Source organism: Caretta caretta, chromosome 2 (assembly GCF_965140235.1).
Source record: "Caretta caretta isolate rCarCar2 chromosome 2, rCarCar1.hap1, whole genome shotgun sequence".
NCBI lineage: Eukaryota > Metazoa > Chordata > Testudines > Cheloniidae > Caretta > Caretta caretta.
Window position 1 is genome coordinate 104,248,007 of NC_134207.1, and position 576,716 is coordinate 104,824,722.

Here is a 576,716-nt window from a genome sequence, read left to right on the forward strand (position 1 = left end):
CCTATGTATGTGCAGTCTGGGGGGGGTCTGAGCCCCGTTCCCAGCCCCTTCATATGAATTGGGATAGGGGAGCCTTGACCCCTTGAGCCCCTCACATTGCTCCCTGTGTGTATGCCAGCATCTGGGGGTCCCATGCCCATCTACAGGGGTTGGACCACCCTCAACCTTCAAGTGAGCTGAGTTCTGGGGGTGGGAGGGAGGCTAACCCTTTTGGGAGGGTCTGAGACCCCTTCCCTGCCTCACACATGAGCCAAGATCTGGAGAAGTCCTGACTCCTGTACCCTTGTGAGGAGCTAAGCGTGGATGTATTTCGTGCATATCATAGGTTCTAAAACCCTCAGGAGGGGGATTGGAACAGCCACAGAGATGAATGGAGCAGTTTACATGTCTCAGAGCTATTGTTTCAGGTTCTATTAATCTCTGTAGGGTGTTCTGATTCAGTTGAGAATACCACATTGAGATGTATAGGCCGCCTTACACCTTTCAGAGCTTCCTGTGGTGCAGATGGGTGTATAGAGGAATCCTTTACCTCCATCATCCCTCTAGCCTTCCTGTTTAAAGGGCAATATTCTAAATCAGTGGTTGTCAACCTATTTACCATTGTGGGCTGCCTATGCAGTTCTCTATGTGTTCTGTGGCCCCATGCAATATATATACTATGTGTAGGGCCCTGAGGATGTCACATGGGCTGCAGCTGTGTGCTGAATGGGCCGCAAGCGGCTGCGGGTTGAGAACCACTCTTCTGAATACTCCCAAATCCACATGATTGCACGGATTTTCTTGAATCTGCTATACCTTCGAGAGTACAGAGAAGGGTTAGTGACCTACGTTTGGGGTCATTTGAGCAAAGGGTTCCAGAGATATAAGTCCAGAAAAAATAGCTATTTTTCAAAAAGCTTCTAGGTGTGGCTTTTTTTGCGCAGAGCTAAAGAGTAAACTATTGCTGTGATGTGGACTGAAATGGTTTCTATTCGTCAATTTTTACCCAGAGGATTGGGAAATGAGGATGGGTGGTAGGCAAGCCTTGAACAAAATCTGGTTGACAAAATCTGTATCTCACTTGTCCCTGGGGGAGAGGAGAAGAACAGGGCAGGGGCCTGTTGCTACTTCCTGATCTCAGGGCAGGTTAATGTGGAGCTTTCAAAGACACATAGCATGCAGGGTTGGAACTGACTGTGCAGGGACCTTGATTGCTGAGGAAAAAGAAATGTGTGCACTGCCAGGGTTGCCAATATTTGCATTTTGGGTGATTCCTGGATCACAAGGATGCAGAAGTTTGTGCAAGAGCAAAGAATACACCATGACATGGGAAGTGCTGACTACAGGATAATTTGGCTCAGTATGCAAATTGCAAGACATGCTATGTACAACTGCCTAAATGACTACTAACAACTGCCAACAATATGTCATTTCCTGTTCAAAAAAACTAGTGTTAGGGTTCCATCTAACACTATTCCATATAGGGGTGAGAGGAGTTATAAAAATGGTAAAAGAAGGTAAAAAGCATGTACATTTCAGCAACTGTATGAATGGCACAGTAAAGGTATGTGTGTTAAGAAGCCATATTAGGATATTGCTGAAAGAGGGCAGAGTTAATGTTGCAATGGCAACCTTAGCTGTGCATTTCCTGGTTTTCAAAAGTTTGAGTTTTGCTCAGCTCAGCATTCTGCCAGGGGGACCACATACCACCAAGCACCCTTAATTCTGCATTAACTTAGGGGTGTTTTTGCCATTTAATTCAGAGTAACTCCATTCATGTCATAAATTTGATATATTTTGAGTTACTCTAGGTTTACTCCTATGTAAATGAGTGCAAAATTTGGCACAATATTGATGACATACTAACAGCCTCAGCTTATATTGTACAGCCTTTAAAAAAATAATAAGAAATAAGGCCCTAATGATTTGCAATGGGATTTGCTACTGCAGATCCTAATGTCCACACAGAGTCCCACTGGAACATCACATGGGTGAAACAGTCCATAACAATGCATTCTACTGCATAACAGGGAACTTAATGAGTACAGATTCAGTAACAACAGTCAACTCAAAACAAGAATAAACTCACTCCTAACATCCAGGGAGAATAAAGAGTTGAATGTATGGAAGCAAAAGCTAATTGACATTAACACAACAGGCAAGATGGTTCTGTAATGTGTTATGGACTCCGTGTTCCTTATTGCAGTTTGGTAGATTACTGAAGTTAGTAGCTGAGGGGTAAGTAAGAATAGTAGAAGGCGGAAAGGAGAAAAATAGATGGTGTAACTGGGACTCTGGGTGCTGAGCCAGGTTGCCCACATTGGCCCAGTGTGGGATTGGTCACATCGTGGTCTGGTTTTCCTGCTAATACAGGTTGTTGCAGCAAGGTGGGCTCTGGTCCTCTGGTGGGGCCATGTAAACAAATAGCCTATGGCCCTGAGCCTCCGGGCTGGGACTGACACCCACAACTGGAGTCCTGGCCACCTTGGGGTTGATCTGTAGCCCCTGGGCAGGACAAAACGAACAAGCAGTCTATGGCCCCTAAGCCTGCTGGCTGGGAAAGGTAGTAGCAATTGGGGGAATTGGGCCTTTTTAGGCAGAGCAGACCAGCACTCTGTAGCCCCTGGGTGTAGCAGAACAAACAAACAATCTATAGCCTCTGAGCCTCCTGGCTGGGGATGGCAGTAGCAATAAGGGAGTCGGCCCCCTGGGCAGAGCAAAACAGCAATCAGTCTGTGGCCCTTGGGTGGGGCAAGACAAACAAACGGTCTATAGCCGCTGTGCCTCTGGGCTGGGACATAGAGCAGACAGCAGTCGTGCCTGGTGGCCCATAGGGGTGGTAGGGGAATCTGGCCCTGCCCTCTCCATTGGGTTCCCACACAGGGCCTTATGAAGCTGGGGAACTCCCCATTAGGGGTCATCAGTTTCTACTACCTTGCCTGGGTCACTTCCTACCACAGGTTGTATCCTGGGCACCTCCTCAGCTCGTGGCGGCTTGGCTTCCCTGGCAGTCTCCGCAGTCAGAGAGTCACCTGCAGCATAGTCCAGGCCCTCGGGCTTTACTGCCTGGAGCATGCACAGCAGAGGAAAGGAGGCATGGCCTCCTGGGTCCACCGTGATTTGTTCATCCCTGTTGGCTCAGTGCGGGGTTGGTACACCCCGTCACAGATGGGAGGAGAGAGACAGAAGGAAGGTTGGAAGAGAGGAAACTGGATAGAGGTGTAGAGAGGTGATGTACTTATGCTTGGATAGATAATTATGGGCTACTATGTATCTTGTAAAAGCTCCCAGGATTATACAGTATTTTAACCAGTTTGAAGAAGCAAAACCTAAAGCACATCCTTGGAGCGTTTCTCATTCACTTCTGAGGATCTATCGTGCTGTTACTGGGGGTTTTATTTTTTGTATTCACACTCAAACTGCACAATCTTTTGTCTTTTAATTACTCTGTCCTTATGTGCCTTAAAACCAGCATCATTGTTCCTTACATTTTCTCTGTATTTCCAACTCTGAGAGCCGTTTGTAATTATCAAATTTGTTTTTGCACCTGTGCCTAATTTTAAAGCTATAATTGCTATGTTTGCCTAAAGAGGTCCAGGCCCATAGCTGGTTGCTACTGTGCAAACATTCATTTACTCAGATGTAGTGGCTCACTGCGCACATTTAGGATGAAATCCACCCCAGCACAGAGGGCCTGCACAAGGCCCCAATTACCACCTAATCTCTAGGTACCAAGTCCCAGTCCTATTGAAGAGGACAGACATTTTGGCCATTACACAGGGCGAAAGCGTTAATAGGACCTTTTGTGAGCCCTCAGCACTGGGATTTTCACAATCCACAGACAGCTACAGTAAATATTATCTCACTCAGTTCTGTCTCATTAACATGATTTATGGAGGGGGCAGGGCTGAAATTAGGAGTCTAAGGTTCTGTTCTTAAATCCATGTAAGGTACCTAAATAAATGCTTTGTTTTTTAAAAAAGTTCTGAGCATCCAGCAGCTTCCAATGTCCACTCCAGTGTGGATTACTGCAATGTATTGTGCTTGGAACTATACCTGAAAACCGCGCCGAAAATTCAGAGCAGAATGTAGCTGCCAACTTGCTTAGCAGTGCTTCAAACACACACACAATATCATAACTGGGCTCTTAAGTTTCATTTGCTTTTAGCTTGTTTCCAGATTCAGTTCAAAGTGTTTGTTTTAATCTGCGAAGTCCCAAATTGTTCGCCTCCTGGCTACTTTATATAGCACATCGCTATGTGTTTCTGCAATAGCTGAGATGAGGTGAGGTACCTGAGCCTTGGGGAACATAGTACTGGAAGAGAACTCCTGGGTCGAGTCCAGTCCAATCCCCTGCTATGACAGGAAATTGTATCATATAGTCTCATTCATAAATTTATAAAGCTCCATCTTAAAACTAATCAGGTTGGTTGCCCCCACTACTCCTGTTGGAAGAAATTGGGATCATCCTGTCCCAGTAGAGGGCTGGCTGGAGATAGAGTGCTTTCAGTGAGGGATCCTCAACTCTCAGATTTGGGTCTTTTCCCTCCCGCACCATTGCTTGGTCTGTCAGAGTTGGAATTTGCTGACCCTGAAGGCATCATAGGCTTTGCAGCTCTTCTCCAGAAAGGGGAAGGGGAGGGGAGCTGAATATCTGGAGATGGATGAAGGGGACTGTTATAGTTTGCATGGATAGGGAGAATTTTATTTGGGGACATTGGCCTAATTCGCAATTATGCATGTCTCTAAAGCAAAGGGACACCATTTAAATACAGTTAAGAAGAAATGGTTAGTCATTAGCTTCAGATTGTTTGTCTCTCACTTCACTGAAATAACTCTATTCTCACTTTAATGTTATCATTTCATTTCATATCACGTTAATATTTCTCTTACTTACTCTGTTCTGAATCATTACCTGAATTCAACTTATGGGTTATAGTTTGCTTTTTTACCACTCAAGCCAATGTTCTGACTGATTGATCCATCTAGCTAATGATATTGAGCATATAGTCTTTTGGATATAATGTCATTTTTAAATTTACTTGAGGTTTCTTTCCCCTTAGTTACTAAACTTCCCTCTTGCTGGTGGACTATAATAACTCCACTCCTGCTGGTTTAATTAATTAAATTTCCCCATGGAAGATCAAGAAATGAGATCTGGCCATCAGTGAGCTCAGGGAGACCAGGTAGTCAGACACTGAATGGAGTGATGCTGAAGGGGTGCTATTTTGCGTGCATCATTGTCATCAGATTAGGAAGAATCACATGACAGGTTGCAAGAATGTCTTGAAGAAAGTGAAGTTCTAATCCTTTCCCAGGATACTCATAATGATGATCATTTGTACCTTCAAATAGTGTGAAACTGCCTTTCTTCCTGTGAATAGCAGTACAGATTTTGTTTTGCATGCAAATTTCTACAGAATTGCATAATTTGTTTCTTATTTTGTGGAGAGAGTTATCAACATCAAGGCAAACTTGCTTTCCAGTTTTCAGAGGAGCAGCTGTGTTAGTCTGTATTCGCAAAAAGAAAAGGAGTACTTGTGGTACCATAGAGACTAACAAATTTATTTGAGCATAAGCATCCAGTGAAGTGAGCTGTAGCTCATGAAAGTTTATGCTCAAATAAATTTGTTAGTCTCTAAGGTGCCACAAGTACTCCTTTTCTTTTTGCCTTCCTGTGTTGTTCCTCCTAGTACTTTTGTTGTTCCTTCTCTTCCCCTCCACTCATTCATTTTTTACTTAATTTTCCATACTGACTGTTAATAAAGTTGTGTCCTATTACCTGTTGTTTGTTTCATGGCAATAATGGTTATTGGTATGCTCCATTGATACGTGAAGCTCAGTTATCACTGATAGTATTAATCTTTTGCTTACTCAAAGCAAATTCCCAGATTGCATAAAGATGGTGTTGGTCATTTGTATTCTTAAAAGACCAGTTCTTCTGAGAGAACCCTAGGAAATGTCAGTCCTTGGAGGAACAGGGTAAAAAGACAAAGTAACAATGTGAGAACTTTTATTGCACTGGCATTGTAACTTGGTTCTACTGTAACTATTAGAAATCTAACTGACATGCTAGTCCAATACAAAGTATCACAACTTTAATTTTTTTCTAACAATGATGTAGCCAATTTGCATCCAGTGCTAGAATTTAGCTGTCAGAACCAGGGTCCACTTTCACTTAGGGTAAAATAGTCAGGTGGGCCTAAGTGGTTTAGGAGCCCAAGTCCAATTTTCAAAAGTAACTTAAGGCACTCCTAACTCCTAACCAGAGAGAGATACCTATCTCCACCTGTGACTCACAGCTCTTCACTCTTTCCTGGAGTTAGGTGCCAAAGCCAGATCAGCCTTGTCCCAAGAAAAAATGTGGTGTTGTATGCTCCCCTTTGGCCCAGTGGTAAGAGCACTCATCATAGATGTAGGAGCTCAGGCTTGGTCTACACTACAAGGTGAGGTTGACGTAAGCTGCCTTGCATCAACCTAGCTGTGGAAGTGTCTTCACTTAAATTTGACTCCCACCGACCTAAGTGACTCTTTACACAGATTTAGTAACACCATCTCCCCAAGCAATGTAGAGTCGTCATGGTTGATGTAATTAGGTCAATGCAGTGTCGATGTAGCCCAAGCCTGGAAGTCTACAAAGAAACATACCTGCACCCTGAGCCCCAGGAACCCAAGTCAGCCTGCACGGGCCAGCCACCAGTTTTTATTTGCAGTGTAGACATATCCTCAAAGGCCTAGTCTGGATGCAGTTATACTGGTGAAAGGCAATTTATAATGGTACTGTATTTTCCACTTTATGCATCCGATGAAGTGAGCTGTAGCTCACAAAAGCTTATGCTCAAATAAATTGGTTAGTCTCTAAGGTGCCACAAGTACTCCTTTTCTTTTTGCGGATACAGACTAACATGGCTGTTACTCTGAAACCTATAATGGTACAGTTTACTTCACTTCGTGAAACTGGTGTAAGCTATACTGATAGAAGCACTACACAGCAATACAACTACACCTACAACAGGGTTTGTTTGTTTTGGTTTGGTTTGGTTTTGGCCACTTTAACTATGTTAAAGCAGCAAATTTAAGAGCAAACAAGGCGTTAGCCCTTAGGCTCCAAAATCACTTTGAAAATTTTACCCTTAATCTAATCTGACATACCATTTAAGGTTCCTATCTGGGTTTTACCCTTAGTAAGCCTTGTATAATTCTCGAACTGTTTACAGCCCATCTGTAACCTTCCTTTTATTTAGAAGCTGGTTGTGGTTCAGTGTTTTGAAAATCATCATATTTGAATTTTTGGATAAGATTTTCTATACTTTTCATCAAGCCCACAACACTGAAGCCTATATTTGCTGACAAGGAGCATCTCCTTATGCTTTTGTGGCAGGACTTTTTATCTGCTTTTTTCTTTGACTATGACCTCTTTCTTATTTTGATTAGAATTCTTTACCATTTTGATACTGCGCTGCACAAGTTCAGATTTTATTTGCCTTGATACATTTAATTTGTAGCGCTGGAGAATTGTTACCCCATGTTGGTCCCTGTTCTTCCATGAAGAGCTTATTTGGTTTTGCATTGATATGTTTTCACTTTATGTACTTCAATGTCATATGTATTCAGACAATACTCTGATATAACTTTCAGTCCCTGCAGATTATGAAAGTGTTTGATGTTTTGCAGAATTATCTATGTGATATTCAATCACAGTTGCCTTCAAATGTTCTTAAACTTAACACAGATAAAACATAAAACCAAGTTGCTGTTAATTGATTTTTTCAATGCAGAGGTCTCAGGTGTCGTCTGTGGTGATTTCTTTCAGTGGCAATTCCTTTTATCCTTCAGATAGTGACCTTTAAGTCATTGTAAATTCTATTCTGAGCTTCTTTTTTTCCCCTTTGGTTGCTCCCGTTAGTCATATAATTTAGGTGTCTTGCTAACATCTTAAAAATCCAGACCAAAATGAGATCTCTCTTCTATAAAACTACCACTGAAACTTCAATCAATGCCTTAATTTCATTGTGACTAAAAGTACTGATTCGTGCATCTTTTACCTATACACCTCCAAAACTTGCAGTGTTCACAGATGTTGAAAACAAAACATTTTACTCAGTGTCTTTCCATTATGATGGTCATCTGATAAGAGAAGCCCAAATTTTCAAAAGTTTGAAAGCCCACTGATTCTGGGTGTCTCCATTTTTGGATGCCCAACTTAAGACACAGTAAACCTGATTTTTCCAGAGATACTGAGACCCTGCTTCCGCTATTGACTTCAAAGGGAGGAATGTTGCTAAAACCAGACACAAAGGGCCTCATGGTGGGCTCCCAAAATTCAAAACACTCAAAATCAGCTTTTATTTACAAGGCTGTAACGTCTTGTCTGTGACAGGTTTGGTCACAGAGATCCCCTTGGGACTGTCACCTGATGTGCTGAAATTACCTCTGAGCCTGTTTTCCCTGCCAGCTTGGGACTTCCAGAACCCTGCCTTGTTGAGCCAGACATGTTAGCCTGCTGCAACACAGACCCAGAGTCTGGTCCACACCTCCAAAACTGCAGACTTTAACCCAAAACAGCTCAGCAGGTTACCTCTCCAGCACCCAGACACCCAGATCCCAATGGGATCCAAACCCCAAATAAATCCGTTTTACTCTGTATAAAGCTTATACAGGGTAAACTCAAACTAAATTTTTCACCCTCTAGAACACTGATAGAAAGATATGCACAGCTGTTTGCTCCCCCAGGTATTAATCACTTACTCTGGATTCATTAATAAGCAACAGTGATTTTATTAAGTATAAAAAGTAGGATTTAAGTGGTTTCAAGTAATAACAGACAGAACAAAGTAAGTCACCAAGCAAAATAAAGCAAAAACGTGCAAGTCTAAGCCTAATACTTTAAGAAACTAATTACAGTAATATCTCACCCTCGGAGATGTTCCAATAAGCTTCTTTCACAGTCTAGACTCCTTCCTAGTCTGGGCCCAATCATTTCCCCTGGTACAGTCCTTGTTAGTTCTAGCAGACATCTCAGGTGGTAACCAGGGGCTTTCTCATGACTGGCAGCCCCTTTTATAGCTTTGGCACAAGGTGGGAATCTTTTGTCTCTCTGGATTCTCACCTCTCCTTCTAAATGGAAAAGTACCAGATTTAAGATGGATTTCATTACCAGGTGACATAGTCACATGTCACTGTAAGACCTCTAGTCTCCATCCCCCATGGGCTGCCCCACACATACACAGGAAGGCTTTAAAGTAACTAAGGCCATTTACAACTGATGTTTCTTGAGCACCCTTAATGGCCTCCACTTAATACGTTTACATCAGTGATACACGTATATATCTTATTCCTAACTCCAGCTATAGAAATAATACATGCAAACAAATAGGATGAACACACTTAGAAGATTACAAGCTTTCTAATGACACCATACAAGGGGTATTTAGCATAGACCATATTCCAGTTATGTCATATTCATAAGCATATTTCCATAAAGCATATGGAGTGCAACATCACTCTGTCTTTCTGATCTTTGGTTTCCTTCATCTCCAAACCAGTTGTTTTCTTCATGTATTCTTTGTGAGATTTACTTGGTCCCTCAGGCTCCTTGGCTATGATATTTTGATTCATTTAGGTGAAATTCTTCCTTGATGTATACCCAGTTGCACACAGTATACAGGGCAGAATGTTCACCTTTAAAATTAAGTTGGGATTTTGAAGTCCTTAGACCTAAGTTCTATTTATTTAGCTTCTAAAGTATCCTTGTTTTTATATTTGCTGTTTGATAAGAATTGTAGGGCAAACATATAGCATAGATACGACACTCATTGGGTTGAATTGAACCTGGAACTTTCAGCGTGACAGGCCTGATCCAAAAACCACCAAAGTCAATGAGAGCCTTTCCAGGAACTTCAGGTGACATTGGATCAGGTCTAAAAGCAGAATTCCTTTCCACTTGAGCTAACGGGAATAATTCTGTTTTCTAGCAATAAGCAGCAAGCTCTTATCTCTGGAAGGGTCATGTTTACATACATTATGCTAGGGTTAATACCCAAGCTCAGGCAAAAAGTGCTGTTTGTTTCTGACTCATCCACAAGACAACTACTAGTAGCTCAATGCCTCCTTGCACCACGATGAGGCCCTTTGTCCAGTACTGACTTCAAGGGAAGACTGCAGTTTGCTGAATCACCAGCACTGCCTCATGCCACACCTTGAGTTTTTTTCATCCAAAAACCGAGCAGGCCCAAACCCTGTTTAAATTGTAATCTCTGAAAGGTTACAGGCTGAGGTGGCTAAACCATAGTGCGAGGAGGGACACTTGCATGAAAAACATTTCTAAAAATGTAAATGCAATTGATTCATGTTTAAAAAATACAAAGCAACATTATGTTGTAACCCTTATAACCTCACTTTCTACTTTGTTAATTTTTCTGAGTCAAGGGATCTTTGCTCACTCCAGAAATAAATAATCCAATTATTGTGTTGGGAGGTGTCAAGGTTCCTCCCCCACTCTGAACTCTAGGGTACAGATGTGGGGACCTGCATGAAAAACCTCCTAAGCTTATCTTTACCAGCTTAGGTCAAAACTTCCCCAAGGTACAAAATATTACACCCGTTATCCTTGGAATGGCCGCTACCACCACCAAACTAATACTGGTTACTGGGGAAGAGCTGTTTGGACGCGTCTTTCCCCCCAAAATACTTCCCAAAACCTTGCACCCCACTTCCTGGACAAGGTTTGGTAAAAAGCCTCACCAATTTGCCTAGGTGACTACAGACCCAGACCCTTGGATCTTAAGGGCAATGAACAATCCTCCCAACACTTGCACCCCCCCTTTCCTGGGAAATGTTGGATAAAAAGCCTCACCAATTTGCATAGGTGACCACAGACCCAAACCCTTGGATCTGAGAACAATGAAAAAGCATTCAGTTTTTACAAGAAGACTTTTAATAAAAAATAGAAGTAAATAGAAATAAAGAAATCCCCCCTGTAAAATCAGGATGGTAGATATCTTACAGGGTAATTAGATTCAAAAACATAGAGAACCCCTCTAGGCAAAACCTTAAGTTACAAAAAAGATGCACAGACAGAAATAGTTATTCTATTCAGCACAATTCTTTTCTCAGCCATTTAAAGAAATCATAATCTAACACATACCTAGCTAGATTACTTACTAAAAGTTCTAAGACTCCATTCCTGTTCTGTCCCTGGCAAAGACCAGCATACAGACCGACACAGACCCTTTGTTTCTCTCCCTCCTCCCAGCTTTTGAAAGTATCTTGTCTCCTCATTGGTCATTTTGGTCAGGTGCCAGCGAGGTTACCTTTAGCTTCTTAACCCTTTACAGGTGAGAGGAGCTTTCCCCTGGCCAGGAGGGATTTCAAAGGGGTTTACCCTTCCCTTTATATTTATGACAGGAGGGGAGAAAGGATTCTTGTTTTTGAAATTGTTATTGCTGCCACCACAAACACCAATGCTGCTGGGACAAAATATCAAATTAGGAGTGTTTCATTTGTTTTACTCTTGCATTCACTAAGGGATTGTATTTATTTGCTTGATTTTGGAGAATATTTGCCCATCTGCACATAGAATTTATTTGTTCATTTGTCCATGCTTACCTGTGCTTAGACTGTTTTTAATTTGTTTGAACTGTGTTAAGTCTGGATTTTTCGAAAAAGATAGGGGGAAAAAATCTTCATCAGAGAGATTTTCCTTCAGCTGCTGCTATCTTTCTTTCCTGTCAATCAGAGCCCCTGACTCCCTTCTTCAAATCCCTCCACTTGCTCCCCTTTGCCTACCATAGAAAGTTTAAATATCTCATTCTTTACTCAGCACAATTCTGTTCCAGACTCAGTGTTAGATTTTATTTTTTTACTGTATCCCCTTCACACGCCCAGTAATAACAGCCACACTGCCCTCCTTCGTTTTCTTCTCTTACTCCATATCTTGGAGTATGATCTGCTGAAGTTAGTGGGAGTCTACTCAGTGAGGTCAGACAGTAAGAGTTGGATCACACCCTTAGTGCATTCTTCCTGGCTTAGTGCATTCTTTCCCATGCAGGCAACTACCTTCCAAACCCACTGTAAACAGGCCCTTTCCCTATCCTCATTTAAATCCCTCACAAAGGTTTATTTTGTCTGTGCATCCTACAAAATTTAACCCATGTCAGTCAAATGTCTTCTTTATCCCATCATCTATGAGAGGGAAGAAGAAGAAACTTCTAAGTTAACTCCTTCTTTTGAAAAAAACAATGAGGAATCCAGTGGCACCTTAAACACTAACAGATTTATTGGGCGTAAGCTTTCGTCAGATATAACCCACTTCATCAGATGCATGGAGTGGAAAATACAATAAGCAGGTTAAATATACAGCACATGAAAAGATGGGATTTGCCTTACCAAGTGGGGGGTCAGTGCAAACGAGGCCAAATTCAGTTAGGGTGTATGTGGCCCATTTCCAGCAGTTGACAAGAAGGGGTGAATATCAACAGAGGGAAAATTATTTTTTGTAGTAACCCAGCTACTCCCAGTCCTTATTCAGGCCTAATTTGATGGTGTCAGGTTTTCAAATTAATTCCAGTTCTGCAGTTTCTCGTTGAAGTCTGTTTTGGAAGTTTTTTTGTTGAAGAATGGCAACTTTTAAGTCTGTTATAGAGTGTCCAGGAAGATTGAAGTGCTCGCCTACTGGTTTTTGAATGTTACAATTCTTGATGTCTGATTTGTGTCCATTTATTCTTTTGCATAGAGACTGTCCGGTTTGGCCAACATACATGGCAGAGGGGCATTGTTGGCACTTGATGGCATATGTCACATTGGTAGATATGCAGGTGAACGAGCCCTTGATGAGGTGGCTGATGTGGTTGGGTCCTATGATGGTGTCCCTTGAATAGATATGCGGACAGAGTTGGCAACGGGGTTTGTTGCAGGGGTTGGTTCCTGGGTTAGTGTTTCTGTTGTGTGGTGTGTAGTTGTTGGTGAGTATTTGCTTCAGGTTGGGGGTGGGGGGTCTGTCTGTAAGTGAGGACTGGCCTGTTTCCCAAGGTCTGTGAGAGTGAGGGTTCATCCTTAAGGATAGGCTGTAGATCCTTGATGATGCACTGGAGAGGTTTTAGTTGGGGGCTGTAGGTGATGGCTAGTAGCGTTATTTTACTTTCTTTGTTGGGCTAGTCCTGTAGTAGGTGACTTCCAGGTACCCTTCTGGCTCTGTCAATCCATTTCTTCACTTCCCCAGGTGGGTATTGTAGTTGTAAGAACGCTTGATAGAGATCTTGTAGGTGTTTGACTCTGTCTGAGGGGTTGGAACAAATGCGGTTGTATCGTAGAGCTTGGCTGTAGACAATGGATCATGTGATGTGGTCTGGATAAAAGCTGGAGGCATGTAGGTAAGTATAGTAGTCAGTAGGTTTCTGGTATAGGTTGGTGTTAATGTGACCATCGCTTATTTGTACTGTAGTGTCCAGGAAGTGGATCTCTTGTGTGGACTGGTCCAGGCTGAGGTTGATGGTGGGGTGGAAATTGTTGAAATCCAGGTGGAATTCCTCAAGGGCTACTTTTCCATGGGTCCAGATGATGAAGATATCATCAATGTAGCGCAAGTAGAGTAGGAGCGCTAGGGGACGAGAGCTGAGGAAGCATTGTTCTAAGTCAGCCGTAAAAAGGTTGGCATATTGTGGGGCCATGCGGGTACCCATAGCAGTGCCGCTGATTTGAAGGTATAAGTGGTCCCCAAATCTGAAATGGTTGTGGGTGAGGACAAAGTCACAAAGCTCAGCCACCAGGTGTGCTGTGGCCTCATCAGGGATAACGTTCCTGACAGCTTGTAGTCCATCCTCGTGTGGGATATTGGTGTAAAGAGCTTCTACATCCATGGTGGCCAGGATGGTGTTTTCAGGAAGATCACCAATGCATTGTAGTTTTCTCAGGAAGTTGGTGGTGTCTCAAAGATAGCTAGGAGTGCTGGTAGTGTAGGGTCTGAGGAGAGAGTCCAAATAGCCAGATAATCCTGCTGTAAGGGTTCCAATGCCTGAGATGATGGGGCGTCCAGGATTTCCAGTTTTTTGGATCTTGGGTAGCAGATAGAATACCCCTGGTCAGGGCTCTAGGGGTGTGTCTGTGTAGATTTGTTCCTGTGCTATAGCAGGGAGTTTCTTGAGCAGATGGTGTAGTTTCTTTTGGTACTCCTCAGTGGGATCAGAGGATAGTGGCCTGTAGAATGTGGTGTTGGAGAGTTGCCTGGAAGCCTCCTGTTCATAATCTGACTTGTTCATGATGTCTACAGCACCTCCTTTCAATAACAGATTTAAAAGTAGCCATCCTTCAACAAAAAAACTTCAGAAACAGACTTCAAAGAGAAACTGCAGAGCTACAATTCATTTGCAAATTTAACACCATTAATTTGGTCTTGAATAGGGACTGGGAGTGACTGGATCACTACAGAAGCAATTTTCCCTCTCTTGGTATTGACACCTCCTCATCAATTATTGGAAGTGGACCACATTCATCCTGACTGAATTGGCTTTGTCAACACTGGTTCTCCACTCTTAAGGTAACTCCCTTTCTTTTCATGTGCCAGTATATTTATGCCTGTATCTATAATTTTCACTCCATGCATCTGAAGAAGTGGGTTTTTTTACCCACAAAAGCTTATGCCCAAATAAATCCGTTAGTCTTTAAGGTGCCACCGGACTCCCCATTATTTTTGTGGATACAGACTAACACGGCTACCCCTCTGATACTTGTCTCCTTCTTTTGAGTCTCCTAATTCATCTAGTCTTTACCCGTTTTTATCTTGTAAACTTCTTACAGACTGTCTTTTTTTGTGCGTCTTGTAAAGTGTCAAGCACCTTATTGGGGATTAATACCTATTAGCTTGCAGGAGCTGTGGCGATTTACTAACTAATTAGTTAATGGACTTCATTGGGACTACTAAGGGCTGCAAGCTGGGTCTAATACTGATGCGAAGTACTAAGTATTACTTCTTATAGAATCTTCAAGCAGAGGGAAAATGGAGTGTGTAGGCTTGTGTTTTAGAGAAGTTAAATGATTGAAATGACAACATCCTAGGAATAAATGTGAGTTAAAGACTTCAAGCTTTGACTTCCAATTATGGATATGGGGTGAGATTTTCGAAAGCATCTGTCAGTGGGACTTGTGCTCTTAAGCCTCTGAGGCACTCTTGAAAATCCCACTTCATATTTTTATATTTAATTTTAATTATAACTAACAATTTTTCATTTTACTGTGATGTAGGTCTTTGCCTCAAATATATGGATAAGCCCTGGTAAATTTGCTTAGGGAAACCTGTCAGGAGAAGACTATCAAAATAAAGTTATCGAAGGTAACAGTCACTTCTTAAAGAAACTTTTCACATCATGTGGACTCAAATCAAGACAATGCCTCCTCGGCAACTGTGTCAGTCTCTGCTATGCATGGAGCAAAAGGAAAGAAAAGGACTGCAGATTTTGAGGAACACATCTCAAACACGGCAGCCCAAGGTCTTCATGCAGATATTTTGTACCTTGCAAATTAGGAAAATGCAGATGCCTAGCAATTTGGCCCACAGAATAGCTAAATCATTCAAGACTGACTGACCACCATGGGGAACAAGATTTAAACCACAAATGTTTACTGATCTAGAAACTCCCTGTTCAGAATTTGAGGGAATAATAGAGCAATAATGAAAAATAATAAAGGATCTGGGAGTAAGGTAGATGAACTAGAGTTTCTGAAGCAAATATGAAATGTCAGCATTGTTGGATGCCTAAATGTATAGAGGTCTGAGACCCAGAAAGTATTTTTTACAGGCTGACTGGAAGAGATGTTGATACAACCCAATTTCACTGCCCCAGTTGTTCTGGCATCTGTCAGGAGACTTCTTGCTAAATAAACTTCTACTTCTCCCTTCCTGTGTACTGTGCTGGTGGATTGTGTAATTGTTTTTGTAATAAAGAGGCTCCTTAAAACATCAAGAATTGCTTCTAATCTGAATTACCAAAGTTCCACTGTGGGAATATATATCCAGATTACACTACATTACTTTTGAAGAGGAGACAGATGTTCATGACTGTGAAACAGATATTTTAAGATATTGTTTTTTCTCATGCAGTTCTCTATTCAGCCAGACTTCGAGTACATGGCAGTAGGCATATGGACAGCTTTTAACTTCTGATAAAGCGTGTGTGCTTGCACAGGATCAGTGGAAGTAGGATTGCTGTACTTACAGGAATGCAGAAAAGAATAGCTAACAATGTACTGTTATAACATCTTCCGTATTGACTGCAAGTTTTGGAAAGAAAAAGAAATTCTAACTTAACATAGGTTTCAGAGTAGCAGCCGTGTTAGTCTGTATCCGCAAAAAGAAAAGGAGTACTTGTGGCACCTTAGAGACTAACAAATTTATTTGAGCATAAGCTTTCGTGAGCTACTGCTTACTTCATTGGATGCATTCAGTGTCTCTAAGGTGCCACAAGTACTCCTTTTCTTTTAACTTAACATAGTCTGCATATTTCTTTATATGGTATGTAAGATGCATTGCCCTCTCTTGAAATAAGAATCAAAAGACACAACAAAATAAAACACATCCTTAAGAGAAGGAAAAGAGAATAAAGAAAACATCACATTCATTATGGTAGTTATTTCTCACATCATTCAAGGTTGTATCATTGCACTTTAAACAATCCAACACATGCATAACATAGTCAAGTGTGGGGACAAGACATCCTGAACAGGGTGACCAGACACCCCAATATTAGGGGCTTTGTCTTTTATATGCAACTGTAGCCTTTCCCCCGCCCCCCCCCCAAAGTATCCCCATTTTTCACACTTGCTATCTGGTCACCCTAATCCTGAAGAATGTGTACAACCTGTCAGCCCCATCCTGCAGCCCTTATTCATGTGAGTACATACACAAATAGTCCAACTGAATGTGACTACTCATGTGTTACTGATCTAGAAATTTCATATTTAGGACATGAGGCAATCACTAGAATAGTAAAGCAAGGACAAAGCCTTGGAATGGCAGTGGGCCTGAGTAACCTGCATCAATTAGTTAACTGTAATTAATATGCTTTGTATGGTGTAATAAAGCTCTTGTGAAAACTATTTATGTTTCCATGAGAAGAAAATGTGGATATTTGTATGCATCAGTGTCATGATCTATTACTGGAACGATGTTCCTCTTAGTGAGAGTAGCTGATGCTCTGACACTGACAAGGTAGAGTTTTAGAACTAACAAGGCCACAATTTCTTCTTAGATGAAGTCAGATAAAGATAAGATTTATGCTGAATAAATTAGTGAGGGAGGTGTTCTGTACATACATCTAGCAAAATGTCCAACCGTCACGGAAGAATTTTCACTCCAAAGGAGGGAAAAAATAATCAGTTATAAGATTGCTATATTATATGTGATTTTATCAGTATATGGGCATAAAGACCTATTCAGAACTCATTATTATGAACACAGGAATTGGGCAAACTTTTTGGCCCAAGGGCCACATCTGAGTATGGAAATTGTATGGCGGTCCATGAATGCTCATGAAATTGGAGGTGGGGGTGAGGGCTCTGGGGTGGGACCAGAAATTAGGAGTTCAGGGTGTGGTAAGGGGCTCTGCATTGGGGCAGGAGGTTTGGGTGTGGGGGAGGAGAGGAGGGCTCCAGCGAGGGGTGCAGGCTCTGGGGTGGGGCTGAGGATGAGGGGTTGGGGTTCAGGAGGGTGCTCGGGGTTGGGACTGAGGGGCTCAGAGGGCAGGAGGGGGATCAGGGCTCGGGCAGGGGGTTGGGGCACAGGAGGGGGTCACAGGTGCAGGTTCCGGGTGGTGCTTACCTCAAGGAGCTCCTGGAAGCAGCTACATGTCCCCCTCTGGCTCCTACGCGTAGGAGCAGTCAGGGGCCTCCACACACTGCCCTGTCCGCAGGCGCTGCCCCTGCAGCTCCCATTGGCCGTGGTTCCTGGCCAATGGGAACTGCAGGGGTGGAACTTGGGGCAGGGGCAGCGTGCAAAGCCCCCTGGCTGCCCCTATCTGTAGGAGCTGGAGGGGGAACATGCTGCTGCTTCCAGGAGGCACGTGGAGCCAGGCATGGAGCTGGGCAAGTCCCAGCCCCTGCTTCCCAGTGGGAGCTTGAGGGCCAGATTAAAACATCTGAAGGGCCGGATGTGGCCCCCAGGCTGTAGTTTGCCCACCCCTGGTTTAGACCATTGGGCTTTCTAGTTCAGTATTGTCTCAGACAGTAATCAGTACCAGAGACTTCAGAGGAAGGTTAAAGCCCCATAATTCACAATTATGGATTTAGGCAAAGGTCTGCCTAATTTCAGGCAGGTAGAGGCTACTTTAGGTCTTTAAACATGAGGGGTGGTATTCCATACCAATTTTCATCCTAGTTAGTATAACTGTAGAAATTCTAGTTATTCGTATACATTCCTGATCCTTCTTTGACTCTTGCAAAGCTCTTTGCCTTAATATTAATTTCTGGCCATGATATTAAGTGCAGGCTGTGTAAAAATGTATTTTTATCATATTAAATGTGTTGTCTTTTTATTTAATTGGGTATCCTCCTGTTCTTGAGTGCCTGACTCAGCTTCTCTGTGCAATACATTATATAATACTCTTCCATCATGCCACCTCTTATTCATCTCCTCTGTAAACCGAATAATCTTAATCTTCGTAATCTCTCCACATGTAGAAGCCTTTTGCACTGTATACCTTTGGACCTGTTGTATTTCTACTATACCCTTTCTGAGATGGAATGACAAACTATAAACAATACTTAGAGGGTATGCAATTGATTTATACAATGGTATTTTAGTATCTTTCCTGAAAAATATTTTCTAACCCATTTTTAGTACATCCTAACATATTTTGTTTACTCTTTTTGACTGCTGCTGCACATTGAGCAGATGTTTTCATTTGGGCTGTATACAGCATTACCTAGGCCTTTTCCCTGAGTGGTTAGTGTTAATTTAGAACAGGCAAAACTCTCACTGAAGTCAATGGGGGAAATGTGTAAGCAGTGATGAATCGGGCCCATAGACAGGGAACAGTGAACTAAAATTTTTCACTGCAGCCTGAAGAACAAAAAGGGCACAGGCCATCTTCTGAGTACATGTGTGTTAACATGACTGGATAAAGGCCTTTTATCTTTCCAGGTGAAAATGACATAAGGTCTCAGAATAGAAATAATCTAATGAGAGGACTGATGATAAAACGCTACAAAATTATTTTTCTCTTACTGCTGCATGTTAAAAGAGAGTAAGTATTTAGGCCAACATTTTCAAACCGGGGTATTACTCCAACTGGATTAATTTAGAGCTTCGGTACCTTAGCATAACTAAAAATCAGGCCCCTTTCATCCAGGTGAGTCAGTATGGACTTAGGTGCTTAACTTTTGGCACTTTTAGGCAAGTTTGAAACTTCAGACCGTATTCAGTGGGTATGTTTCAGAAAGTAATAAGTAATCAGTGAGAGCAATGGTTCCACAGTACAAACTGAAGAAGAGTAGAAGAGGACAGACTTGTTGCTTAGGTGCATGTCATGAAATGGGCAATGTGTTCATTGCCTGTCTTACTTTTCCAGCAAATCTCTAGTGGAAAATATGGTCAGCAAGTTACTATGTGCCAAGGGGAAAAGACCCAGGAAAAGACTAACAGGAAATATTTTATAATCCACTTTTAACTACACAGAAAATCTTTAGTTTTTTATTAAATGAAATATTGTTAGTCTGAGGTTAGCAGCCTTTAGAATTACTTTATAGAATATAATAAAGAATAATATGCCTGCTATAGAATTCTACAGGATGGTTAAAGAATTGTACAGAAAGGCTATCACTCTCTATTAAATGCTGTATGTTTCAGTGTTTTATCTACAAACTCTATTAAATTTCTAAAGAACACATTAAATTTTATGAGACTTTCCCATACCAAAGTAAATTGATTTAACAGTGATAAATATTAGTCATGTGGATAAGTGAAATTTGCATGTGCTTAAATTTTTGTTAAAGTAATGTAAGTTGTGAAGCTGAAATACTACCTTTGTATGATTGCAGTTTTGTTGTGCTGCTACAAAATATAGCTGTTCTTCTAAAATTTGTGCATTGAAAAAATGTCCTGTTATTTTCTTAACTATCTTACAAATAATTTATGCAATAGTACTTATATGCATTATAGACTAGAATTGATTTTTTTTTCTTAAAAAAAAACCAGATTCAGTTACTGACTTGGGCAAGTCGGGGAAAATTTTGATGGATTTATTTTTGCAGGTTTACATATTCATAGATATTGCTAAAGTTAGCTCATATTTCTGCTCTCAAGGATTTTTGCTGTCAACATATTTTTTTCTGTGACAGTGATATACTTGGGACCGTGGGTACGTAGCCCATCAGCTAGCGCATATAGCTACCTGCGCTGTTGTGGCTTCACTGCTATTAATTAATTATTATTATTTATTATTCAAGCTAGGTAGATTAAAGCTAGCTTGGGTATGTCTACATGTGCTGCAGTAACACCTCTGGTTGAAATGTAGACAACCCTAAGACAGAGATGAACTGATAGCCTTTGACCAGCAGGACCAAAGTGAGGCCTTCAGACAGAAGTAGGCCAAATGAGACTTCCCATAATCACACTGCTCCATCTTTTGGACAAGATTTGTCTGACATCTGTAGTCTTGTCTAGACTAGGCTTCTTGTGTCCCCTCCCTCCTCCGTCACATGCACACGTCTTGTCTAGACTAGGAAAACATGTGTTGTTTAGAAGTGTTAGCTAGTTTAGACAAGGCCTGTGCAGGTATGAAAGAGGAGGCAGAGTACACAAGAAGTGTTCCACTTCCATGAGCCCCTATGAAGAGGCAGGGCAGAATGGCAGTTCTTGTCACTGTTAGCTTGCTTAGCTAGTACAAGTGAATCTTGCATGTAATGAAATGTACCTTTTTTAAAAAGGACTACAGTATATTGGACAATAATGGCCCAAATCACTACATGATTACACTAGTGATACTGAATCACATTGGGCAATCACTGTCTTTTTTTAGTAAGGGCTGCACCCCATTCAACTTCAAATAGGCAACCCCATATCCTCAGTGATCACTTTACAGTATTCCTATGTGGTTTTCAGTACAATTAACTTTAGTTAAACATCACCTCAGCTAAGCAATTCTTTGCCAACCCCTGTTGACAAACAGAAAATAAAACTGGTACCCATAATTTCTTGCATCCTCAATCATTTCAACCCTCGGGAGCATATCTAGGGCTGAATTAGCCATAAACACTATAGGCAAGAAGTGATTTGAGTAAAGTAACTGTTCTGTTGAGAAGTTCCCATGCCTCCATGCTTTGGAGCAAGAAATTGAAATTTGGCAGGGTGGGTGTCCTTTGTGTCAGGGATGTACCTTTTGTTATCCCTGTGAAAAGCTACCTAAATCTGGACAAATTATAAGCCTTGAGAAAATTTCAGTTTGTACATGCTCAATAGAGACTTGTTAGATTTGGCAACTAAATTCTCAAAAGATGCTGCTTGCACTGATCATACTCCAGCCCAGCTCTTTCCCTGTCATTGTTTCTCCAAGTTACTGCAAGCCATTGTGGCACCAAAACTGAGAGCAAGGAGACTCTCTCTCTCTTTCTTGTGCTTCCAATGCTTCCCCTGCTGACACCCAGGCAGAGTGCCAGAGCAAGAAACCTGACTGGAATAATGAGGGGACAAGATCAGGACTTGGTTTGGGAGAATGGTGGAGGAAGTAGATTGAGACCTGGAGGACAGGGAGACTGGAACTAGAACCTTGTGAGCAATTGGGTAGAGGGAGACTGGGAGTGGCTGGACAATGAAATTGTCACTGTAGGCCAGTGTGGGATGAGGGACTGAGAATGAGCAAGGGGCGGGGGGAGAGGAGAGTGTGGGGAGGGCAGCCAGTCCATGTAAACAGGGAGACTGGAACTGGGACTGAGAGCAGGGAGGGTGAAGACTGAGATGAATGACGAATTTGGAGGGTGTGGAGGAGGAGGATGGGGGAGACTGGGACTAGCTGAGATAGGGTCCTATGAAAAAAATACTGGGTGATCATGGAAATAAAGATGGTATCATAATTCATATGTACAAGAGGGTGGGGGTGAGGGGTGAATTAAGGTTGCATTCACATAGATCAGTGTGAAGGCCTCTGTTACTTTCATATCCCTGAATTAGCCCGTCTGTAGGGTCTGGCTTTGGAAAATGCTGGAGGCTTTTGTTGTTGTTTTAAATTTAAAAATATTGTGACGAGGGCATTTACGCCTTTTTATTCTGGGAGCCCTGGTAAGGAAGTCCTCTCTTAGTCAAAGTCTGTGAGTGTTTATGGGAACCCACTGAAGGTTAGAACCCAAAAATCTAGTGCTTGGAACACTTATAGCACTTGCCTTGGAGCATCTGATACACATTGCATGCTACCAAACATCTTAAGAATGTACCACAGCACTTACAATGACACCCTGCAGTGCGGTTGGTTACAATATTTCTATAGTGTAGAAAACAGCGAGACTCAAGGGGGAAATGATCATGGAATATAAATACTTTCTGCTAGAATAAGGAGCAATGGCCTGAAACTAAGGAAGGAAACATTTAGACTAGCTATTAGAAAAATGTTCTTAATGGGAAGAGCAATTGGGCAGAAGAATAGATTATAAAGGAGAGAAGTGAGGCAGATATTCAAGAATACATTAGGCAGGAGATAATAGTGGCAAGCCACACAACCTATAAAAGTTCACTTTGCTTTAAGTTTGTCTCAGTGTTGCAAATCCATTTTAGGAGAGGACCCATTTACTACAATATGGTGTCATATCTGGTTTCATAGGGATTTTAGATCACATGATTTTTTCAGAGCACTCAGTGACACAAAATAAAATTCTAACCAGAGAGAAATGGAGAGAGAGACGCCTAGAGGATTTGCCCTTCTTAGCGGCTGGAATGGCTGAATCTTACACCAGAAGGGTGGCAAAAGAGCAAGGAAAGGCAAGGACTACATTTGTGCATTTCTGATTTACTAATTACGGAAGAACCTTACTTCAGTTCCAGTTAAGGGATTTGGGGTTTTGCTGCGTGGCTGCTACTGAGCAATCACAGAAGGATCAGCTCAATGATCAGCTCAATGACAGTGCAGCTCCAATAAAAGCTGTCCTACCTGGGAGACGTGAGCCAGGAAATGTCCCTGCCATGCCTCCGCTATCTGCTTTCCCCTAATGCCTTCTATCAGAGTGGAAAATAAAAACTCTGTAAGGATAGCTGAAGGAGTTTGACTCCCCAATTATCAACCCCTCCCACCGTTTTCAATGGGAGGGGAATATCTATCCCAAGATACAGTAGGTTGTTGTTGCAACAGCAGAGCGGCTGTGAATATAAGGATAAATGAAGGCCCCATTGCCTCAGTCAAACAGACATTCCTTTAGTTAAGGAGCGCCCTAAGGAGATGATGTGGGACTCCTGCAATAACAACAAAGTTTTCATGAGGTTAAATCAGTTTGCAAATTTTGCTTTAAATAAAGGTAACTAACTCCGTTCTCTTCATGTGTCAGTATAATAATGCCTGCATCTGTAATTTTCACTCCATGCATCTGAAGAAGTGGAGTTTTTACCCACAAAAGCTTATGCCCAAATAAATTTGTTAGTCTTTAAGGTGCCACCAGACTCCTCGTTGTTTTTTTTTAAATAAAGGACACTGTTATTTTTTTTTAATTTGTTCCAAAATTAGACTAATGTCAATTATAAGCCTCAGATTCAAAAATTCTGCAGTTCATCTGCTTTGGAAACTTTGGGCCCAGTTGTCCCTTCATGGTCATGCTCACTGCGGACCCTGATCAGAAAGATATCTCCCAGGAGGTGCAGAAGGGGGAAGAGGGTAGGTTTTGAGGCATTATCCCCATAGAATTCTATTGGGTTGGGGTTTTACAAATTTATAGGTCGAGGGAGAGAAGCTGCTGTGTGTCCTGTGGCAGTGGGCATCTATGCCTGTACTAATGCTGGGAGGAGCAGATGCATAGGGCAAAAAGACACGGGAGCATTCCAGCGCAGAGGAACACATTCATTAGCATTACCACCAGAGAAAGCCACCCCTCCAAACATTCTGTAGTTATGTGTCAGTAGGCTTTTCTGTTTGAGTAAACCCATATGCAAAAGGATAGCTGAATATACAGTCATGATCTCATGTTACCTAAATACAGTGACAAATTGTTAATAATTAACTGAGGATAATGATAGCAATAATAAAAATATTAGCCATTTATTTGGTATTGAGTATTTTCAAAGCATGATAGGAGCTAAGTAATTATTTCCTTTGGAACAAAGTAAGACAAAGTAAATATCCACTATATGATATTGCAGCAATAGAATAATAACCTTAGAATGTGGCTTCGTTTCTTACTCCTGTAATAGAATCAGACATCTGGAATAAGTAAACATTATGTCTAGTCTCATGAAATATTCCAAAACCTGCATTCCAAATCTTTTAGTATTAAAAATAATGAATGCCAGTGAAAACATTTTTGTGTTATGACAGAAAGAAAATTGTTAATGTGCTTATTTACTTATATTTATTAATATTAAAACTTGATCCAGCCTTGCACAAATTCTCAAAACCAAAACCAAATAAATAATCACACAGGCTGGAATAAACAGTGTGGTTGTTGACTGAATGTAACAGCAAGTAATGACATCAGGATGATTCAAAGCCACAGCAGACGCCATAACCTGAAAAGAGTCCTCATAAAAAGAGTCCTCACATTCTTCACCAAATAGTTGTATGAATTAGGGTTATTAATACTACAATTTTTTTTAACAAGAAAGGCTGGTGAGAAGAGGCACCTATGGAAGTCAACAATATGCCCAATCAGAGTCCCTAAGGTCTCAATTTCTTTAGAGTAATATTTCACTGTGGATGTGATGGTAAAAGGGCCTCATCCGCTTCTGTAGATACAAAATACGTGATAGTACAGATCCTTGCTATCTTGTATGCCACAGTGGCTGTATGAGAATCTCATTTAATCTCCACCATCCATTGATCACCTGCTATGCATTCATTTGCATGAACTGAGCTATTTATGCTTGTAACGTAGGAATACATTTAGGCTTTACATTTTATATGTATTTATGTTATTGTTAGTGTGCTTTATTATACAATGATCTTGTAACCATTAACAGAGCAATCCCACTGAGAATTTATCAACATCATTTTCACACAAAAATATCTCATACATCACATGATCCATGTAATCCAATTGATTAACACAGTAGATGAAATTCCCTTACTTTTATCCATGTTTTCAGTTTGATAGATAATATTATGCACCTTTTAAAAATTATTTGAGGGCTAAAATGTGGCTTTGCCACAAACCCTAAGTAAGGTACGGTGGGTTGTTGTGCTGTCTCAGAAGTACTGCAGGGCTAGAGTTGGCCCCATTTATTTTCTCTCTCCACAGACATTTTTGAGTTTTTGGCTAAAAACTTTTGAGGAAGCAACCAGATGAAAAAATTCCGTAGTCAAAACCCCAATTTTCCATCAACACAGTTTTAAAGGGGAAATTTTGACCAGCCCTAACCAGGTTTCATAGTCCTAATATGGTCCCTGTCCCTGCTCTTGCTCCTGAGAAGTAATCTGTACCAGTCCTATAGCTAAATTTCCCCCTCTATGTTGATTCATCTGTGTGGGCTCATGCATTGAGAGAGAGCAGCTACGACTGTCTACTGCTTGCCCATACTCCATACACCTGCATAGAAAAGGGGCTGGCAGTCTTTGCCGGTGGAGAGCCAGCACAGGGGATTGAGAGAGCACATTATGCCCATTTTACTCCCTTGCACAAATATGTAAGATGGGTCAAAATTTGGCCCTTAACGTGGATATCCTATTTTGCTCCTGTTTGACTTTGAATCTTTCTTTCTTCCCATTTAAAAATCTCTTTCCCTCGAAGGTGAAGTTTAAAGGACAAGCCAACTCCCACCCTGAGTGGGAAGAAAGGCTATAAAAAGTACGTGCAGGAGTCCTCTGTACCCACATCACTGAAAGGAGCACTGATCTACAGCAACTAAGAGAGGGCCAGTTGGGTAAGAGGTATGGTAACATAGGCAGTGAGGCCACAAAATAGGATGGCCCACAAGCCAAAATCCTGGATAACAGCATAGGTAGTGGACCGAGAGCTAGAGACTGCAATAGGTGGCCATGGAATGGCTATCTGGCTGCTCTAAATACTGGCTTTGAATAGGGGGTAATATCCACTCAAAACCAAAAACTAGCTACAGTGTGGTAGGCTAAATCCTCCAGTCCTTAGTCCATATTGACAAGGATTGCAGGTTCTGATCAAGAAGAGTCAATAAGATTTACAAGGAATAATTTATGGGGTACATCTTTGTGCAGGTGTTTATATGCCACTCCACTCTGTAAAAGAAAGTTTTAGATTTAGTAAGGATTCTTCATGGCAATATAAACTGAGAACAAATATTCATAGCAAAATTTTCTCCATTGCACACATGTAATCCCATCAGTCTGAACACGATTGAATTAGTGTAACGAAGAGGAGGCGATGATCCTTAGTTGTTTATACATGTTACCTAAATCTAAGTTGTATAATAATTTTTAAAGATCTTTCATTGGGAAAGAGATGTTTACTTTTTAATGTTAATATAAAGAAGAGTATGTATGGGAGGTGTGTGCACGTGCCCAGATAATATAGTGACAAACTGATAAAACCAAATGAAATTTCAGCAGTATGCAGTACACAAATGTTTCCTGGATTCTAGAATCCAGTCACCTTGTAAGGATTCTGTTTTCAGATTCCATGCAACAAAATGATGAGACTTGCAATTTGGGACTGTGTGGTCTCAGTCACTTGGCTCAACTACTTTAAAAGAGCTATTTTCCTTAGTCACACAAAGAGAAGTTTGTGACCCTGTTAGATGAGGCTTAGTGTTGCAATGGTGAAGAGAAAGAAGTGGGTAGTTTAATTTTGACAAAGGCTATATGCTTAGCCCTGTGCATGTTTTATTATTCTTATTAGCATACCAAACTATGGCACAGAAACATACAGGTTACACTCTTTCTTCTGCTATTTTCCAATATCATTATTGCATTGCTTTAGTAAAATTAATAATGCAGTTTTCTAAAAATAAAATCTTAGTTTATGCAAAATGTAGGTAGCTGAATTGTTATGTAGAGTCTGTCTTTGACATGTTAAGGCTTCTCATTATTGGGCAGAAAAATCCCCCTGGGCCCTGAACAAAGAAACTCTTGTGGTGCTTTTTTTTATTAGATGCTCAACAAGAGCCTGATCCTGTAAGGTACTCAGCTCCATTGATTCATTTTGAAGTCAATGGGAGTTGCAAGTGCTGAGCACTTTGCAGAATCAGGCACGGAAACAGAGTCTGGTGACTAAGGCAAGGGAATTTGGAGGAGGAGTTATGAGCTCTTTGCACTTCTACACTTATTTACTGCAGGACCTTGGGCATGTCACTTAAGCTTTTTGTAACTCAGTTTCCAATCTGTAAAGTAATGGTAATACCTGTCTCCGAGGGATATTGTGAGGCTTATTCAATTTAATCAGATACTTGGAGGCCCTTGGATGAAAAATGCTATTATATCTGAAAGATAGTCCTGCACACAACCTGTATCCTCTCCTTTTTCTGAAAGATGGCAGCATGCATTACCCTAATCCCACAATAGACCAATTTTGCTGGACAGTGACTGGGGGAGTGTGTGTATAGAAGAGTGGGACAACCCATGTTCCCATCATGCCAACATCTTCTGCACACTTTGGAGTGGCTAGTGCCAGAGCCCACAGTAGCCTGCAACATCCCTAATGCACAGTTTGGTTCAATGGCTCTCAGAATCCCCCCTATACAAACTGTTCTAGTCCCTCTATAGGACTGTTTGTCAATCAAAAGCTATTAGGGATAACTTTGCCCACCTAAGAAATTCAGCTACCTCTTCACTGGAATGCCGCAAATAAGTTATGTGCACTAATAATACTACACGAACAATTTGAGGTATGAAGTAAAGGAAAATGCTATACCTTATCCAATTGAAACTACAGGGAAATGATGGTAGACAGAATAATTACCTGCATTGAAATTTAGTCAGAACACCAGGACTAAACACGCTCCTGCAAATTGTACCACGGGATCCTTAATGACTGCATGTGGCCAGGACCTGAGTTTCACATCTGTTATAGCAAGCTGTCATTCCCTTTCGGTCTTATCTTAATTTAAGAATTACATATTATATCCCAATCATAGACAAGCATTATCAACATTTCATAGAATGTTCTTCAGCATAATCAGTGTAAGTAATTTACCAGATAAAAGAAAGAATGTTAATAGCAAGTACAGTATAATTTGTACGGGTACAAATTGTAGCTATCTTTCAGAGGAAAAAAGAAACTGCTGTGCTCAAAGAGAGGATCAAGTGCAAGGTCAAGTGGAAGCACTTCTGTTTAACATGCAGAGCCTAGAAACGTCAGTCTATGCTTTCAAAAATAGGTGAAAATTATACCTAATAATGTTATTATAAATAATTGTTGCTCCTTCTCTCCTAGTGAGTTTGATATGGGAGAGGCAGTTATAAATGGAAGACCAATTAGTTAGGTGTCTGATGTGGTCCTTCTTATTGCAATAAGTGAGAGTTGAATGTCCATGAGTTGTAACAGTAGCAATGAAACAATTATTTCTGCTGACCAAGTGGCTTGGCTGGCAACAGTACATAGTGTGGGGGATATTTAGGAAGTATCTTCAGAAGTGAAGTATTGTGTCTTTGGACTAAGGGATCCCTTGAACCGTTCTGGGGAGGGCCAACATCTGGAATGTCCTGTATATGAGCTGGGCTGTGAGAAGGGACTGAAGGAATCTGGAGTATACGTGCAGGGAGAAAATAGAGGCCCCTTCTTGAAATATACTAGGGAGCAGGCTCAGTTAGGCAAAATATCACCACATTAATTCAGATGCCTGGAATTTTCTAAACCTTCCCCCTACTCTTCAGTGGCTGTAGCGAAGGAAAATCTCAAAAGAAAATTTTAAAAACTTTCTTCAGAGTATTATTAATTATACATATTTCTATGCCCATAGTATCTATGTACCATGCCTTCAATTCTCTTTCTAGTGACCTAAACATTACACAGTGATAGGTGCTTCACCAACCTTCCCACCCTGCACTGGGAGGAGCTGATGGGCTCCCCATTCTGCACTGGAAGATGCCTTCCCTGACTGATAGTGACACACACCCCAACTGCCCAATTCATTATTCTTGGTGGTGAACAGCCTGCAATGTCTGATGCCTTGCATAGGTTCAGTAGCCTGATGCCTTGCATAGGTTCAGAGTGGCTGTCATTAATAGGCTTTGGAGACTAGCAAGCAGGTGCCAAAGCTGCAACTGCTCTCTAAGGAGAAGGAAGAAGGAAACTAGTGACCCTACTGTTCCTGATACTTTTGTGCCTTCAAGACTCACTATGGCAAAGGCCTTGGTTCTGCACAATCTGAGCTTTTCTCCATCATGGCAGAGAAGTCTGGAACAAAATCTCAGTTATCCTGCAAAGATGGATGATCTTGTGGTTGAGCTGCAAGTCTGGGAATCAGGAGATTTGGATTCTGTCACTGGATCTCCTGCTGTCTTCCTTTGTAGCTTTGGCCATGTCCCTTAATGTTTGTTTTTTGGCTTCCCCATAAATAAGATGAGGATACAAATATTGTCTCACTGTTTTTTGGGTTTTTTTTTTACAGTAACATCTACAGGCCAGGGTCCCATTGGGCTAGGCACTGTAGAGACACGTAATAGACAGCCCCTGCTCCAAAGAGTATAGGATCTAACTGTAGGGCTGTAAACAACAGGTGGCTTAAGCAAACTGATGGGGGAATCACAAGGAAACAATGAGATTATACTGTTTAGTGGGGAAAAAATGGTGATCACAGCAAACCATCTCCCTAACCACTGATGAGTTGTTAGGTTTTTGATAGGCAATATGACCGAGAAGGTCTTAACGAACATTAATGAAATAGACCTCCAGTGAGGTGGGAAAATATTATTTCTTCTATTTGATAACTATGGACAATGACATACAGAGAGTTCAAATGACTTGCTCAAGATAACACAGTGAGCCAGTAGCAGTACTCGTTTCTTTTGAGTTAGTCTTGTGTTTTAACAACTGTAGACTGTACCTTCAGGTCCACCTTGACATATACTTATATGCACTAGAGGATTCAAGGGAAAAGGGGAAGCTCCTCACTAACACCATCTTTTTATACAACATAAAAGAGGTTAACAAAATGTACCACTGGGCAGATGATATTGTAGTTTTTCCTGATGATCACTCAGTTCTTGTTGTAACCAACTCTGTGCAGGGACTTACACAGCCACTTTTAGATTTTTTTAGACCACTGTCTCCACAGAGCCTTCAACCCTCTGCTGTAGCTTATTTTCTGTCTAAATAGATGAAACTAGAAATTTGGACTCTGCTAGACTGACTTGAGAGTGCACTCTCCCTCTGTCATCCCCAGACTGAGTGAACATGAGATGGTTCTACAGATAGATGAACAATGATGAAGAGAGGTCAGCACCCTGTGACACTCATATGATTGTTACAGATTCTCCTGCTGCCAACACTACTGCTGACTAAGCAGTGGCAAATTACTAGATATCCTCCTGTCCACCGAGGCCCCACCCAAGTTTAGATTCAATCACCATCTAGAAAAGAGCTTTCATTAGAGAACACATGGATAGAAAGGGCAGGGGTCACTCTCCTCAGAATGGGAGCATGGGTCTTTAAAGAACTTTGATTCAAAACAAACACAAAACATTCTTAATAAACAAAACTGAATTAAAGTCAAGTTTAAATCCACCCCCCTCCCCCAGTCTCACTGCATCCAGGTTACATGATTGCATCCTGCTCCCACAGTCTTAAATCATTTTCTTGCCTGATCTCTCACCATAATCCTTCCATGCTGAGTTAGCTGCACTGAATAGATGACACAGGCTAAATCTGTATCTGTGTCCATCCTGTGGTTAGATAAAAAATTGATCACATCCACAAAGAGAAACTGAATTCAGGTCTTCCAGAAGAACCCCTTCATCTCTCTCAGCTATTTTTTATCTCAGGTTGTAGCCTTTCCTCTCTACTGAAGCTTAATGAAAAGTAAGTATTTTCCCTGAAATTTCACACAACCCAATGGAACTTGTCAAAGTCAGATTCAGGGCTCACATATCTGGGTGCACTGGCAAAGTGCTTTGCTAACCCAGATATGTGAGCCTTGAATCTGACTTTGACAGACTTAAGAACATGCTTAAGATCTTTGTTGAACTGGGGCTTAAACTCCCACTCCTGTATTGAGGTCCACTTTTGTAGACCACTGCACTGCCACAGCACACCATTCAGGTAGACCCTAAGGATATAATATCTTTCTGATATCATTGGCTCTTCCATCTCCGTCCAGGTCTCAAAAGGCACTCTTCTATAACCGCCATTTCCCTTCTGATAAAGACTAAGTTCTTAAATTACATCACCAGTGCAAAGACAAAGTCAACACAAGCCTGAAGGCATTGATTCTTGCTTTACAAGAAAGAAGTATTATATCTCAAGGCTGAGTTCTCTTTATTTCCTTGTTAAATGTCAGATAACATTTCAAGGGAACATTTAAATCTTTTTTTTTATAGTGATTACCTTGTATCTTTCTTTCAAGAAGTCAAACCAGATGCAACTTGAGAGTTCACATACCTCCTCCAGAATTAATGTTAACTCAGTTTAGTATGCAGGTCTTGCAAATAATAAGGATGATAAAGCCTTAAAGTATGATTTATAAGTTATTAATTTTATAGAAAGGAGGCATAGTATAATGGTCTAAGCACAGAACTGGGATCCAGTAACTCCTTAGTCCTTCTGCTGTTTTAGGCAAATCATTTAACCTCTGCCTCTGTTTCTTCATCTCTACAATGGAAATAATAATGCTTATCTCCCCATCTCACACAAAGGCTCTCATTGTAGTTAATTTTAAACACTTCTGTTGTGTATTGAAGATTCACAAAGTATCTGCTTTGATTTTCTTATCAAAATGTGAACTTTGTAGAAATCCCCCCCAAAAGATTTTAAGAAGCTAGAGAAGAACACAGTACTCCCTCTTTGGTTCCAGAGAAACCCGTCTTTCATCTGACATTGTTAAAACGGGAAGTTGCCTAATTGTGTTCTGTAGTAAGAAACTTGTAAAACAGTTTTATCCTCAAAGCTTCTCTTTCTCTTTTTCTTTTTCTGCTTCACTGTAGATATTCTGCCTAGAACCTTCCTTAGCTCTTCCCTTCTTACTGACTTCCTGCTACTGATATAAAGATATATCTAATTTCACAGCTCCCCCCAATACCTCATCTTCTATAGAAACAATCTATTCAATATTTTTTCTGCAAAAATCTATACAGCTACTATCTTTTCCTTATGTTCCTTCAGATAAATCCTTAAGTGTCATTTCTGCAATGATGGCTACAAAACCCTTCACTCTGGTAAAAGCTAGGTAAATGGTAAATCAGGGTTACTGCTCTTTGGCTTATCACAAGATTTTGCAGAGTGTATGTAAATGAATATTCATACTACTGTTACCTCTCAGTATGTCCTAACTACTGTTATGCATTTCCCCTTATTTACTTGTTTCATCCATCTGCTGCCTCTTGAATCCAGTCTTTGCAGCAGGGATTGTTTTTACTATATGTCTGTACACTCCCTAGCACAATGGACCCTGAATTGGTTGTCCCACTAGGGACTGTAATACAAATAATTAATAGGAATAATATATGTAGATAAGACACCAGCTTAGCCACTCATCTGGATCCAATGGCGGAGCCAGATTTTCTAACCATGGGAAGTGATGTGGGTTCTCTAACTTGAAATCTTTAAATCAAGATTTGAGGACTTCAGTAACTCAACCAGAGGTTATGGGCCTATTTCAGGAGTGAGTGGGTGAGAGTCTGTGGCCTGCCATGTGTAGGAGGTCAGACTAGATGATCATGATGTTCTCTTTTGGCTTTAAAGTCTATGAGTCTTGTAGTGATACACTCACGGAGTTCAATCTATTTAGCTTAACAAAGAGCAGGTAAAGGGCAGTTTGATTACAGTCTGTAAGTATCTCCATAGGGAACAAGTATTTAATAATGGGTGTGACAGGATTGGTCACAGAGACCCCCTTGGGACTGTCACCTGATGTGCTGAAACTACCTCTGAGCCAGTTTTCCCTGACAGCTTGGGACTCCAGAACCCTGTCTTGTTGTGCCAGACACGGTAGTCTGCTACAACACAGACACAGGTCTGGTCCACCCCCGCAAAGCTGCAGGCTTTAACCGAAAACCACTCAGCAGGTATTCCTGTCTCCAGCACCCAGACACCCAGCTCCCAATGGGATCGAAACCCCAAATAAATCAGTTTTACTCTGTGTCAAGGTTCCTCCCCCACTCTGAACTCTAGGGTACAGATGTGGGGACCTGCATGAAAAACCTCCTAAGCTTATCTTTCCCAGCTTAGGTCAAAACTTCCCCAAGGTACAAAATATTACACCCGTTATCCTTGGAATGGCCGCTACCACCACCAAACTAATACTGGTTACTGGGGAAGAGCTGTTTGGACGCTTCTTTCCCCCCAAAATACTTCCCAAAACCTTGCACCCCACTTCCTGGACAAGGTTTGGTAAAAAGCCTCACCAATTTGCCTAGGTGACTACAGACCCAGACCCTTGGATCTTAAGAACAATGAACAATCCTCCCAACACTTGCACCCCCCCTTTCCTGGGAAATGTTGGATAAAAAGCCTCACCAATTTGCATAGGTGACCACAGACCCAAACCCTTGGATCTGAGAACAATGAAAAAGCATTCAGTTTTCTTACAAGAAGACTTTTAATAAAAATAGAAGTAAATAGAAATCAAGAAATCCCCCCTGTAAAATCAGGATGGTAGATATCTTACAGGGTAATTAGATTCAAAAACATAGAGAACCCCTCTAGGCAAAACCTTAAGTTACAAAAAAGATACACAGACAGAAATAGTTATTCTATTCAGCACAATTCTTTTCTCAGCCATTTAAAGAAATCATAATCTAACACATACCTAGCTAGATTACTTACTAAAAGTTCTAAGACTCCATTCCTGTTCTGTCCCTGGCAAAAGCAGCATACAGAGACACAGACCCTTTGTTTCTCTCCCTCCTCCCAGCTTTTGAAAGTATCTTGTCTCCTCATTGGTCATTTTGGTCAGGTGCCAGCGAGGTTACCTTTAGCTTCTTAACCCTTTACAGGTGAGAGGAGCTTTCCCCTGGCAAGGAGGGATTTCAAAGGGGTTTACCCTTCCCTTTATATTTATGACACTCTGTATAAAACTTATACAGGGTAAACTCAAATTGTCCGCCTTCTATAACACTGATAGAGAGATATGCACAGCTGTTTGCTCCGCCAGGTATTAATCACTTACTCTGGGTTAATTAATAAACAAAAGTGATTGTATTAAGTATAAAAAGTAGGATTTAAGTGGTTTCCAGTAATAACAGATAGAACAAAGTAAGCTACCAAGCAAAAGAAAAAACAAAACACTCAAGTCTAAGACTAATACATTACAAAACTGAATATAGGTGAATCTCACCCTCAGAGATATTCCAATAAGCTTCTTTCACAGACTAGACTCCTTCCTAGTCTGGGCCCAATCCTTTTCCCTGGTACAGTTCTTGTTAGCTCCAGCTAAGGTGGTAACTAGGGGATTTCTCATGACTGTAGCCCCCTTGTTCTGTTCTACCCACTTTTATATCTTTGGCACAAGGCGGGAATCCTTTGTCTCTCTCTGGGTTCCCACCCTTTCCTTCTAAATGGAAAAGCACCAGGTTTATGATGGATTGCAGTACCAAGTGATATGGTCACGTGTCCTGTGAGACCCCATGTCTCCATTCTTTCCAGCCTGACTCGCAGGAACACAGGAAGACTTTCAAGTAAACAGAGCCATTTATAACCAATTGTTCTAGTTAATGGGAGCCATGAAGATCCTGAGCCACCATTAATGGCCCACACTTTGCATAGTTACAACAGGACCTCAGAGTAATACTTCATATTTCTAATTTTGGATCCAAGAATGATACATTCACACAAATAGAATGTACACACTCAGTAGATTATAAGCTTTGTAATGATACCTTACAAGAGACCTTTTGCACAAAGCATATTCCAGTTACATTATATTTACACTCATAAGCATATTTCTTTTAACATATGGAGTGCAACGTCACAATGGGCTCTTCCATCTAGCAGAAAAAGGTATAAAACAATCCAGTGGTTGGAAGTTGAAACTAGACAAATTCAAACCAGAAATGAGATTTAAATTTTTAACTATGAGAGTAATTAACCATTGAAACAATTTACAAAAGGCTGTAGTGGATTTTCCATCACTTACAATTTTTCAATCAAGATTGGATATTTTTCTAAAATATATGCTCTAGGAATTCTTTTGGGACAGCTCTATGGCCTGTGTTATACAGGAGGTCAGACTGATTGATCACATTGGTCCTTTGTGGCCTTGGAATCGATGAACATTGTTTCCCTTCAGTAAGGATGGGGTGTGAATACTTCTGCTACTAGGTTTAGACACCAATTCAGCTAGGGTTAGAACCAACTGATGCAGCTGACTGCTTCTGGACTGAGTACCTTGATCAGTCTCAACCTTGTAGGGATATTGGGGTGCAGTTATGTCTAGTGACAACAGTTGGTGTTGTTTTTTCTCATCCAATTTAATCAGGACCAGGCCCCTGGTTTTAAGCTTTGGTAATCCTCAGGCTGCAGTCTTCAATTTGTTAAAGGAAGGAGTCTGAAATTTCTTAGATTTGGTGTCTCTTAGCCTCACTCACATCCTTTAAGCAGCATCACTTGGATTTATCTCTAAGGTTGTCAGCCTTGTTCTGATCTGATGACCCATAGGCAGCTGAGAGCTAGTTTTGGTGTTTGACATAGGAGTTCCCTTTCAGATCCGCGGAGCTAACATGGGGTCTTTTATTGTGGAATCCTCTTAATAATCTTCCCCTTTTGGCTGATAGGAACTGGAGGTCATGTGATTTTGAAATCCTACTGTATCCCAAAACCTTGGAATTCAGGGTTAGCAACCTGCAGCCTGTAGAGACTTACATACATAGGGAGCTGCTCATGTATAGCTCCTATAAGCACCCAGCACAAGGGTCACGATCCTGAAAGAAGCTTTCAGCATTACTGTAATACAAACTATAAAAGGAAAATCAGGTCCAATGAGTGTGATAGCAGTAGTAACAATTGGACACCCAAGTGTAAAGTTTGGGCCAAATTTGTTCATTCTTCCATGACCTTTTAAGAATCTCTGAAACAACAAAAGATTAATTACAGATCTATGTATATATATTTTCAGTTTGAAGGAATAGTTGAAGCAGTTCTATTAATTCATTTGAAAGAGCAACTGAATGAAATTTGTTAAAATAATCCCATTGAGAACACTCTAAAAATACAATGCATGTTCTTTCAAAGTACAAAGGTGCTACTCTCTGACATTACATCAGAGTGGAAAAAACTTATCCCAAGTTTCCTGGGAAGGTGGGGATTGGCATTAACACCTTCACTTGTACTCCTTTTCCAGAAAACAAACAATCAGAACCCTTTTGACCTGGATTTAAGTATATCAAGAGGATGAAAATCTGTCTCAGAATACAAAAATAAAAGACAGAGGTGTGATGATCTTAAATTTACACTGAAGCAACATTTAATTCTTGGCTGGAGACAAATATAGGTTTATTACACATAATGAGATACCATGGACACTTCTTAAAATTGTTCTTTTAAAGAAAAAAGTCTAACAGCTGAGTAAAAAAAATTAACCCTGTACCTCATTTTTCTCATCTTGTTCACTACCAATCAACGATTACTAGCCTTTTGGGAAGACATAACTGGGATCCATTCAGCAACATAAGAAATAGCAAATTTACTCCATTCTGTCTCTGCAATAGTCTGATTCAAATACTACAGGGTTTCCCCTAACTTTCTTCATCCGTGGCCATCTAAATGGGAAAGGTTTCAGAGTAACAGCCGTGTTAGTCTGTATTCGCAAAAAGAAAAGGAGTACTTGTGGCACCTTAGAGACTAAGCAATTTATTTGAGCATGAGCTTTCGTGAGCTACAGCTCACTTCATCGGATGCATATCGTGGAAACTGCAGCAGACTTTATATACACACAGAGAATATGAAACAATACCTCCTCCCAATTTATTTGAGCATGAGCTTTCGTGAGCTACAGCTCACTTCATCGGATGCATATCGTGGAAACTGCAGCAGACTTTATATACACACAGAGAATATGAAACAATACCTCCTCCCACAGATGAAGTGTTTCATATTCTCTGTGTGTATATAAAGTCTGCTGCAGTTTCCACGATATGCATCCGATGAAGTGAGCTGTAGCTCACGAAAGCTCATGCTCAAATAAATTGGTTAGTCTCTAAGGTGCCACAAGTACTCCTTTTCTTTTTGCTAAATTGGAAAAATCACCTTCTTCATCAATGCTGTCACCATAAATAAATAAATAAATAAATGTAGCTCTGGGAAATTCCAAAAATATATAGGGGTTACTGAGGTAACTCATGAGGACGCAATTCTGACATCCTTTCAGTTTTGTTCTAAAAGGCAGGGAGGGTGGAAGACTAACAGAGCAAGACAGGGCAAGGATAAAGGTGGGACACAACTGGCGCAAGCAGTGCTTGGGGACTTGCAGCTTGGTGAGAATAGTCTGCAAAAGGAGGAATGGAGATTTAGCTTTCCATAAATCTTACAGGGCTAAAGAGAGGTGATATGTACCAAAGCGAAGACCTTGAAAGGAGGTCTGAAAAGATTGTAACAGCTGGGAGGACCAGATGAACTGACAAACACTGTACTCTGTGAATAATAAATAATAATAATAACAAAGGTGCAGAAGCAGTAGAAAGGAAATTTCCTCTCCTGCAGTTATTTAGACAGTTATAGGGTAAAGTATGAAGTTTGTTGTATCTAAGATTAGTTTCTTGTTTCCAGTTCTTATTGTGTTCATAGCATGTTTTTATATAATTGTTATTTATAGTTTTGTGTGCGTTTTTAACATCCTTTCTTTTGTATCACTGTAATTCTAAAATGGCTTCATAGTGTGGAACAGTTCTTTAAAACAGAGATCCTCTCACAAAAAAACACCCCTCCCAGTCCCAATATTTCCAGTGGCAAGACAGCATTTGGTTACATAAAAAGTCATTAAGGAACCAAGATTAAAATAAAATGTCTTTGAACTGATGCGTACCGCAGCTTATGTCTCCCTAGTCGGTATCTATGCTGTCTCTTTACTCTCCCAGATTGTTGGGCTTTACATTATTGGCTCAGAGTCTCCCCTTGCTGCCTTCAGCTCCCACTGCCAAGGAAGACCAGACAAAGCATAACATGAGTCAACAATTAAGGGTGAAGAGAAGTGTTTGGGTCAGGGGGGCATTTTTAAAGTCAGTTGACCAAAAAAGCCTCTAGGACCGTAAGCATCTCTTGGACTGAGCTGCAACTAGCTGCAGAGTTGAAGACTAATATTGTAGCTGCTTTACCACTGTGACAGAAAGCTGCTCCACAGCACAGGCCACCTGGCAGTGCTCTGGGGTTCAGACAACAGCTTGAGAATATCTATTTTTTTAAAAATTGTCTTCTATAACACTCCATGAGGCTTACATGCAGATAAATGACTCACTTACTCTGATTTTATACTCAACTGAAGTCAGTGGCATTTCTCCAGGTTTACATTAGTATAACTGAGATAAACACTTGGTCCAAAGGGCACAAAAGGGGAGTAACCTAAACTTTGGATACTTAAGGAAGCACCCTGATCCTGTTTTAACTTTGAACACGTATACCAGAAATAGAAAGTGGTGGAGGTATAAATTATTAAAGCCCTATCGGGGCATGGGGGAAAACTGGACAGATTCTACACCTGTGGGGACATGCATCTGCAACAAATGCAAATCAGTTTCCACACCAGCTCACTCCTAGGTAAACCAAGAGCTCGCAAGCTTCATATATCTAGATCCTAGAACACTGCTAATTGTATAAAGGCAGGGGGGATGCAGGAAAGGAAACAGGGAAAGGATCATTGTGGATGATTGAACTGCTCATTCCAGGGTGAATAGTATAAATTTAAATTTATAAACATGTGTTAATATCCAGGTGATAAACTGCATGTAGCCACCATTTAATAAACAAAGAATAATGCATACCAGAAAAATGTTTATCTTCTTGAAATGTGATATTGCTCTCACCTGAATTGCCTGAAAAGCAAAACACAAGAGCTGGACCAATGACAGGTCCAATATCTTGTGTTGTTTCTGGATCTCCAAACGAGAGCTTTAAATCACATGAAAGGCCATTTCCCTGCTTTCCAAAGAAATGCATAACATTTGCTTCTAACCTTGCAAAGTCCCCAAGTATCATATCTTGATCCAACATTATTCAAAATGCCTTTTCTATTAATAGTAATTTAAGAATAAAATATGTAAACTATTTACATTGCAATATCATGCTGGGATCAGGATTGAATAGATGCTGCACAAGCTCAGTTCATGTCCTGAAGAGCTTGCTGCCTTCTTCATGACAAGATTCAAAATTAGGGCACAACACACAGAGCACTTGGTAAAGAGAAAGTCAGGATAAACTGTGCTAACGTAGTTACAAATAACTGACATTTAAATGTTTCAGAGCGGCAGCCGTGTTAGTCTGTATCCGCAAAAAGAAAAGGAGGACTTGTGGTACCTTAGAGACTAACAAATTTATTTGAGCATAAGCTTTCGTGAGCTACAGCTCACTTCATCGGATGTATCTGAAACCTGTCATTATGCAAGGCACTGCATTTAGCCGTATGGAGTGGAAATCTATCAACTTCAAGAAAAAAAAAGGAATGCATCCAATGAAGTGAGCTGTAGCTCATGAAAGCTTATGCTCAAATAAATTTGTTAGTCTCTAAGGTGCCACAAGTACTCCTTTTCTTTTGACATTTAAATATATATATTTCAATTAAGCAAAATGGAATAAAGTAAAAAAAATGACTTTCCCTCTTGGTCATCTATCTAGCTGTTAGATTATAGAAAAGTCAAAATTTTGTCTCTCCTTCTAAAACCTGGTTATGTGGACTACAGCCTTTGGCTAAACAGGTGAAGATAAATGAATGTTTTTCAAAACATTTGTAATATTTTTCTGTGACACACACAGAACACATGATACAATGAGGAATAAAGACTTTATTGGCATTCATATGATGCTGTATGTATTTCACTAGTGATGACTACACTTTTCAATAGCAGCATCTGCAAACTCATGGCAATAAAATCTTAACACACTTCACCACCGTGTTTGTGTGTATGTATAAATAATTTTATAAATATCATAGCAAGGGCGTTAGAGACAAATATAGTTAAGACCATCTGGGCATTGTCATAACTTCATTATGAGTAACTTAAAACCTTTTTGAAATTTTCATCTGTTGGACTGAAATTTTTCAGACATTTGACAGTTTGAGCAAAAAGGGTAGCAGCCATTGTTGAGTACGAGGAGGATCAGAGTGAAGAGAGAGTGGGAACTTCCCATTATGAAAATATTCTTATATGCTTTTTTGCATAAAAGCCTTTGGTGAAGGACCTTGTCAAAAGCTTTCTGAAAATCTAAGTACACTATATCCACTGGATCCCCTTGGTCCACATGCTTGTTGACCCCCTCAAAGAATTCTAGTAGATGGGTGAGGCATGATTTCCCTTTACTAAAACCATGTTGACACTTTCTCAACAAATTATGTTCATCTATATGTCTGACAATATTGTTCTTTATTATAGTTACAACCAGTTTGCGGGTACTGAAGTCAGGCTTACAGGCCTGTAATTGCCGGGATCACCTCTGGAGCAATTTTTAAAAATTGGTGTCACATTAGCTATCCTCCAGTCATCTGGTACACCAGCTGATTTAAATGATAGGTTACAGACTACAGTTAGTAGTTTTGCAATTTCACATTTGAGTTCCTTCAAAACTCTTGGGTGAATACCATCTGCTCCTGGTGACTTAGTACTGTATCAATTTGTTCCAAAATCTCCTCTAATGATACCTCAATCTGGGACAGTTCTTCAGATCTGTCACCTAAAAAGAATGGCTCAGGTTTGGGAATCTCCCTCATATCCTCAGCTGTGAAGATTGATGTAAAGAATTCATTCAGTTTCTCCACAATGGCCTATCATCCTTGAATGCTCCTTTAGCACCTCGATCATCCAGTGGCCGCACTGGTTGTTTAGCAGGCTTCCTGCTTCTAATGCACTTAAAAAAAAATTGCTATTACGTTTTGAGTCTTTGGCTAACTGTTCCTCAAATTCTTTTTTTGCCCTCCTAATTGTATTTTTACACGTCATTTGCTAGTGTTTATGCTCCTTTCTATTTTTCTCATTAGGATTTAACTTCCATTTTTTAAAGGATGCCTTTTTGCCTTTCACTGCTTCTTTTACTTTGTTGTTTAGTCATGGTGGCTCTTTTTTGGTTCTCTATGTTTTTTAATTTGGGGTATACATTTAAGTTGAGCCTCTATTATGGTGTATTTTAAAAGTTTCCACGCAGTGTGCAGAGATTTCACTTTTGGCACTGTACCCTTTAATTTCTGTTTAACTAACCTCGTTTTTGTGTAATTCACCTTTCTGAAATTAAATGCTACAGTGCTGGGCCGCTGTGGTGTTTTTCCTGCCACAGGGATATTACATTTAATTATATTATGGTCACTATTACCAAGCGGTCCAGCTATATTCACCTCTTGGACCAGATCCTGTGGTCCACTTAGGACTAGATCAAGAATCATCTCTCCTCTGGTGGGTTCCAAGAAGCAGTCATTTAAGGTGTCAAGAAACTTTATCTCTGCATCCTGTCCTGAGGTAACACGTACCCAGTGAATATGGGGATAATTAAAATCCCCCATTATTATTATTATTATTATTATTGAGTTTTTTATTTTAATAGCCTCTCTGATCTCCCTGAGCATTTCACAGTCACTATCACCATCCTGGTCAGGTGGTTGGTAATATATTCCTACTCCTATATTCTTATTATTAGAGCATGGAATTACTATCCATAGAGATTCGGAGATTCTACAGTACAGTTTGATTCATTTATGATTTTTACTATATTTGATTTTATGCTTTCGTTCACATATAATGCCACTCCCCCACCAGCACAAGCTGTTCTGTCCTTCCGATATATTTTGTACCCTGGTATTACTGTATCCCATTGATTATCCTCATTCCACCAAGTTTCTGTGATGCCTATTATATCAATATCCTCATTTAATATGAGGCACTCTAGTTCACCCATTTTATTATTTAGACTTCTAGCATTGGTATATAAACACTTTAAAAACTTGTCTCCTTTTAGCTGTCTGTCATTACACAATGTAATTGAATGGGACACTTTTGATTTGACTGTTTCTGATCAGACCCTGCCTGTATTTTTCATTTTCCATCCTCTCGTCCTCACTAGGACATAGAGATTCTCTATTAACAGATCCTCCCTAAGGTATGTCTGAACCATGTGCTCCTCCTCACCTGTCAGCTTTCCCCCAGTCCTTAGTTTAAAATCTGCTCTACGACCTTTTTAATGTTAAGTGCTAACAATCTGGTTCCATTTTGGTTTCCATCCTTCCTATACAGGTTCCCCCTTTCCCAAAAGTTTCCCCAGTTCCTAATAAATCTAAACCCCTCCTCCCTACACCATCGTCTCATCCATGCATTGAGACTCTACAGCTCTGCCTATCTAACTGGGAGCATCTCAGAGAAGGCTACCATGGAGGTCCTTGACTTCAATCTCTTACTTAGCAGCCTAAATTTGGCCTCCAGGACCTCTCTCCTATCCTTCCTTAGGTCATTGGTACCTTCATGTACCACAACCACTGGCTCCTCCCCAGTACTACACATAAGTCTATCTAGATGTCTCGAGAGATCCGCAACCTTCGCACCAGGCAGGCAAGTCACCATGTGGTTCTCCCGGTCATCGCAAACCCAGCTATCTAGGTTTCTAATGATTGAATTGCTCGTTACTAATACCTGTCTCTTTCTAATAGCTGGAGTTCCCTCCCCTAGAGAGGTATCCTCAGTGCAAGAAGATACCACCACATCATCTGGAAGGAGGGTCCCAACTATGGGATTATTTCCCTCTGCAATAGTTAGGTGCTCTCCTTCCCTGGGACTTTCATCCTCCTCAACAGCACAGAGGCTGTCAGACCTGGGGTGGGACTGTTCTACTGGTTTTCCTCAGCTCCTCCACTTCAGCCACTCTGGTCTCCAAAGCCCGTACACGGTCTCTGAGGGCCAGGAGCTCCTTGCACCAAATGCACACATACGCCACCTGCCCATAGGGCAGGTAACATACATGCCACATTAGGTGCAATAAACTGGGTAGCCCCCACTCTGTTGCTGAACTCCTGCCGCTGGTTCCTTTGTACCATCAGAATCTTCTTAGCATATGCACAAGTGCTCAGGGGGCAGGGGGCCAGGATTCATCACCAAATTTGATCCACCAGTTTTTGATCCGCTGATTGGATCACTAGCTTCTCTGGCCTTGGCACAACAAAATCCTCTAGCCCCACACAGACAAGGACTGCAAAGATTACTAAAAAGCAAAGATTTTTCAAAATGTATGCTTTTTACTTTTGCTTTTCTGTCTGAATGGTGACAAAGAGGACTTGTTTGTTTCTATTGTTTCATTTTCCCATTCTCATACAGTCCACGATCCTGCTTTGGTGGGGTTGCAGGTACTCTGTAGTAGGAGGTGTAAATGTAGACAAAGAATATTTCACTACCTCTTGAAGATTTGGCATAAGAGTATTTTAAGCATCTGTAACTTTTTCCCAAGCAAAAATTAATCCAGATTTTAAAGCCAGCAGGAGCTAAGGTGAATGTGAACTCTCTCAGCATCACTAGGGCAGAGCTCCCACTAACCATTCCTCAGCTCTCTAGGCTGAGGGCTCATGCACTTTGGACGGGAATTCAGTCCCCAGAGAAGGGCAGGGAATCAAGGCATACACGCACTGTGCTGCCTGTCACAGGCCCCTCACCTCCTGCGGGTACAGCTCCAGCTCCCCGTCTTCACTGGCACAACAAGGCAATTCGTATTTTTAAAGTGAAAACACAAAAAGAGCGAAATTACCAAAGACGAATAAGCTCAGGCTCCCCGCTCCTAGTCCCTGCACCCCTCAGCCACCACCTCATGCACAGTCCCCTCCCCAGGCAACACTGCAGCCCCGCAGTCAGCCTCTATCCACCCCTCTGCTTTTCCTCCCTCCCATGCGCACCGCCACAAATCCCTGCGTTAGCCTTTCCCCCCCGCCCCCGACAGGGCACCCCCACTCCACCCGCACGCGCTGGGAACTGGAGAACGAGCGCGGGAGCGCGCGCCTTTTACGGGCAAGTGGGTGGGGCAGCCGCAGAAGCCCCTCCCACTTGTTTCTATGCCAGCCGCGCCGAGCAGCGCCCCTTCCATCAGCTGCGGGTGACGTCAGGTGTCTCCGGCAGTCCCTCGCGCGTGATGTTTGCGCGGCAGGGTGACGTCGGGTGACGGTTCACGGACGGGAGCCGGTTCCGGGCAGGCAAGATGGCGGACCACATCCCGCTGCACCCGGTGCCACGCAGCACCCAGCGGCGAGCGGCCTATTACACTAGCGTCCCCGCCGCGCAGAGGCACAACCGGTACGGGCTGGGGCTGGGGCGGGGCGGGGCGTGGAAGGGAACCCCTGAGCTCCGTGGCGATGGGATGGGAGGGGCCCTGGCCTGGCGAGACCCGCCCCACCTCGCAGGCTCCTCCACGGGGCTGGGATCCCCTCTCTCCGCTCCCTGTGGGGCAGGGGTGAAGCGTGGGGGTGGGTGGCAGCCCCGGGCACTGCCAGGCCTCCCATCGGCTGTGTGTGTCTGGGGGTGGGGGAGTCTCCCTGCTGGCCTGGGGGTGGGGGAGTGAGGGTTTCAGGGGAGCTGTGTGTGAGGTGACTGCTCCAGTTCTCAGCGCGGCTGGGGGGGTCGAGTCAGAGGGGTTCCGAGGGAGGAGAGGGTGAGGGACGCCTCAGGTGTCCTGTAAGCCTAGTGTAAGGGGCTGTGGAGAGGAGTCTCACTCCTGTCGTTCCTGTGTTTGACAAAGGAGGCTTTGTCTGCCCCATCATCCATAGGTAGTGTCATTATTCCCACAGTAAGTGGGTCCATTTGTCCTGTTTTCTGTTGATGTGCACAGCGGTCAGGGGAGATTGTGAAGCCATGAAGTTGGGCATGAGGGTTAGGAAGCCGTTGTGGTATCTGAAATGTGATCTAACTTTCATTTAAAAAAAGTTGATAACTATGTATTTGGTTTTAAATGTGAACACTGGTTACTTTCATCATCAGCAGTGGCACAGAGAGCCTATTTTCATTGACTGAGCTGAAAAATTAAAAAAAGAAAATGAACAAGTAGCATAAATAGTGCAAAGTAAATAAGATTTTAAAGAAGTCTGTTTCGCTAATCTACCACGCAATGTATACATAATGCCTTTTTTGTCTTAACCATGTACCTTTACTATTTTTACATAGCAATTCAAAGAGCCTTACATTGTAGTGTGAGCTGCAGAGAAGGTGGCTTTAATCTTGCATTCCCTTGTGCATGTGCTCAGTTTTATGTGACATCGATGAAATTGCTCATTTGCACAAAACTTAGCACATGCTTAAGTATTTGCAGGATCAGGGCATACTTGTGTTATTTTTACTTAAAATAAAGACAGAAATATTTATTAAAACATGATGGAGCACTGTGTCATGGCTAGTTCAGGAATGTGGCTTCTCTTCCCTGCTCTGACCCTGGCTTGCATTGTGACCTTCAGCAAGTCAGGAAGGGCTTGTCTTTGTGGCATAATTAACTTGAGTTAGAACTTGATTTTAGTTCCAAATTTGAGTCCTGTCCATGCATGACACATCTTAATTTGAATGTGGTAGTGCTTTTTAACTTGACTTGGCTAACCTGTAGAGGTATGTCTACACGGCATCTGAAATCAGACCTCACAGCCCAGGTAGACATGCTCATGCTAATTGGGCCTGAGCTAGCATAATAAAAATAGCAGTGTGGATGCTATGGTTTGAGCTGGAGCTTAGGCTCTCAAGCCCACCTGACCCCGGGCTTGAGAGCCTGAGTTCCATCTGAGCTGCAATGTCAACACTGCTATTTTTAGCATGCTAGCTCAAGCCCTGCTAATATGAGTCTGTCTGCCTGGTTAGGAGGCTTGCTCCTAGCTGCAGTGTAGATATACCTTTGGTGTATAGAGTATATCTTGAGTTAACACAACTTGTCAGTTACTAACATAATCACTCTGTGCATTTTGAGTGTTATTTTGCAGTGTGGCTGTTCTAATTCGAGCTTGGTTTATTTTATAGGAATGTGGATAACTCAGAATGAAGATACAGTGTTGCTCTTAGGACTTGATGAACAAAAAGATTTTATTTAACCTATTAGGGTCTGAACTCAGTCACTTATGACAGGTTTCAGAGTAGCAGCCATGTTAGTCTGTATCCGCAAGAAGAACAGGAGTATTTGTGGCACCTTAGAGACTAACAAATTTATTAGAGCATAAGCTTTCGTGAGCTACAGCTCACTTCATCAGATGCATTCAGTGGAAAATACAGTGTGGAGATTAATATACACAGAGAACATGAAACAAAGGGTGTTACCATACACACTGTAACGAGAGTGATCAGCTGAGCTATTACCTGCAGGAGAGCGGGGTGGGGTGGGGGAAGAACCTTTTGTAGTGATAATCAGGGTGGGCCATTTCCAGCAGTTGACAAGAACCTGTGAGGAACAGTGTGTGTGTGTGTGTGTGTGTGTGTGGGGAATAAACATGGGGAAATAGTTTTACTTTGTGTAATGACCCATCCACTCCCAGTCTTTATTCAAGCCTAAGTTAATTGTATCCAGTTTGCAAATTAATTCCAATTCAGCAGTCTCTCGTTGGAGTCTGTTTTTGAATTTTTTTGTTGAAGAATGGTCACTCTTAGGTCTGTGATCGAGTGACCAAAGAGATTGAAGTGTTCTCCAACTGGTTTTTGAATGTTATAATTCTTGACTTGGTGGCTGAACTTTGTGACTTTGTCCTCACCCATAACTATTTCACATTTGGGGACAATGTATACCTTCAAATCAGTGGCACTGCTGTGGGTACCCGCATGGCCTCACAGTATGCCAACATTTTTATGGCTGACTTAGAACAACGCTTCCTCAGCTCTCGTCCCCTAGCGCCCCTACTCTACTTGCGCTACATTGATGACATTTTCATCATCTGGACCCATGGGAAAAAAAGCCCTTGAGGAATTCCACCATGATTTCAACAATTTCCATCCCACATCAACCTCAGCCTGGACCAGTCCACACAAGAGATCCACTTCCTGGACACAATGGTGCTAATAAGCCATGGTCACATAAACATCACCCTATACCGGAAACGTACTGACTGCTATGCTTACCTACATGCCTCCAGCTTTCATCCAGACCACACCACACGATCCATTGTCTACAGCCAAGCTCTACGATACAACAGCATTTGCTCCAACCCCTCAGACAGAGACAAACACCTACAAGATCTCTATCAAGCCTTCTTACAACTACAATACCCACCTGGGGAAGTGAAGAAACAGATTGACAGAGCCAGAAGAGTACCCAAAAGTCACCTACTACAGGCCCAACAAAGAAAAGAATAGAACGCCACTAGCCATCACCTTCACCCCCCAACTAAAACCTCTCCAACGCATCATCAAGGATCTACAACCTATCCTGAAGGACGACCCATCACTCTCACAGATCTTGGGAGACAGGCCAGTCCTTGCTTACAAACGGCCCCCCAACCTGAAGCAAATACTCAACAGCAACCACACACCACACAACAAAACCACTAACCCAGGAACCTATCCTTGCAACAAAGCCCCTTGCCAACTGTGTCCACGTATCTATTCAGGGGATACCATCATAGGGCCTAATCACATCAGCCACGCTATCAGAGGCTCATTCACCTGCACATCCAACAATGTGGTATATGGCATCATGTGCCAGTAATGCCCCTCTGCCATGTACATTGGTCAAACTGGACAGTCTCTACGTAAAAGAATAAATGGACACAAATCAGACGTCAAGAATTATAACATTCAAAAACCAGTCGGAGAACACTTCAATCTCTTTGGTCACTCTGATTACAGACCTAAAAATGGCAATTCTTCATCAAAAAGACTTCAAAAACAGACTCCAACAAGAGACTGCTGAATTGGAATTAATTTGCAAACTGGATACAATTAACTTAGGCTTGAATAGAGACTGGGAGTGGATGGGTCATTACACAAAGTAAAACTATTTCTCCATGTTTATTCCCCCTTCCACCCCCCCCCCCCCCACTGTTTCTCAGACATTCTTGTCAACTGCTGGAAATGGCCTACCTTGGTTATCACTACAAAAGTTTACCCCCGCTCCCCTGCTGGTAATAGCTCACCTTAAGTGATCACTCTTGTTACAGTGTGTATGGTAACACCCATTGTTTCATGTTCTCTGTGTATATTAATCTCCACACTGTATTTTCCACTGAATGCATCCGATGAAGTGAGCTGTAGCTCACGAAAGCTTATGCTCTAATAAATTTGTTAGTCTCTAAGGTGCCACAAATACTCCTGTTCTTTCAGTCACTTACGATTCTGTATATATTCTGGAGCAGTTGGTGACACAGTACCTAAATGTAGCAGGGAGCTGCTGCTTTTACCTTGCTTTGTGTGTTGCAGTCATCGTCTTTTGTACTGTAGGAGGAAGAACATTGGTCTTAGCAATGTTTGAGGACCCTAAGGAATTGGTGTAAATTAAATTGATATAAGGTACTTCTCAAACTAAAGTAACTTATACACAAGAGGATTACACAAACTTAACTAATTTCTAGACAACACAATTTCCTTGTGTAAACAAGGCATTAGTCCTTCACTTTAAAACAGATACTAAAGAGTTTTAGTTTTTCCCAAAACTGAATACAGGATCAGAGCTTTTCTGCTATTGGAAGGAAGTGGTTTGGCAGGGCAAATTGAGAATATCAGTTAATGACCTTAAAGAAGCTATCTTAAAGGGGCTGCAAAGAAGTTTAAATTTTCAGTTTGCCGTACAGGACTGGGTATATTTATACTACAACTTTGGAGGGCAGACTTATGGATATGCAAAATGAGGTGGAATTGGACAGTGCCAGGAAGGTGAGTTTTCTCAGACTCCCATTTTTCCTGGCATGCGGGTAATCATTTTAGCTATTAATTTTTATATCCTTCCTCTTTTTATGGCAGGTTTGGGAAGGGGATGGTGGCAGCTCAGGAGTAGAAATAATTGAACCTCAGAATTTCAATTTTACAGGAAATGTTGACGTTTTGAAATTTCTCAGAAAAGGTAAATTTCCCACATTGTGTGTCTGAAAGGAAGTATGCTGATTGAAATTGACTGATTCTGTTAAGTTTCACTGTGACCCACCACTAAATACCAAGTGAAATTACCCAGTTGGCTCAATTTCATTGCTGCCCTTCCCTCATAGGCTCAGCGAAACTGACAAAGAATCAGGTCAAGCTCAGTCAGCAGCTGACTGGGAATTGGTCCTGCTTCGAGCAGGGGGTTGGACTAGATGACCTTCTGGGGTCCCTTCCAACCCTTATATTCTATGATTCTATGATTCTATGCTGAGTCTTCCAGGGTTTGTGGCTCTGGGGCAGTCCACTATGCAGAATGCTCTGGAGTTGAGGACCCCCAGTCTTTCAAACTCCTAAGGCACCTGACTCCCCAGGCTGTGGGAATCCGGCAGCTTGGGTGTCTGGAAGTCCTATGTATCCCTGGCCCTAGTCTGCATGGTGAGGCTGCCCCACAGCCATGGACTGTGGAAGCCCTGGGATCCCTGGCACCAGGACACTCCATATGGTGTAGCTGCCCTGTAGTTGTGGACTCTGGATGCCTGTTCCAGGATTCCAGTTCCGGTGGCATGGAGCCTGGAAGCCCTGGTAAGGGTGCAGCGCTGTTAATCACCTCCGGCTACACAAGACTGTGGCTCTGGATGGTTTTGCAGCAATGATGTTCCCCAACTGCAGTCCCTGGTGCCAAGGGATTCCAAGCTCTGGGGCTGTTCTCATGGAGTGGCTGTCCTGGAGCTCTGTGTCCTGGGATTGCCAGCTCCAGGGTTGTTTGTTTGGTAGAAGCCCCAAGAAGCTCCTGTGAAATCCCTGTTTCTCAGAATATTCCTGACCAGATCTGTTCCGGAGCAGGCTCCAGGTGATCAGGAAAGAGACTACCAGAAAGTATTTCCTCTTGTGCTCCAAAACCAATCCATATCTCTCCCTCTGCATGTGACCATTGAAGACGTGGTCAAACTGAAAATCCAAAGGCTTAGCTAGAATGCTTGGACTTTCCATAACCCCTACAAAAGTCAAGCAGATTCACCTAAAATGAATGTGACCTTAATTCATATTTGGCCTGGTCTATACTACACATTCAACTGTCATTCTGCAACTGCTGAGCCTGTAGTTGAAACTCTCCTTGTTGCAGTTGCTGGTGTACAGCTTCATGAGCCATTGGAGCAAGGGGTAGGCTTGGTTTTTCCAAGATCACTTTTGGCATGTCAACATTCCCAATGGTAGTCGACTGATTGGGAAAGAAAGTCCCTGCTTGCAACTTTCTGAACAGTCCTGCGTTCTTAAAGATGTGTGTCATGCACCTTCCCTGACCAGTCCACACTGATGTTGGTAAAGCATCCCTAGTGATCCACCAGTACTTGTATTATCAGGAAAAGTAGTCCTTTCTGTTGACGTAGTCTGTGTCAAGGTGGTCTGGTGCTAGAATAGGGATGTGTGTGCCATGTATTGTAGTTCAGAAACTCCAGTGCTGCAAAACCAACCACTAAGTCCTGCATATTTCTTCTCTACATCTTTAAAACCTGAAGTATTTAAAAAAAAAAAGTCTGACTCACTTTTTATTGGAAAGAAAGATAAAGTATAGGATTGAATTGGCAGAATCTATTTCTTGTTTTCTGTTTGTCAAGATAGTTTAGCTATACAATTCTGTAGTATTGTCAGCTGACTCATATATCCTTATTTTGGTTGGAAATTCATATGATTGAGTGAAAAATAAACAAAGGCCATCGTGTTCATTGTTTTGGGGGGATGGGAGAAACTATAATAGATAGATACTGTTCATTTTCTCTCTCTCTCTCGCTCAACTACAACTATTCTTAGAAAGCCAAGACTGCTGAGAAATACTGTGTTTCTTAGACCAAGCCTAAGCAATAAATTTACATCTGCATAACTGTCGCTCAGGATGTGAAAAATGTACACTTGAGCAATGTAGTTATACTGACCTAACCGCTGGTGTAGACAGCGCTATATCAATGGGACGGCTTCTCCTGTCAACATAATCCACCTCCGTGAAAGGGGGTAGTTAAGTACACCAATGAGAGAAGCTCTACTGTCAGTGTAGTAGCAAGTGCACCAGTATTTTAAGTATAGATCTGCCATTAGGGTGCTTATCCATGTCTGTTTGGTTTGACAAGTGGTGACAAAACTGTTCAGAATAGAAAGATGATAAAACCATAAATGTTTAACTTTTGTTCATATACATTGAATTGTTAATCTACTACTCAGTCAGCAGGAACAGAGTTTTTTGGGGGAGAGAGACAATAAATGCATCTAGCTTTTATTTAACAGCTTTTTAAAGCAGATCTTAGTGTTAAGCGAAGAAATATTTAAAATCCCAATGCTCCCTGTAAATTACATTATGAAAGCTGAAGCTTTGTACAAGACAGTTTTCTTTAAAAATATTTAGTGATCTTCAGTTTGTGGAAATAAAGGTAAATAAGCACCTAACATTCTGCAGGAAAACACATACTGATTGTAATCTGAACCAAAAATTTCACAGGAGTTTGAATACCTCATTCATAATTACCTTGATTTCACATTACAATCACTTGTTTTTTGTTCAGATTCTGTGAACATCAGAAAATAAGAATGGCCATGCTGGGTCAGACCAATGGTCCATCTAGTCCAGTTTCCAGTCTTCTAGCAGTGGCTAGTGCCAGATACTTCAAAGGAAATGAACAGAACAGGGCAGTTCTCAAATGATCCATTCTGTCGTCCAGTTCCAGCTTCTGGCAGTCAGAAGTTTAGGGACACCAAGAGCATGGCGTTGCATCCCTGATCATCTTGGCTAATAGCCAATGATGGACCTGTCCTTCATGAATTTATCTAATTCTTTTTTGAACCAAGTTATAGTTTTGGCCTTCACAACATCCCCTTGGCAATGAGTTCCACAGATTGACTGTGCATTGTGTGAAGAAGTACTCCCTTTTGTTTGTTTTAAACCTGCTCCCTATTAATTTCATTGGGTGACCTCTGCTTTGTGTGTTATGTGAAGGGGTAAATAACAATGACCTTTTCACTTCCTACACACCATTTATGATTTTATAAACCTGTATCATATCTCCCCTTAGTTGTCTCTCCTAAGCTGAGTAGTCCATTATTTTTAAATCTTCCCTTATGTGGAAGCAGTTACATCCCCCTAATAATTTTGATGCCCTTTTCTATACCTTTTCCAATTCTAATACTCAGTATCTATATTATGAGGTGGGGTAACCAGAACTGCAAGCAGTATTCAATTTGTCTGCATACCATAGATTTATGTAGTGGCGTTATATTTTCTGACTTACTGTCTATCCCTTTCCTCATGGTTCCTAACATTCTATTAGCTTTTTGACTGCTGCTGCACATTGAGTGGATATTTTTCAGAGAACTATCCACGGTGATTTCAAGATGCCTTTCTTGAGTGGAGAAAGTTTGTAGCACTGGTCTTCAGATACAACAGGCAGCATTATCGTTCCTCATCTTCATCTTTGTATTTCAGCCAGAGGTGTCCTTACCAACAGGAACAATCTCATTGTCAACAACAGAGGAGAAAGAGGTTTTAGCTTCATCCTAAAAATAGACACAATTTCGTCTTCTACTCCAGGCTTTAGACCACAGTTTTGTCATGAGACACGAGAGCTACAAACCAATCTTAGATCAATCTACTTCCTCCCCCACCTTTGGAGATCAATTCTCCTATTATTTCAGCAATTGAATACCATCATCACAGACAAGTGGATCCTAGAAATAATGCACGAAGGTATTCAATACAGTTCAACTTCATTCCTCCCCCAACCCCTGTCCCTTCTCTGCCCTCTCATGAAAACCTACTAAGAATAAAAGTTTGCTTTTTATTGGAAGCAGAGGCCATCAAGAAGGCACCAGAGATATTCAGAGGAAAGGGATTTTACTCGAAATACTTTCTGATCCCAAAAGAAGAGGAAGATCTGCAAACTATTTGGGACTTGTAAAAGCTCAGCTCTTTCACCAGAGAGGTCAGTTTCCTGAATTTCTCTTACATCTGTAATTCCCTCCATGTCTACTCAAGATTGATTTGGACCTCTTGATATGAAAAATGCATATTTCCATGTACCTATCATACCTTCACATACTGGCCAGGGAGGATCACTACGTGTCCTCCCCTTTGGCCTTTCTATCACCTCTTATGTTTTTACAAACGGCCTCTTGAACATGGCGGAACATCTGAAGAGACAGGATATTTACATTTACTTCTGTTTGGATGACTTCATCACGGGAGTCTCTGACCATCAGCATGGACTGCACATGTTCGCTTTTGAGAAATTGGGACTTGGAAGAAATCACACCTTCTTACACAGAGAGTCCCTTTTGTTGGTATGATTCTGTATTCCCAAGCAGGAAGAGCCTTCCTTCCAGAGGAAACATTCTTCAAGATTCCGTCTGCCATTCTCAAATTTCGAAGGAATCCCTGCCACTTCTTCTCAGGCTGATGGGTCTCATGGCCTTGACATCATATGTAATCTTATATACTCATCTCAGAATGAGAGCTCTACAGTGGTTGGCTGACAGAACATTGTCTGCCAAATTTAGACGTAGTTGAAGCTAACTCTCCCAAAATTGCGCCTATCCCTGTGGTGGACATGAAACTACAACATCCTGAAGGGAGTGGCATTCAGTTCTCCACAACTGTCACTTCATATGTGCCCAGCCTGGGATGGAAAACTCACTTCAACAACCTAACAACTCATGGTCATTGGAAACACTTAGACTGTGTCTACACTGCCACTTCCAATGCTAAAACTTTAGTCATTCAGGGGTGTGAAAATACACCCCCTGATCAGCAAAAGTTTTAGAGCTGAAAAGCGCCAGTTTAGACAGCGCTTTATCGCCGGGAGCCGTGCTCCTGGCGATAAAGCTACCACCACTTGTTCGGGGTATTTTTTAATCAGTGGGAGAGCTCTCCCTTGGCGATTAAAGCATGTCTACACTGCCCAGGCCGCACTGCAGCGGCTGTGCTGTAACGTGGGCAATGTAGACTTTTCCTTGTAAAAACTACTACATATGAATGTATTCAAATTGAGGGTAATCCATTTGGCTCTCAAATAGTTTCTTCCTCATTTACATGACAAAATAGTCCAAGTGGTTACTGACAATGCAAGAGTTATGTTTGATGTGAACAAACAGGAAGGGGGTCATTCCATACAACCACAAGGAAGCTGAGGAAGTATGGGACTGGTGCACCTATGGCAATATTTTTCCCTATTGCTGAACATCTGGCAGACAAAACAACCACCTAACAGATCAACTCAACCCCCCCCCCCACGTCCCCCAAAAAGCTATATGAATGGTCTCTAAACACATCAGTGACAGAAGATGCTTTTACAGTCTACTTCTAGACGACTTGAGATCTTTTTTAAATTCCCACCGAAGGTGGTAAGTGACTTCCATCTTAACTAGTTAATCAGTCTACCGGGTGTTCTTTGCAAATCTCGTGCACTTGGGTTAGTCAAAACTCTGCATGTAAGATGCTAAAAGGGCATTAACATTATATTTAAATGGGACTAAAGACTTTAGGAAGTCCCCCAACTACCTTTCTTAAAAAGATAATAGTAAGGGTCAGGCTATTTCATCACAACACTTGTTCAAATGGGTTAGACTATGTATTGAAGAGTGCTACAAACTAGTCACATTCCACTAGGGCTAAGGCAGCTTCTGTGGCAAGAATATAGTACATACTCATTCAGATCTGCAGTGCTATTACATGGACCCCACATTCACTAAAAATTATTCATGATTTAACATCTGGAGCAATGTGAAATTCTAGTAGCAATTCAATTTACTCAGTCTTATTGGTGGAACACTGTTAAAATTCACCTTAATGGCATTTGTAGTAATAATGTGCCATGTTGATTCATGTACAGTAATGGAAAGAGCTATTACTTTCCATTTTATTGCATTGGCTGACTAATACGTGATATGTTGTTATGTAATGAAAAATTCTGTTGTTATATGAATGCATAAGGGAGCAGAGTTAAAGTTAATGTGGGAACTTCAACTCTGAATTTCCTGATTTTTGTGAGAATAAACTCTTAAGTTTAATAAGGTACTGATGGTTTCTATTTAAAAGAACATTAAAGGTGGAGAAGAGTGAAATGCCACCAAAACTACAGAAAGAGGCTATACAGGAGAGGAAATAACTTGGTTGCAGCCTGGTATAAAAAAGATGCTTGTTGTACAGATTCCTTTCTGTATTCTCACTTTCCACCCACCCACCCTCCCCACAGGATCCTGGAGCCCAGTTGGAGCCCGGAAGTCTACACAGCAGTGAAACAGCCCTGAAGCTCAAGCCCCAAGTTCTACTTTAGTTCTGTCCCCTGGAGGGTGCATTCTGTTAATCTTGCCTAGTGTTACCTGTGAAGTCTGAGGCAGAACTAGGGATAAAGACTTAGTCCTGCCTTGAGTGCAGGGGACTGGACTAGATGACCTCTTCAGGTCCCTTCCAGTTCTAAGATTCTATGATGACTCTATGATAAAGTGTTTCTTTCCTGGGACTCAATTTAATGCCATAAACACAAGAGCCCATTCTCTTCTTGCAACCTTCTAACTTACTCATTGTCCATACAGTGCACAAAATGAGGCCGGGGGTCTTGAAATGCAATTATATACAATCAGGTCATCATCATCTTCTTTGCAAATATCATGTGCACTTGGGTTAGTCAAAACTCCGTATGTACAATGCACCTTAAGTGACATGTAGACCAGGGTCCATCACCAAATTTGGTCTGCTGGTTGGATCATTAGCTTCCCCAGTCTGTGCTGGGTACTGACGGGGAGTGTGATGTGAACGCTGATCCATGCCCCCCAGTCATATAAGACGACCATCATAATGTATATGGTGGAATGTTAACACTGGTATTTCCTAAGTTTTGAGTGCTTGAGGATTTTGCAAATGTAGCGTTCTTTTAATGTGTTGTGTGTGTATATGCATAGCTTTTTTTTTAAGAAGCAAGTTGATAGACCAGATTTCATCAAGTGGAATTTACACTCCTTCCCCACCTGGGGTCATACCAGCAAGGTTGGTTGAAACTAGGGCCTTTTGATCTACAGCACTAACCTCTGTGACTTGAACTAAAGTAGCTGGTAGCTTATATATGCTGTTATGCTTCATGTGCAGTAGCTGCTAAATGGGGATGCAACACATTTTATACTACTACTTATTAAATATCAGAGGCTATTGGGAACCAGGAATATTGGTTTCTCTTCCTGGTGTGGCAGGAGTGTCTAGTGGTTAGACAGCATAGCTGAATGCATAGATTTGGCATGTTTATTTTGAAAGGCAGTGTGGCTAAATGGATGAAACTTGGGTCTGTCATATTAGGGGGGCCACTTTCTAGTCCCTACTAAAACCTCTTCATGCAACTTCTGTGGAACTGTAAAATGGACAGAACTGCCCCCAGGAGAATTCCCACAGTTCAGTGGCATTATAGGACTGGTGTACGTAACCTTTCACTGCTACCCCTTGCAGTTCCTGGTGTTGGGGTGTGTCAGTGGTAGAAGAGACTTGTCAGGGACAGGAGGAGGACTGGCCATAACACACGGTGCTTTGAAAATTCTGGGCTGAGAAGAAGCCTGTTAGCAGTCATAAAAGGTTACCTAAATTAGAGCAGATAATGGGTTTTGGATGTTTTTCTAAAAGATATGCTCTAGGAATTATTTTGGGACAAATCTATGGCCCGTATTATACAGGAGGTTAGACTAGATAATTACTATGATCCCTTCTGGCCTTGGAATCTATTAATCTAATTTAGACTGGGAGCAGCCCAGATTCTAGGACAGACAAACATGGCTTAAAGCTACCTTTTCTTCTCCTCTGCTACACCAGTCTTCTGAGAGTCACTGCATAGACTGTGGTCCCTGGGTTCTATTCCCAGTATTTCATAAGTGACTTTGTGCAACCTCTTAGGTATCACATCTATAAAATGGGGGGAATTATATTTGTCATCCTTCAAAGATAGAGGGTGTGGTAGCTTTCTCAGGAATGAGGTGATGAAGTGCACAGAATATTATCAGTCAGTAGAAGAGAGAAGGGTGGAACTACTGGTTTTTCCTGGTGCCCTGATGATGTGTTCCGATTTTACTGACTGTCACAGTTCATGGAAACTGCACCTATATTTCCCCTCTATGGTCCAGCAAGGGCACCTACTTTCAGACTTCTGACTCCCCAGCCATCACCTCTCGTGGGTGGAGACATTTTCCTTCCTGACCAGGGTATTCCCAGACTGCACAGTTCCTTGTCTACGCTGTTATTCCCTAGCAAAGTCAAATTGCCTAAACAGGCCTGCTCTGATTTTCTCCTAGCTATAAAGAGTGTAACTGCCACAGCTATTTAGTTACAACAGAGCTCTTTCTAAGCAAGCACATTTATTCTTAAGGTAAAGAAAACATTACAGAGAAAACATTAAAACAATAAAAGAACCTACCTACATTCTAATATTACTAGAGGTCATCCCCCAACTCCAGAAAGGGTTCTGGCCAGTTAAGCAACTTTCGTACTCCCGCCAAGCGGGTTTTCAGTGGTTACTGCTTTGGCTTGGAACAAGCATACCCATGAAGCTAAGAGTCACTTTAATCTAGTTTGAGTGGTTTTGATCTGTCTTCATGTAATCAGCAAACAAAATGTCCACTCCTCCTTGTAAAGTTTCAAAGACTAACTTCTTGCATACCTGGAGGAGCTGATATTTATGTTAGTCTCCCTAGAGACTTCCTGGAGAACCCACTAAACTTGAAAAAGCTTACATAGTTTCAGAAAATCCTCATGACATTTCCCAGGGTTTTACATTAATCAGGTCTCCTCCCAGATATTACCGTTCCACAATAATACAAATTACTGACATTTTTTAATACAATGAACTCCTAAAATACTTAAAATTCAGTAAGGGTTAACTTAATTCAGTAGGTTTTCTCCAGAATATTGCAGGAAATTGCCATATCTGTCACACTGGCAGTGTTCACCTGACCAGCTAAATTCTTTGCTCTTTAGTTGCTAAAAAGCTTTTCAGTTTGTAGTTGAAAACAGACGTTTCCTGTGGAAATTCCTATTTTGACTGACTAATAAAAACCTGTTAAAAAATGATACAATCACTTTTTCTATACATAATGTCATGCCAGCTTTTATGGTGTATTATTTCAGGCCCCGTAGTGGGAGGAAGAGATAAAAAAGCATGTATTTTGTTCTTTGAGCCTGTAGGGAACAAGAGATTTTAGAGGCAGTGTGTGTATCTATGGGAGGGATTGATGCATGGTCCGCATCAGGTTCTCCTATCCTTTTCCATTACGCTGCATAAATACAATATTAATGTGCTGCAAAGGAATTTTGTCCATTTCACTTCAACCAACGTGTTAGTGCAATGTAAGAATGGGGATGTAAAAAATAAGGATGAGGGGAAGATCTCAGCCTCTTAGAAATTCAGCAGATGCTCTGAAATAGGTTATAAGTATCTTCTTTTAAAGAAAAATCTGTATCATGATACCACTCGATATGTCAATAAATATCTTCAGAGATGGGAAAATGAGTTGTACACTTGTAGGTGTGGTAGTAGGTGAACAGCAGTTTGTTTTTAACACACTTTTGACATGGTTATGCAAACTGATTACTCATGACATAAAAACAAAACCAAAGCCCTAAAAATATATAGTTTTGGTAAGCACACATTTGATTCTTTGACTGCATATCGTCAGAGAAGTGCTTCTCACCTCTTCCTCCCCATGAAATATGGCTAATTATAGTGGATTTTGGCCTATGTGCAGTATGGTCATTGAACTTTGGATTTAAGGAAATTTACTCTGTAAACTTATCAGGGAGCAGGACTGTCTTTTACTGTACATTTGTAAAGTGCGCAACACTATGCTCCTGTACTACTTGTGGCTTCTAGGTGCTCCCATAATACAAATGATAAGGGAGTGGTGTTGAGGGATGTGCTAACCCATTCCTCCTCTGTGTTTTTTTGTTTTTTGGCCTTTTTCTTCTTCCGAGTTGAGTCGATGCTGTCCGTGAACAAACTATGCAGCTGTGATTGTCCCCAGAAAGCTGCGACTCTCTTCCTTGGGTTAGGACCCATAGCAGTTTTGGGGAAGGGGTGGAATTTACCAAAGGGATGTATGGCCTGTTTCCTCCCTGTTTATATTGAACTACATTTTGCTTCATATAATCTTTTATTTCACATGATTGATTCAAAGAAGGGACTGTGGATTTTTGAATGTAGATATGATTTCAGTAGTAGATGTAATATGCAATTGAAAGTAATGTGCTCGCTAAAAGCAATAATTTCCTTAAAAAAACAATATGAGCCATCAAAGTTGGAAGGATATATAGATATAGGCAATGCAGAGAAACAGGTGTAATTTTCATACTAGATGTTTATATTAAAAGTTAATTTAAAAGTATTTATTGTACTGTTTCCTTTCACTTAAATCTATTTCAATGATACTCCTTACAGTAGTAAGGTTTTGTTGAAAGTTGTTTAATATTAATGTTCTTTTTTCCTTAGGAAGCCATATTTTTGTCAAGATACTTTTCTATATCTGGTTTAGTAGCATCTGTACTGTGAGTTTTGATGTCTTACATTCTGTCTTCTTTGTTCATGGTGCTTTCAGTTCTTCTCTATTTTAATAAAAGTTTCTAGGATTATGCTTAATTGGTTTGTCACTCAAGGAGAATCAGAGCTTCAGGCAATTAAGTGTGCAAGAAACTAGGTAACAAAGAAATAGAGATTTTTGTCCTGATGTTGGCTATGAAAAATCCATTATTCATCATCTTATTGTTTCTAAATACTGAAGTAAAATTTTCTAACACAATAAGAAAATTCCTTTTGAAATGGAATAAATTGCTTGCCAGTTCAAAGGCTGCATTTTGAAATCAAGGTTACTAAACATGATGTAATGAAGCTGAATATTTAAAAGCGCAAAGCTAGCTGGAACTGATTTTTTAAAGAAAATATTTACTTATAATATGATATAATACTTGCTTAATAAAAAAGTAAGTATGATTTAAGCATCAGTTTTTTTCTGTAAATATTACCACATTCACAAGAGCAGCTTTGATTTCTAGTTGTGCATATACATGTATTTCTTATTCTGACAAGATTGGGCTCTCATGCATAATTCTCTTTGGTTAATTCTTTCCTGTGAGATTTTCTCACTGAAGGAAAAATCAAAGAAGAAAATATACAACACAATGTAGTCAGATAAACATTTAGAGTTTGGAAAAATAATAAAGAACTCCTTTAAAACCATCATACACAGAATATTTTAGGATGTATCCTGACTGAGATTAACCTTTGTTCTTCATTTCATATATGAGCTGATCCTATATGAAAATAGTTGCCTGCCTGACAGGTTATTCGTAATATTGTATGCAATATTGTATGCAATATTGTTGTAGCCTTTCCAGTCCCAGGATATTAGAGAGACAAGGCAGGTCAGGTAATATTTTTTTATTGGACCAACTTCTGTTGGTGAGAGAGAGACGCTTTCGAGCTTAGGCTGTGTCTACACTATGCACCTTTTAGCGACACAGCCGTGCTGCTAAAAGGCACTCAGCATAGCCGCTACTTGTCCGCAGGAGAGAGCTCTCTTGACGGCAAAAAACTTCCACCCTCAGTGAGCGGTGGTAGCTTTGTTGGCAGGAGAGCTCTCCTGATGACAAAGTGCTGTTTATGCCGGTGCTTTTCATCTGCAAAACTTGTGTCGTTCGGGTGCGTGTTTTTTTCACATCTCTGAACACACAAATTTTGTCATTTACGTTCCAGTGTAGACAAAGCATGACTCACAGAGTTCTTCAGGTGTGGGAAAGGTACTCAAAGTGTCACAGCTAAATACAAGGTGAAACAGATTGTTTAACAAAAGAAGTTAGCGCATATTTCAAGGGACCATTCAAGGTGAAGTGGCCTGTTAAGACCCCTCCAGGAAAAGACAGCTGTAGGGGTTGCTGGTGGGTTACAGATTGTTATATAAGCCTTAAATCCAGTGTGTCTGTTCATTTCATGATTTTTTGTGTCTAGCAAAGTTATGAATTTAAGCTACCAGGCTCATCTTTTGAAAGTTTGTGGAGGTTTCCTTTGAGGATGAGGACTGACAGGTCAGATATGGAGTGATCATGATGTGAAAAGTGTTCTCCCACTGGTAATGAGGTGTTCTTGTCCCTAAGTGACTTGCTTCCACATTTCAGGTCTGTCTTTTGCTGCTTCTCATTTTATTTGACCTGCCGATCTTAGCTTCATCGTCGAACTGCTGTGGTATAGTTGTAAATTCATATATATGTAATCTGGAGCACTTACCCAGTTCACTTCCATAGTCACTCTTTTGATCCTAAGAATGGGAATGCTGGGTCAGACCAATGGTCCATCTAGTCCGGTATCCTATCATCTGACAGTAGCATCTGACCGTGCCGACCTTCAGAACATCCCATGGCAACACGATCTGCAGGTTTACTGTGCATTGTATGAAGAAAGTAATTCCTTTTTTTTATTTTAAACCTCCTGCATATTAATTGTATCAGGGGCCCCTCATTCTTGTGTTATGTGAAGAGGTAAATAACACTTCCGTACTCACCTCCGTACCATTCATGATTTTTTAGACCTCTGTCATATCCTCCCCCCCCCCCCCCCAGTCTGTTTTCTAAACTGAACAGTCCAAGTCTTTTTAATCTCTCTTCATATAGAAGCTGTTCCGTACTTCCAGTAATTTTTGTTGCCTTTCTCTCTACTTTTTCCAATTCTAATATATATTTTTTGAGATGGGGTAACCAGAATGGTATGGAGTATTCAAGGAGTGGCATTATGAGATTATCTCTCTTGTAATGGTTCCAAGCGTCCTGTTAGCTTTTTTGACTGCTGCTGCACATTGAGCAGATGTTATCAGAGAACTATCCATGATGACTCGAAGATCCCTTTTTTGAGTAGTAATAGCTAATTTTGACCCCATCGTTTTGTGTGTATAGTTGGGATTATGTTTTCAAATGTGCATTACTTTGCATTTATCAATATTGAATTTCATTTGCCATTTTGTTGGCCAGTCATTTAACTGTGGGATCTTAGTAACTCTTCACAGTGAGCTTTGGGCTTAACTATTTTGAGTAATGTAGTATCGTCTGCAAACTTTACTTCCTCATTGTTTTATGCCTTTCTTGGATCATTTATGAATATGTTGAACAGTATAGATCCTTGGGAGATATTGTGATATACCACTTTCCATTGTGAAAACTGATAATTTATTTCTACCTTTTGTTTCCTATCTTTAACTGGTTATCAACCCATGAGAGGACCTTTCCTCTCGTCCCAGGTGTGCTTACTTTCATAGAATCATAGAATATCAGGGTTGGAAGGGACCTCAGGAGGTCATCTAGTCCAACCCCCTGCTCAAAGCAGGACAAATCCCCAATTAAATCATCCCAGCCAGGGCTTTGTCAAGCCTGACTTTAAAAACTTCTAAGGAAGGAGAGGTTTCAGAGTAACAGCCGTGTTAGTCTGTATTCGCGAAAGGAAAAGGAGTACTTGTGGCACCGTCTCTAAGGTGCCACAAGTACTCCTTTCCTTTTTAAGGAAGGAGATTCCACCACCTCCCTAGGTGTAACGCATTCCAGTGTTTCACCACCTTCTTAGTGAAAAAGTTTTTTTCCTAATATCCAACCTAAATCTCCCCCACTGCAACTTGAGACCATTACTCCTTGTCCTGTCATCCGCTACCACTGAGAACAGTCTAGAGCCATCCTCTTTGGAACCCCCTTTCAGGTAGTTGAAAGCAGCTATCAAATCTCCCCTCATTCTTCTCTTCTGTAGACTAAACAATCCCAGTTCCCTCAGTCTCTCCTCGTAAGTCATGTGTTCCAGTCCCCTAATCATTTTTGATGCCCTCCACTGGACTCTTTCCAATTTTTCTACATCCTTCTTGTAGTGTGGGGCCCAAAACTGGACATAGTACTCCAGATGAGGCCTCACCAATGTCGAATAGAGGGGAACGATCACGTCCCTCGATCTGCTGGCAATGTCCCTACTTATACATCCCAAAATGGCATTGGCCTTCTTGGCAATAAGGGCACACTGTTGACTCATATCCAGGTTCTCGTCCACTGTAACCCCTAGGTCCTTTTCTGCAGAACTGCTGCCTAGCCGTTTGGTCCCTAGTCTGTAGTGGTGCATTGGATTCTTCCGTCTGAAGTGCAGGACTCTGCAGTTGTCCTTGTTGAACCTCATCAGATTTCTTTTAGCCCAATCCTCTAATTTGTCTAGGTCCCTCTGTATCCTATCCCTGCCCTCCAACGTATCTACCACTCCTCCCAGTTTAGTGTTGTCTGCAAACTTGCTGAGGGTGCAATCCACACCATCCTTCAGATCATTACTGAAGATATTGAACAAAACCGGCCCCAGGACCGACCCTTGGGGCACTCTGCTTGATACTGGCTGCCAACTAGACATGGAGCCATTGATCACTACCCGTTGAGCCCGACAATCTAGCCAATTTTCTTCCCACCTTATAGTGCATTCATCCAGCCCATACTTCTTTAACTTGCTGACAAGAATGCTGTGGGAGACAGTGTCCAAAGCTTTGCTAAAGTCAAAGAACACCACGTCCACTGCTTTCCCTTTATCCACAGAGCCAGTTATCTCGTCATAGAAGGCAATTAGATTAGTCAGGCATGACTTGCCCTTGGTGAATCCATGCTGACTGTTCCTGATCACTTTCCTCTCCTCTAAGTGCTTCAGAATTGATTCCTTGAGGACCTGCTCCATGATTTTTCCAGGGACTGAGGTGAGGCTGACTGGCCTGTAGTTCCCAGGATCCTCCTCCTTCCCTTTTTTAAAGATGGGCACTACATTAGCCTTTTTCCAGTCATCCGGGACTTCCCCGGATCGCCATGAGTTTTCAAAGATAATGGCCAATGGCTCTGCAATCACATCCGCCAACTCCTTTATCACTCCCGGATGCAACGCATCCGGCCCCATGGACTTGTGCACATCCAGCTTTTCTAAATAATCCCGAACCACTTCTTTCTCCACAGAGGGCTGGTCACCTCCTCCCCATGCTGTGCTGTCCAGTGCAGCAGTCTGGGAGCTGACCTTGTTTGTGAAGACAGAGGCAAAAAAAAACATTGAGTACATTAGCTTTTTCCACATCCTCTGTCACTAGGTTGCCTCCCTCATTCAGTAAGGGGCCCACACTTTCCTTGACCACCTTCTTGTTGCCAACATACCTGAAGAAACCCTTCTTGTTACTCTTAACATCTCTTGCTATCTGCAACTCCAGGTGTGATTTGGCCTTCATGATTTCACTCCTGCATGCCCGAGCAATATTTTTATACTCATCCCTGGTCATTTGTCCAGTCTTCCGCTTCTTGTAAGCTTTTTTTTTTTGTGTTTAAGATCAGCAAAGATTTCACTGTGAAGCCAAGCTGGCGCCTGCCATATTTACTATTCTTTCTACACATCGGGATGGTTTGCCCCTGTAATGTCAATAAGGATTCTTTAAAATACAGCCAGCTCTCCTGGACTCCTTTCCCCCTCATGTTATTCTCCCAGGGGATCTTGCCCATCAGTTCGCTGAGGGAGTCCAAGTCTGCTTTTCTGAAGTCCAAGGTCTGTATTCTGCTGCTTTCCTTTCCTCCTTGTGTCAGGATCCTGAACTCGACCATCTCATAGTCACTGTCTCCCAGGTTCCCATCCACTTTTGCTTCCCCTACTAATTCTTCCTGGTTTGTGAGCAGCAGGTCAAGCAGAGCTCTGCCCCTAGTTGGTTCCTCCAGCACTTGCACCAGGAAATTGTCCCCTACATTTTCCAAAAACTTCCTAGATTGTCTGTGCACCGCTGTATTGCTCTCCCAGCAGATATCAGGGTGATTGAAATCTCCCATAAGAACCAGGGCGTGCGATCTGGTAACTTCTGCGAGTTGCCGGAAGAAAGCCTTGTCCACCTCATCCCCCGGTCCGGTGGTCTATAGCAGACTCCCACCACATCACCCTTGGTGCTCACACTTCTAAACTTAATCCAGAGACTCTCAGGTTTTTCTGCAGTTTCATACTTGAGCTCTGAGCAGTCATACTGCTCTCTTACATACAATCCAACTCCCCCACCTTTTCTGCCCTGCCTGTCGTTCCTGAACAGCTTAAATCCATCCATGACAGTACTCCAGTCATGGGAGGTATCCCACCAAGTCTCTGTTATTCCAGTCACATCATAATTCCTTGACTTTGCCAGGACTTCGAGTTCTCCCTGCTTGTTTCCCAGGCTTTGTGCATTTGTGTATAGGCACTTGAGATAACCCGCTGATTGCCCTTCTTTCTCAGTATGAGGCAGGAGCCCACCCTCTTACATGCTCCTGCTCGTGCTTCCTCCCAGTATCCCACTTCCCCACTTACCTCAAGGCTTTGGTCTCCTTCCCCTGGTGAACCTAGTTTAAAGCCCTCCTCACTAGGTTAGCCAGCCTGCTCACGAAGATGCTCTTCCCTCTCTTCGTTAGGTGGAGCCCGTCTCTGCCTAGCACTCCTCCTTCTTGGAACACCATCCCAAGGTCAAAGAATCCAAAGCCTTCTCTCCGACACCACCTGCGTAGCCATTCGTTGACTTCCACGATTCGATGGTCTCTACCCCGGCCTTTTCCTTCCACGGGGTAGCTCTTTGCTTAAGAGCCTGTGGTGTGGACTTTGTCAAAGTCTTTCTGTAAATCCAAGTACACTATATCAACTGGATCACTCTTGTTCGCATTCTTTTTGACACTCTTAAAGAATTCTAATAGATTAGAGAGGCATGATTTCCCTTTACAAAAGCCATGTTGTCTCTTCCCCAACATATTGTTTTCATCTGTGTATGCTAATTCTGTTCTTTCCACAGCCAATTTAGTTTCAACCAATTTACCTAGTCATGAAGTTAGGATTACCAGCCTGTAATTCCCAGGTTCACTTCTGCAGCCTTTTCTTAAAAATTGGCTTTACATTAATTATCCTCCAGTCATTTGGTACAGAGGTTGATTTAAGTGATGGATTACGTAGCACAGTTAATTGTTCTGAAGAAACTCAAATATAAAATTGCAGAACTCTTGGGTGAATACCAGCTGGTCCTGGTGACTTTACTGTTTAATATATAAATTTGTTCCGAAACCTTCTCTATTGACCTCTCAGTCTGGAACAGTTCCTCAATTTATCTTGTCTTCAGTTAGATTCTTTACCTGTATTGCACATCTGCCTTAGTACGACCTGCTACCCTTGCTCCATTTTGCATTTTTTCTTAATCTCCAATCCTACATTGTATCCAACTTCTTAGATGATACTTTACTACCTTCCTCTCCTTGGGTTGATTCTATGGTCTCTCTTATAACTCTTCTCTCGATACCTTCACTATCCTCTTTAAATGATGCATTTGTCCTAAAACATCCCAGTTTTTGTTTACACTTTGTTTACTTCCTCTTCTCTTGTCCTGGTGCCGTCAGATGCCGTCTTTATTATACAAATTTGTTCTTTCCCTTTAACATCTTCTTTGCCAGATTACACTATTTCCCCGCTCTACTAACTTTCTTCAGTTGTTGGTTCTTCCTACCACTCTGGTTTGAGTCAGGTCTTTGTCCTTGGATATTTCTGCTTTACAGTTCATTCCTGGGCAACCTCATTCATTCTGTGGCTTCTTCTGCTCCTGATGACTTGTAGATCTCCAGGCTTGACATCTCTTCCATCTGCTGAATCTCATCTTCATTTTCTCCTACAATATCTTGTTGCAAACTCAGCACAAAAATTGAACCCCTTTTCCCACTCATCCCATTCCACTAACGTAATGGGAATTTTTTTTTACTACTTTTCTCACATATATGCTTTTATTAATTTCTACCATGCTGTTCTTCTCAACAGAGGTTCTCAAACTTGGTAGCAGTTACCTTAACCCATCTTAACATATTATCTTGTGAACAACTTCCCTATAGTTTTTAATTGTGTAGACCACTTCATTTCCCATTGATGATTAAAAAAAAATCTGTCCTCTATAGCAATTGTTTACATGGTAAAATATTACATTTTTAGCTGATTCCAAATTAAACTTTTGAGCTGGAAACAGAAGATAATAGTACTGTGTGCCCAGATAGTTTTTCATGGAATGCCTACTACCAAATATTTCATTCACCGCTATTCATTCCCAGACCATAGTTTCTCACCTTTCTTTCTTCTTCTTCTCCTTTTAAAGTAGAAAAGGAGTGCTTGTGGCACCTTAGAGACTAACAAATTTTATTTGAGCATAAGCTTTCATGAGCTACAGCTCTGTTCATCGGATGCATTCAATGGAAAATACAGTGGGGAGATGTATATACATAGAGAACATGAAACAATGGGTGTTACCATACACACTGTAACAAGAGAGTGATCACTTAACGTGAGCTATTACCAGCAGGAGAGCGGGGGGGGGGGGAAACCTTTTGTAGTGATAATCAAGGTGGGCCATTTCCAGCAGTTGACAAGAACGTCTGAGGAACAGTGAGGGGTTTAAGGGGGAACAAACATGGGGAAATAGTTTTACTTTGTGTAATGACCCATCCACTCCCAGTCTCTATTCAAGCCTAAGTTAATTGTATCCAGTTTGCAAATTAATTCCAATTCAGCGGTCTTTCGTTGGAGTCTGTTTTTGAAGTTTTGTTGTTGAAGAATTGCCACTTTTAGGTCTGTAATCGAGTGACCAGAAAGATTGAAGTATCCTCCAACTGGTTTTTGAATGTTATAATTCTTAACGTCTGATTTGTGTCCATTTATTCTTTTATATAGAGACTGTCCAGTTAACCAATGAATATGGCAGAGGGGCATTGCTGGCACATGATGGCATATCACATTGGTAGATGTGCAGGTGAACGAGCCTCCGATAGTGTGGCTAATGTGATTAGGCCCTATGATGGTGAATAGATATGTGGACGCAGTTGGCAAGGGGCTTTGTTGCAAGGATAGGTTCCTGGGTTAGTGGTTCTGTTGTGTGGTGTGTGGTTGCTGGTGAGTATTTACTTCAGGTTGGGGGGGGCCGTCTGTAAGCAAGGACTGGCCTGTCTCCCAAGATCTGTGAGAGTGATGGGTCGTCCTTCAGGATAGGTTGTAGATCCTTGATGATGCGTTGGAGAAGTTTTAGTTGGGGGCTGAAGGTGATGGCTAGTGGTGGTCTGTTATTTTCTTATATTATGTTCTTCTATTCCTACCTACATGCCTCCAACTTTCATGCAGACCACACCACACGATACATTGTCTACAGCCAAGCTCTACGGTACAACCGCATTTGCTCCAACCCCTCAGACAGAGACAAACACCTACAGGATCTTTATCAAGCATTCTTACAACTACAATACTCACCTGCTGAAGTGAAGAAACAGATGGACAGAGCCAGAAGAGTACCCAGAAGTCACCTACTACAGGACAGGCCCAACAAAGACGTCAAGAATTATAACATTCAAAAACCAGTTGGAGAACACTTCAGTCTCTCAGGTCACTCGATTACAGACCTAAAAGTTGCAATTCTTCAACAAAAAAAACTTCAAAAACAGACTCCAACGAGAGACTGCTGAATTGCAATTAATTTGCAAACTGGATACAGTTAACTTAAGCTTGAATAGAGATTGGGAATGGATGGGTCATTACACAAAATAAAACTATTTCCCCATGTTTGTTCCCCCTTCCACACCCCACTGTTCCTCAGACAGTCTTGTCAACTGCTGGAAATGGCCCACCTTGATTATCACTACAAAAGGTCCCCCCCCACCCCCGCCCCCGCTCTCCTGCTGGTAATAGCTCACGTTAAGTGATCACTCTCTTGTTACAGTGTGTATGGTAACACCCATTGTTTCATGTTCTCTATGTATATACATCTCCCCACTGTATTTTCCACAAAATGCATCCGATGAAGTGAGCTGTAGCTCACGAAAGCTTATGCTCAAATAAATTGGTTAGTCTCTAAGGTGCCACAAGTACTCCTTTTTGCAAATACAGACTAACACAGCTGCTACTCTGAATCCTTTTAAAGTATACTCGAAAGCTTACTGTTCTCTTTTAGTTGTTTTCCCCTCAATATTAACCCCAATAATTACCTAGAAAACTATGAGGTTATATTTAGCCACTGATTTTTCAACCAGTTTTTAATTTTCAAAATAATAACTAAATTCCTGGGAAATTTCAAACAAAATAAAAAACTAAAACAAAGGGCCCTATATATCCATTGTAGGGTTCTTCAGTAGCTTATCTTTACTGTAGGTTGAGTAAGGCTTGTGTTGTGGTTTAGAAGCCTTGCTTTGCATATTGCTTAGTATCGGAGTATTAAGAAATCATAATCTAAGACCAGTCTTAAAAGTGACGTGCATGGGAAAGGTAGGCTTGTGCTAACACAGGGTTTAAATTTGTGTCATGTTGCTTTCTTTCTTCTCCATTAGAATTTCAGGTCCTCTCTGAGCTATCTGAAAAACTAGTGAAATGGGAACGTAAAAACAACAAAGGAGGTTGAACTAGTGGAAGGGACTCTTAGTCAGACTGAGGTTTTGTCTACACTGCCAATTGAATGACAAAGCTTTTGTCGTTCACAGGTGCTTAAAAAATGCCCCCCCCCCAACACACAAGTTTTGCCATGGCAAGTGGCAGTGTAAAGGCTTGTTGTTGGCAGGAGCGCTCTCCTGTTGACAGCACAAACCCCTCTCATAGTGGGTGAAGTGTTTTGTTGGCAAAAGTGCTGATAAACTGTGTTTACACTGCCCGACTTCCAGCAACACGGCAGTGTCAACATGGCCATGTCACTAAAAGTTGTGTAGTGTAGACAAAGCCTCAGGGTTGACCTCTTTAAGCCAGAATCTGTAGTGTTATAGCCCCTTTCCAAAGCTTTGACAGCATAAAAGGGTTGAAAAGCAGCTGGGTTCGGGCTGAAAGTTTCCCCCTTTGTGGGTTAGCTCTCAGCTAGTTACTCCTTGGTCCTAATGGTAAAGAGCAGGGAGGGGCTCAGGCGCATCAGGGCACAGCCATAGTGCTGTGCTTGGTTATTCTCAGCTTGTGTATGGTCACTTGGGGCTCATTGCAAGCTAATGAGTGCTGGAGCAAGTCCTCCGAGTAAGATCCACTTTAAAAATGTCAACTGTAAGAGGCTTCCCTATATCTTTTCTGAGCACAGTGGATACTCAGCACTCCAGAGAATCTGTACGTTGTTATTTAACACCTTTTATATTCAGTGACCTGACATTTTGGATAAAGAAAACTTTTGTTAAAGATTTAATATATGGCTTGAATTAAGGTGTTAAAGCTCACAAGAAAATCCTGAGACAGCATAACCTGTATTTGTGTTAGAAGCAAAGAAGCAAAAAGAGAGGCCCAAGTTAATTGAAAATAACATAAAGTATTTTACAGATCATGTTTTAAAAACATGACTTAGTGAATTGAGCTATATAATGGCTATATACTATACTATGTGCTATATAAGAGAAAGGGAATGGGAGGGGAAAATAGTATGTCTGCATATTCCAATTAGAATGTTGTTGAAGCATATTTTAGACATTCTTCTTTCTACCATACCTTAAATGAATGTGAAATGCTGTGATTCTGTGTGACTGGCTGATTTTTTTTTCACTGCATATTGGGCTTAAATTTTCTGTGGTCTCTCTCAAGTTCATTTACTTGGAGGGGAAAAAACAACAACCCAAAGACACAAAGGTATCATGCTAAGAGTATGGAGATACTGTTTTGTTTCCTTGTCTCCATTTTAATCTCAGTTCTCTATTCCCCTCACACTAAAAATATTCATTGATAGGAATAGGATGAAGGTAGATGACAATAAACTGGTTTAAAGTTCTTGTAGAAATCATGTTGGAGTGCATATTTGTGTCTGCTTAATCTTAATTTTATTAGAAGAACATGCAGGTATTTGAACACTAAGTAGCTCAGTTAAGCAGAAACTACTATTTGGTAGTTTTGACCCTCCAGACTCAGTACTTAATCACAATGGTGAATAGTTATTCATGCTTACTGTATGATTAGAATTATTTTTAACTCCCAAGTGCAGTAGCTCAGGTCTACTCAGTACTACAAGTTAACTTTTGTCAGTGAAATCAGCGTACAGTGCCAAGCAGTATCATTTACAAATGTAGTTGTGCTTGACTTCTTCAGATGCTAAGGCAGTTGACAGTAATTTGCCTTATAGTTTGCAAGCATTCCTTCATCCGGTCTCTGTTGGCCATTACATACATGGAACCTGTTAGTTTGAAATTACAGTATCTTTTGATTATATACTGTGTGTACTCCTACCATACATGTTGAAGGCTGACATTAAAGTTGATTAGAATTACTAGTATCTAAGAAGATTATCTAGTTATTTGAATACTATAATTTATAAAGGCAACTTTGTAAAAGGAGGGATTAGATTCATCAAAAAAGATTGAGTTATAATTTGGGATTTGTCACACTATTTGTCTTCGTATTTTCATACCAATGAAAAGGTAGTGAAAGTGGAGCAAAATCTTTCAAAGTACAGAACCTCTTTCATATCTGGGTACAAAAGTCAATAATCTGCCTTAGTAAAACTTTTTTTTGTATCATTCAGTGCCTATTAAAGAAAGGATCATAATCTGCCTAGTGTACTTTTGTGATAGACAGCATAGGGGTATCTATTGTGATTCACCGGCTATTGCAAAACGACTTTACTTTTCTTGGCAACCTTTTAAGACTTAAAATAAGGTACATGTATTTACTACAGGTAACAATACTGAATTGATATGGTATGTAGAAATTGTGGGCCAGAGACAAAGATACCAATGGAAGTAAAAATTGTATGCTAATGAAGTGCTTCTAACTTGCACTTGAAAGAGCAGAAAGGGGGGTATATCAGGAAAGCAGGTAATGAGGTTATAAGGAAATGAAATGAGCAGGGAGGGAGTACCTTATCTGACACTCTAGTCTACACTGACATGTAACTGAATGCCACTATTTGCATTTCCTCTGAATTTTTACCTACTAAATTGATGCTATTGACAGGATTGTTGAACATAGAAAAATTATGTGGTATAACACAGTTTTTAAATTGGCCTTTGAAAGTATGAAGTTGGATGTCCAAAGTCTTAAAACATTTTTATTTATGCAGCTCTGAATATCTATACAGTGTTTAGCAAACTCTGGATAAGGCATTCTGCATACAACAGTTTATAATACCAGGGTACTTGCTGACCAATGTGAGATGTTCTTTAAAAGACAGATAGTGTAACTCAAACCAAAATAGGGCAAACATTTGATTTGTGAGAGTGCGTTTAACACACGTGTCGTATGCTAAAACTGAAATGACTTTTTATTATAGAATTCCAATATAGTGAAATCTGAAACATGTCCCTTGGATTTAAGACCAATCTTCAGAATTTCATAGATAGTCAATATACCGCTATTATACCATCTACCTTTGTTTAGTGCTCTTATTTAACTTCAGCAGGTACCAAGTGGAAGATGAGTCCTCCCTTTTGGATGAAATGCCACTAATGATGTCGGAAGAAGGCTTTGAAAATGATGAAAGTGATTACCATACTTTACCAAGAGCCAGAGTTTCTCACAGAAAGACAGGCTTAGAATGGTTTATCTGTGGTGGATGGAAATTCCTTTGTGCCAGGTTTGTTGCATGCTGCTATTTGTTGTTATGTCATAGAATAAATTAAATGATTTTAGTTTTATATGAATGTCCGTGTGTGTGTATAAATATGTGTATGTATATATGATATTGTGTGTGCACATGTATGTGCATAAAATTGATGTGGTGGTGATATTCCTGTGATAAATTCTATTTATTATGCACACTTTTGACCACCTCATCTGTTTTCTGTCAATCCATTGCTGCCACTCTGGAACTTAATATAACATTTCAAACAGCTGCTGCGGTGCACCTTCCTTTTTTCTTAAATCAGCCTGTCAGAAAAAAATGTAGTGCTTTCCCCTAAAATAGATTAACCCCACGCTTACACCTGCCAAGGGGCCCAGAATGGGCAGTATTCAGTGCTGGTCCTCACTTCCAGTTAAAACTCTACCTGGAGAGAAGATAGTAATATTTTCATTGATGTCCCTGACAGTGTTAATACTAATTTGCTAACAGTGAATAACACCTAGAATTGTTTGATGTTGGCGAAAAGGAAAAGTAAATTCATGAATTATAAGTTAACATTTCAAATAGAAGGTACATATAACTGGTGTCACTGGAGTGAATAAAGTAGAATTAGCTCTTGTTACTTTACTGTTGTTTATTAATCTCTGGTGCTGAATTCTTATGTCTTTGGTGGAGGCCCATCAGTAAATTACAGCATTGTATTCATTCTGTGCTATGTTACTTTGTTTATAGTAAAACCCTTTTTCTTTGTGTGCAATTTGCTGTGTGGGCAGATCCCTGTGGGTGTATGGAGCTCTGATAACTTCATGAAGGCTCAGTATGGGTGAAGCATATAACAGCTTGCAGAATTTCTGATGATGCTTTTGAACCATGATAAATAATAATTACAACTCACACTATGAAGTTTACATTCTAACCCTTTATTATAGCTGTTCATACACTTAAGTGACATTCACGTTTTGGGCTGAAAATTTCCAGGCTGTCTCTCCTTTCAGATTAATTTTTTTGAAAGGCTGAGCCAAAATGGCTTAGCCATTTTTGTGAGGGCTATTGCATATGTGTGTGGGGGAAATATTTTATGAAGTGTTTTTGTTTTGTTTTTTCTACCTTCTTGAACACTCAGTTTTATGCATTTATGCGCAGTGCCAGTAGAATATTGATTGAGAACTTTAGTGCCTGTGGATTATTTTCACTTTGTTAGTAAAACAAAGTTTTCAATACACTCCCACCCCCCAAAAAAGGCGGGGGAGGAGGGAGCAGGCCCTAGCGGGAGACAACAGCAGGCTGTATAGTGGGCAGCCTTGGAGTTGGATGCAGAGGGTAGGCTGGATCACTGGGTTGAGAAAAATAGCCTGTTGCTGGCAAGGGTACCAGCACTGGCTGTAATAAGTGGATAGTCAGTATCTGACAAACAGGTTGTGCACAGACTGGTTCAAACGAGACTGACAAAAGAACTGAACTCTGGCTGGGGGATTTGCAGGCCAGCTCATGATCCTTTCCAGGAGGGAGTATCCTTGGCATTAGTCCTAAGGAGCCCCTACTTTGTAACGCATACTAGGCTGCCCTTTTGGAGTCTGAGTTAGTTGGTTTATCCTTTGTGACATTTTAAGACGTGACTAGAATATTTGTATTTCTTATTTTTGGCAGCCCTAACAAAGCAATCCTTGTTTACTTCATCAGAATCTGTGAAAATGTATATATATAGGAACCCACTGAATGCTAGTGCTAAGAGTGTCTACTGCAATTGCCTTTGAGTAAGTAGTACACCAGCACACTACTAGATAGCTAGGGATTACTGTATCACCACGGTGGCAGAGACACCCTGCAGCAGGGTCAGTGTCATTATTATTTTGATTGGGTTAATGTGAGCTGTCCCTTCAAGAATAATGTATTGTAAACATTAACTGTGTTTAGGATGGAGATCAGAGTGTTAGAGATTTTTTTTTCCTGTGTCCAGAGAGTGGCAGACCCAAATGTAAAACAATAAGGTTGTCTTTTACTGTGTATTTGTACGATGCCTAGCACAATGGGGCCTTGATTTCATTCGTGTACTTTAGTGAGAGCACCTACCACAGGGAGCAAAATCATTTTGGTCACTGTCAATTTGTGATATCTAGCAGCTCTGTAAAATTGTCACACACAAGCTTTGAGGTGCATATGGAGAGTCCAAAAGAGAGAAGACAGACCAAAAATATTATTTTTTTAAAATTTCATAATTTTGGGGCTCCACCTCTTGGTTTTTGAACTCTTGGGCTTTGCAATACTGAGCTTTTCAAAACTGCAAATATTTTTGTATGTCAAAAGTCTTTGATTATGGTCATCTTATTTGAAAACATCTGAACTGTTTTTGCTCAAACTTCCAAAAATATCACTCTAGCAGAGAACAAATGTGGGAAGTTTGACTAAGTTAAATGCATATGAATAAGTCCCTGTGCTTTGGAAACCTGTGGACAACCTTTAACTACAGTACAGATGTTGCTAAGAGTGCTGACCATAATAGAATAGTGTACTTTATTAGGAAATTTGCCTGTTGTGGAGATTAATTTTTGCCTTTCCCATTTTTAATGCAATTCATGATTTAAATGAGCTTTTTTCCTGGAGACTGTGATGTAACCAGTATAACTTCTGCTTATTTCTTTTTTTCATAATACCGTTAAAAAGAAAGCAGTGATATAGCAGCTGTTTTGTGGATGTAATCATTTCCCCCTTAATTTACAAATTCTCTTCAAGCCTGTGAAATTATAATGCACATAAATCAATAGTCTGGAGTTCTTTGGGCTGGATTGATTTCTTTCTCATGAGATTTACATTCCACTTGTTATCAAAAAACACTTTGTCCCTATGAAAATGGTGCCATTGAATGGCATTTCCATATGAAGTGAAGGGGATATCAAATGCTCGGATTAATTTGGGCTCTAAGATGGCCTGTACACTTTCAATTAATCTGCAACGCATTTGTTATGCAGAAGCATGGGAAAATGCTGATCTTTAAGAATGACATGACGACTGTGTTGCTTTTGGCCTGATTACTGAAGCTACCTGTTGAGTACAATAATTACAGTATGTTTTCTTTGGAGAAGTAGTTTCTGCTACTTAAAACCTAATAAGGAATAGCTAACCCTTACAATCTATGCAGAGCTTTTATGTTATCTTTCTATTTTGATAAAAATGCTGTTTTGAAAAAGCTAGTGACAAGTAAGCTTGTACGGTAAAAGTAATGAGAAGAAAAGAAACTTGTTGCATTAGGGATGTAGAGTTGGATTTTAGCTTTTGACTTAGAGAAACACATTTAGTAAGTGAAATAATAGAGAGCCTTTTTAACATTTGCTGCTATTTTTAAATATAGCATTTAGTGAGTGTTGTGGGGAATTTATTTTTATTTCTTCAGACAAAGCAGTATAATTTTATGAACTGGGTTTAAAAAAAAGATAGTTAATGGACATACCTAAAGGAAACTCCTTCTATCTCAACCCATGTGCTTATCGTAGTTTTTGTATTGACACAGCTGGGTTGGTACACTTCTGTCTTTCATCTTTTTGACGTTTGCCTAATTTTGTTACTAAAAATTTGTTACTAAAATTTGTAGCCAGATGCTAAAACTCATAGCTAAACCTTAAAGAAAAGGTTTCCTGTGTCTTCATAATTAGCGTGTAACATCTTTTATTATTTAAAACTGTGTTTTATATTTGGTCTCTCCTGGAGACTGAAATCTTTTAGTTGTTTTTCATTCCTGGGAGTATTTAGTATTTACAGAGGTCAGATAAACAAAAATACAAATATCAGGAACATATCATACCATCAGTCTTTGATTACAGTAGGGATCTCTGTTTAATCAGGAATTTCACCTAAAAATGAACGTTATGAGATTACTTACATACATACTGCTGGCAATCACATACGTTAATATTGGAAAACGACTTGCTCTAGTTGTTTAATTGATGAGCCCTTGATGAGATCTACTGCACAACATTTCTGATGACATAGGATGTTAATTTTAGCAATTATTAAATCTGAATTTTTGAATGTTTGAATACTGTCAGGTTTTGACAGACTGTAAATTTCCTTAAAGATCTGATGGATTTTTGACATGCATACAATTCTGAGTTAATGTACTCCTAAACTACTCAGGACTCATGATGGCAAGATGGACATCTTAAAGTCTACACATGAACTGACAGGGATTCCGACTGTGGTTATAAATTGCACAGGGACTGACTGATTTTTAGTCCCAAAGTAGTAAAACTCATTTGTTCCAGAAACATTTAAAAATGGAACTGGCAAATCCATAATAATTTCCATCAGCTGAGACTTTCTTGCATCTGAAGGCTTAAAGCGTGCTTATCTCTATGTGCCAATCAATACTTGTTATCAGAAGTATCTCAATTGTTTCCCAGTCACAAACTTTATTCCTGTGTCTGTACTTTTCAGTGTTTACCAAGCTGATGGTCAATATGGCGACTGCTTTCAGCTATTCTTTTTCCTACCATATAATTCAAATAAATAGTTTGAGAGCTTCCTTCTGCTCAAATGCTCTGTAGCAAGAAAGGGAATAATTCAGTTGCTTCATAGTCTGAAGCAGATACTGAGGGTAGCAAAAAGGCTTTAACATCTGAAGAAATTATACATCTAGAAATAAGGTTGAACACCAGATTAGGTACAGTGGTTTTTACAGACTAACTTCAGTGATTGATTCACGCAATACAAACTTGAAGGCCAGTTAAAAAACTGAGTGTTTTCATCTATTAGTCATAGTGGCTCATCTGTTCATCTCTCCATGCACAAAATTACTGTTTGCCATAAAGTGTTCTCTTGGAATGTAACAAAATAAGTTTCATATACTGTAATGTGGGACTGCGCTCTAATTTTGTCCCTTTGGGTATATGCATTTCTTTGAAGAAGATATTATTCAGAGAAAGGTGGCTCATCACTCTATCATAGAATCATAGAATATAAGGGTTGGAAGGGACCCCAGAAGGTCATCTAGTCCAACCCCCTGCTCAAAGCAGGACCAATTCCCAGTTAAATCATCCCAGCCAGGGCTTTGTCAAGCCTGACCTTAAAAACCTCTAAGGAAGGAGATTCTACCACCTCCCTAGGTAACGCATTCCAGTGTTTCACTACCCTCTTAGTGAAAAAGTTTTTCCTAATATCCAATCTAAACCTCCCCCACTGTAACTTGAGACCATTACTCCTCGTTCTGTCATCTGATACCATTGAGAACAGTCTAGAGCCATCCTCTTTGGAACCCCCTTTCAGGTAGTTGAAAACAGCTATCAAATCCCCCCTCATTCTTCTCTTCTGCAGGCTAAACAATCCCAGCTCCCTCAGCCTCTCCTCATAACTCATATGTTCCAGACCCCTAATCATTTTTGTTGCCCTTCGCTGGACTCTCTCCAATTTATCCACATCCTTCTTGTAGTGTGGGGCCCAAAACTGGACACAGTACTCCAGATGAGGCCTCACCAATGTCGAATAGAGGGGAACGATCACGTCCCTCGATCTGCTCGCTATGCCCCTACTTATACATCCCAAAATGCCATTGGCCTTCTTGGCAATAAGGGCACACTGCTGACTCATATCCAGCTTCTCGTCCACTGTCACCCCTAGGTCCTTTTCCGCAGAACTGCTGCCTAGACATTCGGTCCCTAGTCTGTAGCTGTGCATTGGGTTCTTCCGTCCTAAGTGCAGGACCCTGCACTTATCCTTATTGAACCTCATCAGATTTCTTTTGGCCCAATCCTCCAATTTGTCTAGGTCCTTCTGTATCCTATCCCTCCCCTCCAGCGTATCTACCACTCCTCCCAGTTTAGTATCATCCGCAAATTTGCTGAGAGTGCAATCCACACCATCCTCCAGATCATTTATGAAGATATTGAACAAAACCGGCCCCAGGACCGACCCTTGCTATGCTATGTTGCTATGCTATGCTAACTGTTGCTGGAAAACTATAAGGAATAGGGCTTGATCAGAAATCAGAGCATTTGTCCCTTCCCACTAGCATGGAAATAAAAAATGCATCTTATTTACTCTCATCTTATTTTCTTATCCTTCAGTTGTGAAGTTACCATGATTAATCTTCAGAAAATGTACTTACCTATAAACTCATCAGCTGTGCTTCTGTGCTAAAGTACTTCTTGTTGATTAGCGTACTCTCTAAACCCCTGTATAAATTTTCATGTTTCAAAAGCCAGATTTACTCCTTGTCCAAAATTAGACTTACTCTCTTGAGTAAACATTTCAGAGAGCACAGCAGTGTCTTTTTAAATAATTTGGAAAAGTGGGGTGATAGGTATGACTTGCTGCTGTTGGTGTAAATCAGTTTATTGTCAAGTTATTTGTGTTTTGTTGATTTTTTTTTTTTTTTGAAAAATAGAGAGAAAAAAAGACAAGGGAGGGAAAGGAAAGAAAGGAAGGTGGGGCAGAAAGGAGATACATCTGTTTTCATCCACTAGAGGTTAATCAAAGTTTTATAAAAAAAGATTAAACCAAATCTTTTAAAATTTGTCTGAGGCCCCTCTTCTCGAAACATTACCTTCTTGTTAGCTGCCAGGTCAGTCAAGCTGCTGTGCCAAGCTTCTATCCCTAGAGGTAGCCTGCTCTTCTATTTAAGCAATATGAGTCGTTTGGCTGGAAGTACTGCTCTAGAGAACCAAGCTTTCTGTGATTTGGAGAGTTGCCCAATATAACGGGACTCTCCTATAACGTGTGAGCTAGTGTGGCTTTGGGAGACTCACGTCCTACAGCAGCAATCTGTTTTGGTAAAGTTCGTGCACTGTAACCTAAGTTGGGCACAGTGTGAATGAAATATAATTTAATGCTGATACAGCCTTAGTAACATGTTGGGTGTCAAATGAGATCCAGTCCAATTTATGCTTAAACAGTTTCTTGTAGCATTTATTCTGATTGTTTTAAGATAAAACTGTTACCACCCATGAATCACAGATACATGCAAAAAAGGAGAAGGCAAGAGAAATAACTGATCAAGTTACTTCTACTGGGGACAGGGTGACTTTTTCAAATCTCTAGTCTCTGCTCTGTTCATAAACAAAATAAGGCACCAAAAAAAAAAAAAAAAAGAGAGAGAGGGAGAGAATTTGAATATTTTTATTTAACAAATGCTTTTCTAGCCTTTTTCTGTGCAAAAAAAAAAAAGTCTTTTACCAAATCACATCTCTTATTTGCTTAAATTTGCAGCTCTAAGCTGAGAGAGTGTGTCACATTTTGGTCCGATAGGGATGTGCATAAAAACAAGTTGCAAAACTTATCAAATGCCAAAAAATTAACACGTTTCTAAATTTGAGGCTCCCTTTGCGCTTGAGGCCCAGGCCAAATGGCTCTCCTGGACCCCCCTCTGATTGGCCCTGGTCAGTCATTATCTTTTACACCCTGTTCCATAACTTTGCCCGGATTCAGTTACCAAGTTATTTCTGTACCTATCTATTCTGAACCCCTGGCTAAAATGTTCTTATGCATTAATCACAATAACTAACCTAAACTAATACATTTTTGCTTACCCTACTAAAACTTACTTTTATTTGTCTACTTCTAGCTGTTGTTAATCCCACTGGCTCCATCCACTTGTTTTTATCTTACTGGTTTGTTTTTGTTGCCTTGTTTTTTGTTTTAGTTTGTCTTGGCACCAGAAGTAAACAATTCCCTCGAGACGTTCTGTTTCACCCTGCTATTTACACAGACGAAGATTTTATAGACCAAGACAAAAATAAGGTTTCACACACCCCTGAAGCTGTTTCAGTTAAATTCTGAAGAGCTGCGTCAGCAGAAATACATTCAAAAGCTAAAATTCCTTTATTTTCCCAGAATATATATAATCATTTCTTTAATAAAATTCATTACATGGTTTTCCAATATGTAGATCAATAGTATAGTTTTAGTATTGAGTATTGTATGTTTTCCTAGTCTGGTACTTAGGGACACGTCTTAATTCAACCTAAAATGATAATCAATATTATGTGTGTCTGTTCATTTATGATTTTCAGCCTTCTATTTATATAAGATTTCTAATGTGCCAGTAACTATCTAGACACCATTTCCTTAAATTAGGTCTATGTCAGTTTTACACAGAGTGAATATGGGTATGTCTACACTACGGAATAAGGTCGAATTTATAGAAGTCGGTTTTTAAGAAATCGGTTTTATAAATTCGAGTGTGTGTGTCCCCACAGAAAATGCTCTAAGTGCATTAAGTGCATTAACTCGGCGGAGCGCTTCCACAGTACCGAGGCAAGCGTCGACTTCCGGAGCGTTGCACTGTGGGTAGCTATCCCACAGTTCCCGCAGTCTCCGCTGCCCATTGGAATTCTGGGTTGAGATCCCAATGCCTGATGGGGCTAAAACATTGTCGCGGGTGGTTCTGGGTACATATCGTCAGCCTCCCGTTCCCTCCCTCCCCCCGTGAAAGCAAGGGCAGACAATCATTTCGCGCCTTTTTTCCTGAGTTACCTGTGCAGACGCCATACCATGGCAAGCATGGAGCCCGCTCAGGTAACCGTCACCCTATGTCTCCTGGGTGCTGGCAGACGCGGTACGGCATTGCTACACAGTAGCAGCAACCCCTTGCCTTGTGGCAGCAGACGGTACAGTACGACTGGTAGCAGTCATCGTCATGTCTGAGGTGCTCCTGGTCGCCTCTGTGAGGTCGATCAGGAGCGCCTGGGCAGACATGGGCACAGGGACTAAATTTGGAGTGACTTGACCAGGTCATTCTCTTTAGTCCTGCAGTCAGTCCTATTGAACCGTCTTATGGTGAGCGGGCGGGCGATACGGACTGCTAGCAGTCGTACTGTACCATCTTCTGCCGAGCAGTCATGAGATGTGGATGGCATGCAGTCCTTCTGCACCGTCTGCTGCCAGCCAAAGATGTAAAAGATAGATGGAGTGGGTCAAAACAAGAAATAGACCAGATTTGTTTTGTACTCATTTGCTTCCCCCCCTCCCCTGTCTAGGGGACTCATTCTTCTAGATCACACTGCAGTCACTTACAGAGAAGGTGCAGCGAGGTAAATCTAGCCATGTATCAATCAGAGGCCAGGCTAACCTTCTTGCTCCAATAAGGACAATAACTTAGGTGCACCATTTCTTATTGGAACCCTCTGTGAAGTCCTGCCTGAAATACTCCTTGATGTAAAGCCACCCCCTTTGTTGATTTTAGCTCCCTGAAGCCAACCCTGTAAGCGCCCCTCCCAGCGTCAGAGCAATGGCAAACAATCGGGCATCTGAGAGTGCTGTCCAGAGCAGTCACAATGGAGCGCTCTGATGGGGCTAAAACATTGTCGCGGGTGGTTCTGGGTACGTGTCGTCAGGCCCCCGTTCCCTCCCTCCCTCCGTGAAAGCAAGGGCAGACAATCATTTCGCGCCTTTTTTCCTGAGTTACCTGTGCAGACGCCATACCACAGCAAGCATGGAGCCCGCTCAGGTAACCGTCACCCTATGTCTCCTGGGTGCTGGCAGACGCGGTACGGCTTTGCTGCACAGTAGCAGCAACCCCTTGCCTTCTGGCAGCAGACGGTGCAATACGATTGGTAGTCGTCCTCATCGTGTCCGAGGTGCTCCTGGCCGCGTCGGCTGGGAGCGCCTGGGCAGACATGGGCGCAGGGACTAAATTTGGAGTGACTTGACCAGGTCATTCTCTTTAGTCCTGCAGTCAGTCCTATTGAACCGTCTTATGGTGAGCAGGCAGGCGATACGGACTGCTAGCAGTCGTACTGTACCATCTTCTGCCAGGCAGGCAAGAGATGAGGATTGCTAGCAGTCGTATTGCACCATCTTCTGCCAGGCAGGCAAGAGATGGGGATGGCTAGCAGTCGTACTGTACCATCTTCTGCCGAGCAGCCATGAGATGTGGATGGCATGCAGTCCTTCTGCACCGTCTGCTGCCAGCCAAAGATGTAAAAGATAGATGGAGTGGGTCAAAACAAGAAATAGACCAGATTTGTTTTGTACTCATTTGCCTCCTCCCCTGTCTAGGGGACTCATTCCTCTAGGTCACACTGCAGTCACTCACAGAGAAGGTGCAGCGAGGTAAATCTAGCCATGTATCAATCAGAGGCCAGGCTAACCTCCTTGTTCCAATAACAACGATAACTTAGGTGCACCATTTCTTATTGGAACCCTCCGTGCAGTCCTGCCTGAAATACTCCTTGATGTACAGGCACCCCCTTTGTTGATTTTAGCTCCCTGAAGCCAACCCTGTAAGCCGTGTCGTCAGTCGCCCCTCCCTCCGTCAGAGCAACGGCAGACAATCGTTCCGCGCCTTTTTTCTGTGCGGACGCCATACCACGGCAAGCATGGAGCCCGCTCAGCTCACTTTGGCAATTAGGAGCACATTAACCACCACACGCATTATTCAGCAGTATATGCAGCACCAGAACATGGCAACGCGATACCGGGCGAGGAGGCGACGTCAGCGCGGTCCCGTGAGTGATCAGGACATGGACACAGATTTCTCTGAAAGCATGGGCCCTGACAATGCATGCATCATGGTGCTAATGGGGCAGGTTCATGCTGTGGAACGCCGATTCTGGGCTCGGGAAACAAGCACAGACTGGTGGGACCGCATAGTGTTGCAGGTCTGGGACGATTCCCAGTGGCTACGAAACTTTCGCATGCGTAAGGGCACTTTCATGGAACTTTGTGACTTGCTTTCCCCTGTCCTGAAGCGCATGAATACCAAGATGAGAGCAGCCCTCACAGTTGAGAAGCGAGTGGCGATAGCCCTGTGGAAGCTTGCAACGCCAGACAGCTACCGGTCAGTTGGGAATCAATTTGGAGTGGGCAAATCTACTGTGGGGGCTGCTGTGATGCAAGTAGCCCACGCAATCAAAGATCTGCTGATATCAAGGGTAGTGACCCTGGGAAATGTGCAGGTCATAGTGGATGGCTTTGCTGCAATGGGATTCCCTAACTGTGGTGGGGCTATAGATGGAACCCATATCCCTATCTTGGCACCGGAGCACCAAGCCGCCGAGTACATAAACCGCAAGGGGTACTTTTCGATAGTGCTGCAAGCTCTGGTGGATCACAAGGGACGTTTCACCAACATCAACGTGGGATGGCCGGGAAAGGTGCATGATGCTCGTATCTTCAGGAACTCTGGTCTGTTTCAAAAGCTGCAGGAAGGGACTTTATTCCCAGACCAGAAAATAACTGTTGGGGATGTTGAAATGCCTATATGTATCCTTGGGGACCCAGCCTACCCCTTAATGCCATGGCTCATGAAGCCGTACACAGGCAGCCTGGACAGTGGTCAGGAGCTGTTCAACTACAGGCTGAGCAAGTGCAGAATGGTGGTAGAATGTGCATTTGGACGTTTAAAGGCGCGCTGGCGCAGTTTATTGACTCGCTTAGACCTCAGCGAAACCAATATTCCCACTGTTATTACTGCTTGCTGTGTGCTCCACAATATCTGTGAGAGTAAGGGGGAGACGTTTATGGCGGGGTGGGAGGTTGAGGCAAATCGCCTGGCTGCTGGTTACGCGCAGCCAGACACCAGGGCGGTTAGAAGAGCACAGGAGGGCGCGGTACGCATCAGAGAAGCTTTGAAAAACAGTTTCATGACTGGCCAGGCTACGGTGTGAAAGTTGTGTTTGTTTCTCCTTGATGAACCCCCCCACCCCTTGGTTCACTCTACTTCCCTGTAAGCTAACCACCCTCCCCTCCTCCCTTTAATCATTGCTTGCAGAGCCAATAAAGTCATTGCTGCTTCACAGTCATGCATTCGTTATTCATTCATCACACAAATAGGGGGATGACTACCAAGGTATCCCAGGAGGGGTGGTGGAGGAGGGAAGGAAAATGCCACACAGCACTTTAAGCACAGCACTTTAAAAGTTTACAACTTTAAAATTTATTGAATGACAGCCTTCTTTTTTTTGGGCAATCCTCTGTGGGGGAGTGGCTGGTTGGCCGGAGGCCTCCCCACCGCGTTCTTGGGCGTCTGGGTGTGGAGGCTATGGAACTTGGGGAGGAGGGCGGTTGGTTACAGAGGGGCTGCAGTGGCAGTCTGTGCTCCAGCTGCCTTTGCTGCAGCTCAACCATACACTGGAGCATACTGGTTTGGTCCTGCAGCAGCCTCAGCATTGAATCCTGCCTCCTCTCATCACGCTGCCGCCACCTTTGAGCTTCAGCCCTGTCTTCAGCCCGCCACTTACTCTCTTCAGCCCGCCACTTACTCTCTTCAGCCCTCCACCTCTCCTCCCGGTCATTTTGTGCTTTCCTGCACTCTGACATTATTTGCCTCCACGCATTCGTCTGTGCTCTGTCAGTGTGGGAGGACAGCATGAGCTCGGAGAACATTTCATCGCGAGTGCGTTTTTTTTTCTTTCTAAGCTTCACTAGCCTCTGGGAAGGAGAAGATCCTGTGATCATTGAAACACATGCAGCTGGTGGAGAAAAAAAAAGGGACAGCGGTATTTAAAAAGACACATTTTATAAAACAGTGGCTACACTCTTTCAGGGTAAACCTTGCTGTTAACATTACATACATAGCACATGTGCTTTCGTTACAAGGTCGCATTTTGCCTCCTCCCACCGCGTGAACGGATTTTGGTTGAATGCCAGCAAACATACACTGCAATGCTTTGTTCTACAGTGATTCCCCAGTATGTGTTGCTGGCCTGGAGTGGTAAAGTGTCCTACCATGAAGGACGAAATAAGGCTGCCCTCCCCAGAAACCTTTTGCAAAGGCAGAACCGCAAATGCCAGGGCAAAGTAATCCTTTCACATGCTTGCTTTTAAACCATGTATAGCATTTTAAAAGGTACACTCACCAGAGGTCCCTTCTCCGCCTGCTGAGTCCAGGAGGCAGCCTTGGGTGGGTTCGGGGGGTACTGGCTCCAGGTCTAGGGTGAGAAACAGTTCCTGGCTGTCGGGAAAACCGGTTTCTCCGCTTGCTTGCTGTGAGCTATCTACAACCTCCTCCTCATCATCTTCTTCGTCCCCAAAACCTACTTCTGTATTGCCTCCATCACCATTGAAGGAGTCAAACAACACGGCTGGGGTAGTGGTGGCTGAACCCCCTAAAATGGCATGCAGCTCATCATAGAAGCGGCATGTTTGGGGCTCTGACCCAGAGCGGCTGTTCGCCTCTCTGGTTTTCTGGTAGGCTTGCCTCAGCTCCTTCAGTTTCACGCGGCACTGCTTCGGGTCCCTGTTATGGCCTCTGTCCTTCATGCCCTGGGAGATTTTCAGAAAGGTTTTGGCATTTCGAAAACTGGAACGGAGTTCTGATAGCACGGATTCCTCTCCCCAAACAGCGATCAGATCCCGTACCTCCCGTTCAGTCCATGCTGGAGCTCTTTTGCGATTCTGGGACTCCATCATGGTCACCTCTGCTGATGAGCTCTGCATGGTCACCTGCAGCTTGCCACGCTGGCCAAACAGGAAATGAGATTCAAAAGTTCGCGGTTCTTTTCCTGTCTACCTGGCCAGTGCATCTGAGTTGAGAGCGCTGTCCAGAGCGGTCAGAATGGAGCACTCTGGGATAGCTCCCGGAGGCCAATACCATCGAATTGTGTCCACAGTACCCCAAATTCGAGCCGGCAACGTCGATTTAAGCGCTAATCCACTTGTCAGGGGTGGAGTAAGGAAATCGATTTTAAGAGCCCTTTAAGTCGAAATAAAGGGCTTCATTGTGTGGACGGGTGCAGGTTTAAATCGATTTAACGCTGCTAAATTCGACCTAAAGTCCTAGTGTAGACCAGGGCTATGAGCTAGCTATCTTTCATTCATATTCTATTTTCCATTGGACCACAAGAATACCAAGGAAATAGCATTGTCTTCGTTGGAAGACAGAGGATTGTAGAGATTTGTTTTATTGATGGCATGGCAATCCATGTTGTCTTAGGATCTCCCCTAATGGTTTTGTATCATAGGACTGGAAGGGACCTCGAGAGGTCATCTAGTATAATCCTCCGGCACTTATAGCAAGACTATATAGATCAGGGCTGGCCCTAGCATTTTTCAGTCTAAGCAAACTGCGGTATTTATTTTTATTTCTAAAGCAGGATGATATTTTGCCATTACGTAAATAGCATACAAAGGTAAAAGATACAATCACCCCATCAGCCCTACACTCTTACCAAAAATCCAGATGTAAATATGGAAGTACACAGTAAAGGGGCAATCAAACTTAACTCTGCCCTGTAGTGTCACCTTGAGGGGAAAAATATGAAAGAATCTATTGTCTTTAAAAATCATTTAATCTAATCTGGGATCACAAACAATAAATTTATGGACACAACATGGTGTCAACAATCACAGCAAAGTAAAGGTTATTTTGGTGCGTACATATATATTTCCATACATTTAATGTGTTTGGATTTCTTTAAATGTAGCCTTAATTCTGAATTTCCTTTGTTTGTACTGCTTGTTTTGGAGATAATTCCAACTACCCTCTAATGGGTTTACTGTTGAAATTACTGGTAAATGCTCTCAACCTTCACTCCATTTTAACTTCAGTTTTTGGTCTTAAAATAACTGTCCTTATCAATTCCAACATTATAAGGCCAACTACATTCAGTTTCATTCATAAGTGTACCTGGACCTTAAATGGAAAGGTCTGTCAATTCGTTGGATGGGATGATTTGACTGAATAAAAAGTGAAATCTCAAGTGCAATGTGTTGTCGTTCTAAAGAGGATAGGGGCTTTGGTCTTCTACATTTTTCCTTTTGGGTGTTGCACACTGAAGTATATCTTCTCTGTAAGTTCATTAGACCACAATGAAAAGCAAGTGGGTGAATTACATCAAATCCGGTGAGTTGAAATGGCTTGGTCACCAGTCTTTTTCACTTCTCTCCCATTACCTTTAGCTAGGTTTGGTCAAAGTTAAACAGAAATCAAATATTTCTCAGAAATTCTCTCTGTTTACACTTTTAAACTGGTATGATCCAGCAAACATCAGCATATGATAAACCTTATCAGTTATAGTACTTAATTATCCCTGCTATTCAAAAGAAAGCCTTTTTGAGTATTGTAAAATTACAATAATTACTCAAAAGATTTTTTCTCTCAGTGCATCCAAATTTACCATCTTACCTGCAGCACTCCATTTTATTTAGAGTTTCTATGTGCAATTACCTTACTGAGGTTTGTGTCCTTTCTAATGATATCAGTGGTTTTGTACTGCTCAGTTAGCTAAATATCGCAAAATGATTAATATTCTTGGTATGCCTGGGAGAGAGAACTAGTTGTCACATCACTGAGTCTGGTAAGATTGCTGCATAGATGTTTCTTAAAACATGGTCCAGTTCTATAAAAGACGCTTATATGACATCTTAAAATCTACTTGCAAGTAAACTGAAGTTCTTCTTGTGTCTCATGCATTCCATCCTAAGGGATATGGTACTCCCTAGTATTCAGTCCCAGAGTCGAGTATCCTTGTGTGTATGGAGTGCTGTCCGGACCTCCCTTGGTTCCTTCTTTCCTGTGGCAAAGGACATTAGGAACCTTGTAACTTTTCTAACCTTAGCAGATCTTTTCCTCTATCCTGCATAGTTTAGTTTAGCCTTAGTTCAGTACCCCTTCTTCTCAGGAAACAGGACTCTTTTTCCCTCCAGGGCTGGCCTCAACCTAAGAAACTACATCCCTCCTACTCGTCCTTCCATCCAGAATGAGATGCTCATGTGAACTGTTTAATGTGTTTGAATGAGGCCCATAATCCTCCACTGAGGTTGGAAGTTAATCTCCTATATTGAACCTTCATGTTGTGTTTTTCGGTGCAGGATCTCACTTTCAATATGGAGGTTCTGTTTCCCACTCCTTTTGAGTCAGGGGAGAAACCTTACGGGCCTCCTCCCTCTCATCTTCCCTCTCTGCAGTTCCCTCTTGAGTGGAAGAACTCCTTATAGAGGTCAAGCGGCAGAAAATGCTGTGGCCTGCAACTAGGTTTTGAACTAGGTTCCATTAACTAGAATGTTTTTTAATTACCACTGTTGCTATTCTCCATAAGAAATTTTTATTAGTATGTTTGTTTTATAATTATGGAGGTGCTGGCCATGTTTCCATAGTCAAGGTTGAGTTGTTTTGCACTTAAAGATTGGCTTGGGCATGTTAGCTTGGGCATTGGTGCATGAAGGTTTCTTGCTCCTGTCACTGCTGCCTTGGCTCCTTTTTTCCCTGTGGCACAGCATTGCCATGGATCCAAGACAGAAGCTCAGGAGAGCCCTTAGAGCTCAGAAACATTGGGACTCAGGAAGTGGAGGACTGGACTCTCTCTCCTGCCTCACATTCACACAGGGCTAGTCTCACGAACATAGCCCTCTAAACTAATAAGGCAACTGAGAATTAAAGGTCAGGTTTGCTAGAACACTTCGGTGAATTTGTTCTACTGTAGTAAATAAGAGCTGCTTATACGTAGGGTTAACGCTGGTGTTCCCTGGTTGCTTTGGTTTACCAGTGAATCTGCTCTTTAAAGTTTTATATGCACGCACATGAGGTCTGGAGTTTTTAATAATTTAAAAAAAACTATGGAAATTGCCAAAGGAAAAACTCAGTTAAATTTCTTAGCTGTACTTGCAACTTTAATTTCAGTTTAAGTGTAAAACACATTACTGAGATGTTGTAATGCTCCCCAAACCCAGAATTTTAGACCCAGATAATTCGAGTTAAGATTATATTTAGAGATGTCTAAACAATAAATGACTGCACAGCAGTAGGGTGTGAATCTACAGTGTCATAAATATAAAGGGAAGGGTAACCACCTTTCTGTATACAGTGCTATAAAATCCCTCCTGGGCAGAGGCAAAACCCTTTCACCTGTAAAGGGTTAAGAAGCTAAGGTAACCTCGCTGGCACCTGACCCAAAATGACCAATGAGGGAACAAGATACTTTCAAATCTGGAGGGGTGGGGGAGAACAGAGGGTTCTGGCTGTCTGTGGGATGGTTTTGCCGGGAACAGATCAAGGATGCAAGCCTTCCAATTCCTGTAAAGTTAGTAAGTAATCTAGCTAGAAAATGCATTAGATTTTTTTTTGTTTGTTTAATGGCTTGTGACATTCGCTGTGCTGGAGGGAATGTCTATTCCTGTTTTTGTGTCTTTTTGTAACTTAAGGTTTTGCCTAGAGGGATTCTCTATGTTTTGACTCTGATTACTCTGTAAAGTATTTACCATCTTGATTTTACAGAGGTGATTCTTTTACCTTTTCTTTAAATAAAATCCTTCTTTTAAGAACCTGCCTGATTGATTTTTCATTGTTCTGAAGATCCAAGGGTTTGGGTCTGTGTTCACCTGTACCAATTGGTGAGGCTATTATTATCAAGCCTTTCCCAGGAAAGGGGGTTTAGGGCTTGGGTGGATATTTTGGGGGAAGACGTCTCCAAGTGGTCTCTTTTCCTGTTCTTTGTTTAAAACGCTTGGTGGTGGCAGCATACTGTTCAAGGACAAGGCAAAGTTTGTACCTTGGGGAAGTTTTTAACCTAAGCTGGTAAGAATAGGCTTAGGGGATCTTTCATGCAGGTCACCACTAGAGTTCAGAGTGGGGAAGGAACCTTGACAGTTCCAGTGTGTCATACACTGTCTGTATGGACACTCTTGCTGCTCACTGAAGTTTTCCCTACTGTAAACAAAGCACACTAGGGAACTTTCAGGGGGTGGTAGCAGGTTTCACATAATCAGGTAGTGTGTGGCATGCTGGAGTGCTGTAGATTTGCTCCCCAGCTCACTATGCACTAACTAGTCATAAAGACAAGACCTTAAAAGAAATCCAGAAAGGCACACAAGCAACCTTGACCCCCTGCCTTGTTAGAAATACCATGAGGTGAAAAAAATGTTTTAAAAATTAGGTTAATCTAATCTGGGAAAGCAAACACTAAAATGTCTTGATTGTAATCATCTGGTTATTGCATACCATCATTACAAGGCAGAGTTAAGGTTGTTTAGGTGCCTTACTGTGCATGCCTACTTTAACAGGTTAGGGTTTCTTTTAGATGTAGCCATAAAACTGAATATCGTACTACAACATACCTGTAATGTGTTTTATCCTTGAGAGTACATATCAATAACTTAACTCCATTTTAATGCAGTTTTTTTGTGTGGGAGTATGTTGTTGTATTCCAGGTTAGAAGTTGGCTAGTATGGAACATAGCCAGCAATTGACAGGGAGAGAGCTGAGACTGAATGAAGGAAAGTCACACCCTAAAAATCCCTTCACGTAATTAATGCAGTTATTAGGTTTGAGACAGCTGTGGTGAAGTAATTACTCTAGCACACTAAAAAATTACTGCCCTCTGAAGAGTTGAGGGTGGCTGCCATTAGAAGAAGAGGAGAATGCCATCTGGAAAAGCCCTGTTTTTTATGGTTGTACTTCGGATACACAAAGTTACCATTTTTGCTTAATTTAGTCTGGTTTCTAAACGAAACAAAAAGCCTGGGTTCATCAGTCAGTTGGACTTCTAAATTTGCTAGCAGTGAGCCCTACTTATTCATGGCTCAGCTCATATGATCTGTCACATTTAGACTTTAATGAAAATATTTTACTCATTTATACTCAGCATAAATGAGTAAAAATCTCAGCAGAGACAGTAACTAAGCTGTATTTCAATAACAGCAAAAATCAGTTTTTAAAAATCAAAATCTAGAGTTCATTTTTCTGAGGGAAGGTGAGTAACAGAACAAATAGATTTATCTTGAAAAGCCTGTTAAGAAGGTGATAGCAGCAACACATAATTTTTACAGGTAAGGCTAAGTATTAGAAATACTCTACACCTGCACTAGATATTGAAACAATCAACACTTTATTTATGATATAGACATAGGCCAAAATTTCAAACCTGAGGGCCTAAATACATTCTCCTAACTTCAGATTTCCAGGTTTGAAAATATTGCCCATAATGCATAGAATAGCTTTTTAAAAATTAAACCAAATATTTCTTGTTCTTTACAGTTGCTGTGACTGGCTCATAAACATTTGCAGAAGAAAGAAAGAGCTAAAAGCTCGTACGGTGTGGCTGGGATGTCCTGAAAAATGTGAAGAAAAATATCCAAGAAATGCTATAAAAAATCAAAAATACAATATCTTTACATTTATACCTGGGGTAAGGCTACTAATGATTACTTGAAAGTGGGCTTAGTTTATGCCCCTCATGGTACCTTTAAAAAAAAAAAAAAAAAAAAAAAAAAAAAGGACTGAAGAAATAGATATTCTTATCTACTTCATGCGTTCTGTACTTAATTTCTCATTCTCCTTATTAGTGATGACCCTTACATGAGAGTAAGACTTCTTGTTTCTAATCTCACTGTATTTTCAAAGTGGCACAGATTATAGAAGTGCAATTTGCATGTAATTCAATGAGTCATGTAGCTAGAATTCCATGCTGTCTCTAAAAATTCAGGGATAAATGTTCTTTTGCATTTCTTTATTCCTCACTAGAAGTTATAATCCTCTGTGTTATCACAGCTGATTGTGTGGAAATGATTATTTTGTCACAGAGGTTCGACTTTAAATGAGGAATAAATAGTTTAAGGTTCATGCTCTTATGCAGAAGTCTTTAACAGCAGTGAGTGCGTATAAGAAAATACAATAACTATAAATAAAATAGTCAAAAATTTTCCATTTAAATAACAGGACTTGGTTGCTCTTAAATTATTTTAAGAACAATGTTAACAAGACCTAGTTTAAAATTAATGTGCTGTCTTTTCAGATCTGTTTTTACATATTATGGTTTTAAAGTGCAGAATTCTTTTATGCATTGAATTCAACTTTTAAGTACAGTTCGTTGCAGACTGGAATGTTTTCCATTTTATTTAAAAACAAATGTCACAGTGTGGCTTTTTTATTTTTTTTTTTATTTAACAGTTGATTTAAGTGAATTCTTTGCCTTCAGTGTTCATTCTTTGCATAAATTACAAATTGACTTTACAAATGTTTTGGATAGCTGTTCCATTGTTTTTTGGATTTTTAATTTTTTTTTCAGTTCTGCTGAAAATATAACTTTTGAGGAGAGATGTTTCAATGACTAAATGATAAATCATGATAACATGCATTTTTGATATTTCATATAAATTTTTACTGATACATTTTTCGTTTGTATGGAGTCTTTTTTTGTATTAACAAATTATCTTGTAGGTTTCAATATAGAAATGTTTTGTCCTTTGAATTTAAGTAATCATACCTGTTTTATTTTGAGCATTGAGCCTATACCTCTAACCACATTCATCCAGTAGCTGGCAAATGCTTGGTATCTAATATGTCTCTTTATTAAAATTCAAAAAATGTAATGGCACCATAATTAAGACCGATCTTATGTCAGGGTAATAAGATGTCAACTGTCTCAAGCAGATAAATATTCTCATCTTTATTGAGTCAATCCAATGTTTTCTTCCTTGGCTTAAATTATTAAATACTCAGATTGGTTATGCAGTGTATACTTTCATAAGGGTCACAAAGTTCATTAAGTGTACGGTAAGCTATTGATTGTTGTGGTTAAAAATATATGTGTCACAAGGCATGTTCCTGATGCCTGTAAAGGTGAGCCATAATTTGCTGTTACCTGTTGAGGGAGCTAGCACGGTTCAGGTTCTTTTCCTAAGAAGATATGATACTTCGAAAATGTTTTATAATTGCACAGTAGGAATCCTATTTTGATTTTTTTTAAAGAAGAGTGTCAGTTTTTTAACTGTTAATTTATGCTAACTTGCACTTTAAATAAACCACTGGTGAGGAGAAAAAAGCTAATCACCCTGCCGAGATTAATTTGTGAAATAATTCAAACATTTTAGACATCAAAGGAAAATGTTTTATTATGAACATAAACACAATATCACTCCAGCATAGCTATTTATCATTTTAACAATTACAGCACTGTACAGTACTGTAAATAATTTATGTAACTGCTCTCTGTAAGCATTAATAGTATTCATAAGTTAATAATAAATGTTGTACTTATTGAATGACTTCTGTTGAAACTTCCATAATGTTGCAGTGCATCTGGCACTTAGTTGTGATTTTACGGTTTGCACTCCCATCACTGGCAAATATGAGTATAGTTTATTAGTTTCATACTGAAAATAAATATATTTGGACTAATTTACTAAGCAAGATATCAGTGTTTTACTTTGACTTAGCAAAGCAAAAAAACAAAATAAAACAAAAACACTCAAAATATTGCTTTGATATATTTTCTCATGAGAACCTGTGTTGTACCATGTATATTGTAATAAATATGGACCTAAATATTAAAGCTTCTACATTTTACTTTATGGTCATCTTGTTACATTTACACAAGGCCAAAAAGTGTCTCATAAAACTTTCATGCCCTCATGACTCCCCTGGACAGTCTTGTTCTCATGTAATTTCTTTCCACTGCCTATGAAAATATTTGCTTGGAGATGGAACCTGAAAAGAGGGAACAAAGGTGGCTGAACACCATGTTCATGCTCACTAGTTCAGTTTCCAGCATAAATCAGCATCCTCAGGTCTACTGTACCCTATAGTAGCTAATAACTATTCCCAGAAGCTTTTCTGCCTACTGCGACTTGTTGGAACACAGTATCGTTTCAGTCAGGATGCTGACATACTCCCTGTGTTGGGACTGTGGAGTTACTGATATGCAAAATTAGGTCACCCAGACAACCTTAATTTTGCTTTGTATTGATACCATGAGGAAAAAGAAACTACTGTCTTTAAAAATCCAAGTTTGGACCACAAACACTAAAATACCTTAATCATAATTGATTTTTGAATGTTGTTGCTGTAGGTCAGACTGCAGATAGTTTGAGTTAATTCCAGGGCAAACCATTTTACAGTAATTTAATCCAGATTAGATAGATGGAGATGTATTATTTTCAATAATCTCTAGTATATCTTGAAAATTCAGTGATCGTTATGCCTGTGATTGCTGCTGTTTATGGGTTGTATTCAAGTAATTTAAAATGATTTTCTCTGTACGTAATGGTTCCTATAAAAAGTGATAATGAACTAAGTTTATTAAACATGCAGTATAATGAAGTTATACTTATGGAAAAAGTAACATTTTTTTCATGTACATTCCTGAAATAAAATTTTAAGTAATTTTTTCTGTTTTTCTTTTGTTTTTCATTTTAGGTTTTATATGAACAGTTCAAGTTTTTCTTGAATCTCTATTTTCTCATCGTGTCCTGCTCACAGTTTGTACCTGCATTGAAAATAGGCTACCTGTACACCTACTGGGCTCCTCTGGTAAACAAAAAGCTGATATAAGACAGGTTTTAGTATTAGTCTGCTTTTGATTTTAGAATTTTATTTATAAAATGTAAAAATTATTTTAGATGCTTATGTTCTAATATGCGGGGGGGGAGGTGGCGCTGGCAGGGTGCTCAGTTGTTTGTTTAAACTATTATGGGCAGATGTTCCCAAAAGTATTTCTTGCTCCCCAGGAGCTCTGCAGCTCCTGTGTGAACTACTTCCTTATCTAAATTGTTAGTACTCCCTATCTAGCTGGTGGTAGCTACTGAAATGTGAAACAAAAATATCAGTTTTAGTACAGAACATTTGGTACATTAACTAATTTTGTTTTTGACTTTATCAAACACTGACTGCAAAATGGATATATATGGTATTTTCTGATGTTCTGTAGCTTTCATCTGTATGAGAGGGCTCAGTGAGAAGTTTAAATTCTTCCATCCCTTGCATATCCGATAATCTTCACCATTTTCTGTCTCCAAAGCAAATGGAGGCAGGTAAGATCTTTGGCTCTTTCACTCAGGACTGCCTCTCAAGAACTATCCAGAATCTCTTCCTCCAAACTATACAGATGGCAGAATCACGGTCTCCTTTTGTAGCAGGACGCTTCACAAGATTTTAAAAAATAAATACATTTGTCTCTATTTCTTCATTGTCTTCAAGGTTATTCTCCTTGTGACTGATACAATCCACCCCACACCTTCCCCCCCCCCCCTCCCCAAAAAAAGAGGTTTCTAAGGAGGATTTAGTGGGTGGCATCTCCCTCAGGATACAGGATATCCTCAGGGTACAGCTATATTACGACCTCCGGGTATGACTCCCAGCTCGTGTACGCGTACTCGCGGTAGCTCAGAGAGAGCTAGAGCGAGTATGAATAGCAGTGTACTCATGGTAGCATGGGCAGCGGCAGCTGTTTTGAGTATGTACCCACGGGATTCAGGTTGGTTTGTACTCAGCACAGCGAAGCCGTGCTGCTGTTGCCTGTGCTACCATGGTTATGCTACTTGCACTAACTCTTATCAAGCTATTGTGAGTACGTTTATGCAAACTGAGAATCACTCCCCTGATTTGTAGTGCAGATGTAGCCTAAGGCAAGCAGCAAGGGAAAACTGAATGCAAGAAATGTCCCCATTGTTAATCCCCTCGTTAGGTTACTGGGGGCAAAGATGAAGCTGCCAGTTGGGATGTAGGCAAGGTCTATGTTGAGGCAGTTGAGAAGGCTTCAAGGGAACTCTGCTTGCAATTTGTGTGTTAGCAAAGCTCATATCAAGATGGTTGAACAGGCTTCAGGAAAGCTCCATTCTGAGACTAGACTCCACTCATCCAGAACCAAGTAGCAGTGGGCAGAATGTTCAAATGATTCAAATTCCATTCCCTGGAGGATGAGAATGTCTTCTCTCCCCTTCTAGCCTACATGGGTCCCCCAGGAGATTAAAAAATGGCTGCTCTTTTCCTTTGGGAAATTTGTAGGGAACATGCCTCTCATCTCTCACTTTTAAGTCTCTGTTGTAACTCTCCCCCGTGTTCCCTCAGGGATTTGGCCCAGGGACCAATAAAGGAGAAGGCCTCTCAGCAAGCTTTTAAAGGAGCAGCACAAAAATTCAGTTTTCCTGTAAATTAACTTATTCCATTACCTTCAAAGCTCCCGTTGAGTCTTAAAAACCTCTCGAGTCAGTTTTCAAATATTCTCCAAAGGTGAGGGGAAATCTGAGTCAGGGCTTGGATGAAGATAAAGCACTCACTCATCTGGACTTCCCAGAATTAAGGATGCATAGGGTAGGGGATCTGTCTTTGCACGTTTCTGTGTTTTTTGGAGGAGAAAACACAAATTTTTGTTAACTTGAGAGAGTCCTGTAATGCCTCTTCATCCAGTATAAGGGTGTGGTTAAGAGGGGTATTTTTTCTCTATTAAGGCAAAATGTCCTAACATGCAAATTCATAAATTTCACATACACTAAAAGACTTCATTGCTCTTCCGTAAGGCAGAGCCTGCTATAGCCTTGTTAGTCAAGGGGACGCAGCTGTACCATATGAAGTAGTACTCCTTGGGAGTACTCCTTTGCTAGGAACTGACAAGAGGAGAATAGGATCATCGTTCAGACACAACTTGGATACATTGACTTCAACCCTGGCAATATTGGCTGTGACCACAGATTATGCTGGACTAATCTCTACTGGAAGGCCATTTTAACAACCCCGTGCCTCGTATGTAGATTTTCCTAGTAATTCCTGTTGGGACCAATGCTTAAACTGACTAAGATTTACGCTACATTGTAGAGTTTATAACAGTGGCCCATGAAGTAGCTCTTCATATGGAAATGTGTTTCACAGTCATCATCTAATGTCAACCTTATAAATCTTCAGTTGATAGGCTCTTTGGGGAGTAAAGAAACAGAGCAGTCATTGAGGCCAGGACATGGATGAAAAGAAGGGAAAATAAAGGTCTTCTGTCCAGTGAGAGACTCCAGAGTATGTTACTTTATTGGCATTCCCTTTGAAATTGATGTTCCTTCAATGTTGAAAAGATACATTAGAAAGAGACCACTGCAGTCATTTCTGAGAGTTGGAAGACTCTGACTGGGTTTCCTTGGGAAACTGCTGAATGTGAACAGTTCTTATTAGCTTTGGTTTTCCCTAATTCTGAGGATCCTACTTCTCTAAGAGGGGGAACTTCAGAATGGCCTCCATGTGGAAGGCTAACATCTTGGGAAAATCAGTGTTTGAGCTATTCAGAAAAGTAGATTCAATAGAACTGTCTCTCACTCGTCCCTGGGACACAAAGTTCAAATAAAATAAAAGCAAACCAACATAATCAACAACAAATCTTCTTATAGTATCAGAATATGAAGAATGTAATAGTTGATCTCCTACACATTTTAATAATGGAGCTAGTTTTTTACAGAATGGACGTTTTCAAAAGTGCACCAGAGCCTCAGTGCTATCAAACTGAAGCAGTGACATGCTGGCAGTCCTAGATTTCAGGTCTTTCTCAGTAAGGTCATAAATGAATTTCAGAGGTAAATACTGAAATCAAGTGTAACAACATTTATTCTCCCATGTTTTCATATTCCGAGTAGATCTCCAGGGGATTATATTCATTCTGATCACAAGAGAATCTTTAGATTCTGCTACAATGAAAAACATTTCCAATACATTTTAGATTCCGTTTCCACACAGGTATTCACAAACACCCTAGTCACCTCTTCCTTGAAGAGAGAGAGAGATCCGTCTATTCTTATCTGGGTGACCTCACCAGGATTCCTTCACAGGTCACTGTTATGCTGGACTTAGCATCTGGCGCTCTTTCTGCAGGAATAAGGCTTTAAGTGAACAAGGGGAAGAAGCATTTGCAACCTTTTAAACTCAGTATCAGAGCTGTCTAGTCACTGTTCAAGACAATGTTTATTTCAGAAGAGAGACAGGAGAAGACTCTGTTGGTACATCTCTACTAAATGTACATGTTGGTACATCTCTACTAAACTAAAATCCCTGGTTCAGCTCCTTAGCTTGCTGGTCTCGTACATGGATACCTTGCACAGTTATTGCTTCACTTCCAGCCTGCAAGTATATAAATATCTTGGGCTGGAGCTAATATTAGCATCTCTTGTTAAATTCATCCTTAAGACTGTTCAACATCTACATAGTTAGTCATCTGTGTAGATTACCAGGCTCCAGGAAAGGGAAGCATATCTGTACTCATGTGAGACACAGTGGGTGTGATGTAAGTAACACATAAGGAGGAGAGTATAAACTGTCTAGAGCTGTGACCAGTAGGCTACTTCTCTGTTTCCAGCAGATGACGCTTCAGAAACTGCTCCTTAATAAGCTGATATGAAGACTTTAGGGATTGCTCAAGGAAGCAGTCTTGATCATGTCCTGAGCAGAAGCTTTCATTCTGTCCCTCAGGATTTTACATGTTAAAGGAGAAGAAAAGTCAGGGTCAATTGGTTCAGCATGATGCACTTAGAACCAAGGGAAAGGAATCTGGACTGGTTATCCTTTCCAAGTATCTCAAGTCAGGTTGAAAGCCCACTGATTAATCTTATGTCCAGATCGGCCTGGAAAACCAACAGGTACTATGTGAAGAAGGGACGTCTAGAAGTAGACCCCATGTCTTCAAAGTGACACTAATGTTTCCTTTATGCCTTCTGTCTCCATCAAAACCAGTGAGGATGAAGATGGCAAAAAAGACTGCAAAAGGAACAGGCCATAGTGATTCTGTCACCTTTTCAATGATCCTCAGGTTCAGACCCAATTCTGGATGAAATGAACCTTTGCCAAGATCCAGAGTCAAAAGAATATACTACGGCATAGACTCTACTCTACACTAAAATCCAGTGCTGCTTAAACTATCACTTTAGATGCTGAGTGGAATAAACTATAGTCACTGATATTCTAAGAACATGAAATATCCTCTGATAGTTCAGAGGAATCTTGCAAATGGCCCTTATTAATTGCTTTAATGTGGTCCAGTTGTTGGTATTACAAGATATACACCAGGGCAAAATCAGCTAAACAAAATTGGAGTTTTTATAAGTTGGTCTGACCTTGGTCTTCGGCAAGACAAGGCTGCAATTGCAAATATTGCACTGTAAGAAAGTAAGGAGAATCTCTGATCACCATCACATCAGATTCCTCAGGACTACCTCTTTAATTAATCCTCCAGTAATGTGCCAATTCCTGTCATGATCTTGCAATGTGTGCTGCAGGTAGTTATTAAACCACTTTTCTAACCGTTATATAGTCAGTATTACTCCACCTCTTCTCACTGAAACTATCTTGCTTATTTACCACCACCTCAGTCAGGGTTGTTTTTGGAGCTTGGCATGGTCTCTATGGAATCTCAATTATACATATTCTATCAAGGCATGTTAATTCTTCAAACTGACTAGGCCTTCAAGGTCACCATAATCTTCAGCATATTATAGGAAGAAGTATTGTCCTCTGTCTGAATCCAAACATCATAAGGAATTGGAAGGGCATAAGTTGGATGTGAGCAGGGTCATCAAGGAAATAAAAGCAGAGGCATTTGAACCCTCAAGTACAACCCCTTTCAAACACATTACTAATCATCTGTTCTGTTTGTATAGTGCCTAGCACAATGGGGTCCTGGTGCATGTTTGGGGCTCCTGGTACCTTGGTGCCTTCTTAAATTTCTTTTCCAACTTTTGCATAGTTCAACTGAATCTTCCCTCCCTAAGGATGATTAACTGCTTTGAACATGAAGACAGTCTGCCGTGGAGGGGCCAGAGAAGGGAAAATTTGCCTTACCTGTGAATTTTCTTTTTAGGACTCTTCATGTCAGATAATCTGATCCTTTCCTGAGGATACAATATGTTCAGAATTTTGTGTGGCTATTGCTCGCTTGTTAAGTAATTTGAAAAGGGGAGAGCATATTCCTCTTGGAAACCCTTACATTTCTTATTAGTTTTCCTGCAAGTGGTTCGCGTTGATTTGCCCCTCTTAATATTTATACAGTAAGTATTTTTGATCTTTGGAAACTTTTGTCCGGAGGGTTCTTCCTGAGTGGCAGACATAAGTCTGAGCTTGAAGATACAGTATGCCTCCAGGCTGGTATGAAATGGGGAATATCCCACTGTGAGGACTGTCTGACACAGTTAGACAAACACAATTGACTGGTAAGACACAGAAGTTTTCTATATCAGGTCTTCTGGATAGTGTTGGTTTTGGTTTTTGTTTTTTTTAAGGAAAGGCCCACTTGCAGTAAACTTTACTGCTAAAGAGAGACTATTACTATTGTTTCGAAAATAGGTAACCTTTAATGCTTAGGCGGTTAAAATATTTTCTATAGCTATTTTTTTCCTTTTAATATCCAAATAGATCACTTTTTCTGTATCATCTAACAGATCGCCATGGTCACTTAAAGATGTACACACTTGACAAACCAAATAGGATGGTGTACTATATATATTGACTTCTGTTTGCTCTTGCAACTTCCATTGATGTCTTCACCAATCACATTGGTTGGATGTAAACAGAAGCTGTATATAATCTTAAAATTATACATATAAACCTTTCTTTAGCAGATTTTCCCCATTCTCATTTTACAGAATGACTACTTGTCATGATATTCTTAAGAGTTCTAATAAGAATTGTCATAACATAGTATGTAGAGTTCCAGAAAAATTCAAATTCAAGCTGAAATGTCTGTCTTTCATGTGCATACAAAATGTACTTAACAGGCAGGAAAGGTTAAATTTTTCTCCCTGTCTTTTTACTTTGGAGTTTAATGCCCTTGGTGAGCTAAAACGAGTACATTTGAAAGTATTAGGAGCAAATTCTCTGTTACAGGTACACAATGTTTTATTTTGATTATGTAAAATGATCTTGCATGAAACATTGCTTCCAAAAAGAAAAAGTAATACATTAATATGATGTGGTATGGCAACAGTCCATAAGTTCAGAATAATAGTGGCACCCCCTCCCCCCACCAATTCCTTAGGGCATTAATTGAAAGTGAAATCTTTATGGAAAGAATACTACATAGATGGCTTGATAGCAATGTAGCCTGTCAACTACATAAAAGACTCTGGGATGTTTTTAGAGTATGACTGGTCAATCTTAATAAGGTGTGTACATTTCTAAAGGAGTGTGTGTGTTTTGGGGAGGAACCTGAAGAAAAAGGTTGAAATTCAGTTTTTCGGTGTTTGTTTGTTTTTGGGTGTTTTTTTTCGAGACATAGGCCATATAACTAATTTAGGGTGCTAATTGGCAAGTCAGGTTTAAATAACATAAACATGAGGTTTTGATAATATAGGGATAAGTTAGGGATTTGAGCTAAGTGCCAAGTACTAAATGTAAATATATCTCATGATTCGTCCCCTAGACTCTTCTGCCTTTTGTTACTTAGCTTTCCCTCTTTTGTGTTTCCAGAGATTATACTGGCTGCTTGTAGGAGCCTGGTTTGGCACTATCCCTTCATAGCTGTGAATTGAATTGGGGTACTCCCCAGAATTGAAGGATCTGTGGTCAGGAGTTTCACAAAACCTAAAGGGTCAGCCCTGTTTCAGTGTTTGGAGGACTGTGAATAGACAGAACTAATTTGGAAAAATTAGTGACAAATTTTCCAATTTAGCCATCTGTTTACTTCAGTTCACCCTTTTCTGCCTATCTTTGTAAGAAAAAGGACAATCAACTTTTTTTTTTTTTTTTAAAAGAAGCAAGATGAGATTATCCCCATCACTACTATAGGTAGGCTTGGCAGAATTTGTTTTTTAATTTTTTCATAATTTTGACGGATAATATCAATGTTTATTATTAAGCATGTTTAATTTTTTTGTCTATTTAAATTTTCAGTTGCAGGAAATTATGGGTGGGCGGAAAATAATTCAATGACAGTAGACATCAAGATTAAAAAAGATTAAAAGCTTTCATAACTGTGAAAACACAAATTGTCAGCATCACATGTCAAAATATACAAATATTCTTAAATCAAATGCTAATAAGTTCTCAGGCAAATTGCAAAAAATGCTGTTTATATATAGTATAAATAAATGCAGTGACTTATTTGAAAGATGTTAATTTCTTCTAACATACAAATTATATCTACAATATTCCCCTCTAGTGCGCACATATATATTTATTTTCCAGCAAATTACAAGTTTTATATCATTTGTAATTTGCTGGAATATGCCAAGAAATGAAAATTGTTCAATACTTGTACTTCACACAATGCAGAGTCAGCCTATGGAACTCTTTGCCAGATGATGTTGTGAAGGCCAAGACTATAACAGGGTTCAAAAAGAACTAGATAAATTCATGGAGGATAGGTCCATCAATGGCTGTTAGCCAGGATGGGCAGAGATGGTGTCCCTAGCCTCAGCTTGCCAGACGCTGGGAATGAGCGACAGGGAATGGATCACTTGATGATTACCTGTTTACTCCCTCTGGGCACCTGGCACTGGCCACTGTCTGAAGACTGGATACTGGGCTAGATGGACCTTTGGTCTGACCCAGCATGGCCGTTCTTATGTTTGTAAAATGTTTTCACAAGTTGTGTTTCTACAGTAAAGATGAACTAGATTGACAGAAAAGGTTTAAAAAAAACCCTGAGCTGTCAAAAATGATGAAATACTCCATATACAAATTTTTCTCCTACTGTCATGTTCCTTTTTATGTATTTTTTAAAAAATATTTTCCATTTTGGGAAATGTGTTATATCATTATGTTTTGAACAGGGATTTGTTTTGGCTGTCACAATGGTGCGTGAGGCAGTTGATGAATTTCGACGTTACCAGCGAGACAAGGAAATGAACTCTCAGTTATATAGCAAGCTTACAATACGAGGTTGGTTAAAAACATTTTTTATTAAGTATTTTATAATCCACATTCTGTATTTTTGAACTTAGGTTAAAACAGTTTTTAAAATAACAAAAGTGATAATAGGTTTTTGAAATGTTATTCCGGTAGGAATGAATTTCATATAATCTGACAAGAGATGTGCTTAAGGGGAACAAAGTATTCATTTCTGGTAGCTGAATAAAGCATCTAAAATTGTAGCTGTTCCAGAAATCTGAAGGCTTTTGTTAATAGCAACTTACATGTGCCACATCTATAAATTTTCAGTTGTTACATGAGGGAAAATAGTTTTTTTAAAATACGCTGCCACTTTAAAGTGCAGTTCTTCTTTGAAATGGATAAAGTAAAGAACAACAAGTCACTACCACTGTGTGGCATGCATCCAAGGTTGAAAGGAATTTAAGAATGAAGTGGCTAAGCTGCTAACAAAAATACTGTTTCCCTAATTAAAATTTGCTGTCTTCTAGCCCTGCTTCCAGGCAGAGTAACTAATGTTTTACCTATGTTTTTAAAAAAGCGCTAGAGGTGATTCAGAGAAGTAGATCGTAGAGGATCAGTAATGAGTATACTGGCTGAAATATCTAAAAATAGAAATATAGAACTTCTATATGATCACATGATGGGGGGTAAATCAGCAGTTTCTGAAAAGGAAAATCATGTCTTTCTAATCTACTAGAAACCATTAAAACATAGAATCATAGAATATCAGGGTTGGAAGGGGCCTCAGGAGGTCATCTAGTCCAACCCCCTGCTCAGAGCAGGACCAATCCCCAATTAAATCATCCCAGCCAGGGCTTTGTCAAGCCTGACCTTAAAAACTTCTAAGGAAGGAGATTCTACCACCTCCCTAGATAACGCATTCCAGTGTTTCACCACCCTCCTAGTAAAAATTTTTTTCCTAATATCCAACCTAAACCTCTCCCACTGCAACTTGAGACCATTACTCCTTGTCCTGTCCTCTTCTACCACTGAGAATAGTCTAGAACCATCCTCTCTGGAACCATCTCTCAGGTAGTTGAAAGCAGCTATCAAATCCCCCCTCATTCTTCTCTTCTGCAGACTAAACAATCCCAGTTCCCTCAGCCTCTCCTCATAAGTCATGCGTTCCAGACCCCTAATCATTTTTGTTGCCCTTCGCTGGACTCTCTCCAATTTATCCACATCCTTCTTGTAGTGTGGGGCCCAAAACTGGACACATTACTCCAAATGAGGCCTCCCCAATGTCGAATAGAGGGGGACGATCACGTCCCTCCATCTGCTCGCTATGCCCCTACTTATACATCCCAAAATGCCATTGGCCTTCTTGGCAACAAGGGCACACTGCTGACTCATATCCAGCTTCTCATCTACTGTCACCCCTAGGTCCTTTTCTGCAGAACTGCTGCCTAGCCATTCGGTCCCTAGTCTGTAGCTGTGCATTGGGTTCTTCCGTCCTAAGTGCAGGACCCTGCACTTATCCTTATTGAACCTCATCAGATTTCTTTTGGCCCAATCCTCCAATTTGTCTAGGTCCCTCTGTATCCTATCCCTGCCCTCCAGCATATCTACCACTCCTCCTAGTTTAGTATCATCCGCAAATTTGCTGAGAGTGCAATCCACACCATCCTCCAGATCATTTTATGAAGATATAAGTAAAATACGGATACAGGAGGACAGGGTGTGTCAAGGTTCTTTCCCCACTCTGAACTCTAGGGTACAGATGTGGGGACCTGCTTATTCTTGCCAGCTTAGGTTAAAAACTTCCCCAAGGTACAAACTTTGCCTTGTCCTTGAACAGTATGCTGCCACCACCAAGCGTTTTAAACAAAGAACAGGGAAAGAGACCACTTGGAAATGTCTTCCTCCAAAATATCCCCCCAAACCCTACACCCCCTTTCCTGGGAAAGGCTTGATAATAATAGCCTCACCAATTGGTACAGGTGAACACAGACCCAAACCCTTGAATCTTCAGAACAATGAAAAATCAATCAGGCAGGTTCTTAAAAGAAGGATTTTATTTAAAGAAAAGGTAAAAGAATCACCTCTGTAAAATCAAGATGGTAAATACTTTACAGGGTAATCAGAGTCAAAACATAGAGAATCCCTCTAGGCAAAACCTTAAGTTACAAAAAGACACAAAAACAGGAATAGACATTCCCTCCAGCACAGCGAATGTCACAAGCCATTAAACAAACAAAAAAAAATCTAATGCATTTTCTAGCTAGATTACTTACTAACTTTACAGGAATTGGAAGGCTTGCATCCTTGATCTGTTCCCGGCAAAACCATCCCACAGACAGCCAGAACCCTCTGTTCCCCCCCACCCCTCCAGATTTGAAAGTATCTTGTTCCCTCATTGGTCATTTTGGGTCAGGTGCCAGCGAGGTTACCTTAGCTTCTTAATCCTTTACAGGTGAAAGGGTTTTGCCTCTGCCCAGGAGGGATTTTATAGCACTGTATACAGAAAGGTGGTTACCCTTCCCTTTATATTTATGACAGGGTGGCATAACTTTTTTGGGCTTTCTGAAAGCCTCAGACAGAGTCCCTTACAAAGGCAGGTAAAGAAATGAGGTAGTCATGAGGGAAATACAAAATACTATTGGCGACCAAGAACTTGTTTAGTAACAGCTGTTTAGTTATAGCTAAGGTTTTTTTATAGGATGCATCCCATCCAACCAAAACCTTAAAAGCACAGAAATAAGAAGTTAAGGGGAAACGTAAGCATTCCTTTCCATGTTGCCTACCAGTGCTTCTGGTAAAACATGGAAGGGCTCCACAAGGCTCTTGCTTTCAGCAGGTACCCAAAAACGATACATACCCCAGATTCACCATGTATTTTGTTCTGGGACAGGTCACAGTCCAGGCTCCCTGATGTATGCTTCCCCTCTCTTGCAACGGGGGAAGCTGCTCTATGCCTATCCTCTGTGACAGGTTCTCTGGGTACCCAGGACTGAGGGTCACCTTGTACCCACCCCCCACCAGCAGCATGATGGAGACTTGCTTGTGGTTAACTGGGTGTCTGTTCCCTGATAACTCCAGCCTATTAACCAGCCAAGCACTCTCCTCTGGGCTATGACAGTCCTTACTTTGCCGTACAGATTAACAGTCAGTGTACCCCAGCCCCCGAGTCCTTTTGAGGAGCTCTCCTGTAGTGTCCAGCCATTTCTTCACTGAACACTCTCAGAAATACCAGGTCTGCTGTACGCAAAGGAACAGTATATATGCCAGCTTCTCTGATTCAACTCCAGATCAGCTCTTTTCTTAATACCAGAGCACTGAGCTATATTTATGGTGAAAACACGAAGTTTATTATCAAAGATTCAAGAGGTAGTGAGTAAGGATAATAGAGAAAAAAGTTACATATAAAACAAAATCATAACATGCTTTTTAGAGATTAAACTTTATTAGGGTAACCTTCTACCTAGTGAAGTTTATCTCCTCAGAAGCCTTCTGCAGCATCTTCATCCACAGCTGGTTGTGATCTCATTTTCATGAATGTAAATACACTGCCTGTTTAATTCCTAGCTACAGAATGTCATCTTTGTCCCCTAAATATAGTCCAGCAAAGTGTTTGAAGTGTTTCTCAAAATAAAGTTATCTTCCCTGCTGTGTCTCTCTACCTGTTAGTTCTTTTTTTAAATTCTTGCAATGTTTCCTCTGCATTTAGCTTAGATGGGTGATGGGAGACCCACTGTGAATGAGACAATACTTATTTACATTTTGACAGACAAAGGTGCATAAACATCCCTTGTCTGACAGAAAACCTGTTTTGCCACCTCTGCTGTGATACAGAATCCAAGAACATATTTTCAGCATATATAGTATCATTTTGCAATGATGTGAATAACCAGTGTGACCCTGGCTTTAATTTAAGACCTCATGTGATATTCTTTAGTAAACCAGAACATAAAGTATTAAGATATAGATTCATAGACTTTAAGGCCAGAAGGGACCTTTGTGATCATCTAGTCCAGTGATACTCAATTAGATCTATTGCAGGCTGATTTGAGAATTTTATGATAGACAAGCCATTTGCATAGAAGGCTGACAAAATAAAAAAATAAAATTAAAAATACACGACTTCAGCTGCCAATAAAGACCTTGATTCTAACATAAAAGTTAGACACACTAGTACTTAAAGCAGTTTATAAATCAGTATTATTACCTGCGTTTGTGGCAATCTCTAATGGGAGGTGTGACATTGACAATCTCTGGCAAGCTTTGTGAAGAGTGGTTTTTAGGCAGTCAGGATGCATGAACTGGTGAAGATGCTCATCTGTCAGGTGATTGCTATGTTGTTTTTTATAATGTTCATGGTAGAAAATCCAGATTCTCCAAGGTACTTTGATCTGAACATTGTTAAAGATAAATGGCTAGATTCTGGCTATTCTGAAACTGGTCAGGATATTGAATCCAGATATCACAAAGTTCTACTTCTCTGAATTTTGCCTTCAAGATATCTGAGCTGTGAAGCCTTAACATTTCTAATCGAAAGGCACCTTCATCAATTGAATCAAGAATGTTCCTTGCTTCAGAAGGACAAGGTCTGTCGGCAAAAACAAGAAATGAATCACGAACAAATAGAAGCAAATCGTCTGAAATTTTAAAATTCTCAAATTGCATTTTAAAATTTTCGATCAGATTGTTTAGGAATTCTTGCATCATTTTCATTGAAGTTGCATCTGTCACAATGACATGCAATGTGGAAATGTGCAACATCTTTCCTGTTAAGACTGCCTGAAAGATTTCAAGATGCCTTTGAAAGACACACACTTTTTCAAACAGATCCCTGATATTGCTTGCATGGCTTTGGAGCTGCAAGTTGAGGGAATTAAAGCTTGTCACACAGAAAAGCTACCTGTGACATAGAGGGGACATCATTTGTAAATCCCAGGAACTCGTAGGCCTTGTTGTTGTGGTGTGAAAGAAATTTGATTATTTCTTTAAGTGCACAAAACCTTTGTAGCAAGCGCCCCCTGCTTAACCAGCAAATGTTGTTGTGCTGCAACAGGTCACTGTATTTGGCTGAAATGTCTTGTAAAAGAGGTTTAAAAAGACAATGTTGCAAGCTAGAAGTCGAGCATGTGTAATTCACTAATCTCATCACAATGCCCATTGTTTTTTTTCAAGTCCTCAGACAACTTACCACACAGGACAGTCTGGTGAATGATGCAGTGCAGTGTATTTAATGAAGGGTGTATCACTGCCAAATGTGAAGCAAAGCCCTGCTCTTTCCCTGTCATGGAGAGACCTCAGTCTGTAACAAGCAAGTTTACTTGCTGCAGATCAAAACCATTTTTTTCAAAAAAGCCTTTTACCTTTTCAAAAAAATCTCTCCTGTAGTGTAGGTTTCTAGTAGTATTAAGCACTAAAATTCTTCCTTAAAAATTTCACTGTCATAAAATCTAACAAACAGCGATAGATGGGCAGTGTCACTTAAATCACTTGATTTGTCCACTGCAAGAGATATGCATTTGGCATTTTTTAAATCAGAAAGCAGTGCTGACAATTACCTCCAGTCTTCTCACTACTGTGGAATCAGACAAGGGAACTTGCTTCAAATGGTTCACAATGTCATCTTTGTTTTTATCTCTGACAAAAAGCTCCTCCAGCATTTCCAAGGTGCACTCCTTCAGAAGCTCAGCATCCAGGAAAGGCTTTTTCTTTTTAGCTAGTATTAGCATTATCCGAAGAAAAGCAATTATTGCTTTTCCTTTATAGTCGCTGATGTTCTGAGAATGACGTTTTAAGTGTGATACAAAAACTTCAGATTTTTAATTTCATCACATTTTCCAACATTGCCAGGAGGATGGGCCGCTTTGAAGTTACTGTGCATTGATTCAGAGTGGCGCCTCATGTTGATGACTTTATAGATGGGTGCAGTGATTTGGCATATTAAATACAAAGCTTTTGCATTTAAATGAGGTGGCATAATACTAAAAAAATCCACTGTCCGGTTTGGGTTAAAAGGCTCGGCTTTCATTGTCGACTTTGCAACATTTACTCCCACTTGCATTCCTTTTTTATTCCATTTCCATCACTTATGGAAAAAACAGGTAGCGTCCTAGCTCAAGCATAGCCAGTGCTATCGCGAGAACTCAAGATCCAGTAAGCAGTGCTTAATTTGTGCTGGGGCTTGCCGGGGCTGAGACCTGGCACTTCCTAGGCATGACAGTTCATAGCCCCTGCACCTCTCAGCTCCTGGCCAGTTCAGCCACTGCTCTCTGGCTGCCCAGCTCTAAAGGCAGCACCGCCGCCAGCAGCAGGGCAGAAGGAAGGGTGGCATGGTATGGTGTGTTGCCATGCTTACTACTTCTGCACTACTGCTGGTGATGGCACTACCTTCAGAGCTGGGTGCCTGGCCAGCAGCTGCTGCTCTCCGGCCACCCAGCCAGTGCTTAACTTATGCCAGGACAGTGCCACAGCACCTCTTTCATTACAAATTAAGTACTGTCACTAAGTTACTTATTGAAGAAGTCATAGGCAAATGATAGGCAGCGCATCTCGGTTCGTGAATTTAATTATAAACATTTTTTAAGGTGAACTTGCAGGCCACACAGGAAGCCTTGGTGGGCCTCATTTGGCCTACAGGCAGCCTATTGAGTATTGCAGGCCACAGAACCTCACTCATCTCCTCCTATAATAGACCCATAATCTCTGGCTGCATTACTGAAGTCCTCAAATCATGATTTACAGACTTCAAGTTACAGAGAATCCACTATTTACTCTAGTTTAAACCAGCAAATGATTTGTGCCCCATGCTGAAGAGGAAGGCAAAAAAAAACAAAAAACCCATCCCCCAACCCACAGGGTCTCTGACCTGGGGGAAAACTAGTTCATTTAGAGTTCACCTGGCATCTATCTCTGCATTTCACCCACCATTGGTCATGGACCTTCCTTACACAGTGCTCTATAAGGACAAGGTATATTATATCATCCTAGATGTTCCGTACTAAGGTCTCTGCGTTCCACCTCAATAAAGCAGTATACTTACTGACATGCTGTCCTTAAACCCAATTCTCATAAGGATGAAGAAAGACTTCAGATCTTGATGTCAGAAGAGCACTGTCTTTTTACTTGGATAGAACAGGATCATTTAGATCATCTCAGGTGTGTATTTCAGTTGCAGACAGGATAAAAGGCCTTCTGGTCTCTACGCAAAAGATTTCATCCTGGATTTCTTCCTGCATAAGTCTGTGATGTGACATTGCAAAAGTACCTCCACCAAGCAGGGTGGTTGTAAACTCCACAAGAGCCCAGGCAGCTTCCACAGCTTTCCTGACTGAGGTATTTCTCAGGGACATTTGTAAATCTGCAACGTGGTCATTAGTGCATACTTTTACAAGTCACTGTGCTGTATCAGAGGGGATGCAAAATTTGGACAAGTAGTTCTACAGTCGTTGTTCAGGTAGACTCTGAAACCCTCTGCCGGATTGAATTGCTTGTGAGTCACCTGAAGTGTAATGAATACATGCAATCCCTCAAACAAGAAAAAATGGTTATTAATCCATTCTGTAACTGTTGTTCTTTTAGATGTGTCGCCCATGCCCATTCCATGTGTCATGCTCCTTCCCCTTTATATCAGAATCTCTATCAGGTAAGAAGGAACGGAAGAGGATTGGGGACAGTGCTGTCCTTTATATAATTGAACAGCAGTAGGAGAGTGCTAAGGGCACATGTGCTGCCCCGACAGGTACTGCTAAGGGAAAAATCTCTGTTTCTAGTGCACTGGGTGTGCACAAACCTATAGTGGAATGGACATGTGCAACACATCTTGAAGAAAAACAGTTACAGAATAGGTTAGTGACTAATGACTATTATTCTGTTTTGTTTTTTATTTCAATTAGATAGTTACAAAATAAAGATTAAAAGCTCATGTTAAAACTGAACTGTGTATCACAACCTTAACTATGGTGCAACTACTGAGCTAAGAAAATGATTAGAGGCATGGAAAAACTGCTTTGTGAAATGAGATTGAAAAGATATGGGGAGTTTAGATTAGAAAGGAGACTATAATACAGGGGCACATGATAGAGGTATATAAAATAAATAAGAGAATAGGGCAGGTAAATCCTTTTTACCCTCTCCAATAAGACAGTAATAACGGGGACATTCAATTATATTGAAAGACAAGAAATTTAAGACTGGCAAAAGAAAATACTTTTAGAAAACCCACAAAATCTGTGGAATTCGTTGCCAGAAGCAACAACTGAGGTGAAGAGCATAGCAGGATTGAAAAAGAGTATTTTTGTGGATAATGACAAAATCAACGATTACATTAGATACTTACACCTGTAAACATAATTAGCATAGGTATAATTTAGGATTTGGCCTGGAGAATTTTTATTAGCAGCAATGATTCATGAGAATGAAGAAATTCAGTTTCTTATTCTAGGTTAAATTTGCAAAGCTTATTTTGAAAATAAAATATTTTTTAATTGTGCACACCTGATCGTAAGACCCAATAAAATATGAAAATTGATGACATTTTTAGACAGTAACTTTTTTTAGTAGAACTGCACTTTAAAAATATGCTCCATTTATATAGCATCATCTATACAACAATTTCAAATTGCTCTACAAGCATGTAAACTTCAGACCTCCCCTCTGAGGTAGGTGGTATTGCTCTCATTTCAGATATGTGAAGACTGAGGTAAAGAGAGGTTAAGCAGATTGCCCAGTGACGTATAAGTCGATAGGAAAAGTGGGAGTTGATGAATTCTGAATCCATTCCATTGACCTCTAACAATCCTCCCTTCTCCTTGATTTCTCTTTCTTAAAATCACTTTTAGCTGATCCAGTTGTTGTTATAGTGTTGTGCAATAGTGTTGTGTTGCTGTGCAATTTACTCTTGGGCTTAGAGTACATGTACCAAAAAAAGAGGCTACTGCGGGGCGAATTACTTATGAATGCCTCTCTATATGCAGTATTGTCATAGTCAAACACTTTGTTTTCAGTACCTCTGGGGGATATTTATGTAAAGACTTATCCCTTGGGTAGTGTGAACTGACAAGTAAAAAGCCAAGAAATGTCAACTTATGACCTGACTGTAGTTGTTTGCATAAGAAATGTCAACTTTACAGGATGCTGGTCTCCCATTAAGACTTGCTGATGTTTTGGAGCTTTTGTTTTTAATCAGAAAATGTCTTGAATCAGAGTTCTCAGTGTCAGTGGTACTCACTGCTATGTACTAGGCTGCCTGTTCCAGAAAAAAGCCTTAGCTATTAGTTATATATAGGATAAGGAGAATCCGGAGCTGATAAAAAGTGCTATTTAAGATTGGTCTTCTCTGTCACTTCCTTTGTTTCAGGAGATTAAATATCAGTAGATTCTTGGATTTTCTTAGATAGGTGAGCCAAATATGCATTTGTCTTCCATATCCTTCACATGAACTCATCTTCTCAGGTGTCTCTTGTTTACTTTCTTAGCCTGTTTTTTGAATGTCTTAAACTGGTTTCTACATTTTTCATTTTCTTGTCCTAGTCTGTTACGAAAACAAAGTCCTAGTCAATAAAGGTAATTTGTCTTCTAGATAGAAAGGGCTACAGATCCTTAATAGGTCTTCAGACTGCCATGGCTTAAGAGTGGAATGACCAGACCTGTCAGTCTCTAGGAGAATGGGAGTGGCCCAGGCACTGAAGATCCCATCAGTTTTGTTCACCCTCTTCAGTTTAAGGGAAGCTTTTCCAGATGTATTTGCTGCAGAGCAAAAACTGATGCATGTAAAAGTGATCAAGTCCTTTCAGAGCTGTGCAGCCAGGCTTCAGGTTTATCTGTGGGCTTTTTTTACACCTTTTCTTTCAGTTAGGCACTGCAACAACTACTCCCCCTTCAACACTTCTTGATGGGCAAAAATAGAGAAAGTAGAAAGGAAAAATTTGCCTTTCTTCTTCCCATATTATGGAATGTGTAGATGGAGCCCTACACTTCCTGTGATCAGACACTAGGTCCATATTCTGAGGCTAAAGAAACTACGTATCTTACAAGACCACTTTTTGCTAGATTGGCGCAGGGATGTCTTGCCTCAGAGCAGTCAGCTCAGATGAAGTGCATAAAGGCAGATGAATGTTGGCAGATGAAATTCAGTGTTGATAAATACAAAGTAGTGCACATTAGAAAACATAATCTCAACTATACATACAAAATGATGAGTTCTAAATTAGCTGTCACTGTTCAAGAAAGAGTCACCATGGATAACTCTGGAGTCACCATGGATAACTCTCTGCAAACATCTGCTCAATGTGTAGTGGCAGTCAAAAAGGTTAACAATGTTATGAACCATTAGGAAAGGGATAGATAATAAGATAGAAAATATCATAATGCCATAATATCACATAAATCCATGGTACACTCACACGTTGAATGCTGCATGCAGTTCTTATCACCCATCTCAGAAAATGTAGAGTTGGAAAAAGTACAGAAAAGGGCAAAACAATAATTAGGGATATGGAATAGCTTCTGTTTGATGAGAGATTAAAATGACTGGGACTGTTCAGTTTAGAAAAGAAACAACTAAGAGGGAGGATATTATAGAGGTCTGTACAATCATGAATGGTGTGGGGAAAGTGAACAAGGAAGTGATATTTACCCCTTCCCAAAACAAATGAAGAAGGGGTCATTGAAATTAATAGGCAGTAAGTTTAAAATAAAAGGAAGTACCATTGGTCTGGCCCATTAGGGCCATTCTTATGTCCTTGTGTTCAGAGATGCCTCTTCTCTTTCCCTTTAATTGGAAGAGCTGTCAAAAGCAAAGCATAATAATCCAGCTAGAAAAGGCGCAAAACACATTTAACCTCTCTGTACTGCATCTTCTCTCAGGAGTTTTATAGTTCCACTTTCCTTTCTAAGCTGTCTCCCCACTCTCTAGTATCATGAGCCTAAAGCTGTGAAGCATGGAATATCAAAACATTGAGGAAAAATCTGGAAAACTTCTTTTCTTCTTCTTAGAGGATGGCCATCTGTTTTAGTCAGAAGCCATGGTCCAGAAAGAATAGACTTAAGGCAAACTCTTTGCTCTAGAATATTTGAGATAATTCTCAGAAGAGTTGTGGGATTAGTTCTTCCCTTGGACAGTCCTGCAAAAAAGGAGAAGGGGAAATGAGTGTAAAGAAAAGGGAAGAGGCTTCTATGAATTTCTTCCCTTCAGGATCCAAATGAGAATGCAGGGTCCCCTTGCATGCTAAATCTCTCGAGGATGCCATTAGACCCAAATAGGAAATTCCTGCAAAAACCAAGTGTCTGGAAAGACTTGCTAAAACAGTCTATAAAATGTCCTAATCTGACTTTGTTAACTTACAGAAAGAAAATACAGTCGTGTTTTCCTGGGTAAAGGTCACAGCCATTCCCATAGAAATAGAATTCTCACCAGTGGATTCCACAGTGGGCACCATGGCAGTCTCATTATTGAGGGCAAACTTTGAAGTAATCTTGGGGTTAAATGTTTAAGTAATCTCCATGTTTTCTGCCAGGGCTGTAGTAGCCTGGAAAGGCTTGTACTTCAGACTTCTAGTTTGTGTTGTGTTTTGATTCTCATTGCTGGGCTGCATCCTAGCAGGCACCATTTATATCTAACACCTCTTAGGGTACGTCTACAGTACAAAATTATTTCAAAATTATTCTATTTGAATTTTTGGAAGCGATTTTATACATTCGGTCTTGTGTGTCCCCACTAAAGCGCGTGAATTCAGCAGAGTGCATCCACAGTACCAAGGCTAGCATCGAATGTCCTCTCATCTTTCTATGTAATCTCTATAATACCTACTCTTTCTCTTCCTCATCAACTGCTTCCGTTGCCAACTCTGCTCTGCCATCGTGAACCGAGCAGCACAGCTTCTGCTGCCAACTCTGCTCTCCCACTCTTGCCGCACTACCGAGTTTCTCCATGTTGTCTGTCCTGGGCTCCCGCCTCCGTGAAAGCCACAGAAGACAACCATTTCCCACCTTTTTTTGGCTATCGTGAACCGAACAGCACCTCTTCCCCTGCCATTCTGCTCTCCTACATTTCGTGCCCTTTTTCCAGGATTACCCATGCAGGCGCCATAGCGCGGCAAGCATGGAGCCTGCTCAGATCTCCACTGCAGTTTTGACCATTGTAAATACCTCACGCATTATCCAGCAGTGTGTGCAGTACCTGCAAAACCATGCGAGGAAGCAATGACTGTGCGATTACTATACTGATGAGGACATGGAACAGACATTCCTAGAAGCATGGCATGTGGCAATTGGGAGATCATGGTGGCATTGGGCCAGGTTCGTGCCATGGAACGCCGATTCTGGGCCCGGGAAACAAACACAGACTGGTGGGACTGCATAGCGTTGCAGGTATGGGATGATTCCCAGTGGCTGTGAAACTTTCCTATGCGTAGGGCCACTTTCATAGAACTTTGTGACTTGCTGTCCCCTGCGCTGAAGCCAAAATGAGAGCAGCCCTCACAGTTGAGAAGCGAGTGGCCATAGCCCCGTGGAAGCTTGCAACGCCCAACAGCGACCGGTCAGTTGGGAATCAGTTTGGAGTGGGCAAATCTACTGTGGGGGCTGCTGTGCTGCAAGTAGCCAATGCAATCATTGACCAGCTGCTATCAAGGGTAGTGACTTTGGGAAATGTGCCATTGTGGATGGCTTTAATGCGCTGCGGTTCCCTAACTGCGGCGGGGCAATAGATGGAACGCATATCCCTATCTTAGCTCCGAAACACCAGGGCGGCCAGTACGTAAACCGCAAGGGGTACTTTTCCATGGTGCTGCAAGCACTGGTGGATCACAAGGGACATTTCACCCACCTCAACGTGGGATGGCTGGGAAAAGTGCATGACGCTCGCATCTTCAGGAACTCTGGTCTGTTTGAACAGCTGCAGGAAGGGACTTCCCAGACCAGAACATTATTGTTGGGGATGTTGAAATGCCTATAGTTATCCTCAGGGACTCAGCCTACCCCTTAATGCCATGGCTCGTGAAGCCGTACACAGGCACCCTGGACATTAGTAAGGTAGTAAGTAAGTTCAACTATAGGCTGAGCAAGTGCAGGATGTTGGTAGAATGTGCTTTTGGATCTTTGAAAGCGCGCTGGTGCAGTTTATTGACTCGTTTAGATCTCAGCACAACCAGTATTCCAATTGTAATTGCTGCTTATTGTGTGCTCCACAATATCTGTGAGAGTAAGGGGAAGACATTTATGGTGGGGTAGGAGGTTGAGGCAACTCGCCTGGTGGCCAATTTTGCACAGCCAGACAATGGCGATTAGAAGAGTGCAGCAGGGCGTGCTGCACATCAGAGAAGCTTTGAAAACCAGTTTCATGACTGGCCAGGGTACGGTGTGGCAGTTGTTTGTTTCTCTTGAAGTTACCCGCCCCCTATATATATATGAAAGGAAATAAAGTCACAATTGTTTAAAAACCGTTCTTTATTATTTGTTGCACAACGCATTGAGAGAAATCAGAAGGTAGACTGGGGGGGGGAGTGTGGAGGAGGAGGGAAGGACAAGTCCAGAAACCAAATCAAAATTTCGGATATGCCAGCTTTCTGCTGCTTGTGCAATCATCTGGGTTTGAGTGTGTGGGTTCCTGTAGCCTTCCCTCCTCCCCCCCCCACCCTCGTGTTCTTGGGCATCCGGGTGAGGAGGCTATGGAACTTGGGGAGGAGGGAGGGCGGTTATACAGGGGTGCAGTGGCAGTCTGTGGTCTTGCTACCTTTCCCGCATTAGATCCACCATACAGCGGAGCATGTCAGTTTGCTCCCCCATGAGCTTGCCCATAGCATCCTGCCTGCTCTCATCGCATGCGTCCCTCCTCTCTTCATGTTCATTTAACGCTTTACGGGACTCTGCAATTGTTTGCCTTCACACTTTCAGCTGGGCCCTATCAGTGCGGGAGGACTGTATGAACTTGGTAAACATGTCGTCCCGAGTTCATTTTTTCCACCTTCTAATCTTGACCAGCCTTTCAGATGGAGTAGATAGGGGCCACATTGAAACATTTGCACCTGCGGGAGGAGAAAAAGGGAGGGTAGTATTTTAAGTGACATTTTAGAGAACAAAGGGGGACACTCTTTCTCAGTGAAACAGGCAATTCATAGTACACAGCACATGTTCTTTTTGTACAAGGTCGCATTTTGCCTCTTATACTGAAGTGCCTGCCACTTTGGTGTGAGTAAGCCATCACACACGGCCGGGCAACAGAATTCAGTTTGCAGTCAGCCATGGTAAGCCCTAGGGGCACGTGGGGTTCTGCTTCTTCTGCATTCATTTCAGTGTTTTCAAACAGCCAGGCCCCCTTTCCCATAGCAAGCAATGCCTGGTGGGTTTGCCATATAAAAGGAGGCCTGCAGGCTCTCTGGGATGATAGCTACATACAACAATTCCCTCCCCCCCCCCCCCACCTACCACATGACTCCTATGAGGCTCTGAGCAGGGATGAGCCCTTTATACTAAACGCGAACAGCCCAGCACGGCTGGGTTCCCCCCACCCCCCACCACGTCGCTCTGATCAGGCTCTCTCACCAGAAGTGCCTTCTCCAGGGTCATGGTCCGGGAGCCCGCCTTTGTAGTTGTGGGAGGCTGTTGGCTCCAGCATTAAGACTAGTTCCTGGCTAGGGGAGAAAACTGATTCCCCACTTGCCGCCTGTGCACTGTCCTCCTCTTTGTCCTCCAATAACTCATCCTCGTTCCGTGCAACTCCCCCCTTGCAGGTGTGCACGGACAGTGGTGAGGTAGTGGTGGCATCACCCCCCATAATTGCATGCAGCTCATGGTAGAAGCTGCATGTATGGGGTTGTGACCCAGAGCACCTGTTTGCCTCCCTGGCTTTTTGGTATGCTTGCCTGAGCTCCTTGATTTTTGTACGACACTGCTCTGTGTCTCTGGAGTAGCCTCTTTCCATCATGGCCCTGGAGACTTTAGCGTACGTATTTGCGTTTCTTTTTTTGGAATGTAGTTCTGCCATAACAGATTCGTCTCCCCCAACATGCGATGAAATCCAGTACCTCCCATTCGGACCATGCTGGAGCTCGTCTGTGAATACAGGACTGCGTGGTCTCTTGTGATGGTGGACTCTGCATGGTCGCCTGTGCTGATGGTGACCAAACAGGAAATGAAATTCAAAAGTTCCCGGGGCTTTTACTGCCTACCTGGCTAGTGCATCAGAGATGAGAGTGTTGTCCAGAGCAGTCACAAGGGAGCATTCTGGGATAGCTCCCGGAGGCCAATAACATCGAATTGCGTCCACAGTACCTGTAACTGAGATCTCGATTTTAGTGCTACTCCACTTGCTGAGGTGGAGTACAGAAATCGGATTAAAGAGCCCTTTAAATTGAAAAAAACGGTTTGGTCGTGTGGATGGTTTCAGTTTTATTTCGAATTAATTTGGCTAATTCTGAAATAACCACATACTGTAGACCAGGCCTTAGATACCCTTTACGTCTCATCCCAGGCAATGGGACATAGTGTGTTTTGTTTGGTTTTTCTTGGCACACGTAGCTCCATACCTGTAGAGCAGTGCGTGAGCAAAGCAGCTTCTGTTGTCATTGAAATACTCCAGAGGAAAATTGGTGGGGCGCCTATGGACCGAATAATCACTTCTTGGAAAGTGCTAAATAACTTATTAGGCGTAGTATGCCAGGGCTACAATAGCTAGGAATTTTCTCCCATTGATTAGAAGTGCTATTAGTTATTTTTGTGTTTTAGATAATAGAAAACTTTGATAGTTGTAGTCTAATTAAAAGGAACAAGGGCTAGGTCACTCCCACCCTGCAAGTGACTGACAAGCTTGGTTCTGCTCATTACGTTTCAAGCAGCTTCTCCCACTGACATAGCTATCGCCTCTCATGGAAGTGGTTTTATTATGCTGATGGGATTTTCCTTATATGTGTCCCTGAAGCCAGTGTCACTTCAGTTGCACAGACAGATGCAGGAGCCATCCTCCTGTTCCTCCACTCCCTACTGGTTGACACATAATCTTGCTCATTCCTTTTTAAATGAAAAATCACCTTCAGCAACAAGTAGCTAGCTGTAGGTCAATTAGTACTATCAGTTCCCTAAGCTAGATACTGGGGTGCTTGGTTAACTTTCTAAGAGCTTGTACACACTACCACTTATGTCAATGTAACTTATGTTGCTCAGAGGTGTGAATAAGCCACCTCCCTAAGCGACTAAGTTACACTGAAGTAAGCGCCGGTGTGGACAGCACTATGTCGGTGGGAGAGCTTCTCCCGCTGACATAGCTACCGCCTCTCATGAAAGTGGTTTTATTATGCTGATGGGAGAACTCTCTCCCATCGGCATAGGGCATCTTCACCAGACGTGCTACAGCAGCACTTCTAGTGTAGATTAGTCTTAGCAACAATTATTGTCTTACAACTGTCTTGCAACAAAATATTCTCTTTTACTTCCCCGTCAGGTCATGCTCTTTCTGTAAACCAGGATGTTCAGGCTTTTCATCTTGTCTGGTGCAATGTCACTGCTCTGTTTTGTGGCATGTGTTTCTCTGTGGACTGTTTTTATATGTATTCAGTTGCTTAAAATAGGAACAATTTCATATTTTTTCTAACCTTTTTGAAATAATTTTCCAAGTTGCAATTATATTTGAGTGTACTATAAATATAAACATAGTACCTAACAAATATTGAGGTTTCCTTACGGAGCCTGAATGTTTTGTCATACTGAAGCATCTCATTAACACTGTAATTTTAAGAATTAAGATCTATGTAGCAATGTTTACATCTTTAGAGAGATGAAATGTTAATATATTTCAATTGGTATTTTTTATTATGTAGCAGTAAGCTACATAATTCTGGAATTTTCTCCACTTTCCTAAAAGTGGTACTAGTTATTTTGTTGACTAGAAAATAGAAAACTTTAACAGACGTATATGATCATTGCGCTGTGGATGTACATCACTGCTTTGTTTTTCTTTCTGGTTAACTTCAGAAATTGGTTTTTCATCTCAGTGGAAATTCTTAATTCTAATTCATAATATCTTGCATAGATCCACATTTATCTGACTTGAAAACCCACTAGCCTGGGATGAGTGAAAAAGGTGACGAAAGCCTTCCATTTCTACCAAACTTAAACTCTTAACTTAAAAAAGAAATCTGGTCTTTGTGAAGTTAAACAGAACCTGTCACATGTGAATTGATCAAGTGATACCTTCCTGAATCTGCAAACAGAAAGCCCTCATGTTGGTAGTCAGCTTCATTTCTACTATTCAGAACCCTTGGGACACAGTTTGCATTGTCAAGAATAATGTTAATTTCATCCTGCTGCTTGGGAAAGCTATGAATGGCAGCCGAGGCAATCACTGGAATTACTTATGCGCGGGAAGACTCTAAAATCAGTCTGGAGGAGATAGAGTAACTGTGTCTCTTTTTCCTTCCTCGTTTGTAGCAGTCAGAAGATTGGGTGAGTAAGTGTAGTCAGGCCCTATTCTCCCATTGCATCAGAAAAGAGGCAGTAGACTGGGGAGAAAATATAGGAAGTTCCTTCTCCCTGTACCTCTAAACTGGTTACACATACTAACCATGGGCTCCATATGAAAGATAGAGCCTGAAAGAAAGTCCCAGTGACAGCATGCTAGTAGAAATACCAGCATCCTGTCCATGGGCTTTGAATGGTACTTGCTTTTAACCTTTTCCCCATCTCCCCATTTTTTTTTTTTTCATATATACTCTGATTAGTAGGTTGAGTACTTAGGTTAGTAGGTGTCTGGTAAAATTTTCAAACACTGCACTCATTAACACTTTCCATTCAAGAGTTGTTATACGAGTGGTTAGGGGCAGGGGCTATGACCAGCTCAGAAAGGGGTAGTCCTTAAAGTAGAGTACAATGCATGAGAAATCATATAATCACATGTCATATTATTGGCAAATTCTATCTTCATAGAAAAGTTACTATTTTATCAGCATAATATTTATGTATTAGAGAACGTGTGCCATAAAAAGGTGAATGGTGTCCTTTTTATTACACCAACTGCATATTTTGTTTACCTTGCTTTTAGGGTCTTTAGTAGGAAATACTTGTTAGCACATATGAAATATTTATTAGTGTTTTCAAATCATTGCAATTCACTTCAAAAGTCTTTATCTTCAGAGTATAATGAATTACTATAGACACTTATTTCTGCGTTCTAGTTCTGCGCAATTCTGCATATCGCTTTAGGCGAAAGGCTTGCGCCTTGGTGGACTATAAAGTCTAGATGCGCAGCCACTTCTGACAGCTTTGGACTTTTTATTGGTAATTACACAGATGGTAAAGAATGTTTTAGCTAGTGAGATGTTTTTAGAGGGAAAAATAGTTTGCAAAAATAATTTATGCAGTGAATAACATGTTTTTTCTCTAAATGTGCCTTCACTAAAGATGTAATATTGCATTATTTTAATGTTCTCTGAAATGGTATATAATGACTCTTCCTTCTGATAGACTAAGGAAAGTATTCTTTGTAGATGTTTCAAGTTTTTAAACTACTTTTTGTATTACTGAGCCATGTTCTACTGATGTCTTTTAACAGGACATTGCTATGTCCTATCTGTCTTCCAATTCATTTTGAAGAAATAATAATCTGTGATCTACAGACCAAAATTTAAGCATGCTTTCTTCAACTATGACCATGAAATATAAAATTATAAATGTATAATAAGACATTCCACAAAATGCACTACTGTTTAATATTAATGACTTACTATGTTAATATTACCTTTAAACTTGAAGTGATGGTCTAGGTAACTCATGAACAGTAAAGTTTCCAGGATTTGTTAGGACTCTGTGAAATGATATGAAAGTTCTATCCTACATACCTACAGCCAACCTTAGTTACTTCTTGCTTGCCGAAGATAACCCCTGTGATGATAACAGACTGTGATGATTTTGCATCTTTTCCTTTTCCTTATTTGTGAGACTTAATGGCCTTTGATCCTTTATGTAGCTACCACTAGAACATGATTTTTTTTGGGGGGGGGGGAGGGGCTGAGGGAATTCCACAGAGGGCAAATTCAAAGCCTTAAACTGAATAAGAGTGCTATTAGTGGCAATATGATTGGTGTCCCTGGATGCTTTGGGCCTTAAATGACAGAATATAGGGCATAGGTCTAAGGCTACAACTCCCATATCTGTCACATTGTATTAATTAGTTATTACAACTGGATTTTTTCACACACTAGGATATATATGCTGTAAAATTTGAAGAAAATAAAGGGCTGCAATGTAGATGGAAAAAGTGTGGGAACCAACTAAAACAAGAGATTTGCTGTGACTAAAAAATAGAAAGTGAATTTGAAGTCTTGAAAATAAGTACAGCTTCCTAAGATATCCCTTAATGTTACTGAACCTAAACTTGTTAAGTTTTGGGAGCCCTAATTTGACTTAAAAAAATACATTAATGCAAAATAGAACAAACAATTGAAGGATATTTTGGACTGTTTCAACAGATGAGAACACATCTGTTTAACAATTACTGAATTAGCTTTCATTAATAGTCTGCATGTCACTGACCCAAATCTTGATATTTCATACAAAAACGTGGCCATTTTCACATTCAAAGATTCTAAGGTCACATTACTAAGAATTAATTACTTCCACAAAATTGCATATTTACTGTGATATATTTTAATAGTGTTAGAAACTTGTTAGCATAAATTAGTTAAGTATATGTTATGGTCCACTTTGTTGATTCTTTTAATTGTTACTTACTAATTGTCAATATTCAGTAATCTGTAAAGGGTCTTCACTGGCTAGTGCAAAGTAGTAGCGTTTTACCATATTGATGCATAGTCAAAATATTATGTTAGTGGTTGATCTTAGTGCTGCTAGTAGACTTGATTCAGACTAAAATTATTACACAGAAAACATTCACTGTTGTCTTGAAATTCCTGCTGGACATCTCAGAAAAACTGCAGGCATGAAGCATTAATTATTTCAATCATCTGCTCTGTCAGGGGATACTTTTTTCCTTCAACTGTTGAAGATGTGGTAGAGTTCTAAGCAGGGCTTTGGAGCGGAGCCCGGATCTGGAGCGTGGAGCAGCTCCAGAGCGGTGGAGCTGCACAGATTTTTGCCTGGAGCTGGAGCGGAGCCGGAGCACAGCTCCAAAGCCCTGGTTCTAAGGGTCGGCATGAAGATGTGATTTAAAAAAAAAATAAGGGTGAGGGGTGTTTGATAGCAATCAGGAATGGAAACATACGTAAAAGATTCTTATCAGTCAGTAATGAAGACTGGCATTCTTGAAGAGGGATATGCTCAGTTCAAACAAAATTCTTAATTCTCTTTTCAGATGTTTCCATGTTTTAGAAATCCTGATGCTGTGAAAAGTGTATTCAAGGATGATAACTCAGTGAGCTATGCTCATTTATTTTTAATTAGACTGACACCCAAATTTTAAGCCATCACCAATTTATATGTTTAGAGTTAAAAATACTTGTTTTCAAAAATTGCTCAAAACATATTTATTGCTGATGTCAGTCTTGCAAATCTTTGCTTACTCACATGAGCAATTACATTGAATTCACATAAGGGGATTTCACAGGTAAATAAAGATTTGCAGAATTGGCTCTCTGGATTGCAATTTGGTTTTCCTTTCCGTTTTGTTTAATTACACACTGATAGATGAAACAACTTGCATGCATTAATAACCTACTTTCCATAATATTTCTGTTCCTTAGTTAATATTTTAAACTGCTAATGTACTGTTTTAATAAATTCATGTTTTATTACTCTTTTCTAGTTTTTTTTGTTATAGTGCAAGAATTTCACTTTGTGTTCATTCCCCAAAAGGTTTTATTTTTAATACATGTGAGCAATGGCGATAATTATCAGTATCTGATTGTAAGCTACATGATACCAGTTCAATCTATCAAATTTGAGGGGAAAACAGAAGTTTGCAGTTGTCTAGCTGTGTATTTCAATTCTTGAGCTTTTATTTATGTATATTATATATAAAATAAAAAATTCTCTGCTTAGTTAGGGGTTGCAAAACTTGATATCTGTTGAAGTTCTTTCTTGTAAGAGGGTATAAATACTTGATGCATTAGTCTTTCTATTTTCAAGGTATGTCTGTGTGTTTTTGGTCCTTCGGGAAAGCAACATTATCTGGTGGTTTGAGCACAGGGCTGGGATACAGGAACTCCTAAACTCTTAATTCAGGCCCACCAATGATTCATTTTGTGGCCTTGGGCAAGTCACTTAATCTCTCTGCCTTTTCTATGCACCCATCAAATGGTGCTAATGAAACTTACCTACCTTGGTGTGAGGATTTATTGGTTAATGTTTGTAAAGTACTCTAAAGATTTAAATTATTACATAAATGTTGAGTTTTTCTTTAAAATATTAATTTAGCATTCATAGCAGTTACTGGACTGAAGGCTCTGGAGAGTGAAGTCCTCTAACTTCAGACAGATAAAAGATAGAGAGCTATTTTGCCAACTTCCTGATCTAGAAGTATTTCTTTTGAAATGAGAGAGTAATAAATTGTTTATACCATTGAAAGCTTGGTGTATCTGCTCCACTGTGACTGCCAGCATTAGTGTCAGTCACAGCCAATTGCAACAATGACTTTAGTGATTGTATAAAGCTGCCCACTTGTAACTGGCCTTTGATGAGCAGCTCATTTCAGTTAGGGCACTCTGCAGCAATACAGGTAATTACTTCTGACTTGGTCAGGACCAGAACTGGTTTGTACTAGATGAGTTGAAAAACTCCATGTGCTTTTTCAGCCCTAATGTTAGTGCAGTAGATCATACCCAAGCATCTTCCACAGCTTTTTATTCTTGTAACACCTGGTTATATTAGTCTGATAAATACAACAGCATGAATTTTTGAATATATTATTAGGATAAATAATTTGGTGACAGTCTGACAGTTTAAAACTACTTAATTTTGAATACACCTTTAAAGATCAGTTTTATGTTCTTCATAACATTGTTTTCCCAAAACAGTAATATTCTCTTGAAGTACAATTTGTGTTCGTGTGATTTTGCTGATATTTTCTTAAGTTGATTAAACTTCTCCTTTTTTTTAAGGTAAAGTGCAAGTTAAGAGTTCAGACATACAAGTTGGAGACCTCATCATAGTGGAAAAGGTTGATGCTTTTTAAATATATTTTAGACAATAAAGATGCCAACTATTAACGCTTATGCTGACTGTCTTTTGAAAGTGAAGAAAAGTATATTGTAGGGCTGTCAAGCGATTAAACAAATTAATCACGATTAATCATGCTGTTAAACAATAATAGAATACCATTTATTTGAATATTTTTGGATGTTTTCTACATTTTCAAATATATTGATTTCAATTGCAACACAGAATATGAACTGTACAATGCTCACTTTATATTTATTTTTGATTACAAGTATTTGCACTGTAAAAAAACAAAAGAAATAGTATTTTTAAATTCACTTAATATAAGTACTGTAGTGCAATCTCTTTATCATGAAAGTTGAACTTACAAATGTATAATTATGTACGAAGAAAAGCTGCATTCAAAAATAAAACAGTGTAAAATTTTGGAGTCTGCAAGTTCACTCAGTCCTATTTCTTGTTCAGCCAATCACTCAAACAAGTTTGTTTACATATGCAGGAGATAATCTTGTTTACAATGTCACCTGAAAGTGAGAACAGGTGTTCTCATGGCACTGTTGTAGCCGATGTTGCAAGATATTTTTGTGCCAGATGCGCTAAAGATTCATACGTCGTTTCATGCTTCAACCACCATTCCCGGGGACATGCGTCCGTCCATGCTGGTGATGGGTTCTGCTCGATAACCATCCAAAGTAGTGCGGACTGACGTGTTTTCATTTTCATTATCTGAGTCAGATGCCACCAGCAGAAGGTTGATTTTCTTTTTTGGTGGTTCGGGTTCTGTAGTTTCCTCATCAGAGTGTTGCTCTTTTAAGTCTTCTGAAGGCGTGCTCCACACCTCGTCCCTCTCAGATTTGGAAGGCACTTCAGTTCTTAAACCTTAGGTCGAGTGCTGTGGCTATTTTTAGCAATCTTACTTTGGTGTCTTCTTTGCGTTTTATAAAATCTGCAGTGAGTGCGTTCTGAAAATGAACAACATGTGCTGGGTGATCATCCGAGACTGCTATAACATGAAATATATGGCAGAATGTGGGTAAAATAGATAAGGGGACATACAATTCTCCCCTAAGAAGTTCAGTCACAAATTTAATTAACGCTTTTTTTTTTTTAACGAGCGTCATCAGCATGGAAGCATCTCCTCTGGAATGGTGGCCAAAGCATGAAGGGGCATATGAATGTTTAGCATATCTAGCATGTAAATACCTTACAATGCCAGCTACAAAAGTGCCATGCAAAAATGCCTGTTCTCACTTTCTGGTGACATTGTAAATAAGAAGTGGGCAGCCTTATCTCCTGTAAATGTAAACAAACTTGTTTGTCTTAGCAATTGGCTGAATAAGAAGTAGGACTGGGTGGACTTGTAGGCTCTGAAGTTTTATATTGTTTTGTTTTTGAGTGCAGTTACGTAACAAAAAAAATCCACATTTGTAAATTGCACTTTATCGATAAAGAAATTGCACTAGATTACTTGTATGAGGTGAATTGAAAAATGCGATTTGTTTTATCATTTTTACAGAGCAGATATTTGTAATAAAAAATAATACACACTGTTTTCAATTACAACACAGAATACAGTATATATGCAAATGTAGAAAAACATCCAAAATATTTAATAAATTTCAATTGGTATTTTATTAACAGCGCAATTAAAACTGCGATTAATCTGCATTAATTTTTTTAATTGTGATTCTTTTTTTGAGTAATAATGTGAGTTAACTGCGATCAGTCGACAGCACTAGTATATTGGAATAGTTACTTATGAAATACTAACTACTTACAAATATTTTAGACCAGTTTAGTTTTATTTCAGAATCTTCAAGCAATTTTGTTTTTTGTTTGAATTTAATTATAGTCCTAATTAAATATAAACATATGCATTTATATTTATAAGTAGTTTGATTTTCTTTCACTGAAGGAATTATTGAGTAAATGTTTATGGACTATGTTATATAGGAGTTCAGAACAGATGATCTTGGTGGTTCCCTTTTGGCCTTATTAATCTATCTTTTTTTCATTCATTTGATTTTGTTTGTTCTGTGTCTTTCACTGGCAAATTGAAATTCTTGTATATTTCCCGAATATGTCTTGTAAGTTTTGTTTTCAGAGGTTTTAAAAAAAAATTGTCAGCACAGATCTTTACTTGTGCTAGAAGTGTGTGCACCTTCTAGAAAGCAGTAGAAACATTCATGTGTTCTTTTATGTAGTTGAACATTTGAATATGAGAGTTGCTTAAAGAGCCGTGCACCAAATCTATTCCATATCTTTGACTCCAGTGCTGAGAGAGACTGGGAATCCTCAGTCTCCTCTTCCTCTTTCACTTGGTCATTTCTTTCTTTGTCTAAATTAGTTTTTTGTCTCATGTTGTAATTATTATTGATTTTTTTTAAAAAGAAATGTTTGTTTTTGCCCAGTTGCTCATTCCAGTTCATTAGGGAACTGGTCTATGATGATGGACCCCAAGTTCAATTTCTGTACTTCCTGTAATGAGAAAATACATATGAAGTATGGGCATATATAATGACTGAGAGGTCCATGTGCCCTAGGCCAGTGATTCTCAACCACAGGTACACAGAGGTCTTCCAGGGGGTACATCAGCTCATCTAGATATTTGCCTAGTTTTACAGCTGGCTACATAAAAAGCACTAGTGAAGTCTGTACAAACTAAAATTTCATATAGATAATGACTTGTTGATATTGCTCTATATACTATACACTGAAATGTAAGTATAATATTTATATTCCAATTGATTTATTTTATAATTATATGGTAAAATTAGTGTCAGCAATTTTTCAGCAATAGTGTGCTGTGACGCTTTTGTGTTATGACTGATCTTGTAAGCAAGTAGTTTTTAAGTGAGGTGAAACATGGGGATCCACAAGACAAATGAGACTCCTGAAAGGAGTACAGTAGTCTGGAAAGGTTGAGAGCCACTGCCCTAGGCCTCTTGGATTCGTGCAGTCTTTATCGTAAGAAAATCAACTTAAGGCTTTCCGGTCAGAGGAATCTCGGTACCTTGGGTCTTTCTCAGACAAGCTCATGTTGGAAATCTGACTTTGCAGATAGCAGAGGCTGGTTTTCTCCCAGCACCATAGGGTCAGTATCAAGTCATTCTCTACCAGACACAGAAGGAGGCATCAAAAGTCAAAACTCACATTTGTTGCCACTTCATCTGACATGTCATCTAGCAAATGGCAGTTTGGCAGAGAGCCCTACCTTAAACTTTATGTATGTATACATTTTTCCTAAACTCCCTTTTGGGGATTATTCTTCCTCCTTTCTTACTGCATGGACTAGAATTATTACTGACAAAGGAATCCAAGAAGCCCTTCAGAAAGGGTACCCTGTTCAATTTCACTCCAACTTGCTCTGTCCTTCTCCCCTCCCTTTTTTAAGGATCTCATTCATAAGAACGTGCTAAAGGTGGAAGTGAATTCCTTCCTCTAACTGAACAGCGGAAGCCACTCATTAGTAGGTAGGGAAGGGATTAAATTTCCTTCCTGTTCCTTCCCCATGCTCAAACAAAAATAATTCTTTCCCTAAGTCTACAAGATTAGGTTGCAGCTCTCCATTTAAAATGTACTTATTTGCACATTTTTGTTGGACCAGTCTATTGGAATTGAAAATACATGAGGTTCTGTGTAGGCAATGACCATTCTGAGTACTTTCTTTTTTGTGTCTTTCAGCACAAGTTTCAACTAAATTTCTGGCAATGGTAGTAGCGCACTTAAAATAGCAAGGCAGCCATATGTACCCCTGTCTGGACAACTGGCTTTCTCAGAGCTCATTCTTCAGAAGTATCTAGATAGCCCTTCAGATGCTGTGTAACAAGTCTCCCCTAAAAAGCTAAAAATCAATCATAAGAAGTCCATGTTTGCTTTGACTTAGATTATGAATTCAGATGGAGTTTCCTGAACTCAGGCTGTAACTGCATATTGCATATACCAAAGGAGAAATTTCTGAAAATTCAGATCAAGGTTCCATGCACCTCACAATAAACTGGATTGAAACTCTGCAGCAAGGTTCCTGGATTCTTCAACACTGGTGCAGCAGACAGAAAAGTCTGTGGCAGCTTCATTAAAAATTAAGGTTTTTAATTTAAATATGACCATAAATAATTAGTAAAGTAGCCTCTGGGGCACTAGACTCTTCAGAAGAGGTCAGCCAGATGTAGACATCTAAATGCTGTGGCCAGATTGTTGAAAGTTGTCAGCACCCAGAAGCTTCCATAGCTCCTAATGATTGTTCTAAATCTCTGAAAGCCAGTAGTAAACTGATTGGTTTAAGGGTTTCCACATAGAGGGTTGGCCTAGATTTAAGTAATACATTTTAGTTCAATTGGTGCAAGTTTTGTGTTTAAGCCAGCGCTTAGGGACACAGTTCTGCCTCTATTTAAATTCTGTTCTCAAGGTTATCTTCATGACTTAGAGGACTAGATACACACAGTAATCAAGTTCTATTGAATTTAATAGCAAATTTACATCTCTTCTGTGATCGTCACAAAACCTGTAGAAAATATATAATTCCCTATTAAACTACATAGGCTTTTAGGGTGACTTGTGTAGAACCCTATTGATTCAATTCCTATTACATTTTGTAGGACTTTATTGTATATTAGAAATATGGTATGTCACTGAACTCAGTTTTGTGTGGAAATTTATACTGACAGTACTCCAAAGAAAGTGTAAGGAGCTTACCAACAGCATATCACAAGATGTCTTACAGTAGAACCTAAGAGTTACGAACACCTCGGGAATGGAGGTTGTTCATAACTCTGAAATGTTCGTTACTCTGAACAAAATGTTGTGGTGGTTCTTTCAAAAGTTTACAACTGAATATTGACTTAATACAGCTTTGAAACATTACTATGCAGAAGAAAAATGCTGCTTTTAACCATCTTAATTTAAATGAAACAATCACAGAAAGTTTCCTTACCTGGTCAAATTAAAAATAAACAAAACCCAAACTTCCCCTTTTTTAATAGTTTACCTTTAACAAGGTACTGTACTGTATTTTGCTGCTGCCTGATTGCATATTTCTGGTTCCAAATGAGGTGTGTGGTTGACTGGTCAATTTGTAACTCTGGTGTTCGTTAACTCTGAGGTTCTACTCTACTAAGTTCACATTCCTCACCCTCCTTTCTCACTTCAGAATCTTTTATATGCAGTTTTAATGAACTGAGAGAAACTAAAATTGGATTAGAATTTGTGCTGTTTATATCATCTCGGGTCTGAACTTTTACTTCTGAAAGGAAGCATACACAAGGCTCAAATAACTACTGCTTTTCAGCAGTTTCCACCTTCATATGCTAAGAGCATATATGTGCTCCAGGAGTGGGACTCTAACAACAATCTACTCCAGGACATAGTTACTACATAAGTAATCCTCCATTACTAACTAGGGTGACCAGACAGAAAATGTGATAAATCGGGACAGGGGGGCAATAGGAGCCTTTATAAGAAAAAAAACCCAAAATCGGGATTGTCCCTATAAAATCGGGACATCTGATCACCCTATTACTAACAGTACAGTCTATGGATTATGTCCTACCATAATGTTCTAAGAACTCAGGAGGGTTGGAACTACCTTAATTTCCTTGCTTGAGAGCTCAATGCTATGAGATGCAGAGCTTCCTCATCTTCCACTGACTTCACCTTAAAGGAGGAGCTCAGCACCTTTACATGATCAGATTTTAATTTGGGTGGCCAGTGTTTCCATTTCTAGTGATTTAGGAAAATGGTAGGTAGATTTTAATTGCGGTGGAATAAAGATTTAGCCAAAATACCTCAGTCATAAGTCATGTGGCATAATCATTTCAAATGGTGCTGCAACTATAATTCTCCTTTTTTGTCCGACCTAACCATGGATGCAAGTACTTAAAAAAGAATTCTTAGGAATCAGATTGTCTTATTGTGCAATGCTTTAGGTTGTTGAATTTATTTTATTTTAGAGATTAGATATCAAAAATAATACCAGTAGATGCACTCTGGGTTTCTATTTATTACAACTAAATCCTGGTTATTTTTACATTGGCCTTAAGACCACTTGAAATTATATGTTTTACCTGTATTTTGTTGAAGTAAGCAGTTCTCAGTTTCAAAGTATGACTCTTAAGCCAAAGAACCAGTCAGGAGTGAAGTGTTCAATTGCTTGCTCTAATGGCAAAAAGTCAAGTTAACATTATATTTGACTGGAAGATGCATTAAGAGCATTTCTGTCGTGAAATTAATGAGTCATTTGAGAAAAAGATCCATATGTTAACTAGTGGCTGCACCACAAACACTAACAACTTAAGTGAAAAACTTTCCTACATTTAAACTTTGAACAGCCTTGGTTTTACAGGCCTGATTAATTTCAAAGCAAATCTACTGACTGCTTTATGGTGAAAACAGTTTGGGTCCTGAGTAATACTTTTGTTAATGTTTCAACAACTGAAAAGTTGCTAATATAATTAATATTGTAATGGGGTGGGGAGGCTTGAGGGGTGTGGAAAATGACCTTTTTTGTAGGAGAAAATACTCCTGGTTTATATTTAAAAAAAAAAAAAAAAAAAGGCTGTTTGAGAGTGTTTAAAACGTGTTTTTTCCTGAGGATATGTGCTTCCCACTCCGTGTTGGAAGAATCTTAACTATTTTGTTTATGTCAAGACCTACTTTATTATTTAATCTTAATAAAGCATTTAGTCCATAATGCTTTATAGTAAAGTGAATGTGTCAAATTGAACAGAAGCCACAACCCAAGGGGTCTGTCAAATGGATAGTACAGTTCAAAATGAGCAGGTGGTATGTATATAGCAGAGGCTGGTGTTTGGTCATTATAGGCAAGTTTTCAGGGGCTTTTTAAAGGATGTGAGTGAGGGATCTTGGTATAAATTGAGTTTGAATAACTTCACTACCCCATCCTTTAAAGTGGCGTTTCTCAAAATGTAGGGTATGCCCACCTGAGTTAGGGATGGGAGGAGACATAAACAGACTTGTTGATGGTTTCTGTGAGTTTTGGTTCTCATCTAAAATAAAATAAACAATTAAATTTGTCACGTTTGTGGTTACGGAGAAAACTTGGAGCACTATCCACTGGGTGGTAGTGTGAATCATTTATAAAATAAGATGGGTAGATAACACCACATGGCAACATTCAGAAAGTGTGACTCATTTAAGTTTCTTGAAGTGGGAGCTTAGCTGTTAAAAGTTTGGGAAACACTGTACTAAAAGAAATGAAAGTATTCTGCCCTAATCAGCGCATGCTGCTGCTTCTTTCCTGTTTGTCATGTACACCTTGTACATGGTACTGTGCAGGGCTGCTGCTAGCAGGTCAGGCTCCTGTGCCAGATATAGACTGGCTTACGGAGTTTCCTTCTCAGAGAAATACACCAGAGGTGTCTTCCAAAAGATCCTTTAGTGAACTACCAGGTACGGCTGAGGTTAGCTTAAATGAGGGTATGTTACACAGAGCACCACCTGATAGCTGAACCACATGATACAGTTTAGCATTCCATTACATCTACTCCTTTTAGTTCTATATTTCTACCATTTACAAAATGTATACTTTCATGTTATCTTTGAAATTCAGTACATATCAATCTGGTAGGTGTCTCTGAATTGTACTCGTTTTCTGAAAATTACATGACCTGAACGTGTAACAACTTGGTCATCTGGCTGTCCATTAGTTGCAATGACTGGCTGTGGTCAGTTTGGAATCCATGAGTCACCATCATCTTGTTTTGCATCCACCATCTGTAGAGTTTGCTCTGTTGATTGTTCTTTCTGAGGAACAAACTGTAGATGTTGAAGGTTTCTGTTGAACTCTCCACTGTTGGCCTTGATCACATATGATCTGGGTGCTGAATTCTTTTTCTTTACAACAGCTGGAGTTGTCCATCTTTTTCTCCATCCAGTTTGATGAAAACATGGTCACCAGGTTCTAGACCTAACAGTTCTCTGATGTCTGTTATAAAAGTATCTGTAAGCTCTTGTTTGCCTTTTTATCTGATTTGGCTAGTCTCTTGATGTCTGACCATTTTAGAGATAGAACGACAGTTCTGACTTCGGAAAAGAATCTGAATTGTCTTCCCATCAGGAGTTGTCCTGGACTATATCTAGTAGTTTTTATCAGTGTTGATCTGTGGCTCAAAAGATCCAGAAATAGATCTTCCTGCTGTAGGATTTTCTTGACTGTGTATCCAGCTCTCTTAGCCTCTTCATTTGCTTGAGGAACGTGCTAGTTTGTATGATCAAAATCCTATTTCGTTTGGAATGACTTAAATTCTGCTGAAGTGAATTGTGATCCACTGTCCATTACTTGTTGTTCTGGAGTATCGAAATAAGCAAAAGTGCACTTAAGTTTCTCAATAATACTGACACGTTACCTCTTACAAGTACATTATTCCGATATACCTGTAAAAATAGTCCACTTTGACCATGTAATGATGTCCTCTGAATTTGCCTAAATCTGTATCTCGTCTCTTCCAAGGTCTGCCTGGTAGAGGTGGTGGTGTTTCTGTTTCTTCTGCAGCGTTCTCCTGCAGATACTTTATTCTTTGTCCTTGTTGATGCCTGGCAACCACACTCACTGGTTGGACTGTTTAGAGTATTTAGTTAGTCCTTGATGTCCTTCATGGATGAGATTTAGCATTTGTTCTCTCTCTTTTTGATATTATGATGCAGTCGTCTTTAATCATGAGTCCATTTGACTCACTTAATAGTCCACATACTGCAAAGTAGTCTCTTGTCGCTTCCTTAGTGCCCTTTAGGTACTTGGGACAGCCAGCCCCAATATAATTTATCTGTTAACCAAAGAACCAGCCTGTCTCTGGTATTTTCATGTTTTGCAGTCCAAAAACAGTTTTTGGTCAATGTATACAGAGCTTTTATAGAACATTCAACATTTTCCCCTGGTCCTTGAATTCTCTGGTGAAAACATGCTCTTAGGTAAACCCCATTTTTCTGAGGTATAAACTGTGCATCAAACATAGCCAGAACTCTTTGACAGTGATCATTTATAACTGTCTTCAGTAAAGGTAAAAAACATTTAAAGATATGCCCTGCCTGCTTCCCCATAGTATAAATTAAAGAGCATACCTGAAGCATCTCCGCTTTCCATGTGGAATTTGACTGTGATGCAAAATATTTCTAACTAGTGCTTCCAGTCTATTCTGAAGGTTTGTCAAAACTGAAGTTCTCTAGAGCATTGAAGAGTGGCATATTGATGAGGCCCTACCACCTTTGTTGCTTTGTTCCTTCCTTTTTGGTTCTCCTCTGGCACTAGTTTACTTCTGACACTGTCATGTGCAGCTTGTACATGGTAGGCCACAGGCCGGCTACTAGAAGGTCAGGCTTCTGTACCAGATATAGACTGACTATAGAGCTTCCTTCTCAGAGAGAGACACCAGAGATGTGTCTTCCGTAAAGATCCTGTAATGAACTGGCAGGTATGGCTGAGGCTTTAAAATAAGGTCTGTTACGAACAGCACAGCCGAGTGGCTGAACAGTATAATATAGTTTAGCATTCCATTATACTGCAGTAAGTATTAAGGCTTCATATAACAATAGTCTAAGCAGGGTCTTTTCAAGGGTATCTGTGCTATCCAGTATCAGCACTGGTGATGAAGTGGTTAGATTTGTTTTGTAATCTGAGATTTTATTTTCACCAATATTTGTTCTTAAATTTTTGGACTGTACAATGATGTATACAGAGAATTAGTCTGCTTCCTTTTAACCTCTCCCTGTAACTAGTCTATGGCCCTCTGACATCTCCGTTAGCTGTTAATTGGTCCTTGTGCGTTCAACAGTCGATGGCAATGGAATTATCACAAAATTTGCCAAAGTATTGTCCGTCAATTTGTCTTTTTTAAAGAAATGAGTTTTCTAATCTTGATTTGGAGAAAACATTCCAGATGTGATTTGGATGCTATGGCGATCTATTCCTGAGTCTGTAACAACGTGGAAAAGTGGATGAGGTGCATACTGCTCCATTTGTCTCAATGTAGTGTTAATTCTGAAGCCTAGTAATGATGATGGCAACAATATTGATTTCATTGTTGATCACCTTAGCAGAACAGTAAATGTGTCTTTCCATTGTTATTGAAATCAGTGGTGGGGAGTGGAACAGCTGCTTTCTGTTGGGTTGCTGAGATGAAGAGCAAAGAGCTCAAGTCTTCTCCTTTAATCTTACTGCCTCACTTCTCCATAAGAGCAGGAAAAAGGAGGAGATACATCTTCTTCTCATTAGCCTCAACTGTGTCTTGAATACCAAAAAGCTAGAGCTGTTCAAAACTTTTCAAAATTTGAATTGTTCACTGAAAATAACTTATTTTGATGGGAGGAAAATGGAGAACATTTCTCATAATATTTCTGTAGCGTCTCTGCTACAACCTTATCCCTCTTCTCTTAAAGAAGAAATGGTGCCTATGCCACTCTGTTCCCTTCAGTTAAAGAGCAATGACCCCTGCCACTCTGGTCTCTGCCTCCTCTTTCCCTCTCCTAATAGTGCTTTTGCTGATTTATTCCTTTATTCCTCCCTTTTTTCCAAAGAAGGAAGTCAGTCATTCTCTGGCGAGCCCAACTTAGCCCACTCACCAGGGAAATCTTCTGCTTGTCCTAGTCAAGTAAGTTATTTCAGTTATATATAAAAAAGAGAATTCATGATTAATTATAGGAATAAAAAGGTAATAAGTTCAGTGAAACCAGGAAGAGAATGAACATAAAACGAAAATAAGACATATGTATTAACTTGCATTTATTTTTTGTTAAAATGAGAAGTTGACATTGATATTGATAATATTAAAGACAGTACATGACTGGTTTTGTGCTTCACCAGGGCTAGTAGGTACCAGGTAGACTTTTCATGTACTACTAATAAATATAGTTTTGCTTTATAATGAGACTTTCTTTCTTCATAAAAGCTGATAGCCATTTGTAGAAAGGATATAGCTGAACATATGGTGTTATTTGGGATTTCTATTTAATTCTAAAGATGATAGATCAGGGTTTTTTTGCCGAGGTATTGTCTGTTGGTTAAGTTTTTAGCTTCTTAACAAGAAACGAAGTTTTTAGGCATGAGGCCAGTAACCTGAGATGTGTTCAATGTATTTATGTCAGAGTTGGCAGAGAAGTTGTAAAAATATATTGCTAATCGATAGGAAGACAAGATAGCAATTTAATTGTTGTTGTCATTTAAGGGAATATTTATTTAATTTTGAAGTTGTCTTATGTCTTTTAGTTTTTCACATGGTATGAGTACAAGTAGTGTAGATACAGTACATTAGTAAAGTTAATTTTTACCACAGTGTCTTTCCAATTTGAACATAGGCTGTTCCTAGTTGAGTTGGTCCTAGTTCTTGAAAGTTAACAATAGGTCATAAATTCCATCATTTATTTCATTATTGTAATTTATTTCTTTAGATTCCTCTCCTTCTTTAGTACATAGCCACCATTGCAAACCTTTTCCACCAGTTGTAAAGATAGATGAGCAGCCTCTTCCCGAAGAACCAGACCACTGCTGTTTAAGTAGGCGAGTAAATTAAAACATTTTCACTTGATGAATTTCTAAGGAAACAGGGTGTATGGGGACTGTAGTGTTGTGGTATTTTGATTCATGAAAATGTAGTTTTTATATATCAGAGAATTTTGCTAGTGATGGGGATTTTAGGTTACTTCTAAAACATATAAATATCAATTATCAGTGTCTCCAAACTTAGGCAATTTTCAGACTATTCTCACTGTACTTTCATGAGTGCCTAAGATAGTAGCAAACACCACTGCTGCTGTTCCCATAGCCTACCCTAATAGGCTCTAGCTTCCCTTACCTACTGGACTTCTCCTTCAAGCAGAACAAATGGCTGTGATCGTTTGTCCCTTTCCAGTTATTTTTTATGGGAATATGTGGGGGCAGATGGGCTGTAAGTTTTCCAAAGGTTTCTTGAAGATTTTAAAACCCTTCCTGTCAGTCTTCAAAACTCAAACCAAAAAGAATCCCATATAATTGTATAAAATCTGGCAGTTTACATATGTGTGTTGACTGTGCTTTTCAAATAATAGTATTGTAACTGAATACTGCTACGGGGAGGCCATTTGAGAAGTTCAAAATTTTCCCATTCTTGATATGATGATTAATGTCTCACTTGTAATGCAGAATGAAATGAAAGAGTAGCTTCTTTTGCTCTGTGAATTGAATTTTTGGGTAGTGTGACACAGTATCAAAGGAGGATCCTTGGCACTCTGAGTACAAACCTCGGATCCTGCAGATGCTGTTTAGTTGTCTAGCTTTCTAACTGTTGGATGACTTAATCTGTTTTATTGCTGGCAAGTAGGAGTGGTTAAAAGTGTGACCATTTTTGTCAAATTTGGTTGCTTCTAAGCATAGTAACTAAAGGAATAGGTGCCTGAGAATTTTTTTTAATATAGAAATAATCCTGTTCGACTTGGAACTATTAGGTGGTGAGTCTTTTGGGTCATAAATGTTTTAACCCTGAATATGGAGAATGGGGTCTGTGTCTTGCCTGTGAAAATGAACTTGTAGTCTTTCTTGATGATTGTATAAGGCTTGGTGAAAGGTGTTTAGAGGAAGTCATCAGTAAACAGACACAACACAACGAAGAATAACCTGCGGATGGCCCATGCCAGCCGATTCAGGCTTATGGGGCTCAGGCTACAGCGCTGTTTCATTGCTGTGTAGATTTCCGGGCTCAACCTGGAACCCAGGCTCTAGCTGTCTTTGTGGTAGGAGGGTCCTAAAGCTCGGGCTCCAGAAACCCGGAAGTCTACATAGCAATGAAACAGCCCTGCAGCCTGAGCCCTAAGAGCCCAAGTCAACTGGCATGGCTCAGCCGCAGGTTTTTTCTTTGTTGTGTAGACGTGCCCTTATAGTGATGCTTGGAATAAAAGGTTTCAGAAGTGTCATGTTCTAAATGTATTTAATTTCATGTAAAACTTTTATTCGTAAAGTTATGCCCTGTTAGAGTTAATAATAATTGTATTATAACAACCCCTGAAAGCCCCAAACAAGATCAGGGCCTAGTTGTGATAGACACTGTATAAATGCATAATGAGAGACAAGCAGTGCCCAGAAGAGCTTACAATCTGAAGACTGTACACTAGGTTGGTAAACTAGCCTTCCATCTTTTAGCAGCCTAACTTCAGATACTGGATTGGGGAAAAATCTGAAAATGAAATTCGTCCTGAGTTCATTGCTATTTGTACACAGCACAAACCCGCTATGTAATTTGGCACAGTTGGAAGTTTATGCACAAAATAGAGCCAGAACAGTTTTTGATACTTCATTAATTTTGCAAATGATCATGATTGAAGTTTGAATTGCAGAGATGAAAGTTGAAGCTAGACAAATTCCGACTGGAAATGAGATGCAGATGTTTAATAGTGAGGGTAATTAACCATTGGAACAACTCCAGGTTTGATAAAAAAAAAAAGTTGATTTTAAAAAAAATTAAAAAGTAGATTTTTTTTTATTTAAATAGAAGTATTTTATTCAATGTTTCTATTTAAATTAAGTACTGGTTTACTTTTTAAATAAATAAAGCTGTTTAAAATTAAATTTCAAATTGACAACATACTGTAAGGCCTAAATTTATTGTAATGTATTAAAGTAATTTAAATTGAATACAGAAATATTAAGCAGTTGATATTTGCTGCCAGTTTTTAGAGAAAGTCAAACCACTGAATTGGAGGAAGCCACTGGCTAAGCAGCTGGATCTAGAGTTGGTTTAAGTGCCAAATCAGCTTTTGATAACAGTAACCTCTTGCAAGTGCAAAGAGTACTTTCCTCATTTCAGTTCATTCGGCTAGTTCAGTTTAATGACTGGTTCATTCAAAATTAAGAGACCAGTTGGGATTTGGGAAAAAGCAGGAAAGCTTGTTTTCTCTCTTCCAGTGCATGAATAAAAAATAGTTTTGAGGATGAGATCTATTAGTTCTAAAACCTTGAGACACTGGGACCAGAAACAGTCAGTTCAGTTCTCTAACTGTAGATACTTCCTTAATTTAATAAATCAGTTAGGTTTAAAGGCAGAACAAGTTTTGATAGTTTTTTCTTATGTATCCAGCACATTTAAGATACTTTTATTTAATACAAAAAATTAAAATGCTGTTCTAATGCATTTTTAATTGATTTGAATTTCCATCCAAATAGAGCTTGATACAAATCACAAGTAAAAAGCTTAATCATTAAGTAAATAAGAAATGCATCATTCACCATTTTCTAACATAATAAAAATGTAAATATTAAAAATCTGAATAAGTGTAAGTTAAGCTATATAATTGCTTAATTGTGTATAGATGTAATGTATACTCCTGATTAGTAAAAAGCACCACATTTAGTGTAAAGGCAATATTTAGCTGAAAATCAATGTATTGTAATTGTTACCAACAACGAAACTTAGTTTTTCCTTACAAAAATAACTAAAAAGTACAAATGCAAAACATTAAAATCAATTATTTAAATCAAGGTTTCTGGCTTGCTGATTTAAAGTCAATGATTTAATTTGCTTTGATTTAAATCAGTCCACACTGGAAAAAACTTATCAAGGATTGTGGTGGATTCATCATTACTGGCATTTATTAAATCACGTTTGGATATTTTCCCTAAAATAAATGCTCTAGTTCAAACAGGAATTAATTCAGGGAAGTCCTATGGCTTGTGTTATACAGGTCAGACTAGATGATCACAGTGGACTCTTCTGGCCTTATAGTCAATGAATCATTATCTGTGAAAGCTGTTTGGAAAAACAGCTTGAAAAAATAGTGTCTTCATGAGCTATGCGTGCTCAAGACAGTACATTTAGTCCATCACCTTATATGAGCCCTCAGTTTACTCAGAGGTTAAAAAACAGCAAAATTCTATTCAGGCCCATCATCATGGCATGTATGCATCTTCCAGAATTGCATCAGGAAATGTAATTAGCATGTTACTTGTGTTCTTTCTCCCCAGCTTTCAGCTTTCCCAGGGGAAAGCTATGTGAGAATTACTACCTGCCCCTGGAAATTTCCACTACATGCATCCGACGAAGTGGGTATTCACCCATGAAAGCTTATGCTCCAATACGTCTGTTAGTCTGTAAGGTGCCACAGGACTCTTTGCCGCTTTTACAGATCCAGACTAACACGATTACTCCTCTGATCTTTAAGACTGAGTGTGAGTGGTGTTGTTTTTTCAGAGGGAGTGTATGGAAAAATACAAAATGTACTAAAGAATGTACTGTGTAGTTTGCCAATGGCATATGAATTGAAACTATTGATATATATCTATATCTATATATATCTGCATTTGATTAAAACTCAAACTATGATTTGAGAACTTCAGCAACTCAGCCAGAGGCTAGGAGTCTATTACAGGCGTGGGTAGGTGAGGTTCTGTGGCCTGGAATGTGCAGGAGTTCAGACTAGATGATCATGATGTGGCCCTTCTGACCTGAAAATCAATGAGTCCATGAGGCATAGAAGTCCCCATAGTAGCTAAAGGTGGCCTGTGAACAGAAAGGAAAATATTTTTTATTTGTGCTGCTTTAGGATTGAGTCCTGCGTATGTTGTCACTTCAGACCTAAATTATGCAGTAGGGAACTCAGAATTATGCAATACTGTGTTCTTTTTCTCTTCCTGCTACTCCCAGAAGTCATCATTCCTTTGCAGTCCAGTCAAACAAAATGACAGGTTTTTTTTGTTTTTTTTTGTTTTTGAAACCCACGAATATTTGGGACAGCCTTTCTGTATGCAGGAGATAGATGTGGCTTTTGATACTGGAAAGGAAATGCATCTCCTCTTTCTTTTTTTGGGGGGGCAGGGCGGGGGCAGGGACAGGGACAGAAGTTCCCTCATCTCTAAAATGGGATAATAGTACTGCCCTGCCTCCCAAAGTTGTGAAAACAAATCCAGAAATACTCAAAAGGCATACTCTAGTGATGTGGTCCACATAAGTACCAAGATAGATATTTCAACTTGTACCATGGATCTACTATCCTCTCCCCATACAAAACAAGTAAAGAGTGAGGATTTGACCCACTAAAATTGTTTTCTTTTGAAGATTTTAGTTGGTCCTTCAACATTACATAATTATATTTTTTCTGACTGAAAACGGCAGTTAAGAAGATACTCCTTATTAAAATTCTTCAGGCATTGAAGAGATCCACTTATAAGGAGGATCTGAAAGGCTTAACTGTTTGTTTATTCTATAATTTTTCTAAAATATTGATTTCTGAATTGCAAATGCTGAATGTAAAGTACTTTGATAAATCCTATTTTAATTGCATTTCAATCCAAGTGTGACCCTTAGTTGCTGATCTTACTGGACATTTGATTGGAATGATTTTTTTTCTTACAAACATAAATATGCTTTTTCCCCAGAATCAACGAATCCCATCTGACATGGTATTTCTCAGAACTTCAGAGAAAACTGGTATGTTTAGATACTTTAATCTTATTGGTTGTGTTGGCGCTTTGTGGGTGCAGTGAATTTTTTGTTTGTGCTTGGTGTTTTGATTTAGAATGGTTATAAAGGTCTATGGTAGCAGATAGACCATTGATAATACAGTGTATAAGCATCATCTTTTGTGAGCTGTGTGACATTTATGGACCATAACAAATTTGAGCAGATCAGGAATCCATATTATGAACTACAGTGCATGACACATCTAAAATATGCTCCCTTGACTGAATGTGTTGATTTATTATACGTACATTTCTTATATCTAGTACTCAAATATTTAACCCAGGTATTGAAGCAAAGACAGACTGAAACTATTTTGTGTATTTGGATTAAAGATATGAATAACTGGTAGAATATGACAGTATGTATAAGGTATATATTTTATATGACCTTTTATCTGTATATATTGCAAATAAAATGGAAATAAGTACAATTGCATTGTTTTTACTAAATCATTACCAGTTCACTGATGTCATTGCATTCTATTCAATATGTGACAGTAATATGTGATTCTAGTGGTTTATATAATTTTAAAAATTGACGGCTAAATGAGGATTTAGGAAGGCTATGAACAGCTTACTTAGAACAGTTAATACTACTACTTAGCACTTACTATATAGAATGTCTTATACTGTGCTAACATTAATCTGCTGTTATTAGAGCTGTGGGAGAACTGGCATTTCTACTTTGTGGGCAACTCCATGATTTCAAAATTGGTTTAGTTCCAAATCAGAATAAAAAGAGAATTTCTAAACTTCCTGCTAAATGAATTTCTGGAAAAAAATTGTTTTCACTCAATCAAAATGTGTTGCTTCTGTTTCAACATTTAAAATTTTTAAATGTTCTTATAGTATACAAAATTTTAAAAGAAGGTCCAAATGTTTCATTTCAAAAATGTTGAGTGGAATGTTTCAATCTTATCAATATGCTTTTTCTGGAATGATTTTTTTTTTTAATTCACACATTGCCACAAGAAGTTTTGATTTCGACAAAATAGCAGTTTTCAGTAGAAAAATTTTAAATTTCCAACCAGCTGTAGTTCTGCACCATACCTGTAAAATAAATAAGTAGTATTTATCCCCATTTTAAGAAGGAGGAGACTAAGTGACTTGTCCAACGCAACTGTACAGGAAGTCAGTGGGAGAGCTGGAATTAGAATTCAGGAGTTCCATGTTCTCTTAGTGGTTCATAACCTGTTTACCATTGTGGGCCGCATCCAATACTAAGTATTATGGCCCTGAGGATGTCGCATGGGCAACAGCTCTGTGCTGATTGGGCTGCAAGTGGGCCACAGGTTGAGAACTACTGCTTTAGAGTGATTGTCCATATATAGATAATTGTTGCTACCCTGTGCACTCAAGTTTGGATTCTTTTAGCCAGCAGAGTCTGTTAGGGGATGAGTCTGTGCCATGCATGTCCTTGTGCCTGTAACAGAGGGAATAAAAGTTGGGGCAACCCTAATCACTTTTCAGATCCTTCTTATGGAATCCAACTTCAAGTTGGAACTCTTCAATGGCCAAACCTCTGAGCTCAATGTGAGTCCTTATCATTTTTTGTAAATAGCTAGCATTAGCTAGTAGATAGTTGTTAGCATGGTGATTAAAGATGAGATTAGTCTTTCCTTTTCCCCCTTACCGCCCACTTTTTTTATTCTCTTATTTTGGGAGCATCTTTCCCACAGGGAGCAGAAATCACCTGAGTTCAAGAATTACCCCTTATGTGAAGCAGTAATGCCTCTTAAAGACAGATATGCTAGATAGTTTTTTGTGTCCAGGAAAAGGCATGTTGCTGAGAAGTGCTGAGTTTATAAATCATTCTAAAAGAGAACACAAAAAGCTAGGGAGTCATGCCTGAAAATGGTTTTGATGGAGATATCTATGCATCTCTCCTCAGATCCCATGGTCTCTAGGGCAAAAAACAGTATAATAGAAATGTAGGGTTAGAAGAGGCTTCAAGCTGAAAGGTACCAGCTCTCAGGACCAACTACACCTAAACCATCCCTGACAGGTGTTTGTCCAACTAGTTCTTAAAAACCTCCATTGATGGGGATTCCACAGCCTGTCTTGGAAGTCTATTCCAGAGCTTAACTATCCTTATAGTTAGAAAGATTTTCCTATTATCTAACCTAAATCTCTCTTGCTTCAGATTAAATAAGTAATTTCTTGTTTTACCTTCACTGGACATGAAGAACAATTGAACACTGTCCTCTTTATAGCAGCCCTTAATATATTTGAAGATGGGTATCAGGTCCCCAATCAGTCTCCTTTTCTCAAGACTAAACATGCTCAGTTTTTTTAACCTTTCCTCGTAGGTCAAGTTTTCTAATGCCTTTTATCATTTTTGATGCTCTCCTCTGGGTTCTTCCAGTTTGTCCTCATCTTTCTTAAAGTGTGGTGCCCAGAATTTCACGCAGTACTTCAGCTGAGGCCTCACCCATGCTGAGTAGACTGGGACAGTTACTTTCTATGTATTACATACAACATTCCTTTTAATACTCCCAGAATGATATATTAGTCTTTTTCACAACTGCATCACATTGTTGACCCCTATTCAATTTGTGATCTACTATAACCCCCAAAGTCCTTACAGAAGTACCATTGCCTCACTAGTTATTCCCCATTTTGTAGCTGTGCATTTGAATTTTCTTTCCTAAAAGAAATACTTTACACTTGTCTTCATTGAATTTTATCTGTTGATTTCAGACCAATTCTCCAATTTGTCAAGGTCATTTTGAATTCTAAACCCATCCTGCAAAGTGCTTCCAATCCCTCCCAGCTCCATATTTACAGATTTTATAAGCATACTCTCCACTCTGTTATCCAAGTCATTAATGGCAATATTTAATATTATTGGACCCAGGACTGACCCCTGCGGGGCTCCACTATATACGCCCTCCTGGTTTGACACAAACCATGGATGCCTATCCTGAGTATGGTCTTTCAGACAGCTGTGCATCTACCTGACAGTAATTTCACCTAAATGACAGCTCCCTGGTTTGTTTATAAAAATGGCCGAGGGTGGGCGGGCAGACTGTGTCAAAAGCTTTACTAAAATCAAGATGTATCATGTCTGCTGTTACTAGGTCAGTAATCCTGTCAAAGAAGGAAATTAGGTTGGTTTGGCTTGATTAGTTCTTGAGAAATCCATGCTGGCTATTCTTTATAACCCTGTTGTTCTCCTTGTGCTTACAAATTGATGGTTTAATAATTTGTTCCAGTATCTTTCCAGTTATCACAGTTAGGCTTACTGGTCTGTCATTCCGTGGGTTCTCTTTGTTCCCCTTTTTAAAGATAGGTACTATGTTTGCCTTTCTTCTGTCCTCTGGGACTCATCCATCCTCAGTGAGTTCTTGAAGATAATTGCTAATGGTTCTGAGATTGTGTCAGCTAGTTTCTTAAGTACCTTGGGATGAATTTCATCAGGCCCTGCCCAGTTGAAACTTACTTAAATATTCTTTAACTTGTTCTTTCCCTAATCAGGCTTATGTTTCTTTGCACTTATTGTTAATATTAATTGTGTTGATTGTCTAGTCACCATTAACCATAAGTGACGACTACAGCAAAATAGGCATTAAACACTTGGCCTTTTTGATGTTACCCATTATTGGTTCTCCTTCCTCACTAAATAGAGGATCTACACTTTATTTAGTCTTTCTCTTGCTCCTAATACATTTATGGAACCTCTTCTTATTGCCTTTTATGTCCATTGGTAGATGTAACTCAGTTTGTATCTTAACTTTTCTAATATTGTCCTTACATGCTTGCGTTATTCTATTTCTTCCTTACAATTTTTCCATATTTCCACTTTTTGTAGGATTCCCTTTTGATTTTCAGGTAATTGAATTGCTCCTGATGGAGCTATTTTATCATTATATTCTTTCTGTGTTTCATTCAAGGGTAGATGGCTGTTGTCCCTTTAACATGTTTCTTTGAGAAACTGTCAGATTTCCTGAACTCCTTTTTCCTTTAGCTTTTCTTCCCATGCATGCCTTCATTGCATGCATTGAGTATATCAGTAAAGCAGATATCATCTAGAGAAGAATGTAGTCTGTTCATCTTTATATTGGTGGAAGGATCTAGAAAACATTTGCACAGGAGTGCCTTTCTCTACTGTTACCATACATGACTCTCGTAACGTATGGTTTGAGCATGAGTTAGGGAGGTCATGTGGACCATTTATAGACTCAAGGCCTCTGGTTTTATCAAGAGGCCCAACTACTACACTTAAACATTCTCAAGTTGAGAACAATTCTCAAGAGATCATCAATCTAGATCTTGACAGACAATACCATAGCCATGTTTTATATAGACATGAAGGAGTGAGATCTATTCCCCTTTCTCTGGAAACTATGAAGCTGTGGAACTGATGTATCAGTCACAATATAAATCTAGTTACTCTCCAGTTACAATACCTACAGAATGTTTTGTCTGATCATCTCAGCAGACAATTTGCAAGCAAATGATCAGTGAAGGATGTCATCATTGAAGAGATATTTTCCAGTTGGGGACAACTGTCCATAGATGTCTTTGAAATGTCAAAGAAGAAATGCGTAAACTTCTGCTTCATGAGTGCAGTGGACTGGACTAGATGACCTCTGGAGGTCCCTTCTGGTCTTATGATTCCAGAGGGAGTTAGAGTCAATGGTCTCTAGAAGATGTGTTCCTGATCCACTTGTCACCCGGTCTCATGTACACTTATCTTTCAATTCCTATAATCACAAGAGTAATCAGAAAGTTCAGACAGGTTTCAGCCTAAGATGATACTGCTGGCTCTAGCCTGGCCAAGGAAGTTCTGGTTTTTGGACCTGAAGAACCTCTCAATTCACCTACTAGTCCAGCTGCCTCTGCAGCTGGACTAGATATTCCAGAAGAAAGCAGAATTATCTACATCTGACTTTCTTGTGTCCTACAGCATGGATGCTGGATGATTGTCATTGTTACAGAGAAGTTGCTAATCATACATCCAAAATATCCATATAAATAGCAGAAAGTTCCACCGGTGGTACCAAGTGGAAACAGTTTACAATCTGGGCTAATTTATGTATCAGTTGCAGATCCCAGACATGCTGTGGTTTGTCTGTTATCATCTGGACTGTACATGAGTCCATTAGACATCTGGACTCTACATGAGTCCACTTAGTAGCCATTTGGCTAACCTCCCTCCAATTCAGGGACTCTGTTTTCTCTCATTCCCCAGTAGCTAGATTGTCTGATGGGGGTGATATATCCTGATAAGCAGTCTACACCACCTTGGGATTTACGCATTTTTTGAAGGGATTGATGGATCCTCTTTGAGCCAGTAGCCCTCTTTTTTTTTCTGGTCCATTAAAACAGTGTTTTTGGTTGCAATTAGATTTGCTAGAAGGCTGGGAAGTTCAGATCTTTATGGCATGGCCATCTTATAGTATATCCTACAAGGAGAGGTTAATGTTGAGAACTCATCCCAAGTTTCTGCTCAGAATAGCTGCTGCTTTCTATCTTAATTAGGTGATTCACCTCTCTGTTTCTTTTTCGGACACACTGTAATAAAGGGGAAGCTAAGCCACAAGCATTAGACGTGCATAGGCTGCTATCATTCTATCTAGACAGGACTGGACCATTCAGAGTATATCCTAGATTATTTGTAGTTTATGGAAAAAAGATGAAGCATCAACCAATTTCTACCCAAAGACTCCTTAAATGGATTACTAACTGTATCAGACTATGTTAAGAATTAGCCAAGCGTAGATCCTCCAGAAAGAGTTACAGCCTGCTCCATGAGGGCTCAGGCAGTCTTGGTAGTTTCTTTGAGGTTTGTGCCCATCATAGGGCAGTTATGTGGAGTTCAATATATAACTTCATACAGCTTTATTCCATTGTAGAAGCATCATGGTCTGATTGTCATTTTGACAGGGTTATCATAAAGTCAGTATTTAGTTAGACTCTTTGCACTCAGCTCCATAAGACCAGATCATAGCTTGAAAGTCATCATCAGTGGAATTTATATGGAAAAACACTCAGAGAAGAAATAGTTATTTACTCTACAGTAATTTTGTTTCTTCAAGATGTGTTGTCCATAAATATTCCATGACCCACCCACCATCCCCATTACTACAGAGTCTTAAAAAGACCTGAATTCTCTATCAGTGAAGCAGCTGAGAAGCTGTTGTGGTCCCCTTACCCTTTATGACCTCAGAGGTATGAGGACATTTTCAGGGAACGTGTGACCTCTCAGTTCCCCTCTGAATACTGCTGAAGAAAAGAATCCAAACTCCACTGCACAGGGAGCATACGCAATGATGAGCTGCCAAAATCTTAACAACCGGTTCCCTCCTCACCCCACGAGGGGGTTGTGGCCCACCCCTGCCCCTCAGGACTCCTGCCCCATCCAACCCCCCGTGTTCCTTGATGCCCGCCCCCCCACCCCTAGACCCCTGTCCCCGACTGCCCCCAGAACCGGGCAGAAGGTCCTCGTGGGCCACCGTAGTGGGTTCCCACCCCGCCCCTAAGAGCCAGAGGGACCTGCTGGGGGGCAAGGTGGGGAGTCCTGGCAGTGCTTACCTGGGGTGGCTCCCAGGAAGCATCCGGCAGGTCCCTCTGGCTCCTAGAGGCGGGGTATGGTAGCTGGGGGGAGCAGGGGCAGCAGCCACTCCCCCCACCGATAACACCAAAAGTGGTGCCTTAGGCACCGAATCCCTGGGTGCTCTGGGGCTGGAGCACCTACGGGGAAAAGCCTGGGAGGGCTGAGAAGCAAGCAGTGGCTTCACGCTCAGGCCCGCGGAGGCGAGCTGGGGCGGGGGGGTGTGAGGAGGGCCACCTGCGCCGCAGCAGGTAACCTGGGGTGCGCGCAGGGGAACCGGTCCCCTCCCCAGCTCGCCTCTGCCTCCCTGGGCCTGAGCTCGAAACTGCTGCTTGCTTTTCAGCCCTCCCAGGCTTCCTGCATGAACAGCTGATTCACGGGAAATCTGTGTGTGTGGGGGGGGGGGGGGGCGGAGAAGCAGAGTGGGGTGGTGCGTTCAGGGGAGGAGGTGGAGGCGGAGCAGAGGTGAGCTGGGGCTGGGCGGGGAGCTGTCAGTGGGTGCTCTGCGCCCACCAAATTTTCCCCGTGGGTGCTCCAGCCCCGGAGCACACACAGCGTCTGCTCCTAAGGCGCCACTTTTGGCCGGTTGTTAAATTTAGAAGCCCTTTTAGAACCGGTTATCCCTCCTGGTTTCTAAATTTAACAACCGGTTCCAGCGTACCTGTGTGAACCGGCTCCAGCTCACCACTGAACATATGCATAGTCATTGGAATGTGCAGGGACAACACATCTCAAAAGAAGCACAAAGAAAAGGAGTACTTGTGGCACCTTAGAGACTAACCAATTTATCTGAGCATAAGCTTTCGTGAGCCACAGCTCACTTCATCGGATGCATACTGTGGAAAGTTTAGAAGATATTATATACACACAAAGCATGAAAAATACCTCCTCCCACCCCACTCTCCTGCTGGTAATAGCTTATCTAAAGTGATCACTCTCCTTACAATGTGTATGATAATCAAGGTGGGCCGTTTCCACCACAAATCCAGGTTTTCTCACCCCCCCCACACACAAACTCACTCTCCTGCTGGTAATAGCTTATCTAAAGTGACCACTCTCCTTACAATGTGTATGATAATCAGGGTGGCCATTTGGCCCACCTTGATTATCATACACATTGTAAGGAGAGTGGTCACTTTAGATAAGCTATTACCAGCAGGAGAGTGGGGTGGGAGGAGGTATTTTTCGTGCTTTGTGTGTATATAATATCTTCTAAGCTTTCCACAGTATGCATCCGATGAAGTGAGCTGTGGCTCACGAAAGCTTATGCTCAGATAAATTGGTTAGTCTCTAAGGTGCCACAAGTACTCCTTTTCTTTTTGCGAATACAGACTAACAGCTGTTACTCTAAAAGAAGCACAGTTACTGTAAAGTAAGTTACCATTTCTTCCTTGTCTTGTGCTCCCGTCACTAGGCTACTGTCCCCTCTCCTAAATGTTGGTGGGGAACACTTTTCAAGAAGGAAAACAATTAACATCCATGTCACTCATCAGTATTCCTTAGCTTTCTGAGCCCCCACACAATACCATTTTGACAAAACCAGTCTTTTAATGCAATATGGTAAAGCAGTAAATTCACATGTAACTTCTGTAGTCAAGTATGAGCAGGTGCTGGTGATCATTTCGATAAGGTTGTTTACTAATTAAAAAGTGTTCAGTATAGTATAAGCAGAAGTGAGTTCAATAAATACTCCAGTGAATTTCTTTATTGGAGGAAAATAAACTTTAAAAATTCCTATTACAGAATGAAAATTAAGTTATTTTTAACGTCATTTGGAGATAGATTTTTGTGTAAACATGCAACAGATAAACCAGTTATATTGGTGTTGCACTTTTTAAAAAAATCTGAACTTCAAACATATGGCAGTAATTGCTTTTTGAATAAGGAATAAACACTTACAAATCTATAATTGGTTTTCCTGCATGTTCGTGTTTTGAATGATGGTTTAATTTATTGTTGGCACTTTAAATACTTCGTTAAAACATTTTAGTTTTAACGTATTTTGATGTTTTGTATGTAATTCATCTTCTGTACTATAAAACAGTTTACTTTTTATAGCTTTGTAGTAGTTAGAACACCATAGTTAAGGCAATGAGTTGGTAGAATCTTTTATATCTTCACAAAAATCTTCTTTTGGGGGCTAAAATTGTTCATCTGTTTCTTTTCTCTATTTACCCTAACTATATATATTTTTTTGAAGGAAAACACTATAGTGTCCCTTATGTTTAAGAAATAAATAATATAATTCAAACTGATTTATTTATTAGCTATTCTGATTTTTGTCATATATATGGGGTATCCTTGTAGAGATGAGTAACAGTGGCGTGTGCACTCCCCCAATCCTCCTTGTACAAATAAATCCTAGGAAATCCAGCTTCCCTTAGTGTTGTTAAAATAGAAGTTACATTTTAAGTGTAACAAATTAACAGCTGGTTGTGTTTCAGCTTAGCAACATAAACTATCTTTTGGTGATTTTTATGCATGGCTATAACTCTCTGTGGGTCAGAACTAAAACAATTCATCTGATTTCGGATACCTAAGTGCCCAAAAAAAATATGAAGAAAGAAAGTCCAGAGAATGGTTTTCTTTGTCCACTTCTTTTCTGGCAGTCTTTAAAGTTGTTTCTTTTCTCCCTAGTAACGGGAGACAGACCAGATATTTGGTTTTGACTCTAGACTTGGGACTGCTCCACAGGAAGAGCCCCCTAATTTTTTTTGCCTTGAAACCTGAACAGATCACATGCTCCAGTTCTTCCTTTGTAGCAGATCCTTTCACAGGATATTTATGGGTTTTTTTAACTGAAATTCCCCAACTTCATTAAGAATCTTCATTAGAGTTTCTGAGGAAAATTTTTGTAGGGCAAAACCATATTCCTACCCAAAACTATCTCAGAAATGGCAGGCAGATAACAAGGGGAAGCAGGAGAGCAAGATCTGTCCCCATTTCTTGACCCTTCACCAAGCAGTCTCCTGAAGGCAAGCATGCAGGCAAGGTCCCAATTGGTTGAGAAGACTGTGGCAAAGCTTCTCTCCCAGCTGGTGTGTAAGACTGGTGAATAGTCTAATGGGAAGCTCATCTCTCAGTCAGCATGTAGGCATGGTCTGTGCTGAGCCAATGGAGAAAGCTGCATGAAAGCTCCCTCACTGATACGAGGCCAGGTACTCATGGTTTGGAACTGGGGAAAGTTGTTTCTCAATGCCCTTCCTCTCTCAAGCATGGAACTTCCATTCCCACAACTTCCAGGGACCAGCAAGGAAACTTTGGAGGGAGTGCCCTGATGCATTTGTCTCCAACACAGGTCAAAACCGTTCAGACCTACCAACCACCATTGCATTGCTTTCTGGTGAAAAAAGGGAAGAGCCAACTAAAGCCTGTACCGAGGACTCCAATATCTATGGAGGATTCTGGACAAAGTCCAGGTCTTTGTCTCTGAAAAATGGCAGAAAAGTATCTGAAATGTCAAGTATCAACACTTCCCTTCTCTATGCTAAAATCGTTGTTAGCTCTTGGGCAAGCAGGACTCATCTGCAAATACGCTTTAGTGGGCTCACTTTCATATGAAGATCCTGCAAAAATTTCTGTTCCTCTTCCAATCTGCGATAGCAACGAACCATATAAAGATCCTGGCCCCAGAGCTTGTACTAGCATTTCTGAGTGAGTGAACCAAAGACTTTTCAGCTCTTACCGGAGGTCCAGAGAGGATGGTCATCACAATGGGTATCAATCTTCATGTGTGGGGAGCACATATAGCATCTACTGAGACCCAGTGGTTGTGGCACAAGATGGATACAGAGGACTGTAGCCAGGCTAAAGCTACAAACATCAGGCTAGTTACTTTCAGTCCCAGCAGATGAATCTTAAGAAGAATGTTCTGGTTCTTATTAAAAATATATTGCTGTAAGTAGTTGTCAGGGAGACATGATCTTGAACTCTGCTCAGGGATGCAACCATGATCTTACCTCTATATGTTAAAGGCAAAGAAAAGATAGACCTGGGTGAATAGTGTCTATACCAGGTGTCAATCATTGAAAGCATTATAAATCAAGCATAAAGCCCATTGCTTGCATCTGCTTTGAGCCAGGTCCAAATAGAAAACCAAAAGATCCTTTGCTAGGAGAGATTCCACAGTGAGGGCTGTTGCACCCTTTGTTAGCTGTGACTCCATGGCCTCTCTTTTATCTTTCTTCCTACTTTATTGGTAGTGAGGACGGTAAAGAAGATTGTAAAGCAGTGGGCCACTGTGGTTGAGATAACTGCAGGTTCTGATTCTCAGACCGTACACAGATGTAGCTAGATCTTCTCTCAAACTTTCAACACAGAAAGGCATTCTGAGATGGACTGGTCCTGTGACAAAATCTGGCGCTTTTCTAGTTTAGGGTTTGGTACTGATAACTGTCACTGTCATGTTTGTGTTGGTAAAACTATCAGCCTGGGAATTGACAAGAAGGAGCTAGAATCGCTCAGGTACTGAACCATCCCAGGATTTCTACAAGTTCTGGGTAAGTTTCCCAATATGGATGTCAAAAGAGCTATTAGCTACTGTTTAGACAGGGCTAAGCTATTTAGAAAGTTGTATGGACTGTGGCCTTTGGAGGAAAATCTAAGGACCAGGTGTTCTCAACTAGATTGATAAGACTATAGCTAGTCATATTATAATGCTGTGCCTGAAAGTCTTAAAGCTCACTCAGTCAGGAAAGATTGTAACTTCAGAGGCAGTTATCCTCAGGGAACTTTTATCTGAAACCTACAAGGCTCTATATGGAGTTCTGCACACATATTTGAATGTGAATTATTCTTTTGCCTTAGTGATGTTTTAGTCACTGTTGAGCTAGCATGGCTACTTGGCCCACCTTCTAAGGGAGGTTTGTTACTAGCGAGTCTGCCCTCCCATCGCTCTACTCCATTGTAAGAAGGTAATGTTGAAAAAAGTGTTATTAATGGGGGTAGTAATTCTCATTCTCTGAATGCATCCACAGAGCCACATTGACCCTCCCATCTAATTTGTTCTAAATAGAGCTTCTGGAATTGGAAAGGAACCGAGGGATTGTTAGATGTGGTGTGTGGTATCTGTACCATTGGTCCATGGACTGTAGAGCTGAAGAGAACTACATATGCCCCCTACCTGCTTTGAAAAATTCTGTGGCCACATGATTCATCACATAATCCCTGCAGTGTGGTTCTGTGGAAGGAACACATTCAAAAAATAAGAGCAAATCTTGGTTAGCATCTCCCTGTTTTTCTCCCGGGATTAAACCTATTATTCATAGAGGTGGGTGCTTTTCTGATTAATTGGGAAGGAGAGCTGGTTTATATTGTTCTAACCCTTCCTGATATCCAGAATAATCTGTAAAATTCAACAGGACAGAATGGAAATATTTTGATGGCTCTCTTCTGCCTCTATTGATTCTTGGATCTCCGGTGCCTGGGTGTTGGGCAGAGTTGGCTGCCAATGATTTGTTCTTCGTTTCGGACCAATTCCCTTTGCACATACACAATGACTCAGTGTCACATTCTGGGAGTGAAGGAAAGTTTCTTCTATGGGCTGGTGGATTGTCTATCAGAGAAGAAAGGATACCACAATGCAGACCAAAACCAAGAGCTGGAAATAGTGTCAAGTTTTGATTCCAATATGAGATTGTCCACAGATGACAATTCCATTAATTAGATACCAGAACTCATTTTGGAAGGTGTTGAGAAATCTGAAGATTAAGATATTATGAGTTCATGTCTCTCTTCTTATAGCTGTCAGGGGAGGAGTGTGTATCATCTAAGTCAGTGGTTCTCAAAGCTGGTCCGCCGCTTGTTCAGGGAAAGCCCCTGGCACGCCAGAGCAGTTTGTTTACCTGCCACATCCGCAGGTTCAGCCAATTGCGGCTCCCACTGGCCACGGTTTGCCGCTCAAGGCCAATGGGGGCTGCGGGAAGGGCGTTTAGCAAGTCCCTTGGCCCGCGCCGCTTTCCTTTCTATGAAATGGGTTTTTTTATTTATTCCCTTCTTTTGTTCCTAAAGTTAATTTGAATGTCATTGTAATGAGCCTTTTGTATTGCTACCTTTTTCTCTAATCTGAAGACTTTACAGGATCTGAAGCATCATGCTATGCATGACTGTTATCTAAAACTTTTAGTGAAATCCAAATAGAATTTATTTCTACAAACAGCTGTTGATAAGTTTTCAGAACCCCAACAAAGGTAAGACTGTCTAAGACTGGAATTTCTAGTTAGCTTTTGTGATTTGAATCTGCCTAGAGTATGAGAAACAGAGCAAGAGAGAATGGAGTAAGAATCCCACAGAACAGATAACAGGAAATTTGACCAATGGTTTCTCTAAGGCCTCATTTACGCTCAATTTTTTGTAGCACTGTATGCATCAGTTGTGGTTGTAATTTTTTTAATGAACATAGTTATATGGCACAGCCCTGTGTGCGGATGCAGGTACACCAGAATAAATGTGCATATACTAAAAGAACAGGAGTACTTGTGGCACCTTAGAGACTAATAAATTTATTAGAACATAAGCTTTCGTTATCTACAGCCCACTTCATTGGATGCATAGAATGGAACATATAGTAAGAAGAAATATGTATACATACAGATAAATTGGAAGTTGCCATACAAACTGTGAGAAGCTAATTAGTTAAGATGAGCTATTATCAGCAGGAGAAAAAAACTTTTGTAGTGATAATCAAGATGGCTCATTTAGATAGTTGACAAGAAGGTGTGAGGATACTTAACTTTAGGGAAATAGATTTAATATGTGTAATGACCCAGCCACTCCCAGTCTCTATTCAAAGCCAAGTTAATGATATCTGCTGAAGTGAAAAAACAGATTGACAGAGTCAGAAGAGTACCCAGAAGTCACGTACTACAGGACAGGCCCAACAAAGAAAATAACAGAATGCCACTAGCTGTCAGCTACAGCCCCTAACTAAAACCTCTCCAGCGCATCATCAAAGATTTACAACCTATCCTGAAAAATGATCCCTCACTCTCACAGATCTTGGGAGACAGACCAATCCTCACTTACAGACAGCCCCCCAACCTGAAGCAAATACTCTCCGGCAACCACACGCCACACAACAAAAACACTAACCCAGGAACCTATCCTTGCAACAAAGCCCGATGACAAATCTGTTCACATATTTATTCAAGTGACACCATCATAGGGACCTAATCACATTAGCCACGGCATCGGGGCTCATTCACCTGCACATCTACCAAGGTGATAGGGTGGGGAGGGATAGCTCAGTGGTTTGAGCATTGGCCTGCTAAACCCAGGGTTGTGAGTTCAATCCTTGAGGAGGCCATTTAGGGATCGGGGCAAAAATTGGGGATTGGTCCTGCTTTGAGCAGGGGGTTGGACTAGATGACCTCCTGAGGTCCCTTCCAAGCCTGATATTCTATGATATATGCCATCATATGCCAGCAGTGCCCCTCTGCCATGTACATTGGCCAAACCGGACAGTCTCTACGCAAAAGAATAAATGGACACGAATCGTACATCAGGAATCATAACATTAAAAAAACTTCAAGCTCTCTGGCCACTCAGTAAAAGATTTAAGGGTGGCAATTTTGCAACAGAAAAGCTTCAAAACCAGACTCCTACGAGAAACTGCTGAGCTTGAATTAAGATGCAAACTAGATACCATTAACTTGGGTATGAATAGAGACTGGGAGTGGCTGGGTCATTACATATATTGAATCTATTTCCCTAAAGTTAAGTATCCTCACACCTCTTTGTCAACTGTCTAAATGGGCCATCTTGATTATCACTACAAAAGTGTTTTTTTTTTCCTGCTGATAATAGTTCATCTTAACTAATTAGCCTCTCACAGTTTGTATGGCAACTTCCAACTTATCTGTATGTATATATATTTCTTCTTACTATATGTTCCATTCTGTGCATCTGATGAAGTGGGCTGTAGACCACGAAAGCTTATGCTCAAATAATTTTCTTAATCTCTAAGGTGCCACAAGTCCTCGTGTTCTTTTTGCGGATACAGACTAACACGGCTGCTACTTTGAAACCTGTGCTTATACAGGTAGTTTATTCTCCTTCCCATGTGGCCAAATTTATTCTGTCTGAATTATTGAACGATGGAAGATGAGAAAGTTAATACAGAGTAACCATGAAAATAATTGAAACTATTAAAATAGAGTTAGCCCAATTGTAAAAATGTTTTACTATTTTTTTTAAGTACTTGGGCACCAAGTTTTAGCCAGGAGGACATTGTAATTTGGTTGCAAAAAATAATGTGGAAAAATGTTTAGTAATGGAAACATCGACACAGCTTTATCTATAGTGGCACAAGTGGCGCTGTTTAAATAAGTCTTGCGCCTTAGTTACTAACTATACTTAAGTCCCAATTTTTATTTTCTTTCCTAAGTGTGGTGCTATAAAAATGAAGTGTTAATTGTCTTTGTAAATTAAACAAGTGCCCACTGATTACTGTAGAAATTTTTAAGTAATGGCACAAATTCTGACCCTTGGGAAACAAATGTGTTTTCCTATAAGTGGGTAATTTAAAATGCCACAAGAAGAGGAAAGAACAGAAAAAAACAAGAAACAAAATGGATAGAGGAAAGCAATTGATATTGTGCTTTTCTTATGCCATAAAATAAGCAAGCATGTATGGGAAAAATTGTTTGAGTGTTGTGGTGAACAATCACAGGTGTAATTACTGGAGCTATTAAATGGCAATTTCCAAGAGTTTTTGCAAATTGTGAATTCAAGTTGAGAGATACCACTGTTTGTGTAGCGCTGTGTCACTCCAACATAACAATATGATACTCAATGACTTTATTGGTTTAAGTGAGGAAAGGCCAGATCCTGATCCAGCAATACAGTATAAAGACTTCTGGTATGTCCATGAGCTCTGCAGACACTGAGGAACAATAGAATCCTGGAGGGGGACATACAAACACAGCTGCTACGTGCTTGTTCTTTCCCCCATATAGCTATATCTGCAGCTAGTGCTTCCTCAGGTGAGAGATCTCCCCAGCTTAATCATAATATTCCCTTAGGGTATACCTGTATAGCAGGTGGGGAGGGTCTTCTCAGTGTAAGGAGATGGACACATGCTAGTTCTGCTCAACCTAGTTGCTAAAAATAGTAGTGTGGCTGCAGTGGCATGGGTGGCTGCTTGGGGTAGCCATCAGAGTACATACCAATGGGTTGGGTAGAATTTTACTTGCGTGGCTTGCCCAAGTTGCCATCCAGACTGCTGAGGCCACATTGGTATTTTTAACATACCTACTCCAGCAGAACTATTCTGTCTACCCATGCTGGGAAGAACCCTCCCAGTTTCTGTGTAGATATACCCTTACTATTAGGTTTTCCCCCCTCTAGCTCCATACCACCAGCTGTCTAGGCGGGGACTAGTACCCATTCCTCCCATGTTTAGATCTAGGGTTGCCAGGCATCCAGTTTTTGACCAGAACAATTGGTCAAAAGGGACCCTGGTGGCTCTGGTCAGCACCGCTGACCGGGCCCTTAAAAGTCTGCTTGGTGGCACAATGGGGCTAAGGCAGGCTCCCTGCAGCTCCCAGAAGCGGTGACATGTCCCTGCAGCCCTAGGTGCAGGGGCAGCCAGGGTGGCTCTGCATGTTCCCCCCATCCCGAGAGCCAGCTCTGCAGCTCCCATTGGCTGGGAACTGCAGCCAGTGGGAGCTGCAGGGGGCAGTGCCTCCTGGAGAGGGCCTCATGCAGAGTCTCCCAGCCACAGCCTGTAACCCTAGCTGGAACCCTCAACCCCCCCAGCCCAGCCACCTGCCCCGTCCCGGAGCACCCTCCCACACTCCGAACCCCTCGGCTCCACCCCCAGCTCAGTGCCGCCTCCTGCACCCCAAACGCCTCATCCCTGGACCCAACCCAGAGCCTGCATACCCAGTTGGAGCCCTTGTCCCCTCCCGCACCCCTGCACCAGCCTGGTGAAAATGAGCAAGTGAGCGAGGGTGGGGGAAAGCAAGCGAGGGGGGATGGAGGGAGCAGAGGGTGGGGCAAAGGTGTTTGGTTTTCTGCAATCAGAGAGTTGGCATGGGGATATAGAACAGATTTTACTGCCGAGCTGACCATCAGGAGCTTCTGAAGGTGTAGTCCCTAATTCTAGAGTCTGGAGAATTGAATTGCATCCAGTATGTTAAAAAGGCTTTTCATGCTGCTACTTGATTAATTTTGTATTTGTATTACCCAATACTACAGATGTGTGGTGTTTTTTTTAAGTTACTAATTCATCATACTAGAATAATAAATGTACTGCTCAGCATTACAGTAGTAGCTGTGAAGCTGAGGTATTTATATCAATTTATCATAAAAATAAAACAGCATGCCTGTACATTTTTAGCAAGTATTCTATTTTACTGGGTAAAAATGACCAAACCTGCAACTGCTTTTATGCAAAAATACAAGAGAGAGGTCATTAACATTCTATAACATGAAATCAGAAACTCAGTACTCGTAAATAATAGTGTAGTACGGGTGACAATTAATGAATAATACTCATTTGTTCTGGGCAGCTAAGTTATAATTCGGTTTTGCAACTTACATGTCACCTATCTTTTTGTAAGACAGACTACGAGAAAATAATAAGACTGTAACAGTTACTTTTTTCACATGTTCTGGAATTTTCTGTTATATTTGGAAACAATGCATTACAAAACCTACCTGTCTTGAAACTAAAAAGCTTTGGAAATGTATTACTACAGAGAATGACAAATGACTAGAGTGAAATTTTTTGCATATGGCCAGATAAACTTTTATCTTCAGGGCATGAGTGACTGCCAACAATCTGTACAACCTACTTTAATCTGTTCCCATACCTCAGTTTCCATTCCAGTTTTAACATTTGATTTAGCTCAGGCTAGAAATGTTTTGACACCTATCTGAAGCCACTGAATTGTATTGATTTTATGTGATCAGACATTGTCTTAAGCAACGTAAAATTCATAGTAATTTCTTTAATTATGGTGTAGAAGAAAGAAACTTCTGCATGTACTACAGCACCAGTAATGGAAAATAAATTGTATTGTATTACTACTAAACAAATAATACATAATGAATCCCTTATTTAAAAAACACAGACGGATGATCTAATCCCTAGCCTATTAGTTTCCCTTTTGTGTGCGTCTTTGGTAGACTAGTACATTGAATTTAACAGATGTTGCTATCCACCATTAAAGAGGTATGCTTTCTTTTAATACCTTGCAATTAATACATTGACTATTTCTATATTTAGTAGAATATATGTGCTTTATGTAGCAATATGGCTGTATAGTTTGTGCTTTGTATGCTGAACTGTAACTTATTTTTAAAAAAATCAATATTTCTTGTATCCTTCTAACATTAGTGTTTAAAGGACAGGGATTTTTTGCTTCAGGGATCACAAATCCATATGGAAATAATTGCATTACCATTTACATTACAAAAACCTTAGCATTTGATAGTTGCATCGGCTGTAGCTTTTTGTACACTAAGCAAGTATTCCCCAAACTTTTTGAAAGCTGAGCCCCCACTCCTACCAATCTCCTTTCAGAAAAACGAAATCTGACAACCCCCGCCCCCTCATGTTAGAAGGGCAGCATGAGGGGACCTTGCATTGCTTCCATGACCTGCGCTGTGGGAAATGCTACTTTGGACCAAAATGTTGTAGCTTCCTTTTAAGCCCAAGTCTTTCTCTCATTGAAACCAATGATAAAGCTAAAATTGAATTCAAGGGTTTTGCCCAAAATAAGCGAAAATCTAATGCGAAATATTGAGCGAGCATGATTACTCGATCCCACAAAATAGAGTTCACGTGTGCTAAAACTATTTGTGTGCTCAAGTGCAAATTAGTGTTCTGAGGGTAATTGCTGATTTTTTTGTGCACAAGGGTTTGCGAACACATTCTGCACACAAATGGAGAACCTCAAATAGAACAGAACTTTTGTTATAATTTTAGATTATTTTTGCTAAGTTTGTGTTAAAAAAAAAAAAAGTCTCTTCTGTCTGACCTCTGTTCCTTTAACCTGGCTTTTTATTTTGGGTGGGGGTGAGGCAGTCTCTAAGATCGTCTTTCATCATAGTTCCTAAAATTTAAAAAAAAAAAAAAATGCTTTTAAGGCCCTCAGTGCTTTAGAATTGTTTACGTTCTAGTATCTACAGTAAATAATTTATTAGGAATATTGCAGTGAGTAACATGTCAGGATAAGATAAAATACAGTACAGTGAAATGTTTGCATTATGTAAATTACAAGCAGATTTAAAAATGGAGCAGACCCCATGAATGTTCATGTGGTGATTTTCAGGAGTTGTGATAAGATCTTCAGAATGAGCCAGCCAAGTACGTTTATTCTGTTAGTGAAAAGAAAATGTGTTTAAACTATGTTCTACTGTGTTCAGATTTGTTTCTTTGGGAAGGAATGGATGAATAATGAAACCCTTTCAATTCTAGCTCACTGATTCAAATTTAACTGGGATCTTTAGTTGTTACAGAATCATTCAACAGATGTTTGGGCTAGGAGAATGTTAGTGACTTCAGTTTTTCCTATTCCACAATATAACAAAAATGTCTAAACTGGAGCCTTGACAGAGATTAGAGACTGAACATGATTGCTGATAGAAACACTTACCTTAGATGTGAACCTACAGGTCAGGATTGAGGTGCATTTTTGGGACAGCATGAGGAAAGTTACAGAGCCATTACCCATGCGGCTCCAATTTTGTGGGGAAAGAGACAACTTCAGTCTTCAGGTTCGTCAATTCCCAGTAGTACAAACTCAATTTTTGAAAAAAGAAAACCCAAAAGGAAAATATAATTTTTTTGCACTTCTAAGAGAGAAAATGTATAAAGCTCTGGCTCTAGCAGTTAGGATTCCTTGAATCAAGAACTCATGTGAATTTTCACGGCACACAGTAGCAGAAACAGAGTCTGAAAGACAAGACTTAACAAGTGGATGAGACAAACAAGGGAACCAAGGTGGAGGTTGGGGGAGTAAGGGTAACAAGTGTAATAGGATGTGCACATTTCCTAGCCAGGCAGTAGCAGTGCTCAGAACTCACCACCTGCCTGGCAGTAATCAGATTGTACTCCTTTTTATGCATCATAATGAAAGTGAGATTTGAGGTTGGTCTTGAAGGAATATTAGGTGGTGGCTTTATGGATTTTGACTAGGAGCTTTTCCCCGCTTCTGAGGGGCAGCATGGGAGAAAATGTCAGAGAAGTGGGCGATAGATATTTTCATTGGAAGACCAAGCCAGGAGTGAGATAAGTAGGCTGTGGCTAAATTGCGGAGGACTTTGAAAGTAAGGACAAGAAGATTACATTCGTGATAGAAGAGGGCAAGCCAAAGGAGGGATTTAAATGTAGTAGTCCAAGCAGCAAGACAAGAAGGTGATCTCATTAACTGCATTGGGATTGAGGGGATTGAAGTGGCATGCATCAAGTCCCTGAGAGGAGGAGATTGCACAGTATTTATGGCATGAAATAACTGGATCTTGGATAAGAGTTTTGACAGTGTGTGCATAGAGGATTCTGCTGAAGTTCTTATACTGTACCTGTTTTTTTTATTCTTTAATACTCATCAACAAGATGCTACCAGTAGTCTAGTGCTGCAGTTCCTAAACTTTATTGATTCATGTACCGCCTCCTTCAAAAAGATTGTTGTGAAGTGAATTGATGAAATGTCATGCTCACCTACTAGAGTTTTGGAACACCTTCTCTAGTGGCTACTAATTTCTCTGAGTGTGAGAATTTCTATTGGGAAGCCTCAGGAACATTACTGAAAGATTATTTGGTAATAAATATCTAAAAATGTGTAATATCGGATTATGAATTTCATCCTTTCACATGTCCACCATATATGCATAAAATAATTTTTCACCATATTTTCTCTAAAAATTGTCCCCACTCAGTTTCTTTGTCTATTTGTAACTTCACTGGTGTAAGATACCAGTGAAGCATTTGTGCTACAAACTGAAGTTGGTGGTCCTATTCTAAATTAAAGCACATTCTTTTGGGACAACTTTCTACCCAACTTTTTGCCCCATCATGTCATGAATAGACATTTTTTTTGTCCAGAAGCTATTATTTAATTAAATTTAGCTTTTTACATAGAACAGTAATGAGTAACTTGAAGGTACTAGTTTCATTGGAGAGTGGATCAATTTCTAAGAAATGTTAGGAAAGTCTTTCTGGTAAACAGTAGGGCAGCCATATGTATTCTGTAGCTTTCCTACATCAAAACTTTGGTTCATTATGTGGTTTAAAATCTGTATTATTGCATGTGATTGGCAATGGAAAATAACTAACTACATTTATTTCATTCTGTCACAAAAGAAAAAGGGTATTATACAACCCCACAATGTCCAGGAAACATTTAACAAGTTACTGTGAGCTTAATTAGAATTAGAGAGCTTTAAAGGAAAGTGCTGAGCTGGGGGCAGACTGGGATGGAGACCACATCTCTCCAGCTCTCAGTCTGTAAGATGAGTCACACAATGTGGTTCAACAACAGTGTCTAGTTAAGATTGGATCACGGATGAGTGTAACCTGGCTAAACCTTAACCTAGACATAACTGAAGTGATGTGGTAGATTGGGGTTTGAAACAGGACTACATTAACATGAACTAGGTACCTTTTAGAGCATGCTTAGAGGGCCTACAAGGGACAGAGTGCAACACATTTGCACTCTTTGCCACGCCATATAGATAAGCCCTCAGATACCTAATAAGTGTATAAATATGGATTTATGTACCTAACTTTAGGCATTCACATTAGGAAATTTTGGCCTAAACATTTGAGAGATAGAAGGGCTTAACCCACCAGGAGCTTCTGACTCCTGGCTCTGTGTCAAAGTGACCATCCCTTCTGCCAAGGAAGGTTTAATGTGGCTTCTATGGAAACTCAGGAGGCCCATTTTTGGCTTGGCTGAAGGAGTTAAACATGCTACACCTCCTTCAGTTGCTGTGCAGGATGACTTCACAGTATACCTGCCATCTGCCTACTCAGGAAGAAAGCCTGGGCATCTAAGGGCATGGCTACACTTGCAGATGTAGAGCACTTTGAGTTAAACCCGCCTTCGCAGAGCACAATAGGGAAAGTGCTGCATTCTGTCCACACTGACAGCTACAAGCCCACTGGCGTGGCCACATTAGCAGCTCTTGCAACGGTCACGAAGAGCAGTGCATTGTGGTAGCTATCCCAGCATGCAAGTGGCTGCAACATGCTTTTCAAATGGGTGTGTGTGTGTGAAGTGTGACAGGGAGTGTGTTGTGTGTATGTGGGGGAAGAAAGAGTGGGTTTCTGGGGGGGCTGAGAACATGTCAACATTCTGTCTTGTAAGTTCAGACAGCAGCAGACCCCCCCGCCTCTCTCTCTCTCTCTCTCACACACACAGCATTCCACCCTAATGGTTGCTTTGACTCAGAGCAGATAAGCAGCCGGCTGTCAGAAACGGAGCTTTCAAAGGGCATTTCCGCATTCCTACATCCAATTCCAAACAATGACAAGAGTGGCCACTTGACTTAAAGGGTTTATGGGACATTTCCGGAGGCTGATCAGAGCACAGTAAAGCAACACCTTGTTCACACTGGCACTGCGGTGCTCCAGCGAGGGCGCAGCAAACGTTATTCCACTCGCCGAGGTGGAGTACCAGCAGCGCTGTAGCCGTGGAGTCAAAGCGCTCTACGTGCCTTGCCAGTGTGGATGGGTAGTGAGGTAATGCGCCCGGTGCTCCTTTATTGCACTGTAACTCGCAAGTGTAGCCAAGGTCTAAGACAGAAAGGACTGAGCAATCTTAGAAACAATCTGGTTGCACAGCCTTTACAAAAGGTGGGTACAAATTTTTGGAGAGTGTAAGATTTATTCTATGTTAACATTATGAAGTGGATGAAATCTTGTTATGGGTTGAGTTAAAACCTCATTGAGACCAGTAGGTGTGAACGCAGCTAACATAACTGTAAGGATAAGCTCCCACCAAAGGGGAAAAAAAGTATGTGAATCTACCCAGAAGCTTTTGGGGTGTGTGTGCGTGCGTGCGTGTAGACAAACACTGGGAGAGTATGCAGCGTTGTAGCCATGCTGGTCCCAGGTGGGTGAGGTTATATCTTTATTGGACCAACTTCTGTTGGTGAGACAGAGGGAAGCTTTCAAGCTTATACAGATCTCCTCTTCAGGTCTGGGAAACTAAGTGTCACTGAACAGATTGTTAGGCATAAGTAGTTAACACATATTTCAAGGTGAAGGTGAATGGTCTCTCTCACCAACAGAAGTTGATCCAATAAAAGATATTTACCTCACCCACCTTGTGTCTCTATCACCAGTTTCTCCTCCTAACTGGAACATTCCCAGGCCCCAGAACTTTGACTAGCTGCTCAGGTTAAAAAGCAGCAGCATTAAGATGTCAGTATTCCCACTGCCACAGTTTTCATGTTAAAAAAAGACCCAGTGCTTGACTGGATCACAGTGCCCCTAGTCCATGATAGTTTTGAGTTTGATGGTTCTCTATATAAGGAACTGCTAGTCCACTCTTCTTAATGGTTCTATACAAAGTAACTGCATTTACTCTTCTTACTCCATGTAAATTCTAACAGCATTATCTGGACACAGTTTGAAATTTTATCTACAATAATTTTAGAAATATTTTGAAACAAAGGTGTTTCAGGCAAGATGTTAGTTTTGACTCTGTCAATTCTCCCTGACCAGAGAGTGCACACTTCTCCCAGCATTCAATTTTTTTATTAGCTAAAGTTATTGTTTGATGTATAAATTGTTTAGCTCTGTTACTTGAAATTTCAATTAACAGGTGTCCTACAGAATTTATTAACCATTTGTACCCAAAAGTGTACTGGAGGATTGATTTATCAAAATCTAACGAATTTACACTTAACATTTCATATTTATTTCAATTTAAATATGGCCATACAAGTCTCTAAGCACCCTAAATTGGCATTACAATAAACCTCCAGCAGCATTAAAATAATTCAAAGGGGAGCCAGCTAGCCATCTATGAAAAAGCTCTTTTCCATCCCTTAATCATTCTAGGAAAACACCCTCAGCCCTCTCCAAAACCATGTCAAACATGTCTTTGACAGTTTGCCAAAACACACATTCAGGCTAAGGTTGATGAGCAAGTTCCACAGTCCTGGAGCTCTCACAGGGAATGTCTTGCCATCACTTTCTTCCTCTTTATAATGAGGGGGATTGAGCTTGATTGCTTCTGCTGACTGCAACTCTGGCACTATGGCACAGGAAGAAAGACAATGCCTCAGATACATCCTAGGCTGTTTAGGGCTTTATAAATCAAAACCAATACCTTGAACTCCATCCACAGACTAGTCGGCATCCAGTGCACATCCCAGAGTACTGAAGCCGTATGCTCCCAATGAGATGCCCTGTTCAATATGCAAGCCACTGTGTTCTAAACCAGGTGCAGTCTCTGAAGGTTTTAAGATGTTGCCCCATGTAGAATGCATTACATTAGCCAACACTTGTGGTAACAAAGCTAATAACGGCAATGTGGCTGTGGTGGCACAGGGCCTAACTGTGTGTCTTGAATGGGATTGTACTGTGGTAGCTAGCCCGAGCCGGCACTTGTGCCCACATGGTCATGCTGCTATTTTTAGCACACTAGCTTGATCAGAACTAGCATGTGTACATCTACCCACGCTGAGAAAAGTAAGAGAAGAGGAGTATTATGTTGTGTCTACGACACTACAGAGACTACACAGGTAAACCTATGCTGGCATAACCCCATAGCGTACACACAGCCTACACGAATGAAAGCAATTTTTCCACTGGTGTAGGACACCACTTTTCTGATGGTAACTGTGTGGATGAAATAATTCTTCCATTGACATAGTTGCATCTACATCTTCCAGCTGCTGTGTATCCTATGTTCCAAATGCGACTTGCGCTCCTAGTCACTTGTCTATGCTGAAGTCAAAGGTGTGCTGCAATGTGTGGCCATACCTGAGCTAGTTTTGATCTAGATAGCTTGAATAACAAGAGCAGTCAACACAAGCTTAGCTGCTCAAGTACATACTCCAGGGTCTAGGCAGGCTTGTACAGCTCATGATGCCACAGATTCACTGCTATTGTAATTCCAGCTAGCCAAATTGTTCAGGTATGTCTACAGATGCTGTAGTCCCACCTTTGATTGCAGTTTAGACATAGTGGTGAATGGTTGCTGGGCCACTTAGGGTATGTCTACACTGGCTGGGAGCGAGCCTCTCAGCCTAGGTAGGCAAACTTGCAGTAGCTCTGCTTGAGCTAGCATGTTACAAATAGTGGTGTGGATGTTGCAGGTGTGGTGCAGGCTTGGGTTAGCCACCTGAGTCCAAGTCCTCCAGACCCCTGCGTCTGAACTCAGGCAGCTAGCCCGAATCTGTCTACCCATGTTGGGAGGCATGATCTCAGCTGTAGTGCAGACAGATGCAACTTAATGGAGGTGGTTGAGACATTGACTTCAGTGGAACCAGGATTTTACCCCAAGGATTAACATCCTCCTCTTGCTCAGCTCTTCTTTTGTTACTGACATACCTTTCATAGAGGCTTTTTTTAATTTTCTTACCCTCATTTTTTTTGCCATCTGCTATTATTTTTTCACCAGCTCTTCATCAGTTTCTACTTATTGGGCATCATCTTTCATGTTAGACATCTGATATCTATTGCAAGCAACTGGAGTGGTCATTCCCCCGCCCCCTTTTATTGGACCCTTTTTCAACAAGAATGGTGCTGGAAGCTGAGGAAGAGTTATAATGGAAATTCCCACCTGTGATTTTCTGTCCATCTAAGTACTCATGTAATTTCACTGAGTTTTCATCTCCCTTTTAGAGTAGAGAAGTGTTGGAAAAACTGGATCTAGTAGCCATTGGAGTATAATTTCTGATGCTTTCTAGCCCTTTCCATAATGCAGATTTTGGTGAAATTTCACATGTAAATCTTTCTGTTACCAGCTCTAGGCTGGGGAGAAGGAATAGAGCCCTATATGTGTTTTCTATATTGCTAAATAACTCATTAACCAAGGAACTCTTCCTCCTGTTTTTCCAGACACCCATTTAAACCTGATTCACCCCCACCCCCCCAACCTAAAACCTGTTTTGACATACATTTCTCTCTCTCTGCTCCAGCAGTGTTATATAGTGTTCCAGATTACACTCTCTGCTGTTTCTCCTTCCCAGCTTCCAGCACAGTGATGCGGTCTTTCAAATTGGTAACTTCACTCTTTGCTGCTAAAATCTTGGTGACTAACTTAGTTTAGGGCCTGGAATTCAGGCTGCAACTTTTTAATATCAGCTGTAGTGCCCCATTGATTTTATTCAGTGTTATCTGTTTTGCTTTTTTGGGGGCCATGATTTTACTGGCAGAGAAGCATCCTTAAGCAGCAACTCTTTTTTTTTTTTTTGGTATATTTTTCTTTAGGTCTGAATCTTCTGACATGTTGTACTGTAGTTTGCTTCGAGGGGGATGTTAACCATTGACCTCCAATGCACTTATTCCACTGTCCCCTCGGCTGAGGTATCAGGCAGCCTACTTAGTCATTCCCCCCTTCTTTTTAAATATGCTGTATGAGCCCTTTCCAGTGAAGGCAAGGTTGAAATGTGTTTTGCACTTGGCATGGAAAGTGAGGTGTGAGGTAGTTACTTCCTGATATGCCATGGACCAGGGGTGGCCAACCTGAGCCAGAGAAGGAGCCAGAATTTACCAATGTGCATTGCCAAAGAGCCACAGTAACACATCAGCAGCCCCACATCAGCTCCCCCATCCCCGCCCCCAGTGTCTCCCACCCACCAGCAGCACCGCCGATCAGCATCTAATCCTCCATCCCTGTGCCTCCCGCCCACCGTGATCAGCAGTTTTGTGGTGTGCAGGAGGCTAGGGGGGTGGGAGGAGGAGGAGCAATGGCGTGGCAGACTCAGGGGAAGCGGCGGGAGCCATGGGGGAAGAAGTGGGGTGGGACTGGGGCCTGGAGCAGAGCCAGGAGTTGAGCGGTCAACACCCTGTAGCACTTTGGAAAGTTGGCACCTGTAGCTCCAGCCCCAGAGTTGGCACCTATGCAAGGAGCCTCATATTAACCTCTGAAGAGCCGCTTGTGGCTCCAGAGCCACAGGTTGGCCACCCCTGCCATGGACTATCTCCTGAGACAGGAGGGGCACTGGGCGGAGGGAGAGGGGCAATCCCCCAAGCCCTGACCCCGCTCCCCGGCAGGAGCGCTGGGTGGGCGGAGCAGGTTGGGGAGGGAGGGTGTCCCAGTTGGCTAGGGTCCCTGGTCACGGACCCCACTGGCTCAGTGGCTAATTTGTCACTGGTTGCATGGAAAATACCAATAAAATTAGGCACATAAGCACTTAAAGGGCCAAAAGAAGCCTCAGCACTGTTGTACTAAGCCTACGTGGAAAAGCACTTGTGTGAAAGTTTTGTGCTTGGGGCTCTTTGTGTTTTGGGAGAGGACTAGGGTAGGCAGGGAAAGTGGAGCTAAGGAATAAGGCCTTTTCCTGTTAAGCTGTGGAAATTCCCATAGAATTTCCTACTGAACTTAATACCCATATTGTTAGTACTAAATAGCACTGGTTGAAATATTTTCTGTACAACAGATTTTCATCAGAAAATGCAGTTTTGCCAAAATTGCAATGTTTCACAAAAATCCATCTATTTCAGTGAAATTTTTGATGGAAAAGTGTCAATGAATTGTTTTGACTTCCTTTCTTCATTTCAGTAATGGCAGTGTTCCATTTCATTTTGACTTTTATATTATGTTAAAATTATTATAATATAATGACCTCACCACACATTAAGCAGTGTGGGCTGTTGTCTGGCTTGTAGGAAGGACTAGATAGCTGAAGAGTGACTTGCTGCTGCAGCTTCAGACCCGATGAGTCCGAGGATACAGGCCCATTCCCCTTCTAGGTGATGGGAAGAGAGGGGAGACTATTTAGGTTCAAACCTGTGCAGGAAAAGCCCTGTACTCCCTGACGTTTAGGAATAAAATTGCAGCCTAGTTAAACCACATTCGGTGTCTCATGTCCTTCTTCCAGCATAGCTGGACAAAAAAGTTTATAATATAATCTTTTATTTAACAAAAGGATTTTTTCCAGTATTTGTGTTCTGCAAAAAATTGAGAAATTGTAACTTTTTTGTTATACATCAGATTGAAAACACATTTTTAAACAATTTCCTGCAGGATGGAAATTCTGTTTTCCGACTAGCTATAGTACTAGGTAAGTTGAAAACCTCTCCTTCGCTTAACACAGCATTTCCCCAAATGTGAGGCTTGCCTGCCGACGGGGGGGCCAGATGAAGGTGTATGAACAAACAGTTGTTTTCCAGTATGTTTTCATTTGGTGTGGAGAAAAACTTCAAAACGTGATGCAATGTAACAGTGTTAGCAGTATTTGCCTGGGTTTGCAGATAACCTGAAACAGTAACTGAGGTATGAACTGCCTCATTCATTTCAATAGGTGTAACTTGGATGCCAGTAATGATGCTTTAAATGTCAACATTGTTAATTATATCACTGCTCATTAAAGTGTGTAAGGAATTATCAAAATATCAAGATCTTCAATATTACCCGAAGTATAGGAGGAGCCATGGGGTGAGTCTGGGCACTGGACATAGAAGACATAAATTAAAATGGTTTGAGCTTTAACAACATATGATCGGTTTTTAGCGCTGGCATGGTAGGTTTCATTTTCCAGTGAGATAGGGTGGGGGCTGGAGCCTGAGTTTTCAAAACTTGAGGAAACGGTTCCAGCTTTTCTCCAAGGAAGGTGAATAGGAGAGTAAGACTCCTGGGGGGAGCTTTGTGCAGGTGGAGGAATTGGGGCCCAAGCCGCAAATAGAGGAAATGGCTCATCCCTTTGTCAGGGATAATTCAAGATCTATTGGATTTCCCTTGTTATGTTTGAGGGCCATGCCCACAACTGCCAGGGAGAAGCCACCCCTAACTGTGGCTTCCTTCCCCTGCTTCCCTTTCCACTGTTGCCCTCAATGCCATAATATGGAAATTAGGTACTGTCACTCTGCCTGGTTTGGGTCACAGCTGAGAATGCCGAATTCAGGATAGACTGTAGGAAATAAGGCAAACACACCCCTAAAGTGGTGGTTTATTCTATCATTAGAGGTCACCAAGCCGGTAAAAAAAAGTGAGCTCCTATATCACTATACGAGTGAACAAGGAGCCAAAGCAGTCCCCTAAAGGCAATCCAGTCCATATCACCACCCAGACAATGACTTTTGTGATGTAAGATTGTTAAAACCAAAAACACTGTGTATAAGGTGTTTCCAATTCCAAAGAACCAGCCACACAACCAGGTCAAATATATTTCAGATCTTACCCAAAAACCACTCTAGTAGCCAATTCTTTAGTAACTAAAAATGAAAGGTTTATTAATATAATATAAAAAAGGGAGAGAATTATTAAGAGGTTAAAATCAATCATATACATTACAGTTGTTTTCAGAGTCTGTAATTAGAGTAATAGCAGTGATGTTAAATCTGCTAGTTTGCAGTAAGTCTCCCTGGATCACCTAAAAGATTGGGGGTCATCAGTCCTTTGTTCAAAGCTTCCCTTTATAAGAAATCATAGTCCAGAGATGTGGAGCAGGAATGAAGACAAAGAATATCATAATCTGCAATTTATACTTCTTAGTCCAGGTGCATGGAAAATTACTGGCACGACCATAGAGTCCTGGGTCACCCAGGGGTGAAAGTAACTTAAGGGACTTACCGGTGCTCAGGGCCAGGGTCCTGAGTAGGGGGGTGTCCCTTGGGTGGAAGGGGTGGGGCCTCAGGTGGAAGGGGCAGGGCCTTTAAATCCCCGAGCCCTTTAAATCGCTGCTGCTACCCTGGGGCTCCGGCGGTGATTTAAGGGGCCTGAGGCTCCAGCTGCGGTAGCAGCGGCCCGGAGCCCCAGGCCCTTTAAGTCACCGCTGGAGCCCCATGGTAGCAGTAGCTGTGGCAGCGGCCGGGAGCCCCAGGGCTCTGGCGGTGATTTAAAGGGCATGGGTCTCTAGCCACCGCCTCCGCGACCTCAGGTCTCCAGCAGTGGGGTCTGGTGGTGATTTAAAGGGCCTGTGGCTCCGGCTGCTTCCGGGAGTGCCGGGCCCTTTAAATTGCCGCTGGAGCCCTGGGGCTCCTGGCTGTCGCCAGTACCCTGGGGTGGTGGTAGCAGAAGCTGGGAGCCCCAGGCCCTTTAAATACCGCTGGAGCCCCGGGGTAGCTGTAGCTGCAGTCGGGAGCCCCAGTCCTCTGGCGGAGATTTAAAGGGCCAGGGGCTCCAGCAGCTGCCGGGAGCCCCAGGCCCTTTAAATTGCCGTCGGAGTCCTGGGGCTCTCAGCTGCCACTGCTACCCCAGGGCTCCTGCACTGGGGCTCTGGCAGCGATTTAAAGGACCTGGGGCTTCTGGCAGCGGCCGGAGCCCCGGGTTCTTTAAATCGCTGCCAGAGCCCTGGGGCTCTTGGTTGTCGCCACTACCCCAAAACTCTTGGCTGCCGCCACTAGCCCAGGGCTCTGGCAGCGGCGCTCTGGTGGTGATTTAGAGATTTAGAGGGAGCCCAGGGCCCTTTTAAATTGCCTGTCTGGGGAAGCTGCCGCCTGCCAGTACACCTGACCAGACCGGCTTACTTTCACTTCTGGGGTCACCTGTAATATATTAATTTCACTTCTGGGGAAGCTGCCCCCTGCCGGTACACTGTACCGGACTGTACTGGTTTACTTTCACTTCTGGGGTCACCTGTACCTTGCTGAGTCATGGGGCATTCATTGCCTAGATGTTGGCTGAAGAGAGTTCAGGAGGAGTCCCTGGAATAGCTGATTGTCTTTAATTGTCCTCAAGCAGGCTGGCTAGCCTTGATGTAAATCTATTTTGTGGGACGTTACCCAGAAACACAACAGGTTTGAGATATAAATATATAGCAAAGTTTCATAACTTCCCATCTACAATGATGATACATACATATAAACAGGATAATCATTCTTAGCAGACTATAACTCTTCAGCGGATATCTTACACGACATACTTTGTGCAACAGTAGTGATACGTTGCATTAGTGTAAATGTGCTCACCTTTCTTTTATAAAACATCATGGGTGCATTTGCACTTTTCAGAGTATGTTTCATTCTCCCATGACTCTTTCCACAGGAGAGCATAATATGGCTTTTATGGCTTAAGGTTGAAAGTGACTTCAACTTTCACTGGACATGAACCTGTTGTAAAAATTGGTCATGCATGTGATGTTGCTGCATCATGGGTTCACAATGTGTTTTGGCATTTTATTTAGCTAGTAGTAAATATATTATTCTCAAGCTGTCTGTAGTGGAAAAAGTTGGCATAAAATACATTTGATAAGTCACTATTTATGAAAGTGGTATTTAAAAAAATAATAGCATCATTTAATTTTAGATGAACTGTTTAGCGCACATGGTTGGCATCTTTTATTTGGAATGTGTATTGTTTTTCTGTTTGCATTGATGTTTGACAGCATTATCACTTGGTATTTTAAAGGTAATTACTTGAATTTCAGTTTTGATTTTGCTGTACCTCTGAACTGTTGAGCACTTCGAATTCTTGCTACTTGTGGCCTCATATTTGAATTGTATGTGCTACTGTAGACACTTGACTATACTAAATGTTTTGAATGAAAGTATTGCCATTAACATAGCTATCTTCTTCCTTCTGCTTCTTAAACATATTGGGCCATATTCTCCACTCAGTTACATGAGTTTTATACTGTTGCTCCGTTGATTTCCGGGGAGTTTCATTGGCATAAAATGGATATAATGAGGTGGAAAATCACTGCCTCTTCAGTGTTTGCAGACATGCAGACCAGGGAGTCAGAACAAGATCTCCCTGTAAAAGAGAAATGTAAAACTTTCAATAAATTGTTAAAGCCTTATGAACATTTATAAACCATTATATCCTCCTATAGGTGCCTTCTCTGTTCACCTCATGATGTTAGCACCACCATCACGTGTGATTTGTGGACTTGAAAACAGTGAATTTCCTATAGTTCACCCATTTCCTATAGTTCACATAACGTTAATTGTCATGACTACTTATTTGATAAGCTCCACGGGTGAAGTCTTGACCACTTATGTGTAAGAATTCCTATAGCCCTTTTAAAATCAACTAATCATGTGAAATTTGTTTAACTGGTCACCATTTCTATACATCTTTTCATGAATAAACTCAGTAATTATTGATTTTTATCCGAAGGATAATAGTTCAAGGAGGTGTACCAAACCAAATACAATTAAAAGGGGGAATATGAATATTTTATAACTCTGCATATTTGTAACCCTTCTATTATACATGCTATCTAAGGAGTGCTTTTGAATATCCTCCTGTTCATTACAAAATTATTTAAAGCAAGTAATCAAAATTTTGGGAGTCTAGTTAGGCGTGTAATCATTCCTTTCTCTCTGAGTGGTCAGTGCATGCATAAAACATAATGCTTTTAATAAAATAAAAATTCGTAAAACGTAGTTAGTTAATAAGAAATCCTAAAATGTATGCAATGCGATCAAGCTTGGATTAAAAGCATCTGTGTACTTGTCAATAAGGAATTATGATGAGTTCAGTGGTATCATATTAACTGTGTATTAATACATGGTATCCTATTGGACCATCAGCTGATTGTTTAGAATGTAAATGAATCTGTTGATGGATCCAGTGACTGATGGCTTAAATTCCAATTAATCAATTGCTTCATCAGTTTCTTAATTCAGATCAAATATCTCTTGAGTGCACACACGGTTCTTTCAGCAGTATTAAGAGAAATTAATGCTTTAGAACTAATTTTCATCAATCTCTTATAAATGCCAATATGTTTTTCAGCTGTGTCCCAAGTGGTGACATTATAACTTAAATGTGTGGGATATATTACAGTTCTTTTTTCCTGGTAGCTATCAAAACTGAACTTTACCTCTCCTAGTGGAAATGAAACTGTGTACTCAAACACGTCATCTCAGTGCTGCTATTCATCTTGTCATCTGTTTAATATTTTCATGTACATAGTCATTTAAGTCATATAAATGATTTAAAAATTAAGTTGATGGTAAACGATCGAGTACTAGATATTTTTCTTTTGTCGGGTATATATAATCTAGCAACGTGTCTCTTTTTCAATATTGTTCTGTTTCTGAATCTCAGCAGCCAGGCTGGTAATATTACAAGTCAATTTATAACAGTTTATGACAGTTTCACGTGACCTGTTTCACAGTGACCCATCAATTAATTCATCAACATTTGACACACTCTTCAGTGTGACACTTATACCAGTTGATCTTAATTTGATTGCCATTAAAACTATCCTTTACTGACAACTCTTGTCAATTATACAAAATAAAATCAAGTATTCATAAGTAGGCTGTAATAGGATACAGGCAGACAGATTTAATAATTCAGTTTTGCTGCGGCTTAGCTGGCATTTAGTTGTACCTAATGTTCTCATTTGTAAAAAATTTATTGGATACAATTCTTCAGAGCAGTGGACATATTTTTGTTTATTCTGACTCAGCTGTTGTCAGAGGAACATAGGCCATGTGTAGTGGTATATTGTCTCCTGTTACATAGTGAAGTAAATTGTAATAAATTATTATTAAGGATATTTTGAAGATAGTTTAAATAATGGATTTAAAAAGACTATTGGCCAAATTCTGCTGTTATTAAGGTACACAGATGTAACTGAGAGCAGAATTGCATATGTGCATATGTATACTACTGCAATATTTTTTGAGCCTTAATTCTTAATGTCCTTATAAAATATGTGATATTCTGTATGCTACTATATACAATTAAGTTACATTTTGTTTACATTAAGTTACAGAGTATCAACACAGAATTATTCAGGACTCTTTAACAATAATGTTAAAGTATATGAAAATTTTCTTACAAGTTTTTCAGGTTAGCATCTGTATTTTTTTAAATCATGTTTGATAGCAAATATTATTTACTACTTGTTCATATTCTGTAAGCACTGACCAAGCAGAACCCTTATAACTCTATTCTCCAGGAGAAATATGACTAGTAATGCCCATAACCATCAGTTATATATTAACCATTACAAAAATGCAAATGATGTATGCAGTCATTATTTTACTTCAGTTTATTCTATGTCAGAACTGTTTGTTTGGGTACTTGCTCTTAGTTTTCAAAACTCTCTGTTTTGTGTATAAACTTCTTCTATCCCGTCCTTTTTGTTTGGTTATATATGTATGTATATATAGCATTGGAGTTTGCTGTGGATATTGTGTGGGTTCACAGTTAAGGCTTTGTCTACTGGAGAGATTTAAATTCATACCTCCATAGATTCTGAGGCCCGAAGGGAGCACTTTGATCATCTAGTCTGACCATCTGTATAATTTGGCCATAAACATTCCCAAAATAATTCTTAGCCCTGGTCTACACTACAAGTGTAGGTCAATTTAGCAGCGTTACATCGATTTAATCTTGCACCCGTCCACACAGCGAAGCCATTTTTGTCGACTTAAAGGGCTCTTAAAATCGATTTCTGTACTCCTCCCCGACAAGTGGATTAGCGCTGAAATTGACATCGCTGGGTCGAATTTGGGGTATGGACGCAATTTGACGGTGTTGGCCTCCGGGAGCTATCCCAGAGTGCTCCATTGTGACTGCTCTGGACAGCACTTTCAACTCAGATGCACTAGCCAGGTACACAGGAAAAGCCCCAGGAACTTTTGAATTTCATTTCCTTTTTGGCCAGCGTGGCGAGCTCATCAGCACAGGTAACCATGCAGTCCTAGAATCGCAAAAGAGCTCCAGCATAGACCGAATGGGAGGTACTGGATCTGATCGCTGTATGGGGAGACGAATCCATGCTATCAGAACTCCGTTCCAAAAGACAAAATGCCAATATATTTGCCAAAATCTCCAAGGGCATAATGGACAGAGGCTACAACAGGGACCCGCAGTAGTGCCATGTGAAAATTAAGGAGCTCAGGCAAGCCTACCAAAAAAGCCAAAGAGCCAAATGGCCACTCTGGCTTAGAGCCCCAGACATGCCACTTCTGTGATGAGCTGCATGCAATTCTGGGGAGCGCCCCTACTTCTACCCCACCCCTGTCCATGGACACCTGCAAGGGAGGAGTCTCACGCAACAGCATGAGGATTTGGGGACAAGGAAGCACACAGTAGGCAAGCGGAGAAACCATTCTCCCCGACGGCCAGGAACTGTTTATCACCCTGGAGGCAATACCCTCCCAAGGCGGGCTTCCAGACCATGAAGCTGGAGAAGGCACCTCTGGTGAGTGTACCTTTGTAAATATAATACATGGTTTAAAAGCAAGCATGTTTAATGATTAATTTGCCCTGAAGACTTGGGATGCATTCGTGGCCAATACAGCTCCTCTTTTTAAATGGCCAACCCAATGGGTGCTTGGTACGGGAAAGGAGGGCGCTGCTGTTTGAAACCATTCCCACATGTTATGAAGGTTTGAAGAAGCCAAAAGACTGTGGCTTACCATGGCTGCCTGCAAGCTGAATTCTGTTGCCCAGCCCTGCGTGTGTGATCTCACACCAAACCGACAGGCCCTCAATATAAGAGGCAAAATGCGACCTTGTACCGAAAGCATGTGTGCTTATGTAATGTTAACAGCTTGGTTCACCATGAAAGAGTCTAGCCATTGTTCTCTAAAATGTCTTTTTAAATACTACTCTCCCTTTTTTTCCTCCCGCAGTTGCAAATGTTTCAACACTCTCCCTATCATCTCTGTCCCAGAGGCTAGCGCAGATAAGAAGTCGAAAAAAATGCACTCGCAATTAAATGTTTTCTGAGCTCATGCAGTCCTCCCGCACTGAAAGAGCTCAGCAGAATGCGTGGAGGCAAACAATGGCAGAGTCCAGGAAAGCAGAAAATGAACACAAGGACAGGAGGGACGAGCAAGATGAGAGGTGGTGGGAGCAAGATGAGAGGTGGTGGCAGTGCAATGAGAGGAGGAAGGATGCAATGCTGAGGCTACTGGAGGATCAAACTGATAAGCTCCGGCGTCTGGTAGAGCTGCAGGAAAGGCAGCAGGAACACAGACCGCCGCTGCAGCCCCTGTGTAACCGCCTGTCCTCCTCCCCAAGTCCCATAGCCTCCTCACCCAGACGCGCAAGAATGTGGGGGGCATTTCAACATCCCCAACAGTTATTTTCTGGTCTAGGAAATAAGTCCCTTCCTGCAGCTGTTCAAACAGACCAGAGTTCCTGAAGATGCGAGCATCATGTACCTTTCCCGGCCATCCCACGTTGATGTCGGTGAAACGTCCCTTGTGATCCACCAGTGCTTTCAGCACCATTGAAAAGTACACCTCATGGTTTATGTACTGGCTACCAAGGTGGCCCGGTCCCAAGATAGGGATATGGGTTCCTTCTATCGCCCCACCACAGTTAGGGAATCCCATTGCAGCAAAGCCATCCACTATGACCTGCACATTTCCCAGAGTCACTACCCTTGATAACAGCAGCTCAGTGAATGCATTGTCTATTTGGATCACAGGAGCCCCCACAGTAGATTTGCCCACTCCAAATTGATTCCCTGCTGACCGGTAGCTATCTGGCGTTGCAAGCTTTCAGAGGGTTATTGCCTCTCACTCGTGAACTGTGAGGGCTGCTCTCATCTTGATATTCTTGCGCTTCAGGGCAGGGGAAAGCAAGTCACAAAGTTCCATGGAAGTGCCCTTAAGCATGCGAAAGTTTTGCAGCCACTGAGAACCATCCTAGACCTGTAATACTATGCAGTCCCACCAGTCTGTGCTTGTTTCCCAGGCCCAGAATCGGCTGTCCACGGCATGAGCCTGCCCAATTGCCACCAGGATGTCCAAATTGCCGGGACCTGTGCTTTGAGAGAAGTCTGTGTCCATGTCCTCATCGCTCTCGTCACCGCGCTGCCGTCGTCTCCTCGCCTGCTTTTGCAGGTTCTGGTTCTGCACATACTGCAGGATAATGTGCAAGGTGTTTACAATGCTCATAACTGCCGCTGTGATCTGACCGGGCTCCATGCTTGCTGTGGTATGGCGTCTGCAGGAGAGCAGAGTTGCAGCGGAAGCGGTGGCTAAAGACGGATGCCACAAGAATAGATATTTATAGAGAACGACGAGAGCACCTGGGAGGTGGATTCATGAGAGCAGAGTTGCAGCGGAAGCGGTGGAGGATGAAAGTTAGCAGCACCCAGAAGGACCAGAACGGATCCCCTGAGCTGCAGAAGAGCAGAGTTTCAGCGGAAGCGGTGGATGATGATAGTTAGCAGACCTACTGCACCGTCTGCTGCCAGCAGCACCGAGGACACAACAGTGGTGGTATCGATGAGCTGAGCGGGTTGCACGCTTGCTGTGGTATGGCGTCTGTGTGGAAAAAAGACTCAAAACGATTGTCTGCTGTTGCTTTCACGGAGGGAGGGGCGACTGACGACATGTACCCAAAACCACCCGCGACAATGTTTTTGCCTTATCAGGCATTGGGAGGTTAACCCAGAATTCCAATGGGCAGCAGAGACTGCGGGAACTGTGGGATAGCTACCCACAGTGTACCGCTCTTTAAGTTGATGTTAGCCCCGGTAATGTGGATGCACTCCGCCGACTTATTGTGCTTAGTGTGGACATACGCAATCGACTGTATAAAATTAACTTCTGTAATATTGACCTAATTTCGTAGTGTAGAAATACCCTTAGAGTATATCTTTCAAAACCCCAGAATCTGCTCTAACTTAGATTCTGCTCCAACAGGCTTCCTCACAGTCCAGAATTGCCGGAGTACTTTGTGCTATGGCCATTCCTCCTCCTGCCCCTGGAAAAGTCCCTTTTATCATGGCCACACCCAAACACCATGAATTGCAAGGGGTAGCAGTGAAGGGTGATGTACGCCAGTCCTCCAATGCCACTTAACTGTGAGAGTTCCCCCCGGGCCTGTTCTGTCCATTGTATAGTCCCCGTACGCCAGTGAAGTTGCATGAAGAGGTTTTAATAGGGACTAGAATAGGCTATAGTTCTCCAATATGACAGACCCAAGCTTCATCCATTTAGCCATGTTGCCTTTCAGAATAAATGTGCTTAATCCTCCCCCCAGCCAGTATCCTCTGCTGTCTAACAAATGTGTAAAATGTGTTGCATCCTCTCTAGTGACTACTCCATGTAGAGGAGATCAGCCTACGATTGCTACCCATTACTTTAGCTCAGGTGGCATTGGTTTGTGTTGATCTAAATGTCGTGGGTTTCAAACTTGTTGGTCACCCAAGGTAGAGGAGTTTAAATTCCACTGGATGGAATTTGGTTTATGTGTTGTGTGTGGATTATTATTGAATCTAAGTATGGGAATGATTATGCTATGTCTATTTGTATTGCACTTCACAAACTGATCAATATTTTAAAAATGACTTTAGAGAGTGAACATTCTAGGCATAAAATGACATTAGAGAGTGTACATTCTAGGCATACTGCTAGAACAAGGGGGGAAGAATGGAAATAAATGGAGACTCAGAGCCTGATTCTGATGTCAGACTGTTTTTTACAGTGATATAACACCATTAGAGTTGTCATAAATATAAAGGGAAGGGTAAACCCCTTTGAAATCCCTCCTGGCCAGAGGAAAATTCCTCTCACCTGTAAAGGGTTAACAAGCTAAAGGTAACCTCGCTGGCACCTGACCAAAATGACCAATGAGGAGACAAGATACTTTCAAAAGCTGGGAGGAGGGAGAGAAACAAAGGGTCTGTGTGTCTGTCTATATTCTGTCTTTGCCGGGGATAGACCAGGAATGGAGTCTTAGAACTTTTAGTAAGTAATCTAGCTAGGTACGTGTTAGATTATGATTTCTTTAGATGGCTGAGAAAAGAACTGTGCTGAATAGAATAACTATTTCTGTCTGTGTATCTTTTTTGTAACTTAAGGTTTTGCCTAGAGGGGTTCTCTATGTCTTGAATCTAATTACCCTGTAAGGTATCTACCATCCTGATTTTACAGGGGGGATTTCTTTATTTCTATTTACTTCTATTTTTATTAAAAGTCTTCTTGTAAGAAAACTGAATGCTTTTTCATTGTTCTCAGATCCAGGGGTCTGGGTCTGTGGTCACCTAGGCAAACTGGTGAGGCTTTTTACCAAACCTTGTCCAGGTTTGTGGGGTGCCAGGTTTTGGGAAGTATTTTGGGGGGAAAGACGTGTCCAAACAGCTCTTCCCCAGTAACCAGTATTAGTTTGGTGGTGGTAGCGGCCAATCCAAGGACAAAGGGTGGAATATTTTGTACCTTGGGGAAGTTTTGACCTAAGCTGGTAAAGATAAGCTTAGGAGGTTTTTCGTGCAGGTCCCCACATCTGTACCCTAGAGTTCAGAGTGGGGGAGGAACCTTGACAAGAGTCATAGAGTTTAACAGCAGAAGGGACTATTAAATCTACTCTGACCTCTTGTGTATCACAAGCCACCAACAACATCCAATGTCTGCGCACTATACCCAACAACTGAAATTAGACCAAAGTATTACAGCCAGTGAGATGTACACAGATAATCCTGGCAAGTGACCTGTAACCACATAGTGCAGAGGAAGGCCAAAAAACTCCAAGCTCACCACCAATCTGACATGGGGGAAATTCCTTCCCAACCCCACATACAGTGATCAGTTAGACTCTGAGCATATGAGTAAGAACTAGCGAGCCAAGCATCTGAGAGAGAGAATGCTTTGTGCCAATGCAGAGCTCTCACCCACCCTGTCCAATTTCCCATCTCCGGCCGTGGTCGTTCCTCATGCTTCAAAGGACGGTGACTTCAAAAAAAAGAAAAAGAAAAAAAAGAAAAAAAACCCAGTCAGAATACTTTGAGGGGGGAAATCTCTTCTTGACCACCCACCAGTGGCTAGCTGAAATCCTGAAGCATGAGTTTGTAGGAACATAAAACATAAACCAGAAGCAATTCCCATGTTTATGGTGCCCTGCCCTCTACCATCATAAGCAACTTTGTCATACAAACACACTCAAATTGCTCCATCTCTCTCACAAAATTAAGTTGTTTGCCTCCACAACTCCTATTGGGAGGTTGTTCCAGAACCTCAGCTCTATGATGGTTAGAAACTTTCTAATTTCCAGACTGAATTTGTTCATGGCCAGTTTATACCAATTTGTTGTGGTGCCAACCTTGTCCTTTATCTTAAATAGCTCTTCACCCTTCCTGCTGTATATTCCCCTGATGTATTTATAGCCTTTGTTTTGATAGACTAAACAAGCCAAGCTCTTTCAATCTCCTCTCTAAGATAGGTCCTTCCTTCCCCTGGTCATCTTAGTAGCTCTTCTCAGCACCTCTTCAAGTTTGAATTAACCTTCCTTGAACATGGTTGACCAGAATTATACACAATATTCCAAATGAGGTCTTACCAGTGCCTTGTACAGTGACACAAATAGTTCTATATCACTATTGGAAATCCCTTGGCTGGTACATGGTAGGATCAAAGGTGTCTTGTTCACTGTCGCATCATATTGGTGGTTCATAGTCATCTTGTGATCGACCAACCCCAGGTGTCTCTCCCAGTCTGATGAGCCTCTAGCTTATAGCAGACACTCTTAGTTCATGAATTTGTACTATGTACTGTTGAAATCTGTTGTTTTTCTGTCAGTCCACTGTTCAAGGTCATCCAGATCTTCCTGTATAATATTCCTATCCTCCTCTATATTGACAATGCCTCACAACTTTGTATCATCTGCAGATTTCATTAGCAGACCCCTATTTTTTGTATCAAGGCCATTAATAAAAATATCAAATAAGATTGGTCCAAAGACCAATCCTTGAGAAACTACAGTGATAACCTCTCTCCAGTCCAGTTGTTCACCTTTCAGTACAATCTGTTGCTTTCTCCCCATTAGCCAGAATTGTAACTCTATCTACATCAGTATAGGCGAGATCTTTACGATTCTCTTTCAGATGTACTGCTGGAGCCAAGTAAACATGGCCCCATTCACTCTTTCTTGCCTGGTTTTCCCCTGGACCCTACCACCATCTGTGTCATCTGCCTCTGCTCCTGATGGGACCCACTTCCTGCTGGTCCAGGTCTAGGGGAGAGATCAGAAATGGGAATTAAGGGAAGGAGCGTCACATTATGAGTATAGGATTGAAGGTGGGTTGCGTTGGCTGCACCCCAAGTGTACATCTCCTTTTCTCCTCCCCTCTCCCCTTAACCGTGTAACCCTTACCCCTTCAATAGCATTTGCAGGATGCAGGGACTTTCCATGAAGTGATACATGCATTTCAAGAGATGTAGATTAAAATACCCAGTCCTGGATTATTGAACAGGCTTGTTCCCTGGACCATCAAGATGTAGGAGGCTCTACTTTTAGAACCTGGATGGATGGATGGAGTGTTGTGTTAGTGATACTTTTATAGAACTGACAGTCTCCAAAGGGAGTTATTTTGAGACCTCTATAGCCAAAGGGACCTTTAGGTGAAAGAGGTCTCTGAGCCCTGGTCTACACTAGGACTTTAGGTCGAATTTAGCAGCGTTAAATCGATTTAAACCTGCACCCGTCCACACAATGAAGCCCTTTATTTCGACTTAAAGGGCTCTTAAAATCGATTTCCTTACTCCACCCCTGACAAGTGGATTAGCGCTTAAATCGACGTTGCCGGCTCGAATTTGGGGTACTGTGGACACAATTCGATGGTATTGGCCTCCGGGAGCTATCCCAGAGTGCTCCATTCTGACCGCTCTGGACAGCGCTCTCAACTCAGATGCACTGGCCAGGTAGACAGGAAAAGAACCGCGAACTTTTGAATCTCATTTCCTGTTTGGCCAGCGTGGCAAGCTGCAGGTGACCATGCAGAGCTCATCAGCAGAGGTGACCATGATGGAGTCCCAGAATCGCAAAAGAGCTCCAGCATGGACTGAACGGGAGGTACGGGATCTGATCGCTGTTTGGGGAGAGGAATCCGTGCTATCAGAACTCCGTTCCAGTTTTCGAAATGCCAAAACCTTTTTGAAAATCTCCCAGGGCATGAAGGACAGAGGCCATAACAGGGACCCGAAGCAGTGCCGCGTGAAACTGAAGGAGCTGAGGCAAGCCTACCAGAAAACCAGAGAGGCGAACAGCCGCTCTGGGTCAGAGCCCCAAACATGCCGCTTCTATGATGAGCTGCATGCCATTTTAGGGGGTTCAGCCACCACTACCCCAGCCGTGTTGTTTGACTCCTTCAATGGAGATGGAGGCAATACAGAAGTAGGTTTTGGGGACGAAGAAGATGATGATGAGGAGGTTGTAGATAGCTCACAGCAAGCAAGCGGAGAAACCGGTTTTCCCGACAGCCAGGAACTGTTTCTCACCCTAGACCTGGAGCCAGTACCCCCCGAACCCACCCAAGGCTGCCTCCTGGACTCAGCAGGCGGAGAAGGGACCTCTGGTGAGTGTACCTTTTAAAATGCTATACATGGTTTAAAAGCAAGCATGTGAAAGGATTACTTTGCCCTGGCATTTGCGGTTCTGCCTTTGCAAAAGGTTTCTGGGGAGGGCAGCCTTATTTCGTCCTTCATGGTAGGACACTTTACCACTCCAGGCCAGCAACACGTACTGGGGAATCACTGTAGAACAAAGCATTGCAGTGTATGTTTGCTGGCATTCAACCAAAATCCGTTCACGCGGTGGGAGGAGGCAAAATGCGACCTTGTAACGAAAGCACATGTGCTATGTATGTAATGTTAACAGCAAGGTTTACCCTGAAAGAGTGTAGCGACTGTTTTATAAAATGTGTCTTTTTAAATACCGCTGTCCCTTTTTTTTTCTCCACCAGCTGCATGTGTTTCAATGATCACAGGATCTTCTCCTTCCCAGAGGCTAGTGAAGCTTAGAAAGAAAAAAAAACGCACTCGCGATGAAATGTTCTCCGAGCTCATGCTGTCCTCCCACACTGACAGAGCACAGACGAATGCGTGGAGGCAAATAATGTCAGAGTGCAGGAAAGCACAAAATGACCGGGAGGAGAGGTGGCGGGCTGAAGAGAGTAAGTGGCGGGCTGAAGAGAGTAAGTGGCGGGCTGAAGACAGGGCTGAAGCTCAAAGGTGGCGGCAGCGTGATGAGAGGAGGCAGGATTCAATGCTGAGGCTGCTGCAGGACCAAACCAGTATGCTCCAGTGTATGGTTGAGCTGCAGCAAAGGCAGCTGGAGCACAGACTGCCACTGCAGCCCCTCTGTAACCAACCGCCCTCCTCCCCAAGTTCCATAGCCTCCACACCCAGACGCCCAAGAACGCGGTGGGGAGGCCTCCGGCCAACCAGCCACTCCCCCACAGAGGATTGCCCAAAAAAAAGAAGGCTGTCATTCAATAAATTTTAAAGTTGTAAACTTTTAAAGTGCTGTGCTTAAAGTGCTGTGTGGCATTTTCCTTCCCTCCTCCACCACCCCTCCTGGGATACCTTGGTAGTCATCCCCCTATTTGTGTGATGAATGAATAACGAATGCATGACTGTGAAGCAGCAATGACTTTATTGGCTCTGCAAGCAATGATTAAAGGGAGGAGGGGAGGGTGGTTAGCTTACAGGGAAGTAGAGTGAACCAAGGGGTGGGGGGGTTCATCAAGGAGAAACAAACAGAACTTTCACACCGTAGCCTGGCCAGTCATGAAACTGTTTTTCAAAGCTTCTCTGATGCGTACCGCGCCCTCCTGTGCTCTTCTAACCGCCCTGGTGTCTGGCTGCGCGTAACCAGCAGCCAGGCGATTTGCCTCAACCTCCCACCCCGCCATAAACGTCTCCCCCTTACTCTCACAGATATTGTGGAGCACACAGCAAGCAGTAATAACAGTGGGAATATTGGTTTCGCTGAGGTCTAAGCGAGTCAATAAACTGCGCCAGCGCGCCTTTAAACGTCCAAATGCACATTCTACCACCATTCTGCACTTGCTCAGCCTGTAGTTGAACAGCTCCTGACCACTGTCCAGGCTGCCTGTGTACGGCTTCATGAGCCATGGCATTAAGGGGTAGGCTGGGTCCCCAAGGATACATATAGGCATTTCAACATCCCCAACAGTTATTTTCTGGTCTGGGAATAAAGTCCCTTCCTGCAGCTTTTGAAACAGACCAGAGTTCCTGAAGATACGAGCATCATGCACCTTTCCCGGCCATCCCACGTTGATGTTGGTGAAACGTCCCTTGTGATCCACCAGAGCTTGCAGCACTATCGAAAAGTACCCCTTGCGGTTTATGTACTCGGCGGCTTGGTGCTCCGGTGCCAAGATAGGGATATGGGTTCCATCTATAGCCCCACCACAGTTAGGGAATCCCATTGCAGCAAAGCCATCCACTATGACCTGCACATTTCCCAGGGTCACTACCCTTGATATCAGCAGATCTTTGATTGCGTGGGCTACTTGCATCACAGCAGCCCCCACAGTAGATTTGCCCACTCCAAATTGATTCCCAACTGACCGGTAGCTGTCTGGCGTTGCAAGCTTCCACAGGGCTATCGCCACTCGCTTCTCAACTGTGAGGGCTGCTCTCATCTTGGTATTCATGCGCTTCAGGACAGGGGAAAGCAAGTCACAAAGTTCCATGAAAGTGCCCTTACGCATGCGAAAGTTTCGTAGCCACTGGGAATCGTCCCAGACCTGCAACACTATGCGGTCCCACCAGTCTGTGCTTGTTTCCCGAGCCCAGAATCGGCGTTCCACAGCATGAACCTGCCCCATTAGCACCATGATGCATGCATTGTCAGGGCCCATGCTTTCAGAGAAATCTGTGTCCATGTCCTGATCACTCACGGGACCGCGCTGACGTCGCCTCCTCGCCCGGTATCGCGTTGCCATGTTCTGGTGCTGCATATACTGCTGAATAATGCGTGTGGTGGTTAATGTGCTCCTAATTGCCAAAGTGAGCTGAGCGGGCTCCATGCTTGCCGTGGTATGGCGTCCGCACAGAAAAAAGGCGCGGAACGATTGTCTGCCGTTGCTCTGACGGAGGGAGGGGCGACTGACGACACGGCTTACAGGGTTGGCTTCAGGGAGCTAAAATCAACAAAGGGGGTGCCTGTACATCAAGGAGTATTTCAGGCAGGACTGCACGGAGGGTTCCAATAAGAAATGGTGCACCTAAGTTATCGTTGTTATTGGAACAAGGAGGTTAGCCTGGCCTCTGATTGATACATGGCTAGATTTACCTCGCTGCACCTTCTCTGTGAGTGACTGCAGTGTGACCTAGAGAAATGAGTCCCCTAGACAGGGGAGGAGGCAAATGAGTACAAAACAAATCTGGTCTATTTCTTGTTTTGACCCACTCCATCTATCTTTTACATCTTTGGCTGGCAGCAGACGGTGCAGAAGGACTGCATGCCATCCACATCTCATGGCTGCTCGGCAGAAGATGGTGCAGTACGACTGCTAGCCATCCCCATCTCTTGCCTGCCTGGCAGAAGATGGTACAGTACGACTGCTAGCAGTCCGTATCGCCTGCCTGCTCACCATAAGACGGTTCAATAGGACTGACTGCAGGACTAAAGAGAATGACCTGGTCAAGTCACTCCAAATTTAGTCCCTGCGCCCATGTCTGCCCAGGCGCTCCCAGCCGACGCGGCCAGGAGCACCTCGGACACGATGAGGACGACTACCAGTCGTATTGCACCGTCTGCTGCCAGAAGGCAAGGGGTTGCTGCTACTGTGCAGCAAAGCCGTACCGCGTCTGCCAGCACCCAGGAGACATAGGGTGACGGTTACCTGAGCGGGCTCCATGCTTGCTGTGGTATGGCGTCTGCACAGGTAACTCAGGAAAAAAGGCGCGAAATGATTGTCTGCCCTTGCTTTCACGGAGGGAGGGAGGGAACGGGGGCCTGACGACACGTACCCAGAACCACCCGCGACAATGTTTTAGCCCCATCAGAGCGCTCCATTGTGACTGCTCTGGACAGCACTCTCAGATGCCCGATTGTTTGCCATTGCTCTGACGCTGGGAGGGGCGCTTACAGGGTTGGCTTCAGGGAGCTAAAATCAACAAAGGGGGTGGCTTTACATCAAGGAGTATTTCAGGCAGGACTTCACAGAGGGTTCCAATAAGAAATGGTGCACCTAAGTTATTGTCCTTATTGGAGCAAGAAGGTTAGCCTGGCCTCTGATTGATACATGGCTAGATTTACCTCGCTGCACCTTCTCTGTAAGTGACTGCAGTGTGATCTAGAAGAATGAGTCCCCTAGACAGGGGAGGGGGGGAAGCAAATGAGTACAAAACAAATCTGGTCTATTTCTTGTTTTGACCCACTCCATCTATCTTTTACATCTTTGGCTGGCAGCAGACGGTGCAGAAGGACTGCATGCCATCCACATCTCATGACTGCTCGGCAGAAGATGGTACAGTACGACTGCTAGCAGTCCGTATCGCCCGCCCGCTCACCATAAGACGGTTCAATAGGACTGACTGCAGGACTAAAGAGAATGACCTGGTCAAGTCACTCCAAATTTAGTCCCTGTGCCCATGTCTGCCCAGGCGCTCCTGATCGACCTCACAGAGGCGACCAGGAGCACCTCAGACATGACGATGACGGCTACCAGTCGTACTGTACCGTCTGCTGCCACAAGGCAAGGGGTTGCTGCTACTGTGTAGCAATGCCGTACCGCGTCTGCCAGCACCCAGGAGACATAGGGTGACGGTTACCTGAGCGGGCTCCATGCTTGCCATGGTATGGCGTCTGCACAGGTAACTCAGGAAAAAAGGCGCGAAATGATTGTCTGCCCTTGCTTTCACGGGGGGAGGGAGGGAACGGGAGGCTGACGATATGTACCCAGAACCACCCGCGACAATGTTTTAGCCCCATCAGGCATTGGGATCTCAACCCAGAATTCCAATGGGCAGCGGAGACTGCGGGAACTGTGGGATAGCTACCCACAGTGCAACGCTCCGGAAGTCGACGCTTGCCTCGGTACTGTGGAAGCGCTCCGCCGAGTTAATGCACTTAATGCACTTAGAGCATTTTCTGTGGGGACACACACACTCGAATTTATAAAACCGATTTCTAAAAAACCGACTTCTATAAATTCGACCTTATTCCGTAGTGTAGACATACCCTGAGGGAATAATAGGGTTAGGGGGTGGGGGGTGTAGGGATTTCTGGAGTAGCAGGAAAAGAAGAGGAGAATTAGATTTCTCTGCATCAATCCAAAAATATTTTCAGAGAATCTTTGCCAATGCTCATTCTATAAACAGTACCTAATGTAGGGAAAAAATTGCACACTAATGGTAAAATTGCAGTCTTAAATTAGTGTTATGGAGGTCAGTGTTAATTCATGTCTATTAAGTTAGAAATGTTTTTCTTCAGTATTTGCAAAAGTTAAGAAATGTGTACTGATTTCATTCAGATCAGTGTATTTTCAATATTTATTTCCCTTTTCTCCCCTACATGAATCTGGTGACCCAATATAATTACATATTTTAAACAACTGTTCTATGGCAGAATATGGATTGCCATCAGTCGGTATTGGTTTTTTTTTTTTTGTTTCTCCTTCTAGGTAAATTTTCACTGTTAAGCAGCTTGCTTACTAAGTAATTTGTAATGCAATTGTTTTAAGAACAAACAAGTCCATCTTACTGTTTACCATTAAACAGAAACATCAACAACTTTGGCAAATGAAAAGATAAAATAGGAATAAATAATGTAATTCAAGTATAACAATTTTTCTCTTCAAAAATATGCAATTAAAAATCCCTGTAAGCTAGAATACATTTAGAAAATGAAGCATCACAAAGTAATAGCTTGTTTTCAAAGCCTGTATGAGGAACTATTATCAGTTTGCTGAAGGGTGTATGCACAAATATCATTTAGTCAAGTGCCTACTGATAGTGGAGATTTAACTACATTACTGTAATATCTGAAGAGATTGTAGATGTCCAGAGCCTGTAGAGAAAATAAGGGCCAAATTATGTATAAAGTATCAATAGGGGTTCTGCTGGAGAAAGGAATGCAGGTTTTGCTCTTTTTGAAGGTAAGATGTAGTAATCGGGAAGAAAGGTGTCTGGTGCAATAATAGTTTGGGATTACACAGAAATTTCTCATAGACAAATGTTTTCTAATAAATATTTTCTCATTAGGAAATACTACATTTGAATAAAAACAAATAATCAAAGCAATAAAATAACAGCTTGTCACAGATTAGCTTTATGATTAAATATTTTTAGAATTAATACAGTATATTTTGTGGGTGAAATCATTTTAAGTGAATGTTACTTTGTGGTCAGTATTTTTCTGTCAACATTGTAAACACCTATGGAAAATCTTTAATATCATTGCACACTTGTAAATTAATTAACTTCAGTTTTCTGTTGGATTAATCAGTCTGTGAAATTGTTACTACAATCTTTGAAAGAATGTTCATATTTCATTAATATTTGCTTTAAAATGGTTTAGCACTATTTAGTTTAGGCCGTTTCATTAAATTCTAGAAATCTGTTTACATCAGTAGTTTGTAATAAGCTTTAATGGGTCCTTATATATATCATTTGCTTTGAGATCAATTAAGTTAATTGTAGTCCTGCAGGCATCTGTTTAGTTTAATTGATAATATACAAATTAATATCCTATGTAGTAAAACAAGCTAAAATTTTAAAAATTCTACTCTGTTAAAGCAACATTAAGAGATATTACCCGGGAAAGGAAAATCCAAGTAGCGTTTGACATTCAGTCTTTAATAACTTTGTGGTACTTACTGTACGCTATCTAAAAGTCTCGGCGTGGGCCAGTGATAAACATTTATGATAAATGTTGTAATACCTTAGAAAATAGTGTGGTAGACTTAACTTGGAGTTTCTATTCCTTCATTCAGTTTGCAAGATATTATGTCACTGTTAATTTTTATGCTTGAATTTCACAATACTCTGTACGGTTAATACTAAAGAATAAAATCCATCAACTATTCCTATTGTGTGCAATTCTTGGTAAACCACTAATGCTGCTTACCTGAAATTGACACTATGAACTGCATTCTTGTGTTAAAGCCAACACAATATGCCAGATTGCAGTCTGCAGTAAGATGCAATATGAGCTTTTGCAGTCTTTTCATTAACATTTTGATGTAACCTGTCGTATTAAGAATACCATGGTAACAATATGTTTTAGGTGGACTTGGAATGTTAAGAATATAATATATTGGGTAACCAACAATGCCCAACCACCCCTGAATTATGTTCAATCACTGTTCTTCTGGACTGAAATAAGTAATATTTTCTTTATTTAATAATATTCATGCCTTTTTGCTGTCACATATTCAAATTACAAACCAACAAGAGCAAAGGAAACCTGATTGAAACATACATTGCCAAATTTAATCTTAAGAATATGTAGTTAATGGGGTTCTTATAATGTTGCCCATCATTGTGCTATCTGAGTGCTTTCCATAACAAAAAAGTAATAGCTAATTTCTCTCTTCCTGCCCTACTGGCAGGAGTAAAAATTGAAATTATTGTTAGGGTAATCTTTGTAAAAGAACCCAATACCAATTTAAAAATACAGTTTGTTTTGCACTCGTAGGACTTGTACAAACACAATGTCTAGACTACTTCAGGTAAAATTATTTTTAAAATTGATATAGTTATATTGATGAAACCAACCCCCTGTGTGGGCATACTTAAATTGATTTACATATGATTTCACTTGAGTAAGCTCAATGGAGCCAGTTGTAAATTCATTTAATAGTGCCCACATGGGTTTGCACCAGTTTGACTAAATTGATTAAAAAATATTTTATTTAAATCAATGCAATGTTTGTATATAGTCTGATCCTCAGACCCTAATGCAGTATCATTTTAAAAAATTCACCATCTTCGCTACAAACATGGATACTATATGTGAATGTTTATGGGCCAAATTCACTGTATCCAACTTTTGAAAACTACTACTAAATCTTCTTTAGTGGGTAAGAATTATGTTTTTGTATCTACAAATAATGAATATCTACGTTCACTCCAGTGTATCTGTTGTGTCATCTTCATTCTCCTTTAAATTAAAATACATGATTTAGCTTTATGGCAGGTGTTTCTGGTCCCTTTTTATTAAGTTTCCCACGTTCAATATGGGATTTCATTTTTCTCTAATTGGCCACTTTTTCACTGGGGATACCATATATTGGATTTGTACTTAAATATTGTCTGGACTTCTACTATTTGTGTAATTTTTAAACTATATTTTAAGGACTTAAAAAAAAAAAATCTCACCTTCCTCACCCTCTGCCTACTTGAAAAATAACACCTTAGCAGGTCCCACAGTTCGTTCTCTCTCTCTCTCTCTCTCTCCACACACAGATCAGAGAAATCTACCACTCTTAGATTTTTGTAGTTGTGCTCTTTTTGGTAGAACACAGTGGGGCTACAGAAGTAGGGTTTTGAAGTTTGATTAATGCAGACGTAAAGCATGTTCCTGTACAGAAAGTTTGGAACAAAAGATAGTAAACTTTACGATCTAATGTACTGTTTTCTTTTATAATGTGAACTTATGCCATTTTTCAATTTGATACAGTACAATAGGTATTTTTCAAAGATATTTACTCTTTTAAAGTTATATCTATTAGTGTCTCAGACAATTGTATATATTATAATTTGGGCTTTATGTAGTACCTATGGTCTTTACAGGTACACACTGTAACACGTAAAAAGTTGTCTCACTGTTTTTCATTAGACATTAGTTACATAATTAGAAGTAATCTCATATACTTACACCTTAGTTATACAAAGCTTAAAATCAGTATCTCAGAGTACAGTTAGTTATTTTATCAATACTGATAAAGAACTATTTCAAAATGGGGGGGAAAGGTTTTATTGTTGCAGTTTTGCTGTAGTGATCACTACTGAGAGCTGACTTGGCACAAAGCAGTCTCCTTTCTGGATAAAAGGGAAACGGGCTATGAGATAAGTTATTGATGAAATTAACTGCTGAAGTGGAGAGGAAATGCAGCTGGCCAATACATGTCATAGTGTGAGCTCTATTAAATGAATATATGTGCAGTCAACCATTCACAAGAGCCACACTGGTCTTGAACTGCATTGATCTATAGTATAATTCGAAATGAAATTGATGGATGAGAGCAGCCATTGACAGGAAGGGTAAAAATAGCCGTGAAATGTCTTGTATAGGAAAGAGTATGATGGACAGTAGACTGTTGATCTATGCCATAGATTGAAATGTACATTGGGACTGTGGAGTTCTTAGGTACTGTCAGGTATCTCACCTTAATTATACTTCCTTATATATCAGTGGACACTTCAAAAAGTACATTGCAATATTTTCTTATTTTATGAAAAGTAAATACATCAGTGTGTTGTCCAGAGATTCAATACATTCAGGGCATTCCTTTTTTTGTAGTTTTGTGTTTTGAAGTTCTGAACTATGAAAGAGATTTTTATGTCATGGTAATGAAATGTCCGGTAAATGAAGCATTTTGAAAGCTGTTTACATTGAGGTTTTAAAGACTGATTTACTTAATATGTGCTGAATATTATTGAGCAAAGACACACAGATAAAATTCTTGGAAAGAAGATTGTATGGAAATGCCATCTTAGGTTCACATATAATTTCAGGTGCCTTCTCTCTCAACTATGTCCTTTCAGATTGTTAACTCACTGAGCTGCTAAATTTCAGGCATTCATGAATAAAACATTGGGTTCTGCTAGACTTTACCTACATCAGGGTCAACATACTTTGATTTGACACCAAATTCATCTGGATTTGAGCACCCAAACAAAATATACTTTCTGGCACTTTGTCAACCCGCTTTCTATAATACAAAACCTTTTAAAATTTTGTCTTCCCTCAGAGACACTCCTTCTGGTACGCTGGCTATTAGATGCGCTGTATTTAGCTCACTGCTTTATTCTGTATGTAAAAGGACTCAAACTAGTCAAGGGAAACTCCTTTGCCAATGAACATAGGTTGAAAGAAATAACTGCTAACTCTTCTAGTGGTGAAACTACTTTGTTAGCAAACTTTTAACATAATTGATTGCAAGCCTAGGGCTAGGAACATTATGAAATGTATGTATTAATATTGTATGCAGGTTAATTCACAGAATTGTATATATGTGCATGCTCTCTCTGTTATTTTTACACACACACATATATTAGTAGTAATTAGTACTATAGTAATACTTGTATTTTCCTCTCACACACAGCATGTAATGATGTTAATGGAGTCAAGAGACAGTAACATCATTGCATGCTGTGTGTGAGAGGACAATACAAGTATTAGTAGAGCCTATAATGTAATACTAGTGAGTGTAATTGTGTTAGGCTAGTATAGAAATGCTTGCTTCTAATCTGCGAGGTCTAACTGGCAACATGTCATGATGTAATAAATAACATAGTATATTTTAAAAATCACTGCAAATATCAGTTATTATTTATATAACTTAAATATGAGAATGGATCCATAGTTACTCCAATGGCATGACTTTAAAATATTGTCATATTTACTTCAATTATTATGATTTTATTTAATTTCTGTGGTGAATGACTAATAGAGAAGAATGCATTTCATTTTATATACCTTTTAATTACTAAATAAAATAAAATATGTAGTATAGTTTCTCTTTAGAAGGAACATTGCATATTCATGTGCTATTAAAGGCATTTTTGTTAAAATTCTGGTTTGAATGCTGATCTTTAAAATTATTATGTATTTGTATAGAGATAGAATTTACCAGTAGGATATTACTCTTTCTACAAAATATTAATTATTTGATATCTGTTAGGATCACCAATAACATGTATACACTCACTTTGTCTAGGAAATATGTATAAATTCATCTCTTGGATTGTTTTGGACACTGAAAATTGGAAGAAACATAATAAGGGGTATAACTTAGTAAAGGAAAACTCTTTCCCTCACGACTCCTAAATAAATAAAAAATTGTTATGGTTCCTAATGTCTGAAAATTTAAAACTTTCAGCATTTTTGCAAGTATAATTCCTAGCCAAGTTCTGGATTTATATTCTGCAAGCTATTTAAATTTATATTTATATTTTTAAATAAATTTAAATAGCTTGCAGAATATATATAATATATATAGATAGATTCATAGATACTGTCAAGGTTCCTCCCCGACTCTGAACTCTAGGGTACAGATGTGGGAACCTGCATGAAAACCTCCTAAGCTTACTTTTACCAGCTTAGGTTAAAACTTCCCCAAGGTACAAATTAATTTTATCCTTTGTCCTTGGAATAACCACTGCCACCACCAAACTCTAACTGGGTTTACTGGGAAACATAGTTTGGACACGTCTTTCCCCCCCAAAATCCTCCCAACCCTTGCACTCCACTTCCTGGGAAAGGTTTGGTAAAAATCCTCACCAATTTGCATAGGTGACCATAGACCCAAACCCTTGGATCTGAGAACAATGAAAAAGCATTCAGTTTTCTTACAAGAAAACTTTTAATAGAAATAGAAGTAAATAGGAGTAAAGGAATCACCCCTGTAAAATCAGGATGGTAGGTACCTTACAGGGTAATTAGATTCAAAACATAGAGAATCCCTCTAGGCAAAACCTTAAGTTACAAAAAAGACTCACAGACAGAAGTAGTCATTCTATTCAGCACAATTCTTTTCTCAGCCATTTAAAGAAATCATAATCTAACGCATACCTAGCTAGATTACTTATTAAAAGTTCTGAGACTCCATTCCTGTTCTATCCTTGACAAAGCAGCATACCAACAGGCACAGACCCTTTGTTTCTCTCCCTCCTCCCAGCTTTTGAAAGTATCTTGTCTCCTCATTGGTCATCTTGGTCAGGTGCCAGCGAGGTTACCTTTAGCTTCTTAACCCTTTACAGGTGAGAGGATTTTTCCTCTGGCCAGGAGGGATTTTAAAGGGGTTTCCCCTTCCCTTTACATTTATGACATGCCCCCCCAAATCTCAGCTAGGGTGAAACACTGGCTGGGATTTCTTCCTGGAGCTCTAGGAAAAACAGAGTTAATAAGACACATGCATCTCTAAATATACTACCAAGTACATAAAGACTAACAATATTTTCCACATCTCAAGGACGATTTTAACCAGTTGATTCTGGGAAACTTTCGCGGGAGAGTGCATCAGCCACTTTGTTATAAGCTCCTGAGATGTGTTGGATGTCGAAATCAAAATCTTGGAGAGCTAAACTCCACCGAAGAAGTTTTTTTGTTATTTTCTTTGACGGTGTGAAGCCACTTCAGTGCAGCATGGTCGGTTTGCAGGTGGAAACACCGTCCCCAAACACATGGGAGTAGCTTTTCCAGAGCGTAGACAATGGCATAACATTCTTTTTCACTGACTCACCAATTGCTTTCCCTCTCAGACAGCTTCTTGCTGAGAAACATGACAGGATGGAATTCTTGATCCGGTCCTTCCTGCATTAAAACTGCTCCCACACCACGCTCGGACGCATCTGTGGTTACTAGGAACGGTTTGTCAAAGTCTGGGGCCCTTAGTACAGGGTCAGACATGAGTGTCGCTTTAAGCTTGTTAAAGGCCTTCTGACACTTTTCGGTCCACTGAACAGCATTTGGCTGTTTCTTTTTGGTTAGGTCTGTCAGTGGGGCGGCGATTTGGCTGTATTGCGGTACAAATAGTCTGTAATAACCGGCCAAGCCTAAGAAGGATTGAACCTGTTTCTTTGACTTTGGGACAGGCCACTTTTGGATAGCATCCACTTTGGCCTGTAGGGGGCTGATAGTTCCTTGACCCACCTGGTGTCCAAGGTAAGTCACTCTGTTTAGGCCTATTTGACACTTCTTAGCCTTAACAGTTAGTCCTGCCTCCCTTATGCGCTCAAGGACTTTTTGTAGATGTTCCAGGTGGTCTGCCCAGGAATCCGAAAATATGGCCACATCGTCAAGGTAGGCGACTGCATATTCTCCTAATCCCGCTAGGAGACCATCTACAAGTCTTTGGAAGGTGGCGGGTGCATTTCGCAGCTCGAAAGGGAGTACATTAAATTCATACAGCCCGAGATGTGTGGTGAAGGCTGACCTTTCCTTGGCAGATTCATCTAGCGGTACCTGCCAGTACCCCTTGGTTAAGTCCAAGGTAGAGATGAACTGGGCCCGTCCCAGTTTCTCTAATAGTTCATCTGTGCGTGGCATTGGATAGTTGTCTGGGCGAGTTACAGCATTTAGCTTACGGTAGTCCATGCAAAAACGTATTTCCCCATCTGGTTTGGGAACTAGAACTACTGGAGATGGCCATGCACTTCCAGAGGGGTGGATTACACCCATCTGTAACATATCCTGGATCTCCCGTTCTATAGCAGTTTTAGCTTGAGGAGACACCCGGTAAGGTTGGACTTTAATTGGGTGAGCATTACCTGTGTCAATGGAGTGGTATGCCCGTTCAGTCAGTCCTGGGGTGGCTGAGAACGTTGGCGTGTACCTAGTGCACAGCTCCTGGATCTGCTGTCGCTGCATACGCCCAAGGGTCATGAAGAGGTTCACCTCTTCCACACCACCAGCATTTTTCCCTTCATAGTAGACACCTTCAGGCCACTCAGCATTGTCTCCTCCCTGGGCTGTAAACTGACAAGCCTTTAATTCTCTGGAATAAAAGGGTTTAGAGAATTAATATGGTACACCTTAGGCTTTCGGTTGGAGGTGGGGAATACTATGAGATAATTAACAGCTCCCAGACGCTCCTGGACCGTGAATGGCCCTTCCCAGGATGCTTCCATTTTATGGGCCTGGAGCGCCTTTAAGACCATGATCTGGTCCCCTACTTTGAAGGAACGCTCTCTGGCATGTTTATCATACCAGGTTTTTTGCTCTTTTTGAGCATCCTGTAAGTTTTCTTTAGCAAGGGCTAAAGAGGTTCGGAGGGTGTTTTGTAGGTTGGTTACAAAGTCCAGAATGTTAGTTCCTGGAGAAGGTGTAAATCCCTCCCATTGCTGCTTCACCAACTGCAATGGCCCCTTAAGCTCACGGCCATATACAAGTTCAAATGGTGAAAACCCTAAACTGGGGTGTGGTACAGCTCTGTATGCAAAGAGCAACTGCTGCAACACTAGACCCCAATCATTGGAGTGCTCATTTACGAATTTACATATCATGGCCCCCAAAGTTCCATTAAACTTCTCCACCACGCCATTTGTTTCATGTTGGTAAGGAGTGGCAACCAAGTGGTTTACCCCATGAGCTTCCCAAAGGTTTTCCGTAGTTCCTGCCAGGAAATTAGTCCCTGCATCTGTGAGGATGTCGGAGGGCCAACCTACCCTGGCAAAAATGTCTGCTAGTGCCTGGCACACACTTTTAGCCCTGGTGTTGCTTAGAGCTACTGCTTCCGGCCATCGGGTGGCAAAATCCATGAAAGTCAGTATGTACTGCTTTCCTCTGGGTGTCTTTTTCAGAAAAGGACCCAGAATATCCACAGCTACTTGCTGAAATGGAACTTCAGTGATGGGGAGTGGCTGGAGAGGTGCTTTGACCTGGTCTTGGGGTTTTCCCACTCTTTGGCATACTTCACAAGACCGGACATAGGTAGAAACATCCTTGCCCATTCCCTCCCAGTGGAATGACTCCCCCAAACAGTCTTTGGTCCTGTTCACCCCAGCATGGCCACGAGGGTGATCGTGGGCTAAGCTCAAGAGCTTGGCCCAATATTTAGTTGGAACTACCAACTGTCTCTGAGGATGCCAGTCTTCCTGGTGTCCACCAGAAAGAGTTTCCTTGTATAAAAGTCCTCTTTCTACAACAAACCTGGATCGATTAGAAGAGCTGAGAGGCAGTGGGTTGCTCCGTGCCGCCGTCCAAGCTCTCTGGAGGCTTTCATCTGCTTCCTGTTCTGTCTGCAACTGTTCCCTTGATGCTGGAGACATCAGTTCCTCATTGGATTGTGGACCTATGCTTGGTCCCTCTGGAAGCGATGTAGGGGATGGGGCTGTTTCCACTGACTGTGAACCGCTCTCCGCTGGGACACTATGTTGGGGTTCAGGCTCCGGCTGAGCCTCTTGTGTAGGGTTATGGGCTGCTGTCGGTTCAGGTTCGGTGGGGCCCTCTGGTGTTGAGGTTGCAAGTACTGGATTCAGTGCTGGCAAATGGTCTGGTGCTGGTGGTTCCGCTGGTTCCGGTTCTGGGACTGGTTCTGTCTGGGTCTCTGGGACTGGATCCACTACTGCTGTTGCAGACATTGGCCTGGGGTCCGGGTCCATCACCTCTGACTGGGTCCTGATAGAAGTTACCAGAATAGAGCTAGGCCTCACGGCTTGTTTAGCCTGGCTACGGGTGACCATTCCCTCCCTCTTGGCCCGCTTCACATGATTGGCCAAGTCTTCCCCCAACAGCATGGGGATGGGATAATCATCATAGACTGCAAAAGTCCACGTTCCTGACCAGCCCTGGTACTGGACAGGCAACTTGGCTGTAGGCATATTGAAAGAGTTGGACTTGAAGGGTTGAATCGTCACTTGGATCTCTGGGTTGATTAAATTGGGGTCCACTAAGGAAGCATGGATAGCTGACACTTGTTCTCTGGTGTCCCTCCACGCGGTGACCTTCTTCCTGCCCACACTCAGTTTCCCTCCGCTTCAAGGGTATCTGGGAGATATCTGGGCCTGCGGACCTCTGGTGTGATCCCGGTGCAATGAACTGTAATCTGTTGGGTTTCTTGGGGCAGTTGGCCTTTACATGCCCCAGCTCGTTACATTTAAAACATCGTCCAGCTGACGGGTCACTGGGGCGAGGTGGGTTGCTGGAGAACAGGGTGGTGGGACGATAAGGGGTCTGGAGGGTTCTTTGGGAGGTAGGTGGGGCTTTGGGCGGCCCCCGGTGATAGGGTGTGGTCTGGGGTTGTCCCTTCTGGTCTCTGCTCCAACTGCGACCAGTTTTCTTCTTCTCGGCCACCTCCACCCATCAGGCTCCAATCTCTCCTGCCTCGATTACTGTTTTGGGCTTCCCATCTAGGATGTATCTTTCTATTTCCTCAGGAACACCCTCTAAGAATTGTTCCATTTGCATTAGGAAGGGCAAATTTACTGGAGACTCAACACTTGCTCCTGATATCCAGGCATCCCAATGTTTCACAATGTGGTAGGCATGTCGGGTAAATGACACGTCTGGTTTCCACCTTAGGGCTCTGAACCTCCGACGAGACTGCTCGGGTGTTATCCTCATTCTGACTCTCGCCTTGGATTTAAACAGTTATACTTGTTCATGTGTTCTTTAGACATTTCAGCTGCCACCTCAGCTAAGGGTCCACTGAGCTGCGGCCTCAGCTCTACCATGTATTGGTCAGTAGAGATGTTGTACCCAAGGCAGGCCCTTTCGAAGTTTTCTAGGAAGGCCTCAGTATCATCGCCTGCCTTGTAGGTGGGGAACTTTCTGGGATGGGAAGTGGTACCTGGAGAAGGATGCTAGGGTTTGTTGGTATATTCTGCTGAGCCTTTACCTTCTCCATCTCCAGTGCATGCTTCTTCTCTTTTTCCCTCTCCTCCTCCACATGCTTCCTCTCTTCTTCCACATGCTTCCTCTCTTCTTCCTTCTCCTCCTCCTTCAGCCGCATGAGTTCTATCTGTCTTTCATGTTCCCTTTGTTTTTCCTTAGCCAGAAATATGGCTAATTCCAGCTTTTGTCGAGCCGTGGATTTTGTCATCCTAACCTCTCTGTTTTTTAACTAACTTTACACCCGAGGTTTAGAAATAAACAAACAAAACTTGGCTGTAAAATTTTGCTGTGCTGGAATAGAATACCTATTCTCTGATAGTGATTGTCAGCCTACAGAAAAAGACAATTCCCTTGTCTCTGCTCTGGCCCCAAATCAAAGGAAAAAACCTCCAATTACTTGGAAACCTGCTTACCAGCAGCCCAAAGGAAAAAAAAATTCCTTTTCAAACTTGTGCTCCTTGTAAAAAAAAAAAAAAAAAAAATCAAAACCCTAAAAAAAAAAAAAATCCCCTGCCACTTTTGTCTCCAGGCAAATGGGTAGAACACCCCCCCTATTTACTTTTAGGGGAAAAAAAAAAACCCTTCTGGTTTGGAAGACTGTGAATTTCCCTGTAGGAGTTAAGTACCCTGCCTCCAGGCAAAGAAAACCTGCAATTCACAAAGATAATCCCCTTTTGTTTCTCCTCTGGCCCAAAGCAGAGAAAAAACAAGCTGCTTTTAGTTTCAGCTGCTTTCTGGACCTCTTTTCCAGCAGCCCCAAAGGAAAAAAAAATTCCTTTTTAAAATCTGTATTTCTAGTTCAAAAAATCTCAAATTGATCTCAAAATGATTTCAGGTTAATCCCACCACTCTGCCACCATGTCAAGGTTCCTCCCCCACTCTGAACTCTAGGGTACAGATGTGGGGACCTGCATTAAAACCTCCTAAGCTTACTTTTACCAGCTTAGGTTAAAACTTCCCCAAGGTACAAATTAATTTTATCCTTTGTCCTTGGAAAAGCCACTGCCACCACCAAACTCTAACTAGGTTTACTGGGAAACGTAGTTTGGACATGTCTTTCCCCCCAAAATCCTCCCAACCCTTGCACTCCACTTCCTGGGAAAGGTTTGATAAAAATCCTCACCAATTTGCATAGGTGACCACAGACCCAAACCCTTGGATCTGAGAACAAAGAAAAAGCATTCAGTTTTCTTACAAGAAAACTTTTAATAGAAATAGAAGTAAATAGGAGTAAAGGAATCACCCCTGTAAAATCAGGATGGTAGGTACCTTACAGGGTAATTAAATTCAAAACATAGAGAATCCCTCTAGGCAAAACCTTAAGTTACAAAAAAGACGCACAGACAGAAATAGTCATTCTGTTCAGCACAATTCTTTTCTCAGCCATTTAAAGAAATCATAATCTAACGCATACCTAGCTAGATTACTAAAAGTTCTGAGACTCCATTCCTGTTCTATCCTCGGCAAAGCAGCATACCAGCAGACACAGACCCTTTGTTTCTCTCCCTCCTCCCAGCTTTTGAAAGTATCTTGTCTCCTCATTGGTCATTTTGGTCAGGTGCCAGCGAGGTTACCTTTAGCTTCTTAACCCTTTACAGGTGAGAGGATTTTTCCTCTGGCCAGGAGGGATTTTAAAGGGGTTTCCCCTTCCCTTTACGTTTATGACCGATACCAAGGTCAGAAGAGACCATTATGATCATCTAGTCCGACCTCCTGCACAACGCAGGCCACAGAATCTCACCAACCCACTCCTGCGAAAAACCTCTCACCTATGTCTGAGCTATTGAAGTCCTCAAATTGTGGTTTAAAGACTTCAAGGAGCAGAGAATCCTCCTGCAAGTGACCCGTGCTCCAGGCTACAGAGGAAGGCGAAAAACCTTCAGGGCCTCTTCCAATCTGCCCTGGGGAAAAATTCCTTCCCGACCCCAAATATGGCGATCAGCTAAACCCTGAGCATATGGGCAAGATTCACCAGCCAAATACCCAGGAAAGAATTTTCTGTAGTAACTTAAATCCCACCCCATCTAACATCCCATCACAGGCCACTGGGTTTATTTACCATGAATATTTAAAGATCAATTAATTACCAAAATCATGTTCTCCAATCTTACCATCTCTTCCATAAACTTATCGAGTTTAATCTTAAAGCCAGGTATGTCTTTTGCCCCCACTACTTCCCTTGGAAGGCTATTCCAAAACTTCACTCCTCTGATGGTTAGAAACCTTTGTCTAACTTCAAGTCTAAACTTCCCAATGACCAGTTTATATCCATTTGTTCTTGTGTCCACATTGGTACTGAGCTTACATAATTCCTCTCCCTCTCCGGTATTTATCCCTCTGATATATTTATACAGAGCAATCATATCTCCCCTCAACCTTCTTTTAGTTAGGCTAAACAAGCCAAGCTCCTTGAGTCTCCTTTCATAAGACAGGTTTTCCATTCCTCGGATCATCCTAGTAGCCCTTCTCTGTACCTGTTCCAGTTTGAATTCATGCTTCTTAAACATGGGAGACCAGAACTGCACACAGTATTCCAAGTGAGGTCTCACCAGTGCCTTGTATAACGGTACTAAAACCTCCTTATCTCTACTGGAAATATGTCGCCTGATTCATCCCAAGACCGCATTAGCTCTTTTCACGGCCATGTCACATTGGTGGCTCAGTCATCCTATGATCAACCAATACTCCAAGGTCCTTCTCCTCCTCCGTTACTTCTAATTGATCCATCCCCAGCTTATAACTGAAATTCTTGTTATTAATCCCTAAATGCATGACCTTACACTTTTCACTATTAAATTTCATCCTGTTACTATTACTCCAGTTTACAAGGTCATCCAGATCTTCCTGTATGATTTCCCTGTCTCTCTCTAAATTGGCAGTACCTCCCAGCTTTGTATCATCCACAAACTTTATTAGCACACCCTCACTTTTTGTGCCGAGGTCAGTAATAAAAAGATTAAATAAGATTGGTCCCAAAACTGATCCCTGAGGAACTCCACTGGTAACCTCCCTCAAGCCTGACAGTTCACCTTTCAGTAGGACTCACTGTAGTCTCCCTGTTAACCGATTCCTTATCCACCTTTCAATTTTCATATTGATCCCCATCTTTTCCAATTTATCTAGTAATTCCCCATGTGGCACGGTATCAAATGCCTTACTGAAATCTAGGTAAATTAGATCCACTGTGTTTCCTTTATCTAAAAAATCTGTTACTTTCTCAAAGAAGGAGATCAGGTTAGTTTGGCAAGATCTACCTTTTGTAAAACCATGTTGTATTTTGACCCATTTACCATTGACCTCAATGTCCTTAACTACTTTCTCTTTCAAAATTTTTTCTGAGACCTTGCATACTACAGATGTCAAACTAACAGGCCTGTAGTTACCCAGATCACTTTTTTCCCCTTTCTTAAAAATAGGAACTATGTTAGGAATTCTCCAATCATACGGTACAACCCCTGAGTTTACAGATTCATTAAAAATTCTTGCTAATGGGCTTGCAATTTCATGTGCCAATTCCTTTAATATTCTTGAATGAAGATTATCTGGGCCCCTCGGATTTAGTCCCATTAAGCTGTTTGAGTTTCGCTTCTACCTCAGATATGGTAATATCTACCTCCATACCTCATTCCCATTTGTCATGCTACCATTATCCCTAAGATCCTCTTTAGCCTTATTAAAGACTGAGGCAAAGTATTTGTTTAGATATTGGGCCATGCCTAGATTATCTTTGACCTCTATTCCATCCTCAGTGTTTAGCGGTCCCACTTCTTTCTTTGTTTTCTTCTTGTTTATATGGCTATAGAACCTTTTACTGTTGGTTTTAATTCCCTTTGCAAGGTCCAACTCTACTTGACTTTTAGCCTTTCTCACTTTATCCCTATCTGTTCTGACCTAAATAAGGTAGCTTTCCTTGCTGATCCCTCCCATCTTCCACTCCCTGTATGCTTTCTGCTTTTTCTTAATCACCTCTCTGAGATGCTTGCTCATTCAGCTTGGTCTACAACTCCTGCCTATGAATTGTTTCCCCTTTCTTGGGATGCAGGCTTCCGATAGCTTCTGCAGCTTTGACTTGAAGTAATCCCAGGCCTCCTCTGCCTTTAGATCCATAAATTCTTCAGTCCAATCCACTACCCTAACTAATTTCCTTAATTTTTGGAAGTCAGCCCTTTTGAAATCAAAAACCCTAGTTGCAGATTTATTTTTGTTAATCCTTCCATTCAGTTTGAACTGAATTAGCTCATGATCACTTGAACCAAGATTGTCCCCTACAACCATTACTTCTATGAGGTCCTCACTACTCACCAAAACCAAATCTAAAATGGCATCCCCTCTTGTCGGTTCAGTAACTACTTGATGAAGGAATCCATCAGCTGTCGCATCTAGGAAAATCTGAGCCCTGTTATTATTACTAGCACTCATCCTCCAGTCTATATCTGGGAAGTCAGTCTCCCATGATCACACAGTTTCCATGAGTATTTACTTCATTAAAAACATTAGAGTGCTCTATCCATATCCAAATTAGATCCCGGTGGTCTATAGCACACCCCAACCACTATCCCAGGGGAGGCTCTAGTAGTTTTCTTTCCCAGTGTAATTTTTGCCCAGACGGACTCTGTCTTATCCATTCCATCGCTTCTTATTTCTTTACAGTCTACCTCATCATTGATATACAATGCTACTCCACCACCTTTACCTTTATTTCTGTCTTTCCTAAACAGCACATACCCTTCAGTAGCTGTACTCCAGTCATGACTACTATTCCGCCATGTTTCTGTTATCCCTATAATATCTGGTTTCACTTCCTGCACCAGTAGCTCTAGTTCCTCCATTTTGTTACCTAGGCTCCTCGCATTGGTGTACAAACATCTTAATTTTTGCTGTTTGGCCTCGCTCACATTCTGTACCCTATTAGGCATGGATATTCTACAGCCAGTATAACCTATTAGATTGGTATCCACACTGCCCTTCCTCCGTATATACATTCTCTTACCCCTGGCTGTATCCTTTCTTAATTTTCTTCTGTCTCAATGCTAAAATCCGGCGTGGAGATTACCTGGACATTTCCCAACCATTTCCCCCAAATTCCTAGTTTAAAGCTCTCTTAATCAGTTGTGCCAGCCTCCATCCTAGAAGTCTATTTCCTTCCCTACTCAGATGAAGTCCATCCCGAGAGAACAGTCCTATGTCCATGAATGCCTCCCAGTGGCCATACATCCCAAAGCCCTCCTTATAGCACCACTGCCTAAGCCATCTGTTGATAGTCATAATCTTGTCACACCTTTGTTGCCCTTCTCTAGGAACAGGCAGAATCCCACTAAAGATCACCTGAGCCTCGATTTCGTTAAGCGTCTTCCCCAGCCTATCTTCGTCTCCCTTAATACTTTCCAGTGAGAATCTAGCCATATAATTTGTTCCCACATGAAGGATAATTAGGGGATTCTTTCCTGCTCCCTTTAGGATCCTTTTCAACCTCAGGTCTACATCCCGTATCTTAGCACCTGGAAGACAGCACACCCTTCTATTCTCTGGATCAGCTCTGGTTACAGGCCTGTCTGTTCTTCTCAGTAAAGAGTCCCCGATCACATAGACCTGCCTTTTCCACGTAACGGTGCCATTCTCCAGTCTATCCCGTTCCCTCTGGCTGCAAGTTCTTTCCATTCCTATTCTCCCTTGTAATCCTCTTCAACCCATCCTGTATCCTCCTGGGGCTCATATTTGGTGTAGTCTCCATTGACTCTTCCCCTTTTCCTATAGGACTAGCCACTCTTCTCTTCTTCCTTGCCCTTCCACCTTCAGTGACTACCTGCTGAGCACCTTCTTCATTTTCCAACTCTGCAGACCTGTTCTTGAGCTCTGTTTCTCCTTCACTAGCCCGTCTTTTCCTCTGCCTGGTTCTTTTATTTATTTATTTATTTATTTTTATATCTCTATATATATATATATCTCCACAATATTCAACTGTAACTTTTTTTGGAATCCATTAGTTTAGTAATATGAATATTCCCTGTATTGGCCATATCCACCAATCTAGTTATCATATCATTATTTTCGCCCAGCATTGAGTTTCTAACACTTTATACTAGTCTGCTTTTTGTAAAACACATAACTTGTTTGTAATGTCACTAATTCTCTTCAGTTACTTTTATGTTCATGTCAATCTGCGTGGTTTGAGCTTCCACCACATCTTAATTATAGGTTAGTCACATGTACTGAAAGGTTATCCGGTTTTAGATCTATGACATCCACAAATGTTTTAAAATCCATTTTGGAGTTGATGTCCTTTAAATATAATTTATATGGGTGCACTGGAGTCTGATAATGAACCAAGCTTCTGTGCACACTTAACAAATATGGCATCTTGATAGGTTTCCGTCTGGGTCAGTAAAAAAGTGTATACTAGATGTATCTTAAACATCTCTGAATTTTATAATAGCTTTAATATATCAGTTACACAAATGGCTGTATGAATCATTTATTCAAAAATGCTCATCCCGGCATAATATAAACAAGTCAATGGAGTTACACCTGAGATGCATTTTACCCAATAAATATTTCATTTACTGATCTAAATTTAGATGGTATAAAAGACTTAAAGTAGAATCTGTTCCTGTTACTTACATGCATGCCTATCTTGATTTTTTTTTTAAATTGTTATGAAGATTGTATTGAAATACTGTGTGACATCTGTAGTATCCCTTACAGAAAAACCAAAATCCCTTTAACCAAAACAAAACATTAGGCCTTGCTTCAAAACCATTGGGTCTTTGGATCAGGCCTTTAATATGTACGAATAATTACATAAAAATGTGTAGAAAGAGGATAAAGAAACAATTTCAGTTTGAGGTAACAAACTGGAAATTTTATAGAACCTGGGGGGAAAAAAAAAGCTGGCTGTAGTGTGATGTATGGTTTCTTTTTGTAATTGTAAGGTTCGTGTTTTATTCGAACTGATCAGCTAGATGGTGAAACAGACTGGAAGCTTAAAGTTGCTGTCAGCTGCACACAGAGGTTACCAGCTTTGGGGGTAAGCATTACAGCTATTTATTTCACTATCTCTTCAGTGTACCTATTTATACCTGCTATATAGTAGAAAGCTTTATTACAGTTAGTGTGTATATAAATATGTTTCTACTTAAAAAGAAATTTAATCCATAAATGTGATATTGGTCTTTGCTATAAATAATAAGTAATGTGTCTGTTTTTAATTCTATGGGAAAGACTGGATTATGCAAATATTTAATTTTTCCATTTAAAGGAGCAAGAGAGGGATACAGTTGGGTTTGTGTCTTCCACTGAATGTAGGCTTGGGGATTTGGGACATAGCAGTCCATTCTCGTAAGGTGAATGCTTCCTGGCACAGAGGCTTTAGGGTCCTTGTGGGTGAGGCATACAGGATTACACAAGGAAAGAGATTTGCAGTGACTGCCTGCCAATTTTGTGTGCGTGTGTGTGTCTTTATAGGCAGTACAGGTAATGATGCCTATAGTTAAGGATGTCCCACATTTTCCTTTACAAGAACATGTTCTTCAGTTGCTTATAACTTTGTCAAAAGTAAAATGTTTGAATTTAAATTTTTCATGCCAGGTGTCTGCCTTAGAAAAGTTTCAGCTAAATTGGCTCAGCTGTTTCCATGAAAGGCATTAGGAAAAATATATTGTTTTGCTTCTATTAAAAATATTCTTAGAGCGGTTTTGTTGAGAAAGTCTAGAGCCTCTGTACTTTGGATACAGGGTACTTGAAATTTGACTGGGAATGAGGGTTGTCACCCTGGCATAATGGATGTTGTTTTTACTATCTCTGTGAAAACTCTCTGAATAAGTCTCTGAAAAGTTTGTCTGAGCACATGCTCAGTAGGTACTTCCTGGAATTTGACAACTGACTTTTCTGAAGATTTCATCAGCACTGGGCTTGTCCATCCCCTCACAACTCCTGTGTGCCAAATGGACTGTGCACATGCCATCTCCACAGACCAAATGAACATCCTTCATCTTAGGGCTGCAGGAGTTCAGCAGGACTTTTTCTGCAATGCCTCCTCCCAACTGCTTGTGACTGCTGTGGCACTGAAGCTAATAGCTCTGGGATTGTCTTTCCTGTACTCGCAGTGCTCCCCTTGCTGGCGCTCAGGCAAGAAGGAGGAAGAGGAGGAAACCACTGGACTTGAATGTAGAGGGAATGGGGTAGATGAGGGAGTGAAGCTTGGGAAAAGAGATGTGGGCAGCAGGATAGGAGCTAGGAGCTTGTGTCAGGGACAGGAGCAGAAGAGGACAGGGAGAGATTGGGGCAAAAAAAGATCTCTAACCACAAATGCATGCTCCTCCACAGAACCTGGACTTGAACCCAGAGATAGCATGCATCCCCACATTCCTCAGTTGTATAGCAAATAGCTGTAAAACTCACTGGCAAAATGTTTCCCCATTCCCTTCCAGTAGAAGGTCAGCATAGATAACAGCCTTCTACTGATACCAGTTACTCAGGTCAAGCAGAAGAGGTCTGTGTTGTAGATCTAAAGATCCCAACCCTGCTGATGACTATGTGGAAGGTCAGTGTGGTTTCACACTATGAAATTTTTGTTTTTTCGATTGTTAAGTTTCTAAAAAAAAATTAGCTATTACATTTTAAAAGAACCCTTTATTAAAAGAAAGTTACAGTTAAAAAGTCAAGCATTCAAATGTTAAGAAATGCCTAAGTTAAGGTTGCCCATGCAACTTTAATTTGGGTCCCTTGTGCCTAGCATATGCCTTATGATATAGCCATCAGTTACATGATCAAATGCTATTTTTCCTTTTTGCCTTAATTCAGGCATTTCCTAACTTGAACACTTGACACTGCAGCCTAAAAAATGTAGGGGGAAGAAGGACACAAACCAACTTTGTTGAACTGAAAGAAGTTGGCTACATTTTTATTTAACATTACGTACATACTGTATCCACTGCAGTCTATGAGCAGGTACTATAGCCTTGCAAGATGAGTCTCAATGAAAGTTTTGTGTAATAAGGGATGAAGGAAATGCCTTGAACTTGGAGAGGCAAACCCTTTATCTTTCCCACTATATATCATTATTAATTATTTCAAGGTCTTGCCCTGTTCCTTGTGCTTGAGCCCTTTAGGAGGCCAAGATGCTCTTTGCTGACACGGATCAATGTCTGAGTGGTTCAAACCGCTGTCACTCCATATTACTGTGGGTTTCTTACACCTTCCTCTGAAGTATTTGTTGCTGGCCAGTCTCTGATGCAGGATACTGCAGTAGAAGGACTTTGGGTCTGTTCTACTGCAGCAATTCCTATGTCCTTAATGACTTCCCTCTGTTATCTAAGGTAGAATCACCATTTGCATTAGATTTGGGAGCCAATGGATCACCTATCCTACCAGTAGCCTACGTTTTGTCCATTATAAGCTACCCTTTTGCAACTTCCCCTCAAGATCCTGACTCGTGATAAATCTGAAAACTAAATGTAAGCCTTAAAGTGTGAAATAAATGATGGTTCAAGTTCCTCTGAATGCAACTGACAGTCCAACCTTAACTGTGGAGTTCTTGGAGCACCTCCATAATTCTAGCTTAGTCAAGTGATCTTTTCAAATTCTTATGGCTTGGACTATGTTGTTGATAAGAGTGTAGTAATTTTGTAATCTAATACTGTGTGTGAATGAGCTGAAAATACTGATAAGTATCAAACTACTTTGAATCACCACCTTGATTTCAGCAGGAATTGTGGAAATCCAAAATAACTGTTATCATGTTATAGGGAGGAAAAAATTATAAATACAATAAATGTTTTTTCCATTATAACAAGATGTATAATATAAATCAGTGCCCATGGCATTTACTATAGAAATACATGTAAATGTAATGTATTCTTTTTGAAAAAGTTCAACAGTAACAACCAGAAATATTTTCAAAATTCTTCACACTTTATGTACAGGATATTATGCACAACATGAGGTGTAAAAATTACCTACTGAGATGAGGTTTTCCTTAGAGAATGTCATCTAAACTCTAATACTTAGACACAGTGAAGCAGCCATGTTAAATATGAAAAAAACCTTATTTAATTTGAGTAGTCCATTCTAGTTACCCACTCTCACTTCTTTAAGCTTTTGCAAATAAAGTGTTCTTCATAGTGAAAATTTCCCATGATTAATCTCAGCCCAACGAATATTTTGTTGAAAGTTGAAGAAATTTAGGCAAGGTATAAAAGAGTTCTGACTTATTTTTTTAAAATGTCCCTACCTTTTGTTTGTGTGCTCAACTAAAACATGACTTTGTTTTACATGCCTACCTTATTTACACATGTAGTCCACAACAAGGACACCTGCTTTTGAAAGACTTGACATATTTTTGACAGGATGTCATAATGGCAACAGCAGCATCCTCTGGAACTGGAAGTGTGTGTTCCTTCCTGTGACTGCTTTGGTCCCTCTGCCTGTGTAGAAGAGGGATGGGGCTATGACTCTCCCGTAGGAAAGCATAGTGTCACTGGAAGCATTCTTACTCTTTACCCCCACCCATTCTTTTCATTCCATGTATGCAAACACTGGGATTGCGGTCCTTTATGCTCTCCCTACTTTTGTGCGCCCATTTAGAGCCAGCCACACAAATCTAGAACCAGCTGTTTTTGAAGCTCAGATATGACAGCCATTCCCCCTACGGCTAAGAAGTATCTGGTGCTTTAGAAAATATGAAGGTTTTGCCTTTAACTCAAGTAGCAATCAACCAGTTGACAATTACTTAACTCTTACACAGTTTGGAACATGAGCCCTAAAATCCAGAGAATTTTGGCATAACCAGAGTACGTAACACATTCACTTCTATCAATTCTATATAACAAATGCCTATCAAAAAATAATAATCCTTCTACCATAGAAGGTATATGAATAAAGTCCCTTAAGCTCACATCTTTGATATGTATATAATGATAATTTATAGCATTTGTGAGTTAAACTGTAAATGACAAACTACAGGAATAGGCTGGACTGATTCATTTTACAATAATTCTTGAATGCCACCTGCTGGACTATATCTAAAATAGCTGTGGCGATATCACACTGCTATATAGCTTCCCCACCTCAGCTCTCCTTATTTAGACAAAGGTCCCATTGAAACAGGTGCAAGTTTTGCCTTAGGGTAAGGAGTTCATAGACTATATGCACAACTCCACATTAATTGCTACTGTAGTGTCAAAAAAAGCAGGAACAGGTTAATACAAAATGTTCAGTGGCTCCACTTAAAGATTATTCTGGCTCTAGAGATATTGACAATTATAGCAGTGTCCCCCTTTTTAAGTATGTGGAATATCTTGGAATTCAATACTGTTTCTAAAACTGAAATAAAAATGCTCACTGCATGTGGATATCTAACTACTAAACTAAGTTAAGGTTTGTAGTTTACTACTATTTATAGATTTAACTACAAAACAGCAAAATGTCAGGTTCTGTTCATGTAACAAGCCCAGCAGAGGGCATGGAGTGGCTTCAGGTCTGGTTTCCAAGGGGTCCTTCACCCTCTCCCTCGCCCCTGGATACAGCAGTGTCCAAATCCTGGGTGTGCTGGTAAGCAGGTGGTCTCAACTGCAGCAGAGTCTTCCCTATTGTTGCCACAGCTGTGGATGATCCTGATAGTGTTACTGGCTCCCAGTGCACCGAGGGTCATCTTCCTTAAACTCTGTCTCTGGCTGAACTTGGAACACATTTCCAAAGGAGAAGTTTATTACTATATATAATTATACATGACTGTATTTTTAAGAATTGAAAAGGGTGGACAGAAAGTGTAATTTGAGAAAAGTAGTAGACTAAACAATTTGGTCTTGCATTTAACAGCATATAATGTCCATAATGGTCACCCATTTTGATTTCTTTAGCTATCCAATGTAAAGGATTATCAGTATCTTGTGTTGTCATGAGCTGTCAGTCCCATCAACAGTGCAACATTGTAACCTTATCCACTGTGACTAAGGGAATAAATAAACCTGCAAACCTTCAGAGCTTTTCCTAAAGAACAGATGATACCACCAAAGATGATCAGTACAGATTTTGTTGTCTTCTCAAACCACTTAATGTGATCAGAGAATTAAAATTTCAACAAGTCATTTAATGATGGCTATGCAGCAAGGACACCCAGGTTAGGTTTCTTGTGGTTTCACAGTCATGTGTGGGGCAGAGTTTTTTCTGGCACTATGCATGTTCTAGGACATTCTTCTCTGGCTTATTTGATCAAGTAAATTTATTAACAGCAGTGAGGTCATTGTAATTTTCAATAAATGGTGACTTGCTGATTTATATCAAAAGATCCATACAGCAGTAAACAATACCATTTACATTTAATTAGTTTTATTGAACCAAAGGCAATTTTATTTGTAATGAACCACATGTTATGATTAAGGATGTATTTTAATGATCTTTAAGTAAGATGAACAAATGTTGCCCTTGACCTAATAAGGAAGGTTTTTCCTACATTATTGATAGATTCAGAGTGATTTCAAAACTACTATTGTGAAATGTAAAGGAAAACATTACTGTACCATCATTCAGTCATTTCATGACTAATGTAAACAGATTAAATGCATTTTTTCCAAATTGTTTACAGATAATAGCATCAGCTAACACGTTATTTAGTGTTTCAAAAGTCCAGTTTACTGTTGTATTAAAATAAGTTAATTTCATAGTCCAGACTGTTCTAGACCCTGTTTTTTTTCCATTATTCTTTTAACCTGGAATTGCTGTAGAATTCAGCTGGTTTGGGCTATTTACTTACTTTTTTCTCTTAAGAATGCATATAATTGAGATAATTTGCTTCATAAATATGATGATTTAAATGGGCCAACATTTCACCCAGAATTTCTGGCTTGTGAAAGTAATTCTAGTGAATTTCATGAACATTAATTTCTTTATATTAATGTGATTTTATTGATGAATACTTGGTTGATTTAATAATCTCATTCCATTATTCTTAAAAGCCATTTATAAAAGAAAAACTCTTCAGTGTTTGAGTGTCCTTTTGCACAGGCCCTGCAAATTTTCAAAATAGTTTAAACTATTTACATACTGTATCATGTCTGTCATAAGCCTTGATCCATCTGTGTTAGTTTTCGAGCCTCAGATTATGGAGCCATTAACTCCTCTGTGTAGCTACTGGGGTGAGATTAAGGGAAGCTTTTGCCTCTGGGATGATAGTGTTGGATGGAGGAAAACCTTCTTCTCCCTTTCTGTCCCACTTAAATTGTAAGACTAACTGTGGACCATGGCCCTCTTAAAAATTTTCCTTGGTTGATAAACAGTCACTTGGGACATGGAATTACATCCATACTGGAATTTAAATCGGTGATCTCTCTCTCCCTCCCCCGTGTTATGAAAACCTAGCTTCCATGTGTGATCATCATCCTTTGAAAGATGTTCATGATAAATGCTTAATGTTGTACTGTGCATCTGACTGCAGGGGAAATTTCCCTTGTTCAGAAAACAAAGTTACTCAAGGAAGCTATTGCGTGCAGCAGGTATGCCATTTAGGCAAACATATCCCCCCACCTCCCCAAAAGCAACCTACCAAATAAACTACTATTTTGGTATCCTCTGTAAGTGTAAATCAGTATAAACATCCTAGCACTTAGAGAAAAGAGGCCACACTTGGAATACTCTGGAGGTTCTAGCTTCCTCAGAATAAAAGGATATTAGAGACTTCTGTAGAAAATGCCACAAAAGCACAGGGGACTTTAGGATCTTAATTCTTGAGAAAGATGAGAGAATTCATTTTTCACAAAATGGAAATTAAGAAGGCTTCTGAAAGACAAAGATGCTCTTAGATCTCAAAAACAAAAAAAAAGGGGGGGTAAAATATAAGGTGAAGAGAAAGAGAATATTTATACAGAGGGGTTAAAATGCAGTAAGCTACAAAGGGCATCAGTAGGAGCAATTAGTAAAAACAGTAGAAGAAACATTTGGAATCAGGAAAGTATATTGTTGTACAAATGCTAATTTACATGAGATGAATCTTCCCACTTCCATGCCTTCTAATGTTGTTTCTCAACTAAGGTACTCTGGAAAGAAAGAAAAAGTTTTTGCTTGACACACTTCAGTGACAGTTTTTTATTGTGTATGAGTATGTGTGTGGTATTAGTTTTCTGCTGTACTATCCAGTTCTGAGAGACTCTTATTTTTCAGTGTACTATAAAGCACATAATAGCCTGGATTATCTAAATTGTAGGTGATAACAGATTGGGAAGGAGTGAATAATGAAGATACAGGACACCACATGTGTATTAGTTTCCTATGAATTATTTCTCACGAAGCTGATGAAAACTAACTTAATAGGACAAGAATGCAATGAGTGGAACGTCGTGTGAAAAACGACAATAAATGGCTGATGGTTTAAGATAAAAAAAGATATTTTTCAAAAGTTAGTGTTGAAACTTGATTTACTTTTATAACACTTGTCAACGAAATGCTAGAATGATATACGGATATATAGTCGTGCAGAGTATGGGGCAAGATATATTTCTTCACTACAAAATAAAAATGTCAGTTACAAATTAATTTGGTGACTCATGTAGATTTATGTATAGAGGTACTTTTTCAGAATAAGATGGAAGCAAGTTTGATAAAATGCAAATGAGAGCTTAATGTGTGGATAATGAATGTACTTACTTATCTAAATAACTAAAAATATGGTAAAATGATTGTGTGTAATTCTTTATAAATAAGACTCTTCCTACATTCAAGGTCAAATTGTGATAATGTGACCATGATGAAGGGTGTAAAAATGCTTAATTCAACTTCTGAGGGTGACCCATCCGAGATACCACAAATGGAGTGCTACTGCCTTTGAAGTCTGCTGCCCAGAGAAATCATAGCTAGTATGGAGGAGGTCTCTTTACTTCCATGCGGCTATCAGCCAATGGAAAAAAAGGAAGTGAGAGGTGATGTGTGGTATGATAGTTCACTTAGGGATAGACAAGGACTGCAGTGCAGGTTGTGATACTAGGGTGGACTCTTTTTGATGTCAAGTCCCCAATCACTCTGGTTTATTTACCCTTCCAATGCAGGTGGTTGGACTCACTAGTGAAATCTTACTTGATCAGTTTTTGATATTGACTGTCCAGAATGCACTAAAAGTAGGACTGTCAAGTGATTAAAAAAATTAATCACGATTAAACAATAATAGAATGCCATTTATTTAAATATTTGTGGATGTTTTCTACATTTTCAAATATATTGATTTCAATTACAACACAGAATACAAAGTGTACAGTGCTCACTTTATATTTATTTTTGATTACAAGTATTTGAACTGAAAAAATAACACCTTACAATCTCAAAATCCTTGGTTTTGTTTTTTTGCTTGTTTATATTTCTGGTTTTTAAATAGCCAAATTTTATCTTTTTTTAAATATACTTGTATAAAATTATGTAAATTTTTTAGTTCTCTAGAAAATTGCTTTGGAGATTGAGAAGTCTTTTATAAACAAAATAAGTACAGTTTATAGAGTGACACTGCGAGACTCTCACTGCTGCCTAGCTAATGTGCCTTCCCCCCAACTTGGAGGGACCAGCTCAGCAGGATGACCATAGTTCAGTCTCCATGTCCATTTAGTTAATGGTTTATCTGCTGACACAGACAACAGTATTGTTAATATAACTTCCAACTTAGCAAAATAGTTAATTATGTGCCTAACTTTGAGCATGTGAGTAAACCCATTGATTTATCATGCTCCTGTTGCAGTTGCTGGAATTTTTCATATCCGCTTCAATGAGAGCAGGAGCAAATCCACTGTGCCAGTTCTAAGCAGAGGGTGGGGTGGTATTGATGTGGACATCTGGACACTGGACTGAGACTACCAAACTAATTTCCCATAGGACGCTAAGTAAATCTAAGCTTTCTGTTACAGAATAGCTAAGGGGAAGTCTTTTTTTTTTTCCCCCCTCTTTGCTGACTTTGGTCATTTAACAGCACTTAATATTTATTCAGTTTCATTATTTTCCCCGATATATTCAGCCATTTTCGCCCTTGCTGAAAAAATGCCCATGAATGTCAACAAGGAGACAGGATACCCTTTTAATTATTTTTAAAGGAAAAAAATCAGGAGATACAATTTTCATTTTTAATTAGGCTATTAAAAAAAACAACCCTCCAATAAACAAAATCTCTTTCACACTTAAGCTATAAATACAAAATAGTTTAATAGGTGGCATCTAACATTTGTACAAACTTGATATTTTCATTGTTTTCTAGCACACAATTCCTGTATAATATGAGATGTACTGTAAGCAGGGTCTGATCCTAGTCCTTACTTGAGTAAAATTCTCATTGACTTCACTGGGAAAATAAATTTACTGATATTTAAAAAACATAAAAATGAACAACAGTTGCTTAGTTGTGTGTGTATGTGTGTATATGCATTCATTTAGTAATAAATTAAATTCATGATTAAATAAATGTATTATGTATTACAGGATCTTTTTTCAATCAGTGCTTATGTTTATGCTCAGAAGCCACAATTGGATATTCACAGTTTTGAAGGTACCTTCACACGGGTGAGTAATACCTATGTATGTACCTGTGTCTATCCCAACTCCTCTACTTTTCTCCATAAGTGGAACCCATCATTTCAGTATCTAAACACAATTTATTTTTCTCTGAGTTTTAGGTGAGCATTTGTTATTCCCTTGTTATAGAAGTATTTTATATTAGCAATATTTTTGATACTAAATGACAGGAAATTATATTAGCAAAGCCATAAGGTTTTTTTAAGGTAGAAACTAGAAATTGAGAACTTTATATGTCCAGATGTAGTAGTATTGTTGTAGAAATAGTTCAAAATAATATGTTAATATTCATTTTACTTCCAACCACAATATATATTGTCTAAAACACATATCACAAACTGAGGGGAAATCGATCATTTAGACATTTGTCAGTAGTGTGAGGCAAAGCAGTTGCTAACTTTTCTGCACTGAAGAGCCGTAGTTTTAAATTCAGTGTAAATCATATCAGTTGGTCTTTTGCTGGTTATTGTGGCTTCCACATGAGAAGCTTGTATTTTCAAATTTCAGAGTGTCCCTAAAAGAATAAAAGGTAACTGGAAAGAGGCCACATACACTTGACTTAGGCTCAAAATTATGTTGAAAAGAAACCTTCCAATATCTGTCTCCAGAATTTTGTTTTGGTTTTGTCAGTTTGTTGCTTTTATTCTTTCATTTTAAAATAGGCGTTGTTTAATTTTCTAAATTAAATTTATAGTAGTAATTTATTGTTTTAGGGGTTGCTTTTGTGGCTTGGTTTTTGTTGATAATGGGAAAGGGAAGGATGAGGATGTGAAGAGACTACACAATAACCCTGAGGTGGTTGTCTATGAAAAGAAACATAATGCAGGTAAACTTACCTGACCATTACCCTGCAGGACAGGTCGTAGATCCTTGTTAATCGTTGATAATTGTTAAAAAAAATTGTGGAAGGAAAATGAGTCTCAAGGCAGATAGTTAAACAGTGCCAGCTGAGGCCTGATTACCAATTCCATATTAAGAGAGCCAAAAGAAGTAGCTGAGAAAGCAGCACCATGCCTTGAGGCCCTGTTCACTGATATGCTGGTAAGTGTCACAAAACCTGCAGTAAGACGGAGTTAGGGTTGAAAGTATGGAACTAAGGTAAAATAAATTGGAGGGCTGTTGTAATTATCCCCAATCCAAGCATTATAAATGCAGGAAATTCAGAGTGTAATGTAAAAAGTCTGTCCATATTAACGTATGGAAATGCCCAGTCAGATTAACCAAATCCTCTTAACTCTGCCCAGTAAAGATACCATTTGAGAGAGGTCAGAAGGAGAAAGTGTCTGAAATGTCTTTAAAAATTGGTTAAATCTAGTTCAAGAACACAAACACTAAAATGACTTAATTGTGTTGTTTTTCATGAAGTCAGTAAGGACAGAATGAAGGTTGTTTGGATGCTGTAGCAGTGCATTTCCTTTCCTTAACATGTTTACATTTTTCTAATCAAAATATGTGCCAAAAACTTAGCAAACCTTACTAACTTTTTTTCATTAACATCCCTAAACGCAGAGAAAGATTGACCTCTCTTCAAGGGTACTAAGGAAGGGTTTTATTTTATTTTATTATATTTTGTTTTTGGGGTGCCTGTGTATGAAACAATGGACTGAGATTCACTAATATTTCATACTGTATTTGCAACATTTGGGTTTTGCTGCATTTTTTGTCACATTGGTATTATTAATGAAACAGAACATCAGGTTTTTAAAAGATATTTGCCCTTATACTGTTGTTCTTATTTGATATAAGAGTAAATGCAAGGAAAATGTGGGGCATTATTGTGTGTTTCTTGTGGGACAAGCAAGGCTCCAATTTTGGTATGGAAATTGGTGGTGAATATCATAGCAGAGATGGGGGGAAAATAAATCACAATAATAAAACACTGTATATTATTGCTACATCAACATACACAAGAGTATAATGGGGTTGCTTAAAGATGGGGTGTGGGGAGAGGGTGTTTGGAGACCAACGGGTGGGCCTGGCTCCACACTCCAGGTATTGTGACCTAGTACATGGGGTTGGAATGTCACTCAGGTTTGTCCTGTTTGCCCCTCTGGAAATAGAGAGGCAAACAGGACAAACCTGGGTGGTCTGGGATGCTGTGCACCAGTGTGGTGGCCTCATCAAATATGTTTTTATAGCCATGTCCAAAATTTTGCAGGTTTTATTCAAATTCAGAGTTGCTGTGACTACCATGACCAAATCATAACCTTAATTATAAATTCATCATCTGTTTTGTTTATTGTTTATAATTACATGTTCTAGGAGGTCCTATTTGTTAAACAGTGAGTATGAATCATATAGGATTGTATAGTCATTGCCATCAACTTGTTGCTGCTTTTTCAGTTGACCCAGGTGACTCAAATTGGTAATACATTGTAGCTCACTAATTAAAATAACTGCTGCCAATTCTGGATACCCTCAGAGCTGGGATGTTGTAGCTCGACTTATGAATATGGAGAATGATATATACCATATATAGTTTGTGCTGGTCACACAGTAAATGTGGCTGGCATTCAACTTAACATTGCTACCAATTTCCTCAATAATGTCACTGTAGGACTAGTTTTGCATGCTTTACCTTCTTTATAAAAAATTGGTTCTTAAAGATTTCGTGTTAGTTCATCTTGCTCTTAGTGATCCCTGGCGCTCTGACCTGGAGTTGGGGTTTCTTCTCCTTTCTTCCAATTCCCCTGCTTCCAAACAAAGATATGATGGAACAAGGAAAACTTCCTCTTATGCTTGATCCACTTGGTTCCCTAGATCTGCTTTTTATGGCTTGAGAGACTTCTTTTAATCAGTTAAATCTCCAGGATATTCTGATAGAAACTGGACCAGATCCTGAGCTTTGATCCAAAATCTCTGTGTCTGGTGACTTGCAGTATATTACTATCTTGCACACTAGACTTGGGAATACTCAGTGTATGTACAATGTCTTATTGAGAAGCCATTTAAATACTTTGTGAGAAAACACTATTCCCTGAAGTAAATGAGGTTTGCGACATGGGCATCCAGCAAGGTCAATGACCCTCTATCAACTGCAGTTTTTATTTTCCATAATTTGCTTATATCATAGGAATGTAGTTTTGCTGTGAGTACAGTTAGATTTTCCCTGTCACAATAAACATGCTATCTCCTTATCGAGGGAACCTCTATCTTTGGGCAGCCAAGTTACAAGAGGGTTTAAATGATGGGTACCATCCATGTTCCCACATGTTCTTGAACCTCTACCTTCTTTGGACACAAATCTGGTGCTGAACAAACTGATGGCACATCTTTGAAACACTTGGTATATCTGTCCTATTAGCTGTCTGTTTTGGTAGCTGTTAAGTTAGCCACGGTAATGAGGCTAGTCTGTGTCCTAGTGGCCGATTCTCCCTGTATGGAATTTTTCTTTCTTTAGAGTTAAGTTGTGACTTTGCCACAAGCAAAGTCAAGCACTGTGAATGGGGCAGCACATAGTTGCATTGCCCTATGAGCAGACTAGACAGCTGTTTGTGACGAAGTCTGATTTTCCACAGCTCTGGGGAGAGCGTACCCTGAGCCAACCTGATAGTTTGTCCAGTATATTTCCCCTGGCATGAGCACAACTGCAGTGGGCAGTGTGAAGAGGAGCTAAAGCTGCACCCACTATCTACCCCTGCTTGCCCGTTCCCCGTCTACCCACTTAGAAGAGTGATTAGTGGCTCTGTGGAGATCGCTTCCCTTTTCCCTGCACTGCTATCTATCATATAGGGAGTGTCTTGCATGCCCCACTGCTCCCTCTGCAAGAGCACACGGTACTGTGCACAACCTGGCGCTTACATGATGATGGAATTCCCTCATAGTCTCTAACTTTCCCAGTGTTTTCATGTAAACGTCACACTTTTTACCAAGGGACAATAAACTAGCTCTCTAGATCTGATTGTACTGTGTTAAGTGGTATGAGATTAGATTTTACAGGTTCAGAGAGACAATGATGCATGCATTTTGAGTCATCTTTGGGATTAAGCCATGCAAAATGGGTTTTCTGTTGACTTCTCTATTGTCTTGGTCATTAAATCTGATCAATATCAGCAGCTGTTAAAGATAGATGCAACCACTGCTCTAGAGTGTTTTTTTAAGCAGATTATAGTTTCCAGAAACTTTCAGATAGCTATATGTAGTTTGCACGCTCTTTTAGTTAGTGTTATAACATATTTTAGACTCAGGTCCTAGGACACATTCATTTTGACAAGGCTGTCATTCATTCTTTTTTCAAATAGTGCTGCTTTATAAGTACCATTTGTTAGCTTCCAAAAACAGGGATTATGGAACACATAGATCTCCAGGATGTAATATCGTAAAGATTGTCAAGAACTGCATATGTATAAAAGCTCTCTAGTGAAGTAAGAATTGGAAACTAACCGAACCAAAAGCTTGCAGTTCCAAGTTACCTCAATTTAAATTGTGTTGGCAATCAACTTATCTAAACCAGCGTGGGAAGCTCTTAGAAAAGTTTTTACCTCTTGGAATCTGGACTGTGGAAGATTAAATTATTCATCAGTATTCTGGAAATAAAGTTAATTCTGATGACAGGAGGAACCTTCAGAAATCTAATAGCAAAAAGATGAGTTCCAATCCAAAGAGACATTCAGTGAAGAATTACTTTAAATCTATGATCAGTGAAGAATAACTTGTTTAGTTATAGAATCAGATTATTTCCAACTATTTATTGCTGTTCTCCGTTACTGCAAACTAACAGACAACATCCTTGTGGACAGATAAACCCTAATATATCTGTTAGAGGTGGATTATCCATTGAGGTCTTGCATCAAATGCTTCAGTACTAGTCCTCCTTTTGCCCCTCCCCCAATTGAGTAAGGTATTTTATTTTCCTATCTGATGGTGGTAGCGGGCTTTTTATTATGCAATTGTTTATGGTGCCATAGGCGTTCATGAGCTTAGGTGATGCTATACTTTCTGAGTAAAGACCTATTCCTGTATTGAACATTTTAAATTATGGTAAAACAAAGCACTGGGGGGAATATTTAGGGGGAATAGTGGATTATTGCAGAGCCAGTGTACATATTGTGTTAATTCTGAGGGGTTTTATGTTGTCATTATATGCGTGTCAGCAGGAAAAGGTGACTTGAGCATAAAAGAAATGCCATCTCATGTGAACAAACTACCCTTGAATATCAGTTCATTTTTAATGACTTCTCTGGAAATTTCAGGCTACAAGAGAGAATGGTTATGTTTGTTCATTCCCTCAGTCACCCTCCCATAAGCCGTAATGACCTTTTGGAAATTTGCAGAACCACTTGTCCTTACCTTAAACACCTTCCTCTGATTAGGATGCAGAAACCTGAATAAAATAAATGTAAAGCTAAAATAACACTATAGCACATTTGCATTTTTAACCATTTAATTCCACTTTATTCGTATTATTAGTAATAATTTTATTAAGGGGCAGATTGTGGGTGGATACAAAAGAAAGCTGCATCTGAAAGGTGGGCTGGTTTGGTGTGGGACGTGCAGTGCCTGGGGTAGAATGGGAGTGGTGAGGGAGAGGTAGATAGGTTGGGTAGGGAGCAAGCAGCAGTAGAGGAAAGGCAATAAAATGGTCACTGGAATGGAGAAGCACATGGAAGCAAAGTGAGCTTCAGCACCAATCAGCATCTTGACAAGCAAGACATGAATGGAAGGAGGTTCAGCTGCCAGTACATAATATTGTGATTGCAGTAGAAAAAAGGTTTAATAGTGTCACTTGTCAGCTAGAAGAGGCAGCCTGTCTGGGGTGAAGAGAGACCAGCCGACATGGGATTAGATGCTTCTTCTCAGTTGGCATTATAAAATCCATTTTTCCATGAACACGGCTCACCTTTTTATCTTTGCCATCCACTTTTAAAACATGGGGAAAGAACTTTAAAAGGCACATATTAAATTTATTGTCTTAGAGAGCAAAGAGCTCTTGACGTACAGCCACTGTATAATTGCTTGTGCATTTTCACAGCCGTGTCTCTACGCTTTTCTTTTCTTCTGATGTTAGTATATTCAAAGTTTTACAAAAACAAAAGCACAAAAATATACTGCAAAGAAGAAGGTTACACTGGTGCAATGGGTTTTCTCCATCTCTAATTATTTATTCTGTTAATCTTATATTTTAACTGTTGTATCAATCTAATCTCCCTCTTCCTATTAAAACTCAAAATCCTTCTTCAAGCTGTGGTCCACAGATCTGATACTTCAGTGTGCTTGCAGCTTAGGGGCAGAACTCAACCTGTCAGTCACTGATGGCAGGGGAATGCCTTTGCCTCATCAAGTTCCCTCCAGGTTTTTTTGCCCCCATAGTGGCTGTTAGGGTGTCAAAGGCACCATCTTTCCAGATGTGGGCTAGGTAGCCTATGACCAAGCCATCAGTTCCGTCTGTGTTGATTCAGAAGAAAAAGGTGAGGGAAAAGAGGGTCACTGTGAACAGTGCTAGATCCGGTGGGTCAGACTTATCAGTTCTGTCCAATTTGGATACATACTCTGCAGTTCTGACTGAAACCTAAATCAGTTTTGCATTCAGTTTCATAGTCCAGGGTTACAGAGCTAAGCCTCTCTGGATTCGGTAATGCTTAAGTCTGTAAGGCTAGCACCATTGTCTGTTCCAACTTCCAGGCTGTTGTCAGATCCAAAAAAGACTATTATTGTGACAGATTATGTTCATCGTTCAGTATCTGTGTGTTCATCTGATCTGAAAGAGAGACCCTTGGAGGAGAGGAAGAGAAAGGCTTTAAGTGTTCTGAGAGCTATATCCCTTTCTCTTGGAAAGAGTAGTAAAACAGAAGATATTATGAGTCTTTCTGCAGATCCATCTTTGGCTCCTTCTAAGACACCAGGCGGATCCTTCTCACCTTTTATGTCGCCTCATTCTCCGGTGCTATTACTATCTCCAGTGAGATCCATGGCAGTTTTGAGACCTTCAGTTAGAAGAGTACAAAGGAAGAGTTAAAAATTCAGAACCATCCACATTTGTCACCTAAGTCTGGATTTTTTCTGTCTTCAGGACAGTTTGTGCCCCTTCCTGGGGGTATATTCTTGGATTCCAATTATTGCAGAGACTGGAAGTCCTGGGCTCTGTGGGATTACTGGGCTCCAACACAGGAGTTTCTGAATCATCCAGCTTGTGGATGCAGAAGTGATGTTCTGACTGTTAAAAATCCAGCAGCTGAGGAATCTTCGGATCTGATTCCATCAGATCCATCTACAACTCAGTCAGTGGTGCCTTATGCTTTGTCTGAAGAAGAGGATGAGAAGTTTGCTCCCCTTTTTGAGCAAGGTCAGTTTGATTCAGACTTAGATCCTGAGATGTCGCCTGGTGAGCATGAGGGTGTTGCTTCTACATTATCTCCTCCTCAAGAGGCTTTGCAATTCCATGAATTAGTGGGTCACATTGCATCCACTTTGAACTTACCTTTGGTTACTGTGAAAGAGTCATCACATCCTGCATTTGACATTCGTGGCGCTCCTTCCAGGAATAGGATGCTGTTACCCATATTGGATGGTCTTTTGAAACCCGCTACAGCTGTTTTGGCCAGCTCTGCTTCTTGCCAACCTAGCTCTAAGAAAGTGGACAAACTCTGTCAGATACCTCATGAGGGGTTTGCAGATTTTCATGCTCACTTCATGCCAGCTTCTTTGGTGGTTGCTGCAACTAGTAATAAGTTCAGGTCTGGTCAAGTCCATTTGGCTCCTGTGTCTAGAAAGGGGAAGAAGATGGATACCCTCGGGAGAAAGGTATTCTCGTCTTCTCTTGGGATTAAGATAGCTAATTTACTAGGCAGTGATGGCCCATTACCAATTCCATCTGTGGGAGAAGATGGCTTTGTTTATACATGAGTTACCGGTTGATAAGAGGCTATGTTGCTCAAACTGGATTAACCTAGCGCTGGATCTTCATATGTCTTTGACTTACAGAAGAGGTCAGTTATTGCAAGATCAGTCCTCCGTCCAGGACCAGACAAGTTTAAAATGAATACTTGGATGAAGTGATTATTGCTCCCATGGACCCAGAAGAGAAGTCAACAAATAGAACAAATTCTTCAGTCCATACTACTTTGTTTTACTACTATGTTAAACCAAAGAAACATAGCCTTGAGTCACCATAACTCTGGAGGACTTAATTGTGTTTATATGAGTGTCCAAGCAAATAGGTTGTCTGTATAGTATATTGTTGTTGACAGGGTCAAAAAGAGGATGTTTTGTACAAATACCAACATTAAAAGCTTCCTGAGGACACCAACCATATTCCAATCCTGCAAGTTCATAGAACAGTACCTTGGAACCTCATTCTGCTCCTTACTACACTCCTCAGATTGAGCCCTTGCAGCAGATATCAATATATTTCATAGCACTTAAAGTAGTCGTCCTGGTGGTTATTGTCTCCAATCAGATTTTTTTTTTTTTTGAAGGTGGGAGCTTTCTCTAATGAGACCCAGTTTATATCTTTAATTCAGACAGGTAGTCCTCACAACTGTCATAGCATTCACTCCCTAAATAAGTTCAAGAAATCTTCCTCCTTCAGGCAAGCATCAAAGTTGAAGAGCACTGACAGTGCCAGGGCAGAGTAGTCATGTCTCCTGTATTGAAATCTGCTAGATGGCCATTAGTTCACCTAATTCTATATGTTGGTCATCTAATCTTAGCTAATGCCATGTCCTTTGTTTTGACAAAAGTCTTCTCCACCCATAAAGGAAGATGAAAGAGATATTTATATGTAAAGTACTACTTTTTGGATGCCTACATTTAAAGGATGATCCTACTTTCCACATTGCTATGTAAGTCCCATTGTAATAGATCTGTGGATCTTGGCATGAAGAATACGAAAATGTATCTGTGGCTGCCTGAACATTTCCTATCTTCAAAAATTAAGTTCCGCAGATTGGGCCCACCCTGGAGACAAATGGATCCTCCAGAATAGAGAGAAAAATTGACATCCAAGGATTTGTGTATGTTGTCATTAGGAGGTGAAGTTTACCAGGCTGCAGTAGGAAGAATTGTTGTGATTTTTGCCTCAAAATATTTTTAATACAATCTTAGAATTTAAGAAAGTAAACCTGGAAATCCTCAAATGGAGGAAATTTCAGTAGACAGGGCATTCATCTGTTGCCAATTACTGACTGGTCTGGTTCTGCCCTCAAGCTGCAAGCAGACTGGATTACCTATTTTGATGGATCTGTGGACCTTATTACTTGAAGAAAGGAAATTTTCAGGTAACTATAGATAGATTTTCCTATTAGATTTTAAATGTGTACTTTGACTATGTAAGAGTGTACATAGGAATATTAAGAATTATAAAACTACCTAAGGTTGCTATCTTGTCACTGGAGTTACAAAGGAAATGGTGAAAAAAATAAAAAGTTACTCATAAAAGATAAGTAACATGATCATAATGAATAGAGCAACTCCTTTTCTTTTTGATGCTTAATAGTAATTTTAATTCACCTGTGACTATGTACTTAGGTCCTTTATTCTGTAAACTGATCCGCGTGGGCATACACCTATGCTGCTGTGGAGCCCCATTGACTTCAGTGGGACTCTGTATGAGCATAAATCAAATCCCATTCAGGGAATCAAAACAAGTCTTATGATGTGAGTCTAAAGGAGCTCAACTTATTCAGCTTATCGAAAGGAAGATTTAGAGGTGACTTGATCCCTGTGTCTAGGTACTTACACATGGAAAAGCTATCTGATAGTGGGGGGCTTTTCAGTCTTGCTGACAAAGGCAAAACAAGATCCAAAGGCTGGAAGTTGAAGTTAGACAAATTCTATCTTGAAATAGGTACAGTTTCCTAGCAGTGAGCATAATTAAACACTGAAACAGCATAGCAGGGAAGGTGGTGGACTCATCATCTCTTACAGTCTTTAGAATGAGAATACATATCATTCTAAAATATATGCTTTAAATCCATTTTCTGGAGGAAATTTTGCACACGTGTGTTGGGATGGGATTGGGATGGATGGTGGTTCCATCTGGCCTTGAAATTTGTGAATCTATTAATTCCCCTGTTCATCCCCCTTTTTTCATGGGCTACAGGGAAAACAGGATTGCCTGCATTGTCCTCAGCATGCTCATTACACTTGCAGCTCTGCATTAAGACAGTAACTATGATAAAATCTCATGCTTCAGGGCTGCAGTCAGTTGTCTCCGGGGTTCGGAAGAATATTCCATCCTCACTACCTAGATGCATTCTGATGCTTCCTCTGAAACATCAGAGATCTGCCGAAGCTAAAGATGAGGCACCTGACAGGGTTCACTAGTGTTCTGAGATGGTAGAGAGAATAACCTTTCTTAGGTGCCTGACTAGGGTGTGTTTTATGCACAGGATCAAACTGCCAGATTTGGGATCAACAAGGACTTTCTCAAGTCAGTTTGGCAGGGACCTTCAGGGTTTTTTTGCCTTCTTCTGTAGCATGCTAGGATCATCATAGCGGTATCTAGGTGAAATGTAATCACCTGTCATATACAGGAGTACCGACTAGATGATCTATTGGTCCCTTCTGGCCATAAAATCTATGAAATATATCACTTGACTATTTAAGGAAGATGGCCTCTCTTACATACATATAAAAATCCATATACAATGAATACTATTGTAGAATGGCTGGCCTGAGGGTACAGGAGAGTTATTTGACAAGCTTTTATTCTTGCTTTTATTCGTGTGTGATCTGGCATCATCCTGAAATCTCTAGTTATAAACTTGGGTGGTAGGGAATTGTTGATTTACATATTGTTCATGTTTTTAACAGGAAGACAGTGATCCAACTGTTCATGAAAGCCTCAGCATAGAAAATACACTATGGGCAAGCACTGTTGTTGCTTCAGGTGAGCAATGATGCATGCTGTCAAAGTTTATGATGTACTTAAGCGCCTCAGTGACAATATATACTATTTTACAAAGTAACTTATTAATGGCTTTCAAAACTCTTCATGATGTGTCTATTGTTCCCGAGTCTCACTTTCTAACTTTATATCCAAATACATCTTCCTGCTACTAACTCTTTACTTATTGTCTTTCTTTCTTATCTTTAACAATATCCCGTACTGTGGGTTTGTTGTTTGACTTGTGCTGTCCTTTGCACAGTACCTTAAATGCTCACCTGTTACTTTCTTTAATTGAAACTTCCTGTGTAATTCTTTCCCTTTAGCTCAATGTAGTCTCTTACTGAAGTGTGTGTGTGATGACATTTTGTGTGTATTATAACTTATTGTAAATTTCTGAGACTACACCCTGAGGGAAAATTCAGTTAAAGTGCAGTACTAAAGGTAGTGGACACTGAGCGCTGAATAAAAACAGATGTTTCCAATCCTCACTAAATTTCAGGTTCCTTACTTGCATATATTGTAAAGGATGCTCCATAAGATGAAATGGTATATTAATTAATAATCAGAGAAATGTAGAACATTCTCTGCATAAGAGTTTTTATTTAATCGTACAATACCTAGACACTGTGCTGTACTGATACTAATATGTTTTTAAAAACCCTGCAAACATGAAATCTAGTCAGTTTTTTTTTTTTTTTAAGTTTAAAGTAATTTTGGATAATTCATTTGAGGGCCATGAGTCCCCATACCATTTTTTGTGGTTGTACAATCAAATTTTCCTTTAAAAAATGTTTTTCCACTCTCCCATTTGTTGTGCCTAAACTGACCAAACAATGATGGAAACTATTTCACCGTACATGCACACGTGAGCACACACCCCTATCCCCAAAAGTTTAGTGTGTATTACCTTTCAGGAATGTTGAAATTTAAAAAAAACTATGAGAAACCTAAGTCTTTTAAAAATATAGAGATTCAGAGTGAAAGTAGGTAGAAGACAGTCTGTCATTGTTTGAATGCCAGCATACCATCTTCATTTCTTTTGATGTTGAGTATCTAAAATGAACACAGAAAACTGGTTTTGTAATTATAGGTGTGGCTGGTAGCATGCCCTGTTATTAAGGTTGCCTGACACTTCCCATTATAAAACCCTGTTTCTGTTGCTCCTGATGGTACCAAACTTGAATTGTTTGGGCTGAAATGTTCCATACTTGGTTTCTGCTTCAGGCAGAATTTTTGGGGGAAAATTTCAGCTGAAACAGTTTAACTATTTCCAAGAACAAGGCTAGAGAAAAATACATTGTTTTGCCCATTTGGAAAAAAAAAAAAACTGGTGACCTTTTCACTGACCTGTTGTATCATCCCAATTGTTTCAAGCAGGGAAAACAATTGGGGGAGGGGCTTTGTGTCAGGATTGTGCCTTTTGTCTACCCAGGGAAAATCCATACAATTATAGCCATTCAGGCTTTATTTCAGCTTTTTTTATGTATGTACCTTTTTAATAAACTATTCTAATGTTACGTATGAAAATATTTTGATGGGCACAGACAATCTGGATTATTCACACCTTATCTACTGTGCATCGAATCCCTTATACGCATACATTAGACTTCTGTTACTGATCCTCCACACTATTGATTTGTGGTCTTTCTCCTCTAAAAATTATCAGGACAGCAGCAACCAGAGCTGAAGGTTTCTGAGGTATTCCCCACATAATTCCCTAAACACTCTTTCCTGGCCTGACCTTGACCCTCCTAATGACCCTGCCCAGTATCAGCAGCATGTATCCGCAAGATATATACCGTGTGTGTGTGTATATATATGTCAATGTAAACCATTTCTAATGGCATCCTATGTATATTTAAATAGATTTGTACTTTTTATGTGTGCTCACGTATATCAAGTGTGTGGTTACTTTAATATACTGAGTGGAGATTTTAGAAGGGATTTTTTTTTCTGTTAGTGTTGTATAACTTTTGCTTCTACTGGATATTTTGCCTCTGGATCCCAAATCATGTACAGCTTAACTGAATTTTCAGTCTGCTTCCTTAGGGGTAGAGATCCCATGAAAATGGGAATGAATGCAAAGTCTTAAGAATAAGTGCAGAAGAAGATTGTGAATGTGACCAGGGCCTTCACAATTAAAGGTTTTGAAAACTAGTTGGGCCATTTTAAATTTAATCACTCACTTTCAAAATCATTTATCTTTTACTGTGTTTTATTATTGTATTTACTGAGATATCTTGTCGTTTCCTTTTAAAAAGAGAACAATTTAAAAACGAAAAAATTGTAATAAAAAGCCCATTGTATGAGCTATTAAGTAAACAGAGCAGGCTAGGTATAATATGATCAGGATAGCTGAAACTGTGAACCAATATAGCGCTGTATTCTGAAAGAACTGTAATCATTGAGAAAGACTGGCTGAGAGACTTAATGAAAGGGAATTACACTAATGGAGTTTTGTGGTCACTAGGGCATGTATCACTCTTGCGAAGTCATCACAGATAAAAAATAGGGGTGCAGTCTGTGTAATTGCACAACTGGAAAAGGACTTTCATACCAGGTCCGACACCTGAATGACTAGCCTATTTCTCTGCATGTCTGTCTATGTACTTAACCCCCAGTGCTACAATATCTGAGTGCCTTCAGAGTGTTAAAAAGAAAGTTACAAATCGGTTAGTCTTTTCTTCTTTTTTGTCTGTGTAAATTGAATGGTTGTTTAGAAAAAGTGTGTGGTATGTCTGTGAGCTACTGAGGAGAGAAACAAAGTTGAAGAGATGAGTTGCTCATTAAGTTTTGAATGCTGGGAGGTTAGTGGTCATTCTTATTTGTACAGGCAATATGTTCCACAGTCTAGTGCCAGCTCCTGTGGAAGTTTGTCTCCTTCACTTCACCAACCCTATTGGTTGTCAGTTGTTTAATTCCAGTGGAATGCAACTATTATTGGAGGCCCAGGGTAGAAGGCCATCTCTCGGATAGCTTGGACAATCCCATGGGGGGCTTTGAATATCTATTCAGAGACCCTAAACTGAACTCTTCTCACTGGGGAGCCAGTGCAGAGTACAACACCAGTGTTATGTGCTTATCTCAATCTGTATTACTTAGCAAGTGGCTGCTGCACTTTTCCCAGCTATGGATTATCCATAGTTCTGTGCAGGCATATTTTTGAGGTCGGTTGAAGAGACTGGGGATGGCATTTCTTTTGTGAAATTTTAGTGAGTAGATATTCTGGTCTGATTAACTTGTAATAGGGTTTGCCATCTTGTATGTATGAGAGGATGGGGGGAAATATCCTTCTATTTTTGTTCTGTATCTATATTTATAGTGTGCTTTTAATTTGACAGGGGCATGTAGAGCTCAGGATAGCCATTCTTTGTGTGTGTACTTAAATCTAAATAAACAACAGTAAATCTTATGTGGATCACACATAGACTGTCCAGGGAACGCTCATGGTCAGAACAAATTACAAGATTCTTAACTCTACTTGATACCTCAGTGTGTGTCCCCGCAGGATCCTATAGGAGATATTTTACCAAGAGACAGCTGTGATCCTAAACTTTAGAAAAGCTCATTTGAAAAAACTGAGGATGCTACTCAAAGTCCCTAAAGTAAAAAAATTAGGATATTAAAATACTTAAACATATCACAGTAGAGTTGCAGATGTTATGAATATCTGTAGACAAAAAGGACCAGGAGAAAACACGCTTTAAATGACGATGTTCAAGAAATTATTCAAACACAACGGATATCTTTCAGAAAATGGAAAACCACCCCTAGAAAGCCCAATTAAAAGGAGCATAAACTATAGTAGTAAAGTGTAAGATAATAATTAGGATAGCAAAGAGAGAATTTGGAGAGCAAATAAATTGCCAAGAACAGATATGAGGAAAGTCTTTGTTTGTCAGAAGCAAGAATACTATAAGGTAATCAGATCAAAGATGACCAGGAAGTAAAGGGAATTATTAAGGAGGATAAGGACATTGCAAAGATGTTAAATGATTTCTTGATATCATTTTTCACCAAAGAAAATATTGGAAGCTACCTACTTCAGGTCTAATAATGCTGAAGTACAGTCAGACTGAGGAAATGCTGGAACAAATGAGTACATTAAGGTGCAACAAGTCACCAGGACTGTGTAGTATTCATCCAAGAGTTCTGAAGAATCTTGAGAACTAAGTCTTCTTAAGCTGAACTGTTAACAAAAACATGTAATAGCTCATTAAAATAGTTCGTATACCACTGGACTTGAGGTTAATGAATCTCTCACCACCTCTCCAAATGGTCTCATGAAGTTGATGAAGGGGGAGAACAGTGTAGACTCCTGCGAGACCTTCAGATGGACTTCAGGTCCCATTAGAAAGGAATGATTGGAGTCAGATTTCAGTGCTGTACTGTTATGTCCAGATATGTCATGCAGGTGACCCTGTATACCAGTATGGGAAAGCTGAAGAGAGGTCAACTGGTGTGAGCATCGATATGTGACTTCTAACTGTTCTCTTTCGGTGCTACCAACACTGTCTTTATGTTGTGCTCTGCTGTGGAACCCAGCTGCAAAGTATCCAGGATACTGGCAGAAATTACATGAAGCTAGAATTTTGAATTTGCTTTCTGAATGATTTCACCTAGAAATGGATGATTAGAGAGAGAAGTGATAGTTGAAGTGTACTACATCAACTGTTGGCTTTTTCATGATTGATCATACTATACTATTTTCTAGGGTGATCTCTTCTCTAAAAGAGGCATTCAGAACGTATATTAGCCTGGGCACAATTGTTCTGCACCAACCTTTACCAGCCAGGAGGGGCAAGAATCTGTTTAGCAGGTGGGGACTAAAATACTTTAAAGAGCTTCTAGATCTTCAGAGGGTATCATGAGGTCAAATTCTGTCATAAGGGGCAGGAGGTTATGGGCTGTGCGCTTTTAGAGATTTCTACTGGGGCAGAGCCCTCTTATATTTGGTTGATATTTGCTGTGAAGTAAAATGAGTTGTTTGCCAGTGGTTGGTTCTTGGGTCCATGTTTTGATATTGCAAGTCAGATTTATTTATTAGTTCACTATACAGATTTTTTGGTCATGAATATGAAGCTGGGATGACCATAGAGTAGGAGTTTCTCCTCTCTTCCTTTATTGCAATGGCATAGTCCTCTAGGAATGTTTTTAGACTGCTGATGGATGGGTTTTGTACCATTGGCATGCTAGTCTTCTGCCTATGAACTTCACCTGCCAATTTTTGTCAGTTTAAACATAAAAATATCATACTAAAGCAATATTAAAATATAAAGGACCTTCCTCCCTTGTACTTGCCAATCACATGATATATGGGGCTTCAGCATTATTAAAAGGATCTACGAAGTTTGGCTTGGGGAAAATCCACCAATTGCTCCTATTGAAAATGCTCTTGAATACGGCCAGTACTTAATTTGTGCCAGGGCTTGCCAGGGCTGAGCCCCGGCACCTCTAGGCTTGACAGTTCATAGCCCCAGCACCTCTGGGCTTGCTGCATCAGCTATGAATGTAAAAAGGTTGCTTGAGCCTTGGCACCTCTTTCATTACAAATTAAGCACTGAGTACGGCAGTACCAAGAACCTAACCTGCAGGAAACCTTAACCCTTTTTCGTGAGCATGAGTGTTAAGGTGTAAGGTTCTTCAGAATGTTCATCCAGCTTTTTCTTTCATTTTATTATTGCTAAACATTTATGTTATGATAGTGCCCAAAGACCCAAACAAAGGATTCAGGGCTCCATTATGCTGGGCACTCCGTAAACATAGATACAGTCCTCCTCAGAAAACTTGCAATTTAAAACAGACAAGCAAACAAAGATTTCGGAACAGTGAATAACACAAGCTCTGATGATCTTAGTGATATTTGGCACAGTTTTGATTTTTTTATCTTTTTAATTTTTTTGTCAATTTTACACTTTCATCTGGTCATACAGTTGTCAAGAGAGTCAAGTTGTTATGGTTTAAATGCTGTCTGATAGTTTTTCTGATTTATATTCCTTAGCAGAGCTGCACTTTCAAGAACATGTTAAAGGCACTCTTGGTCACTGATATATTGACATGCAGTGGCTGACCTTAAAAGTTCAGTTTTCCTCACAGTTACTGTACACTAGTATCTAAGATACCACTGTTGTTTGCTAACTTATTTGCAGTATTGCAAAGTGCCTGTCAAGATACAAAAAAGAAGGCCTAGCCTTTGCTTTGAAAAACTTGTACACTAGAAAGACGAGACAGAATACAAGGAGGTTTGTAGCTTTGCAGATAGCTTATAAAGTGTTATTCTACTTTGAAAAGTGACTGTAAATACCACACCTTCTTTCTTAACAGCTTTCCTTCGTTATGTGTTCAGAGTTGTATAAGCTTAGCAACTTAATTAGCAGTAGAAACATATTCTGAAAGCTGCTCGACTGATACTGCTAAAATAGAGGATGCTGAATTCAAAAACACAAAGGGGTAAGAAGAGACAGAGACCAGGATTATGCCACAGACCTATATCAGGATAACTACATCATTCAGACCTATATCAGGATAACTACATCATTCAGAAAAATCCACACCCCTGAGCAACACAGTATCCCTACCTACCTAATCCCCTGAGTAGACAGCGCTATGTTGACAGGAGACCTTCTCCCACCGACATAACTACTGCCTCTCTGGGAGGTGGATTAACTATACTGAATGGAGAAGCTACAGCTGTACTGCCTTAGCGCTGTATGTGAAAGCAAACCCAGAGGAAAGTTCTGGTTACAACCCTGCTGAGAGCATAGGTTAAACATTATGGGGTTGTACAAGTGTAATTCAGGGCATAATTGGACCTGCCGAACCTTTGTAACTGGGAATGATACGTAAAAAGAAAATAATCTAACATGACATTTTGGTTTGCAGTGCTGCCACTTAGAAAAGAGTTTTAACAGTACTTGTAAACTGAGAACATTTGGTATGGAAGTCATTGATCCTTACAATGCCATGTTGAGAGTCATCTTTCAGAACAGATCCACTCTTTCAAGACTAGCTAGACCTTTGATACAGATTTAGATGGTAATTTGCTGGGAGCACATACCCAGGAATGGGATTCTGTTATGATTAACTTCCAAGATTAACTTCTATGATTAAGACCAAGAATTACAGGAGAGTATTTTGTTTTGGAGCTTCTAAAGTGTGTTGGGATTCTGCGTTACGAGAGGTGTCCATGCAGTATATGAATGTAACATAAATATACCTTTGTATGGAGAAAGCTATTGAAAAATGGATTGTCTTGTACATATATAAGATGTTATTTTCACTCTGTACATGATTTATATATTAGCTTCAATTTCTTATTTTATGATTTATTAATGCTAGCCTGTAAAGAATGTGTAGAAAACTCTTTCTGCATTAGTCCTGGAAGTCATGGATCATGTAAAATTTTGGGCCTTTGCATTTTGAGCTGTTTACTGTAATACTGATCTATATCTACCCTAATTTAAAACTGGTAAGTTGCTTGCTGGTTATTTTTCCTTGCTTCTCAGACAGATTGTGTCTAGTAAGATTAATTATTGTCAATTCTTTTTCTTCCCGTGATGACTCTAGAAATGTTTGGAGTATGTTTAAGTTTATAAGTGGCCTTGTTCTGCCATCATGTGCATCTAGTATTAATGGCACATTCATCTCTTGAATGAAGTAGATATAATGAATTAGTAAAAGAAGAAGGAAATATTGATCTGATTCAGGATTTTACTTCAAGGATAAGAGAGCGAGAATTTAACTGCTATTTGAAAAGTAAAAATACATTTGAGAAGTTTCTCATAACTACAAATTTGGTGAATTTTTTTCTTTTGCTATTTTAAAAAATAAAAGCTTATTGCTTTTGATGATGATTTTAGATATATATTTTCATTTGTTTTAAAATAATATGTATAACCTGTTGCTTGAGACGTGATATACTATAGTGATAAGAAATGCAGATTATCTAATAAGTAGTAGCATTAAAGTACGATTAATCCCTTATTCTGCTGAATTTATAGACCTCTGTACTCAAAGAAAAGAGTAAATATTTTTAGGTGGTCATTAATAATTACTGGCAATGAATGTGGATACAAGATTTTTACCCACATTTTAATTTTCAGCTGCCTCCTGCTTTCCCACTCATTTAATTCAAGCCACCCTTACCGTTGACCTTTTAACATGAATACATTCTTTCAAATGTGCATTGTCTTCCATGGTGCAAGCACAGTCACATCAGTCCCTACTTGTGGTCCTGATTAAGTCATTTTAAAAATATCAAAATAAAAAATTAAAAATATCTTGCCTTCATTAACCTGTGAGATGAAGGTTTGTAGGTCCCACACTTAAATTTTCTTATAAGCCATAGGGTAAGCCTCCACAGCAGGCAAGGCATTTAAAAAAAAAAAAAGAGGGACAAATCAAATATCATTGAAATGCAATTAATTTAATATTTTACGGTCACAAAAAATTGCAATGCTCAGGAAAATGAAAGACAAGTGTTCAATATTCTACCAGAAATAGTGATAAGTGTGGTGATAATGTTTTTAAATTTTCCTTAATAGCTAACCAACATGTTCAGCAATGCTGAAACCTGATTTTCTGTCATGTTCTAAGTAAAAACTGACTGATGGAAGGTAAGAGGAACTCAAAGAACTCCTATATAGGTTTTTGCCTCTTAAAAATATAAGGCAGTAATTTACTTATGGTGTTCTGGTGATATAAATAAATGTGAGAGCTAATCTTTACCAGTTTGTAAGTGACAGCAGAGCTTGCACTGATTTTAGGTACTGAACTGCACATATTCAGTAATATTAGAGACAAGGTAATACTAACTCACCAACTTTGTCTCTATAAAACCCTGGGACCAACATGGCTACAGCAGCACTGTAAGCAAGATATTCAGGAATGTTGAATGAACTCAGAATTCACTGTGAGGGGCTATCAGTGGGTCTTTATAACATAGTGTGTGCTCCGTTTTTTAATGTTTTGTTTAAAAAGGTTTAAGATCAAATGTATTTTTAACAATTAAAGATTTAGAGTGTGTTATTACTTTCACTGACATAAGTGAAAGAGTATAATCACTTTTGTGGATGTTCATGAAATGCTGTTACCATGCTCTGTGATGTCAATGGAATGGCATTTACCAGTTCATCATCTGCTGTGATTTACATAAACATAATAAGGTAAATTTAGACAAAGCTTGTCATATAGTCCATCAAAAATTGTTAGCTTTTTAATGCTAGGAAGCTTTTGTTATAATGGCTAAAATGAAAAAGTGTGTGATGATATTATACATGTAGAAAGACTTGTGCTTATATAATGTTTTTGCTTATAAAAGTGGCTTGTTTATAGGATTGTAACTACTTGTAGGTTTTTAATTCTATTATTTTACTCTTCATCTACCCATTTGGTAAAACATTCATAATCAACCTTTTTTCTTTTTCCCAGGAACAGTAATTGGTGTTGTCATATATAGTGGAAAAGAGACTCGAAGTGTAATGAACACATCCAATCCAAAGAACAAGGTAGGCTGACATAACTAGAATGACTGCTTGTTAAACACATTTTACTAACTTTTTTTATATTTTTTTCTTTCTGAAGTACTAAATTAGAAAATAAAACATCAGTTCACTAAGTTTATAACTAAATACCATTCTGTATTGCAGCAAACTGAGTTTTTTAAACTAGCTTAATGTTAAATTTATTTGTGTAGCAGATGAGTTCTTTCTACTGGATGTGTCTTAATTATGTATATTATAAATTGCTCTGTCTCATTTCAGAAATACATCTTAAAATGACTAGTTAAAAATGAAATTATAGTGGTCTGAAAACAAAGCAAGAGTAATGTATGCCTGCAGTATAGCTTTAGACCCTGATTCTACAAATTCCTCTCTGTGCACCTAGCCTTGAGCTTGCAGAGAGCCCCCTTGACTTCACGTCAGCACACTGATTCAGTGGGGCTATGTGTGAGGAAAGAAGTCCACCACATAGAAGTAGTTGCAGGATTAGGTTTGTGTACACTGCAGTCTAGGAAAAATGCAGAACTAATCTAACATTAGAACGGGATTGGTTAGTTACACTTAGGTAAGTTTTTGTTTTGTGCATGACAGAAGGTTCTCCCTCATAAGATCACTTGACATCTTTGGAAGCAGAGGAGTTGAGTGTTGTGTGCATGGGCATGTGCGTGGTCTTCAAGTGCACATTTACTGTGTGATGGTATAAATTCTTGTCTGCTGTGAGGTGGAATGGAGTAATTTTTTAAATTGCTGAATGCCAGGTTATTTTATTTATTATTCCAACAAAATCATAACAAAACTCTTAAACCTAATTCCTTGGCAGTGTTTTAATTAACTTTCTCTCACCAATTCATAGAATCATAGAATATCAGGGTCGGAAGGGACTTCGGGAGGTCATCTAGTCCAACCCCCTGCTCAAAGCAGGACCAATTCCCAACTAAATCATCCCAGCCAGGGCTTTGTCAAGCCTGACCTTAAAAATCTCTAAGGAAGGAGATTCCACCACCTCTCTAGGTAGCCCATTCCAGTGCTTCACCACCCTCCTAGTGAAAAAGTTTTTCCTAATATCCAGCCTAAACCTCCCCCAATGCAGCTTGAGACCATTACTCCTTGTTCTGTCATCTGCTACCACTGAGAACAGTCTAGATCCATCCTCTTTGGAACCCCCTTTCAGGTAGTTGAAAGTCTCTATCAAATCCCCACTCATTCTTCTCTTCTGCAGACTAAATAATCCCAGTTCCCTCAGCCTCTTCTTATGAGTCATGTGCTCCAGCCCCCTAATCATTTTTGTTGCCCTCCGCTGGACTCTTTCCAATTTTTCCACATGCTTCTTGTAGTGTGGAGCCCAAAACTGGACACAGTACTGCAGGTGAGGCCTCACCAATGCCAAATAGAGGGGAATGATCACATCCCTGGATCTGCTGGCAGTGCTTCTACTTATACAGCCCAAAATGCCATTAGCCTTCTTGCAACAAGGGCACACTGTTGACTCGTATCCAGCTTCTCGTCCACTGTAACCCCTAGTTCCTTTTCTCCAGAACTACTGCCTAGCCTCTGGGTTCCTAGTCTGTAGCAGTGCATGGGATTCTTCTATCCTAAGTGCAGGACTCTGCACTTGTCCTTGTTGAACCTCATCATATTTCTTTTGGCCCAATCCTCTAATTTGTCTAGGTCCCTCTGTATCCTATCCCTACCCTCCAGCATATCTACCACTCCTCCCAGTTTAGTGTCATCTGCAAACTTGTTGAGGGTGCAATCCACACCATCCTCCAGATCATGAATGAAGATATTGAACAAAACCGGCCCCAGGACCAACCCTTGGGGCACTCCGCTTGATACCGGCTGCCAACTAGACATGGAGCCATTGATCACTACCCGTTGAGCCCGATGATCTAGGTAGCTTTCTATCCACTGTACAGTCCATTCATCCAGCCCATACTTCTTTAACTTGCTGGCAAGAATACTGTGGGAGACCATATCAAAAGCTTTGCTAAAGTTAAGGATCAACACGTCCACCGCTTTCCCCTCATCCACAGAGCCAGTTATCTCATCATAGAAGGCAGTTAGCTTAGTCAGGCATGACTTGCCCTTGGTGAATCCATGCTGACTGTTCCTGATCACTTTTCTCTCCTCTAAGTGCTTCAGAATTGATTCCTTAAGGACCTACTCCATGATTTTTCCAGGGACTGAGGTGAGGCTGGCTGGCCTGTAGTTCCCCAAATCCTCCTGCTTTCCTTTTTTAAAGATGGGCACTACATTCATGTTGAAGTTTGGAGAAGGTTTTCCTGGGGTTGGTTGGTTGTTGAGTCTTTTCAATTCTTAGCTGCTTATAATAGCTTGCTTGTAGAGATAGACAGGATAAGTTGTTGAGTGCTTGCTCTTTAAGCAGGGTAGGTGTATGTGAGTTGTGGGGTCGTGCTCACTGAGAGTTTTTTGTACTCTTCTTCCTGTTTCCATGAAATTATAGGAAAATACACCTTTTTCAGTCTGGTTTAGTTTCCAAGTTAGTTGCTGTCACTCTTTTGTTGGCCCAGTTGGCCCACAGTTTTCCTTAGGTTCTTCTTCACCTTATGCATACATATTTTGTCTAATGAACTGGTAACATTTCCAATTGCTTTTGTTGTTCTGGTGGGAGAATCCCAATAACCTTTTAAAGTTGAAGTGTAGCTTTTATTTTTATTCATACAGTTTTCTAAGATGTTCTTCAATTTTAGTAGAATCAAACAGGAAATAAAATTTGTTTCTCAAAAAGTCTAAACACCACTTTATATACGATATTTTAGTTCTCAAAACAGGTTTTTTTAATTAAATAAATTTTATAATTTCTTTAGCCTAAATAGATATTAGAGAAGGCTTTTTTTAATAACAAATTTTGGAGAGATGTGAGGTAGCTGAAGAGAGTTACTTGAGAACTGCCAGTAATAAATTTATTTTTCCATTAAGATAAATATTTTATACTTAAAAGGCTTCTTGTATTAAGAATTAGTAAGGACATTAGATTTCAGAATGGTGCATATAGCATTTTACCATTTACATAGGAATGATATTAGGAAATTATATTCAAATTTTTACATTTAGTTAACATATTTGCAAGTATGCATTTCACGAATGCATTGGTCATTTTAACATTTAAGTAATAAACAAAAGGTTTAAAATATTTCCAACTGCACATGTTTTTCTTGGAGTTTTAAAGACATAAGCAGGGATTTTTCTTTAAAAAGTTAAGGGTTTATATAGTGCCACTTTACTCCTAGCTGATAGTTCTGATAACAGAACCTACCCTTGGTACAGTTAGGTCTCTTCCTAAAACATGAATATTTTACATGGGTTTATGCCTAAGGACATAGACATACAGTTGCTAGTCCTTGGGAGACAGAAATAGAAACCCCCTGGAATGTCTTTGATTAGCGTTAATATTTTGTAACATAACTAGCTAAATATACTATGTATTGTTATATTTACAAGTATCCTGGCTATATCTTACCTATAGCTATCTTGTTAACATTCAGTAAAGAGAAAGCAAGTTTGTAATGTTAATGTTAACAAAAATGAGTTATACTAACTCTACTATTATTTTTGCATCAATATTGAGTTCTCCTTCTCACACTGCCCACCAGCTGCTGTGGTTATAGAACCTTACCCGCTCCATTTTTGCCTGAGTTCCTAATTTAGTCTGATAAAAAAAGTAGTTTAGGATTAGTTAAGGTAAGATACATTTTTCTTGTCCATCCTTTTCAGAATGAAATTCATACTCTCTTTGTTAATCATCTTGTGAGCACTATTAAGGAAATATTTAGAAGCAAGCTAGACTCCATAGACATGTTCAGATTTTGTTTAAAACTGTTCTCAGTCAAAATACAACATACTATGCAGAAAGACTAAAAATTAGATAATTTACAGATGCTGTGAATTAAGAAAAGCTACATCTACCATAGAAATTCAGGTTAAGAACTTTGCTTTTCCTCATGCATGAGGTCTGCTGTGCCTTGAATCATGGTAACATGGAAAGAAGTAAAGCCATTGTCGGGGGAGATATCAAGGTGCTGTATCTAGGAGTAATGGTCTTGCGGCAGCACCCACTGGCTTAACTAATAATACCAACTGAATATATAGCTTCTATTATCTATAGAGTTTACAGTTTTGTTCACTGGTTTTTAGCACCCCATTGCCAAAAAAAAAAAAAAAAATTCAAGCACCGCTGGTGGGAATCACAGAATCTGACTCTAGAACTGCATATTTCAAATTGGTCATAAAGGCCCAGACCAGCTGACTAATTTGTGTTCTTTTTGCAGCTGTAGAATTCATGGCACCAACTGTTCATAATACTTTTCCTATCTTATTCTTTGCTAGTTTGTGTTGATAGAAAAATATAAATGTTTAACTGCTTATTGTGGTGATAATTCTTTGTAGTTATAATTCTAGCATTTTCTGTCAACAGTGATCATCTAAATGGTTTATAGGTCTTGTAATGGCATACATCAGATATCCAGGTTTCAAAAAGTGTGTTTGCTGCAATAGTAAGACATCCACAATGAGCTAATATGTCCGTTTTCTCAGAGCCAACTTGAACATCCCCACCTTCAGCTCTTTGGAATTCAGCTCTTTGTTCTGACAGCCTTTACGCTTGATAGCTTCTAGATAGAAGCTTCTAGTCACAGACAGCTTGAGTTCCTCTCCACAGGTTGTTTGGTCAAAAGAGGCCTTTCGTCAGTGGTAGTTCCTAAATATCCCTATTTTTCAGCAATTGTATACCCTGGTTCAAGATTACATTTTCAACGTTGCCCTTCTCTTGCTATTTGGGATTCTGGTATAGAGACGAGAAATGTTTCCTCCATATATGTGTGGTCCTTTGAGCATGAGATTAAGTGCCATCTCATTCTGACTCACTATGGAAGGAAGTTTTCATTGAGAGAATATCACAAGCAGTTAGATGTTATAGTTCTGTTCCTCTTTTATGGTGACTTAATCTTCTAGGGACATCTCCTTTCCTGGAGAAAAATCTACCAAATATTTGCCCTGAAAGGATGAACTTTGCATTTGGAGATGAAGGAATAACACAAGGACCAGACTTCTGAACCTCTGTCATCATCTCCTTCCCTTACTGTCTTTGTTCTCATCCTTCTTCCTCTCTCCACAGAGGTGTCTAAAGCTTGCAGGATATGGTGACTTTCCTGTCTTTAGGTATCTTTTTTTTCTTGGTTCAAAGAAAGCAGCATAAGTTTTCTAATATTCTAGAACTGAGGAACAATATCTCTTCCAAAATGATGGACTACTGGAATCTGCAAAGGAGTTTTTGGTGCATCCAACCAAAGATCCATAAGTGGCTAGAAAGCCCTGAACAACTGTATTCTTTTTTTCCTGCAATTTCATTCTACGCTCAGTTTCTTAGTAATTTCTGCAGTTGCTGAAAAGGTTAAGAACAACAGGATTTCCAGACAACTTTTCCTTTTTATAGAGACTTCCGTTAACTGAAGCAGTCAGGGGAAGACCTGATGTTTTCCAGCATTTCTTGTGAGGATAGCAAGTTATCAGAAATGGCCTGATATTGCTACTCCTAATGGAACAAATTGTTAAAGGTCAACCTTTCTCTAGAAGCTGAAAGTCTAGAAGTGAAGTTGTCCATCCTAGAGTGTCAGATGTGCTTTTTACAATGTCTCTAACACTCACCTAGTTTGTTTATTTATTGCAATCATATTTTACAGGTATTTTTGGCTTAAAAGCACTAGTTTATCCAGGAAGTAGAAGCTAAAGTTCTGAATTTGCCCATGTGCTGGTGGATTTAATCAACAAAAAAGACAACCTTGGATATTTTTAAATATACTAGACAAATTGTATGGTTTGGGGTTTAAGGTTGCATGAGCACCCAGATTCTGGCATTTTCAAAAACTGAGTGCTGAAGTCAAAATTTTAAATTGCTTTTTTTTAAAAAAAATATGCTTTTGTATTTTCTAGGGTTTTTTAAGAAAAAAGTTTTTTTAAAGTATATTATGTGTAACTGTAACAACTCTTCCATCATGCATGGCATCATGTAAAATTTGAATCCTTGAATCTTCAGTAGTGCAACACAGCTTGAACTATGGGACTAACTGCATTAGTTGCAAACACGAGCAAGTTGTTATTTCTGGGAAGAAATGGGTCACAGGAACCATGTGCAGTGTCTGGAAAGTAGTTGATGGGGGAGGCGTGACTGAACTGTTTTCCCTTTCTTCTCCTTCAACCTTTCTGAGAGGCTGTTTGTTCCCAGGGTTCCCAGTTCAATGTGTGCTTTTGCTGCTGCTTTGGCACTGATGGCATGGGCCCAGCCATGAATTAAATGTTCATGTTCACTTATTTTGGCATGTTTCCAAAAAAATTTCTGACCATGCAACCAAGAGAAGGGAAATCAAATCTTCAGCAGTTTACAACTCAGCTAAACCTGAATGGAATTTCATAGAACAAATAAAAAGCACTACTTTTAGCCTGAAAGCTTTCCCGCTGCTGAATTTCAAAGGCCTGCTGCAAACATCTGGAGGTATTAGAAATGTATGTCTCAAAATGTAATGAGTCTTTTTTGTAATATAATGTCCATTGCTAGCTCCCCCATAATAATTCCTGAAACCTGGGATGTATAAGGTAATTATTGATGGGTCCTTAACTATTTGCCACTGCTTTAAAACTAACAAGAGAGAAGCAATGAAAGTTTCTAGTAGCTGCTTTCCATTAACAGTATGTTAGATGAAGTCTACTATTCCATCACTAAAAAGGTGATTTATGTGGTTAACCGCAATTAGCACTAATTAAAATTATGTGCATAACTCTTCACTTGATAAAAGAATATGGACCACTGAATGCCTGTTTGCTAGTTTAAATAAGTTACTGTATAGTACATTATTTAATTATAAATTCCAGGCTTTAAAAAAAAGATAGTATTCCAGAAATAACTATTTCAGACTGCATATATCATTGTTACTTAATATTAAAAAACTAATCCTATATGCAAGGCATAGACTGAATAGCCAGCTGATTTACAGTCCATTGCCACATATTCTGGGATGAATCCTACCCACCCCTTCTCACCAGCACCACCTGCAGAATGTAGGAAATGGTAGCAAAGCAATTATTGCTGCAAGCTTATAATGGCAGTATCTCCCAGAACTCCTGCACACCCACTAAACGAGGGAGTTTCATATACCCACTGCATCCTTGCACCCACTGCTAACCTCATTCCACCCCCAATTCCTTTGTGAGCTGAGGACAGAGAACCCACATGGAGAACACACCCTCATAGCATAGAGGAGGTTCGGTTCCCTTCTTGGGACCCCAGAATCCTGTTCTCTGCAGAACAGAACCAAACCAGTTCTGTTGATGTCAGAATCCTCTGAAGACACTGATGGGTGGGGGTGGAGGTAGAAGAGAAGAAGACGCTCCTAAAGAAGTTTAAAGCAGCAGTTCTTCAATATAGGACAGCTCATTCTAGAAGTGCCATTTGTACCATACGTGCTGTAATGAATAATGTTACAATATTTTCTGTCTTACAAAATCTGATTTATTCATCAAAGTACAGCAGAGCCTTTCAGCCTGTAAAATCTTGGAGATATGAAGTACGCTGTCAGACAGACAGATGTGAGCTAAAGCTTTAAAGTTTTGTTTTCTGTTAATTTGCCTTTAAAAATCATATAACGTGCTTCACTTGATACAAAGACAACCCAGATCTTTCAGTTTATTTCAAGAACTCTGTTACACTACTCCAAATGGAAATGTATCATAGGTATTGGCATGCTAATGAGTATGCAAAATATGATTCACATTTACTCCTGGAATTCTCTAGTATTGTCCCACAAAGTAGAATCTGATACTGAAACATTATTTACTACAGGATATATAAAAAACCCCATTAGTGCTTATCTGTGATATAGTAATCCTGCCAGGAACAGGTTTATAGACAAATCCACATTCAGAATAAGTATGGAGACTAAAAGCAGGCAAGCCTTTCATTACATGTGACTCAGATGCAGAAAATTTCTAGAATCATATTTAGAATCTAAATACAGATTTACACCTTCAATGAAATGTACAAACATTAGTTCGCACAACCGTCTCGTGAATTAAATTAGTAGAGTCTTGTCTACATGGTGGGGTAATGTACTCTACAGGGATTGTGATTTCATGAGAACACTAATACGTTGTGCATTAAATGGTTCGTGTAGACCCTGCTGGTGCACACTAAAGGTTCCTTAGTGTGCTTTAATGTAATACTTTTTCTAATAGCTCTACATTAAAGTGCACAAGCAGGGTCTACACAGACCAATTAATGTGTAACGTCTTAGTGTGCTTTAGATATCACACCCTGTAGAGTGCATTACCCCCACCGTGTAGACAGCCTTGCTTAGACAGAAAGGAAAACTGAGTCAGACAAGTTAAATGCTTACCCAAGACTACACAGTCACCTCAGGATTTCCTGGCTCCCAGTCCAGTGGTGGTTCTCAGACCACAAAGCCATGCTGCTTCTCAAAACAAAGTGAGATAAACAAAGATCTGGCCAATACCCAGAATGATCAAACAATGATTTCATTATTGGTGCTGGTGTCTTCAACTATGGAAAGAAACCTAAAGTCTGAGTGCTTCTGTGTGCACAGGGTTCTTTCATTTCAAAACAATGCAAATAGCTCTTAATCTTAGCAATAATCTTTCTAATGGGAATAGGTAAAAACCCTCAATTATAATGAGCTAAAACTTCAGTTATAGACTGTTTCTTATAACCTAAACCTATAGTTACCAGGAAGATACTTATTTCAAGAAAATAAAAAATTCGTACAAGAGGTTTAAAAAAATTAATTGTGACAGGTTTGCCATTTTCGCGCCATTCATAATAATAAGTTACTCAGAGTAGAAACATCAGGAATGCAATGACAATATAAATTGCTTGAAGCTGTTATTGCAATCCCTTGGGTATATTGATTTGTGTTTCTAATAAAGAGATGCTTTTAAATGTCTCACTGACAGAGACAGGTAATATGGGCCATTATGTGGATTAAAATGCCAGTTATTATTTGAATCTTAGTAACAGCATTTTTAAATAGTAGTTCAAAATAAAATCAGTGCATATCTGGTGCATAAGTATTTTCCATGTTACATTTTATATCAAATTAAGACATTTGGAGAGAACCTTTTTGTAGTCAAAAGTTGTTCCAAATTTTTAAATAAACATGTAGTGTTTATATTGCTTAAAATGATTAAAAATATAGACACAACATTATGTTTATATGTAACCCTATTTTACCTTGCAGTTTTATCACTGAAGAGGTATAACATTTTACGATTAAAGAACTACTTGTTTAAAATTTTCTGAGTGTAAGTTTCATAAAAGAAACCTCTCTGATGAAGTGGATAATGGGAGTAAATCCACATGAATTAGTCTCCAGAGAAATTTTTAGAGTATCTGTTGTTAATATGAAAATCATTGTTCCAAAGCCTGATCAACAAAGGATTAAATAGAACAACAAACCTACAATAAAGTAATTCAGTGACACGTAGACGAGCTGCAGTATGGTTTTTAGGATTATGACAATACATGCACCGCCTTCACTTGCATAATCAGCACACTCCGATATTACAGCTGCTAACAATTAAAAGTTGTGTTCCTTCATGTGAAATGTGCACATGAATAGACTTATAATTTCAGGCAGCAATAAAGAGGCAAAGTATTAAATGTTGAAAAAACAATCCTAATTATAACATCTGGGATATATTTCTGTATCATAGTATTGTAAAGAATATCTAAACTAGTGAATTTAATGATAATTTAGATTGTGTTTTAAATAAGCATTTCATTTCGCATTGATAAGAAAGATATTTCATGTTAAATAAACTGTACCCATTGTTTGTCCGAATATTTGTGCGGTAGAGTATAATTACAATAGGTAATTGTGTGTGTAAAATATGTCAATGTGTATCTGTGTAGTGAAGAAATAAAAACTGCTTCAAAGGTATTTAATAATCCTTTGAAATTATATGACCTGTACTTATCAGCTGGTATTCTGCTAAGTCTAAACAGTGAGGTTTAATACGTTAAATATATATAATATGTGACTGCAGCAACTGTCCCAACAGTTCTTTAAAATACATTTACTATTAGAATTCTATATATAATTTTGCAGAGGTCTGAGTGAAGATTCTTGTAGGATTTCCCTAATTTCTCCTTTGCTCTCTTTATAGTTTTCCATTGCCACTCAAAGATCCTATATTTACCATCCCCCAAACAAAAGTCTGTGAATGCTGCCATGTATATTACCCACAAGATTTACTCAAGAGTTATGAGGCACTTTTCTGCCATTAACTGAATGTGCTTCTTCCAGTGCTTGCCTGTCTTTAACAAGTGAGGATGGTCTTGGAAACTCAACAGAGATCCCACTGCACGGCAGGAAATAGTTTGCCATTAGACTGCTGTGTTAAACCATATTTGTGGGGGTGGAGCACAAAACAACTGGTATTGTATTTAAAAATACCGAAACTTCAAATAGTTTGTGAAAGCTCCAATTCTACAAAGATTTATGCGAATACTTATGTGACAGAATGCTGAAGCCTCAAATGTGGCTCAGCACACTGATCACTGTGGCCTTGGCAACATCTGATTGAGGAAGTAAGAAGGAATTAGCCAATCAGATGGGGCAGATGTGTGAGATAAGGAGCTAATTAGCCCATCAGCTGACTAGCTTGATAAATGGCAGGAAGGAAGTGTTGATGGGGATGGACAGGGCTAGCTGTGCCAAGACTGAAGGAAGGGTGATCCCTTTTTTCTCCCAGGGCCTGGATGAACAGGGGCTGGAGGCAATAGGGTCATAAGTATTAAAATTGTTGTATTGTACTATACAGGTGTTGGTGGAGGGAACTTGAATAAATTGTACAGAGTGGACACTAAAAGAAGGGAGTCTGAGCAGTTTCTGTCGAGGGAGAACATACACTCTGTGGCAACTTAATTTAAATAGAAGCATAAATCTTCATGGGATTGGGGCCTTTAGTGTGCATCTTCCTTCTAGAGTAGGGCCATACTGTGGCCAAACTTGCATACTCCCATATGATCATCAGGAACTTCTGTACTTCCTGATGCTGGCTACCTCGATTGCCGATAGCAGTGCAGAGAGAAGACCAGGGGCTGCTTCATCCGCCGCCTCCTCTGTGCAAGTGATACAAGGCACCCACCTATATTGTCATGCAAGCGAAAGTACAGTCTATATTAGTGTAGTGTACTTCCTGTTAGGAGTCCAGGGGAACCTGGAAGGTAGGTGGAGTCTGTCAGAATCACAGTCTGTCTTCTGATCTGTATTGCTCCTTGCTTTGGAGCTCATAACGAAGTCACAAATGAGCCCTTAATGACCGGGCATCAGTTTAATTACGGTTTACTTTTGTGTATATCTTCTAGCAATATTTCAGCAATGTTTAGATGTAGATTTTTTAAAATTGTTTGGCGTCTTTAATGTCATAACTGTAGTATCCCTTTCAAATACTACCGCTCATGAAGTTGTCCAGCTATACCGAAAGAAGGACAGGAGCACTTGATATGGTTTTAATCAAGCTGCAACTTTATTATTAGATATCTAGGACTACCCAGCAGATGAAAGTGTACAGTGCAGGTAACTCAGTAATCATTCAATAGCTACCCAAGGGGCTTCTGCCAGCTCCCCTCTTTTTCCATCCAGCGTCCCCCAGCCAACTCATTCCTGGGACCTTACCATCCCTCCCATCCTCAAATGAAGGTTAAGGTGGGCTAAAAGAAAGGGGGGGTTGACTCCCTGCTGTACCAGTCATAGAAGCCCCGAACGCCCCACTCTCTTTCTGCTTCTTTAATAAACACTTCCTTTTTAAGTCTTTTACCAAGTCATTTTTCCAGTTACTGTATACTGTCCCCTATGGAGTATCTGCCTCACACTTACAAAATGAGTTGTGACATAATAACCTAAATCACCTCCCTACTCACCATAACAAAGCCCTCCCTGAACCCACTGTGAGGAAGTGGGAAAAAAAACACTCCACCTTGGCTAATCTGGTGATGAGGGAAAAAGTTCTTCCCAGCCCGCCTAGAAAGGAGCAGCTAGCATGATGCCCACAGCAAGTCCTGACCAAACCTGGTATTTTGCCACCTCAAGGGGAGGGTGGATGGGTGCTGCTATGCCTGGTTTGGAGAAAAGAGGGTTCTTCCACTGTGCTTTACCCCCTTTTTGACCTCCCTCAGCCTTTCCAGTCCTTGTAGATGAATCAGCATCACCGTGCTGAGCCACTCCCCCTTTTCAGTAACTTCTGAGCTTATTCCTTCTCCCCGGCAAGCCGGAAAATTCCCTCCTCCCCGTTAAAGGTACTGTGCAGTCGTTCTCAACGACGCTTTTGGACATGCTGTTTGTTTAATATTCATTTGTCTAATTAAATGTCATTGTATCCTTAATTTTCAATTCAAAGAACCGCCACATTGTATTTTAAAAAATTAGTAACTCAGATGGAAACCCAAGCATATCTGTGGATTGTTCTGATATGTAGCATGGTGTGTGAGGTTAGAATTTGTCCGACCATGTTCACTATTTTTTCTTGCAGCGCTGTTGAAATACGTGGCTAATGCATACACATTTCTGTAATAATTTGTAATGGGGATAATAGTGAATATTATAAACAACTTGGTGTTAGCATGAAATTACATTATATCCACTTTCCTACCAAATGAGTTAATCATATTGATATTACATTTAATACCTTAGATGATATTGTAAAACACTATTGAAGTTGCCATTTGTTGAATACAGTTTTCTGTTGGCTAATATGGTTTAAAAAACTGAACATATATCCTACTACATGTTGTTCTGATGATGCTCTGATTATAATCTTAAGATTACCATAATAGATATATTATAATTTATAACACATTTTTATGAGATGAAGATTTTCCAGAAATTGGGCAATAGATATAAAGTTGATGTTTCTATAACAAATTAGAATTCCTACTAAATCCTTTTCTATATCACAATGTACTTTCTAAAGACACATGAAGTACATGTATTAGATTATAGAATTTATTACCCACCTAATTAGCTAAATTTAAGCTCAGTGTGGATGCTGCGGTCTTTGCTACAGGATGGCCTTTGCAGTTGTACAAACTTTGGGTTATTCTTTCAAAATGTTATGAACCATATTTGAGTGTCAAATTCCTAAAAATCTTACCTGTATTTATTTGTTGGTATTATTTTATGTAAGAGATGGTATTTTAAATTGATTTAAGTGTATTGATATACTGTCTATACTCCCATGGTGCTGCTCTCTTCTAGACCTGTGGGAGGAAGTTGTTGAAATCCATGAGTTGAAATTTACATGGTATGAAACAAATGCCCTTGAAATATATATTTTCTTTTTCTTGACATGTGAACATATTGCATCAGTTTTGCAAACTTCTGTTTCTGCATTGTGTATATTTTATGCTACTTTTTTGCTTGATTTAGCAGGTGGAGTGCGATGAGCAAGAAGGGGGGGAAGCATTTTCATTATCTTACTGTTGTACTTCGTTGAAAAATTGAACAGATACTTGAGTCTTATTTCTTTCTACAGTACAATATTGTTGATGGAACGGCATATGCAGTAATGTATAACAGAAATATGGTAATAATAACTATAGATACACTGAATTTCTAGATGTTACTATCAGATTAGTCAATCTTGATTTTATAAACAATGACTAGGAAAAAAGTGAAATTCAAATAAAAGTGTAAAAAAGGTTTAACAAATATATATGTAACGTTATTATGTAACGTGTATATATACCTATTCAAGCATGCTGTTTCTTTGTTACAGCTTAGAGAAGGAATTATTTTGTTTCGCTGAAGTATTTAGTCATTCAAGCAACAATTTTCTTAACTTAAAGTCAACATTTTGTTGTTTTATTACAATTATAAAAATTGTTTCATTGCCTAAGGATGCAGACACGGTCTGAAAGACACACAAGACAGAGAAGAGAATTTTCTTAATGGATCAATTTAATACGTTTTTAATTCCAAACAATATAAAGAAAAATGATTTCTTGCGAGGTTTAATTTCAGTCTAAAATGATATATTTGTTTCATTCTTTGGATAAATGTAGATATGGTAACATCAACATTATTATACTGCAGTGACTGTTCATTCTGTCTCATTGGCAGTCAAATCAGCTTGCTATGGAATGCAATTCCAGCCTAAAAATCAGATTGAATTGTGCTCTTCACAATGCTTTAATCAGTAATCAATTCTATTTGGATAGATATTTCTTAAACCTTGGCTTTCTGGATAAAGTTGGACCTGTCAATGCTAAAGGTCACTTATAGATGTTAATTAACCAAGAGGGAAATTAACAAACTAAGGTTATTTATTTATTTTTGCCTGACATTATGTGATTTTGTCATTCTTACCTATCTGTGGTGTGGGGGGAAAAAAACCGTTTTAAAACACATGATTGTTTTTATAAGGCTGAGATGCATGGTAAGCTATGTATTCTTAGGTTGGCTCTTCTGATGTGAAGGTAAAACTGTTTCTGGTGGGGGCCCAACCCTGCTTTTGTGGACATCAAAAGGAGCAGAATGCAGTAATAATGGTAAAAAGGTAAACTGAGAATTGGAAAGGCAAAAGAGAGTCTGTGGAATAGAATTTGTGTAATGAGGCTTAAACATTAAAATAAAAAGTTATACACTGTATATTCAGAATATGCAGCAGGATACATCATAATTATCTTCAGTCTCTTCCTTTAGAAATGTGAGTAATTTTTTGTTAAAATTGGCAGACACACACATCAGTGAATCTTCCTAGTGTGCCTAAAATGAGCACATAAATAGTTTTTTATACTGCTATCACTGGTAGCCAATGTTCAAAACAGTGAATTTAAAATGTACTTTATATAAAAAAAGCTTCCATCCTGTTTTAATATGACTGCATATTATGAATATGCAGAATATATTCATGATATTATATATATTCATGATAATATGAATATCAGAAGCATAAACCTTCTGTGTACCCATTCAACATCAATTTAAATAGTAGTAATCTTCAACATTCCTCCTAATTGTTAAACTGGTATTAAAGCTGGGTTTCAGGGTGGGGGTGACTCAGTGCTGCTTCTGTCTCAAATGTGTTTTTCTTTTCAGGAAGTTATATTCACCAGTTGTAGACTTAGAAATGTTAATGTTAATTATAAATGTTACTTTTGTTTTACATTTCATGTTTTTGTCGAGAGGTAGCTCTTGGATTTCCCCCATTTAATTTGGAGTGGATCCACTACTTTGGACAGAAGTTATCACTCATGAGTATTTCTAATCAATCCAGTGGAATAGAGGCCGAGTTCTTTTTTCTGGAAGCTCCTTTTGCTGCATATTTGCTGAATTGACCAAACCCTTCTCTTCACATGCAGAAATGTTTCCTCTGTGATAGTGTTTCTAAAAAGATTCTTTTCTCCTGAACAATTAGTTTCCCTTTATTTTATTTTATTTTATGGAAATTCTGCAGGAGGAATGAAGTACAGTGCTTAGGGGCAGATTCACTTAGCACCTCCTGCATTTAACTCCCCTCTGCCCAGCATCACCAACATTTAAACAGTTCACCTGCTCCTGCCTCCTATTTTGTGGTCCAACATATTGGAGACACTCTCGGTGCAAAGCAGTTCTATCATTTGAGACTTGCCTGCCTCCCCTTTAGAATTGCCATTGTGAGAGCCAGCCCTTCACTGCCCTGGCAAACTGTGATTATTTGTATGTGCAAAAGTACTGTTTTTGTATCAACACTGCTCGTCTGCTCCTCAACAGAAGATTAATCAAGTCATATATCCTGCTAGTCAGCTCAGGTGGAGGAAGGAAAACTTGCTCAGGGGGAAACCCCTCTTAGGGTATATCTGCACTGTAGCTAGGAGGATGCTTCCTGGTGCAGGTAAACAGACATGCACTAGCACTGCTTGAGTTAGTGTGCTAAAAATAGCATTGTGGCCATGGCAGCAGAGCGGTGGCTCAGGCTAGCCACCCAAGTACAAGCCCACTTAACCCCCTGATAATGTACCCTACTGGCTACCCCAAGCCACCACCCATGTAGTTTCACTTCTATTTTTAGAGTGCTAGTTTGAGCATATCAGTCTAACTGCACTGGGAAGCACCGTTCCAGCTGGAGTGTAGACATATCCAACTACAACTGTCATAATTGCTTACTATTGTCTAATGGGCTTCAAAAGAGTCTTAAAAGCAGCACTGGTTTTATTTCTGCTGCTGCAGTTGGGGACTCCTATGATTGCTACGGCAGGGAGCCAACCCCCCATTCTTATAGCCCATCTTAGCCCTCCTACGAGGCTGGGGTGTATGGTAAGGTCCCGGCAATGGATTAGCTGGAGGGACATGGATGGAAAAAGCCCTCCCGGGTAATTATGAAATAACATGGAATTACCTGCACTGTACACTGTTATCTGCCGGGTAGTCCCAGACATCTGATTAAACCCGTGTCAAATGTCTCCTGTCCTTCTTTTGGCATAGCCAAACAAAAACAAAATCTAGAAGTAAAATAGCAAGGTTGTTGTAGATCACTCTCAAGAGTCCACATATTCTCACCAGTATTTGAAATAAGGGGAAAAATACATTTTTGGTTAAATTTATATTGTAGTGAAAGTAAAATCTGTCCCGGTCTTTCAAACAGTGATCAAAATTTTGTAGCTGCACATTTAAACGTTTGACAAGTAAAGATGTGTTCCCAGATTTTTAGAACCAAACCAGTTTTAACTAAAGAGACGGTAGCTTACCAGTGGAGAAATCCATGTAACAATTTTTAGAATAGTAATCTAGAGAATCAATAAAAAGTGAGCTTATAAGTGAAATAGTATAATAAGAATTTGTCTGCCTTGAGAGCTATTGTGGAAGTGACAGGAAGATGAGGAAGACAGTATATGCTACAAAGTATTGTAGGTGCTTAACATAGTCTTTTTAGAACGAGTTCATTTAAATTCCAGTCATTATACAGCCATTTGCTTATCATTGTCATACTTTTACTTTGAGAGTAAACTAAAGAAATACTTGCAGTATTTCATTGTATAAAATTAATCTGATGACCAAATTCAGTTTACTTCAATGTGCTTTTTTTATATAGCTATGAACAACAGACTGTATTGTCAGGTTTTATATTTGTTTCATAAAATCATATTGATGCATTTCTAATCTCAAGTAATACTTTGTTAGAAAACAATATTTTAATATAGACCTAAATCTATTCATATACCAGGCATTTGGTTGTGTTAGTCTCCCTAGAGTTGGATGACTAAGTGTATATGAGTATGTATTTCATAAAAAAAAATTGTGTATATATTGTTTGCCTCCAGATAAGCCATGATCTTCAAAATTCCCAAAAGTTAAATGAAAATGTTCTGTTTTGGACTTGTGCCAAAAATATACAACATACGTTGTGTTTAATGCACCTTTGGGATCAGGTCTTGTGACATGTGGTTGTACATATTTTGTGCTTCATACAGTAGAGCTTCAGAGTTACGAGCACCTCAGGAATGGAGGTTGTTCGTAACTCTGAACAAAATTTTATGGTGGTTCTTTCAAAAGTTTACAACTGAACATGGACTTAATACAGCTTTGAAACTTTACTATGCAGAAAAAAACACTGCTTTTAACCATCTTAATTTAATTGAAACAAGCACAGAAACAGTTTCCTTACCTTGTCAAATCTTTTTTAAACTTTCCCTTTATTTTTTTGTAGTTTAAGTGTAACACAGTACTGTACTGTATTTGCTTTGTGTGTGTGTGTGTCTCTGCTGCTGCCTGATTGCATACTTTCGGTCTCAATGATGTATATGGTTGATCGGTCAGTTCATAACTCGTGTTCATAACTCTGAGGTTGTACTGTATTTCCAGAACACTGCTGCTGTGCTTGTATGTTAAAATTCATTAACAGATTGTCCTTAGTTACATGGAAATTCATGCCCAGAACTGGAAATCAAACCTGGACCTTGAACTATGGTACCATATACTAATCATTAGTGACCCATTGATACGTTCCTGAATTGCAAACAATGAAGTGAAATAGCCATAATCTGAACATCTGGGCAAGAACATGATTATTACTAAATATGTTTTCCACTTGTAAATTTTGTCTTGTGTTTTATTTATTTTTGTATTTATTTTATATTATTGATGTCAAATATTTCTTCAGTTTTTAAGAGAATAAATAAATTGTGTAAATTATTCATATTCAGATGAATATCATTTGAATGTTAGAGTTGTGATCATGATTTTTATTAAAAAAAATTAAGGGCTGACTTTAAAAGTGAGTTTTTGTCTAAAGATATCACACTGACTAAATTCCTACTCTTAAGTTTAACTGTCAGTTAAGCATTTCTTATTTCTAGTTGAATTTCTAGCTGAACTTTCATACATCGTTATACCTATAGCTGCTAGTTAAAAAGGCCCTCTAGCATCAGACATTTTCCCCACATGTAGGTACAGTATTTATGGATCATGATCAAGTCACCTCTTAAATTTCTTTTTAATGAGCTGAGTAGATTAAACTGCTTAAGTCATTCTCTGTCATGCATGTTCTCCAGATTTTGAATAATTCTTGTGGTACTTCTCTGAACCCTCTCCAATTTTTCACCATTTGTACAGAGTTGTCATTTCTGTTGCAAAGCATATCAATTACCTTAGGAATCCAAGTATTACATTGGAGTTTAGTATTTGGCAAATACATCTGTGTCAATATGAATGTACTCCAGGTAGTCTTCTCTTTGGTGAGTCATACTGGAATTTCTGTGACAGATGCTCTCCCTTTCTAGGTTTACATGTCATCTTTTACTTACACTAATGGGAGTTTAACAGCCACAATTATTCATCAGGTTACCTTTCTCCTTTCACAGTGGAAGTAAAAGTGAACTACTAGATACAGAAAAGCAGAACTTCGTGTGTTTTTGTATGTAGAACCAGCGTTACCTAGTTGAAACCAATGTGTCTTTCCATGATCAAGCTCTTGAAGCCCACTAAACATCAGGATTCACAGTGATCTGAGATGTTGGTTCTAATTTTTTTTTTATTTTGGACCTTGTAGTCTCCAACAAAATAACTCCATTTGTAGAGGTAGAAAGACATAATGTTGGCTTGGGTAAATGTTCAACACTGCTGATCCTAATTCAGATAGAATCAAGTATCTTGTTCATGCTTTTATGGTCAAGTTATGTGTAACTTTCAGAACAAATGTGGCTCCTGCCTTTGGCTTGTAGGTCAGTTCAGTGTGTAAGACCGGGGATTGTTTTAAATTTGAAACCAGTGTTCCAGCTGGCAAATAAAATTTGGACTTGACCTGTAAGATGGATGTGTTATAACTTGTGGATCTTCCTTCCTGAACTATTTCACTCAGGCTAGATGTTCTTGCATAATTTTACTTAAATTGTTCCCTTTCCAATCATCTCTTCTGAGTATAAATAATTCTCTGAGATATACAAAATAGCCTTAGTTTCTTGTTCCTTTTATAAATTGGAGAATATGTTGTTTTGTGGAAACTTTACTCAGCCTTAGTTTCCAGTAGTAGAAATCCAGTCAAATAGTATCTCTTAGAGAAGGGACAACAGATTACCAGTAAATCAGCTTTTCTGAAGATACCATTTGACTGCATTTCTATTTGCATACTTACCTATAATACAGAATTAAGAGTTACGCTTTTTAGATTATTGGCTGTCTTGTCATCTTATCACTGCAATATATTTCTTGTATAAATTAGGCTTACAGGTTGAGAAACTTTTTGCTTCCTTCTCTTCAAGGAATTGTTAATTGTGTTTTGATTTACTGCTTAATTGTCTGTATTTTAATAGCGTACTACAGCGTTTCTCAAACTGGGGTCCGCCAGCCCCGCTGATCAACTTCTCCCCCTCCTTCCCAGTGCTTCCTGCATGCCAGGGAACAGCTGTTCAGCGGCATGCAGGAGGCACTGGGAGGGAGGGAGGAGTGGCGCTGGGGTGTGCTCGGGGGAGGGGATGGAAGAGGCAGGGAAGAGGAGGGGGTACGAGTTGAGCGGGGGCAGGAAGAGGTGGGGTGTGGGTGGAGTCTCAGGTTGAGCGGGTGGCTTGGGGGTCTTCAAAAATTTTTGAATCAAAATGGGGGTCCTCGAGTTGCTCAAGTTTGAGAACTGCTGGCATACTATTTATGTCATGCTGCCTTTCATCTATGACTCTCACCGCATCCCTTATCTGCTTCATATTGTGTTTCCTTCCTTTTTTCTCACTTCCTTCCTGTCCAGTTGTTCCATTCCTCCTCGTTTTTATCTTCACCAGTCTATCGTTTCCTCCAGTTCCTCCTACTCTTTCTCACTATTCCATTGAGACAAATCTAGACTCCACATCCATACCCTCTTCTGCCCACATAACATTTCACTAAGTTCTAGCCTTCCCTCGCTGTTCAGACAGCTAAACTCTCATCTGGGTCCTTCTCTTCTCTCATCTTGTCTAGTGCAGCCTTCTCCTCTCTGGTCTTGCCAAATCACATCATGTCCCACTTGCATCTGATCAAAAATCTGCTGCAAAGATAATTTTCTTGGCGCGTCATTTCAGTCATGTTACTCCTTCTCTTTTCATCCCTCTACTGACTTTCCCTTCTCCTGCCCATCAAACATAAACAACTTGTCTGTAATTTTAAAGCCTTGTACCGCCTGTACCCCCACCTCTTCTGCACTGTCAAGTAGTTGACTCCCATGTCTTCTCTTCATGGCCCACATGTTAAATTTTCAAACAGCCACCTTGGAGATTTCTCACATGCTGCCCTCATGCATGGGAGGAGCTCTCCAAAAACAACTGCAAAGCCACCACATTGATCTTCTGCAAATCCCTATTTAAAATTCTCCTCTGCTGTCATGACTATTAAAAAAAAATTGACAATGGTTAGACAGTTGGTCTGCTCTTCACGGTTGATCATTACTGTGTGCTCCCCCGTCTATTCTGTTTTATACCCATCTGTTGCCTCTTGTCTTTACTTAGATTATAAACTCAAAACAATGGTTCCCACCCTGAAATTATTTGTTTATAAAATGCCTAATAGAATAGGTTTCTAATCCATTATTGGGATCCTTAGGCGCTAAAGCAGTTCAAATAATAAGTAATAATTGAAACAAAACAGAGGGCACTCGCAGTTGTTTTGTGAATGAGAGATCTACTTGTACTTCAAAGAGAAAAAAAACTTTGGTTCTGGAAGTTTTGGGAATGAAAAGTCAAATGGTACCTTCAGGGAAACCAAATTACAAGTAAATTTCCCTTTTTCACCTTTAGTTTCATCAGTGTCTCATTCATCTGCACAAAGATTCTCCATCATACAGCATCCTGGCAAAGAGTGTTTGCTAAGGGGGTTGTTATCTTGCTGTAACAATATTCTCCTGATTTTAGTCTTCCCTGAAAAAAAAATACTATGGCATTTTCACCCACCTTTTCATTGTGGGCTGCCAAGTTTCCATTCTATAACCCCATTCCTTTTGTTCACTCCACTTCAAGCAATTGATCTATTTTTCTCTGTAACTACAGCCAGACTATTCAGCAGCTTTTCTAATACTGATGCTATTCTTTGATTGTCCATTGGAAGACTTAGTGAGAGGTAGAATCAGTACTCCTCTCTCCCATCCTGAAACATTGTGGACTCTGCTGTCATTTTTCTCCCTTCTTTATAGCCATTTTCTTGAGATTATAGGAAAAACCTGGACCTACATTGTACCATTGGAATGAACACAAGCAAAAGTTAGTCTGTTGATTAATATTTTACCATATGGCAGTGACTGAAGTATAGCAAATACATTAATTGGTGTCCCTGTTAATTTAATATATCTTTTTCCATTGTGAAGTTGTACTCATTTTGTTGTTTGCATACATTTATTTAAAATTTCTGACATTTGTTTAATTCTATATAAAATTAATTAATACCATGACAGAATTTTTATATTTAATTTGTGGCCTTACAATTGTCTTCCGGTATTTGAATAATTAATTTTGTTTCTAAGTGCTTATGAGTTTGATAGTTGTATAACACAACAGTTTCCTTGTGGAAGGCTTCCTAGCTTCCAATGACCCTTAGCTGCCATCTGGTACAAATTCAAAGTGCTTCTGTCATCTGCTGCTAATTGCTGTCACCTGCACATTGCAGTCACTCTGAACAACTTGGATTGTAGTAAGCAAGATATATATTGCCTTGTGAAGCTATATTTTAGCAATATATGCTTACGATTGCTTTTTAATATTAAATAAAATGTGGAGTGCAGACATTTTGAAACCGTTTGCAATTTAAATTACATTTTCATACATTAATTTTATTGATTGTTTCAGGGTTTAGTTTGTCACCAAAATATGTGTACATTTGTGTTATGAATTTGTTATTCCAGTGTTCTTTGGCCCATTTATTCTGCTTAGATTGTTCCCACTGAATGTTACTGAAGACTTCTTTAATCCTTTTTGTGAGCTGATAAACTTTAGTCATGGCACTAGCCTACAGCACCATATTATATTAATGTATTTTACTTGTAATTTAGAGAACAAGAAGAATATCCTGATCTGAAGGCTAAACTGTCCCCTGTGGCACTCTTACAGCTGATAATCGTGAACTAGAAAGATGTGTATATCAAATAGTTTACAAAATGAAGCCAGCTGTGTTTCCCTACATACTGTGGCTTCCTGACATGCATCATTAAACCTTATTAGCTACTTCCTTTTACAAAGATTCTTGTAGTCTTGAACATTGCATATTAACATTTTCTGCCCCTCCAACTGGAAATTATTTGCTTTATTGTAGAGTGTCAACTTGCTCTAGTTTCTGATGCGTTCTAATTGGTACTTTAGAGTATAATAATAGTGAAATACCACTCCATGCATTTCTTTATTTGGAAATTAATACAGACCTTTTCACTTTATCTGTCAATCTGGGCAACTTTTCTCACAATTCCCAACTGTTGGGATTGCTTACAAACCATTAAGTATGAAATGGTTCATAAAATGTCTTTAGAGCATAAAGTAACAGAAAAATTAAAAAGCTGCAGTTGAAATTAGTACTAAATCTTGACATGATATTAGTAAACCTTTTACAGTAGACAGCTAAAAATCAAAAAAGGGTAACATTGCAGCTTTAAAAGTTTGTTTATTTAACCAGATAAGACTTGGTATAAAAAATTTCAACTCCTTCATGTAATTCTAGTTCTAATTGTATGGGGATGGGTGCAGGATGGATTTGCAGATCTTAGGAAACTAGCATTTTTAGACTATCAAACACTATTGTGAAAAAGACAAAATAGCTTTTCAGTATAATTAAGTACAAATAATTAACCTGCATATTATATAACTTCAAAAATTATATAACCAGCAATGTAGGGAACAGGTGTACTACCTATATATTGCTGCTAATATAAGTATGGAACAGTGTTATTTCAAAATCTCTCTCAGCTCATTTGAGACCCGCAGGTGACACTAATATACAGTAACATTTTTCACAGGAGAGGTGAAAAATGTTTTTAATATGAATTTTTGCAGCATTTTAGTTTTAGAGGGAGAGAGTGCTTTACATAGCAAATACCAGACTTGGATAATAAGTAATTTTGAAGAGAAAATTTGAGAGAGATTTCTTTATTTAGTAAAATAGCACGTGTGCTTGAGCAATCCATTTTGTCTTTTAAATAACAATTTAGACCTGTAGAAGGTCATTTTAATCATGAATACATCAATAGAGTCCTCAAGTTTAGGGCAGAAGGGACCACCAGATCTAGTCTGACCGGTGTATCACAGGCCACCAATACCCACACACTAAATCCAAGAAATGAGACCAAAGTATTACAGTCCACAGGACACTGGGCTATTATATGCCACAGGCAGAGTATAGAAGGGACTGAGATGCACCAGTGCTTAAGGCCCCCACAAGATGAGGGAAAAGATTGTGAAGTATCCCCAGATAATTCTGACACCCACACACTGCAGTAGCAAGAGAAAAAATCCCAAGGTCATTGCCAATCTGACCTGGGGAAAAATTCCTTCCCAGCTCCACATATGGCAAGTAAATAGACCATGTGAGCAAGAACCAGACTGCCAAGTACCTGAGAGAAAGGATGGTCCCTACCAACTCAGAGCCCTGGCCCACCCCACCCAATGTCCCATTTCCAGCCATGGCCATCCCTGGTGTTCCAGAGGAAGGAGATTTTAAAAAACAACAGCCTTCCAGAATATATTGGGAAGGCAGATGGGGGAGAAATCCCTTACTGAGCCCTGCCAGTGGCCTGCTAAAACCCTGAAGTATGAGCACTAGGAACATAAGACATAAATCAGATGTGACCCCCAGCACTCCTGAGCTCTGCCCACTACAAGAAACGCCATCATACAAATACACTCATAAATTTGTCCAGCTCTCTCTCAAAATTCATTAAGATGTTTGCCCCCACAACTCCTACTTGGAGTCTGTTCGAGAACTTCACCCTTTTGGGAGTTCAGAGGCCTTCTCGTTTCCAGCAAATTTCCATGAATTTGTTTGTGGCCAGTTTATATCCATTTTTTATTGTTCCAACATTGTCTTGCAGGTTAAATAGCTCTTCACTCTCCCTGGTATTTACCTCTGTAATATATTAATAGAGGAGGACAATCCTATCCCATCTTGGCTTTTTTTGCTAGACTAAACTAGACAAGTTTGTCCCGTCTCCTCTCATAGGATAGGCCTTCCATTCCCCTGATCATCATAGCAGATCTTCTCTGTATCTGTTCCAATTTAAATTCATATTCCTTGTACGTGGGTGACCAGAATTGTATACAGTATTTCAAATTAGGTCGTACTGGTGCCTTGTACAACAGCATTAGTAGTTTTCTATCTCTACTGGAAATGTCTTACCTAATGCATCATATGATCGCATTTGTCTTTTTCACAACAAAATGCTGACTTACAAATCTCCTTATCATACTTTTCTCTGTCTTCTTGGATGGCATCTTCAGCAACTTGGGGACACACTGTTCTTTGATCTTCTTTGAAATCTAGACTCAGCAGCAGTAAGCCTGGATGCATTTTCCATGTGTAGATGCTTGTATCCATTATTAGGTCACTTTCTTGATGTTCCATCAGCGATCTTGTATTAATGTCAATGCTGATTCTTTTAATTTCTTCTTTAATATTTCTTCCGTTTCTTCATTTGCCACATCTATTCGTGGATGTTTAAATCTGTTTGGAGTATATCTAGAGCATACAGCTTTAGTCATTTTGATCACTTCTTTAGATTGCTCATGTTGTGCTACTTTGAAAGTGATGATGTTACCTTTTATGGTTGCATCTACTTTATGATGTTCAATACTTTTGCTTTTCAGTTGTTTTTGTGGCATAATAGTGGATTTATCTTTGCTCTTTTTTCCTAATATACATAGCAAGAATCTTGATAGTCTCATCAATTCTCTTTCATCTTTTTAGATAGCTAACTTTCATTTCTAAAGTGAAATGCTTGGCTGTGAGTGAAAGTTTAATGTTTCTAGTACTAAAAAACCCTCATCAAATATATTTTATATAATTACTTGAGTAACAAAGATGTGCAAAAGATGGAAAATTCAGAAAAAGGCAATAAAGCCCACTAGATATTTGATTTTTGGGGGAGAGGGTAAATCCATTTTTTCACAGAATCCTGGAAACAGACAAGTATGAAAACAAAAGTGCATCTCAACAAAAATTATACTACGGATTGATTCTTGATGTAGGGATTCAAATTCTGGGAAAGTTTGAAATTAATCTATTCTGTAGTAAAAGGGTCTGAATGAATTAAAAATTACAATTTTTGAAAATTTAAGGAAACTAGTTTCAGCTTCTTTTCTCTTGCAATTTACTTTTGTTTTAAACAGTTCAGCATTTCAGGAGAGGTAGATCTAAAATAAATCTTAAAATAAGAACAGCCAAGTTGTTTGTACTCATTACTATTCTTTTTCTGCCACAGAAAGTGATGAACAAAATAATCATAATCACAAGCGAACTTGTAAAAATTTTGATAGACAGGAGAGAAGGTGGTTTTAATAAAAGATGCCTATCTGCTGGAGTGCCAAGCTTTCTCAGTGGCCTACTTCCAAAGTGGGCAGAAGGGGACCTCCTTTCCTGCAAACAATAGTCCGTCTGTAGTCTCTGGGCTTCTCCCATTGTACTTTAGGAAGTGTGGAGGATGGGGGCACCTGTACCATAGTATATGCACCAAAGCGGAGGTCTTCCTCTCCTCTTTCTTAAGGAGCCTGCTGTACAGGGAGCTTTCTATGCATGGTGCATAAAGTTTCCAACACCAGACTTCTAGGGCTCCTTTTTAATGAATAGAATTTCCACACACTACTTAAAAAAAAAAATGTGAAATTTCCCAAAAACATTCTGGTAACCTTAACTCTGACTGACGAGAGAGGCATATAAACTCTTTCAAATATGTGTGTCGTTAATATAGGTGGTGAGGAGTTCTCAATCTAGGAGTCCTAACTCCTGCGGGGGAAGGGTTGCTACCACCTCCCTTTTCTTTTTTTTGGGCCGGGGAGGATCCTGAAACTTTTTTCTAATGTATGTGTTTTTAAAAAATATCAATTTCATTTTAAAGACTTTTTTGAAAGAACTATTAGCCTCTTATAGGTTTTATGAATTGACCTCCATTGAATAACCCATGCATTTAACTTTTTACATATAAAGGTAGAAGTTACTTGCAAAACCTGAAACTGAAAACAAATATTTTATGTCACACTTTGAGCTCAGTTGTAAATTCAGAATGACACTGTTGTCTTCCAGAAAGTTACCTCAGATATAGACTAGCAACTAGTGTGATGGCTTGGAATATGCTGGGGAGTATAGGCTACATAGTTACTTGTGTGTGTTGTATAATATTTGTGTTGTCTAATATTTACATGAAAAATAAGTTAGCTAATATTTCTGTTAAACCAAGTGAGCTCACATATAAAATTGTTTTTCTTCAAAGGAATTAATATCAGTTATTTAGCTACGATGTTGATTTTATTTATTCAGGTATTCTAAACTCTGTTCTAATAACTTACACCTTGGGCCTGATTTTCATCATTCTAGTTTCACACCTATGTAATATTATTATCAGGGCTCTTAAGTGTGTCCCTGACTTACTTATCCCCTGATATTTGGGGGGAAAAGTCATCTTTTCAGAATATCCTTTAACATACTTGCTCCTTGCTCTTACTTTTAAGAGACCAGATTAAGTATATGAAGATACATGTGTCTGATGAATTTAAAAAAAGTTTTGAATCATTGAATAGTGTGAAAATGAAGCTCAAGAGGAAGTTAACTATGTATAAAATATCTGTGTAAATATAACATTGCCAAAAAACCCAAACCTTGGCCCAAAATTTTGCAATTTAGATTTCCAAACTTAGGCATGTAAATGTGTATTTACAAATCTAGATAAAAGTGGCCTGATTTTCAGAGTATCCTCAATTTTCAGTGGGTTTAATGGAAAACTCTAAAAATCAGAGCATTTTTATTTAAGTGCCTAATTTTACACACTAAGTTTGAAAATTTGGAGCTGATTTAATTAGATTAAATTGAAAAATGAACGTTTGACCCTGTGATTACATTAAATTATACTGAATGTTGTGGTTTCCAATGTCACTAGATGGCTCAGGTGATTGAATAATTATTCAAAATTGATGGGTGGTCTTGTGAATTATTCAAAATTGATGGGTGGGCTCAGGTGATTGAATAATTATTCAAAATTGATAGCTTACAATAGAGAAGAGCTTGTCATTAAGAAAGCAAAAGACCTGTATAGACATCAAAGTTTTAGAAGCCATTAATCTTTTCAGTATCTTAGTATGCTCTGTGTACATTTTTATCAATTGTTCTTGTGTGTAACAGCTACATTACATTAAAGCAGTTAAAGAATGTTGCGTACCAGTGCACAGCACCTGCTCACTAATGTCTTGAAGAGTTTGATAGAGTTCCTCTGAGTAGTGTTTCAAATATGAAAATAAAATAAAAATACTGTCCATTGGTCTAGCAGCATAGTAGTATAACTATATGACTATGAGTAATCCAGTAAAGAAACAGAGCTGTTTAACTTGTACTGTATTACCAAATGAGGACTTTCTAAAAGACAGCAGATAGCATCAATCTTGAGCACCCTCTGCTGACCAAACTGTGATATGGCAACCCTTTAGGAAATTGCTTGCTTATCTTTTAAGCTTTGAGGTAGACAGTGTACTGTGGAAAAATATTGAAATGCATTACTAATGTTAAAAATGTTACTAATCATGCAACCAAAGTCATCAACCAGCAAAACTTGGTTTCTAAAAGTGATAATTGTAGACTCAGGAATGTCTTGGGATAAAGCGGATAAGTTTTTTTTCAAGTTGTGTAGAGTGCTAGAAATAATGGGAAAACGAATAAAATTAAGATTCATAATCCATTTTATGATCAGCATGAGTTACCTTTCTTTTGGTTAAATTCATCTTGGTTTGTTTTTTCTTTGTGAAAGCTACAGTTTACTTGAACATAGAGTAAGCAGTACTCTGTTATGATAAAGCATATCACATATTTGAAAGAGAAGAAATATTTTTTTAAAAGTCATGAAAACTATGGCTGGTATTTTGAAACTTGGGTGCCTTAGTTTAGGCACCTAAATCCCTTATGTAGGCATCTAAATAAAAGGCACAGGGAACTCCTATTGGGGTCAATATGACTAGCGAATGTTGAGCATCTCTGAAATTCGAGCCACATTTATTTAAATTATTAAGGTACCTGACTTTAAGACTGTATGACAACAAAAAATTGGTTATATTTATTTGAGGTAGGTAGAGAGGGGAGGAAATGTATAAGCTTGAATTTTAGATTCCTGAGCAAAATTATAGATATTACCTGTTACCAAACTAGAAATGCATTTTTTAAAGAGATGATTGTATCATTAGTTACTTCAAACTTGGGTATCATGCAGATTACAAAAATAGCTCTTTAACATAAAAAAAGAAAATAACTAGAAATTGACAACTAACGTGTGGCCTAATTCTTAAAATGTATTGATTGTCCTTTGTGGAACAAACATGTCTGTTTTTAGGAATCTATCAGTAACCTCTCTTGTTCTGTATAGCGATAGAAAAATTAATCATGCAAAACATTTTGTAACAAAATAAAGGCATGTAGTTCACTATATACAAATTTTCTAGTAGATAACACATAATATTTTAAGACACTATTACAAATCTACAAACCAGTTTAGCGTACCTATTAAATTCAGGTTTTTAAGCACTTGATTTACTATTCAAAATAGCACAAAGCAGTTCAGCACATTTTGAGATAATAGCTGGCACTATGAAATTGTTGTGTGAAAGACAATGTAAAGGATACATACATTTTTGTAAGACAATTCACACAAAATACACTTGAGGATCCATATTGGTGTTTTCTGGAACTTCTGTTATAAACATATATTCTAGTAAAATTTATTATTATTATTATTATTATAAAGACTAGTACAGCGTTCACCAATTTTTAGGTAGTTTGCCAATAAAGAAAAAGACAAATGATCCTAAAAGTACAGGACTTGTCATAACTTTGGCAACACTTTGGGAACTGTTCCCCTGCCTAGTCATTGCTGCCTCTTATGATTAAACAAAGGACTGTGATATATTTAAAAACTGACAAAACAGGGACACTGGCTGATAGAAACTTTCTTCAATAAATGATCATTTTAGGTATTTCAAATATTTTGTTTTTGTTTTTAATGTGTGTGTTTTCTCTTGATTTTGTATGTACTAATTAAAAGGATAAGGAAGGTATTGGTGCAGAACACAGCATATTATGTACACCATTTCACGCTGTTTGGTATTAATTGGGCACAGTAAGATGAATTAAGGGAAAATGTGTAAATATAAGTTCCTTTCTTCTTGTTGGCTTGAGTCAATCTTAAATTTCGAATTTTTTTTTCTTTGATCAGTTACCCAGTGTGTCCCCTTTTTTAACAAAAGTGCACAATATGAGAACTGAATCACAAGCGTTTCTTTGCAGTTATTACAGTTAATAACAAAAGTACATTTTTATAGACTTTGAAATCTGAATTTGTAAATACAGATTTAGTAACAAATATTACAATTTCAAATGGGATTGTAACATTCTGGTTTGTCATTTTATTTAGGGAGCCTTTCAAGCATGAGTTATTGAACCAATACATTCTAATGGTAAAAAAAAATGATGTTTATTTAACAGATGACTGGCATGATAAACCATAGTGCTTCAGATGTGCGGCTGACGTGCACTAAGAACATACAACGTGTGTGTGTGAGAGAGAGAGAGAGAGAGAGAGAGAGAGAGAGAATGAATAACTGACACCAGCTATTTTCTAAATGAGAAACTTGTTTCTGTTTAACCAAGAATGTAAAGAAAGTGGCTGAGAAATGTGGATTTGGAAAATTGTGTATGAGCAAGCATACAATGAAGTGTCTGAAATTACTCAATTTTTATTTATCTGCCCTTCTTGGTATTCCTGCTACTTCAAACTAGAGATGTAATTTCTTTTAAGTTTGGAAAGAAAGAAAAATATCAATAGATATTATTTCTTGAATGAAACTTAATGTGCAGGTCAGAGTCTGTTTTCGTAGTCAGGACATTTTCAGCTATTGAAATGCAAATGAGGGCCAAATCTGTTCCTACTATACATACTATGCAACTCCATTGCAGTCAATACGATGTTAATGCAGAATCTGACTGATGACTGCAATATAATTACTTTTGAAATAAACTTTACAGAACTTTACATATCTCAAAAATGTACCCTTTAAAAAAAAAGTTGTATATGTGAGGAACTACACAGGATCCTTTTGTGTATTTAGTCACATTGGAAGAATTATTCTGTAAGTAGTGTAACAGCTGAGAAAACTAATGTTTTCATAATATTAAACCTTACAGGACTGTTATGTCAAACAGCTTTGTTTTTTATGTTTTGTTTAATCAAAATTTTTGTCACTTGCAACCTTTCTCACAAAAATTAAAGTAAGTCGATTTTGTTGATGCTTTGTGTGACTTGGGCCTTCTTGCTTTCTGATGTACCATTGTAACATTGCATTGTGAATATTAGACCCTTTACTCATTCATTGACTCAAATATAAAATAAAAAACTAGACTGATGGATTGGGGGGTTTTTTTGTTTTGTTTAAGCAGGAAAATATCATATTTATCCTTTTTTGTTTGTATAAGCCATTATTTTACTGAGAACCATTATCTATTTAAAACTTGGTACATAAATTAAAGAGGAGCTAAATGGATTTGTGATTGTTGCCATTAGTAGCATTTTAGATTATACAAGCAATTATTGTGTTCATTATCCTAGAGCAGCCCCTTTACAAAACTATTGTGGCTGTCTTAGACATTATGTACAAATTTTCCCTTGGAGATTAAAATTTCCAGTGGCGTATTTAATTTTGTTATCACAGTTGTTTCAAACAGGACAAATATTAAGACAAGCAGAAGAAATTTGTTTTACAAATATAGGAAATTGTAATAAATGTTGAAAATTACTCCGTATACTTAATTCACCTTTATCTGATGTAGCCATAATTACTTATTCTGGTTATGGATATTTTAGGTGCAGAACAGGTTCTTATGACTATGAAAAGCTTCATTCTTTCATTGGTAAAATATGTTAGAAGTCTCTCGATAAAAGCACAATTGGTGAGGTATATATTGAAATATGATCTTCCCGAATTCACCTACACTACAGTATATTTAACAAGAAATGGGTTAATCAGTTTTTTCTTCAAAATGTGTGACAGACTTTGTTTTAACTACCTGGATAAAATACATAATAGTTTGATTGCAGAAACTACTGTACGTGTAACATTATACTATAAAGCTATTTACATTAGGGTGTGTTTCATATATATGTAATTCCAGGAGAGAATTTTTGAGGAATGTAGTATGCAGTTTAAATAATTCATTTTTTCCTTGTATATCCTCCTCTTTTGAATGGTTATCACATGTAAAGTTGACTTCGCTGTGGATAGCAAATAGAAATGTTAAGATTGTCTAATGACAGTAATGTAATGTGCAGACTAGTGGGGAGAGGAGAAGTTATCTTGTATAACAATTAATCTCTGTACCTGAAAGAAGACTTTTTTTTTTTACTGTGTACTTGCAAAAAATATTTTACCTCAAAGTTTTCTTTTTGGTTTAAACACTGTTCCAACAACATAGTAGTTGTATTTCAAACTCTTATGTTCACATCTGTCTTTATCAATTAGAAAGGTATTAATGCTTTGAATTAGCTACATATCAATGTGCAGTGGACTACATTTAATGTTTCTGTCCTATGAGTGGCAGTTTTTCAAAAGAAACTTTGTATTCATTTCTGTTAGTTTTTGTCTTGGCTTTTACAGTCTTTCACTGCTATGATGCAGGAAAAAAAGTGAGGTAGTGGTTATGCATATTGCAAGACAGTGATTCTTTATTTTATTACAAAAAAAGACCAACTCTAGAAGGCCAGATTAAATCATTCCTTTCACTTTTTAATGGGATTTGGATGAATAGAGTAAAATATGCACTTTGCATTCATTGATAGCATCTTTAGGTTGAGGTAATTGAGTCTTTTTTCCCTGACTGAATGAATAATGACTTCATCTGATCCTCAGCGAGGCCTGAAACTTAGACCGCCTTTGTCAACGCAAAAAGATCTGGGCTTTGAAACATGCTCTACTTCCCTGGCTTAATTTTTCTTCATTTTAATCCAAAAACCTATTTTTCTCAATAATTCAAGCATAAACTATGTAGTAGTTGAAGCAGCGGAAATTGCAAGATATTTGTCCTCGTTGTGCTGCTTTTTAAATGCAGCTGATAAATCAGCCGCTGTGGTCTTCAGCTGCCTAGTTCTCAAGGGAAGGGACACCCCATGCTCAGGCAAGAATGCTGCAATTTTTCATAACTATTTAAAAAATAGTTCCTATACAGATTGTTTATCTAGGAAAGTGTTATGTTTTACTGTCCTTGCTGGCAGGGTCTAAAGAGAAAAGGGCCTCTGCGATGTGGCTTAGGCATGTCTTGCTGACATAATTTTCCCATATAGTTTACTGACTAAAAGATGATCCAAAAAAGTGGATCTGAAATAGTTAGCATACAATATACATTATTGGAATAGTGGGAGTCTTAGTTACACAGTTTTTAAAATATCTTTTCATTAGAAACATAGGAGCTGATGGGAGATCTACTGGCATGACACATTATTTAGGATAATGCTTATCAGAGAGATTGAATGTATTTTCTTTTTTACTTGTGGAAAGCATGGTCTATTTTGCAATTTTAAATCACAATCAGTAGACATTCCATTTGAAATTGATTTTATTATTTATCCCAATACTTATGAAAAGCTTCTTTAGTAATAAGATGAATTTGATATAATAAATAACTGTTATTAAAAAAAAGTCAGGGAAAAATTGATGAAATAAGGTCAGATTTCCAAAATGGTATTTCTTTTAAAGTAGTACTGTATGCTTACAAATTACGGGTAGTGTTAATATCTCTCATATTTTTTGTGTTACTTCATATCTGACTTATGATTCTCAATTCTACCAAGTCTGGCGGTTTTACACCAGCAAATGGACAGTAACACTACAAAAAAATCATGTAGATTCAATAGTTTTGTTCAAAAGAAATTCTGGTCTGAATATGTGATAGAAGGAAATAATTCCCCCACCCACCCCAAAAGGTGGTGGTTTCCATGTCAGATATAAGGCAACTCAAAAGATATTTGTGGAACAGTTCACTCTGTGATTGTTGGAAGTATTATTGGCCTGTAAACAGAAAACTTTCATCTCATGTAAATGTGGGAAAATATTCAGATTTGGTTATTCAAATTCAGTTGAACATAATAAAAACAGATTTCAAATAAGTATTAGTGGCCTTCTAGTTTCTAATTGAATAATTGCATAAGGTGTCACTATGTGAATGATTTATGGTTAACTTGTATTTACTGATTTAAATTGTTTCCTTTAGGTTGGTTTACTGGACCTTGAACTGAATCAACTGACCAAAGCCCTGTTTTTGGCTCTAGTTGCCCTTTCAATTGTTATGGTAACCTTGCAAGGATTTGTAGGCCCATGGTACCGCAACCTTTTTCGGTTCCTCCTCCTGTTTTCCTATATCATCCCTATCAGGTATGTATAAGAACAAGAGAGAAACACAGATGTCTAATTTCACTGATTGAGGCTTTCTTGAAATTTATACTCAGTTCTCATTGCAAAGGAAATTGATCTTATCAGGAAGCTGAAGGAGAAGGTGCCAACAAATCTGCTGATTCTTGAAGGATCAATCTACAGAAAACAATACTGTTGTATGTTTTTGTATAATGTTCATCTTGCAGGAGTAATCAGGATATCTAATCCTTTTACTAGTATAAATGTATTAATAAGGATCCAATCTTGGTATATCAGAGGATATAGTTTTAGAAAATGTGTATCCAAATGAACTATTTCATTTATTTTGGCATTTGTAATTTCTAATGCCTTTGCAGTTATTTAAAGTGTTCTGGTCTTGCTAGTTAAAATATTGAATAAAACATAACTTTTTTTTCAGTACACTGATATATATTGAATATAGCTTAATAGCTGTATAATACAAATGCTCTTTTGCAAGAGCCTTTTTTTACTAGTGTTAGATACTGTACACAAATAGAAACTTTTCCTAAATTAATTAGTTCATTAAGCATGAGTACAGTATATTCAAACTGAGGTAAACTAGAATACGAACATAAATATTCGTAATCTTGTGTTCTACAGAATGTAAAGCTCACAACAAGAAGCTTTACGTAGCTAAGAATATTTTTTCCCTTTCTAATAAAGTTTGCTTTAGCAGAAATGAGAATGACTGCACCACAACTAAGGTGGGGCAGAGTTTGTCTGGGACTTACCTGGGAAGGACAGCTCTGATTTATGGGGAGGGGGGGAGTGGGGGGGGAGTAGGTCAGAAACTGCTGTAAAAAAGGTGCTCGGTGGTCAGCTTTGCAGCAATGACTCACCCCCACCCCCAGGAATGTGAGGTCCAAAGGGCATAAAGGTATGAAACCTGGGTGGGGCAAGTCTCTTTGTTCCACACAGCGAGTAAGCACCCTCTGCAAGTCAAGGTAAAGCTAATCGTTGCCATTTAGATGTTAATTTGTTAATTTAAGAACCAATAATGGACTCGGTGCTATACAAGACACAAAAATAAATATAGTCACTACCCTGGGAACTTTCAGAAAAGTAGGTAAATCCAGGTTTTGGTACACCATAGTATTTTAAAGGGGAGCAAAGAATTTTCTATCCAGTATTGGAAGAGGATGAAGCGACTCTATGGGTATCCTACCTTTGTCCAAAAGCACCCCTCCCTGTCATGGATTTTGTAAGTTCACATATGTGCATGGTTGGAACAGAGTCAAATAGTCTCAATTGTGACCTGTTTTACACTCAGTTGGTAAATGTATCTATTAAAAAAAATCTGAAAATTCTTTAAAAAAAAAAAAGTACTTGAATATACTGTGCATGAAGATGGGGATTAAATATATCTGTCAAATGGAAAGGGGCAAAGTTAGATAGGGAAATAGTATTTTTTAGATTTTTAAGAGAATATTGGAAGCAGTGGAAATTTGGGGTTTCTTTTAAGTAGTATATAACCTACATTTATTATTGACAGTTATTCTGCAATCAAAAATGTTTGTTCTCTGTGCGTATTGTGTGCCCTATTAACCCATCTACGTATATGAACAAACCCTTTAAACCAAGACTCTTGAACCTGTTGCAAAAGGCCAGAGCTGCTGCTGTTAAATTCATGATCTCTAATCAAGGAACTGAATTTACAGGAAACCAGGAAGGATCCTCAGTTTATCTTCAATACAGTTACAGTGTTGATCTTTCTCAGAATTAGCAAAGGCCCACAAAAAGTGTGGCCTTAAGCCAAACAAAAAAATTATCTCACCAATAAGCGCCTCAAATTTCGTGAGGTCCTGCACAGTTAAGCTATACATAGCAATTAAATAGAATTTCTGATAATTTCAGTGCAGTTAAGTACTGAAACCAGGAGATGCATAAGAGTATTAACCAGCAGGCTCTCTACCCATATCTGAGACTCTCCAAAAGTGCAGCAGGAGACTCATTTTGCTTACTAGCCCTTCATAGCTAAGTGCCAACTCCACTGCCACTGACCAGCACCTTCTGTTCCTAGTGTCAGACATAGACTCCTTTAAGTGTTTCTGGTTTGCCTGTTAAGTTAGCATTTATGTCCCAAGAAGTTCTCCTCCTCTCTCTAGTTAAATTGTTGTTTGTTGTCTAATGGTTACAATTAAACTGACATTTTGCTGTAAATCTACATTTCTGGGACACCCGAGTGAAATCTTTCAACAATTTGGCAGCCAAGCATGATGATTTTCTGTCAGGCCCAAGTCCTGCTTTGTTTCTTTGCAGAGCACTGGCTGTGGTTTTTTTCCCCTCTTTTACTATGAGTGTTTTGAACTCTATATGAAAGTGCTGTATTGAAGAATTTGGGTGAGGGGGGCATCTTTCTATCAACGGATTGTATAAAAACTCCCTGTTACTTGTGTGGTGCCACTGTTTGGCATGTATTAATTTTCTGTTATTGAATATTAAAGGGTATTAACTACCCTATTGAGGCAAAAAGTGCCTGTATTTCTTAAAAAGTTGTGGGTGTAGGTTGTCATCTCTCTGTGAACATGCAAACTAAGAAAGGTTTGGAGAAGTTTATAGGGGGTTGTCTGCTGGGAAAAAGAGGGTGTTATTCCACAAGAGCCTTTGTTTTAACCCAAGGGTTATAAAAATATATAGAGGGTAGATATATCTTGTTACAGTGTTAAACTGAGGGGGTTGCTTGTTAACATACTGAATTCTTATGTACTAACCCTGTGCCCTCTTCTGTGAGCATGAGTGGTCCTGGATGAGGCTCAGCTAGAGAGGAGTACATACAGAGTATGCATACCCCTGATATAAGGCTTAACTTTGTAACAGCTCCATTGAGGGCAAGATCTGATCCCCTTCACTCCATAAAAGAGCAGCTTGTGTGCTGCAGTAGCACCCTAGAGTGTCTCTGTGGTAACTTGATTGCTTGCAGAGGAGCATTCTGTCACATCTGCACTCTTCCAGGACCACCTGTTATAACTGTATTTTCTCAGACCAGGAAGGAGGAACTGCGCCTTGCATGACCAGGTAGCAGATTTCATTTTCTCCATTTGCAATATACTGTCCTGGAATATAGCTTTGAATGCTATTTTGAATTATTTTTAACTACCTTCTTTGATTGTGTAATAGGATTAGTTCTATCAAGTACATGAGATAGTCTAACAAGAAATGCTATCAGGAACGATACATTACTGAGATCTGAAATGTGGCATATTGATATCTGAAGGAAGAACAGACAGAAATCTAGCAGAGAATAGACTTCTTTTCTCCAACATACACATCTACTCCCACACTGACTTTTTTTATCTTGAGTCAGCCTTGCATAAGGTCACCACCCACTCTCTCAACAAAATAAACAGCTCAGATCATACTGTTGTTCAAATGTCACTACACTTCTCTTCCTCTCCTCAGGATGTTAGACATGGAAGGTGAAGCTTGATCTATTCTCAAGCTTGTACTTGAACTGTAAACCTCCTGGGATCATAATTCCAAGAACAAAGATAATGAAGAGGCAGGAGTTGTCTTCTCTCTCACTGTGAGATGCTTTAAAACAGTTATACGGAGGGAAATAATTGAGCTCTTCTCCATAGGTAAAGGAAATCAGCGGAAAAACCGGGCTGTTAGAAACAGAACATATTCATACTGGGAACTGTTCTGGTGTCTCTATTGGTGAATACACAGAGGGAGTTCAGCAAAACTTTAAATGGAAAAAAATACATTTGATTCATCTGGCCTAGAGTAGGTTTTTCCACTTCAGCAATTAAGCAGATTATCATCTTTGGCCATATATCTTTGGAAAAGGGCACATAGATAAAACATCAAGATGACTAGGGTAGAGGAGACAGGTCATTGACCAACATTGAAGGAGCCATCCAGTCTTTTCACTGACCCCTATTGATATACGGTGGTGGAACTCATCGGAGATGTCAGCATTTCACTATATCTTTAGGCTCCCTGCCATGTCAGAGGCAGGCAGAGGAGCATTAAAATATATTGTAGATTTCTGTGGCATCATTGTGAGCATTTGTTCTAAATAAAATCCTTGTTCATTCTTCCTCTTTTCGGAAGATCTTCTCAACACCTGTGTTCAAGTGTTTGTTGCCATTACTGAGGCCATTATCACTTAACTACATACAGAGAAAATTGGCATATAAGTGAGTCTCCACCACAGTATTATTGCTATTCAATAGTAATATCAAGATCATAGCTGAAGTTTTGGTCTCTCATACTAAGATCTTAAGTGAATGACATTCACTTAGGTTTTGAAAGTGTTAAAAGCCTTCTATTCAGCAGACTGTCTTTTGGATCATGTCCCTCCTGGCTAGTGAAGGGCAGGGGGCAAGAACTGGGTTCACTTTTGGTGAAGACCTTATCACTGCTACTTGAAACTGGAAGAAGTTGCTGAAGTAAACTTTAGGTGCTGCCTTTGCTGAAGAGACCGTCACTTCATGCTTACAACTTGACTGGCTGTTGTCTATTATCTGTTCTTCAAGTACTGGTTAAGTTTATAGAGAAGTTTTTGCATTGAGTAAACTAAATACATCTGGATGCCTCAAATCTCTTTGATCCTTGTGATTCTGGGTTCAGACCAGGATGTAGCTCAGGTGGCTTTTGTCCCCTGACCAAGGCCTTTCATTCTTTTGATCCTGAAGTGGTGTTCACTAATATGTATACTCTAGTGGGAGTGGATAGGCCTGCTCTTGAGTGACTCTGTTCTTTTGTTGCTGGTTAGAGTACCTTATGCTGGCAGGACATTCCATGAAGGGCTCTTGACTTTGTAGCACTCTTGAACTCCTTGGTTCAAAATAGCTTGAGCCTGTCAGACTTCAGGGCACACTGCAAAGACCATCTATTTATTCTGGCTTTTGAGGTGGGAAAGCATGGTAAGGGTTGATATTTATTTTTGAACTGGGGGATGTTATTTAGGATAGATTTTATTTCTGGTTGGTTATTTTCATGTTTCGGGGTGAATGGATGATTCTGGTTTTGTTTTGATATGATTTTATTTTTAGTGTGAACCTCTAGTATTATCTTGCTTATGCATAAAGATCATGGAGGTTTAATTCATTGAAGATAATGTGCAGCTAATTTTAAAGAGGACTAGCAGTTTTATCTATTTAGTCTAAATGAAAAAATTAAAATATTACTCTCATTATGTAGCACACATGGCATTTAGATGGGTTGAGTGATCCTCCCTCTTGTCAGTCCTCATCAAATTTTATTTGGAAGATTTTTAAATAGTTGTCAGGTTGGTATGTAAGATCAATTGCCAACATGCTAATGAATGGAGGCTTTCTACAGTCTTGTTCATTCTAGCCATTGAGTCATTGGCAGCCACCATTAGATATTTTGGAGAGGAAGAAGACTTCTAGGTACCTAGTATATCAAATATACTGTCATTGAATTAGGATTGTTTTCTGATTTTTATTTCAAATTCTGCCAGTTCCTCTTTAAAACCTGCACTTCATGCTCTATGCCATCCTTCCTTGGTTGCTGGCAGTCCATGTGGTGTAGAGCTAGAAAGTTCCATTGGCAATCTGGAGCAGCTCCTGTCCTATTATGATTTCCCCAGTGGCAGCAGGTAGTACTGGTTGTTAGCTGTACTACACAGTGTCTATAATGTGGCTTACAGCTGTGGCATTATTAAGTGGCCTTAAAAACATTAGCCCATAACAATAAACAACCTCTACAGATTCTGCTCAAGGGCTTCATGTCTTTCCTTTTCTTTCCTTTCCTTTCTATTTGATGTTTCCTGAAACATAACCTGTTTCTCCAGCAGATATCTCCATGGTTCTGCAATGGCAAGAATGCAGCACTTGACTCCAGTTTAATTAATGTCCTGTTAAAGTGCATCAAAATTCTTTTGCAAGAAATTGGACATAACCATTGAAGATCCCATGGAACTAAGTAATCTTCAGCTACTTAGTCAGGAGGAAAATTTAACAGTGCCTGGGAACAGCTGTGGGAACATCTGCTTTATTTTTTATGTCATGTGACATTTTATTCATCTCTTGAAATTAAATAATCTGTCCTCGCAATCTCTCCTGATATGAAAGTCTCACCATGCATCCATTCATTGTCACCCATGTTTGAACACCCTCCTTTTTTTTTTTTTTTGTATCTTATTTGAGATAAGATGACCAGAACTGGAAAAAGTTTTCTAGGGGAGAGTATACCAATTAGTATATTATATGCAATTTTCAGTATTTTCTGTCCCATTCTTTATAACTCACATCCTCACATTTTGTTTGAGTTCTAATGGCCATGGTACACTGAGATTAGGTTTTTCACAGAGCTGTCCACAATGATGTCTTTCTCTTGTCTGGGTACAGAGCCCAGCAATGTGTATGAGTAGCTTGCATTTTTCACTCCAATGTGCATAACTTTGGATTTACCAACATGGAATTTTATCTTCCAGTGTATTATCCAGTCAAGAGGTTCCTTAGTCTTCTTTCGCCTAAATACTTTTGTCACCTGAAGACTTTGCCACCAAACTGCACACACCCTTTCGCAGACAATCATAACTATATCAAATAGCACAGATCCTAACACAGTCTTTAGCAAGCTGCAGTTTACCCTTTGTCACAATTAAATTGGACCTTATATTCCTACTGCTGCTTCACATTTATAGAACCATAGAATATCAGGGTTGGAAGGGACCTCAGGAGGTCATCTAGTCCAACCCCCTGCTCAAAGCAGGGCCGATCCCCAATTAAATCATCCCAGCCAGGGCTTTGTCAAGCCTGACCTTAAAAACTTCTAAGGAAGGAGATTCCACCACCTCCCTAGGTAACGCATTCCAGTGTTTCACCACCCTCCTAGTGAAAAAGTTTTTCCTAATATCCAACCTAACTCTCCCCCATTGCAACTTGAGACCATTACTCCTTGTTCTGTCATCTGCTACCACTGAGAACAGTCTAGAGCCATCCTCTTTGGAACCCCCTTTCAGGTAGTTGAAAGCAGCTATCAAATCCCCCCTCATTCTTCTCTTCCGTAGACTAAACATCCCTAGTTCCCTCAGCCTCTCCTCATAACTCATGTGTTCCAGTCCCCTAATCATTTTTGTTACCCTCCGCTGGACTCTTTCCAATTTTTCCACATCCTTCTTGTAGTGTGGGGCCCAAAACTGGACACAGTACTCCAGATGAGGCCTCACCAGTGTCGAATAGAGGGGAACGATCACGTCCCTCCATCTGCTCGCTATGCCCCTACTTATACATCCCAAAATGGCATTGGCCTTCTTGGCAACAAGGGCACACTGTTGACTCATATCCAGGTTCTCATCCACTGTAACCCGTAGGTCCTTTTCTGCAGAACTGCTGCCGAGCCATTCGGTCCCCAGTCTGTAGCGGTGCATTGGATTCTTCCATCCTAAGTGCAGGACTCTGCACTTGTCCTTGTTGAACCTCATCAGATTTCTTTTGACCCAATCCTCCAATTTGTCTAGGTCCCTCTGTATCCTATCCCTACCCTCCAGCATATTTACCTCTCCTCCCAGTTTAGTGTCATCTGCAAACTTGCTAAGGGTGCAATCCACACCATCCTCCAGATCATTTATGAAGATATTGAACAAAACCGGCCCCAGGACCGACCTTTGGGGCACTCCACTTGATACCAGCTGCCAACTAGACATGGAGCCGTTGATCACTACCCGTTGAGCCCAACAATCTAGCCAGCTTTCTATCCACCTTATAGTGCATCCATCCAGCCCATACTTCTTTAACTTGCTGGCAAGAATACTGTGGGAGACCATGTCAAAAGCTTTGCTAAAGTCAAGGAACAACACGTCCACCACTTTCCCTTCATCCACAGAGCCAGTTATCTCGTCATAGAAGGCAATTAGATTAGTCAGGCATGACTTGCCCTTGGTGAATCCATGCTGACTGTTCCTGATCACTTTCCTCTCCTCTAAGTGCTTCAGAATTGATTCCTTGAGGACCTGCTCCATGATTTTTCCAGGGACTGAGGTGAGGCTGACTGGCCTGTAGTTCCCAGGATCCTCCTCCTTCCCTTTTTGAAAGATGGGTACTACTTGGCCTTTTTCCAGTCGTCCGGGACCTCCCCCAATCACCATGAGTTTTCAAAGATAGTGGCCAATGGCTCTGCGATCACATCCGCCAACTCCTTTAGCGCTCTCGGAAGCAACGCATCCGGCCCCATGGACTTGTGCATGTCCAGCTTTTCTAAATAGTCCCAAACCACTTCTTTCTCCACAGAGGGCTGGTCACCTCCTCCCCATTCTGTGCTGCCCAGTACAGCAGTCTGGGAGCTGACCTTGTTCATGAAGACAGAGGCAAAAAAAGCATTGAGTACATTAGCTTTTTCCACATCCTCTGTCACTATGTTGCCTCCCTCATTCATTAAGGGGCCCACACTTTCCTTGACTTTCTTCTTGTTGCTAAGATACCTGAAGAAACCCTTCTAATTTAGCCACTTTCAAATCCATAACAATTTTGTGTCTCACCCCTTGACTACTCAGTTTCTTTAGTAACTTCTTGTGATGGAGTGTTGAAAGTTTAACCAATAGTTTTTTCACTGGTTTATTGATATATTAAAGCAATTAATATAATAGTGAGATCATTTTCTTTGGAAAGAAACTTTGCTGTTCAGACATTATATCATGATCTTCCTTGTATTTTATTGTTCCATCTTTATTTTCTTATTTCTGTTCTCTATGCCCCATTGAGTTTACTTTTGGGTAGCCTTTGTGATATTGGAATAGCAAAACTTGGGAAAAGTTTATCAGGAAGTGAGATCATTACTCAGCAATAGATGGACAAATAGCAACCTAGAGTTGTGAAATAGCACCATATGTGTTTGGTCCATGGCCAGCATATAGATTATTCAATATAAATGAAAATAAAACCTTTCGATATCCATTTGTTATATGTAAGCACTGATTCTGCCTTTTGTAAATTTAAAAGACTTTTAGTTTGTGCTTATGCTGTACCTCGTTTGGACTGATCAGTGGCGCATATCACCAAGGTGAGGTTTAAGTTGATTAGACTAATTCTTTTAGTCTTTTAAATTCATTCTGCAGTTAGATTAATTTAATTTACGTGTTTCCATTATTCCTACCATAGGGCTTTAGTTGCCCTTTTATCTGGGGTTCGGAACTTCCTTCCACACAGTTTCAGTTACAAATTCTGAGAGGAGAGATTCTAAAATTACAGAGAGCAGGGCATGTTTCTTAATTTCTTTCCACTATCAGTTTGTAGTACTTTCTGTATTTATATTTCATTTATTAGAGGAAATACCACAGTCTGGGCATACATACAATAAAAAAAAATCCACAAATTTAATATTACAGCCATTAAGTAAGTTAGACTTGCCATAATAAAAGGGGTATAAAAATGCCCTTCCCAACCAATCAGGCAAAAACTACAATATGTGTACCATATGTATATTGAATAATGCCCTAAAGATGGACAAAGTCAAGTTTTGTCAGGCCAGTGGGAATTCCAGAGTTAGCGACCGTCTCTATCTGTCCCCAGCCCCTAGTATTCATCCCTAAGAACTGTTTATCAGCTTACCTTTACTTCCATGGTGAGAACTTGATGCAGCTATGATGTAGTAAAGACTGACCAAATTGATGACACCACAGAATCTTGAGCTTCAGAGGTGGGATTGACTTCTTCAGAATTTACCAGTCCTCAGATGCCACTTTGAAAGATTTTCAGGTCTACACAGCCATGACTCAAACTGTAGAAGAAAGTTCATGCTCTAAGTCTGTTCTCCAAGAGTGGAGTCATAATGCACAGAAGGTATTTCAAAACAGTGTTAAGTTGGCCTGGCATCTTGTCTCGGCAGCCTTCAGTGCAGCTGCTGCCTCATCAATAGATGTCTGTAGGCATAGGCGCCAACTCCATGGGTGCTCCGGGGCTGGAGCACCCATGGGGAAAAATTGGTGGGTGTGCTGCACCCACCAGCAGCCAAGCGCCCCAGCTCACCTCCGCCTCGTTCCCAGAGCGCACCCCTTCCCCGCTTCTCCTCCCAATGCTTGCCACCGCAAAACATCTGTTTTGTGGCGTAACAAGGTGTGGGAGTGAGGTGGGAGGAGCAGGAACACGGCACGCTCAGGGGAAGAGGCGGGGCCAGGGCAAGGGAAGGGATTTGGGGAAGGAGTCCAATAGGGGCAGGGAGTGGGCGGAGTTGGGGCGGGGACTTTGGGGAAGGGGCGGGGAAGGGGTGGAGTCGGGGTCGAGCACCCACTGGACCCAGGAGAAGTTGGCACCTATACTTGTAAGTGTGCATAATTACACTTGGATGCTATTAAGAAGCTAGGTGACCTACCATAAAATACACCCAAAAAAGTCTGAGGACCAGGTGGAGACCGTTTTACAAAGAGATGTAAGTGGCAAAGAGCCTGTATTCTCTGGGCTCAATATTTCACTCCTCCACCACCTTCTGCTACAGAAAGTGTAGCATGAAATTCATCTTTTTGGAATTTAACAAGCTAGTGTTCGAATCATTGACTGGATTCAAAGTTGCTTGATATGATCCTTTGGGGAGGGTGTTTAGCCTCAACAGCAGCAGAAACTGAAGTGTCCTAAGCCCCCTTTCTTCAAACACTAAAAGGCTCCAAAGTCTATAGCCATTCCATCAATGCCAGCAGCTTCACAGGACTTCAGAGGGAGACTTCTGGCATTTTACCCTCAAAGGCCTAATGGTCACTTCAGAGTACATGGGTCTTGACCGTTGTTCAGTGTAGCTGCAGGACCGTCTTTCAGAGAATCCTTCAGATTATGAATAGCTATTGTTGCCTGCCCATCTCTTCCTGTCAGTTATGAGAATGCCCTTGAGAAGCTATATATCGGAAATCCACCCATTCCTAACAGTCCTAAAACATCTGCTTCTGAGAAAAATAGGGGAAAGGGTTTTATTCCAGGTACTTTCTCAGACATTACATTCCAGATAGCTCAGACTTATACTAGAACTCAATAATCTGTATGTGGTTAAAAAACAAACAAACCCTGGAAATACCCTGGGAACCAACCTGCCTCTTGTAGCAACTAAATTCAATTTACTAAAAAGTCCATATTTAAAAGCGTCTGATTGTCCTACTGCTATGATCTAGCAAGTCTGCTGTTAAATTATATCACGGCTCATGCTCCCTATGGCAAAACAGCTTCATATATATCATATGAGAGATCAAGACAGAATACATGATGAGGTTATGTTTATTGGCATGAGATCAGATGTCCATATTACTTGTGAGAGGCTTTTCTACTCGTGAGTTAAGCAGGCTATCCCAATGAGTTTAAATGAACCTTTATATCATAGATTCATAGATATTACAGTCAGAAGGGACCATTATGAGTCTGACCTCCTGCACAATGCTGACCACCGAATCTCACCCACCCACTCCTGCAACAAACCTCTCACCTATGTCTGAGCTACTGAAGTCCTCAAATCATGGTTTAAAGACTTCACTCCATGTCGTCATGTGTTCTGTATATTACATATGTTTTACAAAAAAAAATTATACAAAGGATTTAAGCAGTTATAACTAGTTTTGTATTTTCCTATCTGTAGCCTAGGTCACTTAATTGCAGTACTGCGAAACTAACTGTACAGTTCTTTGAGGGAGAGAAGAAATTAATAAAAACTCCTTTATACTTGAAGTATTGTAGCTATTCTATACATAAAAATATCATAACTTTACAATATTATATTTAAGGACTGTTCAGAGCTAAAGAGCTATGCCAAACTGACTGGATATAAATTCTAAGTGTGTTTCATTGCAAAGCTGGGAAGTGTCCGTTCCTAACCCTACAGGGTTGGGAGACATCAAATCATAAGACTATCGCTTGTCCAAGGCCTGAATATTATCCATCCTGTACCAGTATTCTTGTACTGTATTATTTTTGTACTGGTCATCTGCTCCAGTGTTTATTTTTTGTTTTTGAGACAACCTCTGTCTGCTGCAGTATTTGTTTTTGAAAGCTTTTCTGTTTGCTAACTTTTACCTAATAGCAATACAAATAATGCCTACTGTGGTTGAAATACACTAAATTTTTTTCTCTCTTTAATTTTGTTTACTTTGTACATTTAATAGCACAATCTTTCATGATTTTACCTGCATATCAGGTCAGTAAGTTTCTGCTGTTCAGTGTACCTCTTTCACACAACAATGAAAGAAAGAAAAACCTTTTTTTAAAATTAGGAAGTATGACTGTAAGGCAACATACGTTGTCTGGGGGACTCTAGGCAGGCGTAGTACCTAAAACTATTTTTAACTCATTCAAGCTAATTTGTTTAGATTTCAAATTGGAAATGAATTTAACATAATTTGAGCTGTTCTAACACCTCTTGAACCTGAAAACAGAAGTCACGCAGCAGCAGCAGCAGAATCACACTGGAACAAACTGAGTTCTTGAGCGCAGGAAGCACAAGGGAACTATCAAGTTTTGTGAAATTATTGAAGTATTTCAGAGTGAACATTCAATAGTGAAACAATATTTTAATAAATTAGATTACACCCATACTTAAATACCCAGTATTTTGTAGCCTGGGAGGATTAGATATATTTTGACAGACCAGTACAAATACTTTAAGGAGCAAAGATCAGTTGAAAAATGTTCAGTCCGTGTGGTGGATTCAGTTGTGCCAAAAGAAAGGATTTTTCCCAGATTACTACTACCTGATCCTGCCTTGGTAATTTTCCTCTCCAAGCCTCCTCTCCTATTTCTATGTCTTGCCCTCCCTGCCCCACCCCTCCAATTTAGTGGTTTTATTCCCATTTTCCCTGACCCCACCTTGGTTTCCATGGCTTTTTTTCCCCACATACAACCAGATCTCTTTCCCCATGCTTTCTTTTCTACCATTTTTGCTCTCATTTCCACTTTTGTTCTTTCTCTCCTCCATGTGTCTTTTCAACGCTTCTTGTCTCTCCTCTTCTCCCTGCTTTTCTGCTTTCCCTTTCTTCCCTTACTTTTAATCTCCACTCCTGCCACTTCCCCCTTTTTGTCTACTCTCTCTCCATTTTTTTCCCCTTAACCCTCCCCATTTGTCCCCTCAAGTATATGTTTTCTTCTGCCATCCATTTTAGCCCTCCACCCTCTTACCAGGTCTGAGAATGTCTGAGTGGCAGCTGAGTTTGCTCCTCTCCTGCTGTCTCAGTAAACTCTGGTGCAGCCTCCACTCCACTCCTACTGGCTCATCTGTAGAAACAGGCACCAGCCAAAATTCCTGCTGTGCTTCATGAACTTGATGGGTAGTACCACACTGAGGCCTCAAACCAGGTCTTGGGACATCTCTGCTGGCATTGTTCCCCATTTGGGGGCCCTGACTATGCTATCGGGATAGCATCCAGTTCTCTGACTTAGTTCAGATGCAGTGATCTCACTTTTGAGTTTTCCCTTTATCTTTAATCATAGTACTGCAATATTTCTGTTAGTTTCCCATGTTCAGATATTGGGTGAGGATGCCTTGGGGAAGCTGGTGGCCCTCATAGTTTGCTGGGTGTGGAATGAAGAGTTCAGGTGTTAGTCACCTCTTACCTGCTCACAAAGAGGCGGGAAAGAGATGGATCCCCTTGTCATTTCCAAAAGCCTCAAGTGACTCCTGAGTTCTAAAACTTCTCATATTTTCCTAGTTGCTAAAATTCTCCACTTTCCCTCTGACATCTTCTATAGTGTATTGAAAACTGGGAGACAACAAAGTACATTTATTAAATATAAAAATAAATAATATAAAAATACTGGTCTGTTTTGCATTATTTGAGTGTCATATTTACCAAAATAAAAAATGGAGATTTCATATTTATCTGCCACAGAAACCCATAGGCTCTCCACAGAACTTAGGCCAGTTTATCTCAACCCATCCTTTGGGCTGCTGAAGAAAGAACAGAGGATGAAAAAGGAAGAATTTGTGCAGTACCCAGGCTCGTCAGGGTAATGGGACAAACAGCAAAAGGAAAGGTAGCCCTGAATATAGGGGAAAGCTGGTGAGAGATCTGTTGAACTAAACTGAGAGGGGAAGTGATGGAAACTGTATTGCTTTGGGGCATTGAAAACAAGACTAGGGATATCACTAGAAAGTCCTTCAATGTTAGGGAGTAAAATAAGTTCCCTAATAGCTGTTCTCCATCTCTTGTTTTTTCTGATTTAGCTTTGGTGTAAGATATCAGATAGGCTTTGGTACATAAAAACTTATTCCAATGTACACAGTTGCAAGAAATTGATCCCCAAAGTTCTTAATGAGATTAACTCATCTCAGTAATATGTCTCTCTAACATATGCCACAAGAGATTGTTCTTTTCCTGTTACAACAGTCCTTTTAGCAGCAATGAATATCAGTAAAGCTAACAATAATTTCTCCTAGTACATTTTAATATTTTGTTCCACCATTTCTTTGGGTACTCCCCCATGTGATAGATCATTACCCTCTGAATAATCTTTAGTGATAACAATCGTTCATCTTTCCCTCGATTATACCTCATTTCCTACCTCATCCTCGGATCTCAAAATCATTGTCCATATGTATTCTGATTTAGTTTTTCAAAGCAGTCTGGAAGACTGACGGATTTTCTTTTAATGTTAATGGAAGTTGTGACTAAATCTCCTAGACTGCTGTGAAAATTTCAGCCTCTGCCTCTCCTGTACTCTGCCTGTAACATTAATTTCCACTAGCCAGACTGTGAGTTCTGTCTTGTAGAGTCCAAAATCACATATGGAATGTCGTCAATAACATATCAACCTGTAAAAAGAAAAGGAGTACTTGTGGCACCTTAGAGACTAACCAATTTATTTGAGCATAAGCTTTCGTGAGCTACAGCTCACTTAAGTGAGCTGTAGCTCACGAAAGCTTATGCTCAAATAAATTGGTTAGTCTCTAAGGTGCCACAAGTACTCCTTTTCTTTTTGCGAATACAGACTAACACGGCTGTTACTCTGAAACATATCAACCTGTGTAATTCTGAAAACCAATGATCTCTTAGCCAACAAGTCAAAACCATGGGTCATGTTAGGAAGGAAGTCTCAGTTGACTTTTTTCTTTGAGGATGATTAACTACTAGGCTTTCTCAGCTCACTATATCTTCTCTGGGGTAAACTTATTTTTCCTTGAGCATATCCAAGAAACCCATAAAAAGGAGATCTGAGACCACCTTGACATTCCGTGATGATATTTCATCACTTCCTACTGCGTATACAACAGGGGTGGTGGCCAAACCGTGGCTCGCAAGCCACATGCAGCTCTTTTACAGTTAAAATGTGGCTTGAGGAGCCCCCGCCCCTCCATTCTCCATTTACGAGACTTGGGGGTGGGGGGTGCTCGGGACCTCTGCCTTGCAGCAGGGTGGTGGGGTAAGGGCTTCTACCCCAGCAGGTGTGCCCCGGCTCTCGAACTTCTGAAGATTGTCGTATGCAGCTTGGAGGGTCAGTAAATTTGGCCACCGCTGATATATAACCATATATAGTTAGGGATATAAGATCTATTACTGGTTTTAGAGTAGCAGCCGTGTTAGTCTGTATTCGCAAAAAGAAAAGGAGTACTTGTGGCACCTTAGAGACTAACAAATTTATTTGAGCATAAGCTTTCGTGAGCTACAGCTCACTTCATCAGATTACTGTTCACTCTCACCTAAACAAGAAGTTTGTGTCTTTCTCAAGAGGTTGAAAGTAAGGGTTTAATTTTTTTCTGTAAGAGGCAAGACTTCTTTATTTCAGTGCTTGCAGGAAACACTGAAGGAAGTTAAATCAGTTGCCTTTTCCCTTTTCACTCAGTTGCCATACAGGAATCCAAGCCCTTTTCCTCTCTGATCCTTGAAGTAAGTTTCACCAAGGGGAATCAACTGAAACCACAGACATTATTTTCTAATGGAGTACACTGCCTCTGTGTGAAAAGAGCTTAGTAGTGGTAACAGTATCAATTGTTTGTATTTCAACAGCACCTAGAAGCCTTAGTAATTGACCAGGACCTTGTGCTAGGCACTGTACAAACACAGAACCTGTTTCCTATCTTCTTTGAGAATCATCCATCCCATTTGCTTGGGCCAGATTATTAGCTCAAATCAGAGTGTGCTAGAGATCATTAAGTAAGGATAAGCTATCCAGTTCACTTCCCTGCCTTCTGTATTCCAAAATAGTTCACGTTTGGTGATCTTAGGACATGCTGGAATTCCTGTTTGTTTTTCCTAGCTGTGAGCGATTGGGAGGATTCTGGTGCAAAATTTTAAAGAACCTGAAGATTATTTGAGCAGTTGGATTGTATATGTTAAATGTCAGATAAAGGGGGTTATTGGAGTAGTATGTTTTTATAATTGTATTTTTAAAATATGTCAAGGAGTGCTTAAAGCGGAAGAATGACTGCATAAATTAAAACAATTAAGTACATACCAATTTGTTCCCCGTCCTTTTTCAGAGATGCCTCTCAAGCAACTTCTGAAAGAATATGCTGTGGCCCTGCTTGTCTTTATAAATGCCAGGCAATGGTTGCACAGCATCTTAGGCTCCTGGAAATCCATGTATATCTATGCTTGTCCCTCTGGCTCTATAGAACCTCTGCATCAGTAGTGTCCAGATTTTTCAAGCTCAGGGCCAAATATATTATTTAAGAAAGGGAAAGGGTCCTCAGTTAATACTTGAAGGCAGATTCTCTGCTTTGTTCACTTTCCCTGTTCCACTCAGGTGGTGCAAAGGAAGTAGAAACCACCTGAAGCGTCCTGCTGGGAATTCCTCTGGCATTTCAGCCAACATAGCCTGTTTTTATGCCACCCTCCTCACAGTTCCTGGTGCAAAGGGGTGTGGGAGTGGGAAAGGGGAATGGATAGCGCACACTGTGCTCTAGCTTATTCTTGGGTAGTCCTAGGGGACTGTTGCCAGCTGCTGCTAGTTAAAGGAGCCCCAGGCCATTCTTACCTATACGGGGGCTGTAGCAGAGAATCAGGGAGCTGTAACTGGAGGGTGGATTTCAGCTTCTCCTACTTTTCCCTGTCCTGCTTTTCCCATAGGTGGTTGACGGAAATAGGGGAGCTATCCTGTACTAGGCACTTTTGTAGGGTAAGGTCAAGCTCTTTTCTGTGTCCCTTTGGCTCCTGTAAGGGAAGCAGGCAGTGAAGCAACAAGAAGCCAAAGGAAGAACTGCAGCAGGGGAGGGGGACAGCAGCTTCTTAGATTGCTTCCATTGGCTTCTCCTGGAAATGCTTGGGAAGTGGTGGAAGGCAGTTGCGGAGGAGGCAGTGAGGGGCTGATTAAAAGTTTTCAGTTTAAACATGGAGGGTGTGATTCAAGGAAGACACTTACATTTCATAATCAAATACATACTTTCCTCTTATCACAGTCTCCCTCTAGGGTCACAGGTTTAACACCTGGCTGTGCTTTGCAAAGAAACCTGTCCCCCTGGTTACGTCCTCCACTTTTTGAACCAAAACTCCAATATGTTCCAAGAACCTACTGGAAGTTTTGTATTTTGCCATATTACTTTTCCAACTGATGTCCTAAGTAGTTAATCTCCCATTGCTACCAGGTTTTATGTTTTGATTTTTTTTATTTGTTCTAAAAATGCCTCATCCACCATCTCCTCCTGATTTGGTGGTCTGTTGTAGACGACTACCATGACATCACCCCTTTTTTACTCCTTTTATCTCAACCCAGAGGCTTTCAACTGGTCTGCTTCTCACCAACTTCTGGACCTCCGAACAATGCAACATGTGTATTTTAAACCTGCCTGTTCTTCCTTGTATAGTACCCCCCCCTATATAAATATTCCAATCATGAGACTGATCCTATCTAATCTCTGTGACACCAGTCGTGATTTAGCTTATGTACTAGTTCTTCCTGTTTATTCACTATACTCCTAGCATTTGTGTAGAGACAGCTAAGATGCTGAGCATATTCCCCAGTTGATTTCCCTCTTGTTGCTTGAAGCAGTGACCCTTGTTGTAATTTTCCATGTCCCTCCAGCATCTAGCCCTCTGTTAAGGTCACTGTTTTTATGCTTCCCTGTGGGCTTTTGTCACCTTTCAACTATTTTTGAACTGTTTGAATTTAAGATAATTTTTGTCATATGATCAAGATTCTCTTACTGCATAAAAGTGTTTTAAAGGAAAGATTAAAAGTACCAAACATGGAGTCTGTACAGCACCAAGCAGAACATCTCTCTCACACAAACATCTGTATCTAATTCGACTCTTCATTCGTGGGTACTCGTACCCTCTCTTGCCATGAAAAATCAAGTAGAAAAATTATTATTGAAAAGAATTGTACAATGCTTTTATCATGATTAGTATTTTGGTAGTATCAACAATGTGCTAGGTGATGGCCACACATAGAGACAATGCAATCCTTGCCAAGCATCAGAAAAAAGATCTGGGATTGGGAGACACTATACAAAATAAAAATAAACAAATAGCAGTACTTCTAATGAACCGATAATTGTTTCTTAAAAAAGAAAATTCTATTAGTCCCCTATTCTGTTGCCTGTCCTACTTGTTTAATCCATTTTATTGTGGCTTAAAGAAGCTGGAAGTTATTGTTCCAGCTATTCTGGATAAATCTCCAAGTGGAAGCCCTCCAGATGAACAAGATGATAGGTGCCGACTCCGTGGGTGCTATGGGGCTGGAGCACCCACCGGGAAAAATCGGTGGGTGCCCACCCCGTTCCCCCGTCCCAGCTCGCCTCCTCCCATGAGCTTGCCGCGTCCCCACTTCCCCTAGCTCCCAGTGCTTGCCGCCGCAAAACAGCTGTTTTGCGGCAGCAAGCATTGGGGGGGGGGCAGGAGAACACAGCATGCTTGGGGAAGAGGCAGGGCCGGGGCAGGGATTTGGGAAAGGAGTCCAATAGGGGCAGGGAGGGGGCGGAGTTGGGGTGGGGACTTTGGGGAAGGGGTTGGAATGTGGCCGGGACAGGGGTGGAGTCGGGGTCGGCGGGGGTCGCCGGGAAAAGTTGGCACCTATGATCAAGATTATACAGAATTGTCAAGGAAGGAACTAAGGAGATAGCAGAGAATTATTTTTGAGAGAAAAAAACCCTGTGTCCAGAAAAACCTGTCTTTCCTTTTGGCCTGAGCCTTACGGAGTCTTTTGCTGAGCAAATTACAAAAGGAGTAGCAGATGAACATTTATTTCACTATGAAAATAAGTGTATTGAAAATGCTAAATATCATACAACTCTGATTAAGCATATCTGTTGTCTACATGGCATGTAGCTATCTGTGAATTACTATCCCCTTAGGTGAGTCTCAGTCGCTTGTGCATGAACAACATTCGTATCCATTGCACAGTGATGGCAAGGGTACAGATGGAAAGCATTTGAAAGGTTTTAGTACTTCTGCCATCTTGGTATTGCTGAAGATGGCCTGTTGGGAATCTTAAAGAAATTGCTGGTATTCTGTCCCCAGCAGCACTTTTAAACAGATAGAACTGTATTAGACAGTCTTAAATGAAGTCATAATTTGATCTTCAGCAAGAGAAATGGGACTGAAATCAACTCTGATTGGCTGACTTGTATGGGAAAGGATGTGAAATTCATTGGTTTTAAGATTGGGATACTACTCATAATCTTGTATTCTGAAGTGAAAGCTTGATTGTGTTGATGGAACATTTACCGTGCTAACTTATATGTGTCTCCATATCACAAAGTGAAAATAGCTTTTATAATCAACAAATGATAGAAGTCTCCCTTTGAAATTGTCTACAAAATTTATATAATTGCGCTGAATTATGCATCGTTACATTTTAATTAATATTTTCAATACGGTAACTAAATTATCTCTCTAACCTTTGTGCACACTTGCAATTTTTTTTATAGTTCTTCGAAAGGCCAAGCAGACCTATTAATATATATATTTTATTGTGCTAGTACCTCGCACCCCAGACATGGTGTAGGGCCCCTTATGTTAAGGATAACCACACAGAACACACAGAACAAAAAGACTGTTCCTACTGTAAAGAGTTTATAATCTCAATATGTAGTTCAAATAAAAGTCATTTTTCAAGATTTTGCTGATATGTTATGATAAAAGCAGCTTTTAGTTCAATTTTCAATTATAACTTTTTATGGTTATAATTGTCATCTTTTTAAGATATTGTCTTGAGTTTACACTGAGTATGATATACTCTTCTTTGCAGTTTACGTGTGAATTTGGACATGGGCAAAGCAGCCTATGGGTGGATGATTATGAAGGATGACAATATTCCTGGAACTGTTGTACGAACCAGCACCATACCAGAGGAGTTGGGGCGTTTAGTATATTTACTAACGGATAAAACAGGTACCTGTGGCTACAGTTTTCATCTGATTTTTTTTTTATATTTAAGAATCTTTTTTTCCATATATGACCTTTATTTATTTCCTTGTGTAGTAACAGGATAAACAGCCACTGATTCTTTTTTTAAAGTTAAACGTTAAGCACGTGTTTACATGTTTTCGTAGATCAGGGCCTATGGACCTGATTCTTCAAGTCCTTATTACCACACACACAATTTATTTCCATGAATAGTTCCCTTGATTTCAATGAGACCACTTAGTATAGTAAACTATACTTGCTAGTGTTTGTAGAATTATGGCATGAATTACCCATGTGAGTTACTCCAAAAGATGCTATATGCCATTTTAGCCTTTATACTGCCATTTTCGTCTGTGTGCGCCCTTGGAACCTCATTCCCTTGAAAATATTTTAAGAAGACTCAAAGTTAGGACTGGTTTGTAAGAGAGCAAGTTTTTGCCAAAACAACTAGTCATAAAGATCATCCTCCAAAACAGCAGTTTCTTAGGGAGAGTAAAAGTCATGGTCATCTGTTGTTAATTCTGATTCTCCATTTTCCTAACACCAGTTTATCAATTTCTTCTTGAGCCACTATTGGGCTGTGAAGCTCCGTTTTCATATTCCAAACTGCTCTTCCTTATTGTGTTTGATTTGACATGTTGGGAAAATTAACAGAACCATCCATACTAGCCCTTAGCAGAACAGCTTGGAAGGACAAGTATGTAAAGTGTAAATTTGGGCCAGCGTTGTGTTCTTAGTATATATTCTGTTGCCCTCTAGCCCTCTTCATAGGCCACAGAATCCTAAATGTGAGCCTCACTAAACCATATTCTGTTAGCTATTAAAAGTTAAACATGTTTACATAGTATATCCCCACAGTCTTTGCAAAAATTTGAGGAACCTACTGTTACATAGATCTTAGCTGTGTGTTAGTTATTGTGGTGGTTGTTGGATATTGTAAAAAGCATTATTTCATTGGTTTCATTTACTCATTTCATAGTTCTCTGGGATTGAATCAATCAACCTACTAAAATATACACATTTATTCTGACCAGATGAATTAGAATATGTTTTTAAATATGAAAATAGCTTTCCAAACTGTAATAGACAAAAAGGCTTGCAGTGTTGTAGCCATGTTGGTCCCAGGATATGAGAAAGACAAACCTTTATTGGACCAACTTCTGTTGCTGGAAGAGGCAAAATTTCAGACTGCACAGAGCTCTTCTTCAGATCTGGCTCTGGACCTGCTCTGCTTGAAAGCTACAATTTTTTTTTTCTTCTTCTTCTGCCAAAAAAAAAAAAAAGCTACCATTTGATATCTTCAGTTGAAGATCCAGTAAGATAGTAACCAATCAAAAACACTTAGCAGATCAACACAGTACAACATAATAATGAATCATAAAGGTTATTCTTGAAATGTTTGTATAAATACTTTGTCACATGGAATTTTAGGTTTACAGCTGTAAAATACTATTTTATTTTATTAAATCCAGTAAAGAAAGTGAAAAGCACACATTTGAATGGGTCACTTAAAAAAACAAAAACAAAAAATTACATTTTGCATCTGAATGATTTTACTTACGCCACACCACATCATACAAATTGCAATCATACTAGCTTGATTTATTTTAAAAAAAGAGGCCAGTTGTATGCCAATCTTTCACTGTACACATTTAATACCGGAGTGTACTTATGGCTAAAGAGACACATATCTAAAGGTATTAGTGGAATACTTTAAGACATAGTTTGGAAGATAGCTAGCTGTCAAATCAAGGGCTTATCCAAACTCTATCTTCAAAGTTTTGAAAGAAGGATAAAAGTTGTAATTTCATGACTTAAAAGGTTATAAAATAGCAATGTTATAAGGAACTAAAAAAGTCAAATTGTTTGTTTGGCTAAATTGATCTGTGTAAAAGATGCATAGACACAACTGTCAATGCCTGGAGGGTACTGGTGAGGGACCTGAACCCAGATTTATCCTCTTTTCATATTACTTGCTTAACTAAATCCGATATTTGGTGTCTCAGTCTAAGATTTATCACAGACATAAGCATATCATTGAGAGAATGAATAGAATCTGTATATAACTGCCTTGAGATACCCTTTGTATGATTATAAATAGTTCAAAATAGCTGTTTACAACAATTGGTATTTTCATTTTAACAAACATTATTAGTAATTTTTATTCGTTAAATAACTCTCACTTATAACTTCCCCCTTGAGGTTTGGATGTTTAAGGTAAGAAAAAGGCTCAGCAATTCTTATAGCCCACCCTGGTGGCTGATCTTATAAAAGCAGATCTAAAGGGGTGGTCCTATTTCTATACAGTCAAAGACCTCAGGTTTCTCAATATTGAAAATGAAAAGAGAATGCAGAAAACAGCTTGCACAAATCGTATACTTTGGTCCAAGCTTTACTTGGAATAATTAAGAATTAGTTGTTCAGTCTAAGAAGCATTACCTTACTAACATAATTGCAAGGTAGTCCTTTGTATGATTGTAAATTGGGTTTGTGCTTCATCAATAAGCTTTTTGACAAGAAGCGTCCATCACAGTGGCTCTCTCATTTGCCACAGTAGAATAGAAAATGAAGTATCCCAATAATTGCATTATAGTTTCCTTATTGTGGGACAAGAAAGCAATGTGGTATAATTAGGTTTGATTGGAGTGCATGTTTCCGGTAAGATCTGAAATTAATGATGTTGCTATAGTGACACATCTGCGGCCACCAGTGCGTGAAACATAAAGTAATTCATTCGACAAGAGAAGACATCTGTTAACTGCAAGGATGCAGAGCATATTGACACTGACCAGAAATACTAGACCTTATGTGATAAATGAACAAATGATGCTGAAACAGGAGGACAGATAATTTGTACTTAATCTGCTGGGAGAACTTTAATCTTCTCACTGGTTGCATTTGACAATGCCATTGTTTAAAGAACAATGCTGCAGAGAACTCATAAATTTTAAAACTTAACTCAGGGTGCAGCCTATTAAAGCAATACATTAATTCCTTTGTTAGGGAGTTTTTATCTTCATGTAGAACAAAGCCATTACTAAGAACACCCACTAAAACAACAGGTTTTTTAGGACTCACATTTTAATTATAGCATCCATTACCCAAAATGCCATGTTGTTTGGACTTGAATCACACATAAGTTTGACAGAAAGGCGTCATCCATTATGGGGGGGGGAAATACTGTTTCCAGTGTTTTCCAAGGGCAGCTGAGCATGATATTTTATCCTCTCCAGGGTACAAGAAGATCCTAATCACAAGGGAAAAACAAAGATATTTGGCTATATTTATTGAACGTTTCTGACATTCGGAGTGCAAAACTGCAAGCTGTCTGCCATTCGTGATGACAGCCAAAGTATTCAATTATAACAAACACAAACAGTCTTCCTACCATAGTTATTTATTAATGCATAGACTTGCATTTGAGTTCTGTAATTAACATTTCAGGGAATTTTTGGATCAAATGAGATACTTAACACATAACGGTTGAACAGATGCATAGAGTAATGAGATTCATAATTTTCTGGGCAAGCCCTTTGCTAGAGGCCAATGTATTAGTGTGGATTTCTTATTTTGTCTCCTGTAAATGTGGTATGATGTACTTTAATATTAGTAAAGTATTGTTTCAGCAATCATCTGTTTGAAAATGAATCTTTTGAGAGAATTATTTGCAATGCCTTCCTTCCCCCCCATGCATTTGGTCAGTATAAAAATATACAGAGAACCAAATAATTACAAAAACAATCCCATGAGATTAAATACCTCCTTCTCAGGACACATGCTCCCCATGCAAGCCACAGGACCAGCAAGGATGCAGCATGAACAGAGGGCAGGGAGAGAAGTAGCTGAGAAAGCTGGAGAATCTTTAGCAGTTGTGATTCTACAGTAAACCTCAGCCCCAACTCAATGGATCCCCAGTCAGACTGACAGAGGGGCACTTCTTTCGTGTGTTTTCTTTGTGTGCCCCTGCCCCCACCCCACCAGAAGGGAAAATATCACCAAAGAATATGCATACTACCATTAGCTATTCTGCTGCTTCCATTCGTGTGTGATCCCACTGATGGGACTAAAAGAGAACAGAGGAGTTAGTTAATACTGTTCTGAGCACTAGTAACAAAACCGTGTTATTAACACGGACTTCACTCCACAGGAAAGAATAGACATACCCCTTTCAGTGGCTATTATCTGACTACATCACATGTGCCTTTCTTTTTCCCCTGAGTTAGGCCATACATAGTTTTTTATGAAAGGTGTACAGGTACAGGGAAGAGGGGAGGAGGTATTGCATATAAATGCTTCCTATTTGCTTTTTCTATTATTTCTCTTCCCCTCCAATGGGGGGGGCAATATTTTTTTCCCAGTTTTCTTCTTAGAATGTTTGTCTTTGTATATCTACTGCTGACAAAAATTCACCATTGAAAATATTGGGCCAGATAGTCAGCTGGACCTTCCAAAGAGCTATGCAGATTTACAGCAGCTTAAGGATCTGGCCCTTTATCTTTTAAATGAGTATATCTTTCAAGCAAAGTACAGATATTGTATGAAAGGTTATATGCTTTTGTAACTCCCGGCAAAGTTATTAATGCTTATATATTGCAAGTACTTACTTGTTGTTTTATTGTGGCCTTTTAGAATGTTGGTATTAGGCCAACTTACAACCTAGTAATATTTGATCAGAAAGCTCTGCATCTGCTTCTTAAAATTCTCCACTGCTCTGTTGTGAATCACATCTGTTGCCACCCAGAGAATGATGCCTGCAGGACTTTTTCCTTAGAAATTAATTTGCTCTTTGCCTGCTTTGCTCTGTGTTTAATGATACAATTGGAGTCAAAAACTCTTTGCTTCAAAAAAGAGTATACTAAATTTTTCTGTAGGAATCACACACTAACTTTTTGTCAAGATATTTTCCTTATGTGGTAACTGTATTCAAAAACAAAGTTAAGAATATACTTTGATGGTGGGTCATATGATGGCTGCCATGCTCTTTGGATATCTTTGAAAAGAGCTTCGCATTTCCTCTTGTGTTTGCAAGCTTTTCAAATTAGCAATTCTTAGCCAAGTTATATTTTTTAAAATTGTGAAATAAGTGGAGATTAACCAAGTCACCCCAAGGAAATTCTGAAAATCAGATAAAACCACATTTGTAAAAGAATGCTGTTAAAACTAAACTTATCAGTAAATTTATCTTCACTGTTTTCTCCATTATCCATCGTGCGGGACAGAATAGAAAGAAGACTGACAACACTGAACTAACTCTGTTCGAAGCACAAACTACAGATATTTAAAATGTTCATAGAGGTGTACAGCTAAAGGTCTGGCAAGACTTATTAATCTACTGCTAGAAGACTAAAGCCTAAAATATAACTATTGGAGAACTACTGCTGAGGAAATAGTATGACATGACTAACTGGCATCATATTCTGAGGAGACTAGCAAGATATTTTTTGCCCAGTTCAGTGCTGTGATCATTCAACCAGGAGAACTTAGAAACAAATTTGTAATGTTGACAAGGGATGGACTTTTGGCTTATTTTCAGCTTCAGGTGGTCAACTGTGCTTTACAGGAAGGTGTCTGAAGTTCTTTTGGAAGACAAAAAATAAAGTTTTTCTCTTTTGAAAAGTCGAAAAACTCTCTTCTGTTTTTCTTCACAATGGCTAGAATTTGCAACAATCCACAGTTGAGTGTGGAGCCATAAATATTAGATCTTGGGAGCAGACACAGTAAAATTAGATCCATGCAGCTCTATCATTTCTTCATCTTTTTATTCTCTTCCATCTGGATTAGACTTCTGAACAGAGACTAAAAATTTATATAAGATACCTAAAAGTAATCTGCCAAAAATTGTTTTTCCTATTATGATCAAAGAAAAGGGAAGATGGCAGTCCTTCTATGAGTAGTGTGAGAGGTGCAAATATTGACTCAGGACTGTTGGTCCTTCTATGTGTTAGGACTCAGTTCACCTCTTTCATCCTTCCCTCCACCTACCACATCTGCTGATTGCTGCAAGGTAAGAGGATGTACAGAGCTCTACTCCACAAGCCTTCTGCTTGCTGAGAGGAAGGGGAAGGCAAGAGGTTTCTGTTTATCTACCCTTCCCTCCCATCTTGTTTTCTGAGAAAGGTATGGGTGGCTGGGACAGGGGGAAAGGAATATGGAGGAACACTCCTGCCACTATAATTAATTCCAGTGCCTGCATACTCTGCTGCTCATAGCAATGTGGGCACTGGAAAGATACTGGCATTGTCTGTCTACAGATTCAGGAAGATAACACTGCATCAGTTAACTGTTGGAAGTTTATCTTTATAGCCATTAAATCAAGAAAGTTAGCTTTTTAAAATGAAGATTTAAATTCTTCAGAAACTAATATCTTAGTCCCACATGCTTAGTCACCACACGCAAGTCAGAGAATGGAGTTTTCATATCTTGAAGCATAAGATGATTGCATAAATTCTGAAATTCAATAAAGTTACCAAAAAAGGATGATCTCTTGGTAACTGTGAATGTTTTGAAGGGAAAATATAAAATAAGTATTTTTATTTAATAAAATGTTGCCTATAAAGCGTGAGAGCAAAAAAAAAAATTCTCTTTACTTGCCTTAAAGTCACTGAGAGTTTCCTTGCAAACCAGTTTGTATATGACAACCAGATAAGTGAGTTACAAATTATTTTTTTAATGGTTACCTCAGGTTTTCATTCTTTGTGTGCTGCTTTCTAGCTATACCTGGAAATGTTCTATTTCTCATATAAATTTTGACTAATTGTATCTAAATTCTGTGAAAAATCGACACGTTCCACATAAATAACCCTTTAAAAATTTTTTCTTCTTTAACTTTACTGTATATATGCAATCGTTCTGGGTAATATTTAAGCAAAAGGGAGCCTGAGTGCCTTTCTGGTTAATTTTGAGAGAAAATTACAATTTATTTGGAATCTATACCCAGCGTGTAATGTGTATGTTCTTAATATCTTAGTGAATGATGATCTAATTGTTACTATACTATACAAGTACCCAAAAATTGAGATAAGATTTCATTTTTCATATATTACCGGGCAAGAGGAGTGGTAGACTTGCAGTGTATAAGTGGGAAGGAAGATTTATGACTGTGACAGCATGACTATATCTCTGAAGAGCACTAATGGAAGTACCCTATATCAGATGCATAAACTGGATGTTAACTGTCTAAACAAGTTCTAGTTTCTAAACACTAATTATAGTGTGTCTGATGCTTTTAACTTACTCTCTTCCTATGACTTGCTGTGTTGCACTGTCATACTGGGACAAAGACAGGATATCAAAAATAAGCATTTACAAATAGGAATAAATCTTAGTGTGAAGCATTCCTTGCTGTATTTTTAAATTATTTGTGGATTTTTAGTTATCTACCATCATACACAAAAATGATTTTAAAATAAACCTCAGAAGCATTATTCTTAACCTTTTAACACACAAATATTTTTATATTTCAAGCCTCATAAGAGAGGAAACTTAGAGCCTCTCTTTAAATGCTCACAAGGAGCAAAAGAGAATGTAATGGGAATATCTGCACACTGGATTAATTCCAGTTTGGCTGACTATATTTTCAAAATGTAGTTTATTTTATTCACTTTCAGTAAGGCTTAGATAACAGATGATATATGATCTTTCTATGAGCTTAACAGAAGAACCTAGCCCATGATGATCTCTCTCCCCTGTTATGCTTCATCATGGAACCCTGAACCACCCACGCTTCAATTAGAGCTTTCTAAAAATCAAGGATGTCAGTGGTGAACATAAAGTGTCACTCCATGACTGACACCCTATAGTTCCTTACAGATGTAAAGTGGTCTCTGAAAACATACAATTTATGTTGATTCTGAAATTCCAGGCTTACTCCGGTTACAGGCTAAATTCGTCAAATTCGGAAAAAGTGTTAATTTCCAGTGACCTATTCTAGACAACTTTGATTCTATTTGCCAGAAAGTCTTTCTTCATACATATCATGGAATAGTGTTAGAAATATGTAGTAAGAAGCATGTTTGACACACATCCCTTTTTTTTTTTTTTTTTTTTTACCCTTTGACCAAATGCAAAGTGTTGCAATTGACCTTTAAAGATGCAGATACCTCAAGATTGTATGTCTTCTATCTGTGTTATTTATACATAGACTTTTTAACTGGACAATCTTTTCTGTTCTTTTTTTTTCTTTTTTTTTTTGTGGCTCAGATTGTCACAGAAAATATAATATTAAAAACTAGATCTCTAAGCATAATCCATTTTAAGTACATTTAAGTTATGGCAATATGTTGTTACCATGAAGGTATTTAGAACTAGAAAGATACTGGAGTACTGCAATTGCTCTGGAATGACTAATTTTTAGGCACTCCACTGTGATTTTTTTCCCCATACATATACTTGTGTTTTCAAAGCACTAGTCATAATGTTATCTAGATGCCATATACAAGATATCCAAGGTTTCTATGTTTTCCTGGTAGGGCCATCTTCTCTGTTTCTCTCTTGAAGTTTTAATACATGGGTCTTTTTTGGAAGGCAGTACAGTATCTATAGAAGAAGGAAAGCTCAGCAGTTAGCATTCTGCTGCCTCTATAGATAAAGCCCTGTTTAAATATGCCTTTGACATTGTGCTCTACAAAGAGATAAGACATGAATTCATCCTGACTTTCTGTGGTCAGGAGTTCCACAACTGGGTGACTTTCACCAAAAACCACTATCTTTCCCAGTTTGTGGACTGTTTTGTCTCACTGCTTTCTCAACATAGTTGGATTTCTCCTGGCCATTTCTCTGGGTCATTGGAAAATTATTAGTCCTTCCCCACACCATGACATTATACCCCTTCTTAATTTTAGAAAAGTTCTTATGAGGCATCTCTGTATGCTTCTCTAGGCACTACAGTGCTATAGTACTTTTAACATTAAGGCTGATTTCTAAATACAACCATGCAATCTTGTAAAAATTAGCCTTCCCTCCAATAGCTGCCCCCCCCCTTTTAACATATTGGCATTGAATTTTTTTTTTTTTTTTTTTTTTTTTTGCCCTCTACCCTACATCATTGTAGACCCAAGGCAAAAGCATCAGCAACGTTAACATGCAACAACTTTGGTAAATCTACACTGTTATATGGAGGGAGAAAGTAAGAAGGAAACAAACTGAGAATACTCATTGTGGAATAATTCCCCATTTATTTCCCAGCAGTAGCTCCTTTGAGCACACATCCTAGTTCTTTCCCCTTTGCTTTTTACTTTTTTAAAAAAAAATTATATTGAAGACTACCTTTCACTTTCATTTGAGATGAAAATGTCACTGCTTGACACAGGTCTAGATAATTTCTGTCAGTCCAGTGGGGGCAAATATCCAGTTGTGTTGCTTCCAAATTGAAGTTTGATATGGTGACTCCTCCAGGATGAGTAACCCTGCTTTTTCTGCACTAAATTTCTTAAATTAACTGAACTGATTGTAATTCCTCGTGACTCATTTACCCAAAAAAGGGCTAACTTGGCTTGTTTTGTGGCCTTTTGATGGTGCTCTCTGCTGTTTTGTGACATACCTGAGCTTTATTTCTAGTCCCAGTAGTAGTCTCCTGCAGTCAGTGCAAATAGTTGGGGATAAAGACTGATAGCTTACTCTGACCCTCAGCTTGCTTCGCTCAGCAATAACCCTTTTGGCCATTAAGTAATAGCCTTGATGTGCTTCAGAGGGATCTTTTCCAGTTCCCCTTGTCAGCAAGTACAGTAGCTGTCAGTGGCTTACTGATATCTGTAAAATAACAAAATGGGAAAGTCCTCAGGGCTCTTGGGATACTCCTTCATAATCTGTTGCACTCCACCCCCAAAGGAACAAAATAGTACAAACTAATCTCTTACATAGTTCTGTCTTTTTTCTGATCACTCTGATATTTTTATTACAGGAACACTTACCCAGAATGAGATGATATTTAAGCGCCTCCATCTGGGTACTGTGTCTTATGGGACAGACACAATGGATGAAATTCAGAATCACATTATCAATTCGTATTCACAGGTATCTCATTTTATAACTTATTTTCCTTTATATTGACAGGTTTTCTTAGTGTTGATGAGGCATTGCCATGTTTTTTAGGGCTAAAAAATTGATGTAAAAGTTTTCCCATTTGTAGATTATTTTTTCCCCCTTAAAGGGACATCCTCAAGGTCCTAGTTTCAGGCAACAATTTGGCCTTCCCTAAAATTAATATACTGTAATGTGGTTTGGAATTCCTGCCTGATTCCAAACATCTCTCATAGCCCGCTATCTGTTAGGAAGCTAACTCTTCCTCTATCCAGTACTATTAATTGATGAAAATTCAGTATTTTTCTCTGGTGAAGCATAGACAGAAAGCCATCCAGCAAACTGACCACAAATTAAAGATAACACTGTATCTAGAACACCCACCAAGTTTAAGCATTCCTGGGTATGCAGCAACCATCCTTATGGTTGAAAGATGCTCTACCCACTTTGCCTTATAGTTTTGTTGTTTTCAGAGCTGTTTTTCTAGGCTTGCTGTGGGTCTAACTTTGATTGCATTTTGGGATCAGGAAAGAGATTTTTCCTTCTCTGGAAAAGATTGGCACAATTTTGGTGGTGGTTGTGGGATTTGGTTTTGTCTTTTTTCCCCTTGCTCACAGCATCATGGAGGCCTGGTTGGAAAGGATAAGAGAGATGAAAGTACCTTGAAAAAAAAATTTAAAAGGGGAGGGGTAGGGGGAGACAGTGGTTAATAAATGTCAATATATGCAGTGTTGTAGCCGTGTGAGTCCCAGGATATTAGAGAGACTAAGTGGGTGAGGTAATATATTTTATTGGACCAACATCTGTTGGTGAGAGAGACAAGCTTTCAAGCTACACAGAGCTTGTCTTCAGGTCTGGTAAAGATATTCAGAGCATCACAGCTAAATACAAGATCAAAGGGATCATTCTAGGTGAAGTGGCCCTTTGACATCATCGCTGGTTTGAGATAGGCATGCCTCTAGCACCTCCCTTTCCTTTCTCCACTTGCCCAAAACACACACATAAATTGGGCTAAGGGAAGCATAAAAGAGAGTGGAGTACAATTCTGCCTCCCATGGGACAAAAATGGGCGTTAGTGGGTTACAGATTGTTATAATAAACCACAAATCTATCCTTGCCACCATGGATATCACTTCCCTATATACAAACATTCCTCACAAAGATGGCATAGCTGTCTGTTTCAAATATTTACAAGACAGTGGACAACACTCAGCTATTCACCCCCAAAAAAGTCACCAAACTCATCCATTTTACAGTCAGCAACAAACATTATCCAACCCATGGATATTAGGACAGGCTCCCCAAAGTGCCAGCCTCTCCATGGGTCACCTTGAAGAAGAATTTCTGGACAAAGGCACCACAACCCCCCTTTAATATTAAAACAAATAAAGTTGTGGACTGCAGCTTTAAATCCATTCACTTGACTGTATCTTTATTCTCCTGCATGTCCTGATCAATATATCTGCTTACTTAGCTGGTATCTATGTTAAACAATAGCTTTATTATGGAACAATACACATTGGAAATGGGATATAGAGCTTTTGTTCCTCAAGATCAACAGTCCAAATTCAGACCTAAATAACAGTGACTGAAAGTCATTGCCATCTGATGGCTGTTAGGTGGCTTATGTAAAAAGAATTTAGTCCTAGTGGATCATGTTAGGTGTCTACAGTAACCAAAACAAAACAATTACAGTTGTCAATCTCAGCAGAGAGTCGTAGGGCTGACTGGAAGTAGAGATTGAACTACAGTTTTAACCTAGAGGTCTATTCGTGAACACTAAATTCACTTTGGGGGGAAAATATCTCTAATTAAAAAGAACTGCACGCTTCATAAATGTTTGCTTACCTAAAATATTAGTTTATTAATTTTACATTGTAATAAACTTTTAATATTTGCTGCTATGTGACAGACTGAATATTTATAATTATGAGGCATTTACCTCTGAAATAATAAAGAAGAAAAAGAAAAAGAAAAATGTGTTTATTTTTCAAAGTGTGGACAAGGATTTTCCAAATCCAGGTTAGCAGTTACTAGCTGGTGGAAAGCAATTTTGCTATTTTTCTAGAACTTCTTTTTGTAGTTCAGTGTTGTGTATAATAACTTAATGACATTTAAATAATGTTTTAATTATTTTGTATGTTGCTAGCAACTATTGCAAACAGAAAATAAAGGAACCCCTGTACACAAAATAAACTATTCAACAGTTGTTTCAATAAGAAATATATATTGAGGTTTTTTTAATTTAATCTCTGGTAATAAAAGCTGCCAGTTAGACAGACACGGGTTCTTATGTGACATTGATTTTTATCCCTTGTTTGTGTTCTGTTTTATTATTAAGATGACAATAGTCTAGTAGGTCCACTGTAATGCAACACACAAATCTATTATAACCTGATTATATTTCCCCACTGGAAGCATTTTGTGATAGAGGGCATAATCTTTAATGGAATTTGTGTGAAATTAAATTATACAAGCATCAATAAACATAACATAATTCAGAAGGAGTAAATCAGCTTAATTTATTTGCAGCTGTAATGCCATCAGTGTTAGCAGAATGCAAATGCAGAGGTTTAAAGCAGTAGCTGAAAAACAGTGCCAGATGAGCAGAAAGTTAAACCCTTTATTAGACAGCACTGTAATTTGATGGGCAGAATGTTCACGGTTCAGCAGATCAGTACATGCAGTCGGGAGAGAAAAAAGGCTTGGTTTCTAAAGAGAATTTCTGAGTAACTCTGAAGTGAACTGAAAAGTGTTGAATAGTACTTGTGAGATGAAGGGAGGTTATCATTTTATAACCTGACCAAAAAGGTCTCTTCCCAAGTAGGTTAATAACCAAATATAATCTCTTTCACCTCAGATATAAATGCAGTCAGGTTCAGCTGAGCATGGCTGGAGCATGACATAAAATATGGTTCTAAATTGGTGGTTACTGTAACAGCAACATGATTTTAAAATGAAGTGGATATTCTTATTCTCTTTGCTACCTGCCAAATGGGTAGCTTTTACATTGTTAGATTTTTGTGTCCTGCCCAAGTCAGGAAAATGTTCATGCTGAAGTAAAAGCAACTGTTACATGAACTAGATTAATTCATATAGAAATGTGTCTCATTAATAGGTAAAATCAGTAATTTCTATATAATTCCAGAGGTGTGTATTGTGCTTTAGAGACTAATACATTGACATGGGCCAAGATTTTCAAAAATAACTAGTGATTTGTAGGTGTCTCAGTTTTGGGGTGTCCAACTAGATATGTGTTAAAGGGGCCTCATTTTCAGAAAGTCCTGAGCATCCACCCTCTGAAAAGCAGGCTCCTTTTAAATGTTTCTAGTTGGGCACCTAAAACTTGATGCACACACTAACACTAGACACTTTTCAAAATCTTGGCCGTAGTCCCTGTCCTAAGGAATTTATACTCTTAACTGATCACAAAAAGACTGAATTGTAAGAGAGAAAACAACATGCATGGGAGAGAAATGGGATAAGGAAGAAATACAGAGGAAAAGGAGGGATTTACAGGAGGAGAGGAGAGCTCTGTGGCCCACAGTAGGAGCTCTATGGCCCACAGTATCAGGGATCAAAGCAAAAGCTGTTTTAAGTATCCCTTTTCATTAGGTACCTGCTTTAACTTTGTTTGTTGACTGAATGGGTATTTTAAAGTCCTGTGAAAGGTGACCTGTAAAACTATAATAGAATAATTATAATACATTATCAGATGATGGAAGAGCAAATGCATTTTTCAGTAATCTGCTAATGCATGTAGACTCAAACTAAAATGCATAAAAAGTAAGAGAGTGATAGGTCTGGAAAGAGACAGGCATAGTAGGTTGATGTGTCTGCATATGCACATTGCTCTGCCAGTATAGATCAGCATTGAGATGCAACACCACTTGCATATTCCTGGGTCTCTTCAAAGCCAAAAGCTGCCAACTATTGGAATGGTGGTTTGATCACAAGCATAGAACTCACAAGTAGATTGAAACCAGTTCCTTCACACAGTTGTTTTCAAGGGGTGACTTTTCAGGTGTATATTGATATCCATCTAGTTTCTTTCTTTTGTTGGATTTATTCATTATTCATTGTCTTGGATGTTTGTTTTTTATGTTTTAAAGATGCATTCCCAATCGAGTGGAAACAGTACCAGCTCGACACCTTCCAGAAAAGTGCAGTCTTCAGCACCCAAGGTCCGCAAGACTGTCAGCAGTCGGATACATGAAGCAGTGAAAGCTATCGCTTTGTGTCATAATGTGACTCCAGTGTATGAATCCCATGCTGGAGTGACTGGAGAAACAGAATATGCAGAAGTGGATCAGAACTTCAGTGATGAAAATCGAACTTACCAGGCTTCTAGTCCTGATGAGGTTAGTATGCCATGTTAAAATGTTTTAGTTTGTAAGTAACGCTGAGTTTCTAAAAAAAAAGTTATATAACAAAAGAACAGAATTTTGAGTGAATTAGTATTTTTGGGGGGGAGGAGTTCTCCACGAAAAAAGTTGATTATTACAAACACATGGAGGAAAGAAATTAATATGCTGATTTGATGGAGAAAAGGTGTGATATTTTGTATTTAGAGGTGGTCTTAACTGTTTGACTGAATCAAGTTCTGAAATCAATTTTGTGGGTTGGATATGAAAGTACTGCACTTGTAAAATCAATAGTTGGGTAAGTAAATTGGTTTTCAGGACCTTGCTCCAGAATATAGTCATGCAACAGACATTCTAAAGCAGTTCTCAAACTTTTGTACTGGTGACCCCTTTCACATACTAAGCCTCTGAGTGTGTCCCTCTCTTATAAATTAAAAACACTTTTTTATATATTTAATATCATTATAAATGCTGGAGGCAAAGCGGGGTTTAGGGTGAAGGCTGACCACTCTCAACCCCCCATGTAATAACCTCACGACCACCTGAGGGGTCCCGACCACCTGAGGGGTCCCAACCCCCAGTTTGAGAACTCCTATTCTAACGGGATACAAATCTAGACTCTCAGTGACAAAAAAACAGATTCCCCCTTACAAACATGGGTGGAGCAGTGGGTGACATTGCTCTTGGTGCACAAATGGCTTTAAAAAAAATCTATGTATAGAGGACATTTAGTTGAAGCAACAGTAGACAACTCGAAAGCCTTGGATTTAGCCAAAGTTTTACAATGTTCAGCACAAATTAAAGCTCAAATTCAGGAAGGGACATAAGCACATGCTTAACTTTAAGCATGTAATAAAATTCCATTTAAATCAATTAAGTCTTAAGCACAAGTCCCATTGATGTCATTGGTACTCTGCATTTGATCAAAGTTAAATACATGCTTAAGTGCTGCACTGAATAGGGATGTGTTCTTGAATCAGGGCCTAAATGTATTATCCATATTAGCTGATAAAATTCTTCAAGGAAGTATATATTCATGGGAATAGCACAAGGCTCGGAATTCAAAATTCCATAGAAATAAAGTGACCTATAGAATGACAGTTAGAAATATATTAGTTGTACCCTTTCTGAGGAAGAAAAATACAAAGTAGCATATTTCTGATCCTAATTTGGATTTCCATAAGCAAACGTGAGGAATCAAATATGATTTGTATGTTTAAAGAAGTGTTAATAGTGCCTAGAGGCTGGGATAGATATTTTACTGTGCTTGCTTTAAGTGTTACATAAATATTAAATATTTCATCATATAAAATACCAGCACTATCCTAGCTGCTAAAGCCACACTTTTTCAATGTAAAAACAAATTACAAATTGTATTTCTAGGAAACTTGGTCCCCGTTATATTTGCTGTCAAGTGTTTCATATAGAGCCCACTAGCAAGGCTTGTGGGTATTTCATATGCTATAATCACTGTCCATAGGATCTAGGAACTGTAAAGTGAACCCATATGGATAACTGGCTAAGGCATTCATCCCTTTCCTTAAGATTAAAATCAAGGTAGGATTTCAGACATCATGCTTTGGGTATATAATCAATATTCCCAATATCAATGATCCACAATCAGTTGTAGGCATTTCTATGGGTTTACGTAATGTATGTGATCTCGATAAATGGAGATAAGCAGAAATTGTGCTTATGCATACCAGTCATGTTTGGAATTTATTAGAAACATATAATCTGTGTTACCATATTTGAACATTGATTGTTAGATCATATTCTGGGCTACAAAATACCTCAATACACTGAGGCAGAAAGATACTGTAAAACATAATAAAAATGGATTTTTTTTAGATAAGAAAATAAATATAAAGAGCAGATGACTAAGGATGTAATGCTCCTTTGACCCTGGAAACAAAGAATGACCTAAATCAGAGGAACAGAAATCCAGGTAGTAACCCTTTGCAAATTGTGCCCATGTGGAAGTTGTGTGTGGAGCCTGAAAAAACTGCTGTAGAAGAGCACAGCTCCACTTTTGTCTAGAGGATGGGGGCAAGTGTAAGAATTTGAGGATAACATGAAAGGGCTTGACTTCTGAAGTTAGGTAGAAATTTGACATAGCAGAGAGGAAGAGCAGTTTGGTGGGTGCTGAAAAGACAAATGGTAGATTATAGATGGAGGATCGAAAGGAAATCAGGAGCTTATCAGCTTGATGCTGGGCTTAGAGGGTAGAAGAAGCAGGCCCTGTGTTATGGATATGGTGCAGAGGAGCAGCAGGGAATGTGGTCACAGGGAAGTGTTGATGCTGGGCCAGGTGGCTCAGGAACAGGACTGGAAGCTGATGGAGGAGCAGGAAGAGAGATTTTCCAGTTGAGGGAGAACTGGATCAAAATAACTGGCTGGTTGAGTGTGAGTGAGTTGCTTCACATGGGAATGGGACTTCACAGTTTGAAGGGGATAGGAAGAAGGAAAGTAGTGGAAGGCAATGTGAGGCTGGAAGGGGGAGCGTGGTGTAGGCTGGTTTTAAGGGAGAGGAGGCAGTTGTACATCTTAGGAGGGCCGTGTAGTCAATCACCCAAACTTGAGAATTCAAACTACAAACTAATGAAGCAAAATCACTCACCGACCGTCTTTTGAAGATACAGCCCTAAGTGGTTTTTTTAATCTTTTAAAATTAATTTGCCTCTCTTTGAAACTAGTAAAATTAGTACATCAAACACATATCTTTTAATTTAATAGGATATTGCTATTGGGTAAAATATCAATATGAAGCCACAAAAACATTTAAATAATGTAAACATTGCAAGATGACCAAAAAAAAAAAGCTGAAAGTGAAAGACTGGGAGGTCTTTATCATAATTTTTTAAAGAGCTCTATTGATGCAATGTTTGCAAATCACTGGAGCCTAAGGAAAATAATGTAAATGGTTCATTATTTAGCTTATTGAACTTTCCTGCAGTTAGGTTGACAGATGATGCCAATGTTTCCCAATCACCAAAGTACCATTTTAAAAGTATTTTTTATTGAATAAAGTGCTCTGAATATTGCACCCTGGAGCTTTATTTTGGGAAATGATTCAATTGATGTTTTCTGTTTAACCTCAACATTGACCTATCACAACATATTTTGTTAATAAAGAACATTATCATTTAATAGACTTAACCAGCTTTATACATTGTACTTCCTCAGTATTACAAGTCTGCTCTCTTAGATTTTGCTTATGGATCTGGAGTGATTGTATTCTGTTGAAGAGATTATTTTATTGGTGGCCTTCTGTCTTATATATAATCTAGTGTTTGTCATTTTCGTAAGAGACATTACATGAAAAATTATAGACAGTTTAACTGTAAACTCTTCTTCCATGTGGGAAAACACAGGAAACATTTAAATAGGCTAATGAAAACAAATTACAGAGTTAATGAGTTGGCATGAAGAATTCATTTGAAATTCTTCACAATCCCATTTATATATGGTATCATGACAGAAATGCACATTTAGGAGTAGATACATTCACCATAAAATATGTAGTCATTGTGTTAGAGTAGCCTGAGATAAGTAACTGATTTTGTATTCTTAATGTGAACCCTACTTATACAAGGCTCATTGTTTCTTATGATAAGTGATCAATATTTCATTTTCCCTGAAAGTGGAAAGTTTCATTTGTCTGTCACTTCTGTCCTCTATAGCTACAGCGTAGCAAACAATGTGTGCACACTGGGAAAGCCATTGACAAAATCTAAAACAACTCTTGCTCAACTGTCATAAGTGTATGTCCACATCACTTGTGGAAAGCCAGTGCTAATCTAATGTAATGAACAATCATAAAAGGATATAAACTAAGTAGGTAGAGCAATAAAGTACAAAGGTCACAGACCCAAGTAATTCAGAAGCATGCTATGAACAGGAGCCTTTCAAGACCTTTGGCCTCCTTTGGTCAAGAAAGATTGATATGTCATGATTTTTAATGACTGCTTACCCTCATCTACTAGCTATTTATTGGTTATGCTTTTTCCTGCATTGTTATACTCCCAAACATTTAATTCCAACATTTGGAATATTTAAATGTTACATTAAGATATGGTTAGTCATCTCATTCAAATGTTAATGTGCAAGAGACCACAAAGTTGCTAAAATTAATTACAAGGATACAAAGCTGACTATTTGAAAAGGAAAATGATATGCCCGTAGTGAAGCAGCTTTTGTGTTTACAAAAGTAAAGCTGTAAAATATGTGACATGTTGTATTGTTTAATTCATTTTTGTGTGTGTGCTTATTGAAGCAAAACTAATTGTGTTGTTTTGTCAATGTATTTGTGAAGAGCAAATTATTCAGTAGCATAAAACCATCACTTCTATGACCTTCGAGACCCGCAAAGAATAACTACTCCATGCCCTATCTTGAATATTGACTGGTGTTTTCCCAGATGATCAGATTGTCGTTTTAAGTTAATAATTTGATTATATTTAACCATGAATGTTCCTAATTAAAAATCATAAAATACAAATGTCCATCACTAAATCATCATGTGTAAATATAAACAAAGGAATGCAGTCACTGAGTATTTTTCACTGCAAATTGGAATCATTTGAACTGTTGCTGAACAGGTGGGGAGAATTCCCCCAAATCTTTACAGAAAATAACTTGAACGCTTGGAAACACTCAGTAGGAGAGCAATAGTGAAAAAATTCTCCTCCACCTCCATATATTCTCAAAGAATAGTCTTAATTTTAAAATGGTGTGTACATATCCTGTGTATCCTTTGTACATCAGGTTGATTTTGTGTAGATTAAAAGTAACTCTGTTGGCTGCAGTGAAGTTATTCACAATTTATAGTGATTAAACTGAAAGTGGAGTTTGGTTCATGGGCTATAAAGTACACTGAGCAAATATTTTCTGAAAGATTTAGAGTAGTTACATGCCTCTGTCCGAAGAGGTATTTGAACATGGTTTCATAAAAAGCATATTATCATTTTCTCTTTGCCAAGATGAGGCAACAGTTTAAATCTGAGATATACTGCACACTTTATACAGTATTGGATATGTTTGATTCAGATCACCATCCAAAAGGTTACATGCATAGGTCAACTTTATCTCAATTTACCCAAGCTATCTAACTATGTGCTATAGAAAGCCATCTAGATATAATCGGTTGCAAAACCCAAAGCAGTGGGCTATATCCTTGTATCCAACCATGTGTTTCACAGTGCAGAGCCAAAAGGGAGTGGGGAGAAGAAGGGAGACAACCAAGAGGGGGGGAGATAGCTACATGCCATCTTTATGCCCTCAGTCCTGGGGTTGCTTGGTCTGATTCAATGCTTAAAGCAAGTAATAGCAACCTTAGGATATCTCTTTGAGTATGTATACACTTCAAGCTGGGGGTATGATTCCCAGCTCAAGGCAACATACCTGTGCTAGCACTAAAAATAGAGTATAGCTTCTGTGACAGGAGCTATGAGAGGGTCTAGCTGCCCTGAATACATCCTAGGGTCTCTGATGGGTGTGTACTCGGGGCAGCTAGTCCCTCATGCTGCTGTGGCTACGCTTACTTTTAGCACAGTAGCTAGATCACAGCTAATGCAAGTACGTCTCCTCAAACTGGAAATTACATCCCCAGTTCAAAATGTAGATATACCCTACCTTGCACCAAGCTGTAACAGCCGCTGTGGGCCATTCTAGCAATTGGAGAACTCCAAAACACAGCAGTGCTCCAGATATCCCCCTTCCTTGGTTATGTTCCCTATGCCAAGTGTGGCAGCGGGAGGGTTGTCTAGAACTGGATACATCAGCGGGATATCCAGGTATCCAGAAATGAGAACTGACTGAAAAAAATTCAGTATAACAATTTTCTGTTGGATAATGCTACTTTCTCAAAATCAAAACATTTCATAGGAATGTGTCAATTTGAATAAAATTTCCAGCAGAAAATTTTTGAAATTTGAATCAAAATGGAATATTTCATTTAGACTTTTTTTGTTCTGACTTTTGATTTATTTCTTTAACTTTTAATTTATTTTAATGTTTTATTGTATATGTATTTTATAGTTTAATGTTTTGACATTATCAAAACAAAAAATTTGGATAGTTATTTTGATGTTTCCAAAATGAAATATTTAGCCATTTCCATTCTGCAGTAAATTTTAAAATACTGACTTTTTCTCCCAGTTCAGGACTAAAGGAAAATTCAAAATGTCAGATTTTCCCGCAAAATGGAAACTTGGATTTCTGACCGACTGTACCGAAATACTGCATTTCCAGCTACTCTACATTGCTGGAGTGGTACAAAGGAGTCTTAGGGGTTGGTAGTGTGACAACGTCCTTTTAAAAAAAAAACAAAAAAAAAACTGCATACGCACAAGTTAAATATCACATCATTAATCAAAACTAATCACTTAAAAATGTGGAGCGGAATAGTTAAGAACAGAACTCCTATGCAACCCCCAGAACTAACAAACAAATGCATTATTCTGATCAGGTTATAAAGGAATGCCGCTGTGTCCCCAGTCTCAGCAGGTAGGGGGTGTTTGGCTAGGCAGCTGAGGAACAGGCAACTCCTGAGCTCATGAGAGGTGAAGGGAAAGACAGGCTCAGTTACTCTGAAGCCTTCCTCCTACCTCTTCTTCCTGGAATTTATATGAAGATTGTGCCTCTGTGAAGATGAGACAGGAAAAGAGATGAGGCTTCTCTGACTCTTCCTCCTACCCAAATGGCTAGGCTTTGCACTTAAAAATCCACTGTTGGGTCTGTTTCATTCTCCTGCATATCTTGAACAATGCATATTTCATCTAAAACATCAACCTTAACTCTGACTAATAACATTGTTGACTTGAGGCTTGGGAGTTTTTTTAAAGTATCTTTCTTAACTTGTTAAATACGAAATATTATCAGTTAATATCTGTATTAATTGACATGCATAATTTTGCAGTAAATAATTTGTTACTGCTGTTTCCTAAGAATAAAGTTACAGATGAAGTTTAGTGGGGAAAACATAGAACATTAGTGATTAATAATAAAATTATGTAGGTTGAGTTTTTCAGGCTGATCAGTGTGACAACTGTGTGTACATATACACATTTTATTTCTTTTTCAAAAGGCTATTTATATTTTGAGATTGATGAAAGAATAGTATTTATTTTAGGTTAGAGTTAAGATAGCTGTGTTATAAAATATGCATTTTATTACTCGAAGAGTGGCAACAGAGTCCACCTGCCCCAAAGAAAGGGGATACTTTGGTAAGGCCTTTCCTCTTGCCCCTCCACTGGTATTCACCACATAAGTAGTATTTGCACAAATACCCGGTTTGGGTATTCATGCCAATTCTACTATTAATACTTCTTTATATATCTCCCCCTCCTCCCCCCCACTTTGCAGCTGGTCATTATATTTTTAGCACTGAAATGTCTTTTAACCAAAAGTATTCTGCCTTCAAAAATACATACATTAAACCAATGTTTAGTTGAAAAAGTAAAACCAAGTATATCATTCAAATCTAATTTTCCTAAAAGTCAAAAGTATATGAAATAAGGAATGTAACTTAAATATTGTTTGTTTTTATTTTTCGTCACTTTTAATATGTTCTTATTGCTATGACAGAAAATATGGGAACCCCGTGGTACCCAAAATAAGAACCCCAAATTCTCATAGTTGTTAGCCAAAATATAGTATGTATATTTGCTAAATATGCTATGTATATACATCTGTAACATATGCTAACACCCGAATTTTTAAAAATAGGAGCCTAAAGTTAGGATATTAATTTAGTGGCCTGATTTTTAAAAGTCATGAAAACCAAGCAGCTTCTATTGACGTCAAAAGCAAATGCAAGTGTTCAGCATGTTTGAAAATCAGACCACTTATTTAGGTACAGAAACATTAATTTAGGAGCCCAAGATTAGACTCCTATTTTTAAAAATCTTAGCATAAGCGAATAAAGTGTCTGCTTTATATTTAAAAAGTAGAGAGTTTGTGTCCTTTTAAGGTTGAACTATTAACATTTATATTCATTTTTAACTTGAGAGAGAGTATATTTATTCTTACCACTTTTTCTAAAGAAAAAAATTATCTGATCCAAAACTTTGATGTGCCAAACCTCAGATTAACACTAAATAGAAAAGAGCAGTTCAGCTTTATAATGATATAAGTATAAAATCAAGCATATTAAAGAGGTTAAAATCTTCAAATGGTAAAGTTAAACATAATACAACTAAGACTAACTCTAATTAAAATAATTTGTAGCCTGCGGTGTGTGGTTTTTGTTTTTGGTTTTTTTAGTGACTATGCTGCCCACACTGTCCTATTTAGTAAAATTTCTTTCCCTGTATAAGCATTCTTCTCTGCTTTGAATCCCTTTTTGCAGCTAATCCACACTTTTGCTGGTCATTTTGTACAGCAATCCTTAACTCTTCAGAAAGAGCTTGACACTTTTTCCCCAAGGACCCCCAAGCTGCCTATGACTGAAACCCAAGTACAGAGTTGGAGCAAACAGGAAGATAAGAGTGAGGTTAAGCCATCCTTTGATGGAAATTGGCCCTTTAGTACCAAGTTCAGGCATGAAGAAATCTTGCAGGAGGACAGCCTATTTTCGCATGCACAGAACAATATTTGGGGAATCAGTTTAGGAATGTTAGAGAACTCTGGGTATGTGAAGCTAGGACTTAACAATATCATTCTCGATACTGTCAGGGTCCTGTTGGTCAAACACATGTTTTAACTGGCTGGTACCAATGTAAAGTTAATATGATTGTCTTAAACTGAAGCCTTTCAACCACACAGTTGACTCTTGTGCCTTATTATCCAGCTAGATTACAGTACCACTAGTGATCAATTCTGAACAAACTTCATAGAGTTGTAGCCCAGGTATAATCTAAAATGACTGTGTTACAAACTACTAACTCAAATGGTCTGTGAAGCCAAGCATGAACTAAATAATAAACACATGTGAGTCACCAAATATAGAACGCTTAAGTCCTAGCTGCAAAGGGACACAAATGAGATGATAGGGTATTAGCAGAAAGATGCAATTTACAGGTCAGAATGTAATGGTAACCTTTCACTGTGAAAATTGAAAATTAACCTTGGGAGTATTGGATCATTTGCAGCTTATGTGGTAGTTTTATTGTAGAAGAAAATCTTTAATAGACTTTCACTGTGATTTTGGAACTAAAAATGTTGTTTTTAAAATGTTCTTATTCTCTTCCAGTAACGATCTCTTTTCAATATTTTCATTTATTGGTGCTACAGTGAATTTACAGGCACTGACAATATCCTGTATTAGTTTGTTAGAGCACTCAGGCCACCTTCTTCTAATTTAACTTCCCATAAGGGGCTACATAAAGTGATCTACTCACCTTGGGGCAGATTCTCAGCTGACATCAATTGTCATGACTCCACTGAAGTCAATGGAGCTATGACAATTGACACCAGCTGAAGATTTCAGTACTGCTTTATGCTAGTTTAGGTTTAACTTTTGAGAACGAAATTGACTCCAATGCAGAGGCCCTGTACAAAGACCCACTTATGTTGCCCTCAGCACAATAGTCAGTATCATTCTTAAAAACTTAGGGCTAGATTTTTAAAGGTAATTAGACACCTAATCCAGCCCTTGGTGAGGTTTGATAAATGGGGAGAGGGCAGAGGAGTAGAATTTTGGAGGATAAATCTATTTGCATATATTACCCAGTAAAAGACTATGGAATGGTTTTTGTGTATCAAAGAGTGATAAAGCAGGTTTCCTAATTTAACCATTTTTTGCTAAATAATTCCAATGGTCATTATAACGCTATTGAAAAATAGGGTACCGCAGTATCTAAAGAACATTGTGCACAAAACAGAAGGTAAGTAGCATGCTACTAAGTTTAGCAACTTTTCAAAAATGCTGCTTCATTAGAGGAAAAATATGAAGTTCTCCATAATTCTTTTGCAGTTCCCTAGGGTGTGTATTTAAGATGCAATGGAATTAATTTTAGCCAGTGCTTATGAAATTTGTACAATGCAGTAGTCCCCCCCCATCACCACACTAAGGAAAACAGACTACTTCTCTAAGCAATTTTGGTTGATCTAGATTTGTAAAGGGTTGTTTCATATGTGGTTTACTAGGCAGAAACCCTGATATAGTACATTTTATAAGAAAAGTAATCAGCTTATACGTTTAAGTGACTACAGTATGCTGAAAAACATTAAGTTACAAGTTACAAGCTTTTTGTTGTCTGTTTAAAAATTGTAATAAGTAAACATCTATGAAACTACAAAGTTACAAAAAATGCTTAACGCTGAATTACTCCCATTACTTTGTATTCATTGGTTTTTTATTAATGTTTTTATGAACATTGTAGAAAGCAGATTTATTATTGTATTATGTTTTGCATACACCCTTTGATATGTCCTCTGTTAACTCTAAATGAACACATTCCTTTAGAAAAAACAACCCATTTTAGTACTAGAACTGTTACAGGAAAATATTTCTGCACGGTACACTCTAATGATGGTACAACCTCTCTTCAGTAAATAACTTTCTGTGCGTGAGAAATAAACCCAAATAAACCTGTTTATGTGCTTTATAGTGAGTTTATAAAAATACATGTACCCTTATTGTTATATTTTCATCTTATACAAAAATATTTCCATGTTTAAATTCTCTTCCACTGTACATGAGGTTTGTTTTTCTTAGTGGCTTAGGAAGAGTCTTGACCTTTAAGCTGAAGTCAGTTGTTTGGCTTCAGTGTAGTTTACACAAGGGTATAATTGACCTTTAACACTTCAACATGCTTTTCTTTAGGTAGCTCTGGTACAATGGACAGAGAGTGTTGGTCTTACTCTGGTTAACAGGGATCTGACCTCAATGCAACTGAAGACTCCAGGAGGACAGATTCTGACATATTATATTCTGCAAGTTTTCCCCTTCACATCTGAGAGCAAACGCATGGGAATCATAGTCCGGGTAAATGTTTTAAATATTCTTTAAATTGTTTGTTGTTACTAAGAGCTTTTTTTTTTTTTTTACAGTGTAGCTGTTTACTCAATATAACATTTCAAAGTATGGATAGTTTACATATTTTTCAAACGTTTCAAACATAAAACTTGGAAGGTTTGTAAATAACACTCGTTTGTCAACAAAATATTCAACAAGATACTGTAAAAAATTAAGACTTAAGACTAAGTCTCTGCTGCAAGGTGCTCCATTTAGGTGGAACTCTCCAACAACATGGGGCCAAACTGACTTCAATACTTCATGTATAGAGCAGCTTCCACAATCACAACCTAAAACTCCAGTTTTAATTTCCCCATTGTACCTATTATAGTTCTGTTAAAGTTCCAAGACTTAAGAGTAATATTCAAGTACCAAATGTACTTTAATATACAGGGGCAAGTTAGTGACTGACAGTGGCTGAGACACAAGGGCGCAGATCCACAAAGGTTCTTAGGTGCCGAAGGGTATGTCTACACTGCAATTAAAAACCCAGGGCTGGCCTGTGCCAGCTGACTCAGTCTCCCAGGGTTCAGGCTGTGGGGTTCTTTAATTGCAATGTAGATTTACAGGCTCGGGTGCAGCCCAAGCTCTGGGACCCTCCCATCTCACAGGGTCGCAGAGCCTGGCTCCATTCCAAGCCCAGAAGTCTACACTGCAGTTAAACAGGCCCCTAAGCTTGAACCCCACAAGCCCGAGTCAGCTGGCACAGGCCAACCATGTGCCTAACTGCAGTGTAAACATTCCCTAAGTCTGAGGTTTAGCCACACATGTCCTAGTTTTAGTCTTCACTGTGATCCTTATAACTCCTAACTCTGTAGGTACCTAAGTTTTCAGGGTACAAAATCTCTAAACACCTAATATTTTTACATCTGGGCATGCACACTGCTGCCCCACTCTAGACATTTATCTCTTTCCTACTCCCCAGAGTGGTCCACAAACCAGGGGAAGATGGGCATTCACCCGCCTATCTTATGTACAGGGTCCAATCAGGTAGGCTTGCTCAGAGGCCGCCTACTAGAGTAGGTCTTACTCAAAATCTGGCTGGTGGTGCCTACCTTATAACTTGTAGCCCAGTGGTTAGAGCAATTGCCTGGGATATGGAAGATTCAGTTTCAGTTCCCCTCTGCCTGAGGGGAACAAATGATGTGAACAGGGGTTTCCTGTTCTTCAGGAGAATGGTCTAACAAGTGAGCTATGGGATATTCTGATGTAGGACTCCTTCAGTCTCTCCTGTTGAAGCTGTTCCATTTTCAGGTGTTGTGGATTGCAGTGTTGTTCCTGTGATTTTTCTAGGCACCTAAAAGGTAGGCATTGCAGCACTCAGCATTGCAATACCTAGGTCCCTTTGTGGATCCAGACCAAAGTGCTAGAAATAGAGGTTCCTAAGGGAAATGTTGAAACAACCTCAACCACAGCAGCCAAAAATACTCCATAATAATACAAGGAAGAATAAATTGAATTAGGATTGTTTTTGTAAAATGTAGGTGGAAATACTTTAACAAAAGGACTGACCTCAAGAAGCTGGCAATTCTGTTGTCTGTTTTTGATTTTCAGAACTTGGTTGTAAAATAAAGTGTATTTTACAAAAAGTTTAGCAATATTTTATGGTCATAAAGTTTAATTGGTAATTATATTACCAGTCACTTCTGGGGAAGTGCATCTGCACAAAAATATCTTTAGACTTTATTAAGAAAGTGATTTGTAAATTGTGGAATAACGATTTGAGCAATATTATGTGACTTTGTATTACTATATCATTGTATCAAATTATGTTTCATTAAAATATAATGCAACTTCTTAAAGAAGTATACAATATCTCCAGCTTTCCTATTTCTATTGTCTAACTGGATTGTAAGCATTTCTGGATGGGAATATTGTCCTCTTTCCATTTTCAAATCACCTAGCCTACATTTTATACTATACAAATAATGATGTATAATTAGGGCTTCTGGTTTTTCTTTTCTTTAGGGCTTCATTAATTTTTAGCAGTATTGGAGTTTCATAGAATCATAGAATATCAGGGTTGGAAGGGACCTCAGGAGGTCATCTAGTCCAACCCCTGCTCAAAGCAGGACCGATCCCCAATTAAATCATCCCAGGTAGGTCAAGCCTGACCTTAAAAACTTTTAAGGAAAGAGATTCCACCACCTCCCTAGGTAACGCATTCCAGTGTTTCACCACCCTCCTAGTGAAAAATTTTTTCCTAATATCCAACCTAAATTTCCCCCACTGCAACCTGAGACCATTACTCCTTGTTCTGTCATCTGCTACCACTGAGAACAGTCTAGAGCCATCCTCTTTGGAACCCCCTTTCAGGTAGTTGAAAGCAGCTATCAAATCCCCCCTCATTCTTCTCTTCCGTAGACTAAACATCCCCAGTTCCCTCAGCCTCTCCTCATAACTTATGTGTTCCAGTCCCCTAATCATTTTTGTTGCCCTCCGCTAGACTCTTTCCAATTTTTCCACATCCTTCTTGTAGTGCGGGGCCCAAAACTAGACACAGTACTCCAGATGAGGCCTCACCAGTGTCGAATAGAGGGGAACGATCACATCCCTCGATCTGCTGACAATGCCCCTACTTATACATCCCAAAATGGCATTGGCCTTCTTGGCAACAAGGGCACACTGTTGACTCATATCCAGGTTCTCATCCACTGTAGCCCCTAGGTCCTTTTCTGCAGAACTGCTGCCTAGCCATTTGGTCCTTAGTCTGTAGCGGTGCATTGGATTCTTCCGTCCTAAGTGCAGGACTCTGCACTTGTCCTTGTTGAACCTCATCATATTTCTTTTGGCCCAATCCTCTAATTTGTCTAGGTCCCTCTGTATCCTATCCCTACCCTCCAGCGTATTTACCTCTCCTCCCAGTTTAGTGTCATCTGCAAACTTGCTGAGGGTGCAATCCACACCATCCTCCAGATCATTTATGAAGATATTGAACAAAACCGGCCCCAGGACCGACCTTTGGGGCACTCCACTTGATACCAGCTGCCAACTAGACATGGACCCATTGATCACTACCCGTTGAGCCCGACAATCTAGCCAGCTTTCTATCCACCTTATAGTCCATTCATCCAGCCCATACTTCTTTAACTTGCTGGCAAGAATGCTGTGGGAGACCGTGTCAAAAGCTTTGCTAAAGTCAAGGAACAACACGTCCACCACTTTCCCTTCATCCACAGAGCCAGTTATCTCATCATAGAAGGCAATTAGATTAGTCAGACATGGCTTGCCCTTGGTGAATCCATGCTGACTGTTCCTGATCACTTTCCTCTCCTCTAAGTGCTTCAGAATTGATTCCTTGAGGACCTGCTCCATGATTTTTCCAGGGACTGAGGTGAGGCTGACTGGCCTGTAGTTCCCAGGATCCTCCTCCTTCCCTTTTTTAAAGATGGGCACTACATTAGCCTTTTTCAGTCGTCCGGGACTTCCCCGGATCGCCATGAGTTTTCAAAGATAATGGCCAATGGCTCTGCAATCGCATCCGCCAACTCCTTTATCACTCTCGGATGCAACGCATCCGGCCCCATGGACTTGTGCACGTCCAGCTTTTCTAAATAGTCCCGAACCACACTTCTTTCTCCACAGAGGGCTGGTCACCTCCTCCCCATGCTGTGCTGCCCAGTGCAGCAGTCTGGGAGCTGACCTTGTTCGTGAAGACAAAGGCAAAAAAAGCATTGAGTACATTAGCTTTTTCCATATCCTCTGTCACTAGGTTGCCTCCCTCATTCAGTAAGGGGCCCACACTTTCCTTGACCACCTTCTTGTTGCTAACATACCTGAAGAAACCCTTCTTGTTACTCTTAACATCTCTTGCTAGCTGCAACTCCAGGTGTGATTTGGCCTTCCTGATTTCACTCCTGCATGCCCGAGCAATATTTTTATACTCATCCCTGGTCATTTGTCCAATCTTCCACTTCTCGTAAGTTTCTTTTTTGTATTTAAGATCAGCAAAGATTTCACTGTTAAGCCAAGCTGGTCGCCTCCCGTGTTTACTATTCTTTCTACACATCGGATGGTTTGTCCCTGTAACCTCAATAAGGATTCTTTAAAATACAGCCAGCTCTCCTGGACTCCTTCCCCCCTCATGTTATTCTCCCAGGAGATCTTGCCCATCAGTTCCCTGAGGGAGTCAAAGTCCGCTTTTCTGAAGTCTAGGGTCCATATTCTGATGCTTTCCTTTCTTTCTTGTGTCAGGATCCTGAACTCGACCATCTCATGGTCACTGCCTCTCAGGTTCCCATCCACTTTTGCTTCCCCTACTAATTCTTCCTGGTTTGTGAGCAGCAGGTCAAGCAGAGCTCTGCCCCTAGTTGGTTCCTCCAGCACTTGCACCAGGAAATTGTCCCCTACATTTTCCAAAAACTTCCTAGATTGTCTGTGCACTGCTGTATTGCTCTCCCAGAAGATATCAGGGTGATTGAAGTCTCCCATGAGAACCAGAGCGTACGATCTAGTAACTTCTGCGAGTTGCCGGAAGAAAGCCTCGTTCTCCTCATCCCCCTGGTCCGGTGGTCTATAGTTGACTCCCACCACGACATCACCCTTGTTGCTCAGACTTCTAAACTTAATCCAGAGACTCTCAGGTTTTTCTGCAGTTTCATTCTTGAGCTCTGAGCAGTCATAGTGCTCTCTTACATACAGTGCAACTCCCCCACCTTTTCTGCCCTGCCTGTCCTTCCTGAACATCTTAAATCCATCCATGACAGTACTCCAGTCATGTGAGTTTTATATAGGTGTCCAAAATTCAGGACTTTTTCATAGTATGAAAAAGTGATGATGAGTAATGTATGTTTCATACATTACTCGTTATGGTAGTATACCTGAGTATCTCTTCGTAATATTCCTTGGTGCACTTTAACATAGTACTGTTTCAAACAGCACTACGTTTAAGCACACAAGGGAACCTTTAGTGCACACTAGCACAGGCCACACAGGCCAGTCAATGTGCAGCATGTTTGTGTGTTTTATAAATCACACCCCTGTTACTGGGGTCCATGTTACTGCTCCATGCAGATAAGCCTTTAGATACAAATAACCATTTCCAGTGTTTTTCCAGTGTTTATTGGATGAACACCAATTTTATTTTTTATTTTATTTTTTAATTGGGAGTGTTTTGTCAGTGTTAGCAGTAAAACCTAAAATCAGCAGCCCTACGTATGATCTTAATGGGAAGACTTATGTATCTGTGGGAAAGGTGTCAGCTTTAATACAGAAATGTATTTGTGCTGTATATCACAAAAGAGGAAGAACCTTCCAGTAGTTAGAACAGAGTCTAGGAGTTAAGAAATCCAGGCTTTATTTTCAACTCTGCCACTGATGCACTTTGTGATCTTGGACAAATCATTTAGGTCCACTATTCAAAAGTGACCCCTGTAATTTTGCCTCCGTTTTTAGAGCAACCAAATTTTAGCTATTTAAGGACTAATTTCCAAAAATGCCGAGCACCTGTATCGTGCATTGACTTCATTTGGAATTGTAAGTGTTCAGCACCTCTGTAAATCAGACCTTAGATATGTAAAGTTGGGCTCCCAAAAACTGAGACCCCCAAAATTATAGATCATTTTTTAAAAATTTGGGACATTGCCTCTCTTCCTCAGTTTCTCTCAATGTATAAAATGTGATGCAGTCAGTTTACCCTATCAGTTTGTGGATTTTAGTTGTGAATATGCCCCAAAAGGCTAAGATGTGCACATTTTATGGATAAAATTAATTAAATTGGGTAATAAAACTTGCTGACCTTTTTGTAAAGTGCTTTGAGAACTTGTATGAAAGGTGCTATGTATATGTTAAAGGGTGATGGTCACTGCTATTGGCTATTTCAAATTTATTTATTGTATCAGAGTATAAGAAGATTGTTTTGTAGTTATGGTCATTTTGATTAAACAATGTGGACAAAATATTTTTTCTGCTGTTTTTCTAAAATTGCAGGATGAATCTACTGGGGAAATCACCTTTTATATGAAAGGGGCAGATGTCGCAATGTCCACCATTGTACAGTACAATGACTGGTTAGAAGAAGAGGTAAGAAATATCATGAAAATTGAGTAGAACAGAGCAGAAAATTAAGTAGAAGGGACTGAGTACTTTATTTTGTCATAGGAAAATATTTTGTAGCTGAAATTTGCAAAGAACAGAAGGAGAAACCACAATGTCTTCTTTACCACAGATGTTATTGGAATAAGTTCAGAAATGGAAATCTTGAATCAAAGCAGTAATGGATTGTGAAATACAATTAAGTGTATCATGAATAGGTTTTAAGGATTTGCAATTGTTTCCAAATTTTGTATAACCAAGAAAGGAAAGCAGAGGTAACAGTTTTACTGAACAACATAGCAACCTAAGACTAGGGATATATTTGTTATGTTGAATGTCCCTTCCAAAACAAATGTACACATAAAACACAAATACTTTTGAGAAGTATTCTATATATAGCACCTATTAGTCTCTTTACTGTTACAATTGGCTGGGAATCCTGAAATATCTTCATGGATGTAGCCAAAATTAAATAAATTTGCTTAACCAAGTGTGTATAAACATAATTTTATAGTAATATAAGCTCCATATATATATTTATTTGCACAGATTACATTTCAAAACTGCTTAAATATTTTCCACTGTGTTGCTGTAATAGGCACCAGTAATCATCCTAATCTGACCCTGCATACAGACGATATGGTAATACAATGATCACACCATGTATGTTCATAATGGTATTGGCAATATGAATCAATATCTGCTTCAGGGTGGTTTGATTTAATCAGGGACATGAATAAATTAAACTCCCTGAAGACCTAGCAAAATGTCATAAAAATTACTTTTGGCGATAATGATACACAATTAATTGTAAAATACTTGTTTAATTTATTTAACATTATGAGGTCCAGTCAATAAGTGTTTTGCACCAGACAAGCAGCATCAGGCCTGTTTTTCATTAAGACAGTTGTTTTATGCTTTTTTTTTTTAAGACTACTTTTAGGGTGTAGTCTTTTGATCAGCAAGAAATTCATTTGCTACAAAGAAGTTTCCTTGACAGTCATTGCTTGGCTCTATTGCATATGCTTTAACCATCTAAAAGATTAGTATAACCAATTCTAAAACTTCAGTCAAAAGGAAGTCTCCTTATTTAAAAGATTAGCAGGAATCCAAGTAACCTAACTAACAGTAGCATACTGTGTTGTCATATAGGAGAAACAAAGTGAAGGTTTTTTTCTGATTCAGTCTCTAGCTATTCCAGATAAGTAACTACGGGAAGAAATTAATGACTGTTAAAGATGGGGGGAAACTATAAGTCCATTTACTATAGTACATCTTGCTAGAGCAAGATTGTGCTTTAGAATATATTCTTCAGTACTTTCTTCTATCCAATTTCACATGTCTCTCTGCAGTCACAGGCACTGGCTTTCCAAAGTGCCGGGAGGTGCTTGACCCCCAGCTCTGCTCCAGGCCCTGCCCCCACTCCACCCCTTCCCCCAAGGCCTTACCCTCGCCCCACCTCTTCCTGCCCCAGCACCACTCCCACCCTCCCTCTTCCCACCCAGTTCTGCCCGCTCTCCCAAGCACATCTCATCCTCGCTTCTCCTCTGCAGCCTCCTGCACACTGCGAAACAGCTGCTTGGGGAGGATGGGGGAAGCGCTGATCCGCGGGGCCCACCAGTGGGCAGGAGGTGCTGTGGGGGAGAGCAGATGGGGGGCTGCCAGTGGGTGTTCAGCACCCACCATTTTTTCCCTGTGGGTGCTCCAGCCCCAAAGCACCCAGGAAGTAGGTGCCTATGCCTGCAGTACTCTGGAAGCATTCAGCTCTTCATATGGCTCAGTAGCAGCAGGTGATCCTGTTGCTAAGTAAGGATCATGCATTGATGGTTCCGATCAGCTCTTCACATTTAGTTGAATTTTCCTTTCTCCATATACTAGTTGGAGATCATTTTACCTAGTGTCCAGACTAATTTAGGAGGGACTAGAAAACCAAATTAGCTGTTTTGGAGATCACAGAAATGTAGGGCTGGAGGGGACCTTGAAAGGTCATCAATTCCAGCCTCCCACACTGAGGCAGGGTCTAGTATACCTGACAGTTGTCTAGTCTTTTCTTGAAAACATCCACTGACTGGGATTCCACAACCTCCATTGGTAATCTGTTCCAGTACTTAACTCTTCTTATAGTGAGAATTGTTTTCCTATTATCTAATCTAAATCTCCTTTGCTTCAGATTAAACCAATTACTCCTTGTGCTACCATTGGTGGACATGTAAAACAGTTGATCAACTTCCTCTTTATAATAGCCCTTAACATATTTGAAGATTATCATCAAGCTCCTCCTCCATCTTCTCTTCTCAAGATTAAACATACCCAATTTTTACCTTTTCTCGTGGATTAAATTTTCTAAACTTTTTATAATTTTTTTGCTTTCTCTGGACTCTCTCCAACTTGTCTACATCTTACTTACAGTGTGGTGCAAAAAAACTGAACACAGTACTCCAACTGAGTCCTCACCAATGGCAGATAGAGTGGAATAAGTACCTCCTGTTAATATACCCCAGAATTATATTAATGCAACTTTTTTGCAACTGCGTCACATTGTTGACTCAGTTTGTGATCCACTACAATCCCCCGATCCTTTTCAGCAGTACTACTGCCTCACCAGTTATTCCCTAATTTTGTATTTGTGCTTTTGCTTTTTCCTTCCTAAGTATAGTATTTTGCGCTGGCCTTTATTGAATTTCATTTTGTTAATTTCAGACCACTTCTCCAATTAATCAAGGTGCTTTTTGAATTCTAATCCTGTCTTCCAAAGTGCTTGCAACCCCTTCCAGCTTGGTATCATCCACAAATTTTATAACCATACTCTCTACTCCATTATCAAAGTCATTAGTGAAAATTATGAATAGTATCTCACCCATGACAAAACCCCTCTAACTCTTAGATATACCTTCCCAGTTTGACAGCGAACCACTGATAACTATTCTTTGAGTATGATTTTTCAAGCGGTTGTGCACCGACCTTATAGTAATTTCATCTAGACCACATTTCCCTAACTAATTAATTAGAGTGCCATATTGGACTGTGTCAGAAGGCTTATTAAAATCAAGATATATCATGTCTTCTGCTTCCTCTGATCCCCTAGGCCAGTAACCTAATCAGAGGAGGTTAGTTTGGCATGTTTTTTTTTCTTGAAAAATCTGTGTTGGCTATTACTTATCATCCTGTTATCCTCTAGAAGCTTACAAACTGATTGTTTAATAATTTGTTCCAATATATTTCCAAGTATTAAAGTGATGCTGGTTAATCTGTAATTCCTGTCAGTAAAGATAGGTACCACATGCCCTATTGTTGGTCTGTAGTACAGAACAGCATGCTATTTTACCTACATTCTTCTTTTGTACTTTTGTCTATCTAGTGTGGCAACATGGCACGAGAAGGATTGCGCACTCTGGTGGTTGCCAAGAAGTCATTAACAGAAGAGCAGTACCAAGATTTTGAGGTATGAAAATAGAGAGGAATCTGTATTCTGGGCATAGCTCTTGAGCTCAAATAATGCAAAGCACTTTATAAGGAATACTACTATTTGTATTCTATTAAGATGATGTGATCAAATTTTGATTTAAAATATCGGTAATAATTGATGTGTTTAAACAGAAGTGTTGTGATATTCTATCAGTTTTTGACATTCCTTAGCAACTATTCCAAAATCTTTCACAGGATACTGTTTAGTTTTGTTTATTATACTATTGGATTACTGCTATACAGCATCAGAGGTCCTCATTAAATTAATTTTAGAGTTTCAGTGTAGCACAAAAATCTATTAGTTCTGAAAAACAAGGACAATCACTACTTAAGTGTCATGAGGCCTGCTTTTTATAAAGTCTTCTCATGATTCACTCTAAGCATCAGGCAAGGAAACTTGCACTGATATACTGACGTAAAATGTGTTGATTAATGGTTAGTTCTTGGGTTTAAGATATTTAGATAAATTTAAATATGTTACATCATGAGTCATTGTCAACAAATACTGACAAACTGAAGATTTATTTTCTCTTTACGAGTGTTAGCAAGCTCTCTCTAAAATAAGGGGCTTGGGGTTTTGTGTTTGTGTGAACAGAATCGATATAACCAAGCAAAGTTAAGCATACATGATAGAGCCCTCAAGGTGGCTGCTGTTGTGGAGAGTTTGGAGAGAGAAATGGAATTGCTTTGCCTCACTGGAGTAGAGGATCAACTACAAGCTGATGTTAGACCAACTCTGGAGATGCTAAGAAATGCTGGAATAAAGGTACTAAATGCATACTACCAAAAGACAGTTAACATGGTATTCTAATTGTGTATTTTTTCAAAACTGATTTATTTAGTTTTGTATTTATTTATTTAGATTTATACAGAATGAAAAAGGACACCTACCTAAGACTCTAGGTGTCCCTGACTTAAATTACAAAAACAAATATCAATGAACAGCAAGCAGAACACACAAACTCCCTTTCCCTCCACAAATTTGATTCCCCTTAAGCATCCACCTCTTCAGCAGCCTGTGCAAAGAGAGGAATTTATCTATTATTATTTTGTCATTGACGCTTATCAATCTTTACCATGAAACTGTCCTGTGTGGAATGTGTACTAAAAGAGTTAGCGACGTTACTTAGGTGTTCATATCATAAAACCACTGAATTGGCACTAATTAGTATTCATATGAAGTCTCAGCAAAAAGGCAAAGGAGAAATCTTCATACATAACGTGACAAATCTTCATACATAACTTCTGTAATTGTCATAATACATAACTTCATACATAACTTCTATAATTGCAATTATCCTATCTGGAATTCCATATGATTTTTGTACTTTCCATAATGCTTCCCTCCAAACCAAATCAAATGCCTTTGTGAAGTCAATGACCACAGCAAACATCTTTAATCCACATTCTCATTTTTTTCCATCAGATGTTGGAATGTGGTCTGAAGGAAGAGCAGCACCTCCTGGAGGCAGGCCAGACTTATAGACACCATATGGCCAGATAGCTTGGAGCAGTAGTAGGACAGGGCCTAAGGTGTGGGCAGGGTTCCTTGTCACCACACAAATCCAACATGTCCTAGTAGGGGGCATCTCTTCCCCTCTATACCCCGGAGGGGTCCACTGGCCACAGTAGTCCCTCCTTTACACCAGAGACTTCCTTCCTTCCCCTAGGTGCCAGAAATAAAACTATGTAAAGTCTTTACTCTCTGCTGATTGTTTGCTTCAGTCTCCTCCCTCCTTTCTGCATCACAGTCTCTTTGACTCACTCGCCATGCCAACTTTTCCTCTTTTGTGTCTCCCATCTCCCCTTCTCTCCTTTCCCTTCAATGATTAAGGGGATAGTTTATATTTTAAGAATAACTGACAGTGGCTAAGTAGAGGAGCAGTGGGGGATAGGTTGTCTACATAAACAAAAGAAAACCAACAAAATTTGTGCCAATCCTAAACCTATCCATTTTACTTGTCCTTTCCCAAACTTTTTAACTTTGGCCTTTAAAATTGTAAGCTCCTTGGGTCAGGAACTGTGTCTTCCCATATAACTGTATAGTGCCCAGACCAAGAGGACCAGAACAGCTTACGTCTGGAGGGGAGGGAGCAGTCTTTCTGCACAGGAATTGTGGATGACAGACATAAGGCTACCTTCCAAGCCTCCTTGCAAGCACTAATAGAAGGGGGAGGGCAGGAAGGGTGTGTTGAGGGCAGGGCCACAGTATGCTGTGTGCTAGAGATTCTGAGTGATGCTCTAGCCCATAGGGCAGCCCCAAGACACTGCTGTAACTTAGGTCATAGGAGCCTCTCCAGTTCTTGGAACAGCCCAGGATTGGGAGGATGCAAAAGTTGTTTAAATCCTCCATAACCCACCCACCTCCTTTTCCTCCTGAACTGCAAAATCTGTGCTGTGCCTAAAAGGGACAGCATGTAATCTCACCCTTCGTGTGCAATTATAGTAAAAATGAGCCTATTAATTTCTTTGGTTTAAAGATATGTAGCCAATGCATCCTTCCTGGTTATCAGGTTCAGCAGAGTAGTAGGAGAAGATTTGAAGAAGATACAAATATCATTCAGCTTTTGAGAACAGGTCTTAATGTTCAACTGAATTAACTCTAAAATTCTTTTGCAGATATGGATGTTAACAGGAGATAAACTGGAGACAGCTACTTGTATTGCAAAAAGTTCCCACTTAGTATCTAGAACTCAAGATATTCATATTTTCAGACCTGTGAGTATAGTTCCAGATAATATTTTAAGATTGGCCTCATCAAATAAGAGTTAGAGTAAAATAAATATTGCTTAATAAGTGGCCAGCTGTTAATCATTAATTTGATATTCATGGTAATAGAATTAATGATAAGGAGTTGATGTGCTGTTATTGTGGACGTCATATTACAATTCCATAGAAATTGTACTTCAAGTTGGTGACTATTTAAAGACTGAAGATTATAAAGCATTACGTATGAACTTATTGATACTTCTTCCAGATGTTTCATAAAGGACTTGTCCTAATGCACCAGTTTTACACTAGTATAACTCCTTTGACTTCCACTGCGTTACTCCTGAATTACACTGATATAAGTGAGAGTCCAAACACATTACTTCTGCAGAACAAGGGTCCTGATCAAAAGCAGAAAACCAGAATTGTTAATCTATTAGTCTTCAATTAAAATACTTGTATTTTCTCATTTCTCTCTTTAAGAAAATGAATAGAAATGCAAACTGAATATCTGTATTTATATACATTTGTTATATTTTCATAACATCAACTATATTGAATTCAAACAAAAATAAAGATTCCCTAGGTCTTGATTGATGATGTCTGATCAGACATAAAGTCTGTTTGTTCTAAATGAACCACTTGCACCTACAGAAATAATTATTTCAATATAATTTACATGTAAATTTAGTTTCTTCCGAACCATCAGAATAGCAAATTAGGCCCTGCAGACTCCTATTTGCAATTCAATTATTAATGCTTCTGATAAAACTTCAGATCAATTTTTGTTGACCTTTCCATGTTGTAACACTACAAATTAAGTCTTTCTGAACAAATCTATTTAGTTTGAGTTAGATTTTTATTTTCATTACCTAGATTAGTAATAAGAGATCAATTTGGAACTGTTAATTTAGAATACACAAAGTTTTAAATTAGTTAGAAAATTAATTTATATAGAATTCTATCTTGTCTATGCCAGCATTTTGCAAACAATTTTTAAAAAAAAATGTTTTAGCATGTTACAGTACTTAAATCTGACTGACAATTGAAATAAATATTAAATTGAACATGATCAGTTTGGGGGAACCTGAAAAATCACAAAAATATGGTATGTCCATGGCTTATTTTATAATATTATATGTGCAGGGTAAAGAAATAATTACTAGAAGTCACTGTATTAGATTGATAGTCATTGTTAAAATGTCTTCTCTGATATTCCAAATATCAATTAACAAAGAGTTTGCCACTTAGACTCCTATTAAAAAAAAGTTAGATTTTTTTAGGTTTGTGAATGCTCCTTTTAATTTATTCTTAAGGTTTTTAGATGTTGTTTCTGTCTATGGTAAAACAAATGGATATGTCGCAAACATAAAAACTTTCTTTCTCTTTGTTAGCTGACAGGTGGCACTATAGAGAGAGCGTGTCATGCTGAGTAGTTAGTTCTGAGTGAAGACACCTCTCGATTCCTGTGATGCTAGACCCAGTAGTAGGGCCCAGCCCCCGGTGGTAGACAGAATAGGAGCTTGTTTCTCCTCCCTCTTCAACCTCCCCCAACACACACTTAGTTTAGAAGGGAAGGAGAGAGAATTCCATATTTGTTATTTTTGGAGCATTTTGTTGTTGAGTTGCATCATAATGCCCCTGCAGATCTTTGTGTGCAGTTAATCCAGCATAAGGAGTTGTATGCTAACAGGAGCCAGACCTGGAGTTCCTACTGTTGGAGAGAGACAGGTTCAAGACATGCAGCCTCTGATTCTGTCTGCAGTAGGCCAAGAACAGTGTTATCCCAAATCAGTTTAATTTTGTTCAGGCTCGCCCATTTTAAATTTGATTTGGACAGCCAATGTTGACAGGGCCCAAATCACATGTGAAAGCATTTTAGAAATTTTCTTCTAGACTAACAACTGTATCTTGTCCAGGATAGTGCAGAAAAGTCTACTTGAAAGTCAACATTTTGTATTTAAAATTATATTAGTACACTTTAACCTGGTTATATTGTAAATTTTGCAAGTTCTGTATTTTAATTTGGTCCTTATAAAATTATATTGTGTACACTTTGAACCCATATTGCATTTCACAAATTTGATTCCATCCTGTGATACGTTTATGTGAATAAAAATACTGTATAATGATATTCTCTGACCCCCAGGAGGTTCGTTATGATTTGTGTGTGTTATATGGCTCCATGGTACTTATTCATACCCAAACTAGTCTTCGTATTGCCTGCTTAGGAAAACATTTTCAGCTGCAAGTTCTAAAAAGGACTAACACAAGAAATTGTATTCCTGTGCCTCTTGAACGATTTAGGGTTTTACTTTTCCTCATCCAAACTAATGGAACCACTAATGTGGCCACATCACATTGTTCCAGATGCATCTTATTCATTATTAAGCAATGTCATTTTTCTGAGTTAGAGGGTTTATCTAGAGTTACCAAACTTGAATGATTCAATCCCACATAAAGTTCTTAAGAGATTTTATATGCATGGTTTTGCAGCCTGATCCACTTTGGTGAGGCACTGAATGCGCTGCCTGCACAGATTTGCCTCCTTTTTGAAGATTGTTTTCACATCTCAGTTCTTTCATGCAAGATGGGAAAGACACATGCAGAGCTACTTCCTGGTGTTACACACGCTGGGGTAGAACACTTTGAATAACATGTGCTTTCTGGTCTTGGTTTCTCTGGTTTCTGGTATTTCAGTTCAAACTTGTTTAACAATTAAATCTTTTAATTTTGAGTGTGTATTTTTATTGAAGGTAATCAGTCGAGGAGAAGCTCACTTAGAACTTAATGCTTTTAGAAGGAAGCACGACTGTGCCTTGGTGATATCTGGGGACTCTCTAGAGGTAAGACCTGGGCTTCTATCAAAAGTAATTTAGTTGCACTATTCTATATGAAAAGGAAAGTGTTGTTCATATCCTCATTTATTTAGAAAATGGTTTTGAAAATTCCCCCTGTACTTTAAAGCATCTCAGGGTTGCCAGTGCAATTTTGCTTGAGCCATAAATCAAGAACAACTTTACTAGACAACCAAATTGTATTAGTTCTTTGATGGTTGCTTAAGACAGATTTAGATTAATGAAAGGTGTATGCAATATGATTTGGTACTGTGAATATATGAAATTTTGTCTCTTCTATTAGGGCCAATGAAACAGCTGTAAGAGTGCTAGTTTACAGTAAAAAGCCGTGGTCCAGAGAATGTGGGTAAAATTGTTTTGTTGATGTCACTCAAGCAAAACTCTATGGCAGAAGGAGGGATTTCCTTTTCCATCAAGTGTTTTCTATTCGTGAAATGAGCCTGTACTATGGTGCCTCTCATGATTGAGAACAGAACGTCAAATAGGATAAAATATGTTCCTTTCCATAGGTTTGTCTGAAGTACTACGAGCATGAATTTGTAGAGCTGGCATGCCAGTGCCCTGCTGTAGTTTGTTGCCGATGTTCACCAACCCAGAAAGCTCATATTGTGAAACTGTTACAACACCACACTGGAAAACGCACTTGTGCAATAGGTGAGTGCCAGACCTAGTTTCATTCATAGTAACAAGAATTTGATAAATTTGGAGAGTAGGTGGCAACAGTGAACCAGAATAGTTACAGGTCAACATTTCAAGGCAGTAAACTTCCAAATATTACAACTTCTTTACAGTAAAAGATCTATTGAGAGAAGGTTTTTTTAAAATGTATAAGGGAAAGTATGAATAACTGCATAGTGCAATGGCATTTCCAGGTGATGGAGGAAATGATGTCAGCATGATCCAAGCAGCAGACTGTGGAATTGGAATCGAAGGCAAGGTAAGCTTATCTAATTTCATGTAAATTATCCTACGTGTCATTTCAACAATATTGTACTCAAGCTTTCTTTTTAAATTGTAATTAATTATGCAGCAGCTTTATAATGAAGACCTTGGTAAAGTTCACACTTTTCAGTACAATGCAAATAGTGTTTAAGTATTTTTTCAAAAAGTCATAAAATCTGTGTGTTAATATTTTCTCACCTTGTGTACAGAAACAGTCAAGAAAAACACAATCCCTGTAGGTTATTTTGTATAAGATACATATGTTGCACTGAAAGAGACAGGCTTGGGACATATGTTGCACTGAAAGAGACAGATTGTACTTATTTGTAGCAGTCATCACAGACTTCAATATATTCAATATACAGCAGTTTGCATTTTACATTAAATACATTGCAATGCTGATAAAACTCTGTTATTAAGGGTCTGATTCTGTCACAGATTCAGTGACTTTCTGGGACTTCCATGACTTCTGCAGTGGCAGGGCTGGTGCAGCTGTCAGCACCGGAGCAGCAGCGCCAGGGCTGAAACAGCCGGAGGTGGGAGAGTTAGGTCAGCCCTTGCTGCAGGAGCAGCGGCCAGTCCCGGGTCTACCAGAGTAGCAGATGATGGCCAGCCCCGTAACCTGTCCTTGACTTCTACTAAAAATACCCATGACAGAATCTTAATCTTATCTCTTATGAAGCAGGAGTGAATTTTGCAGTTACAAATTGGTTGCTTATTAAAATTTTGAAATCTGAACATTTTGTTTATTATTAATCTCTTAAGACACTGTGCTTTCCAAGATCCTTTTCTGCATAAAATGTAACATTTTTAAAATGTTGTATTTTGTTTTTGCTTTAGGAGGGAAAACAAGCTTCCCTGGCAGCTGACTTTTCTATCACACAATTTAAACACATAGGCAGGCTGCTGATGGTTCATGGTCGAAATAGTTACAAAAGATCAGCAGCACTTGGTCAATTTGTCATGCACCGGGGCCTTATTATTTCAACTATGCAGGTATTTAAACTTTTATGTTTCTATAATGCCCACAAAATGTCATTACCCTTAAAAATATTTATTGTGAAAGTTTTAAAATTAATCATTTAATTTGATTTATTGTAGTGCACTGCACTGCACGCAGAGGGATAGTAAAAAAAAAAAAAAAAGAAAAGAAAAGGTAATTGACTAATGCATAGTTTTAAAATATGTGTTCTTTTTTTCAAGGCTGTATTTTCTTCAGTCTTCTATTTTGCTTCTATCCCTTTGTACCAGGGATTCCTAATGGTAGGGTAAGTTTAAATCAATAGTTACAATACCAGGTAACATTTATTTCCGAATAATTTTTTTAAAGAAAATATTGGTTTCTGATCCATTCCTCGTGCATTTGTGGTTGATGAACTAAGAGGTGCTAGTATGAGCAAAACAGCATCCATGTAGCAGAGGATCACAAAGCAACCCAACCTCCTTTACCACTCCTCAGTGCTGAACCTCTCAAAAGCAGCGCAAGATACCAAGCATCCCATTGGCATGGCCTTGTAGATAATCCTCTAAAGAAAAAAAATCCCAAATACTGAGGTGTATTGGTAAAAGGCAAAAAGTTAAGTTGATGTGCATTTCAGCATCAAAGCCTGTGGTCCAAATGCCTGCATTATCACAACTGCAAAAGCAAGTGAGCTGCACATAACAGAGCATATCCAGCTTAGTGAGTTCAATTTTAACTGAACGTAACACATTTTATTCATGAGTATGGACCTTTATCCATTATCAGTTTCCAGTTCCACCCCTTTTCCACCCTGAAATGTCTTTCCTTTCTGAGGCTGGAATGTATGTACTCTTTTCTGCTTCACATGTTGGAAATAGCCATGGTTGCAAGCATAGGTGGGGTGAAAACACTGTGCCTTGTTAACAGCCCAGCATGATTGTCTTACAATATTTTTTGCTTATGGAGCGTCTGAAGACTTCAAAACTCTTCACGGGTATTAAGGAATTTTGGCCCTGGCTTTGAATCTGCATAACAATCAAGAAGAATGAGAATATAGTATTGGATGAAAGAGATCATGTGCTCAAGTCACAGCTCAGAGTCAAGCATGATTGGATCCTGTGCAGTTGCAAGGCAGAACTCCTCAAAGTGTTCCTGAAACAAGTCCTTTTAAGTCACATATGACATTATGATGATGCCTGTATATTTAATTACTAATCTAGGTGTTTTTCAAACAGAGTGCTCTCATAAATTAGAAAACTCTCTCTCCATTTTTCTGTTGACATCAGTGGCACTTAGAGGCCCCAGTCAAGTCAGGGTCCTAGGCACTGCATAGGCATATAGTAAAAGTCCTTAAAGCATTTACAAATAGTCTAGAAAACCATATTAAAAAAAAAATCATTTGTGGTCCTAAGACAGCATGTGTTTATCAAAAATCCAGCCTCCTGGTTGGGCTGTTGAGATCCTCATGGACATGACAACACTTGTTGCCAAATTCTGTATTTCCGTATTTGTTTTCATATTGCATTTACATTACAAAGATGCTAAGAATAATAGATGCAACAGTGGATTTGTTGTCTTGTCTTTCTCCTTTTAAAGACCTGGTTACAAAAGTGGATTATTGACTTTGGTGACTGGAAATAAGTTAGGTGGTTGGTTTATCTAAACTTTGTTAATGTAGCCATGTTCTACAATTTTGCACAATTGGCAGCTCTCAGAAGAAGCCCAGGACCATGTAATTTAGTATTGTTAAACTTACATGGGTAAGTTGCCCAGAGCTGACCACTACAATATTCACTCAGCCAGATTTACTCAAACTTGAAAAATCACAGTAAAAGGATTATTTGATGTTAATAGATTGCTTATAAAGAGTACTACTTAATGATTTTTACATACAGACTATTTATATGCTTTTTCTAAGGTATGCAACCATATACACTATGTTTCCAGTCTTCTCTTTAGTGTTGGATCAGGATGTGAAGCCAGAAATGGCATTGCTATATCCAGAACTTTATAAGGACCTCACCAAGGTATGAATATACAAAGTGTTCAGATATACATTATATTCATTTTGACTCTAGTATGCCCAAAAATAATTTCAGGTTATTATACTCACCCTGTGGAGATGTTCCAGGTAAGACAAACTCATAACTAGGCCATATGATTTCCAGGTGTTGTTTTTTGTTGTTGTTATTCATTAGTTGAAATAACATAATACAATATAATTTATAGGTGGTTTTCTAAGTTTAAAATTGTTTTAATTTTAGAAATACAATTTTAAGGAGAAGTTAGGCTTTTTTTGATAATTTTAGGTAGAACTGGATAATCTCTTTTGGTACAGCAAACAGTACGACAGCCAGGTATTTTTAAAGATCTATGGTGGTCTGTTCTTTCAGTATTATCTCCATTAACTTATTCTTTATTCATAACCCAACTTCTGTTTGTGTATAGTTTTCATACCCTGCTTTATTTAGTATGCAGTTGTGCATCATAATTATTCTCAATTGTTCTGGTAAACAAGACCCATTCCAAATATCTCGGGCTCTTAAAACCAAAAGATTTTTAAAAACACTTATCAAATGTACTGAACTAGCTATACTCTCAGTGGTTTCATCTGGTGAGAAGCCTTACTGCTTTGTTACACAAAACTTTAGCATAATATTTAAAAAGGGTAAACCTGGTTGTTGAAATAAGATCCTGCTACGCTTGCTCTTTGAGCTGTTGTACAGGCCGTCCATGTTTAATAATAGTTTCAGGACTTCTATTCCTTAGGCCAAAGGAGATCATCATGGCAACTCCCAAAGGATCATAATCTCCTTGCAGATTAAACACAACCCAGATCAATCTCTAGCTAGGTCCTTAAGATGTTGTGACTGGATAGTCAGTTTGTCCATCACTGGCAATCTTACTGTGCCTCCAAAGCTTTTGGCAACCATGTGATGGCTGGCCACCTAGTGGCATTCATTGGCACAAACACTTGGATGTGTATTTTGTGTTGGCTATGAAATCATTTGGATAATAGTGTTCAGTGCATTCTTGCACATACTCTGACTGTTTTGTATGTTTACCTCATTTGGTACCCGTATCCTAGGCAATTTACCAGGATAAGGAGTACACTTTTTACTATCTGTCCTAAGCTGTATCAAGCAAGAGTAATGTTTTTAGTTTCTCAGTCTAGATCAGGGGTCAGCAACGTGTGGCACACAAGCCAATTTTTACTTACACACTGCTGCGGCCGGGGTCCCGGCCGCTGGCCCCACTCAGCCCACTACCTGCCTGGGTGAACGGAACCCCAGGCTAGCAGCGGGCTGAGTGGGGCCGGCGGCCGGAACCCCAGACCGGCTGCAGGCTGAACCGCTCAGCCCGCTGCTGGTCTGGGGTTCCGGCCGCCAGCCCCGCTCAGCCTGCTGCCTGGGATACCAGCCGCTGGCCCCGCTCACCTTGCTGCTGGTCTGGGGTTCCAGCCACCCGGCCCCCTGCCAGCTGGGGTCCTGGCTACTGGCCCTGCTCAGCCCACTGCCAGTCTGGGGTTCCATTGAGGGGCCCCTGTAATTGTAAAATTTATTACTGGCACACGAAACCATAAATTAGTGAAGACTTGGCATGCCACTTCTCAAAGGTTGCTGACCCCGGTCTAGATCAACAGAATGGGTTAATCCATCACTGTCTGTGGCCAGGCTATTTTGAAATCCATTTCTTTGCTGAGTGCAGATTCACATCTGTGCTGGTGTGATCAGCTCTTTCATGGGCAGAAACAGATGTTTTCTTATGCCTGCTTATATTTTCATTGCTTGCACTTTCTTCTAAGCCCTAACGAGTTTCATAAATCCATTCATAGGATGCATGAAACATATGCATATACACATGCAAACAAAATTATGTGTTCTTTGATTTATACATGTGTAAGCCAATGAATTTTGATTGGGACCATGATTTGTTTACTGCCACAGGAAGACAAAAATTATTGGGTAAGGAAATAATCTACAGAAACTTTTAAAGTAGTAAGCTCTCAGAGTTTTAATGAGTAAAAATGGGTACTGTATCTTAGCAAATGGCTACCTGACATTTAAAGTAATATACAATGTTGTAGCCCTGTCAGCGCCAGAATGTTAGAGACAAAGTGTGTGAGGTAATATCTTTAATTGATTGTACCAACTCCTATTGGTAGGAGAGACAAGCTCTCGAGCAGCACAGAGCTCTTCTTCAGGACTGGGAAAGGTTCTCAGACCTGAAGAAGAGAAGTCTATGTTGCTGGAAAGCTTGTCTCTCCCACCAACAGAAGTTGGTCCAATAAAAGATATTACCTCACCCATGTTGTCTATTTAAAGGGATGGTTAGCGTATACTAGATTAGATTAACTATGGTCTTGTTTGGTGTCTCTGAGACTTAACGATTGCAGTTGTCCCATGTATACGTCAGAATTGACAGATATAAATCCTCCCCAAAAAATTTTAAAAGCAAACCAAGTAACAATTTTAGTATAACTATAGCCTTTCTAAAAGAACCAATAACAGTTAAATGTAAAATGCAGGTTTGCTATTTATATTATACAATAGTTTCCCCAGTTTTGGCCAAAATTATGAGTTTTCCACACAAATTTGAAACTAATCCTGGAAATTCATATCCAACAAAAACTTTGCGGCCAATGTCACATGTAAAATTTTCTCTGCGTAGTTGTAAAATTAACATTTGCCTTTGAAAGAGTAACTCTGATGAACATCTAGCTACTCTGAAAATCTACAAATCAAGTAGATTTTTCTACTGTACTTAACTAACCTGTCTTACTTGTTTCCTCTAGGGAAGATCTTTGTCGTTTAAAACCTTCCTCATCTGGGTTTTAATCAGTATTTACCAAGGTAGGAGAGATCCCTAATTTTACTAGACTAAAGATTTTTTTGTCTACTATTAACAATGTTTTTTCAGTTCCAGGTTAAATTCTCAAAACTTAAAATTTCATCCACAGTTATATATATTGCTTTCTGTTTATCTCGTAAATCGATATTCTAGCAGTGTGGATTGGTATTTTTATTGATGTATGTTGCCTAAAAACTGACCTGTTTTTACTTAAATGCTAATCCAAAAAAATTGTAACAAGTGCTTATCATATTGCATGCACTCCACAGTAGTTTTCTTTCATTGAATGACAGAAGTACTGTTTAAGAAATCTGAATTATGTAATCAATTAAGAGTAATTAACCTCATTTGTCTACTGCTACAAATAAATGAGAGATTGTTGAAAATGTAATTAATGGTTGATCAGATGCATTACACTGAAATGTGTTTAATGTTCTAATAGTCATATTTTAATTTTTAACCATCTTATTTTTATTCTTTTGTTTTACACACAGAATGTAAAATAAAAGTTAGTGCTGTTCTTATATAAGAAATTAACAGAGAAAGTTTTCACGATAACTGATACATTTTCAGCATGCATTTGTAAAGATGAATGACCCAAAATATAGTTACAGATTGACTGTGTAACATGTTGTGTTCCTTTTCTAGGTGGCATTCTGATGTATGGAGCCCTTCTCCTTTTTGAATCTGAGTTTGTACATGTTGTTGCAATTTCTTTTACTGCCCTAATCTTGACTGAACTCTTGATGGTTGCACTGACCATACGAACGTGGCACTGGTTAATGGTGGTGGCTGAATTCTTCAGTCTTGGCTGCTATGTGGCCTCTCTTGCATTTCTCAATGAATATTTTGGTGAGTAGCAGTAGAAAATCTTTGCCTGCAAAAGTATACTTTCTAACATACAGTTCTTTGTAATCTTTTTCTCTTTTTAGCTGCATGTTACTCATGTAAATATGAGTAATATTATACTTTGTGAAACAGCTTCAGGCAGTAGAATATGACTTTAACTTGTATGTAAAGACATTTTTCATGATGAACTCTAAAATGCTTTATCATTTGTTTCTCTGTAGGATTTGTAACAGATTTTTATATAGTTTATGTGAAAAAATTTTATTCAAGACGCATAAGCTTTTTTCACTGTGCTTCGTTTCAGTGACAAATTCAAACTGCTTTTCATCTTGAATCAGCTTTGAGTAGTTATTAGACGTACAGTACTGAAATTGGGTGTAATTTAATGAAAAAACATTCTAAAGAACCAGTTTTCAAAACGTTCAGGGTAGATCTACACTGCAACAAAAGACCCCTAGCTTGCTTAAGTCAGCTGACTCGGACTCATGGGGCTTAGGCTGCAGGGCTATAAAATTACAGAGTAGAGGTTTGGGTTGGGACTAGAGCCCAGACCCAAATGTCTACACAGCAATTTTATAGCCCCACAGCCTGAGCCAGCTGATCTGAGCGCTAAGGCTTGATTCCGTGGGGTTTTTATTGCCGTTTGGATATACCCTAAATGCAGGCCTACACTTAAAAGGCTGCGGCAGCACAGCTGCAACACTGTAGCACTTTAGTGAAGATGCTACAACGCTGACGGGAGAGCTTCTCCCATTGGCGTAGTTAATCGGTGGTTGCTGTGTCGAGGGGAGAAGCCCTCCCATTGACATAGTGCTGTTTATACCGGGGGTGAGGTCAGTATAACTACATCGCTCGGGGGTAGGTGGATTTTTCACTCCCCAGAGCAACATAGGTGTACCGATGTACGTTTGTAGTGTAGACCTGGCCTCACAGCACATCTACACTACAAAATTAAGTCTACTGAACCATGTCAGCATATAGCCGCTACAGTAATTGCATCGCTTGTGTATGTCTACACTTTGCTCCTTGAGTTGGCAGCGCACGTCCTCACCTGCAGTGATTGAACTGTCAGTGTGGGGCATTGTGGGATGGCTTCTGAAAGCCAGCAACAGTCTGAAAGCTTACAACAGCAATGTAAGCAATGCAATGTCTACACGGACACTGTGTCAACCTAACTACATCAACATTGACTCTACGCCTTTGGTGGAGGTGGAGTTATTAAGTTGTTGTAGCAGGCAAGTTACATCAGCAGGAGCAAAATTTTAGTGTAGACGCTTATAGTTAGGTTGACGTAAGTTGCCTTGCTTTCACCTAACTCTGTAGTGTAGACCAAGTCTCGGAGTCTTAGAGTTTAAAGCCAGAAGACACCACTAGATCATCTAGTCTGACCTAATGTATGTCCCAGGCCCCCACCCCACCCAGCTACCCCCACCCCAAGCACCAGAATTAGGCCAAAGTCGTACGGTTTTCAGAAAGCTGTTACGTGCCACAGGCAGACGACAGGAGGGACCGAGGTGCATCAATGGCTCAGGCCTCTGCAGGGCAGGGAAGTGTTTTAGTGAGAGAAACCCTGATGACGTATGAATGTTTTACTCCCATAATATAAAAAGATTTCCAGAAATATAAATAAATTGTTATTAATTTGTTGATTTCAAGTCTCTAGATAGTAAATAAAATGTATTTTAATATTATGTCAATAATATTCAAGTCTATTTGATAAGGTGGCAAAAACAGTCCAAAAAGACGTTCCCAGTTTAAATCATCATTTTTCATATAACGAATAAAAATATTCAACGAGGGACTAGGGAAATGTCCAGAAAAATATTACTAGTGGCCAAACCTGGGTACAGTGAAGGCCTGCAGTATTCAGTGTTCTCCGTGCATCTTCTCCCTGTGCAATTTAGATACGACCTACAATGGACTTCCCTTAATTTCAGTCTGTTGTAATGGGCATTGCTGTTGCCTAGATTACAGCAACACCTAATATGCTAGGCACTTTCCAAACCTGAGAGTCCCTCCCCTAAAGCCTTTGTAATCAAATACCCACTAATGACTAAAACAATATAAATTATATCATTTGAGACCTAAACCAGATATGAAGGTCAGACTAGTATAATAAGGAGGCATTTTGTCCATGTATGTGGCAGGTTATCAGGTTCTAGGACTTTGCCTAGAGCTGAAGGTTTATTCTGTTGGTTCCTGGAAGAAGCCAGTCCAAATGAGTCTCATTAGATCCAATCCAAGAGCATAAAAGGGTTTGTGTATCACTAGATTAGAAGGCATTAGTGTGAAACAGGAGACTTTGTAGGAAAATCCTTAATTGCCATTTTCAGAGGAAACTCGCGCTAAGATTTATTTTTCTTAAATTAAATTACAATATGCCATACCTTGTCTCATGGTCCTTTGTCCATCTAGTACTCCTCAGGGAATTTTGTGCCAAAAAAAAATTTGCGCACAATATTTTAAAATTCTGCATATGGGCCAGTCCAGATGCACGGGGGTTTGGCAGATGGGGAGCAGCTCCCTGTACAGTGCCCCATCCTCCATGGCTGAGGAGTGATGGGAGTTGGAAGCATGGGGGATGCAGAGCTTCCTGCACCCAGAGAAGGTTTCTGAGGGTGTATCTTCCCCAGACCCAGCCACTCCTTGCAGGGGAAGAGCAAGTCCCTTCCTGCCCTGCCCAGCCGGAACTAGCAGGTGAGCCTAGTGCAGGGTAGGAGCCAGAAGCTGTGGCATCCCCAGCCCCTGCCACTTCCTCTCTCCTGTATTTACCTCTCCCCCAGCTGCTCCAGGCACCCAAAATGACATGCCTGCACTGCTGGGAAGGGACGCGTGACTATTCTAGCAGCTTCTCTTTTGTTTCTTGTCAGAAAGTCATTTTTCTGCGGGGCAACAAAGAAATCTGCGGGGGACAGGAATTCAAGGAGTAATCTAGGAAAATGCCCAGTAGAATCCTCCTGCTATATAAGGCATACTTTGATGTGAAAATGCACACTCATTTTTGAAGTACCGTTTTCTAAAATACAACTGTGTGTTGTGTGTGCTCAATTTACAGGACAAAGGGGGCTAGAGGGTGGAAAAAATTGAATTGCAAATCCTGCAGACCTCGCCTAGGATCTGAGAGTCAGTCTGTTCCTTCTTACTGTGATTTAAAACAAAAAAGATTTTGCAGGTCAAATTATTCCCTCGGTGACACCTGTATAATTCGGTTAGCCTTCAGTGTGATTTCACAGGTGTAATCGACAGGAATTTTGCATAGAATACAACTCCTTCTCTCTTAACTACATTGGCTCTGAAGTGCTAACAGGAGTAAATATCACTAAAAGCTTCCTTCCTCATGCAAGTCGGTCGATATCTCTCTATCCTAAGGTTTTCTGTAGCTAAAAGTGAATACTCATAGGAAACAGAGCTATTTAGTAAGAAGCTGCCATTTTTTACACTTTCACTTTTCAAAGTAAAATCTTACTTTAAATATTAACTAGTTGATTCTGGGTCTTATAAAACTATGTTCTTTCTTTCTGTCTCTCAAATCCCCACACATTATCCTCTAGCTATTGTGCAAATACTGTAGCAGTGATACTTTCTACCAATATCCTTTGAAAAAGCTCCACCTCTTGCTTTGGGTACTCCTGTTACTTCCTAGATGTCAGGAGAGGTGCATTTTAATTATGCCACCATGAACCTATTGAGTTTGATGTGTCTACTATGCATCCTTCTGGATCTTGCTGGGCTTTCGCTTTGTGGACAGAGGCTTTAAATGGGAGTAGGTGGGTTGGCAACTGAAGATCCACAGAAGGATTGCACATGGCAAAAGGCCCGTGAGAATAGACACACATTTGGAACTTTTGGTTAAATGGCCATAACTTTATTCAACACCAAGAAAGCATTTATTTCTGTCACAGTTCAGGGAAACTGCACCTGTATTCCCCTTCTATGATCCCTTGAGGGCACCCACTCTAGCCTCCTGTCTCTTCAGCCATCACCTCTCTTAGCTAGAGACCTATGTGTCTTTCTCTCCTGATCAGGATTTTTCCAGACTACACAATTCCCTGCCTGTAGTCAGTCAGAAAATGAAGTTTTTGGATAACATATTCAGATAAGCCACGTCCCACTCTATTTTTATATGAATAAGAACTTTTAACTAAATTAATAAAGGGTTTTTTAATATATTTCTTTTGAATGAGCACGTTTAACTCCTAAAAGTAATAAAAATCACACATTTGATGACATATGAACATTGGAAAGATAAAAGCTAAAAATATTTGACTCTATCCTGCTGTTCTAACTTAGGCAAGTTACTCATTGCTGATGAGTGTAGAATTGGGCTTATTATGCACATCTCTGCAACATACAGTATACAGACTTATAGGATATTTAGGCAGACTTGACACTAAATCCTGTATATTTTGCAAGAGGCATAGTTTGACTAATAATAATTAGACTTACTAGAGCATTAACATTTCTCATGCTGCATCTTTCTGAAGTGAATTTGAACTCAGTTTTAAACTTGTAAGCTTCATTTGACTGTTGATATAATAACTTACACTTTTGAGTCTCTTCAAGTGATATAACTTGGAGGGAACTGTCTGGCTACTTGTGTTTTTAAATAGTTTTAAAATATACTAAACTTTTCAAAATGCCATATTGTTTCAACTGTATCACATAGTGTGATATTATTCTGATTAACACCACTTATATCTTCCCAATTTCTCTTACCTATTTCATTTTGTATAGCTAATCTTTTCTAATTTCCTTGTTTTTCTATAAATCTGTCCCTTTCTTATTTCCCTTCTATGTAACAGGTATAGGCAGAGTGTCTTTTGGAGCTTTCTTAGGTAGGTAGAGTTACAATTTCCTCAAAGATAAAAAATACAATAGAGAAACAAAGCCAAACTCACTTTAAAAAGACATTGCTGTTTCTAGTGTTCATGAGTAAATAAACTATGACTTCTTTTATAAGCCCATTATAAATTATATGTAAGTTAACTATGTGTTTTCCAAGATACCTGGCTTTGTGGCCTTTGCATGTGATTGGAATATAATCTGAATTTTACAAATCTGACTAGGATTTCTCTAGCAGTTTCAAAATGTCCCAGAAGACTAGAAGTGAGATGACTAGCATTGCTGAATGAATATGATTAATGTAAACCCTATCTCTTCTAATAATTGAGGCACAAGGGTAGGGGACCAAAGTAATTTTATTCTCCTGACTTAATCTTCATTTCTACAACCATTATCTCTGTTGACGACCCACAGAAATTTGCTATTTATACAAATGGTGATGTCATTAAATACTGTGTTTTCTCCTGTGAATATTCTTTCTGGTTTTTGGCTGATTTTCATGTCTATTGTATAAGGAATGTTGGGTCTAACTGTCTAGTTCATAGAACATGAATCGAAAAAATGGAGGGGGGGTTCAAAATATGTTTTAATACTAAAATTTCTGAGTGTGAATTTGGATTATATCTTGGGGAAGACATTGTAAGAAGAAGAGAAACTACACGAACATGAAAAAATTATCCTAACCCTTAAATGGATTAGTGAGTTCGATTTTTTTCCTAATGAGAATTTGTAAAGTAGGGATCAATAGCAAAACTTTTCTGTACCAGAGAAGCAGGACATGCAAGAGTCTACCACTTTGTACATTGCAGATATTCTGATTCTTAGTTGAGAGCCTCACCCTCACTCCAGCCACTTTATTCTGAGTAAAAGGACTGGAGAGGCATAAAGAGGCTCTAAAACCCCATATGGCCCAAATTGATTAGATAGCATTAACAAATAATAATGATAAAGGGGAACACTTAGAACTTACAATTGTATTCCTGATTTAGTCAGTGTTAATTATAGCACAGTCTTGGATAATAGCATATGAAAACAATTTATAACTATTTAATGTGTTTTCACCATGGAAGTCCAAGAATCTATACTACCACCTCTTATAACTTATTTTCTCTTTTGTATTTTTGCAGATGTTGCCTTTATCATGACTGTGACCTTCCTGTGGAAAGTGTCAGCTATCACTGTTGTAAGCTGTCTTCCACTTTACATTCTCAAGTACTTGAAGCGTAAATTTTCTCCTCCGAGTTACTCCAAGCTTACCTCGTAAAAGTGACTGTATTCCTACAGTTTTTTCACCCATGCCACTCTGAGAATTTATTTAAGGTCACAAACTGTGCTTCAAATGACAATATATTTGGGTTGGGCTAAAGAAAGAAAAACTAAAAAAAAAATGGAGTAAGAGCACAAAAAGGAACAGGGAACATCTGAGAGGCAACAGAGACAACTACACTTTATTTTACTTTTGATGATATTATCAATAAACTTCATTTTCTTCATGTTGATTTTTTTTACTTTTTTTCAATTGCTACAAGTAGAAAATAAACTGAATTTACCTTTGAATTTACAATGCTTCTGAATGATTTGATCGCTACTGTAAAGGATTTTTTTCCAACTGCACTGTTGTCCTGCAAGTTGAACTGAAAGCTTATATAATAGTAAATAATTTCCTAAAAGATTCAAATTATTTCCTTGTTGCTCCTCTATAGGAATATTCATTCCCACTTACATACAGTATAAAAAAACCTAGATAATGTAAATGCCATTGTCCGTATTTGCTGCTATATATTACTCATCCTCAAACATTGATAATATGCACTATTTGAATGATGTACAGATGTCTGCATAGCACAGTATTACTTTAGGAGCTGTTGTCCTCTTTTCTGTATTCTCCATTCCTAGCATCAGTAAATATTAACAGATATGTGAATTCTGTTACATTGACAGCTGTTCTTTAAATGCACATGGAAGCTAAGTTGCACAAAATCTGTAAAAAAATTTCTGTACATAATTCCATTGCACCTACTGATTTGTACAGAACATCAGACATTGCTGTTCAGTAAATATGTTTTAAAAGTTCCTATCCAGTTTGTATATATAAAATTCCAAATACATTGTGTCAAGGTACATTTCTATATATCAAAAGTCCAGTAAACATTGTATTAGCTAATATGTTTAAATTGCCTTGTAATCTGTTTACGTAAGTTACTCAGGTAAAAAGAAAGAAGACTAACAGTTTAATGTTACAGTAGGAAAATCCATCATCTTCCAGCAGGCATCTTTTATGTTTTTTATGAACCAGATTGTTGGATACAAAACTTGTAAAAAAACAGAGGCGCAGATCCTCGGCTGCGGTAAATTAAAATAGTCCCATCCACTTCAGCGGAACTGTGGCACTTTACATCAGCTGAGGGTCTGCCCCAGAAAGTGATATTCTCTAAGACGATACAATCTGAGGGGTCTACATTTTATGTACTGTATTGGGATACTGCATATGTTATTTTTATTTCCCGTTGTGCATAAGTTTGCCTTTTCAAGAAATATGTGTAACACATTCTTTGGCATAGTCTTTCATCCACTGAAGGAAAAATCATGGCCAATCCATGCTTCTCTGTTAATGAGATTTATTTGTACATTTTTAAAATACCTTATATTGATCTCATTTTATCACAGATGTTTTATGTTTGACTGTGTCTTTCCAACATAAATCCTTTAGTGTCTGATAATATGCCCCTTAAGTCATAATTATTATATTGTATGAGTGAAACTTTTGAGATGATGAATAACCCAACCATTTTCAGAAAATGAGACTGTTGCAGAGCTATTTGGACTGCACTTCACTCTGTGCGGTTTATTTTTTGAGGGTGGTGGGTTTTTTTTTTCATAACAGCTATTTGCTTTTTATTTTTTAAAATTTGCATTCTTCATTATAAAAGCAATAAAGCCTAATTTCTACCAAATATTATTGATATATGTATTAAACTTTGTACTAGTGTTTCTTTTAAGTGCATAAGCATTAGAGTCATCAAAATAGTTTGCTGTGCCCTTATGAAAAATCATTTCTGTATATCTCCACAAGATGTCACTGTTTTTGTACTAGCAGAAACTTTTCTCATTTTATGCTGAGATTGCCAAACTATTCTGTTAGTTTAGTTTAAATGGTCAAATTTAAGTTAGTTAAATATGGCCTTATTTGTTGCTGATTTGCTTTAATTTCACCTTTCCTCCAATAAAGCATCAGATTATTTTGGACCATTGGGTGCATATAAACAATTTGAATTAATCAACAAATTATTAGCAAAAAGTAGTCCGCAATATACAATCATTGTTAAACTATGATGATGACTTTTATTGTGAGCAATCACATAAAGGAAAATTGAATAGATAAGCAAAAGCTTATACATGGTTGGTCATCTTGTTTCTCTCTGTTATATATAATATATGCGCGCACACCTTTGATGTGGGGTAGAAAACTAAATAAAATCCTAAATCTAACTGGTTACATGCAAGGAGTAGTATTACCTTAATGTAACTATGTATGAGAGCTAAATTATATACATGTGCATTTGAATGTATTGTGTATATATTCAAAAACTTGAATGTTAAAACTGTGAGGTTAGTATGATAGTAGCTATAGAGCGAGATCATACATGCAGACAAAGCATTTCTTGTAGATAAGTTTACTAGACCAAATGTAGACAAACTAAAATGCATTATATGGAAGGTGAAAGCTTTGATCATTTCACAGTGTTCTGTGAAAGGCTGTCCAACACAAGGAGTTCATTAAGTACAAAATTGTTTCACTCCAGAGTAAGGGTTTACAAATGGTATTTATTTTTTAAATCATGCACTGGTTACAGGAGAAAACACTAACCATCAAACACTTATGGCACAGCCTGATTTCCTCTCCAGTGTGGTGGATATTTTCATGCATATCAAATTGCCCTCTCTATGTCAGAACTTCGTTACCCTAACTTAACCTCAGTTTCCTTGGGGCTGTTCTACTCTGAGGTCCACATCAAAAGAAGAAAAGGTATCTCTGGACTACACTATTTCTCAGGCATAGTCTGGATGGAGCAAAGGCTCAATAAATTCCTTGAATAAATAGTTTCAAAAGGCACTTGACCCTAACGGCTACATGGAACTTTTCAAATTCAGGCCTACTTTCCTCAAGGACTTGTTGGAGCAATAGAAGTAGAAGATAATTAAAGGGAATTTTTTGCTCATTTATGTTACTCAGGCACACTCTATTAACAGTGGTATACAGGTAGTAATATTGCACATAGCTCAGAAAACACCATGTTACAAAGCTTAAAATAAAGTGTTAGTATACTATGGAATTTAGTGCAAAGTGAATAAAACAGTGCAGCATTCCCTGACTCTGCACACAGTTTTTCAGATTTAAAGCTAAAAATCAAAGCTGTCTCACAAGCAAGGATCTGAAAGCAGAATGAGTGGTAACGCGTTCAGTATGTGATTGAATAAAATATTTCCCGAGAATCTGATTCAGCTCTTGGTTTACATCAATATACGTTAGGAACAAATTAATTGCCTACACCAGTGTATGTAAGAGCAGAGCTGGGCCCTGAATCTGTAAATTGTATCCTTCTAGGCACATTAGAGGGACCATCAGTGTAAAGTAAATGCTTATTTTTCCCTCATTAGCTTTTACATCAAATATGATAAAGGTGTAAGTTTGAAAGTAATTAGTGATACACTTTTGAACATACTTTTAAGAAATCAGGAGGTGGGGTAAGAGACCCAGCTGGGCGAGACGTGACCAGGATGGAGTCAACAACAAAAATCATGCTCTCCTATTTTCCCAGTAATTAAGAGAAATCTTGTAAACCAAACCTGGCTGAGTCTGCTCCACATTTGGATGGGAGAGCTCAAAGAAAAGCACGGGTGCTGCAGGAAGTGTTTCCGTTGTATTTGTTACTTCCTCTTTCCTTCAAAATCATTGTTCTTTTTCAAGTGATTGTCTACATGGACTGCGCTCCTGATGTGTGAAATCCGATTTTGTTCGTTGTCATGTCCATGGGAGCCATGCCTACGCCTCCGTGCACCCTCACCCAAAGCATAAAGAGTGGAGTGGGCCCAGTCATCCCTCAGTTTCTTCTTACCACCACTGGCAGCAAGACTGAGCCCCTGCAGTGTCTGTTTACTCTGTGTACTGTGCAATTGTCTTTAGCCTTGGATATTGAACGATCTTCTAGCTCTGAAATAATTTTGACTTGAATTCCACAAGATCCATCCAGCAGCAGTGTGTGCACATCACCTCTCCATCCGGGACTGTACTGTATTCTCCCATCCTACAATGGTAAGATCCCTGAAGAGCCTCATGCATCTGTTTCCCTCAATTTGAGAGCCCAGCCCTCTTGGGACCTCAATATAGTGCTAAGGGGGTTGCTGGGTACCCTGCTTGAGTCGGTAGAAACCTGTACTCTAAACTACCTTTCAATGAAATTTCTCTTTCTGGTATCTTGTTACCACAGCTTGAAAGATAGGGGAGATTCAGTTCATGACAGGTCCGCCATATACATTGTATCATAAGGACAGGGTCACTCTTACACCTCACGCCAAGTTTCTGCCCAAGATTGCCATATAAAATCAATGCATTCACCTCCTGGGTTCTCTTCCCAAGTCTCACTAAACCCTGGGGAAATCTAGACTTCATACACTTGCTGTAGTAAGGGTGCTGTCTTTTGCTTCAAACCAAATCATTCTGGAACACACCCAGATTATTTCTGGCCTTTGCTAGTGGAGTTAATGGGGCAACCTATAGTCTCTCAGAGGTTACCTAAGAGTTTTTTCCAGCTGAATAAGAATGTGGTGCAAGTTAGCCAGGTAAGATCAACCTAGCCATATTAGAGCTCATTCCAGCCGCTGCTGCCTCTTTGAGGAATGTCTCTGTATCCAAAATGTGTAGAGCAGCTCTGTGGAGTTCAATCCACACATGTACAAGACACTGTTCCTTCCTAGAGGCTTCCTTATTGGATGTCAGTTTTGGTAGGGCTGTTCTGTAGTCATTATTTAATAAGGACTCCTACTACCCACCTCCAAGCAGTTAGACAACTGCTTGTTGGTCCCCAAGAGCAAGGTGAATAAAAATCAATGATTTTTTTTTAAAAAAAATCAAATCAGATTTTTATTTAAATTGGATTTTTTTGATAAAATGTTTTTTGAGGAAAAAACCTATCTAAAGATAGATACATTATACCTCAAATATATCTCATCATGGAATAGGGATTATAAATTCTAATTCTATTGTATGAGACAATATATTCATGTAATGTTTAAGAAAACTTTTGTAAATGAGTTCCAATAGTTCATGGATTAGAGACCCAAATTTATGGGGTTCTAGGGGCTTCTATATAAATTATTTAGGTTAATCTTTCTATCTACCCAATGGGTCTCAGTGCTCAGTCTAGAAGATACCATCAGAGATACTTAGTTTTCCAGTTCTCACGCTGTGGATTTGTGTCTCAGAGGTAACATGCTTGTTAACATAAAAAAAAAAAATTAAATAATATGGAGAGGTGAGAAATAACAGACCTCAACCCTATTATCCCTCTGCAAATTTGTATACACAGAGTCAATCCCTTACTTCTCTCTAAAAGTGCAAAGTTTCAAAAAGTTCAATGAATAGAAGATTGTTAGGGGCGGAATAGATCTGGACAAGGAGAAGAAGTCTGGAGATAAATGTGAGTAGGGAGGGACAGGCAGTAGAAACAAAAGTGAAACTGTTTGAGCAGCAAAAAAGAAAAGGAGTACTTGTGGCACCTTAGAGACTAACCAATTTATTTAAGCATGAGCTTTCATGAGCTACAGCTCACTTCATCGGATGCATTCAGTGGAAAATACAGTGAGGAGATTTATATACACACAGAACATGAAAAAATGGGTGTTCTCATGCACACTGTAAGGAGAGTGATCACTTAGGATGAGTGGTGGGGGGGGGTCTGAGAGAAAACCTTTTGTAGTGATAATCAAGGTGGGCCATTTCCAGCAGTTAACAAGAATGTCTGAGGAACAATGGGGGATGGGGAAGGGAAATAAACATGGGGAAATAGTTTTACTTTGTGTAATAACCCATCCACTCCCAGTCTCTATTCAAGCCTAAATTAATTGTATCCAGTTTGCAAATTAATTGCAATTCAGCAGTCTCTCGTTGGAGTCTGTTTTTGAAGTCTTTTTGTTGTAATATTGCGACTTTTAGGTCTGTAATCAAGTGACCAGAGAGATTGAAGCGTTTTTCAACTGGTTTTTGAATGTTATAATTCTTGACATCTGATTTGTGTCCATTTATTCTTTTACAAAGAGACTGTCCAGTTTGACCAATGTACATGGCAGAGGGGCATTGCTGGCACATGATGGCATATATCACATTGGTAGATGTGCAGGTGAATGAGCCTCTGATAGTGTGGCTGATGTTATTAGGCCCTGTGATGGTGTCCCCTGAATAGATATGTGGACACAGTTGGCAACGGGCTTTGTTGCAAGGATAGGTTCCTGGATTAGTGATTCCGTTGTGTGATGTGTGGTTGCTGGTGAGTATTTGCTTCAGGTTGGGGGGCTGTCTGTAGGCAAGGACTGGCCTGTCTCCCAAGATTTGTGAGAGTGATGGGAAACCTGTTTGAGCAGCATATTCCAAAAGTCTTGAGGTCTTTCTGAGTATAGCCTTCATTGATTTGAGATCTGCCATACCATTCTCTCACTAGAAGGGAAATCCTATGATGGTGGCAAGCTGTAAAAGAGACCTAGTTTGTGAATAAGAACCTGTCAGGGTTCCCGCCACACTCTGAACTCTGGGTTGCAGATGTGGGGACCCACATGAAAGCCCCCCTATGCTTATTTCTACCAGCTTAGGTTAAAAACTTCCCCAAGGCGCAAATCCTTTGTCCTTGGACGGTATGCTGCCACCACCAAGTGATTTAGACAAAGAATTAGGGAAAGGTCCACTTGGAGTTCCTATTCCCCGAAAATATCCCCCCAATCTCTTAAACCCCCTTTCCTGGGGAGGTTTGAGAATCCTTTCCTAACCAATTGGTTACAAAGTGAGCACAGATCAAGACCCCTGGGTCTTAGGACACTGAAAAATCAATCAGGTTCTTCGAAGAAGAATTTTATTTAAAAAAAAAAGGGTAAAAGAATCACCTCTGTAAAATCAGGATGGAAGATAACTTTACAGGGTAACAAAAGATTCAAAAACACCGCAGAACTCCCTCTAGGCTTAGTTTCAAAGTTACAAAATACAGGAATAAACCTCCCTCTAGCAAAGGGAAAATTCACAAGCTAAAACAAAAGATAATCTAACGTGTCTTGCCTTACTTACTTACTCTTTCTGCAATATTGAGACTAATTTTAGGATGGTTTATAGGTGGAGGAATTTTCTGACCTGATAATTCTCTGCTTCCCAAGAGAACACACAAAGCCTTCCCCTCCCACCAGATTTGAAAGTATCTTCTTTCCCCATTGGTCCTTTTGGTCAGGTGCCAACCAGGTTACTTGAGCTTCCTAACCCCTTACAGGTAAGGAGGAATTCTGGGCTACCCTTAGCTGTATGGTTATGACAGAGCCATTCAAGAAATATATGTTTGCTGATGTTTTAAAGAAAGTCTCATCAGTGAACTGGTGGAAGTCACTTAAGCACTTGGATTCAGAGACTGTTGAAGTGATAACCTCACTTTTAACAGCAGGAGCTTCTTCTGCCGGTGTAGAAAGAATATTTTCTTCCTTTGGACTAATTCATTCCAAATTAAGAAATCGTTTGAGACCTGAAAAAGCAGGAAAGCTTGTTTTTCTTTTCCAGATTATGAACAAACAGGAAAATGAAGGTGAAGACGACTGAGTTAGCTACAGGTGCCAATATTTTAAGTTTCTCATGTTGACCTGGCTGACCCTGTCAATTTAATTTTTGTTGTTTTTTTTTAATATTTCATGTAACTATTTTAGTTAAAACCAATTTTAACAAAAACAAACCTGATTTTAAAAACCTTGAATGTTTAACTACATTCAAAAATTCATATGCTTGTTTTGTTATAATATTATATGTTTGCTGTTGAAGAAAAAAATCCAGAATACATAACGTTGTTTTAGTTAAATAAAACAATTTAAATGTCTGCTGATGTTCTCCTCCTAATACAGCATGGCAAGAAAATCCTCCAAATATTAATCATTAGCCTGTTGAATTGGAGATAGTTCACCTCCCAGTGACTTCATAAATATCTGCTTCAGTTACCTTTGGTAAATGAAATAACCAAACAATCATTCATTTTCTGATATAGCTGTAAAACTCATTGGAAAAGTTTTCAAAATTAATCACTTTAAAAATGTATCGTGTGTACCTTCTAAAAATGAAACCTACATCTGTCGCTGAGTTGTGAAGAATATGTATTAAGGTTATAACAACCAACAATTTCTACTTTTATGTAGAAATCCATGATTAAATTGAGTCATTCCGACTAGTGATTGAAATCATGATTTAAATCAAATCCACCCTGCCCAAGAGTGGAATCTGCGTGGACAACACATCTTGAAGAACCACAATTACTGTAGGGCAAGTAACCCTTCTTTTTGTATTGTTGATACAGAAGTCATCACTGTACATAGAAGGCCTGATTCTCCTCCCATACACACCAATTTTAATAATAATGGTGTAACTTCAGTGGAGTTTCTCCTTATTTACACTGGTGTAAGGAGGAGGAGAATCAGGATCACAGGCTGTATGAAGAACTTTGTGGAATGATATCGTATCTAGGCTGGTAGTATCACTCACTTGAAAGTTAAAGATAATCCAAAAAGCCCTTCAATTTCCCCCCTTCCTCAAGAAAGAAAATCAGTATGAATGAACACAGACAACCCATGTCGAACATTATGTGTAAACAAACCGAAGGCACAGTATCTTTAACATGGTGTTAAATAGCATAGGAGTTTCTTTTGTAAACAAAACACTCAAAACAAAATACTTCCCAATAAATATTAACTACCCAACAGACGCTCTCAGCAGGGTCCACAGCTGTTATTGTGAGTGGGAATTTGCTCAGCCCATTGCTAATGAAATTTTCCTCAAATAGGGAATCACACTCGAATACCTACTTGTCACTCCATCGACCAAAAACATAGTTTCAATCAAAATATTCTACACAAGGCAACATGAACTGATGCCTTGAATGGAATAAGGAAGGAAAGCTCTGCAATGATACATAGTCTCTGCTTCTACATAGTCTTCCAATCTTGACAAAGCTGAAATAAAATTGCAGCTACGCATTCCCCTTGTTCAGATTCCACTTCCTCCTCCTCCCTCCCTGCATCCCTCCTGCTGTCCCAGGACATAATCTGTGGCTCTAAACTGCTGCATTTTTCTAGGGAGGGGCTGGAGCTTGGGAATATGGGTGCTGTAGGCACTACTCCAATATAAATGATGGAAATGTCACCCCGCCAAAAAGAGGTGGTGGTTCTTTTAAATTGCTGAGCATGGCAAATATTTGTGCCCTTTTGTTCTTCCTGGAGTAAGTAGCTACTGTATTTATTACCACTGTTGCACCTGAAAGAAACACTAGGGGAGGCTCTGGTCATGATGTTTCGGTCACTTTAAGCCAACAATTTAAGAGGCACTGTAAATTGTGTGCAGAACCATTTTCCATTGTTTCTCTGTAGCACACACTTGAGTTTCATAGAATCATCATAGAATCATAGAATATAAGGGTTGGAAGGGACCCCAGAAGGTCATCTAGTCCAACCCCCTGCTCGAAGCAGGACCAATTCCCAGTTAATCATCAAAAGTTTCACCATTGTCTTATTGCATTTTGTTTCTAAGCATCAGCTTGCTCTTACAAAGCAAGCCCTGGGTGACAGGCAAATCACAGGCAATTGATCACAAGTCTGTTGCAAATTATTAATGTTTCCCCATAATTTGGGTTGGGAATTTGTGATATTCCCTGACTGGGCTTTCCAACACGAGGCGGGAGGGGAATGCATGGGGGACATTTCCTATTTGGAGGGAAAACCTGGAGGTTATTTGGCCACACTGTTACAGATGCCCATCCCTGAAAGATTGCGCTATCTATCTCAGGTCAGCAGGGAAAGCTGAGGTACTGCCTTCTACATACAGGTACCCACAGCAGTTGCTACTCTGTGTCCTTGTCAACTGCCTCCAGCCCATCTCATTCCCCACTTTGATAAGGTCTCCCAGGTATGTGACACTGTATGAGGGATGCATATATGAGAGGTGGGAGATAGGGGGGGCACAGCATTAATATTTGGTGTTTTTCTTAAAGTTCCAGCTCCTAGAGTCATGTGATTACAAGAGAACGACTTTCATTTTTTAAAAAGTAAGTTTCTAGCCCTTATGATGCAGAGAAAAGCTTAAAAAGGCTTATAGGGTCAAAACTTGAGATAAGGTGCAATTAGTCCCCACATTTATCTTTTAAAATCCTGTGATTTGGGGAGCCTGCCTCATGCTTTTTGAAAGTCTAAGGATGGCAATGTTGTGAGGGAGGTGCTGAAAGGCTGTGGGAGCTGGAAAGGGTCTGGAGAGCTGAACGGCAGAGCTAAATGACAGGAAGAGCTAGGGGCTTAAATGTCTGAGGGAGTGGTTGATTTTGAGTAGTTGAGGGAGCTGAATGGTTTGGCTGAACTGAATAGCTGAGTTTCTGAATGTACTGTGGGGCGGATATGAGCTGGAGGCTCTTAGGGGAGTTGGTGTGCTCTGGGAGTGCTGTTTCAGTATTGTTTTTCAAAAGGAAAGACTGTGAGAAGTGGGGGTGGGGGGGAGAGAGACTGACCCCAAGAAGTGGGAACAGAGCCACAGAAGAGGAGACTCCCACTGGTAAGGGAAAGAAGGGAGAGAAAGAGAGAGAGAGTTTGTAAGCTCTTGTTGGCAGGGACCATCTTTTTGTTCTGTGTTCGCACAACACCTAGCATAATCGGGCCCTGGTCCATGACTGGGACTCCCTATTCACTACGATAATGCAAATAATCATAATACAGATACATGGCTGGGGGATGGACGACACTGGGGTTTAAGGCAAGAAGAAAGATATAGCAGATATGAGTAAGGAAGAGAGAAAAAGAAGCCAGGGGATGAGGCAATGGGCCCTACAAAGGAGAAATGAGGGCGAAAGGGCATAACTGGAGAAAATAAAGAAGACAGGGATGCCTAAAGAGAGAAGGAAGACCCCAGGATAGAGGTGCCATGAGAGGGAGGAGGATAGAAAGGTCACAGAATGAAGGGGATGGGGAGGGGAAAGAGACCCAGGCAGAGGGAATGGTCAGTGATGGTTGGAAATGGGTGAGAGAAATAAGAAAGATCAGGGACAGGGATGGAGGGAGAACAGGAAATTTCATCAAAGGCAACAGAGAAGCAGAGATAAATCAGGGGTTCTCAAACTGGGGGTTGGGACCCCTCAGAGGGTCACAAGGTTATTACATGGGGGATCGTAAGCTGTCCCCCTCCACCCCAAACTGCGCTTTTCCTCCAGCATTTATAATGGTGTTAAATATATAAAAAAGTGTTTTTAATCTATACAGGGGGTCACACTCAGAGGCATGCTGTGCGAAAGGGGTCACCAGTACAAAAGTCTGAGAACCACTGAGATGAAAGGAAAGAAAGGTGGGTGAAAAGAGCAGACAAAAACCAAGATAAATAGTAAATAAGAGATTTGATTTATTGTTTCATAGAGAGCTGAGCACCCCAAACATTTACTGACATTGCACCCAGACATCCTATGCTTCTGAATAACACCTAGAGCTTGTCTTCACAGCAGTGTTAGCTTGAGACATAACTCAACTCCCATCAATGCACAAAAATCTCTAGCTCACGTTAAGTGGTGCTGTAAGCTCAAACGAGCTGGCCTGTCGGTGTATGTCTACTCGGCAGCGGGGCGGGGGCGGGGGAGTTGGAGCCTCTCACTTCAGGTAGACGGACAGACGCTCGCTCTGCTCAAGCTAACACGCTAACAATAGCAGCGTGGACGTTGGGGCAAAGGCTGTGGCACAGGCTAGCCACCTGAGCACAAGGCCACTGGAAACCCCTGGGTCCATACTGCTAATTTTAGTGCACTGGGGCCAAGGGATCTAGCATGTGTCTGCCCAGGCCAGGAGGCATGTTCCAGCTCCAGGGGCGTGGGTTAAAGCTTCTCAAGCTAGCGAGGATTCAGCTCCTCTGTGCTGCTGTTACAGACGCTGCCGGTGCAGCTCGAGTGCTGTTCTGCAGTGTGGCCGCTCTCCCGTGAGCGACACTGACTCACCAGGAGATAACTCCCGGTATCCAAGGGTCCAGTTTGGGCCTGGCCCATCTATATTAAAGATCTGCCAGTCACCAAGTGAAATGGTTAAGCCTATCCCATGTAAAATAAATACATCTGGAAATAATCATTGAAAATCATTTCCTCACTTACTGAGCTGCCAGGACTTTAGTTGAACACCCTGTTCCTTCTGCTGCTAATACCTTATGTGGTTTGTGGTGCCACCAACTCTAACAAAAGGGACACAAAACCTAGAAGTGAGATTTTGGCGAGGAAGAAGACAATTTTTAAAAATACACTCACTTAAAAAGTAGATTGAATTTGTAATTTTAAGGCTACACATATTCTCTTAAAGTTAGAGAAGCTGAAATACCGAAAAAGCCCACCCACATTTAAAATGAGTGTTTCAAACTCTTAGACACAAAAACAACTTTGAAGTGTGCATGTGTACATAGGCTTATTTTTTTTCAGCCAGTAGTAACAAGCCTTTCCCCCCTGAAGTGATGAGCCCTATGCAAGCAGAGACTACCTCTATGTACTCCAAGATCACTGACAGAGTACACGCTGACCTAACCATAAAGCATCAGTGTCAAACAGAAACCCTGAAAATTCTCCCCTGTGGTAGAATGTTGTTCCATGTGTGTTTCCCTGTTACCTGTAGAATAGTAACTGTACAAATTTGTCCTAAATGCTTGTTATGTGCGGTGAACACCAGACAAGGATGCAAGTAGGCCCTAGTTGAAGAACTTCTATTGCTAAACTAATAATGAAGTCCTATATAAACTAGGTTGGGATGCTGGAATGGAAGAAGGGCAGAGAAAAATAAGCTATCCATGTTTGGCCAGAAGCAGATTTCTTTTGTCAGAGAGTGGGAGAAGAGCCAAATAGCTAGTCACACAACCACACCACTAGCTTACCATCTGTCCAAAAGCAATTACTTGGAAATGGCAGGTGAGCCGAGCAGAAAGAGGTCATACCTCAGCTGTAATGCAGAGCCAGCCATAGTCACTGATCTAGTACTCAGTGGCCTGTGAGTCTCTTTTCTTGACACAGAAGTAACTCATTCCGCCACTGAAGACAGATGAACAAAATGAGTAGTGGAGTTCACTGGCCGGGAATGGAAGCAAGGTTTCTTAAAGGAAAGTCTGTCATGCTGGCAGCTACCTCAGGATCTGGGAGATGTGCTGTGAGATATTGCAGACGTAGTTCCAGGAAGACTCTGGCCGTCCACAGGAAACATGCGAGGGATGAAAGAGTGATGCACAAAACAAGTGCTGCTGAATCTATTTAGTTCTATAAATAAAACTAACACAAAATCAAAGTGCAGAGAAAAACATAAATCTTGTAATAACTATAGGCCAGAGTAACTCTCTGCTTCTTCCTGCTCCACCTCTGCCATTGTGAAAGGTATTTGAAGGTCTCAGGCTCTGTGACCAAGGGACTTCTTGATGCCAGTTGACAGGGGGCCCAGGGGATGCATAGAGTTTTACAGGGATCCCCTGGCTTAGGGGGAATAATTCACCATAATAATTCACCAAACGTGAGGCAGGTGAGGTCTCTACCAAGAGCCCACTGGTCGTTATAATCACTGCAAAAGGTACTTAAACGATTGTTTGTTTACGGCATTATGTATCTGTGCTACAAATTAAATTCTTAAGGTATGTGAGTTAAGGCAGGTCACCAGAAGGTGACACACGTGATTCTGTCAGGTAGGAGGGAAGAGACACTTATCTCTTTCTAGCTGGTAATGTGAGTATTGTCCACTTCGCAGTGGAGGCCTGTTTGCATTACTGAGCCTGATGCTAGTGAAGAGCTTGAAAAATCACAGGAGAGCAAAACTGCAGGAAAAACACAAACTGGGGAGGAAGGGGGATTCTGTTTTCAAGCAAAGACAATGGATTTGGGGGTATAACTGGGGGTACTGACGTACATGCTGGATTCTTCACCGAGGAGACCAACTGTCAGTGTGTTCCCTCTTAAGAAAGGAGGGTCACAACCAGGCTGGTTGGAAAATGCTGCAAAGCCTTGGGGTGAACTAAACTTCGTTAGACAGGAACATATCACTAATGAAGTAAGATTTTATTTTACATGTAACTTTTATATATATGTATATACACAATACCTGGTACTTCTTGAATCTCCCTGTTAAATTAACTTGTACTTGTTTTCACTATAAACCTATCTAAGTGCTGCGTGTTAAGTGGAGCTGTGATCTAAGATGTAACTGGTAAGCGGAGGGTACTCTTTCTTTGGGACGCAGTGGTTCTGTGAGTGCTGTGATTGTCCAGTGGACTGGGGCTGGACGCTCCAGGAGGGAGCTCGGAGGGTTTGGGGAGTTGGAGCATAGCTATTGCTAAACTGGAAAAAGACAGCAGAGTCTGTGTAGGCTAAGAGGGGAGAGCTTGTGTTACCTGTGGCTGGTGGAGTCAGGGAGCTGACGTCTTGCAGGCACAGACAAGGTTTCCTCACACTAAAGGCAGGTGGTAGTGAGGTGCCTATCAGCCCTGGGTTCCCCCAGGAAGTGTCACAGGCCCTGCCTTCTTCCTGGGTTACTTCCTACCCTGATGACCCATCAGCTACCCAGGCTACTTCCCTGTCATGCATATTTATCAAGAAGATGTGACCGACCCCTTTCCCCCAGCCCACAGATCTCTAGGAGAAGGAGAAAGACAGAATCTACCTCCCACACTCTCACCTGCTTATAAAGGGCCCACACCACGTTCTTTGTCGGCGATAGCACTGTCCATAATTGGACATAGGGGAGTTATTACTTTATGCAGAATGTATTGTCCTCAAACGAGTGAATAGACATGTGGGATGATCATAGCAGACCACTTGGGGGATTTCCACCAGTGTGGTGTCCATCATGCCCCAGGCCTTTGGGGAGATCTGCTGTAGACCCCCCCCGCTGCCACAGCATCCCCCTTAGCATCTTCCAGTTGTTCCTGTGTCTGGGGCTATGTTCTGAGTAGCTCTGTCCTGTGAGTAATCTGGACGCCCATTAGCGCCTTGAAATTGGAGCGTGCTGATCTCGTAGCTGTTGACTCAAGCACAGTCACGTCTGCGGGTGGCTCAGTGTCGGTGACTATCACAGCGCCCTGGCTGGTTTTAAACAGAAGAAGGAACAGCAAGTAATTCCATAAGAGGCATAATCATCTGGCAAGTGTGTGATGAGGGTGACTGAGCAAAAGCTGGTGGCCTGAGCTGCTCTTGGCTCCTGGTTTGGCAAGCTGAACCCAACACACGCTCTGCTGCTTTAGTTTAGACACAAATTTTGGAGGGAAACGTTAGATCAGATGCACTCTCACAATTATGTGGATAAAGGTAAACACGGGCAAGGCAAAGAACTTCCTGCAGCCCTCTCCTGTTATCCACCCTTATCTTTTTGCATTTCGGACACCTCCTCTCACTGCTGCTTTGGCTACTTGAGAACCCTTCCTCCTTTTCTACTTCAGCAGGTCTCCAAGTCCCAGGAGATGCGAGAGCTTTTCAGCATCCACAATAGAGAGAAAAAAGGTCTCAGGCAACTTTTAAAGACTGAGCCAATACTCGAAAATGTGGCGCCTTTCTTGTGCGCAGGGCAGGTAGAGTGGGGAGAGAGTAATAGCTTCCATGATCGGTTATCGACTCCAAACCTCTTAACTTTATTATCGGTTAAGTTTTTCAAAGGTGACCAGTGATTTTGGGTGCCTTCAGTTTTGGGTGCCCAACTTGGAGACATGGGGGCTGATTTTCAGAAAATGCTATGCCACCCACCCTCTAAACAATCCGGCTTTTCCAAGTGTCGCAAGTTGGGCATCCCAAACCTTGGCCATCATTATTTATGGACTGTGGTAGTATCAAGAGGTATCCAACGAGATTCGGGCCCCACTGTTCTGGATGCTCTACAAACACATAATGACAGGTTTCAGAGTAGCAGCCGTGTTAGTCTGCATTCGCAAAAAGAAAAGGAGGACTTGTGGCACCTTAGTTTGTTAGTCTCTAGGGTGCCACAAGTCCTCCTTTTCTTTTTACAAACACATAGTGACAGTCACTGCTCTGAAGAGTTTCATGTAAATTGGGACAAGATGCAACAAGTGAGTGCAATGAACAGAAGGAGGCAAACAAAAAGAGAGGACAAAGATAACAAAAACAATATTTGTTGTAGGTGTCACGGTGGAGGCCTGGGCTTGAGGAGGGACATGAGGAAGAAGAGGGCAGGTTGTAGCTTTACAAATTAATCCTGAAAGAGTAATTCAGAGTGTGGCCTTAGGCATTATCTGAGGAATTCAAAGGCACAGCAGGGAGACAATAATGGGAGAAGATGCTAAATAGAGGGACAAGGGTGAAGGAGGTAGGGTGGAGGGTCACATGGGAGGGGACAAATAAGGGTAAGGACATCCTCCCCTTGAAGGTGAAGACAAGAGGATTGAATTTGATGGTGTTAAACTGGATTCACCAAAGGGAGTGAAGTAGTCAGAACAACAGCCAAGGAAGATGATCCTAGAAGCTGCATTTTGAATGAATTGGAGGAAGGAAATTGTGCCTTCATTTGACTTACAAGGAAACAAACTGTTATCTTTAAAATTGTAAACCTGTTAATTTTAGACCAGCAGTCTCCTTTTGTGCTTTGTTTGACATTTATCTTCACAATATTATTCACAGGGTTTTGCTCATTTAATCAGTAATTTCTTTGCCTGGCTCTGTTTGTTAGGCTGGCTGGTTTCTCCCCGCTTTGGGCCCAGGGCTGCTTTAACTTTTTGACTGAATCTTGTACAGTTTCTTGAAACTCAATCAATAACATTAGCATAATACACAGAGTTGCCACCACTTTTTTTTCTTAACTAATTGACTACTGCCAGCCTCCTGCACACATGTGATTTCAGCAGAACCACAGCGTCAGTGGGAAGTACAGCCCTTGTGCATGGCGGAGATGGATTGGAAAAGGGAAACTAAAGCTTCCAGGTATACATCATAGGCATATACATTTTTGTGGTGAATGGTGTTTTTATTTTGAACTCGGGGGTAATCAAGAAGGGGTAATCTTTCAAATTTAATTCATACACTATAGGAAATATCATAGGTGTATTATAAAATACAGGAGAGGAAATACCTTGGCTGTATTATAAAATTGCATCTTAGCGTGGAGGGCCCTCCATGACACTTATTCCCCAGGTTGTGTGGATGGATGCTCAACACCAGCTCCAAGCATCTAGCTCTGCAAAGGTCATGAGTGTAAGCCAGGGGAGTATTTGTATAGGGGCGTGTATTTAAGGGCACTGCTAGAAAGTGTCTGCACTGAAGCTGCATGGCCTACCTGTGGTTTGGGGAGTCAGTTCCATTCCCCCAAGCCACACGGAGCCCGGTTACTCAAACTTTGGCCTGCCTTTTTTGCATTGCATGAGCTGTATGAAAATATGTTTTTAATCCTAGGAGTGGAAACTATGGTTGTGCTGCTTGAATTGATTAATATGGAATTTAATTGGTTCTAATTAGCCCAAGGTAGAGAAGACACCAAAGTTAATTAAATTAACTGGTTTCATGTTTTACAGTACGCAAAACAAATTTCATATCTCCTGCCAAAATGCTGCCTGTAAGCTAGTAACAGACTCAAATCACACACTGTTGTTACTCCTGCAGCATCCAGTGTCATGCCATTCTCTTCCCTAGGCTTACAGTGGCCAGTTTGCTGCTTTATGGCGTTTCCTGGCATTTGGGAATGGGAAGGAAGAGTAAATTCAAGACACAGACAGATACTGATTTGCACTTGAAGAATTTTGAATCATATGCGCTGCAGGCATTAGAAAGTCTTAGGGACATTCTGCTTTGAGAGAGGTTTTGATTTTTAGCACACCATGCACAATGATACAGAGAGCACAGATACAAAGAGAAAATGCCCTAGCATGACATGCTGAACAAAGAAGCTCACCAGTATAACACTGCTGGAGAGCGAAGGCCTTTACAGATCCACAACACAAACCTGTGTGTTGCAAACGGTACATCTGTCCCTTTGCTGTAATTACTTTAAATCTAATCCCAAAGAAACTCTCTAAATGCAATGCACATACACGCTAACATAACATTGGAGTTCTCCAGAAAAGGGTAGCAATTCCATTTGAATTACTGGTACCTGTGGGAAGGTCGTCTTTATATCATTTGTGTGCTTGGGTCTGAGTGAAGATCACTAAATATATTTTACTTTAGCTTTGGCCTGCGGTGTACCTTACTCATAGCTGTGTCTTCTTACTAATATTGTTTGAAGTGTTGTTGTAGCCATGTTGGTCCCAGGATGTGAGAGAGACAAAGTGGGTGAGGTAATATAAGAAGCTGGTCCAATAAAAGATATTACCTCACCTACCTTATCTCTCTTCTTTCTAATGGCACTTAATAGCAATTCAAAGCGCAGGGTCCTTGCTAAGAATGCAATCCTAGCATAGTTCAGAAGGGGGCGATACAAACTAAGAGATGGACTAGAAATAACACCAACCGAAGTAATGCTAGCACACACAAAAAATCTTGCTTCAAGATACTAGAGAACTGTTTTATGAAATCATATTTCAGTCACTTTGTAGATAACCGTTCTCTTGATAACTCTCTCTTCCATCTGTGTTTTACTGGGGTTTGCGCAAACAGAAATCATTGTTCCAAAAAGGACAATTCAAAATGTAATTATCAAACAATATCTTCTTTGTACTGGAATGAAACTCAGACATAGTCTACCCTTCACAATCTATTTTAAAATATCCCAGGAGATAGGTGATGGGAGATAAAGGTTATTTTGTCAATGGTTTGGCACCAGCCCAGGTAGACGGTGACCCAAAGTCTTTGGCTGTTCAGAACCTATGTATGAAATGAATTTGTGTCCTCAGTCTAGCTTTTAATGGAAGAATGTCCTCACCATGAAACCCTTGCTGCCAAGCCCATGGGCAGAGCAGCCAGTGTTCCAGTGGGCTTGGAGTAGGGTGACCAGACAGCAAATGTGAAAAATCGGGACAAGGGGCAGGGGGTAATAGGAGCCTATATAAGAAAAAGACCCAAAAATTGGGACTGTCCCTATAAAATCAGGACATCTGGTCACCTTAGCTTGGAGACTGGTAGACCCCCAGGGTCAGGACTGAGGTGTATTGAGGGGGCAGTGTCAGGGGCTAGTTTTAACTTTCCCCCATTCACAAAACAGTAATAAGCAGTCAAGAAAGACGCTACAATGTGGGTTGAATCTTTGTGTGTGGCTTATATTGGCTGCAGTCTACGCTTCACAATCAAATGAAGACTTTCTAGTGGTGATGGAAGAGTAGTCTGTCTCATTTCAACAAGACTCTGTATCTCCTTTTGTCAGTTCTTGATCATAAGAGTCAGTCACTAATTGTTTTGCCAGACTTAGCACCTTGGGTGGGCCTGTGTGTCAATTTCCTGCCACGCCCACAACTATACAGGATTCCTGGTCTTAGGATCAGCTCTCTAATGCATCCCAAAATCACCAGGAAGATTTTGGTGAGGGTGAGTCAGATGATCCTTTAGCACACATCCCAAACTTAACGGGAACTTCACAATTCTCGTTCTCCCTGCTTATCCTCTCTTCTTTCTTATCACATTGCCTAGAATTAGGGATGCCAACCTTAATCCTATGCTTGGCTGCTTCACCAACATCTGTCTTTATCTGTCTGTCCTCATGACACTTGGAACTCCCTCCCCAAACTGAACTGTGAAGCTACTACACTGTCCTCCCTCAAATCTCCCCTCAAGACTCATTTTGAATGATGCCAACATGAGATTAGCCAAGCCAACTAGTAAGTGCTAAATCCAGGGCCAGTTGGGGGTAGTTGATATTGCTAGAAAATGTACATTGATATGTATGCTTTGTCCCTCCTCGTGCACCCCCCTTTCATTTGTTCTTTGTCTTGAGTTCTGAATTCAGGGCAGAGGCTGTGGCTGTGGCTTGCCATAGGTTTGGACAGTACCTAGTATACGCACTCTACAAATGATAATGTGTATGTAGTATGTAAAGATGTGTATGCATTTACTGGGTTTTGTCCACCTCCTCCCGCAGGAGAAGCGGAGCCCAGTGACTTGTGTTCTGGGGGAGTCTACACATAGCTGCCAACATTTAGAAAAGATTTGCAAGGGACAGGTGTCCAAATGCTCTGGAGTTCTGGCTTGGTCCCCAGTCACTGGAGGTGCCTTCTGATGAATGTTAGGGTTTATACATAGCATTTTGCAATCATTAACTACGTAACTGTTGCAGCCTCTCTGTGGATGGGTAAGTGTGGATATCCCTAGTTTGCAGATGTGGGAACTTGAGGCACAGGAAGATTAAGGACAACATTTCCAAGCTTGGGTATATCAAGTTAGGCACGTTAATAAATGCAGACTGATTTTTCAGAGCTGCAGCCAATAGAAGAGGCAGGGGGTCAGCACCCTGATTTCAGTGCCTAACCCTATATACTCACCCTTAAAAATGTTTGACTTATTTGACGTGACAAAGGCCACAGAGGGAGGTAGCATTAGAGGTGGAATTTGTCTCTTGGACTCATTCCTTTGTCAATGTTGCCTTTCATATTCCTGAGCAGCCGCTCTCTGTGTGGCAGAGCTCACACTGGCTGGTAAAGGAAAAGAGCTGGTCAGTAGAGCATTTGCTGTGGCCCTCAGACCATAAATGATAGGCTGGATGGCACTGTCCGCCACTTAACTAGGATCATGCTAAAAATGTAGCTGTAGATTTCATAGACCCCAGAACCCAGCTCTGGTTGGCTGCCAGGAGTCTGAGAATAACCTCCGATCTTCAGAGAAAAACTGGAACAAGCTTTCATTCCTAGTGGTTGGTTTGTATTTACAAGGCTGCCTTCCCGTGGAAAGGGGCTATGCACTTTTTTTTTTCCTATTTAAATGAAGGCTAAGATTCTCCTTTACACTTCTAGTTTCCTCGAAATCAGGGAGGCCTGTATCGTGGGCTTTGTGGGCCTATAAAGGCAACCGCTAGACACTGTGTGGGAGACTGCTCTGCCTTTGTTGTACCCGTTCTGTGGCTAACCAGAAGGTTTAATTGCCCGGGGCTGTGTTTTTATGTGTATGTTTGTTTTGCCTTTTTATCAATACACACCAATACTTGCAGGGAGCATCTTGCCCATACAGTATATTTGGAAAGGCTTGTGCCTTTGTACAGCAGCTTACAACTCACATTAGTTTATCTTTGTTTTGAAAAAAAAAACAAAAAAAAACACTAAATTGGTTGGGAGGGACGGGAAGAAGAACAACCCCTTTAGGCAGAGGAGAGGAACTTGCATATTTGTACGTTCTAGGGGACAGCTCAGACACATGCTCCAGGGCTGTTTATTTAGCATTAGTTTAAAAAGAAAAATTATGTGTGAGAGAGAGCGCAAAGCAGCGGTCAGATGCTGGGGAAAACTGAGCATCATGCTGTCTCAATACGTGCTAGCCTGTCACTACAACGCAATTCATGATGGAAACATCACAACAAAATGTCCAGGAGTTCCCCACGGGTACCTTCTGATGTTCTGCAAGGTCATTTGATGAGGGAAATGGCTCTCTGGCTGTGCAAAATTGAGAGCTCTGTGTCCAGAACACTGGGGATCCTCACTCTAGGCTGGGTGAGCTGATCCTGCAAAACATCTGTGAGCATTGTGGAAAAACTTCTGCTTCACACACAACACTAAGCAAAACCCCACACTCAGCACCTGAGTTAGCTCTGCGTTAGGGCCTGATAACATTTAAGAATGGTCCCTGTTCTAACTGCGTGTGGATTCTGATTTTCAGACACAGTATCGCATGTGACCCAAGAAAGGACAGGTCATGTGACCAAGAAAGGACAGGACCTTCCAGTTCTGCACGCTCCATTTGGAGATCATTTTGATTGCCTATGCTTCTACTTGGTATCCTCTTTACAGGCACCCATCAAAAATGGACTAAGCTAGATTTCAGCCATGCAGGCTGCTAATGGAGAGACTTGATTCCCCGACATTTTTATTTTCTTTATTCTTGCTCCATAAAAATGCCGCAAACCCTGAATTCTGTTAGTCAGTAATATAACAAATGCTTCTTGCCTCGCTGTTCTTTCTATTGTATCTCAGACAAGCTATTGCAAACCAACACCACATTTAGGGCCTCAACTCGCTCCCACTCCAGATGATGGTGTTTTGCCATTAACTTTGAAGGCAGCAGGACTGAGAGCCCCCTACCCCCCCGCAACAAATATTCCCTACAGAGAAACTGCCCTTTTCCCATTGACAATTTGAGTGAAAAGGAGGGGGAGATAATGTTTTAGATGTGTGGAAGTGAAGTGGTAGATTATATGATGGGGTTGCCTGTGTTAGCAGAGGACTGGACTTGATGACCCAAGAGGTCCCTTCCAGTTCTATGTTCCCATTAGGCTGAAAGTTACCAATTGATCCAACTCCCTAAGGAATCCCCGTCCAGAGAGGGAACCTTGTGCTGTAGTGGATCCTATGAAACAACACCTCATGGAGAGCATTTCTGTGAAAAAAGGAGATCCCTTTTGCCCCAGTTATCCCCCAGAACTGCCCTTAGGGGCCTTGGACAGCCAATATGAACTGCAGCAGCCCTGAGGCTGCTCTACTTTATACCAGGGACTGGATAAACATCCAGCCAGACCCGTATCAAAAGCCATAGGAGTGGCTGTAAACCACTTTGAGCTATATCAAGTACAGTTGGCACAGCATAGGATCAGGGCACCTCAGTATAGTAATTTTTATCACGAGTAGATTAACATATTTTGGGGGATCCACTGAGTTAAGTCTGCCTGAGCATTTCCAAAAATCCCTGCTTTCAATGTCTCACAGCTTGCTGTAATTTTCATCCATAAGACTGAAATGTTCTGGGCCTGAGGCAATTTTCTTTTGGGAGGGGAGGGGCTGGATGTCTGAGCAGTTCAGTCGATTTTTAAGAACAAGGAAAATGGGGAGGAAATATGCTTTTCCCCACTAGAGAATTATCAGTCATTTTTACCAAATTTGAAATGTAATTTCTAATGGAAATTAAATGTTATCCATGTGCCTCGCCATATTTCAGTAGCTACCCACCTTCCCCCCCCCTCCCCCCCCGGCCCCCAAGTAGATCTTGTCGGATAAATCTGACTACATGTCAGTTTTTTCCTCTGTGCTTCGTTTCTCCATCTCTAACATGGGGATAACAATATTTCCTTCCTCCCCCATTCTCACCCACTTCCCTTGTCGATCTTGTCTATTTATACTTTACTTTCTGCAGGGCAGCAGGAACTGTCTCCTACTACGTGTCTTTGCAGCGCCTGGCACAATGGACCCTGAACTCAGCTGAGGCCTCTAGGTTCTACAGTCATCCAGCTAATTAATCAGCATAAGTTTCCCGACAGTGGCCAAAGGAAAGAGAGGAAGTGTAAAATGGTGGCCTTGCATCAGTCCCAGTGCTAGCCCATTGTGGGCCCTAAGCAGGAATACCCCCCTCCTCCAACACATAACAATTAACAGGGGGCCCCTTGAGCTGCTCGGGTCCCTAAGCAATTGCTTAATCTGCTTATGCCTAGCGCCGACTTTGCCTTGCTTTTACTGGAGTTTAACAGCGTTTCTGATTATATATCACCAGCAAGGCTAGTAAAGAGTATCCAAGTTAAGGTAGGTTTCAGAGTAGCAGCCATGTTAGTCTGTATTCGCAAAAAGAAAAGGAGGACTTGTGGCACCTTAGAGACTAACCAATTTATTTGAGCATAAGCTTTCGTGAGCTACAGCTCACTTCATCGGATGCATCAAAGCTTATGCTCAAATAAATTGGTTAGTCTCTAAGGTGCCACAAGTCCTCCTTTTCTTTTTGCAAGTTAAGGTAGCAGCGTTGGGTGTAAAAAAAACATGAGCAGAGACGAGAGAGGTACAGTAAGTAGGACCATACACATGGAAAGAGCGAGCAAGTAGGATCTCTCAGGGCTCAGTGCCGAGACTTGTTCTCTTTAAAACTTACATAAATGAGCCTGAGGTTGGATCGGGTTGCTGAGTGTCCAGACACAGATGACATCATGATAGGAAGGAGGCTGTTGATAAGTTTCAGGAATGCACCAGACTGCAGGAGGATTTGGAGACACTGGGGAAATGGGCTAATACAATGGAATTCAATATTACACAATGGAAGGTTCTGCAGTTCGGGAGAACCGACAGCACATTTAAATACAAGCTTAACAAAACAGAGCTGACGTGAACTAATGAAGAAAGTGAGCTGGGGTAGTGGTGAGTGATGGTAGGAAGGTGCAGGAGGCAAGTGATAACAGCCGCAAGAAAAGCGAATAAAAATGTATGAAGAGAGGAACAAATTCTGCAGCTATGGAGATAATGACTCCACTGCATCTGGCCCTTCTCATGTGGAATCCTGGTGCTCCCGCTACCAAACTCAGAGTTGAAAACAGGATGGTCACAGGTTGGAAAAATTGCACAGGAGGGTAATGAGTCTAGTTTAAGGACAACCGGGTCTGTCTCCTGAGAAAGGGCTTGGAGGTTGTAACATGCTCAGCACTGAAAGGATCTTACTATGTGCCTAAAGGAGACGGAGAAGGCTATGTGGCTAACTGCTTCACGGTACAGGGTCAAAAAGCATAAGAGCACAGATTAAAGAAAGTAGGTATCAGAAGCAGGATTTTGCAAACAGAAAGCTGGATTCAGCCAGTCTCATTGCATTGAATAGCACCTTTCTCCATCAATAGTCTTCAAATTCAATGGGACTACCTGTGCAGTAAGGAGGGCAGCAGGGCTGGCCCTAGGTGCTTTGCAGGCCAGAGCATAAAATGTTTGCAGGTGCCCATGTTCCCCTTGTCTCCCATGCCAATCATCCCAGCAGGCAAGCAAAAAAACAAACAAACTAGCCAATCATTGATACCAGACTGGACCTAAGGCCTTCCACCTTCCTGGTGGGGCCCCTAACCACTGGACTACAGAGACATAGTCTTTCTCTTTCTCTGGCCTAATGACTCTTTAATTATTTAACCACAGTGGAATGTCTTCATCTGGAGAGACTGAGGGAATCCCACATCAGACTCCCCCACAGCTCAGTGGTTAGCGCCCCCTCCTGACATGCAGGAGACCTCTCTTCAGATATTTTCTCCCCCTCAGGCAAAGAGCGGGGACTTGGACCTGGGTCTCCCACCTCCCAAGCAATTCCTCTGACCACTGAGCTAAAAGTAATCAACTGGGTGGTGCCACCTCCTCCTGGTGGAGTTTGAATGGGACCCAATCCAACAGGTAGGTGAACTCCAGTCATCCCCTGGTTCGTGAACCAGTCTGGGGCTTAGACAGGAGTCAGGCATCTGGGTGCCTCGAATGAGACAGTTGTGTGCATTGCAGATGCAGAAACACAGACACCTAGGGAAGTTTTACCCTGAAACCTTAGGCACTGAGTGAGTTTAGGCACCGATAGGGGTTAGGCAGGAGTTTTGTGGATTTTAGTGGAGCTAAAATTGGGATTTAGGCTCCTAAACCCCCCACTTAGGCCCCTAAGTACCTTTGTGGATCTGATCCAGAGTGACTAGCATGCAGAATGCCCTTGTCAAAAGAAATATCAGAGCAAAAGAAACTAGGGTTAGATGAGTTGACGTCAGAATTTAGATGGCTATCATCCACTATCGGGAATTCACAAAAGAAATTAAGAGTGAGAGATTCCATGAAAGAGATGTGGATCCTGTTTGCGCCTGTGACTGACTTGATGTGTGACCTTGAACAAATAATTTAACCTTCCTGTGCCTTGTTTTCCCCATTGTGAGGTAGAGATGGTAAAATGGAACCATCCTTGGAAAGAGCTTTGAGATCTCCAGATAAAAAGAATTATGGAAGTGCTAAGTATTGTTGTGTAGGGAATTATTGTATTTCCAGAGTTTGATTCTCAGCCCTTCTGATCATTCACAGCTCCCATAGTCTTAAACTGGAGTTGTAGGACCCCAACACCTCTGAACAGTATCCTAATGCAAAAGCTAGTCCAGTGTGACTTCTGTTGTTCATTCTCTTAGAAAAGTCTCAACAAATCAAATCCCTGTAGCTTGAAATTTCTCACGTTTTGACTCAGCCCAGAGGTGGGTTGTTCTGGAAAGCTGGGCAAAATCAGATGAGACATTTTTGAATTTTGCCCCTGTAAAAAAACGTACGTGTCTGGATTTTAAGAATTGTCACTTTTTTTCATAGCTTTAAAATGACATGCCTTAATAAGTGTGAACTTGCCATACAGTAAGTTCTTGATGAAGACAAGTACCTGTGACCTGAGAATGTCTTGTTTAGAAAGGAGAAAGTTAGTATTTAAATACCTTGAATTCCTTAATTTATTAAGGTTCATCTGCTCTGATGGTTCCTGCAGGTGGTTCTCCTTACTGTTAGAAAGGTGCTGCGCATTTTGTACAATCCATATACAACTAATGATTAACTTTATGGGTGTGAGTTGTTCCATTAAGCAATCAGAACTTTATCTATCTATTTTAGGAACTCGCATTGCCCCTGTTACCATATTATCTGAGTGCCTCACAACTGTCAATCTGTTATCCTCACAACACCCCTCTGAGGTAAGGAAGCGCTATTATACCCATTTTGAAGATGGGAAACTGAGGCACAGAGAGACAGATTAGCCCAAGGTCACACAGGAAGTGAGCGATGAGGCAAGAATTGAACCCATGTCTCCCAAGTTAGCATCTTCACCACCACACCATCCTTCTCTCTCTAATGTGGCCTACAATAAGTAGGGGGCTTTGTTCAAAATCGTCTTTCATATAGTTTTATCTGCTGGTTATAATATCACATGATCAAATACTGTACTCCCTTGGCCACTTACCCTTGAGCACAGATCAACATCCTTTTTTGTTCTGGCATATCTATAAGTGTATGCTGTGATACATAAATTATAGGAGACAGAGTGAGTTGCAACTGAAGGGGTTGCGAGTGGTTGCTTGAAAACAAATAGTCTGTCAGTCTGAATTACCGGTGCTTTCTTGATGGGGGAAGTGGGAGCAGCTAATGCAGCCAGCAGTGTCTGTGGCCCCTAAGGATTTGGTCATCTGGCATAAAAACATGACCGAGACTCCAGCCCCCCTAACCCCGCTGTCCGTTCATTGGCAGCATGGCCTGGAAGAACCCAGACGGCTACTTTTGGGACCAGCACTAAAGAACACTTCAGGGCAGGGTGTCCTCCCAATCCCAGAGTCATGAATCATCCTGCTGTACACATACAAAATGGCCCAAGGACCCTCCACTCAATTCATCTCCTTCTCCCACAGTCCCAAATGCTCCTCAAACTCATAAGGGCCCTCAGAAGATTTGCACCTGGTGAGTATGGGGATGAATTTTCACTTGAAAATACCTGATGTGCTAGATTTCTTGCTTCTCAGTGATGATTGACCCTCATGATTTCCCCCTACTCTTGACTTGTTTGTCATCTATCTTGCTGTCCCCTACACCTAGAACAGCCCCCATACCCCATCTCGCTCTCTCTCATCCTCCATATACCACCTTAATATCCACATCTTATTCTAGAAATCCTTCCCACCTTCTCCCCCGCCCCTGTAATCCCACCACAGCTTGACTGTTCTGAAGTCTAGCTCAGTGTCTTGCCTTGTCTTGCCCATCTTAGACGGTTGGGATGGGGAAAATATCTTGCTACGTTTTTAAAGAATTGTGTAAATGTATGGCACCGGGCAAATGATTTAATAATACTGCATATACATTTTGATAAGATTTTATTTCAAACAATGCACATAATTGTTTTTTCCTGGTGGCCTAGTGGGAATGGTCTTTATTTGACAGTACACAGGAGAAAGAGTATGTAGGAAACGTGGGTTTCATTCCTTCTCCCATTATCTTGTGCTTCAGTGAATACACCTAATAAAACCACTCCCCTGCACTTATGCCATCATAGGCTATCAAAATGTCTGACTTCATAAACTGAGCAACTGTGGCCATGGATTGTACGTTATGTCTCTGGAAACCTTGCAAAGAGAATAAAGGTTGTGGAACATGTCTGTCTTGGCTTACCAAACTGCAGCGACAATTTCAACTCCTATGGAACCTTCTCCTGCAGTTTGTGTTGCAATTGCTTCCCCTCAACAACCCCCTCCCCCTATCATATTAAGGAGGACCAGGTTTGATGTTTGTCTCTAGAGTTGGGAAGACAGGACTATCTGGGCTACTGGCAGGGTGATGGGCTGGATTTACTTGCCACTTTTCTCCATTTTTGTTTTTTTCAAACCAAATTTACTTTGGTTTTAATTCACTTGAAATAAAAATGTTGTTAATCAGAGGACTGGAAGGGACCTCAAGAGGTCATCTAGTCCAGGCCCCTGCACTCATGGCAGGATTAAGGATTATCCGACACTGTACCTGACAGGTGTTTGTCTAACCTGCTCTTAAAAATCTCCAATGACTGAGATTCCACAACCTTCCTAGGCAATTTATTCCAGTGAGTACCACTCTGACAGTTAGGAAGTTTTTCCTAATGTTCAACCTAAACCACCCTTGCTGCACTTTAAGCCCATTGCTTCTTCTCCTATCCTCAGATGTTAAGGAGAACAATTTTTCTCCCTCCACCTTGTACAATCTTTTATGTATTTGAAAACTGTTATCATATCCCCTCTTGGTCTTCTCTTCTCCAGATTAAATAAACCCATTTTTCCTCAATCTACCTTCATAGGTCATGTTTTTTAGACCTATGATCGTTTTTGTTGCTCTTCTCTGAACTTTCTTCAATTTGTCCACATCTTTCCTGAAATGTGGCCCCCAGAACTGGACACAATAGTCCAGTTGAGGCCTAATCAGCGCGGAGTAGAGTGGAGTAATTACTTTTCATGTCTTGCTTACAACACTCCCGCTAATACATCCCAGAATGATGTTTGCTTTTTTTTCAACAGTGTTACACTGTCAAGCGATAATGTTGCACTCAGAATTACCCCCAACAATTTTTTGTAGGGCTGATGCAGTTAAGGCACATAATTTTCTTTGCCAACAGTACACAAGAGAGTGATGTAGCCAGCATCACATCCAATGACATTTGACTGCCCTGACCAGATGGATCAGGTACCCATTTTGCAGCTGGGTGAACTGGAAGTGGCTTTTCAGTATGAGATTGAGTGAAACTCGAACCCATTAGTTCAAAATTGTTGTCAAATGCCTTAAGCACTCAGCCGCTGCACCTCTGGAGGCTGGGAGTTTGTTAGAGCTGAGAAGTCTGTCCTATCACATTTTGTCCTCCTTGCATTCAGTGCTAGCAGAAAGTTCTGAATCATAGCCTGACTCATAAAACTGAATCATGGGACTCTGGAAAAACTGACTTGCACAGAGTAAAAATGAAGGTGCAATTCACATGCCTCAGAGGTGAAGTAGGTGTAAATCCCACAGTGGGTAAGAACGAATATATACTATAGGTCTCAGTCTCTCTCAGGCATCAGAAATCTCTCCTCCTCCTCCTCCACAGGGATCTTTTCTGCTGCCAGTTTGGAGCTCTACATTAAAATGTACCATGTCTTCGCTTAATTAAACAACTTAAGCTATGGTAAAAATATTCATACCATTCACTTCACTAGAAAATGGAGAAATCACTTACAAATGGAACTATCCTGGCACCAGTAGTACCTAGTGTTACAAACTCTTCTTATTTTTGCTTTGTCATATGAACTATTAAGAAAAAGTCACCAATGAGAATAATAATAATTAATTATTAATAATAATTAATACTTCCCTTTTATTTAGACTTTTTCAACCATAGATCTCCAAGCACTCTGCAAAGGAGGGTTAAGTATCAATATTTTACATTGTACAATTGTTTTATTTTACAGATGGGGAAACTGAGTCACAGAGCAGTGGCGATCTCTTGAAAGAGGTGAAGGCCCAAGGTCACACAGCAGGTCAGTGGCGGAGCTAGAAATTTAACCTAGATTTCCTTACTTCCTGTCCAGTGCCCTATCCACCAGAACTAGACTGTCTCCCCAGTTGTAGTTAATCAAAATGTCATAAGAAAGAAAACTATGGCTTTTTTTTTTACTAATGATCTGCTGATTACATTAAGCTTGTTATGTCTGTAGCCCTGATCCCTGAAGTAAACAAAACATAAAACCCTATTGCATGAGTTCTCAGCCTGGGGATTATGAACTGGTGTCAGGGACATGCAACCTCCCTGTTCTTCCTATATTGTTAATGAGAGGGGACCCTGGCTAAATCTTAGCTGGATGGGAGGCAGCTACTGGAGTGGGAGTCCAGGGTGAAAAAGGGGGTACTCATATGGAAAAGACTGAGAACCACTGAAGTGAGCTGTAGCTCACGAAAGCTCATGCTCAAATAAATTGGTTAGTCTCTAAGGTGCCACAAGTACTCCTTTTCTTTTTGCGAATACAGACTAACACGGCTGTTCCTCTGAAACCTGCCTTACTCAGAGCATGAGTGTGATCTGCAGTGGGAAAGATAGCACATTATATTGTCAGAACACTAGACCAAAGAGAAATTTCTTCTAGAAACAGAAATAAATACCCCCTTAGCACCCTCACATCCCTAGGATTCTGTAAAAATGTGACCATATTATATGATTATGAAATTATTCCTGTGAACTACCATCGTTGTCTAATGCACTCTCCCTTTTCCTGGATATGGACTTGGTGTGGTTGTCTGATGTCTATCTTTATTTAAAAAGTCAGTGTCTGAATGAGTGACTATAACTCCAGAAGGGTTTAAGGTTTTTTGCCTGCAGTGCCTGGCTGTGTTCCTAAACAGTCATTTTTAAAAAGCCCACTAAATCAAAAGCCAGGTAAATCAACAGAGCACTCTAAGTCGTAATGAGACCAGTAATAAGGTAAATTACAACATTATTCAAGCACACAAAATTCCTCCTCTGGCACTTGTCCTGGTAAGCGTAATGCACCTTAAAAGTGGACAAATGTTTTCTGGCAGCCTCTGAAAGAGGCTGTGTCTGGGGGGACGGCAGGCTGCACTGGGCCGGTCGGTTTTCACAGTTTCCTTACTTTTGTGACATCGCAAGGCCAGTATGTAGTTAGCAGGTTGTTTGAAACATGCATTGATGTGTTTCTTAAATGATGTTGTATCAGCTACTAAAATCAGCTGCAAACTCTCTCAATGTCCAGCAAATCCTGTTACAATTTTCAAAGCCGGGGATAAGAAAGACTTTAATCAGAGGCTTGAGTGGGGAGGTTTGAGACTTGTACAGTTTTGTTACAATGCATGAAATTCTGAACAGACGCTCATGTCTCAGAAGCTGTCAAAGTTCGAAAGGTGGGAGCAAAGACCCAAATAAGCTGGCCACCTAAAATGTAATAGGCCAAGAAGCCTCAAGTAAAATGTAATCATTCATGTCTATAGCATAAGTAACATTTCCTGATCTATACCTTTGGTTACATGGTTTAGCATATACCAAATAAATACATGTGAGACAGAATGAGGGAGGTAAACTTGAATCTAATACTGAGAATGCTTAGCTCTTATATAGCATTTGAATCCATAGATTTTTAGAACATTTTACAAAGGAAGATAAGTATCAATATTCCCATTTTACAGATGGGGAGACTGAGGTGAAATGACTTGTCCCAGGTCACACAGTAGGCCAGTGACTGAGCCAGGAATAGAACACAGTATGAGCCAGTGGACTATGCTTCTAAAATAAGGTCTCTCATGAAGAGATGCAATTGAAAGGGTAAAACCTTCTAAGCTTGCCTGAGAAGTACTGTAATTATTTTGTACTTGAGGGACCAGACATACTTCTCAACCTGCCAAGACCTCAATCAGGAACACAGTCTTGGGGAGGGTGGGGGGGAAAGGAGGGGGATACCCGTGCGTGCGCGCGCGTGCACACACAAAAATAAGAGTAAAAAGGCTTAAAATAATGTGAGACAAATTTCTTTAGTATAAACAATATTTCTCTATAACCTCAGTTTCATGATGTAGCTCTTCCTTCCTAAATATGTGGCAGTAATAAAACTGGGATATCTTTAAATTTGCACGAGGATTGAGAGAAAAGGTCCAATTTATTCCCTCACTTGCAAAGATGCCCAGAAGGGGGAAAGCCAGTCAAAAGCTCTGCAAATTTAAACTTGTGGAGTTTCTGACTCATTCTTCCTTCAGTAGGAGAATCATAGAATCATGGAAACGTAGGACTGCAGTGGACCTCGAAAGGTCATCTAGTCCAGTCCCCTGCACTCATGGTAGGTCTAAGTATTATCTAGACCAGCAGTTTTCAAACAATGGGTCAGGACCCCAAAGTGGGTCATGACCCCATTTAAATGGGGTTGTCAGGGCTGGTGTTAAACTTGTTGGGGCCCAGGGATGAAGCCTAAGCCTGAGCCCCACTTCCTGTGATGGCGGGGCTCAGGCTTCAGCTTCAGCCCTGGGTGGTGGGGCTCAAGTTACAGGCTCCCTGCCCGAGGCTAAAGCCTTTGGGCTTTGGTTTTGGACACCCCCCCGCCCCGGTCCAAGCTCAGGTAGACTCAGGCTTCAGTCCCCCCAACTAGGGCCATGTAGTAATGTCAGAAGGGGGTCACAGTGCAATGAAGTTTGAGAATGGCTGACCTAGATCATCTCTGACAGGTGTTTGTTTAACCTGCTTTTAAAAATCTCCAATGATGGAGATTCCGCAACCTCCCTAGGCAATTTATTCCAGTGCTTAACCACCCTGGCAGTTAGAAAGTTTTTCCTAATGTCCAACCTAAACAGCCCTTTCTGCAATTTGCTTCTTGTCCTATTCTCAGAGGTTAAGAAGAACAATTTTTCTCCCTCCACCTTGTAACAACCTTTTCTTTACTTGAAAACTGTTAGCATGTCACCTTTCAGTCTTTTCTTCAGACTAAACAAACCCAGTTTTTTCAATCTTCCCTCATAGGTCATGTTTTCTAGACTTTTAATCATTTTTGTTGCTCTTCGCTGGACTTTTTCCAATTTGTCCACATCTTTCCTGAAATGTAGCACCCAGAACTGGACACAGTACTCCAGTTGAGGCCTAAGCAGTGTAGAGTACAGCAAAAGAATTACTTCTTGTGTCTTGCTTACAACACTCCTGCTATTACTTCCCAGAATTATGTTTGCTTTTTTTGCGACAGTATTACACTGTTGACTCAGATTTAGCTTGTGATCCACTATGACCCCACAGATCCCTTTCTGCAATACTCCTTCCTAAGCAGTCATTTCCCATTTTGTACATGTGCAACTGATTGCTCTTTCTAAGTGGAGTACTTTGCATTTGTCCTTATTCAATTTCATCATATTTTCTTCAAACCATTTCTCCAGTTTGTCCAGATCATTTTGAATTTTAATCCTATCCTCCAAAGCCCACTTGCAACCCCTCCCAGCTTGCTATTGTCCACAAACTTGGTAAGTGTACTCGCTGTGTCATTATCTAAATCACTGTTGAAGATACTGAACAGAACTGGATCCAGAACTGATCCTTGTTGGACCCCACTCGTTATGCCCTTCAACTTGACTGTGAACCACTGATAAGTACTCTCTGGGAATGGTTTTCCAACCAGTTATGCAGCCACTTTATAGTAGCTCCATCTAGATTGTATTTGCCTAGTTTGTTTATGAGAAGGTCATGTGAGACAGTATAAAAAACCTTACTAAAGTCAAGATATACCACATCTACTGGTTCCCCCCATCCACAAGGCTTGTTACCTTGTCAAAGATGCTATTAGATTAACTATTTGTTCTTGACAAATCCATACTGACTGTTACGTATAATCTTATTATCTTCTAGGTGCTTGCAAACTGATTGCTTAATTATTTGCTCCATTATCTTTCTGGGTACTGAAGTTAAGTTGACTGGTCTGTAATTTCCCTGGTTGTCCTTATTTCCCTTTTTATAGATTGGCCTTTTACAGTCCTCTGGAATCTCTCCCATCTTCCATGTCTTTTTCAAAGATAATCACTAGTAGCTCAGATACCTCCTCAGTCAGCTCCTTGAGTATTCTAGGACAGTGGTTCTCAAACTTTTGTAGTGGTGACTCCTTTCACGTAGCAAGCCTCTGTGTGCGGCCCCCCTTATAAATTAAAAACACTTTTTAATATATTTAACACCATTATAAATGCTAGAGGCAAAGTGGGGTTTGGGATGGAGGCTGACAGCTCATGACCCCCATGTAATAAACTTGTGACCCCCTGAGGGGTTCCAATCCCCAGTTTGAGAACACCTGTTCTACGATGTATTTCATCAGGCCCTGGTGACTTGAAGACATCTAACTTGTCTAAATAATTTTTAACTTATTCTTTCCCTATTTTAGCCTTTAATCCTACTTCATTTTCACGGTCATTCATTGGCATGTTAGACGTCCAATCACTATTAATCTTTTTGGTGAAAACTGAAGCAAAAAAGTGATTTAACACTTCTGCCATTTCTATATTTTCTGTTATTGTTTTTGCCCCCTCATTGAGTAATGGGCTTACCCTGTCCTTGGTTTTCCTCTTGCTTCTGATGTATTTGTAGAATGTTTCCTTGTTACCCTTTATGAGTCTAGTTATTTTAATCTCGTTTTCTGTCTTGAGCTTTTTAATTTTGTCCCTACATACTTGTGTTATTTGCTTTTATCTAGCCTTTGTAATTTTACCTACTTTCTACTTTTTGTAGGACTTTCTTTTGAGTTTCAGATCATTGAAGATCTTCTGGTTAAGCCAGGTTGGTCTCTTGCAATACTTCCTATCTTTCCTATGCAGGGTTAGCGCTATTCTGGAGGGAATAAGATTGTGGCATCTAACCTGCGCAAAGCAAAAGAATCTGTAGGGAAAACCAGCATCAGACCTATGGCTCTCAGGGCATCCATGCAAAGTGGAAACTCCTCTGTTAAACTCACTACTATGCCTTTGCTCTGCAATCCTTCTAATGTGGCTTGCTGAGCAGAAATTAATGTTGCTCCCACCAAGCAGCACTAAATTCCATGGCCTATACTGACAGAAAGTCTGAGGGGTTCATAGAGGGCCATGCCACAGTGTGGTTGTTACAATTCTGCCGTCTTCTCTACCATGATGACATAGCCCCAAACCTGATCAGGCCCAATCATGTTGTCTTCACAGAAAAGGGCTTATGGGAGCTCAAGAGTTGAGGAATGGTGCCACTGTGGCTCTCTTCCCCCTTTCCACATGTATCAACCATCACCCTCAGGTTGACCACAGGCAGCTAACATGTTTTAAAACACTAGTATCTTTATCTAAGTGCTAAGCAGTGTTCTTTAGCATAGGTTAATGAACAAACCTTGTGTTCCCAATGTAGAGAGGGCCTTTGTTTGTTCCTCTCCCTGTTCCTCATTCCTGGGACCTGGGGCTGGAATGGTGCTTAGTGACTGAGTTCATACAAATACCTACATAGAGTGGGGCCCAAAGGCTAATCAGGGGAGTTCTCAGCTGATAAACAGAGAAAGGGCCACTCCCCAGACACCAGGAAGCTCACTGCTCTGAAGGGGGAGGGATAGCTCAGTGGTTTGAGCATTGGCCTGCTAAACCCAAGGTTATGAGTTCAATCCCTGAGGGGGCCATTTAGTGATCTGGGGCAAAAATTGGGGATTTGTCCTGCTTTGAGCAGGGGGTTGGACTAGATGATCTCCTGAGGTCCCTTCCAAACCTGATATTCTATGTTTCTATGATAGGTAGAGGGACAGGCTGACTAAAAAGCACCAAACAAAGGAGCGTTTCTTGCTCTTGCTTGTGAGGAGTCCCCTGGTAGGCATTCATTTCTCTGCTTGGTCTTCAGTACCCACTAGAGCAGGGAGTGCTGGTCTATAGTTTAACCACAAGTGATTAGGATTCAGGCAGGAATTACTAGGTAAGGTTCTCAGGCCTGTGTTATGCAAGTCAAACTAGGTGATTGAAATGGTCTCTTCCATTAAACTAGACTGAAGGAAAGGAAGGGGGAGATGGATAAGACTGAGAGTGAAGGGTAAGGACATCCAGCTCTCTACAGAACTCTGCAAGTCTTTCTCAAGTCTTTGGCTGCAACTTGAGGAAGCACAGAACTCTTGAGTCAAAGCTAAAAGAGGAGACATCCCACACTGGAACACACTCTGCAGATGAAAGTCCTACAGAAGGTGTAAGCATTGCAAGGCAAGAAAGAGCACCCGGCTCCTCTGGATGACCCAAGTTCAATAGAATTGCTCTGAGCATTCCCTGGTTGGCCCATTCTCTGTGGAAAGAGCTGTAGGGTTGGGTATTGGAAACACCAAATTAATTAAAACCAATTGTATCCATAGCAATTATGTGTAGGATTTAGCTATTTGATTTGGGAAAATTAAAAGAAAACCAACAGCAACAAAAACCCAACCAACCAAACCCATGAGTCTGGGCCAGCTGCAGGAGTTGGACAGGCCTGTGTGTTTCAGAAACAGTGCAGAAGAAAGGATTTGGCATCTGGAAGTGGCTTTAGAAATAGGGCGGGTATATTTGCTACAATAATCCACTGAAACAACAGCAGCCTAAAAATAGGGTTGTTTTCTGTACTAAGCTCTTTGTTAGTCATCACCCACTCCTAAAATAAAACCCGTGTAACAGTCGCTCCTAGTAGCGGCTGTAAACAAACTTCAGGAGGAGGGAGGAAAAGGGAAGATGAGCAGCAGCAGCAGCCTGAACTCGAGGCCGGCTGGGCCCAGTTCACGGTCAGGAACATCTGGAGCTGGGGCCAGCTGAGAGCGGCTCTCTGGGCTCTGGACCAGGCGGCCACGGTTAGCTGGCTGCGGAGATTGCTGCTGCTGCCGCCTTCGAAAACTCCTTGGGACTTGGAGCACAGCCACGGTGGTCCAGGCAACGGCATTAAACAGGAGGAAACAGACTGGGGATTCCGTCATTTCAGTGGAGACGGGAGGAAAGGAAAGCACTGGGAGCAGAGGGGGAAAGAGAGGCAAAGAACGAGAGAGCAGCTTTCCCCTCCGCTCTCTTCACTGAGCTGCCCCCAATGCACAGCGTTAGGGGCCGGGCACCAGCAGCCTAAGCTTAGGGCTCTGTTATGTAGTTGTGTGTGGGGGGGGGGGGGGAGCCGCTGGAGGTTTGCTGGGACTCTCTCTGGATGTGTGCGCATTACATTGCAGGGACTGCTGCCGGGAGCAACGTGTGTGTGTGTGTTCAGCAGGGTGACTCCTCACTCGCTGGGCGTCTGGATTTTCTCTGCATTCCTGGGAAAGGGTCTCCCCGCTCCTCTCACCGCCAAGCAAGTAGCTCCCCAAAATCGACACGCCATTAAAATGTACAGCGGACACGTTAAGAAGTCAGAAAACAAGCACTTTGGTTGACCTTAACGCCTCCCCAAGCCTCTTTCCAGAGCGCACAGGGCTGGCGCTTCCCATCTGGAAAGGTAGCTCCAAAAACTCCTTTGGCAAAGAGAGAGAGAGAGAGACTAAAACAATAGCAGCGATTTGTCATCCGCACTTGTCTTGTTGCTCATCTGTCCCGCTGCTTCCCCCCACCCCGGAAGAAAACACCCCTTATGGGCCGAGCCCAAGTCCCTGGTATCTGACACTGAAAAGCACAAAGTCCCACAGAAAGAAAACGAGCTCAAAATCAAAGGGTGTTCTGACGTGAAAATGGCTGGAGTGAAAATACTGTGGCCCCGAGCAGATTATTTAGGATTACCCCTTCACTTGAAGGGTCAGGGTCCCGTGCTATTGTAATTGTTGCATCAATAAGCACTGATGTGGTTTCGTAGTATTTTTTTTCTGCAACTAATGAGAGGTGACCGACTAGGGAGGAAATCTGCCAAAACTCCCAACTTTCCAAAAAGAAATTGGCTACTATTCAGGACCGATTCCATCCATCGCCCACGCGTTCAGTTACCATAGTGAGAAAAATATAAAAACCTAGATAGATTAGACAGGATTCTATTTGGACTCTTAAATACTTTTTTCACTTTTCTGAGGGCATCTGTAATATGTGGGAAAGTGATACCTGAGAATACAAGAAATAACTGTATTCCAACCCTCCCTCCCTACACGTATCCATATAAGTATATCTACATCGTATAACACACACTTCCTATCTGGAAGCCTCTTACGTAACAATAGATAACTGAAACAATTAGATCTTTGCTTTCTCATAATTAGTAATTTGGTTCCATTTCTTGTAGGAATAAGTTACTAACGTTGGCTAGAGTAAGCAAACATTGAGCTCACTTGAATTTCATGTTTATAGAAGACAAAATCCCTTTTAGGTTCTTGAAAAAAAGTTTTTGAAAAGTCTGCCTTGAAAGACATGTCTTCGCCTTTGTATCTGAATGGATAGTTCCTCATTTGGGGTGAAACGTTTTTCTCAGGGCTCATTGTTTGAGGTGGAACATTTTCAATAATGACTTAGTGCAATAATTTGCCTCAAAGAATCTCCTATGGCCTCCTGTTCCCCAGAAGCAGATAGGATTTCGTTTATATTGGGTTTATTTTAAACCACATCTGGGTGTCATGCAACAGATTTATGATTTTTTTTTATACACCAGATATTTTAACCACCCTAACTCTCCATTTGCTGCTGTCCAACTCCAACAAGAAAGTATGGCCCTTTTTGCCAGCTGTGAGGGCAGAGGGAGAGGGTAGGAGCTGAAAGGGGAAAATGGATTGAATTAAGAGACGATTTAACTAGTATTCCGCCCCCCCCCCCCCCCCCCAGAGGCGCGCACTCTTTTAAAAGCTGTCGCTCCCAGTTACTGCAAGCTTTGACACTGTCCTGTTTGAACTGAGGACAGGTCCTGTGAGATGCTATTTGCGGGCTGCGGGTGGACCCCTCTGCCGGTCTCTTTAGCCCTGCTCCTAAGCGATGTAACAAGGCTGTGTTGCTCTGATAGTTACAGAATAATAAATAAATAAACTAATAATAAATCTGAGTGGCTGAAATCAACTCCGTCGAGTCTGTAAGTAATTTAGCAGAATGGGATTTTCCTTTCTCTTGCCTGCCAGTGGATGCTCTTTTCCAAATTTCCACAGCGAGGGAAGCCTGCGATTTTTTACACAATGATTTCAGCATACAGGGCTTCCCCCCCCCTCCCTCCCTCATTTATTTCTTGAACTAAATGTGCTGCTTACACATTTGAAACAGACACTCTCAAACTTTTAGAAATCTAATAAGTTTTGGGGCGGGGGGTGCCAGTTTCTCTCTCTCTCTCTGTGTATGCTCCGATTAAACTAGGTCTTTGTTTAGGAGCTGCAACTAGGAGCTGCATCTTCAGCAGAATCAGAGGCAGGAGAGCGAGGGGGCTCCGCTTGGACTTTTCTCCCTGGCACTGAAGCTTGAAGCCTCCTGCTGGCTCCCCGCTCGTGCAGCTGAGAGGAGCTGGCAGGCCCCGTGACATCACGGGACGCTGGGCGGGGAGAGGGGCTGGGACGGGAAGGCCGGGGGGGCGGTGGCGGGGGGTGGGGGGTGTTTTCCAGCTTTAAAAAGGCAGCCGTCTCCTCGCAGCCCTGCGTCAGAGAGAGACTTACAGATTCTTCATGCTCACTGATCAAAATACACCCCCCTGCATAAGACCCCGGGAGACTGGAGGGAGGGAGAGAGGCGAACTTCCCGGGGGCTGCCTAGCAGGGCTCGCCGCAGCGCGAGTGCCTGGGCTATGCCCACTCGCTCGCCCTCTCCGCTCAGTGACATTGCCCCGGGGACAGCTGCTGCCATCTAACGTTTCCCTTTAGGCTTCCACTGGGGGAGGGGAGGGGGGGTGACACACACCGCACCCCGGTTTCCAAGCTAGCCAGAGAGCGCGGGAAGCGGGGCGAAAGAAGCCGGAGGCAGAGAGAGGGATTCCCCCCCTCCCCACGCCACCGTCACCCCCTCCTTGCCGAGTGGATGCCAAGCCCTGGCCTTCCCACTTCCAAGCACTTTCTAGCCGGACCTCCGGATCCAGCTAGAGGGAGAGAAACTTTGGTGGCTTTGCAGCGCTCTTCCTGCCCCTTCGGCAGCAGCGGCAGCATGAAATCAGCAGAGGAAGGTAAAGACCTGGGGTTGTCAGAAGGGTTTGTGCATGCCCCGTTGTTTGCTCCTGCTTGGGATTTGCATTTTGGGGAGGAGGGTGGAAGAGTGTGGCCGGGACCGTGCCCGGGGCAGCTCGTGTCGCGGAGGAAGAGGACCGGCCGCTGCTGGCGCTGGCTGCAGTGATTGGGAAGCGGTGTCCCCCTGGTGTTTCCCCAAGGCAGCCTTGAGGTTTGAATGCGACTTTTTGCCAATAGGTGTCTCCTTTTCCTCTTGCGCTGCCTGAACTTGGCCTTGCCTTCTGGATCCTTGAGCGGCAGGCAGCACAAGCAAATACAATGGAGTGCTTTTTTGGCGGATCTGTCAGAATCACATGCAGGGTCTGTTTAGATTTAAACCGAACGGAGCCATTTTATTTATTTATTTTGTAGTTTGATTAATGCAGGCTCGGGGGGAACAGTTCTCTCGTCAGCTCAAGGCATCCCAGGGTACTGTGGAGTTAAAGTATGGCTGAGTGTGTGCGGCGCGTTAATGCTTCACGGAGTTGTAGAGCGCGGAGCGAAGTTAGCTTATTGGATCATTTTTAGCCACTAAATTCTGACCTGCAAATAGCACATTGGAAACGATTGTATTATGATGAAGTGCTATATGGTTTTCTGCTAGACTACACCCTATAACTAAAACCGTGTGTAACCTTTCGACAAATTAGAAACTCTGTATAAACAAAAAGTCTCAGCGTAGTCTGAAACCTAATAACGATGATCCCTCCTCCAGGGTATCAAAACAAATAAACAAAAGCGCCAAAGTTTCTACTACTTTATTCTTTCATGTGCACCAGGGGGAACATTTTCTCAAAACCTACTGAACCCTAATTCATAACATGCAATTATATTATACATTGTGCTACTTCTGACAACTCATTTCCTTTTTTGAAATGCTGTTTAGGTGCCCATAGTCCTAAAGTGTTCTAAATTGGAAAATACGCTAGCCAAGTTAACTGGAAAAGATCTTGGGTGCAGGTCTTTTGAAACATTTTACTGTTAGCCCATATTTAGGATTGCAAATAAGGTAACCTCTGGCCACTAGTTGTTGTTTTTTTTAACCAAAGGCCTGATCCAGTGACTTAAATGGGAGTTCTAGTCCCACGACATTTTCTCCCCTAAGGCATCGGGAACCCGTGGCACTCTCTACAATAATAAAACTATTGTTTTACAAAATAGTATTACAATCAAAGCCTTTTGGTGGAATCACCATTCTTTTTGTTATGAATGACAGACTGTAGCACAGATAAATCACTTTCATCTCTTGGCAGGTGTCATGTAGTTTTCAGCTTTCTGTTTTGGAATCAGTATAGTCTTCAGTTTAGACTCAAGCCTTCAATCTTCAAAATGTGGGAGGGCGTTTGATATACCGCTCTTCAGTATAATTAAAGTCAAACATCTTAAAAGGACAAGGCGATTAAAAAGTTGATAGTGAAAATAAAAGGAGTACTTTTAAGCATAAGCTTTCGTGTTGCATCCGATGAAGTGAGCTGTAGCTCACGAAAGCTTATGCTCAAATAAATTGGTTAGTCTTTAAGGTGCCACAAGTACTCCTTTTCTTTTTGCAAATACAGACTAACACGGCTGCTACTCTGAAACCTGTCATAGTGAAAATAATCAATAGTGTTTATTCCAGCAGCTCTGAAGTATGCTGCTTATTTTCTGAGTTTGCACAGGCATACTAGACTCCTTTTCAGTGTCTATCTTTTCTGCACAGCTGGTTTCACTAGATTTCAGTTGAAAGAATCCTTCCCGTACAATAACTACAAATGCTGCTGAATTATTGGGCTCTGATATTGAAATAATTCAAACGCCTCTTTAGATGAGTTACGTATTGCAATATTAGTAAGTAACTGTCCATGTTTGTAGAGATTTCGTGACTTTTGCCTTCTTGAACTTTCAAATGCTGCATGCAGAGGACTTCCAAAATGTTTAACTTCAAAGACAGTTAATGTTCCAACTTCAAAAAATAATCCAGAAGACAAACAAGCAAAAACATAAATGGGGGGAGGCTAAAAAAGAGAGATTCCTCTTTATTTCTAGGATTTCCTGCATAATTAAATAACTTTTCTGATTCCTGTGCTAAAATGTCACAAGCTATCTGCAATAATTCACTTTACTGTTGATATATTTTTCAAGGTGCTAAGAAATTAGGCCAACAGAAAGAATGATCTAATGCAGTAAATACATAGGGGGACTCTACAAATAAAGACTGACTCTGCAAATTAAGGTTTACCACTGCCAAGTGGCAACAATCAGATATATTATTTTAATTTTTAACTGTGAAGAAACTATCGCATCACTCTTAGTGGGGAGGAAAGTAACTGTATAAAGCCTTATGGATCAGTACAATGATGCTTTGGAATCTACCAAAGTATGGAGTGCTGTGCGTTAAAACGAATCAAACATTACTGTTATTTAAAGCTGAAACTGTCTTTCAGACTGTGGTGAACACAACTGGGGCGAGAGCCTCAGCTAGTATTAATTGTTATCGCTCCATTGAAGCCAATGGAGTTATGACAATTTGCACCAGCTGAGGATCTGCTTCAAAGACTTGGGGGGGGGGGGGGGGGAAGGAGTGTCGATGTAATCTTGCAACCATTCAGAGAGTTTTTCTTTATAGAAATAGAACAGGTTTTCCCTTAAGTAGTGAGGGTCTCCCTAGGTTAATGGCATTGTTTTAATCCAGGTTGTTAACAGACAGGATACATTCACTCAGTCTTAACGCATTCCATCACTTCAGTTCTGTATTCCTATACAGTTCTTCAGAGGCGATATGCCAATCTCAACATTTCACCGGCGACACTAATATTCGTTGGACTGGCAAATCAAACTGTCTGTGAATCGTTCCGAACCATCGATCAATATCGAAGGTACCAGGGTGTAGAAACAGAAATGAAAACGATTCAATAATAAATGTAGCAGATATTTTGTAATGAGTCTCCCTTCCTCCTCCCCGTCCTCGTGTATCATTGGCAGGGACTCAGATGGAGAGCAAATATGTCCTGCTAATCACAAATAGTTTGTTATTACTATTTCAGATGTTAAGGGAAGGCGAGCCGGTCTGAAGTGATGGAAAACTAATCATTTGTAGGAATGGATGTTGACTTTATAGATTTGTCTTCCCTTGGATCAGTGGTAATAACCCTAATGAGTGACTATGAACACTTTTGGGGGTTTGTTAGTTTTTTTGGGTCAGGAAGCGCACTTCTGGTTTACCTACGCTTTTAGCTATAATTCAGAACCCAAAGGCTACAAAATGCAAACATGTGCTTGAGAACTATTTCTAAACCAGGGCAAACCAAAGCGAAGTGTAGCTGGGTAAAAAGAAAATGAAACTCGCACTATGTAGGCTCAAGGAGAAGTTCTGCATAGGTTACCGCTTTCAGCGAAACGTAGCAACGCCTAGAAAACCCACGGCCACAAAGCTCAGCCTTTTCAACCCGAGCTGCCTAAAGTTAGGCACCAAATCCATATTTAGGTAAGCAATACGTGGCCTGATTTTCAGTCGTGCTGAGCAGTCCCACTGAAGTCAACAGCAGCCGTGGCTCTTTGGCCTCCTTGAAAATCAGACCACGGTCTGACATGCCGGAATATGATGCTGGCTGTGGAGGACAAAGAAAGAGAGTACATTTATGACCAGTGGAGAAGGCATTCTGTTCTCCCACCATTTTCTTCTGCCCCCTGAAAGCCTTTAAACCAGCCACCTTAGTGATCCTGCTGTTCCAAGAGGGTTGTTTTAAGTTGATGCCAATGCCTTGTACGTTCTCTGGTGATTCAGCCTTGCAGCTTAGAACAAGCAGTTGGGAGCAAAGAAATAATGGAAACCCTGCAAAGGCAAAGGAGCTTGGTACACAAGCATTACGCAATGTATTAGCCGTCTGTCCTGCCAATCGACTGCCCCGATGTGCGATTCACGGCCACAACAGCCCACTTCGCTCCAAAACCGGTCCCCACTCAGCCTATCCCAATTCTGGAGCTGCAGTTGAAGACGGGGGAAATTTCAGTTGTTAGCAACACTATCTGTAACCATCATACAATAAGTCAGAGACCACCATAAGTTCAACGTCAGTTTAGTAAATTGCCTGAGGGCAGATGCTGGCCAGCACTGTGTAGATCATAAGAGACCATTTGTAAGTCCAGCACAACGTTTTGTGACGGAAAGAAAAAACCCGAATGAATTCTGATGCAATAATCATAATCATAATAATTAATTGTATTTGCTTGGCACTTTGTAATGGAGTTTTCAGCCATTAGCCTGGAAAATGGTATTCCCTGAGTTTATAAGGGAATGCCGTTTCCATAACTGCTTTAAAAAATATTCCTTTGAAATCTAGCCTTAAAAATTCTCGGAGCTCAACAGTTTCATCTCAGTCCTGGCTCCTGAGGTGATGAGGTCATTTGCATGTTGTAGCCTTTAAAACTGGCTCGAAGAATCGGAAATAAATATAGTCCCAAATAGAGAAGACAACATTCTTGTAAAGTGTAACTTTTAAAACAAAACAGGGCAAAATACAGAAGACACCATTCAAAGAGCACTGCAACTTTCTTGTCAGCTTTAAAGGGAGGGAAATAATGACTTTTATGTGAACCGCTAATTCTGGGGGTGGGGTGGGATGGAGTGGGGGGAAGCACTGTGCTTCGCTTTTAGGTTTTCATTAAACAATTTGCCAATTCCCCTCAGTATGAAGTTGAAGACTTGACCCAGGAAATTTCCCCTTTCCTCCACCGTACGTGTACAATACAATTGATAATATTAAACGTCCCGTTGTAATGTGTTTTTTATGGCAGCTGGCACTAGTGGGTGCTGCAACTAAATGCAAAATATTACGGCTAGCCAAAAACAAAACAAAACAAAACAAAAACACCAAAACAAAACAAAACAAAAATAAACCACCTAGAGCCCCTTCGGTGACCAGAAGACAATAGCATGTAGCACAGGTTTGCACTGCAACCTGAAGTCCCCAGCCCACACAGACGGGCAAGCTGAACTCCTCCTCATCATGAGGGCCCATTATTAAGGTTTGTCAGTTGGCCCAGAAGAGAGAACTCAGCCCCCTCCTCCCCCGCCCTCTCCGTTTTGTAATCAGTGCGGTCCGGGGAACTTGAAACCGGTGGCAATTAAAATGTGTCTGCCAATGTGGTGGAGAGGAAGAGAAACCCCTTCATTTCCCAGGTTCCCTGGTGGCTACTCCACGGCGGGTCCCCCATCCCGCAGAATAGCTACCCTCCAGCTTGCAGCGGTGGCTTGTGAGCCTCTGCAGTCTCTTCGCTTTGTTCGTGCTTTATTGAGTCCCAGATTATTTATTTTTTTAAGGAAGTTCAGGAACGTTGCAAAAATGGGGGGGGGGGGGGGGAGAAAGAGAGAGAGAGAGAGTGAGTGCATCCTGACTGTATTAGTAACCACAAGCGGCGGAGCAAAGCACTGGGTGCTGTCAGAAGCGCGCAGACACGTGTCCGTAGGAGCGGGAGGGGAGGGAGCGGGGGTTTCAGTTTTACTGCTCCCGTTAGCAAAAAAAAAAAAAAAAAAAAAAAGGAGGGGGGGACAGAAAAGAGACATCTGCACGGGCAGCGAAACTGCCCCCGGGCGATCGGGCGTTTAGCGAGGGCCACCGCTCAGCTTGACCCTCCTGTCTAAGCAGCCCACCTGTCTCAGCCGCCTCTCGGGGTGGGGCCGGGGGGAAACACAGAGCCCTCTCCTCCTTCACTCGCGCCGAGGGGTTATTTTAAAACAAGGAACTAGAGAGAGGCAGGCAGAGCAACTCGATTGTTTATATACACCCGGAAACATCAACAACGAGAGAGGGAGGATCAGCGACAGGCCGTGGGGAGGGTCACATTACAGCCCAGAAGCCGCCCGCAGCAGCCGGCTGCCTGTACCTGCGGCGAGCCGCTCCGGCCGATTGAATTACACAGAAATTACAGGGGAGACCAGAGCCTGCTTCTCCCACTGCTCACAGCCCCGGCGGCAGCTCTCCCGCAGCCGGGAGGGAGCAGGAGCCGCGGCCCATCGGCTCCCGCCCATCCCCCGGTGTCCCAGCCCGAGACACCACGGGCAGAGCCTGAGAAAAGCTGCTCCTTGTCTCCCAGCTGGTGGGGTTGGCGCCGCGGCCGTCTCCTGAGACATGACTGGCCTGGAGGAAGAACAGGAGTTTGATTTTGATTTCCTTTTCGAGTTTAACCAGGGCGATGATTGCACCGGTGGCAAAGGTTGGTACAGAGCAGGCAGCAGCCGCAGCCCTTGGCCGGGCTCAGGGCTTCCCGAGCGGCAGAGCTCCCGGCGGCGTGCTGCACGCTGCAGGTGGCGTGGCGCTGAGATGCCATGTGGGGGCACGTAGGAGTGATCACAACGCGGGGCTGCCCCCTGGGAAGGAATAGGAAAAGTAGTGGCGCGCTTGGGGAGCCGGGCGGAAGCGGAAGGGGCTTTGTAGGGTTCTCGCTCTTTGTCCTAAGAACAGGACTGCTCCTAACAGCAGGAGGTGGAGGCACCCCAGTGTTGCTTTTGCCAGATCCTGCTGCCCCCTGGATCCTCAGCGGTGATGGGAGGAGGAGGAGGGGGGGTAGATACAGGCTATAATGTTTGCAGGGAAGGGGCCCCTTTTGCATTTCTTGGTTTGGGAGCTGGGGTGGGGATGGGGAAAACATTCGACTTTTGAGGGGTACTCAGCCCAGAAAGAAAAATGTTATTTATTGAGTGTGCAATCTATTGGACAATCCTCTGTACAAACCCAGAAGATGGTTGTCTATAGGAGTTTACCATCCAAATGAGAGAGAAGCCTGTAATACTAAGATCCACATCTGAATTTTAAATATCATAGAGTTTGGGGATGTTTGCATCTGGGGTTTTGGTTCCGACCTGTTAAAAAGAAGAGCCAATGGTGAAATCCAGAGCTGAGTTTGGATTTCAAATCTTTTCCTCCAACTCAGGGGCCAGGTGTGTTTGATCTTTAGTTGGTGTTGAGTTAGAAGGTACACTTCCGTCACCATGAGACACAATGTGAGAGTCCAATGGCATTTTTTTCATCCTTGGGGTGAAACCTATTGTTTGGCACTGAAATTGGCATGTGGAGAGAAGAGTGTTGTTACTGCATCCCAAGGAGATGTCACTTGCCACTTTTTCAGTGCTGGAGTTGCTCCCAGTCACGCACAACTGGACCCTATAGTGGAATCTTGGAGACACCCGTCCTCCACCTCCCTGAGCATCACTAGAGCTACATTCCAAAGTTTTGACGTTCAGTCAAAGCAACACTCCAAGTATAGTGTTGCAGCTCTTCAATGTGCAGGTTTAATGTGCTGTGTTTGTATTAGCTACATAGTGACCATCTATTGCCCTCTTCTCTGGCATGTGCACGGTGTCTAAATGCATTAATTAATAACGTCACAATGTCTTGCAAATGTGGATGCCGGAAGTTAGGCACCTCAGGCTGAGATTTTCAAAGGGACCCCAGGGAGTCAGGTGCCCAAATCCCATTGAATTCCCTTAAGCACCTTGAAAATATGGACTTAAGCCACTCAATAGAAATAGTGTGATCGTCAAAAATCATCTTTCTTAGATGCCTGGCCAGTGTCTCTTGCTCTCATGCTCAGGGTCTAACTGATCACCAAATTTGCAGTTGGGAAGGAATTTTCTCCCAGATCAGAAAGGCATGGACCGGGATGGGGCGGGGGCAAGCTCCTTTCTCTTTGTGGATTAAATTCAGACAGTATGCTAGCGACTGTAGAAACATAGAGGGCTGCTGTCTATAGGAGCTTACCATCAAAATGAGAGAGGGAATGGACCATTTGCTAGGGCTTGTCAGGGCATATCCAACCTGATCAATTCCCTGCCAGTGCAGAAGACTCGGGCATTGATGACTCTCCTGTTTTGTGCCTGCGGACTCCTGAGGACTAAAATGCTTTAGTCTAACTAAAGTCACTGGGCTTAATATAGGAGTACTAGAGGGAAATTTGATGGCCCGTGCTATGCAAAATGAGCAAATGGTCCCTTCTGGCCTTAAACTCTGTCAAGTCTGTTAAAAGGTGTTTGAACAACCTTAGCTCCCGCTTGAAGTCCACGTGATGTGCCAGTGTTTGTCACCCTTAAAACAAAAACAAAACAAACAAAAAACAACAAAAACCCCTCTGTGTGCTCAACACTTTTCCAAAGGCAAACAGCACTTTACAAGATCAGGCCCTAAGGCTGTAGAAGGACTGAAACTTTCATGTTATAATTTAATTGGGGGAGGAGAGAAGGATAGTTCCAAGTCACCATAAAGTGAAAAGTAGTGTGTTTAGGAGCTGTCACAAAACAAGAGGTTCACTTCCAATCTTTGTAATACTAGTGTGTGCTAACACAATGCGAGGCCCAATATTGTGCAGTGCCACAATTTCCATGTAAGTCAGTGGGAGTTGAGCGTTCTCTACATGTCATCGCATTGGGTGCAGACTGCTGAGCTTATTTCCAAAATGGCACCATCAAAGCTGTCGCTATCCATCATGTGAATTCACTCCACATGTCAAAAGTCCAGATGAATTTTTTGTTGGAAGTGCACTACACATGCTCAATAGCCACTCAGAAACATAATGCCTTGATTTTCTTTGTTGTTTCAAATTTTTCTTTTCAAAATACCTAAGTTGTTTGTGACTATTAGAGCTTTCTGCACCAAGCTTCACCTCCCAGGGAATTCTGATGGCCAGATTTCTATAAATCAGGTTTATTATGGAATCCAAGACAAGTCATTAATTATATTGGCATGAAGTTCCCTATGGTGATCATAATAATTAATATGTCTTATTAAGATGCCACCATTTTGCTACTTTACCTTAACAAAATGGTGACAATTAAATCCTTAAAAAATTCTGCTTGGGTTCTACATGATGGACATGTGACAATTAACTTGTGGTGCTTAAAAGGTATGTTTCTCAAAAGTCTCCTTGCCGATGCATTTCACCAAGACTTACTAGCTAGGTGGTGGTATTATTATATATGCCCTTTTTGTTGCATTATGGGAGGAGTCTTTCAACTAATTGATGAGTATGTTTTCTGACCACAGAAGAAAATTATTCTATGGATATCATTTATTTATTAATAATATAATATAGTACTGCCTAGGGGCCACAATTGAGATCAAGGCCTCATTTTGCTAGGTGCTGTACAAATGCAGAGTCAGAGATGGTCCCTTCCCAAAGAACTTACACTCTAAATAGATAAGACAGATAAAGATGGGAGGGGAAACAGAGGCACAGAATGGCGAAGTTGATTTGCCCAAGGTTGCACAGCAGGTCAGTGGCAGAACTGGGACTAGAACATAGGTGTCCTGAGCCTCAGTTCATTGCCTGCCAGCACTGGACCATGCTGCCTTTCATTAGATCCAAATCTATTTACAAATCACTCCCTATCATTCAGATTATGGGTTGGTGTAGTATGAAATATCCTATTCTTAGGCATGAAATAAGGATTATTTTAAATAATGCAGGTTAACTAGATTTATTAATAATACTGAGGAAATATTTGAGCCTTATCAGTTGCATGCTGCTAGGAAGAAAGAAGAGGACGACAAAATTAAATACCCATGTGAATGGTGACACTGGCCAGTTTTTTGTGGGTTCTTTTTAATAGTATTTTTCTTAAGATATCTCCTCCCTTCACAGTGTTTGGTTAAAGTGTCAAACTAGAATATATTCTGAATTGTCCTGTTTCATCTGTAACATGTTCTAGTGTAATGTAATGAACCTCTCTTGGTAAATAGCCAGTTTCCTAAGGCTAAGTAGAAAGTGATTCAAATAGGTGTTGAAAACATTAATGGTGCCTGACAGGATATAAATCAGTATAAACATCTCAGAGTTACTATCAAATAACTAAAATGTATGTATTTTATATAAATATAGTCTTTCTTTGAATCATTGACATTAAGAAATCTGAACACTGTGTAGCTGGATAATGGCATCAAATTGAGTAGGGTTGATAAAGAGAAGGAATGGAGTAAGCTCCTGCACTGGTGCAACAAGCTCAGAAGCTCATTTGCATATTCAGTGCTGTTGAGGATTGGGTCATGTTGGGAATAACAGCTGTGGAAATTAACAAAGCTTTTCTGGATCTCAGCATGCAAGGTAAGGCATGATCACTGCCTGGGGTGTTTGCCTCTGGAGAGGGAAGGAAACAAATACTGTGTGTGAAAGGGCTCCTATTGTAGGGAAGCCTTACTTCTTTATTACTATCATTCAGGAATGAAGAAGGTATCTCTTCCGTAATAAAATCCTTAAAAGGTTGGTGAACATTAGAGCGAGTTATAGTTTTAATTCAGGGAATTAAACTGAAAGCAAAGGATCATCTGAACTCAAAATGCAGGGGCTATTTTAGGAAGGCTTTTCCCAGTATGGGGCCAGATAGTGGCTTTTCTTTTCCCAGTATGGGGCCAGATAGTGTGTAAGGGTACTGGCCTGCAGGAGGGGTGATCCAGAGCTGCCTCAACTCCAAAAGGAGCTTGGAAAGACACTGGCGAGTTGTGCCCACGGCATCGCCTCTTAATAGGGTGGAGAATGCATTGCCTTTGGTGGCCAGCTAGCTCTGCTCTCTTGTGTGAAGGGGAAGGCTAAGGCTGGAGCCCCACAAGGGCACTAGCATGGAGCAGTATGGCAGGTATCTCTAGTTCCTCCACAGAGATATTGTGGGTGAGAGGGAGGCTGTGTGCAACCTTACCTCATTTCTTCCCTCCAAGTCCCAATCCAAAGTGCACCATGTGAGAGCAAGTACAGTGTAGCCCTTTATAGTCCAATAGACAGAGGTCCCTGATTTTTAAAGGCATTTAGGCATTATGTGCCTTAGGCCCCAATTTTGAAAGGTATTTAGGCATTGCGGCGCTCAGCATTACAACATCTAACTGATTTAGGAGTCTAAATGTCATTTGCAAAAGGGATTTAAGCATTTGGGATAGCCTAATCAATGGGGTCTTGGCTAGTAAATCTCTAAATTCCTCTTGTAAATTACATTTAGCTCCTAAATCAGTTAGGTGTTGTAACACTGAGCGCCGCAATGCCTAAATACCTTTAAAAATTGAGACCTAAGGCACATGAAGTTCATGTGACTCACTAATGGTCATTCAGTAAGCCAAATGGAGCTGATTCAAACTGAATTGTTTGGTGATCTCTGACTCTCCTAGATTTCTGCACCAACTGGGTAACTGTGCCAGCATTTAATAATGTGTGTTGTAATGAATGTTATAAAATTGATAAAATACAGGTAAAGAGAGAGAACGCAGTCAGTGCTTAAACAATAAGAGGATTATTGGATATTATTTATTAATGGAATTCCAGTGTATTTCATCACCATGTGAATCCTTTACCTGGTCTCTGCTGGCTTGTCCCAGAAACCAGAGTAGGCCAATAGACTTGTTCTGTTCCAAAATCCAGTTGTTAACTGGAACGAGTTGGAAACGTACCATAGTGGAACTTCCAGTTGTATGTGATTTCAGTGCAATGTATTTGATCATGTTGTTCATATTATATTCTCTCCACCCTGGTTTTTTTTAAACTATTATTTTTCTCTTTGGGGACCATGGCTCACTTACACGAAATGCAAGTTTCTGTCTGCAGTACCACTGCAGTCTTTCAGCTCTGTGGTTTGAAGGCAGAATTCGGCTTTTAAGGTTTGTATCTAAGACTATTCAGAAGAGTGCCTTGGAGATACAGAAACTCAGTTTCCTCAGAGATGATTTGCCTTGTTGTGCCACCAAAATACCAACATTTTCAAAAGTACCAACCTCCAGCATTTGAACTACTTTGCATGTCTGTGTTATAGATTGCTCAGGAATGCCAGTGTTTTCATGTGATAATCGCATCATGCTCCACTAAGACTCAGTAGGCTAGTAGGTTAGTATATATGTGCAACACACCTCATGTCATTCATTTTTATTTTATTTTTTTCAGAACACTATAATTATGCATCTTCAAATATAAATGCCGGTTTGCCTCTAAATGTGGCACATTCTTCATTGTCAGCTCCATGTCATGGCCTTCAGACATCCAATCCTGTCATTTCAATTGTCCCATCAACAAATCATCCTTCTGGATATGGAGGACACATTGATAGTGGGGCCTCTGGATATTATCTGTCTCCAAATGTCAGACCTAATGGAGCTCCAGCATTAGAAAGCCCCAGAATTGAGATAACTTCTTATCCGGGAATGCATCATAATAACAACCAGTTTTTCCATGATGCTGAGGTTGAGGAAGCCATCCCAAATGCTAAGCGATCACCTTCTACTGCCACTTTGAATTTACCAAACATTGAGGCTTACAGAGACCCCTCTTGCTTGAGTCCAGCAAGTAGCTTGTCTTCCAGAAGTTGCAATTCTGAAGCTTCTTCCTATGAATCCAATTATTCTTATCCTTATACTTCGCCCCAGACATCTCCATGGCAGTCCCCATGTGTGTCTCCTAAGACCACTGACACTGAGGAAGGATATCAACGCAGTATGGTAGCCTGTACTTTACTTAATTCACCAAGACATTCTCCATCTACATCTCCCAGAACAAGCATTACAGAGGAAAACTGGCTAAGTGCTCGCAACTCAAGACCATCTTCTCCCTGTAACAAAAGAAAATACAGCCTGAATGGTAGGCAGACCTCTTACTCACCACACCACTCTCCGACACCTTCTCCTCAGAGTTCTCCTCGGGTTAGTGTAACTGATGATACATGGCTTGGGAACACTAACCAGTATACCAGTTCTGCTATAGTTGCAGCTATCAATGCCCTTACCACTGACAGCACAATAGACATGAATGATGGGATTCCTATTAAATCTAGGAAGACTGCAATAGATCATACCCCATCCATGATTCTCAAGACTGAACCAAGTGGTGAGGATCACGGGACCATATCACCAACTGCTGATTTATCACCAGAAGAGTTTTCCGGGTTTCAGCACATCAGGAAAGGAAACTTCTGTGATCAGTACCTTTCTGTGCCACAGCATCCATACCAATGGGCCAAACCAAAGTCTCTGTGTCCTACATCATACATGAGGTAAGGTTTCCTGAATCTATGAAGAAATTCTAATAACATTTTTATATGTACTTTTTCTCCTTTTCCTGTTCAGCTGTCCTTTCCCAAACACAGTTCCTCCCAAACTTCCACTTGTAAATGGTTAAGTGCTCTATTTTGCCATTTCATAATACTACATCTTTGGTGTATGGAGTGACCCTCATGAAAACACTGAGTGGTAAAAAATGCAGTTCTAAGAGTCACCCATCTTCCAGGGCTCTTTCCATGTTGGCTTTTTATTCAGGGCATAAAAACACAACATGACTTGGTTATTTTACGCAGGACAATACCTTTATACACTATGCTCCCTTCATCTGAAAGCTACATATGCCTTCCTTTGCGTGGAAGGACAAAGCTTTTTTCTGACAAGCTTTGTTCTTTCAATTATTTTTAAAAAAATCTCCATTGCAACTAGTAACACACAATCGATCCTGTCCCATTTATTTATCACACAGTAACACTGTATTGTCAGCAAAGAAAAGCCAAATAATATTCAGAATTTTAAAGAGTAATAACCATGTCCTGTCCTCATGTACCGTGTTTCATTCTTAAGTCTTCCTAGAAAAAGAATGAACACAGAGGGTGATGCTCCTTGGGATAATGCTGTAGGAGATAAGTTTGGTTTTCAAACAGTTCAAATGCTAGTCTAAGACCTCTAATTCTGATCATAAAAGTCAGTGAAGTTGCAGGCACAACAAGCTATGTACCCTGATAAAAGTTAAACTGTGTTTTTAAAAGCAAAGAGAAAAGGTGGATAGGTAGGGAAAACCCCTATTCCCACCACCCTCTTCTCTCCACACTTCACAGTTTGTTTAATGCGGCATCTTCCTATCAGTGGCTATCTTCAAAAGCCAACTAAGCCAATTGTGGCACCTTATATCACAACAAACAGTACTGTGCCTCTTCAGCCTCAAACCCAGTCCTCCTCCTTCTCCTTTCTAGGTAGAGTGATCTCAAGCATCTGTCTGAGTTCTCTTTAGCAGTTCGATCCTGTACAGTGCTGATCAATTGCTGGGAGAGGCTAAGCACTCTCCGTTCCAATGAAGTTGCTGGGTAGTGAATGCTCAGTACCTTCCAGGATTGGGCCCTTGGTTTGTATAGCACCAGAGAAATCCCTTAGGGCCTTCTTACATATTTAAAAAGGCTTTTGTGTTCTCCCTCCAAAGATATAAACTAGTCTAAATTCATTGAAAGAGGCAGGCTTCTTTTTGTTCAAAATTTCAAGGGAAATAATATGACAATTTGACAAAAAAAATCTTTCAGTTACAAAGAGCCTCTCTTCACGTTTTATTATATACAACCAGAATGCATACAACATTCCTATGTGCTAATACAAACAAAAAAGGTGAAATGTACAAAACTGAGCGTCCATATGCTGTGTATTTAACATTTTTTCCACTGTTTTGGTCTTGTGTAAAATATGTTTCCTGGTTTGCAATATGTTTCCATGTGATCTCATTAACTTGTGCTCCAGGGCAGCTGGATGCTACTGTAGAAATGAGATTTTAAGTTATTTCACCAATCAAATACACTGACCAAGCTTCCTTCCACAAAAAATACCTCTCGTTTTATGTAGATGAAAGAGTGCTGGGCAATTGAACACAGACGTCAACAGGATCACAGACTACGCAATAGAAATTGTTATTTTAAATCTTTCCAAAAAGACTGGATAAGAATTTGTCACAACAGGTCTGGATTTTTTTCCTGTTATTTTACACATCTGTTCTATTTCAAATGCTGGGATTGTAGGGTTAGGTTCCAACAAACAACACACATTCCAAAATCCACTCTGTCATAAGGATTTTTAGATAACCATATTTAATAAACCTCCTGGATCTCTTCCTGAATATGTATTATAATTTAAATGAAAAGAAAGAAATCCAGTGATTTTCCAAATCACTCTTTCTTTACTTTTCTTAACCCCTAATGTATTAGTTTTCTTCAACCAGACCATCTGCCAGTACTAAGGGCCACATCCCTCTAGATTCATCTACAGAGGTCCTTAGACAATAAAGGAAACTATTTTTTTGAAAAAAGAAAAGGAGTACTTGTGGCACCTTAGAGACTAACCAATTTATTTGAGCATGAGCTTTCGTGAGCTACAGCTCAAATAAATTGAATAAATAAATAAATAAATAAAGCTGTAGCTCACGAAAGCTCATGCTCAAATAAATTGGTTAGTCTCTAAGGTGCCACAAGTACTCCTTTTCTTTTTGCGAATACAGACTAACACGGCTGTTCCTCTGAAACCTATTTTTTTGAATTGTTGCTAAAATTGGTGACACTTTTTCACTTATTGTAATTAAAACTAGTCCAGGGTTTGGGGGGCAGGAGGGGAAGGGAGTAGAGAGAGAAAGAAGGAATAGATAAGTGGCTAGAATATTTCCTACCTCAAATGAGGCTTGCCTGATTCTGTAGTCCTTGTGTACCTAACACTTCTATTAATTTCAGTATTGGTTCAAAGCATGCATAAGGATTGCAAGATTGGGCCAATTTAGACTCTAATCCTGATTCTGAGTTTAATGGCAAAACTAACTCCCATTGACTTCAATGGGAGCAGGATTGGTTGGATGCTTAGACCCCAGTCCTACATTGGGATCTGTTAGCATGAACCCTTATGCTCACACAGAGACCTGCTGAAGCCCCTGGAACTCTGCATGTGTGTTGTGGATCCCAATGCAGAATTGTATGTATCTGCATACAGTCCCATTCAAGGCACGTGGCATTAGAAGATGTTGATGAGTTGAGTCTGCCCCATGGCTCTTTCTGCAGGATCAGGACCTTGGCCTTTAATCTTGTATGCTGAGCTGTAGGATGTAGAACATGTTTATAAGGGAAACAGATATTTACAAGATACAAGTTCACTGATATAAGCTGAGTGATAGCAATGCGAACAATTTTGCTTGTAGCAAAATAGAATATTTGCTATCTAAAGTTCTCCATTTATGTAGGAAAATATTCTAAAGGTAAATTATTATATGGAGGGTAAAGAAGAAAGGAGGGAAGATAGAATATTATGAAGATCACTTCTTAATTTTTATTCCAGGATCTTTGTTATTAGGATGGCTAGTGCTTATCTCACTTTTATTACATTCATGATTTATCTGTAGACTCCATAAGACAAAGCAAGTGTAAAAATGTGACTCAGGCATCCTCTTGAATTGTACCTGTCTCAACAATCTATAGAACGGATCATCTTCCATTTGTAATTCCTCTTCAAGAATAAATGCAGAATATAATGAAAAGGAAACACCTTATCAGCCATTTATTTTGGAAACAGATATTTTTCTGTATTTATCAAGCAATCTCTATATAAAGTTACATCTCTGTATATGTACCTTACATACTTTCTTAAAATGTTTTTGGGCTAATGTGCACGAAGGATGATAAGTTCAAAATCAAACTAGAAATACTAAATTTTATTTCACTTTTAATCTTAGGCATCGATAAAGACAATATTGTGACCAAGCAGTGTTTAGGATTTTTTTTTACAAAGGTTTAGAAAATAGGCTTTAAAATAATTATTTGCATGTCCAAAAATTCTCTTTATAGTATCAAAAACAACCGGCATCTCACTCCACAAAAATTCCAGATTTCTGAAAACCTTATGTGGGGTGTGTGTTTCTGTATGTTGAACTTATAGATCTGTATGTCTGGACTATATAACATTTGAAATTTCCCAGAGACTTGTCCATTGAAAAGCAACAGCATCCTTTTGTATATCAAGCTTATTTTATTACATGAATCCAGAAAGTGTGATGGCCTGATGGCCCGTAACATTCGTGTTTGCATTAATTATAGAGCAGTATAGTATTGCTAGGTTCATTGGTCATGCATGGTATGTATGAGGTGTACCACATGAAAAGGAGCTTCCAGGAACTGAATGTCAGTTTCAGGTGGGCTTATAAAAGCTCCCTACTATGTTTTCTTGTATGGCTTGTTTTTTCTAAAAGTTGAAAGCTAACTTTTTAGCTGCAGTCTCAGTTTTTCAGCCTTAAAAATATACATACAAGTACTTGTGCCCACAGAAATGCATGTTCATATATTTTTACACATGGAAGCTGTAATTTACAAACACAAATTGGGTGGCTGGGTATCCCTCTACCTGAGTGGCAAACGCACATTTGGTCTTTGTGCATATGTACATTTTGTTATGGAATTGGTGTTAGATTCTTCAACCTCCAGTTTTGCAAACCCCCAAGTGTTCAAAAATCACAAATCAGCGCCCCACCCCGTCCTCACCAAATTTTACAGTGATCTATTTGGGATTCTTTTTCTTTACCTTCCCCTTTTCTCCTTCTTGCAGTCAGGCAGAACTGAAGCTGCTATGCGTAGGGGAGTGCATGGGCTGCTCCATCGGAAAGTATTGCAACTCAAGGGGTCACAGAGTTGGGAAGGCCATGGCTCCATCCCATAAAGATGAGCCAGCAGAGCTGTCCCATGGGGGTTAGTAAGTAACACTCAACAATGCGGTGTAGCAGTGGGCGCACCGTCTGTGTGTGCCTGAAGTATCTCCAGCTATGCATCCTACTCCCTATAGCAAAGCATTTGCAGGACTGGTATCAGTTCTCATATACCCACATGTTATATCTGTTGTTTAGGTAAAGTTGATTGCTACGGTATCCTGTGGGGCTGAGGTACTGAGCTTGTTAGATTGTTGTAGTAGGGTGCTGAGGGCTATCCTGGGACAGTGGCTTAGTTAATCTGAACTCTTCTCTCCCATTGTTTTGGGATGTGTCCAAGCTCCCTTGTGAGATCTTTATTCATGGCCTTTGTTTTGTTTTGTTTGTTTTTTTTATGGCTAGTTTTAGCATAGTATGATATTAAATTCAGAGCAGTGAGGGAGGCCTCCAATTTTTAACTGTGCTGTTTTTATGAAATATTTCTTTGCTGTGTCCATGCTCTTATCTGAAAAATCAATAAGAATAAATTTTTGTCTATGCCAATACGTTTTGAAGTATAGATTATAGGATGCTCAAATTCATAAGGATTGCCCCTGAGCATCATCATAATAATTTACATTTCTATACCACCTTTCATCATGAAGAATCCCAAAGTACTTTAGGAACTAGAAACAGGAGTCACTTGCTTCACATACCAAGGAAATGCAGCCACCTCTGTAGCGGAACATAGCATCTGTTTTAACAGCCCTCGGCTGCATTGCTCAACTGTGTAGGACAGGAAGTGAGAAAAATCTATGCAAATAAACCTGCAGGGGGAATATACAGTAAATATATTTCTCATATTGCAAGCACTTCAGGACTGTGACTGTGTCTTCACATGTGCTTTTACAGAGACTAATCCTATGAAACGTCCGTCTTCATTATTATCTCTGAGCTCCATTCTAATATAAATATGATTAATAACAATTATAATAGGTAGGCCAAGTGTACTAGTTACCACATTGGAATCTAGCTAGGGCATTGGTACTAACTTCCCTGTTCTTGCAAAAAAGTATCATGAGATCTTTAATAATCACCAGCAGTCAGGACCTTCCTTTTAAACTATAGGTAAGGCTGAACTGCTGTTTTAAGGCTAAATATTGTTGTTCTTAGGGTAAAGATGAGATGTAAATTGGTAATTTAAAAAAAAAAGAATTATCATGAAACTAAAGCTTACCATAGAAACTGGCATTAAGAAAGAAAAAACTTTCTCTTGGCATGATATCAGAGATCTTTCCTAAACATTATTAACTACTCACAACCCAGAATGTGGGAATGCTAAAGTGCCTTTTTATTCATTTTTATAAGCCACTTTCCCTTCCCCACTCTCACATCCATCCTTGCCCTAAACATTGGAAAGGTGCAACTGAGAATTAGGCCAGCTGGACAGATTTAGGGCCTGAGCTCTCAAACACTTATGCATTTGAATAAATCTACTCATACAATTAGTCCTACTGAGTTCAGTTCCAGCCATGTCCCCTATGCCACGGGCTGGGAGCAGGGCCAGTGCAGAGCCTTCACACCAGTTCTTCAGTGGTTAGAAAGACATTTTGCACTGGGGATATTCTCAGGGGTTGTTTCCACCCACTTTAGGGCCTCATTACACTACCAGAGTGATAAGGAAGGGCTTAAGAGGGCCTGATTCTCAGTCACCCTGTCTTTGTACTTAGGCATTGGAACACACATAAGGCTTGATTCTCCAATAAACCATTTTTACACTGTTGTAACACCATTAACTTCAATGGATTACTCTTGATTTACAGTGATATACAGGAAGTGAGATCAGAATTAGGCCTAATGTAAGATCAGTCACAAGATCAGTGCTGAGATCCTTAAATATGACAGGGTCAGTTAAAGGGTAAAATCTGCAAAAGTTTATGAGCATAAGCTCCTTTTTGAAAAGTGATGTAGGCATTTAGAAACCTGCATCCCATTGACTTTCAGTAAGACTTAGGCTTCTAAATGCCTGTCACTTTTGAAAATGCAGCTTAAGCCCAGAAATCACTTAGGAACCTGTGAAAATTTTACCCAAGATCTTTTTTATTTCAACTGACATGATAACATACTGCTTAATATATTCTTTGTCTGCTAATCTAAATTTTTTCTATTAAAGACAGAGGTCAGTCAGACTGGCTAATCTGTGATTGATTTAATCACATGCTTTATCTGGATAGGTGAACTAAATCACTATTCATCAATCTTGTAGTCGGACTTATGTCCCATTGAGTTAAGGTGATCCAGTTTTTTTTAAAATTTAACTGACTTGAAAAAAGCAGGCCTGCTTATGGCTTTTAGAAGGATCACAGCTGGATTTATCATGTCACAGGAGAAAACTTTTATTCTTGAAAATGAGAATCTGGTGTGAACAAGTCCATGGAGCTATACCAGTTTACACCAGCTGAGGATCTGTCCTGGTGTTCTTTTCTCCACTACAATGAGGGCTTCACCAGCTTGTATAGTTGAGCTCTCCCAAATTGATAGGGATCTTTTCAGCACTCAGATTAATTTTTTAACACTAAAATATTTGCTCCATGATTTTTTTCCTTTAACCATATTATGCTGCAGGAAATTAAGTGCATGATGAAGATAACCTAAAATAGGAAATAGCTCTGACAGCCACAGCCCATGAAACTGTTAAAATCATCACTCTGCTTCCTTTATCAGGAAAACTATCATTCATTGTCAATTTATTATCAGTCAGGATTCACAGTGGAATTTTGATGATAGGAAGCTAACAGCAAACCAGATTTTTACGATCAGTGTTACATTGGAATCAGTAACTTTCCTTTTTAGTTTAATGCTATTACAATTTTAGGTGCTAATTTAAAGATTTTAAACAAAGAAAAAAATCAGAGGAGATCAGGTTATTTTCCAGGCAGTTTCATATCTTTTATTATTATTATTATTCTTTTTGCACGTGAGGACTCTAAGATTTGTTCTGGTAGTTGGATTAGTGCTTTTTTTATTTAGTGGTAAAATGTCTTAATCCAGTAGAGGCCATGTCCTCAGAAAAAGAGAGAAAAGATCCATCAAATATGAACATACCTAAAACCAGAAACATCTGTTTAAATATGTGTGCTGATCATCAGCAGGAGATATGCAGGTGTTTTGCTCTGGTCTTTGTTATTTATTGTTGCAGTCAAATAGAGTTTCTCCAGAAAGTTTTCCAGGAATCTTTCAGGCAGAAGTATATCCAGAATGCAATATGTACACAATGGTGGTCTTAAACACTTGCCAGCTGCCTTTCAATAACTAAGGGCCAGGTTCTGCTTGTGTGAATGCACAGTGCTGGGGGAGGGCATAAGAGACCCTATCATTCTTCCCCATTTTGTTGCCTGCATAAGAACCAGACAGAATTGCAGTCCCTGTGCTTGGGTGAGCTGCACTGCTCTTAATGCTTCAGGGGTACACAGCACCCCTAAGGGTGGTAAGCAGGCCATGGTCCTGCTGCTCTCTTGCATCATTTGAGGTGCTGGCTAGCCATGCTGGGAGTAGTAAGCCAGCATCCCATAAAGAGGTGTAGTAGCAGCATGTTCCCCTTCCACACTGAGGAGTTCCAGTAGGCACTCTGCAACTCTGCCACGCAGTGCTCTGCCAGGGCAGGGTAGCTCCAACCCAACCCTTACTGTGGGCTGTGCCTGAAGGTACTGTTGCCCCCAAAAGACTTCATCTTGCCCTCGTTGTATTCAGTGGCAAACCTCCCATTGGCTTTGGTGGTGCAGGATCCAACCATAAGCACTGGCAGAGAAATAACTTCAGTAGCTACAGTTTTCAAGATACATCCTATAGTAAGTCTAAAAAAAGAACAAGAGAATCTTTGATACCTAGATAACCATGTTTGTGCAGCACCTAGCACTGTAGAGCCCTGGCCCCTGACTGGGGCTTCTAGGTGCTATTGCAATATAAATACTTTAACGAAAAATTTATCTTAAGGAAAACTGGAAAATTAAGGGCAACTATAATACTGTAGGTATGTAGTATGTGTATATATGATATAAATTACTCAAAAAAAGATGTTTAAAGAACATTATTAAGATTGCAAAGTCAAGCATGCAAGTTAGGATATGCCAGATTTAAGGTTTCCTGTGCAAATATTGAAAAAACAGAAATGTCCACAATGTGGCATCATATTGGCATCATCAGGAGGGTTGGACCCTTTAGTTACACTACACTGATCTCTGCCGCTTGGGCTAACAAAGTAATTGATAGTTGTAGATTATCATCCGCTATGTGGACCAGCACTAGTGGGAGATGAGACACACACTTTGCCAGATAAGTTCGCAGATATTTGCTGACAGCAGGGGACTCGTGAGACTCTGGAATCTTGGGTTTCATTTCAGGCTCTGGAGGGGTGTGTGCCCTCGTGTGTGTAGGTGTGGCTTGACTTGAGTAATTAGACATGGGTGAGGCTTACTTTCTTGGGAGACAGGATTATGGAGGTAAATGGATCAGCACAGACTCTTCTGCCCATTTCTCACAACCTTGTCCTCTTCTGCCTTAAATCTGTCTGAGTCCTGTCTCTCTCCCCCCACGGCCCTTCCCCGGCTCCTTATCCCAATTCCCATTTTCTTTGCCTAATCCCAGTCTCCATTCCTCAGGCTTCTCCTCTAAGTCCCAGTCTCCTTGCCCAGCCAGTCCTAATCTCCCCTCCAGGGATCTCAGTATGAGTCAATCAGTATCCTCCCCTGCTCCTTATCCCAGGCTTCTCCCACCCATGCCAGTGCCAGTCTCACCACTCCTTGTCTCTCCACTTTCCCTCCCTCCACTTTGTCTCTTGTCTGCTTTGCATTTGATTCAGGCAGCTTCCTCTTCCCTGTGCTGGAACCCAGGCAGTTGGAGGGTCATGCTCTCAGTTCCTGTACCTCTCCCCTCTTGGGTCTGTAGCCACCTTTGACCCTGTAGACCAGTGCTGGAGCATGTTTAGCCACTCTGTGGGGATGGTGCATGCACAGTCCAGATGCAGGTAGGAGCTATGAGGGAATGGAGTATGCTCAGTTGCTCTGTGGGGATGGCATATGAATTCTGGTCAGCACTGGGAGTGTGAGGGTATGTCTATACAACAAAGAAAAACCTGAAGCTGGCCCATGCCAGCTGACATGGGCTTGCAGGGTTTAGGCTGCGGGGCTGTTTTATTGCTGTGTAGACATCTGGGCTTGGCCTGGAGCTGGGATCTAGGAACCTGTAGGGTGGGAAGGTCTATAAGACTATAACAGGGTTCAAAAAAGAACTAGATAAATTCATGAAGGATAGGTCCATCAATGGCTATTAGCCAGGATGGGCAGGGATGGTGTCCCTAGCCTCTGTTTGCCAGAAGGTGGGAATGGGCAACTGGGGATGGATCACTTGGTGATTACCTGTTCTGTTCATTCCCTCTGGGGCACCTGGCATTGGCCACTGTTGGAAGACCGGATACTGGGCTAGATGAACCCAGTATGGCAGTTCTTATGTTGAGCATGCCCAGTGACAATGGAATCTTTGGAGATTTTAGCTATTAAACTAATAAGTCTCTTCAGAAGTGTGATTTTTTTTTTTTAAAGTCTATAACTTGGCCGTTCCTGCTCCAAAGCATGGTGATGTTAGAGCTTTTCAAAGTAAAGGTCACCAAAAATGTGTAATGTGCAAACCAGCATTTTTCCCGTAGCTTAATTCTCAGAAATGGCTGAATCATTTTGATTATGACATTTTCCAAAAAACCCAGTCTGAGGAGACACCCAGCCTGGAAAATTTCAGCCTAAATGGTTAACATTTGGCAAAGTTAAAACCAACTGAAAATAAGGTGTTATAATGGGAAGTGTTGGGCAATACGGTGCTAGCAGCACTGCCTATAATTGCATACATGTGTTCCCGGTTACAAATTAAACATGCTGGTAAAAAGGTACTGAATAAAAATTAAAAAACAATTAGCTTTTGTAGCATATCTAGACTAAGGGCCCAGTTCTGGAAAGCCTTGTGACTGGGCTTACCTTTATGTGTTGAGTCAATGGGACTATTCACAGTGGCTAAAGTAAGCAAATGTATGTCTGTAAAGTGTCAGGGCCTAAATAACAGACAAGGGGAGGAGGATATTGGGCTTCTGTCTGTCCAGGGGTTTTAGTGGTGAGACAAACTATAAGAGTCTTGACTGGTTTGTGGAGTCACCAGAACTCTGAGATGTAATTTTCTGCCTCAGATTGGAAAGGTGCTTGCTTGTACACTACGTGCATCCAATAGGGAACCTCTCTTGTGCCTGTGGCCTCCTTTAAGACAACTCATTTCTATGAAAGAAGGTGATTTGAAAAGAAGGAAAATGCATTGCATGCCCCCAGCATAAAGTCCTCACAGTTTTAATTCCTTAAGCTATTATATTGAAAAGATTTTTTTAAAAATGGTTTGTTCTCACTTTTGAGGATGCCGTGGGGCTGTGTTCATGTCAAAGGCCTCCAGCTGACTAAGCAAGCAGCAGAGCCTGACAGGGTTGTTTAGGGCAGTGGTTCTCAAAGCCGGTCTGCCACTTGTTCAGGGAAAGCCCCTGGCGCGCCGGACAGGTTTGTTTACCTGCCGCGTCCGCAGGTTCGGCCGATTGCGGCTCCCACCGGCCACGGTTTGCCGCTCCACGCCAATGGGGGATGCGGGAAGCGGCGCAGGCCAAGTGACATACTGGCCGCCCTTCCTGCAGCCCCCATTGACCTGGAGCGGCGAACCATGGCCAGTGGGAGCCGCAATCGGCCGAACCTGCGGACACGGCAGGTAAACAAACCAGTTCGGTGCGCCAGGGGCTTTCCCTGAACAAGCGGCGGACCAGCTTTGAGAACCACTGATGGGGATGCTCATAGTTAACTGGTGTAATGTCATTCCTGTGTATTTCATCTCATTTATAGCTTTGCTTTGAATATCTTGGAGTGTATGGAACACTATCTGTGTTATAATATTTTAAATTACTGGTACACATCTGATCATTCATCATTGGCTTGTCTCTGCTGTATGACCATCTCAGCATGTCTTTTTGTATAATAAGCCAACCGTAGACAAAGGGTATCTCTGGTGGATCATCTAACGCAAGTGTCAGAACTTCAAACTGTCCCATTCACAGCACTGGTTCACTCTCCTCAAATCCTGGCTGTAGCATAAGAACAGCTATACTGGATCAGACCAAGGTCCATTTAGCCCAGTATCCTGTCTTCCGACAATGGCATTGTAGTGGTCAGAGCAGGGGACTGGCTAATTCCAAATAACACTCCTTCATACAGAGACCGGGGGGGGGGGGTGAGGTAATATCTTTTATTGGACCAACTTCTGTTGGTGAGAGAGACAAGCTCTTGAGCTTACACACAGCTCTTCTTTAGGTCACTCCTTCTTATATGAACTTGGGCAAGTTAGCCTCTCTCTGTCTTGGCTTTCGCATCTGTACAATGGAGGTAAGTGCTTCTGTAAATCAAATTGAGATTCTCATCTAGGGCTTGATCCTGCTCCTGTTCAAGTTAATGGAAAAACTTCTGCTGACTTGTATGGTGCATGATCAGATATGGTAAGGCACTATATAATTGCAAAATATAATATATAATAACTGTCTATTTTAAATTTGTTGTACTATTTGAATAGCTGAAGGTATGTTTGAAGGTCATTCTATTGAGAGACTTTACCAATTCCAGGGTTTTGAAAGCTTATGCAGTTAACCTAAAACCTATTATTTCTATCAGAAGGCTGTGGCTTGCTTTAATTTTAAGACCAATAAAGTTACAGCAAGCCTGAGCCTATCAAACACAGTTATAACCAATGGTTTTATTTTCTGACATAAACAGTACACTGCTTTCAGTAATGCTCTCTCCTGACATTATTTTAAAGTGGAAAGTGGCTCTGTAAAACCTGCAGCTTCTTATTATTGTATTCAGTCATGTCTGATTGTTTAGTGACAATAATGTCTTTATTATTTTTACTTTTGTTATAATTGCAGAGTCAGTATAGAACTGGGAGACTGAGTTGGATTCTATTTTGTCTTGTATATCACCATCAATGTAATTCTTAATTAAGTTCTGCTTGAAGATCTACGTTGTTGATGAAATATCAGCCAGAAAGAACCCTGCTTAACTTTGGGAATCCAACACGAGTTTTCAGGCTTGGAAGTTGCGGGGGGGAATTTTTTTTCTTGTAAACGAAGCATAGTTGATCTAGTCAGTGAGATACATGAAATGTAGAACTTCCATGATGCCAAGTTAATAGTCATTTTCAGACTAGAACCACTCTTTAAATTCCTTTGCATCCACCTTTGTCCTTTGATTCAGCGATCAGTACATTAAAGCGTTTTTAAACCATGCTTAGAAAATTTTCCATTTTGTTTACAAATCCGACAGCATCTGGCCCATCAATTATGCTTTACTTATAAATCTTCATAAAATAACCATTGCCTTTTAAATTACTTATGTCATGACATCCATACTGATGAAATTTTAAATGTAAGATGGTGAAGGATGAACTGCTAAACATGGTCTCTAAAGTAATAGAACCAGATTCTTGTGGTCTGTGATAGTCTACTTGATGTTAATATTTAATACACTTTCTCTTCCATTATAGCCCATCCCTGCCTGCCCTTGATTGGCAGTTGCCATCTCACTCAGGACCTTATGAACTTCGGATTGAAGAGCAGCCCAAATCCCATCACAGAGCTCATTATGAGACGGAGGGGAGTCGAGGGGCTGTGAAGGCATCTGCTGGGGGACATCCTGTTGTGCAGGTATTGATATTTGTAATGGCAAGGATGTTTGTTTATCTTGGCATACTGGGGGAAGCACCCCTTTCCTTTGCCAAAATAAAAAGTGCCAAGAGATCTTTAATGACGAGAAGCAGCATCATACATACCTTTAATTCCATAGACTGGCTGTAGAAAAACATATGTATATGATTGTTTTCTTCTTTTCTTCCTACTGTTGCATCATATTGAATAAGAAGATACAAATAAATGTGTATCTTATATCTGCGCACTAATTCCCAGCTTAACAAATATTTGGTTAGAATTTAAATATAGTGGGTCTGTTTCTGCTGCCAGATTACACCTATGCAGTTCACATTGAAGTCAGCTGGGTAAATTCCTCAGGTTATGATTATTATTGGGTCCAGCTGTAGCTGTGAATGCTTATTGAATGGCAGAATTGGATCCAGTATCATGGAAATGTGTGACTAAATTGGAGATAGCAATGAAGTAGAAAATGAAGAACTATTTTAGTTCATGTAGCCTGGTTAGATCCTTATCCAAAACTCTAATCACTGTGGTATATATCTGAGCTCGTAATGTAGTATCCTGGGTTCTACTAAACTTTTTAGTTTCTATATCTTCAGTATTTAAGTAAGTAGTGTCATAAACTGAATCCTCTTTGTTTTACTCATGTGAGTAATCTCATTCATTTTAATGGGACTTCTCTCAGTAACAAGATGAGCAAGATTAAGCCCTCATAATATTTTGCTGAGTTGCACTGAGAACTAATGGAACTTGCAGGGGGTTCCTCTTTCATAGACATTTTTTAAATTATGGTGCATTTTGCTACACAGAATGACAATAAGCAGGGTTTCTTCTAGTAAGAAATGTTTAAAGGATTAGATAAGCGAATCTCCTTCCTTCCCTCCCCCTGCTCCGCCCCCAAACACATTTTAAAGTATAGTAGATTCTCAGAGTTACGAACAACCTCTGTTCCCGAGGTGTTCATAACTCTGAAATGTTCGTAACCATGAACAAAATGTTATGGTTGTTCCTTCAAAAGTTTACAACTGAATGTTGACTTAATACAGCTTTGAAACTTTACTATGTAGAAGAAAAATGCTGCTTTTAACCATCTTAATTTAAATGAAACAAGCACAAAACCAGTTTATTAACCTTGTCAAATCTTTTTTTTAAACTTTCCCTTTTTTTTTAGTAGGTTACGTTTAACACAGTACTGTACTGTATTTGCCCTTCCCCCCTGTCTGCTGCTGTCTGATTGCATACTTCCAGTTCTAGTGTGTGGTTGATCAGTCAGTTCATAACTCTGACGTTTGTAACTCTGAGGTTCTGTTGTATCAGGGCAGTTCTGTTTGTGTTTTAATTCTACCTGTAATGAATTCTGCTTGTAAAGGCTCATACCTTATTCCCCGTACTCTCATGATAAAGTGTCCCACTGAAGTCTGCTAATGTGAGTAAGGCCAGTAGGGTTTGGATCAATACTGAAAATGATTGCCTGGAAGCTACAAAGTTTGTTCTGGGAGTAACATCCTTTCAAAAGACCAGCTGTATTGCTGGATGGATTCAGATCATGTAAAGTCTGTGCACACAAAGTCAGTATGTGTTTATCTGCTTCAGAATCTGTGATCTATCACATTATTTGAAGGAATTATGCAAGCTCGAAATGATACTCAGCGAGGAATGCTGTATATATTTAGTGAGATAGCTACGGAGAGAGTGAGTGAGAGTCTGCAGAGTCATAGTTTGTTGTTTCTTTCTGCCAAAAGTCATTGGTGATTATGGGAGAGACCTGCTGAAAGACGAAGAATTTTAGCTGAACATTTGTGAATGGTCTTAAAGTGAGAGGTGTGGCAGAACACTTGATGACAATGAATACCTACTCCATTAGCTGCTTGATGCAGGGAAATGTAGATGGGAAGCTTCAATTCACAGTGGCCAACTTGACATTTAAAAATTTCCAACTCGCGTAGTGGAAACACTGAATACACTGCCAACATTTAATTGGGCTACATGTGTCCAGGCACTTCCCCTATAATCTCTTGCTCCAGTATGCAGGGAATGAAGTATGCTGCCTCTGAATAGAGAGGACAGCAGGAAGGAAGGAAGGGGAAAACGAAGGGGGCAGACAAGTGGCAAAGAAAGGAAGAGGAAAGAATTTATCAAGGAGTAAGTACCCAGCTTGATCTGTTGGTTTGATAAAGATGAATCTATTTTTCAATCCTTCTGTTAGCATAGGGAGATTAAGCACTATGCCCCTCTCACCGCAACCCCACATTTCCAAAGGGGACTGTGGCAGAGTGCAGGGAGTTAACAGGCAAGCCTGCACTCTGATCATTTTGTCACCCATTAGTTCCCCCAGGAAAAGCTGATTGGGGTAATTCAAGATAATTAGCTGGTGAGCTAATAAGCCAATTAGCTCATCAGCTCAAAACTGATAGAGAGACACAGGAAGGCATTGCCAGGGAGAGAAAGGAACAGGGCTAGTTGAGCACAGTTTCACAGAAGCCTTGGGGAAGGGAGACCTCTGCGCCTCTCAGGTCCTGAGGTGAGGGCTGGAAGCATAGGGGATGTTGTAAATAGGCTGTTGCACAAGATTGCAAGGGTATTGGTGGAGGAAACTCAAATAACTGGCACAGTGGAGACACAGGCACTAGAAGGCAGGAGTAGATTGCCCCAGCCATATGGACAGAGAAAAGTTTCCCCAGATTAACCCTCTCTTCATCCTTCCCAACTTTTGCAGTGTCATCCACTCAGGAATATGGTGAGCCTTAGCTTACCTGGCTTGGACCAGACTTGTTTCTTTGTTTGGATTTTTTTAAAAGTAAACTATATAAAAGGAGAGAGAATTTAGAATGCCCAAGCATGAGAAGTGAGAGCATTGATTTCTTCAGTAAGGCCCTCTGAGGAAGGGGATTGTCTGATGAGCTGTTTTCAGAGTAACAGCCGTGTTAGTATTCGCAAAAAGAAAAGGAGTACTTGTGGCACCTTAGAGACTAACCAATTTATTTGAGCATAAGCTTTCATGAGCTACAGCTCACTTCATGATGAGCTGGTGACAGACCAGAGCTGCAAAGTTCAGATCTGAATCCATGCTTTTCCAGAGTGCAGGGGTGTTTTGATCTGGGGTTTTGGTGCAGGTTTTTCACTCTGATACAGTTTAGCGTTTTTGATTGTGTTATGTTACTAAAATCCATTATGAAATTCTTTTGACCTCCGCTGCTTCCTCTGTATGCTCTGCTTACTATTTTCGTGCTCTGGTAGCTGCATTTATCTGTTGCTGTTACTTTTGGAGGGTTCATTTTAAACTTTTAAAAAAATATTCCCTTCCCTTTCCTTCAGCAACACAGAGGAGAAAATGCACTAGAAAAGACCCAAAGATGCTTCCCCCACACACACTGGAGACATTTGCAGGGTGTGTTAGGCCACCGAGGAGGAAGAAGAGCCAGGGAGCAACCGCTGTGTGTGGCATGGTCCTCAAATACAGGAGGTTAAACTCTGTGGCTAATTGCCCTGGAGGTTACTCTTCTCTAGCCAGCCAGTGTTTAACTCTTTTCCAGTCCGCATTAGCTCCCTCCCCCCAGTATTCACTCCTCCTGGAGGAGAGGAAACTGCTCAGCTGCAGCTGGGAGCCAACGGCTCTTGAGGGAAACATGCTCACTGTCAGGAGAGAGTGTGGAAGGAGGGCAGGCTCCCCTCATAGAGGTGACGGGCTCTGCAGGGTGTAAGCCTAATTTTCCCATGGATCCTCTGGCTCCTTGAGGCAGGTGAAATTCATCCATGCTGCAGAGGGCTGCACCATTTAAGCCTTACATTGGGGCTACATGATGGGAATACAGGCAAAGCTGCTGCACAATAGGTGCTTACCCCACTCCCACTGCATGCCGTGGACGTGGTCACCACCATTTTTATTATCAAGCAAGAGCCATGTTTACACTGGTCTACTTTCTCCCAACACCAAATCAAGTGGTATAGAAGGGCTGTAGCTGCTATTCCGTGCCACAGGGTGTAGTCCTGGGCCTTGACTCCACTGGAGGGTACTGTTCACCTCCCAGCCCCCTTGCATCATCCACGTAGAGTCTGATTATTAGGAATTCCTGCAGGTAGGATGGATTTCCCCCACGTTGATGGCTGCACCTTCCTCTATGCATTTACTTATGATGATATTTTTTCTTTTGCATTTAAAATTGCGTATAGCAGTGCTCGCCTACCGGCGTTCCTAATGCAGTGTTCCACTTCTGCATATTTGCGCTCTACCTACTTGGGTGTGGAGCTGCCTCAGCAGCCCGGAGCTATCATCAGTCTTGATTTCTAAATGTTGGGAGAGCAGGATGAGCTGACACACCCAGCAAGCTAATAATGCTTCAGCACTGGCAAATCCAGGGTGCTGGTTAGTCAGTGGTGATAAGGTAATGGTTGGCAAGGGTTTTTATACTTTGGCTCATAGAAATATGCTACTAGTCATAATTGCCTTCAGTGTTTAATAGGTGGTATTCTCCGCTCTGAGTCAGTACTGAATCAATGCCCCAGCCAGTGATGGGGGCATATAGTGCTGCTGGAGAGGCCATATTTCAGATGAGGTTGAAAATTGAGAACCTGACCACTTGAGAAGCAAAATCCAGGCCCTGAACACTCATGGTCGTTAATGATAATGTTGCACTTTTTGCAAGAGTTAAGGTATTAACCCTGGAGTTTCCAGAGAAGTAATTTATGATGGGCATTATAGAAAACCCGAAGACAAATTCATTAGATAGTTCTGGCCAAATTCCAGCTGGGGTGAATTGACTTCAATGGAGTTACACCAACAATGAATCTGACACATTCGGTGAGTCTAAAAACTTCTCCCAGGTAGAGAGATTTCTCATTCTTCATTCTAAACATGATTGTCTAGTGTTGTATAAAATGGCTGCTGCATTCTACCTGAAGGTGGCTGCATTTCATCTGCAGGTCAGTAATCTAATGGATATTGCTTGTGTAGCACTTTGAAAGGAGGAAAGCTATTTGTAAGGTATATAGTCATGGGGAGGAAAGGCCCTAGATTATAAATGTAAGGTATTTGTAAGGTATATAGTTATTCTAATTAATAACTCCTCTTTAGTGAAAGAAAAGTATTTTGGCTGCTTCTGATGGCATTTTTACAACCAGGGTGCGATGTATCTATGAGAGATAAAATCCAAATACTCAAGAATGTTTAATTAAAGCATTTAGCTACGCCCATAATGGACTGGACTGAGCAATAAAAAATATATTCAAACAAAATGGAATAGGTTAAGAACTGCTTTCAAAATATTATTTATTACCTGAATGCTTATATGTAAAGAATGTAAGGCATTTTCTGCAATATCAGCAGCAATCTGAGGTAGGTGTATGGCCAGGGAAGAAAAGTAGTTTTAGTTTATTTTTTAAGATAGGGAAACTTGGTGTTAGAATTTGTATATCACTTGAAAACACATTAATATTGGAAGCATATTTTTCTCTATTCCACTCCCTATGCAACCCCACTGAAATTTTTGTGGTTACACAGGGTGTGTGTCAAGGCAGAATTTGACTTAATCCTGTGAGTAGCTGGACTCCCTCATTTTATAGCCATAAAATGTCCTTGCCTACTATTTTATGCCACTAACCAAAATGATTTCCATTCAAATAGACTTTCCACACACAAGCTGGATGGTACTGCTTCGTGGTGGACATTATGGGTGTTAAATGGTCCCTTTTACATTTAATCTATGCCCTTTGGGCCAGATTTCCAAAGGTATTTAAGCCCCTAGTGGGACTTACAAAGGTGCCTATGCAGGCAAGGCTCCTAACTCCCATCAAAATCCATTGGTGCTTAAGCACTTTTGGAAATCTCATCTATCTGCATCTTTAGGCACCTAAATACTTTTGAAAATATAGCCATGTGACCCTCTTTAACTGGTTGCTGTCCATTTTAACACTTGTAGATTGTTAGCCTTTCCATCCAAAATATTCAAGGACTACATAACCAATTAGTTAAAAGGCTCGAAGACTTCAGGAACCATCTCTGACTGCAGGGCTGTCTAACTGCCTTCAGGTCCCAAGAATTCTTATGACCTTTGTCTCACGCTTAGCCAGTAGCTAACATCATATTGTTTTAACTTAATGTGGCAGAGCCTGCCCGACTGGTCACAAATGTATTTGGATCAGGCTTTTACCCCTCAATTTTTTTTTTGTCGGGTGTTTTTCACACAACTGTATTTCAAATGCTTTACAGCATTAGGGAATAGAGGAGCAAAGTTAAATCAACAATATCAGAGGGAGAGAGAAATGAAGAAGTATAGGCCAAGGCAAAAAAGAGACCTTTTCAGATGGTATTTGAAAAGAGAGAAAGAGTTCATGAGCTGTCGAGTTTCACGAACATTGTTCCAGGAAAAGGAACTGCAGACAAAGCTGTCACATCAAGGCTCTGATTCCTCACAGCGCTTAAGCATGTGCTTAACTTTAAGCATGTGACCAGTCTAATTTCAATCAAAGTTAAGTGTGTGCTTAGATACTTTTCTGGATTGGGGCCCAACCTTGATGTGCTTGTTTGAAGATACAGAAAGGACTCATTACTGGATGAGTCAAAGGAATTAGAGAGGTCCATGGGAGTAAGTCCATCGTGAGTCTAACTCATGACCATCTGACACTTGGTGAAGCAGAGTGGATATGCAAATAACAATGTTAAATTGCTTTCCCCCTTCCTCTCAAATAAGAGAAAAGGCCATTTTTTCATTAGCAGTGATTCCCTTTATCCAATTTTATTGGGAAATGATGAACTACTCTATGTGCCTTTTTAAACTTCTACTTAAAAGCAAGCACTACCCTTTCATCCAGATAGAAATATAATCCTTTCTTATGGTAAGAATGTAAAGACGTCGGCAAGCACCTGTTAGCCAGGTTGCAATTAATAGCACAAAGCCATACAACAAACCAGACAGGGAGCCTAGATTTTATAGCCCCATTTTAGACAGCCGGTACTGTTCAAGAATAAATCTAAGCTGAATGGCTTTCACACTTCTTGCATCTGCATAGTTAAAGCTCTCCTCAAACTAGCAGACAGATAATCAAAACTGAAAAGTAGAATGATCTGGCAGATGTTTTATGGATGCTTATTGCTTCCATAAATCTAACAAATGGGGAAGAATTTGTTGAAAGCTTTTCACCATTAGATAAGGTTATTTTTTGGCTGGGGGGGAAGGTTGTGGCAAGAGGGCTCTCGTTGGTTACTTCACATAAAATTGCTCCCATAAGATTACTACATAAGCATAGCTACATCAGTAGCTGCTATCCTCCCTGGAAGGGCATCTCCAGAGGAAAGTAATTTATCTGTGTCCGGGTGTCAGCCGGTCAAGATTTTCTGACAGTGTGAAGTGCTACTTTATCCCCACCTTAAGAATAGGGTTTTGGGGACAGACCTCAGTAGTTTGGAACAACAGCCCATTTCAAGTGAGAACCACAATTGCCAGTTGTCACATGTGGTGATGCACTCAACTTCTCTTAAAAATGTCTTTTGCCTATGCTCAAAGTGACGCGCTGCAGCACATACTCGTACTTCTAAAGAGGCATTATTGGTAGCAAAGATAATGGATCGACCATTCTGACTAGAGGGATTTAACAAACCTCTTGTTGATGATTTAAATTTTATTTCCACTAGGAAAGGACAATACAGCAGGACGATGGTGTTGGCTGTGGAGGGTGTTTAATGGCCACTGTTTTGGCTGACACCAGGGATTGAACCACCAGAGCTATCAGCCTGAGTCACTACAGCTTCTGCTAAAGAGCCAAGCTCTGTTTCTGTGTATTCTCCTGTCTGTCTGTGTTCATCTGTTGTATGGTGCTAGGGCCATCTTTTTGTTCTGTGTTAGTACAGCACCTAGGACAACCAAGTCCTGGTCCACGACTGGGACTTTTATGTACTATAGTAATACAAATAATTAGTAGTAATAATAATCCTCTCTGGATTAGGCATAGAAATGGACATGTAACACATGCTGACCAGTGGGTTACATTTGATTTTTGCATAAGTTAGGAATAAGCCTGTTTTGGAACAACCTTTATCAAATACACTAGAGGACCACTCAAAGTAAACTGAAAAGTATTTATTTTAGGGAGGAGGGAAGAAGTCTATCGAACAGATATAGAATGTCCTCCGATGTTTCACCTTCACTGTCTCTAGAAATTATACTGTTCACTAGTTAATGGGGATATCTGCTCTCAATTTCCCTTGTTCTCAACCCTTTCCTGTTTTCCTTTTTGGCTGGTTTTTAAGATGAGGGATTCAACAGGGAATGTCACAGAATTCTTCATGATCTGTGGATGATCTTCTAGTTGTCTTTTGGTGACGATAGATGTGATGTGGACAGTGTCAACGCTGCTTTCACACTACTTACATACATTTTAGTGGATATTTTCCATCATGGTCGGATGTGGAAGGGAAATGGGGAAGGAATCTGTATACCAATTTTCAGAACCTGGTCTGTCTGCTTCTGTTGTCTGATCAATTTTGGTGCATTCTGGATACAGCCTAACTGTCTAAAAACAGTGCAGAGGAAATCTTTATAAAACAAAGAAAAGCAAGGAAAAGCAGAGCAAAAAGGTAATCATTCTTTTTCTCCTGCCCAGTACTTAGTTGTGGAGGCATCTTTTCAGTTGTGGTTATTGTGTGCAGAGTGAATGGGTTTTTTTGAGCACCATGTGATAGGATGAGCTATCATTATTTTACAGTGTAGTTCAAAATATCTCTGCTCTGACTGATGCTCATAGGGGACCATTAAGTAGCAGCTTTCTGCACCTGCCCTTTCCTTACCTTTCAGCCATCTGTTCATCATTGTAGGACACTTCTTGACTTACAGCCTGTGTCTATGGACAGATATTCTTCTGTTGCCTGTATGATGTTGTGCTCTTTGCTCGCAAGCATTGAGTTCACAGCAAAGCTTATTTTAAATAGGGAAAAAACTCTGTGCCCACCCCACAACACTGAAGAAAGGGTAGTTCTGGTTGACCAAGTTGTGTCTGGGTTGTTGGGATGGCAGAAAATGAGACATACAAAAAATGAAGTCTGACTGAAATGGACCAACTGACTATTTACTGCTCCATGCTAGGGAAATGGCTACCTGAGTTGCAGTAGATTAGCAAGGTGTTTGTAATGCTTCTGGTCAGACTGTACTGCAGATACTCTTACAGAGTTCATTGTTCCTAATCCAGTTTTATAAATTCTGTCTTGGCTGAGAGCTGTCAGACACAGCCCATGAGCATGGTATTTTTTCTCCCTCTCTTTTTAAAACCATGTTAAAAAGAAATAGTTCATTTTAAATTAAACAAGAGGGAGATCAAGAGAGATGACAATGAGTCAGGTCTTTGAGGATTTATTTGCACTCATAGGACTCCAAAAACAGCTATAATTTAAAAATAAAAATTGACAAGCAGTTAATTGCATGGCCTAATAGATTTGTCTTTTGAGAAAATTATTCAGATGTCTGAGATATTAATGTTGAAAAGTGGTCCCTGCATGTACACAGTATTTACTCTGTACCATTATCAATAAATCTATGCTATTAGGCACCCTACAGTTGGAAATGCCTGGTTAGAAATGTTTATGATCAGACTTTCAAATTTAGAAGGCTCCAGTTCTGCAAGCTTCACACAGCTTGAATACACTTACTGTTAGTCAGCCTGAGTAAGCATTGGAGAATTGGCCTCAAATGTTTGTGGCCAGATTCTACAAAAGAAATAAACCCTAATTCTACACCATGGGACTGAAGGCTGGGAGATCCCAGGGAAATCCAATCTGGGTAGCTTTTTCTGCCTTTAATTTCCTAGCACAGATCTCTAGAATGAGTCTTTACTAATCCAGTTCTTAATGCACCTGTTATCCTCTAGTGAGAGGAAAAAACCAAATTAGAAGTATCTGAGCACTCAGTAATATGCAGTGTATAAATGCCTCAATATATAGATACTGGACACGCCCAGATGTCTCTCTAAGTAACAAATAAATGCTTTGAACCAGATAGTGCATGACTTCTGGACAGGGAAGGGTAGGGCACAAGGAATCTTACTCCCCCATTTTTGCAGTCAGAGTGAAAGGAATCCCTGAGAGTACTGCACCAGCATACTGTCCAGGTAGCCATGGGAGTTGATGGTCCTGAGTGGCGGCAGAGAGGTAAGGGGTATTTGCATGGAAGTGCCTGTAGATCTCCTTGGATCAGTGTTGATCTCTGGAGATCTTCTGGTCAAGGGAGTGGGACTCCAGACTTCTGCATTCCATTTCCCTTGAGAGAAGAATTCCTAGGATGCTCTGTATATTGAAATTTAGGCTTGGTCTACGCTACCAATTTATATTGGTATAACTACATGACTCTCTGGGGTGTGGAAAATCCACACCCTTGAGCAATGTAGTTATACCAACCTAACCCCTGGTATAGACCGGCTATGCTGATGGGAGGGCTTCTCCTGTTGACATAGCTGTCACCCTTTGGGGAAGAGGAGTACCTACCCTGACAGGAGAAGTTCTCCCATATGCATAGGTAGCATCTTCACTAAGTGCTACAATGGCACAGCTGCCCTGCTGAAGCTCTGTAAGTGTAGACAAACCCTTCTGTGGTTTCCTATGCAGATTATTCCCACATAGGGAACAGAGCCCTTCAGCCTCAGTCCAGCAAAGCACCTAAGCATGTGCTTACCTTTAAGTACAAAGGTAGCCTCACTGAAGTCAATAGATCTAGTCACATACTTAAAGTTAAGCATATGCTTAAGTGCTTACTGGATCTGGGCTTTAGTTATTTTAATGTTTATGTAGTGAATTGGACTTCTGTCTCAGTGGAGGATTGGGCTCAATGACATTAAAATGGAGGTACAATTTCAGTCCCGTTTAATAGATGAGTGAGCCAAGGCTTTGTGAATGCAGGCCAACTATTTATGACTTATTTGCTTGCAATATTCATTTCAATTTAGAAATCATGCACCAAAGTTACAAATGAATAAATCTGCTCCAGACTTGGCATGTTGACCAGCACCCATAAGCTGAAATGAAACCGTTAAAATTAAAAAGCTTGACCAAAATCCAGATGCTTCTTTATGAACCATACTAACCTACCTGCAAAATACCAGCTAACCTGCATGAGGCAAGTGATTAATTTTTTACAAGTCTGCTTCGGTAACTAGACATCTGTCCTCTATTCTTAAAGTAATATCTCAGGGCAAATGATTTTTTTCCTCCTCTCTACTACCAATTACATAAAACATAATTTTCATGGGTTATAAAGTGTGTAATACAGTGTGTATTGTAAAGAAATATATAATAGGACCCAATTTCGATCTCACACCAGTTTTATACCTATGTAACTTTGTTGGAGTTATTCCTGATTTATAACTTTTTTTATTTTTGAGACGTTATAAGAATAGAATCAAACCCATAGGTATATTGTAATCTGTACATATAGTAATACAATGTCTATGTATGTGATTATAACATATTTTCCTTTTGTAATCAGTCGTTGTTCCAACTAACAAAAAATGGAATAGGTGGAAAATATAGTGTCATGTTACTCAAACACTCTCTGTATGTTGTAGCTTCCACTCTGAGCATGGGTTTATCATTTCTCTTCTCGTGAAGCATGGCTTAAGAGATCTTCTTTGTTATGAGCCGTGAAAGAAAGAAAATCTACTACAACATCTGTTATATAAATAAACATTAGTAAAACATGTTGCATACTGTCCACGCAATGAAATCAAATAAACCTACTCCACCATGCACGTGTTTTAAAAAATAATTCAGCAAGAATTGCATATTTTCATTGTAACAATTGGAATGGGATAGTGATCAGTTTACTTGTGTGTGGTTAAAAAATGCGGGTTGCAGAGAGATCTGTAATATGATTTTTAGTATAGGTTTAATGGTTTAAAAACACCTATTTTTAATGTTTCATTATCCAGTCAAACTAGGGAACTTCTGCTTTTTGTTTCCACACAGACAGTATGTACATTAGGGTTTAAAAGTCCAAGATGTACATTTCAAATGGAAACCTATTCAAAGCAATAAACAGCTATTAAAGATACAACGTCATTAAGTTCCTAAGAATTCTACAACATTGCAGTGCCAAATATTGAGGAACATTTTATTGACCTCTGCTCTTTGTGTCATTGATAAGCGTTCTTGCCAAACCCTGGTCCCACTGACATCAGTTGCCAAATTCCAATTGTCTTCAATAGAACACGAGCTTGGCCCTTAATGCTTGCATCCCATACATAGACTGTCAGGGCTGGAAGGGACCTCAGGAGGTCATCTAGTCCAACCCCCTGCTCAAAGCAGGACCAATCCCCAGTTTTTGCCCCAGATCCCTAAATGGCCCCCTCAAGGATTGAACTCACGACCCCCATGCAGAAATGTTGATTGATACATCATCATTCTAACAAAAGAGAAAAATGTTAACATAGACAAGCTTAACAATGTGACCTTTTCATTACTGTTCATTAGAGCACTCTAGGCATGTGCTTATGTCACAGTCAGATTAAGCTAAAGTTAAGCACTTAAGAGTGCTCTGCTGAATGGGGCTGCTTTGCTGAATTGGATCCTTGAGTTACTGATCATCTCTGTGCCTCAGTTTCCTCCTCTGCACAGTGTGGATAATGATACTTCACTCACCTCAGACAGGTGTTTGTAAAGCACTTTATGATCCTTGGATGGAAGGTGCTATTAAAATGCAAATTATTATTTATTACTGCAAGGCTTCCTGGTATGAACTGAGCTTTACATTTTAAAAATGTTTAAATTTATTTTTATATTTAGATACCTTCTGAAATGGTAGTGTTTTTTATGAATAGAATGCATTTGTTTTATATATCCCACTGATCTGTTGCAAGTCATCCAAATGAATTACAAAGGAGCTTTGGACTGGAATCACACACTGGAACACAAAGATATCCCTATAACCTCTGATGCACCAAAATGCTATGCTGTCATCCTGATTCTCAGGTGTGTTGTTTCTGGGAATGTCACGGCTTTTGGCTGAGCAGCATTTCTCTGCTGCAGTGGTGGATTTTTAAAGCTCTCACACCCTTACGCAAGCACAGATCTTGAACTGCACACTTGCAAGCTAGACATATGCCAAAATATATATTGTCTAAAAATTTTGTTTTAGGGAACAGTACTTTTGCAGAAAAAACATGGTCAGTAAGATTGTTCCAAAATGGCAGTCTTAATTCAAGACCACAGTTTATTCCTCCTTCTTCCACAGCTTGAAAGTACCCATTTTGTTTTCTGTTACTGTTTGATCTCCTCAGAGGCTGCTTATGATATTGATATTTGATACTGGCCAGCGTGTTTAGAAATACAATCCTGCATCTCTTTAATTGCTGAGATTGTTCATTTCATAGTGGTTCTTTGGTCTGTTCTGCAATGGATGCAAAAATCTCTCAGCAAATAAAGGAAACTGGATTTTTCTGAGTGGCACACACAAACTTTCATGTTCGCTCTAGTATACCAAGGAGCACATTAATGGCTGCTACTTACTGCAGGCTGACTCAAAATGGTTTGAAAAGGGGCAAAGGTAGTGGAATCTCTGTTCTATCTTCATCCGTGACCTCTCTGCTGCTTTTCGCAACATCAATCAAGGCTTCCCACTTGAGATCTCATTCACTTTGGGCTTCCATAATATGGTTCCCTCCCAATTCTCCTACTATCTCTCCAACATTTCTTTTGGTGGGTCCTCCTCTCCCACTGTCTGTGGGGATACCGCAAGCCTCTCCCTTTGGCCTTCTCATTTCCTTATTCTATTTTCTCTTTAAGGGTGATGTTATCCTCATGCAGTTTTAAACACCTCCCCCATAGTGATAACTCTCACATATATCTCTCCACACCCAGCTTGTCTCCAACAATCCAATCCCACATCTTTACTGTTTCTCTCTCATCTCTTCCTTGATATCCTGCCACAAAGATAAGCCTAATGTGGCCCAAAACAAACTCCGTATCTTCCCTTTCCACTATTCCTTCCTCTACTACTATTGAAACACCACTATGCTCTCCATCACTTAAGTCTGTAAATGTTGGCCATTTTTTAGCTTACCCCTATCCCCACCCCCATATCTAAGCCATGTCCAAATTTTGCTGCCTCTTTCTCTTCAATACTTCTAAAATGCATCATCCTTTTATCCCTGGAGTGAGAGCTCTTATCCAAGCTCTCAAATCTTGATTTTTTTTTTATAACTTCCTCCTCTCTGGCCCCATGACAGCCACTTTGCCTCCCCCCCCCCCCCCATCCATATAGAACATTGCTTCTAAAATGATCTCTTACCTGTCATTTTGATCTGCTTCCCTTACCCCCTTTGAATTCCACTAATAGATTCTCCTTCTCCACACACCATTTAAGAGTCATGTTATCACTTTCAAAGACATGTGTAACTCTGGATAATTAGAAAGTTGCACCCTTGTCTCTTTCTGCATCATGGTCTACTCCACCAATGATGCTAGCCTCATCCACCCATTTATTGGCTTCTCACACCTCCCATTTATTCTTTCAGACTACCTCTTCTGCATTCAGTTCCTTCCCAGAACTAATCTCCAAGGCCTCTGCCCTTTCCTTATTCAAATCCCTTCGAAGAGTCCTGATGCCCTCAGGGAAACTTGCTGATAATGTCAACCTTGAGGAGTAGGTTTGGGATCATTTACATTTCTATGTCTGTATTTATTGAACATAACAATCATATATGCTTCCCTATATATACACCCCTTCCACCAACCCTATGTGCGTTTGTGAGGAGACGATGACTTCTTTTCTGTTTGGGAAGTGCCTAGCATATTGCGGGAGCACCTGTAAATAAACAGAGTGGGTTACAGCACATCTCGCATTTTAATTCTGGAAAGCTGTTTAAAACCTGGTTAAGATAACCAATGGAAAGTGAGTTTGGAACTTTCATCCCATTCTCTCATATCCATTTGATAAAACCATTCACTCGGAGAAGATCCTCAATGTTGGCACAAAAGAGGCCCAGGACCTGGATGATTGCTGCAGGTCAGGATTGAGCCGTATGCATGAGGCAGTACTATGTGGAAATGTTTGCACTGCTTTTGCCCATATTATGTCTGGCTCAAGTTAATGATGTCAGTGCTTAGGAAAACTAAGGAGTTATTGGGGCAGGGACCATCTTTCTGTTCTATTGATACAGCACCTAACACAACAGGGCCTTGATCTCCTCTGTGCTACAGTAATAGAAATACCATGTATATTAATTTTCAAACATTTATTTGGGAGCGGAGGAAAGAAGCCCGCAAATTCATACTCTAGATGAGGAAAATATTTCATCGAAGTTAGCACTATTTCGAGTATGTTGTTTTTAGGATGACCATGGAAATAATTCCAATATATTTCCCAGCTCTGAGACGCCACTTCTACCCCAGTGTGGTTTAAACCATGCATGCTGCATTAAAAGAGCTGTGGGACTGTAGCTTCACCATTTCTAGCATGTTTTGTTTTGGTTTTGGTTTTTTTGTGACAGAAAGTAGTTGTTTCACAGCATGTTTTTAATTGGAAATGTTCATTAAGTATTTCAGAGCAGTGCAGTGAAGTGTTCTTCAAAAGAAAGATAATTTAATTTTCTCTGTTTTGGAAGCTCTTCATCCCTGTCTGTGTGAAACTTCTTTATTTACCATGCCTCATTAGGCTTTGCACATAGCTCTGATTGTGTTTCAGTGAGTAGTTAAACAGTGAGTAGTTAAACAGTGTTTCAATGAGTAGTTAAACAGCTGCTGTGATCAACCTAGAGGTAGCTGCATCTCAGTGTTGAATTTAGTGATCCCTTAATATATGTGGTTTGTAAAGTATCTTGGGATCCTTTAAGAAGAAAGATAGATATACTCTGAAAGGGTGTGATATTATTTTGGAGCCTCTGAGTTCAGATATTTACATTATTTTAAAGTACACCACACACACAAAACATGTACATATTAGGAAATGAATCTAGATGAGTTGCACAAACAGCATAAGCTACCCACAACCAATGGATGTGGATAAGCTACCCACAATCAATTACATGTTCCCCATTTACACGAGCAAATAATTTGGCCCACAAATGTAAATTTTTTACTGGCAATTTCTGTCACAGAAACATGCAAAATTGTACTTGACCATTTTACTAACTCAATCATCAGAGTTTGGCTGAAACTCTAGGGCAACAGTGACTGCTAAATAATATTACAGTAGAACCTCAGAGTTACAAACACCAGAGTTGCAAACTGACTAGACAACCACACACCACATTTGGAACCAGAAGTACACAATCAGGCAGCAGCAGAGATGAGAGGGGAAACAAATACAGTACCCTGTTAAATGTAAACTACTAAAAAAAATAAAGAGAAAGTTTAAAAAAGATTAGAGAAGGTAGGGACACTGTTTCTGTGCTTGTTTCCTTTAAATTAAGATGGTTAAAAGTAGCATTTTTTCTTCTGCATAGTAAAGTTTCAAAGCTGTATTAAGTCGAGGTTCAGTTGTAAATTTCTGAAAGAAAAAAACACAATGTTTTGTTCAAAATTATGAACAACCTCCATCCCTGAGGTGTTCGTAACTCTGAAGTTCTACTGTACTCTTCTTGACAATATTTAGAATAATTGTTTGAAAATAAGTGAAATATGTTGAAAGCTTTGTCTAGGAATCTTCATCATCTGAGGAATATTTCTTGGAGATGAGTTAGCTGTGGGGAGCCTTAGTGTTTTATTCTATCACTGGTTGTCCATTCACATTTTGTTAATAAGAGAATCGGTACTATTGCATATATATTGCTATCCTGTTTTAATACAATGTGCTGTGTTGGCCTGCGAATACTTTATATTAAGAGATAAATGTCATAGACTTCTTTTTTTGGTGAATCGGGTAATACCAATGAATGGGCTCTCCATTTCTCAATCCATGGAAATTCAAGACACAGAATACAACCTATTTGAATTTCTCACAGCCTAATCAGACTTTTGATGTTAAAATCATGGAATCCCAGCTATAACCTATACCTGATGTAGTCTTATTGCCAAATTCTCTATTAGCAGCTTACACTGCGAGGCGTATTCTTACAGAAGAAACTACAACATGATTGGAATCATAAAGTCGATGAATAGAAGTTATTTGTGTTCTGTGGCAGGAGAACAGGGCCACAAATGTGAATTGATCAGTCAATACACCTATATTTTGTGCAAGCTGCGACCGCAGTCATGGATAAGTGCCTTAACATGCCAAAGGTGTGTGTATATTGCCTGATGAATACACACTCAACTGACTCTTCTTGGATTGTGCCAGTGTAAATGAAAGCAGAATTTGGCCCTTTGTCTTTAAGAACATGTGGAGCCAGATAGTATCCTACTGGCTAAAGAAGTGAGGGGTTTTAATAGTATAAATTAGTCTTTCAAAAGTCAAAGTCCAAATCCAGATGAGATAGTAGTATTCCTAAAATAATATTGGCATCTTCCATGGGAGGGTCTCAAAATGTTTTTATGTTTGTTAATTAACACAGCACCCTATATGGCAGTGAAGTATTATAACCCATTTTACAGGAATGTGAGGCACAGATTGGTTAAATGTAGAGCACGTTTGAAATCTGAAAACTTCTGAAAAAACTTCAACCAGGTCTAGTTAAGTAACTTATCCAAGGCATAGCATGTCCGTGGCAGAGCTAGGAATGGAAACCAGATCACCCAGTTTCCAGCCCCAGTCCCTTAATCTCACAATCATCCTCTCTCAACAATATTTTGCAATTCTGTCTGGGGTTTTTTGGTCAAAATACCCCCCTTTGAATTCATTTCTACAGCCATGGACAAGAAGCAGATAACTGCTGCAAGTTTTGGAAGGCAGCAGAATTCTTGTGAATCACAAAATGAGTAAGAAGGCTGAATTCAGACTTTCATTCTCACACCTCTGTCCTCCTCCACCTCCAAAAAAAATAAAAGAAGAAGCAATCAGAGTTAGACTTATGGCCTGTCTGATTATAAGAAGTCCTACTGGGGGCATACAACTTTCTAGAACACTAGTGTTTCTGCTTCTTTCATTGAGTTTTCAGGCCTTACTCTGTGCTGCAGCTTTCTATGCAGAACGCTAATAGACTAAGATGTCTCACATACAAATATTCTGTTGTCTTTGAAAAGGGAATCTTGGCAAATCAGTTAATATGAAACCAGAAATTAAATGTTAAAAATATATTAATTTTCATGGCAACAGAACAGTAAGCCCAATATGAATATTCTGAATGTGGTTCTTTATTGCACAGTATTTATAGCGCTCCAAATATTTACAGAGATAAAGCCTATGAACATAGTGCCTAATTTTCTGTCTTCAAATGATGTAGTAGTTTAAATAGGCTTTATTTGGGGGGGAAATTGATAATGGGGAGGGAAATATATTTATTTTCAATACACAACAGTTTTCTAACCATCAGTGGTCTAATATCTTATTGTTCTCTATAATCAGCATAACTAGTCTGCATAGAACAATGCTGCGCCAAGTACATCTGCATCTTTGTTCACCTCTGTGTGTAATAAAACCACACCTAATGCCTTAATACTGTAACGTGTCCCATGGGCAGACTGTTGCATTCACGCGAAAGAAGTTGTAGGGTCAGAGCTTGAAATGTGACCAACTGACTAATATTGGTTGTGTCCAAGCAGTGAGTGGTAGCTCGTGATGGGGCAGTCTGTGATAGATGCGCTGAAATCCTGGACCCCTTAAAGTCCATTTCAATGGCAACGCTCTTCTGCTTGACACTGGGGTTCAGACCTATCCTCAAAATCAGGGGACTGTAAAAATGGCTTAAAGTTACCTGCTGAGCTATGTGCATCTTAGGTGGGAGGGTATCAGAGTCTGGGCCCCAGCCTGAGCAGCAACCTCTATGCTGCTATTTTTAGCCCTGTGGTGCAAGTCTTAGTTATTTGGCCTGGGCTCTGAGACTCACTGCTATAGCTTTTTCTGCAGTTTAGATGTACCTCTAGGCTCATCTGGGTCAGTTTGTGCACAGATACGTACATTCTTAATTTAAAAACTGCATACGTAGCCTTAGAGGCGGATTAAGATTTACTGGGGCCCTGGGCACAAAGAGCATGTGGGCCCTCCACAACCAGGGGCCTCAGGGGTGCCAGAACTGGGAGGGTCAGGGGGACCGTGTCCACCCACTTTTTAACATGAGTGTAGTAGCCTTGAGCAGGTGTGGAGCAGTGGTGGCATGGATGTAGTTTGGGGAACAGGGGGGCATTGCCGCTCCCAAACTGAAAGCTTCAGGCAAGAGGTGACAGGAGGGGCATGATTGCTGCCTTGGGCACAAAGCCCAGGCGGCAGCGGGGCCATCCTGTCATTGGGAGCAGGAGGAAGCTGGTGGGGGCAGCCTGGCAGCAGCGGGACCCTGCAGGGGCAGCCTGGCAGCAGGAGCCGGGGTGGGCACTGAGCGAGCCTGGTGGAGTTTGGCGGTCGCTGAGACCAGGCCAGTAGCAGTGAGAGCTGCGCCGGAGGAGGCCCTGCCGGACTCCTCGCTGCCTGTGACCTTCTCAGGGCCCCTGCCGCCTCCCAGCTGGGGCAGGGCCTCTACTCCCTGCAGAGCGTGTCTGCAGGTGCCAGGGAGGGGGCAAGAGGCCGGACCAGAGACCACTGGCAGCAGCGTGCCCTGGGGGGCAGAGACACAGGCTAGGGGCTGCTCTTGGGCACCTGGGCTCCCTCCCAGAGCAGGTGGAGGGTCTGGGGCTCCACACAGCAGCCCAGGCTCTCTGGACAGCTCTTACCACTGCCCAGCTTCCAGGGGCAGGGCCTCAGGGGAAGAAGAAGAACAGGGAACAAGACTACAGTTGTGGGGCTCATGGTCCCCCACTTCCACCCAGGTTCCGGTGCTCCTGTGGGGTCCCCCAAATTGGCCAGGACTCTTTGGCACAGGCCCTGTGTATTAATCCGCCACTGTGTGACATGACTAAAAGCATGTTTGCAACTATAAGTGTGCGTGTGGTATCTGCCTATACACATATCATAAATCACTACTGCACTGCTCAGCTACAGTCTTTTAGTAGTCACAGATATAACTTGCTAATTAGAGGGTGCATATAAGTGCAGAAAAGCAATAGTGTTGAGCGGATGATCACAGTCAAATGATTTATAGTTGAGTTTTCAGGTAGGAAGGTGTAATGGCAGATCAAATGGAAAGGGAAGAACCTCTCTGTATAGGGATTTTTATTTTTTTTTTGCTAGAACACTTAAATGTGGGGCTTGAGCCAAATCTTTTTAACACCAATGTAACTCTGTTGACTTCAGTGGAGTAACTTCTGATTTATACTGATAATAATCAAGCTCATGGTATTTAAGTTGGAGACCTAGGAAGAAAACACTGGAGATAGTTTTTGTTTTTTTCCCCTGAAACTTTCACAGTCCTTCCCTACATTGTACCAGTGAGTTTATTTAACTGTAATTTGGAAGTCTCTCATGCTTCAGTTTCTAACTGCTATGGATCCTGCCAGATAAAAACACAGCCTGCTGGGATATAAAAACCACCAAAGGTCACATATGGTATATGTGCAGCAGGACAAGCTATCCAGGGGAAAAGTCGTCATGGTGCATAGGGGCCGGCTGCAACCTACCAAGGAATCATGGAGCTGTTCATGAGAAGAGTTCATTTTAAATGAGCTACCTGGTTCTAGTGCACCCCAGTTCCGTCTCGGGGGGCCTGGTTCTTTACTTTCCACACCCCTGATGAGGAAGGCCGTGCAGCTTTGGAAAACGACTACAACTGTAGGACTGGAGTAACCCCCCTTGCTGGGTTGGGGTGGGGCGAGGTGTGATAGGGGAGGGAAGGGGAGAAACCAGTCAGATTGCTGATGCATCTAGAGACGGAGAGAGCTTCTCCTCAGTCTCACTGTGGAAAATCTCTCCCCTTCTCCCCCTGATTCCTTTTATTGGCAGAGCACAAGGATAGTAACCTTAAGTACTGTGTTTGGGGGCAAAGTGCTCAAAATGGCCACCCCTTTACATCTGTAAATTGTAAAATGAAGACTCTCCCTGAATTAGGGCATCATTCCCTGGAGGCTAATGACTTTGGAAAGAGTGCAAGTTGGGGTGGTTGCATTGTACAGCTGCTTCTGGAGGGGGAAGTCCCTCCTAGAAACAGGGAGCAGCTTCGGTGGCTGTTTAGCCAGGAGATTCATGGATGTGCTGCAAGCCAGCAGCCACGAAGACTGTTTTCCTCTGGATGGAGACCTAAACGCCTAGTGAGCCAGTCATTGAGTGCACAGCATCTCTATTACATTACAAATAATAATTCCTCATAGCATATTTGCAGCTGGAAGTTTTATATGGATCTTTATCCATCATGATGTGAACAGCTGCTCTTTTGCTACACTGTCTAAGCAAAGTCCAAGTGGCAGCACAGGAAAGTGGCACATAAAACACACTCCAGCTGTTTTCCATTCACTCTCCTCCTCCTTCTGCTCCCTTCCCCTGGCACCCTTCACCCTTAGCCCATGCTTGTTTCTCTGGGGATGGGAGCCAGCTTATTTTTATTTGTGGACCAACTCTAATATTTGGACTCGTGAATAATACATCTGGATTTTAAAACAAAGTTCAAATGAACCCAGAAAAAACTGGTTTAGTATTTCAAAAATTTCTTGCAAACAGAACAAAACCTCTAGGTATTTTTATTACATTTTGACTTGAGGGTGGGTGAAGAGATAACGTTTGTATTATGACACAAAAGGATGACATGAAATCATTCTTAGTTAAATATGCAAGCAAGTAGTTAAGTAAAAACCAGCCTAAGTTGTCGTGTTCAGAGGACAACTTCAGATCTGCAAGAGCAGATTTTATTTTACTCTCAAATCTTCCTGCTTTGCTCTTTTAAGCTAGACACTCCTCTTCTTTTGGCTTGCACATTCATTAAAGAATGCATTGTATAACAGAGTTGATATTTGTCCAAGGGTTAGCACCTCTACCTTTTCCAAAAGAGCCATGGCCTCGTCAATGATGACAAATGGTCAAGAACTTTGTTTTATGTTGAATCTAATGTTGCAACACTAGAAAGAAGCAGAGTCTGGCTCCCAAGAATCATCAACACCGTATCCTACAGGAATTAGGTGTTCTGTGAGTTTTTCCCTTGAAGTGCCAACCCTCATTTAACTTTACTTAAGTGATGAGCTATCCCAGCACAAGGCAGATGGCTCTGGGCAAAGGGCAGTAAAGGGAATATATGACATCTCAATGGTATAGCACTAATTTAAACACCATACACATGTAGAAGTACAATAATGTTAAAGGTTGAAGGATGCAGCTGCAAAAGGACAGAAATTCAATGAGAACCTTCAGGGATTGCACTCAAGCCTCCAACCTGGGATCCTATTGAATTCTATGGAGCTGTCACTCAGTGGGCAGGTAGCAGATCACCTGGAGTGCTTTTTGTCATTTGAAATTGGCAAAATAATGGCATGAGTTTCTTTCACCTGGACACTTCACTACACTTATCCATGCTCTTGCCACCTTGGGTTTGGATTACTCTAATGTACTCTACATGAGCCTACCCTTAAAGACCATTTGCTAGTGCAGACTGCAGCTACCCACGTATTCAGTGATATTTCCCAGAGGGATCACACGACACCTGAGCTTCTCATCAGCACTTGTTACTAGCTGATTTTTCAGGTGAATTTTAAGATATGGTTTTTGATCTATGGAATCTAAAATATATTTGGTTCTATCTTACAGACCATCTCTCTTGACCAATGTACCAGCACTTCTGATGAGCAGCAGGGGTATCATTTTCTAAGGGGCCAGGGGTCAGTGCCAGCCTCTCCCCCACCCCAATGCCCCCGATGTTGGTTTGTCCTCCCAACTTTTCATAGTCCTATATGCTCCATTATGTCTTCTATCCCCCGCCCCCCACCAGCAATAGTTTGCAGAATATAACATATATTAACCAGTTGGTTTATATACTAACCAATATACAATGTTCTGCATGTTGACACAACTTTGCCCTCCCCACTACCCCGAATTTTTTCTGAAATGATGCCTCTGATTAGCAGATGTAATTAAGGTAACAGGCCCATGGTTTAAATGGGAGAAGGCTAGTGGCTTGGCGGCTGGAACTCCCTCCTCCTTTCCATCCCCTACTGATGCTGCAGAGCCCTCGGGGCACCCTTTAAGGCTCATCTGTTCCCCCAGCTTTCCCTGGGAGTTGAGCAAGGTTATGCAGTGGCTGGATGAAGAAAAGCTTATTTTGATAGGTCTGATGGTTGTTTAATAGTCCTTTTTGAGGCAGTCCTAGTAACTGGCTTTCTACACAGAGGGAAAGATTGTGCAGTCTAGAGCTCTGAAGAGGCACGCTTGAGACATTGAAATAGTTTTTCACATATGGGGAAACTGAAGCATGGCTCTGCACTGACTTACCCATGGTCACAAAGGACATCTGTGGTAGAGACCAGAAAAGATTCCCGTGTCTTCTGACCCCTGTGTCTGTTCCCTTTTATCACATGACAGTCATTGCCCACAAGAGCATCCTCCCCCTCTTCCCAATTAAAGACCTAAAGGGGTCAGGCTCTATATTACTATTAGGTGTGAACTACATTATATTTGTTTTCGTAAAATTCAGATTGATGATCCTACATTGATTTGATGCTAAGTGTTCAGTATTAAAATTGCATATGCAGCTAGTTTACTGTTTAAACAGATTGATCCTAAAATTCTCTTTTATATTGAAGAATTTGAAATGTTTGTGTAAAGCGGAATATTAAGGAACTTTTAAAAACCTGGCTATTTGTTGGTTTTTAATCATTTATCATGTGCAGATACTGTAAAGAGGTCCTACTGGCTGAATAGGGTTGCAGTACAGCAATGCTGTACATAGCTCACAGTTCTGAGACTTAAGTACATATGCAGCATTTACTTTATAGGTCTTAGATTTTAATTCCCTTGTTTACCTTTTTGTGAACATCTGGCTGCAAACAAGCTTACCTAGAATATCTTCTTTTTCCCCCGTATACTTGGTGGCCAAAAAACCCTTCCTAAATCAAGGTATTTTTATTGATTATCTTCCTTAAGGGCCAGATTATGACACCCGAATAGCACTTGCAAGGTACTGTTTGTGAAGCTAATAAACACATGTATTAAGAAGTTTCTATGTAGAATAGAGCAGTCTGCATTGCCTTTAGTTATTCTTTCAGTCAAGTATATACATTTTCTAATTCATTCTGACAGAATCTTCTTCTCTTGTGTCTTTGAGAATGAGATTATTCTTTCAGATAGCTTTAGGAAGTCTATTTGTTAGAACAGGTTTTCTAAGTATTTTGACATACTTTAACACGCCAAAGGCATAAAGAGATTGGAAGGAAACATGCAAAGTATTTGAACGGCCTTTCTCAAAATAAACATTACAGTTTATAATAGAAATTTACTTCCCAATCTTGAAAATAGCCACTTTTGCTGGAGTTATGTATGACATACTTGGATAGGATAATGTCCAGAAATCATTGCATTCTACAAAATATAACTGTCTATGGTAAGATTTTCAAGGGGATTTCTAAATGTTTACATTAAAATAACCTGTTGGCAAATCCTACTTGTAATTTTCAAATACCATCATACTCCTCCCAACTCTGTAATTTTGCTAATTTAATTTTACAAATAAGAGATGGACCCAAGATGCAGAGTTTGGATCCTGATCTGAACTTCCCCAAAGATCCAGTTTGCTCATTTTTGGAGGCTTCACTTGGTCCCATCTTCTCCATCACAAACACTACCTTGTGATTAAAAGTTTGCTCTCTAAGTAAATCTTGGTGGTGGAGGGGGGTTGTTTGGTATTGTTTTTTGGTGGGGGTGGTTTCCCCAAGCTTCTCTGGCTGTTACAGCAATATCTATTTGCTCTTAAACCACTTCAGGGACTGGATGTGCCAGTATTAGCCATTTAATTCTGCATGCAGCACGTACTATAGGAGAAAAGTTGGGATTTTTTTTTTTTTTTGGCGCTGTCAAGATGAATAGCAGTGTTTAAGTGAAAATCAAGATATCTCAGTGGGAGAAGGTGTTGTGAAAGAAGTGACTTCAGGGTTTAGGAATTCCAAAGAAACCTTACTTTAGGCAACATTAGCATGATTATCAGAGCAAAAAGAAATTTGCCAGCCAGTGTATCCTGTTTCTCACTGTTGCACAAAATTACATATGGTGACATGGGGCTTAATTCTGATCACAATCACATTCGTGTAAATTAGGAGTGACTTCACTGATTTCAGTGCAGTTAGATTAGTGTAAAACTAGGGTACATGAGATCAGAACCAGGTTCAGAATCTCCATTACCACGTGAAATCAATTTGATATAATATCTCTCAAAATTGAGAAGCGCAGATTAGTCAGTGATAGGTCATCTATCTTCTATTGTCATATTGACTTATTTTCACTCCAAAACCAAAACAAAGATCTTTATCTGTGCATTTAAGCTTTGTCTGCATCTTTTAGTCTATATTAAAACAAGGTCTTGGAGAACATACGGCGCTGAATCTTCAAATTTACTCAGCAAGGGGGAAAAAAATCCCCCACCAAAACTACTTTGGGTCTGATTCTCATTTGCAGTAAAGCCCCTTTACAGTGCTCCAGCAGGGGCTTTAGTATAAATTAAAATCAGGCGCTTTAAGTGCAGACATACTCATGCCAGATAAAATGTGATCTCTAGGAGAGCAATATTTTTATTATGAATAATGTAGCTGAGAGCAACCTTGTTGCCAATGTTCAGCCACTGGGATATTAAGAGAGGAGCTTCTGCTTTGGGACCGTGTTACAGAGGGGAAAAGATAAAAATAGGGTGTCTGACGCATGCATCCCATGCTGCAAGCCAGGATACAGAAATCTTTATAACCAAATACAGTATTCCAGAACATGCATGGAAAATATGCACGTGTGTGAGCGTGTAAAATTTTTTCCTAACCAATAGGAATGCTCATTCCCCTTCCCCCCCCCCATTGCCTTCCTCTTTTACAGGCATCTTGTACATATTTCTTTTACCTGCTTACAATTGTAAAAGTCCAGTGACTCTATTCCAGCTGTGCCTTCATTGCCCACCCTCCGGTCCTTGTCACACTGCTCAATGTGACAACGTTTAAATATTTAGAGAGTGTGGCAGGATATTCTTTCTTGTGACTAGTTCAGAGAGAGCAAAAGCTAGTCCATTCTCTAGACATCTGCTAGCTGCCAAAAATTCATCAAAAGCCCAAGTCTGTCTGTCACCGCTATTGATAGTGGTTGCCTGATCTAAAATTAGGCATGCACCATACGTGTCCTTTTTAAATGTTAATCCTTGCATTACATTTTGTTGCTTCTGTTGGCATAGTGGATTATGTGACATAATGCAAAAGTAAATAATATGATGCAATGGATAAAACTTAACGGGGAACACTTATTTGAGATCAGGTGCCTCCTACTGCATGGCTAGATCCTGCAGCACTTACCCAAACAAAACTTCCATTGCCATAGATAACATGAAGTCAATGGAAATTTTGTCTGAGTAAGGACTGCAGGGTCAGCTCTGTACTGATTAGTTTAGTGAGAAACCTATCAGAATTATTTATTTCTATTGTTTCACTGAGTGGGCAGTTGAGCAACCAATGCTTTGTTGGGGCTTGAATGTCCATGTTCATTGAGTACCATAAATAATATCTATTTTCAGACTGGGAATTAAATAGATAACAGGGAATAGGTCTTCAAAGCCAGCCAAGTAGTTCATCACTAATTGAGGTTGTTAGGCAAAGAGCTGTAGTCTTGCCCAGGCATACAGAAATCATGAGCTGAGCTCCCCCAAAATCAGGGTTGGCTTAAAATTCACGAGTCTTAAAAAGTAAATAAATTTGGGATCTTTTTATTTGTTTTCTGGTTTTTGAGCCTTTCAAGGTCACATTTTCCTACAAGCAGGAAGGTTATAAACTCGGTTTTCTTTTTGAAATGAAAGCTGGGATTCTCACATATTAACTTGACTCTAGGAACTGAGGCTGTAAGAGAAACACCAAATATCCTGAGGTGAGAGTCATGATAAAATTGTGAGAGTTGGCAAACACTGGTCAGCTTTGATTTAAAACCAAACAGTCTTATAATAGCAGAGCCTGATCTGAGTCTACCATTTCTTCTTCAGTCCTTTTGTCCTGATTCAGCAAAACATATAGGGCCTTAAGTGCATGCTTAGTGTACTACTTTTGCTGAGCCAGGGCTTTGACAGTTCTTCACTCAGTCTATTTTAACTAAAAACTCTCACTCCGTAATATATCTCCATGTATGTTTATTTTAATTCTTTATTGTCCATAAAGAGTGAGTGGAGTTAGAAAAGAGAATCTTTAAAGGTAGTATTGTGGAGTTATATATTTAATCTCTTTCAGTGACTTCCAAATCAAATTTATTCAGATTACAAGTAAAAATATGCATCTTGCCAACCCTGTATATTCCATCTGGCACCTCAAGATCCAGCTGTATTCTTTCTGCCTCTTACATCATCATCAGTTCTGCCTCTTACATCAATGCTAAGGTTCTATGATTGGAAATGTTGATGAGGCATGAGGCAAAATAGATTTCAGGTCACTGTGCAAAAGCTGTATTGAGTCTACTGTGGTAACAGTAGTAAACAGCTATGACTCTACGGCATGCAGGGGCGGATCCACATTCAGGTGCCTGTTCCACAGGGTCACAGCTTGTGCTGTAATTGCCCTTTAATTGTTCAGACTGGATATTGAGACATTAGGAATTAAAGGTGAAACATCCCATTTTCATATACAGTATAAATATATATACTTACAACAAGTACTTTTTGTCTCTATAGGGAGAATCAAGTGTTTTTTGTGTGATACTATTTTATGCATTAAAATTGGACTGTGTATAATATTAAAGAAGACTTTAGTAACTATATGCAAGATTAACAGCAAGAGTCAGATTCCTAAAGTAGAAAAAAAACAAAACTATTCTTTTTAAACCTAAAAAGAGCATGAGGATAATAACGTTTTCTGAAGACCCTGCTAGTTTGATGGGCAAGTTACTACAAGTGATAGAGAAACATGGTAAATGTAGAATCAAACCAACAAGAAGAGGCTTAGAATTGCTACAGTACAGGGATATATAACCTTCTTGCAGTTATGCTTAAGATGGTGGCATAAACCCCTGCTGGAAAAGTATATCCTTTGTAAAATTGTTAAAACTTCCCTCTGGAAGTCTGAGAGATATAACTTCTTACACTCATTCAGGCAGCAAAGTAGAAAGCCCCTACTCATGTTAGTTTCTGATTCAAAAGAAAATAAGACTTTTCCCTGCTGCTTGTGGCTGTTGAAGTGGTTAACTGAACTAAGGGATACAGACCATGGCACCTGTTTGAAGTGAACACTCAGACTTAGGTCTCCTTTTATCTTATAATAAATAGTACTAGCGTTGGCTTAGTGCCATGTACTGGGGGGTTCAGAAGAGTTAATGAAAATCATAATGCATTCAACCTCCCCCATAATAAGCCATGCTTGCTTGCATTCAACAAAATGGGTCGTAAGCCACCTGTTGCTCCATGTAAGGGCATAGGAGGGGCCAATCTAGCTAGTTTTTTAAAAAAGAAAGAGAGAGAGAGAAGATGCTTATTGAAAAATCAGACTAACTAATTTTACTTCATTTAGATTTATATTTGGTAATGTTAATATACTAAAAAAGAGTAGAATGCTTTTAAAACAGTTCCCGCTCAAACTGCAGTGAAAGCCCTTTATGTGGTGTCCTAGCAATGTAGATTTGATAAAATGCTACAGCAGTGTAGCTGAATTGTTCTCTTTTCTTTTCTTTTCTTTTCTCCCTCCATGTATATTCTTTAGATAGGAAAATAGAAAGTGCCAGACCAGATAAAACCATTTGGCCCAGTAAGTCTAGTCTGGCCACTACAGAAGGCAGGGTGGGATGTCTGAGACTTCAGAGGAAGGTGAACAAATGCACAGTGCACCTGATCATGCTGCATATGGGAGCAAATTTCCTGACTAATGCTGTAATTATCTAAGAACCTGCAATATGAGATATGATTAACATTATTATAATATGCGTATGTACTGGGGGGAGAGGTTAGTGTTTGTATGTGTGCTCCACAGGATTTTGCAATTCCTCAGGAAGGACTTGATTGGGCCAAAATAGCTTGAGATCTTGTCTTCTAGCAGCATTTCAGTTCCTGTATGGTAGAAATACCAAAAGAAGACCAGACCTCATGTTCTTTTGACCCCTCACAATTGGCTTCCTGAGCTATTAACTAAAGAAAAAGTAAGCAAAACACCAGTATCTATTATACTAGACTTTGGGTTTAGCCACATATTACTGTTTTCAGCTGTATTTGGGTTTTGTTGCATCTGCACACGCAGCAACTAAAAATGTTATTCATAAAATGACTACTTATGGCACCTGGGCAACTCTGTGTTACTCTGAAATCTGTGTGAACTGTTATTAGCAGCCACTAAGCTTATACTATATTGAAAAGCTAGAAGATTATGTACCACCAATGTACGTATGGCAAAAAGCACACCCAGTGCTCTCCCAGGTCCCTGCTGTATCCTCCGGGACCTAAGGATGGATCTTAGCAGCCAAAGAATTCAAAACCAATTTTTGTTGTTAATATTTTTGTGTGTCTGATCTGATGATGATATTAGGAAATAGGCTAGTTGTGAAGCATCTTGTTTTAGAGACAAAGACATAAATGGGAGGAAACTATAGAGCCCTTTGTGTCTGACCATTGCATACTCTGCAAGCAGCAATGTGCTCTGTTTGCCATGGCATTAGTGGTGAGAGCCATCAGCAGTTCTCCTGGCCCCATGTCTGCCAGCTGGTAGTCAGACACTACGGCATATTTAACCAATTAGGAGAGTTCCTCCCACACTCCGCACACACCCATCTGCTGGCTGGATTTGTTTGGTCTGAGTGTGCTGTTTTGTTATTGCAGCCAAAACTATGATCTGAGACCCTCCTAATCTGAAGGTGACAGATCAACCAGGTGAGCCAAACCAGCAGGGGTTGAGCTAAGATTGTCTCAGCTTGTGGTCACTATTTGCTGGATGATATCTACGGTATGCTCACTTTTGATTAAGTTTTAGTTGGGGCTTCATTTCAATCTAAAAATGCGTGTCAGTATCGTGAGAGGGGTTGCTGTTAGTGTTATCGAACTACTGGACTAAGTATCCGAACAGTAAGCCAGCATGATCATTTATGGTCAGCTACTCGTGTCCTACTCCATTAGGTCAATTTCAGATCTCTTCTACACCCATGCCATCAGTTCCGCAACACCACTGCCTGAGTCACTGTCGGTTGACACCAGTGTAAATGAGACCAGACTCTAATCCACTGGGCCTGATTCTGCTCTCACATCAGCATACATAACTCTGATGTCAGTAGGGTTACTGTGGGGTAGTTGAGGCCCATTGACTTCAGTGAGATTTGTGTGCAATTCTCTAAGAATTTGACACTTAGGTGAGCAAATAATGTAATGCATATACTATATCCCCAGTCTATTCCAGGCAGCATTTACCAGCATTTTCAATTAAGGAAAAAAAGAAGAAAAAAAAAAAAGAGAAGAAGAAGATACACTAACCACAACCTTCTAGTGATGGTGGGGGAGTTCAGGGATGCATTGTGATAGTCCCTTCCAGTTTCATGGCCATTAGTTCTGCTGCCCTTAGTGTTGCTGCAGGAACATTGACTCCATTGTTTTTCGTAGAACACTGCTATAGAGAAGTAATATGAAGTTTTTGAATGCATGCAGCAGGACTGTTTTAAAGGCTAACTCCAACTAAAGTGCCTCAGGTAATTGAGAATAATGAGACGTTTTCTGAGTGCACCTTTTTTATTGTACCAATATTATGTTACAGAAAAAAAGGGCGCTTAACACTTAGCACCTGTCACAAGTTTTCTCCTTGAATTAGACTCTCTTGCTTATAAAAATTTAATTGATTCCCAGCAGTTTATGTGGATGGTGCTTAGTAGGAGTTTTCTGTTCTCTTGCCAGCTACACGGTTACATAGAAAGTGAGCCGCTCACGCTACAGCTGTTCATTGGGACTGCAGACGACCGCCTGCTGAGACCTCATGCCTTCTACCAGGTTCATCGAATCACAGGGAAGACTGTTTCCACCACCAGCCATGAAACAATACTTTCCAACACCAAAGTCTTGGAAATTCCACTTCTACCAGAAAACAAGATGAGAGCAATGTAAGACCCATGCACTGTACCTGACTGCTTAGCAGTTTCCTCTCAGTCTACCCACTTGATTTTTTTGTTGTTGTTGAGTGTATGCTGCTGCTTTTTTTTTTCCTGCTGAATTTTATAAATAATCCAGCTTCCTAGCAGGTTTCCAAAGATTTGTTGGGACAAATTGCCCCTAATCAGTTTAATGCCAGGAAAAACTTTGCAAATATTAATGACAACTGGTTAGTTTCATTCTAGAGTTTCAGTCAATGTCCTTATTTGCCATTTAAAATGAGTATCTCAGTTACAGAGCTGTAAATATCTTCTACCTCAGCTCCTGCATTTAGGTTCTACACATGACACCTATTTACTCCTGTATGCAGTACTACAAGGAACAGGGCCCATTAAAAATTATCTTTGGGTTGGGGGAAATCTCATAACGAATATTTCCAAATAATTTAGCCTTTGTTAAGATAAACAGAACATCTTTTATGTATTATATTAAGAATCTTTATTCTTTTCCAGTGAAATTTGTTTAGGTCAAGACAAAACAAAATGTGACAGTAGAAGCAAAACAATTAGAACAAAAAGTAGCAAAGATACATTTATTTCTCAGTTTGAGCAAGGTATAATTATTCTTACAATCTCTAAGGGTGAAATTCACTCCCATGCAGAGGGGCCTATGCACCTTTTAATTCCCAGATTAGATCTTAAGTGAGATATGTGTAGGTCCTCTTCACACAGGTGATTTTCATACTAGGATAATACTGGTAGAGTGAAATTCATCCCAGTTCACAGGGCTTGTATGAGGGTCTCCAAATCCATTAAGCTCCAGCTTAAGGTCACAAGTGATACAGAGAAACTTGTATGGGTCCTCTGTACTGGGGTTAATTTCACCTAGATGCATATGTATATGGGGTGAAATCTGGCCCCACTGAAGTCACTGGCAAAACTCCCATTGACTTTAATAGGGCCATGATGTCACCCATAATGTTATATGTTTGTATATTTATTTAAATATATAATTTTTCAAAAACAAAAAATCAACATGCAAACAACAGCAGCAGCAACAACATGTATCAGAGGTCTAAATTAACTCCATTAAATCTCAGAAGATGCAAATTAAGGCTAAAATTCCGTGTTTAATTCATTTGACAACAGCTACAGTGGCACTTGCAGTGGGGCTAATGGGGACCAGAATGACTGCTGAAGGCTCAAGATCTTGGGACCTCTAGACTTTCATTATGCTATATAGTAGAATAACCCTACAACACTTTTGGCCAAATTATCTGTAGGTGTTAATTGACACAGATCCATTCAACCTATTGGAGCTGCACCATTTTATACCAGCAGAATATTTCTTTGGCCCTCTATTTGATTTTTTGACAAGTAAGTAGTATATTAATTTTTTCTGTCACCATAATCATTATGTTAAAGGTGGCTGAAAAGATGTTGTGCCAGAGCTGATCAATTTTCATGTCAAATTTGCAAGGCTGAAAATAAACAAAGCCAGGCGAATAATTGATTTTTTGGTTTGGTGGCTGAATTGAAAAAACAAACAAAAAAAGGTTTTGTTTTAGTTTAAGGTTTAGGTTTTAGTTTTTTAATTAAATCTAGCTAAATTTAGAAATTAAACATTTCATTTCCACATCTTCTTAAACAAAACATTTTGGCTTTTTCAAAATCCCTCCCCTCCCCCCCATTTTTTTGGCCAGATTTACTTGCTCAGTTCAACCCAAATTGGTGAATAGTTTTGATCGACCCCAAAGTGCAATTTTCAGCAGATAAACTATTCATCCAAAAAATGTCACCCAACTCCAGTAATAAAGTCCCATCAAACATCACACACAATGTTTTGACTTCTATAGAACTTTATATCTCTATGGCTTAGGCCTCACACTCCCTTCATGAAACCTTAACAATGGGGTTAAAGATGAAATACAAGTCTTTCTTACAATTATGTGCATTTAGGCCCCAGTGCAACAAAGCACTTAAGCACAGGAGAAATCCCATCTGCATTCAAGCACATCCTTAACTTTAAGTGTATGAGTATTCCCATTGGCTTCAAATGGGACTGCTCAGATGCTTAAAGTTATGTGTGAGTTTCAGTGCGTCACTGTATCAGGGTCTTAAATTAGAACCTTAATTAATGGTGTGTTAAATTCCTTTGTTTTTAAATAGGAGCTAAAAAAGATAACATACGCAGCACTAGAAGTGCAGTATCTACTCCTTTGTATTGTATAGATCATTGTATTAAATTTTGACATTGACACGGATACTCCATAGCTCTTATGGCCTCTTCTGTCAATGCATATTGTTAATTCATTCATTGGCAACACTGCATCTCTGATCTTGTCAGCAAATGCCTATGTTATTGTTATATCCACACTCTTAAAAGGCATGAAGACCAAAACTGGGGGATTGCCTTCCACAATTCATGTTTGCAGTGTGTGTGTTTGATTAATAATCTTTCAGTTTGCTTCAGAGTAGAATTCTAGATGTCTGGGGGGTAGTGTGACCATATTTCCCAAAAGGGAAAATGAAACACAATGTGGGGCTGGCCCGAGCCCTGCTCCTCTCCCCCTCTGTGCGTGGGGCTGACCCATTCCCTGCCCACCCTTCCCCCCCCTGCACACGGGGCAGGCCTGAGCCCTGCTGCCTCCCTCATGCACAGGGCTCTCATCCAAGTCCAGCCTGCTCTCCAAAGGGGGCTGGCATTGCCCCTTACCTGAGCCCTGCCTGTTCCTCCACATGGCTGGCGTAACTGCTCACCCAAACCCTGCCTCCTTGCCATGTGGTATCCACCCAAGCCTTGTTACTTACACACACACACACCTCCACATGGCTGGCGTCACCACTCACTCCCCACCCCACATGTTCCTCTGCGCCCTCGAGGAGTGTGTGCCCCACTTTTTTTGTGAAAGTGGGCATTTGTCTTGTTTGCTCTTGCCAACTGATCATCAGTTGGCAAGAGCAAACAGGACAGATGCCCACTTTCGCCAAAAAAGTCAGGACAGCCAGGACAGGGCTTAAAAAAGGGACTGTCCCAGCCAAAACAGGATATATGATCACACTACTTGGGAGGGAGGGGAGAAGTGAAACTGTTTGAATGCATTTACATGTGCACTGGTTATTTTATACAAGTGCAAAATAAAATTAAACTGTGCATATCCAGTGTAATAAAACACATGCTAGAAAACCATATCTAAAAGGAATTATCATGCATCCAGCGTAATAATGTCCAAAACTTAGTGTTTCTGCAGTTGTAAATAAATAAAAGCATGGGAGGGAAGGTAGAAATATTTTTTTGGTGACTTTCTGGAACCTGCAGAGAGTTAGTTGAAATGTCCTGTGTTGTCTTTTGGACAGCATTGACTGCGCTGGAATATTAAAACTTAGAAATTCAGATATTGAACTACGGAAAGGAGAAACAGACATTGGAAGGAAGAATACACGAGTGCGGCTGGTCTTCCGAGTTCACATCCCACAATCCAACGGGAGAACTCTGTCTCTGCAAGTAGCGTCCAACCCTATCGAGTGTTGTAAGTAGCAATAGCCTTCTTGTTCTTGCCAGGTATCGTACAACCAATTGCCTGACATACAGCCTGTCCTTGGCAGTATGTTAAATGTTGTCTCATCGCATCTGTCCATTGTCTGAAACGTGCTTTACATCTCAAAAATGTATTTTACATTGCATGAAAAGTATTACCCGTTTCCTTGGCAAAACAATATCTGGTCCCTTGTGCATTCACTCCTACAGGAAGTTCCTTTGCAATACATGAAGAGCCACGTTAAGCTGGTGTTTGAACTTGAACTGACTTGGGCAAGTTCCTTTATGCTGAGAGGCCCTTTCACAGAGATAACTGCTCTTAAGAGTTTTGGAGAACTCCAGTCCAGCCTCATTTCTCCCCCCACCAAAAAATCCCTTTGACAAGGAGCTAGTGAGATATTTAAAATTGCCGTATTCGTGTTAGTTTACTGCAGTTTCAGGAAATTCCAAGAAACTGACCTTCAGTATTGGGGTCTTTTTAATAGAACAAACATCACTTTATAAACCTGTCAGATTTGGACATAGACTTCTCTTCACCCGACCCCGAGACTCCCATTTCATTCTTGCTTCATGAGCCTAGTAAATACAGAAAAGGCCCTTTGCTTCATTTAACTTTACAGTTTTTGTCTAGCTGGGAAAAACCAAGTTTCAGTCTAACTCCTGTTGCTTTCAGTACTGGATGAAACGCCACCAGCTTTTGGAGGTTCTTTTTGACTCAGATTAGCAGCCACAAATTCAGATTCTAATTAACTGAACCCTTTTTTAGAGGATCCTTTACCTATCTCTCTTACTTCCCCTTGTTCCCCTGGAAGTAGCAACACAACTGAGAACAGTTTGACAGTCTGCCTTCCCAAATTGCCGTAGGCATAGGATCTCATCCACAGCTCTCTTGAGGGGGAGGGAGGTTCTGAGCCTTCCATCATCCCCCACCCATAGCATCAAATTTTTTTGGTGGGTTCAGAACCTGCTGCTGCTCTTTGTGCCATTCCCAGGAGAGGTGCTCCAGACTGCACAACATACCTGCGAAGCCCTGTGTAATGTAAAATTTGGGGTTTCTTGGAAACACAGTGCTCTTTCGGGTGTGTCTAGAGAAGAGCAGACCCAGATTCCACCACCAGAATCTGATGTGTAACTATCAGGTCTTGAAACCAGAAACCCTTTTGCCTATAACTTAAAACCTTTCCTTCCCAAGCCAATCTCATTTAAAGAAACAAACTTTTTTTTCTAAGAAAAGTTAAGCCTGTGCTATATATGAAGAGTAGCAGAACCTCCCTAATACTAAGAGCTAGAACGGCACAAGCTGGTATCCTAAATACTATATCTATATATAATATATATTTATTACATTTTTTCCCTCCTTCCCCATTTCAGGATTGTTAAAGGCTAAATTTTGCTAAGGGTCAAATTCTAGCCTGAAATGCACCTACAAGTATATCCTGATCCTACCTCCCAATTAAATCTATGAGAGTAGGATCAGACTGTAATACCTAATATGCCAAATTCAATTATCCAATAAAAATGAGGCTGGCTATATCTGCGTGCCATGTAAGTCAGGGGTTGCAGTGTAAAATACTATGGACTGAGCGGAAGTGCAGTGTATTATCTCCAAACAAAGCAAATATTCTTGCAATATGACAAGTGCAAAAAAAAAGTGTACCGTATGTTATTTCAAGTGCAAAAATCTGAAATAATCATGTGTTGAATATTCCATATCCTTTGGTGCATGTGAGACCAGGAGGACCTAGTAATATGGATAAAGTACTCACATCATTCTCGGAAGCACAGGTGTGCAAGCTGAATACCTCAGTTGAGAATGATAAAATACGTGCCATGAGGCTATAGGTTACTGTTTGCATGGTCCATGTGCAATTTGGTACTTAGAGCTTAATGGAACCATGCTCTCCAGCAAGGGTCTGTAACTGCTGGGTTACTGAAGTCATGAGTACAGTGTGGCACTTTGCAAATTGCAAACCCTGCATTGAGCAACATATGCCTATTTTGGACCCAGAGGCTCTTGCTGTCATATGTGCCATATAAATGTTTGGCATAGGTATGGTAGAATGTGGCTTTATGTTATAGGAAATTCCTTTTAAAATAAATAAAATAAACATACCGTTTTAAGTAACACAGAACAAATTGGCTTTTTTAACTGAACAGAATGTTCTTTGTATGGTTCTTTTGAATCCATAGTACCTTATTATAATAAAAGCATTGTTTACAATTAAAGCACTTAAAACCAACTGTACACTGAGTTTCCTATAGACCTCCTGAACTTTCTTGAGTTTCTGTATCAAACTCAGTTTGTCTAATAAAAGTAAAAGTTGAGTCACTTATTTAAGTAATATTTACTGATTTTGTGTGTGTGTGTGTGTCTGTGGTTGTTTTTTTCTTTTCTTTTCCTTTTAAAACTCTCCAGCTCAAAGATCTGCCCAGGAACTGCCTTTGGTGGAGAAGCAAAGTACTGACAGCTTTCCTGTGATTGGGGGGAAAAAAATTATACTCTCTGGCCATAACTTTCTACAAGACTCCAAAGTCATCTTTGTGGAGAAAGCGCCAGGTATTTTTCTTTAAAAATAGACAGTCTGCATCCTTTTCTTGTTTTGAAACCCAGTGGAAATTTGATTACTGAATGGTGGTAATGTAAACACTGTCGTCCCATTTTCTTCCACATGTTTTCCACGTCATAGGGGTGGAGCTGTGTAGGTGATCTCAGCACTGTGTCATGTTATGGTTGTATATAATGCAGTTATAACTGTAGATATGTTTCATTGCAGGCATACAATTGTGACACTGAAAGTGAGAGTTTGAAGTTTATTTTTGTAGCAAACCACAACTGTACCTGGCAGGTTTTTTTAGTTATTCTAGTCAAAGGCATTCTAAGAATTTCATCACATTTTAGTGTGAAAACCTGCAAGATACTGCTGCTTCTTAAACATTTTTATAATTAGTGGGGAGATCACATTGACAGCACCTTGGTGCGGTAGGTTTGGTGGGGAAGGGGATGTGTTTTTTTTTCCTTTTGTGGTGAATTTTTTTTTATTGATAATAGAGACCTTTAATCCTCCGTGTCGGGTTGTGTAGAAAATGTAAGCCTTGAAGGGCTTTGATCATTTATTAGGTGTTCGTTTAAGAGGATTAACATTGTCAAAAGCCTGTCCAGTGGAGGCTCATTCATTTCAAAGGAACAATTTTATTTTGCCATTAAGAACCAAGATTCTCTCCCACACACTTTTAGTCATCAAGTTTATCATTACTGCAACCGATATGCTAGCATCTGAGTGTCCCAACTCACCCTCAAGTCATGGGATTAGGCCCTATTTGAAGTTTCAGGTTAAAGCATCTGTAGGGCTTGTGGTTCATGTAACAATAATGCAAAATACGGTATTTTATTTCTGATAAGATGATGGTTAGAGTGGAGCTGTGAGTAAAAGGCAGGCTCTGAAAGGAGATAATTAAGGAGGAGGAGTATTCTTGTTTTGGAAAGGGTTTCCCTGGTGCTGGCGCAAACCGTACATTCCACAGCTGCCTGCTGCAACCCCCTGAACTGTAAGCTGTCTTCTGAGCTCCTCAAGCACTTAGCATCTCACAGCCATTCAAGTGCAGGCTTTGACATTCTGTCTGTTTAACCCTCACCATTCATTAAGTTCCAGTAAGACTACACTTCCCTGCTGTGTGACTATTGTCAATGGTATGTCTGGGGGAGGCATGTGTTTGTGCTGAGTCAGGGAACCTCCTTAACAAATCTCATTAACAAATCAAAGTAGATGTGAATTTATTTCAGAGTGGTCCCTTCAGAACTTGACCCACTCAAAGAAACCCAAAGAGCCCGTCTGAAATTTCCCAATGGGGTTCTGATTTGGCATAATTTAGGTAATCAAAACTATACCTAGGAATATCTCCATTAACGTGAATATCTCAGATTCTCTGTTGGCAAATTGGCTCCATTGACTTCAAAGGGCAACTTTTGACTTCAGTGGAACTACATTGATTTCACAACTGCTGAGGATCTGGCCAGATGTGCCTGAGCAGTAATGCAAATATCTGTCTATCTTTTAGAAAGTGAAAGAATTACAACTTAAAAACATAAGTTCCAGAATCTGAGTGAATTGGGAAGAAAAGATTATGTTTCGTTTCTGTTTAGTCCTCCATGTATGAAAATGGGTTAGGATGACATTTCAAAAATGAAAATCTAGATTGGACTCATTACAGGAAGGAAACTGCCTCACAGATTGCCCTCTTTGATGCATGTTTTTTTCTGCTTTACTTTCTCACTGCACAGGAAAAATTTTGAAAGGTCATCCTTAAAGGAAAGGAGTACTTGTGGCACCTTAGAGACTAACCAATTTATTTGAGCATGAGCTTTCGTGAGCTACAGCTCACTTCATCGGATGCATCCGATGAACACGGATGTTCACTCTGAAACTCATCCTTAAAGGGTACCTCTGAATATGAAGCTATCCAGTCATCTGCAGGTAACATCGCCTGGGTATATAAAGCTATCCCATTTTGCAATATGACATGCCAAAACCAAAATTTGCCTTCAGTTCCAGGGATCCAAATAAAGGCCTAATCCTGCAGTTCTTACTCAACAAAAATCCTGTTGCAGTCAAGGGGAGCTTTGAAGGCTCCTGGAATTCAAAATCAGATCCAAAATAGAGTAGAACCTCAGAGTTACAAAAACGTTTGGAATGGAGGTTGTTCGTAACTCTGAACAAAATGTTATGGTTGTTCTTTCAAAAGTTTACAACTGAACATTGACTTAGTACAGCTTTGAAACTTTACTGTGCAGAAGAAAAATGCTGCTTTTAACCATCTTAATTTAAATGTAACAAGCACATAAGCAGTTTCCTTACCTTCTCAAACCTTTTTTTTTAAATATCAGGGAGTAGCCGTTAGTCTGTTAGTCTGTATTCACAAAAACAACAAGTAAAGAAGTAGGGTTTTTACCCACAAAAGCTTATGCTCAAATAAATCTGTTAGTCTTTAAGGTGCCACTTTAAGGTTAGTCCTTGTTGCTTTTTTTAAAACTTTCCCTTTATTTTTTTAGTAGTTTACATTTAACACAGTACCATACTGTATTTGTTTTTTTGTTTTTTGTCATTACTGCTGCCTGATTGCATACTTCTGGTTCCAAATGAGGTATGTGGCTGACTGGTCTGTTTGTAGCTCTGGTGTTTATAACTTTGAAGTAAATGTAATTTTTTAGGATTTAAAAAAAAATGAATAAGAAAATAAACAATGAACAGGTGAGCACAGTACAACGTATTTTATATAAATAATGTCTATGTGGATGTGTATGCTGAAGTGGAAGTAAATAATAGAGTTCTTCCACCTCACATAGAAAAACACACAGGAAGAGTCCTGGGGCACATGGGATTGTGGGCAGGGGGAGATCCATATGCTATGGGTTCCCTCTGCATGTGGATAACATCAGAAGAATCCTTCCCTGCCCCAAAATGTCTAATGAATCAGGAGCTACTTTGCTATCTATGGTGAGTATTCCATCTGTTTATACTAGAAAGTCTAGTCTGGTGTATAACTGAGGCTTAAATCATAGTCCAATTTAAGTAATCTGGGTAGGTTTATTGTACTCGTATGATGAAAATCTTGTTTGGTACATTCAAATCGTTCAGTCTCGCAAGGTGCTGAGCAGCACCTTGAACACCGATAAAAGTTAATGGGAGTCAGAGGCACTCAGCACTTCGTAGGACTGAACCCAAGTCTCTACAAGCCCTAATGCAGGCCTTCCTAGTGACACAACTTCATTGAGATCCAAGATCCCATAAGAGGTAGCAAGAAGAGCATCTGCCTTCCACTGTAAAATGATTAATCCCTTAGACAAAATCATGGCTACATTCAGAAAGTGAAGTCATTCACTTAGGTTGTCTATTTAACTTATTTCCTCGGCTCGGCTCCTCATTTGCTGCATCACCTAATGTAACATGACGTTTAAAACAACTGCACATGATACACCATTGTCTCAGTGACAGGCTTTTCCTAATTGTTCTTCAGCAAAATCAGTACATTTTGTTTCAAATTGAAATCAAACAATAATTTCAATTACCGTTCATTCTCCCGATGGGATCGTCTAGCAACTATACTTTTAAATAAAAGCAGGGCAGGAAATGGAGCACCGGTGCAGTCAGACTCTCTCTCTCCCTTTCCCCTGCCCTCCCCCCTCCCCCCCCCACTTAGAACGTTAAGTTACTAATCTTTATGAAGATTACTAGATATATTACTCACTTTTTTTATGTTGTTGTTGTTTGTTTTTAAATCTAAATGTTGATCACATTTCTACTGGGTAGCAGTTAACTGTAGGATTTCAGCTATTACAAATGTAATAGACCTTGTGAAGAATTACAATCATAAAAAAAAAGAATGTAGCAGTTATATATAATTCTACATTACTGAATGGAACCCACGTAGTATAGTCCCTACTCCGGTAAAATCCCTAGACTAGGGTGTAGATGTAATGTGATTAAGATCGTGATATTCTGCATGTTTAATTGGTTAATGCAGGATGGGATTTCTGTCTGAATAATTTCTTTATGTCTGCTGAGCGCATTGTAGTCCACTGAATGTTTTCCCATGCATGAGTTCTGAGTTTTCTGTCTTTAAGGGCTAACCCTCAGCTATCGTAATCTCCTGAGGAATGGCATTATCCTGGCCTCTTTGCGTGGGGAGTCTGTCTATCTTAACAATGACTCATACAAAAGGGAATCCCTGAAGAATGATCAAGTCGGTTCTTGAACTGGGGAGGCAGCAGAGTCGTGTTGTCAGTTAACCCCTGAATTACTATTTTTCAGCAAAGAAGTGTTTGAAACAGTGTGAAATACTAACACAGCCTGTAAGATGCTGCATCTCTTGTGGAGAAGAAAGTGGTTAGTTGAGGGGGATTAGTTGTATTTAAAAGGGCATGTTTAAAAGTAGAATTTCTTTGTAATACAGCACAGCATCAAGGCAGAAGGGCAGCTCTTACAAGATAAATAATGTGTCTTTTCAGAAGCATACTATAATATGCTCAGACCTTTTATACTACCACAAAAAAGTTCAAGTACTGAAATAAGTCCTTATTTCAAAGGATTTTGGTCAATCCTTTATTGCTTGCACATCAGACCATATTTTCCGGTGATGAAAGTCCATATAAAATGTGCATCCAAGAAACTCAGCCACAGTAGTAGTAAAAATATGAATGCCAGCTATGCTTAAGAGGGTTGACCTTTTAAATTCAGTATTCCCTTACATCAGTGGGTCCCACAATGACTTTGTTCATTACGCATTACTCTTATATATGTTCTGCTTTTTCAATTTACCTCTCCATTTAAAGTTTGTGGTTTTCTCTTCCTGCTTGAAACAGAAAAAACCCAGATTTTCAAAAATGACAAGTGATTCTGGGTTTTTCAGTTTTTGCTGCTGGACATTAGACACAGTATAGAAGCCTGGGTTATTTATTTATTTTAGTATCATCTTCAGAAGTTAGATGCTCAACAATTTTGCCTGGGCACTTGCAGCACAGGAGCACAAAACCTTAATATTTGTATACAGGCATTTACAAATGAAGAAAAGGCATAGCATTTTATGTACATAATTTGATGCAATTAGAAACACATTTGCTTTCTGAGGAAGTACACTGGGCTTAGAAATGACAAAATATTTCCTTTCTGACACAATGACTTCAAAGAACATAGGTTCTGTTCTAATGTTACAAGGGATGATGTTGAGTAATTTGTTTTCCAAAACTAGTTTTTAAGTAGCAGCATTAATTTGCAAGCTGTAGAAGGCAAAGAAACACAAAGAGAGTCCTATACCAAACCAGAAATCACCATATTGCAGACCGTGCTGCTGATTACCTTACAGCAATATTATTATGGATGATGACCCACAAAACTGAGTATATAATTATTGTGACAGTAAAATAACAGCTTCTCTTCAGAATATTTTGCAAAATGTTTCATAGGGTAACCAGCCAGGAACAGAACCAAGATCCACAGCACCAAAGGATAGCAAAGACTAACAGATTAGGTTCAAGGGACTGAAATGCTCATTACTGGCAGACTTTTTCAGATTCTCCAGACTTTTCAGCTGTGATGTCAAATAGTTCTTCACAGGATTACATGTGTGTTCCATATCTTTTTTAGTAAGGCAGAATTCCACTAATGCATTTGAAGTCCCATACACACTCATTTGGCTCTATGCTTAATGACCAGATCAGGAGGTAAAAAGAGTTAAAAAGCTGAAAGGTCAGAGTTCAATGACCAAGATCATTACAGAACTGTTTGTTTTTTAATAAATTCAATCCAAAATTCTGTTTTTTTTCCTTTAATTTATAGAGGTGTCTCTTTATGGATAAGGATATGCATTTGTACTTTCCATGACAAATGTAAGTGCGCAAGCATTTCTCATACTTCTGTCATGTATATTAGTAAATTTCACAAGATTGCTGTTTCACAAGTATTGTTGTTTCTCTGGATGACTTCAGTGGTTTTGAACATGTTGTTAATTACTCAAACATCAAATCAGCAGTGATTACTAGCGCCAACATATTCTGAGACCCAGCGACAAAGCTGACTGTCCTTAGATATTACGCCTAAAGTCAATGAAGCTTAAGTCTGCAAAGAATGTCATCTTTTTTTCTGTTTCTGGAATGATCTCAAACAGAACAGGATTTTCTCAGATTTAGTCATTATTAGAAGCTATTAAACAAAGCTTTTTGTAAATATCATTTATTCTGTCACTTGCTATTTCAAACATTTGCTGTCTTGCTTATCTGTGATTGTTTCTTTTCCTTAATAGGGCAGGCATAGCTCTTAAAATCTATATAGTTAGATGCCATGGTAAGGGGTAGAGCCAAGCAAGTAGCTGGTTTAAAAAAATGTATTTGGTTTGGTGGCTGAATTGAAAAATATGGGGGGAAATTCTGTTTTTTTCCAACTGAAATGGATTTTTTTTCCTTGATGGAACAACATTTTGTTTGGGTCAAGTGAAATGCTTGGAATATTGATTTGAAATGGCATTTTCTACACAAAATGTTTGATTTTCAAATGAAATATCAAGAGTTCATTTCAAAATGTCAAAACAAAACTTTTAGACATTTCAATTTTTAATTGTTTGCCAGATTTGACCTAAATTCACTAGTAGTTTTGATGCCCCCCAAAATGCAGTTACTGGTAAATTTACTATTCGCCCAAAAATTTTTGCTCAGCTCTAGTAATGGGTACTATAGAAAAGACTTCAGATAATTAAAGAAAATCAGGTTTCTGGTGCATCTGCTCAGAGAAAGCACATTTTAAATTTGCTTTCAGCAAGTATTTCACCAGGCAAGCTTAAATTCACCTATTATAAACTTTTGTGCTAGTAAAACGTGATCTAGTGAAGGTTCACAGACAGCAAACACAAAAGGGAAGGGACTACAGCCAACACGCATTCATTTAGAAATGTAAAGAAACATTTTGCTGGTTGTTTTGCAATTTCCATGATCTCTAGCAAAGAATAGAACCAATGTGCTGCTGCTGCACGGTAAAATTTCTGTCTGAAAGCATAGAAACCTGTTGGGAAATCTCAGCTTTGCCTGCTGAACATTGCCCAAGCAAAAGCTTTTTCATACAGCTGGTATTCAAATGCGGGGCTGTCGCACGAGGTCATTTAGTTTGCCAAACGTCTGATAACTGATATGTTCCTGAAGCAGCTTTGCATGTAATGGACAGTCCTGAGGAATCATGTGGGCTTTTATTTTTTCTCTGAGGCACTGGAAAGCTCACAGTTTGAGTCTGTTTTGGCGAGATGTGACGTAGAGACTGGTGACCAGAGTTTTGGCAGAGCGCCATTCGGTAAAAGATCTTACATTCTCAGAGGTCTTTCCATTGCTCCTTCTATTGCTAGTCGCAGTCACAGTTTGGAGGGCAACTAGCCAAAAAAAAAAAAGGGTAATGTTACACACTGGTAATCAAACTGTAGCTCATAGAATAAATAAGCAAGTGGCATAATGTGCTTATAGATGAGCAAATGCTACATAATTTTATCTTTGTCCGCCAGTTTATCAGAGGTCAGCACACACATTCCACTTAGTACTAAGAGTTTATTCACTGGCTCATGTGCAGTGGGAGAGACTAGAAACTTGAGAGGCATACAGCTGGGAGCACAGAACTCATGTGAAGGTCACTTGTACCTTGTTCCTAGAGATCTATTGGTAGCCAAGGAGGTTTCTGGCCATTGACCAGAAACAGATATCCTTGGGCTGATAGTTTCATCAAATAATGGGGTCATTAGATGGCCAAATCTTTTCATGCCTATGCAGAAGCTATGACATAGCTTGTAGGAAATGTCAGCATGTTTCAGATTTCCCTGGCTTTTTAGCCTGAGGAATGGTAAAGATAGAATGGGAGAGCATCTGTACGCATGAGATGGTATCATCACCAAGGTGCCTCTGTCACAGTTAAGAGTAGTATTTGTTAAATGCCTTTGGTCAAGTACAAGCATCTACTGTGGACTAAGGACAGGTATTTTTTTTTTAAAGGGAGGCAAAAGATACGCAGGCAAGTGTGCCTACAGTTGCATGCTACTGCAATTGCACATGAAAATGGAAATTTAGTGAGCTACCTAGCCATTTGAGGGATAAAGCATCTGTTTTGTGCATGCAATGGTGTTAGTTGTGTGTAGACCTCAGACTTCAGCTTTGTACAATCTGATCCTTAAATACTATATTAGTGTATATAGTGCATCACTCTAATGTTATCAGTGATATTTTATGCACACCCCATCCACAGAGATAGGTAAAGGTCCAGTGAGCTAAAGAACTGTAGATCCCAATAGTAAAGCTCAGAGTGCGGTTCCGTAGAAATGCCTCTTAGAAAATGTGTGGTATTTTCAATCACATTTTCAATTAGGTTTAACCAGAATGTAATGGCAAATTCAGATGTGCAGAAGTGGCCTGAACTGAGGAGGGGCAGGTTCTCTGGCAGTATCTATGGTTGGCTGGGCTGAGTTGCCAACATTCCTTCAAATAAGACAGTAACCCGGGAGACCACGAGTCCAGTTGCCAGACAGGTGTTCGAGCATTCTTGTGAATTTTAGATTACATCTGTGTGGATTTGACAAGAGGGATCCTTCCTCTTCCCTCCTTTCCCCCACTCCCTACTACTCTGCAAACAAACCTGATTGGCTGTGCAGGAGTGCCATCCAAACACACAGATTTAACTCTGACCCTTGGGGGATTGGAGCTAATGAACAGACGAGAGGTGGGATGGGACACCAGCCTAGGAAAGATGATAACATGACTGAAAAAGGACTATAAACTTGCACCTTTCTACACAGTTTTGTTCTCTGCATTTGCAGTTGTATCTCCTATTAGTAGGTTAATTTCTTGTTGGTGTCATGGTAGAAGCAGAGAGAGACTTGAAGGAGGAGAGGACAGTGGGTCAGTTCAATGAGGGCACTCCATGTGTAAAGAACAGCATGGAAGAGAGTATAAAGATAGTTAAGGGAGAAATAGAGAGATAAGGGGCTTTGTCAAGGCTTGCATTATTTGCAGAGAGGAGTGCCGTAGAGGATGACGTAAGAGACAAGGGCAGATTAAGTAGGGAGGGAGTATCAAAGGCATTAAACTTGAGCTGGATGTTTTTGGAATAGAGGGAGCCAGTGGAGGGATTCAAAAGGATTGGGGAGTGGCAAACTCAGATTGACATGCAAGGAAGATGTATGTATTATTTTGACTAGATCCAAGAGTGATGTGGGTGTCAGAGAGGCCAGAGAGGAGGTTGCAACGGTCATGATGGGAGAGGATGCGAGCCTAGATGAGAGGTGGCCGGATTTGGGCCCAACTTGGCTGCGCCAGGAAAGAGAGAAGGAGAAGTTGGTGATGACTCCTGGGTTACAGGCCCAAGTGCATAGGGAGCAGACGGTGGAGCTGTCAGTGATGACAGAGGGCATGGGAGGAAAGGAGTGGTTCTTGGAAGGGAAGATCTGGAGTTCAGTTTTGGTGGTGATAAGTTTGTTGACTGGAAGATATGCATTGGAGAAGTTTGAGAGACAGGATGAGATGCAGGATTAAGCTGAGGGAGTTGGCTCAGGATTGTATGGGAGAGAGTATAATTTGAAGATGGAGGCATTACATGGACAGACCTACTAGCAGAATTTGGTCTTAAGAGCCATTCATTACTACTGTTGATAATGTGTGGAAAGGAAACTACTCAACTTGAATTTCTTGTTCCAGAAGGAGTTTTCAGGGCTGACAATTAAGAGAAGGAAGAAACTATGATTTTACTTGTAAATAGAGTATATTTGATTTAGAATCATTGAGAGGCAACAGATGTAGAACTCCAAATTCTGTTTCTGGAGTCACTTTTTAGCAAAGAAACTTATTTAAATGATCAGTCTCAAAATATAGTTAATTTCAAAGGCCTAGTTGAACCAAAAATAATGCAATTTGCTAGAAACCATGTAATAAAGTTAGATAAGAAGATACATCTGATAGACACTGCAAAGTGCTATGTATTCAGAGGTAAACATGATGCTATTGCTTTGGGGGTGTCTTGGTTTGAGAAACTTTGAGAAACTCCCAATCTAAGAAAATGTAATGGGGTCTGACTTTCAGATGGTGGGTGCCTACACACGCTGTGATACATAGAAGAAGCAGGCTTTTATCTGATTTTTAGTACGTGGCTTCTCGACAACATTTTGTTGTTGTTGTTCAATTAAGCTATTTTTTATTTAAACAGAACTTTGAAAGAAAAAATAACTCGCCTTTACATCAGAGATCCTGTGCGCATTTGAATACAAAACTCAGCTCAAATCTGCAAAAAATACATAGGAGTAGGAACACAAAACTCAGCCTTACATTGCAAAAGTGTGTATACAAATACACCCAAAATCCCATCATCCTCATAAAAATAAATATATTCCAGCTATGGGTGAACCTCTAATGATGGGTTTGAACTTGGCATCCAAAAGTGCAGATACTGATCAGAAGACCTTCTCAGTCTGTCCCCCCACAGCCATCCTCCCCCACTAGGCCTTGACTTCTCTGGGAAAAGGCAACAGGTTGGTGGGAGTTTCAGACAGAAAGGGGAAATAGAGCACATAAAAGGGTTCTTTCTTGTCCTGGGGAGCAAAATGGCTGGAAATATAAGAGACAATGGGAGGGTTTCTCTGGCAGGGAAGAGGGAAAAGCTGGAAGGAGGGAGCGTGTCCTTTTGACAGAGGGAGTGGGAAGAGACAATGGTGAAAACCAATATAACCAGAGGAGAAAATCAGAATAATGGCTGAGAGAAGCACTGGCAGATAAGGGTGTCAGAACAGAGACTGAGCCCACAGCAGGAAGAGGAGGGGAGGGAGAGACTGAGGTGAGCACAGGCAGGAGATGCTGCCAGCATGGGGAGAGGAGATGATTGCATGCAGAGGATGGAGCTGCTCTAAAGTTGGCTCTAGTCAAACCCTACACACTTTTATTTACATAGATGGCAGGGACAGGGAGGGATTTGCCAAACTTCCTACTCAGTCCCTATTAGTGGAGATCTAAGAAACCACTAAACTAAAAGAAGCCGAGTGTTGTTGGGGAAGTTGAAAGAAAGGCCCTTATTGTATATACAAAAGGCGTTCTCCTGTGTTGCTCTAAACAATGTTTCCTCCTTTACACTCTTCCAGAGACAGACAGCTACTTAGCCAGTGCTGTTAATATTTCTGTTTTATATTTGCTAGTGCATACCCCATCATAAAGCTCTTTACAAATGTAAACTGATACGCAGTCTGTACAAAGTGATCAACTTCATCCACAAGTTACTGAGCCCAGCATTATTTGGTTATGTACAGGGAAGAATAATTCCCTTCACTGGAGGAATCACTGGGTTAGGTTTAGTGGCCTGTGTCATGCATCAGGTCAGACAAGATGATCATAATGTTCCCTTCTGGCTTTAGAAGCTATGAATTTCTGAGCCTTGAAATGCAGCCACTTCTAGTGTGAGATAAAGTAATTGTTTAGCGGAGTGTGTAAGACAATACGTGGGGAGCATTTGTTCAGTACTGAGTTGGAGAGAAGAGTGCCACCTTCTGAATCATCAGCATCATCTCTTACAGTTACTAGGTTTTAGGGCTGTCAAACGATTAAAAAAATTAATTGTGATTAATCACATTGTTAAATAATAATAGAATACCATTTATTTAAATATTTTGGATATTTTCTACATTTTCAAATATACTGATTTCAATTACAACAAAGAATACAAAATGTACAGTGCTCACTTTATATTTTTTATTACAAATATTTGCACTGTAAAAAAACAAAATTCAATTAACCTAATACAAGTACTGTAGTGCAATCTATTTATCATGAAAGTTGAACTTACAAATGTAGAATTATGTACAAAGAAAACTGCATTCAAAAACAAAACAATATAAAATTTTAGAGCCTGCAAGTCCACTCAGTCCTATTTCTTGTTCAGCCAATCGCTCAGACAAACAAGTTTGTTTACATTTTCAGGAGATAATGCTGCCCACTTCTTGTTTACAATTTCACCTGAAAGTGAGAACAGGCGTTTTCATGGCGCTGTTGTAGCCGGCATCGCAAGATATATATGTGCCAGATGCACTAAAGTTTCATATGTCCCTTAGTGCTTCAACCGCCATTCCAGGGGACATGCGTCCATGCTGATGACAGGTTCTGCTCAATAACAATCGAAAGCAGTGCGGATCAATGCATGTTCATTGTCATCACCTGAGTCAGATGCCACCAGCAGAAGGTTGATTTTCTTTTTTGGTGGTTCGGGTTCCACATCGGAGTGTTGCTCTTTTAAGACTTGTGAAAGCATGCTCCACACCTTGTCCCTCTCAGATTTTGGAAGGCACTTCAGATTCTTAAACCTTAGGTCGAGTGCTGTAGCTATCTTTAGAAATCTCACATTGGTATCTGCTTTGCATTTTGTTAAATTTACATTAAAAGTGTTCTTAAAATGAACGACATGTGCTGGGTCATCATCCAAAACTGCTATAACATGAAATATATGGCAGAATGCAGGTAAAACAGAGCAGGGGGCATAGAATTCTCCCCCAAGGAGTTCAGTCACAAATTTAATTAACACATTATTTTTTTAACAAGCGTCATCAGCATGAAAGCATGTCCTCTGGAATCGTGGCCAAAGCATGAAGGGGGATACAAATGTTTAGCATATCTGGCACGTAAATACCTTGCAAAGCCGGCAACAAGAGTGCCATGCAAATGCCTGTTCTCACTTTCAGGTGACATTATAAATATGAAGAGGGCAGCATTGTCTCCTGTAAATGTAAACAAACTTGTTTGTCCTAGCAATTGGCTGAACAAGAAGTAGGACTGAGTGAACTTGTAGGCTCTGAAGTTTTACATTGTTTTGTTTTTGAGTGCAGTTATGTAAAAAAAAAAATCTATATATGTATGTTGCAATTTCACGACAAAGAGATTCCACTACAGTACTTGTATGAGGTGAATGGAAAAATACTATTTCTTTTGTTTATCATTTTTAATATTTGTAATAAAAATAATATACACTTTGATTTCAATAACAAAGAATACAATATATATGAAAATGTAGAAAAACATCCAAAATATTTAATAAATTTCAGTTGGTATTCAATTGTTTAACAGTGTGATTAAAACTGCCGTTAATCACGCTTAATTTTTTTTTAGTTAATCCCATGAGTTAACTGTGATTAATCGACAGCCCTACTAGGTTTCCTTTGGAGGTTTCTTGTCCAAGTACACACCTGACTCAGCCTGCTTACCTTGTAAGAACTGATGGTATCTCAACACAAGGCTGGTTGATTGCAGGTCTGAATGAGAGGACTCCAACTTAATATCCACTCTCTCCTCTAGCATAGAAACCTACCCTTCCCTCAGGATATAATTGCAGATCAATCATCTCCATGTCAAGCGATAACATGAACACCCTTCACAAGGAATGAATGATTAGAAGATAAATCTAAAACTTGTGACTCCTGTAATGCAAAAGGATTTGGATGGCAGTGAAATACACATTAACTTGAATAAGTGTAGGGTAGGCTATGTCTGTAGGGCACCCAAAAATCAGAACATATGGTCATGCCATGTTCTGCTCAAACAATGTCTCAGTTTGGACCCCAGTATTGCACAGTTTGCTGTGGATCTCCTATATTATAAGGTGAACTGAGCTGTTCAGGAAATCAGTGTTGACAGCAAACTCACAACAATTAATCAAACAGTGGGCTCCTTTAGGAGAAAATAGCTCCATACCCTTGATTGAAAAATATATCTGTGTAAAAACTACAGGCCCAATTCACCATTGCACCAAGCTCGGCTTAACTACAGATTGGAAGGAGGCAAAGTATAGGCAATGAAATCCTAGATAATATCTGTTCCTTTCTATGTCTTTGAGTGAGCCATGGTTATTGGGGAAGCTGGAATATTTTTAACCTATTCAAGTAAAGCAAGACAATGTAAGTGTCTACAAAGTCTCCTGTTATGTCCATTTCATGGAGGAAAGGCTTGAGTGATCACCAGATACGGATGTCATATGCTTTCTGGTTTCTAGTTCTTTTTTGTTTTGATAATGCATATTCTTTTATCTTGCTGTTCCTCCTCTTAATTTTTGTGTGCCTATAAAACCTTCACGTTAATGTAATCTTCCAGCTAAACTGCTGGTTTGATTCTTGTGATCTCTTAAACCTCTAGCTATTTAACAGCAATTTTCTGGTGTATAGAAAGTAAACACAGTCCTAGAGACATATAAAGATAATTTCCAATGTACACCAATAAGGATTAGAAGACAGCAGAACAATTCTTTGGAAATCCTTTATAGGTCTTTGACTCTAAGTTACAGCTGTATGAAGAAAAATATTGAAGCCTAACAAACCACAACGATATATGTAAGTAACTGATACTGTGAGGTTTACTCAACTTCTTTTAGCGCTTCTGCTGTGTTAAAACAGGCCTACAATGCCTTTTTATGTGGAAATCTTCTAGTTGGGTGTGGTGGGGAAGCCGTTCCTGTGACTCATGCTGCAGGGAATTCCCTAATGATTTAGAATATTTTTACTTCTGGACATCTGCACAGTTTCCTTTAATTCTGCAGTGAGCAGTTGATAGGAGTGAACTACAAAGAACCATTCACTGTTGAGCCATTTCATTTTAAATGGGTGTTTATATATTGAAAAGTTCAAAAAAAACCCATACTAATGAAGTAGGTGTACCGTGTTTTCATCTCTAGTAACTCCAGGGGCTTACTACAGACTGAAAAAAACCCGATAAAGCAGAGCTGGATGAAGCACACTCAGAACAGAAAATGCTATCAATAACGGCACATCACAGTTATCAGTCTTTCAGTGTCAGACTTCCCAACAAATCCCTTTGTTTTCAGTTGACAGTTATACTGATCACCAGCTGTAAATGACGACAAACAGCACTAAATATTGCCTTCCAGACTCTGAGATCCATCCTGAGTAGAAAGAGCCAAACAGCTTCCTGCTCGCATAGAACTTTTGTTACTTGTGTAGCTAGTTCCTCACACTGGGCCTGATCCAAAGCTCATTGAAGACCCCCAGAGTGGGGCCAAGATTTAATCCCCAGTAACTTCAGTGGGCTTTGCTCTATGTTCTCTGTGGTGTGCCTCCCTTCCCCGTACAAAAAAATTAAAACCCTGAGGCATTCTCTTGGTTCAAAAGAGAAGCAAAATGTGAGATTTGGAGAGAGACTTCCCATACATCTATCCCTTCAATATACCGTAACAAAATGTTAACAAGCACTCTGACTGAAACGAGGCATTTGATTTCAAGAGGGGATTTTAAAAATACTTTGTAAACGTAAATAAATAAATAAAATAAGTTGCTTGGAAAAGACTCTCTCTCTCTCTCTCTTTTTCATAACAACTGCCCATTTGGGTACAGTAATTCCAGAGAGTAAACTTTAACGGGAATGCCTGAAATGTGTCTGCTTCAGCTTTGTGTTATGTCTGTAATTTGAATTATTTGCATTTTGGAAAGGTATAAATTGCTCTGGTGTACTTTTGTTGGTCCTTGGCCAAGAAGGGAGTTGCCTTGGGCTTTGAGTCAGCCAGGCTGATGCAGATGTGGCAGACTTACAATGGAAACTTTTGTGGTTTATTGGTCCTCACTCCTCAGGCACATTCTGACAAGAGACAGTATCCTGCATACTTGGTAGGATACTGGGCATATGTGGCACTGGAAGAAAAATACTTTTCCCTGAGATAGGCAAATGTTTCAAGCCCCCACAAATTGTTCCATTCCCATCTTTTTTTTTTTCTTTTTTCTTTTCTTTTCTTTTTTTTAAATTTCAGCTGAACTGTATAAACCTGCAAAACATGTTTACTGTGAGAAGTTGACGTAGTGGTCTAAGGTTTCCCTCCTGGAGTTGATCCCAGTCCGTGGGCGTTGAGATTTCCTTCTCGGTTCACCAGACGTAACATGAAGAATTGTCTACTTTTTTGTCTCTGCTTCATAACAACTTCTCCTCCTTATGTTTTGGTTAAATGAAATGTCACTAACTCTTAATGAGTCGTCTGTTTCCCCGCCCCTTTAAACAGCAAAGGTCTGGACATTCTCAAGAGAATTTCTTATTGGACCAAAAGCTAGTGCTCTTATTAGCTTCTAGATAATAGCCAAAGAATAAGCACAGCTCGGGATTATTTTATATATAACAGTTTAGATTATATCATCTAAAATGTTTCTGAAAAAACTCACTCTTTGTCATCATAAAAATTTAAAAAGCACATAATGGCAGCACTGGATGAGGTAATTGAAAGATTAGCTGTAGAAGGAGCCATTTTGAATTTTACAAAAATATTGGCAAGAAATAAAAACAGAATCCTGAATCAAGTCATTCATCTTGCAAGGTGGAAATTAAACATAACGAAATAACCTGAAGTTTGGTAATCCATTTACAGAAGCAAATTTAACACATGCTAACTACTAGATTGCACTTCTTTAGGTAAAAACACTACTAAAGTAGAGGTTCCTAAGAAGACTGTTACTCTGAATAGTTTGTAGTGCTGTCAAAATTCTGATACTTTCAAAATCATGTTAATTTCAACTTCAGTTTAACTTTTTTTTTTTTTCACAGAGAAAAGATGGGTCCCAATTTGAGGGATTGTGGTCAGGTTTTTTTATTGTCAATTTAGAAAAAGCATCTGGTAGATTAATTCTGAAGTTATATCCAGTACTCCTGCGAGGTCTGTTTAATCCTGGCAGTGCTAAAAGACACTGCTAGAAAGATTTGAGTGCTAATTCTTCTCTTCTGTCTCCCTACTATTGCAATACCTACTGCAAAGATTCTTCTTCTTGTTTATTTTTATTTGGCAGCATGATTTAAAATGGAGGAAGAAAGTAAGGCATATATGCTGATTATTTCTGATAGAAATCAGTTGTGCTCAAAAGTGTGTAGCATTCACACTGTGTGTCTCTTTGTTAAGAAGAAATGGTTTTAGACTTGAAAACAATCACCAAAAGCCAGTTGCACTACAGCATTCCTTTCACAGTGGGAGTGCTGTACACAAAAATATTATTTACAGACATTTGTAATAAATCAGACAGTTTTAAATGTGTCACCTCCATCCTTGGCATGAAAGAGAAGAGAGAAGAAAAAGTGCATTCACTGGTACCTTCCAGAGAGGCTGTTTTTTTAAACATGTGAACAGCTGTGTGGTGAAGTTCAAAATAACTAATATTTGCATTTGCATGTCCCAATGCAATAAATATACAAAAGAGATGACATCAAGTTTAATTTTCCCATTCACTCCAATGACATCTCATGTGCATTAAACCACAAGTGTCCCTGCTGCTGAACTCAGACAGCAATCTGTTTGTGGCCATTTGTACATATTTTTCCTTTTCTAGGATCAGTGAATGGAAACCTTACATTCTGTATTATTTTTCTCATTTCCCTGTTGTTGAGTTTTGAAACCCTGAAAAAAGAATCTCCTCATTGGCCACTTGTTCCTGTATCAATGAATTTTTTTAAAACAAATATTTCCCAAAAGAAATCACCAGAAAACCTAAAACTCATGGTTTAAAATTAATCTCATGTGGACACATTGAACTAATAGAACAGGACTGGCCAAAGCACAGCCTGCAAGCCAGATGTAGCCCCAAAATTCAACAATGTGGCCCACAGACGTACTAGGAGCAGATCCTTCACTGGTGTACATCGATCTTTAATGTGGAGGTGTCACGCACAGAAACTACATTTCCCACCAATGTTCCCTCTTGATCTAAGCAGCAGAAACTTAAACAGCTTGTGTCAGGCTGCTCATATCAAAATAGAATATTGCATGCTGGGACCTATTGAAGATGAGGACAGCTATAATTTGATACCCTTCATTACACTGCTCCTTTTTAATCCTAACTCTTGGCTCTGATAGTATTTATCATTCATACATTTCAAAATACTTTACAAAGGGAGGTAAGCATCAATATTCCCATTTTACATATGGGGAAACCGAGCGGTGAAGTGAGCTACTCATATTAGTGACGAATTGTTTTTAATCCCAATCTCTTTACTCCCATCTTCTCCCTCCCTTTTAAACAAACTAAATGGTATCCCATGCTCCTGGCAAGTTACTTATGTACCTTCTTGGTTGGGCAAAGTTTGGGCAACCCATCAACAGAACTATTTTCCTTCTTTCTTCACCCCAACAGAACTTTTATAACTTGTCAACAGCTGTATGCTCAGGCTGAAGGGGAGAAAACAAAGCACAGAACTAGATTTATTTTCCTCCTTCTTTTGTCTTTTAGATGGTCACCATGTGTGGGAAATGGAAGCCAAAACTGACAAAGAAATGTGCAAACCAGTAAGTATGCCTTAATTTTAACATCACAATTAAAAATATGTTTCATTTCTCTAGCACTCTTCTTCCAGAGTGGGCTTTCCAAGACTTTGGCACTCTTTCCCAACCCTGACACAGACCAAGTACTAAGACCTTCCCTCATGGAAACCTTTCTTTTAATGGGAGTGGGGGCAAAAGGCCTTCAGTGAAATCTATTCTGAAAATAAATGCATTTGGAATGTGTATTTTCAATATCTGGATGGGGCCAGCCTGTATCTTTTTTTCTTTTTGCTGGCTCAATTCCACTTTGAGCTCAGCAAAGAAAGATATTCAGTTCTGGGTTCTGCTTTTCTCAAAAAAACACACCAGACACAACACTTTCTCTGGCTTCCTTGTGCCGTCTCCAGAAAGATTTGGAGTCTCCTTAGGAGACCAGCTTCACAGTTTGAGAAGCGTATATCTTTACAAACTTGATCACTGAAACCGTCACTGAAATGCAGCTATTTATAGGTGGGAAGCACGGCCTCTATTCCAGTCCAGCAATCCTACACAACGGTTTATTAGGAGAAGTGAAGAATAATTTATCCAAGGGAAACTACAGGGGAAATGTGGGCAAACTGTTTAAAGACCTGAATGTGAAACCAGCCAGGATACTAATCACTATCAATCACTCTTACTCAGTCAAAAAAGTGCTAGGGGTCTTTTGGTGATCAAAAATAGAGCCACAGTCTTACTTTTGGGTCTAAAAGCTGATGCTGTCAGCAGCTAAGTCTGTTCTTAGCACCCTATTGGAACATTGTTCCACTAATAATTCAGGGAAGAGAGCCATCTAAGGGATCACCAGCATTGCTTCCTGTAGCACTTGGTGTCCTTTTGGGATTTCTCACCCATGCATTGACCAGGCCTAACCTTCCTGGGGTGAGAAGAGCTGACAAGATCACCCCACGAACTGACGTGGCTGGAGAAATATGTTAGATAAAAAATATTTCATTGTGGAACATGGAAATACACCTCTACCCTGATATAACGCTGTCCTCGGGAGCCAAAAAATCTTACCGCGTTATAGGTGAAACCATGTTACATTGAACTTGCTTTGATCCACCGGAGTACGCAGCCCCGCCCCACCCCCCGGAGCACTGCTTTACCACATTATATCCGAATTCGTGTTCTATCGGGTCACGTTATATCCGGGTAGAGGTGTATTATTAAAAAAGAAAATCTTTTTGTGATACCAAGAGTAAGCTCTAATCACACCATTTAAAGCTTCTTTTCTTTCTATAGTACCCAGACTGGGCATCAGAGCAGCTCAAACATTATTAACAAATGTCACCCAGTGATGCCCGACCCCAATCTCATCATTCTGGAAACTACTGTTCCTAAAGTATAAATTCCTAGCAAGGAACATCTACAAACATGATACATGTGGTACAGTTTTGGTTATCCTGCCTTCACACTTCTGACCCCAATAATCAAACTCATTGCTGAAGAAACCCAAATCTAGGCCAAGCTGCAGGGAGCATTAGCCAGAAAGGACCCAGAAAACCTGCTGCAGGCACAGCCTTCAGCTCCACCAAGGCTTGCTCACCAGTTGGTATGCAGTGACGATATTTCTCTTTGGGAACTCAGCAGAGACATTCCCATAGTTGATGTGCTCGTATTATTGTGCAGAGCTCCTGTCTCAGATATGTACTGACTTTCTAACGTTTGTTTCTGTAGAATTCATTGGTGGTGGAGATACCACCTTTCCGCAATCAGAGAATTACCAGTCCTGTTCAGGTCAATTTCTATGTCTGCAATGGAAAGCGAAAGAGAAGCCAGTACCAGCTATTCACCTATCTTCCTGCTAATGGTAACAATATATTTCTAACCTCCGGTAGTGGAAACTAGAGATATGAATATTTGCTAAAAAGACACAGAAAAAAGATAGAATGTAACTGATAATAATTCTGTAGCTCACTCGAGCAATTTAGGGCTGTAATTATTGCTATAAAATAAAAAATGTGAGCTGCCCCACTGGGCTGTCTCTTAATTTGCTGTCTGAAGAAGACACCTTCCAAATAAAGTGTTTCCTTTTCAGTGGTAGAGACTTCTGAGCTCTCTCTTGTTGGAACAAAATCACAACAAGCGTTATTCATTGTCTGCAAAGCCTGTGGCCTCAGGGGGACCCTGGATTGTGCCTGTGTTTATACATGCTCAATACATCTAAGAGCTCCTCATGTGGCACATGAGGAGAAAGAAGGTCCTCTGTGCCCATGGGCAGCAGAAAGACTCTTTAAAAAATGAGATTGCTGAGCTGTCTCTCAGGCTTCCTCGAGAGTCCCAACTTCCCAACCCCAGAGAGCATATCATTCGAACAATGCTTCTGAACTCACCCCACAAATTGTGCTGTGCTCTGAGCTGGAGCTGGTGGGGATTTGTCCTGCCACCCGTCCTTCACCCGCCTGCCTGTTTGGGGTTGGAAATTGAGTCTCAAAGTGAGGTGAGAATTCTTCCCAGTGTTACTTATAGGCCACTGCGGGTACTGAACACACAAGCTCCTTGAATGTGGAGTTGAGAGGCCAGTTCTAGCCTAGCTTAGGATTGAGTTAGGGGGTAGTTAATGCTATTTGCAGGACAGGTGCCTGGCCCCAGATCAGAGATAAAATGAAGTCCACAGCGTCCTTATGCTGTCTGTCAGGTTGGTGGGCCAGAGGGACCTGTCAGTTTTTCTCTGTAGAACAGGCCATACAATGGAGTAAGAGGGAGCAGGCATTGCTAACTCACTCTTGAGCAGCTTGACTCAAGAACAATTTTTTTTTTCTCTTGAGAAAAACAAGGCCCATTGCACTCATCTTTCCAAGCTGGCTCTTGCAAAGTCTGCATGCACGAGGGGATTGAGTGTACCACTTAGGAACTATTCCAGGATCTCCTGTGAGAGGAATCAGATTGTGTGGCTACTTTCATGAAATGCCTTCTGACCCCCTACTTTCTTACCATTCAAATCAGAAGGTTGATTTCCAGTTGAATCCTACTCTGGAGCACTGTTGAAAAGCATAATGGGAAAGGAAATCAGGAGGTTTTCTAAAATCCTTTATGTATATGAAAGGTTTGGGCCATGGGGATTTTCACAAGTGTGGTAATCTGTGCTATTTTGGAACCTCATATTGCCAAATGCTATGAAGTGATGGTAACCTACCAATACTAGGGGCATTCAAGAGAGAGGTGTGTGCAATATTCATCATAAAAAAGGTAAATTTACTCCTGTTTCTTTACATTTAGTTATAACTTTAAAATGGATCAATTTCAGAGAGCCCTTTTTTGGCGAGATATGAAGGTTTATTTAAAGTGAAAATGACCTAGTTGTCAAGGGAAATGGGTTGGCAAGGAAAACATGCTTAAATTCACACTTTTCACAGGTTTCCAGTGTGAAAATAGCCATTTTGTAGGAATTTTACACAAAGTAAAATGCGAGTTGCATGATATGGCTTGGAAAAAACAACCTTGCAAACATTCTAGGTGAAACTCCATCAAATACAAATGCTGAATTTCACACAGCTCTAGTTTGATGCCAGTCCTGACTTTTATCATGACTTGAATTCAGAATAAAGCATCATAAAGTAACAGGGAATTTGACAACAAAAGATTACTCCTTAAATGTCATAGAAGGACTCTACTGAGATGGTTGCCCCAGGTTTTGTTGAATTAGCCTAATTATGCAAATCTTCTCTGCGGTGTGTATGTCTATGTATAGTCGAAGATTGTGTAACTCTTCTAGATGACAAACAGAAGAGTTATCATTCTCGTATATGATACCTTCAGCAGCAAGCATCTGTTGTGATGGCCAGAGATAGTGCTTACCTTGCCATATACCTTCCATAGATATTTAAATCTCAGATCTGTTGCTGACTGCTATTTGCACGACAACACTTTCTTTCAAACAACAATACTCCTTTCTTTTTCATCTACCTGGCCCTGATTCTCCATTGCCCTGCACCTCAGGCCGTCATTTACAGGAGTGCAAAGTGAGTGTAAAACACTACCATTTGGATTTAGTATCACTTTACAATCTCTTTGCAGGAGTATAAATAACTTCCCAAGAAACAGGCAATAGAGAATGATCTCCTACTTTATTTTGTTGAGCCCTTATGACAATGTCATTTTTTGAAACACTGTGGGCCTGATTCGCCACTCCAATACTGGTTTTATGCCCATGTAACTCCAAGGATTTCAAACCATTGCAGCCTTGATTGACAGGTGTAGAACCAGTGTAAGAGAGTAAAAATTCTGACCTGGGAGACCCTTTTTGTATATAAGATATAAATAATTTTAAGAAACATGCTGATTTGTTTACAAACTCCCTTATGCATATAGAAGTAGTAAGAATAAATATATTTTTGTAATCACCTGTAATTATTCAAAGAGTATATTTTTGTATTGGTGATGCTTGTAATTGTTTGCATCATGCCCTTTACTGGCAGGGATGCGACATCTTGACTATTGTCATATGTATATACATGCAAAAATTAGACTAAATTTAGCACCAAACTCAGTTATCCAATATGCTATATTTAATGCAGGGTTTTTTTAAGTTGCACTGGTTTATCTAATTTAATTCACAAGCTTCTTGTAGTTTGCAAAGATATTAAAGAAAACCAAAGTTACACTCATCAAGAAAAAAATAATTAAGCCAGCAATTACTATGTTACCTAGGTAAAAAGGTTTAAAAAATATCAGCAACATATTTATCCAGTGAACACCTCCTGACTTGTTCAGACAAAATCACACAAAGTGTACAGACTATAGATTTTTAACAAGCAAATGTCAAAGTAATCATCAACTATTAGATGTGGTTTTACACAAATCAGGTAGTATATTATGTGTTCTTCCTGTTTTTAGCCTTGAAATGTTAGCATATTGTCTGATTAGAAAGCCTTCCATGGATTTCTGTGCATTAAGGGTCCTTTAGAAATTACATGATACATGTTACACTTTACATTCAGCTAAACATTCCCAGAGCAAGGTATAGTATGGTACCAGCAAGGTACTAGCCTTGTGCTGGTACTTTTTGTGGGGTTAGAGGGAAGGAACTGATACACACACGCCACAGGGTCACTTCCCAGCTGCTACCATAATCTTAGAGCCAAAGTATTCCCTACAGTCCTGTTTCTCCCCATTTTACAGAGGCGAAGAGCCAATGGATCCAGGTAGTGATGGATTCACTCAGTCACAAGCTCTGTGAATGGCCCCATATAGCACGCAGAGAGTACACCTTTGTGGCATGCAGAGAGTGCAGACCACTCTGTACTGCAGAACTCTCTGCTTTCCCTGCAGTCAAGGACTTCCTAGGCTGTGGAGACATGGCAGGATTTTCCCCTCTCTATATAAATGGAAACAATTTGTAGGAAAGGAGCTTACTTGGGGGATCATGAGTTTCTACAGCATAAAACTATATCCCATAATGGGAAAACTTGTACATAAAATAGAGGCTTTACAAGGTGGGGAGGAGAAGTGGAGCTGTGTTTTGAAAAGAGGTGAGTCTGTATGAAAACTCTGGCTTGGACAGACTCAAACCGTGGGGGATTCAAAATCCAGATCTGGTTCTGAATTTTGGCTCTTGGGTCCACCTCTGCTGAAAGTAACTAATCCCAGATCTCACTTTCCTATTATCATATGTAAATTGATAATAGATAAAAGCTGTTGATCTTTGGCTATTGGTATTTTTTCTAAATGTTGCTGCAGTGTTATTAAGGCCTGAGTTACTGTATATCAGCTTTACCCTGAAGCCTGCAGGCTTTAAACGTTTGAGATTATACACTGGACATATCTGTCACACAGAATATAAGCAAGTTCCTTAACCTTTTGATGTAGGGGAGTCCGCGCAGCTCATTTTTCATGGCCACATACTATTAAAATATCCCAGCTCCCCCCGCTGTTAAATGGTGTAAACTGTTAATCTCTGCAAAGTAAGATGAGATTACCCTTCAATAGTCCACCCTTTAAAGGCAGTCTTCATACTAGCCCTTTTTAAGATATTTGCTCCAGAGGCTTTATTAGTATAGAGTGTAATGTTACTTGTGAAAAAGCATTAGCCAACTCTGCATTTGTATTGTATTTTCATCTAGAAACACCATTATTATGTGTGCTAAATATTTTTTATTTTGTGTAAGATGGAATGTTTTTGTTTATATGAGTTTGTTACATGATTAGCATAATCATTTATGTTAATAAGAATATTAGTGGGCATAATCAGTAGGGTTTGGGGGATTATCTAATCTGAAGGAGGTTATAGGAGAAGGAAAGCACTTAAAAATGCATGCTACAGTTAAAGATCCATTTGAGATTCCATACAGCATGTGTATGCTACTCTTAAGAAGTAAGAGTAAGGTAAGACTAGGGTCCAGATTTTTAAAGGGGTTAGACCCCCTAAATACGTTTGAAAATCTAGCCCTAGTTCTCTGTCTCAGATGCAGATGTTTAAAGTTGTCCTGTTGCGTGGAATTCTGGAGAAAGTTGAGAAGATTTTAAGAAATTCATTAACTATTAAAATTAGGTGTCTGCTTATTCAGATTTCTTTTGAACAGGTAGATTAAAAATCAAGGAGACCTTTTTAGACTTTTGTCTCTCATAAACAGGGGTTTAGTGCCATCTAAGGTATCTGTGGTGTCTGCAGAGTGCTGATGTCACATACTGCTTTAGTTCATTCAGAAGTTCTCTCTTCCATTACATTTTGCCACATAAATGTTATTTAACAAAGCAGGGAAAACAATCAATGAGTTTATTTGTCCAGGAAAAGGTTGTTATGATGGGGGAATGCTAGGACTTCCAAACTGCCTCTGTAAATTAGATCTGAAAATAGAGGCCAAATTCTGCTCTCAGGGCATGACTACATTGCCCCACAGTTCAGACTATGAGGGTGCAAAGAGCAGCGCACACCAAAAAGCAGTGCTGGAACTCCTCCCCTGTGGATGCTGCAGGCATGAACTAAAAGGTTCCTAGTTTGCATTAATGTACAGTAACTCCTCACTCAACGTTAAAAAGAAAAGGAGGACCTGTGGCACCTTAGAGACTAACCAATTTATTTGAGCCTAAGCTTTCGTGAGCTACAGCTCACTTCATCGGATGCATTCAGTGGAAAATTCAGTGAGGAGATGTGTATATACACACAGAACATGAAAAAATGGGTGTTATCATACACACTGTAAGGAGAGTGATCACTTAAGATGAACTATTACCAGCAGGAGAGCGGGGGGAGGGGGGGAAGAAAACCTTTTGTAGTGATAATCAAGGTGGGCCATTTCCAGCAGTTAACATTTGAAGTGAGCTGTTGCTCACGAAAGCTGATGCTCAAATAAATTGGTTAGTCTCTAAGGTGCCACAAGTACTCCTCGTTCTTTTTGCGAATACAGACGAACACGGCTGTTACTCTGAAACCTGTCACTTAACGTTGTAGTTATGTTCCTGAAAAAAGTGACTTTAAGCAAAACGATGTTAAGCGAATCCAATTTCCCCATAAGAATTAATGTAAATGAGGAGGGGGGTTAGGTTCCAGGGAAAAATTTTTTTTGCCAGACAAAAGACCGGCACGCGCACACACACACACAGTATAAGTTTTAAACAAACAATTTAATACTGGTACACAGCGATGATGATTGTGAAGCTTGGTTGAGGTGGAGGAGTCAGAGGGTGGGATATTTCCCAGGGAATAGCTCAGTGCTAAATGATGAACTAGCAATTGGCTGAGCCCTCAAGGGGTTCACTCGTTGTTAAAGTAGCCTCACACTGTACAGGGCAGCAGGAATGGAGAGAGGGGAGACAGCATGGCAGACAGAGACACACACTCTGTGTGTGTGTGTGAGAGAGAGAGAGAGAGATGCGCATTTCCCCTTTAAGTACGCTGACCCACTCTGAAGTACACTGCCTTGTTAAATTAATCAGCAAGCTGAGACCACAGCTGCTGCCAGGAAGCTCCCTCTGTCCTGAGCCCAGTCTTGTGTCCCCCTGCTCTATGGAGATGGGGTAAATGGGGGGCAGGAGCAGGGGGGAGGGGGACACACTAACATCAGCCCCCTTCTTCTCCTCCCCCTCCCCCAAGCAAGCAGGAGGATCTGGGAGAAGCTCCAAGGCAGGGCAGGAGCAGCACATGGCAGTGGCGGGAGGGACAGCTGAACTGCAGGCAATTGTTGGCCTGCTGGGCGGCTGCTGCACAGGGAACTTAGGGAAGCAGGGAGCTGATAGGGGGGCTGCCGGTCCTCCCTGGTTCCAAGCCCCCACCAGCTAGCTCCAACAGGCTGCTTTTCCTGCAAGCAGTGGACAAAGCAGGCGGCTGCCAAACGACGTTAGAAGGGAGCATTGTACAGCTTTAAACAAGCATGTTCCCTAATTGATCAGCAACGTAACAGCAAAACAACGTTAACTGGGACGACTTTAAGTGAGGAGTTCCTGTAGTCCTCTTCAAATAGGACTACGTTAGTGCAAAATAGGAACCTTTTAGTTCATGCCCACAGTGTCCACACAAGAGAGTTAAAGTGCAGTACTTTGATGGCACTGCTATTCACACCCCAGGAGTCCAAGCTGTGGGGCAGTGTAGACATGCCCTCAGATACACTGGTGTAAACTTGTGTAAAGTAAATCTGTTGTCTTCAGTGAAATTATACCAGTGCAGCTAAGATCATTGGTTGATCTTAAAGCACTAAAAGATGTTTTAAGGTGTGTTAAATATAATAAAGAAAACTGGATCAATCAAACGGGAAACTACCATTTTGAAAGTCTGATCACATAGTCTGAGACACAGGAAATACCACTCTTGATCACATTAAAGAAAGGGAAGAGACTGTTTTTTCACACTATTTTAAGCTATAAATAGCAAAGATTTTGTGTATTCAGTGTAACTTTTCCCATTTAAAAAACATTGTTTGTTTTTTTAGGAAAATTTTTGTGTTCCATGGGCAAAGTTAATAGGAAGTTGAAAACATTGGTGTACCTGTTACACTGACACCAAAAATATTATTTTGTGCATTGTTGTTGGTAAAATATTTCCTGTTCTCTGTTTCACTCATGCTTTTAACTCTAATGAATTATTTTAAAATAATAAATTACTTTATAAATGTTATCCCTACCACTTTTATTATTTAGTTAAATGCAGGTGATAAGCTGTGTGATCTTCATTTCAAAGCTTAACATATTGGATACATTTGGGGACATTTGCTTCACCATACGTGGGCCAAGTTTCAAAAGAGCTCGGCTTCTATTTCAGCACCTAAATAAGCACGCAGAGTGCTGAGCTCTTTTGAAAACCTGGCCACTTATTTAGGGGCCTAAATAAGAGCTATGTTCTTTTGAAAATCTAACGCTAGCTTTGAGAGCTACGCTCTTCTGAAAACCTGGTACTTAGTTACTAGATATATCTGATTCATGGTTCATAGCTTTGCAGTCTGAAAGTGATGAAAGTTCTCAGGGTGCTTATGAAAATGGTGATCAGTGCCCACTGCATGCTTTTTTCAGCATCCTACTCAGCTTCCTGCCTTAGCTCTAAAATTATCTCCTGACTATTCTGCAGAAGAGTACGATCAGCAGTTTTCTAGTGATTACATTTCGCAGTCACACCTCCATTTCATCTCACCTCTTCCGCCAGCCACTCACTTTCTAAGTTAACATGCTACGTTAGTCATATTAGCTGAAAACAATAAAATGAAGATGTAAAGCAGTGAGCTTTAATGTGACATAGAAAGCAGCTTTTACTGATAGCCACCTGACACATTTCGACTTGGAACTTCTGGTGAACTTTCATATCCGAGGCTGGCAAAATATGCATCTTTGCTATGTCTGCAAACTGATCATCGGATTACATAGGGAACCTGGGCCAAATCCTGTTGTGGGGTTGTAAAAAGGTCATAAAATGCACCGGGTCAGGTAACATAAGGTTAGAAAGAGGAGCTATTCTTCAATGAATTTGCAAGATAAGACAGGTGAAAGTGGGTGTGTGTGTGGGTGTGTGATCGACAGGCTAGGAGAGCTGTAGACCCTGGCTTGCAGAGGCCATTTGGAAAGCCACTGACTGACACAGCCAGCGCTCAGGACAGACCGGCAGCTAAACCCAGATAAACCAAAGCAGAAAGAGAAAGTAACCCTCACAGCTGCTTATGCACACAATTCAGCCCCATAGAAAGTCACTTTTAGTTAGTTCAGGGCCAACTCAGAAAACCAAAGAAACAACAGTTTAAATGTGCCTGCAGGCGGATGTAAATTGTATTTATATCCACTGTAAATCAACTTTTTGCTGCCAGAGCTGTGCAAAGGGGGCCTGGTGTAACTGTGAATTAGGCTCAAACTCTCAAATATATTAGAAATGATATTGTCAGCATTGACAAGCATTCTCCCCCATCTTCTTTTTATAGGCAGAAAGATTCCTGAAGGGTGTGTCGTAAAGTCTGCACTAATCAGGGCAGAATAACAAGGAAGGTGGAATGGCTTGGAGGGAATTTTTTCTTCACTTTTTTTTTTTTAACAGTGAAAATCTGAATTATGGTTGCTCATTTCTACACAATGTGCTGTTACAATTTATTTCATTTGGCTGCTATGTGGCTGAATGTTACTTTTGACATTTAACAGTGCAACAAAAAGCAGGCAAGGCTTTGTCAGACTCCTGTTTCCACTTAAACAGTGGATAAATTCATCTTAACTGGGCCATCAGCTCTTTTGTTACATTCCAGCAGCAGAATGTGTTCTAGAGCAGCAGGAGAAGTGGAATCTCACTTTTGAGCCTTTTTTCTCCAATATTATGCAGTTGGATTCCTCCCCACTGTCTGCCCCTCCAATGTATATTTAGCTCTAGTGCAAGGGCTTCCATACTTCACGCAAATGAGAATCCCATTAGCCACTGGTCAGGAGTCAAATAGCCACACCTCATTTGCAGATTGTGCTCACCTTGGCTTTTAATAAAGAGATTTGGACTTTGGACCCCACTGGTCTCAGTATGCAGCGCTCCATCTTGATCTGAATGGCCTCCCGTAAAGATCACTAAACTGGGAGGAGAGGTAGATACGCTGGAGGGTAGGGATAGGATACAGGGGGCCCTAGACAAATTAGAGGATTGGGCTAAAAGAAATCTGATGAGGTTCAAGAAGGACAAGTGCAGAGTCCTGCACTTCGGATGGAAGAATCCCATGCACCGCTACAGACTAGGGACCGAATGGCTAGGCAGCAGTTCTGCAGAAAAGGACCTAGGAGTTACAGTGGATGAGAAGCTGGATATGAGTCAACAGTGTGTCATTGTTGCCAAGAAGGCCAATGGCATTTTGGGATGTATAAGTAGGGGCACTGCCAGCAGATCGAGGGATGTGATCGTTCCCCTCTATTCGACATTGGTGAGGCCTCATCTGGAGTACTGTGTCCAGTTTTGGGCCCCACACTACAAGAAGAATGTGGAAAAATTGGAAAAAGTCCAGTGGAGGGCAACAAAAATTATTAAGGGACTGGAACACATGACTTATGAGGAGAGGCTGAGGGAACTGGGATTGTTTAGTCTGCGGAAGAGAAGAATGAGGGGGGATTTGATAGCTGCTTTCAACTACCTGAAAGGAGGTTCCAAAGAGGATGGATCTAGACTGTTCTCAGTGGTAGCAGATGACAGAACAAGGAGTAATGGTCTCAAGTTGCAGTGGGGGAGATTTAGGTTGGATATTAGGAAAAACTTTTTCACTAGGAGGGTGGTGAAACACTGGAATGCGTTACCTAGGGAGGTGGTGGAATCTCCTTCCTTAGAAGTTTTTAAGGTCAGGCTTGACAAAGCCCTGGCTGGGATGATTTAATTGGGGATCGGTCCTGCTTTGAGCAGGGGGCTGGACTAGATGACCTCCTGAGGTCCCTTCCAACCCTGATATTCTATGATTCTATGATCACAGAGGAACATAACCTCGCTGAGGTTAAGGGTGCTCACTTCCTACACTGAACTCCAGAGTTACAGTTGACCTGTAAACTCCATCTTGGTGCTACTGGTCACATGTGAAAAGGTAATTCTAAGAATTTAGGGCTATATTCTGGCACCTTAACTCTCACTGAGCAGTATCTCACTTAGCAAATAGTCCGACTGACTTCAAAGTACTGTTCAGCCTGAGTCAGGATGGCAGAATCTGTCCTGTGGTCTTTATCACTGAAGCTTCCTGAGCTGTCCGCTAAACTTTAGCATTTCAAGGGCTATCATCTGCCTCCCTTACATCTTGAGTATTCACACTGGTGTCACCTGTGTAAGTGTTATCAGGGTTGGACCATTAGGCTCTTCCAATTGGTTTAAAAGCCAAAAAGTAAAACTTCCATAAAGGAGATGAGGTTTCAAATTGTAAGGGTGAAATAACATAACGATTTGGTTTTGTTCTTCTGGAATGGCTGATCAGCATAATTAATCTAGCCCTGTGGTTGATGCTGAAGGGAATGCTGTTCTGGTGATTGCATCAGATAAACTATACACAAGAAAATGTATTTTGTAGGCTGTAGAGAAGGACTCTCTAAGTCTCTGAAGGAGAAGGCTGAGTAAGAGCTAAAATGGCTCAGAACAGCCAAGATCAAAACATGCTGTAAAGAGAGATGAAAAATGACATCCTGGGGTAAAGCCACATTAGCCTGCTTGCTGCTGATGGTAGAATAGGAGTAAAAGTATTGATGGTGTATTAGAAAGTAGCCATTGATTGGCCAAAGAAACCTTCATTAGAGCAATTTATAGCACACTTTGTGTGTTAGTCTGTCTAGAGCCACCAGACTCTGGAGAGAGAGAGAGAGAGAGGAAGAAAACCCAAATAAGAGAGGGGCTTATAGAAATCCCAGGGCATATAAATATTTATAGCATAGAAAGTGAATCTTGTGAACTAGTTAACAATAATTCCTGTGTTTACATGATGGAAAATATGCATGTTTGATTGTGATTCTAATCTCAATATACAACTTCAATCAATAAATATTCCTTTAAACCAATAACCCTCTTGAAGATTACATCCCACACTGGCTGTACAATTCTGCTTATATACAATAGGCTGCATAAATTATGGCTACTCCCATATTAATGCCTTTTTGGGCACTCTGCCCACAATTTACATTTTAATATTCACAACTCCCTGGAGGGCAAGCAGACAGAGAGAGGGATGCAAGCGTAATGTTAAATCTCTTGATGTACTATTTTACCATAGTGCAGAACAAGGGTGCCTGAATCCCACATCTGTATATTTATTAGGGCTGTCAATTAATCACACTTAACACAAGTGATTAACTCAAAACAAATTAACTCTATTTTAAAAATTAATCGCGATTAATCACAGTTTTAATCGCACTGTTAAACAATAATAGGATGCCAACTTAAATTTATTATAAATATTTTTTGGATTTTTTTCTACATTTTCAAATATATTGATTTCAGTTACAGCACAGAATACAAAGTGTACAGTGCTCACTTTATATTATTTTTATTACAAATATTTGCACTGTAAAAAAGATAAAAGAAATAGTATTTTTCAATTCACCTTATACAAGTACTACACCTTATACACTTCACCTTAGACAAGTACAAGTCAACCTCTTTATTGTGAAAATGCAATTTACAGATGTAGATTTTTCTCGGTTACATAACTGCACTCAAAAACAAAACAACATAAAACTTTAGAGCCTACAAGTCCATTCAGTCCTATTTCTTGTTCAGCCAATCGCTAAAACAAACAAATTTGTTTACATTTACAGAGATAATGCTGCCCACTTCTTATTTACAATGTCACCTGAAAGTGAGAACAGGCCAAGCATTCGTATGGCACTTTTGTCGCCAGTTTGCAAGGTATTTTACATGACAAATATTCTAAACCAGCATTGGGCAACCTGCGGCCCATGGGCCACATTCCTCCCATTAGGATAATCTGACTGTGGGCCGCAAGAAATTTTGCTGATGTTGACCGTCCGCAGGCATGGCCCCCCGAAACCCCAGTGGCTGCGGTTCGCCGTTCACAGCCAATGGGAGCTGCGGGAAGTGGCAGGCCTCTGGCAGCCACTGGGAGTTGCGGAGGGCCGTGCCTGTAGACGGTCAATGTCAGCAAAATGTCTCGTGGCCCACAATCAGATTACCCTAATGGGCCGCATGCGGGAATCAGGTTGTCCACCACTGTGCTAAACATTTGTAGGCTCCTTCATGCTTCGGCCACCATTCCAGAGGACATGCTTCTATGCTGATGACACTCGTTAAAAAAATAATGCATTCATTAAATTTTTAACTGAACTCTTTGGGGGGAGAATTGTATGTCTCCTGCTCTGTGGTTTTACCCACATTCTGCCATATATTTCGTGTTATGGCAGTCTCAGATGACGACCCAGCACATGTAGTTCGATTTAAGAACACTTTCATTGCAGATTTGACAAAACGCAAAGAAGGTACCAATATGATATTTCTAAAGACAGCTATAGCACTCAACCCAAAGTTTAAGAAGCTGAAGTGCCTTCCAAAATTTGAGAGGGACAAGGTATGGAACATGCTTTCAGAAGTCTTAAAAGAGCAACACTCCGATGCAGAAACTACAGAATCTGAGCAACCAAAAAAGAAAATCAACCTTCTGCTGGTGGCATCTGACTCAGATGATGAAAATGAATGTGCGTTAGTCCGTGCTGCTTTGGATCGTTATTGACCAGAACTTGTCATCAGCATGTAAGCATGTCCTCTGGAATGGTGGTTGAAGCATGAAGGGCCATACAAATGTTGAGCATGTCTGACACGTAAATACCTTGCAAAGCCAGCTACAACAGTGCCATGCAAACTCAATTCGCTAAACAACAAGGACTGAGTGGACTTGTAGTCTCTAAAATTTTACATTGTTTTATTTTTGAGTGCAGTAATGTAAAAAAAATTCTACATTTGTAAGCTGCATTTTCACAATAAAGAGATTGCACTACAATACTTGTATGAGGTGAATTAAAAAATACTATTTCTTTTATCTTTTCACAGTGCAAATATTTGTAATAAAAAATAATAATATAAAGTGAGCCCTGTACACTTCGTATTCTGTTGTAATTGAAATCAATATATTTGAAAATGTAGAAAACATATAAAAATTTTAAATAAACGGTATTCTATTATTGTTTAACAGTGTGACTAAAACTGTGATTATTTTTTAATCTCGTGATTAATCACAATTAATGTTTAATCGTTTACAGCCCTAGTATTTATATGTATTGACAAACTGACATGTCATGAAAACCAGTCACTTTTACCAATGTTACATTTATGTGCATCGTCAAACTTCCAACTTTAGTCATAGTGCATACAACTAAATATTATGCAGTGAGAACACCAATGAAGTTGGCATATAGGCTGTGAAACTGGAAAGCAGACCTTCACATCAGTAGGAATATTTTAAGAGAAAGACATTGGTGTTGCTTTTCTTTTCTAGGTAGGCTAAATCTTCTTTCCTCCATGCAGCAAAAAAGGAACATTTGCTATATGAGATGATCACAAGATCTCTTGATGACACAAGTCCCATTTCAGACCTAAATTAATCTATTCCAACTAACCAGACATCTAGTTCCAACTCAGAACTTTCAGACAACATCCCGAGTGCTCAAGCCACATTATTTTGGATTGCAACTGGGTCACACAGACAAAGGCAAAGGATTTGGAGACCATAAAGATCTAACAACAGGAAAGTTTTGTTTTAAAAAAAAATAAAAAAATAGAAAGAAAGCTCTAACTTGTTTCACATGTTTTTTAAAATCATATTTTGACTTGATTTACTCTTGTCAAAGTTGTATGATTTATTTTCTATCATAAGACATTAATCGTGTCTCTTAGAACTCTCTTCCCCCCCCCCCCCAGTATTCAAAGAAATGTGATATATACTCTCTCTTCATTATTAACAAGCACACCAATCAGATGTCCCTGGGCTATCCCTCCAGTTTAACAGAGTGCACATGTCTCTACAACATGTAGTATCTTGTCTTCATTTGAATATGTGTTGAACAACCTAATAGTTTAACAGCAGTTGAAAAGCATTTAGTAATTGAATTATCTGAAAGTACTTTCGACTCAGATAATGATGCTGTCTGAGAATATACACAAAATGAGATTATAGACTGAAATCCTGTGCCTAGATCATGTCTATTTGGATACTATGCCTACATATACACACACATCAGAGCCCTTAAAAACAGACACATAGAAATGTACAGGACAATCATGCTCAGTAATTGGAGAATTGCTTTGAAATTAACAAGATGAAATTCAGTAAAGACAAGTGCAAAGTACAGCACTCTGTGGAGGGAAAATCAAGTGCATAACTACAAAATGGGGAATAACTGGCTAGGTCATAGTACTGCTGAAAAGGATCTGAGGGTTATCATGGATCAAAAACTGAATCTGAATCAACAATGTGATGCAGCTGTGAAAAAGGCTAATATCATTCTGGGGTGTATTACCAGGAAAGTCATATGTACAACACAAGAGGTAGTTGTCCCACTCTACTCGGTACCAGTGAGGCCTTAGTTAGAGTATTGTGTCCGGTTCTAGGTGTTAAACTTTAAGAAAGATGTGGACAAATTGGAGAAAGACCAAACGAGAGCAACAAAAAGGATAAAAGGTTAAAAATAAAAATAAAAAAAAGCCTCCACATGTTTAGTTTTGAGAAAAGATTGGTGGGAGGACCCGAGAACAGTCTTCAACTATGTTAAGGGTTATTATAAAGAGTACTGTGATTTCAATTAGTCTCCATGTCCACTGAAGGTAGGACAAGAAGTAATGGGCTTAATCTGCAGGAAGGGAGATTTAGGTTAGATATGAGGAAAAACCTTCTAATTATAAGGATAGTTAAGCACTGGAATAGGCTTCCAAGGGAGGTTGTGGAATCTCTGTCACTGGAAGTTTTGAAGAACAAGTTGGACAGACATGTTGTCAGGGATGGTTTAGGTTTACTTGGTCCTGCCTCCGCGCAGGGAGCTGACTTTGATGACCTTTTGAGGTCCCTTCCAGCCCTACGTTTCTGTGTTTCTAGCACTGCTACTTGTGAGTAGGGAAAGCAACCAATCAGCTTTAAAGGTATCTGATTTCTTTCCCTAAATGGGGGCAGCAATCAAATGAACCCCGTAAATGAGCAATTTCTGATTCACACTGGTGGAAGCAAGACAGATCTCTTCAGTTTCCTCTATTAGTGGCCATCACAATAATACCTGAGATTAGAACTGGGCCCCAGGGCTGTGTACTGTTTCAGACAGTTGAATCCCATCACTCCGTAGAAGACCCAGCAGGCCAGATCCTAGTCTGTGTTAGTCTGCTTAATATTGTTTTTGGGGTGTAGAGCAGTCATAAAGCTGGCAAAAAGACAACCTTCCTCTATCCCGCCATCATAGAGGGGTTCCAGTAGCTATTACCCCAACATGCCTCTGACATAGAGGGTACAGCAGGGGAGGGGAGGGGAGGGCCTTGTGTGGGTGCTCCGGTGATCCCTGAATACCTGAGAGTAATTTATGCCAGAGCCTGGTTTATTCAGGGGTGAATAAACGTGGTTTAAAACTAGGTTTATTTCATATTCCCTCCCCCTTCCCTCTCCCTCCTCTAGTCTTTCGCCAAGCTCAGCTCGGCCATCCCAGGGACTCTGGGTCAATGACTGAAGTTACTCAAGACATACTTTGTAGGCCCAATAAATAGTAAAGCATTGTCATTCCCACCCCACCACTACCACCACCATAGCCATCTAGGCCCTGGTGTTTACAAATAGGTGAGGACAAATGCAGTAGGGGAAAATGGACGTAGTGCATGGGCCACATTGTCACCTGAGTGCTGTGCCCCAGTGGTGACTCATCTGTTTTTTGTTTTGTTGGTTTTTAAAACCTAGCCTTAGTCCTTCAGAAAATGTATCTTTTTCAAAATGAAAAAATTAAAAATAGATTAAATGACCTATGTGTTTTTTCAAAGATTGCTTCCTTTTCCCCCTCCCTTCTCTCAATTCCTAGAATGCTTCTGTATTTTCATTCCTCTTTCCTTAGTGAATATCTGTTGGCTGAGAGAAGAATTTTTAATGGGATGTCTTTAGGTTCTCCTTTGTTAATCACACAATGCTAGTTGTCAGCTAAGCAGAGGCAAAAAAGAAGCCACAGTTTACATAATCCCTACAATTATTGAAAGAGCACAGGTTGGTTTCCTATGTAGTGGTGCTGCTGTGCACATAAACGACTTAAAGGGTCTAGAGTGCTCAGGTACCTTTCATTTCTGCGGCACTGCTTCAGTTCTGCCCCAAGATGTTACAATCTGAGGGTTGTTTGGTGACCATTAGGAATGAATTGGTTAATACAGTTCCTAGTGGAAAATGTCCACATCACGCACCATCTCAAAAAGCACTTTTGTTGAGAATCTCAGCAGAGAGTCCAAGAACTGAATGGGCCTGTAGACTGAGCTATTGTCTTAATCGCTAGAACTGTTAGTCCCTCCATGAGAGAGCTGAGACACCCTGACAGAGTATTGTGAGGAAGTTTGCATTCTCTCTGCAGCTGTTATATAGTAAAGCAGGAGATGTCAAGCTTTAGGGAGAACAATTTGTCACTTCTCACCAGCACTAACTTTTGCTTAAAAATCAAAACTTGGGGTGAAATCCTAGGTGTATTGTAGTAACAAAAATATGCTTAAAAGGTAAGTAAAAGTGGGTCCAAATTGATAACCATTTCTAAATTAGTGAGAATTAAGAGACTTCTAGACCAGTAGCAAATGAGATGACAAGTGTGGTATCTTCTGGAGGGATGTCTGATTCTCTGTATCAGGGTTGTTCTGTTTGGATCAAGACTACTTGATGAGAGAGCTTTTCAAAGGCACATATACCATTTAGCTGCCCATCTCAATCACAGACGTTAAGAAGGCACCATCATGATTATCTAGTCTGACCTCCTGCACATTGCAGGCCACAGAACCTCACCTACCCACTACTGTAATATGTCCATAACCTCTGGCTGAGTTACTGAAGTCATCAATTCTTGATATAAACACCTCAAGTTACATAGAATCCACCATTTACTCTAGTTCAACTAGCAAACATCCCAGGCCCCATGCTGCAGAAAAAGGCAAAAAAAAACCCAACCCCAATATCTCTTCCAATTTGACCTGCAGGAGAATTTTGTCCTAAAATTCTTTTACGCTCCTTTGAAAATGCCAGCCTAAATTGTCACTAGTGGTGAGACATTTATTCCCAAAATTCAAGAATTTTCTGTGTGTAAGTGATGAAAAAATTATGTAGCTATTTTTAATACAGTATCCAAAATTTGTAAATAGGTTCCAGACGAATACATCATATTCTGCACCTTGAACGGTGGATGTTTTGTTTGATATGCTCTATCAAACCAAGAGCAAAATAAATATATTATAGGGCAATAAATGTCTGGATTGTTAATACATGTGTGGAAATGTGACTTGATTAGGTTACAGTTAATAAGGATAAACATCTGTATAATTGAAATGATTATATTTTCTCTGTTCATTTGTGTTAATAATGAAAAAAAAAAGGGTTTTTTAAAAAACCATCTGGATTGCTAAAATGTAAAAGCAAACAGACTTGTTAGAATTGTCTATATATGTATGTACATATATGTACATTTTAAAAGCTTTTAGGAACCCTCTCGTAAATGTGCATGATTTATTATTTTTCTTCAAAGTTTGATATATTAACTTTTTACCTTCTAAGAAAAACCTTTCAGTTAAATCCAGGCTTGCAACACTAACTGAAATATTTCTCCCACATTCAAACCCACACAGAAGGCCATTGTCTTAAGCCTAGTGACTTGATATGATGTCATAAATGCTTGTCTTTCTGAGCAAGAATTGGAAGTAGCTTTGATTTATTATAGCCAGTGCTGCTGCCAACACATGGTTCTCAGACTTTCACATTAAATGAAATGACATAATGACACAAGTCCAGCAGCCTAAGGTGATATCATCATCAAGCCATTTAAAAACAATTAGCACAGTTACTATGTTTGTCAGATTAATTTAGAACTTTGAACATTTTCATATTTTAGTATTTCAAATTATGGACCGTCCAATATCATCAGTAGACCAATCTAGTGCATTATATAAAAGCAAGTATTTTTAAATAATTAAAAATGATAAATCAAATATATTTATCATTCCTTTGCACAGTAAGAACCTGATCTTTGCAAAGGCTTGGGATTACTCAAGTGAGTAAAATTACTCCCATGCACTAGTCTTTGCAGGATCAGGCATCATGTTTGTTATTTTGTCTTTTATAAACTGTGATCTCATTGTGGTAATTTGTTAATGGTACGTTTCAGAGTGGAGCAAATTCAGTTTTTAATTTTTCATTGTAATGAGCTGAGAGTCTGCAGTGCAGAGTGTTATCTCACCACCACAAAGCAGCCCTAAAACAGCATGCTTATTGACATTTGAGACGGCTGTATTAAATTAAAAAATAGTCCTGTTCATGCTAATAGTGCTGATAGATTCTGAACAGCTGCAGGGCTTTTTGTTGTTTGTCATTTTAACACTGTTTTGTAGCTAGAATCGCAGTGTCTCTTTCAGCTTGGTGTCATTTAAAGAAGACATTTGAGCTGATAGCCAATTTTAAATATTTGACCTGATAGTTTAAAGTAGATTGGGTTAATACTGTTTTCTGTTAAATATTAACTCCAGAGCTATTAATCATATTCTTGGTATCACATGGCTTCTCTCCACACATAATATGGGGAATCTTATGTCACATGAAGCAAAACAATCTAAGAGTCATAGGAGTCCCAAAACTGAATGACAGAGGCCCAGCAATTAGCTTAATGGAAAATTATGCCTTCTGAAGGGTGCATTTGAGACTTAGTACCAGGTATCTGGCCTCAGGTTGGTTCTAAAGGTTGGAAGTTAGCATGAATATAAGACATAAGGTAAATGGTGTTAGACACATCATGCTTTACCACTGCTCTCCTGTTGGCTGTTGACCTGCCACAGCCATGGCAAAGGAATGCACTGGATTGGTGCCTAAGCTAGAAGAAGATGTCTTCATAATGCAATATTTATGGGGCCAGGCTGCTTGTGTAAACTAGTGTGGCTCCATTGGGAATGTCTAGATTCTATGCTGCAGCTAGGGGTGTGTGATTGCCAGCATGGGTAGACAGACTTGTGCTAGTGTGCTAAAAATAGCAGTGTGAACGTAGCGGCACAGGTGGTGGCTTGGGCGAGCTGCCTGAGCTCCATCCCAGGGAGTCGGCAGGGTTGAACTCGGGTGGCTAGCCTGGGTTTCCACCAGGGCTACAACGTCCACACTGCTATTTTTAGTGTGCCAGCTTAAAGTGAGCTAGTGCCATGCTGGGAATCACATCTCCCAGCTGCAGTGTAGACCTATCCAAAGACATCTGTGGAGCTATGCTGTTCGCTTGACCCAAATAAAGGTCATGAAAGGACAGTAGGGATGGGGATATCCATTAGCCGGTATGTGAGGCCCTTCTTAGCCTTATAATGTGACAAAGCAAATACTTGTAACTTGTTTGTGGTCTAAAGAAATGCTCTGGTTTCCAGGATAATAAACTGATTCCACAAACAGAGCATCCTGTGATAAAACTAGAGACAGGCCAGAGAGAAGAATAAATGCCCTTAATTAATTTTTTGAGGATGTGCATAAAATATATGAGACCTGATCGTCCCCTGTGTATTCATTTGCAAAATGAATGCAAAACACCATTCTTCTGACCAGTAGCCTTTTATACCAGCTTTGCACAGGTGCAAATCACTCACAGAATGGCCACGCAGTGGAGAATCAAAGCCACGGTTTCTTCTAAACTCCATCTGAAAAGTATCAGCTGCTGTATGTTACCAGCTTTTGCTATTCCACTTGACAGCGTTACATATGCTGGACAGAAGCAGATACTGGATGGAATGTCACAAATACACTGCAGTATGTCTTAGTGTAGCAATCCGTGGCACATCTGTCCTCTACAAGGCAAGTAATATAGCCATCCATTCCTATAAAGAGACTAAGGCCTGATAAGAAAACTAACTGTAATAGTTTTCATCAGCTCCTTTCTGCAGACACACTCATCTTTACAAATGTGATTCTAGCTCTTCTTCTAGCTCTTTCCTTGAAAACAAAGATCCCACAGGGCCTAATTCTCTTGTCTTGTACCTAGTGAAGATATTTATACATCTGTAGAAGTGGAGTAAATGCTACTGTCGTTATTTGGTAGAATTTTTTACTCTCATTTTACACACGTGTAAAAGACTTGTAAAAGGTGCAAGGCAGTGGAGAATCAGGCCCGCATTCTTTAGCAATTTCAGCATTAATGCTTTTTTTCCCTCTCCCAGTACAATACCTGTATTAGTAATGATATTAGCAGATAAACAGTATTTAACACAGAGGACCTTTTTATTACACTGGAAAAACACTTTGGGGGATTTAATAGACAAGATTTAGCTGAACTAGTTCAGAAACCTCCAACTACATGTCCAAGTAGCCACTATTTACCTAGAGACATCATAAATTAAGAGGTGCACAAAAGTTGGTGTAACTGACATCAGTAAATCTGTGTAAGTTGCTGTGGCTTGCATGCTAATGGAGGTGGAGGAAGTGGGTTTGTAGCAAGAAAAGCAACAAACGGGGTGTAAGATTAAGCAGGACCCAGACTTTGTCTTTTCACCTTCTTACATCATCCCATTGGTTACTTTTCCGGCTACAAACTCACTCTTGTGCCACACTACATCCTGTAGATTACACCTACTCATCATTGTGGGGCCTGATCCACCTCTGTATTACTCCAGTTGTATACCAGTGTGACTCCACTGAACACAAAGTTAGCATGTCTCTGTCGGCTCATTCAGAACTGCCTTACATCAGTTGTCTGACAGTGCAGTAAATGGAGTTACACCAATGTAGAGCTGGAGTAAACCAGTGGTGAATCAGGCCCACATTGAGGGCTGAATCCTTTCCCCCGTTCAGCTACTGAGACAGTGCAAAGCAGCTGGAAAGCCAGAAAAGGGCAGCCAAGGATTCCCTTTAGACCACATCCTCAAGTTGTGCAAAGCTGAGATAGCCAGCCTCCCACACACACTTCTGTATAGGAGGCATTTTGAGGGCCAAACCTTCAATTGCACAGCTACAGGCTGTTCTAAATTATTCTGGGGGCCTTTTCAGCCCCAGGCTGGCCCAGGATCAGAAGAGTGGAAAGCCACCCTCCTCAGATGTAGCAGCGATAAGTTTGTTGCAGCTGAAGACTGAAGCCAGACTTATCAACACATAACTTTCCCCACCATTCACTTTGCTACTGAATATGACCTTGACTGAGTGGCCCCTTTATAAATGTGCTGAAGATGGAAACAAGGAAATATACATATTGCTAAGTGAGGAAGCAAAGGTGTGCACTGCGAAGGGTGTGAAAAAGAACAACCTGAGGTAATAGAACAGTGGTGGGCCACTCGCATCAGGATATTCTGATTGCAGGCCGCCAGACATTTTGCTGACATTGACTCTCCGCAGGCACGGCCCCCCACAGCTCCCAGTGGCCGTGGTATGCCTTTCCCTGCCAATGGGATCTGCAGGAAGCGGCGGTCAGCATGACCCTGCGGCCTGCCACTTCCCGCAGCTCCCATTGGCCAGGAATGGCAAACTGCAGCCATTGAGAGCTGGAGGGGGGGAGGGGCCATGCTGGCAGATGGTCAATGTCAGCAAAATGTCTCACAGCTCACAATCAGATTACCCTGATGGGTTGCATGCGGCCCATGGGCTGCAGGTTGCCCACCATTGTCATAGAATCAGTATTCCTCAATGCTTCGCCCACCAGCCCCATGTGCCACCATTCAACATCATAAGATTCATAGGGTGTGTCCAGACCGCAAGGTGGGAAGGTCCCAGAGGCTGGGCTGCAGTCCGAGTCAGAATGTCTACACTGCAGTTAAGCAGCCTCATGAGCCCGGGTCATCTGGCATGGGCCAGCTGCAGGTGTCTAATTGCAGCGTAGACATACCCATAGACTCATAGTTTTAAATGAATGAGATACTGCAAGGGTTATTGAGCACTGAATTGTCAGTGGATTAATTTGGAATTACTTAGCACAGGTGTTTCTATAACTGTGATATATTGGGAAAATTCAGTATTCAGCGATCCTCGTATTTCCAGCTGTGCCAGGCTTTGTGCTAGGACAGTGAACCTAATGTAAAACACATGAGGATCTTGTGAAAGGTATTTTCTTACAGTCTCTATGCTTCTCTGTTTATTGAGGTGTGTTTCTTTGGTCTTGTGTTTTCATAAAGGGCATAATCTGGGTTTTATAAAGCTGTCCTTGAACCTGGAATCTCCTTCCCTGCAACTAGTACATTCTGAACCATGCTAACTAGCATGCAGCATGTGAGCAGGTGAAAATAGGAGAAGGAGGAATCTGATGACAGTCCATTATCCGTAACACATGCATCTTGAATGGCACTCGTGCATCTGTTATGTATTTAAGCATGTTTTTACTAGTAGCCCAAGAAATCTTGAAGCAAGTGTTGCAAGCATCTGTGTGTAAAACAATATAGAAGGAGCAAAATTAACAAGGGACTAGAAGGTTATAAAACAAGGGTAGCAAAGTGCATTCACCAGAAGTAAAAATTGAGAGCATTAAAAGAAGTTAACTATAGCTAATATATGCACGCATATTAAATGGACTAAAAGCTCTTTTAAAGGTTCAAAATCCTCAAACACATGCATACACTTGAAACTGAATTGTTAGATCACAGTACCCAGAGATATTTCATTGGTATCTACTCTACCCTAGCAGACTAGTTATTTTTATACCCTAACAGATATCCCATGATATTGTCATAAATTGCTAGCAGTGCCTAAGAGCTATGAAAGTCTCTGCAGGCTTTTATTAGGGCAAGAAGATAAACCCTCACATGAATCCAAAATCACTGCTCTCTGTATTTAAGTTTGGGTCTGCCTAGAATAAATATGTTTATTCAAACTCCTTGAAGTCATTTAGGCCCAGATTATTAAAGGTGTTTAGGCATTACTGTGCTCAGCATTGCAATGCCTAACTGATTTAGAAGCTCAAATCTCATTTTCAAAAGGGATTAAGACACTTGGGAGCAAAAACCCCATTGATAGTCAATAGAATTTAGGCTCTAAGTGCCTAACTCCCTTCTGCAAATGAGATTTAGACTACTAAATCAGTTATGTGTTGCAGTTCTGAATGCTTAAATACCTTTAAAAATCTGGGCCATAGAGGCCTACCTGGCCCTTCTAATTTATAGTTCATCTGATCTAGGAAGTGGGAGTCTTTTCCCTGTCAACTTCATGTGTTGCTGGATATCCAGGAAAGGCAAAGTCCTCTCTCCCCTCTGAATTGCCTTTATTAGAGAGAGGCTCAAGATTTTTTTTCATGCTCAAAGGTCTGCTGAAGTAGCAAATTCCATGCCAGTCACCCTTCATGTTTCAGAGCAGAGCGTTCTCTCCATGACTGACAGGTACAGCCTCTTCAGCACACCTTTGGGGCAGGAGATGGAGGAAACAATTTGTCCATAACAGGAGCAGGTTTCTTCTTGGTATGCAGAGTCCGGACTAACATTCTCCCAGAGTTGGCATTGGTAGTTTGGATACAACTTGTGATCTCTGGGAGCTCGCTCCAACTTGTTGAATATTTTACACCCATTGGCTGGGTAGCAGGAAGCAGAGATTAAACACAGTTATGTAAAAGAAAAAATAAATGAGATTCCTGGTCTTTCCAAAAAAAAAAAAAGCCTTATAATCAAAAACTCCTTGTCCATAACAATATTGTAATTTATCTTTGCAATTTTATTTCTGTTGAACTCTGAAAGCCCCATCTCTACCTTATTATTCTTGAGTTTACCAAATGTGGAGACATTTATCAAATGGGCCATCAGTAGCACTAGAAATGCAGTAGTACATCCAAGTTAAAATTTTTGCTTTGATTACTACAAATCCATGGAGCCCTTGGGTCCAAGGCTTCTACTGCAGCACAGCTATTTGCAAATAGATTTTTATAGCACATTAGTGCTGAAGGAGAGTCCAAAGAAAATAGTCCTTTTCAATATTAAAACCAGCTGTGACTTTCTTGAGCTGATGACTCATTCATTTTTTTTTATAGGGTGGGAGAACTAAGCAAAAGACACAGAGAGTCTTATTCAAGACGTTGTTTGTTTTGCAAAGGGTATCCTAGCCACAAGCCAACTTGATCATACCAATATGCAACTCATGTTTATTTAAAACTTTTTTTCTCTTAACAGTTCCAATTATAAAAACAGAACCCAGTGATGACTATGAGCCTGCTCAAACCTGTGGACCAATGAACCAAGGATTAAACCCTCTCTCTAAACCATACTACAGCCAGCAGATCATGATGCCTCCTGATCCTGGTTCGTGCCTTGTGGCTGGCTTCACTTCCTGTCAGCAGAGAAACACTGTGATGTCATCTTCCCCCAACTCAAGCCCCAAGCTGCATGATCTTTCATCTTCTGCTTACAAGTGCATCACCAACCCGGGCCACAGTCACCTAGGACTTCAGCAGCCCGCTGGAGGTGTCCCCACCATACAGGAAGTGCCAAGGTCTATAGTTGTGCACCCAAGTTCTCCAGAGCAATCATCTCTCATCATGCTGCAGCCGCAGGTGAGTCAACATCTGAGCAGTAGCTGTTCCCTTGGTTACCAACAAACACTCTATCCCAACAGTCCCTCTTCTCCAGTTCCGTCTGTTACCCAAGAGCCAACCTATTTGCAGTCCTGCAGTCCAACTCACTCATCCATAATGGGTCAACAGCAGCACCAACTGCCGAAGGTTCAAAGAAATGAGTCTCCAACAAACCAACCACTGTCATTGCCAGAGTTGCATGAGGACAGTAATCATAATTTGGCCCCTATTCCTGTAATGATCAAGCGAGAACCTGAGGAATTGGACCAGTTGTACCTGGATGATGGTAAGTCTTCCACAGCTGTAGAGGTTTGCATTCAACCATATTGCTATATCAGTGAGTTCTTTTAACCCCCTTCAGAATTCTGATGGAAGAAAGTGCAAATTAACAGCTTTGTGGAATGGTGCAGAATTTTGCTCTGATGTTCTCTGTCTGAGAAAGAGTTCTTTAATTTTGTTTGCAATAACGAAACTGTATTTTGAAGCATTAAATGCTGTTAGTCACTGTAGAGCTAGCTGCATGACCAATAGCTACATTGCAATAATCTTAACCATATGGTCTTGGTTTCTGCCTATGCCAGTGACCTGTGGAATGGCAGTGAAAACATATTTAACATTGTCCTGTTCGTAATGCAATGAAACTTCAGATACACAAATCTGCTAACTGGAACTAAATAATAAACTGCTCTATTTCAGCTGAGAGAACTCAAATTAAAAACTGAGGCATGTCCTTCAGCTGATGGCTTTTCAGTCTGGTGGCATCTGCAGTTAAGACTTTTTTCTTTAGTTCCTACTATAGATTTGTAGCCGATGTTTTTTTAGTTTGTAAGATTATATATATATATATATATATATATATATATATATATATATATATATATATACCCACTAACATGTACCACTCAACTGTTAAAATGCTGTGATGAACTTGTCAGACTTTGGTTTCCAAAGATTTATTAATGAAACATAATAAAGAGGGTAATCTGGAATTTGATTATATGACCTCCCTGAACTGTGATTTAGCACTTACCACTAAGTATCCCAGTAGTCTTCTGAACCTTCACCTTAATGCAATATGTGATCTCCCTTTCAATAGCAATATATTTGTATATAATATTCTATGCTATTTTGAAAATGAATGTCTGTATTGAAACTACAGTAATTGGTACCAAGGAGCTTCTAAATATGATTGTCTTTCAGGGAGAAATTATAACAAAAGACAATTAATTTTACTTTTTAATATAATTTTGGGGACAGTTATTCATTTGATTTCAAACTGCATGATACTTGCTGAATTAGGATAAAAAAATTAGTATTTTTGAGTTTGAATAACAGCATTTTGCTTTTCAGTTCTGGGAAAACATCTTTCCTTAATAGAGATCCTAATCAGTTACATGACAGACAAATCGAAGGAATTTTCCTAATTAGGAGCACAGTTCATTAAAGTTTTACATGGCTGTTACACAACTTCACTGCATTTCTTTCTATGCTGAGGACAGGCTAGTCTTCATATAGACATTATCCACTTTTTCCACATGCATACTGCTATGAGAAACAAGATTAAAGCTGATGCAACCCCCAAAATGAAATAAACAAGAAGTAAAGTGCCCCAATCAAATGAAAGATTGATAGAAAACAAAGATTACCCAGGGTGGGACTGCTCACAAGACTAACAGCTAGGATCTATATATAATAATCTTGGAGATTCAATCCATATCAGTAGCCACCATGTAACTATGCCTCCAGAAAAGCAGCACATTACCCCTCCACAAATTATACCCATCATCCCCGCTCTTCCTTTTTTGTTTAATGCAATTTATTTATTTTACAACTAATAAAAAAATTAAAAGGATCATTTTGGAAGAGAGAAATATCGGAATATCAGAACTCTCTCATTCTAGGCCACACTGATAGGCTGGGCAATTGGTGCAGTCCCACTGGGAGAACCCCCCCTCAGCATTCAGAAGGGTTCTCTGCTGCTCCCCATTGGAGGGCCATGGTTGGGGCTCGGGAATGTTGGATGCAGGGGTGCACAGATCCACTAGCCAGAACTGCCCCCCCCAGTGAAGAGGAGCATAGCAATCTCAGAACCTGCTACAGCTCCTAGCTTGCAGTAGATGTCACAGGGCTACTCTGTTGATGCTCTGTGTTCTGGAAAAGAGAATTTCATTTCCCCACCCCACGCTCATTTTCTCTGACATAGCATAAATGACTTTGGCACAGTAATTACTTTGCAGTCACCGATCATTGTAGCCAGATAATGAAATCCATACTTCAGTATGTATCATACTATTTAAAGCCATTCTGTGACTAGCCACAGAACTAGAGACAGAGAAACAATCCCTGCTTTTATTAATAGTAAAAGGAAAATACTCGAATCTATTGTTACCTTACTTCCACAAATTAAGGATCACTCTCTAAAAGCAGTGGTAGCATAATAATACATATTTAAGGGACAGCGGAAATTCTCCCAATTGCATCAACATCTGACTCCCAGAAATGTACCTGACAAACTTTTCTCACAACTATAATGTTATGTCTCCTTTCCCACCTCATCTCTTTCTTTCCAACTGATTTACACTGTTTACTTCCCTTCCTGTCAGTGGCAATTTTATTGCTGCTTATTATTTCTATTACGTTTTATGGGCTAGTGCCAATAATAATGTTTTGTTTTATGTATCGATTACACTTTACATTTGAAAAAAACCAAATTCACATTTCACCAGTGCCGCCTCACACCCTATCAGTCCCCATTACAGTTAATCATAAGTTACAGTAGTAGTAGAAGTCTGTCCTTTTAGGGTTGCCCCATCTTCCCTAACTGTCTCATTGCTTGCAAGTGTAGCGAATAATTTTTATAAGGTTGTTTCAGTAAAGAGCCACCGTCTCAGACCTAAAGACCGATTGTAGAAGGATGGAATTTTGACCTACAGGCATAGTTCAGAAGAGCAGCTTGGTTACTGCAACATCTCTTGGTTTCCCAGTTATATATTACTCAGTGAGGGCCAGATTATGATACCTTTGCTCACAGTGAATAGTGCATTACGGTCATGAATTGTTTCACTGAAGTAATTGGGGCCAATTGTAGGTACTCTCCACTGGGAGTAAAGAGATCATAAAGTGGGTCTGATTATCTAGGAAAAAGACCTTTTTGTTTGTTTTTGTTTGGCTGCAGTTAACATCAAACCATCGCCATTATTTCCCATTAGTATTTTATCCATCTTCAAGTGTTTTTTTGTTGTTGGAGAATTATGTAGACTATATGTATTTTGTAATAATATTTTGAATGTGGAAAAGCAGAACTCCAGTCAAACCAAGGAATAAGGAGACAATTTCATCTTTTTTTTAAATAGATTAAAATCACCTTGGATTTATAATTTAAACATTGATTCAATCATGTCTCCTTCAAACTGTTATAGCTAATTAAACTTTGTTCCTACATCTTTGTGTGAATAAACAATACAAAAGCCGTAAAAATAAGTTAATTTTAATGCACAGCATTCCTTCCCTCCTACCCAAAATATATCACCCAACTCCCCCTCTCCCTAAAAGTAATTTAATAAAATATAAGAAATCAAAACCAAAGGCCCTACTCTGTAAAAGAAGAAGTGCCAGTGATTCCATGAAGCCCAATAGCAACTTTTATGGCTATCGATTTTACATGGAAGGTGCTCAGATACCACGGTGATGGGTGGCAGTATAAAACCCTAAAATAGATAGACAGCATGCTAATGTGACCACAGGACAAATTAAAAATCCAACCCTGGTTACACAAAGTGACATTTGATCCAGAGTCTCACAAACTTGCCTTTTTTTTTCTCCTGGTTTGATTTATATATCCCTAATTCTAATACATTTTAAGTAATCTTGGACCTGGAATAAACAGAAGTTTTTCATGTTCAGCCCGTGGGATCAAAGCAATATTCATTCATTTGGTCTGGAGTAGTTCCAGACTTAGGCCATCTACATCACAGAGGTCCTTGCAGAAAAGCAGTCAGTGTGTTTATAAAAATATATGCACTGTATATGATGTTTCAGTGTTGGTGTAATGATACTCAGCTAACATGGTATAAAGAAAAAACCCAATGAGGCTTCTATTTTGGCACGTAAGTGTTGGTCTTGGCAATTTCATTTTAAACAAAAACCAACAGTTGCCACCTGGGCTACTGATTCGATTGGTAGCCTGTTTCAGTACATGAATATCTGTCTCAAAAACATTTATAAAACCTTTGAAACTCCCTTTGAAAAAGAATATGAGCTATATGTGACTATATTACTAATATTGACGTGTCTGCCTCAGTTTGCACTCCTGTGTCACATGATGCTGAGATTTAATCCCAAACAAGACTTTGGCTGACTCCCAGTGCTGACACTGCAGTAGTAAGGGCTGAGGTACTGTTCAAGGTGTTGTCCTTCAGATGAAAGAGTTAAAATGAGCTTTTATCCCTGTCTCTGGTGGTCATCCATGAAATTCCATATTTCTTTGCAAAAAGAATAGAAGATGCCCTCCATTCCCTGACCAACACTCCTTACTCAGTGTGTGAGAGAGATATTGCTGATTGCCTAATGGCTGCTCCCTTAGCGGTATTGAACTCGGGGTCTGATCCAAAGCCCAATGAAGTCAATGGGTATCTTTGATATGAAAGGTGCCTTATTAAAAAGAAAGAGGTATATCCCAAGCAGAGGCTCCTGTACTGGGGAAGGGAGAAGATTTCATGAATTGCACGAGGATCTAACCTGGGAACAGCTCAGAAACTACGGTGATAGGAGCTATAGAAAACCCTATGAGACAGACAGACAGCTAAACACAAATTCTATTCTGTTAAGTGTTTTAAGAATCATTGATTTATCGCCAATGGATCTTCAATATAAAGCCAGACAGAAGATTGTTCACAGGGCTCAAGATAACTGTCACATGAAGGAGAACTGGGCCCAGGAACAGTTAGCTGTCATTGGCATGCCAGGCCACTGGAGTACAAATGAGCTATACAGAACAGAATTATCACTAACTAGCCAAAGAGTAGCTGCTTTGGGGAAATTAAGGACTGACCTGACCTTTTGTCCATTCCTGGAACTAAACATTATTTCATGTACTGAGATGTGAATGCTCCGTTAAAGTTTATTTTATATTTTTGTTTGCTTCTCCTTCCTGGTCTGAGTCACGACTTGTGCCAAAATACCACAAGAAAGTCCATTCTGATAGTACTTTCAGTTCAGTTTTGCTGACCAAGATGGCTCAGAGAAGTTTCCAAACTTCTGGTTGCTTTACTCAGATGTTAGAACTTCTGGTTGCTTTACTCAGATGTTGTGGCCATAAGCAGCTAAGTAGAACTTAGTCTGTGGACTGGACAGGCCCTTGGTTAAACTCAGAATAGGGGAGGCCAAAGGTGGCTTAAAGTCATCTTCCCTGCCCCCACTTCCCATTCCTGTGCCTAGTGTAGCTTGGGCGGGACAAAGAATTGAGCCCAAATCTTCATATTGCGAGGACAGAGAGAATTCAATGAGGTGTTTTAATGCCAAGAAACATCATTAGGGTTATGATTGGCACCCCAGCTTACTGATACATTTTTTGAGCTACAGCAGAATTATTTCCTGCCATTAAAAACATCAAAGAAATGGCTTAGCATTCATTGGTAATGATATCTCTGCAAGCAAGGGGGAAACACATTGGTACCTACAGGAAAGGGATTTCATTGTGATCTGTCTTCTCCACACATTTTGACAGTTATAATATATTCCTGCTCCCAGTTTTCATTTTAATTAGTACCGAGACAATAACAAATACGTTTTAATTAAAAAACAATATTTATGTTTTGAATAAAGGTTGTGCTTGAGCTACAAAGTTCAAGTTTGAAACTTGCCCAAAGCCCATGAGTGTTTGGACTCAGACTTTTGAGGTAAAATTCTGTCCTAACTGGTTTTTAAATTTGTTTCCTAGCACTTTTCCTTTGGGTCTGATTCCAGGTGCTATGGATTTTAAGAACTCTCTTCTGCTGCTTTGAAAGTTAATTCCTCCCTTCCCCTGTTTTTTTTTTTAAATAAAGGGTTGGCTTCTGCTCTTGATGCTATTGGATGTATATGTTTAACTCCCTGCATAGTGACGAGAATATATACATCATAAACAAAGAGGTGTCTGAATTTTTCAGTATGTGGCTGACAGCAGTTACTGAAAACACATCATCAGCTTCTTTTTAAAACAAGTAGGCTTTTGCCCCCATAATTATCTTGGTACAGCTGAGTTTTATCGTTCTTTGACCATGAATGCGCTCTTTTCAACTTCTTTTTTTTAATCTAAAAAGGTAAATTGGGACCATTAAACTCCCAATAATAAGTAAAAGTGGCAAAACCACGGGTAAAGTGTTAGTGAAAGCTGCAGCCTCCCCAGCCATTTCATTTTAAACATTGCTCTTTTAAAAATAACTTTTGAAGTAAAAGTTTCACTCGTGGATGTAATGTGAGCTATTGCTAATGTCATTCCCATGAATTGCTTATATTGTTTCACTGTTAGATGTCTGACAAGTCCATATATCTCCAATACGGTATATATGAAATTCGGTTGCCTCTAAACCATATGTTCATTTTTTATATCCCCGTATATTTCTGAAGTGCACGTGATTTGGTGATATAGTTTATTTGAACAGGAACTGTAGCAGACAGAATTATTCTTTTGCTGAAATGTATCCTTTTTCATACATTTCAGTTTTGTGATTAAAGTGATTGGCTCTCAAGGCATTAAGTTTAGTCTGGTGCTGCCACAATTATGCCTTTGAAAACTTCTGAGTTCACTCTCTGATTTCCAGTAGTCCAGATGTCATTAGAACAACATGCAGGTAGTCTACAAAGTCCAGTAATACTGTCTACACTTCAGTCTGGATATGAGCTTTCCCTCCCTCCCTGTTGGCCTGGTCTAGCAGCTCTGGGAGAAAACAAAAAGCTTTCCTCATGGAAAGTTTTACTAAACCTGGCCCCATGCCTGAGTCGAGATCCTTCTCGTTTCTAATGATAGTTGAAAGTGTACATGCTAGTGTGGTAAAACGTGCTGTGTCGTTAACATTTAGGATGTAGGTTATATCTGATGGGTAGGAGAAATAATATAAAGGACTCAAATAATTCATTAGGGTCAGACCTTTAATGGACATAAATGTCTGAGTTTGAGTGGTAGACCATTAAACTAAACCACACATGGTCAGGATAGCAAGCTTGCCTTTTCACTCTTCATAGCAGTCTTTGTGAATAGAATCTCCCTGGAGCCTCACAAAAAGAGAGCCTCCAAAACTGTAAACGACAAGAACAGGTGTCACTTCCTGATTCCGCCCAGTCCAGTGCATGCAACCTATTGGTGCTAACCTTTTAGATGCTGTGTGTTGTGAAATCTAATGGTTAACTTTGTTTTTCTTCTTTGAACATTAACACAAGGTCTTTAAGAGTCCCATTCTTCAAGGTGTTGAGATCTCTCCTGTGATTGGTTGAGTGCCCGCAACTCCCATTCACATCCAGGGCTACTGAATGAGGGTATTTTGCAGGGACAAGGGTGAGCAGGCATCCAAAAAGAGGAAGGTCTCAGTTGGCAGTAACTTGCAGTAGGGATATCCTATGGTATTTTTAGTGTTCAGGAAACAATATTTGCATTGTGTGTGCCTTTGCATTAAACATTTCAGGCCATTAAGTGCACACTGAGGCTGTGTCATACTGCGTCTCTTCAAACTAAATACCAATTTCACTCTGCAGCCCTGGTACTCCCTGTGCAATTAAATGAAAAAAAAATCACGTCTCACTTCTACATCTTATTCATTCTCTTACTTCCATAGTAATGGATATTGGCATTGGTGTTTCAAACAGGAAGGGTTTTTTAAAGTTTTCTTAGGTGAGCTGGGGAGAAGGACTTGCTGCGTTTCAGCTTCAGTAACATTTACGTCTGCTTATAAGCCTGGCCTGGTGCCAAAGAAAATTTGTGGCTTGCAGAAGCAAAGACTTTCCTGAGAAAGCTTTGTTCGGATGCTAGCGCTCATTTTTGGAATATGATATTTGTTTAAAAGATTTCTGAAGAGTGTCACCATTGAGCTGTGCAATGTTAGCTGGTCAGGAGTTATTATCATGTGAGCCACTTAAAGTCCCAGTACTCTAGTGCCCTGACCCGTCTTGACAAAAGGTATCTGGAGAAGTTGTTTCAGAAAGAACCCTTTTCTCCATTGACTTGAGTATAAAAGAAGTAACACATAGATCCCTGCTATATCTAGTAGGAGTTAGATTTAACAAACATACAGCCCAATCCTGCCAACACCTAGGCATATAAGGAAGTTTACACCTGTAAATAGTCTAATTGACTTCAAGAACAGTGAACTTTGCTACCAGTTAGCAAGCCATAATGTTATTAGATTACTAAAAAGCAAAAGATCTGCTCCTATTCCTGCTTAAGTCAACATTCCCTTTGGCTTCACAGGGAGTAGACCAGGCCCAAAGCTAGCAGTTAAAATGCATAATAGCCACATTCATTGAAATCTAGTTGTTGATAGACAGTCAAAGACTGGAGTCTCTTTTGGGAAAATTGTATGCAGCATAGTTGATTGTTTCATCTACATCTGCTTGACAACTGTGCTTTTTCAGTCAGAGCTTTGGTACAATAATAGACGCTGTATGCTTGCTTTCTTTGCAAGGCTTTATGGCAGCTTGAGCATCAGTTGTCCTCAGTGAGCTACTTGATAGAGTAACTCCCGTTCTTTCCTGTCTCAGAGTTTTCTAAGGGATTCTAATTGTATTGCCACCAAAGGGGAAGCTGTTTTCCCTGAGCTACCCCTGTGCTAAGAGGAGGTTTATCACAAAGAATCACCCCGTAGGCCCTCCTTGTCCTCCACATCTGGGAAAGGCTGCCCAGTCTTAACATTGTAAATATCAGCAAATAAGCCACGTAATGGGAAAGCATGGGCCTATATCTCTTTGACAAAATTAGCTGCTTTCAATTGCAGACCAAAGAGCCTGCCCCGGGGCTTTGCTGGTGTGACAAAGACAGACTTTGACGTTGAAAAGACCTTTTAGTGTGGTGTGGGTTTGTTGGTTTTTTGTTTTTTTTTAACTTACCATAGCACAAAAAAGAGTATTAGGTAAAGTGAGATGGTGCTGAAAGAATATACAAACACTTGAGTTTTATAGTCCTGGAGCACCATATTTGTAGTTCCAATATTTGGACTACCTTGAAAAACATGCTGCAGGCTACAAGAAGGTCATAATCAGTGGATCCAATCACAGCCCCCAAGCAAAATGGGAGGAAATGAGCCACAGAGTTCCCCCGCCCAACCTCTTACTCAGCCAAACCTCCCCTGTACTATGGACTTCAGTGGAAGCTTGGACTAAAGATTTGTAGGGTTTGGACAGTGGACTAAATTCTGTCCCCTTGTTAGCCCTTTGAAGTCTGTGAGGTTCAACCTGAATGATAGTGGAATGTGACCCACTTTGACCAGTTGAGAGCAGAAATTCATGGATACCAAATAAATAACACCTACTAGAGACTGTATAAGACAGAGAGGGAGGAAATGCTGCTGCTGCTTGCTTTTGTTGTTGTTACCTCTGAGGCTTGCAAAAATATGAAAGTGCAAAAGATTTATTAGAAACAAAACTAAAATGATTACAAGTCATATTTATATACTATTCAGATCCTTTCCCTGACTGACCTGAATGTGTATGTGGTGGTGTGTGTCATTCCCATCCATGGCTGAGCTCACTGAAAATTCTCCACATCTATTGAAATTCTCCACATCTATTGGAAATGTGAGGGCAGGTGGATACCCTGTACGATGGACTTTCTGCTGTCCTTAAACTATTCCCAAACTGAACTACAGGACTGAGTTCTGAAACTGGCTCCACACTGTTCAGATGCAGTTTTTTCTATTACTGAATATTTTTCAGACATTTGAGTATTCGTTAATCAACTATTTTCATGGAAAATACAAGCCAACTGTAAAGATTATTTCTTCACTATTATTAATTAGCTGTTTTCAATCTTAAATGAGAATAAATTTGAGTTCTACAGTATTCCAAGATTTAAACCTAGACTAATTACTTGAAGACTTTTACTTCTGTGCATCTGGATTATCCATTAATGACCACTCCAGACTGAATCACTTTATAATAGCAAACCACTGTATGAGCATTACTAGTGAGGTGAAATGTGTTTGTCTGACCTAAAATGAGGGTGTGTTACACTTCAATGTCAAAATAGACTTCAAGGGGAACTGTTATTACTCATGATAACTCATTTATACTGCTTTTGGTTTTGTTTATTTTATATTTAGATAGACAGACAGACCTTTCCCCACTCCATTAAATGTTCTGTGGCACAAGATTCTGATCTCACATCAGTGTAAATCAGGAGTAGGTCTGTGGAAGTCAGTCGAGTGATACCAGTGTAAAACTGGAGTTCAGAACTAGGCCAGATGTCTCTTCTTTGGCAGCAGAATCAGCCAGAGTGCTCAGAATCATGTGGAAATATCCGGAGTGTTTTTCAGTAGTGTAAATAGTTTGGGCAGAGGGGTTTCATACACAGGGGTGAATTTGGTTTTTGTGATAAAGACTGATAGCCCTGGCTGTAGCCAGGTATGTTTCTCTCAAGCACTGTGCATGGTTCTCTTTGAAAGGGGGCTTCTGGAGGCAGATCCACAGTCACAGCTTCAATCCCAGCCTCTTTATGTCTATTTAAACCAGAATAAGCGATGGGATTATTACTTTGTTGCACATGAATGTCAGTAAAATTGACTAGAAAACTTAGGAGAAAAGGGAGAGAAGAAAAACTGATTCCAAGACAGAAAGTCTTAGACTTCAGCAGGAATGTATGCTCCTAAATGATCATACATAAGCCAGCAATGGCTGCTCTGGAGGACTTTCCAGGAACTCAGCAGCTGTTTCCAGCAATCCATGCTAGATGTCTGGAGCCCAGACCAGAATTACTGCAACCTGTTCAAATTTTAGACTCAAAACTAGAAACACTGGGTGAGATTCTCCATTGGCATGAATCGGTGAAGCTCTATTGATGTCCATAGAACTGTGCTGATTTAGGCCAGGTGAAGATTTGGCCCATCCTCTGCTAGAATGGCAGAGACTGAGGAGAGCAGATCCTCGTAGAGATGTTAAAGCCTCTCTCTGCCAGCAGAGAATTTTAAGTGTTGCAGAAAGGTTTACAATATTTTGATGATAAAACTGAAGACTTGGGAAAAGGCTTACAGTGCTGAAACCTAAGTCTAAGGTTTTGCAGAGGAAGCTGAAGAAAAAGACTGGGAACCAGAACATCATTTTTTATAAATCAATGTAGCAAATGGAGATTATGCTGATAGGAAGGCATTTCCTCTATTGTTTTGGCAGTCAGGTTGGTTACACGTTGAGTGATAGGCCAGATTTTCATCCTTTGTTCAGCATACCTCCGTTGAAACATGCATCTGAGTAGTCCCATTGAGTCAATCAAGATTTTAAATGTTTGTAAGATCAGATCTGCGTGGAGGGACCCTTGTATTCAAGGGAAGCCTGACTTAAGTGGGGTGCCACGCTGGGACAAGGGTCTGTCTGCATGGCTCAAACTGCAGTATCAGGCCCTATATTTGGTGACGGATATGAGATGGTGTGTATGTGTGTTTATATATATTTACTTGATTTGGAAAAAAAATCTCTATTTCATCTACAGTACAAATATTTTTGCCATAATGCTATAAAATGTAGATACACATTGTAAAGTTTAAAATTAGAATATATGGCTCGTTTGGTGGTGAAATTACGTGTTGGTATAATTTGAGAGGAAGTGAGAAAGAATATTAATAAGAGGAAGGGGAAATAAAACATCTCCATTAAAAAAGATGAACAAGGAAGAATGAGATGTGGGAGAAGTAGGGTAGGATAAATGTGTGTGTGGTGGGGGAAATGGATATACATCTGAGACTGCACAAATGAATAACAATAGCCCGGGATTTAATTGCTATGGAAAATATTATCTAAAGATGATAATTTCAGTGTGGAGGGAAATGACAGGGAGTGCATTGAACATAAAAGGATTAAATTAAACCAATGGGAATAAAAAAGCCACATTAAATTAGTTTTATAGAAAATTGTTGGGCTTAGCGTGTGTGTGGTGTTGGTGGTCTGTGATATACAGGAGGTCAGACTGGATGATTTAGTGGTCCCTTCTGCTCTTAAACTCTATGGCTCTATGACTGATTGTCACCGACTTGGGATGAGTCCAGTATGGACTCACATCATGCCTGCTCTGGTCCCGTGTAAGTCACACAGGAAAAATTAATACAGCCAGGAGCAGCAATGGCCAGAGGGGAGTCCCTGGTAGCATGTGTCTGTGGAGCAGCACTGACAGCGAGCAGTGGCCAGAGCCACAACAGGGGTACAGAGCCTCTGTACAGATGATTCTGGCCTCTTGAGGATATTTGGGGATCCATGGGGTTTGGGTGATTTTTCTATGGGGTAGAGAAGATCAAACCTTCTCCTCTGATCCTGGCAGGATAATTTGGTGTTATCTCTGCATGAATATCCTTTTGAGATATCCATGTATAAAGTTCCCTCCCACAGCTTTTCAGTTGGAGGGTACAGTGTGGCCCAAATAAGTCCAGAATCTGATAAAATGGTGGAAAATTACTCTTTGAGCAAACAAATACTAATACAGTACAGTCACACCTCACTTGCTGGCAAGCACTCAAATCAGCTTTAAGGGGTCACATACGGTAGTAGAATATTCACACAAAAAGCAAAGAGAAAAACAGAAAAAGTAGATTTTTTATTAATTAGATGGTTCACCAGTTAGAAAACATGTAAAAAAAAATATTAGCAATGCTTATTACATGAAGGAATTCTAGATGAGAGTAAAGACAATTAACTTCTGGAAAGGCAGAGAAAGCTTTAAAATGTACAAACACCAGAGCCTATGGCTGGAGGAATGAAACAAGAAATCTCCTTACTTAGCAGCTTTAAAAAGATGAAACTCAAAATGCAGTTAGGGCCTGATCCAAACCCTATTGAAATCTTTCCTTTGACTTCGATTGGCTCTGAATCAGGGCCTTAATGTGCCAAATCAGGGAAATAACAATAATAGTCACAAACAAATAGGAGTTTTGCAACATGTTATCATATATGATTTTCATCTGAATCCCAAGAATTAATTACAGAGCAATATTTAAATAAGATAGATTTACCCTCCTCACTATTGGCAGAGAAAAAAATTAGAACTTGAAAAAAAAGTATAACATCCGTTGAAGTTTTCAAAGCTATATTTAATATTAACTCAGGGAAAGCACCTGGACCGAATGGTTTGCACCAGAAATTCATAAGTGCTTCCAGACCAAAGCACTGGTACTTACTAAGGCATTCATCTACATAACTGAAAAAGAAAGCTCTTCTCAACAGTTCAGTTTAACTACTACTGGTACCTCTGTCTTTCTTAAACGAAGCAGAGAACCAATGAGATGTGAACAATCTCCTTGAACTATGACTATAAAATATTCCTGCAAATTGAAGCTTTAAGGCTTAGGAAAGTGTTAACTAAGGCCTTCTTCTGCAAGCTGCTGTGTGCAAGTGAAGCCTTGTATCTATATGAAACAGCGTGCTGAATCAGGGCCTAACCTTGTATATTCCGGTCATACAGGCTTTGTAGCAAGGACGAATTTATTGGAATAATGAAAATTACTAAGGACTCAAACAACAAGAAGAAAGAATCTAAATGGTGAGAAGGCCTTTGATAAAGTGGAGTGGGACTGCCATCTAACAACACTAAAAAATTGATTTATTTTTTATTTTTAAATGGTTTAAATCAATATATAACAAACCTATGGCTAGAATTAGAAACATAAACATATCATCCTGCTTTTGTTAGAAAGAGGGTTCAGACAAGGCTTACCCACTTCCTCTCCTGTTACTTGTGATCTTCTTGAGAGCCTTTTGATCAGCTAATTTGAGATCATCCAACAATGTCTGGCATATTGGTGGTTGAATATAAAACAATGCTTTTACTGTGGTTAAATTTGGCTTTGAGCAAGGGCCAATGCGAGTCCTAAGTCCTCACTTAAGCTCTATTTAAAGGCAGGACTTAAGTGATTCATAGGGCTTGTGAGGGCCTCTGAATAGGGCTGAATTTCACTCTGTATTGTGGATGATACTCTACTTTACAGCACAATCCCCACTATGCCCTACATACCTTCATTAACTGAAATTTTAAACTCAGCAAGTTATCAGGATACAGAATTAAAATAGGAAAAAGCAAAACGATAAACTTAAATTGAGAGGGTCACACCACTGAAGGAAAAACATAAATTCTTAAAATTATTTTAAGAACTCTTCTTCAAGATAGCTATGTATGAATATTTTTTCAAGTTCTAATTTTTTTTCTTTGCCAATGGTGGGGAGAGTAAATCTATCTTATTCTAAATATCCTTCCCTCTCACATACAGTGATGGGAATCAGAAGTAACTCCCCTGAAGTCAGTGAAATTACAGTATTTCATAACGTGCGTAAAAAGAGAATATGTGTTCTCCTTGCTTTTATTCCTCCTTGCTTTTATTCCAATACATAATCTCATATAAATATTAAAATATTTCAAATATCATGCAATGGTAACAGAAACAGTGTATTTAGTCTCACCTGGCATATTTGCTTGTATTCATTATGGGCCTGTCTAAAGCCCACTGGAGTCATATTACATTAATATATAAAGGTTAACGACATATACAATAATCTGAAATATGATCTGTGCACAAAGGGGATGATGTATAGATACTTTGAGGGCTATCACTTTAAATGTCCTAACTTTCTGTGCCTTCAAAAAAATGGTTTTTTCTAATTTGTTTTAATTTCCATAACATGCATGCAGCACTTCTACAGAGTCAACGGGGTTCTAACTGGGAGTAGTTCACATATTTTCAATGGAAGATATACAGACCTGATTCTGATCTTCTTTACACCAGTGGAAATCAGAAGGGTCTCCACTGAAGTAAGTGGAGTTACCATACATGTACTTTACACCAGTGCTCGTGAAATCAGAATTATACCCCCAGCCTATAGAATGTTACCAGGTCCAGTGGTCATGTTTGCATTAGCACAGCTTAGTATGGGCATTAGAAGTATATAAGACTAATTCATTCCTTTCTCAAGTCTCTTGAATTTCTATATTCATTTTCATGACCTACAATATGGCAACCATAACACTACCTTCATGTTTTTTTCCCATTGATTGTGGGATTATTTGAGATCATTCAGCGCTCTATAATGTTTTTCTTGCAAGCAGAAATCCTTATGCTGAATATGTACAAAAACTGCATTGCACCTATCTACAGCCATGACAAAGAGAGAACATTAAAGCCTCTAGTTCAAAACATTCATCCTTGCTAATCTGGCCTACAGAGACATTAGCTAATCAAGGCTTGATACTCAGTACAATAAGACAAGTGCAGTAAAACTACCTCTGTTATCCTAGCGAGCGCTAAGAGTTATCATTCCCATGGCCAAATTATAGGGTTTGTTTTGTTCTGACAACAAGGCCCACCGCATACAGGACTATCAACCGTAACAATGAATCTGATGTAGTGTGTGTGTTATCAACTCCCTAATAACTCTCTTTCTCTCTCTCCTTTTTTTTTTCCCTTTCCCACCCCATTTGTGTGAATTTGTCCCCTGGAACTCTTCTCTATCAGGCCCCTGCAGCTGCTGTTATTTTAGATATGGCAGGAAGTAGGTACCGGAAAACAGCAAGAGCTCACAGCACTCAGAAAAATCTAGAAATTCCTCTGCTTTACCCAAGGCTCTGGCTCCAATCAAAGCCAGTTTAAAAAAAAGACAGAAGGCGCAAGCAGACAACTGTGTCTGGGCTGAGTATGTCAGAACTGAGGTTTTAGCCATCACCTTCTGCAGGGTACTCCAGAGTTATTTGATACGGCTGTGTAAATCACAGAGTACTTGGCTCGGAGAAAAGTTCCACTTCAGTTACACTGCAGAGGTGGAACTGACACGTGTGCAGTCAGTGCAAGCAGAGACTTCTGCTTGCACAGTCTTTAACCAGCTGAGAAAACCCCCTTTTGAGTCCCCAGAGACAAGTGCTTCTAAAAGCTCATCCATTTTTATGCTATCCCCTCTCATGTCCCGTGTACACATAAAGAGGATCAGTTTACAGGTTCGGCCAGTGTGTTTCTCTAAATGCATTTAACATCACTTAGAAAAATACACGGGCCAAGGGGACTGACAGAAAATACATGGCAAAGTCGCTAAAGCAGAAAACTTACATCACGATTGTTATTGTTATTTGAAAGTTTGGATGGAATACTACTTCATCTGTTCACTGCAGAAATTTGTAGCCATTTTGAATACATTCATTTTTGAATCAGGCTACCTCTAAAAACTGACTGAAAAAAAAAAGGAATGTAAAAAAGAAACAGATGCTGATGGGTAACCCCCCTCCAAAATCCTGCAATTCAGTAAGGGATCTAGTAAAAAAAAATTAACCACCCCTTAGACCTCCAAAAGATGTCACCTTTAAAACTGTGGGTTTTTTAATAAAGAAATCTTGATATTTGACACAGCAGATAAGGAGGAAGACATCCGCCCACAGACATCTTACACCATTAGCAATCTAGTTAACATCTGTAAATGTTTTAGGGAGAGAAATTACATTTTAAAACGTTTCTTTTTTAATTGCAGTCTCCAGATGAGATTTGTTAGAGCAGGGAAGTGTATCCCGTAGTGACTGATGTCAATAGTGAGCAGTCCCTAAAGCCAGCCAGGACTGGGAAAGCCATGCTGTTTGCTGCTCTTGGCACAGCTCCCTGCTTTCACAATGTCAAATTTAGACCCGCCTTTATATGCACTTTCAATTTTTTTTCCACAGTAGCTGTTGCCAGCAAGCTGTAAACTACCGTATATCACTCAGATTTAAGAATCTCAACTTTAAAACAAATTAAACTCTTGTTGACATTGTAATAAAAATCAGAATCGAACTGAACAGCTCAGTAAAAGTGCACTTCAATTATTTTATGGATTTAAGATTGTTTTCTAGGATTCCCAGACTCCCAATACAGCAAAGTTATTTCCTCTTGGCAGATCACTGGAAAAAAAAAATTGTTCAAGGGATAAAATTATGTGGCAGACACTAGGTTGAAGCCTAGAGGGAGGAAGTGGTGTCTCCCCAGCACCTGTAAATATTTGCTCTGTGTCTTGACCAGAAGAGCTTCTCATCCATAGTCTGAAAAAAATTCAAGGTATTTATTTCACGAGTAACAAAAAAAAAAAAAAAAAGCTAAAAATGTTCATCTGGTGAAACTTGGCTCTTAACTGTGTGTCTACGTGGTTATTGAAACAAAACAGCAAGATGAGTCTGACCCACCCTTTAGAACTCTATCCAAGTGCAGGTAAATGCATGTAGTGCATTAACTTCCTATCACTAGTGTCTACTCATCTTTCATCTCTGTACTTAGCAATAATGTTTGATGTTCTTTTTATATTTTTTTTCTACTCTGTAAACTGGAAACAATGGAGGTTTCCACTGGATTAAATGCCAGGTTTCCATTCTTTATAACATTTCCTCTCAAAACAATTTGGAATGAAAGTATTTCAGATATGTGAGTAGACAGAAGCTACTGTCTATAATAATTTGTTAAATGAAATACTGTTTTACAAAAGGTGTGGTGTACTGGGGATGCTGTAGCATAGAGCAAACACAAATCAGCCTACACAATCTTTGATCAAAGCCTTTTTTGCAATCAACTTTTTTTTATTACACCAATAAAGTAACTTCTTACTTTTCTAGGGCCCAAACCTGAAATGTTCTGAGTTCCCAGTTACTTCTATGGCAGTTGAGGGTGCTCAGCACCTGTTACGATCCTGTTTCCCCTTCCTGTCACAATTTTATTTCTGAAGTTAGGGCCAAACCTTAGACACTTGGGGTCTAAGGCTATGTACCTAAGTCTATATTTAGGCACCTTAACTAAGTGTTCTAGTTTTCAGAGGTGCTGAGCATGTGGAGTTCCCATTGGAGAGTTGGGAGCATTCAGCACATTTCAGGAGCAGGCCCCAAGTTTGTCATTATGGAGATTCTCCATGTCTGCTGTATTAGAAACTGGAGGTGGTTATCCCTTCCGGTTAAACTTCTGAGTCCATCACCCCAAGTGACTTAGCATTCTGATAGATGCAGCCAGTTTTACTCATTAAAAAGAACAGGAATACTTGTGGCACCTTAGAGACTAACAAATTTATTTGTGCATAAGCTTTCGTGGGCTACAGCCCACTTCATCGGATGTATAGAATGGAATATATAGTAAGAAGATATGTATATACATACAGAGAACGTGAAAAGATGGAGTAAGAGGCTAATTAATTAAGATGAGCTATTTTCAGCAGGAGAAAAAAACTTTTGTAGTGATAATCAAGATGGCCCATTTAGACAGTTGACAAGAAGGTGTGAGGATACTTAACATGGGGAAATAGATTCAATATTTGTAATGACCTAGCCACTCCCAGTCTCTATTCAAACCCACAGAGGGGCATTGCTGGCACATGATGGCATCACATTGATAGATATGCACATGAACAAGCCCCTGATGGTGTGGCTAATGTGATTAGGTCCTATGATGGTGTCACTTGAATAAATATGTGGACAGAGTTGGCATCGGGCTTTGTTGCAAGGATAGGTTCCTGGGTTAGTGTTTTTGTTGTGTGGTGTCTGGTTGCTGGAGAGTATTTGCTTCAGGTTGGGGGGCTGTCTGTAAGCAAGGACTGGTCTGTCTCCCAAGATCTGCGAGAGTGAGGGATCATTTTTTAGGATAGGTTGTAGGTCTTTGATGATGCGCTGGAGAGATTTTAGTTGGGGGCTGAAGGTGACAGCTAGTGGCTTTCTGTTATTTTCTTTGTTGGGCCTGTCCTGTAGTAGGTGACTTCTGGGTACTCTTCTGGCTCTGTCAATCTGTTTCTTCTCTTCAGCAGGTGGGTACAGTAGTTGTAAGAATGCTTGATAGAGATCTTGTAGGTGTTTGTCTCTGTCTGAGGGGTTGGAGCAAATGTGGTTGTGTCTTAGAGCTTGGCTGTAGACAATGGATCGTGTGGTCAGGGTGAAAGCTGGAGGCATGTAGGTAGGAATAGTGGTCAGTAGGTTTCCGGTATAGGGTGGTGTTTATTTGACCATCGCTTATTAGCACAGTAGTGTCCAGGAAATGGACCAATTGTGTGGATTGGTCTAGCCTGAGGTTGATGGTGGGATGGAAATTGTTGAAATCATGGTGGAATCCCTCAAGGGCTTCTTTTCCATGGGTCAAGACGATGAAGATGTCATCAATGTAGCGCAAGTAGAGTAGGGGCGTTAGGGGATGAGAGCTAAGGAAGCGTTTTTCTAAGTCAGCCATAAAAATGTTGGCATACTGTGGGGCCATGCAGGTACCCATAGCAGTGCCGCTGACTTGAAGATATATATTGTCCCCAAATGTGAAATAGTTGTGGGTGAGGACAAAGTCACAAAGGTCAGCCACCAGGTTTGCCGTGACATTATCGGGTATACTGTTCCTGATAGCTTATAGTCATTTTACTCATTGTGTAAATAGATTTTTAAAAAGAGAAGGCTACTCATATATGTTTAAGCTCTTTCACACAATTTTATTGCCTAAATTGTTTCTCAGTCAATCAAAGTGCATGCTGAATTCCCAGTAAGTTTTTTGTGAACTGCAGAATCATAATCCTTGCCAGGGCAACCCCATTGTAACTTTTCAGATCCCAACCTGGTGAGATTTTTGAGTATTTCCAAGTGCTTAAGAAATAGCAGGACTGATTGCTGTGGCTGATTGTAAGTGATTGTTTAGAAAGTAGAGCGCAGTGTTTTGAACTATGTTCCAGCTCTTTAAGTGTGCTTGAAAAATGAACATTCTATATCTCTCTTGTTCAAGTGCCTTTTTCCTAGCTCTTCAAAGATGGAAGTCGTGTAGCAGGTTTGTCAGTGATTAGATCCTGTGGCCGAATAAATCTCTCCTGTGAACATCAGTGCACTCAGCAGAATTCTGTATGTAATGCTACAAGCTAGCAAGGTAGGGTGGTTGGTTCTTCAATTCTAACCAGTCAATGGGTCTTATTGAGTTTCTGCAGCCAGGTCCGGTGTTTACTATATGCCAATATCCCTACACAACCTTCTCAGTCCACACTAAGGGCTATTCCTTGGGTCCAGACAAGCTATGCTTCACGACAGGACCTGAGAGCTGGGAGGAGGGGCCAAAGCAAAGGTGTTTTATCACCATCCCGATTTCCTAATCCCTGGGCCCTATTTGGCCTCCAGAGAAAATGTGAGCCACTTCAGAGCTGTTCTAATTTGTGCCTGGCAGCCAAGGGGGCAGTTCTGGCAGCCAAGGATAACAGGCATGCAGCAACACTCTGGTCCCACACATCTATCCTGGCTATGCCAGTGGGGAAATCCTTAGCTGGTGGCTTTAAAACCATGAGTGCGACACAAAGGGACCTGGGCAGTCTGAGGATCTGGTCTCTAAGTTCTGGTTCTGTTCTCCCTTACACTGGTATAAATCCAGAGTAACTCCATTCGGGTCAAAATTTGGGCCAAATCCTCTGGGCCAAATTGACTACAATGAGTTATATTAGTAGAGATTTTTACCCAGTTTAGTTACCTAGATGTAAAACTGTTGTGAGAGCAGAATTAGGCCCCTGAATTCTGCTCGTGCAAGGAACACTAACAGATAGAACATGTATGTCTCTTAGAATTCTATGGGTTTTTAGTAATTGACCCTTTTGTGGTTAAAACAAAATCCCATGGAATTAAGTATAGTTTATATTATGGTAAAGGCCACGTCATCTTGCTACAGACACTTCGCCACAGACATCTGATTTCTGTGACAACCTCACACCACATTTGTCACATGACTCTGTCTGTGCCATTCCCGCCAGTACATATTGCCAATTTTAACTTCTCGCTGTGTTTTTAACGCTGGATAGGAATGACATACTCATGACCAAATGACTGTGACCAAATATTGTGTGAGGTTTTGTCAGCTTTTCCCCAACATGCTGAAAAGTGAGTTGCTTCTGCTTCTCTGACACACCATCAACTCAACAATCTTATTCGCCTTTTTCCACAGGACAGCCCATGACTACACACCAAATCATCAATGGCTGTCCTCTCATCTTCAGTCAGAAGAAATTATGTGCTGAATGTTGACAAACAGAATCAAGCCTCACCATGTATTTCTGCTCACAATGACAACCTCACTCAAAATGTGCACATGACATTTTGTGTGCAGGCATTGCGTACTTGCCAGCACAAACACATCAGAGGTTTGGAGGACACATCAGCACCCAGCCTTGCACTCCATAAGGCACCCTGAAATCACAGAATCATAGAAGTGTAGGGCTGGAAGGTACCTTAAGAGGTCATCTAGTCTAGTCCCCTATGCTGACGAAAAATTAAGTATACCTCCTAGACCATCCCTGAGAAGAGTTTGTCTAACCTGTTCTTAAAAACCTCCAATGACAGAGAGCCTTCATTCTGTATAACTTTGGTAACTGTTGTAAAAGCATCTAAAACTAAACTGAATTTGGGGCATACCTCTTAACCTGCCAGGACCCAAAAGTGGAACAAATGCATGACAGAGTCCCAAGATGAGAGTTACCAAAAATCCCTATTAATTCAAGAAGACCAAAACACTGTTGGATTCATTTCTTCTCTTTTTAAATCCTCATTTTCATAATTCTTTATTACTGATGTAAGTAACTTTCAAGAACAAAAGTGAGGGGATGCCAAATTTGTGTGGAACAAAGGTGATTTTGCACTAAAACAAGTGAAGAAGCTCCTTAGAATGACATATAGTAGAGAGACATGATTTGGGACGAAAAGAGGAAGCCTACTAGGCTTCCATGACACTATATCTTATAAAGTCTCTGGGAGACTTATGATGAAGGCTACGATTTAGTCACGGCAGTCACGGATTCCGTGACTTTATCGGAGCTCTGTGACTTCTTCCACTTCAACTGTCAGCCGCTGAAGCCAGGGCTGGAGGCAGGACTGTGCACCCCAGCCCTGCTGCCACTGGGGCTGGATGGCTGGAACCACCAGGACCCTGCAGCCCCTGCCCTCTGGTTTGTGGCAGGGATGGGGAGGCTGCAGCTGGGCTATGCGCCCCTGTCCCGCAGCTGTGGCCAGCTCAGGAGCAGGGGCTGTGTGCCCGCAATGGCTGTGCCCCCTGCTGTACCCCAGCTCCATAGCTTCTGCTGGGGGCTGCAGCTGTGGCCATGCACCCCAGCCTCTTGACTTCTGAGGGGGGCTGCAGCAGGGGCCATGCATCCCCCTTTGCAGTGTCCCAGGACCTTGTGCTGCCCCGCCAGCTGCAGCTGGAGCTGTGGCCAGCTCCGGAGCAGGGGCTGTGCACCCTCCCACTGTGCTCCATCCCCACGGCTTCTGCCGTGGGCTGCAGCTGGAGCCAGGTGTCCCTGCCCAGCGGCTGCAGTGGGTGCCATGTCCCTGCCTCATGGTGTCTCAGAGCCCTGCGCCTTCCCTCCCACCCTTGCTGCCGCCTGGACTTGGCAGGGCTGCAGCTGGACTGTGCACCCCTGTCCCACAGCTGTGGCCAGCTCTGGAGCCAGCACTGTGCCCCCCACCATTGCGGGGGTCTCAGCCGGTCAGTCACTGCCCCACCCATGGAACTCCATTCCTCCCACTACTTAGCCCTGCCCCCCAGGAATTTTTAGTAAAGTCACAGACAGGTCATGGGCTCCGTGAATTTTTGTTTATTGCCCGTGACCTGTCCGTGACTTTTACTAAAAATAACCGTGACAAAAACTTAGCCTTACTCATGATCTCCTTGCTGAACTCCTTCCAGTGCAGTTGCTGCAGTATCAAGCCTTTGATTTTTGACTTCTACAAATATCCTAACCATAGTGGGGTGCTGTACTTTGGACCTTCAACAGAGCGTCTTTTCAGGACGAAAGCTCATGCTCAAATAAATTGGTTAGTCTCTAAGGTGCCACAAGTACTCCTTTTCTTTTTGCGAATACAGACTAACACGGCTGTTCCTCTGAAACTTTTCAGCCAGGAGCACCTAATTACAACTTTGCCTGAGCAACTACCCATTTGTACACACAAATGTCAAGAGTGTGTGCGTGTAAATTTGTCAATCTTAAAAATATCTAAGTTTAGGCTTTATGTAATCTACTGCACGCATTTGGACAAATGTGGACCTGGTGTGAACACGTCAACTCCAGTGAAGTCACTAGTGTTGCACATTCTCAGACAAGGTTGGAATATGTCCTGTTATCTGTAGAAGCCATTTCTAGTTTTGAGCCCAATCTTGCGCTCACTGAAGTCATTCCAAATTTTGCCATGGATTCAGTGGAAGCAGAAATGGGTCTTTTACTTGTTCCTGGATGTGAAAGGAAAAGGATACTTGATGAAAACTCACCTGTGACTCACCTTCTTTCGCACTACATTTTATGTATATATATTTTGTTTTATTCGATATGCCCCAGCTGCACCTGAGCTAGTCTTTTAAAAACACTAACAAAAGGCTGCTCATTGAAGAGTGTTCCTGATGATCACCAGGGGCCACCCTATTATTACATTAAGTCAATTAGAGACCATACATGTATGTCCTGTTGATTTGATTTGGAACTAACTAAAGCTCCAGTAATGTGCAATTACAAGAAACTTAATGACCCCTTTATATCAAATGCAACCTCCGTGGCACCTAATATACTTTGATGAATTGCTCATTATGTGCAATGTTAGAAAAGCTTCTATAAAGATTAATAATTGTATAATCAATAGAGAAATTCAATCTTGTTTTGGCTCTTTTTAAACTCTGAAATCAATGGACCCTGTTTTGTTCCCCCCTTCCCTTGTGTACCCCCAGTATATGTGTGTGTGCGTGTGTGTGTGTGAGTGAGAGCGAGAGAGAGAGATAGATGATATTTTGTAAGGCTAAGCCACTACTTTGATTATAATAGGAATTCCTCATCAGCCCTTCTTAACACATTCTAAAAAAATTTTGTTCTTTTTCTGTATATACTACTCTCCAGGTGTGCCCAGCCTCTTCTAGCATTGAGGTGTGTTTCTGGATACATGGTATGGACAAGTATTAAAGTCCCCTACCCAATATGTCCGTAGTGGTAACACTGAGATGGCCAGAGGTAATCAGTTATAACGTCCAACCTGCCTGGGCCTCCTAAAGCTGAGCTTTAAGTACTGAAAGTCTGAAGCAATCCCTGAATATTTCCGTTTGCCCCATATTTTTTCTCAGGATAATCTGGTATTGTTGCCATATGATACCACTTGCGGCTGACCAACCCCATTCAAAATACCTCTTACCTAGGAAGGGGAGAGAGTAGTAGCTATGCAGGGTGAAATTACCCAGTTGCAGAAGGCCAACACAAGAACTGTGCAGTACTTAAGCTCTATTTTAAGGACATGCTGGCCCTCTGCATGGGGATGAATTTCACTTCTAAGGAGACATCAAATAGAACAAGAAAGGAAAAATAGTGCTATGCTTTGAACTTTCTTTCTCTAGGCGGTTCCTCACCACCTCCCTCTATCATCCCCCACCTTTAGTCAAGCATACGTAGCAAGTCATATTCTGTAGCTAGATTAACGGTGGCCCACATACATTAGATCTGGGCAATCTCCAGAACACTGGAGTTTTATTTTTCCAGATAGCCAGCTGCAGACATACATATGTGTGTGCATGTAGGGGGTAGGAGATAGTACCCTTGGAGCTGTAATAAAAGCCAGAGACAGTAGTTCCCTGATACTAACATGCTTGGTACCTTGGTACTTGAGCTAGACCCTTCTTCCTCCCCACCACCTATGAAAATTATCAGTTTCATTACCCATTCCAACAATGGAGTTGAAAATTGTTTTGACTGCGAGCAGGCAGGCAGGCAGACACAGAGGACTGCATGATTTTCAGTGCCACCTCATATAGCTACTTCACGGTCTTTCTTTGTTGCCTCTGCAGCAGCTCAAAGGCTTTGACTAGTTTGTTGTAGAGGAGGCAGGGGCTGAGGGTAGTTATTGTCCTTCACTCCTATGTAACTACCTGGTTCTCTGGAATGGCGGGCAGTATCCCTGTGATCATAGACAAAGCCACAGGCTAACCATTACTAACATTTTCTCGTAACTAGTTTATGTGAGGACTCATATGAAGCTACAGAACATATGGAAGTATAGCATTTCTGTGGCCAGTTGTCTTTGTGATTGTCACACTTTTATCACTGTACGGCACTGGAGGATATAGTTGTGAGTTAAGACTGTGAGAGTTCACTGAGATAGGGTACGAAGTGTGCGAATGCGCCCACACAGAAAACCGATGCAAAACTAAAATGAGTCAGGATCTTATCAGTTGCTTATTGTGTAGTTCGGTTGGTTGCTGAGATAACGCTGGTACTGGTGACTTGCAACATAGTCAAATAAAATGTGGACACTTTATAACCTGGTGCAATTTTGTGCTGTTTAGCTCATGGTCCAGGAGTTAGATACCTCACATGCGGTCAGATTAAAATTCTGAGAAAATAGCAAAAATTATATGATCAAAACTTTTCAAATGTGGACATCTTTAAAGATAGGTGTCTAAATATTTAAATAAAAATGACCTGATTTTCAAAGATGCTTGTCTCCATGGGAGCTGCTCAGCTCCTCTGAACATCAGGTGACTTTTATTTATGGTTATTTTTTGTTTGTAAAATGCTTTGAGATCCTTGGATGGAAGGCCAATTATTTCAAATGTTGCTAGCTCACGATTTTATCATGACTCTTGTGATATTTGGTGTTTTTCTTAAAGCTCCACCTACTGGAATCAGGAGATGGCATGGAAATCTCAACTTTAAAAAAAAAAATTCTAACTGTCATGCTTGGGGAGAGAAGGTTGAAAACATGAAGCTTGTGAAGCCTAAATGCTCAGAAACCAGGAGCCCCACAATGTATTATTTTGAAAATCTCATAATTTTTAAGACAGTGTCATGATATTTTGGGAATTTAAGTCATGATTTTTGAATCCTTGGGTGCTGTTTTTCTGTCCTAGGAAATAAAATGGAAGGTAACCCTGACTGTCAGTTGGAACCGGTCTGAGTCATTTCATTCCAAATGTTACGGGGGGAAGCTGCATCTTCTGTGGCAAAGAAGGCTGTATGCTTCCATACTCCCGCTTCGGGGTGAAGACACACCCTCTCTTCCATCCCACCCAACTTCTATCACCACTGATCTTGAACCTCAGCAATGTTATGTGACATTCGCATGAGTCTTTTGTGGCATGGAAATTCCATATAAAACTTGCAACTGTGCCTATTTTGTTTCTCTTACATGTGCTCTTAGGAACGTAAACACATGATTTCGGTTAAAATGTGGTTTATTTGTCCCCTTACCGCTTTTTGTGTGTCGACTGTGGCTTGCATCATGTTGGGCCAAATCCTGTGGCCTTTACTCAGGCAAAATCCCTGCTGAACTCAGGGGGAGTTTTGCCTGAGTGAAGACTGCCAATTATATCCTGTCAAGTTTAAACTTTTCCTTTAAGAAAAACAGTGTCTGATCACTCTTGTCCTTAGAATATGGAGGAAAAGGTTAAGGGCCAGATCCTAAGCTGGTGTAAATCAGTGGCGTTCCCCTGACTTCAGTGCTGTTTCCAGCAGCTGAGGGTCTGGCCCTAAAAATTTATAGAAAAAAGACTCAAAATGCTCCCAGGCTTTCATCTGTGGTGGATGAAAAACATAAAACTAGCACGTCTCGCATGATGTGATATGGTGAGGCTAGGGACTGGGACTCATTTAGGATGGGCACCCAGTCAAAAGTCCCAGTCAAGTTACTGCCACACAATGTTGTCACCACACTTCAGTGAGGAACTTTTCCTTGTTTAACCATCCACAATGCTTCCACTGTGGAAGTTTTTGCATTATTTGGAGTTATCAGGCTAAATAAGGAAACAGGTACTGCAGGTAGGAAAATTATTCCATGTTAATGCCTGACTGTCATGTCTAACAATACTATTCATCCATGCCAAACCTACATTCATATTGAGGATCATGTTTTATTGAAACCTGCTACTTGTTGTCACTCACTTGCTCCACTGTCCTATTCATGCTTTCCAAAAATAGCATGCCCCGTGGTGATGGCTTATTATGATTAACAGATAAAAATAAGTTTAAGGTTTAAATGCATCCAGGACACCTGAGGTAATACAAGATCTGACTTCTGTATGGAATGTGTGAAGTTATATTTTCCATTGCTTCACGAGACTGGGGTTTGGGGGTGTTTTTGTATGCTTTCTTTTAAATTCAGTAAGTTTTAAAGTGATCTGTGGTTTCACGTTGCAGACTTCCACCTCAGGAATTAATATCACCATGTTTTGATTATTATTTTTTTCTATTCATAGCATAGTTCCTGCTTTTAAAACACAGCTTCTATCAAGACCATTTTTTCCCGCTCATGGTTATATAATATTGATATATATATATATATAGAGAGAGAGAGAGAGAGAGAGAGAGAGAGAGAGAGAGATAGTGATGACATTTATCCATAAGAGAGAATTGCTGTTTATTAAAGGGGTGGGGAGGAAGGCTCTCTGGCAACAAAAGTAGGATTCTACTGTTTCAAAAGAGTGCACACCAGGAGCTGTATCTATTTACTAACTGTCTATGTGTTTATATTTAGCCATTTCTCTTTTTTTTTAAAAAAATCAACAGGGGAGGCATTTTCCTTTTGGTGTTTCTATTTCCTACTTGTTAATTTGTGACTTCAGACTCCTCACTGATGACGTTAATGTACGGCATTTGGGTTACATAGCTGTAACATCTGAAATAAAGACACATGATAGTACAGGAACCCTAAGGATCTAGATTTGAAGACTCCAGTGGAAAAATCAAAGGACAGACATTGTAGGCAACAAAAGCAAATACCACAATATTTTACATTACTAAAAGGAAACAGTATTAGTGCCAACCTCATTGTCTCTGATGTTCTGTTTCTTTGGATATAGCAATTATTTTTATTATTCATTTGCCAAGTGCAGACAGTGTGCTCAGTACTGTACAAAACCGAGAAGAAAATGCTGTCCCTTCTCCACAAAGCTTGCAACCTATGATCTGCTAAAGTCAGTGGGAATTTAGGACACTTAACCCACTGAAAGATTAGGTACTAAACTCAGTACACAGCAGAATCAATACATAATTTCATACATCCATAACACGAACAGAATGAAGTATTTGAGAATACAGTTGGTGCCTCTTTTTTCTGGCATAATATATCTTCAAGTTTAGGTGGCTTATTTTGTTCAGGTCCAGTCAAAGAATTTATAGGAGCTTTGGAATCTACTATTGTTCTGTTCCATCTTCAAGCTGATGATCCATACTGTTCATAGTTAAGCAAAATGCACACAGTATAACACTGCATATACAGACAACATAACAGTTGTTAACAAAAGCCTGATCTGAATATGATACGATAGATTCCTTTGAACACGCTGTATAACTATTCTTAACAATGGGACAAAAAACTGGACCAGAAGAGGCTTCACAGCATTTAACTGTTGCTATCTCCATTTGCATAAAAAATGCACACAGTGTTAGTGACTCACAATATGTGTGATCAACTGAAGACCTTTTGATGCCACTTTGTTTTAAAAATATCAGACTTCTTTAAAAAGAAACAGAGTACAATAAAATCCTCCTGATCAATATAGGCCCTCACGCATTTCCTCTGTAAACCTCCATCAGACTTCCTCTTGTAATTATTTTGCAGCCTTGCAGTAACTTATGTAGAGAGCTACCAATGTGGGGAGGAAGGGAGATGGGTGGGGGGGAAGGGTGCAGATGGCAGCGCATGGAACAGGTGACGTACAGTGTGCACATCTATACTGCTGCAAGCCTTTCTACCTTAATAACTTGGAAGCACACATCTGTTCTGTATTTTAATACAGAAAGATATTGAAAATGGCAGGCCGTGTCTCCTTTTGTAAAATTAAGAAACACCAACACCTTTACATTTGTAATCTCAAAGTGCAATAATTTATTTATGTAGCATAACTAGTACTTGTACCAGGGATGGGGGCGGGTTTACTGAAGGTAGCTTCTTGCCTGGAGCAAAAAGACATCAGTAGTGGTATGGGTTTTCTATAGGTAAAGTGTGTAATCGGAAAGGAATGTAACTATACCCCACAGCCTCATTCGGCATTCTGATGATACAAAACTCTCAGGCCCCGATCCAAAGACCGCTGCAGTCAATGGAAAGTCATTTATTTCAGTGGGCTTTGGATCAAGCCCGTAGTGCTGTCTGACGAACTTGCCAGCTTCAACCAATCAGAAACTTGAAACATAATCAGGGAAGGAATTGGGGATTGGTCCTGCTTTGAGCTGGGGGTTGGACTAGATGACCTCCTGAGGTCCCTTCCAGTCCTGATATTCTATGATTGGAAGGTGAACAAAGTAACACTTCCAGGAAAGTTGTGTTAATGTCAAATTCTCTCTTCCCTACATCCTAGTCAAGTACTTAGGTTTATTGCAATATATTTTAAAAAAATCAGTGCTACCTATCTTACATCATTACCCAAGTGTTAACTCCAGCTTCTTACCAGCTGTAGGCTACATCTCCCAGCCCAAGTGAGGGGCCACAATGTAGCAGGACCAGTACAATTCTGTTGCAGAGGCAAAAGGAAAAGGAAAAGTAAAGAGGCCTCTCAAAGGGCATCAACACCCTCCTGAGTAGTGTAGAGCACAGCTCCACGGTGGCCTCAGCTGTGGTTGTACTCAGGCAGTGTGCAGGGAGAAGGACCTAGGCACTTGCACCTACAGCTAAGCAAAGTAGCTCTGTGGCAGCAGAAACATTCCTGGTTAGGCGCCTTGAACACTTTATGAAACAGAAGCGAGGAAGTGTAGGTAGGGAGCTATTATATGTAATAAAGTTCACACATATCAGGATACATTCTCAAAGGGGCATTGTCCTGGCTTCTAAATCTATGGAGGCAACTTTCTACATCTAAGTTTTGGGACATCTGTGGCTCTAAAGTCAGTTGATGTTTTGGGGTCTCTTTGGAAACATTTGGCCCTTGATAAACAGTATAATGGTGTAAAGCCATAGGGGAGCTGATCCAGCATTCTTTGTGCAGCAAAGACCTTACCACAGACCTGTTTCACATTGGCATTACTCCCATTTTACACCTATGTAACTCCTTTGATTTGAGTGGAAGGACACCGCACAGTGGTGTATCAGACTTCATGCTGAGTGTGCAAGGAAAGCAGAACTTGACCTAGGAAGAATAAATATTTTATTAAACCAAAGGGCAATATTGTTACCTCTATTCAAAGCAGTAGTCAAATATAAGGAAAGCAGAAGTTTGCAGAAAACTTTTCCTTTTATTTATGTTTGATGCGAATCCACGCTATAGACCAAAAATGTAAAATATATTTAAGTTCCTATTCATATAAGGAATCCATGTTTCTTTAACTATATCCGGTTGCCTTGTTTAAAAAGCAGGAACTTTACATGCTGCATCCGTGAAATATTGATTTTGCTATTTAGTAAAACAAAAGTTTCCATTTTAAGGACATTTTAAAGCAAAGTTAAATATAAGAAGAAAAACTCCTTATTAAACTAAATTGTGGTGTAACAGCTCACCACATCCTGCTGCAGTGGCATCTGATGTTTAGCGAAGGAAAGGTTTCTCTTTCAGGCTTCTGACAGGTACTTGTCAGCGGTCACATGGTACCTGCATTTCTCAGCACTATTATTTTTTTGACTTGATGTCAGTGGAAAAGCTGAACATGAAGATGGAAAATATCTGTTCAGAGAGCTTTGTGGGGAACTGTAGGTGTTAGCTACCAAAGCAACAATGCCTACCTCTCTTCTTCTTCCCCCCCCCCCCCCAAAAACACCAGAAAAACAAACTAAAAAAATCTGATGACAAATCCGATGTAAATCATCATACTCAGCTCTTTGAACAGGAAGGAATCTGTTGTTCTACAGGAACTATTGTTCTAGACTAGGCATGGAAAGTTAGAGTATTCCGTTCTATTCCAGATCTGCCACTGAGGCCAAGTCTGCCTACACAGTTATGACGGTCAAGGGTATGAACAGGTGTGATCCTTGACTGATACAGCTCTGTTGGCACAAGTCCCTAGTGCTGACACAGTCATAGCAACAAAATTGCACTTTATCAGTATAGCTTGTTTCACTCATGGGGCGGTTTTACTGGACTGGTACAAAGAAACAAACGAGGAACATTTGCCCAGTACAGTAAATCTGTATATCTATACCTGCAAAGCTTCCCTATTGTAGAAATAGCCTGAATTACTGTACGACTTCTGGTAAGTCAGGACTTATTACATGGAGCAGCAATGCGCATAAGACGGGTGTGATTTCTAAAGCACACCAACATGTTGTGCACTAATTGGCCCACATAGACCCTACTGGCACAAACTAAAATGCCTGAGTGTGCATTAATATAAATGGGACTACTTTTAGTTCATGTTAGCAGGGCCTATGTGGACCAGCTAGTGCACAGCATGGTGTACGTTAGAAATCACACCCCTCTAGTGTACATTGCTCTACTTTGGAGACAAGCCCTTAGTTAATTCTGCATTCCTCAGTTTCCCCATGTGTAAAATGGGTATAATAATACATACCACATCAGAGTTCTATGATTGTTATTTTAATTGCTGAGTGTAAAGCCATTAGTTAACATGGATTATGTGAGTGCAAAATACTGCTACTCCTGGGATGTTTTGACAAGTGAGCACTCAGTGCCCTGTGTTATTTGAACCCAAAGACCAAATTTGCTTTAGAAATGAAACTCAAACATAAGCCAAAATATTCCTGGTGCTACTTACTTCATATACACCATACAACCTCATTTCAGTAACAGATTTGCAATCCGAAGCTTGCCCATACATGAGAGCAATAGGTGACTCTCACTGAACACATTTTGAATTTTTTGCTTGACCAGAGGCAAACTAAGAGGGAGCAGGAGCCATTCCATTATGGTCTGCGTAGCAGGAGGGCATTTCGCTTGCTGTGTGGAGCATGGTTGTGGCCATATTGTACTGACAGAAGAGCAGGGTTCTTAATAAAGGTGCTAGCTGCATGTAAATCAAGAAAGTGCACAATTTCATTAGTCAGTCGAAGCAAACATCACATCACAAACAGCACTTACTTTGGTCCTAGACCGCACATACATGCTGAATGATTTCTGCCTGCTCACACCCACTGAAGGGCATTCCCTCCCAGGCTCAGGTGCTTTAGTGGGCAGCAAGGGAAAGCCCGCTCTTAGCATACTTCTGCTGTTCCTTCCCCTTTTATCTTTTCAGACAGATGTTATTTTCCACTTGTATCTGTATTGCTAGACTTACAACCTTTCAGTACTTATTGCTGGGCAATAAGATAGAAATTCTTTTGCATCAAGCCATCCTTTGTTCCTCAGTGTAAACCTCATTCCAATACACACTTTAAAGGACTCGTTCTTTTAATTTATTGGCAGGGTAAAAAAAAATGAAACCAAGTAAAGAATCACACAGAAAAGACTTGAAGACCTACCTCTGAATTCTCTGTAGGTTACAATATATGAGAGTGATCCTGCCAGCTATTATTCTGGTTCCTTATGTCATCTCAGTTCCCTTGTTTTGGACATCTTGTGGCTTTCCAATGACAATGGCTACATTGTAGACAAGGTTCAACTATCTCTTGGGTATCTGTTGGCATGGTGGAGTGGCTGTCGTTTAACAAACGTGTTGTTATACAAGAAAATTGCACGTGGCTGTCGCATCTAAAAAACACTATAGTGAGAAACCTATATATATAAGGTGAGCAGGAACCTCAAACCCTCATCCCGCTGACCCCTGGTGATTTCAAGAGCTCCCAGATTTGGCCCTGATACTATTGAGTTTCAATGGCTTGAGTTGGAAAAATGTTGATGAATGGCAGTTGTGATCTAGTGGCCTAAGCATGGGACTGGGAGTCCTGGAGCTGGATTCCATTCCCAAACGCTAGGGAACTGCTGTCTGACTCTGAGAGAGTCACTGAATAGCAATGGGTAACATTTTCAGAAGCATTTAAGTGACTGGGGGATCCAAAGTCCTATATTTAAAAGTGACTTAAGGCACTTAGGAGCCTAAGTCTCACTGTAAGTCAATAGCTTAAAAAGCCAAAGGTGCTTAAGTCATTTTTGAATAAACAACTTAGCTCCTAATTCAGTGAGGTGTTTTTGAATTTTTTCCCCCTGTTTGCCTTAGTCAGTTTTTGCTGCTTTTTGACCTTTCCCTTGACATCTGTGTCAGGTATTCCAAGTTAACGTAAATCGCACTTTCCTTGGATAGAATACAGAACATGTCATGCTCTTGGCTTGAGAGTCAGGAGACCTATGTTCTACTGGTATTCCCACTGACTCATGTGGGCAAGCTCCTTGAGCTCACTGCCTCAGTTTCCCCATGTGTGAAATGTTGATAATAATACCTATCTAACTCTTTTCCAGAGCTGTTGTGAGGATAAATTAATATTTCTAAAGCACTATATATAAAGGCTAAGTGGTAGTATGAATAATATCTGATTATTATTCAGTGTGAAAGAAACTTATACAGATACGAAGCAAAGGTGTAACTCTGTATCTGGCCGTCAGTTAGTTTGCACTTGTTGCCACACTTTACATGCCATATGATTTGTAGTGTAGCCAGTGTTGCCAGAGATGCTTATCAAGGAAACTTCCTTGACAAGATTGTCAAGGAAAATCTTTCCCACGGCATAAGTGTTTACGTTCGGGGAGAGGTGCAGTTCAGAAAGCTGTCCTGAGCCTTGTAACCTGTACATCTGTGGCATTATTACCTTAATAGGCTATGTGCAATGTACCTCCTTGTCACAGGGCAGGGGTTATGGCCTAAATTGGTTTCCACTGGTTACTAATATGAAAGATAAACTCCATGGCACCATCAAAAGAAGTTTTTGTGTCTTTACATGTTATTTCCATACTGCTCTTATAGTTTTTTTTAAAATGAATGGGTAATCACCGATACCACTGCTAGTCCGTGGCTGAAGAAGGACCTGCTTATGAATTGGTATCTATCAATCCACTGACCACCTTCTGGGACTCAAAACCTGACTGATTTGTGTACTGTTGGTATAAAATGTGCAATAGGTCTGAAGAAAAAACATGTCCAACAACTAATTGCTTCAGGAAGTTGATTTTAGCCAGGCCTGGCTCTAGCCAACAAACACATGGAGTTATCTGGATGGCAGCAAACTGCAGCCCATGAGCAAAGGGAAACTTGGGCTTTTCCATGGTCATTCCATGACGTGGGCATGTGTTTCCCCCTCCTAGTAATGTTAGGAAACTCAGCAGCGATGACAGCCTCCCTGATGGCATTTTGTCTATCTTCATGTAAATCAGATGGTGGCAGTGGCTGCAGGGAGGTGGGGTGGAAATAGAAGGGATGTTGTGCAGTTCACTGTAGATGGCCTTTGCCAGGTTCAGTCATTTCCTGTCCGTCTGCCAAAAATCACAAGCTGATAAATGGACATAGGTTGAGTGTGGGAAACTATATGGGTTGATGATCTTTGGGGGAGGGGGAGGGCGGGAGGAGAATGAAAGAAGAGTCACGAGTAAAGAAAACAATGCTTTTATCAGTGGAGATGCAGTCTGACTGGCTGATGCTGAGATAATGCGTCTTGCTTATTCTTTTCTTCAACTTCTGGCCAGGGTTTGAACTTGCTCCTGCCCAACTCTCAGTCTTTATTCATAAGAGAAAAGGTCACATGTTCGTGGCTGTTGATCAACATGAAAGGAGAGTATTTTTATTCATTTTGCAGCTACCTGTAGTGGACAAACACATGCACACACATTTTTATCATTATGATTATTATTTATTAATGATAGCACACAGTGCAAGAGTCCACATGCGTAGTCCAGTTCTGCAGAGGCGTTGCAGCTTCAAGTGCTCAGTTCAGCACCTGGCAGATTTGCGCACGCCACTTTTGTGGAAAGAGGGCTAACAAGCAGTCCTATGGGCTAGATATGGAGAAGATAACGTATTCTAAGACTTTCCAGGGTTCGTTACTTTGAGCTTCAGAGCTTGTTCTAAAGCAAATGACATCTTTTTACTTGTAACTAATTAAAAATGTTAAATATGTTTAATGCAATAGAAGACCCAAGATGCCGCTGTTTTTGTGACGTATTTTGCATGTTAATAACCATGGTTAATCCTGCTCTTTTGCACTTAGGTCAGCCTATATCAGTTACTTACTAATGTTACACTTAGTGTTCAAAACTATAGCGAAACCATGAAGAAACTGATGCAAGCTTCGTTTAACATATTTTACAGCAGAAGAAATAGTAATTGTACAGTAGTTTCATTCTAATCATTCTTTTTTTTTTCTTGTGTTCTTTCTTTACAGTAAATGAAATTATCAGGAATGACCTCTCCAGCATCAATGTCCATTCAGAGCTTGCAATACTGGACTAATTCAAATCCATACACTTTTAGCTCAGCTGGTATATCAGCTACATCACAGAGCTGTCGTAACTGAATAAACTGAAGACATTACTTGGTACCACTCTGATCTTCCACCTTACTGAATGTTAGGAACTGAAGATTTACCTCTTGCCTACAAAGAAGTATCTCTTCAACCAATGAAATATCTTCTTTAAAGAAAATCATCTCAAGAGGAGAAAAAAAGGGGAGGGAATAAACTCTAAGATGGCACATTTCATGGGATAAAACTGGGAAATTCAACAAAAGCTGATTGCTTGTCCCAAGCACTGAGCCTTTTGGCACCACTGGAATTCAACCCTGGAAGTGCCTTACTTTACCAGATTGTGGCATCAGGACATTTTTAATAGGCTTTGAATTTTCTACCATAAAAAGTATTTGTAGGTGCAGAAGCTATCGTGCTTGCATTCTGGCAATTGATATTTTAAAAATCATAAGACAGCCAGTGGGAAAGGGAATGACATCCCTACTCAAAGTCAAATACATTTATGAATTCCAGAATTTCTTCAGCTTTTCCTCTGCTGTAATGTACAGCCTGTTGCCTTATTCTCAGTGCATTTCAAAAGCCTCCCAATTTGTCATCTCAGCTCTTTCTTTTTTTTCATATGCTGTCCTTATTCTCTGCTAATGAATCATAGGATTGTTAGTCACAGTATGTTAAGATTTTGATTTTAATCTGGCTTCAGTCATAGCACAAGTATGTTGAATAGCACAAAATAATAAGGTTGATGGACAAAAAAATTGAAATCTATCTATTACATGATAGATGTATGTGTATGCATGTACATACATTCTAGTATATATGCATATATTTATATATGACAAGTACTATAGGTGATTGCCTGGTGAGGGCACTGAATTCAGCAATAATTTCCATGTCTGCGAATGCATTTCAGATCCCAAACAATGTTTCAGCTACTTTTGTTGATGGTTTGTTACACCTAAGACAGGTATGCATTTTCTTTCCTCATGCAGTTAAGCAAGCACTTTAGACAGTCAAGAAGGATGCATACGAAATACATAATTATTTACCAAATGGCAAAATATGAATTAAAGAAATTGTAAATACCATTATGAAAGAGTGTAAAATATTTGTTCAATTATAAGATTATTATTCCACTGAAGCCTTATAATTCTCTGCTACATGTACGAAAAATAATATTACCAAAAACCAAATGTTTAATATACAACGCTGTACAATATGTTTTCAGATTAGCTAATGTTTATGGCGCACCAGATAGGCTTGTAGCGTAGTCTTTAACATTGTATTTTGTACAATCAATTGCTTATTATATAACTAGCAATGACTTCTTATTTCATATAACCAAACCAAAAAAAAAAAAGAGCATGGTTTAATTTAAAAATGTTTAACGTTAATATTGTGCCTTAGGAATCAGTGACCCCTACTGGAAATATGCCTGAACAACACCTCTGTGTTGAGGTCGTAACTAATTAACCACAATGTTATAAAAATTGAACAGATTTCACAAAAAAGTGAAATTCTCTGAAACATTTTTTAAATATCTTATTCTGTACAATTATGTCTTACTTTCTTTTTTAAAAATATTGAAAGCCATATATGTCACATTTGCACATGACTGTGAAGACATGAGAATATAATATGGCTCTATGTACATATTATGCTGTTTCTGGTCCTAATCATAGTCTGTAATTCCCAATCTGTTTAATCCCAGTTATTTACCCTGTGTTTAGCACTGTAGAACTTGCATGAAACATTTCTTGTAGACTGCCATATAAAAAAATAAAAAGTTTGACAGATGTCAGCTTCACTTGTAGTTAGAAAATAGATCCAATAAAGCAAGTCTGGAAGCTAGTGTTAGAGTGGTTCATTTTATGTTACCTTGAAAAATCTTCCTTCCTCATATAAAATAAGCCTTTTTACATTATATACATATATACGTATATATCACAAGCTCTTCTATTTGAAGCTATTTGCATCCTGCTGCCGCCTACTAATATACTCATTTTATTAGAGAAGTAAATGTCTTTTGCCAACAGAATCACACTTTTTTCTCCTTCTTTTAAAAGACATTACTGCCAAAGAAATAAAAATTGATATATGGTATAATTCTCAGATGCTATTCACTCTGTACTTCAGAAATGTCAATAAAGTGTGAGTGGAGGAATCTATTACAGAAATATCCCTGGTGAGGCTTTGAACCCCTCCTCCCACCCACACACTGTCTGCATTTCTGCAATAACTTTAGCAAGATAATCAACTGTATGTTTTGAATATGTTGCACCTCCTTTGTCCCTAATTTTTATTTTTCTTCTTTAAGCTATTTTGAAAAAATAAATAAATCTGTTACTTTTAAGCCTGGATAATGGAAGATTATGCATCTCTTGTATATGTATTCATAAAATAAAAAATGCAAGCAGAAATCTTTCCCTTATGAGTATGATACCTTGTGTTTGTGCGTGTGTTGTGGTTGTTAATTTTATTTTTTAAAAACTTTTCACCAGGTTTATTTTGTTTGTTTGTTTGGGAGGGCTTTTTTGTTTTGAAAAACAACGGTTCTGAACTCAGCAATTATTTCCAGGGAAAACAGTTGTAAAAACTTACAACGTGCCCTTTGCATGTATGTTTAAAAAACAACACAAGCCATTTTCTTTTCTCCATGGACGATTCTCACCTTTAAAAATCCCTGACAGATCACTGTTGAAAATGAATCAAACAGTACAGTATTAGCCTTGCAATCAAATATTGCATCGTCATTGTATTAATTGCACCACGTTCTGTTCTGCAACCCCCTGGAAACCTTTCTGAAGTCTATTAGCTGCAGAGGGCAGGATTTGGCCCTGCTGTTTTTAATTCACCATATGAATGAGGTCTTTATGTTGGATTGGGGGTGTATTGCATATACATGAAGAAAAATTCACTTCACCAAGGCTGTGGGCAGTCTATCTTGCCAAGAGCAAGGATATAGAAGCTTTGTAGTATGGTACCTTGCCTCAGAGAATGTTTTGTTTCTTCTGAAAAAACTAGGAGGATGTGAACATAATCAAAGTTTGGCTGAACTCTCTGAGTTTCTGGGTCATCTCATCAGATGCTGCAGTTGTATGTAACACTGTAACTATGTAACACTGACTGATCCAAATCACAGGAAAAAACTGATACAAGCTTATTTGGGTTTAATTAGGAAATATACATAATGAACTACCATTCCACAGTCACCATGACCTTGATTCAGTAAAGCATCTATATCAGGAAAGCTGTTAAGCATGTGCTTAAGTGTTCCACTGAAAAGGGGTGGACCAATGCATGTGTTTAAACACTTTCCTGAATCACAGTCTGTCTTTGCTTTGCATTTTGTCTGTAAGTTTAGTCTGAGACATTCCCTAGAGATGATATTCAGCCTGCTCCTGTTCCTATTGAAGTCAATATCAAAATCCTCATCTGACTGCAGTGAGTGCATGATCGGATCAATGGCAAATGTCTATATTGCACACCACTGGTGGTGGCATGCAGGATATGTCATGGCACAGAGAAAAGCTGACTGCATCCACATTGTGGTGTGTAGCTACACGTATCAGTGAAAGGCTCTGGCAGGAGAGGCAGTGGGGAAAGGTTCTGGCAGTGGGGAGCATTGGGCAAATCTCCGCCTGTTTCTCCATCTGTAAAATGGAAATTATAATACTTTCCTCACAGACGTGATGTGAGGATTCTTGTTGTGAAGTTCTCTGAACATGGACAAAGTAAGTAGCTATTACAAATTCTTTGCTACCACCCTATGATTGTGGCCACATTTTATACAAAAATAAAATGTCTGCTCACACACTGAATTCATTTGAGCAACATGTTTGGGTCATGATGCTACCTGACTTCATATAAGCTTCCCTTTCTTTCCATTGCCACGAATCCCCAAGTCATAATACAGCAGACCCAGCCATGCCAAGTACATCAACCACATCTTGACCATAATTCTTTAAGAAAAAAATTGTCTTTAACAAATTCCTAGCTGACTACATTCATTCATAACCAAAGCATAAAGTGAATCCCACACATGCATCTGGTACTGTTTGACTAAACAGTCTTCCTGGAACTGCGCCTTCCAGATTTCCCTCTAGAGCTGAAAATGGCAAATTTCAAGGAGTTAAATTCCTTGGATAGCTCTGCATTGCCATGAAGCTAAACTTTGCTCTACCATGTGTGTAATTTTACTGTGTTCATCAGTCTCATTTTACTGAATTGGTCTCAATAAAAAAACAAACAAAAACACTCTAGTGAAGTATACAGTTGAGGAAAGAGAAGTCCAGGGCAACAGCATAAATCTTGCTCAGGCAGTCGTTAAATGGGTGTTTTTATAAATTTTTAAAACATGCTGATTTTTCAACTTCATGTGCAGATAACAAATGGGCTGCTCATCAAAAGAAAGCATTCCCAGTTTTTCTAATGCATGCACATTTCTCCAACCAACAGATTGACCACTTGACGTTTTTTATTTGCCTGCATTTTTTCTGCTTTTTCAGTGACCAAGTATTCTTCTTCTCTAACTCATTTGATCCAGTTTCACCAAAAAAAAAGGGGGGGGGGTTGATTCTGCTCTTTTCAGGTAGCCAAATTATATGTTCAGAGCAGATCAGTTACAGATTCGCGTACGGTTGGATTCAATTATCAAGCCATTCCTGACTGCAAAACCAACTTTTTTCTCTTCTTCTTTTTTTTTGGCTAAGACTATATTTTTGGATTGTGTAAACTTGAGGAGATTTAACAGCTGGAAAGGGCTGAGCGTCCAACATTTAAACTCACTGGTAATATTCCTGCTGCTTATGGTATGTCATGTGCACCTTGGCTTTTACTATTTAAGCCAAAAAGCTGCTTATCCTGGTGCTCATTTAGCCACCTAAACTATAGGGAATTAGGAGTTTACTGTCTGAATGCGCTGCTAATTCAGTTTAGTCATTTTAGGAGATGCCAATGTAAAAAAAAGGGGGGGGGGAGAATATGGGGGCAGGGTTTCCAAATACTCTCATGGCATCCGTTCTGCCCTCCCAAAAAATAGAGACCCTTTCAGTCTCACATGCTGCTCATGGGCCCTGTTTGTTGCCCCTGTGTCATTGAACAATAGATTCTGGGGAGACCATAACATGTAATGTTACATAACAAATTTTTCAACAGACATCAAATATCTCATTACCAGATTTACACCTACTGGGGCAGATTCTCCAGTCTGGACTTTGTGTACCTGGTGCAACTTGGGGATAAGGCTTGAAGGATGCTTTATTTCACCTTTGCTCACCCTAGTTTCTAGGGTCACTGGGTACTAGGACAGTCCCCTGGAAAAATTATGTCAGCTACCCACAGCCCCCAACCAGAGACAGTTCCAGAAGCTGGAAATTGGCAGGGTGCAAGATGGATGCCCCGGTCTTATCCCCTTTCCCTGGGTCACTCCACCTCTGCTAAAAGCCAGGAGAGAGATGGTATAGGAGCTCCCAGGGCAGCCTTACACCACCAGAGATTTCCTTTATGAAGAGGGAATCCTTCTACTGCTCTTCAAGTCAAAATGGGGCCAAAGAATAGGTCCCTAGTATTAAATTCAGAGCTGGGGTATCTGGGATTCAATTCTGTCTTGGTATTAGTGGGAAGTGGGTTGTGTCTGCCTGTTGTGAGAATGTAGTGAGATTAGTTACCCATTATAGTTCAGCATCTATGTTTTTGTGTACAAAAGGCACATGAACTAGATGTCTTGTGCGGTTATTTTTTTACACATATAAAGGACTTTGAAAGAACAGACTGTACATTTTAAAATTGTCTGGTGCACAGCCCTGAAAATATTTACAAAAAAGGATGCTATTTGAACACACAGCTGTATTTTGTTCCCAGTATTTCCACAGAGATGGGCCTCACCTATAGGGTTGACTTTCAAATCAAGATCTGAGTTCACCCAAGGTTCTGGGCATATTAGGCTTCTGAAATTCTATCAATTCCTGTATATGTGTAATGGTAATCCCCATATGTCATTAACAAAGTATATGTTAGACCTGGTCTGGAATTTCCTATCTTTTTCAACAGAAAATGCAATTTCTGCAAGCTTGAATTTTGTCAATTTTCTACCAGCAAAATCTAAATGAAATATTTCATTTTGGCTCAGGTGGACCAAAATCTAAACTTTTCACATTTTCTAACCAAACTGAATTCTCTATAGGCTGAGCTCTCTGGCTGAACTACATCTCACATAATGCAATATGGTCTCCCTTCCTACTGTGGTGCATCATGGGAGTCATGTGACCACAGCCTTTACTCCACCCATCAATTGGATGCTTTCCTGGAAACTCTTTGTCAGCCTCGTGTATTTTTACTGCTTATCTGGCCCCCCCTTCCAAAGATTTCTGCCTGGGCGGGGGCAATCTGATGTACTGTTTTCAGCCTGCTGGGATACTTTGTTTTATTGCAAGCTTCTTTTATGTTTTGCCCTATTAAATAGATTGGCTTTAGCCAGATAATTACAATATACCTTGGGGAATACTGAATGAGTTTCAGTTATGCCTTTAGCTTCCTGCTGTGCAAATCAACGTTAACTCCATCCTCATAACAGCACACAAGGGAAATAGGTAGGGAATCCAGAAATGGCCTAGTGTTCCATCAAGTGCTCAAATACCATGATGACACACAGTGTATTAAAACCTAATCTATAGGTAGATTAGGCAAATAGCTACCACTCCTCATAGATGCTTTCTGGCATATCCCTCAGACCATTCACAGAAAATCAAGAAAATACTTATTTTTCAAATACTAGTGGCTCTGGGAAGAGCAGCCAATGAGACTTTAAAAATACTGAAACAAACTGAATGGACTACGGCCCTCTCCTAGATGAATCAGAACTGCTCCACTTTGTGTCATTGGTGCCTACTAACAGCTACCAGTGCTTAGCCCATGGGCCTATGCTTTCAGAGCAGAAGGCTTTGAATTCCATCCTAACTACTGCTGTGGCCACATAGTAACAATCATGTCTGTCCTTGATGACCTTATAGTACACCATACCTTAGCTCACATCGTTTGACTTAAGTCAGAGAGAGAGGAGAGCAGCCAAAGGCAAGACAAAAGTTGTTAGAGTGGCAGTTCAACAAACTTGTGCCCACGGATACTTTTTCTAGGTGGACATACCTGACTATAATGAATGCAGAGGGACCAGGGTTACTGCAGCCACGGTGACTCTGCAGGTGCTTTGGCATTAGGAAACTCATCAAGCACCAGGCCAGTGAAATGCTCTGTGGGCCTGATTTTCAGAAGGGCTGAGCATCCAGAACTTCAATTGAAATCAATGTCAGTTAAAAACGTTGAAACCCCTGCTGTGACTATAAAGCAATTGTACTTCTATGCCCTTTTAGGTGGCTCTGTCACTCGCTATGAATTGCAACAAATCTGTACCCATCCAGAAATGGCACAGTAGTTGTTATCGTGAACACACAGCCACGTAGAGCTTCCTAATGACAGAGGAGATAGACAGACAGACTAGCGTGGACACCCTCCCAGGTGATCACAGTGGCTCCTTCTGGACTTAGACTCAATTAATGTGACCGTTCAGAAAGAGAAACACAAACACGTGTTTAAAAATGTCTTCCACACCTCTTAAAATGTACATTTCTTTCTATCAACATGTTTTAACCATGAATAGTCAAATGAGCCTGATCCCATAGCCACAGAAGTTAATGGCAAAATTTCCCTTGACTTCAGTGGGTGCAGGATTGGGCCCTGATAGGACATCTAAGGCAGAGGTTCTCAAACTGGGGGTTGTGAGCCCTCAGGGGGTCACAAGATGGTTATATGAGGGTCACGAACTGCCAGCTCCATGGGGCTGACAGCCCTGAGCCCCCATTAAATTAAATTACCCCCCCCCATTTTTAATTTATAATAGGGTGTCACACTCAGCGACTTGTTATGTGAAAGGGGTCACCAATACGAAAAGTCTGAAAACCACTGATCTAAGGATTGAGAAGTGAGCCTTCGTTTCATGAAAAATAAGGGATGCAATACAAATCTCTTATTTCAATTGGATTAAGCATTTTCCTGTGATAAATGCTCAATGACTCTGTGAAGGCTACTATCATGCAGTTCCTCATTAAATAGGGTGTACTGGGGTCAGCTGTGTTTGCAGACAGGAAGAGGAAGTTTGAGCACAGAAAAAAAGCAAGCAGGGCAGCGTGAGAGGAGGTGAAAAGTTGCCTAGCTGCTAATTGGTGGCTTAGTCTAGCAAAACATGAGGAAAACATAAGCAAGGGAGTAAAGAAGAGTTTTAGTTTTATAAAGTCCTCTGCACTACGCCCAAGCAAAGACAGGAGCTGTGAGTGAACAAAGCCAAAGTTAAAAGAAAGAAAGAACTCATGGTATAAAGCTAGTTATTCCCTGCCACAGCCTGGTGAGTGGGAAATGCCTGTCTGGAATTGCATGAAAGAATATACCAAACCTTACTCCTTAGCAATAGAGGTTGTTGGCCTACAATAACTAGGAACCCTAGAAACATCAACATTCCGACAATCTAAATGAACCTTCACTCAGTCCATGGAGCTCAGTGGCATGAGTTGTGCTCTGTCCTGAACTAACGTCTGAAAGACCTGTGTTTCATTGCAGAGCACAGTCAACTCCCTCTGCTTAGCAGTGTTGCAGAGCCAATGCACCTGCCTCCTATCAGGGAGGGAGTGTCTTATGTTGCTCAGTATTGAGCCTACACTGAGCTGCTTAAGGAACTATACTGATGGATTCTGAAGAGTCCTTTCCAAGAATCCTTCTTGATCAGCAGTGTTGTGATCACAACCCTTAGACACTGATGTTGCAAGTGTACTCTGAAAGTGATCATGTAAAAATTACACCTTTTTACACAACTGTGATAATACTCTCAGTGTGTATTTACTGCTGGCATATCTGCCAACTTCACCAAAGTCTATATTGCTTTTACACCTGGTAGCATGGCAGAAACAACACTGCTAAAAGGGAATGAAGTGGATTCTGTTTCAGTTTATGTGTGAACAGACTTATTTGGTATGTTCCAATCTAGCTTTCACAGGTGCTATCAAAGGCAGAATTTGGTTTGCAGATCCTTTATCACTGATGATGATGAAGGGGAAGGAAAAAACTCAGCTTGATGTCCATATTCCAAAGAGAGTTTGCAGGAGTAGATGTAATCCTTTTGTTTGTTTGTTTTTAAACTTTTAAATTGGCCACTGGTGATCTGTAAATCACTGAGAGACAATAAACATAAAACCCTCATGCTGCTATTTCTATGGCTAACTTTTTTGGAGCTGTAGTGTTCTTTAAAGATGAAAGCATTTTATTTCTTCTTTTTTGCTTGTGGACACAGTGAGGTACTTTATGTTTGCAGACAGTTTCATGTGAAGTTAATCAGATGACTCCATTTAACATCAGTGCATGTCATGCAACTGACAGCCTGAGTAGCTCTTTGAAACTATAGGTTGAGGTAGATATTTCTGGTTTGTTGTTTTCTGTACAGAATGCACCAGCATTATTTCAGCTAGTCAAATGAAAGTGTATACACAAGACAAGAAGACTGTAGTTCTTAGTCTAGCATATTAGTCAGATATTTCATATGTTAATATTCATAATGGACGTGTCTTTGTCTTCTTTAAATAAACTATCTAGGAATTCTGAATTTGCAGTTAAGATTTCTTCAGTACTAATAGCTAAAAGGAAAGGAATTGGGGAATTTTATGAATGTCTGTTAAACCGCAGCATGATTGCCTTAAAATAAAGATAACGTCTTGCTCATTTCCTCCTAATTTTAAATGCAGATGCTTCATAGAACGAATTACCGAGTGTGTGTATGTATATGTAAATACTGGTTTCAGAGTAACAGCCGTGTTAGTCTGTATTTGCAAAAAGAAAAGGAGTACTTGTGGCACCTTAGAGACTAACCAATTTATTTGAGCATGAGCTTTCGTGAGCTACAGCTCACTTCATCGGATGCATACCGTGGAAACTACAGCAGACTTTATATATACACAGAGAATATGAAACAATACCTCCTCCCACCCCACTGTCCTGCTGGTAATAGCTTATCTAAAGTGATCATCAGGTGGGCCATTTCCAGCACAAATCCAGGTTTTCTCACCCTCCACCCCCCCACACAAATTCACTCTCCTGCTGGTGCTAGCCCATCCAAAGTGACAACTCTTTACATAATCAAGTCGGGCTATTTCCTGCACAAATCCAGGTTTTCTCACATCCCCCCCACCCCCATACACACACAAACTCACTCTCCTGCTGGTAATAGCTCATCTAAACTGACCACTCTCCAAGTTTAAATCCAGTTAAACCAGAACATCTGGGGGGGGGGGGTAGGAAAAAACAAGAGGAAGCAGGCTACCTTGCATAATGACTTAGCCACTCCCAGTCTCTATTTAAGCCTAAATTAATAGTATCCAATTTGCAAATGAATTCCAATTCAGCAGTTTCTCGCTGGAGTCTGGATTTGAAGTTTTTTTGTTTTAAGATAGCGACCTTCATGTCTGTGATTGCGTGACCAGAGAGAATCCGACTGGTTTATGAATGTGATAATTCTTGACATCTGATTTGTGTCCATTTATTCTTTTACTTAGAGACTGTCCAGTTTGACCAATGTACATGGCAGAGGGGCATTGCTGGCACATGATGGCATATATCACATTAGTGGATGTGCAGGTGAACGAGCCTCTGATAGTGTGGCTGATGTTATTAGGCCCTGTGATGGTGTCCCCTGAATAGATATGTGGGCACAATTGGCAACGGGCTTTGTTGCAAGGATAAGTTCCTGGGTTAGTGGTTCTGTTGTGTGGTATGTGGTTGTTGGTGAGTATTTGCTTCAGGTTGCGGGGCTGTCTGTAGGCAAGGACTGGCCTGTCTCCCAAGACTTGTGAGAGTGTTGGGTCATCCTTTAGGATAGGTTGTAGATCCTTAATAATGCGTTGGAGGGGTTTTAGTTGGGGGCTGAAGGTGACCGCTAGTGGCGTTCTGTTATTTTCTTTGTTAGGCCTGTCCTGTAGTAGGTAACTTCTGGGAACTCTTCTGGCTCTATCAATCTGTTTCTTTACTTCTGCAGATGGGTATTGTAGTTGTAAGAAAGCTTGACAGAGATCTTGTAGGTGTTTGTCTCTGTCTGAGGGGTTGGAGCAAATGCGGTTGTATCGCAGAGCTTGGCTGTAGACGATGGATCGTGTGGTGTGGTCAGGGTGAAAGCTGGAGGCATGCAGGTAGGAATAGCGGTCAGTAGGTTTCCGGTATAGGGTGGTGTTTATGTGACCATTGTTTATTAGCACTGTAGTGTCCAGGAAGTGGATCTCTTGTGTGGACTGGACCAGGCTGAGGTTGGTGGTGGGATGGAAATTGTTGAAATCATGGTGGAATTCCTCAAGGGCTTCTTTTCCATGGGTCCAGATGATGAAGATGTCATCAATATAGCGCAAGTAGAGTAGGGGCTTTAGGGGACGAGAGCTGAGGAAGCGTTGTTCTAAATCAGCCATAAAAATGTTGGCATACTGTGGGGCCATGCGGGTACCCATAGCAGTGCCGCTGATCTGAAGGTATACATTGTCCCCAAATGTGAAATAGTTATGGGTAAGGACAAAGTCACAAAGTTCAGCCACCAGGTTAGCCGTGACATTATCGGGGATAGTGTTCTTGACGGCTTGTAGTCCATCTTTGTGTGGAATGTTGGTGTAGAGGGCTTCTACATCCATAGTAGCCAGGATGGTGTTATCAGGAAGATCACCGATGGATTGAAGTTTCCTCAGGAAGTCAGTGGTGTCTCGAAGGTAGCTGGGAGTGCTGGTAGCGTAGGGCCTGAGGAGGGAGTCTACATAGCCAGACAATCCTGCTGTCAGGGTGCCAATGCCTGAGATGATGGGGCGCCCAGGATTTCCAGGTTTATGGAGCTTGGGTAGAAGATAGAATATTCCAGGTCGGGGTTCCAGGGGTGTGTCTGTGCGGATTTGATCTTGTGCTTTTTCAGGAAGTTTCTTGAGCAAATGCTGTAGTTGTTTTTGGTAACTCTCAGTGGGATCATTGGGTAATGGCTTGTAGAAACTCGTGTTGGAGAGCTGCCGAGCAGCCTCTTGTTCATATTCCTATTACCAGCAGGACAGTGGGGTGGGAGGAGGTATTGTTTCATATTCTCTGTGTATATATAAAGTCTGCTGTAGTTTCCACGGTATGCATCCGATGAAGTGAGCTGTAGCTCACGAAAGCTCATGCTCAAATAAATTGGTTAGTCTCTAAGGTGCCACAAGTACTCCTTTTCTTTTTGCGAATACAGACTAACACGGCTGTTACTCTGAAACCTGTCATTATGCAAGGCACTGCATTTAGCCGTATGGAGTGGAAATCTATCAACTGCATGAAAAAACTTGTACAGATACAGACAGACATCATCTTCCTTTCCAAATGCAAACAGATGGACATCGTACCAAAAGGACTGAAGGTAAAAAATCCATTACAATCTACATACCACACAGACTATGCTGACAGCTTGTGCCACACGCTCTCAAAGAAACTGCGGAATCACCTGATCAACATCCTCTACAGCAAACAGGGAAAGATTAAGAATGAGCTCTCAAAAATGGATACTCTCATAAAAAACCAACCTTCCACACAAACTTCCTCGTGGCTGGATTTTACTAAAACTAGACAAGCCATTTACAACGCACACTTTGCTTCTCTACAAAAGAAAAAGGACACTAAACTTTCTAAACTACTACATGCCACAAGGGGCCACAGCAATGGTTCCCTCAACCCACCTAGCAATATTGTTAATCTATCCAACTATACTCTCAGCCCAGCAGAAGCAGCTGTTCTATCTCGGGGCCTCTCCTTCTGCCCCTCCACCCCCACGAACATGGTACAGTTCTGTGGTGACCTAGAATCCTATTTTTGACGTCTCCGACTCAAGGAATATTTCCAAAATACCTCTGAACAACATACTAATCCACAGAGGTCTCCCTACCAACACTACAGAAAGAGGGATTCTAGATGGACTCCTCCTGAAGGTCGAAACAGCAGACTATTCTATCTTCTACCCAAGCTCCATAAACCTGGAAATCCTGGGCGCCCCATCATCTCAGGCATTGGCACCCTGACAGCAGGATTGTCTGGCTATGTAGACTCCCTCCTCAGGCCCTACGCTACCAGCACTCCCAGCTACCTTCGAGACACCACTGACTTCCTGAGGAAACTTCAATCCATCGGTGATCTTCCTGATAACACCATCCTGGCTACTATGGATGTAGAAGCCCTCTACACCAACATTCCACACAAAGATGGACTACAAGCCGTCAAGAACACTATCCCCGATAATGTCACGGCTAACCTGGTGGCTGAACTTTGTGACTTTGTCCTTACCCATAACTATTTCACATTTGGGGACAATGTATACCTTCAGATCAGCGGCACTGCTATGGGTACCCGCATGGCCCCACAGTATGCCAACATTTTTATGGCTGATTTAGAACAACGCTTCCTCAGCTCTCGTCCCCTAAAGCCCCTACTCTACTTGCGCTATATTGATGACATCTTCATCATCTGGACCCATGGAAAAGAAGCCCTTGAGGAATTCCACCATGATTTCAACAATTTCCATCCCACCACCAACCTCAGCCTGGTCCAGTCCACACAAGAGATCCACTTCCTGGACACTACAGTGCTAATAAACAATGGTCACATAAACACCACCCTATACCGGAAACCTACTGACCGCTATTCCTACCTGCATGCCTCCAGCTTTCACCCTGACCACACCACACGATCCATCGTCTACAGCCAAGCTCTGCGATACAACCGCATTTGCTCCAACCCCTCAGACAGAGACAAACACCTACAAGATCTCTGTCAAGCTTTCTTACAACTACAATACCCACCTGCAGAAGTAAAGAAACAGATTGATAGAGCCAGAAGAGTTCCCAGAAGTTACCTACTACAGGACAGGCCTAACAAAGAAAATAACAGAACGCCACTAGCGGTCACCTTTAGCCCCCAACTAAAACCCCTCCAACGCATTATTAAGGATCTACAACCTATCCTAAAGGATGACCCAACACTCTCACAAGTCTTGGGAGACAGGCCAGTCCTTGCCTACAGACAGCCCCGCAACCTGAAGCAAATACTCACCAACAACCACATACCACACAACAGAACCACTAACCCAGGAACTTATCCTTGCAACAAAGCCCGTTGCCAATTGTGCCCACATATCTATTCAGGGGACACCATCACAGGGCCTAATAACATCAGCCACACTATCAGAGGCTCGTTCACCTGCACATCCACCAATGTGATATATGCCATCATGTGCCAGCAATGCCCCTCTGCCATGTACATTGGTCAAACTGGACAGTCTCTACGTAAAAGAATAAATGGACACAAATCAGATGTCAAGAATTATAACATTCATAAACCAGTCGGAGAACACTTCAATCTCTCTGGTCACGCAATCACAGACATGAAGGTCGCTATCTTAAAACAAAAAAACTTCAAATCCAGACTCCAGCGAGAAACTGCTGAATTGGAATTCATTTGCAAATTGGATACTATTAATTTAGGCTTAAATAGAGACTGGGAGTGGCTAAGTCATTATGCAAGGTAGCCTGCTTCCTCTTGTTTTTTCCTACCCCCCCCCCCCAGATGTTCTGGTTTAACTTGGATTTAAACTTGGAGAGTGGTCAGTTTGGATGAGCTATTACCAGCAGGAGAGTGAGTTTGTGTGTGTATGGGGGTGGGGGGGATGTGAGAAAACCTGGATTTGTGCAGGAAATAGCCCGACTTGATTATGTAAAGAGTTGTCACTTTGGATGGGCTAGCACCAGCAGGAGAGTGAATTTGTGTGGGGGGGTGGAGGGTGAGAAAACCTGGATTTGTGCTGGAAATGGCCCACCTGATGATCACTTTAGATAAGCTATTACCAGCAGGACAGTGGGGTGGGAGGAGGTATTGTTTCATATTCTCTGTGTATATATAAAGTCTGCTGTAGTTTCCACAGTATGCATCCGATAAAGTGAGCTGTAGCTCACGAAAGCTCATGCTCAAATAAATTGGTTAGTCTCTAAGGTGCCACAAGTACTCCTTTTCTTTTTATGTAAATACTGCTGCCCTCTCCTGGGTGGAATCAGGACTGTTCAGCTACATGGCTTTATACAATTAAGAGCAAAAAAAGCGTCTTCTTTACTCAAGTATATAAGAACGGTGTTTTTGAAGGAAGTTCTGAGTTCAGGTCTTTCTTACTCCCAGAAGTTCAGTGTGGCCATGTTGGACAGCATACATCTTAACATGGCAGCCGCTATAAATTGTTGGTTCTGTCTTACTGGTTGCCATTGAGATTAGGGCAACAATGTGGGACATAAGTTACCTATAGCTCAGGCTCAGGGTGTAGTCACCACTTTAAAAAATGGTGTATTAAACCACAAATGAACTAAACCAATTACACTAATATTCTTCATGTAAACAAAAAAAATAACATCCCAAAAGCTCCCCGCTGTGCACTGACACCCATGAACAGCATCATCTTGAGCTGGTTGGCATACTTTAACAGCTGGTTTCAGAGGAACAGCCGTGTTAGTCTGTATTCGCAAAAGGAAAGGAGTACTTGTGGCACCTTAGAGACTAACCAATTTATTTGAGCATGAGCTTTCGTGAGCTACAGCTCACTTCATCAGATGTTTACCGTGGAAACTGCAGCAGACTTTATATACACACAGAGAATATGAAACAATACCTCCTCCCACCCCACTGTCCTGCTGGTAATAGCTTATCTAAAGTGATCAACAGGTGGGCCATTTCCAGCACAAATCCAGGTTTTCTCACCCTCCACCCCCCACACAAATTCACTCTCCTGCTGGTGCTAGCCCATCCAAAGTGACAACTCTTTGCATAATCAAGTCGGGCTATTTCCTGCATAGATCAAGGTTTTCTCACATCCCCCCCACCCCCATACACACACAAACTCACTCTCCTGCTGGTAATAACTCATCTAAACTGACCACTCTCCAAGTTTAAATCCAAGTTAAACCAGAACATCTGGGGGGGGTTAGGAAAAAACAAGAAGAAACAGGCTACCTTGCATGGTAGACAGGCCAGTCCTTGCCTACAGACAGCCCCGCAACCTGAAGCAAATACTCACCAACAACCACATACCACACAACAGAACCACTAACCCAGGAACTTATCCTTGCAACAAAGCCCGTTGCCAATTGTGCCCACATATCTATTCAGGGGACACCATCACAGGGCCTAATAACATCAGCCACACTATCAGAGGCTCGTTCACCTGCACATCCACCAATGTGATATATGCCATCATGTGCCAGCAATGCCCCTCTGCCATGTACATTGGTCAAACTGGACAGTCTCTACGTAAAAGAATAAATGGACACAAATCAGATGTCAAGAATTATAACATTCATAAACCAGTCGGAGAACACTTCAATCTCTCTGGTCACGCAATCACAGACATGAAGGTCGCTATCTTAAAACAAAAAAACTTCAAATCCAGACTCCAGCGAGAAACTGCTGAATTGGAATTCATTTGCAAATTGGATACTATTAATTTAGGCTTAAATAGAGACTGGGAGTGGCTAAGTCATTATGCAAGGTAGCCTGTTTCTTCTTGTTTTTTCCTACCCCCCCCCCCCCAGATGTTCTGGTTTAACTTGGATTTAAACTTGGAGAGTGGTCAGTTTAGATGAGCTATTACCAGCAGGAGAGTGAGTTTGTGTGTGTATGGGGGTGGGGGGGATGTGAGAAAACCTTGATCTATGCAGGAAATAGCCGGACTTGATTATGCAAAGAGTTGTCACTTTGGATGGGCTAGCACCAGCAGGAGAGTGAATTTGTGTGGGGGGTGGAGGGTGAGAAAACCTGGATTTGTGCTGGAAATGGCCCACCTGTTGATCACTTTAGATAAGCTATTACCAGCAGGACAGTGGGGTGGGAGGAGGTATTGTTTCATATTCTCTGTGTGTATATAAAGTCTGCTGCAGTTTCCACGGTAAACATCTGATGAAGTGAGCTGTAGCTCACGAAAACTCATGCTCAAATAAATTGGTTAGTCTCTAAGGTGCCACAAGTACTCCTTTCCTTTAACAGCTGGGTTTTCCTTGGTACAATAAAAAGGTAACATGATAAATAGATATGTTGTTGTTACTGCTCATGGACTTGGCAATGATATCGAATGTGCACATTCATGGACAGTCACCCAGTGGAATGGGGAGACTTACATTTAGGCTCTGTGACTACTAGATGCCACTGCTACTCATAGCAGGATTTTTCACCAGAAAACAATGAAACACAAAAGATGTTATGCAAAATCCTCCCACAGTAGCCATGGTGAGGATGAGTGAGAAAGCACGTGTTGCTCTCAGCACAGGCATTGTGATGTAAAACCACATGCCCAAATAAAAACTTTGAATGCCCTGAAATAAAAAATAAGGGAACTGTGCTGAGGAACACAGGCTTACTCAAAACAAGGGCAAGTTCAGACATCTCGCTCTTCCATTAACTGCAGTAGCCACGTCAAATCAGCCAGAAAATCTGTTCCATTTTAGTAGGTCATTAGAACTCCCATACACTGAGATGTAAAATAAATCACAATAGCTAGGTAGTACAATGAAAGGCACATTCACTGTAGCTAGATGATTAGATATAGTAATAAACTTTCACCTACATATCCCCAACCCAAAATAGACATACTGTATATGTACCAAAGTTAAAGTTCAGAAATGGAGCTTGTTCCCAGCAATAATTATGGAAATTAAGTATTTTTAAAATGCATATAACATATTTCAGGGATACATTAACATAATACATGAAATATATAACATTTGTAGTAAATATAATGCTTTGCATGACACTTGAAGTTTGTAAACTAGTGCTCATGAGCAGGAATGGCACATCGGTTATCGCTGCTACCTAGTGGCCTGGTGAATGACCTAAAACCCTAACATTTCCCCTTCCTCTTCTCCACACCCAGCATCATGAGATGTAGGAATAATAAACATGCCCTATGTTGTCGTCTGACACACTGAAACACTGAGATTACAATACAATCCTGCAGGATATAAATCTCACTGATGCTGTTGGGTGATAGAAAATGCAGAGAGGCCATTTCTTTCGGTGCAAACTCCTTATCAGTGTAATGTATCTGAATGGTTTGGATTGAAAGAAAAGACACTGAGTCAGCCTGACCTCAGATTCAATAGGTTTTGCACAAAAACTAGTTATTTGGTAGTCTCTCTGGTGGCTGTCGAGGGGAATATCAGAAATGACAGGGCATTTTTTAAAAGAACAGAGGACAACCCCAGGGTTCTGACTGATGTCTGTCTTCCTGTGGAATAGTCCCTTCTAATGTCTTTGCTTGTGTGTGAGACTTACCGCTGAGGGCCTGAGAGCTGCTAAATTTTCCTACAGAATCAAGGCACTCCCAGTATCTGAAACGATACTTTGTAAAGCACGCTAGGTTATCTTGAGTATCAAAGGACATCTATAATTCTATAGATTTATAGAATCTCAATGCTAGTTTCTTCTTCTGTGTTTTTAAGTATACTTCAAAGAGCTGAATGCATGCATAAGCCTCTCATTTGTTTTACCAGATCTCAATTGCTATTTCCAAAACTGCACTACTGTGTTTGAGCATTTTAGGGAACATGCTAATGAAAACTCTGGGTGTCCCACTTTGCCTCCAGATTTGTATACCTCATTCTGTCGTGGCTATGGATGGCCTCAGGCCTATGGTTGCAAAGAGCCCCAGACATCCAGGTGCTTAGCACCAAACAGCAAGTAATTCCAATAACCCAGTTACTGACTGGCCACCCACTCTTTCAGAGGCCTGGGGTCTCCTTCTCCCTGTTCATCTTCTCTGTTTCTTCCCTGTCTGTGGTCTGGCATTAGGATGCAGGCTGGCAAAGCACCAAGCCAGCTTTCCTCCCTGTTTTGCTTGTTATGCTCCTGGCTGGCTTGCATATGTGCTAGCAGCCCTTGCACGCACTGCTAGATGGGGAGTTGTCATGAGTATGTAGAGTTTAGTGGGTGGGGCCACCACAGGCAGGGACGGAGCTGGATGAAGTCCTGCCCACCCCTCTCTGTATAAAGCCCCAAATAAACCTAGTGTTGACCCTGACCATAGAAAGTAGCTTTCTAAAGTGGACCAGGATTAATGAAGTTCACAATGTGCTTGTTTCCTTGCCAGGACTCTGAATGCTTTTCCAGCTCATTGCTGTTTCACAGCAGAATAGGAGTCTTGCTGTCAGAGGGCTAAACCCACTCGTTTGTGCACTGAAATCTTTGCTATCAGTTCCTTGCAAGTGGATGATTTTATTAGAATTGGTTTTATACTAGATCGAACACTTTCCCTTGAGAAAAAACAACATTTCTTATGCTATCTGTTCTCTGAACAATCTTTTGAGGCAATTCAGGTGATATTAACATATAGTAACTACTACCTAGCAAATGAAACTAGAATTGGAAGAAGCCCCATCATCACATATTCCTCTCCATGCTGAGATGAGGTATCAGTCTCTGCTATGAACAATTTCAGTACCAATTAGAGCTGGGTGATGTTTTCCAAATTTTGAATTTTTTTGATTAAATTTGTCATCACAATTTCAAATATCGATGTAAAACCAGTATGGTATTTTCATAACACTTTATTTCAACTAGCTGCCGAGCTAGTCATTTTTCTTGTTGTTGACATTTTGACAGGAAAAAGGTTCTCATTTTTCCAAATAGCTCTATTGCTAATATTATCAATTATTTTGTTATTCCTACAGTGCCACAAATTTGTGCGGTTATAAGGGAATAGGCCTGATTTTTCTATTTCAAACCTATGTGCCTTCACTGCTTTCAAAGGAGTAACTCACGGAATTATGCCAGAGTTAGGTCAGCATCTGGCCCAGTGTCCCTGGCCTTGAAGAACTTATATCCAAGTGAAAATGACATGACATGGTAAAACATATTCATAGAATCAGAGTTAGAAGGGACCTCAGGAGGTCATCTAGTCCAACTCCCTGCTCAGACTAATCCCCAATTTTTGCCCCCATCCCTAAATGGCACCCTCAAGGATTGAACTCATAACCATGTGTTTAGAAAGCCAATGCTCAAACCACTGAGCTATCCCTCCCTCTACTGAGAGGTGCAGTGGGAAGGGAGGGCAAAGATTACAGTAATAACAAGATCACTGCAGTAGCTGGATTCATCCTGGCTGGCACAGGGAGGCAAAAATTTTCCATTTGTTCTGGCTCTCTCTGAGCCCCCAAGTGGAAAGGAGGTTGTATCCCAGCTGACTTTGCACACAATGGACTTTTAGTTACGAGAGGCTTTTTGCGCTGGTTTCTACCAACTGAACTAAGCATCAATAGTGTGTAAATCTAGCCCTTAGGAGACCTTGGATGCAGCCCAGACCTCAGCCTGTCAAGTACACGGGGAGGAGGCGAGAAGACGTCATATGAAACACAATAATAATGTTTTTAAAGTTTTGAGATTTATTGAATTTATTTAGCACAAATAATATTGTCTATAATCTAATTCAGTATTTCACAGGTTCCTAGGCCTATAGATGCAGTTACCTAGATACCACTAGATGTTACCCTGTCAGTAGCTAAACGCCTATAGACAGGGGATTGCATCTCCTACCATGACTCTTGATCATTCATTTCTTCTGTTCGTTCAAGAAAGGCTGTGAATGCTATACTCCATGTTTGGACACACAAGATCTACTCTAGGGAGTTCTGCTGCCCTAGGCAAACCTGCAAATATCCTTCTCTGCCATAGACATAGTCACCCATCAGTTACTGAGTTGTTTTGCTGTCTCTAATGTTTTTACTACGCTAGGCGACCATCTATTAAGTTCTGCCTACATGGACTAGATTTGATCTACTGGCCGCATTTCAATCCTGAATCATGAATCCCCTTGAGTCTTTAACTCTCTGAAAGCCGTGTCCCATCTTGGATGATGCAACAGCTGCAACTATTTCAGTTACCAGTGAAATGCGTTGGCATGGTTTAAAAAAAAGACACCAGTGAATTCCTGCCAGGGAAAATGTTCCCATTAATCCTTGAAGGGCCTTAGTGTTTGGTCCAGCGCCCTATAACTTCCCATCACGGCTAACAGGTGTGCTGAGGATTACAGCCACACTTTCACTCCCATGCGTGGATGTAAAAGCAATAGGCCAGAGTCATTCTTTGAGGAATGGGAAGAGGAGTGATCTGATATTACCCACTTCTGTATTCTTCAGACATGGGGACCATTTTGGCAATTTGTAAGAGAGCCCTTCAGCTCAGGTTATCCTGGGACATTCTCTTCCAAAATGATTTCCAGTCTTAAATTCTACAGCATGTGTCACGCCCAGCTGGGATGCTTTACAAGAGTACAGAATGATACAATTGGAATGATTCCCCTGAAGACAGCTTTACTCCCATATAAAATGATGAATAACCCAGCCAAGACAAAGGAAGAAAAAGAATATAAAGACATAAATCCAAAAACATGTGGTTGGTGTTTTTCACTTGCATTGGTTTTTGTTTTTTAATTTAGGAAAAGATTTTTCCTTAACTTTTATATGTATATTTTTCTTCATGGGACACCAGAGCTGCTTGTCAAAGTTTATGCCTGAAGCAGGTGTGTGTGTTTCAGAGTGTAGGCTTTCCTGCTTTTGAGGCTATTGGTATACCGTGGTCCTGCCTGTATATGCTTTTCACTGTGTTTCTGAATGGCAAAGAGAACTGCCCTGAAACTTAGAACAGGAGATGCTGCCATACAGGGGAAGGTGTGTTTCAGAGCAATGTTTGGGTTTCAAATGAGGAAAATGGAAAAACTAGTGTTTACTGTTTGGGTGCATACACTATGTATTGCCAAATCACTGTCTCTGAGGTTTTGGTTTAACCCTCCCTCACTATTGGGTGAGTATTGTCCATAAACATTACTGCAAGTCTGAGAAGTGCCTTCAGGTTTCCTGGTGGTCTCTGTCCTTACTCAATCTCCCTATGCCCTTAAGCACAGTGGGGCTAAGTCTGCCCTCTATTATGTCTGTGAAATCATGGCAGTTGCATGGGTGTAGCTGAAGGCAGAATTTGGCCTAGTGCAGGGATCGGCAACCTTTGGCATGCAGCCTGCCAGATTTCAGAGGAACAGCCGTGTTAGTCTGTATTCGCAAAAAGAAAAGGAGTACTTGTGGCACCTTAGAGACTAACCAATTTATTTGAGCATAAGCTTTCGTGAGCTACAGCTCACTTCATCGGATGCATACTGTGGAAAGTGTAGAAGATCTTTTTATACCAATTTTTATATCTTCTACACTTTCCACAGCCTGCCAGAGAAATCCACTGGTGGGCCAGGACGGTTTGTTCACCTGCAGCATCTGCAGGTTCAGCCAATCACAGCTCCCACTTGCCGCAATTCGCCATGCCAGGCCAATGGGGGCTGTGGGAAGCAGTGTGGGCCGGGGGATGTGCTGGCCACCGCTTCCCGCAGCCCCCATTGGCCTAGCATGGCAAAGTAGAGACTTGAGTGAAGATCACTACTAGTGATTCTCCAACCTCACCTCCCTCATCACACTAGGTTTTCTTTGCACGTCTCCTGTCCCACTACAGCCTGATCCAAAGCCAATTGAGTCTCTACACTCTAATCCAATGACTCCCATTAACCTCAATTGGCTTTGGATTCAACACTTACTGTAATATGTGAGATCTGCCAGAAAATAGCGAAAAATGATTCAACTGCTGGCATCTCTCTTCCTCAATATGTCCTCAGTGTGTATTATAATTCCAGACAGCTTCTATTATAGGGTCAGCAGGTAGCCACCCCTTTATTTAGGTTGCCTAATACCTTTCATTATAAAATCATTATAAAAGATTCTAGCAACCTTTTTATTTTTATTTTTTTTAGAATCTCTAACACCTCCCACAGTTTGAAGCAGGCCTTTGTACTCTGGCCAGAAGAAAGCCCTTGGGCTAGAGAAATACCTTTTCTTTTCTTTTCTTTTCTTTTCTTCGGATTGATGAAATTCCATTCAAGTTTGGCAGTTAAAAATCACCTTTTCCTTTCTCTGTTTGGTGTTCCTCAGGAAAACATTGGGAGCACTGACATTCTTTCACACATAAACAATTGAACTGCACCAGTGCCACCACCAGAGCAGTCGCGTACACTTCACTGGGAAAGCAGGGGGTTTCCAGAGCAATTGTAGCAGCAGGGAGGTTTTTTGGGGGGGAAGCTGGGTTCATCACTCTGACTTCTTCCTGGACCTGGAACATGGGGCAGTAGCTCCCCCAGCTTCTAAAGTGTGTAGCGGTAGAGAAAGAAGGCATTGGGATGGGCTCCTCCAACTAATCCCCTGACCCAACACATTACCCCAACAGCTCATTCCCCCCCCCACTTCTGGGGGCACCACATGGTGCAGAAGCCCCCAACTTCTCAGGAGGGGTAAAGAGAGAGGTGGGTTGAGATCTCTTTGAACACCTCCAAGGACATGACCCTAGCAACCCAAAATCCTCCATCCATCTCCACCTCTGCCACCCTTCTCCCTGGGATAACAGCCTTCCCCTGCTATCAGGTAATATGGTTAGTCCTCAAATGGTAGCAGTGTGTGCTGCTGTGCTTAAGGTTCAGTGTTCAAGCTGTGGTGATGATGGTGGTGGATTGGGTCCTTCCACAGAGGCTGACAGAGGGACAGCTGCCTTGGGAAGAGGAGTGGCCAAGAGCCTGGAGTGATCAGTGGAGCTCCTTGTGCAAAAGTAGCTGGGGCAGGTCCCCAGGAGCACAACTTGCCAGGGGGACCTGGTAAAGCCCTGGGGAAGAGCCGGAAAAGTGTTGGGGAGCCTGGGTACAAGGGCGAAGGGCTAAATTTTGTTTATTAATAATAATAATAGTAAATAATAATAATCTCAGGAAAGGGGGCCTTATGGTTAAATTCAACATTGTATTTGAGTGTATTGAGTCAAGCCCTGAAGAAGAAGGGAACATAGGAATTGCCTTACTGGATCAGACCCATGGCCCATCTAGTCCAGTATCCTGCTGCCAAGAAGGGCTAGCACCAGATGCTTCAGAGGAAAGTGTGCAAAATCCTGAAGTAGACTGGTGTGGTATAATCTCATCCTAATAGTTAGAAATGGGTTTATGCCCTGAAGCATGTGGTGGCATATCCCTTCCTAAATTTCCTAGCATTAGCTACTATAACTCTAGTCCTGAAACCCCAAGCACAGCAATGCACGCATTCAGAGTGGGTACCGTGGCACTCTTATGTGTCGTGCAATCTTCCATGTGGCAGACTGACTCCTCCTCCTCAACCTATCTGGGAGTCTCAGGAGATGCTAACAAGCAGCAGTCTGTGAACTCAGGCTGTGCATTTGTGCTTGAGTCCCCATGCAGCGGGTGCAAAGAGGCACGAGGAAATCTCCTTAGCTTTTCTCTTCCCACCCCCTACCAAGCACCAGAGCAAGGATCAGGTTCAATCTGGCGCACTGAATTCTTGAGCCAGAGTTTCCACGATAGGTGAGTTTGTAATCCACAAATGGAAGATTTGCTGACTAGCTGTAAGAAAAAAAAGGCTTGGTCCCTTCACCTCAGTTTTAATGTTTCAACTAGAGAGGAGCCTATACTGCAGGGCTTAGATATGGAGCCAAACTTACCTAAAGTTTGAGGGGGTTGGATCTGGGGTTTTGGTTTGGCCTATGTTACAGACAGGACTCAGTTCTTACATTTGGATCAGGATTCAAATCTGCATTTCAACAAAGGAAAGTGGGTGTTGAGCACTGTCTCCAGTTTAAATAGAAAGGAGTCTGGTACTATTTTCCTCTTCACCTATGTACTGGTAGTATTAATTAGCAGGACAAGTTTGGAGTGCTGCTAATAGACCCTCCATACAACGGCCCCTGCAGTAAAAACCCTCTACGCAAGCATCAGCAATTCTTGAAGACAGAATATTAGCATGAATACCTGAAGACACTTTAGATTGCAGGCCTGGGATAAGTTGTCAGATATGAGTAAATTGGAATCAAATATGTCTAGAAGTCAGACTACCTAAAGATGGAATAATCAAAACCATCAAAGCCTGGTGCATAATGGTATGAGACAAGTGGTCCGGCAAATATTGTTCTAATATCATCTTAACCGCAAGGGCTGCTCAGATGTGTTTCTCAAAGCAGTTGAAGTTAGTAAAGAGTACTTGTCATTAATCTTTTATAATGGCTTTTGGGAGCCACAGTTCATTTAAACATTTTACATTTTTATTACTTATGTATGCGGGGCAGCAATTAAAGCTGTCATGGTCACATAATGAAGACTAATGAAAGCAAGAGTAGGGCAGGTTTTCATTTTCTGTCAATCTGAATATCCATCTCCTTCCACAACAATAATTTTTTTTTTTTGCTTGAAAGACAGCTCCCTTGAAGCATCAAACGAAACACCCTCACAATTGTACACGCTGAACTATGAAGACTGAGTGGCCCTGTTTTTGCTAGGAAAAGAATACCACTTGGTGATCACACAAGCACCCTAAAATCCTCTGTCTTTCTCAATGCGAGCAAAGCCAGAGTGCTATGATAACAGCATCTTGATGGTATGTTTTCTTGGCCACTGTGAAGGGAGAGTTTTGGAGGAAAGACAGGGATTACTCATCCCACAATTAGTCATCCTGCAATGCAGTTTTATACTTGAGAGTTCTGATCTGTATTTCAGAAATGCTATTCTGTTACCAAGTGCCCAATTTTCATGTGTTTTTGCTTTCTCACATTATAATTAAGAAAGGCTAGGAGAAGCAAAAATGTTGACTGTTGCAGTTTTGGGGGCCCTGAAAAATGGGTCAAAGGGAACAAATACCATATCCACTCATGTGTGTCAGTACATTTATTATACTTAATTAGCCTCAGTTTCACATTTCATCTTTTCCTCTACTTCATCACTGTACATCAGTTTCCCCTTCTGTCTATTGGAGACTCATGAATATGGGCTTGTTTATGCAGGGATTTATTCTGGAATAGCTGTTCCTGATTAGCTCCATGTGTGGACATTCTTATTCAGGAATAAGAACATTCCCATCTCTACTGTAAATCAGGCATAATCAGGCAGACCTGAAGCATTCTGTGGATCTCAAAAGCATCTCTTGCTGTCACCAACAGAAGTTGATCCAATAAAAGATATTACCTCACCCACCTTGTCTCTTTAATCAGGAATAGGCAATCTGCTTTCAAAATCACACCCTACCTTATTCTTGATTAATTTTCATGTGTCGACAATACACAAATCTAATACACAAACCTTGCAAAGTGCCTGTGTGTGTTACTGCTTCTCCTTGGAAGGCCCTAACCCCCTCTCTTCTGTTGGCTGTCTTTTCTGAAGTGTTTTGTTATAGTGTGTATATATGAAGAATGAATTGTATTGAGCTGGTTTAGCACTCTAGTGCCAATGCACAGTGTGATGGGGGATGGTCTAAGTTTAGGGGTGTCTTCCCTCAGCATGTCTTGCAAGTGTACCATAAGCCAGTTAGGGTTTGGTAAACTGAACAAGGCAGTGCTTCCTGTCTTTTAATAATAGACTCATCCCACACCTCTGGTAAACACTGGATCCTTATGGAATTGTTTTCTGCTCTCTGTGTCAGAGCAGAGCTCTCTCTGATGCATGGGCCATACAGGCAGGAGATCCTGAAGGGTTCTCCCATCCCCAAAGTGACACACTGATCTGTAGTCTCATAACAAAATACAGGGATACCTGAACATCCTAATAGTCTGAAATTTTGTATTAACGTCCCTTCATTGGAGCTGTTCTGAGTCAAGAAGGCAGTACAGATGTAGTAAGTGTTAATCATAAATATCAAGAGACAGAGTTTAATGAGACAAAGCCTTCAGCCCTTACTCAGGCAAAACTCCAGTTGAGTAAGGGCTGATTAAGGGCTTTAATATTTTGCCCCAACTATTTCAGCTGGTACGACTTGACATTGTTCATTGGTCTGTATACGGAAACTCCATAATTGCTTTAGCCATTTGACTTTTGCTTTTAGTATTTTTAGGTCAAGCCCAAGGCATGTATCATATGAATGCTGCTGCATAAAGCACCACCCTGTCTGGCCTCCTTCCCAACAAGCACTTTTTTAACCTCCCCAGTCTGTGGCCCACCAATATCCCCTCCTTAAAGGGTGAATTTGGGAGCCACCCTTCTCTGTCCCCCCATCTCTTCTCCCCTCCATGACAGAACCCTCCTGATATTATACTCCTCACTGCTGCTGCGTTGCCAAGTCGTCCTCTTCTAAATATATTTCATGAGCACAGAAATCTGCCTGAAAATTAGCCTAAGATCATTTATAGCTTTACCTACCCTGACATAAATAAAGTTAAGATCTTCCTGTTAGAGATACTTTGTGTCTCTAACACACCAAAACAAGATATGAATATAAGAAATGCAATCTGGCAAATGAAATTTAGAGCAAATCATGGGCCAGGTTGACTTACACTATCTCCTCTGTTTTAACATTGTTTTACGTCATTTGGAAAAACAGCAGCTGTGTCCGTGCGGTAACTACTGCACTTCTCCCAAAGGGTGTTCTCCCACACACACAGCCAAATTAAGTCAAATATAGCTTGGAGTATGAAGGTGAAACTCCCATGAACATTTCTGGGCCAAATTTTGCAATGGTGCAAGTTGATTTGAAATCTGATGTAAGTAGCAAAGCCGTGTAAACTGCACAAGGTGTCGAAGATGAGCGTCACCTACATGCTGGTGAATGTGGGGAACACATTCGTATCAGGAAAGCCACTAAACTAAAGCTATCACCCCGCTGCTCTAACTCACACTACATCATTCCTAGCACTCCCTGGGACCAATTTGGCCCCCTGATCGAGCAGCTGACAAGCACTGTGTTCCCTTGCCACAGAATACGTGTAATCAGTGTAAGTTATGCAGGTCACCATTAAAATGTCAACATCTAAGTATAGGAAATAATTTCTGTCTCTCAGCTGTCTCTGTGCAGCAGCTGTAGGTACATGGTACTTTCAACTGCAACCACTGTTCTGCACATGTGTTTAGAGCCAAATTGGTGCAAATTACCTTCTCTTCTGCTTTTACAACCATTTTCTGGCTCTGTTAGAGTCCTGTTTGTAGCTTTGGTGGAACTGGCCCATTACCTAAGGCCTTGTGGATATTCATATTTAAAGTGGTTTAAAAGCCCACTTAGTAAACTGGAGCAAAACCCCCGCTGTGGTCCCTCTGAATCGGATTGAAACCATACACTTTCACTTCGTCAGGAATCCAGGACTGGTGAAAGGTGCACTGGAAGCTAAGTTCTACATAGCCACAGAACAACTGCTTCTCAGGCAGTGGAGCTGCACGATTCCTCATGGTACATCCTTCATCAGCAGAGGGGTGGTTTTTTTTGGGGGGGGGGGGGGGGGCGGCATTTTGTTTTTTATTCTTGACTCGTCTAAGGCCCTGATCTGGCAAAGAGCTCTGTGCAGACTGACCCTGCGTCTATGCAGAGCCCAAATGAAGACAATGGGGCTCTGGGCAGGTGCTGTGATCAGCCCACATGGAGCTCATCATCAGGACAGTGCACAAGCCAGTATGGTAATACAGATATAGGGTCACACTTTGCTCTCCATGCCAAGAGTATAAATCCAGAGTAATACCTCTGAAGTTAATGCAGTTATTTGGTACTTATACCAGTGTAACTGCGGGTATGTCTACGCTGCAGCTGACAGCAAGCTTCCTAGCCTGGGTAGACAGACTTGTGTAGCAGAGCTCCTGCTAGCATGTTAAAAATAGCGGTCTGGATGTTGCAGCACTGGTGGATGTTGGAGGCCACCCAAGCTTAGACCTACCCCACCGTGACAGACTGAGTTTGGGCAGCTAGCCCAAGCCTCTGCCGGTGCTGCTACATCCACACAGCTATTCTTAGTGTGCCATTGCAAGCCCCATTAGCACACGCGTGTCTACGCAGGCTGGGAAGCTCGCTCCCAACTGCCTTGTAGTCGTATCCTGAGAGCAGAATCTACCCAAAAGATTTTTTTTTTAATATATGACTATCTCAAGGTTGTTCCTTTAATCTACTCTGCTCAATTCCAATCTGTTTATAGAATGTAAAGGGTGGTGTTTCATTTCACTTTGCTGCTGCTGCTGTTGTATGTCTCTAGTGCCAAGGCTGAGGGCTCAGGCTTTGGTTTTCTCTTTCTGAGCTCAGGTTTTCTTTCCCCGTATTTATTCAGCATGGTATATACAGCACGCCTGTGCTCCTAAATCTGTGTACATCTGCAGCTCCATCTAGCTTTTGTGCTCCGGCTGTAATGGAGTCAGAAAAAGAGGCACACCCTTGGGTGAGCTGCAGTCCGTTCACAAAAGGGCAGAGAAAAGTAAGGAGGACGCCGTCGGTGAAAATCCAAAACTGCCCTTCTGCCTTTCTCCCCAGGGCTCCGTGAGACCAGCAGCACAAACAAAGCGACCTCCCCCGCGCCTTAGACTCCTTACTAAAGGAAAGAAAGGAGAGCACTATAAGCCCCAGGTATTTTGTTAGCGGGAAGCCTGGTGAATCTTCTTCTGGTGCCAGCAACACCTCCAGTCGGCAAGCGCACTTGGGAAGCTGCAGTCACTGACGCATACGTTCTCTGTGGCATATGAGATTCACCAAGATGAGATGTGTTCCCATCATGCCTTTCAAGGTACTCCAGGCAGCTAATTGTGACACATTTGGCCCTTCAGCGTGAGAGAATGAAATTGCCAAATAAAAGGAATCAAGTGAAAACAGGTGGCCTATCGGTAACATCAAACAATGTGGACATCATTTCAATAGGTTAAGTATGGGGTTTGTATAACGCTTAGTTTTATTTTTTCATAATCTCACTACAGCTGCAAAGAATGTCTGTGTGAAAAGGGACATCTGAGAGCAGAATAATAGGACACTACCACCTCGTAAGGAGCAATTAGTCTAAGCTAAGGCCTCAGTTGTGCCATTTAGGTACAGCTCTGTGTTGGGTTCGTGTGACTCCAGCCTTGCTCAGGGACAGGACCAGGAGGTCTTCTGCTTCAGGGGAATCAAAATTCTTCCCTAAGTGAGAAAAGGCAGTGTACTCTCCACTACACCCCTTCTTGGGGAGCAGCTTACTACCCCCTGTGGCCCACCAGCGCAGCCAGCTGGTGTGTAGGGGTGGAGATATGGACCTACCTCCTTCTCCCCGCCCTTTTGGGGAGCCACAGGGAATACAATTCTGCCCCGTCTTTATGTGAACAATGAAAGCAAAAGGGGGGAGTCTCATTGTGCCCTTTGCCACCCTTGTGCATCTACAAGGGCCGGCCAGAGTCTTGCCCTAAATTCTTACACCACGCTGTCTAAAGAGGACTAATTTCCTTATTATTACCTGTCAAGACATGCTAAAATTCTCAAGGCCAATGGCGCTCTTTTTCAAAAGGAAAGATAAGAATATTTAGCATTTACACAAGGATTTACATCTTCCGACATTAAGTAATTGCCCCTTATACTACCCATTGAGGTAGGCACAGAGAGGCTAAATTATTTGCCCAAGACCCCCCAAATCAATGGCAAAGCAGGGTGAGCATTCAGGAGTGTCTGAGTTTTTGCCCTATGCTCACTAGATGCACACAACCACCTTAATGTGATCTAATTCCAGCAGATAAAACTGAGCATGGTACTTGCTTTTCTCAGTGAATCAAATGCCTCATAAAGGGTAATAGAAACCAGGCATGTGGATCTGATGCTTTGTCCTTTTTGCAAAGAGTTACACTACGTGGCTCAGTGCTATATAAAGCAGAATGTTTGGCAGCAGTATATCCAGAATTCAAAGTCTGAATCCATCTATGAACACAGCCTGGATGTCTGACCTGAAAACACAATCCCTCCTGAACTGAGTGTGACAGAAACCCTCCTATCATAGTAAGTCAGCCCCTCTTGACTGAGAAGACTGAGGGCATAACTCACCATTACCTTGCACCGTGTGTAGTCATTTGACATTTGCTTTGCACTAGCATAAATAACTGCATGCAAGCTGCAGGGCAATAGGTATTGGGATCCTCAGTCTGCATTGCTGTTACGTCAGCAATCTCTGGAGGCTGGAGTTTTCGTAGGATGGAATAAGTAACCCCACAATGAAGCAGCCCTCAGGGTGTCTCGACCATGTCTGGCATTGGATATGCCTGGCATGGCCTACCTTATGCAGTAGCCATCCAAAAAATATGGGCAAAAGAAGTCACCACACTTCCATCCTACCAGGAAACAAGATATCACTGTAGATATTTTAAACTTGTCTGGAAAGTGGTAGGAAATGCTCCAAAAAAAGAAATAGAAAAATAAACTCCAGACCACGCTTATATCACTGATACAGTGTCGAGAGCTGTAATTCAGGCAACACACAAAAAGAGGAGAGTGAGTAGTCCTAGCCCTGAGCGCAGCATTTATTTCTCATCTGTATTCCTCATGCTTCCCCCCTCCGTCCCTTCTTCGCAGGCGCTCAAGGCAAATCGGCCTGTGATCCAGATTACACAGTGTGCAATAACCCGAGGGGCAACAACACTCTCAAAGCTCTGCTGGAGCTCCCATTCTGTATTTATGGAGAAACTGCTCTGCAAAGCAATCTCCTCCCCATTCCACCACCCCTCCCAGCCCCCCCGACCACCCGCCCCATGCCAGGCTGCTGGGGTGACTGCTGAAGGAGATTCAGTAACTTGCTGCAATCACATATACATTTCCGGACTTAACCAAAAGGGGCTGGAAAATGAGCCATAGCCTCCCAAGTGGAGCAGAATCCACAACTGGCTCCTTAGCCAGTTGAGTCACCCCACTAGCTAATTTTTTGTTTAAATAAAATTTAGCTAAATCAGGCAATTTGAACTGCCCTCCCAGGCCTACTTGGCAGCCTCTCAGGAAGCCTGATCTATGCCAGTCTGCTGGGGTTTTTTCTCTCTCTCTCTCCCACTCAGCAAGAGCTACTGCAGCAGAAAGAAAGCAAAACACACACAAGGAGAGCTCTTTCTGGTGTTAGATATCTATCACGTAAATCTTTGAGCCCCCAAATTGGCTTTTTATCAATTATTAGCCAGCTGCTAAATGGAGTTCATAGTGTGTTTCTTTTCCATGTAGATAGTCTGATTAATTGTGTGTGTGTGTGTGAGTGAGTGAGTGAGAGAGAATGCCCATATGGTTCGAATCCTACGAGAAACAAAGTTCTCCCTCTATAGACTTTTAATGCTTTAAATACTACATCATTCCTTTTTGTGTGTGTGTGTCTAGCTGTCTTGAGTGATGGTAACTTATTTCAAATGAAAGACTTGGAGGGAGGAACCCAGGAGTGTCTGCCAGCTGTTCTGTACCAAAATAAAATCAAACACCCTCTCACCTAGAAATGGTTATGGTCTCCCCAGGTTAGTCACGACTGGATACACCCACACCCATCCCTCCTTCAGAGCAGTGGCTACCTTTAATAGTGTGCTCACCTACTTTACTTTCGGTTTAAAATTCTGAAGATGAAAAGAAAGACCCTCCCTGAAGGACATGGAAGGTCTGTAGCAAGTACACACTTGGGAGCTGACTTTCCTGTCACTTTGGGTAAGTTAGGAGTACTTACTCTCCTTAAACTCTGCTGAAGCTGAGGATGAAGATGGTGTCCAGGAGAGGAGAATTAGGCCCTTGGGGTATATCTGTGCTATAGCTGGGGGCATGCCTCCCAGTCTGAGTAGACAGAAGTACACTAGCCCGGCTGAGCTGGCACACCAAAAATAGCAGTGTGGACAGTGAGGCACTGGGGGATACTCAGGCTAGCCGCCCCAGCTTGGACCCAGGGGGCTGGATGGGCTTGGACTCAGATTGTTAGCACAAGCTTCTGCAGGTGTCACAGTGTCCAGTGCTAGTTTGGCGCACTAGCTTGGCTTGAGCTAGTGTGAGTCCGCCTACCCGGGCTGGGCGGTGTGCTCCCAGCTGCAGTGCAGACATACCGGCAGGGGAAAATCGTAGCCCGTGTGACTCACTGAAGTCAGCTGAGTAAATTGAGATGCACTACAGGTGAATTTGTTTGCTGGGACGGGTGTGTGTGAGAGAGAGATGGTCAGTGAAGATTTGCAGCTTTTTTCCTCCAAGTTGCTCAGAGAAAATAGACAAATATTGCCTTCATCTTGATGTGGAATGCAGCAAGCTTGTCTGTGAAGATGAAAACCTGATCTAATGTAAACTAGTGTCTCTGTAGTCAGCTGGAGTAGTGTGGAAAGGATGCTTTTAGCCACTGCCTCAGCAGATGTCCAGCCTAGCTAGGAGACTATGTGGTTTACAGAAACTAACAAATGACAATCTGTTTTTCCTACATTGTCCCTACCGTGCTCCCCTGACCTCCAAACTTTCAACACCCAAGCAGCAAGGAAGGCTCCATTAAAACAATCTTAATTTCTTGGTGCAAATGTCTTGTAAGGAGCACTGGCCCCTACTGTTCTATGGCGTAATAGCACAGCATTTGCCTTATCCTGCAAAAGTCTCAGTATATTCCTCTGAACTTAAGTGCAATAGCTGGTTTCAGAGTTCTAGAGCTTGATGGTTCTAATCATGGATTGTATGGTTGACTCAGGGTATGTCTCCACTGCACACTAAGACTGGGCTGTGAGTCAAATTTGAGCCTCAGTTCCCTTTCTGCCCACACACACATCAGTCTGACTCAGGTCAGCAAGCATTCAGGACCCAAATCCCAGGACCCTCTTAGGAGGGTGGGTAAGAGCCCAAGTCCCACTATGAATCAGTTCCAAGCACTGTCATTCTACAGGCTGGATGCAGATCCAAGTCAGAAGGTATGAGTAGTGCAATATGGACATGTTAGCACGGCTGTGAGAACCAGGTCCAGCAATTATAAACCCAGGCATACAGTGCAGTGTGAACACTCCAGCACTAGCTTGGAAACACCAACTCCTCGAACCTGGGTCCCACTTACCCAAGCTGAGTGTGCAGTGTGAACAGATCCACAGAGTCTCTTCTGCAGGAGTCCAGGAATTGCAACTGGTTGGACAGTGTTTTAATGGCTTCTTGGGTGGAGAAGTTCCCAAATAGTGCCATGAGCATGTCTTTGCAGAGGGTATATCGTTCTGCTGTGTGGCATGGCAAGTGTCCCCAAAGTGGGCCATATCATTCTGTCATGTGGCATGCCATCTCAAAGCAATGGTTCGAAGCATCTGAGCTGCAATGGTTTTATCCTACTTGTTGAATGACTTGTGCTGGTTCTCATCTTCTGGGTGATGGTATTAACCCCACTCTCAACCATCCGGGGCCACTGGTTATAGAACTAGTTGCTAGTAGAAAATAGGTGGAAGGCATGACTGGTTGAGGTGGTCATGACAGATGTCTGGTGAAGATATTGGTCCACTGTCCTTTGTCAGAAGGAAGATGTGTCTGAGCCTGTGAGGTTCTGCAGTCAGTTCAGCAGCATTTTAATTATTTTCCCCAGCATGAACACCACGGGACAGCACAGTGGTGTTGTAGCATGCCCTAAAGTTCTGCAGTGGAGGGATATCTTCTGTAATGCCACACACAAAGTCCTTGGTGGTATAGATGTGCACTGTAACATGGCGCCCTATCTTTTGTTTGTGGACAAATGAAGATGGTCAAAGTGCAGTTCATGCACAGTCCGCAAGATAAGCCTTAAAGTGTGTGGCTGTGAATTGTGACCCATTGTTGGTGGTAAGGCTATGTTGGGCTGTCCAGTGGCTAAACAGCTCACCAAGTGTGTACATAATTTTCAAGTTTCTTACAGAATACCAAGAATGACAATATTATCCTGTGCCACAGACTTGGAACAAAGAAATGAATACAGAAATATGAGAGGCAAACTGGTCTAGCAAGTTCTTGTCTTACTATTCATGAAACTTCTGTTTGCAATAGGATCACACAAATGCAGTATTACAAGTGGGCTATGTTATTCCTCCACAACTGCAAGCAACATATGGCCAGGGCTACCATCTAGCTGTCCAAATCATTATTCACCTAAGGCAACTCTCTTTCATTGCTTGTGTATATGCACATCTGTGAAGGAGCAGAGAGACTGCAGCTGGGCACAGGAGGGGTTAAAGAACACCTGTGGGTTCAGCTATCCCCACCCCATTATACCTGCAGCCAATGCCAGGCCTGGAGCGGGGAGAAAAGAACGGAGCCTGGCTCAGTCAGGAGCTGACTGGAGAAGAGGCAGGAGCTCTCTGTATGCCTGCCTGAAGGCACAGACCTGCAACCTGCCTGCCAATGCAGCCACTGGAAGCAAGTAAATCTTCCCCAGCCAAGGGGAACCTACAGAGAGGGGCCACGCCTCAAACTAAAAGTATTTGCATGAGGAGCAGGCCAGGAAAACAGGCCCTGAACCCCCCTCATGGCTGGGAGAAAGATAAATTTCCCCTGTTTAGGGGTTGAGCAACACAGGACTCTGGGCCAGGACCTGAGGGAGAAGGAGAGGTCAAGTTCCCCTATAGCCCCTCCGTCAACGATCTCGCCACTAGGCTGCCTGGCCACTGAGGGCCCTATCACAAACGGTGGAGAACACGGGTATCGCCCTAGCCCCTGCTGAAGGGAATTTAAAAAACAGGTGTGGGGGATGGAAGGAGAGAGAGAGAGAAAGTCCTGAGGACCAACCCTTGAATGGAGATGGAGCAGCTGCTGAAATGGATCACCGAGCAAAACACCCACCATCAACAGCAACAACAACAACTCCTACAGCAGATGGCCATGGAGCAGCAGCAGCTCATTCGCGAAATGGCAGCCCAGCAGCAGCTTGTCCAAGAGGTGGTGTCCATTTTGCGACCTGCTGCTTGAGCAAAGCTACCTAACCCCGCCCCATCCGGCTTGCCGAAATGGGGCCTAACGATGATCCTGAGGCCTTCTTACAGACCTTTGAGTGGGTGGCCACCATAGCCTGGTGACCCTGAGACCAGTGGGCTGCAGTGCTGGCCTTGTACTCAACCGGGGTAGAATAGATCACATACCGTGCCTTAGACCCCACTGTTGCCCAGGACTATGCCCAAGTTAAGGCAGCGATCCTCGACGCCCTGGACAGATTGGAGGATTATTTCCGGCAATGCTTCTGGGGGAGCAGTACCTGCTGGGAGCCCGTCCCCACCTGTTTGGCCAGAAGCTGCACAACTCATGCTGGAGATGGCTCAAACCAGAAGCAAGGTCGTAGGTCGTTGAGCGGGCCCTGCTAGAGTGGTTTGTCCGTATCCTGCCCCCGGGGGAAGAGAGTGGGTTTGCGACATCACCCTGACACCATGATGGATGCCATCCAACTCATGGAGAACTACCTAGCTGGCGAGACCCCCATGATGAGGCCCCCTTTGGAGTCAGCTGGAACCAAGAGCCCTGTGCCCCTAAAGGAGGGAACCACTCACAGACCCCAGGATCATGAGGAATGTCAGCCTCCTTCCTCCCTACCAGAGCTTCGGAGGGCTTGAGGATCCAGGGGTGCCAGGGCTCCCCAACCCAGAGGTCCAAAGCTGTTTACCCGTACTCCAGCTCGGGAGGCCACTGGTCCACTGGAGGCCCTGCCCAGGCCCATACTTGGCCCAGAACTTGGGGAGGCCTGTCGTGACCAGACTGCCCGGGTACCCCAGCAGGAAACCCCACATTCCACCCAAGATCAGGATCCGTGTTTCACATGTGGCCATTCTGGACACTGGTCCAGAGACTGACCGTACATGGAATGTAGCTTTGGGAAGATCTGGACTCTGTGAGCATGAGCACGCCCTAGGTACCCAGCAAAATTGACCATCCTGTTGTGGGCAAATGGGAGAGAAGTGATGGGACAAGTTGATTCAGGGTGTGCCGAGACCCTGGTATGTTACAGTGTGTGTATGGGGACATGAGGGCCTACCCCCACATGGAATATATCAGTGGGGAGACACGAGGAGCCCCTGATGGTCGGTCTGGTCTTGACCCTGGCCTACTCAGTTATTTTAGACAGGGACTGGCACTATTTTGGGGAATTGTTAGCCAAACTTGTGGGACCCCTGTCCAGTGGCCAAAGGCCCCTACCTCCAGCCCCCAACCGGCCTGAAGATGCGACCCTTGCGGGGGTGAGGGAGCTTGCTGCCCTTGGTGAAGGGATTTCCCAGTCCACAGAGTCAACCCGGGCCAACCAGGCCCCCTCCCAGCCAGGAGGGGAACCCCCGCACCATTACCTGAATCGGAGATCCTGACTTGCCTTCTGATTTTGTGGAGGAGCAACAGGCTGACAACACCCTCAGTCGGGCATATGCCCAGGTGGTGGCAGTGAACAGAGACTGTAAAACCCCACCAAACGGGACAGGTCCCACGCTTTGCAATTCAAGTGGACTGTCTGTACCACATAGAGAGAGACCAACCAACCAAAGAGGTCTGACATCAGCTCTTGGTGCCTCGACCGTACCGGAGGGATGTTACATGACTCACCCATGCTATACCTGCGGCTGAGCACCTTGGAAGGGAAAAGACACTAGTCCAGATTTTAGCCTGGTTCTTTTAGCCAGGATCTACCGAGATGTGGCAGACTTCTGTGCCTCATGCCCAGAGTGCCAGCTCACCGCACCTCAGCCAGAGGAGAAAGCCCCGTTGATCCTCCTCCCACTTGTGAGTGTACCCTTTGAACAAATTGGAGTCGACATAGTTGGTCCGCTGGAGAAGAGTGCTGCTGGATACCGGTTCATTCTTGTTGTGGTGGACTATGTGACCCTGGTACTGAAGGAGTGCCACTGCGCTCCATGAATGCCAAAATTATGAAAATTTTACCCCAGGGGTGACTATGAAAATTATGAACATCTTCGCCCAAGTCGGGGTGCCCCGGGAAATCCTGACAGATCAAGGGACAAACTTTATGTCCCAGATGATCAAGCAGCTCTGCCAGTTACTCAAAATCAAGACCTTAAGAACATCTGTATACCACCCCCAAACGGACGGCCTGGAAGAGCGCTTTAACCGAACCCTAAAAACAGTGCTCCGAAGGTTTGTCCTAATGGATGTCCAGCACTGGGACCAGCTACTCCCGCCTCTCTTGCTCGCAGTCCAGGAAGTACGCCGGTCTTCCATTTGCTTCTCACCGTTTGAGCTTTTATATGGGAGGCAACCCCGGGGGATTTTAGACCTCGTGCAAGAAATGTGGGAAGAACAACCATCCCGAGCCAACAACTTGATACAGTATGTTTTAAACCTGTGGGAGAGGCTTGAGGCCCTAGACTTGTTTGCCAGGGAGAACCTCCTACATGCCCAGGATACCCAAGAAGAGGCCTACAATAAATAGGCGCGTCTCCGGGAGTTTCAGCACAGTGACCGGGGGTCTGCTATTGTTGCCCAGTTCAGAGTCGAAGCTCCTGGCTCACTGGCAAGGACCGTACAAGGTGATCTGGCATGTGGGGCAGGTGAACTATGAAATCAAGCAACCAGATAAATGTAAGGTATGACAAATCTACCACATGAACCTGTTCAAACTATGGAAAGCTCAGGAAGACTTACCAATAGTGTCCTACCCACCAGAACCTGAACTAGGCCCACAGGCCATGGAGGCCTCAACTCCAGGGGTGGTCAAGATTGGGGACAATCTTACCCCAGAGCAGAGAGGGCAGGCGCAAAAACTAATCACTGCCTTCTCTTCCATTTTCTCAACCTGACCACGGCAGACTCACCTTATAACTCATCATATTCAGACAGACCTGGGCGTTAAGGTCAGGGAGAAACCCAGGGCCCTCCCCCAGAAGCTTAGAGAGACCATGAAAGAGGAACTCCACTCGATGTTAGCGTTGGGGGTGATTGAGGAGTCATTTAGTGACTGGAAAAGCCCCGTGGTACTGGTCCCTAAGCCCAATGGAAGCACCTGCTTTTGCATCAACTTCCACAAGGTCAATGCAGTATCCAAGTTCGATGCCTACCCGATGCCATGGGTGGATGAACTGCTTGACCATGTCTGGGAAAGGCAGAATACATCACCACTTTAGACTTAACGGAGGGCTATTGGCTGATTCCTCCTCACACCCGAGTCCAGGGAAAAAACTGCTTTCTCCACTTCCTTGGGATTTTTCCAGTTCCAGACCATGCCCTTCGGTTTGCATGGGGCCCCAGCCACATTTCAGGAACTGATGGACCGAATTCTCCGTCCTCATACCAGATATGTAGCCACGTACCTAGATGACGTGGTGATTTATAATTGCAACTGGCAACACCATTTAAAACATGTGACCACGGTCCTGCAGTCCCTCAAGGAGGCTAGCCTGACGGCAAACGCCACCAAATGATACCTTGGGAAGAATGAGACCATGTACCTCGGGTACACATTGGGAACGGGGATAATCTGACCCTTGATTAGCAAAGTCCAGGCCCTTCAGCTGTGCCCCATGCCATCCTCAAAGAAGCATGTACGCCGAGTCCTGGGACTAGCTGGATATTACTGCCACTTTATCCCCGGGTTCTCTTCCATTGCAGCCCCCCTTTCCAATCTCCTCAAGAACAAGGGTTCTAAAAGGATCCAGTGGACAAGAGCGTTTCAAACTCTGAAGGCCTAGCTCTCGCAGGAAGCCATCTTGTACAGCCCTGACTTTGCCAAGGAGTTTTTGTTCCAAACAGACAACTCAAACGTGGGCCTAGGAGCAGTTCTATTGCAGGTGGTAGGGGGCGACGAACACCCATCCTGTATATTAGCAGGAAGCTGTTCCTGCGAGAGAAGACCTATTCAGTAATCGAGAAAGAAACCCTGGTGGTAAAGTGGGCCATGGACTCGCTCTATTATTATTTTCTGGGCACGCACTTCACCCTAGTTACCGACCACACACCCCTCCGCTGGCTCCACATCATGAAGGACACACATCCCCAAATCATGAGAAGGTACCTTTCCCTCCAGCCCTTCTCCTTCCACATCCAGCACTGGGCCGGGAGAGCCCATCTGAATGCAGACTTCTTTTCATGGGATGGTGGAGAGCAGTTGGGTGGGGGCAGACCCCAAATGGGATCGGGGGGAGGGGGGGACGGGAATGTGTGGAAGGAGCAGAGAGACAGCAGCCAGGCAAAGCAGCGGTTAAAGAACACCTGTGAGTTCAGCTAGCCCCGCCCCATTATACCTGCAGCCAATGCCAGGCCTGGAGGGGGAGAAAAGAATGGGAGCCTGGCTCAGTCAAGGGTTGACTGGCGAAGAGGCAGGAGCTCTCTGTATGTCTGCCTGAAGGCATAGACCAGCAACCGGCCTGCCAATGCAGCCACTGGAGGCAAGTAAATCTTCCCCACCCAAGGGGAATCTGCAGAGAAGTTCCAACTGCAGGACAACTGGACTAGCGGGGCCATGCCCCAAACTAAAAGGATTTGCATGGGGAGCAGGTCAGGAAAACAGGCCCTGAACACCCTCTTCATGGCTGGGAGAAAAATCCATCTCCCCTGTTTAGGGGTTGAGCAACACAGGACCCTGGGCCATTACCTGAGGGAGAAGGAGGGGTCAGGTCTCCTACCTTCCCCCAACCGATGATCTAACCACTAGGCTGCCCAGCCACTAAGGGCCCTATCACAACATCATATATAATTTTGGGGTCTATATGCAAAATTCATCTACAGAAATGGCACGTACCTTAATCACTTTCACTACAGCCATATGTATGTTGGGGATCAGCAAAGATAACATGGGTGTAAAAATGTGTTAACTACACAGTTAAAGGACAGCAGGAAAGCTTATCATAAATTTGTGACTATCTAATATAAAACCCAGGTGTGACACTCAGAAACCTGAACTAATTATCTTAAGCTTGTTGAACTTGCTTACTGTATAAAAGGACAATACAACAAAAGTTACTCAGCATGGTGCACTTACTCAGACTGCCTCAGTTTTGAGAACTTGATTAGATCAATCTTTATTCCACAGAAACTGGTTTGTCCAGCATCCAATTATATACATGGAGGGTGAATATAAAAAAGCTCCAAGCTGGGACAAGCAGTCCGGATGTATTATAGACTAAATGTTCAATCTTCCTCTATATATGAAAGCATAACATGGAACCTTTGTATGTAATGGATTAACTGTTCCATAGCTATTAACCTTTCCTATTTTCATGAAAATTCCATGCACATTTTATAGACTTTAAATGTATAAAATTACATTTTATTTTTATTTTTTTCCCTGACATATTTAGTTGGTTTGTATAGTGGTGGTGGAAATAAGTATTACACCAAATAATATCAGGGATATAACAACCTTGGTGGTGACAACAGTTGTGGATAGCACTTCAGGCTATTTAAAGAATAAAGACCAAAGTGAGGTCAGAAGCAAGACAGTGGTCCCCGAGAGAGGTCAGCTGTGGGTCCTGGAAGGATGTCTGACATAACTGTCTGCATCCAGAGAGAAGCTATCAGGATCCCTGGCTTAGCAAGGGAAGTTCATTATCTAGAAACGTCTGCCCTTTAATGATGGAGTCAGAGAGAGGATGAGCCAGTGGTTATGGCACTAGCCTGGGACTTGGAAGACTCAAATTCAATTCCTTGTGTTGCCACTGACTTCCTGTGTGGCCTTGGGCAAGTCACTTAGTTTCTCTGTGCGTCAGGGTGTATTAAAAAAAAACCTAACAAATAAGAAAGAAAGAAAAAGAAAGAGGAATAGCACTTCCCTGCCTCTCCAGGGCATCATGTGGTTGAATACATTAAAGAACATTAGGTCCTCTGACACTATGGTAATGGGACCTGTATAAGTACCTAAGATAGATATCTAAGTAGTTAGGTAGCAGTACGACATGTCAAGAAATGTAGTTAGTCACCATGTTGTTGGTCACTGGTATAAACTCTATCTGAAAATTAAAATGTCCATAGCTGCTAAATGGACATCCAGGGTGGATAACCAGTAAGGTAGCACCCACGGATGTCACAGTGAAGGTGAAAATCAGCAAGGGGGTGCACAGGGAGGGATAGGCCTTGTTATCAGCTGAACCATGGGGGTACCTCACTGGAAGCTGACTAATAATAACAACACTGTGGTAAGTGCCCTTGTTGAAGAGGGAATTCTTTGCCCTGGTATCCAGCAGTTACTGAATTTGCCTTCCAGTGAGTAAAAGATGCTGTTGTACCTTCACCTACATTGCTTGCTGTGAGTTTTCAGGGTGCAGCGGAGACCCTGTTAATGGCAATGGGAAACCAGCCCTCTCCTTCAGGATTACAGTGTTCTGAAAAGCCTTCATGAAGAGGGTAGCAACAGCCCCTTTTGGCTTCAGAAGCACTTAGCCAAGTGATTGGGGATGGCCACAAGAATTAATACGGAGGTCACAAGCTGGGCAACCCACTGTATTTGCACCGTGGCCATTTTAATTGCAGTTTGAACAGAATGGCACTGAGCTAATTATAGGTATTTATGTACTTATGGAATTACTGAGCTGAGTGATAAGACTAATACAGGAAACCACACTGGTTGGGAGGGTAGGCAGCAAATTAAATTGGCCTCATTATAGGGGGTAGAAGTTGTTAAGAGCTGATGTAAAGATAAGGCAGAGGAAGCCATGTGTAGTGCACACCACCACATTTTATTGGTCCTACAAAGACCAGGAACTATGCTACAAATTCTTGATTGCCTTCTAGTGGCACCTTGTCTAATAATTATCTATTTACACATATACAGAGCACTCCTAACTGAAACCATCAGCCTGGGAGTCTAGGCTGCTTGCTCGATTGTGACAATATTTGCTTCCAGAAGGAGATTTCCCTTCAGTTGTGAACACTGGAGGTGCAAGATCTTCCTCATGCATTTCCCCAAAAGTACACAGTAGAACAGATTTCTTTAGAGCTATGATGTAATGTTGAATGTATTTTCACAAGATCTCTATATGCTTACCAAAGAACCAGCTTTGCACTAGCTTATTGTGATATCTGAGGAAGTGGGCTAGTGAACCTGAAGTTTTTGAGGTACCAAATTATGCAGCATGTGGCTACGGTTACCAGCATGTAGGGCAGCATACATATATGTGTAAGAGAGAAGTGTGTGTGTCTGAGAGAGAGAGAGACTTCACCATTGAAATGCAGTGATTGTGAGAAAAGCCACAAGTTAACGCTGAAAGAGAAGGAAATAAAAACCTCTCCAAAAATTGCAAACTTTATAAAGTGATTTTACAAGATTTTTTTTTTATTGGCAGCAGCAGATTTCCGTGTGTGTGGAAGGTCTCTCTTCCAAATTCTGCAGATGTCAGTCTGTTTGGGGAAGAGTCCCAGGGGAGAGGGCAAAAGGCAACTTTTTTTAAAAAAAAAAATACCCAAAAAGTGAGTGTGTGTATAGTGTGCATCTGAGATTTCTAGGATTGATTGTCCTTTTCAGTGGCATATTGCACCAAATAGCGGAGTATTTAATGGCAGCAGTGACCACAATGCAGTCTGTGCTCTAAGCACAAACAGGGCTTTTTTCACTTTATATCTAGCTATCTGCATTCAATTCTGAAGCTACTTGGCAACTTTAACACAAAGCTGAGACAAATTTTTTTTAAAAACAGTTTGCTTCTTTTGAGTGTGAAAGTTGTGGACACGTTGGGTACTAATTTCATTTTTATCATTACAGCTACAATATAGAACCAAACTACAGTTGCCTTCTGGGCTGGCTGTTGTAGCCACTGTGGTTGTATGGCTCCCGCTGGCTTCATGGGGAGCTGCACATTCCTGGTGCAGCAGCAGCAGGTTCTACACAGGATTCCTAACTGGGGTTTAATTTGCTGTGTGTGAGCTGTTATCTCAGTTAGAGCTGCTCATATTTTTTTTTATTTGAATTTTTGATTCATTTTTATGGGGAGGGGTATCCTGCAAAATTGTAACAGTTTTCCCATTTTTTCAAACCGCTCTAAAGCTAGTTGGAATTTTTTTATTTTCAAAAAATTTCTTTGAAATTTTGAAAAATTTAAGAAAAAAAGTAAAAAACCCCACAAAACAACAACAACAAAACTTATAAAAACAATGTAGTGTTTTATCAACCAGCTCCATTCTGAGTGAAGTCTCCTCTCTTTTTTGCTTACCCCACTGCCGGGGGCTTGCAACCCAAAAACGAAGATCCATCTCAAAAAGAGACAAAAGCAATGAAAGAGTCCTGTTCGTGAACTATCCCAGCTACTCCTGCGAGCCCTGCTTTCAGAGGCTCTGTGGGTGCTTTTGGCTCATCAATCAAATCTGAGCTGGAAGTGCTCCCACTACCTCTTTCGCTGCTGTTCCTCTGGCCAGTGTCTCCAGCATGCTCAACATCTTAAAAAACACCTCCTAAATAACAGCACAACATTAGTGCTGGGAGAGATCATGACTGAGATGGTTGTTGAAAAAAGGGGCCTCAAATCTTTTGAAAATTCAGATTTGGGGCCCAATTCTCCTCTCACTTGGACCAGTATAAATCAGGAGTATCTCCCCTGAGATCAACAGGGTTACGGCAGCATGAAACTGATGTCAGATCAGAATCAGGCCCATTAGGAACTTCAAGGGCAATAATAAGTTCTTATGGAACTTGTTTCTTTGGGGCTGTGCTAAAAGGCTGCTGGGAGAGATGATGCGAGGGAGGAAATTGGAAGTTACTGGTGATGGATGAACTGGGAGTTTCAGGCACCATGCTCCCTACGTTTTAAGTTTGTTTCACCTTTCCTACTACAGCGGATATTAATTTTTATAAGAAGGAGTTGGTCTTTGGAGTGGTTATTTTTCTGGGAGGAAGAGTTAGTTTGGATTTTAATTGTGTGGCTAAATCACCTAGTCAGCTTTGAAAATCTTAACCTGTGTATGCATGTACTTGTTTTCATCTCATAAATTGATTTAGATTATATATAAGGAGTGCAGCAAACTATGTGAAAAGAAGAGAGGTTTACTTGCTGATTGACTATGCTTATATTTCTCTTCCATTTGTGGTTTTTTTTATGTTGATACTGTTCAGCAGCTGCAGGGAACTGAGAATCAAGATAAATAGGGGCAACAACAACAACAAAAAGTAGCAGAATCTTAAGATTTGCAAGTGTTCCATGATGTGGTTCTACCTTAGCGGAAGAAGGCACTCAGATACTATGGAAGGCACTCAGATGCCATGGGGGTGGTAAACCTTGCTCGCTCGATTCCTGGCTGGAAACAATGACCACCATTGGAAAGGGTGCCATCAAGAACTTGAGGGAGAACAAGGCTGCTGAGGCTTTCCACTTTAAAGAACATTCAGGAGAATGAAAGCTTATTCCACCTCATTTCTTCCTTCACACATTTGTATTAGCTACCTGCAAAATTCTTTCAAAAATGGGCTCAGCAGTCACCTAAACTCAGCACAATTGCTACCTAATCTATCTCTGCTCATCACCTTGGTATGCAAGGTCAACCATATTAGACCGCATTAACTTTAATCTCCAGGGTCCTCCTACTTGACCCTTTTAAAAAACAAGACAATAATAAAGTGAGCACTTGCAATACTGAAGAAGTTATTTAGCCAATGTTCATATTAACCAAATAATTCAGTTTATTTTGGTTCATTCAAAATTAGAGATGGGCCAGATCCTCAAAGATAAATTCTCACATTCAGGGATGTTTGGATCGAGAGTTTTGTTTTATTTTCCTGTCCATCTCTGTGCAGAATTAAAGACTATAGATGAGATGTTAAAAGGAGGGACTTTAACTGCTGAGAGGGAATTGGGTATTCAGTGTAAGGCGTTCCAGCTGAAGAATGAGGCCCAAAGAGATTTCTTCAGGCAGAGCTGGGGTACTGTTGTATAAGAGATGAAGGAAGGCATGTCCATCCACAAGGGACAGTGAATCATACAGAGAAAACGTAAAATAGGTAGGCCATTCTGTGAGAATCTGACAATGGTCGAGAATAGGAATCAATATACTGGCAAAGAAAACAGGCAACTATTGGAAAGAGTATAACCGTGTAGGGTAGCCATATATGGGGGCAGACAACCAGCAAAGAGGAAGGAAGAAGCTAAAATAAGCAAAGAATGAACAGACAGGAAATAATAGTAAGCAGTGAAAGAGGTAAAGTGTGACTTGGAGGGAAATAAGAGAAAAGAATTACAAAGCTTAATCTAAAATTATACAGTGGTTACTTAGGGGAAATTTCTCTGGTGTCTGATGCCAGTGCAAGAGGCATAACAAAGAAATTAGCAGAAGTGTTGTTGAAATAAACGTGAACAGAGGAAGTTTGAACCCCTGACAACATGGGCAAATGAGGGATTTTTGAACCCTGTGTTATCGTGAGCAAGTCACTTCACTTCTTTGTGCCTTCTTCATTTCCTTACCTGTAAAATATGGATACTATTTTATGAAGCAATTTGAGCTCTATGATTTTATTTTGATATCTCGGGCCTAGGTCTCTTACTTACAAGACTGTAATTCAGGAGTAACTTCACTGAAGCCAGTGGAGTTGGTTCACAGGAATAAAACAGCACAGAATCGGGTGCCTTGACTTTAACCAAAGAACTACAGGGCAATGAAAAATCAGCTGGGACTAAATAAACCCTTTAAACCAGATCAGAGATGAGAGTCGGAAGGGTACAAAGAGAAAGTCTGACAGGTCAGTAAATGAGAGAATGAAGCCTCTGGAAAAGGGTAGAATCGTTTATAGCAGCACAAAATTACACATAATAAAGCAATATGTTGCAGGCAGCCTAACTGAAGAAACAGCAAAATCAACATGAAACTCTTGCTTTAGTATACAGTGGTTCATGCAAACATTTTCTATACTTTGGCTGCATACACTCTCTTTCATGTTCCCTGACATTTGCTTTGAGTTCCAGATCTGAGCAAATTGCGTGTTGGCCCGGTTACCCTTGCAGTTCCTGAGCCTCACTGAAACTTTTAGTGGGTATGAGCTGAGTTTTGTAACTGAAACCAAGCGTCACATAGTTTCAGGTTTTTGCTGTGACCATTTTGGACGGCTCTGAAATAACATCTTGGGGAGATTCCAGAAATCAGAGTCTGAGCAACTACTCATCCATAAAGAGGAACATACTTTAAGAGACTAAGCAAGGTGGTGTGAAAATGATCCAGGGCAGCTCCTTTGTTTAAAATATAAAATAAGGAACTGGAAAGGGAAAAATTGATGTTGCTGTGCATAGTGCTGGTGCCATGGTTTCAGCTGTAGTGCCCAAGTCAGCTCCCGGTTGCACTGGGGAAATCAATGAGAGTCACATCCATCTAAAACTGGTGCAAGTGAAATACGAACGAGGCTTACATGCCTTTCACATGTCTGAGCCTTCTGGTGATTATGATGTTCTGACAGTGTGCTCAGCACTGTACAGACATAAGTCTCAGTCTGTGTGCTGACTGCAGACCTCTCTAGATTCTTTCAACTGGAGTGAGATGAAACTCAGCGCCTGATGGGAGGAGGTGGGGTATGGTGGCTTTAAGCCATCTTTGTATCTTCGGATCCTGAACTGCTCTGGGGGCTTAAGTTAGACAGCCCTGGGGGCTGTCCAAATTCCAGCAGCCTCCCTAAGCTGTGCGATGGGCCACAGTGATGCCCAGAATCGCTGCAGCGTTGTTGCTGTGGACCTCTCCCAACACACCACTCCTTCCCCTATCCGCAACCTGGCATGCACCTTATGTTAGGGCTTCCTATGGGATCTCAGAAGCCAGGCAGGCTTCCTTATGGCTCTCTCTGCAATGTCAATGCTGGTAGGAGTTCAGGCTTCTAGAGCAGGTCTGAGGATTTCACTCCTGGTTTGGTCTTTTTTTTCAAACAAATTGATTTCTTATGGTCATTGCTTCCTCCGATTTTGCCATGCAACAAGAGTTCTCTTCACTTGACAAACACAGTGAGGGTCGGGGGGGGGGGGGGGGGTTTAGCTGTTTTTAACACCCAGTTTTCTCAGCAGGCAGGCTTGTCCTGCTCTTGATTACCGCTGTACAGAACCTAGTGCAACCGGGTTCTGAGATTTCTGGGTGCTGCTGTATTACAAACAATAAATCATAAATGATATTAAAAAGTAGCTATTGCATAGAAAAAAATGCCATGCACCATCTTAATTAAATCAATTAGTTTACAGATTGTTTCTAAAGATCAAAATTGATTAAACTCTATTCTAACACAAGCAAGTAAGTCAAAGTTGCCATTTCTTTTCTCTTTTCAAACCAAAGCCGCAATGGAATTACCCAAGTGCAAAATCTGTCCATTGTTAAACTTCCATTTTCTTGCTTTAACTCAAATGTTTAAACTATCAGCCCCTTAAATCTGCCTCAGCAAAAAT

The 576,716-nt window shown here is 40.5% G+C and overlaps 2 protein-coding genes across 7 annotated transcripts; both read left to right on the forward strand.

Annotated features, from left to right (window-relative positions):
• The first annotated feature begins 44,458 nt into the window (after positions 1 to 44,458).
• Positions 44,459 to 346,790, forward strand: ATP9B (ATPase phospholipid transporting 9B (putative)). 4 transcript variants are annotated; one of them, XM_048840068.2, is made up of 30 exons: positions 44,459 to 44,672; positions 72,810 to 72,983; positions 91,870 to 92,020; positions 95,029 to 95,142; positions 103,344 to 103,452; positions 125,439 to 125,497; positions 141,845 to 141,896; positions 206,713 to 206,807; positions 216,224 to 216,304; positions 227,069 to 227,144; positions 236,574 to 236,650; positions 270,586 to 270,746; positions 290,828 to 290,970; positions 300,884 to 300,996; positions 305,115 to 305,363; positions 316,135 to 316,296; positions 322,255 to 322,347; positions 325,718 to 325,801; positions 326,420 to 326,590; positions 328,444 to 328,542; positions 331,290 to 331,379; positions 331,901 to 332,045; positions 332,264 to 332,328; positions 333,174 to 333,329; positions 333,537 to 333,601; positions 335,213 to 335,321; positions 338,090 to 338,147; positions 338,794 to 338,997; positions 343,797 to 343,829; positions 344,964 to 346,790. In XM_048840068.2, the coding sequence occupies exons 1-30, from the start codon at positions 44,578 to 44,580 to the stop codon at positions 345,098 to 345,100; spliced, it is 3,420 nt and encodes a 1,139-aa protein (XP_048696025.1). In that variant the 5' UTR covers positions 44,459 to 44,577; the 3' UTR covers positions 345,101 to 346,790. The 4 variants fall into 4 exon arrangements, with proteins under 4 accessions (XP_048696025.1, XP_048696024.1, XP_048696027.1 ...); XM_048840067.2 differs by having other exon boundaries at positions 44,460 to 44,672; positions 72,807 to 72,983; XM_048840069.2 differs by lacking the exon at positions 343,797 to 343,829 and having other exon boundaries at positions 44,461 to 44,672; positions 72,807 to 72,983.
• Positions 346,791 to 384,412: 37,622 nt separating this feature from the next.
• Positions 384,413 to 531,035, forward strand: NFATC1 (nuclear factor of activated T cells 1). 3 transcript variants are annotated; one of them, XM_048840041.2, is made up of 10 exons: positions 384,413 to 384,944; positions 396,871 to 397,972; positions 410,980 to 411,139; positions 442,076 to 442,278; positions 445,624 to 445,796; positions 448,221 to 448,361; positions 466,547 to 466,602; positions 468,295 to 468,427; positions 492,770 to 493,456; positions 528,527 to 531,035. In XM_048840041.2, exons 1-10 carry the CDS (start codon positions 384,803 to 384,805, stop codon positions 528,592 to 528,594), a joined length of 2,865 nt encoding a protein of 954 aa, XP_048695998.1. In that variant the 5' UTR covers positions 384,413 to 384,802; the 3' UTR covers positions 528,595 to 531,035. The 3 variants fall into 3 exon arrangements, with proteins under 3 accessions (XP_048695998.1, XP_048696000.1, XP_048695999.1); XM_048840043.2 differs by having other exon boundaries at positions 384,414 to 384,944; positions 492,770 to 493,149; positions 528,527 to 528,607; XM_048840042.2 differs by lacking the exon at positions 384,413 to 384,944 and adding an exon at positions 390,705 to 391,176.
• The last annotated feature ends 45,681 nt before the right edge of the window (positions 531,036 to 576,716 follow it).

Coding starts and splice junctions, on each gene's coding strand:
- ATP9B (XM_048840067.2), top strand. CDS start 44,578: ATGGCGGACCACATCCCGCTGCACCCGGTGCCACGCAGCACCCAGCGG. Junction 216,305..227,068: donor TTGAAGGTACCTTCACACGG/GTGAGTAATACC, acceptor TGTTTTTAACAG/GAAGACAGTGATCCAACTGT. Junction 270,747..290,827: donor TCCTATATCATCCCTATCAG/GTATGTATAAGA, acceptor TCTTCTTTGCAG/TTTACGTGTGAATTTGGACA.
- NFATC1 (XM_048840041.2), top strand. CDS start 384,803: ATGCCAAGCCCTGGCCTTCCCACTTCCAAGCACTTTCTAGCCGGACCT. Junction 384,945..396,870: donor CATGAAATCAGCAGAGGAAG/GTAAAGACCTGG, acceptor TATTTTTTTCAG/AACACTATAATTATGCATCT. Junction 411,140..442,075: donor GGGGACATCCTGTTGTGCAG/GTATTGATATTT, acceptor TTCTCTTGCCAG/CTACACGGTTACATAGAAAG.